The 529,239-nt window shown below is 40.2% G+C and overlaps 4 protein-coding genes and 2 pseudogenes across 12 annotated transcripts; 5 read left to right on the top strand and 1 right to left on the bottom strand.

Moving 5' to 3' along the window:
• Positions 1-11,122: 11,122 nt before the first annotated feature.
• Positions 11,123-118,497, top strand: OSBPL11 (oxysterol binding protein like 11). Of its 4 annotated transcripts, XR_016393005.1 has the most exons (15): positions 11,126-12,036; positions 37,636-37,704; positions 43,314-43,489; positions 44,272-44,351; positions 46,216-46,392; positions 56,800-57,001; positions 60,837-60,982; positions 67,178-67,318; positions 70,605-71,103; positions 73,916-74,102; positions 80,721-80,903; positions 104,448-104,601; positions 109,129-110,315; positions 111,200-111,285; positions 113,803-118,494. XR_016393005.1 is itself a non-coding variant. In XM_089910621.1 (14 exons), the coding sequence occupies exons 1-14, from the start codon at positions 11,846-11,848 to the stop codon at positions 109,192-109,194; spliced, it is 2,379 nt and encodes a 792-aa protein (XP_089766747.1). In that variant the 5' UTR covers positions 11,123-11,845; the 3' UTR covers positions 109,195-110,388. The 4 variants fall into 4 exon arrangements, 2 of the variants coding, with proteins under 2 accessions (XP_089766747.1, XP_022423528.2); XM_089910621.1 differs by lacking the exons at positions 111,200-111,285; positions 113,803-118,494 and adding an exon at positions 51,105-51,208 and having other exon boundaries at positions 11,123-12,036; positions 46,216-46,396; positions 109,129-110,388; XR_016393004.1 differs by having other exon boundaries at positions 111,200-118,497.
• LOC111171884 (histone H3.3A-like) lies at positions 18,844-24,363 on the bottom strand (annotated as a pseudogene).
• Positions 118,498-121,437: 2,940 nt separating the features above from the next.
• SNX4 (sorting nexin 4) lies at positions 121,438-183,625 on the top strand. Its single transcript, XM_022567805.3, has 14 exons — positions 121,438-121,593; positions 135,114-135,235; positions 140,283-140,418; positions 140,496-140,645; positions 141,100-141,147; positions 148,076-148,131; positions 151,373-151,445; positions 157,605-157,666; positions 168,539-168,604; positions 172,360-172,449; positions 176,222-176,321; positions 178,118-178,263; positions 179,552-179,666; positions 182,459-183,625. Exons 1-14 carry the CDS (start codon positions 121,453-121,455, stop codon positions 182,504-182,506), a joined length of 1,353 nt encoding a protein of 450 aa, XP_022423513.1. The 5' UTR covers positions 121,438-121,452; the 3' UTR covers positions 182,507-183,625.
• A 118-nt stretch (positions 183,626-183,743) lies between these two features.
• On the top strand, positions 183,744-199,034 carry LOC149749338 (nephrocystin-1 pseudogene; annotated as a pseudogene).
• Positions 199,035-252,093: 53,059 nt separating this feature from the next.
• On the top strand, positions 252,094-381,989 carry ZNF148 (zinc finger protein 148). 6 transcript variants are annotated; one of them, XM_022567762.2, is made up of 9 exons: positions 252,094-252,296; positions 283,628-283,708; positions 291,697-291,832; positions 301,363-301,711; positions 327,718-327,843; positions 337,909-338,032; positions 339,228-339,311; positions 374,291-374,409; positions 374,732-381,989. In XM_022567762.2, the coding sequence occupies exons 4-9, from the start codon at positions 301,379-301,381 to the stop codon at positions 376,328-376,330; spliced, it is 2,385 nt and encodes a 794-aa protein (XP_022423470.1). In that variant the 5' UTR covers positions 252,094-252,296; positions 283,628-283,708; positions 291,697-291,832; positions 301,363-301,378; the 3' UTR covers positions 376,331-381,989. The 6 variants fall into 6 exon arrangements, with proteins under 6 accessions (XP_022423470.1, XP_022423503.1, XP_022423481.1 ...); XM_022567773.3 differs by lacking the exon at positions 252,094-252,296 and adding an exon at positions 252,543-253,165; XM_089910613.1 differs by lacking the exon at positions 252,094-252,296 and adding an exon at positions 267,123-267,152.
• A 10,792-nt stretch (positions 381,990-392,781) lies between these two features.
• SLC12A8 (solute carrier family 12 member 8) lies at positions 392,782-528,378 on the top strand. Its single transcript, XM_022567706.3, has 13 exons — positions 392,782-392,855; positions 411,929-412,075; positions 416,792-416,983; positions 425,961-426,192; positions 470,069-470,182; positions 485,075-485,162; positions 486,778-486,865; positions 494,868-495,014; positions 501,409-502,054; positions 512,968-513,065; positions 513,615-513,732; positions 521,146-521,206; positions 524,212-528,378. Exons 1-13 carry the CDS (start codon positions 392,805-392,807, stop codon positions 524,375-524,377), a joined length of 2,148 nt encoding a protein of 715 aa, XP_022423414.2. The 5' UTR covers positions 392,782-392,804; the 3' UTR covers positions 524,378-528,378.
• The last annotated feature ends 861 nt before the right edge of the window (positions 528,379-529,239 follow it).

Raw genomic sequence — 529,239 nt, 5'->3', positions numbered from 1 at the left:
CTCTTGTTAACTAAAAAGGCCAAAAAAAAAAAAAAATCTGTTACTTTCTACCCTGCAGAGAGTCATCACAGAATTTGCCCTCAATAGCAAGATACATACAATTCCAAGTGTGATATTTTCTTTGCCTTTTGTTCAACTAGCAAAGCCTATATCATGTTTGGCTCTTTGGATCTTGATTAAAAGCTGAGTATGAGGGCTTCCCTGGTGGCGCAGTGGTTGAGAGTCCGCCTGCCGATGCAGGGGACACGGATTCGTGCCCCGGTCCGGGAAGATCCCACATGCCGCAGAGCGACTGGGCCCGTGAGCCATGGCCGCTGAGCCTGCGCGTCCGGAGCCTGTGCTCCGCAACGGGAGGGGCCGCGACAGTGAGAGGCCCGCGTACCGCAAAAAAAAAAAAAAAGCTGAGCATGAAATAACATGGTGCAGTGAGAAAGGATCATAGAAGCCTGAAGAGCTCAGGCTTAGGGAGGGCTGGAGACAGATTAGAGAACTAGCTGATCTTGGCCTCTGGAAGCCTGACCAGGCACTCCAAATAATTAGCAGCGTGGCCTACCAACACTACTGATTTCACAAAGGGTAACTTAAATTGCCAAGAATAACAAGGAGATTGTTGCCACAAGCTCTGCAGGATTGAAAGCACATTGAATCAGACATCTTGCATGGCTGAGGACACTGTCTCTCTGCTATGCTTCTTTGAGATGAATTGATACTATTGGGCTGCGGTCTGTGTGAAATGCCTTCAACCTGTTCTGTTCTGAGAACAGATGAGAACTTGGTTTAAGATCTGATCAGTTAAATTCTAAAACATTTGGAATGGTTCAGAAGAGCTAAAATAGGTTTTGTTGCAGGTGAAAGTGTCATGAACAACTATAATTGCCATAAAAAGTACAGCTTATGACAAAGCCAGAGTTGTTTTGAAAGATGGAAAGAAGGAGCAGAATGTCCCTTGATGCTGTTGAGCAACTTTAGACAGGGTTGTATGGTTGCCCAATACCACTTGAAAATCTATAGCGATGGTAGGAGGAAAAGAAAGGAACAATTAGGAGAGAATTCTCATGCCTTTTTTTCTGGCCAAATGAGAGTCAGAAAATAGAGAAATGCAAACAGGTAGTAAAGATCCATCACTTACCTCTCTCACAGTCATCTGGGGAAGAAGACTTCCTTGCCGGAAGTTTCTTTTTGTATCTTATGGCTTGCAAGACCTGGCAGTGGAGCCAGCTGTCATTTTTCTACTTAAAATCCAGCAATGAATGGGAACAGAAGCCTTCCTAAGAACCTAATTCAGGGCAAGGGTGTACTTAGGTCCAAGTAGAAGATAGGTCTAGAAAGAATGTTATTCTATATTAAACAATCTAAATCTCATCATGTAATTCATTCTTTTGCTTGGAATCATTCAATGGCTCCTCTTGTGTTTTAGAAAAAGTCCAAATTTCTCCTTGGCCTGGCATCTGATCCTTCACTACCTCCCTAGACTCATCTTCTGTTATATTCCTTTTGATACCTGGCCATCCTGGCCTTTAAGTTCCTCTTATATCTCTTCCCTCTCATCTTTGAACATGTTCTTCCCTCTACCTGGAATATTGCTTCACTCTGTCTTCAATTCATCCTTCCAGTTATAAGCTTACATATCACTTTTCTCAAGAAAGCCTTCTCTGGGACTTCCCTGGTGGCACAGTGGTTAAGAATCCTCCTGCCAATGCAGGGGACACGGGTTCAAGCCCTGGTCTGGGAAGATCCCACAGGCTGCGGAGCAACTAATCCCATGTGCCACAACTACTGAAGCCTGCGCACCTAGAGCCCATGCTCTGCAACAAGAGAAGCCACTGCAATGAGAAGCCTGCGCACTGCAACAAAGAGTAGCCCCCGATCGCCGCAGGTAGAGAAAGCCTGCACCTAGCAACAAAGACCCAACACAGCCAAAAATAAATAAATAAATAAATAAATTTTAAAAAAAAAGAAGCCCTTCTCTGATTGCTACATTAGGTTAAAAAAAACCCCACCCACCCACCAATCTATTTCTCCTCAGGCTCCATACTATTGATACATCTATCTTTTTTTGTTGTTGTTGTTAAGTAAGTGAGTTTTTTTTTTTTTTTTTAATTTATTTTTTGGCTGCTTTGTGTCTTCATTGCTGCACACGGGCTTTCTCTAGTTACGGTGAGCGGGGGCTACTCTTTGTTGCGGTGCGTCGGCTTCTCATTGCAGTGGCGTCTTTTGTTGCGGAGCACGGGCTCTAGGCGCACAGGCTTCAGTAGTTGTGGCACACGGGCTCAGTAGTTGTGGCTCGCAGGCTCTAGAGCACAGGCTCAGTAGTTGTGGCACACGGGCTTAGTTGCTCCATGGCATGTGAGATCTTCCCGGACCAGGGCTTGAACACGTGTCCCCTGCATTGGCAGGCGGATTCTTAACCACTGTGCCACCAGGGAAGTCCCGATACATCTATCTTGACACTTCTCACTTATTTTAAATTTCTTGTTTAACATCTGCCTTCCCAGTTCTATACATAGACTTTGGGGGCAGAAACTATGTCTTATTTATGGTTGTTACCTTTGCAATTAGCAGAGTACCTGGCATATAATTCATGTGCAATGAATATTTGTTCAATTAGTGACTATAATGAAGGCTTTCAGAGAAGAAATAAGAAACAATATTCATTGGCTTTGAAAATCTGAGACCATTTAATCTCCTTTTCTCTAGGCAGACCTCATTTTAGGTCAAGAAGATGAGGAAAAGGAGAAACCATCACTATTTTTTTTTGGAATTTTATTTTATTTTTTTATACAGCAGGTTCTTATTAGTTATCTGTTTTATACATATTAGTGTATATATGTCAGTCCCAATCTCCCAATTCATCCCACCACCACCCCACACCCCCGCTTTCCCCCCTTGGCATCCATACGTTTGTTCTCTACATCTGTGTCTCTATTTCTGCCTTGCAAACCAGTTCATCTGTACCATTTTTCTAGATTCCACATATATTCGTTAATATACCATAAGTGCTCAGGATCTAGCAATCTGCCCTCGAGGTGCTCAGAGTCTGGGAGAGGGGGTGGGAATGGAGGAGTTCTTATATGAAAGAGATTATGTCTGTTCTTGCTTATCAAAGATTTACATTAAAGACTTCATGTAAATGCAAACATTGCCCCACAGAGACCTTAAGTGTAGAATCCATGATAGTTATTCAGACCAAAAGACTAAAAAAAAGACCGGAAAAAATTTAAAAAAAGACAAAAAAAGAGGGCCCAAGGCAAAACCATCCAATACACAATCCACTATCCACTTAGCTGAACTAGGACCAATTCCCTGTTGCCCCAGGCCTGTTAGTGGGCTTATATCTCTAGCTCCCTTCCTGTTACAAGCTTTCTACCACTTCACCTTCCTGAGTCTCCTTTCACAGATGGGAAAGAGATTGAATTAAGTCCATTTGTACAAGGGTAGACCAGTAAAGAGGATCCTTAGGATCTCCCTTCTCCCAGGCGGGAAGACGTCTCTCCAGGGCAGTGCTGGGCCACCCAATGAGCAGACTAGGTAGCTGCTTGGCACACCATAAAGCCCTGCCCTTCCAAGTATTTCCAGAGTTTGATGGGGGAAATCCAAACTTTGTTGGGCTCTTTTTCATTTGTTTCACAGGTTAGTATTATTTTTATTTGGAATTATATATGAGAAACACCATCTTTTCAATGCTTAGAGCCTTGAAGTTGCAACTGTTTCCCTGCCAGGGGCTTTATGGCCGCATCTGAGACCTTGATCCTAAAATCACCACCCAGGGGAACTATTCTCATGCTAAGAATTCTAAGCCATGCAGAATCAGGGGAGGTTGTGGAGAGAAATGATGCTAAAACTTGCAAAATAAGGTAAATTTAATCTGGGTGGCTTTCCTCATAAGATTCTACTTGCTTTCTAGGGGTATCCCAACCTATAAACTTTGTGGATACTCTTCCTGGGAGATGTTCTATGTAAAAGGAGTTCTGTGGTCAAATAATTTTGGGAAATAGTGCACCTTCTATCTCTCTTAGAAAGATATATGATGTACATCAGCATATTAAATCGTCCAAGAAGTCCTGCAATAAAGGAACCGGTGTTAAAAAAAAAAAAATCAGTGTTTTTCAAATGTATCTAATCACAGCAAGAAAAAATTTAAATCAAGTAACACCTATTAATATCCTGCAATATTGTGTTGAGCACACATTGAAAAATGCTACCCTAGTATTTACTTTGTTGTTGTTGTTGTTTTGGTGATGGGATGCGGTGTTTTCAAAAGAGACGTTAACACATATCCTGTCAAGTAAATCAATGTTCTCTTGTCAGCTGACTTACTTGATGGGAACAGTAAATTCGCATGCTGACCCCCAGCACACCCATGTGGTTTCATGATAAAGCATTAGCTGGCTTTTCTTTCTCTCCTTTCCGAGGGTATTCACCAGTTGATGATGGAAAGGTCATGTGGCTCCCATTGACTTTGCATTTTTATGGGCTTCTGTCAGCAAAACTCTACCTGCACTATAGCCAAATGAGTCTAAAAAAAGACAGGCTGAGCACATCACATTGAAGGAACACGTGTTCTCATTTTATAACAGTTTGAAGAGCTAATGTCACTGTCTACTGTTTATTTAAGCAAAATACTTTCAGGTTCAATAGGGATTCAGGGGAGAGGTGCTGGGGGAGGCAAAGAAAGGGAGGAAAAAAATCATTTTATCAAACTCTGAGCACAGCTCCAGTCTCTCTTTGTCAAGGTTCCTTCCTCCTCTCAAACAAAAGCCCTGAGAGTGTCTGCTTCTTTTACTCCCACAAGGAGCCTTGAGCTTGGCAGGGGAGTGTTTCCAGTGAAACACTCGCTAGCTTAGAGCCCTTCAGCTGAATCACCCCATTGGACTGGGAAATGGCTAAGGATTTCAGTCTAAACTGGAAGCAGGGAGGATGGGGCTCCTGGTTCATTGAAATTCTGTTTCACCACAGTAGTAGTAACATCTGTTGTGAATGTGAACATTTTGTCTTCTCAGAATTTCTGTTTTTCTCTTTTCCTTCCTTCATTTTTTAAAAAATAGAAATTGCGGGTCCACAGTCTTATTCTCACAGCAGCTCTCATGGGACTAAGTACTGCTTCCCACTCCCCTCCTGTCTCCAGTTTCTCTGCAGCCTGTCCAGCTCTTCATTCCAGCTGCCACAGCTGCAGGCTCATAGAGAAAGCAGGTCTCCTGTGCTTCAGGGAAATAACTTACTCTTCCCTCCTCTGCCCATCAGGGTGAGAAAGAGAAAACGTGGCCAGCATTGGTTCAGTGCTAACTAGATGCCAGGCACTGTGCTAAGCACTTTCTATATATTTTCTTATTTCATCCTATTTCCATTTTACAGATGAGAAAACTCAGGTTCATCAAGGTAAGTAACTTGCCCAAGATCACATGTCCTAAGTGACAGAGCCAAGATTTGAAGACTGATGCCAAGTTTCGTGTCCTTAACCACTATCATAAATTCATTCATTCATTCAACACATGTACCAGGCGATGTTTGAGTACTGGGCAGACAGAGGTGGGGAAAAAAGAATCGACTCTTTCAAAAAAAAAAAAAAAAAAAGAATTGACTCTTTCCTTGTGCAGCTTACATTCTAGTGAGCAGACAAAAAATGCACAACAAATCATATAATGTCAGGTGCTTTTAAGAAAACTAAAGCAGGGTAAAAGTGTGGAGAAATGGGGAGGGCTGCTATTCTGTACAGAGTGAGTGGTCAGGGAAGGCCTCTGTGAGGGGGTGACACTGAAACAGGGATCACCCCGTGCACCTGCGTTTTCACCCAGACACCCACAAGCTGGTGATTCCAGGCAACATTCTTAGGACTCTTCATTTACGTATCCTGACCCTGACAGATCTCTTTTGTTACCTCTGGAAAACTCCATTTCATCTGGGAGGCAAAGCTGGTATTCTACCATAGAAATATGTCGGATGTCTTCAGAGATGTCCAGGGGAAAGGTGCCCTCACAAAACACAAGCATTCATTTTACTTGGTAAACCCTATTCTTCTAGTAACCATGGCTAACACTTGCTAAGCACGTAGCATGTCATGTGTCAGACTTTACATGTGTCATTTCATTTAATGCTGATAATCACTCAAAAGGGAGATTGTCTTACCTTCAGCTGTCATAACAAAATACCATAGACTGGATGGCTTAAACAACAGACATTGATTTTCTCAGTTCTGAAAGCTAGAAGTCCAAGATCAAACTCACCAGTTTCTGGTGAGAACTGTCTTCTAGGCTTGCAGATGGCCTTTTTCTCCCTGTGTCCTCACATGGCAGGGGGCCGTGAGAGAGAGAGAGAGAGAGAGCACTCTGGTGTCTCTTCTTACAAGGGTACTAATCTCATCATGGGGGCCCCAAGCTCATGACCTCATCAAAACCTAATTATCTCCTAAGGTCCCATCTCTGAATATCATCACATTGATTGGAGATTAGATGAATTTTCGGGAGACACAATTCAATCCATAGCAGAAATGTTATTACTCCCATTTTCAGGCAAGGAAACAAGTACAAAGAGTTTAGGTAACTTGCCTAAGGTCACATGCATGCAATCAGTATCCATGTGCATGGACACATAAGCCCATGTTCTTGACCACTTATGCTATGCAGCTTCTTTCCATGTGGAAGGATGCATTGATCCATCATCCAGCTGGAATACCGGGGAATGCACCTTAAACTCTTCAAAAAGATGAACATATCCTTCTTTGAAGGCATTAAAAAAAAAGTGCCTTTCTTTATTTCCCTTGTTCAAATTGTATGCCCTCTTTTCTCCTTAGACATTGAATGAAAGTCAGACTCAGACCCTACTGTACAACAACAAAAAGTTTTTACTTAAAAAAAAATTTTCTTAAATGGGGGCTTCCCTGGTGGCACAGTGGTTGAGAGTCCGCCTGCAGATGCAAGGGACACAGGTTCGTGCCCCGGTCCGGGAAGATCCCACATGCCGCGGAGCGGCTGGGCCCGTGAGCCATGGCCGCCGAGCCTGCGCATCCGGAGCCTGTGCTCTGCAACGGGAGAGGCCACAACAGTGAGAGGCCCGCGTACCGCCAAAAAAAACAAAACAAAACAAACAAAAAAAACCCCATCTATTAATCAACTCTCCTGGCTCTGATTCCATGACCGTCATGTAAACTTCTGGTAATAATTTAGCTAATCCTGTTGAGTTTCTTGCATGGAAAGTGCTGACACCAAACTTGAGTACTCTGTACTGTATTTTTCAATATTAAGTAACTCTTACCTTTGCAGTTGCTACACATCAGTCTGTTGTGCATTTGGTTAGCATGGGCTAGTCCCCAAGTCTCATCACCACTGGGAGCAATGACAAAATAGTTTCTGGTTCTCTAAAGCTGAGGCCTTTTCCAGACTCTATGTTGTCCCTTATCCTTGGGTTGGCATGTTCATCCTTCACACCTGCCATTTCTCCAGTGAAGGTGTACACTCATAAGGATTCTTTTCCTTGATTGGAGCCTGGATGATCTTGGTCGAGGGTGGCTTACTTTTTTTTTTTTTTTAATAAATTATTTCAGGATTTGTTTATTTCATCAGTAGTGGAATTAGTTAATTCTTTTTTATTTTTTTAAATTTTGGGTGCATTGGGTCTTCGTTGCTGCACGTGGGCTTTCTCTAGTTGCGGCGACCGGGGGCTCCTCTTCGTTGCGGTGCACAGGCTTCTCATTGCGGTAGCTTCTCTTGTTGCAGAGCACTGGCTCTAGGCACATGGGCCTCAGTAGTTGCAGCACGCAGGCTCAGTAGTTGCGGCATGTGGGCTCTAGGGCGCAGGTTTAGTAGTTGTGGTGCACGGGCTTAGTTGCTCCGCGGCATGTGGGTTCTTCCCGGACCAGGGATTGAACCGTGTCCCTTCGTTGACAGGTGGATTCTTAACCACTGTGCCACCAGGGAAGTCCAAGTGTGGCTTACTTCTATAGCTGGCTGAATTTATTGCTTATTTAGAGATCTTTATCTCAGTCAGTATTGGACTATAAAAGGATAACTTTAAATCCTATAGCTATTACAACAACCTTCATGCTATTTTTTTCTTGGATAGAGGAGTTTGGAATTTATTCCATAAATAATGAAAAGTCTTTGGAAGGTTCTGAGTTTCAAAGGGGCATGATCAGAGTTGTGATCTGTGAAAAGTGTAGAAAAGACCAGAATTGGAAAGACCTGTAAGAATATTACTGCACTGTTGCAAATCCAATCTATTTACAGCACCGTAGCCACTCCTACCTCCATACAGTTTAGATGGACTTAACTTTTTTCTGTCCTGACTGCCATCACCCTAGTCTTATCACTAGCATCGTGTCTCACTTCATTTCATTTAATAGCCTCCTGACTAGTCTCCCTACTTCCTCTTTTTCTCCCACTAAAATTAATTCTTTATGTGGCAGGTAGAGAGTTTGTTTTTTAAAACATACCTTTATTTTGATTTAATTCACCTACCATGAATTCACCTGTTTAAAGCATACAGCTAGGGATTTCCCTGGTGGTCCAGTGGCTAAGACTCCCAATGCAGGGGGCCCGGGTTCAATCCCTGGTCAGGGAACTAGATCCCACATGCTGCAACTAAGAGTCCGCATGCTGCAACTAAAGATCCCGCATGCCACAACTAAGACACAGTGCAGCCAAATAAATATTTTAAAAAAATAAAGTGTACAGTTAAATGGGTCTTAGTATATTCACAAGATTGTGCAACCATCACCACTAATCTAATTTTAAAACATTTCTATTACCCCTCAGAAACCTCATACACATTAGCAGTCACTCCCAATTCCTCCTTCCTCCCAGGCCTGGCAACCACTAATCTACCTTCTGCCTCTACAGATTTGCCTATTCTGGACATTTCATATAAATGGAATCACACAATATGTGGCTTTTGCTTTCTTGCTTCTCTCACTTAGCATAATGCTTTTGAAGTCAATCTTTGTTGTAGCGTATGTTAGCACTCCATTCCTTTTATAGCCAACTAATATTCCATTGTGTGGATATAACCGCATTTTACATTTCCACTAGCAGTGTATGAGGGTTCCAATTTCTCCACATCCCTCATCAACATTGGTTTGGTTGTTCTCCTCCTTTTATATATATAAATATATATATATATTTATATATATAAAAGGTATATATTTATATATGTAAAAGGTATATATATATATATATACACACACATATTTTATATATATATATATATATATATATATATTTTTTTTTTTTTTGCCACACCACATGGCTTACAGGATCTTAATTCCCCGACCAGGGATTGAACCCGCACCCTTGGCAGTGAAAGCGTGGAGTCCTAACCATGGGACTGCCAGGGAATTCCCTTCTCTACCTTTGTGATTGTAGCCATCCTAGTGGGTGTGAAGCGCTCTTGCATTGTGGGTTTTTTTTTTGTTTGTTTGGTTGTTTTGCGGTACGCAGGCCTCTCACTGCTGTGGGCGCTCCCGCTGTGGAGCACAGGCTCCGGACGTGCAGTCTCAGCGGCCATGGCTCACGTGCCCAGCCGCTCTGCGGCACGTGGGATCTTCCTGGACTGGGGCACGAACCCATGTCCTTGGTTAGTAACTATGTTGAGAACTTCTTAATGTAGTTATTGACCTTTGCTATATCTTCTTTGGAGAAATATTTATTCAGTTCCATTGTCCATTTTAAAATTTAGTTATTTATCTTTTTATTAATGAGTTGTAAGGGCTCTTTACATATTCTGGATATAAGTCGCTTGTCAAATATATGGTTTGCAAATATTTTTCTCCCATTTTATGGATTGCTTTTTACTTCCTGATGGTATGGTTTACAGAACAAATGTTTTTAATTTTCATGAAACCCAATCTATTTTTTCTTTTGTCACTTACGCTTTGATGTTGTATCCAAAAGGCTTTGCCTGACCCCAGGTTGTGGACATTTATGCCTATGTTTTTCTTTTAAGGGTTTTATTGTTTTAGCTCTTACATTTATGTCTTTCATACACTTGGAGTTAACTTTTGTGTATGGTGTGAGGTAGGGGTCCAATTTCATTCTTCTGTATGTGAATAGCCAGTGTCCCAGCACCATCTGCTGAAAAGAATAGAGAGATCTTTTAAAAACATAGGTCAGATCACAATCCTCCTTTATTAAAATTTTCAATGATTTTCCATTGCACTTACAATAAAATCCAAATTTCTCTGCCTATCTCTTCACTTTCATTTCACACCACTCTCTTATTCACCATGCTCCAGGTCCCAGGTCTCTCATCTCCCAAAATAAGTAAAGCTTGCTATTCCCTTAGCTTCCTCACGTTTCTTTATTCTCTCACTTTAAATGCCATCTCCTCATAGATGACTTTCCTCAACTGTTCTTTCTAAAGTAAGTTCTCTATTCCATCTTGCTTATTTTCTATATCATCTCCTTTTATTTTCCTCATGGCCTTAATTACCTATATATCTGTATCTACTTTATTACTTTATTTACTTTCTTTGAGTAATACTTCTTTGCCTCTGCCATAGTGTTTCGCATATGGTGTACATTCGATTGTTAGAAAATATTATTTACAATTAGAAGGGACTTTAGAAATCACCTAAACACTCTTTATTTTACAAATGCAGAAATCTAGGTCTAAGGAGGGTGAATGAGTTGTCTGAGGTTAAAAGGAATACTTTGATACTTTGATACCGAGAGCTCTAATTTCCAGGACAGTTTCTTTTTCATTTATAACACTGATTTGCCTTATGCCAATATCATGCTTTTTTTTTTTTTTGAAATAACTAAAATGAAGAAATGGTTTTGTAATTCCTTATAGAAATGATTATTTTTCTAAGCTTTCTTCCTAAAATGACTGAAATGGGCCCTCAAATGGACGGCCTGGCCCGGGTTAGGAAGGCCTGAAGTCACCCTCCAGTAGGGCACTAACTCCTTTGTTTCTCCCTCCTTGGTTGTCCCACCGCCTCCTCCCTCTGCTGCCCACCGCCTCCCTTTCTTCGGAGTCCGCCGCCCCAGTACAGCCATCGCCGAGGCTCCGCCCCCTTCAGGGCCCCGTGCCCTGCTCCAAGATGGCGCTAGGGGCTTCTGCTCTGGGGGAAGTGAGCTCACGCTACTCCGGAAGGGAAGTGGGGGGGAGAGAGCAGGCGGGCGGGTGACCTGACGGGGGGCTGTGGGTGGGGTGGTGGCTGCAGCTGTGGCTTTCACATTCGGGCTAGAGAGAGGGCAAGGGACTCGTCCGGCCCCTGGGAACCCACTTGAGGGCCCAGGGCCGAGGGCGTTGGAGGAAGTCGCCCCGAGCAGCTCGCCTCTACCTGGAGGCTAGGCGACCCTGGGAGCCGGCGTCCCGCCCTCGGCGGCCTCCTTCTCCGACCCTCCTCCCGGGCTGCCCGCGGGCGTCTCCAGCTCTTTCTTGAGGGCTGCGGTGGGAACCGCCGAGCGGGCTGGACCGGACCCTCCCGCTGAGGACCGGCCGGAGCAGAGGGAGCGCGGCGGGTCAGTCCGTCAGCGCAGAGGTCAGGCCGCGGGTACCCGTCCGTGGTCCGTCCTTCGCCCAGCACTCCTGGCTAGAGTCCGCGACCTCCCCACGCTGCTCCTGCTTCTCCTTTGAGCATGCCACCAAATCCTCTGGCAGGGTGATTTTTTTTCTCCTTGCTTTTGCCCGGAAGGAGATATATATTGAAAGGACATCTGTCTTCATCGCTATCCCTCTCCTCTTAAAAGTTTTCCTTCAGAGGGAATGCTTGCATTCCTCCCCTGGACCATTTGATGATTACTACTCCAGCCGCCGTCTGGTTTAGCAACTGGAATCACCTTCAGATCAGATCTTAAATCTTATCACTTACAAAATTACAGAGTTGTTCTCTCCCGCCCAAGAAGGGCAAATGGACTTGGGAGTTAAGATGCAGGGGGGTGAACCAGTGTCAACAATGAAAGTCTCCGAGAGCGAAGGAAGGCTGGAGGGCCTGGCCACCGCGGCGACCCCGAACAAGAACAGCAGCAACAGCAGCTGTGGGGGTGGAAACAGCAGCAGCGGCAGCAGCCGAGGCGGCAGTGCCAAAGGCTGGCAGTACAGGTACGGCTCTTTCTCCACGGTGATAGCCTGAGGTCGGGGTGTGCTGGAGTCTGCATTCCTACAGTTGCTGAAGGATGACGTTTTTTCACTAACTTCAGAAGTAACTAATAACATTTCATTTGGACCTGTGGTCCCATCTTTATTAGCAAGATTTAATTCATTCATTTGTCCATTCATTCAACAGGTATTTATTGAAGGCCTTTTGGAGAACACATAAATGTATCCCTGAACTTCCTCCACGACTCTAGAGCTAATTTTTTCTCTGATTTGATTCTATACTCACTTTTGTTTTTCCTATATTGTAATTTGTTTACAATAAGTCTGCCTCCCTTGTTGAGGGTAGGGACTGTTGAACTCAGCTCTCTCCGGAGGCTAGCAAATGCTAGGTGCTCAAAACATGTTTATCCAGTGATGGATGGAATCATTCAGTCAGAAAAGATTCTCGCCCTCATGGTGTTTGCGATTTAGAAGGAGAGATGTACATAAATAATCTGAATACAGAGGCAAAAGTACAACTGCTAGTGCCTCCGAAACTCTAAACTAGTGAGATGTTTCAGTTTGACTCGATCAGGCCACTCACACCTCTCTGTCTTTGAGAGATTCTACGTTCATTAATTTTTATTGATATGAATGAAAAACTGAAGGAACAGGAAGTGAGTACTGGAGAAGCAATGGCAGTTTTATTTTTTGTTTTTGATATGTAAAGGATAAGTGGGTATAACCATCCAGAATCTCTTTTGCCAAATTGAGAAATATTTGACATGTAACATATTAGGTTCAGGTGTATAACATAAAGATTTGATATTTGTATGTATTGTGGAATGATCACCCCAATAGATCTAGTTAACATCTGTCACCACACAGAGTTAATTTTTTTTTAATGAGAATTAGCAACTTTCTTATTTTTAAAAAATATTTATTATTTATTTATTATTTTATTTATTTTTGTCTGCGTCGGGTCTTAGTTGCAGCACGCGGGGCCTTCATTGAGGCATGCGGGCTCTTTGTTGCAGCACACAGGCTCTCTCTAGTTGTGGTGCGTGGGGCTTCCTTTCTCTAGTTGTGGTGCGCAGGCTCCAGGGTGCATGGGCTCTGTAGTTGTGGTGCGTGGGTTCCAGAGTGCATGGGCTCTGTAGTTTGCAGCACGCAGGCTCTCTAGTTGAGGCACACCAGCTCAGTAGTTGTGGCATATGGGCTTAGTTGCCCCACGGCATGTGGGATCTTAGTTCCCTGACCAGGAATCGAACCCGCGTCCCCTGCGTTGTAAGGTGGATTCTTTACCACTGGACCACCAGGAAGTCCCAGCAACTTTCAAATGTTTGATATAGTATACGGTATCTATATGGTATCTGTAGTCACCATGCTGTACATTACATTTCCAGGACTTATTTATTTTATAACTGGAAGTTTGTACCTTTTCATCACCTTCACCCATTTCACCCACCCCTCCCTCTGGCTACCCTCAACCTGTTCTCTATATTTATGAGCTTTGTTTTGTTTTTTAGATCCCATATGTAAGAGAGATAACACAGTATTTGTCTCTTCTCTGTGACTTATTTCACTTAGCATAATGCCCTCAAAGTTCATCCATGTTGGTGCACATGGCTAGATTTCCTTCTTTTTTTATGGCTGGATAATATTCCATTGTGTATATATACCACATTTTCTTTGTCCAATCATCACTGTCCATCTGATGGACACTTAGGTTGCTTCCATGTTTTGGCTATTGTAAATAACACTGCAATGAACATGGGGGTCCAGATATCTTTTTGAGTTAGTGTTTTCCTTTCCTTCAGATAAATACCTGGAAGTGGAATTGCTGGATTATTCAGAATCTTAAGAATGAATGAAATTGGAATATCTCATGGTATTGGAACTATAGGAATGAATTCTTAAATTTTGGTTAACCGACTGCCTGTGTGCTTAGCTCTCGGTTCTTTTTAGCTTTTGTGCTGTTTGTAGTTGTGAAATTTGAAAGGGATTAAAGTCAAGATTTCATGAAGGATATACATTTATCACGAATAATATTCATATATGTGAAATATGCAGGACTATATTAACACACAGAAACAAAGTGTAGAAGAGTATAACTTTTTATTGATAAGTGATTATATGACAGGAAAGTATATTTAGTTACTGTGAGATGTCTAGGCTCACTTTTGGAATGCATGATGCTTTTTCTTTTGTGGTTTAAGACTAACCATATAAAATTATCAATAACTTAGCAGGGTTATTTTGATATGACTTAAGGAAGCAAGGTAAAATAATATTTCATGTAGCCAGAGGTGAGTCTTCTGACATCCTCAACTCTTTGAAACCCAGTCTTAATTGAATTAAAAAGTGAAACAGGTTTCTTAACACTGTCATAAAGCCATATACTTTACTCCTATACTTTGATTCAGGACCCTATTATCCCTTACTTAGGGTATTATTTACTGGTTATATAATTTTCAAACTAGAATCTGTTGGAAGCACAAATGAAAAAAGTTATCAGGGGAAGTGTAACAGGAAATGGCAACTGACAGCATAGGACAGTCAAAGATTTGAAAAGTTAACATGCAGACTAAGCTGTATTACTTCCTAGTAATATAATCATAGCTACAATGACCTTAAGTCATCCAGGAAAGCACAGTCTGTTTAAGCAAAGAACTGTAAGATACAGTGGTGAACAATTTCAAGGAAAATAGCTAAAAATTTTTTTTAAATGCTTGAGTATCTGGAAAATTCAGTTATGTGGAACTCTTCCCCAAGGATTCAGATATATAACGCATTACTGCATTTACATACTGACATCTCTTTACTTAAATGAGGCTTGTTCGAAGCTAACCCTTCAGCCTACCTCTCAATCGAATTTATCCCCTTGTCCTCTATGATACTGATCAAACAATTTTATCCATTGTCCTGCATTGCTCCTTCTTCCCTGGCTTCTTCCTGTGAGGCCCAAAGCTCTAGACTTTAAAAACAACAATAATGAAAACTAACCTAAATCCTTTCCCCTTAAAAACAGTTTACACTCAAACTGCCTCCATTTCCTTAGCCCTCATTTATTGCTCAACCCATGACAGTTGGCTCTGTCCTTACCAAGGATATGAGTAAAAAATGATGAATGTTTTTAGATTCCTATTCCAGTTGATATCTCTGTAAGTGTATCTGTTATTATTCTTTTCTTGACTTTTTGGACATTACTTTCTCTTGGTTTCTCCTTTATTGCTCTAACTGTCGTCTAATTGCTCCTTTTTCATTTCTTTGTTTGGCTCTTTTCCTTTAGAAGCTGGTGTGATACTTCATCATCTTCTGTTCTTAAGCTCATGTTTTCTGTTTGTTATCTCAGTCTTTTCCATGGCCTCAGCAGCTCTCTCTGGAACTTGAGAGCTGTAAATTCAACTGCTTACCTGTAATTTTCTACCATCCCGTTTTAAAAAATGGAGATTTCAGGTTATTTCTTAGGGAGTGGTTGAAATTTAGTAACGACTGTGGTTCAAACCCTGGGCTTTGGCTTTGCAGACTTAGAAAATTAATTAGCATAATGTTTTCAAGGTTTATAAATGTTGTCATATATATCGTTACTTTATTCCTTTTTGTGGCTGAATAATACTCCACTTATGTATATACCGTGTTTTGCTTATCTCTTCATCAGTTGATGGACATTTGGGTTGTTTCCATTTTGTGGTTATTATGAATAATGCTGCTTTGAACATTTGTGTTCTAGTTTTGTGTGGACATGTGTTTTCATTTCTCTTGGATATATACCTGGGAGTGGAATTGCTGGGTCATATGGTAACCGTTTAACTTTTTTTTTTTTAATTTATTTTATTTTGGGGTCTTTGTTGCTGCACGCAGGCTTTTCTCTGGTTGCGGTGAGCGGGGGCTACTCTTCGTTGCTGTGCACGGGCTTCTCATTGAGGTGGCTTCTCTTGTTGTGGAGCATAGGCTCTAGGTGTGCAGGCCTCAGTAGTTGTGGCACATGGGCTCAGCAGTTGTGGCTGACGGGCTCTAGAGCGCAGGCTTGGCAGTTGTGGTGCACAGGCTTAGTCGCTCCATGACATGTGGGATCTTCCTGGACCAGAGCTCAAACCTGTGTCCCCTGCATTGGCAGGCGGATTCCCAACCACTGCACCACCAGGGAAGCCCCTGTTTAACTTTTTGAGGAACTGTCAGACCATCTTCCAAAGCTGCTGCACCATTTTAACCTTCTTATCAGCAGTGTGTTAGGGTTTTAATCTCTTCACCTTCTCATCAACACTTGTTATTGTCTGTCTTTTTGGTTTTAGCTATCCTAGTGGGTATGAAATGGTGGTGGTGGTGCATTGTGGTTTTGAATTGCATTTCCCTGATGAATAATAATGTTGAGTATCTTCATGTACTTATTGGTCATTTGTCTTATCTTCTTTGGAGAAATGTCTGTTCAGAGGTTTTGGCCATTTTTTTTTTAATTGAACTATAGTTGGTTTACAATATTGTGCTAGTTTCAGGTGTACAGCAAATGTCATATATATATATATGTATATATATCAGATTCTTTTCCATTATAGGTTATTACAAAACATTGAATATAGTTCCCTGTGCTATGCAGTAGGTCCTTGTTGTTTATTTTATATATAGTAATTTGTATCTGTTAATCCCAAACTCCTAATTTATCCCTACCCACTTCCCCTTTGATAATCATAAATTTGTTTTCTATGTCTGTGAGTCTGTTTCTGTTTTGTAAATAAGTTAATTTGTATCTTTTTTTAGATTTCACATATAAGTGATATCATATGATATTTGTTCTTCTCTGCCTGACTTATTTCACTTAGTATGATAATCTCTAGGTCCATCCATGTTGCTGCAAATGGCATTATTTTTTTGTATGGCTATGGCTGAGTAGTATTCCATTGTATATATATACCACATCTTCTTTATCCATTCATCTGTTGATGAACATTTAGGTTGCATCCATGTCTTGGCTATTGTAAATAGTGCTGCTGTGAACATTGGGGTGCATGTATCTTTTTGAGTTAGAGTTTTGTCTTTTCCGGATATATGCACAGGAGTGAAATTGCTGGATCATATGATAACTCTACTTTTAGTTTTTTAAAAAATAAATTTACTTTATTTTTATTTATTTTTGGCTGTGTTGGGTCTTCGTTGCTGTGCGCGGGCTTTCTCTAGTTGTGGCGAGTGGGGGCTACTCTTCGTTGTGGTGCGCGGGCTTCTCATTGTGGTGGCTTATTTTGTTGCGGAGCACAGGCTCTAGGTGCATGGACTTCATTAATTGTAGCACGTGGGTTCAGTAGTTGTGGCTCGTGGGCTGTAGAGCACAGGCCCAGTAGTTGTAGCACACGGGCTTAGTTGCTCCATAGTATGTGGGATCTTCCCAGGCCAGGGCTCGAACCTGTGTCCCCTGCCTTGGCAGGTGGATTCTTTTTTTGTTTTTTGTTTTTGTTTTTTTGGTGCCGAAACCCAGGAGGCAGATGGATTCTTAACCACTGCACCACCAGGGAAGTCCCAGCAGGTGGATTCTTAACCACCGTGCTACCAGGGAAGCCCCTATTTTTAGTTTTTTAAGGAACCTCTGTACTGTACTCCATAGTTGCTACACCAGCGTACATTGCCACCAACAGTGTAGTTCCCTTTTCTCCACGCCCTCTCCAGCATTTATTATTTGTAGACTTTTTGTTGATGTCCTTTGGCCATGTTTAATTTGGATTTTGGGGTTTTTTTTTTGAGTTGTAAGGGTTCTTTATGTATTCTGCATACAATTTCCTTATCAGATATATGATTTGCAAATATTTTCTCCTGTTCTGTGGGTTGTCTTTTCACTTTTTTTTTTTTTTTTTGCCATGCCACGTGGTTTGCCGGATCTTAGTTCCCCAACCAGGGATTGAACCTGGGCCCATGGAAGTGAAAGCACTGAGTCCTAACCACTGGGATGCCAGGGAACTCCCATCTTTTCAATTTCTTGATGAAATTACTTTCAGCACAGAATAATATAAAATATTAGAAATAATAGAAAATTATTTTTATGAATATTTGTTTTCATTTAGTTTTAAGATGATTTAGTGGTTTTTATGTTTAATTATAATTAATTATGTTTAATTTTAATCCACCTGGAGTTTATTTAGAAATATATGAGATAGTGTGTTATCTATTATTGTGTTACAAATTATCCCCAAATTAAACAGCAGCGTTTTTTTGTCTCACAGTGTCTGTGGGTCAGCAATGTCTGTGCAGCATTGCTGGGTGGTCTGGCTCTGGGTCTTCCACAAGGCTACAGTCATCTTGAGGCTCAGCTGGGAAGGATCCACTTCCTGGCTCATTCTTGTGGCTCTTGGCACAATTCAGCTCTTTTGGCCTGTTGGAAACAGACCTCAGTTCCTCATGAACTGACCACTGGTGGCCTCCTTTGGTTCCTGGCCACATGGGCCTCTCCACGTAGCATCTTACTACTTGGCAGCTTGTTTCCTCAGAGTGAGGAAGTGAGAAGAGAGTGCTAGCAAGAAGGAAGTCACAATATTTCGTAACCTAGGCATGGAAGTGAAGTCACATCACTTTTCACTAATCATTAGAAGAAAGATGAGGTTCAGCCCACACAAAGGTGTGAATACCAGCAGGTAGGGATCAATGCAAGCCATGCAAGAAGGTGCCCGTCGTAAATGTTAGTTTGAATGGACTCAAGATTGTCGTCTGTGATTGAGATAGATTTGACAAGTACACAGTTGGAAGTAAAGCTGAGAGTTGGAGGCTGAATTTGACTGTTGGGGAATAAGAGGAGCTACTTGGAGATTAGTTGCAATGACCTAGACATGAGCTAATAAAGGGAAGGTGTTAGTAGGCTGGAAAAGAAGGAAATCATTAGAGGAAGAGTGACAGACCTTGGTGGTTGATTAGGTGATTGGGTAGAAGGTAGTAGTGAGGGAAGGAAGTAAAAATTGACTTCAGTTATCCAGATATAAAACTTTGAAAAGCCTATAGGAGAAACAGATTTGGGGGAGTCAAATGATGCATTTGCTTTTAGGTATGTTCAGCTTAAGTTGCCAGAATGTTTAAGTGACCTTAGAGATATGGTGCATTAGAAATGTAGATAATTGCCTTTGTAGTATCCAGAATGTTTTCACTTCTGTTATCACATTTAATCCTCTTGGACGAAGATAGGGCGTCTAGGGCGTTGTTATCCCCATTTTACAGTTGAAGAAAACGGAAATCAAAATGAGTTGGCCAGGGTTATATACCTAGTAAGTGAAAGAACTTTTATTCCTAGGTAGTTATTTGCATAAAGGTATTAAAAATAGATGAGCTGTCTAAAGGAATGAATAATTATTGATAAATAATTAGTTTAGAACATGGTGGTTTCATCATTTACTAGTGTTTTAACTCATGCAGCAAATACTTTTGAGCGTTTACCATGTGTGAAGCCCTCTGTTAGTTAATTCCAAATTAACGTGTGCTCTCAGAACAATGAAAGTAGGGACCCCAAGGCTTGGCTTGGGAGGGTCATGAAAAAGAATCAGAAAAGGGAAGAGCCTCAACTACATATGCAAAATATGTCATGACAGACTTTTTAAAAACCAAAGCTGAGATGTGAATTTATTAGATTAGCCTTACATTTTCTTCTATCCAGAGTAATTTATACTCATATGATTTATATTCACCGTTTAAAATAAAAATAGATTTCTTTTTCTTTTTAGATTCCTTAATTCTAGATCCTTCCTTCCTTTTTCATAGTAACGTTCAAAGTTTATAAAATGTGTGTGTTTCTATTATTTTTCTTCATGTCAGCTTTCAGAAAAATTTTCAAATCTGCAAATCTGCCACTTGTTTATTTAAAATGGACAGATGAGATCTACCCAGAGGAGGAACCGGGAAGCAAATTAGGGTGTATGATGGGCCTGCTTTTTCCTGTTTGGGGGCTCTGTGCTAGTTAACCTCTGTTAACAAACAGACAGATCTCTTTTCCTCATCATCAGATAGTATGCATTTCAGTAAATGGGTAGAAGTCTGCAAATGTATAGTATAGAAATAATTTTTGTGGTCAGACCTGGTATCTTCCACTCTAAATACTCTGTTACAGGGAAAAGTACCCATTTGCAAATGGGGAAATGACATTTGCCTAAATATAACCTAATGTTTGCTGTCTTTGAGATTTTACCACTTCTTTTGAGGTTGATTTGAAGAAAAAGTCGTAAATGTTTGCTTTTTTCTCTGTAGGGGTTAAAGGGAAGTTGGATATATATTTCTGTACCCTAGATTTTGTTTTCCTATCTGAAATCTGCTACAGATGATAATAAAAACAAGGGAAAGACAACTTACAGGCATGAAACTGAAAACAGTAAAATACTGTTCCAGAAATCTAGTGAGAACTCTACCCAAGCCTTGAACAAGATTTTGGTTTGTTATGGTATACTGTGATTTCTTATATTTTTGCTTTACGAGTTTAAATATAATCCATTTGAGTTCATATTTTCCTAGAAGTGATACTGTATTAAAACTATACAAAGAGGGGACTTCCCTCGTGGTCCAGTGGGTAAGACTCCACGCTCCCAATGCATGGGGCCTGGGTTCGATCCCTGGTTGGGGAACTAGATCCCACATGCATGTCGCAACTAAGGAGTCCGCATGCCCACAACTAAAAGATCCCACATGCTGCAATGAAGATCCCATGTGCAGCCTAAATAAATAAATATTTAAAAAAACAAAAAACTATGCAAACAACTTAATGTTAGAACATACAAATTAGGGTTTTTTTTAGTATTTTCTGAATAAGTCACGTAATTTAGGTCCCAGAGGTAATTGTCCATCAAATAGACTTGTGGGAAATTATGTCTTTTGTTTTTGGTTTTGAATATAGTAGAGATAGCAGGGCCCATGGTGTAATGGTTAGCACTCTGAACTCTGGAAATAGTGGAGAATATTCTTGATGTAAATTATACTACTTTGAGAGAGGGAAAATCTTTCCTAGCTAAGAATCTTCCACTGTACTGATTTTGTTTAATAAAATGATTTGTGTCCAGACTTGTTCAGGTTTAACTTAAAACGAAATTGCGTGATTAAACAGTCACATTAGTGTTTTGGCATTACCATCTGGGTTTTAGGACAATTTATAGAGTAGTTCAGTTTGCTGGTGAAAGAAAGGATTCTCTTTTTGGTTAATAAGATATTGTAACAAAACATGATTTCGCACCTGGAGTTTCCCTGTACTTGAGTTTGGCTGCCATTGCGGTTTGCTTCCATTGCTACTATTGAGGTTGGCTGGAAGGTCCCTGGAGGGGTAGACTGAAGTCTATGGTTGCTACTGGCTGTAGCTGGAAACCTTAGTCAGAGGGATCGAAGGGAGAGAAAAAGAAAAGGAAGAGGAGGGAAAACAGGGACAGAAAAAGGACATAGCAAAGAGAGACAGAGGGAGAGAGAGGGAGTGAGGGAGGGAAGAAAGGGACAGAATGAAAATGATATAAATGGTGAGATGAAATGCCACCAATGTTGCTTCTGGAACAGGTTTCCTAACCTTGATAGAGGCCTTTTTAATATACTGCCTGAGCCTATACCCTCAATTCTATAAAGAATTACTTGTTTAACAATTTTGTAGATGTTTTACTTTATAACTAACATAAATGAAAAGTACTTTTAATTTAATTTTGGGGAATAGGTAATATGTTCACTTGATCCAAAAAAATATTAAAAGGTGTGTAATGAAAATCTTCCTTCCACCCGATCCTCCACCTGCTCAGGACTCCTTCCACCTAAAAATAGAGAGTACACACTCTTGGCTTCCTGTGTGTGCTTTCAGAGATTTTTAAAAAAAGAATTAAGTAAATACAGTATACATTTGTCCCACTTTTAATTGTATCACAAATGATATCATACTATGTGTGTGTGTGTATGTATGTACATACACACACACACATATATGTATGTAATATTAGTTCAGGCTGCCATAACAAAATACTGTACTCTGGATGGCTTAAACAACAAATTTATTTTCTCACAGTTGTGGAGGCTGGAAGTTTTGAGATCAGGGTGCCAGCATTGTCAGGTTCTGGTGAGGGTGTCTTCCAGGTGTGCAGATGACCTTCTTTTCACTGTATCCTCACATGGCAGAGGGGTGGGCTGGGGGGGCTTCTCACTGTGGGCTCACATGGTGGGAGGGGGGACGTGGGGGAGAGAGAGAGAGGTTGAGAGAGAGGTGTGAGAGAGCTCTCTGGTTTTTCTTGTAAGGGCACATCTCATCATAAGGGCCCCAGTCTGTACCTAAGCATCTCCCAAAGGCCCCATCTCTAAATACCATCATATTGGGCATTAGGACTTCAACATATGAATTTTGTAGGGACACAATTCAGTCCACCTTTAATAAGTTCCCTATCTATGGACATTTAATTTGTTTCCAAAATTTTGCTGTTATAAATAATGATGCAGTGAATAACCTTCTGCACATTTCACAAGCATATGAATATATCTGTGGGAAAAATACCCAGGAGTTGGAATTACTGAGTCAATTTGTAATTTTGATAGTAGTTATCATCAGATTTCTCCTCATTGGGGTGTACAGTGGCAATGATTGAGTGCTTATTTCCCATCAGCCTCTTCAGTGTAATGTGTTATTAGATTGGCAAAAATCTAAAAGTTTAATAGGTTAAAAAATGGTACTTCAGTGTAGTTTTACTTTGATTCTTTTTTTTTTATTATGAGTGAGGTTTTAGTATTAAATTCTGAATGAGATTTTTTTTGCAGAAAAATTTAACAGGTTTATTTATGATTATAATAAAGTTGAACTGCTGAAACTTGTTCACTGAAACATTCTGAGTTGCATTAATGCTTTATGTCCCCACATTTATATTAAAAATTCCCTGGTGGCTCAGTGGATAAGAATCCGCCTGCCAATGCAGGGTACATGGGTTCGAGCCCTGGTCCGGGAAGATCCCACATGCAGTGGGGCAACTAAGCCCATGCGCTGCAACTACTGAGCCTGCATTCTAGAGCCCGTGAGCCATGACTGTTGAGCCCTCGTGCCACAACTACTGAGCCTGTACTCTAGTGCCCATGTGCCACAACTACTGAAGGCCATACGCCTAGAGCCCATGCTCCACAACAGAAGCCACTGCAAGGAGAAGCCCCCCCACCGCAACAAAAAGTAGCCCCCCTGGTTGCCACAAATAGAGAAAGCCTGTGTGCAGCAACGAAGACCCAATGCAGCCAAAAATAAATAAAATTAAATCATTAAAAAAAATCACACACAAATGAAAATGGAAAAACTGCCAATACCTGATTACTGTCCCCTATTTTTCCACTAGCAATCATATACTTAAGTACCTTTGGACCCCATGGGAAAAAAATATCTAATGTTCAGAACTACCAGTGACAGGAAGAAGAGGATTTTCTTTTTTTTTAGAAGAATGAAAGGTTTCCCATCATAGTGGATTCTTAAGCATGTTCTCCATATATGCGGCATGCTAGCTGGATGTCTTTTTTTTTTTTTTTAATGAATAAATCCTTTCTGCAATTAACAGCTAAGTTTTTTTTTTAATAAATTTATTTTATTTTTGACTGTGTTGGGTCTTCCTTGCTGTGAGCAGGCTTCTCATTGCAGTGGCTTCTCTTGTTGCGGAGCATGGGCTCTATGCACGCAAGGTTCTGTAGTTGTGGCTCGCAGGCTCTTAGAGCACAGGCTCAGTAGTTGTGGCACACGGGCTTAGTTGCTCCTGGGCATGTGGGATCTTCCCGGACCAGGGCTCGAACCCATGTCCCCTGCATTGGCAGGTGGATTCTTAACCACTGTGCCACCAGGGAAGCCCTGGATGTCTTTTGGCGTAATTGTTATGGCATGGATAGCACACAGGTTTGTGTTTCCAAAAAGGCCAACCAGATAGGCCTAACTTGCCTCCTGCAAAGCACCAGTAGCTGCACTCTGGAAGTGCAGATCTGCTTTGAAGTCCTGAGCAATTTCCCGCACCAGAGGCTGGAAGGGAAGTTTGCCAATCAGAAGTTCACTGGACTTGAGATAATGTCTGATTTCACCGAGTGCCACAGTACCAGGCTTGTAACGATGAGGTTTCTTCACACCTCCAGTAGAGGGCGCACTCTTGCGAGCGGCTTTTGTAGCCCTGCTTCCTGGGTGCTTTACCACTGGTGGATTTGCAGGCAGGCAGCTTTGTATGAGCCATGGTATAGAGACCTCTTACTTACCCACCTTCTCCTTTGGCTGGTGCTCAACAAACTAGAGCTGGCACTGGTGTTGGAGAGCGACAGCCTCTGAGTGGGATTTTATCCTGTTTTGCTATCATGGTAAATCGTGAATTAGTTTAAATCAGCAATTGGGAAAAGTCTATACAAAATATACTTATGCCTTTAAAATTTTTTTTCTTATTATACTCTTGGTAGCTCAGAGACATGGCTTCATCTTAGAGTATACATTGTATGTTTTGAAGTCATATTTTTAAAATTTCATGTGATTTTATAGTTATACAAGATATGGAATCATTTGATTATACAGATTTGTAATTGGGAGGTAATCCACTTCCCAGTAGTAATAGAGAGTTTGAAGATTATATATATATATATATATATATATATATATATATATATGTATCTCCACCAAAAATTACGATGAAACTATTATTTAAAAAGATTATTTATTTAGTTTTTTGGTTGTGCCAGGCAACATGCAGGATCTTAGATCCCTGACCAGGGGTCGAGCCTGGGCCCTTGGCAGTGAGAGCGCAGAGTCCTAACCACTGAACTGCCGGGGAATGCCCAGATTTTTATTTAAGTAGTAGAATGAACTTTTAACATTTTGTGTTGTTTTTTGAATAATTAATATTTATAGGTTCTTTAATGAAAAAAACTTGAGCGTTTGAATTTGTTGTTACTTAGGCAATAAGTGTAAAATTTTCAAAAGAAGAATCAACTCTTTAGTCAGGTTATATATATATATGTATATATATATGAAAATAAACATTGCTTGGTGCTTCTTGTGTGCTTGTCACCTTTTTTCCCCCTTTTTTATTCAAATGTGGAGGAAGGGAAATGGCCTTCTGCTTTTTCTTTATACTTTCAATTTTGAAAGAATTAGCACAAGGGAAGAAAACATTCTTTCTTGAATTATACAGAAATTAAATGTTACTCTAAATGTGTTTTTGGAACCAAGTATGGTTTAAAACCAGAGAGAGGTACATACAAAAAGAGAAAGAGAAAATAGACATACAGATAGGGAGGGTGGCAGTGGACTTTAGTACCCTGCTGTTCTCTTGGTCTGTGCTGTCTTGGTCTCATTGAAATGGCTTACTGCGAAGACCTTTTGAGAGTATATGAGGGATAAGTAAATGCTACTATGTGAACAAGAAAAAATTTCCTACTTTTCTCTAAAAATTTTAAATGTGAAATATGATGTTCTTATTTGCAAACTTTCCTTTTGAAATAATTTTCTTTTGAGAAAAAACCTTTAGAATTTTGAGTAATGAGTAATGTACACACATTTTAGATTGAAAGGGTCATCTAACTAAAGCATGAGAAAACTGAGGCCCAGAGAAATTAAGTGATTTGGTCAGCCTCATTCATGGTGTTAGTCAGTGGGAAAGTCAGAACTAGGTCCTTTATCCATCCCTTTTAGGTGTGCATTCCACAGTATAACACTACCTCATACTTAAGCTTTAGAAACTTAATTTTGAACATAAGCGGTATTGAAAAGTCCACTAGTAATGTCTGGAAGTCCTGTTTATAGGTAAAAATTCACCCTATTTTTGTTGGCCAACAATGGTGCTATAGGCTGGTATGAAAAAACTGGCCCTTTTTTTATATGGAAAGGTGGGAGTTATATTAGTTGTAGCCTTTGGAGAGCAGGTTGGCAATATCTATAAATATTAAAAATGCATGTACTTTTCACCTAGCAATTTCATTTTTCGCAGATGTACTCAAAGATATATGTGTAACTTGTTTTGTTACAGTATTGTTTGTAATAATAAAAGCCTGGAAGCAAATGTCCATCACTAGGGGGACTAGTAATACTGCTTTGCAATGGATTACTATGCAGATGCTAGAATGAATTAGACCAAAATGAAATCATCCCTAAGAAAACTGAAAAAAGCAAGGTACAGTGTATGTAATCTCAACCATTTTTTTTTGTGGCTGCACCGGGTCTTAGTTGCAGCACGTGGGATCTTTGTTGAAGCGTGTGGGATCTTCAGTTGTGGCATGTGAATTCTTACTGCGGCATGTGCGATCTAGTTCCCTGACCAGGTATCAAACCTGGGCCACCTGCTTTGGGAGCACGGAGTCTTAGCCACTGGACCACCAGGGAAGTCCCTAATCACAACCATTTAAAAAAAAAATGTGTGTGTGTGTGCTCGTGTGCGCACGTGCACACTTGTAGGTACATAGAATACCTCTGAAGAGATACATAAAAAGTTGAGAGAAGTGCTTGTCTCTGAGGAGGGGAACTGGTGGCTGGAAGACAAGGTTGGATAAGAAACTTGACTGTAGGGACTTCCCTGGCAACGAAGCCCGTGTACCACAATTACTGAAGCCCGCGTGCCTAGAGCCTGTGAGCCACAACCACTGAGCCCGCATGCCACAACTGCTGAAGCCTGTGCACCTAGAGCCTGTGCTCTGCAACAAGAGAAGCCACCACAATGAGAAGCCTGCGCACCACAACGAAGAGTAGCCTCCGCTCGCTGCAACGAGAGAAAACCCACGCACAGCAACACAGACCCAATGCAGCCAAAATAAATAAATAAATTTATTGAAAAAAAAAGGAAAGAAACTTTTCAGTATATGTATGTAATACTCATTAGGAGACAGTTCTTAATGGGTCTTTCATGTTTCTGCCTGTGTTGTTAGCAGAGGTACTGACTCTCCTTTGTTCTTTACTGTTTTTTCGAAAATATTTGTATAGCAAACAGCCTTGAAGGTTAGAGATAGTATTTCCCTCCTGAGCAAAAGTCAGGTTTGTTTACTGTCCAATATAATAAACATAATGTCTCCTTGCCATGGAGGTCAGGTAGACTTACTGTCCTTAAAAGATTTGGGTTCCCTACACTCAGGGTTCCTTTTCTGTACCGCAACCTACCACATGTGCAGGCATCTCCTGCCCTCTCTGCATTGCCCTGTGTGATTGGGCTTATGATCTGTCTGCTGATATTGCTGTGACTACTGAAGTCTTTTGTCTCTGACTTACGAGTTTCATGTATCCTGCCAGCATCCGTGAAACTGGCAAGCTAACTTGTTAGCTTACAAATAGGGTGACATCTCAGACCCTTCATAGTTCTTGACAAAATACTTACTGGAAAAATACAATAATTATTTTTTTAAATAAAGAAGTGGGAGACTCAGGGCTTTTTAGGTCCCATCATTCTGACTTGAAAATGTCAGGCTGACAAGGTAAGAGAGATCTAAAGCACTGATCTAGAAAATGAGCCCTTTCCCCACAGAGGAATCGACTCCCTGGAGTGGGAGAAAACCAGTACTTGCTGAGCATTTACCATGTTGAAAGGTACTTCAAATATATTTGGGTTGAAATATATTATCTCTTCCTATTTCCTCATTATAAATCTGAAGTTAGATGTTCTTATCCGCATTTACAGTTAAAGACACATAGGACCGGATGTGTTACTTGCGTAAAGTCACACTGGGATTCAAACGTGTGTGTGTTAAGCTCATGCTTTTCCCATTATAATAAACCACTTCCTAACTTTCTGGAAGAGTTAGAATTGACTTTCTGCTCTTCCATGTAGAAGTTTCTTCTGTCCCATCTTCAAATGGCCAGTTATCTGCATGAGGGATTTCTCAAATTTAGTTGTCTGTAACAATCAGATTATATATTGGACTTCTTCTGTTTTTGGTCTGTATAGGCAGCCATTTTACAGCTGTGCTTCTCGAACTTTCTTCATGAAATCTCTCTTAACTGCATAAGACAGTAGGTACCCCCAGTGGATGTAGTTTGTGATTTAAAGCAGCCCATGACTGATAGCACTTTCTTGGGAGTTATCTGTAGTATCTTCAAAATTCATGAGGATTTTATATTCTACTCTGTAATATATTTGTTATTGGGTTTTTCAGAGGTCTATAAATAATATCATGAGTTCAGGACCAGTTGAGAAAGAGAACATTAGGGATCAGACAGGATGCAATCAAATTGTCAGGTTATTTTTTATTGTGGTAAAATGTACATATCATAAAATTTACTATTTTAACCCTTTATAACTATACAGTTCAGTGGCATTAAATATATTCACATTGTTATGCAACCATCACCACTATTCATTTCAGAATTTTTTATCATCCCAAACTAAAACTCTGTACCTATTAACTAATAACTCCTCATCCACCCCACCCCACCCCCAGCCCCCCGGCAACCACTGTTTGGCCTTCTGTCTCTGATTTTGACAAATCTAAGTACCTCATATCAGTGGGATTTGTCTTTCTCTTTCTGATTTACTTCACTTAGTATGATAACCTCTAGGTCCATCCATGTTGCTGCAAATGGCATTATTTCACTCTTTTTAATGACTGAGTAATATTCCATTGTGTGTGTATTTGTGTGTGTGTGTATCACATCTTCTTTACCCATTCATCTGTCGATGGACATTTAGTTTTTTTCCATGTCTTGGCTCTTGTAAATATTGCTGCTATGAACATAAGGGGTGCATGTATCTTTTCGAATTGTAGTTTTCTCTGGATATATGCCCAGGAGTGGGATTGCTGGATCATATGACAACTCTATTTTTAGTTTTTTGAGGAACCACTGTACTATTTTCCATAGTGACAGCACCAATTTACATTCCCACTAACAGTGTAAAAGGGTTCCCTTTTCTCCACACCCTCTTCAGTATTTATTATTTGTAGACTTTTTGCTGATGTCCGTTCTGACTGGTATGAAGTGGTGTTTTGATTTGCATTTCTCTAATAATTAGCAATGATGAGCATCTTTTCATGTGCTTATTGGCCATCTGTATGTTTTCTTTGGAGAAATGTCTTTTTAGGTCTTCTGCCCATTTTTTGATTGGGTTGTTTGTTTCTTTGTTATTGAATTGTAGGAGCTGTTTGTATATTTTGGAAATTAAGCCCTCGTCATTTGTGTCATTTGCAAATATTTTCTCCCAGTCCGTAGGTTGTCTACTAGTCAAGAACTATCCTCCAAAAAGGCTTAGTTTGGGTTCATTACCTTGTAACATAAATAGCATGAAGGGAGGGAGCAGTCTGCTTATGGTTTCCTTTGCTGTGCAAAAGCTTGTAAGTTTGATTAGGTCCCATTTGTTTGTTTTTGCTTTTATTTCTATTGCCTTAGGAGACTGACCTAAGGAAACATTGGTATAATTTATATCAGAATGTTTAGCCTATGTTCTCTTCTAGGAGTTTTATGGTGTCTTGTGTTATATTTAAGTCTTTAAGCCATTTTGAGTTTATTTGTGTGTATGGTGTGAGGGTGTGTTCTAGCTTCATTGATTTACATGGGACTATCCAGTGTTGTTTCTACCTTTTGGCTGTTGTGAATAATATTTCTGTGAACATTTTTATCTGTTGGAGTTCTTGCTTTCATTCTTTTGTGTATATACCCAGAATTGGAATTGCTGGATCATATAGTAGTTCTATGTTTAACTTTTTGAGGAACCATTATGCTGTTCTCCACAGTGGCTGCACCATTTTACAGTTGCACCAGCAATGCACAAGAGTTCTAATTTCTCTACATCTTTACCAACACTTGTTATTTTCTGTTTTGTTTTGTTTGGTTTGGTTTTGGTTTTGATAATAGCCATACTAATGGGTGTGAAGAAATTGTTTTATTACTGGAAAAACTCACTGAAGAAAGTGCCTTTAACATGGGTTAAATAGGTTAGCTAATATTTCACCCTGTAATTAGTCATGCCTATCTACCTCGTCACAAGCAGCTTGGAATACTCAGGTCTTATTTCCATCAGAGCAGATGAAAATATCTTCTCTGGGTAGGCAGGCAGATACAAAGAAGAGAGCCTAGGACGGGCTGAGCCATTCATTCATACCCAGCTGTGGAAAGAGTGAGGGGAAGGCTGGGGAGAGAAGGATAGGATCTCTCTGGAGAAGTCTCCTCATGGAAATATGTGAGGAGGGAGCAAGTTTCTTAACATTTATGTGAGTTTTGACATTAAAAAGGCTTTAACTTCTTATAGTCAAGTAAATTTGCTTTAGAAAGATAGTCTAGTTTTACCCTGTTCTCCTAGCCACCTAGCCCAGTTTTGGATATGTGTAACCTAATTTGAGAAGTAAGGGTTTTTAGGAAACACAGTTCTACATCCCAAAAGAGCAATGCTCATATAGTCACATGGGAAAGTTTTAAAAAGTTTAATCCATACCTATTAATAAGTATAAATAGCTCTGTGCCTGGACTGTCCCACCTAGTCAATGTAATTGAACATTTAAAAAATGTTTTGTTTGATTATAAAAATAATATATTAAAATTGGAAAATGTGAAACAGTAAAGGGAGCAAATTAAATCATTCATAATTCTTCCATCCAGTGATAACCACAGTTAACTGTTTTGTGTACTTTTGTTCTGTGCATATATTTTACACACTATATAAAATTCTGTAACCTGTACTTTTAGTGCTATTAATAAGCGTTTCCCCATGTTGTTAGAAACTCATAAACATTTTAATTGGTGAATACTATTCTATCATATTTCTTAATCATTTTCTTAATGCCATTCATTTAGCTTATTTGTTTTTCTTCCTTTCCTCTCCATTCATTTCCTTGTCTCTCCACTTAATTTTTTTTACTATTATAAATAGTGCTACATTGGACATGTTTGCATATTATGTTTGTCTACATTTCTAATCGTCTGTCTGGATACCTAGAAGTGAAGTCCTTGGACCAAAGAGCATTAACATTTTTAAGACTCTTAGCAGAAGGGAGGGAGTCTCCCTTGACTTGTATACTTTTTGGTATAGATTAAGACACAGTTGAAATTAGAATTAGTTTTAGCTGGGATTTATTTGAGTGTACAGGCTGTGAATTGAGTTGTTGTTGCTGTTTTTTGTTTTTTTGTTGTTTTGGTTTTTTTTGCAGGCTACTCAGTTGTCTTGTGGTTTTATAGAAAAATTCTGCTTCTGTCTTCCCATTGCCTAATTCATTCAGTGGAGATGTATTGAGCACCTGTTTATATCCCAGGCTATACACTAGGTGCTGCGTGGACTGCTAGGATGAGTAAGAAGCAGTCACTGCTCTGTGGAATATCTTTTTACAGCGCCAGGAGGTACATGTGTTGCAGTCATTCCCATCTGTTGTCAGTTGCTTTTTCCTCAGCTAAGCAGACTGCTCCCTCCCTTCATGCTATTTATGTTACAAGGTAATGAACCAAAACTAAGCCTTTTTGGAGGATAGTTCTTGCCTAGTAGAAAGTAAGAATTTTGAACTGTGGCTTGACTGGCACCTCCTTTACTACGGCTTGCATAAATTTCTGCCTGTAATTAAATGTCTTAAGGCATCCATCTCTAATTCCTCTACCTGGGCTCTGGAGCCCACCTCTCCCCCATTTCCCTCTATCACTCTCCTGAGTTGTGGTGAGCCTTTTTCTCGTTACTATATCCTGCCTCTCAGGCACTTACAGCTACCGTTGCCTTAAGCCCATAATATCACCTTAACCACTTCTCTTTCTCCCAGTCTCTCTTCAGTTATTGCCATCTGGCTCTGCCTTCATCATTAAATTGGAACTGTTATCTCTTGGTTGTTAAATCTTTTTTTTTTTTTTTTTTTTTTTTTTGCTGTGCCTCATGGCTTGTGGGGTCCTAGGGGCCACAGCAGTGAAAGCACCGAGTCCCAACCTCTGGACTGCCAGGGGATTCCCTTGGTTGTTAACTCTAATAGAAACTTCTCAGTCTTCATCTTCCTTCACCCCTCAATAGTATTAAACATTCTTGACCAAAAACTTACTTGAAATATTCCTGATTTTCTTCCTACTACTTATCTACTTATCTCCTCTCTGTACTCCTCTTGCCTTTAAAGCTTTTCCTTAGGGTTCTCTCTTAGACTCTGTCCCTTCTCTTGTCATTTTATAATATTTCCTATGTGATTTTCTTTACTCTCATCGTTTCAAATACCAGTTACATGCTTATATGCTGATCACTAGCAAAATCTGTATGTTCAGTCCAAATTGTGCTACCTTATTGCATATCTCCCTGTGTTATGTCCCACAGGTCCCTTAAATTCAGCATGTTAAATTGGAACAAATCCAGAACTTCCTTTATGATCCCCATAAAGGCGTTTGTTCGTATCTACACAGTTGTGCCAGCTGGAAATCTGGGTGTTCCCCTTGTCACTTCTCTCTCACTCTCATTCTCATTCCACATCTGATAAGTCAAGTCCCTGTCCATCGTTTCAACCTAATCACTATTGAATCCTGTGTCTTTGTTTAATGAATCCTGTGTCTTTAACACAGGATTCTACCCTTTCTACAAATGAAAAACTACCCTTTTCATTTGTATGACAGCTAAAAGCAGAGAGTCCCAGTGGGTCATTGTCTTTTTCTTCAAGGAGGTACATTTTTCTTACATTAGGTAATGGATTTGGGATGGAGAGGAATCGCCTTTTTTACTTCCCCATCCTTTTCCGTGGATTTTCAGAGTGCTTTGCATTTAGAAGGTACTGAGCAATAGTGTTGAACTGAAATAAAAGGATGTGAAACTGTCAAAAAAAAGTGGCTTAATTTTATTTTATTTTAAAACGATGTTTAATTTTCACATATTTAATTTTATATATTATTTAATTTTGTTTTTATTAAAATACAAATAAATGCTTAACATTTAAAAATAAATGAAGAAAGAAAATCAGTGAAGAATAGAGCAGTCTCTGTGGCTTCCAAGGTTCTTGCCGTTTCTCTACATATAATATTGATCGGAACCTCTGTTCTCAAAATACAGGGTTTAGTCTACCGGGGTCTAACCATGGAAACAGACTTTTTTAACTGAATTCAATGTTGGTGAAAAAGTAGTTTAATTTTAAAAGCTTCTGCATATCTTCCTTAAGTCTGATAAAGAAGGGTTAAGAAATGTGTGTTATAGTAATGAAGAGTTAGGAATTGAAGCAGTCACTGTTAAGATACCTAGGAGGTGATGAACCTCAAATTAAACAGAATAATGCCACTTGGCATATAGTTCAGTTAATCAACTGTATTTATAGACTATCAGCTTCGAGCGCTAATTTCAATAAAACGTTAACAAGATCAGAATATACGCAATTTGTTGAGTGGTGGAGTTGCTGAAGGACTGAAGAAGAAATTAACTTTTTCATAGCTTATTCTTCTGTGTATTAGTCTTTTGGACCGTCATCTCTAATTCATAGAACACAGAATATTAGTATGATATAATCAGATATATGGTATATTCCCACTTTAACAACTAGGTTTTATTCATATTAACAGGTAAATCTTCTATTAAATTTACACATTTTAAATAGGAGCAAAGCATGAGTGTTAGAAGTACTACATAATAACTATAAGGAAGTAGAGAGAAGAAAGGAGAGGGAACGAAAGATGTTCACTCACAGAGCTTTTTATGCTGGCCACCAGATGGCACAGTGGTTCCACATCAGCTGGTTGCACTGACTAGAGAAGGGGAAGGATGAGAGAGGGACAGTACAACCAGCTGTTCCAAGAATGGATTGCTCTTCAGTTGGTTCTTTGTAACCTCAGATGTCTGTTTTCTGTAGTAAAAGCAGGCCAGCAGTTTATAAGTACATATTTGAATTTGTTTCTTTTGAAGCTGGCCTTATGCTACTACCAAATGAACTATGTCAGTATCCCTCTTGTGATTTTTGTGAGAAGGTTAACTCTTTAGATGCAAGTATCAAAAATATTAAAACACTAAAAATTAAACATAAAACATTACTGTACTGTGGAATATGAGGATACACGTTCATTTTATTTAATGAATGATGCTACTGAAATTATACTCTTAAAAATTCATTGATAGTCATTAAATGACTGATATAAATAACTTAGATATGACCAAAATGAGGAATACCTTTAATAATATGAGGGACTAAACAAAAATAAGGGACATGAGGCATAATGTTTGATTGCTTTGAAATGAAGATTTTGTTTTTCTCAGTTGTAGATAGTTTATTTGAAGTTTAATAAACATTCTCTGCACAGTTCACATATCCATTTGAAGAATATATATAGTCCTAGAACCAGAGGAATTGAACTATAACTGAGTTGTAATGTTTTTATAGCATGCTAATAGCTATGAAATGATTCTTATCTAGTAGTGAAAGCTTGGTGTAGAGAACCTAGATTAAAGGGGAAAATTAAAAATGCTGAATTATGGAATATCTGGGTACTTTGGGGAAATATTTAATTTAGGTTATGTGACACCCTAGGCCTTTTGTGGATTGGTACAGAGTGTAAATAAATATTCAGGTTATGAAGCTACAGGACAAAATAGACCAAGAATAAGGTTTTTTAAAAATTTAGATATTATTGATATATAACATTAGTTTTAGGTGCACAATATAATTTTTTTTATATGTTGCAAAATGATCACAATAAGTCTAGTTAACATGCACCACTGGGCTTCTCTGGTGGCGCAGTGGTTAAGAATCCGCCTGCCAATGCAGAGGACACGGGTTCGAGCCCTGGTCCCGGAAGATCCCACATGCCGTGGAGCAACTAAGCCCATGCGCCACAACTACTGAGCCTGCGCTCTAGAGCTCACGAGCCACAACTACCAAGACCACGTGCCACAGCTACTGAAGCCTGCGCACCTAGAGCCTGTGCTCTGCAACAAGAGAAGCCACTGCAGTGAGAGGCCTACGCACTGCAACAAAGAGTAGCCTCCACTCGCTGCAACTATAGAAAGCCCGTGCACAGCTATGAAGACCCAACGCAGCCGAAAATAAATAAATAAAAAATAAATAAAAATTTTAAAAAACATTCATCACTACACAGTTACACTTTGTTTTTCTTATGATGAGAACTTTTAAGATCTATTCTCTTACCAACTTTCAAATATACAATATTATCAACTATAGTCACCATGCTATAAATAACATTCCCAGGACTGACTTATTTTATAACTGCAAGTTTGTGTCTTTTGATCACCTTCACCCATTTTGTTCACCTCCCACCCCCACCACTGGCAGCCACTAATCTGTTCTATGAGTTTTGGGGTTTTTTTGTTTCTATTTTTAGATTCCATATATAAGTGAAGGAATAAGTTTTGAGGACAAGAACAGTTCAAGACAGCTAAGCTCTATGTTAAATAACTAAAACAGATGAGGAACTCTTTGGGAAATTATTTTTGGGCAGAGTCCAGGGGCATTGGGATTCCTCTGGCCCCCAAAAGCTGTTTAAGCCTGAAGCCTGGGGAAAACATGAGTGCCAGACTAGAAATCTCTGCCTTTTCAAGTACCAGTGGAACTGAAAGAAATAGCTTTGCTGTGACATAGGGCTGGAAGTAGGGCAAAAATCCAATGGGTTGGGTTTCTAGAGAAGAATCCTTCCTCTAGATGGGGGTTTTAGAAATTACTGAAATGAGAATTCAAATGGCACTGTCAGTTTTAACATGACAGAATACATGTATAATTATCATAACTTTGGGTTGGCAGTTTAGAGGTTGATAGCCTTTGTCTTCTTGAGATTAGTGACTGTATGAAACCAGAAGGACATGAGCCGTTTCACTTAATATTAGTAAACAGTGTTGTTTGCTAGCCTTAGAATGGAAGAAAAATACAGAAAAAAAAGTAACATATACTCAGTCATGGGATCAGTTCTTTTTAGTTAATTTTTTTTTTTTTTTTTTTTTTTTGCGTTACGCGGGCCTCTCACTGTTGCGGCCTCTCCCGTTGCGGAGCACAGGCTCCGGACGCGCAGGCCCAGCGGCCATGGCTCACGGGCCCAGCCGTTCCGCGGCATGTGGGATCTTCCCGGACCGGGGCACGAACCCGCGTCCCCTGCATCGGCAGGCGGATTCTCAACCACTGCGCCACCAGGGAAGCCCGAGATCAGTTCTTTATTTCCAAGCACTTTGAAGAAATGAGATTAGAAGGGCACCCAACTTCCAAGCACTTTGAAGAAATGAGATTAGAAGGGCACCCAACATTGAGTTTATCCCTGAGGCATTCTCCTACTTGCTCTCCAGTAATAATAGCTACTAGAATCTTATAGTCAGTTTGGGCATTTTGTTGTGTGTTTGTGTAAGAGAGTATCTTTATCTTCATCTCTTTTCATTTGTCATTCAGATCAACCTAAGTCTTTAAAAATTTTTGTTCTGTTGGTCGTGTCAGCTCTCTCTTGATTTTGTTTTTGATATCCATGTTTTAAAGGTTGCCAGTTGTCTTATACTCTCCATTTCCTAGATGCTGGTTAGCTGAAATTCTACCAAGTAAGCTCTGTGATTCAGGGATAGTAGAGAAAATAAATGTTTAATATCGTTTGCATCTTATAGTTTAAAGTTAAAACTTTAGAGTAGATGAGTTTAAAAAGAATTCTTAATGTAAGTTACAAAATGAAAAATGAAGCCCATATATCAAAAAGATACATCAATGTAGGTGAAGCTTTAATATCTTTTCATAAGTATAAGGAACCTTAAAATATTGGAAACAAAGTATCAATAAGATACTGCATTTTCTATGAACCGCTGTAACAGAACATTTCTGATAAATAGAAAAAGGGGGCAGGAGGTAAAGAAACTCACTTTCAGTAAGGCTAACGATACAGGTCCCAAATAAATCTTTCCAGTGGTAAGACTCGCAATGAGCACTTTGCCGCATGCCTATCTGGGGTGGGGGAGTGGGAGTGGGGTGTCATACTCATCAAAAACAGGATCTTCATTTTGAAAGCCCAAAGAATCAAAGACATAACACGTCCCACCAGATTGAGGAAGAACTATTCAACCTGGAGACCTTTTTTAGTTTATTCTAGAACCATAAAACTGGATTTTCTTTGTTTAGTATTGAATTAAGTTATAAAATATTTTTATTTATAATTATATGTGTAGTATATTTGTTTCATATTTATGTAATTTTATACGTATATAATGACTTTATATATGAATATTGTATAGTGATTTATGGGGGATTACACTTGCTTTGAAGAACTCTGGTAAAGTCCTATGGATATAAAATATGGGGGATTAAATAGCTCTATTTGTTAACCTATAAATTTTACTTCTGAAGTAAGTTTGAAGTATTTGTAGAAAAGTATGTGTCTACAGCTTTTTTTTCTTTAATTAATTAATTAATTTATTTACTTTTGGCTGCATTGGGTCTTCGTTGCTGCGCGCAGGCTTTCTCTAGTTGCGGTGAGCGGGGGCTACTCTTGGTTGCAGTGCGTGGGCTTCTCATTGCAGTGGCTTCTCTTGTTGCAGAGCACGGGCTCTAAGCGCGTGGGCTTCAGTAGTTGTGGCGCTCAGGCCCAGTAGCTGTGGCTCACGGACTCTAGAGCGTAGGCTCAGTAGTTGTGGCGCACGTGCTTAGTTGCTCCATGGCATGTGGGATCTTCCCGGACCAGGGCTCAAACCCATGTCCCCTGCATTGTCTGGCAGATTCTTAACCACTGTGCCACCAGGCAAGTCCCTACAGCTATTTTTTAAACTGTACAGTTAACTTCCTGGAATTTCTTCTAATTTTCACTGACTTTGGCCCTTTCTGATCTTTTTGAAACAGTGATCACATGGAAAGTGTGTATGGCTATTTAATGAAGTACACCAACCTTGTCACTGGGTGGCAATACAGGTAAGTGTGATTATTCTGTCACATCTCTCTCCCAAGAGACCAGAAATGGGGCTGATAATTTTATATTCTGATATTACTTCAGTACAAATATGGCTGGGAAACATGTTAGAGAAAGATTTACCATGTTTTTTTTAAAAGTCTAATGACTTTCTTCTCCTTTTTAAGGGGTAGGAGGAGTTAACATCTGTCCAAATTGCAGCCTCCAAATGCCTCAGAAGTTAGAATCATTTGTCCACTTGCCTTATGCATACTTGCAGTGGTGAGGCTTTTAGGGTGGTTTGGAGATGGCAAAGAGATTTGTATTAGGTGCCTGTTCAGGATTCTCAAAAGTTCTCTGGGACCCTGGAGAGTTTAAATAACCAGCCGAAGGTCAAACAAGCACTCAATAAGTAGCAAAGCCAGCTATCTTAAATACTGTGTGGAAATGGTAGTTGTAGGGCAGGGTATTAAACCTTTTTTTTTATTGTGGTAAAATAAACATAACATAAAATTTACCATTTTAAACATTTTATAGTATACAGTTCAGTGGCATTAAATACATGCACATTGTTATGCAGCCATCACTTTCATTCATCTCAGAACTTTTTGCATCTTCTCAGACTAAAACTCTGTATCCATTAAACAATAATTCCACATTTCCCCCTGCCCTGAGTCCTTGGCAACCACTATTCTACTTTCTGTCTCTATGAATTTGACTACTCTAGGTACCTTATGAAAGTGGAATCATACAATATTTGTCCTTTTGTGATGGGCTTATTTCACTTAGTATAATGTCCTCAAGTTTCACCTATGTAGCGTGTGTCAGGATTCCTAGCTTTTTAGGGCTGAATTGTAGTCCCTTGTATGTATATACCACATTTTGTTTATCCAGTTATCTGTCAGTGGACATTTGGGTTACTTCTACCTTTTGGCTAATCATGAATAATGTTGCTGTGAGCATTGGTGTACAAAATATCTGTTGGAGTTCCTGCTCTCATTCTTTTGTGTATATACCCAGAAATAGAATTGCTGGATCACATGGTAATTCTTTTTGTGATCCAAACTTTTTGGCGAATCTCCATATTGTTTTCCATAGCAGCTGCACCATTTTACATTCCCACCAGCAATGCACAGGACTTGCAATTTCGGTACATCTTCCCAACACTTGTTACTTTCTGTTTTCTGTGGGGTTTTTTGTTTTGTTTTGTTTTTTTAATAATAGCCATCCTAATGGGTGTTAAGTGGTATCTCACTGTGGATTTTAAATTTACAAATGTTAAAGCTAAAATTTGAACCCAAATAGTTCTGACTCTGAAGTCTATGTTCTTGGCATTATAACATGCTGCTTCTTATTCACATGTCATTTGGAGACCTCTGCTTTCGACTAGGTCAAAAGCATGATGGAATAACTGGAGCTGAATTTGCATTTTACCTTAAACAACTAGAAAATGGGACATAGTATATGAAAGAATGGTTTTCAGACTTTCAAAAAATAGTTGAAGCGCTATGATGAACATGTGATTTATTAAAAGAGAAGGCAGTTTGGGCCATGTTTAGTTTGAAGTAACAGTAAGGCTTTCAAATAGGAGTGATATGCAGGAAGTTGGAGGTCATATGAGAGGTCAAAGCTGGATGTGAACACATAGAAGGGAATCATTCCTGTTGAAGTGAAAAGGGTAGTTCTCTAAGGCTCTCAGTTTTTTGTTTTTTTTTAAAAAGAGCAAAGTCAAGGGAGCCTTTTCATTTTGCATTTTCCCACCTCAGTTTTTATGTAATTTTTAAAAACTTATACATTTAAATGACATATAAAATATATATTTTTTAAAATTTATGTCACTCTGCTTTTAGCACTATCCTTTGTTCTCTTTTTAAAAAGGGAAACAGGTTAACTTTTCTCCCCCATGACATTCAACAACTTTCATTCATATTATATTATTGAGAAAGGCTCAGAAGTGGAACAGAGTAAGAAAGCTCCAAAATATACCCAAGCTTATAAGATTTAATATATGTTAATGATGGCATTTCAGGTCAGTGGCAACTTGAGACCATGGGGAGAAGGGGCAGGTGTTTGTGTCATTGTATGAGGGAGCCTTCCAAAAAGATCCATTGGCCACTGGTTGCCTGAGGAGTTAGCTAAGAGATCCAAGCCAAAGTTCCAGTTTAGGGAGGGGCACTGCCTCTGCCCATGTGATCCCTCCAGCTGTCTAAAAGGCCAGTTTTAGCAGCAGCAGGAAGTGGGGATGAAGACAACCCATCCCTGTTTGCCACTGAGAACACAGAATCTTTTACCAACTTGCCCCATCAGAGAGGTCTCAGCTTGTCAACTTGATTGCTGCAAGACCACTTTAGAAAAAACTTCCATTTTCTGCCAGCCTGGCTGGAGGCTTGTGGCACAGCAGAGATATACTGGGTTCTCAGGCTGGAATGTGCAGATTGAATGATAAAAGAGGAACAGAAAGTTTAAGACCATGTTAAAGGACCTTAGGCTTAGAGCTCAGTTCCTTTGGCAGGCCTAGCCACTTTGTAGCTGTGCTGCAGATAAAGCTTAAGTAACAAAAGCACTGCACCTGTGCCAGATATTCAAGGCAGTTTCCCTGCAATCCATTTCTGTTTGACTAAGGGCAACTTAGAGCAGCTTGAGAAATCCAGCATGGGCGTACTCTATAAATAACTGCTTGCTTTGGAATGTAGTGCCCTAGGAATGAGCAAGACCCTCTCTTGAACCCACTTCCTTTCACTTTCAACTCTAATTCCTGAAGATGAGATCACTTCTCAGTTGGCTTAGGAGTTCTATACATGCTCAGCACTGAAGTCTAGGATGGTCAGAGCAAAGCACATGGGTGCCCTTCCATCCAGAATCTTCACTAAAGTTGATTTTTGCCATCATAAGACATACTTCCAAGTCAGAATATTTTTTAGATTAAAGTTCCGTTTGATGATACTTCACCTTAAGTTGTGGGCTATTCTGAAGATTAGTCATTTTCTCAAACTGACAGTCTGTTGTTTTGAAGTTGCAAAAAATAAACAATTATTTAATTTTCCTTTTAACAACGTAGGTGACTTTTCTGCATGTAAAGATAGATGCTGAATCTTAAGTCTTTGTTTCTGCATTTCTTTAGCTTTTTGGTTAGGCCAACTTGATAAAAATACTATAATCAAGAGTCTCGTACCCTTCTGGGCAAAATAGCTTTATTAAGTTTCCTCACTATGTGGATTGTCTCTCTGTCCCCAATGTATACATCTTGTAAAATATCTCCAGAGAATTGGTGAAGGAAGAACATTTGAATTAATTTATGTATGATGAAAGACAGCCCAAAGGGCTCTATTATTGCCAGTGGGTCCATAACATCATCTTGGTGTTAGAAAGGTATTCAGTTATTGGCTCATTTCTGTCATTTTACCAATCCCTCCTTTTGTATATCTAGGTGAGTACCTCCCATGTTGTAAATTTACGGTAATGCTTTTGGGATAAGAAATATGTGTTCACAGCAAACTTGAGATTTCCAAACATGTTATTCTCTAAATTTTCTTTGAAGTGACTGCTTGTAAGAGACCAGTCTTTTTCCTTTAACTGTTTGAAATGAATTGTGCTTATTGCCTAGAACAGTCAGAAGAGATTTCTTTCTTTTCTTGTTTCCTTCGTTTGTTCCTTTCCTTATTGCTTGTTTGTTCATTTGTTCCTTTGTTCACAGCTTTATTGAGATGTAGTGCCCATTTGAAGTGTACAACTCAATGATTTTTAGTATATTCAAGAGACTGCTTTCTTGCTAACAGGCCCTTTCCATTTGCTTGCTGAATTTTTTGTAGTAGATTCATGACTTAGTCTGTTCAGGCTGCTATAACAAAATGTCACCGACTGGATAGCTTATAAACAACAGAAATTTATTTCTCACAGTTCCAGAGGTTGGAAGTCCATGATTATGGTGCCAGCATGGTCAGGAAAGGGTCCTCTTTTGGATCGCAGACTTCACATTGTATTCTCACATGGCTGTAAAGGGCCAAGGGAGCTCTCTTGGGTCTCTCTCTTTTTCTTGTTTTCTGGCCTCACTGCATGGCTTGCGGGGATCTTAGTTCCCCAACCAGTGACTGAACCCCCTGCCCATGGCAGTGAAAGCACCGAGTCCTAACTGCTGGACCACCAGGGAAGTCCCTTGGGTCTCTTTTATAAAGGCACTGATCCCATTCATGAGGGTGTTACACCCTTATGACCTGATCTCTTCTCAAAGGCCCCGTCTCTTAATATCATTACCTTAGCAGTTAGGATTTCCACATGTGAATTTTGGCAGGGACACATTCAGACCATGGCAGATTACTAAGGACACTTCATATGTTTTAGGAATTTAAGATGATTTCAGTGGCTATTTTTGTGTTAATTAAAATAATCTCTTCAACTCTTAGGGAAAATAATGTTAAACAGCCCTTTTAAAAATAGGCAGAAATGTGAGGGGCAGTTCACTAAGTAGAACTACAGATGGTCAATAAACACATTGAAAAATGTTTAACTCCTCTAGTAATTAAAGAAATGGAGGTTTAAAGCTCTCAAAAATATTAAAATTAATTTATCAAATATCATCAGAATATGTGAACATAATTTTTAAAATCACAAGCATGCTAAAAGACGAATGAGAAATAGTCTTGCTTTCCCATCTCCCTTTTCAGGCATCCGCTTTCGACTTGTATTTTCTTCTCATTGTTTCTTTTTCTTTCCCTGAATAAAAGGCTGATCCCATTCTCTTCCAGTTTGGTATGGTTGATATGGTTGCCATGTTGCTTAAGACAATATCTTCTAGGAACTTGAACTGGATCAAATTGTCTACCTGGTTCTATTACAGAACACACTAACATGTCGAATGCCAAATTGCTCTAAACCCAAACATTAACTTTTTGAAATAGAAACTTTTTAGGTTTTTTTCCCTAAAGAAAAGAACTATTGCACTACTGAAATTGGAATCCGAATTAACATATTTCCTAAAGTAGTTAATCTAAAACCAAATCAGAACATCAAATTCTTTTCCAAAGTGTATCAGTATTTCATCATTTAGTTTCAAGTTCCTTGTTTCTGCATCTCCAGTTGCAGCTTTTTCATTTTTAAAGAGGATAAGTAATCTTTAGTTGTGACCTATTTAATGTTACGTTTACAAAATCTTAATACCTTGGCATTATTCTTATTGTTTATTTCACTGATTAAATCTTAAATCAGATTCATTTCTTACCTAGCATTTGTTAACTTCAGAGCTCGTGCTTTGATTTGTTTCCAGTGAATTTTAAATAAAAATTTGTACTACCATTTGCCTTGGGCAACTTACCCTCCCTGTTAATGAATTCTGGAGAGAAATCTTCCTCTGAAAGGATACTGTATCTTTGTTTCCTTTTTGCATTGTCTAGTATGCCTCTTCCCTATTAAATGCCTCTTTCACAGCTGAAGGTTTTATATCTTTTATTAAACTCATTCAATTTTTCAATAACATTTACTGCTAGGAAATTCAATCTAGTGTTTCCAAGCACTTCTTGAGATGCTTTTGAATTTTATTTATAGCAAAAACTCAAAAATGTGTGATTAAAATTTGGTTTGCTTTAGTTTGACTAGGGGAAATATTTTAAAATTGTGACCTTTTTAAAAATCATTACAGGTTTTTTGTTTTAAACAATGAAGCTGGGCTATTGGAGTACTTTGTGAATGAACAGTCTAGAAATCAAAAACCCAGAGGTACTTTGCAGCTTGCAGGAGCTGTAATATCACCCAGTGATGAGGACTCTCACACCTTCACTGTAAATGCTGCCAGTGGGGAACAGTATAAACTCAGAGGTATGACTGAAATATGAGAATTAATAGTGTGATTTTCTTCTTCCTTGAGAAGTTGGTATACTTCCCTGCTTTCATTTAGGTTTTGGAAATAGAAACTGCTGTCATTGATGATATAGATACAATATTTTAAACCTTGGAATTGCTTTAAGGATTTATGAAATCTGTTTTAATTTATGACTCTTTCTAAGTGGCACAGTGAACAAGTCTTTAAATTTTTTTTTATGTCTTCCATGGATTTGTATTTTACCCCCTTTCTTGATTTGGTTGGTATGCTCTGTGGTTTTTAGTGACTAATGTACATAATTGAGATTTATTAAAATGCTCATATTCATTAAAATAAAGTATAACGTCTGTTTAGATACATTTAATTTGTATATATAAAGTTTCTGTTTTTATTTAATTAATACATATAAAGTATAATGATAACCCTAATTGAGCATGCTTCTAGAGATCTGAAGGAATATACTGAGGATACATTAAATGCTTAATAAAGGTTATTTCTTTAAGGAAGAGCATATTTTTATGAGAAAGTTAAGACATGTCATATGCCCACCTAGCTGCATGTAATTTATCCTCCTAATGTATCCACATCCAGCTATGGTGTTACCTAACAAGGTTGATGCTTTGGCCTCTTTCCTACCTCCCTCTGGTCAGGGACATTTGCTCTAGGGAGAGTAAGACCAATCCCTGATTTTCAGTGATCTATTCTTCATGCTATAGACAATTAATTGTATTCTAAAAATAAATATAAAAGTGAATAACTTGTAGATACTTTTTATCAGCCACAGATGCTAAAGAGCGACAGCATTGGGTTAGCAGACTTCAGATATGTACACAACACCACACTGAAGCTATTGGCAAGGTATGTGGATTCATATATGATATTAATGCACAAAAATGGGAAAAGATTTTTAACTTATTTTTTTACATTTTAAAATTGAGATAGTATTCACATATCATAAAATTTATCCTCTTAAAGTGTACAATTTCATGGTTTTTAGTATATTCATAAGACTGTACAACTGTTGCAACTGTCTGATTCCTGAACGTTTTCATCACCTTCCAGAAAACCCATATCCATCAACAGTCACTCCCTAGTCCCCTCTTCCCAGTCCCCTGACAAACACTAATATAATTTCTGTTTCAGTGGATTTGTTTATTCTGGACATTTCATGTAAGTGGAATCATACAATATGTGCTTTTTTGGTCTGGCTTCTTACAATAAGCACAGTGTTTTCAAGGTTCATCCATGTCATTGCATGTATCATAGTTTATTCCTTTTTAAGGCCAAATAATACTCTGTTGTATGGATGTACCACATTTTGTTTATGCATCAGTTGATGGACATTTGGATTGTTTTATTTTATTTTATTATTTTTTTTTTGCGGTACACAGGCCTCTCACTGTTGTGGCCTCTCCTGTTGCGGAGCACAGGCTCTGGACGCGCAGGCTCAGCGGCCATGGCTCACGGGCCTAGCCGCTTCGCGGTATGTGGGATCTTCCCGGACCGGGGCACGAACCCGTGTCCCCTGCATCGGCAGGCGGACTCTCAACCACTGCGCCACCAGGGAAGCCCTGTTTTATTTTTTTTTTTGGCCATGCTGAGTGGCTTGCGGGATCTTAGTTCCCCAACCAGGGATTGAACCCGGGCCCATGGCAGTGAAAGCGCCAAGTCCTAACCACTGGACCGCCAGGGAGTTCCCTGGATGGCTTACATTTTGTGGCTGTTATGAATAATACTTCTGTGAACATTTGTGTTCAAGTTTTTGTGTAAACACATGATTTCAGTTCTCTAGGTTATGCCTAGGAGTAGAATTACTGGGTTATATGGTAGTTCTCTGTTTAACTATTTGAGGAACTGCCAAACTGGTTTTCAAAGCGGTCAAGCTATTTCATGTTCTCACCAGCAATACATGAGGGTTCCAATTTCTCCACATCCTTACCAGTACTTGTTACTGTCCTTTTTTACAATTATTATGGCCATCCTAATGAGTGTGAAGTAGAATTTCATTGTGGTTTTGATTTCATTTCTCTAATGACTAATAATGTTGAGCATCTTTTCATGTGCTTATAGACCATTTGTGTATCTCCTTTGGGGTGTTTTATTTTTTAAGATGAAAAGGAGGGTCTCAGTACTTGAAGTCTGAGGTTAGAAATGTCTAAAAAATAATATAGGGAAGCATAGTTAAAGGATTCCATACCTACTTTTCTTTTTCTTCCTAGTGGTTTTTCCCCATAGCTAAATTTTTTAAAGTTGTGATTTAGGCCTATAGTCTGAACTCCAGGATAAAAGCTTTATTTGTGCTACAAGATTCTAAGCATTGGCAGTGACCAGAAGGTGCTAGTTTGTTTCAAAGATACTTGAATGTTACATTAGAACATTATATTGAGTATTGCTGAGTATATTTTTTGCTTCAATCGTGATGTTTAAAGATCTGAAATTAGAAATTTCTTGTTATTCTAATACATTCTAACGTGGATAAAAAGAGTTCTTGATAGCACAGACCTGGAATTAATTTTCTAACTACGTTACCAGTTTACTATGGGATGTGTGAAATACTTAAACTTTGAAGGATTTAAATTTTATCATCTTCAGAGCTATTCTTGTAGTGAATTTTGAGGTTAATTTTACTTTTAAAACTGTGTGTAAAAGACTCCAGTTTAGTATAGGTTGAGGGTTAACCTGAAGTTTAAAAAAGGAATGATTTTCTTTGTTTGTCTAATAGAATAATCCTCCTCTGAAATCACGGAGCTTCTCACTTGCATCTAGTGGTAATTCTCCTATATCCCAGAGGAGACCCAGTCAAAATGCCATTTCCTTTTTTAATGTTGGACATTCCAAACTACAATCAGTGAACAAAAGAACTAACTTACCTCCAGACCATCTTGTGGAAGTCAGAGAAGTAAGTATGAATTGAAATCAAGTTAAAATGCATAAAATAATCGTAACTGCTTGGTTTTGACACACAAAAGTTTTAAATCCTGTGTCTTCTGGGGCCCTCAATGTTTAAGTCTTAAAGAGTCCCTGATTCTTTAGGTGTCCTAAGTTTCCTCAAGTCTGTCAACTAGGTTCTGTGTACACTGTCATCTTTCAAAAGTCTGCATCTTTCATTTCTTAAGTAAGAGTACAGACTCCTTTAATGTAAAATTTATGATCAAAAGGGTTATTAAGCCTAGTGGAAAGACTATATGGTCAAGCAACTGACTGTTTTCTTTAACTGGTACATGTAAACAGAGAATTCCACACACACACAAAAATAGAATAGTTAAATCCTTGATGTTGCCTTATCTCACCATTTTCTTCATTCTCTTTCAAACTGAGTACCAAATAATTCTAGTTAATAAAGAATGCAGTTGTTAGGTTCTTAATAATCTGGGTGTATTTTACTGAGTTAATTTTGGTAGAGCTTATAAATATCTGTGTAGTGAATTGTGAAAATAATATTATAAATCACACCCAAATGATTTAAGGCAGGAAGCTGGGGAGGATGTTCCCTCTATCAAGTTATTTTGGTTTGTATTTATAGATGAAGAAATTGAGATTTAAAGAGATGAAGTAACATCCTTGAGATAAACAAACAATAGCTTTGACTCACTTTCTAGTCCTGTTATAAATAAGTGACAATTATAAATACCTTTTTTCATAAAACAATACATTTTTAGTATTTATATTGATGATATTCAATCTGTTGATAAATATTGGTGTTTATGTCTTAAGGAAATCAAGGTACTGATATATTAATCTACAGTGAAGGAAAAGGAAATATTAAAAATGGTTAAGATAAGGGATAGAATAAAGAAAAATATCTAGGGGCAGACTTGTATCATAGTGTGTTCCTTAACCCTTAAAAATTAGGCTGCCATGAAATTTTTGGAAATCTTTGATCATGGCTAGTGATGGGAGCTTGAGGGTTCTTCAGAGATGCTGATAATGTTCTGTTTCTTGATCTGGGTGTTGGTTACATGGGTGTGTTTGGTTTATGAAAATTCATCAAAGCCTATATACTTGTGAGAAGTGTACTTTTCTATCTGTAATACTGTATATCAGTATATATACTTCAGTAAAAAGTTCAAAACACGCAAAACGCATGTAGTTGAAGTTGTCATGAATTTTGGTGCACATTTTCACGGAAAAGGAACCTTTTTGTATTTGAGATTTTAGCTGTCTGTGGAGACCTCTGCTTGGCTGTGCTTGGATCTTTAGGACCTGCTGTACTGAGACTATTGTCATATCTCAGCTTCTCTTCTACTGTGATGACTTTAATCACCCACGCTTCTCTTTCTTGCTCTAATGGTTCTTTTGTTATTCTCACACTCAGGGGTAATTTCTTACAGTACCCACACTATAATGTTCTGTGATTTTAAATATACCTTTCATATCATTGTGATAGCATGTTAATGTTTAGCATGTAACTCTGACACTTGTATGTAGAGAGTGTGTGTCCCCAAAGTTTCACAACTACCTCTTTAGGAAGGACAGGTATTTACTTACAGAACTGACTAATTTAATGGCAGCTTTCCTGAATTATGGCTCCAGTAATTATCCTAGGATTTGAGGGTTGACCATTGTTTGGCAATCTCTGTGCCAATGCCACATACAAAAAAAAAAAAGTTTTAGTTGAGTGTCTGTGTTTTCACTAGGTTGATGTTTTTGCTTTTAAGAACTCAACAGGTCAAATTATAAAATTATAACTCTATTAGGAACATTCTGTATTCCAATGGAATAATTCTATTTGTGAGAAAATAGTGCATTTGGAGAGTTTATACCATTTTTTGTCCTTCAGACAAAATTTTTAAATTTTTTAATAAATTTATTTATTTTTGGCTGCGTTGGGTCTTTGTTGCTTTGCACGGGCTTTCTCTAGTTGCAGCGAGTGGAGGCTACTCTTTGTTGCGTTGCGTGGGCTTCTCATTGTGGTGGCTTCTCTTGTTGTGGAGCACGGCTCTAGGTGCGTGGGCTTCAGTAGTTGTGGCATTCGGGCTCAGTATTTGTGGCTTGCGGGCTCTAGAGTGCAGGCTCAGTAGTTGTGGCACACGGGCTTAGTTGCTCCACAGCATGTGGGATCTTCCCGGACCAGGGATGGAACCCATGTCCCCTGCATTGGCAGGTGGATTCTTAATCACTGGGCCACCAGGGAAGTCCAAGAACACTTTTTAAATGCTTACTTTGGACTAATTTTAAATTTACAGAGAAGTTGCAAAAGTAGTACTGGGTTTCTATATATCCCCCACCTAACTTTTTGTAATGTTACCATCTTTCATAACATAGTATCAAAACCAGGAAATTATATAGATACAATACTGTTAACTATAATCCTTATTCAAATTTTAACAGTTTTTCCACTGACATTCTTTTTCTGTTTTGGGATCCTGTCCTAAAATGTTGCATTTAGTTGTTGTTATTACTACTTAGTCTCCTTCCGTCTGTAATTGTTTCTCAGTCTTTCCTTATCCTTCATGACCTTGACACCTATGAAGATCCAGTTATATTTATTTAATGTTCCCAAATTTGCATTTATCTGATGTTTTCTTAGTATTTGAGTGAGATTATACATTTTTGGGAAAAATACCCTAGAAGATATGTATCCTTAGTACCTATATCAAGGAGTTCATGGTGTCAGTATGTTGTATTACTAGTGATGTTGGCCTTGATCACTTGGTTAGGGTAGCTTCTACTGGATTTCTCCACTGTAAAGTTGCTGTCTTTCCTTCTGTAGTTAATAAATATCTTGGGGAGGTACTTTGAGACTATGCAGATCCTTTTTCTCTTCAAAGACATTGAGAAAACTTTTGATACCACGCTGACCTATGGTTCCAGGTAAGAGTTCTCAAGCTTTTTGTGGTCTTGGGATCCCTTTCAGTCTTAAAAATGATTGAGGACCTCAAAGAGCTTTTGTTTTACATGGGTTAAATTTACCAATATTTAACTTATTAGAAATTAAAACAGGTATTTTATTTATTATTTTTTATTAGTTATCTATACATAAAAACAGGTATTTCAAAAATACTTGTTTTAAAATTTTATTTTAAATTTTAAATGTTTTATTTTAAAATAAAAATTAATAAATTCATACATGTTAATATAAATAACATATTTTTATGTCAAACAACTATTTTTTCCCAAAAAAACAAAATAATTGCACTTAATTTATTGCCATATGTAGTTTTGATTGAAATATATGAAAAAAAATTTGGCCTCACACAGATACGTGGTTGGAAAAAAGAGGAATATTTTAATAGCTTTTTAAGATAATTGTGGCTATTCTTCTCTGATATGCCACCAAAACTTGACAGTGGCAGTTTCTTAAGTGTTAGATGCAGTGTGGAATCTAATGTATATCAGTGAACTTTTCATATTCTGTTTCATGAAAATACATTGGTTCATCTTGCACTTTGAATGGATCTTTAACCTATGCACAATTTTGTAACACTATGCATTAGTCATTTGGAAAATATTAGTTCAGAGTTATGCAGGTCTTACAGATGTTGGTATACAATATCAAAAATTCACATTCATTAAGATCCCCACTAATCTCATCAGAAAAGGCTTTTAGTATGGGAAACCTGTCAAGCTCATGGTAACTGACATAGGTTTTCCAAGATTGTAATTTCATTTTAAAGCTCAGATTTTATAATTGGCCACAAATACTGTCAGTTGTTTTTCTTGAAGTGGCAAGTCATTTTGTTTAATTTGAGGTGTCTACCACATACCCCCAAGCCTGAAGAGCCATAGTTTCTAACAGTCATTATTTATGTCAAGGAGGAACATCCCTGTGTTTCTCCTCTTTTCTACTGCAACACCCTATACTTCTGTCCTCCGGTCACCAAATGTATGGAGGCTTCCTCCACACTAAGCAGTTCTCTGACCCTCTGCAGACTCCACCTAGGTGTTCTACAATTCAATTCAGTTCTGACACTATTTATCTGAGATAGTATCTGCCCCCACTTCAGATGCTATTCGCAAGTCCAGGTTGTCACCTGTGTTTGTAACCCCACCTATAAATGGGAGGTTTCCATTACCCCTTCTTCAGGTTGGGTCATTTGCTAAAACAGCTCACAGAACTTAGGAAAACAGTTTACTTACTATATTACCAGTATATTATAAAGGACTGTAACTCAGGAACAGCCAGAGGAGGAGATACGTAGGGCAAGATATTGGGGAGGGGATGCAGAGCTTCCATGCCCTCTCTGGTTGCACACCCTCCCAGCACCTCCATGTGTTCACCAACCAGAAGCTCTCTGAACCTCCTCCTTAAGGGTTTTTATGGAGGCTTTATTACTTAGACATGATTGACTCCATCACTGGCCATTGGTGATTAATTCAACCTCAGCCCCTCTCTCCTCCCTAGAGGTTGGGGGGTGGGGCTGAAAGTTCCAACCCTCTAATCTACAGGGTTGAGTCTCCTGGCAATCAGCCCCCATCGAGGGATTCTGCAAAAATCACTCCATTAACTCTACTGTGGTTGAAAGCGGTTTGTTATGAATAACAAAGGACACATTTCACCTTTATGCTCTGAAGCTATTACAGGAAACCAAATATTGTAACAGAAGATGCCCCTATGCTCTGATCACTTAGGAAATTACAGCGGTTTTAAGAGCTGTGTGCCAGGAAGAGGTGGGATTCTTTCATGTCAGAATGGTGATCTGTGGAAAAAACAGCTAGTTCAGCTTGCAGCTCAGGCTCACAAGTGCTTTTCCGTAGGCAACCACAGTACTTTGGTATGCAGCAGAAGTGCACTTTTTTTGATATGCAACGGAAGTGTACTTCTCGTTTTTCGTATAGACTATTAAAAAATGTGTACTCTAGAGTCAAGATATAGTAAAACTAATAATTTTTTTTTTTTTTTTTTTTGTGGTATGCGGGCCTCTCGCTGTTGTGGCCTCTCCCATTGCGGAGCACAGGCTCCGGACGCGCAGGCTCAGCGGCCATGGCTCACGGGCCCAGCCGCTCCGCGGCATGTGGGATCTTCCCGGACCGGGGCACGAACCCGCGTCCCCTGCATCGGCAGGCGGACTCTCAACCACTGTGCCACCAGGGAAGCCCAAAACTAATAATTTTTACTAATTTTTCAAGAACATTCTTAAGTAAAACTGGCTCCCCCCCGCTCCCCGCCCCCCCTTAAGTGCGTGGAAGTGAAGAATACAATGACTAGTACTGTTGATGATGATGACACTGCCTTCCTTCGAACTAAGACACCAGCAGTTTTACCCACCATTGCTTTCACACCATCAGTGCAAATGCCACGAAGTGAAAAAGGCAAATTAATTTCCTAAAATTATTGTGAAAATAGTTTTGACTCCATAGACCGCCCGAAAAGAGTCCGACAAGAATCTGCAGAGCACTGTTTGAGATGCTGTTCTAGAGTGATCCAGCTCCAGAAGGTTGTAATGCAAAGATATAATTCAAAGTGAGTTTGAAAGGAGTATTTTAATCAAAGTCCATGGGTAAGTCCGGCAATAGTTAAAGTAACAGTTGGCAAAAGCAACTGACTATTGAGAATAGAGTCATATTGTGCTTGAACATAGATTTATTACTAAAGTGTTAAAGTGATCTATTTTAGTATGTACTGTTTATTACTAGTACAGTTTATCAATCACTCCATTAATCAGTGCATGCTTCATGCTGGTACTATGCTGTACCCTGGGAGGGGCTAACATGACCAGTCTAGTAAGGGAGACAGACATTTAAAATACAAGCAATAAAATCATGATTCTCATCTGGTTTTCAGACAAACTAGATGCCACTTAAGTGATGTACACTATCACCATATTTGCCATATCTAGCTATAAAACACAGGTTAAGCAAGTTTTCAGCTTTCCTGACGTTTTTTCTTTCTTGAGGAACTGGTTTCATACTGTCAGGAACAATCACTGAAACAGCTTCACACAATCAGTTCTATTTCATTGTAAATACATGATCAACTCATTTGTTCGCTTTGGAAAGAACCATAACCAAATTTTAACATTTGCGCTATAATTATAATTTAAAGTTTATTTTTTCTAGTCGAGAACATCACTTTCTTAGGCATCTTGACTTCTAACATCAGCACTAGCAAGTGGCTTTTTTGGGCCATTTGCACAAGGAAACACTTTCTTCTCTTAAGTGTTATGTTGTGATAGCTGATCATTTATGTTGTCAGTATCCTGCTTATGATTTTTCCTTTATTAAACTTTTATTGGCTTATAACATAATATAGAAAAGTATACAGATAATAAGTGTACATCTTTTCCTTTTTCCTTTCTGCTCTCTGGAGAGTGTAGTCAAGTGAACAGGTGTTTTTAATTTAAATGTCCAGTTTTTCAAATGTTTTTCTTATGGTGAGAATAAGAAGTTATATTCTCTAAGTTCAAGAAAGAAAGAGAGGGGACTTCCCTGGTGGCACAGTGGTTAAGAATCTGCCTGGGGCTTCCCTGGTGGTGCAGTGGTTGAGAGTCCGCCTGCCGATGCAGGGGACACAGCTTCGTGCCCCGGTCCGGGAAGATCGCACATGCTGCGGAGCGGCTAGGCCCATGAGCCATGGCCGCTGAGCCTGCACGTCCGGAGCCTGTGCTCCGCAACGGGAGAGGCCACAACAGCGAGAGGCCTGTGTACCGCAACAAAAATAAATAAATAAAAGAATCTGCCTACCAATGCAGGGGACACGGGTTCAGTCCCTGGTCCAGGAAGATCCTACATGCTGCAGAGCAGCTAAGCCTGTGCACCACAACTACTGAGCCCGCATGCCACAACTACTGATGCCCGCACGCCTAGAGCCTGTGCTCCACAACAAGAGAAGCCACCGCAATGAGAAGCCCACACACTGCAATGAAGAGTAGCCCCCGCTCACCACAACTAGAGAAAGCCCACACGCAGCAACGAGGACCCAACACGGCCAAAAATAAATAAATAAATAATTTTAAAAAAAGAAAGAAAGAGAAAAACAGCCTCTTGTTCGGCTCTAGATTGAAACTCTTAGCAAGTAACATGGAGCCTGTTTAACCAGCTCAATTCAGTCATTAACAGCCCTGTTTTAGTATACTTACTTCTGAATGTTAATCCCTAAAGGCCATACTTCCTCCACTCTGTTACTTTTGTTTTTAAAGTCAACTCATCCTTGAATGTTGTAATTCCCCAAAAAATCTGTATAAGATTAGCTCTTTGACTTGTTCTGGAAGAACAGTTCTTCCTTGCCTGGAAAGTAATAAGTTCAGTTTGGTTTCAGATATAGTTGAGCAGTATTTTTTTCCCTCAGCAATACTAGCTCTTACTGTGACTTTTTAAAGAAATCTGACAAGTGTAAAAGTTAGTATTTGCTCATAACATTGCTAGAAGCAGAGGGGAAGAGCAATTATATTAAAGACCCCTAGACCAGTGAGAAATACAAAAGAGGCATAATACAAGCTTCCCATTTCTAATTACATACCAAGAAGTTCTTTTAGAAGGAAGAAATAGGGTAAGTATGTAATTTGGTCTTCAAACTGGAACAGGTTTAGATATAATTACAGCGGACTCTAAGCATAAACCAGGACTGTCTCTAGAAATTTGGAACTTATGCCTCAACTAATTATAGAATTTTGTCTACAGTTTCTTATCTGGCTTTCTGCTCTGTTTAATTAGCCATAGAAGTTCTTTTCATTAGACCAGAGGTAAACCTAATGGATCTGTTTGACCCCCTTCCCTTGATCTTCATCCCAGTTCTTAATTAACCTTCTAAGCATGTATCCATGTATAAAAGAACCTGACACACAAGTGTGCATCTTGTAATTTTCATGTAACTACCTCCTGGATCAAAAAATTAAATATTACCAACACCCTAGAAGACCCTCTCATGCCTCTCCATCATTACACCCTCCTCACTATCCTGACTTCTAATACCATAGATTTATTTTGCCCATTTTTGTAATTTCTAAAACTGGAATCAAAAAGTATGTGCTCCTCATGGCACAGGGAGATCAGCTTGGTGCTTTGTGACCACCTGGAGGGGTGGGATGGGGAGGGTGGGAGGGAGGGAGATGCAAGAGGGAAGAGATATGGGAACATATGTATATGTATAGCTGATTCACTTTGTTATAAAGCAGAAACTAGCACACCATTGTAAGGCAATTGTACTCCAATAAATGATGAAGATGAAAAAAAGATGAAGAAAAAAAGTATGTGCTCCTTTGGGTATGGCTTCTTTTTAGTCAGCATATGTTGGAGATTTACTTACGTATTGAGTATAGCAGTTCCTTTCTTTTCACTGCTGCACGGTATTTATTATATGGATATACTTTAATATTTTTAATTCGTTCCAGTGTTGATAGACATTTGAGTTGATGAACATATATACATACATATCTGTTGGTTATGTAACTAAGAATGTTGGATCATGGATTATATTTATTTAGCTCTATATATTTAACTCTAGTAGATATTACCAAACTGTTTTCCAAAGTGTTTGTACTTATTCATAATTTTGGATTATTGGGAGTTAGTCTTAGCATTTATATACAAAAACATTTACACACACACAAACAGTCCCCAACTTACAATAGTTCAATGTACAATTTTTTGACTTTACAATGGTGCGAAAGTGATACACATTCGGTAGAAACCGGTCTTTGAATTTTGATCTTTTCTTGGGCTAGTGATGTGTGGTACGATATTGTCTCCTGATGCTAGGCAGCAAGCCACAGCTCTCAGTCAGCCACGTGATCATGAGGGTAAATAACTAATACACTTGTAACCTTCCTGTACCCATACAGCCATTCGTTTTTCACTTTCAGCACAATAGTCAATAAATTAAATGAGATATTGAAGACTTTATTATAAAATAGGCTTTATGTTAGATGATTTTGCCCAACTGTAGACTAATGTAAAAGTTCTGAGCATACTTAAGGTAGGCTAGGCTAGGCTAAGCTATGATGTTCTGTAGGTTAAGTGTATTAAATGTATTTTTGACTTAAGATATTTTCAACTTAATAATGGGTTTATTGGGGTGTAACGCCATTGTAAGTGGAGGAAGATCTGTATAGATACCTTCATACCCACACTTTTCATTTAATAACCCTTTTTTCTGGTAAGGGTGACTGTTTGATCCAGTATTATGCATGTGTTTTCAGGGGCTGTTTCATGTATGACACACTTAATTTGCTTGGTAGGGTCATTTCGCATCTCTCTTTCACTAGCCCTCCAATGAACTGTATTAAAAATTGTCTGGGGGCTTCCCTGGTGGCGCAGTGGGTGGGAGTCCGCCTGCCGATGCAGGGGACAAGGGTTCATGCCCCGGTCCGGGAAGATCCCACATGCCGCAGAGCGGCTGGGCCCGTGAGCCATGGCTGCTGAGCCTGCACGTCCAGAGCCTGTGCTCTGCAACGGGAGAGGCCACAACAGTGAGAGGCCCACATACCGCAAAAAAAAAAAAAAAAAAAATTGTCTGGAACAAAGTCTCTGAAATCTAAAGGAGTCTCTCCACTATAGAGTTTCTTTGTGAGTTAAAATAATTTCCAAAGGGTGGGCAATCTGAGAACCTTCTGCTCACAATTGAAAATAATTAAGCATAATAAATTCCGGGGTTTTGTTTGTTTGTTTTGCCGCACCATATGGCAGCATGCGGGGTCTTAGTTCCCCCACCAGGGATCAAATCTGAATCCCCTGCAGTGGGAGCATGGAATCGTAACCACTGGACCACCAGGGAAGCCCCTAAATTCAGTTTTCATTTTTAAAAATTGGGTTGCTCATCGTCGTTGTTATTCCACTGACTCTGTTAGGAACTGTATAGATAGGCCTCCTAATCAAAAAGCGTATTGAATTCTTTTAACTTGAAAAGCTTATATCCAGTATTTGCTTAAAATCAACCTAATGGGACCAGAAAGTTAGACTGGGAAAGCAGAAGCATGTAAACTATCATGATTTCACTGTAGGTTCAAATTGAGCCTGTCCAGATGTGCTGTGAATAAAGTGGTTGAGAGCCCAGACTGGGAATTATTTTTACTTTGGAGTGAAATATCTAGTGCTGCTATGAAAAATGATCTGGAATGTTCTTTCTGATGACTTATATAAATGTATACTGTTAAAGAAATTTATATAAAGATGGAAGTCTTTTGATCTTTGTTTCTGCCAAAGAAAAAGTGTAGCTGCCAACAAAAGTTACTGTCTTTTGAGAAGCACTATTAAATGCTTATTGAGAATAGCCAAACAAATTGAAAATAGATTTCTAGGCGTAATATGCCCTAAAAATGGCAACTGTATGTTTACATGTTATACAGAATATTGTTATTAAAATGGCAACTGTATGTATACATGTTACACAGAAATTGAGTGGGACACACAGAATTGTTGTTTTCCTTAGATGATGTCTCATGCCGAAGGACAACAAAGAGACTTAATTAGAGGAATTGAATGCCTTCCTGCTTCTGGCCATCTTAGTTCCTTGGACCAGGATCTCTTAATGCTCAAGGCTACTTCCATGGCAACTATGAACTGCTTAAACGACTGCTTTCATATTCTCCAGTTGCAGCATGCATCACATCAGAAGGGCTCATTGCCTTCAGGTAAGTTATTGCTTAAAGGTAGGACTTAACATTGCAGGTCAAAACATGGAAAGGACCAACTGTATCCTTTGTAATTCTACTCCAGAAAACCTTAATCAAAACGAAACGAATAGAAAACCAGCAAGCCTCTTGGGTTTTTAATTATCACTAATGTTATACAAAGTCTTTTTAACTGTGTCCTTTTTCAAATCTAAAACCATTTTAGGTCTCATATAATTACATATCCCTTTAGAAACCTCAAACTCAACATGTCAAAAACTGAACTCAAAACTCACGTCTTCTATATTTCTGTTAAAGTTGGTGGCATCACTCTCGACGATCAAAGTAGAAACGTTGGAATGATTCCTTGAGTTTTGCTTTAGTCCACTATTCATTATTTCCATACTGAGATATATATATATTAAAGTCTAGAACTTCCCTGGTGGCACAGTGGTTAAGAATCCACCTGCCAATGCAGGGGACACGAGTTCAAGCCCTGGTCCGGGAAGATCCCACATGCCGCGGAGCAACTAAGCCCGTGTGCCACAACTACTGAGCCTGCGCTCTAGAGCCTGTGAGACACAACTACTGAAGCCCGCACGCCTAGAGCACATGCTCTGCAACAAGAGAAACCACCGCAGTGAGAAGCCTGCGCACAGCAACGAAGACCCAACACAGCCCAAAATAAATAAATAATTAAAAAAATAAAGTCTATCAGTCACCTTTCAGTTTGAAAAATAAGATGTACATCTAGTATTTGAGAGCACCTATTTGTTGAAATTAATTTACTGGGGAAAAGAATGTTATTGCATGGGATAACAAAAAATGAGTTTTTCTATTAAATGAGATGAATAAGCTCATCATTTAAAAAATTGCGATATAATTGACATATAACATTGTGCAAGTTTAAAATGTTGATTTAATACATTTATATATTTGTGTACCACCAAAGTGTTAGCTAATGCCTCAATCACATCGCATAATTGTTATTTATTTCTTCCTTTTTTTCCTTGGCCATGTCGTGAAGCTTGCGGGACCTTAGTTTCCCAGGGCTGGGCAGTAAAAGTGCCAAGTTCTAACCACTGGACCACCAGGGAATTTCCTGTCATTTCTTTTTTGTAGTGAGAACATTTAGGATCTAGTCTCTTAGCAGCTTTGAAATATTTAATATAGTATTGTTGACTACATTCTCTGTGCTGTGCATTAGATCTCCAGGACTTATTCATCTTCTAGTTGCAGGTTTGTACCCTTTTAACAACATCTCCCCAACTCCCCCACTCCCATCACATTGTATTAATAGTAGTAACTTAGTATTTCCCAATATTCATTGTTTTCTTATCCAAGGAACTCCCCTTGCTTGTGGAAGAAAGATATTTTAGGAAGATGTTGAGACTTTGTGCAGGAAAAAGTTTACCAAGTCAGATCTTGATATGGATAGGGTATGAATCCCATCCTCACGTGTGCCTAAATTCAGTATTTCAAGCTAACAATAACAAGCTAATGGCAATTGTAGATATAGGTCAGGGCAGTATTACAGAGGCCAATAAGTTATGTATGTTCCACTTAAGGAACTCATGGTCCACTTGGGGAAGAAATGTAAATAGTTAACTATAATATGTAAAGTGCCACTTACAATGGGAACAAAGTACTGTGGGAGAACATGTGAATGGACTAATACTTCTGGTAGAAAAAAAGTCTGGGAAAGGCACAGAAAAGCTAAGAAAACCAATTAGTTCAGGAGTGGGAGGTAGGGGAGAGGGCATTCCAAAGAGATAGAAAAGCCTAAATTGTGCATTGTGAGCATGGACTGTTGTCTTAGAGGAATTATAAGTAGTCCAATATAAATTTTCTCCTGTTATAAAGCACTCATTATAAAAAATTTAGAAACTACCATGCAATTGAAAGAAAAATCATATGTTATCTTACCAAGCAGAAGTTGCCCCTGTGAATATATTAGTACATTCCCCACCAGGCTTTTCTTTCTTTTTAATTTTTGTTTTACCTCATAGTTGTTTGAAGATAGGTGTTTGTAAAATAGATAACCAACAAGGGTATATTGTATAGCACAGGGAATTATAGCCATTATCTTATAATGACTCTTAATGGAGTATAAGCTATAAAAATACTGAATCACTATGCTGTACACCTGAAACTAATATAATATTGTAAATCAACTATACTTCAGTTAAAAAAATAAATAAATACTTGATTAATTAAATACTGTGTAATTTTAAAAATTCTTAGAATTTCATTTGTGTAGTTTAAATTAATAGTCTTATTTTTTAAATGATTGCTTTGTGATTAATGAAGCATGCCCAATATAAATTTGTATTTTTTTAATTAAAAATGCGAAACACACTGTAAACTTTATAGAAGTGTTTGAAGTAAAAGGTATTCTCCCATATCACTATTTTTTGGAGCACAGATTTATGGGTATTTGAGAGAATTAACTAATACTGGTATTTCTCACCATAAATTGTCATATTTTCCAAATTAAGTAGGTAGAAATTTATTCTTGTCAGTTGAGAATGAAGATAAAACTGTGAAGAAAAAAAACTGAATTACCTTCCCACTCAAATTTTGAAATGATCCAAGAAATGAAATCTGGATAAAAATTAGTGTTTAGTCCCATGAGGTCTTAATGTATATTATACAAAAGCACAGCAGTGATTATTGATGTAGAAGGGTCCTGAGACCAAATGATTGGTTTGATTAAGAGTTTTGTTATGGTTTATCAGTTGAGTGATCTCTTAAAACAGATCTCTTAAGTCTGGTGTTTGTGTGCATTTTATTTCGAGAAATAAGGAAATCTAGATATTGATATTAAAAATAAACATTTCGAGGTAGGAACAAAGTGGTTTCATTTCTTTGGAATTTTGAAAGAGACCCCATGAGGGCATTCCCCTAATTATGAATCCCCCTGCCAGTGCCAAGTGAAACTGAACTGAGTGGCAAGGCAAGATGCTCTGGTAGCCTGATAGGTACTTTGTAATTAATTCCTCTACTCAAGTCTGGGATTTTGTTATAGACTAAGTAAATTCCATACTCCTTTTAATTTCTGCTGTGGTAGTCGGAGCATCCCTTAATGTAGCACTATATAACCAAGTTTCCTGTGAAACCTAGATCAGCCTCTGAAATCAAATGGAACATTTTCCATTATTGATTAGGCATAGAATCCACTTCGTTAAACTAGTTGAGGGTAATAAGAGACATTGAGTCATTAATTGAGAAGATGACAGGTCTCTAAATGTGACCACTATCTTTCACTAGGTCAGCTATTATTTATTCAGTAGGAGAGCCTTTCAGTTTAAAAGTATGTGGAGCTTTTTTATATGATTGGAAAAAACATAATGGGCATGTATTTGCAATTCTTAAATTAGATCAAGACCTTGATTAGTTAGAAAATTGCTACTGAGAGTAAGGTTCAACCCCAAATTGAAGCAGATTTTATTGTTTCTTAGTCCCAGGTTCCTCCTGTAATTGTGACTTCCTTTAGCCTAACTGCATAGTCATACTAGAGGGACAGGGTTCATGCAGAAAGGCCAGCAAATCAACTGTTAGGGTAGGAATACACTTTATGATTCATAGATTTGCATAAGAAGTGAGTTTAGTCCTATTCAGGGTTGATTCATTTAAATGGTATCTGATTTCAAGTTGCAGGTTGCTGTGTTGTAAAATACCCAATCGTGATGCTCATGCTAATGAGCTACAAGTCACTGTCTTGCAGAGTCTCTTAACAGGTTGAATTGCTTTTAGTCTTGTAGGCTCAAAAGAAAATTGTTTAATAAAATCCACATTTGCTGAACTTTCCAGATTATGAGCAAGTTTCAGCGAAAGTTTTCTCTTACTTCATCAGGAACGACAATCGAGTGGTTAGAACCAAAGATACCTTTATCAAACCACTATAAAAATGGAGCTGACCAGCCCTTTGCAACTGAGCAGAGTAAACCAGTGGCAGTCCCAGAAGAGCAGTGCGTTGCAGAATCTGGACTATTAGCAAGGGTAAGGTAATATGAACATAGAGTTTTGGAGTAAAAATTAGAAAGCACTGAAAAGCATCTTTTCATTGTCAGGACATGCAAATCAACATAATGAGAGCATACTCTAGACGTTGTTCTACTTTAAACTGCGCTGGCTTTGGAAGGGGTCTATTGTGTAAAACTTGTACATAGTTTTCCAGGTTAAATTATGCGGCCTTTTTAGTTTTAGTTTACTTTTGCTTCATATAAATGTACTTAAAAAATGAAATTTGCATGTTTTTCTTTTTCTGGAAAATCGCTTTTCTAATAGAAAATTATTCGCATGATATTTATCTCTTACATTTCTTAATTTAACATTATTTACTAGGTGTTTACTATTAAGTTCATAAGTTTAAAAGTTTAACATTAAGGTTTTGTTGATAGTAAGCACTTTACCAAACCAATTTTTAAAAGTGTTAGTCTACTTAAAATAGCACACAGTCTTAGGGTTTAATCTTTTTATAAAGTAATATTAAGTCCACGTTTCTCAGAAGCTAAACAGTGTTTTCTTCTATTCATAGTTCCACCACTGTAACAAATCATACTGGTTTTTTGCCTTTTGAGTTTACATCTGTTATATTTATGGTTATCATAATTACATAGATAGTTTTGTTTTAAGCTCTTTTTATTTGCTACTTCTCATAAGTTTTCTTATATGTTATTCTGGCCTATATAATAAAAGTTTTTAGGTTGAAGTAGGCTATTGAATGTCTAGGTTGTTTGTTATTTTTTGTTCTTATAAATAATGCTCTATCATTTTGTCTACTGCTTTATTTTTTTTTCTCCCCTTTATTTGGATTATTTCTTTAGGTTATATTCCCAACTAGAATTACTGAGTCAAGAGTAATGCACGGTTTATGGTTATTTTTATAACAGCAAATTACTTCTTAAGAGAAACATATGACACAGGGACTTCCAAAGCTGGCAAAGGTCTTGACTCAGTGAGGCAGGCAGTGGCAGTAGGGTGGGTGGGGGAGAAGAAAGAAAAAAAATCCTTTTTTTCCTATAGCTTTTTGACTAATTCATCTGTGGAGTCAAGAAGTTAGTAAGTATTCATTAAGTTAGCTAATATGTGACAAGTCCAACATTAAGAATTAGAGGAGACACAAAAATAGAAGACAGTTCTTTCACTGAAGAGACTTAAAATCTATTTAGAGTCACAACACATATATACTGAAACAATGAGATGATAACGTAAAGCAGTATTTTTTATTTTTTTTCATCTTAATAGATATCACTTAGATTCTTGGGATATGGGCATTCAGGGAAAGAAGAGAGGTATATGAGTAGAGTGGATGAGGAATGCTTTGGAGAGAAAGTGGAATTGAAACTGGGCTTTGAAAGGAGACAAGGTTTGAAGAGAAGAATAGTAGTAAGGGAATCTCAAGATGGGGGAGTAACACAAGCAGGGATACTAAGGCGTGTGTACTTATTGCAGAAAAGGCTTGCCTGATGATTTTGAACCCAGGTCCTGTCATTTACTAACATGTGGGCCAATTGATTAACCATGCTTAGCTTCCTCATCTGTAAAGCAGGGGTAGTAATACCTTATAAGATTGTTATTTAGATAAAATAAATTCAGCAGAGTACCTGGTTTATGGAAAATGACCCCAGGGTTGTTGGATTTTACAAATCCAGATGACCATTCATGTTGCATGCTATGTGGAATGATAATCCCCTGAGCACTGCTCCATAGAATACAGTGTAAACTGTGCCCCCAAGGAACATAAAACTCATGCAGAAGAATTTAGTCTTAGTGTGATACATAATGAGATCATGAGCATGGGGAGGGATGCGATATGTTTAAAAAGATTGTTATATGATATGACTTGGAATTAAAGTGTGGATAGAAAGCTATGGAAGTAGAAATGAAGACAAATGAATAGGTAATGTGCATTTCAAATGAAAAATCAATTGAGCTTGTGATTGACTGGATATAGGGTTGGATCAAAGATGACTCCAAGTTTTTGAGACTAAATGATTAAAATTGTGGTGCCATTCGCAAAGCTAGCAAAATTAGGAAGAAAGAGCTTTTTGAAAGAAAAGGTTTAGTATGGTTTATGAACATGTTGAATTTTATTTGAGAAGAGGACATATGATTGTTAATGTATATGAAAAGCAACTGGAAATGATGTAACCAAAGCTTTGGAGAGAGATCAGGACTAGAGATATAATTTACAAGTGAAAAGTTATAAACTATAGGTCATACACTCCAACATTTTCATACTTCTAAATGAGAGTACAAAGCATGTTGGAGGTCAGGATAGAGGCATATGTTAGAGATGGGGCACAGAGGTGGGGAGGAGAGGATCGTTGAATTTCCAAATCTTTTGAAATGTTGAGTAGACCAAGTGTATGACCTAGTGCAAATAGAAAAAAATAAGTGCATAGATTTTTTTATTTTTTAAATTACAAAAGACATTAGACTCCACTCAAGCATACCAGAAAAGACCTGAATTTTTCAAAAATTTCACATATGCCTTCTTTGGAATATGACTGTCAATGCAAGCTCGAAACGTACATTACAGTAGTGGAAATTTTGCTGTCAAGTGATAGAGGAGGTAAACCTCAGTGAGGCTAGAATGAAGCTCACAGTTCCTTAGTGTCCAAGTCAGAAATCAGGAAGACAAAAAAATGGGATTAGTATGAGTTTTGCAGAATATTGGGGTTTCCCTCTGCCATGCAATCTCCAAATAGTACGAATTCCTAGAAATTCAACAGGCCTTGCCACTGTATTTGCTAACCGTTCTGGGTTTTTAGGGATTTTATATGTTTGAGCATGTTTATTTGAATTTTTGTAATGCTTTTTTTTAAACCTTAAGCTTTCCTTATTTTATTTTATATTTTATTTATTTTTGGCTGCATTGGGTCTTCATTGCTGCACATGGGCTTTCTATAGTCGTGGTGAGCGGGGGCTACTCTTTCTTGTGGTGCGCAGGCTTCTCATTGCGGTGTCTTCTTTTGTTGCGGAGCACAGGCTCTAGGAGCGGGCTTCAGCAGTTGTGGCACGTGGGCTCAGTAGTTGTGGCTCACAGGCTCTAGAGCGCAGGCTCAGTAGTTGTGGCACATGGGCTTAGTTGCTTTGCGGCATGTGGGATCTTCCCAGATCAGGGCTCAAACCTGTGTCCCCTGCATTGGCAGGCGGATTCTTAACCACTGCGCCACCAGGGAAGCCCTACCTTACTAAGCTTTTCTTTAAGAAAGGCATGACAATCTCTAAGAAGGGCCATTTCAAAAAGAAAAGAGAGCTTCCAAATTCTTCCGTTCACATCATGCTTTAGAATCAGTATTTAATCGTGAATAGAATTCCTTTTTTTTCTATTTTAGTAAGTGGTTTGACTATTTTTATAAAAACAACAAAAACTGTATTCTTTTAGTTTTTCTTCCAGATTTTTTTTTTTTAAGAAGATGTTGGGGGTACGAGTTTATTAATTAATTAATTAATTTTTGCTGTGTTGGGTCTTCGTTTCTGTGTGAGGGCTTTCTCTAGTTGTAGCATGCGGGGGCCACTCTTCATCGCGGGGCACGGGCCTGTCACTATCGCGGCCTCTCTTGTTGCGGAGCACAGGCTCCAGACGCGCAGGCTCAGTAGTTGTGGCTCACGGGCCTAGTTGCTCCGTGGCATGTGAGATCCTCCCAGACCAGGGCTTGAACCCATGTCCCCTGCATTAGCAGGCAGATTCTCAACCACTGCGCCACCAGGGAAGCCCTAACCTTAAGCTTTTCTTTAAGAAAGGCATGACAATCTCTAAGGAGAGCCATTTCAAAAAGAAAAGAGAGCTTCCAAATTCTTCCATTCACATCATGCTTTAGAATCAGTATTTAATCGTGAATAGAATTCCTTTTTTTTCTATTTTAGTAAGTGGTTTGACTATTTTTATAAAAACAACAAAAACTGTATTCTTTCAGTTTTTCTACCAGATTTTTTTTTAACATCTTTATTGGAGCATAATTGCTTTACAATGGTATGTTAGTTTCTGCTTTTTAACAAAGTGAATCAGCTATACGTATACATACATCCCCATACCAGATTATATTTTATCTCATTAGTTTAATATTATTTTCATTAGAGGAAACCACAAAGTAAACTTTGTGTATAATAATATTTAAGGCTGTATTTGCATTATTAATCTGTGTCCTAGGTTCTGACCTCAAATGTAATGGTACCTTTCAGAAGGTTGGAGAACATTATTTAATTAAGATCTGTTAGTTTTTTTCCCCTCAACATTTCTCAAATGAAAAATTGTTATATTTGGAATTCATATATATAAAGAGGGATGATCAGATTTTCCCCTGTTTCATAATGAGTAAACATTCACTGGTATACTTAAACTATATTGTGCATCTGACTTAGGGTAGAAAACAGGAAATAGTTCCTGACAGACTTACTAGCCATTGAAAAGGGGAATTGAAAAACTTGCCTTTGGGATCTTTCCTCAAGGTCATAAAAACAGAAATAATTCTGATATACACAGTTGTTGTGTTTGGTCTCTGAAGAAATGAACTAGACCATTAATTGATTTATCAGAATTTGAGCTAGTAAAGATTTCTTTGTTGGAAGGAGAGAGAAGAAAAAGGAGAAAAACAAAGGCAAAAGAATAACGAGAAACCCATTCTTCTTTAACTGTGTCACCAAGTTTTGTACTTTGTTTTTAATATTTTGAGAACATTAAGTTCTTGATTTTATACCTGATTAGGATTGGTTTTCTTTGCCTGGCTACATAGAACAGATGGGCTTCTTGTTTGACAGGATTTGGTTATGGGAAGAGAAAGTTAAAGGCAGAGACATTAGCAGAATCATTTTCTTTTAAAAATCCTCATAACTTAAAATTTAATACAATACCAAAGATAATATACTCATGAAGTCTGTCTTGCACAAAGGTAATGAAAAGAGGTACCACTGAGAGAGATGGGACACCATCTCCACATAAACATGGAAAGTGACTTTTTTTTTTTTTTTTTGCGGTACGCGGGCCTCTCCCTGCTGTGGCCTCTCCCGCCGCGGAGCACAGGCTCTGGACGTGCAGGCTCCGGACGCGCAGGCTCAGCGGCCATGGCTCACGGGCCCAGCCGCTCCGTGGCATGTGGGATCCTCCCGGACCGGGGCACGAACCCGCGTCCCCTGCATCGGCAGGTGGACTCTCAACCACTGCGCCTCCAGGGAAGCCCAGAAAGTGACATCTGATAAGATTATAGAATCTTGGGATTTGAAACTTTTATTTGTTGCTTAAATAGAAATAAGAAATTAGGTTTCTCTTAACCAGTTATTTGGAGCGAAGACCCTATTGAGATGAGAGTAAACATTTTTGGTTTATCAAGGGGTTGTTTTATTGATTGAAGAACTATGCAGAGAACATTTTGTGGCATTAAGACTGCATAAACAACTACAAGTTTTCTATACCTGCACCTAGAATTCTCTTCATCCCCAGAGTTTCTTCCTGACAACTCCAAGGATGCGTGAATATCTAAATATAGATTACAGAAGTTAGACTTGACATGTATAGTCACTTTAAAATTTTACTTTTATAGTGTTAGCTTAAAAATAGGGCAAATATTTAATTCTCAAAACATCTTAAATTATAGGTAGTGGTAGGGTCCCCTGGCAGGTAGTCAAAGCCTGCAAAGCCTAAGTTTCAGGTGAGACATTTTCACTCTTTCTGAAAAATCCTGTTTTCACAAAATATTGTGTGTTTTATGTGTGATATTTATGACAAAACCACAATATGTTCAATGTCAGTGATAATGGGTTCATTGAAGGAAATCTGTTCCATGGCCAAGTGATGGAAGTTGTATTTTCAGAAAGATTTTTGTCTGTTCTCAGATTCATTTAGGGCCAATATAAATGTCTTCATCTGATGTTTATACTTTTATTCTTTTTTATAACATCTTTATTGGAGTATAATTGCTTTACAATGGTGTGTTAGTTTCTGCTTTATAACAAAGTGAATCAGTTATACATATACATATGTTCCCATATCTCTTCCCTCTTGCGTCTCCCTCCCTCCCACCCTCCCTATCCCACCCCTCTAGGTGGTCACAAAGCACTGAGCTGATCTGCCTGTGCTATGTGGCTGCTTCCCACTAGCTAGCTATTTTACATTTGGTAGTGTATATATGTCCGTGCCACTCTCTCAATAAGCACTAGTAACAATAGACTTCTGCTTTATTTTGCATCAAGGAACCTGAAGAAATAAATGCAGATGATGAGGTGCAGGATACCTGTGACAACAAGGAGGATGACCTGGGAGCTGTGGAAGAGCAACGCAGTGTTATTCTACATCTCTTATCACAGCTCAAGCTGGGCATGGACTTAACAAGAGTAAGTAATGGGATAAACAGTCTAAGGAGATCATTCGATTAGGACTATACCTATGATTGTTAATGTTGTCAGGGCTTTTTAATCTTTATGAGTTGGTTTCTTAGTTGCTTGATCAGCATTTATTTTCATAAAAAATGTGATAGGTTTTTTGTGCAACATTAAGTCACATGGCAAATAAGGACCTATAGTCTTGTTTCTGTACAAAGTAAAAGGGATCCATTGGGATACAGAATTGGAAAATCTAAAGAAAAGGATATAATCCCACAAAACCATTAAAGTCATTGATACTTCTACTTTATTCTTACTTCCCATTTTGGATAGTGTTTTGGGTATTAATCTATAACAGAGATCAGCAAACATTTTCTGTAAAGGACCAGATAGTAGATATTTTTAGCTATGTGGACATAGATCTCTGTTGGAACTATACTTGACTCTTGAACAATGTAGGGGTTAGGGTAGCCAACCCCCCATGTAGTTGAAAATTCGCATATTACTTTTGACTCCCCCAAAACTTAACTACTAATAATCTGTTGTTGACTGGAAGCCTTACCAATAACATAAACACTCAATTAATGCAAATTTTGTTTCTATGTATATGTATTACTAGTATATACTAGACATCAAAAATGAAAAGATAATGTGAAAAATTTTTTTTACAGATATAATGATTCATGCATTGATAATGAAGAAGCAGCAATATGATTGCTTTATGGTAGCCTAGTGTAATCTGCTTCATGGTAGCCTAGCCTATACACTAATGAATGAATTGTTATAAAATTTTTATGACATACAGTATTGCAGTCATATTCATGAAACAATATTGGAAACATTGTTACATTTTTTAAAAAACCCACATACCTGTGATAATACAGTTTTTCTCTCATCGTGAGAGAGGTACGGTACTTTAAAGTAATTCTTTGAGAGCGAGGTTATAAAACAGTAAGAAAACGAGGTTATAAAACAGTAAGAAAACTAACATATTATTCATTTTATATTACATACTACTCACCTTAAGCCTGTGTAAGAATAGACTATCCACTTCAATACAAGTCTTGCACATGATGTTCTACATGTATATTTTTGTATATTTATTGGAAAAAATCCATGTATAAGTGGACCTGCAGTTCAAACCCATATTGTTTAAGGATCAGCAGTACTCAACTCAGCCTTTGTAGTGTGAAAGCAGCCATAGATAATATGTTGGATGGGCATGGATGTATTTCAGCAAAAGTTTATTTACACAAACAGGATGCCAGATTTGGCCCAAAGGCCATAGTTTGCAAACCCCTGGTCTACAGCCTTGCTACTTTAAAAGTGTGGCCTGAATTAATTTGACAGTGAGAGCCCTTTCACTATATATGTGTATATCAAATCACTACAGTGTACACTTTAAATATCTTAGTTTTATTTGTCAATTATGCCTTAATAAAACTGAAAGAAGAAAAAAGTGTGGTCTGAAGATCAGTAGCATCACCATCACCTGAGAACTTGTTAGAAACGCATAATCTCGGCCCCCAATCTCTAAGTTAGAGAACCAGAATCTTCATTTCAGTAATATGTATATATACATTAAAGTTTGAGAAGCACTGATCTATAGTTTTTAATTTTAGGCCCATCTTCTCCATTCCCAGTTTACCGAATTAGTGTGCCTTAATTTGTTTTAACAATTAATCCATGACATTGATTTAAAAAGCCAGTAAGGTTTAAAACCTATGTATGTCAAACATTTACTACTGTGGAATTACATACTTTGAGTTACTATTGACACTACTTTGCATTAGTGTGGGATTTCAAAATTGACTTTGCGAGGTATATTTCAAATTGAGGTTTTTGAAGGTAGTGGAAGTGTATATTAAAAGGTTGTTTGATTCCAGTGAGTTACTCACCTGAAAATGCAACTTAAATAGAAAGCATTTTTCCTTTAGCATTCACTTTGAAGCATTTCAAAATCAAAAACACAGTTCTTTCTTTACTTAGACTTATAGTAATTATAGGAGGGTTTTTAAGTAAATTGATTGAATTAATAGCCTACTAAGAAGCAGACGTTTTAGGAGTAAAGAAACCCATTTAAACATTCATATTTCATCTAACCTTAGTATTCAACTGGGTATCTTTTTTTTTTTTTTTTTTTTTTTTTTTTTTGCCGTACGCGGGCTTCTCACTGTTGTGGCTTCTCCCGTTGCGGAGCACAGGCTCCGGAGGCGCGGGCTCAGCGGCCATGGCTCATGGGCCCAGCGGCTCCGCGGCATGTGGGATCTTCCCAGACTGGGACATGAACCCGTGTCCCCTGCATCGGCAGGCGGATGCCACCAGGGAAGCCCAGGTATCATTTTTATTCTAGAAATATTTTTTATATTAGTGGTTCAGAAAAGACTATTAGTTGTAAAATAGGTTAAAATGAGCAGTCAGGTAAGGAGTTTATTTGGTTATTATGGTATCTGCTGTCCCTTAGTAGATTTAGGTTTGTAAGGCGTAAGAACAGTGTTGGGGTTTATGAGGCATAAGAACATTTGAAAAGAATGTTCTGTGATAATAATCCAGATGGTAAAGTCTCTCTTGACATGAATAATGAACTTAATATTGTTTCCCCACATTTGTGCATTGTTAATTGAAGAAATACATATGTATTGTGTTTATATATAAAATCATTAGCATTAACTGATCACAAATTATGAACAGCCATATAACATTTAAAAGAATGGTACTTTCTGAGCAACATTAAAGAACCTGGTGACTAAACTGCAGTCACATATACCTCCTGTCTAACAATGACACTGATACAACAGATGTTTATTAAGCCCCTCTTATATTCCAGACACTGTGCTAGGTGCTGGGGCTACAGCAACCAAGAAGGTGACTGTGGTCCTGGCTTGCATGTTGTGAATAAGTAATAGCCATTTTCCCCATTATTTTGTTCTTTTAAAAGTAATATTATAGGGACTTCCCTGGTGATGCAGTGGTTAAGAATTCCCCTGTTAATGCAGGGGACACAGGTTTAATCCCTGGCCCGGGAAGATCCCACATGCCGCGGAGCAACAAAGCACGTGTGCTGCAACTACTGAGCCTGCGCTCTAGAGCCTGTGAGCCACAACTGCTGAGCCCACGTGCCACAACTACTGAAGCCCGTGTGCCTAGAGTCCGTGCTCCGCCACAAGAGAAGCCACCGCAATGAGAAGCCTGTGCACCGCAACAAAGAGTAGCCCCTCAATTATCTGAAGATACTAATTACTGTTTTTTTGTATTGCTCTCTCTGGTTGATTTGTTGTTGTTGTTGTTGTTGTTTTAGGTGGTGCTGCCTACATTTATCCTAGAGAAGCGTTCCCTGTTGGAAATGTATGCAGACTTTATGTCTCATCCAGACCTGTTTATAGCCGTCTCTAATGGAGCTACAGCTGAGGACAGAATGATTCGTTTTGTTGAATACTACCTTACCTCATTTCATGAAGGCCGTAAGGGAGCCATTGCTAAGAAACCGTACAATCCTATCATTGGAGAAACGTTTCACTGTTCCTGGAGGATACCAAAACGCGATGTAGCATCCAGTGTCATTAGCAGCTCTTCCACCCAGGCTGTCACAAATCATGCTCCTCCATCAGAGGAGGCTTTGAGCCAGGTGGGATCAGACTGTTACACAGTCAGATTTGTTGCTGAGCAGGTTTCCCATCATCCTCCAGTCTCAGGATTTTATGCAGAATGTGCAGAGAAGAAGATGTGTGTAAATGTGCACGTCTGGACTAAGAGCAAATTCTTAGGCATGTCGATAGGTGTGACAATGGTTGGGGAAGGTAAGTAGAAAAATTATTCTCCAATTTTTAATATCAAACTATAACCTTAAATTTGGGGAAGCTAGAGAAATATTAGTTATAAATTTGAACTGCTATGTGGGGGCATATCTGTCAACAAATATAAATTCTTTTTTTTTAACTTTTTTTTCTGATTTTAAATGTAAATTATTTTTATTATAGAAAATTTAGAAAACTTAGAAGTATCAAGGAGAAAATACAAGTATCTCTAATCCCTTCATCCAGAGATAGATAAATTTAGCTAGTATTTTGTATTTTTTCTATGTGTGTATGTTCATACTTTTAGTTTTATAAAATTAGGATTCTCTCTATGTAGTTTTTTGTCCTTTTTTGCACTGGATATTCGTTTTCCCAAGTTATTAATAATGCTTTAAAACATGTTTTTATTATAAACAGCACTCAAGAAATATTTTCTAGGTGAATCTATATCTACATCTTTTGTATTTCATAGGAGATATTCATAGAATATTTTAAAATACATTGCCAAACTTTATATCTACTCCAGCAAATGATTATGAAAAAACAATTTAAGGAAATACAATATTTTTTGGCTAAGAATAGAAAAAACAAATTAACAATAACAAAAATATCTCCACAGAAATCATTGCAGAGTTAATGAAAATATAATGGTCTGCCATTTTAATGTTAAGGAACACTCTCGTGCATAGGAAAATTTGTTCTAAATATAAACTTACAGTGTAAGCATGGCATAATTAAGCTTATGACCCTAACATTTTGAAATTGTGTTATTTTAGCCTTGAAGAAAATATATTATCCCCTTTTTAAGCTTTCCTCATCTTTAACTCCTGTTGTGCTGTCTTACCAATTTCCAAATGTTTCAAACTAATCAAAACTTTTATAACATTAGAAGATATTTTATTAGTTAAAAAAAAAAGTTTGTTATCTCCAGTTATAAGCTGCATCACATTAACCCTAGGCTCTTCACAAATCAGTTTACTTACTTTAGAAATGAAAAACCTGAAGCCTAGAGGTGATGGGATGTGTCCAGGATCATAGAAGTTAAGGCATAGTCGGATTTAGACCCTCATTCTTTGACACACTCTCCCCGAGGACAGTTACTCTTAACAGTTCATGGAACAGAGAATATCTGGTGATAGTATCCTCTCCCACTCCAAGAAAGGAAATACCTCAAGAAATGAGGAAAAGCATTCATATCTTAACCATGCATTGAGAAGGATGTATATGATAGTTATTTTTTGATTTGCTAGTTATATATTTATGGATTTGTCTTTTTTAAATTAAATTGCTATTGACACTCTCAACAGAAAGTAAATTAAATCAGAGAATGGAACTTCTGACAGTTTATTTTGCTTCTGTCAGCAGCCATGTTTTTATTGAAAAGTAGGGGAAAATTCTGTTTAATTATCAGATAAATGAGAGTTTAGAATACTTTGAATCTCAGTTATCCTAACTAGTCTTATTTTCCCATTCAGTAGAAACTGATTATATACTTATTAGATGTTAAATTCCGTAGTGAATATTACTTATGTTAACTATATTCCTAGAAATCAAAGATCATGAATCTAGTTTATAAGGCCAAATGTTTTTAGAAAAGTATGTGATATCCTTTCCAACTTAGAATTAATCAACAGTTATTATTAAATACTTGAAATATAACCAAGTATGTTATGTATGTCTTCTGACAGCTCCCATTATATATAAATATATCACATACAGAGCCATGTTCCTTTTCAAATGGCTCAATATTAATTGTTGCCCATTGTGAAAACTGTTAAGGGCAATACAAATTAATAGTTGGCGTTGCTTTATGTAAAGTAGACTACTTTAGAATCTCAGTCTGTCTATTTGTTTATCCTAAAAATTGACTATATTAAAATATTTATCATAATTTTTGCCCTTATTTGTGAACATTAAGAACACAGTAGTTAATGAGCATTCTTTAAGAGAGACATGCCATCATAGTTCAGACTAGTAGTACACATCCAGTTTGGTATTTGTTTTTATGGTGAACTAGGTAATGAGCTTAGGTTAGTAATGTAGCTCAAGTCTCCTTAATGTCTCTTAATTATCTAGGATAGATTGATTATTCATTTATGTAATTCCCCTTTTTTTATAATTCCCTTTTTTATATGTTTTTTAAAGCCGTCTTTATAGCATCACTTAATATGGAACAAGCCCCATTAGAATAATATTTGTTTGAAAACTACCACTTCTAACTCTTGTAGCTTCACCTTAAATACTTCAGAATTTGGCAAACAAAATTATTATGAGGACCTTAGTTTATATCATAAAATTACTTTTTTTCTTTCTTAATATGCATAGAATAGAATGAAGAACACTTTCTCCCCACCCTCGCCCCCCCATCATACCATCTGAGATTAAGGTCTGTGACTCTATAATGTTAGACATTTAGTTATTCCAAAAACTGCTTAAATTATTAGTACTAACTAATGATCAGATCTTATAATGATACAGTATAGCATGGACTTAAATTCTGACTTAAGGTTTTATTTTACTTTTAGGAGCATTAGAGAGAACTCTTAAACAGTTTCCACTGCAACATTTCCTGGTCCCATGAACCCCAAAGGGATAAAAAAGTCATAATGAAAGTAACCTCGATTCACTATTACCAGGAATTGTTGTCAAATACAATTGTAAATGAAGCCAATTTCATCCAAAGCTAAAAGAAAATTAAGCAAAATTATGATGTTCATTTACCAGGCAGGAGAAAAACTTAATATGGATTTTTCATAGCTGTCTTTTTTTTTTTTTTTTTTAAAGATATTAACCACTTTTATGTTTTCACATTCAGGAATCCTCAGTCTACTAGAGCATGGAGAAGAGTATACGTTTTCTCTACCTTGTGCATATGCCCGGTCAATTTTAACTGTTCCTTGGGTAGAACTGGGTGGCAAAGTCAGTGTCAACTGTGCAAAAACTGGGTATTCAGCCAGCATCACTTTTCATACTAAGCCATTTTATGGTGGCAAACTGCACCGGTAAGAATATTTTAGTGATACCTGGCTCTTATTCTATCAGTTTGATCTAGTATTATAACTCTTTATTCTTTTTCTGCTTTGTTTTATGTGAAATGGGATTGGATTTTTATTCATGTTTATTTTTTGTTTAATATATTTGATCTTTGAAGGCATTCTGGAAATCACGATCTGGTTTTAAAATAGTGACAGATCTATCTTCTCTTGTAAACTAGAACCCTAACAAATGGACATGTAGCTTCTGGCCCAATTTCTGCCTTTAAAGGGACTCAGACTTGGATCCAGACCTCAGTAGAGGTAGTGTCACTACAAGTTAGGATGAAAATACATCTAATCATAAGAAATAGTTCAAGAAGCACAAGATGGAAGCCAATATCTTTAGGCACCAGTATTGAATGTGGCTTTGTTCTAATTCCATCTATGAATCGGCCAGTTATTATACCCCTTTAGTGGCTTGTTGGTCTTTTCAGCACTCGTCCAGATCACCCAACTCCATGAAGATAAGTTTTCTAATAGGATCCTCAAAAGGATACTGACTCTTTCCTTAAGCTTTTGATGTCTATTCTGTCTGTCCTGAAGTAGGGATAGTTTTCTTTTTCTACAGAGCTTTTATTGAAGAATAACATACATACAAAAGTATAGAAGTTGATTTGGGGCCATTTCAAATAGTGCTGCTAGAACATTGTGAATGTATATATGAATTTCTGTTTGGTAGATACCTAGGAGTGGAATTGCTGGGCTGTAGGGAATGAAACTTTAACTTTATTACTGCCAAACAGTTTTCTTATGTGGTTATACCAAAATGCACTCTCTTCAGTCACGTATGAGACTTTCAGTGCATATAGCTATTTTACTTCTTCACCGGACAATTGGTACTCAGCAATCTTAGAAGTGGAAAGAAAGATTTATTGGCTCCCAGGCATTGAATGGCCTTAAAAAACACAGATTTCAAAAACACTGAAGCAGAGAATTAAAAAAAAAAAATTACAGATCACCCAAACAGAATCACTGGAGATTGTCAGAATAGTCGCCTTTTATCCTTAGAGAAGGTTTTAATATGGTTCACACTTTGTTATATGTGCTTCTACTTACTTCTCTCACCATAGTGATCACAGGATTCAAACTTTACATTTAGAAGGGACTTTAGAAGTCACTACACCAACATTTGCTAGGTGTCTAAATCCTTTTGCATCATACCCGATAACTGATTCGTTCATTGTGTTGGTACCTTATCATTAGTACAGAACTCATAATGCATGAGGCAGCCTATTCCATTTTCAGACACCCCTTATTTATATGAAGTTAAAGTTGAAATCTGTATCCCTGTAACATTCCTGCATTGGTGAAACCATTCTTCAAAGTATATAATTGAGTCAAATGCTTAGGGGACACAACTACAGTGAAAAATTTTCCAAGTCCAGCACTTTTTATTGACAATGATATTGATGAATTTCCTTTCTTTTTTTTAATTGAAGTATATTTGATTTACAATATTGTGTTTCAGCTATATAGCGTAGTAATTCAGTATTTTTGCAGATTATATTCCGTTATAGGTTATTACAAGATAATGGGTATAATTCCCTGTGCTATATAATATATCTTTGTTGCTTATCTATTTTATATGTAGTATCAATAGTTTGTTAATCCCATACCCCTAATTTGCCCCTCCCCGCTCCTTCTCCCTTTTAACTACAAGTTTGTTTTCTATATCTGTGAGTCTTGTTTCTGTTTTGCATATACATTCATTTATATTATTTCTTAGATTCCACATATAAGTGATATCATATAGTATTTGTCTTTCTCTATCTGACTTACTTCACTAAGCGTAATATTCTCTAGGTCCATCCATGTTGTTGCAAATGGAAATATTTCATTCTTTTTTATGGCTGAGTAATATTCTGTTTTTTTAAGATATATATCACATCTTTTTTAAAATATATATATATATATTTATTTATTTATTTATTTATTTATTTATTTATTTGGCTGCTCCGGGTCTTAGTTGCGGCATGTGGGATCTTCGTTGCATCATGCAGACTCTTAGTTGTGGCATGCAAACTCTTAGTTGCAGCATGCACGTGGGATCTAGTTCCCCAACCAGGGATCAAACCTTGGCCCCCTGCACTGGGAGCGTGAAGTCTTACCCACTGGGCCACCAGGGAAGTCCACGACTGTGGACTTTTTTGAAATCATTATTATTCATCATAAGGTTCCTCTCCTCTGTGAACTTTCTTGGGTTGATTAAGAGATAAAATCCCTTTTAAGGATTTCCCATATTTATTCTATCCATATGCGTTATCACATGTTGAGCCATGAGTGGGAACTTTCCCATATTTATTATGATTCAGTGGGTTCCTTTCCATTATTAAATCTCTGCTACCAAGAAGGAAATAAGAGGCTGTTAAAGGCTTTCCCACATAACGTTCATTTGTATTTCTACATATGAGTTTTCTGATAGTTTTCAGTTAACACCTATTTCGTATCTAGTACACATAATGTTACCTCACTTGCATGTTCAGAATTTTCTTCAAATTTTGTAACAGCTCAACTATATGATAGCTATTCTGATTAATTTTTAAGTCTTGATTAAGTTTCAAATGTCCTTTTATAAAAACTCATTATAGTTTTGAGCTCAGGTTAATTTTTTTGTCAAATGCAAAATATCCAAACCTTTGTCCTGAATCAGTGCTTTATCTTGCCTTAAATTATAATAATAAATATAAGCTATAATTTATCATACTGCCAGGACTACCTTCATTTAGAGAATCAAAATTCATCCCCCAAATCTTACCATTGCCATGACATTTAGATGGTTCCTTGCTGCAAATATCCTGCATAGAAATTTTCTCTTGGTTTTCATACTTTGACTTTTTTAAGACTCCTAATAATTTTAGATAGATATCCTTGGTTTGTTAGTGATCAGTCATTATATTTGCCATCTTATTTCTTTGAATTTCTTATTTAAATTGGCTTCTTTTCTCCCTTCATACTTTTTTACCTATCCACAAGGCCACAAGTATTGGATCTTTTTGTTACTTGGAAGTATACTTTTGGCTGACTCCAAAGTTTCCTCATTTTTTCCACTCTGATTTCCCTTAAGACCAATGGTTTTACCTAATTTCTCATTTAAAAGATTCATATTTGAAACAGACTTCTCTATTTTGATATCTTTTCTTCTTCAATTTTATAGAATATTTTAACTAAGACTCTCTTTCATGTCTTTATTAATAACCATGCCTCCCTCCTCAGACATAGCCTAGTTTTTCCACTGCTGTCTGCAATCAAGCAGACACATTATCTGCTGTCTGCATTTGATATAAATATATTATCTTCCACTTGTCTTTCCTTACTCCCTCATTTTCCACAACTCTCTCTGATGGAGCCAAACAGGCCTAGTTAACTATTCCTCATGTCCTTGTCCATCTCCTGATCCCATTTTCCACACTCACTTTAGGATGGTGATTTTTTAAATATATGTAACAGTATAATGTCATTAAGATTTATGTTAACTAACTGCTAAGTGGCATACTTTTCTGCACACTGAAGATATAGAAAAGTAAAAAGACGATCTCTGCCTAAGGTTTTAGTCTAATATTAGAATGCAGGACCCTATCTTTGGAAAGCATTTATAAGGCTTTTAGGAAAAACTCATGTATAATAGACAATTAAAAATAAAGTCTGTTATTATAGTAACCATAGTGATGGAAAAGGACAATAATGCTGTGAACCTGGGATTAGGTAATTATTGTACCCGAAAATACTCTTCTGCTAAAGTAAAAAGAGCAACATGATGCTCAACGTACTTATTGTCTGATAAAGGACGCCTATCACTTTTTTCAGGAGAGATAAACTACTTTCCTGGTATTAAATTTTGAAGGGATTTGTATCAAGTATTCTTAGGTAGTGGCATTGAGTAACATAATAGAACAATGTCTTTAGTTCTGCATAAGATGTAATTCCCTTCATGTGGTATTTCTTACATATACATCAGTAAAACCCAAAGCTGAAGTCTTAACTTTCAATCTTTAAGTAAAATTTTTCTGTATGAAGCCAAGTTAATATATCCAGTGATTTTCTGGTATTCTAAATAGCTATAGAGACAGGGTCTAGATAATCTAAAACATCAACTTGAGGACTTCCCTGGTGGTCCAGTGGATAGACTCCACGCTCCCTATGCAGTGGGCCCAGGTTCGATCCCTAGTCAGGGAACAGATCCTGCGTGTCGAAACGAAGATCCTGCACACAGCAACAAAGATCCTGCATGCTGCAACTAAGACTTACTTTGCGTAGCCAAATAAATAAGTAAATATGGAAAAAAACAACAACTTGATGTCGTTCTTAGAAAGTGAGACAGTAAATGCCTTATCGGTTATCAGTTATCCTCACTTTAGAGATGAGTAGGATGGCAACTTAAAATTTAACTCTTTGGTAAGTATTTTAAAGGCAGCGTATTTCATATCATTATTTGATACAAGACCTAGATTTATATGCTTTAGATATTTAGATATTCATTTACATATTGTCTGTGATTGCTTTCCTGCTACAGTGACAGAGTCAAGTTGTGACAGAGACAGCCTGGCCCACGAATCCTAAGATATTTACTTTCTGGTCCTTTATAGACGTTCACTAACTCTGCATTAGACTGTTAAGAAGAATTGTTATAAGCAAAATGAGGCAAGGCCCTTCTTCCTCCTTATGCTCCTTTTGCAAGTTCCTCATGGCCTGCCTCTAGCATGTGCAATTCTTGTTCCTGCCCCAGTTCTCATCACGATGCTCTTGCTGTGTGTAGCTGCACTAAGCAGCAAAGACCCTGTGTAACCCAGCACGCATGGACAGGGACCTAGGGTTTGTTACTTTTTAAGTGGAAAGGCTTGTGAAGGAGATAATGATAACTTGAGAGATTGTGGCAGTAAAAGAAAGATCAAGTGAGAAACGGATTATTATTCCTCAGTTCACAGAATATAGTTCTGGGTATATGTGGTTGGAAGATGGAAGAGGTAAGTGTTCAGTGTCATCTCTTCATATCATGTTTGGTTACAGATAAATTTTCAAGGAAGGAAACAATGTTGGCAAGTGGGATCAGAGAGGAGACATGGATGTCACAAAAAACATTCAGTCAGGCAAAAACCCTTAGCAGTGTAGTTATTTAAGTTCAAACGCTTTGAGGTATAACCTAGAGTTCCCACTCCTGCTGTAATCAAGCAGACTTGTAGTCACGGTGTTCTTTGTGTCCAGTGAGCTACAATTATGCCTAACGTTTAATTTTGGATGTTTGGTGTGCTCTTGATTCCAAACCCTCGTACACCTTGATCTCTAAGATCTGGCTCATTTGCTTATTGGTTCCTACACCTCTGCCTTGAGCTCTGAATTTGTAGACCATTCACTTCTCCTGCTTAAAAACTATGGACTCCCTAAATTCAACTACAACCTTCTGGTTCCCAGGCCCTTGGCTTATATCTGGCAAATGCTATTTATGGTTCCTGAGCTGTCACCTGAACCTGGGCTTTGGTCCTTTGGATTCCCCCACACACAGCTTTTTTTAATATTCATTCATTCATTTATATTTTGGCTGAGCCTGGTTTTAGTTGTGGCATGCGGACTTCTTAGTTGCGGCATGCATGTGGGTGGGACCTAGTTCCCTGACCAAGTATCGAACCTGGGTCCCTTGCATTGAGAGCATGGAGTCTTACCCACTGGACTACCAGGGAAGTCCCTGGATTCTCTTTTGAATCCACATAAACCGTAATCCCTGGCACACTGACCAGAACCTAACATTTGCCCACTATTCTTTGAGTTCTGAACCTCTGTCGAATCTGACCCTGTTGTTGTTTGTGTCCGACAGTGAACATAAAGTACTTCATTAAAAATAATTAGACCTGTTTCTATTCCAGCCTTCATTTGAGCTGGATCCTGTCTGTCTGTTGATAATCCAGCCAGATAACTCTTCATTAAACTTTCAACATTAGTGCTTGAGTTCTCTGAGTTTTGTGTAGATAGTGATCAGTTTTGTATACCAGTGCTCTTTCTGTCAAGAGAATTAACAAATGTTTAATGTATCTTTTATTTTTTTCTACCTCTTACTGATTTGTCTGGTTTCTATATTTAATTTAAAATTAAGCTTATGTGGTTTTATACAGAATCTGTATATCCAGAATTTAAAATATAGGGACTCTAAACTTTTAAATAGGACTAGTTTGAAAAAAAGTTGAATAGACTGTAGTGTTGTAACATTTTTATTCTGTAATAAAAAAGAAATGTTAATGTTTTTCATATTCCTAGTTTTCATATTATAATGGTTGTTTATAGCAAGCATTTAAAATACCACACTTTGTGATGATTTATGGTAACTAAGTCTCCAGTTTGATTCCTAGTATTCTTTCTCAAATTAAATTGATGTTATTTGAAAAAATTATCTAGGAAACTACCACGGATTTACAAAGACTTTGTAACTGACAAATTGACTTGTAATTGTAACTGAATTTGGCGCTGACAAATTGAAGTGATATGTGTAACTAATTTAAACAGAATTCACAAAGTACATTCTGGGTTTCAGAATTCCTAAGAAATAAGCAATATTACTTACTAGAGCATATCTTTTTTTTTTTTTCTGTCTGCTTCTAGGGTTACAGGTGAAGTAAAGCACAACATCACCAACACTGTTGTATGCAGAGTACAAGGGGAATGGAATAGTGTTCTTGAGTTCACTTACAGCAATGGAGAGACAAAGTACGTGGACTTGACTAAATTGGCAGTGACAAAGAAAAGAGTAAGACCTCTGGAGAAGCAGGACCCATTTGAATCCAGGTATGTCATCCTTGCATCCATCCAGGAAAGAGTCAGAAACTCTGGATCTTGATCTAAGCCTTTTTACTAACTTCCAGCCCTGGGCAAGTCACTTCACGGCTTTGCATCAGCTTCCTCATCTATACATTGAAAGTATTGGTCTGATCTGATGCTCTTAAACCCTGTACCAGCTATGACATTATGTGATACATAGTCACATTTTAGTAAAAATAAAACATTAACTGGGCAAAAATATTAACATTTAGTAGTCAAAGGATTACTATCCTTATCATAAAAACTCTTCCAAATTATTAACAAAAAGATGGGTACCCCAGTAGAAAAATGGGCAAAGACACAAAGAGGTAGTTCACAAAAATAGAAAAAAAAAAATGCCCAATAAGAAAATGAAAAATTGTTTAGTGTAATTAGAATTTAAAGAAATATAAATTAAACAATAAGACAAATTCATTTTTTAAAATGGTATCTCTCTTGGAAAAAGTATGAGCGAATAGACATTTTCACATTGCTGGTTAGAGAGGTAAATTGCTACAGCCTTCCTAGAGGGTATTTTGTCAATATATGTCATAGGCCTTTAAAAGTAAATGAAGTGGATCTATATGTGTTAACAAGGTAGTCTCCAAAATGTATTGGCAGTGGTTGCTTCCAGAGAGGAATACTGGGGTCTGGGATAAGAAAGAGACTTAACGGGCTTCCCTGGTGGCGTAGTGGTTAAGAGTCCGCCTGCCGATGCAGGGCACACGGGTTCGTGCCCCGGTCCGGGAAGATCCCACATGCCGCAGAGCAGCTGGGCCCGTGAGCCATGGCCGCTGAGCCTGCGCGTCCGGAGCCTGTGCTCCGCAACGGGAGAGGCCACAACAGTGAGAGGCCTGCGTACCGCAAAAAAAACACAAAAAAAACAAAGAGACTTACTCTTCACAGAATGCCCTTTTGTACTGTTTAAATTTTATGTCACACGGAAGTATTACTGTATCAAATACAAGGAAGCATTAAACATCTTAAGATCACATAAATGAAACCAAACAATTTATAAGTAGATGTGTAAAGGGATTTAATACCTTTTAACCAAAAACTCAGATTCGGTCAAAAAATAAAACAGCAATGATTGAAAAAAATTCTTCTACGGGTGTATTTAGGATTTATTTAGGAGAGTTTGTCAAGGTTTGGTATGTGGACCCCTGGGGCCCTTGAGACCTGTACAGGGGGTCTTCAAGTTGAAAAAACTTTCATAATAATGCTAAGATATTATTTGCCTTTTTCTGTCTGTTTGCACGTGCATTGGTGATACAAAAGCAATGGTGGGTAGCACTGCTGGGCCTTAGCACCAATCAAGCAGTGGCACCAAACTGTACAAGTAGTCATGGTATTCCTCACTGCCATGCAATTTTTTTCTTTTCAGCCTTGCAATTTTTTTAAATACCATTTTCTTTTTAAAATCTGCTTGAAAAGCAGTACAGATTATTAGTTTTATTAAATCTGGAACATTGATCACCTGTCTTTTTTAATATTCTGCATGACAAATTTGAAGTGTACGTAAAGCACTTGTGTTAGATTATAAAGAAGCACAGTGGTTATCTGGAGGAAGAGCACTTGTTCAGTTGTTTGAGTTACAAGCAAATTACCCTTTCTTGAAAACACTATTTTTACTTAAATGATCGACAGACAAACTAAGGCTGTTCTAATTTTAATATTGGGCAGACATTTTCCTTATAAATGAACGATGGGAACATGGCACTTCAAGGAAAACAATTGGCAGTATTTTTTTTTTCTAAGATGTTGGGGGTAGGAGTTTATTAATTAATTAATTTATTTTTGCTGTGCTGCGTCTTTCGTTTCTGGGCAAGTGCTTTCTCTAGTTGTGGCAAGCGGGGACCACTCTTCATCGCGGTGCGTGGGCCTCTCACTATCGCGGCCTCTCTTGTTGCAGAGCACAGGCTCCAGACGCGCAGGCTCAGTCGTTGTGGCTCACGGGCTTAGTTGCTCCGCGGCATGTGGGATCCTCCCAGACCAGGGCTCGAACCCGTGTCCCCTGCATTAGCAGGCAGATTCTCAACCACTGCGCCACCAGGGAAGCCTGGCGGTATTTTTTTGCTAATAATAAAATTTAAACGGAAACAACCTAAGTGCCCATTCACAGATAAATGGATAAGGAAGTTGTGAGGTATGTATTTTATATATATATATATATATATATATATATATATGTATAATGGACTATTATCCGGTCCTTAAAAAGATGGAAATCCTGGGCTTCCCTGGTGGCACAGTGGTTGAGAGTCCGCCTGCCAATGCAGGGGACACAGGTTCGTGCCCTGGTCCGGGAAGATCCCACATGCTGCGGAGCAGCTAGGCCCGTGAGCCATGGCCGCTGGGCCTGCACGTCCGGAGCCTGTGCTCCGCAAAGGGAAAGGCCACAACAGTGAGAGGCCCGCGTACCACAAAAAAAAAAAAAAAAAAAAGATGGAAATCCTGCCATTTGTGATAATATGGATGGATGCTTTATGTGAAGTCAAGTCTCAGAGAAAGAACAAATACTGTATGATCTCATTTACATATGGAATCCAAGGGAAAAATAAAAAACACTGCACTGTTGATGGGAGTATAAATTGGTGCAGCTGCTATGGAAAATAGTATGGAGGTTCCTCAAAAAACTATGTACTCCTATGTTCACTGCAGCATTATTTATAATAGCCAAGATATGGAAACAACCTAAGTGTCCATAAATGGATTAATGAATAAAGGAAATGTCATATATATATATATATATATATATACACACACACACACACACAATGGAATATTACTCAGCCATAAAAAGAATGCAATCTTTCCATTTGAGACAACATGAATGGACCTTGAGAGCATTATGCCAAGTGAATTAAGTCAGACAGATAAAGACAAATACTGTATGACCTCACTTATATGTGGAATCTCAAAAAAACAAAAACCAAAACCAAACAGCTCATAGATACAGAGAACAGAGATTGGTGTATTTCTGAAATGCCAGAGGTGGGCAGCTGGGGAGTGGGTGAAATGAATGAAGTAGGTCAAAAGGTGCAGACTTCCAGTTTTAAAATAAATGTCATGGGGATGTAATGTACAGCATGGTGGCTATAGTTAATAATACTGTATTGCATAATTGAAAGTTGCTCAGAGAGTAGTTCTTAAAATTCCTCATCACAAGAAAAAGAACTTTTTTGGTAATTATGTACGGTGATGGATGTTGACTAGTCTTATTGTGATGAACATTTCACAGTAATACAAATATTAAATCATTATGTTGTACACCTGAAACTAATATAATGTTACATGTCAACTATACCTTAACAAAAAAAATAATTTAAAAAATTCACAGAAAAGGAGATCGGACTGTGGTTACCAGAAGTATGGGGTAAGGAGTGAAGGAATTGAATGAACTTCCAGTTATAAGATAAATAAGTACTGGGGTTGTAATGTACAACATGATGATTGTAGTTAACACTACTGTATGGTATATTTGAAATTTGTTGAGGGAGTAGATCTTAAGAGTTCTCATCACAAGGAAAAGAAGTTTTTTTTCTATTTCTTTAATTTTGCATCTATATGAGAGGATGAATGATGATTAACTAAACTTACTGTGGTAATCATTTCACAATATATGTAAGTCAGGTCATTATGCTGTACACCTGAAACTTATACAGAGCTGTATGTCGATTATATCTCAGTAAAACTGGAGAAAAAGAGACTTCGCTGGTGGTTCAGAGGTTAGGACTCTGCGCTTCCAATGCAGAGGGGTGCGGGTTCAATCCCTGGTTGGGAAGCTAAGATCTCAAGTGCCACCTGACGCGGCCAAAAAAAAAAAAACACAAAACTGGAGAAAAAAGTGGAGGTTTAAAGACAGAAATCAAAAGTTTGGAAAACTTGTATCTGTCACAATAAACTGAAAACTTCCCTAGTAAAGAGTTTTCTGATGCAATTGGTGGTGAAACTAATGAATGTGATCTTTAAAATATGATAAAATATGTCAAAATCTGGAAGATCATTTTTCAGATGACCAATGCATGTTATTACAAAATTATGCATGGGTAAAAATTCCATTCAAGGTGCAAATTAGACCAATGGATTTCCATGTCGCAGAGCATGAAAAATTCATTGACATTTTTCAGTTTCCACATTGCAGCTAATCTTTTAAAAACTGCTGAGTTTTAATATGGTATCAAAGAACTGAGTTATTTGAAATATCTATTAAAATATTCTTCCATTTTCCAGCTATATGTCTGTGTGAAGCCATATTTTCCTTATATACTTTAACTAAAACAATATGTATCACAATAGATTGAATGTAGAAGCAGATATAAGAATCTGGCTATTATTGAACCAGATGTTTAAGAGATGCTGCTGTATTCTCTTTGCTAAACTTTTATTATAGATTTTGGTCTACATTCCTGGGGGTTATTGGTCTTTTGTTTTCTTTGGAAGAAAGTTTTTAACCACAAATTTAGTATCTGTAGTACCTAGGGCTATTGATGTTATCAGTTTCTTTTTTTTTTAAAGTAAATTTTTTTATTTTATTTATTTATTTTTGGCTGCGTTGGGTCTTCGTTGCTGCACGCGGGCTTTCTCTAGTTGAGGCGAGCGGGGGCTACTCTTCGTTGTGGTGTGTGGGCTCTAGGCACGCGGGCTTCAGTAGTTGTGGCACGCGGGCTCAGTAGTTGTGGCTCGCAGGCTCTAGAGCACAGACTCAGTAGTTGTGGCGCACGGGCTTAATTGCTCCGCGGCATGTGGGATCTTCCCGGACCAGGGCTTGAACCCGTGTCCCCTGCATTGGCAGGCAGATTCTTAACCACTGTGCCACCAGGGAAGCCCTATCGGTTTCTTCTTGAGCAAGTTTTGGTAGTTTGTGCCTTTCAAGGAGTTGGTTCCTTTAATTTTTCAAATTTATTGGTGTGTATTTCATAATATTTCCTTATTCTTTTAATATGTGTAGGATCTGTAGTGGCCCCACACTCATTCCTTGTATTGGTGATAACTTCTTTTCCTGATCAGCGTGATTAAAGGTTTATTAATTTTACTTAAAGAACTAGTTTTTGGTTTCATTGACTTTTCTCTATATTTCTGTTTTCTTTTCCATTGATTTCTGCTCTTAATTCCTTTTTTCTGCTTATTTTTTGCATCATTTGCTATTCCTTCTTCTAGTTTCTTAAAATAGAAGTTAGGGACTTCCCTGGTGGCACAGTGGTTAAGAATCCGCCTGCCAGTGCAGGGACATGGGTTTGATCCCTGGTCCGGGAAGATCCCACATGCCGCAGAACAACTAAGCCTGTGCGCCACAACTACTGAGCCTGTGCTCTTGAGCCTGCGTGCCACAACTACTGAAGCCTGCATACCTAGAGCCTGTGCTCCGCAACAAGAGAAGCCACCACAATGAGAAGCCTGTGCAACACAACGAAGAGTAGCCCCTGCTAACCTCAACTAGAGAAAGCCCACGCTCAGCAGCAAAGACTCAACACAGCCCAAAATAAATAAATAAATAAATTTAAAATAGAAGTTAGGTCAGGGTCAGCAAACTTCTTCTTGTAAAAGGTCAGAGAATAAATATCTTAAGCTTAATGGGCCAGATAGTTTCTACCACAGCTACTCAATTCAGCCTTTGTAATGTGAAAACAGCCAGACAGGAAACGGATAGATGTTGCTATATTAAAATAAAAGCCTATTTACAAAAATGAGCATCGGACCATAGTTTGACCCCTGGTTTACATCACTGATTTTTCTTCTTTCATAATATAAATGTTTAATGCTATATATTTCCCTCTAGGTCTGCTTTATCTATATCCTGCAACTTTTGAACATTTATTTATTTATTTGTTTATTGAAGTATAGTTGATATACAGTGTTGTGTTAGTTTCTGGTGTACAGCAGAGTGATTCAGTTTATACATATTGTATATACATATTGTTTTTCATATTTTTTTCCATTATGGATTATTACAGGATATCAAATATAGTTCCCTGTGCTAGACAGTAGGACCTTGTATCTATCTTATATATATTAGTTTTTTTTTGTTTTTTTTATTTATTTTTTTTTTTGCGGTACGCGGGCCTCTCACCGCTGTGGCCTCCCCCGCTGCGGAGCACAGGCTCCGGACGCACAGGCCCAGTGGCCATGGCTCGCTCCACGGCATGTGGGATCCTCCCGGACCGGGGCACAAACCCGCGTCCCCTGCATCGGCAGGCGGACTCCCAACCACTGCGCCACCAGGGAAGCCCTATATATTAGTTTTATCTGCTAATCCCAAACTCTTAATTTATCCCTCCTCCATTCCTTTTCCCCTTTGGTAACCATAAGTAGTTCTCTAAGTTTGTGAGTCTGTTTCTGTTTTGTAAATAAGTTCATTTGTATCATTTTTTATTTAGATTCCATGTATAAGTGATACCATGTGATATTTGTCTTTCTCTTTCTGACTTGTTTCACTTAGTATGATAATCTCTAGGCCCATCCATGTTGTTGCAAATGGCATTATTTCATTCTTTTTTATGGCTAAGTAGTATTCCATTGTATATACATACCACATCTTCTTTATCCATTCATCTGTAGATGTACATTTAAGTTGCTTCCATGCCTTTTTTTTTTTATTTATTCACACTTGTGGGTTTTTTTATTTTTGGCCATGCCCTGCAGCATGCGGGATCTTAGATCCCCAACCAGGAATTGAACCCGTGCCCCCTGCACTGGGAGCATGGAGTCTTAACCACTGGACCGCCAGGGAAGTCCCCTGCTTCCATGTCTTGGCTACTGTATATAGTGCTGCTATGAACACTGGAGTGCATCCAATTTTTGAATTATAGTTTTCTCTGGATATATGCCCAGGAGTGAGATTGCTGGAACATATGACAACTCTATTTTTTGTTTTTTAAGATCTCAGGGGACTTCCCTGGTGGTCTAGTGGTAAGACTTCACATTCCAATGCAGGGGGCACAGGTTCAATCCCTGGTCAGGGAGCTAATGTCCCATGTGCCTTGGGGCCAAAAAACCAAAACATAAAACAGAAGCAATATTGTAACAAATTCAATAAAGACTTCAAAAATGGTCCACATAAAAAAAAAACTTCATATTGTTTTCCATAGTTGCAGCACCAGTTTACATTCCCACCAACAGTATAAGAGGGTTCCCTTTTCTCTACACCCTCTCCAACATTTATTATTTGTAGACTTTTTGATGATGGCCATTCTGACCGGTGTGAGGTGATACCTCATTGTAGTTTTGATTTTCATTTCTCTAATAATTAGTGATGTAGAGCATCTTTTCATGTCCCTATTGGCCATCTGTTTGTCTTTGGAGAAATGTCTGTTTAGGTCTTCATCAAAGATACTGGCCTGGCTTGTAATTTTCTTTTTTGTTATTTTTGTCTGGTTTTGGTATCAGGGTGATGGTGGCTTCATAGAATGACTGGGACTGTTCCCTCCTCTTCCATCTTTTGGAAGAGTTTGAGAAGGATCAGTATAAGTTCTTCTTTGTATGTTTGGTGGAATTTCCCAGTGAAGCCATCTGGCCCTGGACTTTCGTTTGCTGGGATTTTTTTAAAAAATTACAGACTCTATTTTACTTCTAGTGATTGCTGTGTTCAAATTATCTGTTTCTCGATTCAGTTTTGGTGGGCTGAATGTTTTTAGAAATTTGTCTGATACTGCTGAACTGAATGAATAAGCATTTTCAGAACTCTAATGGAAAACTGATGAATTCATAAAAGTGCTAACAAAAGATCAAGATGAAAAAAAATTAATTACATGGGACTGAGTGAACTGATGAGGATGATTATAATTTTTGTGACTTTCTGTTTGAATAAAAAAAAAAAGAAACTTGTCTGTTTTTTCTAGGTTGTCCAATTTGTTGGCATATAATTATTTATGGTATTCTCTTATGGTTTTTTTTATTTCTGTGGTATCAGTTGTTATTTCTCCTCTTTCATTTCTTATTTTGTTTATTTGGGTCCTCTCTCTTTTCTTCTTGGTGAGCCCGGCCAGAGGATTGTCGATTTTGTTTGCCCTTTCAAAGACCCAGCTCTTGGTTTTATTGATTTTTCTCTATTGTTTTTTTAATCTCTATTTTATTTATTTCTGCTCTGACCTTTATTATTTCCTTCCTTCTGCTGATTTTAGGTTTTGTTTGTTCTTTTTCTAATTCTTTTAGATAGTAGGTTAGGTTATTTATTTGAGATTTTTCTTGTTTTTTGAGGAAGGCCTCTATTACTGTGAACTTACCTCTAAGAACTGCTTTTGCTGCGTCCCATAGATTTTGTATGGTTGAGTTTTTATTGTCATTTGTCTCAAGGTGTTTTTAAATTTCCTCTCTGATTTCATCTTTGACCCATTGGTTTCATTTTTCTTTTTCTCTTTTATTGGAGTAAAATTGCTTTACAATGTTGTTAGTTTCTGCTGTACAATGAAGTGAATCAGCTATATGTACACCTATATCCCCTCCCTCTTGGACCTCCGTCCCCCGCTTCCTCCACATCTAGGTCATCACAGAGCACCGAGCTGAGCTCCCTGTGCTTTACAGCAGGTTCCCACTAGCTAGCTATTTTGCACATGGTAGTGTATTTATGTCAAACCTAATCTCCCAGTTCATCCTACCCTCCCCTTCCCCCACTGTGTCCACATGTCCATTCTCTACAGCTCCGTCTCTATTCCTGCCCTAAAAATAGGTTCATCTGTACCATTTTTCTAGATTCCACATATATGTGTTAATATACAACATTTGTTTTTCTTTCTGGCTTACTTCACTCTCTATGACAGACTCTTTGTCCACCCACATCTCTACAAATGACCCAATTTCATTCCTCTTTATGGCTGAGTAATACTCTACTGTATATATGTAGCACATCTTCTTTATCCATTCATCTACTGTTGGACATTTAGGTTGTTTCCATGTCCTGGTTATTGTAAATAGTGCTGCAGTTAACATTGGGGTACATGTGTCCCTTTGAATTATGGTTTTCTATGGGTATATGTCCAGTAGTGGGATTGCTGGGTCATATGGTAGTTCTATTTTTAGTTTTTTAAGGAACGTCCATACTGTTCTCCATAATGGCTGTATCAATTTATAATCCCACCAACAGTGCAGAATGGTTCACTTTCCTCCACACCCTCTCCAGCATTTATTGTTTGTAGATTTTTTAAAAAGAAATTTATTTATTTATTTTTGGCTGCGTTTGGTCTTCGTTGCTGCATGCGGGCTTTCTCTAGTTGCGGTGAGCAAGGGCTACTCTTTGTTGCAGTGTGCGGGCTTCTCATTGCAGTGACTTCTCTTGTTGCGGAGCATGGGCTCTAGGTGCGCGGGCTTCAGTAGTTGTGACATTTTCACTCAGTGGTTTTGGCTTGTGGGCTCTAGAGCTCAGGTGCAGTAGTTGTGGTGCACAGGCTTGATTGCTCCACAGCATGTGGGATATTCCCGGACCAGGGATCGAACCCATGTCCCCTGCATTGGCAAGCAGATTTTTAACCACTGCTCCACCAGGGAAGTCCTGTTTGTAAATTTTTTTCTTGATGGGCATTCTGACCAGTGTGAGGTGATACCTCGTTGTAGTTTTGATTTACAGTTCTCTAATAATTAGTGATGCTGAGCATCTTTCCATGTGCTTCTTAGCCATCTGTATTTCTTCTTTGGTGAAATGTCTATTTAGGTCTTCTGCCCATTTTTTAATTGGGTTGTTTGTTATTTTGATATTGTGCTCCATGAGCTGTTTGTATATTTTGGAGATTAATCCTTTGTCAATTGCTTTATTTGCAAATATTTTCTCCCACTCTGAGGGCTGTCTTTTCATCTTGTTTATGGTTTCCTTTGCCCTGCAAAAGCTTTTAAGTTTAATTAGATCCCATTTGTTTATTTTTGGTTTTATTTTCATTAGGAGGTGGGTCAAAAAAGATCTTGCTGTGGTTTATGTCAATGAGTAGTTTTCCTCTAAGAGTTTTATAGTGTCCAGTCTTACATTTAGGTTTTTAATCCATTTGGAGTTTATTTTTGTGTGTGGTGTTAGGTGGTGTTCTAATTTCATTCTTTTACATGTAGCTGCCCAGCTTGTCCAGCACCACTTTTTTTTTTTTGGCTGCGTTGGGGCTTCGTTTATGTGCATGGGCTTTATCTAGTTGTGGCAAGCAGGGCCTACTCTTCATTGCAGTGCACGGGCTTCTCATTGTGGTGGCTTGTCTTGTTGTGGAGCACGGGCTCTGGGCGCACGGGTTTCAGTAGGTGCAGCACACAGGCCCAGTACTTGTGGCTCGTGGGCTCTAGAACGCAGGCTCAGTAGTTGTGGCTCACGGGCTTAGTTGCTCCGTGACATGTGGGATCCTCCCGGACCAAGGCTCAAACCCATGTCCCCTGCATAGGCAGGCGGATTCTTAACTACTGTGCCACCAGGGAAGTCCCCCCAACATCACTTACTGAAGAGGCTGTCTTTTCTCCATTGTATGTTCTTGCCTCATTGCCATAAATTAGGTGACCATATGTGCATGGGTTTATCTCTGGGCTTTCTATCCTGTGCCATTGATCTATATTTCTGTTTTTGTGCCAATATCATATTGTCTTGATTACTGTAGCTTTGTAATATAGTTTGAAGTCAGGTAGCCTGATTCCTCCAGCTCCGTTTTTCTTTCTCAAAATTGCTTTGGCTATTTGGGGTCTTTTGTGTTTCCATACAAATTGTAAAGTTTTTTGTTCTAGTTCTGTGAAAAATGCCATTGGTAGTTTGATAGGGATTGCACTGAACCTGTAGTTTGCTTTGGGTAGTATAGTCATTTTCACAATATTGATTCTTCCAATCCAAGGACATGGTATATTTCTCCATCTGTTTATGTCACCTTTGATTTCTTTCATCAGTGTTTTATAGTTTCCTAAGTACAAGTCTTTTGCCTCCATAGGTAGGTTTATTCCTCAATATTTTATTCTTTTTGCAGTGGTAAATGGGATTGTTTCCTTAATTTCTCTTTCTGATTTTTCATTGTTAGTGTATAGGAATGCCAGAGATTTCTGTGCATTAATTTTGCATCCTGCAACCGTACCAAGTTCATTGATTAGTTCTAGTAGTTTTCTGGTGGCATCCTTAGGATTTTCTATGCATAGTATCATGTCATCTGCAAACAGTGACAGTTTTACTTCTTCTTTTCCAATTTGTATTCCTTTTATTTCTTTTTCTTCTCTGATTGCCGTGGCTAGGACTTCCAAAACTATGTTGAATAAGAGTTGTGAGAGTGGACATCCTTGTCCTGTTCCTGATCTTAGTGGAAATGGTTTTGGTTTTTCACCATTGAGTATGGTGTTTGCTGTGGGTTTGTCATATATGGCCCTTATTATGTTGAGGTAGGTTCCCTCTATGCCCATTTTCTGGAGAGTTTTTATCGTAAATTGGTGTTGACTTGTGTGAAAAGCTTTTTCTGCATCTATTGAGGTGATCATATGGTTTTTATTCCTTAATTTGTTAATATGGTGTTTCACATTGATTGATTTGTGTATACTGAAGAATCCTTGCATTCCTGGGATAAATCCCACTTGATCATGGTGTATGATCCTTTTAATGTGTTGTTGGATTCTGTTTGCTAGTATTTTGTTGAGAATTTTTGCATCTATGTTCATCAGTGATATTGGTCTGTAATTTTCTTTTTTTGTAATATCTTTGTCTGGTTTTGCTATGAGGGTGATGGTGGCTTCATAGAACGAATTTGGGAGTGTTCCTCCTTCTTCAGTTTTTTGGAAGAGCTTGAGAAGGATTGCTGTTAGCTCTTCTCTAAATGTTTGATAGAATTCGCCTGTGAAGCCATCTGGTCCTGGACTTTTGTTTGTTGGAAGATTTTTAATACAGTATCAATTTAATTACTTGTGATTGGTCTGTTTACATTTCTAATTCTTCCTGGTTCAGTCTTAGAAAATTGTACCTTTCTAAGAATTTGTCCATTTCTTCGTGGTTGTCCATTTTATTGGCATATAGTTGTTTGTAGTAGTCTCTTATAATCCTTTGTATTTCTGTGGTGTCTGTTGTGATTTCTCCTTTTTCCTTTCTAATTCTATCAATTTGCATCCACTCTCTTTTTTTCTTGATGAGTCTGGCTAAAGGTTTATCAATTTTGTTTATCTTCTCAAAGAACCAACTTTTAGTTGTATTGATCTTTGCTATTGTTTTCTTCATTTCTATTTCATTTATTTCTACTCTGATCTTTATGATATCATTCCTTCTACTGACTTTGGGTTTTCTTTGTCCTTCTTTCTCCAGTTGTTTTAGGTGTAAGGTTAGATTGTTTATTTGAGATTTTTCTTGCTTATTGAGATGAGATTGAATTGCTATAAACTTCCCTCTTAGAACTGCTTTTGCTGTGTTTCATAGGTTTTGGGTCGTCCTGTTTTCATTGTCATTTGTTTCTATGTATGTTTTAATTTCTTCTTTGATTTCTTCAGTGATCCCTTGGTTATGTAGTAGTACACTGTTTAGCCTCCATGTATTTGTGTTTTTTACAGTTTTTTTTCCTGTAATTGATTTCCAGTCTCATAGCATTGTGGTCAGAAAAGATGCTTGGAATGATTTCAGTTTTCTTAAATTTTCCAAGGCTTGAGTTATGACCCATGATGTGATCTAGCCTGGAGAATGTTCTGTGTGCACTTGAGAAGAAAGTGTATTCTGCCACTTTTAGGTGAAGTGTCCTATAAATATACATTAAATCTATCTGGTCTATTATGTCATTTAAAGCTTGTGTTTCCTTATTTATTTTCTGTTTGAATGATCTGTCCATTGGTGTAAGTGGGGTGTTAAAGTCACCTACTCTTATTGTGTTACTGTTGATTTCCCCTTTTATGGTTGTTAGCATTTGCCTTATGTATTGAGGTGCTCCTTTGTTGGGTGCATAAATATTATTTATAATATAAATATTTATTATTATAATTATATAATCTTCTTGGATTGATCCCTTGATCATTATGTAGTGTCCTTCCTTATCTCTTGTAGCTGTCTTTATTTTCAAGTCTATTTTATCTGATATGAGTATCGCTATTCCCCCTTTATTTTGATTTCCATTTGCATGGAATACCTTTTTCTATTCCTTCGCTTTCAGTCTGTATGTGTCCCTAGGTCTGAAGCGTGTCTATTGTAGACAGCATGTATATGGGTCTTGTTTTTATATCCATTTAGCCAGTCTGTGTCTTGGTTTGAGCGCTTAATCTTTTTACATTCAAGGTTATAATTGACATGTATGTTCCTATTGTCATTTTCTTAATTGTTTTGGGTTTGCTTTTATGGGTCTTTTTCTTCTCTTGTGTTTCTTGCCTAGAGAATTTCCTTTAACATTTGTTGTAAAGCTGTTTTGGTGGTGCTGAATTCTCTTAGCTTTTGCTTGTCTGAAAAGCTTTTGATTTCTCTGTTGAATCTGAATGAGATCCTTGCTGGGTAGAGTAATCTTGCTTGTATGTTTTTCTCTTTCATCAGTTTTTAGTTTTATTTATTTATTTGTTTGTTTGTTTGTTTGTTTGTCTATGGCTGAGTTGGGTCTTTGTTGCTCCGCGCGGGCTTTCTCTAGTTGCAGTGAGTAGGGGCTACTCTTCATTGCGGTGTGCAGGCTTCTCATTGTGGTGCCTTCTCTTGTTGTGGAGCATGGTCTCTAGGTGTGCAGGCTTCAGTAGTTGTGGCTTGCAGGCTCTAGAGCGCAAGCTTAGTAGTTGTGGCGCATGGGCTTAGTTGCACCACGGCATGTGGGATCTTCCTGGACCAGAGCTCAATCCTGTGTCCCTTGTATTGGCAGGCGGATTCTTAACCACTGTGCCACCAGGGAAGCCCCTCTTTCCTCACTTTAATTATATCCTGCCCCTCCCTTCTGGCCTGCAGAGTTTCTGCTGAAAAATCAGCTGATAACCTTATGGGGTTCCTTTGTATGTTATTTTTTGCTTTTCCCTTGCTGCTTTTAATATTTTTTCTTTGAATTTAATTTTTGTTAGTTTGATTAATATGTGACTTGGTGTGTTTCTCCTAGGGTTTATCCTGTATGGGACTCTCTGCGCTTCCTGAACTTGGGTGACTATTTCCTTTGCCATGTTAGGGAAGTTTTCCACTATAATCTCTTCAAATATTTTCTCAGACCCTTTCTTTATCTTTTCTTCTTCTGGGACCCCTATATTTCAAATGTTGGTGCGTTTAGTGTTGTCCCAGAGGTCTCTGAGATTGTCTTCAATTCTTTTCATTCTTTTTTCTTTTTTTCTGCTCCTCGGCAGTTATTTCCACCCTTCTGTCTTCCAGCTCACTTATTCATTCTTCTGCCTTAGTTATTCTGTTATTGTCTTCTTCTAGTGTATTTTTCATTTCAGTTATTGTGTTGTTCATTTCTGTTTGTTTGTTCTTTAGTTCTTCTAGATCTTTGTTAAACATTTCTTGTACTTTCTCAGTCTGTGCCTCCATTCTATTTCCGAGATCTGGATCATCTTTACTATCATTACTCTGAATTCTTTTTCAGGTAGGTTGCCTATTTCCTCTTCATTTATTTGGTCTTGTAGGTTTTTACCTTGCTCCTTCATCTGTGACATATTTTTTTGTTGTCTCTTTTCTTTTTTTGTTGTTGTTTTTGATGGGTGGGATTGTGTTCCTGTCTTACTGGTTGTTTGGTCTGAGGCTTCCAGCACTGGAGTTTGTATGCTGTTGGGTACAGCTGTGTCTTGGTGTCGAGATGAGGACCTCTGGGGGACCTCACTCCGATGCATATTCCCTGGGGTCTGAGGTTCTTTGTTATTCCAGTGGTTTGGACTCAGAGCTCCCACCACAGGAGCTCTGTCCCAACCCCCAGCTCATGAACCAAGATCCTGCAAGCCATGTGGGGTGCCAAAAAAAAAAAAAAGAAAAAGAAAAGAAAAAAACAGAAAAGAAAAAATGGAGCAGAACAATAACAAAGAGTAAAAAATAAAATTAGATTAGAAAACTAACAGATGTTAGAAAGAATAAAAAAATAAAAATACAGATGAAACAATGAACTGAATGTAAAAAAGAACCACAATAGTAAAAAAAAAAATAGAGGAGAAAAAAAAGCCTAAGAAGGCCTTGGCTGGGCGGGGGGTGGGGGGTGGGGGGGTGGGGCTTAGGCAGGGGTGGGGTTTAGGTGGTAGGTGGCACCTGTGCTTAGGAAAAGGCCCTGAGGGGATGGGGGTGGGGCTTAGGCGTGCCTCTGGCCTTGGAGGACAGAGGACCAGGTCTAGGGTCCCAGCAGGCTCACTGGGCCCAAGTGGGTGGGGGAAATGCTAGGCGTGTTTTCCCCGATCCTCCAATCCCAGTGGCCCCCTTCTCATTGGCATCTCTTCTTCTTCTCCCCCCTCCCTCCCTCCTATATCCCTGCGACCCACGCAGCCAGAGGGGACCCTGGAAGGCAGGGGACCAGACCCGGAAGCCCAACAGGCTTCCCAGGGCCAAGTGGGCAGGGAAACTCCCATGGCCCCTCCCCTAATCCCCTGGCCCCAGATGGTCCCCCACATCTGCCTCTCCTCTTCCCCCCTCCTCCCTCTCTCCTACGCCCCAGGACCCCCGCAGCCAGAAGGGGCCTTGGAGGGCAGAGGACCAGGCCTGGGAGCCCTGCAGGCTTCCCAGGGCCTGATTGGGCAGCATGCTAGGCATGCTCCCCTGACTGATCCTCCGAGCCCCCGAGTGTCCTTTCAGGAGTGGGAACCCCTCCACAATCCCAGCCACCCCTCAGGTGCCTGGTGCTGTCTAGACTCTACTGTTCCTCCCCCCTTACTCCTCCCCTCATCCTACCTGGTCACTCGGGTTCCTCCCGTGTCCTTGGGTGTTGAGGTCCCCCACCAGCATCTGCCAGGCACCCTAGTTGTGGGGAGATGCGAACTCTGCATCCTCCCCTGCCACCATCTTTGACCCTGCCCTGACTTACTGGTTTCTTAGTAGCATGTTATTTAATCTCCATGTAACCTCTTGTTTTTTCTCATTTCTCTTTCTGTGGTTGATTTCTAGTTTCATGATGTTGTGGTGAGAAAACATGCTTGAAATTATTTATTTATTTGCTTGTAAATTTATTTATTTATTTATTTTTTGGCTGCGTTGGATCTTCCTTGCTGCACGTGGGCTTTCTCTAGTTACGGCAAGCTGGGGCTACTCTTTGTTGCAGTGTGCAGGCTTCTCTTGTTGCACAGCACAGGCTCTAGGTGCATGGGCTTCAGTAGTTCTGGCCCATGGGCTCCGTAGTTGTGGCTCATGGGTTCTAGAGCGCAGGCTCAGTAGTTGTGGCACACAGGCTTAGTTGCTCTGCGGCATGTGGGATCTTCCCGGACCAGGGCTCGAACCCATGTCCTCTGCATTCGTAGGCAGATTCTTAACCACTGTGCCACAAGGGAAGTCCTTCAAATAATTTCTTTACTCAAATTTGTTGAGGTTTGTTTTGTTTCCTAGTATGTGGTCAATCCTAGAGAATGTTCCATGTGCACTTGAAAAGAATATGTATTCTGGGTTTTTTTGGATGAAAATATCAATTAAGTCTAACTGTTCTATTGTATCATTTAGGATCTCTGTTATGTTATTAATTTTCTGTCTGGAAGATCTGTCCACTGATGTGAGTGAGGTGTTAAAGTCTCCTACTATTATTGTATTCCCATCAGTTTCTCCCTTTATTTCTGTTAATATTTGTTTTTTGTATTTAGGTGCTCCTATATCACGTGCATATATGTTAACAAGTTTAATATCCTCTTCTTGTATTGATCATTTTACCATTATGTAGTGTCCTTCTTTTTGTTTTTTTATGGCCTTTGTTTTAAAGTCTTCTTTTTTTTAAAATAAATTTACTTATCTATTTATTTATTTTTGGTTGCATTGGGTCTCCGTTGCTGTGTGTGGGCTTTCTCTAGTTGTGGTGAGCAGGGGCTACTCTTCATTGTGGTGTGCAGGCTTCTCATTGTGGTGGCTTCTCTTGCTGTGGAGCATGGGCTCTAGGCACATGGGCTTCAGTAGTTGTGGCCCATGGGCTCAGTAGTTGTGGCTCGCAGGCTGTAGAGCGTAGGCTCAGTAGTTGTGGTTCACGGGCTTAGTTGCTCCGCGGCATGTGGGATCTTCCTGGACCAGGGCTTGAACCCATGTTCCCTGCATTGGCAGGCGGATTCTTAACCACTGCGCCACCAGGGAAGTCCGAGTCTTTTTTGTCTGAGTATTGCTCTCCCCGCTTTCTTGTCATTTCCATTTGCATGAATTATTTTTTCCATCCCCTCACTTTCAATCTATGTGTGTCCTTTGCCCTAAAGGGGGTCTCTTGTAGGCAGCATATTATAGGCTCTTGTTTTTTTATCCAATCTGCCACTCTGTCTTTTTTTTTTTCCCACTCTGTCCTTTTTTTAAAATTTTTCCTGCACTGTGCAGCCTGTGGGATATTAGTTCCCTAACCAGGGATTGAACCCGCACACTCTGCAGTGGGAGTTCGGAGTCTTAACCACTGGATCAACAGCAAAATCCGCATTGTGTCTTTTAATTGGAGCATTTAGTCCATTAACATTCAAGATAATTATTGATAGATATGTATTTATTGCCATTTTGAACCTTGTGTTCCAGTTGATGTTGTATTTCTTCTTTGTTCCTTTTTATTTTTGTGGTTTCGTGGTTTTCTTTTGTATTATGCTTGTGTTCTTTTTGGCTTTTGTGAATATATTGTATGTTTTTGATTTGTGGTTACCCTGGTTTTGAAGTATGTTAGCCTATTACTATATCTACTTGCTTTAGACTGGTAGTCATATAGGCCCAAACACAGTCCTTAAAAATAAAAAATCTGCATTTTCTTACTCTCCTCTCCCATATATTATGATTTTGATGTCCTCTTTTACATCTTCATGTTTATCCTTTTGCTGTTCATTGTAGTTATCATCGCTTTCCAAAAAAAAATCTTTTTAATCTGTGTACTGGCTTATTTAAGTGATTTACTTTCCAATTGTGATTTTCTCTTTACTGTAGATTCTTGCTGCTTTTCTATTTGGAGACGATCTGTCAATAGTTCTTTTAGGATAGGTTTAGTATTACTGTATTCTTTTTGTTTTTGATTGTCTAAGAAATTCTTTATCTCTCCTTCTATTCTAAATGATAATCTTTCTGGGTAGAGTATCCTAGGTTGCACCTTGTTCCCTTTCAAGACTTTGAATATATCTTGCTACTGTCTTCTGGCGCACAGTGTTTCTGTAAAGAAATCAGCTGATAGCCTTATGGAGGTTCCCTTGTTAATTAACTGTTTGTTTTTCTCTTGCTGCCTTTAGAATCCTCTCTTTAACTTTTCCCATTTTAATTATAATATGTCTTGGTGTAGGTCTGATTGGGTTCATCTTGTTTGGGACCCTCTGTGCTTCCTGTACCTCAACAACTGTTTCCTTCTTTAGATTAGGGAAGTTTTCAGCCATAATTTCTTTTTTTTTCTTTTTTTTTTTTTTTGCTGTACGCAGGCCTCTCACTGTTGTGGCCTCTCCCGTTGCGGAGCACAGGCTCTGGACGCGCAGGCTTAGCGGCCATGGCTCACGGGCCCAGCCGCTCCACAGCATGTGGGATCTTCCCAGATCGGGGCACGAACCCACATCCCCTGCATCGGCAGGCAGACTCTCAACCACTGCGCCAACAGGGAAGTCCCATAATTTCTTCAAGTACATTTTTGATCCCCTTTTCTCTTTCTTCTCCTTCTGGGATCCTTATTACACGTAGACTGGCATGATTTATATTATCCCTTAGGTCTCGTATATTGCTTTCATTTTTTTTTTTAATTTGTCTTTCTGTCTGCTGTTCTGATTGGGTGATTTCCATTATTCTACCCTCCAGATCACTTATTCGTTCTTCTGAGTTATCCAGTTTGCTATTTATTGCCTTTAAGCTCAGCTTTTGTCTTGGCAAATGAGTTTTCTAATTTTTTTTTGAGTTTTCTAATTTTAATTGGTACCTCTTTAATAGTTTCTAGTTCCTTTTTACAGTAATCTGCACTTCTATCTATAGCCTTTCTTAATTCCTTCAGTATTTTCATTCTCTCCTTTTTGAACTCAGAATCGGGTATACTGGAGATGTCGGTCATCTTTAGGGGAATTCCCTTGATCTTTTAATTGAGAGTGGTTCCTCTGCTTCTTCATTTTACTTGTATTTCTCTGACTGTGAGTTTAGAAGAAACAGTTAATCAACTGTGGTCTTGAAGGGCTGTTTTTCTGTGGGAGTGTCCTGGTGTAGCCTCTGTGAGTCTAATATTTTTGGGATAAGGGCTGTCTTTAGTATGTATGACTGCCACATCTTTCCTCAGCGTGTGTTGGCTGTTTCCCATTGATGGGGTGTGTGATTGTTGTGGTGACCAGAGCCTGCAATGGATGTTGAGCAGGGTCTCCTCTTTGTCACAGCCCTGTTGGGGGCAGGGCCTGCTCCCCAATAGGTGGAGCAGACACCCCCAGATCTGTTTCTGATCTGTGGTATGAGGTAGGAAGGACTGGAGCGCGTCCTCTGGGAGAGGAGCCACTGAGTATTCCTCCGTTGGAGCTGTCCCCTAGGAAGTGAGCTCTGTGGTGTTGCCTGTCACCCATTGTGCAGGCTCACAGAGTACACTGTTTTTGGCACTGCCCTCAAGCCCTGCCTCAACCATGGGAATTCAGGCAGTCGGCCATCCAGGCCAGTCGGTCCCTCAGGCTCTGTGCTCACAAAGCCACTAGCACAGATCCATTGGTGCAGAACTGCTGAAGTCAGGCACCAGCACTGCCATAGTCGCACACCTAGACCCACCATGGGAGCTACTGAGTCAGCCCAGATCCCTGGCCCCACCCCTGGTGTGTACCTGCAGAGCCTGCAGCTGCTGTCACCAGACCCACCCTGGCCATGGATGCACCAGTAATCTTCTCAGATGTCTCACAGGCACTGAGTTTACAAAGCCACCCATAGCACGTAAATCTGCAGATCGCACAGCTGCTGGGACGCTCAGATCTCAGCCCTGCTTCTGAAGTCATGCAGTCCCTGGGGATTGGCTCGGATTTCAGCCCCACCTCCTTGTGTGGTTATGTGCTCCCAGAACTCATAGAGGCAGATCCATCCTGCTGTGAGCACACTGAGGATGAGGCTGCTATGACAGGCCCCACCCCTTCCTTTGCAAGCATATGTTAACAATGGGGCTTCAGTGGCAGACCCAGGCTCTTTCCTCTGCACACCCCTGGTTGTGGCTTGGGCCTCACTCCTGCCCCTTCATGCTGTCTCTGTGTAGCCATCCCCAATCTGCTCCCCCAGTCTGTCCTCTGAAGCCTGAGTTTCAGCACCCAGCCCCTGCACACACCAGCAGACATGCGTCTTGGGCTAGGGAGTGCATGGAGTTGGCCAGGACCTTCTGTGCAGGTCTCTCTCTGTTCTGCATGCCACAAGCTGGCTACTGCACTCTCCTTCAAGCCTCTGAAACTCTCTTTCCATCCCGGCTGATCTCCCTGCCAGTGAAGAAGTTTCCCAGGGTGAGGGAACATTTCCTCTTTCACAACTCCCTCCCAGGGGCACAGGTCTTGTCCTGATTCCTTTTTTTTTTTTTCTTCTTTCGTCCTGCCCAGTTACTTAGTGATCTTTTTTTTTTTAATTTTTAAATTTAATTTTATTTTTTTATACAGCAGGTTCTTATTAGTCATCAGTTTTATACACATCAGTGTATACATGTCAATCCCAACTACTTAGTGATCTTTTTTTGCAGCTTTGGTTGTATGAGATCTCTGCCAGCATTCAGCAGGTATTTTGTGAGAATTTTTCCACATATAGGTGTATTTTTGATGTCTTTGTCGGGGGGGGTGACCTCCATGTCCTTCTATTCTGCCATCTTGATCTGGCCTCTACCTTTTGAACTTTTTGATATGTGTTTTCTGATTTCCCTTGTGGGTTTTTCTTTCTCTTTTTTTTTTTTTGGACTTGAACTTATTTAGTAATGTGTTTAATTTCCAAATATTTGGAGCTTTTCCAGATACCTTCTCAGGATTCATTTCTAATTTAATTTCATTTTGGTAAAAGAATGTGCTTTGTGTGGTTTTAATCCTTTAAATTTATTGAGATTTGTTTTATAGCACTGAATGCATTCTATCTTGGTAAATGTTTTGTGTGTACTCGACAGGAATGTGTATTCTGTTGATGTTAGGTGAGACTATTCTGTAAATGTCAATTAGATCAAGTGGATTAATCGTATTTTTCTAGTCCTCTGTATCTTTACTGATTTTCTGTGCACTCTATCAGTTGAGAAGAGGTATTGAGATCAGTTACTGAAATTACCAATTTTAATGGAATATTTCTCTTTATAGTTCGATAAGTTTTTGTGTCATGTTATTTGGACCTCTGTTGTTTGGGCCATACACATTTAAGATTATATGTCCTTTTCTCAGGAATGGTAACACAGTTGTTGGAAACATCCTCAAGCTTCCTGGTAAATAGGAACCACACTCTGTTTCTCCAGAATGCTGACCCTGAAAAGATTGCACATCCTCTTGCTGCATTGCCCCCAGCCCTTGGCCATTACGAGATGATCCTCCATCCGTGGTCATAGTTCTTGCTTTGAATTCTACTTTAATATTAAAATTGCCACTTAAAAATATTATTGAGATATATTTTACATATCATAAAATTCACCTGTTTTAAGTGTACAATTCAGTGATTTTGGTAGCTTTCCTTAGTGGTACAGTTTTTACCGTTAATTAGTTTTAGAATCCTTTGATCCTCCTATAAGATCCTTCATGCCCATTGATAGTTAATCCCTGTTCCTGCCCCCAGTCCCAGGGAACCTACTTTCTATCTCTATAATTTTACTTTGTCTGGACATTTCAGATAAATGGAATCATACAGTATGTGATCTCTTATGCCTAGCTTTTTTCACTTAGCACGTTTTTGAGGTTCATTCATGGTACAACATGTATCAATATTTCATTCCTTTTTATTACTGAATAGTACTCCATTATGTGATACTACATTTTGTCTATATCCCTTCACCAACTGATGGACATTTGCAGTATTGGACTATGATGATTAATACTGCAGTGAACATTCTTGTGCAGATCTTTGTGTGGACATGTTTTCACTTCTCTTGGGTAAATATCTACGAGTGGAATTCCTGGTTGGTGGTAGTTTTATGTCTAACTTTTCAAGAAAGTGCCAAACTATTTTCAAAACTGGCTGCACCATTTTACATTCCTGCCAGAAACCTATGAAGGTTCCAGTTCTCTTCATCTTCATCAACATTTGTTATTGCCTGTCTTATTTAGTATGCCCATTCTAGCTGGTGTGATATAGTATCTCATTGTGATTTTAATTTGCATTTCCCTAATGGCTAATGATGTTGAGCATGTTTTTATGTTCTAATTAGCCATTTGTATATCTTCTTTGTTAAAATGTTTGCTTATAAATTTCACCCATTTTTTAAATTGAATTGTTTGTTGTCTTATTGTGTTATAGGAGTTCTTTGTAAATTCTGGACACAGATCCTTTATTGGGTATGTGTTTCGTAAATATTATCTCCTGGTCTCTTGCTCATCTTTTCATTTTCTTAATGGTGTTTATTTCAGTAATCAGTTTTTATTTGATGAGGTGAGATTATCAGTGTTTTTTTATCTTCTAAGTTTTATTGTGAGGTGAGAGCCTAAAGTCACCTTTTTGCATGTGGATATCCAGCTGTCCCAGCACCATTTGTTGAACAGACTATACTTTCCCCAGAGAATTGTCTTGGCAGATTTCTTTGGCTTGGAGTTTGTTGAGCTCCCCCCGCCCTGCCCCCATGCTGTGCCTGCAAGCTCTCTAACTCGTCAGTTGGAGCACTCATAGGACCCCCTCATTTGTTTGCCTGCTCTCAGGAGTCACTGTCCTCTGCTGCCTTTTGTCCGACATCTGAAAACCATTGTTTCATTATATTTTGTCTGGTTCTATAGTTGATTAAAAGCAGGAGGGTAAATCTGGTGCCCATTATTTAATCACGTCCAGAAGCACAAGTGGTCTCTTCTATTTCAGCTTTTTAAAAATTTATTTCTCGGGCTTCCCTGGTGGCGCAGTGGTTGGTAATCTGCCTGCCAATGCAGGGGACACAGGTTTGAGCCCTGGTCTGGGAAGATCCCACATGCCGCGGAACCACTAAGCCCATGAGCCACAACTACTGAGCCTGCGCGTCTGGAGCCTGTGCTCCGCAACGGGAGAGGCCGCGACAGTGAGAGCCCCGCTCACTGCGATTAAGAGTGGCCCCCGCTCGCCGCAACTGGAGAAAGCCCTCGCACAGAAACGAAGACCCAGCACGGCCAAAAATAAATAAATAAATTTATTTTAAAAAAATTTATTTCTCCTTTTGCTTATTGTTTCCTAAGTTTCTTAAAAATAAAAATCTTGGTTATATAACTTGGGAAAATATAAATTACTTTTAATTTAAAAAGAAGCAGAAGCAGCAGCATCTTGGACATTAACATCAGCAACATAGTGTCAGCATTCTTGTAACTCATAGGCATGAAATTCTAGATCTGATTCAGGAAATGTAATTTATTAAAATTACTGTTAATTTTGAGGGTATCAGTTCTGTTTAATTATCTTTTTTGAAGAATGTAAAATGTGTGGTTTTCGGATTTCAGGCGATTGTGGAGAAATGTGACAGACTCTCTGAGGGAATCTGATATTGATAAGGCCACAGAGCATAAACGTACCCTGGAAGAACGCCAGAGGACTGAAGAAAGGCATCGTACTGAAACAGGCACACCTTGGAAAACCAAATATTTTATTAAAGAGGTACATGTCCTACGTGTCTTCAGACTAAAACTCATTATCTACTTAGTGAGAACTTTAGCTTAGTAGGCTTTCTTGAATTATCACTTATATAGCTTTATTTCTGAAAATAGTCCAGCTTAACCATGAGCTTTTCAGTTTGTCAAAGTAGAATAGTTTACCAGCAGTTCAGATGAAATAGATTTGGGGATTTAGATTGGCCACAAAATACCGACATTAATCTTTAATCTCAATAACAGAATATGCAATTGACAATTTGTTGCCTTTTGTACCACAGTGAAACTCTTTGTTCACTTCCAGAGACCACATTTTAAGGATGCATGAAAAACTTAAATGGCTACACAGAGGATAGTGAGAAGTGACTAGAATCTTTGCATTGTTTAAGTAAAAAAGAGTGATGTGGGGGGTACTTAGGCTGGAAAACAGATCATTGGAGCCATTCATTATAACTTTCTTCAAATATAGGTTAGGCTTATCATGTAGAAGTTTCTTATCAGCTCCAATAGCAGACTTGAGCTAGGCCCAGACTACCAGGAAGCATTTTGAGCTTAACATAAGAAGGAATGTATAACAATAAAAAATATTTGGGTTCGTGTCCCGGTCCGGGAATATCCCACATGCCACAGAGCGGCTAGGCCCGTGAGCCATGGCCGCTGAGCCTGCGCGTCCGGAGCCTGTGCTCTGCAACAGAAGAGCCACAACAGTGAGAGGCCTGCGTACTGCAAAAAAAATAAATAAATAAAACAATAAAAATTTTTTAAAAATCCAATAATGACAAGTGTACATTTTATAGTAATGTGTTCCCCATCGCTAGACTCATGTAAGAGACCATGGCTTATGTAGAAGTGTTTAATTCACTAGTTTTGCAGGTAAGACAAAATGATTACTAAAAGTCTTTTCTAAATTTAAAGGTTTTGTTTTATTTTGTTTATTAATTTCTGGTAGAACTCAGAGTAAGGTGAATAATGGACCAGAGCTGATGCCAAGAAAAGTTTTCTTGTCCATAGCCAAGTCTAAGGAAACTCATTGAATTTTAATATTGGTCTGTCAGGAAGAATCTAGAAAAACAGTTTGTGAATTTTGCATAGTTATTACCCTTAAAAGCCCACAGTTTATTGTAGTAGTTTCATTGCTTTAATTTTTCTCATCTTTGGGTATGAAATATAAATGCCAACTGTTTTCTTTCTTCCTTCCTTCCTTCCCTCCCTCCCTCCCTCCCTCCTTTCTTTCTTTCTTTCTTTCATTTTGGCTGCATTGGGTCTTCGTTGCTGCTTGCGGGCTTTCTCTAGTTGTAGTGAGCGGGGGCTACTCTTTGTTGTGGTGCATGGGCTTCTCATTGCGATGGCTTCTCTTGTTGTGGAGCATGGGCTCTAGGCGCACGGGCTTCAGTAGTTGTGGCACATGGGCTCAGTAGTTGTGGCTCACAGGCTCTGGAGCACAGGCTCAGTAGTTGTGGCGCACGGGTTTAGTTGCTCCGCAGCATGTGGGATCTTCCCGGACCACGGCTTAAACACGTATCGCCTGCATTGGCAGGTGGATTTTTAACCACTGCACCACCAGGGAAGTCCCCCAAATGTTTACATGGATAGGAATTCAAGGAAAAGTACTTTACATCTCTTCATTTTTATATGAAAAGATAAACCTTTGTAACTACTATGCAAAATTATAGTCTTGTAACCTTAGATTTTTTTTCATTTCAAGCTCATTAAGATAGCATACCAGAAGCAGATTCTAAAGAGGAGAATTTTTCTAAGGGAAGGCTTCTATAAATCATTAAAAATGAACTCTAGGGGCTGAGAGCAAGAAGCTGTAATGGGTAAAAGATGCAACCGATTTTAAAAGATAGGCCTCCTGGTTCTTGCAACTAACATGACATGTAAACATGCTACTTGTCATGTATTCTTTATTTGACAGATATTATTAAGAACCTACCACTTAGTCCCTTTATTATACTTTGTGATGTTGGATAGACAGATGTAGAAAGTGATAGCAAGATAGGGCAGTTGTCTAATAAAGTAGTGAATTTCTTTCTGCCTAGATAGTCTTCACTAACTGCCTGATGAAACAGTAGATTGGAGATGCTGGCTCAGGTTTGGGCCTTTTTAGTTGGTAAGATGTAAGATGGCTTTCTAAATGGTGTGCCATGACACAGTGGTACAATGATAGATGGGTTAGATTTGTGTCATATACTGATTGCCTAAGCCCATGGGGCCGTCACGTCACATCCTGTGTGTGACAGGACCGTGGACTGTGCTGTAAGAAGCACTACAGAGTAGAGGTGAGGCTGATGAGGATGGTAGTTAGCTGACACTGGTACCACGAAGTTCATAACAACTTTGGCGCTATTGCTATCAGGTATGGCTCTTTGCTAAGAAGAATCATACGTTATTGAAAAGTCAATTTTGTCTCCCCTGTGGTCCTAAACACAGTGCTGGGCACTTAGTAGATATTTCATACATATTGTTATGAGTGACAAGAGCTTTTCCACTTGTTTCGTACTTTCATTATTGCTGTCAAACCAACAGACCAGTTTGGAGTTGGCTTTAGTTAGATGGAGGAGTAGAGTCACTTGATACAAAAAGAGGAGGTAGAGTAACCTGAGAAAGTATAGGTGAACTTAAAGTGTTTCTAGTATCATTTGATAATACCTACCTTCTTTTCCTGACCATTTCTCATTGACGTTTAATTTATTAGATCTTCCATTTCCTCCCTTTTGCGATTATCCATCAGGATAATTGGTCCATCAGGATCTATTGGTCATATCCTCTTGAGTGGATGTTTAAAATTGCTTAAGATGTATATAAATGCAAGCAGGAAGGCTTTTGCAGAATAGTGGACCACACTGGAGTCAGATGTGCTAAGCTCGAACGTCAGTCATACCTTGGATAGTTTATTTACCACTTCTAACTTCGGTTTCCTCATCTGTAAAATGTAGGTAATTATATAGAAGGTGCACTGAAAAGAACTCTGCCCCTTCCTGGGTGAAGTTGGACAACTCATTTCACTTCTCGGAGCCTCAGTTTCTTCATCTGTGAAGTGAGATGGTCAGGTGGCACGTCTTAACTTCTAAACCTAGCATTCTGTAATGTGGTTAGGAGACATCTTTTGTGTTTTGTGATAATTATCAACCAGGTGATTTAATTTAAACATAATGGTTTCTGTTGTTAAAGAGAAATTATTCTGACACTTATTAAAAATGAAAAGGAAGACTTTATTCAAGAATATTGCAGTAGAGGAAAAAGGTTGAATTCAACTCTGAATGTGTTGATAAGTGGGAATTTATAGCCAATGGGCAGGATGAGGGAGTAGATGGAAGATTACTAAGAGGAACGTGGTCAGGTGTCAAGGATGGTGGGTCGGGGGAGGCACATGATTAGATCAAAAGTGTGAGGAGAAGAGTTTCATTGGATATCAAAGATGAGAGAATTCTTGATAAACTAGTTCATCAGGATTTTGTTTTGCTGAAACTGAGTTTAGCAGGCCTAGGATGAGGCTTAGTCAAGAAGAGAGACAGAGGAGTCTAACTTTTAAAGTTTGGTCAAGGAGAGAGTCCTCGTCACTATGACCCACGTAATTGCTGGGTGTAAGCCATTTTTGGAGTAAGGTAGGGTAAATATATATTTTTAAATATTTTTTTGAAGATTTTTTTTTTGATGTGGACCATTTTTAAAGTCTTTATTGAATTTGTTACAATATTGCTTCTGTTTTATGTTTTGGTTTTTTGGCCATGAAGCATGTGGGATCTTAGCTCCCTGACCAGGGATTGAACCCACACCCCCTACATTGGAAGGTGAAGTCTTAACCACTGGACCACCAGGGAAGTCCCTAAAAAAATTTTTTTAATGCAAATAAATTGAGGGCGATATAGGGGTTACGGACAGAGGTTCAAATCTGACTTCCTTCACCTAGTCACATAAACACTGAACTACAGTCTTAGCTACTGTGACCTCAGCTCTGCCAAGCTCTCACCCCAGTATGCTGCTTCATGCATTTGCTGCAGCACTTTTTTCCTCACTCGGTCTTCTCCTGTCTTTCTTTCACTCTTTGACTAACTTTATCTCCTTTTGGTATCCTTCTATTCACAGGAACCAGGGAAAACTAATAGGGTAGAGTCAGAGAAGAACTAGGAAACAATACTCAGATCCTAGAGGCGCCAGCTGAGATGCAGAGAACAGTTCGTACCTTGGTGACCATTCCCTATGCTCCACCTGCTGCCTGTCACTCCATCAGTGGGGCTCAATCTGCAGCCTCTTGGCAAAATTGGCAGAATTGCTACAAATGACTTCTGCAAAGTAAAATATTCGTGGAGCACAAACTAGGTCTTCCCAGACCGGAACTTCTCACCTAATCCTAGCTAAACCACACATATTTTTTGGTGTCTTAAGCACCGAGGCTTTTTCTTCACAAACTCTTGTTTTTAAATGTGAGAACAGAATTCCATTTCAATGAAGGCATTGCATCTAGTTTTGGTTACTGATTCTGAAAATAATAAAGGAATGGTTCTTTAATTTATTTTTCTACTTGTTTCAGGGAGATGCCTGGGTTTATCACAAACCCCTTTGGAAAATAGTTCCAACAGTACAACCCGCAGAGTGACACACACTGTCTAAGACTCGACCAAATGAACTTCTCTATTTACCTTAAACTCTCTCAGAATGGAGTCATTGCACTGAGTGACCTGCTTCCTGATTGCACAGACTGAAACTAACTACACACGAATGTACCAATTAGGGCACCATAGAACTGCAGCAAGACCAAAGTGTTGAAGAAGCACGATGGACCTCTCACCAAGCCGTTCATGTAATGTGAGCAATATCATCTGAAGCCCTTTCACCTGAATTATTAGATGATTAATCTTTTATCCAGTTCCTGCTCCAAAAGCTAAGTTTGAATCCCCTCTTTTTGCATGGGGGCAGCAGATAAACACAACAGTGAGAACTCAGTGATTTTGATTTCTTTGTAGTGAAAATTGAAGTCTCTTTCAGAGTTTGTGCTTTGCTTTCTGTCAGTAACTGAAGTATTCACTACTCTTACAACAAATCAAGAGGAGGAAGAAGATGACCCAGAAGTGGCTTCAGCCATTGTGCCTGAAATCAGTGTTAAAAAAAAAAGTCAACCAGGTTGTCATAACAAGGCATTCTGTTCCTTCAAAGAGACTGTGTGCCTGTGTCTGAGGAACTTATCCATTATCCACCTCTGTTAGAACTCTCTTTTAAAAAGTATATTTATAAATTGATTAGAATTATAACCATGGAGAATTTTTTCTTCTGAGCATTTTAATATACTTGAAAACAACATTGACTTGAAAAATTTCAGAGCATTTTTCAATACCTAGTTTTATTAAATATTATACTTGAGAGACAGTTTTTTAAATGTGGTCATGTCAGTATGATGAGATTTTGGCCCTTCTCAAGAACTGAGGCATTAAAGAACAAGCAAATATTAAAAAATAAGACTTACTGTTTTCCTTACCTTTTTTTCACTTGTAGGTTAATATCCAATATTACGTGCTATCCCTCTGGATAAGTATGCTTTATCTTACCTCTGTTCACTCAAAATTTAAAACAACTATTCATATTTGTCAGTAATTCAGAAGTTATATATGTGACTAAGTGCATGTATGGTATGTTTTGTTTTTTCAAGGAAACGCAAATGCTGAAGAAACAGTATGAAATAAAAAGGTATCAGGAAAAAAGATATCAGGAAGTTATATTCAGGTACAGTCTTTTTTTTTAATAAGTATTTTATTGAGGTTGAAGAATTGCTGGCAATTAAAAGAATAGTGCTAATTATGGCTTTCGTCATTCATTCAAGTATTTATTTAGCACCTACTTATGGTGCTCAACACTTGTTACTTCAAGCTACCTTAATTTTCCAAGAGTGGTGCCTTACTCTGTTTCTTCTGATGTGGTCTTCCAATCAGTGTGTGTAACATACACCTGTTATTCATCAGCCATTGTGAGTGGCTGTATCTGTTGCATCATCGTAAGAAGCTTAAGCTTTGTGCTCTGATAAATTGTGTTTTATTGAAGGGGGCTAATAGGATGAAAACAGCAAAATAATAATTTTTTTCAACAAATTGTAAATTATAAGAAGATAATTGGTTAATGTACAACCATTTTAATGATTCCCTTGTTCATTTTTGCTGTGAAATGCACTGAAAAAATCTCAAAATGAGTTATATTTCATGTGTTGGGAAGATTAAAAAATAATAAAACTAGAGAACAATGATGCCTTTGTCTGTTTTATGAATGGAGAGAAATAGAAAGTTTATATTTAGCGGAGTTATTGCCCTGTTCATTCGAGAAGGACATTGATTTTAAATCCTTACCTTCAGGAATCTCTTAGGGAAATAAGGGAGTAAATTTAATAACAATTTTTTAAAATTAAAATGTTATAATTTTATGACTTTTAAGTAAACTGGAAATAGAGCAAGAATATAAAGTGAAACTAGAGGTTTTTGTTTTGTTCTTTGAACCGTTTGAATGCCCATTTATTTCTTTGAATTTTTGAACCATTTTAAGAATTACTGAAATATGATTTTTTAAAACTCTTATTAAAAGTACATTTATGAGTAATTGAAATCTCCCCCCCTTGACAGGAGTGAAATAATACCACTTTAGGGTAACTGTTTTACCTTGTCCTTGTCTTCTTGACATCTGCTGCAGCTTATTCACTTAACAAAAGGTACAGGCCTTTTCTGGTTTTTGTTTTTGTTTTTGTTTTGTTTTGTTTTTTAATCTACACCTTGTTAATATTTGGCCAGGGAAACAAGTCTTTGTAGCAATTGTATCTCTCTCTTTTGGGCCAAAGTTTTAAATGTACACTTTCCTTCTGGCTATTAGGAATTGTATGTTAAGAAGTCCAAGACTAGAAGTGAAAAGAAGAGAAAATTCTGGCCTTTAGATTGTGTTTTGGGAAAGGTATGGCATCTACATATTGATTCACTGAATTCTGCAAGTTGTAACCAACATCACCTCTAATACCTACTTGTTGCCAAAAATAAGAAGAAGAAGAAGAAAAGTATTGAGTCCCTTCACTCCACAACAGCCCTGTGAAATTGGAAAGTCAGGGATGGCTGTTCAAACTTTACAGATGAAGAAATTATTGCTCAGAAAGTTTAGTGCTCACTTCAAGTCACTTAGCTAGACCTTCGTTCATTCAACAGATATCTGCTGAGTATTCCTTTGGGGCTGGGTGGTGCATTGGACTCTGATGTGGCAAATACTCTCCCTATCCTCAGAGACTTGGATGAGGGAAGAAGCTAAAACTTAATTCCTGAGAATGGGATGTTGACACAGGCAAGGCTATTGGTCTTTCCAAATCCCAGAAAAGCATCAGTGATACCTAAGTAATGTGGAAGGCAGAGTTGAGCAGTGAGCTGAAAACAACAGGGTTGGTTCAAAGTCTGCATAAGAAGCCCCAAACAATGCATCCAGGTGACTAACCCTTGTTCCACCCTACAAGAGACTCTGGAGAGATTGAACCAGAACAAATTGGTTCTGATTGAACCAATTCAGATCTTTCAGCCCCTTCCCCTATCCCATTCCCAAAATATTGGCAGTCAGGCTTATACCCTTCGGTGAGAGATTAAAAGATCCCTTTTAGGAGAACAACTCCAGAAAAAAAAAAGTCCTACAATATATTTGAAGGGTCCACCAGCAAAAAGCTCAGCTGACAACCCTGTTAAGTACTTTACAGTAAAGCCAAGTCAGCAGTTCCTCCAACATAACCCTCCACCCTCTCACCAATACATTACACATATCCATCGTCCACCACACTGTATATATAGACAACATATCATGACTTGTTTTAATAGCTAAGGATCAGCAGACGTTTGAGGAAAGCTTCCAACATGAATAAAAGAGAGATCAAAACAAACAGGAGAAAAGAAATTAGAGGAAGCAGATAATTCAGGAAGTCAGGGGAAGTAACTTCAGAAAAAATTAAATCTTCAGGCAGATGAGATGATATTGTTTTCACGAAACATTAACAAAATGCTATTTTTAAAATGGACTGTTCAGAGAACAAGCACAGGTCTTGGAAATTTAAAATATGATAGTTCAAATTAAATACTCAATACATGGTCTAGAAGTTAAGTGAGAAAAAGCTCTCAGCAAATAGAACAAAAGAATGAACAATGGACAATAGGAGAGAAATGATACGGAAATGAGAGAAGCAATCCAGGAAGTCTAACATGTAACTAGTGGGGATTCCAGGGAAAGAAAACCAATGGAAGGGATGATACTATTTTGATATATGTATATGTGTGTATGATGTGTATGTATATATTTATGAAAATTTCCCAGAGTAAATGATGGGAATCCATTTGAAATGCCATGAATACCCTGCACAATAGAGAAAAAATAAAAGCCCAAGCCAAAGCACATCATGGTGAAATTTCATAACACTAAAGATAAAGAGAAGATTCTAAAAAGAGAATGGCCTCAGCCTTCTCAATAATATCCCTGAAAGCTAAAAGACAAAAGAGCAATTTTGCCTAGCATTTTGTCCCCAGCCAAAAGACAAATCTGACATGCAAGATTTCAAAAAACGCTTATGCCAGCATTTCCTTTTCTGGAAGCTATTAAAGTACATGCTCCAGCAAAACATAAGAAGAAGGGGAAAAAAAGCAACAACAACAGGAATTGGAGAAGATAAGAGATCATGAAAAACAGAAGATCCAACAGAAGGAAAGTCAAAGAGGGTCATCAAAATCTATCTCACTACAAGGATGTCATTGGTCTCAGTTCTAATGAAGTTCATATAAGATGAGAATGTTTTGCACATTGCAATACTTAATATATTTGATTACTTTATATATTAATATATATATCAGTTATCCGAATTTTAATATTCTGGGGTTATTCAGCTGTTCTTCATATGTTGGTGTTTCATCTCATGATCAGTTTTCTGAGAATGCACCACATATCAATGTTATGTGGACTACTTCCAAAAAGCCAGAATATTGCGAGTGGAATCTTGTTTTAGACCCACGGATCTTTCATCTTTTTAACAGTTTTGTTAATGTATAATGGACTTAAAGTATACAATTTGACAAGTTTTGACATATGTCTCCATCCATGAAACATCATCACAATCATGATAATGAAAATATTTATCATTCCCAAAAGTTTACTCTTTACACCTTTGTAATCTCTCCTTCCCACCTCTCCCCTCTCTCCACCTCTTTCCCATTTCCAGGGACTACTTGTATTGGTATCCTCTTATAAGGACACTTGACACTGGATTTAAGGCCCACCAGGATAATCCAAGACAACGATCTCATCTCAATATCCTTAATTACATTTGCAAAGACGCTTTTTCTAAGTAAAGTAACAGTCACAGGTTCCAGAAATCAGGACGTCACCAATCACCAGTGGTGATTTTTGGAGATCACCATTCAACCCACTACCTCACTAATCTGCTTTATGTCACATAAATTAGTTCGAGTTTTCTAGAATTTTATATAAACAATCAAACAATATGGTCTTTTGGGAGGGCGTCTGGCTTATTCCATTCAATACAATTATTCTGCGATTTATCCATGTTGATTCGTGTATCAATAGTTTATTCTTTTGTATTGCTGAATAGGAATTCATTGTTTGGAATATACCACAATTTGTTCATTCATTCACTGGCTGATAGATACCTGTGGCTGTGTCCCCAGCACCTCATCCCTCCTCAAGTGGAAAAGAAAAAACTCCCCCCTCCTCCACCCCTCCAGGCAAGGAAATGGCTGTTCCCGTGAGAGAGTTCACCTGGCCTTCAGAAGAAGCTGAATCAGGCACTCTCTGCCCCTCAATCAGAGTTTGGGACCAGAGCTGTGTCCCAACCACCTTCTGCTACTAACTGGTTGTTAGCAGTGACTGTGGGCAACTTGAACTGCCTCTCTGGGCTTTTCTGTCCTCATCAGAAAAATGAAGGGGTTGGATTAGAGGACCTCTGAGATGATATCTTACCTATGATCTCCAGTTTGGGTTATTTACACAGGAAAAAAAGAAAAAAAAAAAAACCCTCCTCTGCCATTCCCCTCAGGGCTGAAGTTGGTGGTTTCTGGGATTAATCAGTGGACTCAGATCTCTGCAGTGTCAGCGCTTTTCCTTCCTAACAAAGGGGAGAGGTGAGGATGGTAGGGCGGCTCAGAGACACTCCTGGTAGAAGCAGAGATCTGACTGATTAGGGCCCAGCTGCAGACAGGGACACAGTGACTCCTGCTGCTTGCCTCTCAATCTCAAGGAAATGATTCTCAGGGTCCAAGCTGGGGCCCTCACAGGACCAAGCCCGTGGGGAAGGGGCTAGGGAGGAGGGCCCACCTTGGGATTGGGGAAGGGATGCAAGAGGAGACAGCACTGGCCAGCATTCCACCCGTAACCATTCTACCATTCTTACCTTCCCCCTTCCTTGCAGTTTCAGGGAGAATTCCTGTGTGAGGAGTTGCCTGCAGAAGCTGGATGGGCTTTCTTTTGGCCTGCTTGGTACAGTGAGAGCTAGGGTAAGCAGGCCTGGCTGGCTTTCATAAGTAAAAGTGTGGTTGGCTATTATTTGTTTGCTTGTTTTGCCTTGTATGCTGCGCCCCTCCCACTCATTCACTAGTTCAGCAGACCTATATGCTGAGTGCAGCGGACACAGAGACGTGAGGCATGTCCCACCCCATTCTTACTGCTGAGTTCATTAGCCCAGAAGAGGAGACAGACAGAGCTAGTAAACAAGATGAGAAGTGCCAGAACAGAAAAAAGACAGCCTTCAATGAAGAGGGTTAATGAGTATGTGGGAAGGAGGTCATGGAAAAATCCCAAGTCGAGAAAACAACCAGTCTAAACACAGGGCAAAGTACATTCAGTATAAATTTACTTACTTACAATTATTTCTCATTTTTGGAAAGTCCTTTATTGTTCTATAGATTCAATAAAAAGGGCAAAATAGTTTAGGGAGAAACAATTTAAAAGCTACCCAAAGGTCATCAGTCACAAAAGCTTACATCCCTTGCCTGTTTCTTGCTCACCTTTCTGAACGTGTGTTGGACAGGATGCTTCTCAGGCAGAGGGAAGATCCCAGATGCTGCTCCCTGTCTCCTGTGTCCTGCCCTCCCTTAATTCTGCTCCTGAGTGTCCACATTCACAGCCATGCCCCTCCCCTTGCTTTGCTACCCTGCTCAACCGCTGAGGAGGGGTTGGCCAGTTGGCTGAAGAAGAATAAGGTCCCCCTTAGGAGGGCTGTGCCGCTGATAAATGACAGCGAAGCGTTCCCGTGTGGCAGTCCACACAGCATGGGGCAAATGATACCAGAAGTTCCAAGTAGAAGATTCCACGCAAGACATAAATGTTTTAAACTGATTGATGGTAATTTAAATTTTCTCACAAATGCAGCCTTCCTCTCCCCCTTCCACTTATACTGTCTATAAGAGAAACTTTAAATAAAGACACAGATAGGTTGAAGATAACAAAATGGAAAAAGATCTACCATGCGAACAAAACAATAAGCACTATATCGCTGGTGTGGCCATATTGATATCAGACAAAATGGGCTTTAAGAAAAAGAGTAGCAGCAGACAGACGGAGATGCTTCACAATGATAAAATACCAATTCCATTAGAAAGTCATAACAGTCATGAGTGTGTATGTACCTAATATACATCTTCAAAATACATGAAGCAGATGTCACCCACACTGACACTAAAATGAGAGACGGGGTGGGGTTGGGGCTGGTTGCTGGTCAAGGCGAAGGGTGTAGTTTCAGAGCAAGAACGTGACCTTCCCAGACCCTGGGGGGCCAGCCAGACACAGGAGGAGAATCCTGGGGAGGGGAGACAGAACCTGGGTGATGGGGAGCAGAGAATGGGTGTTACATGGAGTTTCTAGGCTAACACAGGAGCTCAGTAAATATTCGTTAAACTCATGACAAAATGGAAGCCTAAATCATGCTATTCAGATATAAGAGACTGAAGTTCCTCTGGCTGGATGAGGTGGGGAAAGTGTCCACCCAGAAGGCGACTCAGCCTTAGAGCCGCCCTGGCCGGTCACCCCTGCTCCTGAGAATTTTCCCATTGAGGCCCTCCCCCAGGGGGATGCTGGAGTGGGTATCCTTCTCCTGTCTGAATCAGAAGAACAGAGAGCATCTGTGTTGGAAATCTCCATGGAGTTGGCTTTGGGCTTTCCCAGACTTTAGCCAGTGAAGTGACTTTTCCTTCATAATCCAAGGAAATGTTCTTCTCTCTGGGTTTTCAGGTGAGGAATGAACCCTCGATTTCTGCCAATTGCCTCCTTTTCCAGAAGAATCTCTCTTCTTCCTCTCCCCCATCCAGAGCAGCATGGCCCAAGAGCTTGGATACTGGGTATCCTATAAATCTGGGTTTGAATCTCAGGTCTTCCCCTTATTTGCTGGCTATGTGACCTTGTCAAATATTACCCAAGCCTGCTTCTTCCTCTGTGAAGTGGGGAAAATAATGCCTGCCTTGCAGGGGCATTTCATGAAAATGTATGTAAAGTGCCAAGCACATAAAAACTTCAAGATAGGGTGTCCAAAAGATGGACCCATTAAAAAGCTCGAGATACCGTTTCTTCTCCCACCCCAGGCTCTTAACATAAACACTAGTTTTGTCTCTTTATTAAAAAGAATTTCTTGGGAATTCCATGGTGGTCCAGTGATTAGGACTTGGTTCTCTCACTGCCAGGGCCCCGGGTTCAGTCCCTGGTCGGAGGACTAAGATCCTGCAAGCTGGGCAGAGCAGCCGGCCAGAAAAAAAAAAAAAAAAAGTTAGCTTATAGGCAGCCCCAAGGGTAAGCTGTATTATCTAGTGGATACAAATATCAATTTTTTTAATAATTAAAAAAAATATTTGGCTATGCCAGGTCTTAGCTGCGGCATGTGGGATCCTTGCTGCCGCGTTTGGGATCTCTTTTTTTTAGTTGCAGCATGCAGGATCTAGTTCCCTGACCAGGGATCGAACCTGGTCCCCCTGCATTGGGAGCGAGGAGTCCCAACCACTGGGCCACGAGGGAAGTCCCACAAATGTCAATTTTTAAGAAATATATTATTTTGTAATAGAGCAGAGATAATTCCTCAGGTACTATCAGAGCTTAAATGAAATTTTCTGTAAATCTTCCAATGCCTGTTTAGCCTAAGGAAATAACTGGTTGGGTACTCAAAGATGTTATATAAAAGGATGGTCACTGCAGTGTTGTTTGTAAAAGTCAAGCTTAGAATCAAATTATAACTATTGAGGATTATAAGATAAAATAAGTTATAGTAATTTTTTACAATACAAAATTTTTTACAATTTTTTACAAAAGTGTAACCTTTAAGAAGATTCTGTAGAAATATATTTAATTGCATGGAAAGGTGTTCTTACTGTACTAAGTGAATAAAATAAATTATAAATTAGCATTGTAGTGTGGTTCCATTTTTATTATATATGTGCATGATATTTGAATGGATATATGTTAAATGTGAAGTGTTTATCTCTGGGTGTGGGAGCATGGATAGCTTTTATTTTTATGCATAACTATCTTCTAATTTTCCCACAATGAATATGTATTATATGTATATGAGATAAGGGAAAATGAACATGCAATCCTTTTTATCCTTATTTTAGACACTTCAACACCCTTTTGATTTTTCAAATTTGGTCTCTTCAAGGCCATTCTTAAGAAGATACAGGAACAAAGTTATATCTAGGTGAACGACTTAAAATGGATATCAAAGGCAGTCTTTTTTTAAAAATATCTTGTTAGATATTGGTTTGTTTTTTTTGCGGTACGCAGGCCTCTCACCGTTGTGGCCTCTCCCGTTGCGGAGCACAGGCTCCGGACGCGCAGGCTCAGCGGCCATGGCTCACGGGCCTGGCCGCTCCGCGGCATGTGGGATCTTCCCGGACCAGGACACGAACCCATATTCCCTGCATCAGCCGGTGGACTCTCAACCACTGCGCCACCAGGGAAGCCCTGTATTTTTTTTTTTTTTAACTTATTTATTTATTTATTTTTGGCTGTGTTGGGTCTTTGTTGCTGCATGCGGGCTTTCTCTAGTTGTGGCGAGCAGGGGCTATTCGTTGTGGTGCATGGGCTTCTCATTGAAGTGGCTTCTCTTGTTGCAGAGCACGGGCTCTAGGCATGCAGCCTTCAGTAGTTGTGGCTCGAGGGCTCTAGGGTGCAGTCTCAGCAGTTGTGGCACATGGGCTTAGTTGCTCTGCGGCATGTGGGATCTTCCCGGACCAGGGCTCGAACCCGTGTCCCCTGCATTGGCAGGTGGATTCTTAACCACTGCGCCACCAGGGAGGCCTCTCAAAGGCAGTCTTGAATTTTTTTTTTCACACAAAAAAAGAGGTGTGAATGAAGGGGAAACAGATGTTCCTACTCTGTTTTAGTATTATTGTTCGTTTGGTTTTTTTTAGAAACCACAGATAGCACTGTGGCCTCCCCTCAGGTGATTGCTTTGTAAAGTCCCGAGTCCTCTTCTTTGTTCCAGTTGTTTAAAACAAGACAACAGGCCCCAAATGGAGTCACTTATGCTAACCACACATCACCAAACCGGGACTTAATATTTAACTTAATTATAGTTTCAGCTCTCCCCGAAATGGAATCTTAAACCAGTCAACCAGGAACTACTTGGTCAGCACTAGTGAGGTAATCTGTTCGTTAGAGCCCTGCCGTCCCCTAAAGGAAAGTGTCCTTGCCACAGCCAATCCACTTTTTGCTAGTATAACTTCCTTGCCCCCATTCCCTCCTATAAAAGTTTTTCATTTTGTACAGCTCATTGGAATGCCTTTCTATCTGCAACATGGGATGCTGCCTGCTCCATGAATTGTTGAATAAAGCCAACAAGATCTTCAAAGTTTACTCAGTTGAATATTGTTTTCTAACACTACTCACTGCAGAGTGAGATGCTCAAGTCACCAGCACAGAGCACTTATCCCAATGGCTCTAGGACTTAGTTTCCTGGGTATCTCAAAACTGGGAAAAGGGCACAGGATAACAGATACATATCTGACCCTGGAAAGAAGATATCTATTTCTCCTATAATAAATTAATAAAATAGTCTTCTGATTTAAAAATGGTTCCTGGGAATTCCCTGGTTGTCCAGTGGTTAGGACTCTGTACTCTCACTGCCAAGGACCCGGGTTCAATCCCTGGTGGGGGAACTAAAAAAAAAAAAAAAATTCCTGAGAATTTGCCTAGCACGGATATTCCCTGAAAAACTGATTAAATGCTTTTAAACATTTATTGAGTAAATGTCCTAGGTTTGGTAAGAAAAAAATAATAAAATAGGGTCCTTGCCTTAAAGGAGTCTGAAGCCTAGTTGGGGCAGACCGACATATAAGTAAATAACTGTAAAAAAAAAAAAATATGAGAAAGGTCATAACCGATTTTTTTTTTTTTTTAGCGATACGCGGGCCTCTCACTGTCGTGGCCTCTCCCGTTGCGGAGCACAGGCTCCGGACGCGCAGGCTCAGCGGCCATGGCTCACGGGCCCGGCCGCTCCGCGGCATGTGGGATCTTCCCAGACCGGGGCACGAACCCGTGTCCCCTGTATCGGCAGGCGGACTCTCAACCACTGCGCCACCAGGGAAGCCCCATAACCGATTTTTGAACAAAGTGATAATAGCACTTGGACATGATAACTTGAGGTTTTAGGGATGAATGGGAAAAATCGCTACCAAGCCAGAGGAAGTATCAGGAGGAGGAGAAAATTGTGTGTCACAGCTTTGAACAGCCAAGTTATTTGGGCAGAAAGATCAGTTTCTCTCCTTGAAAAATTGATGACCAGACTCTGTGTACAGGGTACTTCAAGGTACCACAGTCTGGTACACCCAGTGAGCGCTTCCCATCAGGGTACCATAGTGAATGCTTGTCTAGGAAGCAGGTTCGAAAATTCAACTGAGGTGTTTGTAGAAAATTATCAGATATCTCCAGGGCTTCAAGAAACACTTAAGATAGAACTCAAGTATGGCTTCAGCCAAGTGCTTAACTTTTCTCATACACTTAAAAGCGTTACCTTTTGCTAATTGTGTTACTCAACCTGCTGACAATAATTTATGCGGCTCGGATCTTTCCGGGTGTGTTGGCGGGGTAGCTGGAGCGAGGAATGGAAACAATAATGGCAGGCAAGATAGAGGCCAAGAGGGAGACGTCAGATTGCGACCTTCAATTTCTTTTTTATTTATTTATTTATTTTTGGCTGCGTTGGGTCTTTGCTGCTGCCCGGGCTTTCTCTAGTTGCCACGATCAGGGGCTACTATCACACTCTTCTTTGCGGTGTGCGGGCTTCTCATCGCAGTGGCTTCTCTTGTTGCCCAGCCCCGGCTCTAGGCGGTTGGGCTTCAGTAGTAGTGGCACAAGGTCTAAGTAGTTGTGGCTCACAGGCTCTAGAACGCAGGCTCAGTAGTTGTGGCTCACGGACTTAGTTGCTCGGACCAGGGCTCAAACTCGTGTCCCCTGCGCTGGCAGGCGGATTCTTAACCACTGTGCCACCAGGGAAGTCCCAACCTCCGATTTCTTTTGAGTTTCAATTTTTCTTTATGTGATCACCGACCTGAATGGTTCCAGTACCTACTCTGATCTTAACCTTCCTCTTGACTTTCTCTCTCTCAACCAGTTCTCCCGGATTCCTGGGTCTCCTGGCTTAGCAGCTGACCACTTCCCTTGTAGGTCCGCCCTTCTTTCCTAGCCCCATCCCCAATTTCAGCCCTCACCCCGGAGCCCTCTCTGCCTCAGCGGCAGCCGCGAGCGAGGCCAGGCCAGGTTGGGAGGCCGCATGCCCAGGGGGCGGGGCCTGGCAGCGGCCGCGGGTGGAGGGGCGGGCTCGGCTGGGCGAGGCGGCGCAGGCGCACTGTGTCCGCCGTGCCGAACCGCAGCTATGGAGCAGGCGCTTCCCGACCCCGAGCGGCGTTTGCAGCCTGCGACCCTAGAGCCGCTGGGCCACCCTGACGCTGGGCTGGAGTCTGCGGTCGGTGAGGAAGCGGAGGGGGCCCGGGACGAGGGCCCCGGGGACGGCACGGTGAGGAGAAGAGGCGGCAGAGGTCGCCCGGCCTGGGTCGGGGCCTAGCGGGCAAGGCTGGGCTGGTCTAGCCTGGCCGGGGCCGGTGGGCTCGGCCGAGAGGCCCCGCGGTGACTGGGAAGCGGGGTGGAAAAGTCGGGCCACAGGTGCAGAGTGGGGTGAGGCTCAGTGGGAAATGGGGGTTCTGAGTAGGGGGCGAGCGCCGGGCGCTGCAGGACCACGGGAAGGGTGAAGGGGGCGCGGCGGAGGGCTTTCTGTGGGTGCGGCTCGGCGGGCGTGGAGATGGGGCCCGGGAAGCGCTAGGCTGGCGTAGGTGCGGTTTTCAGGGTCGGGAAGCCTGGGAGTTTGGACCTGAAAAGGAACGCAGATGTTTCTGGCATCTTGTAAGGGGTTGTGCGGAGGAGAAGACTTAACGGAGGCACCGTGGGCAGTGGCAGCGGTGTTTGAGAAGGAAGAGAATGGGGGACTTGCAGAACAAGTCTGGGGCAGTAAGGGTGGTTGGCTTGGTGTCACCATCAGGAGATGGAGCAAAGTGTTAGAGTCATGAAAAAGTACAAGTGAAAAAGATTTAAAAGAAAACTCCTTGTTTGACTGTAATTTCTTCATTTGGGGTCGGTGCTGTATCTCCCAGTGGAGACATGTCATGGATATCCCATGTATCTGCTTTGAGAAGCTCCTTTGGTAATTAGTGATTTTCATTTGCTTGAGGAAAGGAGAAAATGCATCATTTTATATTTGTAATTGCTTTCATTCCGAAGTGTTTTCATGCGTAATGCAGGATGGGTAGACCAGGTTGAACTGAAGCGATTCATAAACTCAGTGGAGTACTTCTCATCAGACCACCCTAATCAGAGTGTGCATTGCTCGTCCATTTTGCTTCTTTTTTTCTGAAACAGGTGTTAGTGCTAATGCAAAACTGCCCATCCTTATGGTCAATGGATAAAGAAAAGTTAAAGTTGTTTGCTGACTGAAGCTAGAAAGGCTTAACTAGCTAGGAACTTCAACATTGGAGTTGAACGTTTTGCCTACTTGGGGGAAATGTCGAGATATATAGGATAGCATGAAGACTTTTATGGGTGAATTTTAAGTTTTTCATTTAATTTCTTCCCAAATTCTAGAATTATTTGTGGAGAAGTCAGTATCTCATACGAAATGTGAGAAAAGTGTGTGTATTCTGTAGTGCATAAACTTGGCTCTTAAATGATTTGCTTTTTTAATGAAGGTTCCCATCTGTGACTTAGTTTTTCTGTTCTCTTAAAAAGAAAAGAAGGGAGGGAGGGAGGGAGGGAGGAAGGAAGGAAGGAACTTTTATCGTGAAGTATACCATTAATGCAGAGAAGGGTCTCACAAAATAATTATCAGTTCTTTTGAAGCCTCCATATATTCTCCTGGGTTACATCCACTCCCTCCACCACAGAAGTAATCTATATTCTGAATTTTGTATTAACAATTCTCTAACTTTTTAAAGACAATCTTATGGTAAGTGTCCCTAAACAATGTATTGTTTAGTTTTACTTGATTTTGAAGTTTACATAAGTGGACTAGTTTTACTATGACTTCCTTTCTTTGCTCTATAATGTTTTGGGGATTCATTGAAAATGTAGCTTAGTTCATTTATACTCATGGCTCTTTAGTATGCCATTTTATAGATATTCTATAGTTGATTTCTCTTTTCTTCTGTTTACAGACACTGGCGTTGTTACAAGATTCTTGCTATTTCTAAAAGTTACTACTACCATGAACTTCTTCCTGCATATTCTTGGCGCAAATGTCTCATATAAACTTAACAGTGGAATTGCTGGATTATAGGGTGGTAGCATAGGATATAAGGTAGTAGGTAGTGCCAAATTGTTTTTTAGAGTGAATATACCAATTTGTATTCCCATTGGTAGTGCCTCATGCTCTCTGTCCTTGTCAACACTTAATATTTTCAGACTTTAAATTATTTGCCAATCTTGTGGATATGTGTTAAAGCAATTTTAGATTGTTTCCAAAGGTAAGAGTCATATATTTTGTTAGCTACATCATGAGTTTAATTTTGATTATGATGATGAACATTTTGGTAATTTTTTTGTGAAAGCCTTTGGATACTTAATTAACTAATATGAAGTTGCAACTATAATATAAAATCCATTTATGTTTATTTAAAAGTGATTATAAATATCTCATTAAAAAAAAACCTATGTGTTCAGTTTAAGATATTTGAAAACCCAAATATGCCATCGTACAGTAAAAGTTGTAGTTACGCAGTATTACCTGACTCTTCAGTAAATATGTGTTGCAGGAGACCATTCATTATTGCCCAAACTTAAGAGTTTCCTCAAACAACTCTGTAATTTAGTAATTTATAGAGATATAAGCCATTTGGACAAATATTTCAGAATCACCAGGAGTTTAAAAACACACATTCACATGCACTGTGTACGTTGTTCCCTCCTCCTAAAAGATTCCTCAGTCTCCTCCTTAGAAGGTCTGCTCGTCCCTCTTCCTATCCCCTCTTCCACTCCAGTCCATCCCCAGTTGAGAAGTATTGCAGTAACCACAGCCAGGCTGCTACTGTTACTGGTAGATAGGAATGTGGTCTGGGCAGACATGTAAGTTCCATTTGTTGTTTGTGCTAGGCACAGTAAGGCTCTACTTTTCATTTAATTTTCAGAATTAACCCCCAAAAGACATATAAAGATGAGGAAGCAGAGGCACAGAGAGAAGTGATTTGGCCAAAGTCACAAGCTAGTCAGTGGCATGGCTGGGATTTGAGACCAGGTCTGCCTGGCGTTGATATCAGTGCTTTGTTCATTAAGGCATGCAGCTTCATTCCCAAAAAAAAAAAAAAAAAAAGTTAAAAATAGTCTTGTAAATTGTAAAATACTGTACTTAAAATTTTTTACTTTAGTTAAGGTTAAGTTGTTATGTTAAGAAAAAGAGGTCTGAACACAGTGTTGGTTTATCAGTCAGTTTTTCACCACAGAGATACCTATGCAGATAGTGGGCAGAGATGGCAAAAAGCCTCATCAGCCTTATTTTTGACCGCACATTTTGGATGGAGAGGAAGTTGTACCAGTTGCCCTACACCTCGGGGTAGTGGAAACAAGCACTGTCTAAGGGTTGCAAATCTTTTCTGGTTTTAAACGTCACTAATTAAGATTCTTTAAGTTCTGTTGTAAACTCTTTTTCTGTATTCTCTTATTTTTCTTTCTGTGAGTCTTCATCCTCTTTCTTTCCGTTGTCTAATTAGAAGTCTCCTTTCTTTTCATACTTTTTCCTTATAAGGAAGAGTATTTTTTTTTAAGTATTGTCGGTTTTATTTAAAGTAGTTTAGAATATGAAAAATGAGAGATGAATTCAGTCTCCAAGAGAGTAGTAATTAGTCCTGGCAGAAGAGAGAGGAAATAGCAAGGGAATGGACGTAAAAATACTTTTTTAGGCTGGAAGATTCCACTGAGTTGGCAGTTAACAGTATTTGCTCAGAGAAGAACCACTGCCTGAGGGATGCATAATGATTTTTGTAGGGAGAGGGGTCTAGGCCTAGCAGTGCTGGTTGCCGCTAAGACTGCTTGAGCAACCGATGCTTGAAAATGCCTATACACAATTAGCACCTTCACAGATTGGCAGCACAGAGCTGAGTGGAGGAGGCCAGAACAGTGGGGAAGATTTGAGGCGTTTGTGGGTGAAGATAACATGAAAAAGGAAAAGAAAATGTATAGGCATAGTTACAGAATTTATCAGTTTAGTAGCAGATAATTAAGTCATTCTCAAGAATGTTTTCCTCATTTTCTACCTTGGCAGCTCTCAGATTTTTTTGAAGGCGACTCACAGTACAAAATACGTTTTTACGTCATAGTCAGTATACATATACTTGTATACATAAGCGTTGTTTCAGGAAACAATACTTAACCATTACTTCACGTAGTGCCCTCTTAATATTTCTCTCTTCTTTTTCTTTTTTTAATTAATTAATTATTATTATTATTTTTGGCTGCATTGGGTCTTCGTTGCTGTGCGTGGTCTTTCTCGAGTTGTGGCGAGTGAGGGCTACTCTTCGTTGCAGTGCAGTGGCTTCTCTTGTTGCGGAGCATGGGCTCTAGGCACGCGGGCTTCAGTAGTTGTGGCGCATGGGCTCAGTAGTTGTGGCTTGCGTGCTCTAGAACGCAGGCTCAGTATTTGTGGCACATGGGCTTAGTTGCTCCGCGGCATGTGGGATCTTCCCGGACCAGGGCTCGAACCCGTGTCTCGTGCATTGGCAGGCGGATTCTCAACCACTGCGCCACCAGGGAAGTCCCGTCAGTTTGGGTTTGCCTGATGTTTTCTCATGATTAAATTCAGGTCATGCTTCTTTGGCAGAAATTGGCTGTGTTCTTCTAATTGTTTCTTACCAGTCTGCACACGATTAGATTTGGTCACTTTTTCTGCCAGTCTTCTCCAATATAAAGTTACTCTTTTTCCCTTTGTAATTAATTTTTTGTGGACATAATTTTTTTTCTTCCAGTTTTATTGAGATATAATTGGCATACAGCACTATATATGTTTAAGGCATACAGCATAATGATTTGACTTGCAGTATTCATGAAATGAACATCGATCAGCTCATATAGATAGAAAATTTAATAAATAGAAAAGAATTTTTTTTTTCTTGTGATGAGAACTCATAGGATTTACTCTCTTAACGACTCTCATAGGGGCTTCTCTGGTGGTGCGGTGGTTAAGGATCTGCCTGCCAATGCAAGGGACCCGGGTTTGAGCCCTGGTCTGGGAAGATCCCACATGCCGCAGAGCAACTAAGCCCGTGAGCCACAACTACTGAGCCCACCCGCCGCAACTACTGAAGCCCATGCACTCTAGGGGCCCGCATGCCGCAACTACTGAGCCTGCATGCTGCAATTATGGAAGCCAGTGTGCTTAGAGGCTGTGCTCCGCAACAAGAGAAGCCGCTGCTTGCAGCAACTAGAGAAAGCCCAAGTGCAGCAAGGAAGACCCAACGCAACCAAAAAAAGAAAAGAAAACAACCCTCATAAATAACGTACAGCAGTGTTTATTATATTTATCATGTTGTATATTCCATGTGTAGTACTTATTTATCTTGTAACTGGAAGTTTGTACCTTTTGACTGCTTTCATCCAGTTCTTTTTCCCCCCATACCTCGCCTCTGGTACCACAAATCTGATCTCTTTTTGTGGGGACATACTTTGAAACTATGGAAATATCTTGTTCCTCATCAAAATTTCTGTTTATTTGTCTGTTTCATTATGGACTCATGGATTTTATTTTATTTTTTAAACTTTATTAAGGTATAGTTTATATACCGTAAAATTCAGTCATTATAAGTATATAAATTCAGTAATTTTTAGTAAATTTGCAGAGTTGCACAACCATCACTGCAACCTAGTTTTAGAACATTTCTATCATTCCCCCAAATTCCTTCATTCCCCTTTGTAGTTAATCCCCCTTCCCACCCTTAGCCCTAGGCAACCACTGTCTGCTTTCTTTATCAATTTGTCTTTTGGGTATTTCATATAAATGGAATAATACACTCTGTTGTCTTTTGAGTCTGCCTTCTTATAATGTTTTTGAGGTTCATCCATATTATAGCATGTATTAGTCATTTCTTTTTGTTACTGAATAATAGTCGACTGTATAGATACATCGCATTTTGTGTATTCACCATTTGATGGAAGTGGGGTTATTTTCAGTTTTTAGCTATTATGAATATTACTGCTATGATGAATATTTATTCCTGTGCAAGTCTTTGTGGGGATATATGTTTACAGTTCTCTTGAGTTAGACTTGTAGGAGCGTAATTGCTGGGTTATATGGTAAGTTTATGTTTACTTTTTAAGAAACTGCCACTGTTTTCCAAAGTGGCTGTACCATTTAACATTACCACCAGCAATTATGAGGCTCACATTTCTCCACATCCTTGCCAGCACTTGGCATTGTCTATCTTTCTGATTATGGCCATTCTAGTGGGTGTGAAGTGGTTTTAATTTGCATTTTTCTAATGACTCCTGGTGTTGAGCACCTTCTCATGTGCTTATTGCCATTTGTATATCTTCTCTGGTGAAATTCTATTCAGATCTTTTGCTTATTTTAAAATTGGGTGGTTTTCCTTTTTACTGAGTTGTATATACGTGTTGTTCAGGTATTCTGGATACAAGTTTTTTCTTTTTTTAATCAGTTAATGAGATTCTTTTCCCCCCTAGGCTGTGGCTTTTTTCTTTTTCTTAATGGTGTCTTTACAAGAGCAAAAATTTTAAATTTTGACAAAGTCCAGTATATCAATTTTTTTTCTTTTATAGGTTGTTGTTTTGGTATTGTATCTGAGAACTCTTTGCTTATCCCAAGATCACGATGATTTTCTCCTTTGTTTTCTTCTAGAAATTTCAGTTTTAGCTTTTTTTTGGCCATGACGAGCGGCTTGCAGGATCTTAGTTGCCTGACCAGGGATTGAACCTGGGCCCTCGACAGCGAAAGTGCAGAGTCCTAACCACTGGACCACCAGGGAATTGCCCAATTTTAGCTTTTATATCTGAGTATGTAAGCCATTTTGAGTTAATTTCTGTGTACTGTGTGAGTAAAGGGTCTACTTTTTTTTTTTTTTTTTTTGCCTGTAGCTATTCAGTTGTCCCTGCACTGTATGTTGAAAAGACTCTCCATTCGCTGTTGACTTGCCTTGGTGTGTTTATTAAAATCAGTTGATCTTAAATGTAAGGGTTTATTTCTGGATTCTCAGTTCTGTTGCATTGACCCATTGATCTCTATGTCTGTCCTGCCAATACCTCACTGTCTTGATTAGTTTAGCTTTTTAATAAATTTTGAATAGTGTAGGTCCTGCAACTTGTTATTTTTCAAAATTGTTTTGGCTATTCTAGGTCCTTTGTATTTCCTTATAAGTTTTAGGAACAGAGTATCAGCTTCTACAAAAAAACCCCTGCTGGGGTAAAGTATTTTTAAAGGAACAATATGTTAGTATGTTTTATAATATTTCAAGCATGTCCTGTATGCGTGATGCTTCTTTGTCATTTGGACTTTATTATTGTGAAATCTAGGACAAATCTGATCTTTATTCTTTTATAGTGGTCTTGTTTTTTATTTTTCTGCCTTAATCTTCTTAGGATTTTTTTTTAACATCTTTATTGGAGTATAATTGCTTTACAATGTTGTGTTAGTTTCTGCTGTATAACAGAGTAAATCAGCTATACGTATACATATATCCCCATATCCCCTCCCTCTTGCGTCTCCCTCCCACCCTCCCTATCCTTCCCCTCTAGACGGTCACAAAGCACCAAGCTGATCTCCCTGTGCTATGCAGCTGCTTCCCACTAGCTAGCTATTTTACATTTGGTAGTGTATATATGTCCATGCCACTCTCTCACTTCGTCCCAGCTTACCCTTCCCCCTCCCCATGTCCTCAAGTCCATTCTCTATGTCTGCGTCTTTATTCCTGTCCTGCCCCTAGGTTCGTCAGAACAATTTTTTTTTTTTTAGATTCCATATATATGTGTTAGCATATGGAATTTGTTTTTCTCTTTCTGACTTATTTCACTCTGTATGACAGAATCTAGGTTCATCCACCTCACTACAAATAACTCAGTTTCGTTTCTTTTTATGGCAAGTAATATTCCATTGTATATGTGTGCCACATCTTCTTTATCCATTCATCTGTCGATGGACACTTAGGTTACTTCCATGTCCTGGCTATTGAAAATAAAGGTGCAGTGAACATTCTGGTACATGACTCTTATTTAATTATGGTTTTCTCAGGGTATATGCCCAGTACTAGGATTGCTGGGTCGTGTGGTAGTTCTATTTTTAGTTGTTTTTTTTTTTTGCAGTACGCGGGCCTCTCACTGCAGTGGTGGTCTCTCCCGTTGTGGAGCACAGGCTCCGGACGCGCAGGCTCAGTGGCCATGGCTCACGGGCCCAGCCGCTCCGCGGCATGTGGGATCTTCTCGGACTGGGGCACGAACCCGTGTCCCCTGCATCGGCAGGCGGACTCTCAACCTCTGCGCCACCGGGGAAGCCCATATTTTTAGTTTTTTAAAGAAGCTTCATACTGTTCTCCATAGTGGCTGTATCAATTTACATTCCCACCAACAGTGCTAGAGGGTTCCCTTTTCTCCACACCCTCTCCAGCATTTATTGTTTGTAGATTTTTTGATGATGGCCATTCTGACCGGTGTGAGGTGATACCTCATTGTAGTTTTGATTTTGCATTTCTCCAGTGGTTAGTGATGTTGAGCATCCTTTCATGTGTTTGTTGGCAATCTGTATATCTTCTTTGGAGAAATATCTGTTTAGGTCTTCTGCCCATTTTTGGATTGGGTTGTGTTTTTTTTTGATATTGAGCTGCATGAGCTGCTTGTAAATTTTGGAGATTAATCCTTTGTCAGTTGCTTTGTTTGCAAATATTTTCTCCCATTCTGTGGGTTGTCTTTTTGTCTTGTTTATGGTTTCCTTTGCTGTGCAAAAGCTTTTAAGTTTCATTAGGTCCCATTTGTTTATTTTTGTTTTTATTTCCATTTCTCTAGGAGGTGGGTCAAAAAGTATCTTGCTGTGATTTATGTCAGAGTGTTCTGCCTATGTTTTCCTCTAAGAGTTTTATAGTGTCTGGCCTTATATTTAGGTCTTTAATCCATTTGAAGTTTATTTTTGTGTATGGTGTTAGGGAGTGTTCTCATTTCATTCTTTTACATGTAGCTGTCCAGTTTTCCCCGCACCACTTACTGAAGAGGCTGTCTTTTCTCCATTGTATATTCTTGCCTCCTTTATGAAAAATAAAGTGACCATATGTGCGTGGGTTTATCTCTGGGCTTTCTATCTTGTTCCATTGATTTACATTTCTGTTCTTCTGCCAGTACCATACTGTCTTGATTACTGTAGCTTTGTAGTATAGTCTGAAGTCAGGGAGCCTGATTCCTCCAGCTCTGTTTTTCTTTCTCAAGATTGCTTTGGCTATTCGGGGTCTTTTGTGTTTCCATACAGATTGTGAAATTTTTTGATTCTAGTTCTGTGAAAAATGCCATTGGTAGTTTGATAGGGATTGCATTGAATCTGTAGATTGCTTTGGGTAGTATAGTCATTTTCACAATATTGATTCTTCCAATCCAAGAACATGGTATATCTCTCCATCTGTTTGTATCATCTTTAATTTCTTTCATCAGTGTCTTATCATTTTCTGCATACAGGTCTTTTGTCTCCTTAGGTAGTTTTATTCCTAGGTATTTTATTCTTTTTGTTGCAGTGATAAATGGGAGTGTTCCTTAATTTCTCTTTCAGATTTTTCATCATTAGTGTATAGGAATGCAAGAGATTTCTGTGCATTAATTTTGTATCCTGCTACTTTACCAAATTCATTGATTAGCTCTAGTAGTTTTCTGGTAGCATCTTTAGGATTCTCTATGTATGGTATCCTGTCATCTGCAAACAGTGACAGTTTTACTTCTTCTTTTCCGATTTGGATTCCTTTTATTTCTTTTTCTTCTCTGATTGCTGTGGCTAAAACTTCCAAAACTATGTTGAATAATAGTGGTGAGAGTGGGCAGCCTTGTCTTTTTCCTGATCTTAGAGGAAATGCTTTCAGTTTTTCACCATTGAGAACGATGTTTGCTGTGGGTTTGTCATATATGGCCTTTATTATGTTGAGGGAGGTTCCCTCTCTGCCTACTTTCTGGAGGATTTTTATCATAAGTGGGTATTGAATTTTGTTGAAAGCTTTTTCTGCATCTATTGGAATGTTCTAGGATTTTTTTCTGTATGCTGAAGATATTTAATTTTCTAAATCATTATACGTGGACCACATGCCTTTCAGTTTGGAGCTGTAGAAAAAATTTTTTCAATCCAGAAAGGATTTTTGTTGGTTTCCTTTTTAGTTATACAGATTATTATCTCTGTTCTGTTTCTTCTGATTTCTTCTTCAAGAACTTCTATTATTTAAGCATTGGTTCTTAGTTTTCCTTTTTTTAAAATCATCTTTCATCATTTTCACTTTTTGTGGGTCTTTTTTCATTACCATTTTGGGAGAGCTTACCATCTTACTGTTTTGATTTTTTTGCAGTGTCAGTTTTACAGCCTAGAATTCTATTTTATTTTTTGCTATTTATTTTTCTTTCTTTGCATTCTTATTCTTCTGAGTTAGCTCCATGCTCATCTCCATCTGCCTGTTTTTTGTTTTTTGGACTGTTTTAATTTTATCTTTTCCCCATAATTTGTAGTATAACAATGAATGTGATATATTTTCTTTCTTGTGTGATTTAAATAAGATTAACTAAATGAGTGCTATAGATACACCAACTCTTTTCATCTACAGTCCTGAAAGTTGTTATATTAAGGTTGTCATTTGTCTTCATTTTGTCTTTAATCCTAAAGGACGCCACAGATGAACATTAGCTACTAGATGGTGAGAATTCCTCAGGCAAGCAGTGAACCACTGAACTCAGGCACCTTTTCTCAGTTATCTTCCCATTCCTAAGGACTGTCATTGTATTGATAGATACTCAGTAAATATTCAGTTATTGAATTAATAATTTCTTATTGTTCCTTTTATCACTGTTATCTGTTTTATGCTTGCTTGTACTGTTTCACTGTTTGCAACATTTTTAAAACTTAAAGTAGATTATATTCATTTTTACTCACTGGATTGAAAATAAAGAATTTCATCAGCCTTTTAAATATGTCCATCTTCTATATTTATTTGGTCTTAAGTTAGGTAGAAAGTAGTGATTCACATATCAAGCATCTACATTTGGGATGTTATTCCTTTGAATGTAAGTGTAAGATGTGAGTGTAGCATCACTCTTTAGTGATGTTCTTTAATGAGAAGTCCACTTTTAATACATCTAAAATGTCATGTCTCCCTAGCACACATTATAAATCAACTATACTTCAATTAAAAAAAATAATATATTATGTCTCTCTTTAAAACACAGTCCCGGTCCCATCTTCCAGTTACCAAGTTTATCCATTTCTCAGTATTTTGAATGTGTCCTTTTAACAATTATGGTATTAGTTGTGTTATTCTTGGCATTGTTTGTACTTTAGTATGACAGGATAAGCAATTTTATATCATCTCCCAAACCGTGCTGGTATTTTTGTATGCCAGCCTTTAGTTTTTATGATAGTTGATTTTATTCTTTTATTTTTTTCCTTCTGTGTAATTGGATGGCATAATGGGGTAAATTTATGACTCACATGCATTATATTTTTGGCTGGGAAATAACTTGCTTTATCAGTTATGTGCTTCCAGAATTCAGAGAATTTTTCACTGGAGTACGTGATGGTAAATCAGTGCTTGGCTGTGGGCCCAAATTTTTTATATGTATAGTCTCAACCAATGAGGGCTTTATAACCCTGACGTTGAGTGGTTTGTGCTTATGTAATTTTTTGAGCTTTCTTTTAATTGAATGATTTTCTCCTGTCTTATTTTCTCTTTTAGTACATAAACATAAAACTTATATTTTATAAAAGTGTCTTGTTTGACAGCAGAGTGGTTTTTGTTTTCGTTTTTGTTCTGTTTTCGGTTGGCTCTTCTCTGTCCTAATTTTAGCATTTTTACCTCCTCCATTTTTCTTTAACATTTTTGGCGGTACATCCTAAGTGTGTCATCTTTATTCATCACTGATTTAATTTTGTGTACTGTCACATAGCTTATTTTCTCTTCATAGTGCACAGGTTTAATTTTCTGTATAGAGTATCATCATGGGTTTTACTGCATGCATCTTTTTCTTTAAACTTTTGGTGTATCCATCTTTTTACTTATATCTCTTCTTCACAGACTAACCCCAGTTATAATATAGTACAGAATTTTTAATTAAAACCAACTGAACTTTAAAAGTGAGCAAGGGAGAAAAAAACCAAAGCATAGCAGTTATCGCATGGTCTCACTGTGTCTTTCTTGTTTAATTTGGAGTTACTTTGGATATATTCAAGACCCTTCTTCAGTGGCACACTTCCTACAGAAAGAGCCTGTGAACCACCTGTGATGTCTTTGTCATTTTCTTCGGTGCTTTGATACAGACCTTGGGATGATCTAGCAGAAAAGAAAGAGGTCTCCTGTTCTTAAAACCTGCTGTCTCAGATAAACAAGGTCCTACTGTATATAGCACAGGGAACTATATTCATTATTCTCTAATAAACCATAGTGGAAAAGAGTATGAAAAAGAATATATATATAACTGAATCACTTTGCTGTACACCAGAAACTAAAACAAGTTTGTGAATCAACTATACTTCAATAAAAAAATAAATAAATAAAAGCAATATTTAAAAAAAAAATAGGAAAACCTGCTTTCTCACAGTGGAGCCTGTTAATCACTGCCAAGAAGTTTAGTCAGGGACTTCCCTGGTGGTGCAGTGGTTAAGAATCCACCTGCCAATGCAGGGGACACGGGTTCGAGCCCTGGTCCAGGAAGCTCCCACATGCCATGGAGCAACTAAGCCTGTGCGCCCCAACTACTGAGCCTGCGCTCTAGAGTCTGTGAGCCACAACTACTGAGCCTGTATGCCACAACTGCTGAAGCCCGCGCACCTAGAGCCCATGATCCGCAACAAAGAGAAGCCACCTCGGTGAGAAGCCCGGGCACTGCAACAAAGAGTAGCGCCTGCTCGCTGCAACTAGAGAAAGCCTGCACGCAGCAATGAAGACCCAATACAGCCAAAAATAAATTAAAAAAAAAAAAGTTTAGGCAAATTTATGGTTAAATATGTGACGACTCCTGCTTTTTTTTTTAACCTGCCTGCTAAAAATCTCACATTTTGCCATATATGTAGTATTTTATATTTGAGATAGAGATTTGACTTTGGTAAAATAAAAAGATTAGATATCAGGGACTTCCCTCGTGGTCCAGTGGTAAAGAGTCTGCCTTCCAGTACAGGGGACGCAGGGCAACTAAGCCTGTGCGCCACAACTGCTGAGCTTGTGCGCCTCAACTTAGCCTGCATGCTGCAAACTACAGAGCCCACGTGCTCTGGAGCCCACGCGACAACGAGAGAGCAAAACTAGAGAGAAGCCTGTGCATCGCAAGGAAGAGCCCATGCACCTCAAGGAAGGGCCCGCACGCCACAATGAACACCTCAACAAAAGATCCCACATGGCTCAATGAAGACCCGACGCAGCCAAATAAATAAATAAATATTAAAAAAAGATTAAATATCAGTATTGAGCATCATTTGTCTTTGTATATAGTATTTTTAGATTTTTTTCATGTGTATTTCTATATAGGTTTATTCTTGGTTACTGTGTGAAATGTCTACATTTTATCTTAATTTTTTTTCTTATAATCTTGCCTACATTTTAATAATTAATATGGCACTTGTTAAAATAGCTTCTGGAAAAGTTTAATGTGCTACAGCATGCTGATAAAAAGAGGCATGGCATTTGCTGATATCATTTAGCAACCCCTAGCAACTTAAGAGATATAAAAAAGTAGCCCGAAATATGTACTAATAATGGATTTTATTAAAATAGCTAGGGTGTTTTCAATATAATTTTAAAGGTTTTTTGTTGTTCTTCCATTATTTTTATTCAGATGATGGAAAATAATTTTTGGTTGAAGAAGATAGAAATTAGTGTTTCAGAAGCAGAAAAGCGAACTGGGAGGAATGCCATGAACATGCAAGAAACATATACTGCTTACCTCATTGAAACAAGGTGAGTGATGAGAATTAGGCCTAGGTTTAGATAGAAAAAGCTTTGGTAGCTGTTGATGCAAATTCTGTTGTATAATGGAATTGTTTACAGGTCATTGTCTTTTTAGGGATTTTTGCTGTTTTACTTTTTAACAGGTTAACAGGTGTGTCTTTTACTCTGGTACTCTTAGTAGCTAAGTTCTAATGTACTTGTTTTGGAGGGAGAGGGAAGGTTATTGGAATACTTTTGGGATCTGGAATGTTACTTGACACATGCTTTAGTGGAGTTCTTGTTGTTAGATACAACCCTTTTGTGGTTTGGGGAAAAGATACCAGGTTCTCAGAGGTGTATGAAGTATTAAGCGGACTTAAGTAAGTGGAGATGGTTAACAAAGAAGTCTAGGAGGAGAGAATACAGTCTAAGTCAGTTTAGGAGAGTTGGGAGTTACAGAGAAATTAAAATCCCCCCTTTGCCCCTGCCAGCTGTGCAGCATGCAGGAGGACCTTAGTTCCCTGACCAGGGATGGAACCCATGACCCCTGCAGTGGAAGCATGGAGGCCTAACCACTGGACTCCCAAGGAATTCCCCATTTTTAATCTTTTTTTTTTTTTTTTTTTGGCGAGAAATTAAAGTCAGTTAAAAATTGATTGAGACTGGAGCTTTAGACCTTGGGGTAAAATTAAAAAGATAAAATAAATCATGGTGTAATCGAAAAAAAAAAGAGGAAGAAGATAAAGTAGCTCATGGTGTAATCACAACTCACCAGAAAACTCTTACCTCATAAGGAAGAAGTTAAAGGAATCAGATTGTTTTGTCTAGAGCAAAGCAAGGGAAGACTCAATTTATTTTGCCAATTATAAACAGTTTATGTAAAGACTATACTGACAAGGTCTTTTCTCTCTGTGGACCGAGCAGAAATACTTTCAATTAAAGCAAGTAGAGGGGGGTCTTGCCTGGTGGTGCAGTGGTTAAGAATCCACCTGCCGGTGCAGGAGACATGGGTTCGAGCCCTGGTTCGGGAAGATCCCACACGCCGCAGAGCGGCTGGACCCATGTGCCATAACTACTGAGCCTGTGCTCTAGAGCCTGCGAGCCACAACTACTGAGCCTGTGTGCCACAACTCCCGAAGCCCGCATGCCTGGAGCCCGTGCTCCACAGCAAAGAGAAGCCACCACAATGAGAAGCCTGCGCACCGCGATGAAGAGTAGCCCCCGCTCGCCTCAACTAAAGAAAGCCTGTGTGCAGCAATGAAGACCCAACACAGCCAAAAATAAATAAATAAATAAATCTATTTAAATAAATAAATAAAACAAGTAGAGGGACTTCCCTGGCAGTCCAGTGGTTAAGACTCCCTGCTTCTGGTGCAGGGGGTGTGGGTTTGAACCCTGGTCAGGGAACTAAGATCCTGCATGCTGTGTGGCACAGCAGGAAAAAATAAATAAATAAATAAAACAAGTGGATATGAGAGAACTTTCTGATAACTTCTAAAATAAAACAATAGAACTACCAGACCTAGTTGATAAAGTGTTACAACCATGTTTTAATATGAATACATTAAAAGTTTTTTTTAGTCATTTTCATTGGCTTTACCACACCGTCACCAAACTAGCCTTGGGGCTGAACCCTGTGCCATTTTCAGGGTTTTCTCCAGGTCTGTGGTTCTACCCAAAATGAAAGTTAAAATCATGGTGAAGGTTATTTAGTTTACAAATAATTCTGATAATCCTTTCTTTAACTATAGTCTTCCTTCTTACACACACACATACATACACACACAACAAGCAAAGAAAACAAAACAAGAAAAGAAAAAAAGAATCTTCCAAAAAGAAGAGAAAATTTGTGTACGATAGGAATTTGGGGAAAAGAGCTAAGGTGGGTCTTTTAAAAAATAGGTTGTTTTGGGGCATGCATATATACATGTATGTATCAGAGAGATTTTTTAAGGTAATTAAAAAAAATTATGGTCCCATGAGAGAGTTTTTTTTTTAAGTTAAATTAGCCACTTTAAAAAATCATACTTTAGGGGACTGCCCTGGTGGTCTAGTGGCTAACACTCTGAGCTCCCAATGCAGGGGGCCCAGGTTTGATCCCTGGTCAGAGACCTAGATCCCACAGTCATGCTGCAACTAAGAGTTTGCATGCCACAACTAAAGATTCTGCATGCCGCAACTAAAGAGCCTGCATGCCGCAACTAAGGCCCAGTGCAGCCTAAATAAATCAATCAGTCAATCATACTTTAGAAATTCGTGGCTCTAACTTTCTAAGTAAATTCTTAAATTTAAAACTGTAAAGGATATTTTTATTTTATTCTATTTTATTTATTTATTTGGTTGCCCCGGGTCTCTTAGTTGCGGCAGGCAGGCTCCTTAGTTGCGGGAAGCAGGCTCCTTAGTTGCGGCTTGTGGGCTTCTTAGTTGTGGCTCGCTGAAAAAGGACATTTTTAGTATGTGCCTATTTCTTCACCCAATTGAACAATGAAATTAGCTGCTGACTAGTTTTACTGCTGGAAGAGACTTGATTTGAATAATCTGGAATGATTTATAGTTTACTCTTGACTGAAATGAATAGAGTATTATAATTTGAAACTTGGAGTTAGAAGTGACCATACATGAGTAATATAGCTAGACACTGGATAAATATTTAAGTGGATCATCAGTAAATGTGTGGTGCACAAAAGGATTATTGAGTTGACTTTCACAATTGTATTTCATTTATTTTAAAACAGTGATTCTCAAACTTTAAAATGTATAGGAATCACTTGGAAATTTTGTTAAGCTGCAGAGTTTTGGGTGGGGTCCAGGAATTGACACATTTTAAGCAAAATTCCAGGTGTTTTTGAAGCAGATGGACCATAGTTTTATCAAGTATAAAGGCTTTACATTTTAAGATAGTTAAATTTATCTTTTTTCTTTTATGATTTGTGTTTTCCCTCTCTTAAATTCTCGCCTACCCCACATCATGTACATATCCACTTTGAGAAACACTGCTTTTAGATAGATTATTTTGAAAGTACTGTACCCCTAAGGCTAACTTTCCTTCAACAACCACAGAACCCTGGAATTTATTAATTTAATCATGTAGGATTCTTGCTGTAATTCAGTATTATTCAGATAGTCTTGGACAATATGAGTAGTATTGAGCCTTGATATTGACTAAAAGTTGAACTTTAACATATAGCTTATCTACCTACTCTTTGGACACAAGTAGAAAGTCCATTTAGCAATTGCCTATAGTGTTACAGTTTAATAGGCTAAGAATGAATAAGGCTAAAGTCATTGATTTTAATTTCTCCAGAGGTTTTTATGCTTTCCTGTTCATAGAGTATGAACCCTTTTAAAATAAAGTATACTGTACATAGTAATAGGTAAGAATTCCTCGTTGTCTTGGGAGGCTATATGATGTCTTCATTTAATTCCTCTAATTTGTAAAACAGGGCTGATGATCCTATCTACTTTATTGTGAGGGTTAAATTAAATGTTGCATGTAAAACCAGTTATGTGCTATTAAGTATTTGTTAAATGATTGGATAAATGGGGTAGTTTTGTGGTCCAAAGAAAGTCTTCCCTATGCTTTTAGGTGGTTTCCAGTTGTTAGACCCTGCCTTTTGTGGCCTTTAAAACAAAACAAAAAACAAAATCAACTTGTAAAAGATCTTCTAGCAGCCTTTAGGTGTACTGCTTATAGGCTATATTTATTTGCTTATTAGCAAGATGTGGGTTCTGTTGGTCATGATTTTAAATAATTTGAAACTTGATATTAACCTAAGATATTTTTTCAGCTGAAGTTGAAAATCTGAATTAGAATAGTATTAGTCATAGCTAATGGTTAGGTCAACTCTTTAAAATGAATTATGATTTAATAATCCTATATCTTTGCCATGGGAGCCATTTGTACATTTTGAATTTCATATTATGCTTCCTTTTCTGTTTCCTTTCTATTATGTTTCCTTTTCTAATATATAATGCAATGAATAAATTTAGTGGCAAACTTAATATAAAAATTATTTTTTAATTATAATAAATAATTTTATTTATTTATTATTAAAATGCTTGTGTTGAGCATGACACAGTATATATATCTTTTCAAGACTTTACTTTATTCTAAGACTGATTTAACCCCTGTGCCTTTATGCCATAACGTACAGATGCACACTTTGGTTATATGCGTGTTTCTTGGAGGGCCTATAAGTTATTTTCAAGCAAACAATTAGAAAATGGGAAGGTTCTGATAATGTTTAGAAGACTAATGTTTTCTAACGGTGATTATGCTAGCAGAAATTGTAAATAGTCAAAATAATTTCAAATATTCTTTATATGATTTTACCCAGCTTTCCCCCAACTTGAACTTTTATATGGATGAGACATGGCATTGCCTGCAGCTCTTTATATTAAAGATAAGACTAGAATTGAATTTTTACATCCCTTCTCCCCACTGCTTCAGAGTTAATTGACATTTTGCTTTTGTGGGTTTTTTCAGGTACTTGGATGCATCTGATTCATTTATAATGTTGAATCGAGGGTTTTTTTGGTGCCATCGTCTTTGGCATGAATATTATTCCCTCATTGTGGCAGGAGTTGTTCTCTCATTGTGGCAGTGAAAAATACTTTTTCTTTAATGAAACACTGGCTAAGCCAGACTTTACTATATTGGAAAGCCAGCTGTTATACATTAACCAAATTATTTTATATTGAGGCTTTTAGAATGTTCCTAATATGACTATTTCTCTTGAGTTCAAATAGGTTTTCTATAACAGAAGAAAGTGGTTAGGAGTGAAAGCTTGGGAATCAGATGGATCTGAGTGCTCTACCCACAGACCTTTGTGATTGTAGGAAGAGCATATACTGTGCAGCTGCTTCCTCATCTGTGAAATGGGGACAGTAATCTCTGCTTCACCAGGTTTGTTGTAGGGATTAAATAATACATGAAAAATTCTCTACTCAGTGTCTGGTTCATTCAGTAAATGGAGTTATCAGTTTTAAAGGAATGGAGTTATCAGTTTTAAAGGAGGTCGTGTGCATGCATTTGTATTTCTAAAAAGCACTAGAAATCTTATTCTGTCTTTTTCAGGTCAGTTGAACATATTGATGGTCAGAGTGTCCTAACAGACTCACTATGGAGGCGGTATAGTGAATTTGAGTTGTTGAGAAACTACCTTTTAGTTTACTATCCGCATATTGTTGTGCCACCTTTACCAGAAAAAAGGGTAAGAAGTGAAATGGCAGTATAGTTCAGAAGTATTTAGCATTGAGACTATTCTTCATGGTTGTTTTGTTTATCTAGGCAGAATTTGTTTGGCATAAACTCTCTGCTGACAACATGGACCCGGATTTTGTGGAAAGACGTCGAATTGGTTTAGAAAACTTCCTCTTGAGAGTTGCTTCACATCCCATCCTTTGTAGAGACAAAATCTTCTATTTGTTTTTAACACAGGTATTTTTCTTTTATTTAGTCTTCCATTTGACTTGGGATCTTTTAAATTTTAAATTGTGGAATGCTTATTCTTAAGGATCCTTTTGGAGCAGCTTTGTTAATTTATATGCATTTCGTGGTTTGTTCTGTTTTGAATTTCCAAAGTAAATTACATCATTCTTTTGGCTGACATTTTTATACTTAAAGATACTAAAGATGGTACTTTTTGGTATCACTTAAATGGTATCAGAATTAGCCTTTAGTTTTTTGAAGCCCAGGTCTATAAAATCTTGAGTCCATCTTTGGTAATCTTTTGGAAACTGGATTGTATGTTTAATTTTGCAGTGAAAGGAATTCTTTTTTAACCTTTCTCTCCCATCTCCCCTGAAAGAAGAACAGAACGATAGATATTTAATTTGGAATATTCCTTACGGGCTATTTTGCAATGATATCTAAAATTAACTTTAATTTTTAGGAAGGTAACTGGAAGGAGACTGTGAATGAAACCGGATTTCAGCTGAAGGTAAGGATAATTGCATGAAATAATTTGTTACATTCCTTTACAGTTCCTAGCACAGTGCCATGCACTTAATGGGTACTTGCTGTTTATTGAATGAGCGAATGTTGGAAATTGGCCTTGCATCTAATATCATTGGTAAAGTTTTTAAAGAAACAATGCAGTGTATTTTTGATTGGTGTAATTTTTGTTAATAGTGAGACTATAATGGGCATATTTATGAGTTTAGTTCTATTGGGAAAGAAGATTTTGAAGCAGTAATTTAGATACAGGCTATAGATTTTTCCGACAGTTTAGTCATATTATACATTGTATATTTTTTTCTTCCCTCTGTCCTTATCACTGCCACTATCGGTGGTGCCCCCAAAATTGCTCACTCTATTAAATAGGAAAGACACTTCTGAAGAATTGATCTTGGGTTTTCCAGTCTTAGCAGACTAGAAGATGAACCATCAGTCATGCTTCTTCTGTCTACTGGGACATGGCCAGTTTTGAGTGGGCATAGGATTCATTTTGTATTAGCATCTGTTAGTAATACAGGCCTAATTAGATTTTGACCACTTTTCATACTCGGTCATTAGAATTAGTGTCTGGGAATGGAACTGTTATCTAAAAATTAAAGAGCATGTTGGTCATAAGATGGCCACCCTAACTCCAGTCTGCTCTCCCTCTTGTTCCCAAAAGTAATTTAACACTGGTGCTTGCAGATTTTTTAAAGTTTTCATCTCTTGTGTAAACTGAATAGGTAAGAAGAAAAAGTAATATAAATTGATATAATATATAAATTGATAAACAATTCACATGATAATGCAGTAACAAAATTCAGTAGGTCTAGGCGACAAGAACAAAATGTCTTTACAGTAATTTTAAGAACACCCCCTAGAGATTTATGCATTGGTATGTAGGTATTTTAATTTTAACATAAAAAGACAAGAGAAAATTTTTTGTCTGCACAGAAAATATAATCAAGTATCTAATTCTGTCATAAACCAATTTTAACTTATAAATATATTGTTGGCAGATAACATGAAAAAATTAGTATTTTCTTGGCTATAATTCATTATGGTGCTCAGAGAGAATGCTGGAATTTTGGTTTAGAGATGGTTTGAAATAACTCTAAACTTTAAAAAATTATTTATATTTTGATAGAATTTTCTGAGAACTAGTCCAAGATTTCTTAGGAGCCAGTAATAAAGAAAAGAGCAAACTAAAATATATTTTTTTTAGTGATATCTCTTTATATAAAAAGAAAATTTAAAAAATTTTCGTCGTTGATTTAGTCATTAGTTTAGCAACTAGTTATCAGTTGTTTGTCCTTAACTCAGTTTTTGGCCATAACTTGGGTGGCCTTGAGAAAACTCCTAAATTTCTCCATCCATATAGACTATGCTCTTTACAGAGTGCTTTGAATCTTGTGTGTAGGTGCTATTTAAGTGTTTAGATACAATGTTTTGTATTTGGGTAGCCTTACGGTGAAATCTTAGTTTCACTTTCATAAAATCTTTGAAAGGTAATACTCTGTACACAATAATTTGAAAAGTCAGAATTTAAATGAAATGGACCAGACATAAAATGTATGGGGAGAATTTGGAGACCCATGCAAGGAATTGGGACTTATTTTTAAAGAAGCAGGGTTTTTTAAAAAAATATTTATTTATTTATTTATTTGGTTGTGCTGGGTCTTAGTTGCGGCACATGGGCTCCTTAGTTGTGGCCCGTGGGCTCCTTAGTTGTGTCTCACGGGCTCCTCAGTTGCGGCTCGCCGGCCCCTTAGTTGTGTCATGTGAACTCTTAGTTGTGGCGTGCATGTGGGATCTAGTTCCCTGACCAGGGAATAAACCTGTGCCCCCTGCGTTGGGAGCATGGAGTCTTAACCACTGTGCCACCAGGGAAGTGAAATGGGACCTTTTAGGACTACACATACACACACGTATGTGCATGCATACATACAAACGTATGTGAGGTTGTCCGAGAGATAGAGAGAGAAAGACATACAATTCACTTATCTGGAGGTCATGTATTTGGCAGTTACAACTAACCCAATCACAGTTGAAAGGGGGTATTTAGAACTGACTTCTGAGATGTTCAAATGGATGTAACATAACTTACTATAGTACTTACAGATATACTTTGGTCCTTTCAGATAGTACCCACTTAATTTTTTTTTTTTTTTTTTTGCCGTACACGGGCCTCTCACTGCTGTGGCCTCTCCCACTGTGGAGCACAGGCTCCAGACGCACAGGCTCAGCGGCCATGGCTCACGGGCCCAGCTGCTCCACTGCATGCGGGATCCTCCCAGACCGGGGCACGAACCCGTGTCCCCTGCATCGGCAGGCGGACTCTCAACCACTGCGCCACCAGGGAAGCCCCCCACTTAATTTTATTATTGTTATTCAAATAAACTTGGCTATCTGTTTTCTAGGCTACAGCATATTAGAAGAAAATTTAAGAGGTCTAAAAGTGAATACTGCTGGAGACAGGCACACTGTTACAATAATGAAATTGACAGCTGAGCCTGCTAGTAAAGGATAACAGTGATCTGAGAGTCAGACACTGCAGTATGGAGGCCTCTGGCATGGGGCCAAATCACCACACACCTATGTAACCCCTAGGGCTTCATTGTGTCACAGGTGGATTCAGTATTAGTTGTTTATAGTGGTTACCTTGAGGCTTCAAGGAAAGGTTGAATTGCTGGCTGAGTACTCATAATTCAGCGTTCCTTTCTTCTTTTTTTTAGCGTGGAACTAGTTTTTTGATTAAAAAATTTTTTTTTAATTCAGTGTTTCTTAAAATGTGGTCAGTTGGCTTCATGAGTCTCAATTTGCTGGGATTGTTTGTTCAAAATACTGAATCCTAGAGTTCATTCCAGACATATTGATTCCCACGAGCCTAAAACTTAAGAACCATTGCTGTAAGATGACAGATAAGAATATTTTTAGGGAAGATAATTTTAGAAGATTATCAAAATTGGTAAGAAAACGAAAAAAAAGAAAAAAAAAGTTAGAACCTAAAGCAGTATCTTATCTGAATATCATTAACATTAAATGTTTACTATGTGCTTAAGCACTGTACTCTAATACACGGTCATGTTTTTTTGCTGACAGTTGCCTCAGTACCTTTGAGGTTAGTTTAATATTATTCCAGTTTTTTAGATGAGGAACTCGAGAAAGTGACCTAATGGTGGTATAATGTTGATTGTTGTCAATTATTGTTTCAATTTGATCGCTGTCTACTTGAACTGGTCTACCCGACCGTGGAGCACTGTCCAGCAAGAAATCTCCAGCACACAACTTCACAAACCACTTTTGACATGTTCGATTAGTCACAGCACCTTCTCCATACACTGCACAAAACTTTCTGTGCGTTTCAGTTGCGTTTTTACCTTTCTTGAAATAATAAAGCATAATATGCCGAAAATGCTTTTTTCTTCCATCTTCAGTATTAAAATTGCTACACAAAAATTCACCAGTTTTGTTAAGTCTTTTTTTAAATGCTTGCTGATATGACAGCTGTCACATACAGTCTAACAAAATTGTTTCGAATAAAGACAGCTAAGTGCTACTAGAGCCATCTTACGGAAAAGACCGAACAAAACTTTTGGCCCACCCAATACTTTATTATTTATTTATTTATTTTAAAAAATCATATGGTATTTGTCTGTTTTCAGTTCCCTCTTTTTAAAAAAATTAATTAATTTTATTTTTGGCTGCGTTGGGTCTTTGTTGCTGTGCGCAGGCTTTCTCTAATTGCGGCAAGCAGGGGCTACTCTTTGTTGCAGTGTGAGGGCTTCTCATTGTGGTGGCTTCTCTTTGTCGCACAGAATGGGCTTTAGGCATGCAGGCTTCAGTAGTTGTGGCTCGCGGGCTCAGTGGTTGTCGCTCGTCGGGCTCTAGAGCACAGGCTCAGTAGTTGTGGCACACAGGCTTAGTTGCTCTGTGGCATGTGGGATCTTCCCGGACCAGGGCTCGAACCCATGTCTCCTGCATTGGCAGGCGGATTTTTAATCACTGTGCCACCAGGGAAGTCCTCCACCCAATACTTTAGTTTAAAGTAATATCATTTTAACTCAGTTCTCTCAGTAAGTTACTTACATGAAAGTAAGTGTCATCCATATGCCCAAACCTTAAATGATTTTAGGCTGACTCAGAAGAATCCAGAACCCTGTCTGTTGCTTGGAGCAGGGACTGCCAGAGAGATCTGGGCCTTTAGGATCTCTGCTAATCCTGGAGATTCCAAATGCTGGGTGCCTACAGACTGTCAGGTACCCTTCTAGGTGCTGTGGATACAACAGCGAATACGCTGGAAACATTCATTATCCCCATGTTCTTATGGAGTTTGTATTGTAAGTAGTTGGAGACTTTAAGTTAACATTTATTTAAGATACTTTGAAAGTTATAGGTGATATAAAGTGAAACAATCATTACTGTGAGAGATTATGACAGCAGGGATTTTTTTCTAGGGGTTATTTTGAGATAGGTGACAATAAAATTTATTGTTCAAATGGGGACACTTTTGAGAATAAAAAGGGGGTCTGCTAATAATTAGATTAGGGACAACAGGTGTAAGCCAGGACTGTGCTGGGCAAACTGCATCACATGGTTGAAGAGAGAACATTTGAGCTGAGACCTGAATAGTGAGGAACCTGCAGTGGAGTCAACCTAGCGGGTAAAGGAAGAATGTTAGAGAGAGGGCAAGCTGGTAATGGTTTACTAGGCAAGGTTTGGGGGAAGAACCTGAAAATGAAATAAAGGAAAGACAAGGTCTAGGACAAGGAAAGTAAAGTATGTAATAGTAATTGGAAAGGGAAGGAGAGGTGGGGATTAAAGAACATGGGAAAGGAGGTTAAGTTGGGGCTGTAGAATAGTCGGGGTTATTTTTTTCATTCAGCCAATACTTATTGCATGTTTTTCTTGTGCCAGGCATTGGGAGGCATTGGGGATACAGGAATGAACAAAGAAGATTAAAGTATTGCCGTGGCAGCCATTGTGCAACTCTAGGAGCCCCATTCACATTGTGCTTTTCTTGTGGCTCTTATATTCTAGTGGACAGCTAGGAAACAAGAAAACAACTCAGCGGATTTCAGATAGTGCTGTATTAAAGGAGATAAAGTAGGGTGGTATGAAACAATTATATAAGGGCTTCTTTAGATATTTAGTGGGGAACCTGATAAGATGGATGAATGGTAACCGTCAGATTTGGAACAGCCTAGGTAGGTGTTTAGAGATCTAGCTTTGGGGAGAAGTTTCTGATTTGATGACATTTTAAGCAATTTCTCTTATTATGGAATCTTGTGAAATGATGAGCAGGTTGAGTGCGGTGTTATGATGGACTGACCTGACAGAATGCTTGGTAAGCAAAGGTTAGGATGGTGATGGTTTACATTTTATATGCCTTCTATAGTGGTAAGATGGTAATATTAAAAGTAAAAAATAAATTAATTGGTAGTATTAAGTATGAGATTCAGAAAAAGATACACATGAAAATTTTCTTTTTTACTGATGGTTTTTATGTAATTTCATCCTTATTTAAAGAATCTCATTTGCATGTGACTATAAAGTCATTAACACGTTGATGTTTAGTGATTTGAATTCACTTAAAGAACATAAGGGAGTAATATATGCCTTAAATTCATAGTTGCTTTAATTGTAAGGACTTTCACATGCATTAGCTCCTTTGCCCTTGAGATGTAAGAAAGGTCAAGAATTGATAAAATACCCATTTTAGAAATAAGAGAATCCCCTGAATTCAATGACAAATTAAGCTTTAGATATTCTTGATAGCTCTTTGAATTGCTTTTGGTCTGAAGGTTTAGGAGGCTGGGTTTATGGAGTGGTGTATTTGTTGCATTTGTTTTTATTTCTTCAGCCATGTAATCTGGGGAGCCCTAGTAGTTTTGCTTTTGTTTGTTTATTATTTTGGGAGTATTTGTAATTAGGGCTTATAAGTTGGAATAATATAAAATATTCAAGCTGATTGGGATTTTCAAAACCAAACCACATCATGAAATTGATTACTGATTGAGCTACCTTTTATGAACCATATCATTTTTGTGCCTTGGTCAGAAAAAATATATATATATATATATTTATTTATAATTTTTTTATTTTAATGAGAACATATGATAAGAGGAGAGGATTTGGCTATATTAAGTATAAATTTATACAATGAAATTATTATTTCATGTTGATCCTTCTGTCTCTCCTTTGAGATAAGTTAGGGTAGAAATAAGTAAAGGTAGTTAAATAGTTGTGTTGAAATATCTAGAAATAAGTAAAGGTAGTTAAAAAGTTGTAACATTTCCTGCCAGCTAGAAAGGAATTAATTTGATGTCATCTAGCTTGGTTTTTTTTGGCCGCACCTCAAGCATGTGGGATCTTAGTTCCCTGACCAGGGATCAAACCTGTACCACCAGGGAAGTCCTCATCTAGCTAGTTTTAATTTAGTACAGGCGTTTCCATATTTCTTTATTTTCTAAAATACTGATTATGAAAATGAGAAAAACCAATGTACATTTGGTTTACATTCCACCTGAGAACGAATCTCAGTAATGCACAGGCTTCAAAGCAGTAGTTTTATTTAGTTTATATGTATAGATCATTGTTTTTCTTGATTTAGAGAAAAAGTAAACTACTTTTTTCACATGACCTATTTTGTTATAATAATGCAGAGCTATATGGTTGCTATTGTATTGGTGTTTACAGTTGTTTTACTTTGGTATTACTGATTGCCATGTGTTCAGTTTAATTTATAAATATTTTTGTAGTGTTTTAAAAAATAACTACTAAACTGTTTTTTGGGGTATGTTTAATGTGTTTGACACAAATGATACGAAGAAAACTGTACTTGAGCATCTTACTTCTAAAGGGAAAATAAAACTGTTTGGATTTAAACCCTGAAATGTAATTGTATTAAGTGAATAAATTATTTTTTCCAGGCAGACTCCAGGTTAAAAGCGCTTAATGCAACATTCAGAGTGAAAAACCCAGACAAGTAAGGTTTTGTTTTAATAACAGTTACAATGTTGTTTTGAATGGTGCCTATCAATCTATTTAATTTTTCATTTCTGAATGTATGCACTTTATTTGCTAAATATTTTAAATAGTAATTCACGTTAGTGAAATCCTTTTACAGTCTAAAACTGATTTTGAAATTTGGTAATTTAATTGGGATTAAGGTTGTAAGTAACTGAAGTTTTAGAAAATTAAACCACTGCTTTTTCCTAGAAGGATTTATTGAGTGTTGCTTAAGGTATCAGAAAAATGAGAAAAATAATTTAAATTTCATATAAAATAGTTTTTCTTATTAGACTTTGCTTGTCAGATATGTACAAAACTCAAGATAATATATTATTTATTTTAATAATAAACTATCTACTTTGAATAGCAAAAAAACTTGATAGTTGCATACTAGTATAATAATTTCGTGGAGATGTATTTATATGACAGTTACCTGACTTCATCAGTGCCACTTTGGTGTTTGTGAGAGCATTTCTACATTAAAGAAAACTGGTGTATTCAGAAATAACTTTCCTTAGGGTGGCATCTAAGTATTTAAGATTTGGTTTTGTTCATTCTCTGAATTTGGTGGATAATTCAGGCTCTTCATTATATGGACCTTTACCTGAAGCTTGCTTCAGCTATACTTTCCAGGTAGAAATGTGCTTAGGTAGATGAGGCTTTTCCATATTTGGTGACCAAGTTTATGAGGTCTGTTAGAATTTCTCTAGTCAGGCCTTCAGCGTTAACTTCTACATAGTGTAAATTCTTAGCAGACAAAGACCAAGTTTGCATAGTCTGATAGCCTATTGTGCTGGACTTTATAAACCATAACACATTAACATTGTGCCTCTGCTTTTTGGTATACATTTTGAATATAAAATATAAATAAATATTTTAAAGTTTGGTAATTAAGAAATTGTGATGGTAACCATTGAGGTTTTTATTTTATTTTTTTAATAGACTTTATTTCTTAGAGTAGTTTTAGGTTCCTAGCAAAATTAAGTGGAAAGTACAGAGCTCCCAGGTACCCTCTGCCCCTACACTTACACAGCTGCCCCTAGAGATACAGAGCCACCCCCATTATCCCTTACCAAGGTGGTACATTTGTTATGATTGATGAACCTACATTGACTCATTGTTACCCTCTCGAAGTCCATAGTTTACATTAGGGTTTACTCTTGGTGTTATATGTTACATGGGTTTTGACTAATGTATAATGACATGTAAGTGTCATTACAGTATCATAAAAAGTATTTTCACTGCCCTAAAAATCCTCTTTGCTCTGCCTATTTATCCTTCCCTCCCCATAGCCCTGGCAACCACTGATCTTTTTACTGTTCCCATAGTTTTGCCTTTTCCAGAATGTTGTATCATACAATACGGGGCATTCTCAGAAAGGCTTTTGCTTTGTAATATGCATTTAAGGTTCCGCTGCGGTTTTTATAAGGGCTATAATGACATCCATGGTATATGAGATGTTCTCTAGGTTAAGAACTAAATTATGTCACCCTCCAAAAAAAGCTTTGGAAAACCTAAGCAGCAAAGTTTATGACATTGGTGAATGTACATTCATTAGAGGAGCATGTAGATGAGACAGTTTTTAAATTAATATTTAATATTATTGTTTTGTCAGTTGAATGTTTTTTAATTTAATGAAAAATATTTTGTCAACTGAATGTTTGTCTTCCCTTTTCTGACCTACCAGCTTTTCTAGATTGCTAAATTTTGTTTAATATTCTACATTATATATAGAATTTTAAATGTGATATGACCAATAACATAAACAAGGCAGTTTTTTTGCTCCTAAGTTCTTGTTCAAGTATATAATTAATGTATAGTTAGTAATAGAATTTGTTTGCCTTAAGTTTTAGATAAGAGAATGATCTATATCAGTCATTGTTGTAACAGATTTTTAATATACAGAATCCCTGTTCTAGGCCTGTCTGGCCCAATAGATTAATTATTATTCACACCATTACTGAAATAGTTTATATCACTAAAATGCTTTAATTCCATTCTTTCTTAAAATGTAGAAAACCAGAAAGATTGTTTCAGAGGTTTCAAATGATACCTCTTCATGCTTGTTTATTTTTATTCAAACTAGACTGTTAAAAGCAGTGAGGAGGAGGACCTTGAGTCTCTACTTTTTGTGGCAATACTTGGCTAATATTTAGGAGGTAGACTGAGTGAGTGGTAGAAGTATGGGATGAAAGAGAGGAGAAGGAAATACAGGCGGCACCTAGGTTTCATTGTTTAAACTGCTAGGGAATAGAGGAGAGAGATTTGATGGGATAGGGGAAGATAAGTTGAGCTTTGGATATGTAAACAGGTACAAATGTCTGCTAGTTAGTTGGCTTCATAGATATGGCTTTTAGGAGAGATTTGGGCTGGAGTTATATATTTGGAGTTCAGCAGCATGTAGATCATAATTGTGAAGCATTGTGAATAAGTCACACAGAGTGTGTAGATTGAAAGATTGGTTGTAAAATGGTTGAGGACCTAGGGCTGAATCCTAAAGAAGCCAGTGCTTGAAGGGCGTTTTCCAAAGTGTAATCTGAGGATTGCCAGCATCTGAATCCTGTGAATGCGTTTCTTATAAATTCAGATTCCTGAATTTATTCCTGTGTACAGTTGTGGTGGTTACTCATGCCCTCTTTTACTGAGAGGCCCTCAGTAGTGCTCTTAGCAAACACTCCAGGAGTCCTTTGCAAAGGAGACTTTAGGAATGACCAGAGAGTAAAAGGAAAATCATGAGAAATTAACACTGATGTCAGGGAAACAAATTTTTGAGGAGGGTGAGGTCAGGTGTTACATTGCTGGAAGAACGGTGGTAATAGAAGTTTCAGGTCTTATGGAGAACGGCAGACATCAGATTATAGAAACAAAGATTACTGAGCAGCATGAAGATTGTTAGAGACAATGAGTTTATGGTTGCACCATAAGATTTTCTTAGCACCATAAATTTTTTCCTGTTTTTTTGTTTTCAAACTAACAAATATTATCTCTATCTCAGTTCCACAGTGTAAATTATGAAGTCTTTTCTTGGCTTTAAAAATATCTAGAGAAAATATGGTTATTTTGTTTTAGAACTTTCTGAGTTTGCATCGGTGTGTAAATGTTTAAGGCTAGCAAATAGTTAAATAGAATCAGTTTTATTATTCTCAGGAACTGCTATTTTGTCTTTCTGTTTTTGACTTTTCATGAGAAAAATGATGTTTTGTTTCCTGTTTCAGGAGATTTACAGAACTAAAACACTACAGTGATGAACTACAGTCTGTCATCTCACATCTCCTTCGAGTCAGAGCTGTAAGTGGTCCCCAAGAACTTTTTGACAGACATTAAAAAGGAAGTGCTTGGGCTTCCCTGGTGGCGCAGTGGTTGAGAGTCCGCCTACCGATGCAGGGGACACGGGTTTGTGCCCCAGTCTGGGAAGATCCCACATGCCACAGAGCGGCTGGACCCGTGAGCCATGGCCGCTGGGCCTGCGCGTCCGGAGCCTGTGCTCCGCGGCGGGAGATGCCACAGTGGTGAGAGGCCCACGTACCACAAAAAAAAAAAAAAAAAAAAAAAAAAAGGAAGTGCTTCTCATTTAATGGTTATGTTTTTAAGTAATGGAAGATATTTATGATGAATAACTGATTTTTATATTCAAATTTGGTGTGTTCATCACCTAAATTGCATTTTTAAAAAAAATGTGAAATGTTTGCTGGCGTAAATAACTTGAAGAATTTTAGCCTATAGTTTTCTCTGTAGTCTGTATATGGTTGTTTTGACATCTTATCGAAGGGCCTACCATTTCACTGTTGGAATATAATTAAGTGTGGGATTTTAGATCTACATATAATATCTTATTCTTTCAAGGTTTTTGTTTTTTGTTTTTTTCTTTTTTGTGGCACACGGGCCTCTCACTGTTGTGGCCTCTCCTGTTGCGGAGCACAGGCTCCGGACTCGTAGGCTCAGCGGCCTGTCATTTTCTGTCATCACTGTTGTCTTTATAGCAACACTGACATTGTATTCGGTACTCATTTGTTAATTATCTCCTCTACTAGTGTATGTGAGCTCCCAAGAGGAGGAGTTTGTTTTCTCACTGTTAAATCCCTAGAATAATGCCTGACTCAGAGTAGGCACCCACTGCATATTCACTGAATGGATGAATAAATGGATGTATGTGCTTACAGTTTTATGTTTAAAAAATCTTAAAAAGCAGTAACATAAATTACTTCTTGAATTTAATTATAACCAGCCAGGGAGAACTGGTTAGTAATGTATATTTGACAAGAAATATGACCTTTAAAGAAAAATGACCTTGTCATCAGAGAGCTTACAATACACAAGTAAGAGAATTCTGGGTATTGATATATTTACCCTAAACTTTATGAAAACAGGCTTCAGAAACTTAATTGACATAAAAGACAGCTTGAGCTCTTCAAAGGAAAGGCAGCACTTGTTCTGTGAGTGAAATTGAAATTCTGACTGTATAAATGAGATAAATGCCAATGGAAAATACAGAATAGCTAAAATCTTGATTGTTCTAAAATTAGGAGAAAGGCTGTTTAGTCATAGACAGTGACGTAACAGTTAAAAATGGAAGGTTATAGCCCAACACTGACAGAAGCCTGCGAACAACACAGAAATCACCACAGTGAGGGCTTTTTTGTAGCATTCAGAGCGTCAGGAGAAGAAGGCTTAGACACTGTTTGATACAGATGATGAATTGTTAACAGACGAAGAGAAAACAGAATTATTTGGCTATCTTTTCTGACAAGGAGAATTCTTTTGAAAGTAGAAAAGGCAAAAAATAAATGACTAACAGGTTAAAGAGTTAATATTTAAGACGTCAAAACAGAACAACCAGAAAGGGCAGGTGGCCATAGACTGAGAGGAGCTGGATTTAGAACTTGTCTCTGGCATTTACCAGGTCCTTCAGGCAAATCCACTAACCTTTCAGAGTTTGTTTTCTTTGCTGGAAAATGGGAATATCTGCCTGGCACATAGTAGGTACTACGTAAATATTTGTTATATGAATGAGTGTGTTATTCGTAGAGTTGTGAGACTCAGATGAGATAATCTGTGTTTTGTAAACTAAGACAAAAGGAAAATAATGCTAATCTAATATTTATTTACTGTTGTATATCAGCCAAACATATTGTGTTATTCTTAACTAATTCCGATAGTAGCCCTTTGAAGGTAGGTGCTGTAACTGTCCCCATTTTATATATTAGGAAGCAGAGGCAAATGAATTAAGTAACTTGCCTCATATTATACTATAAATAGATATGATGAAGCCAGAATTTAAACCTTTGTCTGACTCCAGAACCCATGCTCTTAACCACCTACAAATGGTATATTGACAGAGGACGTGAATTCAGGTAGATTGAGGGAGAAGAGAATTGATTTTCATTGAGCCACCTTGCTTATTGCCAGGTACCTTACAAATGTCATCTTCTTTAATCCTCAGTCATATGATGAGGTTCATTTCCACATTTCCAAGAGAATGATATAATACTAAGGCTAAGAGTAGTTTAATAAATTCTCAAAAGTCAAACCCTAAAGTAAGAAGGAGCTGGATTTTTTTTTTAATATTTATTTATTTATTTTGGCTGCACTGGGTCTTAGTTGCAGCACTGGATCTTCGTTGCGGCACGTGGAATCTTTTGTTGTGGCATGCCGGCTCTTTGTTGTGGCTCATGGGCTTCTTTCTATGTGTGGTCCCTTGGCATGTGGGATCTTAGTTCCCTGACCTGGGATTGAACCTACGTCCCCTGCATTGGAAGGCATATTCTTAACCACTGGACCACCAGGGAAGTCCCAGGGGCTGGAATTTGAATCCACATTTGTCTTACTCCAAATCCCTTACTTCCTACAACCATATTTGCTGCCTCTCTAGGGGAAATCTAATTTAAAAGGGAGGGAGGAATGTTTAACTTTGCTAATACTCTAAAAATGTAAATTGAAATTATTGAGGCACTATTTAACATTTAATTTGTAGTCATATATAAAGATGGTAATACCTAGTGTTTGTGAAATATTTGGTGACAGTGGCACTGTGTAAAGTATTACATACAGTTCCTTTGGGAAAGATTTTGGCAGTAGTATCAGGAGTCCTAAATCTCATAATCATTGCCTCCTTAGGAGATAATTCAAAAGAAAAGCTATGTGTCCAGATTTTTCAAATAAGATTATCTAATAGACTGTCATAAGACTTTGTGTCCTTTTTAACATTTAACATTTAATCCCCTACTGCTTCAGTGAGGATAGAGAATACATTCTTACCATAGTTGCAAATGATTCAGAACTGGGGAGGATGATAAGATGAGTCTGTCACATTTCTTCTGTTGTCATATTATTTGCTAGGTGTCAGTCCTCCCCTGTCAGTTGTCAGATGATCACTTTTCAAAAAGAAAGGCTTGTCAACAGAATTGAAATTGAGTGGCAGTGTAGACTAAATCATTGTGTATAGCCCCCTTTACCTGGCACCATGATTCTTGCTTACCAATGACCACTGAATTAATCTGGTTTCAGGTTTTAGTAATTCATGATTTATTTACCTGCCATTTTTGTCTTTACTTTTCTCTAGAAATGATATTTTTTGGTCTATAGTTTGTAATTTTTCCACACTTCATCTTTTCTCTCACTGCCTGATGATCTAGATACTAATCATCTCATGTTTCGGTTGGCTAGAACAATTTGTTTCCATGAGTAGTTCATGCCAGAAACATTGCTGGTCCAGTAACAACTGCTGAGTGGCTCTTTGTTGCCTCATTCACCAATAGAGTAGTTCCTTGTGTGGTTGCTCACCTTTCTGGAGTATGAGAACTCTTGCCTCTTTTTGTCATGTTCTATGGACCAAAGTATTTTCCAGAGCTCTAATTATCATGGTAAAAGTTCCTTTTGTATCAGCTGCCAGGAGTGATAAAATTTAAAGAAAAAAAAAACCACTTAAATACCGGGGATTCAGAAACTTTCTTTGAACAATTATTTTGTGTATGCATTTTGTATTTAAGTTGTTCTAGTTTTTATTCTTATGTGGTTATTTAACAAGTTCTTTCCCTCTCTTCTATACTTAATATCGTAGGTAGATGATAAAATGCTCAGCTGTCAGGAGGACGTTTGATCTTTAAAAGTATGAGGATCTAGGGATTTCCCTGGCGGTCCAGTGGTTAAGACTCCGCATTTCCACTGCAGGGGGCAGGGTTCGATCCCTGTTTGGGGAACTAAGATCCTGCATGCCATGCAGCGCGGCCAAAAAAAAAAGGTACGGGGCTTCCCTGGTGGCGCAATGGTTGAGAGTCCGCCTGCCGATGCAGGGGATGTGGGTTCGTGCCCCGGTCCGGGAAGATCCCACATGCCACGGAGTGGCTGGGCCCGTGAGCCATGGCCGCTGAGCCTACGCGTCTGGAGCCTGTGCTCTGCAATGGGAGAGGCCACAACAGTGAGAGGCCCGCATACCGCAAAAAAAAAAAAAAAAAAAGTGCGAGGATCTGCAAAAGTTAGTACTCTAGAGTGACATTTTCCGTTTTATATTCTTTGGAATGCCATTCCTGTAACATGTTCCCTACTGCAAACCAACTCTCTCTCAATAGTCCTGATTCGTATATAGTGTTAAAGTTCAAAAAAGTCCTGCAGAAAAAAAACCTGTTAAACATTTTAATCTCGGTATTTCCCGAACTTACTTGACAATGGAACCACTTTAAACAACCAACCAACCTTTGACACTCTGTAGGGCTCTCAAAAAATAATTGGGAAATAACATCCCAGAGAAATTAGTTTAGAGGTCTGTGGACAGCCCTGGAAAGTTTCAAGCATAGTTAAGACTATGAACTTTGTCCTGAAATTGGAGTCTAGTACAGGGGTCGGCAAACTTTTTCTGAAGGCCAGATAGTAAATATTTTCAGCTGTTTGGGTCATATGGTCCCTGTTGAAGCTATTCAACCCTGCTATGAAAGCAGCCATAGACAGTGCTAATATGAGTGAGTATGACTGTGTTCCAATAAGACTACAAAAACAAGCTGCGGACCTGTAGTGTGCTGCCCTCTAGTCTAGCAGGTCAAGGAGAGATGGAAAACATTTTATGATCCTCCTACGCCTGCTCCAGGTTTTTACAATGTGGTTCATTCAGTTTAAGCTGAAGTATTGAAAGGTTTAAGAATTATTGTATGGTTAATGCCTAATTCCTCAAATTACTCATGTTTGAGTAAGGAACTAGAGGGGTTGAATGTAAATTCAGGGTTTACATTTGGAAATTATATACTAGGAATTCTTTTTTAGGGTTTTATGTGGGATTGACTTTTGATCTTCTAGTTCATGTCCATAATACTTTGGGGGAAAGTAAAGGAGATTACTGCATATGGTGTTTTGTTTTGTCTTTTGTAAAATTTGTGTGAATGGCTAGGCAGTACATTATTTTGTTTTTGTAGTTTTTAAAAATATTTATTTCATTTATTTTAATGTTTGGCTGCGTCGGGTCTTAGTTGCAGCACTTGGGCTCTTTGTTGTGGCACGTGGTTTGTTTTTTTTTCTTTCTCTAGTTGTGGTGCGTGGGCTCTGTAGTTTGCGGCATGCGGGCTCTCTGGTTGAGGCACTTGGGCTCAGTAGTTGTGGCGCGTGGGCTTAGTTGCCCCACGGCACATGGGATCTTAGTTTCCCAACCAGGGATAGAACCCACGTCCCCTTCATTGGAAGGCAGATTCTTTACCACTGGACCACGAGGGAAGTCTCTAGGCAGTACATATTTTATCTCAGTGACCTAAATTGTAATTCTACTGTTATTAAAATATCTAATGTTAGTTGGTTAGAAGGCATTAACTTGATAAAGTAGCACAGAGGTATATTGCCTGGGAACTTCCCTGGTGGTGCAGGGGTTAAGAATCCTCCTGCCAATTCAGGGGACACAGGTTCAAACCCTGGTCTGGGAAGATCCCGCATGAGCAACTAAGCCTGTGCACCACAACTACTGAGGCTGCGCTCTAGAGCCCGCGAGCCATAACTACTGAGCCTACGTGCCCTAGAACCCGGGTGCTGCAACTAATGAAGCACACGTGCCTAGAGCCCATGCTCTGCAACAAGAGAAGCCACCGCAATGAGAAACCCGTGCACCACAGCAAAGAGTAGCCCCTGCTCGCCACAACTAGAGAAAGCCCACGTGCAGCAACGAAGACCCAACACAGCCATAAATAATAAATAAATTTATAAAATAATAGTAACCTGCTGGTTAAAAATATTAGCACTCTTGGTATAGGAAATTTTAAAACGTTAATTAAAAATATATAATTATCTCCCATGATGAAACTTTGGGAGATTTAAGCTTCTTTTCCATATTTTTCAAGGTTATTGTGCTAAGCATATATATATATATATATATATATATATATATATATGTATTTTAAATGAGGATAAAATCTTTTTTTTAAGTAATCTTTATGTAACTTTGACTTCATAGCAGTTTCTTTCGAATATTTATTCCAGAGAGTAGCAGACCGACTGTATGGTGTATATAAAGTACATGGGAATTATGGGCGAGTTTTCAGGTAAGCATTATGCAAACTTTTATAATAAACAACAACTAGCTCTAATTAGCTTTTTGCCTAAGAACTATAATTCCTGAAAATATATGATTCTGGAAAGCAAAAGATTATTTTTTAAATGATGTCCTGTAGTAGTCGTCTTCAGACTTTTCACTGTAAAGCCTTTGTTTAAATAAAAAATAATAAGGGAGTCCAGTATATTGAGAAGATAAAAGATAAACTGCTCTGAAGCAGTGAGCGGTGTCTTTTACTTTCTTGGCAGAATGCCCAAGAAGATTCCTTTGGAAATCACTGTCATATAGAGTTAGCGATTTTCTTTTTCTTTTCTTTCTTTGTGTCACTTTATAATTTCTGAAGGCTTTTGCAAGATGGATTTTTCAGTCTTGAGGTAATATTAGTGTAAATTAGAATATTTACTTGTGTAGATAACTTGCATATCTTGGTTATTTTTGAGCTTTTTCTTTTGTGAATTTTTGTGTGTGTTAATTATTTTAGTTGTGACATTTTAGAAGTTAATTATCCAAATCTTCTTGTAAGAAAAATGTCCTTGCTAATGTTCGAAGTCCTTTTGATTGAATTAATCAAAATAATTCATTTAACATATTTGAATAGGTAAGACATTCATATAGCACAAAATTCAACAGGAACAAAAGCTTATATAGTGAAAAGTCTCTTCCCTCCTGCCTGCCAACCACCCCGGTCTCCTCCTCTGAGGCAACTAATAGCAGTTTCTGAGTTACTTGTGTATCCTTCTAGTAACATGTAGCACCATAAATGTATATATTAACACACAAACAAATTCATTTCTCCCTCCCCCCTTTCTAAAAAAATATTTATTTTTCGGCTGCATCGGGTCTTAGTTGTGGCACACGGGATCTTTCATTGCGGCGTGCGGGCTTCTCTCTCTAGTTGTGGCATGCGGGCTTCTCTCTAGTTGTGGCGCACAGGCTCCAGAGCGTGTGGGCTCTGTAGTTGTGGCGCGTGGGCTCAGTAGTTGCAGCGGACGGGCTCAGTTGCCCCTTGGTATGTGGGATCTTAATTCCCTGACCAGGGATTGAGCAGGTGTCCCCTGCATTGCAAGACGGATTCTTAACCACTGGACCACCAGAGAAGTCCCCCCCCACCCCCATTTTTTTAAACATGGAAAGGGAGCATGTTTTATACATTGCTATGTTCCCTTGTTTTACTTTGTTTTTTTCTTACTTAAAAACAGCTCTCAAATATATATTGTTATCAGTAAATAACTGTATGGGGCTTTTTTTTTTTTTTTTAATTTTTTGGCTGCATTGGATCTTCATTGCTATGTGCGGCCTTTCTCTAGTTGCGGTGAGCCGGGGCTACTCTTCGTTGTGGTGCGTGGGCTTCTCACTGTGGTGGCTTCTCTTGTTGAGGAGCACGGGCTCTAGGTGTGTGGGCTTCAGTAGTTGCAGCACGTGGGCTCAGTAGTTGTGGCTCATGGGCTCTAGAGCGCGGGCTCAGTAGTTGTGGCTCATGGGCTCTAGAGCGCGGGCTCAGTAGTTGTGGCTCATGGTCTCTAGAGAGCAGGCACAGTAGTTGTGGCACATGGGCTTAGTTGTTCCAGGGCTCGAACCCGTGTCCCCTGCATTGGCAGGTGGATTCTTAACCACCGCACTTCCAGCGAAGCCCTTCTGGTGGTTTTTGATATACAGAAATACTCAATTTGTTAAATTCAGTTAACATGTAAGTGGTTAGATTTTCTCCTTTATAAAGTAATAGCCTCTGAGTTTTGTGTATATCTTAATAAGGTCTTCCCCACTATGGATTATAAAAAAATAGATTTTTCATTTCTTCTACATTTTTGTGGTTTTATAAATTTTTGATTCATATGAAATTTATTTGAATGTCAGGTGCGAGATATGGCTACATATTTACTTAATTTGAGTAACAGGTTATCTATATGTCTTGGTTGATCAAATGGAAGATGGGACAATATCAGCATTATATGATGTTTTTAATGAAGAGAAGCATATTAATATTGTAAACATGTAGACTCTTCATAACTACGATAGGAGTATATGTCTAAACAGGAATAATGGGAAGAAAGGCAAATTCAAGTCAGCTGCATGAAGAGCGACTTACCTGCTTTTAGATCTATGCGTGAGTCAGCCCTGATTTTAAGAATACTACCCAAACTGGAACTCTAGTTAAGCTTGGGAATATGCTCATATGATAATTAACGTAAATCAGACACTCTCAAAAGTAGTACATTTATTGTAAATAATAAATGGACTTGTGTTAATTTGAGAGGCAAGTGGATGAAAGGTCACCTGGCTGAATCAAATTGTAAAGAAAATTATTTGCATTAATGTCTCATGATAAATACTATACAGATTCGCCTTTCTGCTAACTCAGTAAATTAACAGAAAGCCATTTTACATCTAAAATATTTCATAAAAAGTGAGCCAAGGAGACCACAGGTGGTTGAAGTAATTTAAGGTGATCAAGAGCCTGAACCAGAGCAATTGCCAGTAGGGACTATTAAGGAGATATAAATGACAAGATTTATCAATTGATTCTTTCAGTCATTCAGCACACATTTGCTGAGCTCCTGCTACCGTGGTAGGTGCTAAAGATACCAAAATTTAATTTGCAGGCAGCTGAATGATTAGGAGGTTTGTGATAGAGAATGTAGGAAAGATAACAGGTTTGAGGAATGAATTAAAGTGTTCTGTTTTGAATAGATTGCATTTGATTTAAAGATTTTTATTAAGCAATTGGAAATTTGGATCTGCAGTGTAAGAGGCTGGTGAGAATATGAGTTGTATATGAAAGTTACATCCTAATAGAATGATATTTAATGTAGGGTTAAGGTGATAATGTTAGAGGGTTAGGGTAAGTCTGTGAGAGACTCAAGGGCGGAACCTTGGGGAATATCTGTGTTCAGGGGTCAGGCAAAGAAAAAGAACGTGAGGGAGACATTGGGAAATTGATGAGGAGTGCGCAGTGTCAAGCAAGTGAAGGGAGCACTTCAAGAAGTTGGAGTTATACTGTAGAGGAATTGAATTTAGTCGAAAGGAGGGGAAATGGGTGGGTAAATCTTCGGTGTTAATTTGGAGAGCGGTTTGGTTTGAGTGATATAATGCAGTGGTCCTAGGGATGACAGGAAAGGGTTAAGGAAGGAAAGACAGCAAGTTACTGATAAGTCTGTTAAGAAAAGTCTCTGAGGTTATTCTTGAAGGGGTATAGGGCCTCTTTGTGGGGTGGTGGTGGCTTTTTGCAGGGGGAGCAAGGGTAGGAGGGTGGATGGGAGAGAAGATAGAGAGGAAGGCACAGAGCTGTCTTAAAGGAGAGGAGCAGTATGTGGCAGGAGGCCACTTTAGCTGGCCCCTGTCTTAGTAAAGCAGGTGTCTCTGCTGAGAACAGGTGGGGTGATTCTGTGGTTAGGAAGCTTGAGGGGAGTGATATAGGGCAGTCTGTCTCAAACTAATGGAGAAGAGAGTTCTTAAACTGATCCTACTGCATATCCTCCTTTATCTCCCCTTACCAGCTCCCTGGGGGATTGGCTGGAAGCAGCTGTGGCAAGTGCAGAATCTCTTTGAAGACTTGAGTTCTGTCAGTTTATTCAAATTTTACATTTTACTCTGTAGAGCATCCATGGTTATTTAAGCATATATGTAACTTTCCCTGCCTCAAACTTAAAATTCGTTCTTCAGAAAAACTGTGCCATGCTTAGATGGCTTCAGATATCCAAGATGAAGTATCCCAGTTTGAGAAGCACTGATGAGGGTATCATTTAGGAATGTGGGAAAGGATTGCAGAGCAGTACCAATTGGTAATGAGTGTTTTTTATCTTTTCTTTTTGTTTCCTTTTTATTTTTTCATTACTCTTATGGTCAGTGGCACTACACTGACCATAAGAGTAATGAAAAAATCCAGGGAATTCCCTGGTGGTCCAGTGGTTAGCACTCGCATTTTCACTGCCGGGGCCTGGAGATTAAGATCCCGCAAGCCTCGCGGCGCAGCCAAAATAAAAAGAGTAATGAAAAAATCCAGAGCTTGAGAGTCACATAACTGGAAAAAAGTTTAATGTGTTTCTGTTCTTTGGTTTGGAATTTGAGAGAGGAAGAAATATAAAGCTGATTTCATCAGCTTTGTCTCTTAATTTAAATGTTTTCTATATATATCCAATCACTTTGTAAAATTATGCCTTTTTGCTAAATGAGAGATTGAAGTGAGAGAATGGATTAAGAAAATAATTGAGCTATGAGTGGAAAAAGACTGTCAAAGAGGGAAGGAAAGGTGACAAGACTTAAACTTACTTGTAAGTAAGAAATGAGCAGGAATTAGATGCACAGAGAAGAAACAGGGAAGATTTTTGTAATATGTTCATGTTGCGTGTTGCTGGGTTTTTTTGTTTTTGTTTTTGTTTTTTAAACTATGGGAGTTCATTTTTTGCTCTTCTTGAGTTCCTAGGTTTTTTGCAGCTTCCTCCTGGATATAGCACCTGATTCAATTTAGGACAGGCCAAAGGGTCATTCCATGTAGGTGCTTATAGGACTTGTCTATATGTTCACTAGTTTCAGGAACTTTTAAGATCTGCCTGTCAAGAATTGGACCAAACACTGTTGACTTGAAACAAATAGACTGCCAGATATTTCTCCAGCAAAGATTAAAAGAGAATTGCAGGGCTTCCCTGGTGGCGCAGTGGTTGAGAGTCTGCCTGCCGATGCAGGGGACATGGGTTCGTGCCCCGGTCTGGGAAGATCCCACATGCCGCGGAGCGGCTGAGCCTGCGCGTCCGGAGCCTGTGCTCCGCAACAGTGAGAGGCCCGCGTACCGCAAAAAAAAAAAAAAAAAAAAAAAAAAAAAAAAGAGAATTGCAGTTCCAGGCTGCAACAATGGCAAGGCTCATGCAAGTTCCCACAGGGCAGGGGAAGGAGAAGGCTTTCATAGAGAGGAAAAGGAAGTTGGGAGGGCTAGAGTAAACAAAGAGTCTCCGTGGCTTTTCATTGGCTGAGACCTGGCCAGGAAAGAAGAGGAATCTTTCTTCTTCTTGGGCTCTGCTGTGGACACAGGGCATGAGAGCTCCCCCTTTTAGTCTTCCAACTCTATTTAATTGAGGTTTCTGTTTATTTTTTATAATACACAGGCAGGATTCACTCTGCAAAAGACTTAGAAAAAAGAGTTTTAAGTGCCAGTAACTAAAGTTTTTGAAGCAAATGAAAGCTGTCAGGAGCTAATAGCCTAAAATGTTATATTCTGTTAATTGAACATTTTAAAATACTCATCTTAATTCATAGATTGTGAATCCATATAGAAGCAACCAAGGAAAAACATCTTTCCCAGATTCAGTTGGTATAATTCCTTTCAAGGGATTCCAGGAAACTGCAAAAGAAAATTTTTTCAGAGTCATGTGTAAACATGATCAGGGATATGCAAACCTTGTCATATACCTCAGAGCTCAAAGACGCACAGGATGTATTTTGTTGAAGGATTCTATAATTTATTTTTTGGTCATGTGGTTGATGAGTGGCAGTGAAGAGCTTTTTTTTTCTTTTGGCCGTAACATGCAGCTTGTGGGATCTTAGTTCCGTGACCAGGGACTGAACCCGTGTACCCTGCAGTAGAAGCACGGAACCCTAACCACTAGACCGCCAGGGAATTCCCTAAAGAGCTCATTTGATTAAGAAAGCCAAAAAAAGGAAGTGAAGGTTGGGATTAGTAGGTAGAACACTCTGATGGCAGTTGATTCTAATCTCAGCTCTGCCTCTCATTGGATGCCTGACTTTTGAGTAAACCACGTTAGATCTCTGAGCCCGATTTTAAATATCTGTTCAATTGTGGGGTTAAATGGGGAGAGTGATTTCCAAACCCTTTTTTAGCATGGAACTTTGTTTAAATGAAATGATATACAGAAGTATAAACAAATAAAACTTATTACTACAGACTTGCTTGGGGCTGGAGACTTTGCCTCCCGTGCCTCTATCCCTGATGAACACCAGATTGGGGAGCTAAATTTAGTTCTGTACCTCTATTTTTGTTGTAATAATATTTTTATTCCTTTCCAGAGTCTTGACCCTTAGGCATTCTTGGAGTTCTTTCCTTTCTTTCTTAATGGAACTGTAAAATACTAGAGCAGGAGGGACCTTTGTGGTTTTATAGTTCAGATTCCTTAAGCTAGGAGATAAGGATGGACTTCAGATTCTCTGAAGTCTCTGAAATTACTTAAAGTTATTATGAAGTCTTGGCTATATTCCCTGTGCTGTACAATGTATCCTTATAGCTTGTTTATTTTACACATAATAGTTCGTACCTCTTAATTTCCCATCCCTATCTTGCCCCTCCCTCCTTCCCTCTTCCCACTGGTAACCACTTATTCGTTCTCTATATCTGTGAGTCTGTTTCTTTTTATTATATTCACTAGTTTGTTTTTTTTTTTTAGATTCCATGTATAAGTGATAACATACAGTTCTCTGTCTGATTTATTTCACTAAGCATAATACTTTCCAAGTCCATCCATGTTGTTGCAGATGGCAAAATTTCTTTTTTGTGGCTGAGTAATATTCCATTGTGTGTGTGTGTGTGTGTGTGTGTGTGTGTGTGTGTGTGTGTGTATGTGTATCTGTATATACATGCACATATATATACCACACTTCTTTATCCATTCGCCTGTTGACGTCTGTTAGGTTTCTTCCATATCTTGGAAATTGTAAATAATGCTGCTGTGAACATTGGGGTGCGTGTATCTTTTCGAGTCAGTGTTTTCATTTTCTTCATATTTATAACCCAGGAGTGGAATTGTTAGAGCAGGCAGTTAGCCAGATATGAGCAGAGAAGAGAGGCATGGGTCATATGACAGGAAACCATACATCTTGCAATGACAGGGTCCTAGAGGCAAAGAAAGGTGGGAACCTCTTATGTCTGAATGTAACTTTTTGCTCATTATACCCTCATTACAATAGAATTAGCATTGCAGCCAGAGCAGTACCCATCTTGCACCTGACACCATGGCAGATCTGAGAAGACCAAGGACAAAAACAGCCCCTCCTCTCAGAAAGGTGGAACTTGGCTGAAAGCCAGGAAGTTACCCCAAAGTCCCTCCCTCCTTGATGAATATTCCACCCGTTTTCACACCCCATATAACCAGCTTGCCAAAAGGAGCTCGGGGCAGCTGCTCTTCTGAGCTTGCCAGCTCTCCCTCCTGAGAGTATACTGTTGCTCAGTGAATCTTCACTTCGCTTACTTGGCCTCTGTGTCTCGTCTCTGAATTATTTCTGTGACAAAACAAGAACCTACCCTCCGGCAACAGAATTGCTGGATCATACGGTAGTTTTGTTTTTAGTTTTTTGAGGGCTCTCCATACTGTTTTCCACGGTGGCTGCACCAGTTTATGTTCCCACCAACAAGTGTACAAGGTTTCCCTTTCTCCACGCCCTTGCCGGCATTGGGTGTTTGTGCTCTTTTGATGATAGCCATTCTGACAGGTGTGAGGTGGTATCTCGTGGGTTTTTTTTTTTTTAATAATCTTTTTAAAAAAAATAAGTCTATTTATTTATTTTTGGCTGTGTTGGGTCTTCGTTGCTGCGCGCCGGCTTTCTCTAGTTGTGGTGAGCGGGGGCTACTCTTTGTTGCGGTGCGCAGGCTTCTCGTTGTAGTGGCTTCTCTTGTTGCGGAGCACAGGCTCTAGGCACGCGGGCTTCAGTAGTTGTGGCACACGGGCTTAGTTGCTCCGCGGCATGTGGGACCAGGGCTCGAACCTGTGTCCCCTGCATTGGCAGGTAGATTCTTAACCACTGTACCACCAGGGAAGTCCCTCATTGTGGTTTTGATTTGCATTTCTGTGGTGATTAGTAGTACTGAGCATCTGTATGTCTTTGGGAAAATGTCTGTTCAGGTCTTCAGTCCATTTTTTAATTGAGTTCAGGTTTTTTGATATTGAGTTGTATGAGCTATTTATGTATTTTGGATATTATCAGTCATATCATTTGCAGCTATTTTCTCCCATTGCATGGGCTGTCTTTTCATTTTGCTGATGGTTTCCTTTGCTGTGCAAAAGCTTTTAACTTGAATTAGATCTCATTTGTTTATTTTTGCTTTTGTTTCCATTGCTTTAGGAGACAGATCCAAAAAAATATTGCTACGATTTATGTCAGAGTGCTCTGCCTATATTTTCTTCTAGGAGTTTTATGATTTCCTGTCTTACATTTAGGTGTTTAATCCATGAAGTCTCTGAAATTACATGCAAAATTTTGTTTGTGATTTTCCCTCCTTAGTGGAAAAGGTCCATAGTCTTCATCAGATGCTACAAAAGATTTATTCCCCTCTTTGATCTGGTTCATCTGTGACAGTTATCCACCCATTAAGTACTTTATGATAGCAGTTATGCCTCTTATAAAGTTGATGTTAAATCCTTCTATACTTTTTATTTTATTTATTTTATTTTTTGACTGCGTTGGGTCTTTGTTGCCGCACACGGGCTTTTCTCTAGTTCCGGTGAGCAGGGGCTACTCTTCATTTGCGGTGCGCAGGCTTCTCATTGCTGTGGCTTCTCTTGTTGCGGAGCATGGGCTCTAGGCATGCAGGCTTCAGTAGTTGGAGGTATGCAGGCCCTAGAGCATGCGGGCTTCAGTAGTTGTGGCACGTGGTCTCAGTAGTTGTGGCTTGCAGGCTTTAGGGCACGCGGGCTTCAGTAGTTGTGGCATGCGGGCTCTAGAGCTCAGGCTCAGTAGTTGTGGCACATGGGCTTAGTTGCTCTACAGTGTGTGGAATCTTGCTGGATCAGGGATTGAACCCATGTCCCCTGCATTGGCAGGAGGGTTATTAACCACTGCACTACCAGGGAAGTCCCTCCTTCTATACTTTAATAGTTCCTTGTTAATGGATCCCTCCTCTCCCTCCTCACCCTCCTCTCCCTCCTCTCCCTGCTGTCCCTCCTCTCCCTCCTCTCCCTCCCTAAACTGGTTAACATTTTCTAGTTCCAATCCTCGGCATATACCTGGACCCCAGTTAGAACCTTTTGTTTAGCAGATGCTTCTTAAATTGTAATAGGCATACAAGTCACCTGGAGAACGGTTAAAATGAATATTCTGAGTCAGTAGATCTGGAATGAGTCCTGCAAGTATGCATTTCCAACAAGTTCCAGGTGTGATGCTGTTCATAGACCACAGTTTGAGTAGTCAAGGGCTAGACTATGTATATCTTGAGGGGAGAGGTCTTGTGCCTAGTAGTAGTGGCTGATACATAGAACCCAGTACATGTTTCCCTCCTCACATTTATTCATTTATCGGTTCATTCTTTCATTTTACCTACAACCTATAAATGCCAAGTATTTATCAGGCACTAAACGACTTAATAGGAGTAAATAGATGATTAAGTGTAAGTCTTACCTTTCTTGAACTAGTTTTTAGTCTTGTTTGGTAAACAAAAGAATTAAATTTGGTTATATTGACCTTGAGTTGGTAGCACATTAAAAGGTGCTCAAAGATTAGATGGATGAAGTACCAGTGGAACATCCAATAGATAGTTGATCTGGACTGTCCATTAATTCTGTTGACGTGACCCATAGCTGCGTTAACTGTGATTGCTACATTACAGATTTGGCTAGTTATGCCTGTAATCTGCCAAAACCCCTAGACTTTGTTTTTCATGTGAAGAGCTGGGCTTTAGGTATGTTGAATTTGAAGTGACAGAAGTATATAAAAGCAGAATTGTCTTGTAGGCATTGGAAGTGTGGCTTTAGATAATATAGCTAGAGATGTTAAAAATTCATTTTATAAACAGCAAAGCACTAAAAAAAGGTTAACTGTTGCTATTACTATTTTGAGAGTAAACATGAGTAAAAATTGTTGGAAGGAGATATGTTTATTTATGTTTGTTTTCCTTCCTTGACAGTTTTAAAAACCATGTACGGTTTTACCCTTCTAGTATTATAAGCGTATAATCTGATATTTCAAGAACAGTGTATAAAAACTACAGATTAACAGAATCATAGTGTTTTAATTTTTTCCCTTTTATGATATATACAATTGAAGGTGTTTATTATACATAGCAGAAAAAATGGAAACAATCTTGAATGATCAGGAAAATGGTTAAAAAAATATGAGTTGCCATCTGAAATAATGCTGAGAACAAGTTATTTTAATATGGGGAAATACTATTAATAGAAAAAGCATAATACAAAATTGCATATACTGCATGATCTCAGCCATATTAAAATGAGCAAATAAAAAGAACTAGAAGGAAATATATCAAATTATGTCATCTCTTAGTATTTAGGATTATAGATTTATTTCCCCCTTTATTATAATATACATATGCATCTTCCATAAAAAGGAATTTTTATTTCAAGAATTTTCACTGAAATGACAACAAAATGATCTGTGGTTTTAAGTAGACTTTGTTGTGCAAGTTATCAAAGTTTTATGGTACACCTACTGTTTCTGTACAGTTGTCTTTTTCTGTTACCTGTTAAGATAGTGACATGTAATCATGTGTGTTTATCAGACTCATCCATGTAGTAATTAAAAATATGCATGCCTCAGCTCTGTCCCCGAGATTCTAATTAAGTAGATCAAGAGCAGGGTAAGCATTCATAGTTTCTAAAAGCGCCACAATTGATTTAAATAGGCACCCTAGCTGAGAAAGTTGTCTGTAAGCAGAAACTGTTTTGTATGATACTTTCTTTGCACTTAACAGCAGCAGATACAAACTTTTAAACTAATATGTTAAAGCCTTCACTTGCATTTAGTTGTTAAACTTCGGGGAAAGGAGCATGTTTGAGTCACAGAAAATAAACCAAAATAGATACTATACATTGTTTAAAAGCTAGCTAGAAAACAACCTTGTAAAAGAGTCCATTTAATAATATTCCATATCTAATTCATGATGTTTTTGGTTTTATCTTTTTCTTCTTAGTGAGTGGAGTGCCATAGAAAAAGAAATGGGTGATGGACTGCAGAGTGCTGGTCATCATATGGATGTGTAAGTACCCAGAGAATTTAAGGTAGAACCTGAGGTGACATTAGTGGTGAAGTGTTAGTGATTCTTCTGTTCTTCTATTTTTATCAAGTTTGCTGGCATTTATATTGTGCTCTCTGTCTATAGATTTGACTTAAAGAAGTTTATCTCAGGAATGCAAGATTAATTTAACATTCAAAAATCTTTCCGTTCAATTCACATATTAGCAGAGTAAAGAAGAAAACCCATGTGTTCATTTCAGTACATGTAGAAAAAAGCATATCAACATCTATTCACAGTAAAAATTTTCATCAAACTAGGAATATAAAGAATTTCCTCAGTCTAAAACTTACAGGTAATACTGTACTTAATAGTGAAATATTGGTGTTTTCTACTAAAATCAGGAACAAGGCAAGGTTGTCTGCTTCCACCACAACTAGTAAAAATGGTAGTAGAGGTCCTGGTCAATGCAGTAAGACAAGAAAATCAAATAAGGGGCATACATCTTAGGAAGAAGTAAAACTCTCTTTATTTGCAGTTAACAGGATCTTTTATGTAGAAAATCATAAAGAATCAACCGAAAATATTATGGAATAGCTGAATTTAATGAGAATGCATGATACACAATGAATATATAAAAAAAGTTGTTTTTACATACTAGTAACAAATGGAAAATAAAAACTTAAAAATGCCATTTATAATAGCATCAAAACAGAATACTTACAGATTAATTTAATGAAATATGTGAAAGACCTCTACACTGAAAACTTTATATATAAACATTGCTGAGAGAGAGTAAAGACCTAAATAAATGGCGAGACTAAACCATGTTCATAGATTGATTGGAAGACTCAGTAGTGTTAATATGACCATTCTTCCTAAATCACAGTCCCAATCAAAACTCCAGTGACTTTTTAATAGAAATTGATAAGCTGATTCTAAAATTTATATGTAAATTCAAAGAACGTAGAATAACCAAAACAGTCTTGAAAAAGGACAAGCCTGGAATATATTACCTGATTTCAAGACTTAGTATACAGCTATAGTTATCAGGAGGTATTGAGATAAAGAGATCAGTGGAATAGGATGGAGTCCAGAAATAGATCCACATTTACATAGTTCATTTCAAGAAATGGTTCTGGAATAACTGGATATCTTCATGGAAAAAAATGAACCTTGAGCTATATCTCACGCCTTACGTAAAAACTAGTTCAATTTGGATGATACACATAAGTGTAAAAGCTAAAATTGCAGGTTTTATTTTAGTAGAAAACATAGGAGAATATTGTTGCAACCTTCGAGTAGGCAAAGATTTTTTAAAGAGGATATGAAAAGAAAAAAATATTTTTAAAATGGTAAATTGTTCTTCATCAAAATTAAAAATTTTGCTTATCAAAAGACACCATTGGAAGTGGAAGGAATGTAGGAGTACAGTTTCAGTTGGGGAAGATAAAAAGTTCTGGAGATGAATGGTGGTAATGGTTGCACAACCATATGAATGTACTTACTGCCACTGAACTGTACACCAATAAATTGTTAAAAAGGTGAATTTTACATTATATTTTACCACAAACACACACAAATGCACCATTAAGATAATGAAGAGGCAAGCCACACACTGGGAGTAAACATTTCCAACCATAATATATAAAGAACTCCTATAACTGAATAATAAAAAGACAAAAATATATTTATTTTATCTAAGTATTATTTTTGGGGGGGCTGTTATATAAGCTGACCGGCTGCTTTTCAACCATTTTGTTAAGTCTCCCTGCATTCTGTTGACTGGACATTTTTAGTATTTGCAAGAATTTGGGATTATCCCTTTACTTGGTTTATTTAAAATGTTAAATAAAATTAATTTTAGTAATGATATCTAAAAAATCTTTACCATTTACCCTTTTCTACCCAAAGATGTGCTGCTTATCCCTACACTATGTTTCCTATCTTCAAGCCACCAGCTACCTATCTTCTTTTTTGTTTTCTTAACATTAACTTCTCCAGAATTGTAGATTTATGAACTAAAGGCAGTTTTTCCTACTGTTAACAATGATTCTCAAGATGTCTCTCAGTCACATAGGGGAAATTCCACACTCTAACAAATGTAAATTTATATTTACAGAATACATATTTTGCCTTCTTTTATAAATACTGTAAACACATCACTTTTCAGTGAGCGTTAAGGTAGATTTTTGTTTGTTTTTAGAATTCAGTAAACCTTGTTTACTTGTCTACAGGAAGAGGACTTGGAGACATAAAATATATTTTTCTTTTATGCCCATGCTAGGGAATCAGAATTGATTTGAAAAGAGGATGCTTCTTATACCATACAGAAGTAGTAAATGACATAGCCCATGTCCTTAGGGAATTTATAATGTGATCAGAGAAAACCAACACAAGAGACATTTCTTTGATAAAATTTAAGTCCTCAATTTTTGACAAGAGATCAGAAGTAGAGTGATGACTAGGACTAAAGAAGTCTGGGAAGATTTCTAGAGGTGTTGAGATACGTATGGTAGGATTTGGAGAAGTAGTGTGGAAAGCCATCACATTTCTGTGCAACGAAAGACTCAAGGCCAGGAACAAGAGTGGCACAACAGTGAAGGGCTTGTCCAGATCAAAGCAGAGGTTGCTATTGAGAATTAGAATAAAATAAGGCTTCTAAAATTTTCTGTAATCTTTACTTGCTCGACTTTTCCTTTTGTAGCTTTGTGGCATTACTGTATGTAGTTGCAACCAGGAACACTAATGTACCAATTATACTAAACTCTTACTCTTTCTACAGATTTTGTAGCCCTTTTTGTAATATATTTGAACAAAAGATATTACAGTGCTTCTTAAGCTACCTTAAGAAGGACCGTTTTTTGTTTGCTTTGTTTTTCTATTTCGAAGACCTTGCTGATCAGAACACTTAGGTAAATAAAATAAAATTGTCATGGTAATTAAAGATTGCTGTAGGGGGGAGGGATAAATTAGGAGTGTGGGATTAACAGATACAAACTACTGTACATAAAATAGGTAAGCAACAAGGGTTTACTGTATAGCACAGGGAACTATATTCAGTATCTTATAATAACCTATAATGGAAAATCTGAAAGAAGTATATATATATAACTGAATCACTTTGCTGTACACCTGAAACTAACTAACATAATATTGTAAATCAACTGTACTTCAATTTTAAAAAGTTGTTAAATGTTTCTAAATGCTTATTCTCACTTTCTGTACTTGCTTTTGTCACTCATGGGTAGCAAATGGTCTGCGGACCACACTTTGAATAGCCCTTCTTTAGAACTTCAGTACTTTGTGTCCTGATAAAGGTTACTCTATGCAATATTTTTTATTTTTATTTATTTAAAAAAATTTTTTTTACATCACATTTTTTTTATTCAAACAGAAAGTCACAAAAATTATCATCATCCTCATCAGTTCACTCAGTCCCGTGTAATTAATTTTTTTTATCTTGATCTTTTGTTAGCAATTTTATGAATTCATCAGTTTTCCATTAGAGCTCTGAAAATGCTTATTCATTCAGTTCAGCGGTATAGTCAGTGACCAGAAACCTGTACTTGTCAGTCTTTTCCATGAATTCCTTGAAGATGAAACCCTTTTATAGGAACATTTTTGCAAAAGCATCAGAATACACCCAGAACTATCTGTAAATGACAAAAGACTTAAAAGTGACCACAGTTAAAGATTTGATGAAAGTTCATAATAATGCAATTGACAAGGAAATTTAGTTATTTCTGAGATATACATTTGCAATGTTTTTTAAATAGGTATGCATCTTCTATTGATGATATTTTAGAAGATGAAGAACATTATGCAGATCAGTTAAAGGAGTATCTTTTTTATGCAGAAGCACTGAGGTAAGTATAATACATGTTCCAGATGCAGCCCTGTGGCTGGTCACCACTCATATACTACTCTAAAATAAAGATTTTTAAATGAGTTAATTCCCCCAGATATTGAATGAGGTCTCATTGTATTCCTGTGTGTTATAGAGTGCTAGACATAGCTGAGATGAGCCCTCTGCTTGAAGCATTATGTTGATAAAACCTGTTAGTCTCAGACTTCAGGTCTGTCTGTATGTTGTTCTACTTTTTCCAGTTTGAAGATTGGAAGCAAAGTACAGATTGAGAGTGTGTAGCATAATCTGTCGCTAGGTTGTGTATTACCATTTAAATTCTGTAATTTTTTCCATACCTGCATATTTTATCTCCTTAGTAAGGTTGTAAAACTTCTTAATGTCAGGACTTTGTCTTCTCTTTTTATAGTATCTTCTACAGAGCCAAACAATTCTCTGGGAGATAGTCCAGTTTAGAAAAATGAATTGTTTTCCTGTCACTTTTTGGGGGGCCAAGTTATTATTTTAAAATTTGATTACAACCGATTTTGTTGGCATTAAAATTTTAAATGTGAATGGATATAAACCAAAAACCAGAAATTAAGTTTGGTAAAAATGGGAATAGGAGTTTTCCGGTAATTACAGATTAGAAGGCAGAAATCAATTTAGAGGAACATAGACAAACCCCATGTTTACAGTGATTGTGCCACAGATTTAAACTGCAGTAGTGCATTAGTAAACTGTTCACACTGAGATCTTCACCTTGAGATTCGACAGCTGTTTCTTGAAAAATTATCTCAGTACCTTCTGCAAATAAATTGGCCTTTCATGTGCCTTAGCACGCTTAAAATTTCTCCATTGTATATATACAGAACACCTACCATTTGGGCAGGGCAAAATGCATACTTTAATAACAAAACTATAATGTACCTCTCAAGTATGAACAATATACACGTAATACATGGTATACAGTATTTACAAAATATAAAATATAATACAAGCTGTTTGTAATTTTTTAAACTCATCTTTTGCCCTTGTATATTGCAACAAGGTAATTTTCCATTTCTGTACCACTGCTTTTCAAGAGTCCAGGGATTTTGGAAAAGCTATGTTTTACATACATACTGGAATCTGAGATGTAAGTTTGAACTTTTAGGAGGGTTTTAAAGTGTACTGCCATCAACTCCCTATTTTGGTTGGAATTTTCAATGGTGCTTCCCATCCAGTGACTAGGAGGCTTTGGAAGAACACTAGGAGAAAGTGGATCACTAAACTTTACCTCAGCATAATTCTCCTTTTGGCTCACTTCAGTTAGAAATGATGATTTCTTCAAATGCTTATTTTTAATACTCTCAGTATTTTTAAAAGGCTTTTTTCCTGCTTCTGAATTATATCAGATGAAACAGAATCCTGCCAAAAGTTATTTTCATTTCTTTTTGCAGAGGTGATCTTGGTTAGTGGTAAGTTACATTTGCTTTTCTGTCTGCTTATCTTTGGTTGTTCACACAAGTGTATACCATGAACAAGCTGGCTGTGAGGAATGGCAGTTTTCTCCGATTTTCCCTTCTTTGATTTTAAAAGTACTTTCTATCATCTTGTCCAGTTATACATATAATACATAGAAGAAAATGGTTTCTGCCTGCCCCCTACTTTCTGTTTCAACAACTGCTTCAAGAATTTTACTGCCTTATTTCCAGTCACTTTCCTAGCTCAAGTGATCCTTATAGGAAGCCATGAGGAGATGGAAAGACAAGGTAATCTGTTAGATCACTGCCCTTTCAACACTTGTAATATGGTTGGGAAGCAGGACACAAATAGAAAGCCAGAGCACAAGGTAACATAATCCATGTCAAAAAGGGTAACTGCCAACAGAGCTCCCTGGTTTTAATAAAGTTCTAGAAAATAAAGGAATCTTACTAGGAAACAAGTACAAAAGCTCGCTTTTACATTATCACTAATATTACAGGAGAGCCATGGAATTGAAAGGAATCTATACAAAATATAAGTAATCATGGTGGACAAATTTAATTTTTTGCAAGGCACAGCTAGATAAGCTGCACATCTCTCAAACCAGTATTCTTTCAACAAATGTCAGTAACTTATTTTCATTAGTATTATGAAGGTTTTTGAAATTAAAGTCAAAATGTTTTATTTTGATATAAAGGTTACTTTAAGTAATATAGCGATTTAATACCGTTTAAGTTTTAATCAGTTTTATCCTAGTCCAGTAGCAACTGGGCAGCATATCATCAATTCAATTGGTAACTTTTCTTTCGAAAACTTCATCATTCTGGACACAAGTAATAAAACTACCTTCCATTAAGAAAGCCTGGCACAGTATACAGTGGGAATAGTTTAACAGTAAATGCCGTTCATCTGATAGACTAGCACAGAGAAGTTATCGCTTCAAAGAGGCAACAGCTCTGCTGTCGTTCCTGCCAACTTTCGAAGTTGAAAAGTACAGCTAAGTAGGTTGGCCCGGCGAGGAGCAGCGCCCCAGTTGGACTGGCGCCCCACACCGGGTACCTCATAACTCAGTAAAAAGCCGACTGGAAGTGGGCGGCTGCCAGCCCATGGCAAACCCCACACCAGGCAGCAAGAGACCGTATGCATGTCCTGACGAGTCTTGGCACTACCAGCGGTCCCCTATCACTTTTAAAATCAGCCTAAGAATTCTGTTAATAAAACAGGAGCAATATTCCTTTAGTTGTTCAGTAGCTGGTATGAAAACAGCACATTGTTAGCCTTTTTCCTTCTAGAGTTTTGAGTAGTAAGAAGTTACACTAAGGACTTCCCTGGTGGCGCAGTGGTTAAGAATCCGCCTGCCAATGCAGGGGACACGGGTTCGAGCCCTGGTCCGGGAAGATCCCACATGCCACGGAGCAACTAAGCCCACGTGCCACAACTACTGAAGCCCACGCACCGCAACGAAGAGTAGTCCCCGCTCACCACAACTAGAGAAAGCCTGCATGCAGCAATGAAGACCCAGCACAGCCAAAAATAAATAATAAATAAAATAAATAAATAAAAAAAGAAGAAGTTACACCAAGGTGTTTTCAAGTTACAGACCAAAAGAAAGTTGCTGAACACAGTGGAATTCTCTGCAGCTCTTAAAAGTTATAGAAAAGATTAATGTGTATTGATACAGAAACATTTGTGTCTTTGGTATATAAATAGTTGAGAAAGAAAAGATGTAGAATTACTGGGGGTGGGTATGTGTATTTGTAAATGCCTAGGTAAAGTCTGGAACGATATATACTATCTATTAACATGAATTATGTCTGGATAGTGGAACTGGGGAAAAGAGGGCATCCTTGAAACTTATTTTGTGCATTCCTGTATTAGAATCCTTTTTTTTCTTTTCAGTGAGCATGGATTACTTTTAGGAAAATAAAAACTAATAGAGGTTTCTAAATAAAAAGAAGAAAGCTTTGAGATAATGTCTTTTTAAACAATACTCAGTTGTTATGTGAGATTATAGCATTAGTTCCTATGTTATACAAAAGCTTTTTTTAAATGTATGTGATAATGGTATGTTTATTGAAAAAAATGTTGCAAGTATCTGGAAAACAACCTTTTTTGTTTTAAGTATATATAAAGTTTTTATGCTTAGGTTCTGCTAGATTAAATTTTTAAGGTTGGGCTACTACATTTTAAACTTGAAAATTCTGTATATAAAAGTTCCGACTGTAGTAAGACGTGGATGCCTCCCCTTTACCCCTGAAAAAAAAATTTTTAACACATTAATGGAGAAGCCACAAAAATTAAATGGCAGCACTTTCTTTCATCCCTAGGGCTGTGTGCAGGAAACATGAACTTATGCAGTATGATTTGGAGATGGCTGCTCAGGACTTAGCATCCAAGAAGCAGCAGTGTGAGGAACTGGCAACTGGGGTGAGTGGTGTTCCATTTAGGTCTCTGGTATTATTACAGCAAACCTTAAGTGGAATGGGCTGCAGGATGCCCGTAGCTTTTACAGGGAAATAATTTGTGGGCAACTTTGTAATTCTTTTGTTTGTGATCTTGATATAAAAGGATGTAAGCCATTAAAACATGTATTATATAGTGTTGTAAGAAATTTTGGCAACACTGCTGTGTGTAATAAGAACCATCTCTTTTCTGATTAAGTCCAAGTGAAAAAACATTATTCTTTGGGATTGAAATAATAACCTTTGCCAGGTTTAATTTTACCTGGTATATTATAGAAATTTTAGTTAACTTTGAAAAACTTTGCCCTTCTGGAATCAGCGCCTCTCTCCTAACAGGGAGCTTTTTGTGTACTTTATTCTTGAATGCTTACAGTGAATACTTGTGAAGAAAATTCCTTATCTTACTGTATTGGACTTAGATCATTTTTATAATCAGCTTTCTACTGTCCAGCTATTTCATTGGAATAAAAAAGCCATCATGGTGAGAGCACACAATCTGGAAGTAAAGAAGCAGTTACAGGGCTTCCCTGGTGGCGCAGTGGTTGAGAGTCCGCCTGCCGATGCAGGGGACACGGGTTCGTGCCCCTGGTCCGGGAAGATCCCACATGCCGCAGAGCGGCTGGGCCTGTGAGCCATGGCCGCTGGGCCTGCGCGTCCGGAGCCTGTGCTCCGCAGCGGGAGAGGCCACAGCGGTGAGGGGCCCACGTACCGCAAAAAAAAAAAAAGCAGTTACAATGCCACCATTTATGAATCATTTCATAGTTAACAAGTACTTTACTTGTGAAAGTGCTTGTGGGCTACTCACATAGAGATATGTGGGAAAAGACCTCTGACCATGAAACAGGTAGACACTGTCTTGATTTATTTTTAAAATCCAGGGGGGAAATTCCCAGTCCATTTTCAGGGAGCTTGGTTCTCTACTCCTAAATGTGTTTCCCTCAGTAAACTCTGGAGAATAAGGAAATGGTAAAGCAGTGAAGCTTGAGGCTTAGATTTAGGCATCCTGTTTTACTAATAGATACCAAGTTTTAGTGTGAGTTACACAGATTTTAAATAGTTTCTTTAGTTTATTTTCACTGTTGCCTGTTGAATTTTATCTATTTTTTATATCACAGAGTAATTAGAAAAAATATCACTAACATAAAGAAGTAACTTGCCTAATACGTCACCTAGAAGTTTTCCATATGATGAAGAAGCTCAGTTAAAATTTTTCCCTTTTTGATTCTTCCATATTTTCCAGTGTTAGAAATCTTATTAGTAGCCCCCTGGTTGTAAGGCTTGTGTGGTGTTTTCTGTCTGAGCTAGGGAGGAAATGGCTGTTTCCCCTTTTTAGAAAAAAAATAATAACTGTGGTAAAATATCCAGAACATAAGATCTTTATCTTAACCATTTTCAATGGTAAAGTTCAGTAGTGGTAAGTACATTTACATTGTTGTGTAACCAACCTGCAGAACTGTTTCATCTTGCAAGATTGAAACTCTGTACCTATTAAATATCAACTGTCAGTTTCCCTCTCCACCCAGCCCCCGGCAGTCACCATTCTACTTTCTGTCTCTGAATTTCACTACTTTGGATACCTCATATAAGTGGAATCATACAGTATTTGTCTTTTTGTGACTGGTTTATTTCACTTACCACAATGTCCTCAAGGTTCATCCATGTTGTGTAGCATGTGTCAGAATTTCCTTCCTTTTTAAGGCTGAATAATATTTCAGTGTATGTGTGTTGTTTATCCATTCATCTGTTTCTATTTCATTTCAGACCGTAAGAACATTTTCTTTGAAGGGAATGACTACCAAGCTCTTTGGTCAAGAAACTCCAGAGCAGAGAGAAGCCAGAATAAAGGTGCTAGAAGAACAAATAAATGAAGGAGAACAACAACTTAAGTCTAAAAATCAGGAAGGCAGGTAAAAATGCTGTGGTGTTTTAACATGGCTAGACATGTAGACTCTGTGACAGATTGTTTATAACCATTCCCAGCTTCACCAGTGTCCCTGGATGTAGCCTGTTCTTCTAAAATGCAGTGATTGAGTATTCCTAAGAAATTTGAGTAATCCAAAATCATGTTGCATAGAAACAGTTGTTTTAGTGTCAGGGAAAGAGGAAGAAGAAAGTATCTAAGCTTCATAATATTATTTTCCTGTACTTTTCATGATTTCTATCCTTTGCACATTCCCTCTGCCCTTTTCTGTCAGTTAAAAGCCTGATCATTCTCCAGTGCCAAGCTTTTGCATTACTTCTCTTGTGAAGCTTTCTCTTATCCTCACAGGCTGTCATAGCACTTGGTTCATGCCACTGTTGCATGGCAGTTTTGTATTGGGTGGTTGGTTGTACAGTGTGACTGTCCCTGGCTAAATTACAAACCCTTCAAAGTCAGTGACTATGTCTCTTTCATCCTTATGTCCCAACACCTTGCATAGGGCTTGGAATGTAATTATTCCATAAATATTTTTAGAAATTCAGTTCTCAAAGGTCTGCCATGACTGTTGGGCTCGTTTTTCGTATTGTTGTTTTCATCTGATAGTTGTTGAGTAGACCAAGGCAGACCAAGAGTGTATCACTGATTTGGAGGTGATTTTGTTAATTTTTAGAACTTCCGGCATCAAGTAAGTCAAACTAAACTCTCATGAATAGAGTTAAAAAGACAGTGGTTAAGATTCCACACTTCCACTGCAGGGTGTGTGGGTTCGATCCCTCGTCAGGGAAGTTCCGCATGCCAGGCGGTGCAGCCAAAAAAAAAAAAAAAAAAAAAAGACAAATTGCTCTCAGAATTTTAAAAACTGTAGTTGTCATTTAAAGTAAGCACATGATAAATGTGATACATAATCCATCTTGTTGAAAAGAATGTATGTTTTCCAGTGACCCCAAGAAGGCAACTTCATGTGGCGTCTGTTAGGCTTATGAGCTGGTTCAGGGAGCCATTTACATCTGTTTTATGGGAATAATTTGAAGCTGGAATTCTTGTGGCAAAGTAGAGATTATTAAAATGTAGATGAGTGTATGACTGTATGCTTTTTCTCCCACTGTAATTTTTAGGAAGAGAAAAAATAGAACTATCTTATACACGCAATAGCTTTTTCCTCTATATAGACAAAAACCCAACTCAAATGAGAAGTGGTTATTCAAATTTATAATATGTAGTTTACTTAATTTAAATAAGAATAATAATAATAATGACTATACCTTTTATTTCAGAGAATTTGTCAAAAATGCTTGGGCTGATATTGAACGCTTCAAAGAACAAAAGAACCATGATTTAAAGGAGGCCCTCATAAGCTATGCAGTCATGCAGATCAGTATGTGCAAAAAGGTAGGTTTTGGTTTCAGTGAAGGTACAAGTATATTCAGAAGTGCCTGCAAATTTCTTTAAAATCGGTTTCTTATTTGGACCAAAGTATTTATCATTTTCATTTTTAAGTCCATTTTCCTCCTCTTCCAGAATGTTTCCCAGTTTCTCTACTTAATTTTGAAAGAAGGGTTATAATCAAAATATCAATTACCAAGTCTCTACTCATCTAAAGTTCCAAATTTGTATGCCCCGTTTATAACTTGTATGTGAAAATATGTACTAACGACAGTACTTCGGTTATATGTCCCAGGGTTACTGCCCTTGGACAGGGCAGTACAGTACCATTCCTAACAGTGATATATACTTCGACTGGAAAATGGTTTCAGCGTTATTTTGGGAAACCGTGGCTTCGTTATGGTTTGTTGTCAGAGTAAACCCTTCACATAGTTGACATCTCAGTAGAAGGCAAGGACGTTGAAGCTTATTCTGGTTAAAATAAATGTTTTGGCAGTGATGGAGATCTTTCTAAAACGCTGTTGTAAGAACAAAATACAAAATATTTCTTAACCTCTTCTTCATAACCCAGGATCTGCCTGTGCGACCACCAGTCATTCCCGCGCTTTACATTTCTCTAGCACTTCGCAATTTATTGAGCGATTTAACATGCTTTATCTCAGTATATCACATAGTAAGATGGATTCCCATATTTATTAAGACATTCTTAGAGGGAAAAAAATCATACTCATACAAACACTCTTATGCTTTAATTTGTCCAAAGTTTGTATTTTCTGGCTTGGAACTGTCACTTTCTTAGCCCTTTTTACTTGTATGACGAGAAATAGCAGTAGACAACAAAGATGTTTTGAGACAGAAACAACAGACTCACACATTAGTCATTGGGCCAAATTTATAGTTATGCCTCAATGAAATTGTAAGTTACTTCATGTTGTAGATCTTGGGGTCACTTGAGGGAAGTTAAAACCATGACTGATCAATCTGCAAATGCTGATGCTTGAATATATTGTAGTTTGGGGTGTTTTTGTCTCTGCTGCTGTCATCCCATCAGCTCGTTCTGCTGCTGGCACCCCATCAGCTCATTCTGCTGCTTCACATTTACCGTCTTTCTAATCTGCCTTTTTAACTCTTTGGTGGTCTGAAAGATCAGAAAACAAAGGTTTTTAGGGTTGGTTTTGTTTTATTCCTATAAAAGATTCATTAATAGGTTCCTGTGATCTCCCATTTGCTTCTTTTCCAAGAATGCAGGTTTTGTGTAATGGCTCAAAGGACTTTCCCCCTGCCACTTTGCTTAGGGTGAGCGGGTTGAGGGGTGCTAAAAAGTAATCTCTGGATAAACAAGATATTACTGTAGGTATGTGCAGACACACTGTTGGGTATCTGGTGTATCCTAAGATAATAACTAGAGTAAACAAGAGTTTACTCACATGAGATTAGTAAGAGTGTATGTTTACCTTATTTCTTAGGAACAGTATTACAGTGTTTGATGTTTTATTTTCTTGCCTAAGTGGAGTAGATTCTTATATTTGAAAATCTACAGTGCTATTTTCTTTAGAAACTTAAAATTAAGTATGAGAAGTCAAGATAAACATCATCTTTTTTTGGTAAATGTGGGTATCTATATATTTCAAGTTATTTTATCTTTTTAAATTAAAAAAATTATAAAAATAACATATATGCTCATTGTAAAAATTTCAAATAAGCCAGAAGCATATTAAGTAAAAATTCTCCTCCTCCTTCCCCAAATCCCTTTTTGAAAACCCAACACTGTTACATCTTCATGTTTATCTTTTCAGACTCATTTGTACATATACAGTCATTTAGAAAATATACACTTTCCTTTCCCACAAAAACAGGATTGCATTATATGTGCTAGTGTGTAGCTTTTGTTTTTTCATTTGCTGTCTTATGGATGTCTTACTAGGACAGTGCACATGAGATCTATCTTATCCATTCTACCAACGAATACTCCATTAGATACTACTTTATCCAGGCAATCTGGGACATTTTAAAAGATTTTTGTGGGTTTTTTTTTTTTTTTGTATTCCATCAGGGAGGAAGAAAAGCTAAAAAGAGTAATTTTTTTTCCTATTGTTTGAAGCCTCAATAAATATTGACAAACTTTAATGCTTAAATATTAAAGAAAATATTCTTTCTTCATAAATTAGCAGTTATTGGCAAATATATATCTTGTTTATTGAAAACATACCTTTATTTCTACCACTTTCTAGATTTTACTGTTACATTTTTACGAACATGCACTTTTTCCCAGTTTCAAACATGCATTTTTGTTTAAGCATGTTAGTTATATTATAGCATATTAGTTTTTTGCTAAATTGCCTGCTATAACCATTGAAAGGGAGTTGATAACTTAGTACTTAATTATCAAAATATTGATTATTAGACTAATAAATTAATAATTCATTAATTTATATTTAATTATTAGACTAATAAGTTTTTTCTTTTGTTTCAAATATTAGAGAACTTGTTTGGTTTATAAATAGAAATGATATGAATAGAGTAAATGAGTTTTTCAAAAAGAAGTTGTAGGAGTTCTTTCTGTTTTGAAGATAGGCTCAAACAAATGATTCTATTACTTTTTTCAAAAGTATTTGACATTGACTTATATTAGCTATTGCCAGAAGAAGTGTCCTATTTGCTGGACTTGTTAATTATCCCAAAAAGTAAAACTTAGCATACCAGTAAGCCAAATACTTGGGCTTTCAGAATTCTTCCAAAATCACATTTTAAAAGTTTTTTTTTTGTTTTTGTTTTTTTTGATTTGTTTGTTTTTAAAGGGAATTCAAGTTTGGACCAATGCTAAGGAATGCTTTAGCAAGATGTAATCCTGTGAAATGAGTTTCTCTTCAATCAAAGTGCCCCAAAACAGAAGCACAAGTAAATAAAAAAATTTAAGTTGCTACCAGTATACACAAAAATATAATAAGTTGAGTAAATTCAGCTTTCTTTAATTTGATTGTAGTGTTAATATTAGCACAAAAGGGTGTATTTTAGTGAAGATTAAATATTATAATTTGAGGTTTTGGGGACTGGTGCTGATTCTAAAAATGTTAATTAGATAAAATATACCAACAAATTGTCAGGCTTCTGAACCAATGACTGAATATCAAGATGTTAGGTAATTTTTAGATGTTCGTTTTAGTGCCCACTGTTTCAGATCTGCTTATGTAGGGAGTTTTTTCCTAAGATTGAATTCTTATCTTTATTTGGTAAGACCCACTAATCTGTTATAGGGGGTTAATTTTCCTTGCCTTATAGTTGAGCTGTTTGGTTTGACAAACCTCAGCAGAAACTTAGTGTGTAATCTAAGAATTTCTTCCACATTCTTTAATGCCCCCAAACATTGCATACACTAGAAAATGCCTTCAATGTGTGTTTTACCAGAATTTTGATACTAGTCAAAAATTTTACACTGCCAACAAAGACACAACTTCTCAGATATATAGTAAAATACATTGTTGTGATCTAGGAATTGGTATATAGCAAGGTTTCATTGAGTATGTTACATACAAGCATTAAATTCTCAGATAATTCTTAACCTCAGTGATGAGCCTAAATTGATTGACTCTGCTTGGCTCTCTACACATGGCATTTCAGGGTACAAAGTGTAGCATTTCATGGTATAAGATATATGTAGTGAACATACGTGTTAGTATCTTCATTATTAACATCCTTTTTTATTGCTTGGCTGTAATTTTTGTAAAGATAAATTATATTGCTTTTGTGTGTGTGTTTTTGTGGTATATGTTTAGAAGCCAAGCACCCTTGGTATTTTGCTAGCTTTGCAGAACCCTGCATGTGTACTCATTATTACTAATTACGTAAAAAAAGATTTCCAGTACTGTTCAGCATTTGACTTTTTTACATGTTTAAAATGTTGCTGAAGTTTTGTGCTCTTTGCCAAACTTATACAATAAATAAATGAAGTATTGTGTTGATTTTCATATGATTTTTGTTATTTTAACAAAGTACCTATTAGCATCTGATGCCCCATGGAAAAATAATATATGCCATATTATATTTTGAAGTGTTTAATTGTATAAATTTGTCTTATGCCAAAGTGTTGGGTTTTTTAAAAATAAGATGCTGAAATGATGTATGATTTTAAAAATTCTCCCTTTTTTTTTCAAAAGAAAGATAAAATTGTTAGAAGCAAAAGTCATCTTGATAGGTACACATTTCATTCCATTGAATTGTATCATCTCTTGGCTCATGAAATAAAGTAGCTTGGCCTTTAAAAATCAAAAGCCTTTTCTTCCAGCCTAACCTTAGACTAAATATAAAATGTATTAGATTTTTTTTCTACTAGCTAACTTAATTTGAAAAGGCCACTGATACCTATGTTTTAAAAGATGATCTTCTCTGAAATATACAAATATTCACTTGGTTGTATATATATTTAAGTAGGAATTTCTTGATGGGTTGATTTTGAAAAAGTTTCATTTGATAGCACAATAATTCCTTAAAAAAGAACTCTTAATGAAATTTTATGATGGAAATCATTTTTAGTACTATTCATAATAAGTATAAAGAAAATCTGTATGCATTAACCCTTTTCTGTATTTAAAAACCAGAACTCAAAATGAATTATTTAAAGGGTGAGTTAGATCTCCAAAGATAAATATAAAAAGATAATATAAGCAATAACTAAAGAAAGAAGACTCATTACATAAATGTAAACACTTAGTAACAGAGGAAAATTTCATCTTGACGATGTACTGGTGATGCAGTTAGTGTGGTCAAAGCATTAAAATTAACTGAAGTTATACCTAGCCTTCATTTACATCCAAAAACTTGATGAATGAGTCACTGGTAATTACAGCATAGCATCCAACAAAGGAACTGGGGGTTCTTAAAATTCAAGCATCTTTAGAATAAACACACACCCAGCTTGGAATGGAATGAAAAACCAAGAGTTATGTAAGAGGAATGCTAGGCTTTTTATAGCCTTATAATCATTTTTTAGATATATATGCTTACTCTCCTCCAGGGTAGAATTTACTGATTCTCCTGAAAATTTTTCCCTAAAAAAATTTAGGAGTTTCTTTCAAGGTTTAGTAACCCTGAAAATTAAAATAACAAAAGGCCAAATCAGAAAAATTGTACTTGCTTCCTAAATTATATAGCTTTAAATATTTATATATTTGAAAGGAAGGAAGGGACTAGGGGGGAAAGGAGCAAATTAAATTCAAAGTAAGGACTTCCCTGGTGGTGCAGTGGTTAAGAATCCACCTGCCAATGCAGGGGACACAGGTTCGATCCCTGGTCTGGGAAGATCCCACATGCCGTGGAGCAGCTAAGCCCATGTGCCACAACTACTGAGCCTGCACTCTGGAGCCCACGAGCCACAACTACCGAGCTCACACGTCACAGCTACTGAAGCCCAAACGCTTAGAACCCATGCTTTGCAATGGGAAGCCACTGCAATAAGTCCACACACCTCAACGAAGAGTAGCCCCTGCTCGCCACAGCTAGAGAGAGGCTGCGCACAGGAATGAAGACCCGACGCAGCCAAAATTAAATAAATAAATAAATTCAAAGTAAGTAGAAGAAAGAAATATTAAAAGTAAGAGCAAAAATCAGTGATACTGAAAACAGGTAAATCATAGAGTTAACACAGCCAAAAAAGTTCGTTCTTTGAGAAGAGTAATAAAGTTAAACCTCTAGCAAAACTCAGTGGAAAAAGAAAAAGCACAGATTATCCCTATCAGGAATGAAATTGGGGATGTTATTATAGATCTTACAGTCATTAAAAGGATAATAATGGACAAATTTTAACCAATAAATTAGATGAAGTCATCAAATTTCTTGAAAAATAATAGCTTTCTAAAACTGATATGAGACAGAAAATGTAAATAGCCTTATATCAAAGAAATTTATTATCAGAAATTTTCCTGCAAAAGAACTTCAGGTCCACATGGCTTTATTGGTGAATTCTATCACATATTGAAGGAAGAAAAGCTTTAATTCTACATAACTTTTCAGAAAATAGGGAAAAGGGAATACTTTTCCCAACTTTTTGAAAAAATGAGAACAAGTATTACTCTAATACCAAAACTGGTGAAAGACATTTCAAGGAAAGAAAGTGACGTATCAATATATATCATGAACATAGATGCAAAAATCATTAAACTATTAGGTAATTGAATCCAGCAATATGTAAAGAGCATAATACCTTATGAGCAAGTAGAGTTTATTGCAGAATGAAAGGTTAGTTTAAAATTAAAAGTCAATAACTATAAGCACCATATTAACAGAATAAAGGAAATACTTCATGATCATTTCAATACATGTAGACAAAGCATTTGACAAGATTCAACACTGATTCATGATAAAACTCAGGAAACTAGGAATAGAAGGAAACAGTCTGATAAAGGGCATCTGTGGAAAACCTCCAGCCATCATCATACTTAAAGTTGGGAAAGTTAAGTCCATCACTAGACAATTGCCCTCTAGACAATATCTGTCCCCATTTCCCCCTCTCTTCCCACCAATGCTGAAATTCCTCTGGCTTTCTCCCTTCACCTATCTCCCTCCCCTATTGTTCCCTGTGCTCATTTTTCTCAGAATATTTGTTGAACCTTGAAGAAGATGGATCCCTCATTCTTAAAGCTCTAACAGGAAGTATGTTCACTTCCTGGGCACTCCACAAGTCCAAAAGGTTTGGGGAATCTGTTGATTCAGCAAATATTTATAAAATCATACCCAGATGAAGGTGGAACCAGTTGATTCAGTAGCAAAAGTCCAAATGAATAAAACATCCTTTCACACACCTGTGTGATAGAAGCACCATCAGCAGAAGATACGGAGAAATTCCTAAATATTCAGTTGTTAAGGCCTTGATTTCAGAGGATGATAGCTAACATGCATTAAATCCTTATTACTGCTACACCTGAAACTGAGGCACAGTGCAGTGGTGTGCTTGCCCAAGGTCCCACAGCTTGTAGCTACTAGAGCTGGAGTTTAAATGGACCCAAGTAACATGGCTCTAGAGCGTGTACTTTTCGAGGCTTGTCCCTTTCGGAGGAGCAGAGACCTGGAGGAGACCCTCTGGGACAGACCCGTGAGGATGGGGGACGGATAGAAAAGGTAACTTTCATCATACTCAAGTTGTAAGATATTTAAAAGGAAAATGTCTTGGGTACTTCTGGGAATGGGAGCAAGAAGGGGAAACCTGAGAGAGGGGCACGCTATGGTGAAATACTAGATTAGTTTTCCAACTTTAATGTGTTTGTGAATCACGTGGGGATCTAGTTAAAACACAGATTCTGATTTGATAGAGTGGAGCCTCAGAGTCTGCATTTCTAACTAGTTCCCAGATACTGTCAGTGCTACTGGTTATACTTTGAGTAGTGAGGTGTTAACGAAATATATATATTTATATAATGTGGAATATTACTAGCTATTAAGCCAGTGGCCTGGCCAAACATCTATTTTGGTACAGTTATTTAGAAAATATACAAAAATTCAGCAGTTATACAAAAAAAGGGAAGGAAGGGAGGGAATTAGGTAATACCAATTTCTTAGTACAATTTCAAGTTTGCAAGTTTATATCAAAAGCAAATTTTATGTTAAGCTTTAATGATAAAGAGTATATGGGTAATTATGCAGAAATTAAGATGGAAATTCAATAATATGGTAATAACAAAAATAGCATCAATGAGGCTTTCATCAAATATTGTAGAAGATTTCCTATTAAATACTATAGTGATTTAGACTGTGCTTTGGGTTTATCTTTGTACCTTCTCAAAATTCCTCTAAAATGGCAGTAAGGAAAAAAAATTTTTTTTTGAGTACCATTAAAGACAAAGGAAACAAGAGACACTGTGTACAAGAAATGTTCACAAAATTTTGGAAGATAAAAAGATGGAGGAGTATTAATTGAATAAGCAAAACGGTGGCAGCTCAAACTTATGTGCCTATAGCTGGGGCTACTAATGAGAAAGCAGATTTGCACAGCAGAGTCCAAGAAAGACTCAGGAATTAGAGGAAACAGGTACACTGGTAAGAAGGAACAAGTGTGGAGTTGGGTGTGGGGAGGGGCTGGTGGAAAGCCTATACCAAGAGCAGTGAGATGCCCGGGTCCTGACCCTTTCTCCATATGCTTAGGAGGCCACCACTGCACATTACCATGAAATTTCAGATGAATAAAAGTCGCCAGGAAAACATTTAATATAAAAATGCCATCAGAACAGCATCAGGCTTCTCAATAGCAAAAGTTCTTGGATGCCAGAAGAGAATAGAGTAATCCTTCAGAATTCTGGAGAAAAGTTATTTCCAACTTGACAGCCAAACTGTCAATCAAGTGTGAGGCAGAACAAAGACATTTTTGGATATGCAGTCTCAAAAAATTCTCTTCCTATACACTCTGTCTAAAGAAGCTATTGGAGGGGCGGAGTCAAGATGGCAGACTAGGAGGACGCGGAATTCGCCTCTCGGCACAACTAGGGCACCTACCAGGCACCAGCGGGGGACCACAGACACCTAAGGGTCCCCTTAGGAGGAACCCCCAGCAACTGGGTAGGACGGGTGGGGTGGGGTGGAGTGAGGGGGAGGCGAAGTGGAGGCAGGACAGGACTGGTGCCCCTGAGGGGTCGCTGGGGGAGGGGAAGGGATCCCATGTCCAAAGGGGGAAATTGGGGGACCATTGGGAGGGCAGAGGATCAAAGGGGAGCGTGGCCAGGTTTCCCCTGCCCACTTGGGCCCCCGGGAGTCTGCTGAGATCCCGGGCCTGATCCTCTGCCCATGGGTCCTGAGGGAGTGGGAGGGAGGGATGGGGAGCAAAAGTAAAGGCCGGACCTATGGGACCGGCACCCTGACAGGTGGCTGGGGGAGAGGAGGAGTTCCTACACCCAGTGGGACCCACCCACGGTTAGGGGTCCAGCGGGGATGGGGGAGACCCTGGGGGAGACAGTGGGGGAGGGGCACGAAGGAATGGAAGGGAACGGGGCCAGTGCTTTTCCTGTCCCCTTAGGCACTGGGGAGTCTGTTGGGCTCCCGGGCCTAATCCTCTGCCCTTGGAGCCTCCCTCCTGCTGCACAGAGCCCAAGCTCCACCCCTACACCCGTACCCAGGGCCCTACCTCTACACTCAGAGACCCCCTCCAACCGTGCTTGGCCTAAACCACACCCAGACAACCTCACGCAGGGCCCTACGTCCAAACTCCAGAACTTCACACTCCAGAGGCCCTCCTTTGGACGTGCTGCCTATCCGCTTTGGCGCAGGTCCTAAGCAGAGGCCCTGCCCCACACTTAAACATTGCCCTGCCTAAGCCCCTGGCCCCAAGGCCTTTTCCAGCTGCTTAGGTCCTGAGCCTAGGCCCCGCCCCATGCTCAAACGTCACCCCCCACCCGCCTAGGTCCCACCCACCCTAAACACCGCCCCTGCATAAGTTCCCTGCCACCTAAACTCCACCCCCCATAGCCAAGGCTTTTCTTTTTCTTTTTTTCTTTTTTCCTCTTTTAGACTGGGGTTCTATTTTACCTTGTTGATTCATTGTTGTTGACTCATTTATATTTTTATTTTTTCTAATCTTTTATTTTTCTAATTTTATTTTATTCTTTATACTTTGTTATTTTTCTGCTCCTTTTGGCTTGTTCCCGCCCCCCCATTTTGTTTTTTCTGTTCTGGTTTTATTTTACCTTGTTGCAGTTGTTTCAATTATATTTTTAATTTTCCTAATATATTTTTTAGCTTTCTAATTTTATTTTGTTTTTTATTCTTTGTTATTGTATTGCTCCTTTTTTCTTCTTTTTTTTTTTTCCACACCACACGGTTTGTGGGGTCTTGGTTCCCAGGCCAGAGGTTGGTCCTGAGCTTCTGTGGTGGGAGCTCTGAGTCCAAACTGCTGGACTAACAGAGAACCTCAGACCCCAGGGAATATTAATTGGAGTGAGGCCTCCCAGAGGTCCTCATCTCAGCACCAAGACCCAGCTCTCCCCAACTGTCTGAAAACTCCAGTGCTGGATGCCTCAGGCCAAACAACCAGTAAGACAGGAACACAGGCCCATCCATCCAAAAAAAAAATGCAATGACAAAAAAATATGTTACAGACGAAGCAGCAAGGTAAAAACCTACAAGACCAAATAAATGAAGACGAAATAGGCAACCTACCTGAAAAAGAATTCAGAGTAATGTTAGTAAACATGATCCAAAATCTCAGAAACAGAATGGAGAAAATACAAGAAACATTTAACAAGGATCTAGAAGAACTAAAGAGCAAACAAACTGTGATGAACAACACAATAACTGAAATTAAAAGTTCTCTAGAAGGACAAATGACAATGAAAACACGACAATCCAAAACCTATGGTATGCAGCAAAAGTAGTTCTAAGAGGGAAGATTATAGCTATACAAGCCTACCTCAAGAAACAAGAAAAATCTCAAACAATCTAACCTTACACCTAAAGGAACTAGAGAAAGAAGAGCAAACAAAGCCCTAAGTTAGCAGAAGGAAAGAAATCATAAAGATCAGATCAGAAATAAATGAAATAGAAACAAAAAAAAACCAATAGCAAAGATCAATAAAATTAAAAGCTGGTTCTTTGAGAAGATAAACAAAATTGGTAAACCATTAGCCAGACTCATCAAGAAAAAGAGGGAGAGGACTCAAATCAATAAAATTAGAAGTGAAAAAGGAGAAGTTACAACAGACACATCAGAAATACAAAGCATCCTAAGAGACTACTACAAGCAACTCTATGCCAATAAAATGGGCAACATGGAAGAAATGGACAAATTCTTAGAAAGGTATAACCTTCCAAGACTGAACCAGGAAGAAATAGAAAATATGAACAGACCAATCACAAGTAATGAAATTGAAACTGTGATTAAAAATCTTCCAACAGGGCTTCCCTGGTGGCGCAGTGGTTGAGAGTCTGCCTGCCAATGCAGGGGACACAGGTTCGTGCCCCAATCTGGGAAGATCCCACATGCCGCAGAGCGGCTAGGCCCATGAGCCATGGCCACTGAGCCTGCGCGTCCGGGGCCTGTGCTCCACAATGGGAGAGGCCACAGCAGTGAGAGGCCCGCGTACCGCAAAAAAAAAAACAAAAAAAAAAACCAATCTTCCAACAAACAAAAGTCCAGGACCAGATGGCTTCACAGGCGAATTCTATCAAACATTTATGGAAGAGCTAACACCCATCCTTCTCAAACTCTTCCAAAAACTGCAGAGGAAGGAACACTCCCAAACTCATTCTATGAGGCCATCATCACCCTGATACCAAAACCAGAGAAAGATACTACAAAAAAAGAAAATTACAGACCAATATCACTGATGAATATAGATGCAAAAATCCTCAACAAAATACTAGCAAACAGAATCCAACAACACATTAAAAGGATCATACACCATGATCAAGTGGGATTTATCCCAGGGATGGAAGGATTCTTCAATATATGCAAATCAATCAATGTGATACACCATATTAACAAATTGAAGAATAAAAACCATATGATCATCTCAATAGATGCAGAAAAAGCTTTTCACAAAATTCAACACCCATTTATGATAAAACCTCTCTAGAAAGTGAGCATAGAGGGAACCTACCTCAACATAATAAAGGCCATATACGATAAACCCACAGCAAACATCATTCTCAATGGTGAAAAACTGAAAGCATTTCCTCTAAGATCAGGAACAAGACAAGGATGTCCACTCTCATCACTATTATTCAACATAGTTTTGGAAGTCCTAGCCACAGCAATCAGAGAAGAAAAAGAAATAAAAGGAATACAAATTGGAAAAGAAGAAGTAAAACTGTCACTGTTTGCTGACATGATACTATACATAGAGAATCCTAAAGATGCCACCAGAAAACTACTAGAGCTAATCAATGAATTTGGTAAAGTTGCAGGATACAAAATTAATGCACAGAAATCTCTTGCATTCCTATACACTAATGATGAAAAATCTGAAAGAGAAATTAAGGAAACACTCCCATTTACCACTGCAACAAAAAGAATAAAATACCTAGGAATAAACCTACTTAGGGAGACAAAAGACCTGTATGCAGAAAACTATAAGACACTGATGAAAGAAATTAAAGATGATACCAACAGATGGAGAGATATACCATGTCCTTGGATTGGAAGAATCAATATTGTGAAAATGACTATAGTACCCAAAGCAATCTACAGATTCAATGCAATCCCTATCAAATTACCAATGGCATTTTTTACAGAACTAGAACAAAAAATCTTAAAATTTGTATGGAGACAACAAAAGACCCCAAATAGCCAAAGCAGTCTTGAGGGAAAAACGTGGAGCTGGAGGAATCCAGCTCCCTGACTTCAGACTATACTACAAAGCTACAGTAATCAAGACAATATGGTACTGGCACAAAAACAGAAACATAGATCAATGGAACAAGATAGAAAGCCCAGAGATAAACCCACGCACCTATGGTCAACTAATCTATGACAAAGGAGGCAAGGATATACAATGGAGAAAAGACAGTCTCTTCAATAGTGGTGCTGGGAAAACTGGACAGCTACATGTAAAAGAATGAAATTAGAACACTCCCTAACACCATACACAAAAATAAACTCAAAACGGATTAAAGACCTAAATGTAAGACCAGACACTATAACACCCTTAGAGGAAAACATAGGCAGAACACTCTATGACATAAATCACAGCAAGATCCTTTTTGACCCAGCTCCTAGAGTAAGGGAAATTAAAACAAAAATAAACAAATGGGACCTAATGAAACTTAAAAGATTTTGCACAGCAACGAAAACCATAAACAAGACGAAAAGACAACCCTACAAATAGGAGAAAATATTTTCAAATGAAGCAACTGACAAAGGATTAATCTCCAAAATATACAAGCAGCTCATGCAGCTCAATAGCAAAAAAACAAACAACCCAATCCAAAAATGGGCAGAAGAGCTAAATAGACATTTCTCCAAAGAAGATATACAGATGGTCAACAAATGCATGAAAAGATGCTCAACATCACTAATCATTAGAGAAATGCAAATCAAAACCACAGTGAGGTATCAGCTCACACCGGTCAGAATGGCCATCATCAAAAAATCTACAAACAACAAATGCTGGAGAGGGTGTGGAGAAAAGGGAGCCGTCCTGCACTGTTGTTGGGAATGTGGATTGATACAGCCACTCTGGAGAACAGTATGGAGGTTCCTTAAAAAACTAAAAATAGAACTACCATATGACCCAGCAATCCCACTACTGGGCATATACCCTGAGAAAAACATAATTCAAAAAGATACATGTAGGACAATGTTCATTGCAGGTCTATTTACAATAGCCAGGACATGGAAGCAACCTAAGTGTCCATCAACAGATGAATGGATAAAGAAGATGTGGCACATACATACAATGGAATATTTATTACTCAGCCCTAAAAAGGAACGAAATTGAGTTATTTGTAGTGAGGTGGATGGGCCTAGAATCTGTCATACAGAGTGAAGTAAGTCAGAAAGAGAAAAACAAATACCATATGCTAACACATATATATGGAATTTTGAAAAGCGGTACTGATGAACTTAGTGGCAGGGCAGGAATAAAGATGCAGATGTAGAGAACAGACTTGAGGGCACAGGGTGGGGGGGGACGGGGAAGCTGGGATGAAGTGAGAGAGTAGCATTGACGTATATACTACCAAATGTATAATGGATGGGTAGTGGGAAACTGCTGCATAGCACAGGGAGATCAGCTCGGTGCTTTGTGACCACCTAGAGGGGTGGGGTAGGGAGGGTGGGAGGGAGGCGCAAGAGCGAGGGGATAATGGGATATATGTATATATATAGCTGATTCACTTTGTTATAAAGCAGAAACTAACACAACATTGTAAAGCATTTATAGTCCAATCAAGATGTGAAAAAAAAAAAGAAGCTATTGAAGGATGTGGTTCACCAAAGCAGGAGCATTGATGAAAAATCAGGACAACATGGGATACAGAAAAAGAAGATCCAGCATAGAAGGGAGATGACAGGTACACCCAGGATAAGGTCAGAAGGAGTCCTGGGAAGGCAGTATCCAAAGGTGAGCTAGAGATGGGGAGCTCCAGGAGGCAGAACACCTGAGAAAAGTTGGAATTGTAGGCTTCTGTATAGATTTGACAAGTGTGGAATGTTGTATTTGGAGGCTATTGGAGTGGGATGTTTTAGCCGTAGCTAGAAAGAAAAATAAGCAATAAAAACAAGTCTATTGTAATATTCAGGAGAAAAAGAAATGTTTTGTAAGAAGAGAATCATAATCAATATACTACCTGGCTCTGAAGTTAAAATATTTACATGATTATAATAATGGAAATAGGACACTCAGCTTATCCAAACATGGTGCTAACAACTATAGCAGTTGTTTGGGAGGGCAGGTTAAGAGAGCAAATACTCATCTAGTATGTCTTGATAAATCAAGACATAGTACCAGAAGCATTGTTAAGAAATAGGAAGATAAATGTCCAAAGAAATGGCAAAAAGAATTGAAGGGACTGAGGAATGGGGAATAGGTGGAAGTGAGGCAAGGGGCAGCTATTTTATACGATAAATCTTTTAACATTTTATTATGGAAATTCTCAAACATATTCAAAAGTGTAGAGCAAAATACAATGAATCTCCATGTACCCCTCATCCAGCCCCAACAATTACTGACATGGCCAATCACATTTCATCCATACTCTCACTCACTATCCCATCTTATTTTATTTTATACCATAAACCTTTAAGTACTATTTACTTTTTTTTAAATTTATTTTATTGACGTATAGTTTACAATGTTGTATTAATTTGTACTGTACAGCAAAGTGATTCAGTTATATATACATTCTTTTTCATATTCTTTTCCATTATGGTTTATCACAGGAAATTGAATATAAGTATATACTATTTAATTTTTAATTGTTAATTAAATACCTGCAGATAGGAATAATATTTGTGAAAAGATATCACTCTACACCAAACTGCTTTGCAACCAAAAGAAAAGTAACAGTAATCACTACCTCAGACAACACGGCCCAATAGGAACTTTACCAAAGTTGGTACATGTACTACAGATATACAATGGAATACTACTCAGCTATAAAATAGAACAAAATAATGCCATTTGCAGCAGCACGGATGCAACTGGAGATTATCATACTAAGTGAAGTAAGTCAGAAAGAGAAAGACAAATACCATATGATATCACTTTTATGTGGAGTCTAAAATATGGCACAAATGAATCTACCTACAAAACAGAAACAGGCTCACAGACACACAGATCAGACTTGTGGTTGCCAAGGGGGAGGGGAGGATGGAGAAGGATGGACTGGGAGTTTGGGGTTGGTAGGTGCAAACTATTACATTTAGAATGGGTAAACAAGGTCCTACTGTATAGCACAGGGAACTATATCCAGTCTCCTGGGATAAACCGTAATGGGAAAGAATATTAGAAAAAAGAATGTATGTGTATAACTGAGCCACTTTGCTGTACAGCAGAGATTGGCAGCATAGTAAATCAACTATACACCAATTTTTTTAAAAAGTTGGTACATGTACTAGACAGCACAATACCCTGGGAATGAATATGGACATGGGTAATGAAATTGACAAAAGCACACATCTCCCCTCCAAATGTGGCTCGCAAAAGAATTTTAACTAAAAGTCAGAAGATTAAAACAAATAAGTATCAGGAATTAGGCTATCAGCAAAATATGGCTACAGCATACTGAAATGAAAGGGCAGTGTCCACATCTGCCCCTCCCCACTTATTAATAGATAATGTCTTAAAGTGATGGTTTCCAGTAACCACAGTGAGGAACACTGCATGGAGTGTAAATGCTGTGCTCCTTTATGTGACAAGATGAAGAAAGGAGAAATAGTGTGAGGCAGTAGCTAATTCAGAATATGTGTAATAAAAAGGTAAAAATAATTCCTTCTTCCTCCTAATATATAATAAGCAGAGAAAAAGGCAGAGAATACACAATAAGCACATAAAGGCAAAAAAAAAAAGCCAAATTCTGTTTCCCCATCCCCACCCAGGGAAGTAAAAGAGGTCAAATCAAAGACTGTATTAAAATCAAGGATCCCATAGTATTATAAATGTAAATGTTAAAGAACATATCAAAGTTTCTTGTAGATTGTGAAATTCATATTTGACATTTCAAGAGAATGTTAAAATGTTTTTTTAAGTTAATATATGGAGATGGTTAAAAAATTTTTTAGAATGGTGCTAAAGGCCTATACATGAAAAGTTGGGTCGTTCTCTCTCATTTCCCATCCGTCAGTCTCCCTGTTCCTCTCCACAGAGGTAACCACTCTTGTTGGGTTCCTGCGTATCCTTCCAGAAATTGTCACACGCATGTGCATACACCCCTGCACACACACAAAGGGGAGTATACCACGCATACTTACTATAGCTCGAAGAGGGCTCCGTGTCAATACATATACCTCTATCTCTTTTTGGCCATGTGGTATTCCATATAGACCATAATTTATTAGCCTCACATTGGTGGAAATGAGAGTGGGTTCCAGTCTGGGACCATTATAAATGATGCAATGAATTTCCTCATCTTTATGCTCATGTAAGAGTACGTCTGTAAGATAAACTTGGTGGGAATTTTTCAAAATAAAGTTTTATATCCTACATAAAATGGTACATAGTGTATTTCCAATGATGAGTGAACTTCATGTTCTAATTCCAGTTTGAGCATGTGCTTCACAAGGAAAAGTCAGCTCTTGGTTATCTATGAAAGGGTTGCCCTGTGAGGATTTTCATATAGCGGCTCTGGCTGAGCCTCCTGCTGCAGAACTGGTCAAAAAGGGACTGAGGCCGAGGCAAAGGAGATGCTGGCGAGGTGGCAGCACGATCCCCTCCAGTTCCTGCAGCGTCGCAGTCAGGAGCTGAAGCAGCAGCTTGATGATTTGCTTTCTGAGAGTCGACTGAAAGGAGCTCTAGAAGCCAGTAAAAGGCGAGATATTTACCAAAGATGTATCCAATTAAAACAGGCAATAGATGAAAATAAAAATGCTCTTCAAAAATTAAGCAAAACTTATATTATTTCACAGGCTGATGAACCTGCCCCTGTTGGGAGTTACAATCAGACGAAAGAGGAGGAACACAATCTTTTGGATAAGCTTACCCACCAACTGCAGGAACTTGCTGTGTCCATAAGTAGAGAAAATGTTGCTGAAACTGGGGCACTTACTGAAGGAGAGGACGATGACAATTCTGCTGAAGAAGATGAAGAAGAAGATGATGAAGAGGCCACAAGTGGAGAATACGTTGCTGTTGGAGATTTTATGGCTCAGCAAGTCGGAGACATTACATTTAAGAAAGGGGAAATTCGCCTTATAATTGAAAAAAACCCTGATGGTTGGTGGATGGCTAGAATGCCAAAGGAAACAAAGGTCTTAGTCCCAGAACAGACTTGGAGCCCTATAATAAAGAAGAAGGCCAGGAGTCTAGCGAAGAAGGGAGTGAAGAAGATGTAGAGGTAGAAATGGCAGAAGGAGCAGAAGTTAAACAAAGAACCGATTCTCATTGGAGTGCAGTCCGAAAAGCCATCTCAGAGCAGATTAACACCGTCGACGTATTGACCACGATGGGAGCTATTCCTGCCGGGTTCAGGCCTTCCACCCCCTTCCAGCTTCTAGAGCAAGGGGATCAATTTCGAGCAAGTTACTTCTTACAACCAGAGCTCACTACTTCACAACTGGCCTTCAGAGATCTAATGTGGGATGCTAAAACGGGTTTCCTTGATTCTGACCCTCTGGAGCTGTAAGATGATTCCTCTCCCAGGAGTGAGCATCCAGGTTCTGAGCAGACACGTGTGCTTCTGTCTGTTTGACGGCAATAAGGTTCTGAGCAACATTCATACAGTCAGGGCCACGTGGCAACCTAAGAAACCCAAAACATGGACCTTTTCTCCCAGGTTACTGGCATCTTGCCCTGCTTGCTTGATGGTGACTGTTTCATCAGGTCCAATTCTTCTTCTCCAGATCTTGGAATATTATTTGAACTTGGAATTTCTTATATTCACAATTCAACTGGTGAAAGAGGAGAATTAAGTTGTGGCTGGGTGTTTCTTAAACTTTTTCATGCCAGTGGAATTCCTATTCCAGCAAAACCTTATGAACTCTTCTTGAATGGAGGCACCCCTTATGAAAAAGGTGTTGAAGTGGACCCTTCAGTATCCAAAAGGGCACATGGTAGTGTTTTCCATAGATGATGACAGTGAGAAGGCAGCCTCAACTTCTAGTAAAACTGAGATCTTTGAACAGAAGATCAAGGAACATGCTAAGTCTACTGCCGGAAACATTAATTGGAAGTATGTGCTCCGTTCATTTGTTGATATTTTATTGCCAGATTCCTGGAGATGTGCTCCTGAAAGACAGGATGAGCATGCACAGTGCTGATTTAATTAGTAATCCAGTGCTGGCCACCTTCCCCAAGCTCTTGGAGCAGCCCGACATAATGGATGCACTCAGGAGTTCCTGGGCTGAGAAAGAGAGTACATTAAAAAGATCAGAGAAGAGAGACAAGGAGCTACTGAAGGCCGTGTTCCTCCTGGTTTACCACGCCGCACGCTCCCCCTCCTCCACTCCGCGCTCCTGCCCCCGTTCAGGTGGGCAGAGGAGGAGACCGAGGCTGCCCAATGGAAGGTCATCGCCGACTTGCTCAAGCAAAACCAAGAAAACGAGGGCGCCCTCCAGGCTCTGCTGTCACCAGCGGGGCTCCATGAACCTTTCGGCATTTCAGAGCAGACCTATGACTTCTTGGGTGAAATAAGAAAGAATGCAGCCTGACAGTGGTGCCCCTTGACCTTCCACTTCCTGCTGAATCTGATAGACCCTCCATGACAACCTGCATCGCGTGAGAAAATCAGAAGAAACTGTCCCATCACAACTTAGGCTTTATTCTTTTTTGTTCAGGCCACATTCTATAAGAAATATTTATCTGATAATTTGAATATGTGTTAATACAATGAAGTAAATTTTTATAAGGAATACTGTTATATCTAAATTTAAAGAGAATTTTTTTTCACAAACCAGCTAACAAATTTTTGTTTTGTTTTTCTTTTTCTTTTTTATGAGTATAGTTGATTTACCATATTATGAAAGTTTCAGGTGTACAATATAGTGATTAACAAGTTTTAAAGATTATACTCCATTTAAAGTCATTAATACTGGCTATATTCCCTGTGCTGTACAATATATCCTTGTAGCTTATTTATTTTATACTTAATAGTTGTGCCTCTTAATCCCCTACCCCTATCTTGCCTCTCCCCACTGGTAACCACTAGTTTGTTCTCTATATCTGTGAGTCTGTTTCTTTTTTTTTATTGAAGTATAGTTGATTTACAATGTTGTGTTAATTTCTTCTGTATAGCAAAGTGACTCAGTTATACATATATATATATATATATATATATATATATATATATATATATATACTTTTTTTTTTTTTTGCGGTACGTGGGCCTCTCTCTGTTGCGGCCTTTCCCGTTGCGGAGCACAGGCCCCGGACGTGCAGGCTAAGTGGCCATGGCTCACGGGCCCAGCCACTCTGCGGCATGTGGGATCTTCCCGGACCGGGGCACAAACCCGTGTCCCCTGCATCGGCAGGCGGACTCTCAACCACTGCGCCACCAGGGAAGCCCAATATATACACTCTTTTTTATATTCTTTTCCATTATGGCTTATCATAGGATATTGGATATAGTTCCCTCTGCTATGCAGTAGGACCTTGTTGTCTGTCCATTCTGTATGTAATGCCAAGTAACAAATTTAAGTTAACTGTATCTATAGATTTGTATGAAAGCAAGATTTTATCAAAAGCTAAATTTATGACTATTTAAGAAAGTGAAAATATAATCCACAGAATAGGAGAAGATATTTGCAAATGATATATTTGATAAGAGTCTAGGACCCAGAATATATTAAATATATGATTTTGCTAATAAACTTTGTGTTGTGAAATGTAGGGGAAATCAGAAAAAAATAAAAATGAAAAGGGACTGAGAGTGGGGAGCAGAGTGTGTAACCCAGGGAGCGGCTGATGCAGGAATGGAGGTGTATCCTAGCACATCCATGTCTGATTAGATCCCCATGCTGGTTTTAAAATAATTTGGCAATGACCTACTATTTAGAACTGCCTACATTTTACTCATCCCCACCCCCTCACCTCTGCCCACAAGGTGAGCATAGCCATATTTTGCTTGTTCAAAGGGAAAAGCTATCAAAAGTACAGAAAGGTAGCCAGCAGCACATCGAGGCTACAAAATGACAGATTCTTGTCAGATATCTGAGGCCGGAAACTCAGGGCCATCCCCAGGCCAAGGGGCAGCATGGGAGCCCACTGAAAATTGCTGTGGGCCAGTGTGGAGGTTAGGACCTTTCGGTGCCTGTCCTGGCTGCCCTGCCCTTTCTTTCCCTACTCCTGAGCTGCCAGTTTGGTGGGGGGCAGGGCGGAGAGAGGGAGAGAGAGAGTGATTTAAGAGTTTCTCCAAAGAACAGAATTATTGTGAGAACAAATTAATACTGTACAATCAACCACCTGATGCTCAGAGAGGCCAAATGAAGGGTAGATTCCCTCTGGAGGCATCAAGCGGATAATGCTTCCCAGAGTTGCTAAATTTCAAGAGAATGGTTGAGAGGTGTATTTTCTGGTTAAAAGTGGTGATAAGAGCCAAGGCATTCATTCCCTTGAAATCAATTCCTGATCTTTCCTACTGACTATAATAAATGTCAGTAGAAATGAATGAATTTTCAGTGGTGAAATTTATGACTTGTTAACATAATGGACTTTCGTTGATCTCATTAGTGGGAGTCAAAATTTGAAAGAAAGAAAAGTTAAGATTCTTGGGATTCTGATTCATGGAGTTTTGGGTGGGGCCTGGAAAAATATGTGCATTTTCTAAAAATGTCCCAGGTGATTCCGATGAGCAACCAAGTTAAAAACACCTCATTCTAAGGATAGAGGCAAATGGAAATGGTAACCATTTACCATTTAGTTATAAACGACACATTCCATACCTTCCCTTGCCTTCCAGATGTGGTTGGTAAAAATGCAGCCCATAAAACTTGAAGCCTTTTCCAATATGGTCATGGATGTGGTGAAGAGTTCACTTCAGGACATGTAGAACTTGGTATGCATGAGAACATCTAGGTGGAGGTGATCAGGAGGGAGTTGGATGTACAAGTATGAAGCTCTGGAGGAATCTTGGCTGAAGATGGGTTTGGGAGACATTAGGAGATAGATGGAATGAACAAAGTCACTGAGGAGAGCAGGCTGGATGAAAGGAGACCCAAGGATGAAACTCCATGTGCGGATATGGTCGTGGCCATTGTAACTAATCTTTCTTCCTTCTACTTACATTTTCGTAAAAATTCAACTCTATTTCTATGCTAAGCTATATAGCCCTTGCCTTTGTGTGTGCCTTTACTACATTCCCCCCCCCCCCCGTCTGCTCCTGTCCAGGCTCCGAATGCCCAATTCTTTCAACCATCACTCAGTGCTTTCCAGACTCCACCCCACCTGAGCTGATATTACATGGGAGCCTCTGGTTTGAAGTATCCCTCTCAAAACTTAGGACCCAGAAATAAGTATGACTCTCCAGAGGCTGGCCCAGATTAAGCAGGAAACAGGAAGACTGCTCATTGCTGGTGTTGAGGCACCATAAGTTCCCATCAGCAAGCTGAAGCGCACCACTGTGAACTGGGGTATCGTCCCTGTTTCCCTTACACCCCCAAAGATGCTCAAGAACCAAACCTACATTTTATCACGTAATTCTACTTTTATTTTTTTTTTTTGGTCATGCCGCGCATCTTGCCGGATCTTAGTTCCCCGACCAGGGATTGAAACTCTGCCCCCTACAGTGGAAGCATGCAGTCTTAATCACTGGGCTGCCAGGGAATTCCTAATTCTACTTTTCTTGATTTACTATATATTCGTATATTTTTGAAGAGAGAGAGATCACAAGTTTCTCTACATATATGTATCTCTGTAGGTATCTGTAGATACACACATGCACACACATGTGAAGGACTGGCTTCTCTTAGGACTTATTAGCATATCAAAAATGTTGGTCAGGCCTGACAGAAACACCAGTGTTCCCCCTGTGTTGATTCAGGCAGGTGGGGATGACTGAAGAACAGTGGACCTATTGCCCCAAGTCCTGGTGGCAGCCGTGAGACCGTGGGTAACCATTAGTCAAAAATCCATTTCACCTGCCTTCACTTGTCAAGGTTGTCTAGGAAAGGCTTGCACGTCCTCCGCGCAGCACGTAGCCGAAACAATAACGTTTTTGCCCAACTTGCTTTCCGGGAACTTGGAGTCAGCTGCGTCTACTCTGAGCTGAGCTGGTCCTGAGACTGGACGGACTACCGACCTTTCAATTGGGCATGCGCGAGTGTCCACTCGATGACCTTTTGACGTCAGAGGGCCGGAAACTCCGCCCTCAGGTGGAGCTAAGCGCCTCCATTTTTCAACGTGTTGATGCCTGTGGCTTGGATCCGCCTGCGCAGAACGTGGATTACCTCACCTTTTTCCAGTCACCTTTTTTCTCCTGTTCCCCACACCTCGGACCGCCAGGTATCTTTATTTCTATCGCATAAATGCCCCGAGCCCCTTGTCCGTGGGAAGGCAGGTGTGAGGCGTGTTTTTCCTTCTGCTTGGCTGCCTGGTGAATAAGCGCTGTCGTTGCTGTAAACCTCAGCGTCTCAGCATTTTGGCTTGCTGCGTGGGGCGCAGAGCGAATCTGGTACCTGGTTCGGTAACAGCCCCTTGTGAGGTCTAATTCCCGGTCTGTGGCTCAGCGAGCCCCACTTCTGATTCCTTGCACCTCTCAGCAGCCCTGGTAAGTCAATGGAAGGGACGATATCCTTTGATTAAGAATTTGCTCAACTGACCCTTGAAATAGATCTAGTTCTTTCAATGATAGGATCCCAGAATCTTCAGCAAGGAATGAGCTTAAAGATGATTTCCCCTCTTTTTAAAAATGAGGAGACATAACCAGAGAGGGGAAGTGACTTGCTCACAGTCACACAGCAGATTCCCAACTTCCTTTCTGTATTCTCTCTTCATATTTGTCTCTTGAGCTAAAAGGCCTGAGTGGCTTGCCCAAACCTCTCTTGGCTATCACATCTCACCACTTGCTGAGTAGCCAGGGACGGGGACTGAGAGGGGGATAAGGCGAGGTCCCACACCAGGTCACGGGGGCACATGGACAGTGGTTTGTGGGGAGGACACGGGAAAGCAGTTGGCTGAATGAATGTTTGGGATGAACACTGGCTTTCCACCACGCAGGGGCTTTGGACAGTTACTGTTGCAAACACCTCTCGAGTTCCCTCCTAAACCTGAGCCTGTGTATGTGACACCTTGCTGGGGTGGGCAGGAGGCCAGTGATACCTGTGTTTAACAGGTGGCCTGAGCCCCAGAGGATGACGGGTGATCTGGGTCACATAGCTGGGTTGGACCAGGCCTGGAAGTCTTGGCTCCCACTTTGCTTGGCCCAGCCTGCAGGCCTCTAAGGCTCTTTAGGGGTACCCGTAGACGATGGACAGAGAGTTTCTTTGGTGGTTGGCGGAGCCGCAGAGTCCTGTGACCTTCCCGCTCGTGGTGAGCTCACCACGCCTGCCTGACACCTGAGCTCTGGACGGCTCCTTTTCGGGCCCAGCTCATGTTTCTCTCTGGGGGACATGCCCCAGCTTGGAGGTAACTGAAGACCCCCGTCTCTTGTTAGAGGCGGAAACTGAACCATAGCTTTTGGTGGGGCCTGGATATTCATGAGAGAGCCTCTGCCTGGAAGCAGGCTGACTGAGAGAGCTTGGTATTACAGACACCAAGGGATGCTCTCTGTAGTTCCCTGAGCTCACTTGCTTTTGTTTGCCTCAGGACCCTCGGACCGGCGACTTCCGCCTGAGGCAGGCTCAGCTCCCAGCCCCATCTTATTTATCTGGAGAACTGTCTTCACAAATTCATCTTAGCCATAACCTCCTGTGGGAGATCTTCTCTGAGTTCCAAACAAAGAGCATCTGGCTCGCTATCCTCACCAGTCTTAGAATTTAGCATCAAGTACTGATACTGCTGGTTTCTCTGCGTGTGTGGTCAAGTCTGCATTTGAAAAGGACATGTTTTCTTCAGCTGTATGGTGCGCTGTTCTATGCAGGGTTCTTATTAAGCTTCTAAATTGTGGAGTTCAACCCTTCTTCCTTACTGATTTTTTTTTTGTCTGCTTGATCAACTACTCAAAGAGGTGTATTAAAATCTCCTACTTCAATGTTGAACTTGTCGATTTCTCCTGATAGTTTTGTCAATTTATGCCTTACACAATTTGAAGCTGTCTCATTAGGTGCATGAAGTCTTCTAATTTTTATCTTCATTTAATTGAAACTTTTTATCAGTATGTTATGATCCTCTAGTTCTAATTATATTCCGCACCCCAATTCATATGATGAGATTTTTCCCTTAAATTTTGAAGGACTGCATATGGGTAAGCCACAATTTAATTAACTAGTCCTCTATTATTGGACATTTATTGTTTTTAATTTTTCACTGTAATGAGAATCTTTGTGTACAACTCTCTCTGGGTAGAGTCCTAGTAGTGGAATTAAGAGGTCAGGGTGAGTGAACATTTTAAAGGCTTGTCATATCTGTTGCTCCTTCACGACTGTTGATCAAATTAGAGTTTTCAGTGTGGAGTCACCCAGTTGGTTGTGGTTGAGCTGTGTGTTCTTAAAATCTTTCAGTGTTTTCGGCCTGGTCTTTTTTTGTCAGCTAGGCATCCCCCACATTTGTGGACACTTGGTGGACAATAAATATAATTTATAACTTTATTCCTGTTACACTTCCCCTGTTAGATTTGGCCCAACATGCCAACATCTCTCAACCTCTGATTCAGCCGCCAGTGCGGGGGCCATGCCTTCCATAGCTTCACTCGAGTCAGAATGGAAATGAGGAGAACAGAACCCCACGGGGATATCAAGTTCTTTCCCAATACGACTAATGAATAGTTTATTAAACATTTACTCTGCACTAGGCACTACACATACGTTAACTCATTGGATCATCACAAAATTCCCCGTATTACGGTCTCCACTTTAAGATGTGGAAATTGAAATTCAGAGAGTGGAACTCTGTCGAACTGGTCATCCTGCTCTGGGTGAGCGGAGCCAGGATTCCAACCCTGGGCTGGGGTTCTGGTCTGCGACCCAAATGGCCAGCCCCGCGCTAAAGGAATCCACCACCAGGTGGCAGTAGAGCCAATGGGCCCAGGAAGGACCTCTTGGGGGAGATATGAAATCAGCCACAAACTGCATTTTCTTCCTATAAAGTAGCACTGACTCTTATTGACATGCTTAAAACTAGATTATTCAATAAAATAAACATTAACCCAACAGGCACATTCCTCGGGGTAAAACGATAATAAAGTAAACAGACCTTTGAACGTGGACCTCTCTAGCCCAGATTTCATCAGTATGATTCCTCAGGGGGAAATCTCCGCTCCTAACTTATCTCCCTGGCTTTCCGCGCACTCCTTGCTGCTTCTGCCCCCTGCATTCTCCACCCGTAGCAGTAATCTAGGCTTTGGGGCCATCCTCAGCTGGGAGAGCCTATCAGAATCTGGGGCAAGGGTATTAGAGAGGGGAACTTGATGGCCCAAAAGCCCTCCTGGGGATTGGGACAGTCCCGGTTTTGGAGAGAATTCTCAACTCACCATCCAACCACCCACCCTTCCACCTATCCAGCTTGTGACAGAAGATGTGCCTCTTTCTGATCTAAGAGTCTACAAACACCTCTCATTTCGTCAGTCTCCCAGTCATGGTTTGAGATTTTTATGCCTCCTTTAAAAGAAAAAAGAAAAAGGGTTTTATATTTTCTTTTTAGAGTTCCTGAACAAGCATGAGGGCTTTGCTTGCTGCTTTCCCCCTCTTGCCCAGCAGCATCTCTTTCAAACCCCTCGAACAAGCACACATTTGTATTGTCTAACTGCGTCTATCCTTCAACAGAAATAGAACAGCAAAAGGATTTTTTTTTTTTTTTTTTAACATTCTGCCACACGTGGGTTCTGCCTAGATGGTCCAGGGTTGAACTCCAAGCCCGCCTCAGCAGTGTCCTTTGCTGCAATCTGACTGCTCCCAGTGCCCTGTCCTCATGCTTGGGGGAGGGTCTCTCTGCTCCACAGGCAGAGTGAGTTCCTGACTGTCACAGGAGTTAGGGACCTCTGGGTGGGACTGATGCTGGAGAAGCAGCCAGGAGTGGAGCTCTAAGCTCCACCTTTTACAAGTTCTGTGATTTGGGGTAAGTTACTTGAGTTTGATGAGACTTGGTTTCCTTGGTGCAAGGTGGGCATAAGTATAGCCCCTCCCGTGCAGAAATGTTGTATTTGGTACAATAATGCATGTCAAGTACTTAGCACAGTGCCTGGCACACTGGGCTAAGTGTTTAGTACTGTTGGCTATTGTTCAGGTAAGTAAGGAATGGGGATAGCTCATGGAACCATGGAACATCACTGCTGATGGGCCCGTAGGGATCAGGCTACGCTATGGTCTGAGTGTTCATTTCCCCCCAGATTCATATGTTGAAATCCTGATGCCCAGCCTGATGGTATTAAGAAGGGAGGTCTTTGGTCCTGAGGGTGGACCCCTCAGGAACGAAATTAGTGCTCTTATAAAAGAGAACCCACAGAGCTCTCTTGTCCCTTCCACCATGTGAGGGCCCAGAAAGAATTGGCACCTGGAAGAGGGCTCTTACCACAACCTGAGCCTGTGGACACCTGATCTTGGACTTCCAACCCCCAGAACTGTGAGAAATTTCTGTTGCTTACCAGCTGCCTGGTGTGTGGTGTGATGGTACAGCAGCCTGGATGGACTAAGACAGGATAGTCCTCTCAAATAACAGATGTCTTGCTTTACCAACTTGGATGAAAATAAGGAACTATTTTTTAAGGCCCAAATAAGCGATCCCAAGCTCCCAACATACAACTTATTAAGAATGTCTCCCATTATTTTTCAGTTTTACCTCAGTAAAGCTTCAAAAAGGTGTCCTCCCGATAGTGAGTCTAGAGACCTGAGCGATTCCCAGTCGTGGTCACTTCATGTCTGAGAAGATAAAGAGGCCAAAGGACCATTCTCCGTGCGGCCTGCCTCCCAGGCCACAGCTGTTTCTCAGGGCTCTCTCTGCAGGTTATGGTCAGCTGGGGCTGGCCTGGGCTCCCGTGGCGATGGTTTCAGAGATGGAGCTCTTTGAGCTTCTCCACACAGCTTATATCCAGCCTGGGCTAGTTCTCCCCAGAGCTCTGAATCCTCCAGGGGCTCTTTGGGTCCCCCTGGAAGCTGGAGGCTGTCCCTCACTGCAGCCGCCAGCAAAAATGAAATGGCAGCCCAGTGATGCTGTGAATCCCCCCTGCGCTCCACACCCACACTGGCCACCCCCAGAGCTGCTTCCTGCCCTCCCGACATCTCCAAGCCGAGTTCCAAAACCCCCGGAGGAAGTCCTTCCTCCCCGAGTCCTAAGATCATAACAGCCCTAGATTTCTCTTCTCAGCAGCACCTCCCATTTCCTTCAGCAGAAACTACCATCCTGTTGCTCCTGTATTTAGGTGCGAAAACTGCAGCCGGCTGGTCAGTAGGCGGGCCCACATGTCCTGACGCCCAACGTAGGGCTCTTAGCCCAAACCCTAATGGGCCTAGGTTCGAGTGGAAAAATTGGGAGGAACAGATAGGGGTCAGGGGTCAGGAACAGGCCAGTTAAGTCAGGGCACTGAGGGGAGCTGTGGGGGGGGGAGTGATGAAGGGGCCAAGGCCCACTGGATGCTGATATTCATTTTTGGTAGAGAGGTCCCTCAAGAGCTGTGCAATTAGGTGCTCGATGAATCAGAAAGAGTTTTTTTGAGGATGAGAAGGAAATACCCAGTGCTGGCTTATGGGCTGTAGGGCTGTTGTAAAGACCAAAACCAAAACCATGAAGTCTGGGGACTGTGAATTCCACTCATTTGCATGTGAGCTGCCATTAATTTGTAGATTGAATTTGGGACCCTAACAAGGAGCACATAAAATTAAATTAAGTAATTAGTGCTAATGTCCGCAACTGCTCTCAGGACAATTACTCAATGAGGGAGCAGTGAGAGCCTAAGAACTTTAAATCGGTTCTTCTTTTCTTGGTCAGTGGTAAATGCGGAGCTGCAAAAAGCACAGAAACACACGTGAGCACACCACCGCCATGCCAGAAGCCCCCGCGTGGATGGATGGGGTCAACACGGAGTGGTCAGAAACCAGAAATCCCATCAGTCCTGACCCAGGTAGGGCCTGACTTCTCTGCACTGGCAAACTGTAGACCCTTTCCCCAGGATACTGTTCCTTATTGAGACCAGGAGCAGCTTGGGACGCCTGGCATCAAGGTGCTTGCGTGCAGGAGAGATGGGGGAATTCATCCAGCTTGGGGTACATGTACCTTGGGGTTGCAGAGTGGGGCATCCAGGCTGCTCAGAGCCCTTCATCCCAGACCCTTAGAAAAGAAATCTAGAGAAGCACCTGTTGCTCTAGGTGCCGGCTCCTCCTTCCACCTTAAGGCAGTGGATCTCCAAGTGTGGAGCCTGGACCAGCCACATCAGCATCACCTGGAAACTTAGAAATCCAGATTCTCAGCCCCACCCCAGACCTACTGAATCACAGACTCCACGCAGCTGGTTAGGTCAGCACCCTCCTGGTGGCTTTGATGCATCTTCATGTTTATGAAGTTCTCCCCTAGGGGATCCTGGGATGGTGGCAGCTTCATGGCTAAGAGTATGGCCTGCGTTCCAATTCTGGCTTTGCAGTGGGTGGGCCTACGGTGAGGCTGGGGTCACCTTCGGGTAGATTGTAAGAGGGCCTGGCTCTCTGGTGCACCTTGGCTCTAGCCGCCTCTATTGACTCCCCCTATTCCCAGCCCTGTCTTCCCACTGGATAGGTGTGAGACCTTGGACCCTAAAGAACTGAGTTCTGGTTTTGTTGTTGTGAGGTGGGGCCCTAGGAATGTGCATTTTAAAAGCTCCCCAGTTATTCTGATGGTCAGCCAAACTTGGGGATTACTGGTTTAACATCTATGAACCTCAGTTTTCTAACCTGTAAAGCAGGGTCATAGTATCTGCATTGTGGGATCGTTGTGGGGATTAAATGAAACAGTGCAGGGAAAGCCCTTAGCATCCGCCTAGCATGCAGCAAGTTCCCAACAGTGGTTGTGAGGGAGGAGTTCCTGGGTCACCATGTGGGGCGCTGAAAAGGCCTCAGGGCATCCCAGCCATTCTGTGATCCTCCCAGTCGCCTCAGCCTTTCTCCCGCCTGAATTTTATCCTGTGGGGGAGGGAAACCATGGTTAACCCCTCCCTTACCAGGAGTCTGGCCACTTTCCAGAAGAGGGGCTTCGCTTGTCCCAGAGAGTGACGATCTGCAGAGGCCTGGGGTGCCGCGGAGGGCTCTCTGCTGTTGCGTTGAGACTTGAGTCAAAATGAAAGCAGAGACATTGTGGATTACCAAGTAAGAGCAGATGTGCTTACACTCTTGTGCTCATCAAATTCTCCTAAAAACGGTGAGGCAGGCATTGTCATCTTCCACATTTCACAGATGAAGAAACCGAGATGCAGAGATGTTCACCTGCTCCGAAGCCCAAGCTGGTTGCCTTACACAAGTGGTGTTCAAATTGTGCTCCGCAGACCCCAGGCCATTTGTGTTGCTTTAGGGGGATAGGAGCAAGGAGAGGTGCCCTGGCCCAGCTTGGACGTCCCCCTCCCTCTTCAACTACAACATAGCTTTTGACTCATTTGGACCTTCAAATAGGACCCTGCCAGGATTTCCTAACTAAAAATTTTTTTAAAAATCACTGTTGCATCTGTCTGCTTGAAGACTCTCCCCGTCCGTGTCTGCCTCAGCCAGTCCTGGACCCAGTGCCACAGAATCTGAGCGTGAGGTTTTTTTAGCCCCAGCTTTAACTGAGGAATTAATATGAATGGTAGTAGACGTCCGTGTGAGCGTCAGACAGAATTCCCATACACTTTGACCTTACAAAGGAAGTTTTAAAGTGGTTTCACAACTCCTCAGGTAGATCAGGGGTATGAAAATGGGTTAGAGTGCGTGGAGAGTGGGTAATTTGCAAAGAGATTTCCCTGGAGAGATCTGTTGCCATGCTGAATCCCCCGTCCTGCCATCTACTTCACCTCAAACTTAGTGAGAAAGGCTTCCATGGGGCTACTTGGAGAACTTGCAAAGCGTTTCAGTTACCTATTGCTGCAAAACAAACCACCCTAAAAACTAGTGCCTTAAAACAATAATCACTGATTTGTTCACATTTTTACAATTTAGACCAGGCTCAGTGGGGACGTTTGTCTGTGCTCCAAATGGCTCGGTCATCTGGTTGGCAAGTTGGTGCTATCTGATGGCTGGGAGTTCAGCTGGGATTGTTGGCTGAGGGGCTCGGTTCTCCTCCATGTGGCTGCCTGGGCTTCCTCACAGCATGGATGCAGGTACCAACAGGGAGGAAAGGCAAGGTGCTAGTCTTTTTAAAGGATGGGTCCAGAACTGGCTGAGTCACTTCCAGCTATGCTACTGGTTAAGCAGTCACAAGCTAGTCCACACTTAAGGGGGCGGGGTAATAGATTCTACTTCTTGATAGCTGAGTGGACACGCACATAAAGGGAAGGGAGACATTGGTGGCGGCCACCTTTGGAGACAGTGGCCACAAGACCTCTGGAGTTGAGGGGTGAATAGGGTCCCAGGGTCTGATTCCTTTCTCTGGGGGATGACAGAGAGATGTGCTGACTTGGGTCTTTCAGGCAGAGCCAGGACCTGGCTGGTGTCTTAGGATCATCTGGGACTTCATTAGAACTAAGGGGATTGTGAGTGCTTCCCATGGATCAGAAGTGGGCCAAGCAGAGGGGAGAGGCTGTGGGGCCCAAGCAGCAGGAAGCTGGAACTAAAGGTGTTGCCAGCGACCATTTAGGATACAGATGAATCACGGTAGAAGGGAACCGTAGGAGAAAGATCTAGGGGTGGGAGTCTTGGAGCACCTGCAATTGAAAGTCAGCTTGAATTCCCTACCAACCCAGAGAGTACCAAGCTATCTAGCCTAGTGGCACGTGACCTTACCTCATCTGCTGCCCTCTCTCTCACCTGGTGATGATGGAAACAGCCGCTGTGGGGTGGGGAGGAGAGGGGATCGGGTTGGAGGAAGAAGCAGCCTTTCCTAGAGGCGGCAGCACCAACTGCAAGCCTTGGCTGGGAGAGAGGAACAAGACTCCTTTAAATGAAGAGTGAAGACTGACTAATATATAACTACAGAACAAGAGTGACTTTCTGACCTAAAGTAACTGCCAGGCTCTCTCTTCCCTAAAACTGAGCACACGAAAAACCATGAGGCCTGCTGAATTTTCATCCTGTGACAGAAGAAAAGTTTTACCCACTGAATAAAATTTAAAGGCTAGTGGGAGACAAAAGAAAGTTCAGTTGGCTACAAACCGTGCTTGTTCCTCATACAGGTACAATCAATGATTGTGGCCACAGCAAACCCTGGGCCCGGGTTGGAACTGTGCCACAACCCTGTGGTCCAAAGGCCACAGTGTAGAGCAGGCAGAGCACTAGGTGTTGTGCAGGATGTTTGTTCCTGTGACCTTGCTTTGCAGCGGGGAGAGGCTCACCAGAAATTTCTCCCAGATCCTGGGGAAGGTGGTTTTCATTTCCCTGCAGGGCCTCAGATCCATCAGATAGAGAAAGTATCTCCAACCCTTCTGGACCTCTTGTCCTGGTCTGGAGGTGTCTTCCATCTCTGTCTGCCTCAGGCCTTGGGTCTGGAAATGACTACACCTCCCTCACAGATATGACCTTGGCACTCATGGGCCAAGATCTTCACATTGCCTGGATTCTTGGGCCACTGTGTTGACAGCTCTGGTTGTGCGGTCAGGCAGATTGGGGGTAGCTGGTAGGAACAAAATGCTGGATACATTAATAGGATACAACCCAGAGTTTCTAGGTCTGCTCATGAGACAGACTCTCTTGTTGGGGAGGGGGCTGGACCATGTGGCTGTCTTCAGCTACTCCTGCCTCCCATGCACTCTTTCCCCTTGATGCTCTGACCCAAGTATGGATACATCGCCTACTCTCATGGTCTGGACCTCTGAGACAAGACTAGCCCATTCCAACAGGTTTGACCAAAAGCTTAGGCCATACACATGAGCAATGGACACAGAGAGGCCCCTCTTTCTGACCCCAGACCTCCCAGTTCCACAGGGTGGACACCACCTTGGCCCCCAAGGTCGGAACAATGAGGATCATAGAGAAAAGTGGATTCCCCACTCCCGCCTGCCCAGGGCTTCATTTTAAGTGAAGAAGCTCTTCTTCCCAGAGGGGATTGGCCCTGGGAATGACATCATTTCAAGGAGGTCTGGATATTGGGCTTCCCCTTCCCCATTCCAAGGGATTCCTGGATTGGGTTCAAATTATATTTTCAACACCATAACCCCAAGATTCATATAGTAAAGACTCATAAACACAGCAGTAAACCTCGGATCGAGATCTTGTTGAACTCTTAAGTGGCCAATGAAATCTCCTAGGATTCTTCCAGTCATTAGTACTACTCACCAAATGTTTATGCTTCGTCTCCCAGCCACGTCTTTTGCTTTGAAGTTAGGTGTAGGCTTGTGAAGTGGTTTTAAAAAATCCACATGTTCTTTGATACTCCCCCCTTCAGGAGGTAGAGCTTAGCTTTGCCCATATAGCATGGGCTGGAGTTAATGACTCACTTAGAAGTCTCTGATTTCTGAGACTAGGTCCTTAAAGGTTTTGTGGCTTCTTCTTGGACTCTCTGTTGACTTGCTCATTCCAGGGGAAGCCAGCTGCCATGTCATGTGAACACTCAAGGAGTACTTTAGAGAGTTTCATGTGGTAAGGACCCGAGGCCTCCTGCCAACAACCAGTCCTAAGCTGCCAGACGTGTGAGTGAGCCGCCTTGCAAGCAGATCCTCCAGCCCCTGTCCAGCCTCCAAATGCCTGCAGCCTTGTGCGAGACCTGTGGCCACAACCACCCAGCTAATCGGCTCACAGATTCCTGACCCTCAGAGTCTACATGAGATCATAAATGTTCATTGTTTTTAGCTACTAAGTTTTAGGGTTATTTGTTATATGGCAATTGATAACTAATACACCTGTGATTTGCTTTGGCTTATGAAGAATGGACAGAAGTGTCACGTGTCATTTCTAGGAAGAAGTCCTTAAGAACAGGGTACACGCCACTGTGTTCTTTTTCCAGACAGGTTCCAAATGGTGACAGCTTCATCAGTCTGGCCCTGGAGTGAGGACCGTGTGTGGGTCAGGGTCCAGCAGGGGAAAGATGACATAGGCAAAAGGGGAATTGAGGAGAGTTTAATGAAGGGTCCGTCCACAAAGGCTTGGGCAGCCTTAGCAGAAACCAGCGAAGGATGGTGAAACATCTCAAGCCAGCGTTACTACCCCCAAGCCTGAAGAGGCAGGGGAGGGAGGAGTTGCCAGAATTTGGTGAGAGCTGTAGCTGTAGGAGTGCTTCAAGCAGGACTGTAGCTTTCTGTAGAGAAATGCAGCCACGCCAACCGACAAGGAGGCCTCTGGAGGAATGAATACCCGACCTTACCTCCTCTGGGTCTTCCCATTGGCCAACGCATGTAGTCTCAAATATTGGTTTTGTCAGTATTTAAATGACTCTTTAGAAGTGGTACCAAACAGTTCTACCTGTTAGCCCTTTAGGGATACAATTTGTAGCTTACTCATTTTGCTAGTTCATTGAGAGGACATTTTTCTTAAAATAGCTGTATTGCTGAGGCCATTCTGAGGTTCTTCTATGGAACAGGTGGCCAGCATCTGCTTTAGATACTTTTTCACAATGAAATATTTTCTTCCTTGTTCGACGGAGCTTTCCAGATGCCTACTGGCCTACCCCTGGCCTGCACTCTATGAGTCTTGCTCTTGGAGGTTGTGGCCTCCAATTTCCAGAGGATACATCTTTTTCTGAATGATCTCGGGCTTCCATAAACACATATGATGGCCCAGCCCATTCCTAAATCCATCTAGAGGATTTGCACAACACCCCTCCCCGCAGGGCTGCTTTAGCTAACCCTAGGCTTGTAAGATCCAGGAGTCCTAGGCAGAGAAAGGGCCAACTGAATAGGAATGAGCTTATAAGAAAAAAGACTCAACGTGCAAAATTTAATTAGAGTGTGTTTGCTCTTACAGAGTGGCAGGTTGGAGATTTCAAACCTCTCCTTAGAGCCTCATTTTTCTAGTGAGATTAGCCCCGCCAAGTGTCCACCACCCAGGCATCTCCCCCCTAGAATTTCAGGTAGGTCACGATCATGAATGCTAGAGATTAAAAGATCCTTCTTGAGAAGTGTGTTGGCCCTTGCCTAATGTGGTCACTGGATGTTTGTACCTGTGTAAAGCAGTGGCTGAGCAGTAAGTCCAATTCATTTATGTTCACCAGCTAATGTCACTTTAAGAAAAAAACAACACAAAACCTGTCAACCAGAGCTTATATAGACCCTGTTTTCTATACTTTAGAAGAATACATGATGTTCTGTTCCAAGACATCTAATACTGGAAAGGAGCAGTTTACTAATCTAGACTCTGAAAGCACTGGCCCAACATCAAATTAAAATAATGGTGTATCTGTGGGAGTGGGGAGGTCCAAGGCAGCTGGCCAAGGGATACTCAGATAGGACAAAAACAGCCCATCTTCCTGCAGCACCAATTTTGTTAGAAGTTTTAAGGGCGGGGGACACATTTTTACCTATAACACATTATGAAACAGACTGTAATTCGCATGGATTTTAAATATAAATTGCAAATCTTCAAACACATTTTAGCTTACAGCTGGCCTTTTTGGGCTACAACATCTCACCCACCTCCAACTCATATTCGCGTGAGGGTGCTTTCATGGCAAAGCTGAAAAAGCACGGGATCTGAAAGCGCCTTGCTGGTGGTAGAGCTCCCCAGATGAGAGGAAGACACAAATATGACCAGAAGCCAAAATACCAGACCCCACTCTCATCTGTTTGCATAGATACCTTCCCCAGGTCAGGAGAGGATATCTTGCCGTGTGCTTTTATGCAAGTTCATGGAGAGCCCTCCAGGCCAATGGGTTTAACAGGATTTCTTTATAAACTGTTCAAAGGTAGTAAGGGGTCTGAGCACCCGGTCCCAATGTGTGGCGGAGGGTGGATGTGGGCGTGTGTTTCCCCACAGGCAATTCTCCCCCACCAGCTGGGTGTCCTACGATTCAACTCAATTCTGACACTGTCCATGTGGAGATAGTGCCAGATCCCACAGGTTAAGGGCTCAGCCCCGCAAGACGTCCCCTGCCCCTCCTGTGCCAGTCGCAAATCCAGTTTGTTATCTGTACTTCTGACCTACTGGCTATAGATTGGAGGTTCTAATAACCCCCACTTTGGGTTCAATCAATTTGCTAAAGGGGCTCACAGAACTCAGAGAAACATTTTACTTACTAGATCACCGGTTTATTATGAAAGGAACAGCCAGATGGAAGAGATGCCCAGGGCAAGGCATGGGAAAGGACTCAGAGCTTCCTTGCCCTCTCCATCTCCCCCCATCTCCATGTGTTCACCAACCCCAAAGCTCTCCGAGCCCTGTCCTTTGGGTTTTTATGGAGGCTTCGTTACACAAGCATGATTGATTAAATTATTGGTCGTTGGTGATTGAGCTCAGTCTCCAGCCGTCAGGGAGTAGGACTGAAACTTTCAACCCTCTAATCATAGGGTTGGCTCCTCTGGTAGCCAGCCCCCCATCTTCAAGTGCTTTCCAAAAGTCGCCTCATTAACATAAAGTCAGTTGTGGTTGAAAGGGACTTGTTACGAATAACAAGACACCCATTTCACCTTTATGGCTCTGAAGTAATTTCAGAAACTGAGGACAAGCAACCAAATACTACAACAAAAGATGCTCTCATGCCTCTTACAACTCAGGAAATTCCAAGGGTTTGGGGAACTCTGTTCCAGTCTTCAGTGTCCCTCAATACCCATTATATGAAGATTCACATAAATTCCTGCTTGATTTTATTTTATTTATATATATATATATTTTTTAATTATTAGCTTTATTAGCAGTCAAAAAGGAAAGATTGGAATCCCAGAAAAATGTCATTTTCCTCTGGCATAATTATAGCAAGGAATGACCAAGCCCTTCCCCCTGAACTGCCCAGAGGATGGTGGGTAGGGGCTTCAGACCCTCCCACACCTGCTTGATTTTAGATCCCAGAAAAAACTGCCTCCACAAAAGAATTACTCTGAATTCTTTGTCTTATTGGACAATGGAAATTATGTAACTTTATTGTATTTCTTTCTGCTTCATTGCGAGACATCTTAGAACCGAATTTCTCAGGTCTTAAAACATGTCAGCTTTGATGCCAGAAAATGCCTGCCTCTTCTGCTTCCTTCAGACGGACTAGGAGCTCTTTCATCCTTATATGTCAAGTCTTGTTCTGTGTTGTAAACAGTCAGCCAGCTCAGGAAGCAGGCAGGGCACAGATTTTAATGTAAATATTTTTTTCAATCGGCATTTAAAGGGATGTGATCAATTTACAACCAAAATTCAGATACAAGACCAAAAATTATTAACACAGACAAAAAGATAAGCACTGAAGAGGAACAGCTGATGGATATTATTTTTAAAAGAGGAAGGCCTATGCAAATTCATTTTGTTTTAAATAATGCTGCAATGAATACCTATGTGCATAATTCTCTGATTAGTTCTCTAAAGTGTATTTCTACAAGTGAAATTATTGCCCTTATGGTGTAACTATTTTCAAGGGCAAGTTAATTTTCTATGGGTATTAGGATATTTGGGGTCACAGAGAGGCCGTACAGCACAGTGGCTGAGACTGTGGACCCCAGAGTTCAAATTCTGGTTCCACTGGGTTCCGCCTGGGTTCAGATTCTGGTTCCACTACTGCGTAGAATTAAAAGCAGGCTGTTTACACTCCAGTTCATTTTATGAGATAATGGTAAACACAACGGTCTACTCAGCAAAAAATAAAATAGAAAAGCAAGAGCAAGAACACATAAAAACTAGAAAGCATAAAACAAAATGAAAGAAGCAAACTCATATAAAACTATTATGAAAATAAATGTAGATGAGTTAAACTTGCTTGGGTAAAAGACAGTGATTCTCAAATTGGGTCAAGTGTCAAATGAGAGATTGGCTGCTTCCTCAACTTCAGATGACTCTTTACTGTGAAATCTGGTCACCACGCCCAACTCACCCCTGTCACTCACTGCTCTTGTCGTGTCATGTAGGTAGTCACTAAATCCAGCATACTCTTTTCAGCCCTTGTCTTTCTTAACTTCTTGGAAATATTTGATGCTGTTAGCCACTCCCTTCCTCTCGACACAAGCTTTTTCCTCAGCTTCTATAAGGCTGCACTTTTTCCCCCTGGTTTTCCTCCTGTCTTGTTGGCTTTTCCTTCTAAGTGTCTTTTTCCTTTGCCTATCCCTTCAGTGTTGGCGCCGTTCTTCAGGCTCTGCCCTAGGTGCTTTTCTTTCTCTCTCTACATATTCTTTCTGTAAGATCTCCACCACTCCCAAACCTTTGATTACAACCCATGTGCTGATGGATCCCAAATCTAGAATTCCAGTCCAGATCTCAGAAGTGATCCTGAGCTGCAAGTCTGTATATCCAATTGCATTTTGGCTATTTCCATCTGGGGATTTTTTAGGAGCCTCAAACTCAACATTACCCAACCAAACTCATAATTTTTCTCATCTCTTTCTCCCGATACTCGTAAATGGCACCACCTGGTTGCTAAAGTCAAAAACCTGGGATCCAGCTTTGACTGCCCTCTCTCTTACCACCCCTATCAAATGAATCAGCCTCTCCTAAATATTTTCCGGGTCCATTTGCTTCTTTGAGTCTTCACTGCCAGCACCCTCTTCTGGCTCACCACCCTTTCTTGCCTGGGCTATTGAACAGCTTCCTAAATGGCCTCCCTACCTTGAGTCATGCTACACTTCAATCCAATGTCCATTGTGCTCCAGGGTGCTTCCTCTAGAGCAAAAAAACTGGCCACGGAACACCCATTCTTAACATCCTTCAGTGACAAGGCCCTTGGTGACCTGCCACTGAATTTCTTTCGTCTTGAGTGTGTCCTGCTCTTCTCATATTCAGGCCTTTGCACATGCTGTTCTTTCTTCCTGAAATATTATTTGCAATTCTTTTCTTAGCTTAGCTCCTCTCATTTGTCAGGTCTCAGATTAAATGTCACTTTCCCAGGAAAATCTAAAGTAGGTTAGGCTTCCCGGCCATGTGCTTCCTTATTACCATACAATTTCTCTACCATTTATCACAAAAGTGTTGAAATTTCTTACTTAATTGCCCTGTTTCCCTGTTGGGCTGCCAAGTCCATGAAGATGGGAACTGTGTCCATCTCTTTCACTACCGTGCACCCCAGCATATGCCCGGTAATAATCATTAGATGCTCAGTAAATAACTATTTATTGAGCAGATATACAAGAATATGTATATCTTCACATTGCGCAGAATGGCAGAAAAACTTGGAAAACGCCTAATTTTCTAACACAAGAGGGTAAGTTCAATGGAGTATGACCCTTCATATGCTGAATTACCCATGCAGTCCAGTTATTAGGGATATTATGGTAAAAAATATTTAATGACATATGGAAGGATGTTTCTCATATATTATTAGGTGAAAACAACAGTATAATATGTATAGATGTAGAGTCTGATCGTATTCTTGCCCTTGTGTTTATGATTTTTTCCCTTAGAATTCTTTATCTCATGCATCTACCTTTCTATTTATTTTGTTCTTTTTCTTTTCAGCTCATTTTCGTCCTGTGACTATCTGCTCATGTTTTATGAAAGACATCTCTTCTTCCATCTTATTGAGGACGCCAAATAATTTCACAGTATTTTCTTTCTGTGTCCTGTAGCAGTCTGCATTTTCAGGGATTTGTCCCTTCCCCTTGTCCTTTCCCTTATTTAGTAGCATTTTTTCATGGACATCATTTTTCTTCTCCTTTTACTTACTTGGATTGAATGAAACAATGCCATCAGCTTGGCCCAACACTGTCTGCTTGGGAGATAATAGCATCCTTTTCTTAGATCAACAGCTTGAGAGGAGGTTGGTGTGAATGGTTCCCAGTCAAATTCTGAGTTCTAGGGGACTCTAGTATAGCTTTGCTCACTGAAGTGACATCTCCTTCAACACCTACCGCCTGGCTCTTTGATTCTGTGACCCTATATGGTACATAACAACTTCAATTCCTTTTCCACTAAAAGGAACCAGGGCTTCTAGGGGAAATGGCTGATTCTAGGTCTGGATGGGAAATATGCAAGGTAAGCCTGAACATCTTGCCACACCAGATAGTGAGGATTATACATCAAAAGGATTCAGGAACCTATGTGAAGGGGCTTCCATTGGCCAGTGGTGGATAATTTGAGCATCAGTGAGGATAACTGCAGTGGATTGACACACTCAAATAATTAAATCCATGCATTCACAATACCCTAGTTGGTCTCTGTGGGAGGATGCAAGACACCAACTCATTATTTTTAAAATTGACAAATAAGAAATTAAGCACTATAGTGCCTTTCCTTTTTTGGACTGTATCATGGAGAAACCAAATACAGATTGTGGGAAGTTTCTCTTTATAGAAGTATTACAGTTAGTAAATGAAGAAGGATGGATAGAGTTAGAACCATTTTGCAACCCCCAATGTGATGATGGATCTAGGCTTTGACCATCAACAGCCACCAGCATCACAAAAAAGAGGAGCAACCAGACATTAAGGGACTCCTGGTGGAAGAAAGCAGCAGCATCTATAAGGTAGTCATGCCAAAAAAAAATCTGACAAACCTGATTAAGCCTCTAGATTCAACTCCTTTTTATAGGAAATTCAGAGGATAGAGGAGCATGCTAAGCATTTCAGCACCACCAGCATGAGAATGCAATCATCAAAATCCAGATGGTGGGAAACTCTGCCTGCTCCCTTCCACAAACAATTTGCCAGCTATTAAAAAATCATGATATTTATCAAACAATTGAAAACTTGAGCACTGGTTGGATTTCTTTGTAATAAGAAATTACATTAACTTCTTGCGGGTGATAATGGTATTAATGTGAAAAAAAGTATTTTTATAGACGAAATGGTATGATGTTTGGAGTCTGTTTCAAAATGTATGGGGATAGTGAATGGAATAGAAAAGAAACAAGATTGGCCATGAGTTGGTAATTGCTGAACTGGGTGATGGGAACACAGAGGCTATTATATCATTAGACTATTTTCCTAATTTTGCACATCTGCTATTCTCTATAATAAAAAGTTTTTAAAATTGCAATTATCAAAAAAAATTCAGTGAAGTAAACCCTTATACTTGACCCCCAGTAAAACACTACCTCTGTCCTTATAGTATGTTAGAATCCTCCCAGTTCACTGGGACCTACAGTAGATCCATTCCATCGCAGTTACATTCTTGTGTCAGCACCTAAGGCTAAAATCAAGCCAAGTAAGAAAATCTTTTAAATTTCCCACAAAATAACAAATAAGGTATTGTCTAGGTGCTTCGTAGAGTGATTCTTATGCACATGGGCATTTGGAAAAAACTGAGAGAAACTAAAGGAAGATTCAATAACTTGGAATACTTTCTTCATTTGTTTTCCTGGACACCGCTTTTTCTTGATTCTCCTCCTACCTTACTATCCACTTGCACTTTTCCCGTCATGCCCCTCTCCACGTTAGAGTGTCCCAGGGTTCAGTTCTTGGATCTTTCTTTTCTATCTACCCTAACTTCCTAGTGAATTCATCGACTCTTAGGGCTTTAATTAATGTCTATAAACTGATGACTCCAGATTTCCATCTCTAGCCCAGAATCAATCCCTGAACTCCAGACTCATTTATCCAGTTGCCTACTTGATTTGTCCATCTGGGCGTCTAATAGACATCTCAAATTAACATATTTGAAACAGAATTCTTTTTATTATTTATTTTTATTTTATTATTGTTTTAATTGAAGTATAGTTGATTTACAATATTGGTTTCAGGTGTACAACATAGTGATTCAATATTTTTATAGATTGTACTCCATTTAAAGTTATTATAAAATAATGGCTATATTTCCCTGTGCTGTACAATATATCCTTGTAGCTTATTTATTTTATGCATCATAGTTTGTACCTCTTAATCCTCCAACCTTGTCTCACTGCTCTCCCCTTCCCTTTCCCCACTGGTATCCACTAGTTTTTTTTCTTTTTCTGTGACTCTGTTTTATTATATTCATTTGTTTGTTTTATTTTTTAGAGTTCAAATATAAGTGATAACATACAGTATTTGTCTTTGTCTGTCTGATTTAATTTGCTAAGCATAATACCCTCTACGTCCATCCATGTTGCTGCAAATGACATTATTTCATTCCTTTTTATGGCTGAGTAGTATTCCATTGTGTAGATATATATATATATATATATATATATATATATATATACCACATCTTCTTTATCCATTTGTCTGTTGATGGACACTTAGGTTGCTTCCATGTCTTAGCAATTGTGAATAATGCTGCTATGAACATTGGGGTGCATGCATCTTTTCGAATTAGTGTATTTGTTTTTTTCAGATGTATACCCAGGAGTGGAATTGCTGGATCATATGGTAGTTCTATTTTTAGTTTTTTGAGGAACCTCGGTACTCTTTTCCATAGTGGCTATACCAATTTATGTTCCTACCAACAATGTATAAGTGTTCCCTTTTCTCCATGTCCTCACCAATGTTAATTATTTGTGGTGTTTTTGATGATACCCATTCTGACTGAAGTGAGGTGATATCTCATTGTGGTTTTGATTTACATTTCTCTGATGATCAGTGATGTCGAGCATCTTTTCATGTACCTGTTGGCCGCCTTTGTCATCTTTGGAAAAATGTCTATTCAGGTCTTCTGCCCATTTTTTTATCGGGTTTTTTGGATTTTTGATATTGAGTTGTATGAGCTGTTTATATATTTTAGATATTAACCCTTTATCAGTCATGTCATTTGCAAGTATTTTCTCCCGTTCAGCAAGTTGTCTTTTCACTTTGTCAGTGGTTTCCTTTGGTATGCAGAAGCTTTTAAGTTGAATTAGATCCCATTTGTTTATCTTTGCTTTTGTTTCCTTTGCCTTAGGAGACAGATCCAAAAAAAAATATTGCTATAATTTATGTCAAAGAGTGTCCTGCCTATGTTTTCTCCTAGGAATTTAATGGTTTCTGGTCTTTAAAATTCATTTTGACTTTATTTTTGTATATGGTGTGAGAAAATGTTATAATTTGCTTTTTACATGTAGCTGTCCAGTTTTCCCAGCACCACTTATTGAAAAGAGTGTCTTTTCTCCATTGTGTATTCTTGCCTCCTTTGTTGTAGATTAATTGACCACTGGTGTGTGAGTTTGTTTATTTATTTATTGGCCAGGCTGCATGGCTTGCCGGATCTTAGTTCCCTGACCAGGGATTGAACCCGGGCCCTTGGCAGTGAAAGCACAGAGTCCTAACCACTGGACCGCCAGGAAATACCCCCTGGGCTCTCTATTATGTTCCATTGATCTATGTGTCTGTTTTTGTGCCAGTATATACTGGTTTGATTACTGTAGCTTTGTAGTATAATCTGAAGTTAGGGAGCATGATACCTCTAGCTTTGCTCTTTTTTCTGAAGATTGCTTTGGCTGTTCAGGGTCTTTTGTGGGTCTGTATAAATTTTAGGATTCTTTGTTCTGGTCCTGTCAGAATTTTTGATTTCTGAACCTTCCACATCTTACTCCTCCCACAGTGTTCCTCTTCCCTATCAATGGCACCAGTTGCTCAGGCCGAAAACTTTGAAGTTGTCCTTAATGCCTCTTTTTTTGCTCACATCCAAAATTCATTCTTTCATTAAATCCTATTTATTCTACCTTTAAAATAGAACCAGAATCCAGTCTCTTTTTACTACTTTTGCCTGGATGATTTCCATAGTTTTGCAACTGGTCTCCCAGCTTCCAACCTTGCCCCACAGACCATTTCTTTTTAAACCTAGCAACCAAGTGGTCTTACATCCAATCATGTTACTCCTCTTGTCCAAATCTGCCCACTGTATCCCACATCAGAGTAAAACCCAAAGTCTTAAAATGACTTACAAAGCTGTTAAAATTATTGTGCAGTGAGCTCCACTGCTTTCCATGATTCAACCAGCTCTCTGACCTTCTGTCTTGCTATTCTCTGCCTCACTGACTTTGCTTCAGTCCCACCGACTTTACTGCTGTTCCTTGAATATGCCAAGCACACTGCCGCCTGAAGACTTTTACCTTCTATCAGTTCTCTGCTCAAATGTCACATTATAACCTCTAATCACACATGCATACACAGCGCTCAGCACTCCCTCTCCCATTTAGCCCACCTTATCTTTTCTATAACACCTGTCTTCTGATATACTGTACATTTCTTATTTATTTGTTATTTGTCTTCTCTACTAGAATGTAAACTCCCTAAGAAATGGAAATGTGTCTTATTCTTATGCTGTATTCCCACTACCTAAAATTGCTCTTGGCACATAGAGAGAGCCCCCAAATATTAGTTGAATGGATGAATCAGTGAAGGAAGGAAGAAGGATGTCTAGATGCAGATGGGTAGGCATGAAACGTTCAAGATACTCCTCAAATCAGCTGTGAGTGGGGAACGGGTGGGGAATTTGGAACATTCCTGCTTGTCTCCGGGTTTACTCCATTCTGTTTTATTATTAAAACTCCTCAGAAGCTGCCAGGTTGTGATAAGCCCTGTGGAGAAGCCCATATCTCAAGGAACCAAGGAATCCTCAGTCCGACCACCAGTGAAGAGCTGAATCCCATCAACAACCATGTGAGTGAGGGAGGAAGTGAGTCTTGTTGAGCCTGAAGAGAGGCCCAGAGCTAGCGACCCAGCTAAGCCATGCTTGGACTCTGACCCACAGGAACTGTGAGAAAATAAAGTTTTAAGCCCCTTAGTTTTGGGGGTAATTTGTAACACAGCAATAGTTAACTAAGACAGAATTTGGTTTAGTGACTAGACCAGAAATTCCTTGAAAGCAGTGACTATTCAGTGCTTGTCAGATGAGTATTTTTTAAATCCCTGGATGACTTAGAGTTTTTAATCTTTTTCTGTGTCTGCATGTATTTTGGGGGTGGGGAGAGTTCCATCAGGCGGCTGCTAACCAGGTGCTACTTTAAATGTAATGTCTGCCTCTCAGTCCTAATCCCTCCATCTCATTTATGTGAACCTCCCAGTGTTTGTGATAATGTGGACAGAGTGAAGTTTCCTAAACAAGTGATCACTTTCCACCCTGTATAAGATGCATTTTTCAAAGAGAGGGATAAGCACAGAGGGGATAATTATTATCAGTAACAATGCCCCCTTGATTAGAAATTGGAACGCTGCTCTTCTTAAAGCATTAAACTGTAGTTAACAATCACAGGTTATTGTTACAGATTGAGCTGCTTGAATATTTCCTTCTTCATTTAAGATGCACATCCTTAGAGGTGTGGTCCATAGAGAACAACCTTCCCAGTCTAAATAATACATCATAGAGTGGACTTTTCTAGAGCCACTGATGATGCTAGCTCCCAGGTCACCAGCATTTAATCCCTCATTTTGAATCTCAGCCAGAGAATGTGATAAATACAAGAGATCCAACACATGAACTGTTGAGTGCAAGCACCTGATTTTTCCATGTGTGCATTTTGATACAGGCAGTGCTTATACTGAGACATAGTGAATTCTTTTCATCAGAAAGCTGACTGAGCCTCAAAGTAAAAATTCCTTATTGTACCAGTCAGAGGCTCAGGGAGAACTGTTAGGCTCTGCCAAGTCACGTGGTCAGTGGCCAGGCTCACAGGGAAACTCAAAAGCAATGGATGTGAACACTTCCCTTTATGCCCAGGCTGCTTCTGGGGGTGGGAGGATGATGTGAGAGCCCAGGAGAAAGGTGGTTAGGTCAGAATCTCTTCATTCAATCCCACATTCCATATTCCAAGAAATGATTTATACTCTGTGGGGTGTGTTCTAGGGCCCCGGGGATCGGGAGAATGCAGCTGCTTGGCTTCCCTCCCCCAAATGTGCATGCTTCTCCAGCGGGTGATTGCTAACGCTGGCAGGGCTGGACAAGCCTAGCTCTAATTTCTTGAGGCACACACACAAGAAGAAAAATTGTAAAAGATTTTCTAAGCTGCTTCTGAGGAGGAGGAAAAGGGCTTGGTGATGCATCACCCGGCTGGGCAGGGCAGGGTGTTCTATGATTGGTAAAACTGGAGTTATGCAAGGGTGTGAGGGGTCGGGCTTGAGACCTGGGGCACAAGGAGTGGATTTGAGAGGGGCTTTCCCTGGGGGTGCGGTCAGTCAGTACGGCTAATATCAGGGAATCCCGGAGTTGGGGGAGGCAGCTCTGTGGAGGGGTGCTTCTTGATGCTCAGGCTGAAGGGGGTGGAGGTTGGGGAACTCTTGGCAATGAGAGCGTTTGGGCTGGTCATTTAGAAGTAGATCTAAGGCTTCATATAGGTTGAGCCGTCTTTGTCTGTCCCTCCCTAAGTTAATGTGTAAAGTTGTCCAGAAGGTCTTCCTCTGCTAGTATCTGAGCATTTCTGTGAAGCTCTAGGGAAACCAGAATCTGGAAATAAATATTTTACTCATTTATTTATTTATTTATATAAATTTATTAAAAATTTTTTTTTAAATTTTTGGCTTCGTTGGGTCTTCGTTGCTGTACGCGGGCTTTCTCTAGTTGCAGTGAGCTGGGGCTACTCTTCTTTGCGGTGCACGGGCTTCTCACTGCGGTGGCTTCTCTCGCTGTGGAGCATGGGCTCTAGGCGCGCAGGCTTCAGCAGCTGTGGCACGTGGGCTCAGTAGTTGTGGCTCATGGGCTCTAGAGCACAGGCTCAGTAGTTGTGGTGCACGGGCTTAGCTGCTCCACGGCATATGGGATCTTCCTGGACCAGGGCTCGAACCCGTGTCCCCTGCATTGGCAGGAGGATTCTTAACCAGGGAAGTCCCTTTACTCATTTATTTTTACATAATATTGATAGTCTCTGGCGTTCTCTCTGGGCCCTGATTGACATTTGATTCATTATCCATTTATACAACCGTTGAATACATTCCTTGAGTACCCCCTTCATGTCAGATGTTGTTTAGGCTTTGCGGTCACAAGGGTGTAGAAGACCCATGGGATCTGTGCCTTCATAGAGTTTACTTTTGTGCGGGGATGACAGGGATCTAGCAGCATCCAAAAGGATGAGTCTGCTGGCTCATCAACTTCTGTGGGCAGTTTTATTCCAATAGTCAGCACAGATGTGATTTCCCCAGTGGGTAGCTATTCTTGACTATAAACAGCTGTGAATCAGCATGTCAAAAGCCTCCTTAAAGCAATGCTGTCTTGTCTGAGACTGTGGAAGCTTCAGAGAAAGATGTTTTTGTTCAGGCCTGGGGAGGCTGTGTGTTAGCAAGGGGTACCCAAGAGAAACTCTCAAAACACCTGTAGGTGAGTGTAGCTTGAGCACCCTCCCCTGCACTGCCCCGGAATTTTGTCATTAGAAATATAAAAACATCCCTCAACCTCCACTCCACTCTCACTCCACCATCATAGTTGGGTCTAGTGGACCTGAGGCACGAGGTCCTCTGAGAGTCAGGACAACAGATAAAAAGAATTCATCCATTGATTCCGGAATGGTGTTTTGCGATATGATAACACTGTTAAGTCTCTAGAACGTAAGCAAACTGGCTTGCTCTAAAATGATGTCTGAGAGGAACATGGTTTAAAATGGCAGTTCTCAAACCTTCAAGAACAGAACTTCTCACCCCTAGCTGCGCACTAGAATGACCCAAAGAATTTTAAAAAATGACCGATGCCTGACCCAATCCCAGCCCAGTTGGGAACCACTGCTGTAGTCTGCTCCAGACAGGAGGTGGGCTGACCTACCAGAGGACAAAGGTAAGTTAAACAGGCTGCTGGCAGAGGGACTTCCAAGCTCACCACTAAATTGGTCAATAGGTGTACATTTCAAAAGCCAGTTTCCAAAGTTCAAGTCACCTTTCTTGTGGCTAGAAACCTTTAAAATTGTAAAAGCAAATTTTAATTTCCAAAGCAGCTTTGAAGTTTGAAATTTAAAGCTAGCAAGCTGTGCCGTCCTGTAGAAGGGAATATTTTAAACTCCTGGAGAGCGTGTCAGAATTTCAAAAGCTAACAATAATAGGTGAAAGCTGACTGATGTCTAGTGTCAAACAGGCAGCAAGGTTTAAGAGGATTATAGTAACCAAAAACCTCTGGACCCTCTCTCTGTGTTCTCCATAGACATAGACAACTATGGAGTTGGAAGGCCAGCCCTCACCCAGCACACGAATCTTGTGTGGAACATCTCTGCTGGAGGGAACATTGCTGCTAGAACAATTTAGATAAAGAAACACTGTTTTCTAGAACAGTCTGAACCCCTTTAGTGTAGCTGAGTTAGTGTAAGAAAGGCACATCTTTGGGTTGGGCTGAAAGCAGCAAAGGTATCTCATCAGTCTCTAGGACAGCCATGTCCACTCCCCAAGACCTCTCTTCTCTAGCCCATGTCCTCAGTTTCTCTGACCATTCTGGGTGTAAGATGGCTTTCAGATCCCTCACCACTTGGTTGTTCTCTCAAGTTTGTCAATGTGCTTTTTAAACGATGACACCCAGGACTAAACACAGGGTATGAAATATCAGGTGCATCAAGTGGCAAGATTCAGACACAAGACCACCACAGTCTAGCTTCTCTGTAATTACAAGAGGAGGACGGGCCCAGACCGGGTCAGCATGGGGACTGTCTGGCATAGTCTGAGATAGACCTGGGAGAGGCACAAATCTTGGGTGACTATAACTGCGTGATCAGAGAAGGATGGACAGGATTTAGCACTGATTTGTAACCAAGGATTATACACAAATGCTACTTTGTAATTTTAGACAATCACTCCTTTAATTTTCTTTAGTAAACATGTTGAAAATGTGTGGTCTGCTCTGTGTGGTGTCTTTGTAGTATGGGAAAAGGGAGGTCACAGATGGAAAAGAAGGAAAAGCAAGGTAGGACAGTGCTCCCTGTGCCCTGGGCAGGAAGAACCCTGTTGGCCGCTCTGGCATGTGGGCTGAGAAATCAGAGGCTCTGATGTCAAACAAAAGTGATATGGGAGGACTGGTAGTCCCCCAGAGCTAGTGGAGTAATCTGGAAGGCAGGGGTGGATTGAGACCAACAGTGGGTATTTGTGTTAGTGCCCTGTCCCCTGCCAAGAACAGTGGGAAGCTCAGAGTTCAAGGAGAGCGTGGAGGAGGCGAGGTGGTGCCTAAATATATTCACCAAAAGCCACTTTTCCTGGAGAAGGAAGAGGACAGTTATTTCACGTCCCTTGCACCCCTGTTTCTGTCTCGTGCCAGAGAGTCTGGGCTTTAAAGAATGCTTCAAAGAATGTCTTGTCTTGGAGATAGACAAGTTAAGGGAAATTTCCAAGGGTAGAAAACCAGAGGCAGCTTTGTCCTTCAGAAGGTAAGGGCTGCTTGGGGAGCTGGCAATCTGAAGGTGAGGATAAAAGCTAGCACACTGTTTCCTCACGTTGGAGCCAGAAAGAGGAATTGTTATTAGAAGTGAGGGAAATCGTTCTGCTTGCTTACAATTTCTTCAATTGTAATAGTTGAACTTGGAGATTCTCCCTCTGCAGTGAAGGAGTTCTGTGACTCACCAACAGAATGGGCTTGTTTCAGAAAAACCTCAGGGCAGGGTCTCAAGTGGTCATGTGGTTGGGACCATCCTACAGCAGGAGGCTTCTGAACCTATGTTGACACCAGCGCAGGCAGCAGCCACTAGCACTTTGTCATTTTTGTTTAGTCCTCAACACATTACCACGTACAATAACTTCATGATGAAAGACTTTCTGATTTTGTGGGGACTTGATGGCTGATACAGCCACTTCTGATCTGATTTTCTCCTGTTAATTTCACCATCTTCCTAGAAGTAATCTCCTGAAATACAAAGTAGAGATGATGAACAATTAACTGTAAAAACTGAGGGTGAGGGAGAGAGGGGAGGGGCAGTTTCCTCGTCTGAAATATCTGGATTCTTGAGTTCTGACATGGCTGGCCTGACATCTGAAACAATATGACATTATGGCAGTTGGAAACAAATACATGCAAAGAACTTCCATGGAAGGATATTTTCCTCTTGGGGAAAAAGCAGCCTATTTTTGGTGCTATTTCTTTAAACTGGAAGGAGTCAACATTTAGCCGGAGTGGATCCTCACGAGCTCCTCTAACAGCGCAAACAAAAACCTGGATAGATATTGCCTAATAATATCCACAACATCTCAGAAATTCCAGGGGACGTATCCTTCTCATGTTTTAGAGAAGAAGGAAGCAGGTTTGGAAATGGAATCTGTTGAAACGAACGTCAGCCTGTAAGGAATTACACTGCTTGAAGAGGAATTTAAATGTTCTGGCATATGCAACTATTCAGAGTCGTGAAATGTGTTTGTTCATTTGCTTATTCACCCATTCATTTACTCACTGATTTAACAGATATTTATTGGGGGCCATCTCTGTATCCACAGTGTCTATTTGGCTTTCCAGGTGAGAAGGAGCTCTGTGTAGGTTTCTAACTCTGTAGGAGAGCGATAGTGCATAGTTACTAATGTCCCCCTGAGAGACAGGCGACAGGACAGTAGACAAGCACATGAGGCATCACCCTTACGTTTTGTAAGCTCCCGGCAGCCTTCATATTTGGAAACACACAGTTATGGAGGTGGATGATCTCACCTACATGGCTGGCGTCGGGGCCACATGAACCCATGCTTGTTCAACTTCCCTACTCTCCACATTGAAATGTACATCTTTACTCACTGTCTTCTCCTGCCCTCTTGTTTCAAAGAAAGAAGTGTCCAAGGCTGATCTCTTCAGCATCTGGTCTCTCTCTTCCCTCTTGATTTTTTTCTGCTCTCCATAAACATACCTAGTTCCCCCCACACCTTTTTTTTTTTTTTTTTGCGGTACGCAGGCCTCTCACTGTTGTGGCCTTTCCCGTTGCGGAACACAGGCTCCAGACGCGCAGGCTCAGCGGCCATGGCTCACGGGCCCAGCCACTCCGCTGCATGTGGAATCTTCGCGGACCGGGGCACGAACCCGCGTCCCCTGCATCGGCAGGCGGACTCTCAACCACTGCGGCACCAGGGAAGCCCTAGATCCCCCACTTTTGTACAGACCATCTTTCTATTCTGCTACTCCTCAAACTCCATCTCTTTTCTCTATTTCCAGTGACCACTAATCTTCTCACATGGTCCTTCTTCCTCTCTATTCACTGCATCCTCTCCCTGTGAACTCTCTACAGCCCACTAGATGAAACTAACTGCAAAGGTGACCAGTGACCTCTGTGGTAGAGAGTTGTGTCCCAATGTCTGTCATCTTTTTCTTCCTTTGGAAATAGAACCCATCAGTTTTAGCTGAGTACCAAACTTCCCGGCTGAAGACTGCATTTTCCAGGTTCCCCTGCAGCTAGGTGTTGCCAGGTTCATAACTTCTGGACCATCCCCTTGAAAGGAAGGGGTACGTTTTCGATGAAGCTTTTAACCTTTATGCTGCCTAGACTGTGGAGGGATGACAGGAACCGTACTTTTAGACCTGAGATAGAAACCTCATGCTCAAAATGAGAAACCTCATGCATGAGATAGAAACCTCATGCACCAAGATAAGATGGTGGGCCATATTAGCCTGGAACTGCTTATGCTGGACTGTTATATGAGGGGAAAGTATGCTTCGCACTGTTATTTTGGCCTTTATTACAGCAGCCAAGTATGTATCCTTCAAGAATAACCCATACCTTCATCAACACAAGCTTCAAAGTGTCAATTCCAGTGTCTGTTTCTCAGGCCCCACCCTTGTTGATCTCTCTGCAGCACTGGGCACTGTGGATGACCTATCTTCCTGCAACCTCGTCCTCCTTGCGCTCGCCTAGCTTTTGCACAGTCCTGCTTCCCTTCCCATCTCTCTGATTGTTCCTCCTTTGTCTACCTCTGTGGCTTTCCCTTCTCTATCCCTCCTTTCACCATGGTTTTCTCCACTGACTTTCTCCTCTGTATTCAGTGCTCTCCTTTGGAAAGCTGACCCCAACTGCTAACTGCAGTCCTTCCTCGGAGTTTACCAGCACTGCCTTGGTCGGCCTCGTGGACAGGTGCAGATACTTAGCACACAGTGGTACGGTGTGATGGTTAAGAGCACAGGCGCTGGAGCCAGACTGTTCTGTTCGAGTTCCAGTTCAGCCACTTACTCACTGAGGGATCTTGGGCAAGTTCCTTAACCTCTCTCTGCCATCATTTCCTCAAGGATGAAAGGAAGATAATAAGAGTACTTATCTCAAAGGGCTATTGTGATGATTGAATGGGTTAAAAGTTGTGCAGCACCTAGAGCAGAGCCTGGCACCTGGACAGTGCCATGTAAATGTTAACTCTTGTTGTTGTTGGCATCACACCTGAGGACACAGGTCCCAGGCCACAGGACCAAGCTGTGGTTGGCCCAGACGTTACCTCAGAGTCACAGTCACTCATGGTGCTTTGGTGGCTAGAAACATGATTGGATTTCTTCGCTTGCCTGGATTCCTGATCTCCTCCCTGCCCTGGTCTCTGGAAGTTACAAGATAGTTTTATTTCCCTTTGTGTCAATGACTTTTGACACCAGTCTCCAGTCTTGGCCCTTCACTGGAGCTCCAATGAAGGGGCTTAAATTATCCACGGCTGTGGCACCTGGAGCCCATCCTTCATGTCACTGTCAAAGCTGCCTGCGTGGGTTCTGCTTGGCTGTTGGAATCATAGGCCTTGTACTGTGGGGCTGATTCATTGTGAGAATTCCCATACACTACCGAGCATTTTCACTGGGAAGTTTCTCTTTCCTTCTCTCGGGTAATTATGGTTGTCAGACTCATGTGGATTAGTAGGGAGACCTAATTCTAGAATCAGACTGATCCTAATAAAAATCCAAGCTACTCCACTAGCATTGGGGAAATTAACTATTCAGAATTTCATAACACCCAGCCCACAAGTATGTTAAGTAAAAAAATTGGATGCATTCAGGTAATGCACATAGGGAACTTGGACATAGGAGGTAGTCAATACATTTTTTCCTCTTATTTTAAAAATAGCATTTATTCCATTTACTTTTATTTATATTTATTTATAAATATTTATATTTTCCCGTTAACCTTATACAAGAGGCTAAAGGGTTTGACGTTGCTTGTGCCCTTCTCTGCAGGAGAAGCTCACTCTTAGTGGGTTTGCTAGCAGTGCACTGACTCAAAAAGTTTAACATTAAATGAATGTATTTATATCAGGCTGATCCCAGAAATGAGTTTAAGTGACCCTTTAATAAGGATTGGCCTGCTTCCTTCCCCAGCCATGCTGTGTTGAACAAGTGAGGTGGTCAGTTTTTCATCTGACTGTTCACAGAGCCAGCCCAGAAGGAGCTTTCCTTTTTTTTTAAACAGGAATTGCTACTGAAAGGTACGTCATTGCCATCTGGCTCTGGTCTTTTATGCTTCTGAAGTCCCCTAACTGATGCAGTGGTGGAGAAAATAAGTAGTTGTCTATATAGCCTGCCTCTTGGAGGGGGAGAAGAACAAGCATAGAGCTAAAAAGAAATCAAGTATGTTCTTGGTTCTCTCCCCAAGTAAGACCTTGACTCCCTTAATAAAAATAAGCTAGTGCCTCCAACATTGGCAGTGGAAGAAGATTCCAAATATTATGTGGGGTATACTTATACTAAAAATTTATGTGTTGTTTATCTGAAATTCAAATTTAACTGGGGATCCTCTATTTTCTCTGGCAACCATAACTAGGAGAGCAAGGAAAAGTGGTGATGGTGATGGGTTCCATGTGAGAAGAAGGGAGGGCAGGACAATGTCCACTTGGTGAAACAAACAGAATTCTTGTGGACAGACGATTTTAGTATATGAAGCAGCATGCTGTGGCTGGGTTTGAGACTAAGACACTGCGCCCTCAAGAGCTGGTGGGGCTTGGTTTTCTTTCCTGCTTTAGAGAGCGTGCCTGAGGGAAGTCTCTATCACCCCACTGTCCTCAGAGAGGGAGACTCTTCAATCCAACCCAGAGCTGTTTGTTCTTTTTTTTTTTAACATCTTTATTGAAGTATAATTGCTTTACAGTGGTGTGTTAGTTGAGCTGTTTGTTCTTTTAAGAGCCTTCTGAGAACCAGAACATTGAGGGGAAAAAGAGATATGCAGTGAAATGCCTAAAGTATAACCTAATCTGGGCCAAATGTAGCCCACAGCATCCTAAAAATGAGACACGTGGGCACCTCCAGCCTCTAATTACACAGTGAGGATGACGCAGATTGGCTGCAGCTCTGGGTTGCTAGAGTGTACAAAACCAGACGTTTCTTTTCTTATGGGAAATGGGGAAGCAGTCACTTTGGTGATGATGGGGTGGAGAGAAGGCATGCATTTAATTCTCGTCAGTATAAACATGTTGTTTATTTCTACCCAGCTAATATAGTTTATGTGAGATTTAAAGCATCCAAAATCATCTGTATGTTAAAACATGAAGTCAAAACAAAGGAACTCAACATTGCTAGTTATTAGGGAAAATGCAAATTAAAAACACAATAAGATACCACTACCTACTTTCGAGACTAAAATTAAATTATAAAACAAAACAAAAACTGACAACATCACGTGCTAGCAATGCAAAATGACACAGTGACTTTGGAAAACGGTTTGGCTGCTTCTTACAAAGTTAAACATACACTTACCACAGCACCCAGAAGCCTCACTCCTGGTATTAAACTTGTCAGTTACAAGGGAAATAAAAACGATGTCCACAGAAATACCTGTATGCTAATGTTCACACCAGCTGTGTTCATAATAACCAAAAAATTGGCAACAATAAAAAGTTCATCAATTGGTAAATGGATAAACAAACTGTGACACATCCAAACAATGAAATACTACTCAGCAATATAAAGGACCAAGGCTACTGATGCATGCAAAAACATAGATAAATTGCAAAATCATTATGTAAGCAAAAGAAACCAGACTCAAAGGCTACATGCTCTACAATTCCATTTATATGATGTTTTAAAAGAGCCAAACCCCCCAATAGGTACAGAAAGTAGATCAGTGTGGTGGGGAATTTGTACAAAGGGTTATGAGGGAATTTGGGGATGATAAAACTGTTCAATATCATGATTGTGTGGTGGTTACACAATTGTGTACATTTGTCAAAACTCATTGAACTGTATACTAAGAAAAGGATGATTTTACCCTATGTAAATTAACTCAATAAAACTGACTTTAAAAAAAACCCTCTAAGATATTATTTTTATTAGGATATCATTATCAACTATGTTTATGTGATCTAATATTAGAATATTTACTATGTGTCAGTCACTATGCCACATATTATATATTAGATGATTTTAGGTATATATATATAAGATGATTATACATACGTATGTATATTAGAGTGATTATTAGCTGAGGAAACTAAGGCTCAGAGAGGTTAAGAAACTTGCACAAGGTCACAGAATGGGGTAAGTGGAAGACCTCAGATTTGAATCTAGCTGTGTCTAATTCCAGAGCTTTCACACCTTGCTGTTCTAGTTCAAGATGTAAGCATAATCAACTCATATATCTAGCCAGAGTTTCTCAACCTCAGCACAGCTGACATTTGGGGCTGGATAAGTTTTTGTTTTGGGGGATTGTCCTATGCATTGTAGAATGTTTAGCAGTGTCCCTGGCCTCTACCCACTAGATGCCAGTAGTGTCCACTCAGTTGAGACAATGAAAAATATCTCCAGATGTTGCCAATTGTAACCTGGGAGCAACCCCTCCACCCACATTAAAAACACTGAGATTTCAGGGAGACTGTCTCAAAGAAAGACCAATATGGAGTCACTGTGAATACTGAAGATCCAGAGAAGATATTTGGCGTATTTGGGTAGCTGGGGCCCTGACTTAATTGGAACATTTGGGTAGTGGGTGAATACTCAGAAGTTAATTAATTCTACGTAAAGTCAGGCGCAAAAATATATATGCACGTGGACATAGAAACACAGGATGAAACCATAAAGCTTCATGATAAATACTTATGTCAAAACGCATGTTTTTCCTCCTATAGTCACTGTGGGGAGCTTTATGCTTGTGCCAGAGGTGCTTCATTATCCAGGGTGGTGGTGGGGCTGTCCTTGGGAACTGCTTCTGCTTTGAAATCTCTACCCATGGCAAGTCTTCATCTTCTGGAAACAACTAGCAGTTACCAAAAATGGTGAACAAGGTAGACAACCAAATTAGGTGATTATGTGTTTTTCTCAAAAAGCAGATGTGACCACGAAGTAATAAGATTGATCTTTCTCTGCAAAGCTTGTTCAATGATTGTTGTGTGTTTGGTGGTTTTGTTAAACAAATAATACAGTAATAATACTAGCTACCAGTCACCGAGAGTTTACTATGTGCTTCGTAGTATGCAATATTCATTTCATTGAATCATCATAAGAACTCTGTGATCTATCACCATATATAAAAATTAACTCAAAATGGATCAACAACTTAAATGTAAGAGCTAAAACTGGTAGAAAACATAGTTGCCAATCCTTGTGACCTTGGATTAGGCAATGTTTTTAAAAATATGACACCAAAAGCACATGCAATAAAAAAAATAATAAATTGGACTTCATCAAAATTAAAAGCTTTTGTGTTTCAAAGAACACTATCAAGAAAGTGAAAAGACTGTCACAGAATGGGAGAAGATATTTGCAAACCACATATTGGATAAGGGATTAATATAAAGAACATATAAAGAACTCTTACAAACCAACAATAAAAAGATAAATAAACTGATTTTAAAATGGGCAATGTAAATACACATTTCTCCAAAGAAGATATACAAATGGCCAATAAGCATGTGAAAAGATGCTCAACATCATTAGCCATCAGGGACATGCAAATTAAAACTACAATGAGATACCACTTTACACCCAATGGGATGACTGTGATAAAGAAGACAGACAATACCAAGTGTTGGCAAAGATGTGGAGTAATTGGAACCCTCATACATCGCTGACGGGAATGTAAAATAGTGCAGCTGCTGTAGAAAATTTGGCAGTTCCTCAAAAAGTTAAACATAGAGTTACCATATGACTCAGCAATTCCACTCCTAGATAGGTACCTGAGAGAAATAAAACATATGCTCACAACAAAAACTTGTACAGGAGTGTTTATAGCAACAGTATTCATAATAGCAAAAAAATGGAGACAATCCAAATGTCTGTCAACTGACGAATGGATAACCAAATTGTGATACCCTCATCCAGTGGACTATTTTTCAGCCATAAAAAGGAATAAAGTACAGTTATTAATACATGGTGTAACATGGATGAACCTTGAAAATATTGTATGATTCCATTTATAAGAAATGTCCAGAATAACCAAATACATAGAGGCAGAAAGTAGATCAGTGGTTACCAAAGAATGGGAGGAAGAGGGAGTGGGGAGTGACTGCTTATGGTTACGGGGCTTCATTATGGGATGATGCAATGTTCTGGATTAGATAGTGGTGATGGCTGCACAACCTGTGAACATACTAAAAATCACTGAATTGTACAAAAGGGTGAATTTTGTGGTGAGTGAACTGTATCTCAACTTGTTAGCAAGAACTCTGTGAAGTGATTACTATTATTACCTCTTTTTTACATAACAGAAAACTCATGTTCAGAGACAACAAGTTATTCTAGGTGGCTGAATAAAATGTGAAAATCCGGGCTTCCCTGGTGGTGCAGTGGTTGAGAGTCCGCCTGCCGATGCAGGGCACGCGGGTTCGTGCCCCGGTCCGGGAAGATCCCACATGCCGCGGAGCGGCTGGGCCCGTGAGCCATGGCCGCTGAGCCTGCTTGTCCGGAACCTGTGCTCCGCAACGGGAGAGACCACAACAGTGAGAGGCCCGCATACCGCAAAAAAAAAAAAAAATGTGAAAATCCCCCTTTGTACCTCCAAACACTTAGCAGCTTGGTATATTTACTTTTAGTCCTTTTTCATGCAGTCACGTGTGTGTGTGTGTGTGTGTGTGTGTGTGTGTGTGTGTGAGATATAAATCTAAATCATGTTATACCTATTGTCCTACACTTTGCTGGCTGTTTTATTCTGTTTTACTTTAGAGATCAGTCCATGCATATTCATGTAGAGAGAGACAGAGACAAACACAGAATGAGAGAAAGGAGTTCCTTAGTATTTCATAGAATGAATGCATTGTAATTTATTTAATCATTTCTCCTACTGATGGATACTTCAGTCCATCCATTCTGTAAGCAATGTGTTTATTCCCCAGAGTTCTATCCTTTCTGGTCTCTCCATTCTCCCTGGATTCTCTCTCCTCTTCTGTCATGTTACCTGCTATCCAGTGGTACCTACTCAGTACTTTCATTAGACAAGAGGGTCCTGCCCTGGACTGTGTACTTTGGAGGTCCTTACATATGCAAATACATACAATGTAAATTAATTGAGGACTACCTGAGCACCTTTGTCATCCAGAATCCAGCAGTCAGCACAGGTACAGTGTGACCCATATCTTTAAACATCTACTCTACTAATAGTGTTCAGGTCTCAAGGAAATACTTCTCCACATCTCTTGCCCTATGTCCCTAAAACAAAAGGCAGCTACCTCTAAATAAGTGCTGCTGACATAGAGATGGGTGCTGCTTCTGAGTTTGAAGAGGATTTGAGCAGGGTAAGTATTTAGACAACTAACTGGTCAAATCCTTCCTCTCAGACTGCGTGAAGTATAAAAGATTATTGCATGACAAAGTGTCTCCCAGTAGGAGTAGAAAATGGATGCTGAGCCTCCATTTTCTTGCTTCTCTTCATGTTCTAAATCCTGATTCTCCTATTACTCACACTTGTTGCACAGAATGGCAGAGCAGCATTTTATAATATTAAACAATAATATTATTTAAAATTATATATCCTATTATTTAATATAGCCTATTATTTTAAATTTGTATGTATGTAGGTCTAGGCATAACATCTGTGAAGCTATGAAGATAAGCAATTCTTTTTTTTCTTTTTTTTTTTTTGTGGTACGCGGGCCTCTCACTGCTGTGGCCTCTCCCGTTGTGGAGCACAGGCTCCGGACGCGCAGGCTCAGTGGCCGTGGCTCACGGGCCCAGCCGCTCCGCGGCATGTGGGATCTTCCCAGACCGGGGCACGAACCCGTGTCCCCTGCATCGGCAGGCGGACTCTCAACCACTGCGCCACCAGGGAAGCCCAATAACCAACTCTTTACATTGGCAACCAGATGGACTGTGGTAAATTGTTTGCAAAGATAAGCTGCCAGTAATGCTTCCCATCCCTGTCCACTCATGGCATTTCTCCCATCAAGAAGTGGAGTCCATTTCTCTCCACCTGAATCTTGAATGACCTTATGGCTTGCTTTAACCAATAGAAAGTGGCAGAAGTGACTATGTCCGTTCAGGGCTTAGGCCTTAGGCCTAGCAGCTTCTGCTTTCCTATTGGGATCCAGCCACCATGTAAGGAAGCCACCTTCCTTCAGACCACTGAATGATGAGAAACCATGTGGAGAGAGAAGTCCCAGTCTCCAAGCCACCCCCTCACAGCCCCAGGCATGTGCATGAGGTCCCCCTCCAGTTCCAGCTGAACCTCCACATGACTGCAGTCCCATGAAGAGCTCAGGAGAGACTAGGAGAAGAACCAGCCAGCCAGCCCACAGAATGGTGAGAGATAAGAGCTCGTTACTTTAAGCTGCTAAGTTTTGAGATGATTGGTTATGTAGCAAGAGATAATGAAAACATAAATATTGCTAGAGTTGCTAATAGTTTCATCCTTATAAAAATATTTAATAAGATTTAAATTGTCAAAAAATTAAAACTTTCAACTTTAAGTAGTTTTGATTTAAATTGTTGATATTCATTCATAGTAATTTGTATTTTGCTTTTCAATTTTAATAGTTTTGAATAGAAGAAAAAGAATTTTTAGAAATATACATGAAAAGCAATTAAAAATTTTTTACATTTGATTTACATTTTAATGAAAATTTATTAAAAATTTTGGGTACTTTGAATACAGTTACATTTACTGTTTAACCCTTTGAATCACTACTGTCAATTGCATACAAGTTATGTGAAAATCTTCATTATAACAACATTATTGAAAATTTTGCTAAAATGAAGGCATGAAAAATAAATTTCATAAAGGAAAGGAACAATAATTTATGAATTACGTATATATTTTATGACTCATCCCAACTGCTGACCCATCAACAGACCTCCCAAATCATCAGCCATTTTGCTAACCTTCAGGCATATAAAAACCATCTCTTTATAAACATTTTTTAAAATTTTGTCATTATGAAGATATATTTGTCATGGTAAAGGGAGACGGTGTATTTTATTTAAAAATAAGTCAGTTTGATTTATAACTTTTAAATATTTAGGTCCAGGTATGTGCACTCTTGCCCCAGGCCCTGCAAATGTTAGGGGCAGGCTTCTCTGCCATGACCTTCCCTTCCACCATCTGAGGTATATATTCATTTGCCTACTAGATAGCTCCACCTGTTTGCCTACTAGAACTTCAGAATCAGCTTGTCCAAAACTGTCACCTTTCTCTACAAAACTTCCTCCCTCTTTTGGTGATTTCTCTGTCACTCAAGCTAGAAAGTCATCCTGGATTTCTTCACCCAGTTACTCTCCCTTAACTTTCTAAATAATTCTCTAATCTGTCCTCTTCTCTCATCTTTATCACACCTACCCCACTTTGGGCCCTGAGGGGCGGTATCATCTGGAGCAGTGCTTCTCAAGCTTCAGAGTTATCTGGAGGGCATGGCATGTTAAAACACAGATCACTGGACCCCACCCCCAGAATTTCTGATTCACTTGGTCTGGGGTGGGACATGATAATTTGAGTTTCTAACGAGTTCCTCGGTGACGCTGATGCTGCTGGGCTACACTTTGAGACCCACGGGCCTAGGGGTTGATTTTAAATTTCGCTCCTCTTATTTACTATGTGAACTTGGGCAAGTTACTTAGTTTTTCTAGGCCTGTTTCCTGGTGTAGAGCATGGTATAAAAGTCTTACAGTACTAATAAACACTTACAATAATCCTGGACAAGTAAGACCTTATGAATGAGAGTTACTGTTGAGGCCCTCATCATGTTTCTCCTGGAATCACGGCCGGTCTTCTCCATCCCTCATAAAACCATCTGAGTGACTCGTCTCTCTCTCTCTCTCGGCCCACAGTCTCTTCCTTTCTATCGATGCCTACCCAATAACATTTCAACACATTCAAATCTCTTCCAATTTTTAAAAAACCCACAATCTGGCTTTGACGCCATTCTTTCCTCCTGCCATCCTATCTCTATCCTTTCCTTCGTATCTAAGCATTTGAAAGAATTGTCTAGGATAGCTGTCTCAACTTCTTCCAGTCCATCAGAGTCTACAGACTCCTAAGCCAGCTCTCTCTAAAATAACAAATGGCTTCCCAGGAGATTGCCAACTCTCCTGGACACTTGATCACGCTACAACATTTAGTACTGCTGACACATCTTCTGTAGGAAGCAGTTTCGAAAATGGATCCCAGGGATCTCCACCTCCTGGTTTCACTCCCTTTTGCGATCCTCTCCCCTTGTGTGTGGGCTGAGCCTAGTACCTTTCTTCTAAAGAACAGAATAAGACACAAGTGAGATGGGATGACATGGCACTTCTGAGATTAAGTTATAAGAGACTTGCTTGCACTTTTCCTCGGAGCCTTCTTGCATGTTTGTTCTGTTGACGCAAGCTCCCAAGTTGCGAGGTGCCCTAGGGAGAGACCCCCATGAGAAGGATCCAAGGCCCTCATCCTAACAGCTCTTGGAAAACTGAATCCTGCTAACAACTGGACAGTTTTCTAACAGTTTGGAAGAGGATTACTTCCCAGTCAACCCTACAGATGAGACCACAGCCTTAGCTAACAGCTTGATTACAGCCTTGTAAGATACCCTGAAACAGAGGCCCTAGCTAAGCAGCGTACAGCTGACCCCCAGGAAGAGTGAGATAATAAATGTGCTTTGTTTTAAGCCACTATGTTTTGGGGTAAGTGTTACACAGCAATAGATAACTAGTATATCTTCCTTCTTAAAACCAGTTTCCTGGGTTGGGACTTCCCTGGTGGTGCAGTGGTTAGGACTCTGCGCTCCCAGTGCAGGGGGCCTGGATTTGATCCCTGGTCAGGGAGCTAGATCTCACATGCATGCCGCAACTAAGAGCCTGTATGCCACAACTAAGACCCAGTGCAACCAACCAAACAAATAAATAAATATTAAAAAAAAAATTTTTTTTTCCATGGACTTCCACAACCCCCAGTTTTCCTCCTAACTCCCTATCTCCTCATCCTCTCTCTCCTTCATTGGCTCTTCTGACTTTTCAGCGCTTACCTCCTGCTGTTTCTCAAGGTTCTTCCTTCTCTACATTTTTCTCTCCAGTGTCACCCATTCAAATGCTGTCTATAATCCAGGGACTCTCAAATTTATACCTCTGGCTCTTTTGAGTGCCAGGCCCATGTGTGCAACTGCTTAAAGGTCATTCCCACCTGGATGTTGGTCTCACAGACTTAGTATGTCTGAAACGGAACTTGTTATTTCTCACCAAATCTCTCATCCTCCTAAGATTTAAGCCTCAGTGAGCATCCACCCAGTTGCTCAAACCAGAAACCTGAGAGTCACCTTTCCTTTTCTTTAGTCAGATATTTTTTGGAGCCCCTACAATGTGCTAAGCAACGCTCTAGGCTCAAGGAGAGTTTACAATCTTGTGAGGAGAGGGACAATGAGAATAATAAATTTTACGTATGTTATATATATTTTTATATATTATATACACAACAATAAATGCTATCAAGGAAGAACTGAGCAGGCAGAGCACTGAATGTCATGGAGGGTGAATTGTAGTATCAGATGGGATGGTCAGAATAGACCTCATGAAGGAAGCGAGGACTGTGCTATATGAATAAATATTTGGGGGAAGAACATTTCAGGAAGAGGGACTGCTAGTTCAAAGGCCTTGCTTGACCAGGAACTTAATTGGACGGTTTGAGGAACAGCAAGGTGGTCAGTGTGGCTTGAACAGGGAGAACCAGGGGAAGATTATTAGAGATGAGGTCAGAGAGGTACCCAGGCCTAGATCATGTGCAGCCTTACCGGCCATTGTAAGGATTTTGAGTTTTACTCTGAGTATAACAGGGAACAACGGGAGGGTTTGGAGTGGAGAAATCATACAATCACTCTGATTAGTATATTTAGAATAGGCTGTAGGGAAATCGTTCTTCTTCTTTTTATCTCTTGGCCCCCAAATCTTTTTATTTTTCTCACTAAGCCCCTTTTATTTTATCTCTTAAATATATCTTGAATCCATCCAACCTCTCTTAATTTCTGTTGTCACTACCTGAGTCAAACCAACAACTTCCCTTATTCACTCAATCAACTAATACTTGTTGAGAAGCTACTATGTTCCAGGCACCATTCCTATTCTCGGTGCTCGGGACAGAGCAGTGAAAAAACAGCCTGTGTGGAGCTTACATTTCTCCCTTGGATTTATAGCTTTTAAAAACTAGCCATCCCTCAAATTGTCTTATGTATATATTTGGTTACGTGTTCATTGTATCCTCTCCTCACCAATGGGTAAATCTTGTGAGATCAGGGACATTTTCTGTTTTGTTCACCAACTATATTTTCAGTGCCTAGAACAGCACTTTTCAAATAAGATGTGCTCAATAAATACCAGTTGAACGAATGAACAAACTACTTCAACAGCCTCTTAACTGGTCTGTTTCCAGTGGCTTTTAAACTTTCTTTGAACTCGACTCACAGGAAGAAAACCATTTTACACTGTAATTCAGTGAAGACACACACATGTATACATGAACATAATATATTTAAAAGTATTGATAGTGTGAAGCTGTCTGATATTATTCATTCTATCCTATTACGTTTCATTAAAATAACCCTGCCAGTTACAACTTTAAATTTGATTTCATAATCCTCTAATGGAATTTAATCAGAAGTTTGACAAACACTGCCCTGATGCATTCTCCACAACCAGAGTGTTGTGTCTAACTCAGAAGTCATGTCCTGTTACTTCCCTGCATAAAATCATTCAAAGGCAATCTGTTGGTCTCAGGCATTTCTCCCAAATGTCAGTCTTTTATGGTTGTTCATGTACCAGTGATAATATGATATATATAAAAATTTGTGTGAATTGAATCACTTTTGTCCCTCAGCCTTACCTTGAGCAATAATGTAATAGAATATGTTGGATACATGCATTATATATTTTCTAATGCATATAAAATTCATTAGCTACCAAAAGAAGAAACATTGGATAGCACACCATCTAAAATCTTCTTGCTCACCACCCAGCCACACTGGGGAATCCTGCTCTCGGGATAAAGGTCAGATGCCTCAGCTTAGCCCACGAGGCACTCTGGAGCTGGCTGGTGCTTTCTGCTGCAGTCTCGTTTTTTTTTTTTTTAACCGCTTCCTGCACTCATTCATTCTGAATGACTGGCTGGTCCCCAGAACGCACCAAGCTCTCTCTGGCTCTCGGACTCTTTACCCGCCATCTCCTTCCTCTGCCCAGGACTCCACCAGAACCCCAGCCTACCTCCTTTCAGGTCTTGGCTTCAGTCTCATGTTGGGAAGAGAAAGCTTCCCTGGCGGTGGGGCTGAGCTATGTCCTCCCAGGAGGCTGTGCTTATCCTGTCTAGACTGTATCATTCTCAAGTGAAGCGGCTTCTTCATGTGTTTTACTCCAACTGAAGGCGGTGAGCTCCTTTTCGAGGGCTGGGGGAAGAGTATTTTATTTACCATAGTATTTTTAGTATTTACTATAATACCAAATATTCAAGAGTGATTTGGTCGATGAATAGAAAAACAAATATATGGATTTCTCAAGGAAATGAATATCACTAACACTCAGCACATTGCCCGATACATGCTAGGCATTCAAAAAATATTGTTGGGCTTCCCTGGTGGCGCAGTGGTTGAGAGTCCGCCTGCCGATGCAGAGGACACGGGTTCGTGCCCCGGTCCGGGAAGATCCCACATGCCGCGGAGCGGCTGGGCCCGTGAGCCATGGCCTCTGAGCCTGCGTGTCCGGAGCCTGTGCTCCGCAACGGGAGAGGCCACAGCAGTGAGAGGCCCGCGTACCGCAAAAAAAAAAAAAAAAAAAAATGCCCCTGATATTAATGGTTCTGTGTTGACTTGAGGCTCTTCCCATGGACACCAGTTATTTGAATGTCATATCAGTCTGTGCTAGAGGTCAGGGGAGCACATATGCAGACTCAGATGATATGGGCCCTGAGGCTAATTGGGCTATCACTTTAATGGTGACCTTGAAACTTCTTTTCTTACAAACAAAACTATACCCCCAGTCAGCTGATTTCTGAGCTGTCCCCTTCCCCCTTTTTTCATAAGGGAAGAAGATAGCTTATGTAGCTATATAATCTTCTTTGGGAAAGCATAAAATGGTTGTCTTTATGAAATATCAATTAGCAAATGAAAAGGTAAAACAGCCTGTTCCCACAAGAAAATTATCCACTTTATCACTGATGCTATCATTTCTGTCTGCTACCCCTGCCATAGATCACTTTCACCTAATTTTCAACTTGTATTTTTCTGTGCAGCCTTACTTGTTCACATTTTGTTCATGGAGTACGGAGGATTATTCTGCCATCATTTCAAGATGTGTGTGTGTGTGTGTGTGTGTGTGTGCGTGTGTGTGTGTTGGAAAGAATTTGCTTCAAAGCTTACACATTTCTTAATTACCAGGAGATAAATGCCTCTCTAAATGTGAAAGACCTGCATCATGTTTGACATTTGTATAGAATTTCCCATGTAAGTTTTTAGATGTACTAACAAGGTGGAAAGTATGGTTTCGGTATCGGAATGATATGTGTGTTCCATCAGTGAGGGAACCCAAAGCACTTTCTGGCTACCTCTATGTTATCACAGCATATTATGCTGAAATTATCTCACTTTTTATCGCTCTCCTCTATTAGTCTAAGAGCTTCACGTGAGCTTAGACCACATCCTAGCCTTCTTTGAATCCCAGCAGTTGTGTTCTTATGTAGCTGCGTAATCTTCAGGAAAATGTAAAATTGCCTTTATGAAAAATCACTTTGAGAATGAAAAGGGAACACAGCCTCAACCCCAGCGCTCCATTCTCGTGTTCTTGTGCATCTTGACCTTTCACCCGTGTCTTCCCCTGAATCCCTCCAAACCATAGTTATCTCACAGCTGATGAACTTTAGTGCAACCCAGGATCTCTTTTATCTCTTTTGCTGAGCCTTGCAAGTGGGCTTTTAATAAATGTTTACCCTGCACATTGACATGTAGGAAGACGGTCATTTTGGGGGAAACTCCTTCATTGTGTTGATCTCCACAACTGTTTAGCAACAGGGTAGTTTTAAGATTCTCCGGTAAGGCTGGAATTCTGACATGCTTTTAAAATTTAAATTATAAAAAATAGTAAAAACGAGAAAAAAATCATCTCCACATTATATCGCACTATCTGGCAATAAGCTAATGTATGAAATCTTTGAAAGGTGGAGAATGATAAAAATTTCCATTTGCCATTCTTTCTATTTTAAGGAAACTCACAGTTTTAATACATATAACAGTAGTTAACTTGTCTTCATTCTGCTTAAACTTTGGGAAAGAAGAGGTAGAAACTTGATTTGCTGGTATTTGCTGAGTAGAAAATAGCAAGCGTCTTTACAATAGATCAGTTTTATCAGCCTTATAAATAAAATTATTCAGGTAAAGATTATTCTTAGAAATAAATTCTCTGAATAATGTTACATATCTTTTTCTGCAGCTTAGTTGCTTTTTTTTTTTCTGGCTCTATCATATACCCTCTTTGTTCCCCACGCTAAACATTCTCCAAGATATTTTTACACTTAAATCATTTTTCTGTACTTGAATAATTTCTCTCTTGTCCCTCCCCTCAATCTACTTGTAGGAACTGATTTTTTGCCCCTATTGAATTTTATTTTTAGGAAATTTGGTTCAGCACCATCTTTAAATGCTTTTTAATAGTAATAATAACAACAACAATAATATCTATAACACATAGAACATTCAACTATGTGCCAGATATTATTCTAAATAATTTACATGTATTAACATTCAATATTCTTAACAACTCTAAGAGGAAGTTACTATTATTAGTTTCATTCCCTAGATGGGGTACTTGACAGCACAGAGAAGTTAAGTAACTAAGGTTGCAAAGCTAGTAAGTGGTAGAGATAGGATTCAAACCCAGGAGAATTTAGTTTAACCACAAGGCTAACCTTTAGGTCCTGATAAGTTTTTATCCTCATAATGTTGCTTCATTTTATTTTTTCCTTTCCCACTGATATCATTCTGGCCCAAGACGTTATTTTCATCCATCACCATGTTCTTGCACCTCTTGACTTTCACTCATGATTTCCCTGGGATCCCTCCAAACAATAGTTATCTCACAGCTAATGAACTTTAGTGCAACCCAGTACCTTCCTCAGGCTCCTGAGAGGTGGAGGGCTGCTTGTCTCCCTAAACTCAAGAATTATTGTGTAAACTTAATATCCAAAGTAGGAGTGAATAGGTCATTCATTAGCTTTAGTTTTATTACATAGCTTAATTTAAGTATAATTAATACCAAGAACTGCACATATCTTGTGTACAATTTGATGAGTTTGGACATATGCAAACCCCAGTGATACTATCACCACTGTTAAGGCAAGAGACATCCAGACTTTCCTTTTGTGTACGTTTCTCTCTCTCTCTCTCTCTCTGGTAAGAACATTTAACATGAGATTTGTCAGGAAAACAAATTTTGAAGTGCACAATACCATATTGTCAACTACAGGCACTGTGTTGTACAGCAGATATCTAGAACTTATCTGTCTTGCATAACTGAAACCTTATACCCATTAAATAGCAATACCCCATTTCCCCTGCCCCCCACCCCTCTAGCCTCTAGTAACCGCTATTGTATTCTCTGCTTCTATGGGTTTGACTATATTGGATACCTCATACAAGTAGAATCATGCAGTGTTTGTCTTTCTCTCTTGGGCTTACTTCACTTAGCACGATGTCCTCCAGGTTCATCCATGTTGTTACAAATGGCAAGATTTCCTTCCTTTTAAAGGCTGAATAAGGACTTCTCTGGTGGCACAGTGGTTAAGAATCTGCCTGCCAATGCAGGGGACACGGGTCGAGCCCTGGTCTGGGAAGATCCCGCATGCCGTGGAGCAACTAAGCCTGTGCACCACAACTACTGAGCCTGCGCTCTAGAGCCTGCGAGCCACAACTACTGAGCCCATGTGCCACAACTACTGAAGCCCATGTGCCTAGAGCCTGTGTTCCACAACAAGAGAGGTCACTGCAACGAGAAGCCTGCGCACCGCAACAAATAGTAGCCCTGCTCTCTGCAACTAGAGAAAAGACCACGTGCAGCAACGAAGACCCAATGCAGCCAAAAATAATAGTAATAATAATAAAATAAATTTATAAAAAAAAATAAAGGCTCAATAAGATTCCATTGTATGGTAAAGAAGATGTGGCACATATATACAATGGAATATTACTCAGCCATAAAAAGGAACAAAATTGAGTTATTTGTAATGAGGTGAATGGACCTAGAGTCTGTCATACAGAGTGAAGTAAGTCAAAAGAGAAAAGTAAATACCATATGCTAATGCACATATATGGAAACTAAAAAAATGGTACTGGTGAACCTAGTGGCAGGGCAGGAATAAAGATGTAGATGTAGAGAATGGACTTGAGGACACGGGGGTGGGGGGGAAGGGGAAGCTGGGATGAAGTGAGAGAATAGCATGGACATATATACACGATCAAATGTAAAATGGATGGGTAGTGGGAAGCTGCTGCATAGCACGGGGAGATCAGCTCGGTGCTTTGAGACGACCTAGAGGGGTGGGATAGGGAGGTTGGGAGGGAGTCTCCAGAGGGAGGAGATATGGGGATATATGTATACATATAGCTGATTCACTTTGTTGTACAGCAGAAACTAACACAACATTGTAAAGCAATTATAATCCAATAAAGACTGAAAAAAAAGAAAGATTCCATTGTATGTATATACCACATATTCTCTATCTGTTCATCTGTTGATGGATGCTTGAGTTGTGTCCACATTTTGGTCATTAGTTTTAGAATATATCAGTGATCTGGAAGTGCCCTTCAGATCTGAAGCAGAAACTGAGGGAGAGGTATCCTACGAAAAGATGGCCCACAGGAACAGGAAAAGCCATGTTTCTCTGGGTGGAGTGGGAATGACAAGATATAGTGGATCAGGCTCCTGTGGACCTATCTCTGACAAGTCTATGAATTTAGAGCTTTGCAAAAAAGCCAAGTTTCTCCTTAAGGTAGAGGCAGCCTTGACAAATGGCTCATGCTGCAGGCAACCACATGGGAAGAGAATATAGTACTTCCCCATCCTCCTGAGCCTGAAAAGTCCAGGAAGCTTGGAAGATGGTTAATACAGGAGGTTCTGAAGACCTGGTGAAGTCTTTGGGGAAGAGAGATGGAAGTACATTCCTCTTCTAAAGAAGCCAGAGGGCCAAGATTGAAGAGAACTCATTCCAGAGCCAGAGGAGAGGAAAGAAGCCCTGGAAATCCCACCAGTTGGAGCAGTGGTGCCAGCCTTCCACAGGTTAGGCCTAATCAGATAAGATAGACTGGTGGCTGTAGGCTGAATCTGACCCACAGACATGTTTTGTCTAACATGCTTTCCTGTTTTACAGAAATTTAAATGTTACTTGTCAACATTAATATTAGGGAGAGCTCACCCCAAAGTTCAGATTCCTGATTTCTCTTGATTTCCTGTTCTTCACATTCTCACTGGGAAATGAGTAATGTCTACGCCCTTTAGACTGGCTTGAGCCGCCTGGCTCTTTACTGTCCCTTTCACTGTCAGTTGTCTTTATATCTGACCTGCTTCACCTATTTATGTTACCTGCTTGGCTTGTTAGGCATTTAAGTTTGCCACCTGTGTACTGCATCCTGAGCAGCTTATGTGTACCACTTCCCAAAAGAAATTTCTACACCTGCTTAACAGATGTTTCCTGGAGCCGCCTCAAAAAGGGTGTCAAAAAAAGACATAAGCTATATGTACTTAATATTTCAAGAAACTTTATAACTTGAGTTGTAAAGTTATAGCTTGTAAAGCAAGAGTTGTGTTTCTCTGCAGTAATATGTAATGAAATCCTTCAACAAAGGGGGCCTGTGAGCTTGTTTAAAAACACACATGGAAAGTAGGAGTTAGAGAGATAGCATGCATCCTATGCAGGAACCAGCTATGGGGAGAGAGAACCTCTTTTTAAAAGGGAGAGAACCACAATGAGATACCACTACATTATTAAAATAGCTAACATAAAAAAGAGTGATAATACCAAGTGCTGGTGAGGATGGGGAGAAACTGGACCTCTCATACATTGTTGGTGGGAATGTAAAGTGATATAGCCACTCTGGAAAAGTTTGGCAGTTTCTTCAGAAATTAAATATGCACTTACCATATGACCTGTCAATCATAATCTTAGGTATCTATTCCAGAGAAATGAAAATTTAAGTTCACACAAAAACCTGTACACAAATTTTCATAGCAGTTTTATTTGTAATAGTAAAAAGATTGGAAACAACCCATATGTACCTCACCTGGGGAATGGATGAACAAATCTTGGTACATCCATACAATGGAATACTGCTCAGCAATCAAAAGGAATGAATGTTTGATACCTGTCACAACAGGGATGGGACTCAAGGGCATTATGTTTAGATAAAAACATCGTAAGTTTACATGCTCTATGATTCCATTTATATAACATTCTTGAAATGACGAAACTACAGAAATGAAAAACAGATTAATGCTTACTATGGGGCAAGGATAGAGTAGGGGGGTTAGAAGCGGAGGTAGATTTGTGAATACAAAAAGGTAGGTGGCATGAGGGAGTTTTTTTGTGATGATGGAACAGTTTCATATCCTGGTTGTAGTGGTTACACAAATGATACCTGGAATAAAATTTCACGTGCACACACACAAGTGTTTTTTAAAAAATGGTAAAAACTAAGTTCTGTAGTCTAGTTAACGATAATGTATCATTGTCAATTTCCTGGTTTTGATATCTTATTAAAACTTTATAAGATATTGCCATGGGGGGAAACTGGATGAAGGGTAAATGGGATTCTGTACTATTTTTGCAATTTCTTGTGAATCTTTATTTCAAAATAAAAATTTAAAAAAATAAAGGAAAGGAAAGTAGGCTGAATGCCTAGGACTGGTGTTGGGGAGGTGAGCAAGAGGAGCATGAAGGAGGCAAACTGGGCCTGAGAAATAGTTCCAGAAGTTTAACCTACCAAAGGCTTAAACTTGCTCCCAGTCATCACTTCTGCTGTCACTATCTCTTTAGTGCTCTTTATTCTGACCATGTTAAGACAGTTGTTCCTCTGTTGTTTCTTAGTTATGGTGCTGAGCAGAGAACTAGATCTATTCCTGATGATAAACCAATCAACCTCAGCCCACTGGGTGTAATCTCCAGGACTTCAAACCTTTTCAGTTATTAGTTTTCCTATTACCTAATACTCAGAGTCTGCCTCTTTGCTGTCAGAGGTGTTTTTTTTTTTTTTTTAACATCTGAATTTGATGCCATTGCAGATGCTAGAAGTTGCCAGAAGGCTGTCCTCCAGATAACTGTCCCTTGCTCTAGCTTGTATCAATGTTTTGTTGCAATTAGCATTCAGAATATGCACTGTCATTTTTTTTTTTTTTTTTTTGCGGTACACGGGCCTCTCACTTGTTGTGGCCTCTCCCGTTGTGGAGCACAGGCTCCGGACGCGCAGGCTCAGCGGCCATGGCTCACGGGCCCAGCCGCTCCGCGGCATGTGGGATCTTCCCGGACCGGGGCACGAACCCGTGTCCCCTGCATCGGCAGGCGGACTCTCAACCACTGCGCCACCAGGGAAGCCCCTGCACTGTCATCTTATTAAAATTTATATTTTTTAATGGAGAAAGCACATGGAGAGGTGATTGTGGAGCTGTAGTTTACCGTTGCTCTTCTTGGTTACCCGTGGCTAAATTAAGCTGAACCTCTGGGCTTCTTCTATTTCTAAACAGGCATCACAATTTACTAAGGTTAATGCCTGGGGGAACATTAACCTTGCAGACACTAACCTAATTCAGTGCCATCACAAGTGCATAATGCAGGAATTTGGAGTTTTGCCAAAAAGCACAATTCAAATGAAGATTCAGTTGGCAAGGGGTGGAAAGGTGGGTGTGGATAAGGGAAGAACTCCAGAAATGGTTATATAGATATTTTAATGCCTTTCCTTTCCCTCGCCTCTCAGAGGTTATGTTTAAGTATTGCAGAGAGATGCTAAATAAATCTTCAGACTATTATGAAGAAATCTTAATGAAGGTGTTCATCCCATGGTACGTTTCTGATGCTCATAATCACTCAACATTCACTGAGCATCTATGTTACATGGCTGACCTTGTGCTAGGGTGCGGACACAAAGATGAGAAATTGTAAGCCATCGCAGTATGCATAAGCACCTCAGGGCGCCCAGGAAATGTTAGTTGAATGAAGGCACCATTAAGGAGGTCACGGTTTGGCTAAGGTCACTTAAAGGGCCTCCAAGTGTTGAGACATTAATTGTTCAATTCCAGTTCCACATAGACCATAACCATGTCTTTTGCCATACAGACCGAGAAGGTTTGGGCCCCTGGTGAAGTGAGGGGGAAATACCATGTAAGATCTTGCGCAACAGGGTCCAGGGCCGGATTTCTTGATCTTTCTCTATGCTCACACCCTGCATATGGTTGCAGACACTTAACCGGGTTTGCTAGTTTCAAGAGCGCTGTGTTGCCGCTTCCGGAAAAGGTAGCATTTGGGGGTTGGTGGTCAACGACTGGAGGTCGCAGGGGAGAGGACTGGGGAAGAGAGAAGAAACGAAAAAGCCAAAAGATTCTGAAAGATAACCTTTCACTTAGGTTCCCGCCCCTTCCTTTGCCCCGAGCCTGAAATGCACCCGGCCACCGAGTCCTCCACTTCTCAGAGCGATAAGCACTGATTAAAGCTGAAGGCGGACCCCCGTCTCATAGACATTTCCTCAGTTCTGGTCTTTTTCAAATTGCTTTCCTCCCAGGCCCAGCCCGAAGGGACCCCACGGCTCAGGGCCAGCTTCCCCGGCCACACTGGGCTGTTGACACGCAGGCGCCGGAATCGAAGCCACGCTGGGTCTTCCCAGCCTGGTCGCCGGCCCATGGAGAGCGGGCGCCGCCGAGCGCTTCCCCCTGTGCGGGGCTTCCCACAATGCACCGCGCCGGCAGTGGCGGCGACCGCGGCGGCGCTCTAGCCGCGGCATGTCTGCGTCTCTACTGCTCTGGGAGGAGGAAGAGAAGGAGGAAGAGGAGGAGGAGGAGGGGGAGGAAGAGGAGAAAGGCGCAGGGGTGGGAGCTGTTGCCGAAGCTGCCACAGCAAAAGTTCTCCCCCCTCCCCCCTTCCCCTCCTCTTAGGGCCCCTAGAAAGGTTGAAGCTGCCGCCGCCTGCAGTCGGTGACCGCGCGACTCGGCACCCGCCCGCGGTAAAGCGCTCGGCCTGGCAGGCCCGGGCCCGGGGGAGGGAGGGGGAGGGGGCGGCGCGCGGGGGGAGCGCGCGGCGGTAACGGCCTGACCCGGGGGGAGCGGGCCGTGGCGAGGCCGAGGGTGGCCAGGGGACCGGGCGAGGCCGAGGGAAACGCAGGAGCTGGCTGGGGGACGGGAGGAAGCAGGGCGCGGATGGTGGGTTGGGGGGTTGAGAAAGGATAATGACGGGGGTGGCTGAAGCGAGAAGGCGGCTTCCGAGGCCTGAGGCGGGTGTCAGAGGTAGGGAAGGAGGTGGGATGGTTGCACAGGGTGGCCAGAGGGTGCTGGGTGTGGGTGTGAAAAGCTTAGGAAGACACCAGGTCTCTGATCACCGTGCCTGGTGCAGTGCTTTATGCACCGCAGGCCTCAGTCACTGTTGCTGCCTGAATGTGTTCTTTGGGAGAAGGGAAGGGCAGGGGTTGGAGAAAAGAGAATCCTTGCAGGAAACGTAGTGGGAGCGTGCACTAGGAGAGAGGCCGGAGGGAAAGATGCCGGGTAGGTGGAGGAATGCAGGGGGTGGCTGTGGAGGAGTCTTGAGGATTCTGGGGGGGTGTTCATTGTGCAGATACATTAGGTATTTCGTTGTGGAAAGAACTGAAGCGTTTCTAAGGAAAGAAAAGAAGGGATATAAGGAGTTTCCCTGAATAGAAAGGGTAGGTTTGAAGCAAGAGGGAGTGCTAAATACTGGAGAATATGAAGAGAATGCATGATAGAATAGACAGATGTAGCAGAATTAATAAGTGTTGGCCCAAGGACTAAAGAGTTATTCCAGATGGGCCAGGATGGCCTAGTTCCGAACCTGTTTGGGCTCTTCTGTAGATGACATTCGGTAAGTGCGGGTACCGGCAGTGGTTGGGGTCACTGATAATTAGACCTTAGGCTGTCGTTTGGTCTGAGACATTTTAGACCTGCACGAGTGAATATGAGAATCTCTAAAGCAGACCTTAAGAAAATGCCTGGCCTACAGGGATTCTCTAGGCCATGGAGTTTAGATTTTAGCAATTTTGAAATATTATCACTTACCAGAGGCTGGGTGAACTCTATGCTGGCAGATGCTGGAATGGAAATTACTTGACTTGGCGGTTTTCTTCACTGCCCAGCTTATCTGGTCCAAGAGAACTGTTGCCATATTATGCAGCTTGGGTTGCAGTACACAGGGTTATAATTAATGGTGGGGAGAATCCATGCTTGGTGGCCCTTCTTTGGAGACTCGATTTGTAGCTCAGATTAGTCTAACTGACTGGATTGGTTCCATAACCCTGGGGCTGGTGGGAGATCTTTTGCCATTCGCTGTTCCTGAATGGATACTCTCACTGAGGCATGGTGGTATTGAAGAAAATACATCAGCCTACAAAGTGTGGGCCTGCAGAATGGAGGATTAGGATATCTGTTTTGGTCTTAAGTTGCAAGGAGGTCAGGACTGGTTGTTTTGAGGTCTAGGAGAACCTGAAGAGACTGGATGATTCTAGAGCCAGGTTGGAGGGAGTACTAGCATTTCCCTATCAGGAAATGTACCCAGGCTGTTGGGTTTGCTGAGCTCACACCAGACTGGATTTTGAAGAGGGAACTCTGGGCTAGAACCATACCCTTAAAATGTATCTGAAAATTAGGCACCTTTTATATTATTAAGAAAGACTATATAAACATCACGTTGTTATGTTAATTAATTAAACTGAAGAGAGGGTAGTATGAAAAACCCTTTTATGGATATAGAGGGTGGAGGGATTAAAGGCGAAGACAGAAATTTGGGGGAGGGATGGGAAAATTCAGTCATTCATTCTTTCAGCAAATAACTCTAAAGGAGAATAATTTAGCATTTGAATACATAGGGGCTTTTATTAAAATTTTTCTTATAGAAATAATCCAGGATTATTTTTAAAAGATTTGGAAAACTTTCCATGTCAGTACATTTGGAGTTATTCGTTCTTTTTAAGGGCTTCAATATATTACATAGTAGCATGTACCCATTTTTATTGTCATCATAGTATGAAGAGGTCTGTTTTCCTCCCCCTCTTTGGCACTGTATATTATCAGTTCTTTTAATTTTTGTAAGTTTAATGGATTTAAATAAAGTATATCATTATTTTTCTCTCCTTTAAATTATATGAAAGAATACATGTACGTAATTTAAAAAATTGTCCTGAGGGAGCTTATAATGAAAAGCAATAACCCCTGTCTCACCTGTCCATTGCAGTCCCACTTTCCAGAGACTACTTTTAATCATTAATTTTTATAATTCTTATCATGCTTTCCTCTAGGTCTCCAAGTAATATGCATGTACTCATTTCTTGATTGATCAAAATGATGTTAAAAAAGGAGTCAAGAGACTTCTTACTATGAGTGGAAAGGATTTGTGTCACTGTCATTATACCTTTTCTCCTTTTCAAACTTTGATAGTTACTATTTTAGCTTTTTAATTTGATGTCTTTATATCTTTAATATTCTTAAAGAAAAACATTTAAAATTAGACTGGAAAAACTGGGTGATATGATTAAGGGAAGTTTGATGGATGGACCTTTAGGAAAGACTAGGTTGTAGGAAATAGCATCTTTGCAGCGTAAGTGTCGCTGGTTAGAGATGAGAAGTTGCTTGGCAGTGATAGTTGTTCATCTTGGAAGTAGTTACCAGGTCAACTGTGCAGAATTCTTTGACAGTCTTCAGGAGAGTTTTAGTGTGGGGAATCTGGGAATGGATTAAAATGATCCTTGATTGTTCTTTCCAGGCTTCTGTGGCAATTCTTACGTTAAGGAAGGAATGGATTGGTATGAATATGTGTTTCTTCTTTGTGGAGGAGAGAGGGAGGGATGGGGAAATTTGATAAGAGGGAGAGAAGGATGAGGGACGGTATGATGGAGATGGTGATAATTTTGTGGGAGGCTGAAGAAAAGGTAAAGAATTCTGAGGACATTTGGATATGGTTGACTGTGAAGGAGATTTTTACAGTGGTGAGACAGATTTGTGGCAGTCTTTAAGGAAATTAGCATATTTAAGTCACTAATAAGTTGGGAATATGGTGGAAAAGAGCATGCTGCTCATGTATTATGATAGATTCATAAAATATTGGTTTTTGAAATTTGGTATGAGGTGCAACGTCCCTGAGTCAGGGTGACAGATATTGGGAGTATAGAAAGAAAGATGTTGCTCCTCTTTTCAAGAGTCTTGTTTAAGTAACCCCACCTCTTGAGAATCTTCCTTACTTTGAATAAGAACAGCATTCGCATGTTGATTATATAGTGCTAAATCTTGTATTAGTTTATGAGAATTATTTCTCTTTGTTTTACAAATGGTAGCTAGATTGTAACCTGCTCTAGAGCTGAGACTTTCCTTAATCTCTGGGGAAACTCACAACAGCTTGTTTTTTTTTTCAATCAATTAATTAATTAATTTTTGGCTGTGTTGGGTCTTTGTTGCTGCGTGTGGGCTTTCTATAGTTGTGGCGAGCGGGGACTACTCTTCCTTGTGGTGCTCAGCCTCTCTCATTGTGATGGCTCCTCTTGTTGCGGAGCGTGGGCTCTAGGCTCATGGGCTTCAGTAGTTGTGGCACATGGGCTCAGTAGTTGTGGCGCACGGGCTTAGTTGCTCCGTGGCATGTGGGATCTTCCTGGACCAGAGATCGAACCCGTGTCCCCTGCATTGGCAGGCAGATTCTTAACCACTGCGCCACCGGGGAAGTCCCAGCTTGATTCTTAAGTGCTTAGTAAGTACTTGTTGAATGCTTGATAGAAAGTAGTGTTCACCATTACTGATGGTGGTGGGACTGTGTGAAATTGCTGAGCACTATGGAGGTATTGCAGACAAAATTGTGTGTGTGTGTGTGTGTGTGTATGTATGTATTTGAGATAGTGAAGGACAAAGGGATATCTGACTGGGGAAGGCCTTTAGATATAAGGGAAGGCAGAATGGATTAGAATGGAACTGGAACTATCCTGCAGAAACACCTAATGGGTGGGACCAAAGGTTCTCTTCTAATCTGAGGCTAGTTTAATCTGAGTAAATCTGGTCTGGAGCTGGGGGCTGGTTTAATTTGGATTTTCTTACCTTAGGCCTAAATGACTGTTTAGAGATCTTTAGCTGTTTTAAGAATCTGTCTGATTTAATTTGTTTTTAGAATAATAAAAAAGTGTTAGATGAAGTTTCTTCCCTCAAGGAACTTACGGTATTTTTATTCTTTTAGGGAGAGAAAGACATTTGTGAAGTAATTCTATAACAGTGTAAGATTTCAGAAAATTGATTTTTTTCTTTTTTCCCACAGTTCCCTGGCTCTCCCACAGTCTGCGTTTTCCCCACAATTCTCCATTCTTTCCTAAAATTCCCTGTCCCTTCCACTATTCTTTTTCCTCCCAGAATCTGCATCTCTTACAATTCCGCATGTATCCCAAAATTCCCTTTCTTGCCACTCTATCACAATTACCCCTTCTTTCACAAAATTACCCCTTCTTTTACAAAATTACCCATCTTTCTCCAAATTCCCTATTATATTCCACAGTTCTTTCCCTCCCACAGTTGTTTCTCTCCCACATTCCTCCCATCTCTCCCACAATCCTCCATTCTCTCCCACAATCCTCAGTTCTTTCAGAAAATTGATTTTTTAAAACAAGTATCAAAAGTGTACAGTACCTCCAAATGAGGGTTTTTGTATTTTGGTAGTCACTTTCAGTACTAGTGTTCAAAACATTTTTCGAACACCTTTTCTGATTTATCGTCTAGCACATTATATACAGTTTACTTATATATTGAGTACCTATTGTGTGCTCTTGAGGGGAGGGAGTCTATAAAGGTGAGTAAAACATGGTCCCTATTCTCTAGGAGTTCATAATCCCTCTAGGATGGCACAGTTACAAGTAATGCAAGGCATAATGTTATTCTGAATGGTCTCATTGGTGACAAATCTTTTTAGTTTGAAAGATGTGATTTTTAGAAATGTTGAAGATCTGTCAGTATCAAGTAACATGAATAAAGAATAGTTTTGGTTTAAATTTAGTTAGTCACAGAAATGGGGATGATTTTTTTTTTTAATTAATTAATTATTTATTTTTGGCTGCATTGGGTCTTCGTTGCTGTGTGCAGGCTTTCTCTAGTTGTGGCGAGCGGGGGCTACTCTTCGTCGCGGTGCACAGGCTTCTCACTGCAGTGGCTTCTCTTATTGCAGAGTACGGGCTCTAGGTGCGCGGGCTTCTGTAGTTGTGGCTCACGGGCTCTAGAGTGCAGGCTCAGTAGTTGTGGCACACGGGCTCTAGAGCACAGGCTCAGTAGTTGTGGCACACAGGCTCTAGAGTGCAGGCTCAGTAGTTGTGGTGCGTGGGCTTAGTTGCTCCACGGCATGTGGGATCTTCCCGGACCAGGGCTTGAACCCATGTCCTCTGCATTGGCAGGCGGATTCTCAACCACTGTGCCACCAGGGAAGCCCGGGATTATTTTCTTGATTGACTTATTAACTAACTTTGGAAAGTGCTCCCAAAGAGGAATTTGGAAATATTTTGAACAGTGGCAATAGCTTCACATGTAGTTAGTTACGTACTAGATGAATTTTGGTTAAATGCATCAGATGGTTGGGTAGATGGAGTGAATAAATAAGTGGTAGCCTCTCAAGGTAACTATTTTAAAGAGGACCACACTGATTTTAATATGTAAATAAATTCTGTCTCTGTTAACAGTTCATTACTGTGAACAAGGTAGTTTATGATTAAGTTCCCACATGAGTTTTACAGACAGTAAGTGCTATAGGAGTTCAGAGAATGGAGAAATGAGTATTGGCTAAGGTTTGGGGAAAGGATTTAAGTGTACCGTACTTTAGCTGGATATTTGAAAGGATTTCTTAGGGATCTCAGGAGAGGAACTAAATTGCTCCAAATTTCTCTTGCAGCCCTAGAATGAACCTAGACTCTGGATCTATTTTTGTCTGAAGGCTTTCTGCCTATTTCATTTTAGCTACTCCTACTGGTTGGTTCCTTTTCAAATTCACCTTTGCTGGGTAGATTTTGAGCCCCCTGAAACAACTGGTGGCGGGGGGCAGCTCTATTTCCATCTATGTCTAGTATAACTTGTAGTTTTTCCTTTTTTGAGCCTGTACCCCACAAATGACTTGGTCTCTGTGAGTGAAGAGTATGAGTCAGCTCGGCTCTGTTTCCTGCATGCTTTTCTCAAAGTTGCTTTCTGAATTACAGGATAGAATAGACAAGAGAATTGAGGACATGTGTCCAGTAGACACATGCTTGTTGAATAAATAAATGAATGAATGAGAAAGTATCTGAGGTAATTTATCTAAATTATCTATATGTTTTGTTTGTTTCAGTTTATTTATTCATAACCTACCTTTTTCTACAAAGGGTTTAATGGGGCTGACAAAAATATGTATACCATAAATGAATTGAAATAACTGAAGTCTAGTTGAAGAGAAAATGAAAGAAATATCTGTTTAAAGAGTATAAGACCTATCATTATGGATGTTAGAGAACTAAGAATAAAGTGCAAGATAAGCATTGGAGAAGAAAAGGTGTTATTTGATGGAAAGTATGATTCTGAAAGAAGAAAAAGGTTATTGATATATGACAGGTTATGATTAGAGGAAAGCAAGGGAAGATTGAAGGTAGAGGATTATTGGAAATGGCTAATTTTGGGAGGAAGATGGTAAGACTGTTTGAAGGATGAGAGTTTCAGAAGTTTGGAATGTAGTGGAAATTATTTATGATGTTGATTTATAACTGAGGTTTCAGAAAATAATAGGATGAGTTTTTTTAGTTAACAGGTAATGCACATTTGTTATATGCACAAGCACTGTTAGATGCAATCAGGGATACATCCTTTGGGATTTATATTCTAATAGAGGGGCTGGACTTGAGCACAAATAACTACACTATGATCACAAATGTATTATGAGAAAAATAATGTTACTTAAGTTAAAAGGTGGGAAAAAACATTTGATTAGGGGAAAACCTGGGACTGCATTTAGTAGCATGGAAGTGGCATTTTAGCTAGTCTTTGAAGGGATGGACAGGATTCTGACTGGCAGAAATTATTAGAAAGCATTCCAACCCAAGGGATTAGCAAAAGCAAAAGCATGGAGGCGAGAAGCCAAGGAGATGTGAGGAATAGTGAGTTGGTTTTAATTTTTTTTTTTTGGTTTTAATTTTTTTTACTGTGATCCACAGTAAGGAAAACATGTCATATCTTGACCTAACGTAGGCATGTATGAATGTTTGTGTATATGTATAAAACAAAAGGTTTCAATAACAATAACTGTCCTTACCATGTTGGATGCACTCTATGTTTTCTATTATTCTGTTTGGCTAAAAAGAAAAAAAGAAAAGATGGCTGTCACTCATTAAACTGATTTCATGATGAACTAAATAATTGATCATAACCTGTAGTTTGGAACACAGAGTTCATGAATAGGGCATACTTTGATAAAAGATAGGAAGGCTCAGTTGGGGTTGGGTTGAAAATGGATGGCCTTGAAAGCTAAGCTGAGTAGTTTGTATTTGATGTGACATAGTGTTGTGCTTGGTAAGCAAACAAGCTGGGTTTTAGTTTTGTCCCTTCTGTTTACCTCCACTATGATTATGGAGAGAATTACTTCCTTCCTGAGCCTCAGTTTTCTCATCAGGAAATTGATAATCATTATACCTTCTGGCAAGGGTTGCTGTGAGGATTAAACTATGTTAGTCTAGGATTTAAAGCACGTGTAGAGCTACTGAACTTTTTTTGAGTAGAGAATTGAGTCAAGGACTGTATATTAGATACCTTAATCTGACGATAGCTATACCATACAGGATAGATTGCGGGCAGTGTGGTGGTAGAGTATTTGCAGGTGAGAAGCCCAGTTAGGAGGCTACAGGAGAAACTAAGAAGGGCTTGAATTAGTTTGATAGCAGGAGGATTAGAAATGAGGGGTTGGGATGTGACTGGATGGAGAGAGGAGGGGAAGATGACTAGAAAATTAGAGTTGGGGAAAGAGTCAAAAGGCAGCGACTGAAATTGGGTTACATCTTTGGGTAGTTTGGTAGGGTAGATTAGAATAGATAGTTACACTTTCTTGCATGTAGTAGGTCCGCAGTTGTTTGCTGAATGATTAAATATGTAAGGTGAGGAACGCATTGTGAGTGAAGACAGCAATAGATAGGTTTGAGAAGGAGGGTTTAGGTTGGAGGGTGCTTTTGATGGTCTGCCAGGATTTATTAATTCAGGAAATATTTTTGTATACTTACTGTGTGCGAGGTTCTGTGGTAGGCAGTGTGAAGGATACACATTTATATATGACATAAACATGTTCATATTCTTCAGGAGCTTATCCAGGGACAAAAATGTGTACACATATGTCTATGACAGAAGTACTATGGCAGGTTCAACTTTGTGGATGAATTGGTACGTAGCTTAGAGCTTAAAGGATAAATAGGATTATAGTAGGCATGATGAGGGTTGGCATTCCAAGAGGAAGGAGTGATATGAGTGACAGTGAGAAAAATTCTGGATATGCTGAGGGATTGGTGGTCTACATTAGCTGTAATTTAGGGTTCATGTTGATGAATGGAAGAGAAAATAAAGCTGTAAAGTAGACATCTAAAAATCCAGACCAAACTGGTTTTTAAAAATCTGTTGAGAAATAACTTATATAGAATGCTCTCCAAGGGGGGAAAGCGGAGGGGGTGGGGTGGTGGTGGTGGTGTGATGAATTGGGAGATTGGGATCGACATATATACACTAATATGTATAAAATAGATAACTAATAAGAACCTGCTGTATAAAAAATAAAATAAAAATTAAAAAAAAAAAGAATGCTCAAATCTTAAGAGTACAGGTTAATTTTTTCTTTTAGCTTTACATTGATGTAATCACCACCCAGTTCAATACAAAGAACATTCCCAACATCCCAGAAGGTTTCCTCATGTGTCCCCTCCAAGGTGATCTCTCCTTCAAACAAAAGTAACTACTATTCTGACCTCTATCACACAGAGTAGTTTTGTCCGTTTTTGAATTTCATTTTAGTGGAATCATACTTCTGTGTCTGGTTTCCTGTGCTCACCATATGTCTGTGAAATTCATCCATGATATGTGCAGCAGTAGTTCATTCTTTTTCATTGCTCTGTGGGGTTCGTTATGTGAATATACCACAATGTATTTATCTATTCCATGATTGTTGGAAAATTGAGTAGTTTCTACTTTTTGGAAATATAAAGAGTTTTAACTTGACTCAGTATGTAGTGGAGAGCCACTGATGATTTCTGAGTGCATTTAAGAATACTAATCTGGTGACCTGTTTTGTTTTTTTCTCTGTTTTTTGCAATGAGGAGAACCTAGTAACTAGAAGACTATGACAGAAGTGTGAAGTGTTGAGAATCTAAGTTGGGATAGTGGTAGTGGGAATAAAAGGAAAGGGATTGATGTAAGAAATAGTTCAAAGAAAGAATTGAAGGATTTGATGGCAAATGGGCTTTTGGGAAACAGTGAAGAAAAAGAGAAAAAGAAAAGTTAAGGGAAACTCCAGGACATTTAGTTTGGATGACTGTGAGAATGGTGGTGCTGTTAAAAGAAATTATTGGATCCATTAGCAGAACCATTTTGGTGGGGAAGAATGGCTACTTTGGTTTTAAGACACATTGCCCAGTATGTGAGGCACCAGTGGAAGTATCTAAGGAGAGTTATCTAGCTAGAGTTAAAAATATTGGCTTCGGCTGAGGAAAGAGTTCCAGTGGAGATTTGGGAATGTGTACATAGAGTCGGTAATTGAAGCTACTAATTCTGGGTTTGGTAGGGCGCTGATGGCTGTAAAATTATCTGGATTAATGATTGAGGTGTTAATTGAAGCAATAATTGAAGAATTTAGTGTAAAAGCAATAATTATATATTCTAATTTCTCGGGAATAAATTAGATTGTAGCAGAAGGCGATGGTTTAAAAATTATTTTGGGGAGCTGGGGGGGAAGATATCCGTATGAGGATAGAAAATGTAGAACCAGGGTAAGGGATGAAACCCTGAGGGGGAGAGAATTGGAGATAGCTCCAGGACAGAACTTGGGAAAAATACCCACTCTTTGCGCTAAGAAGAGGACTAGAAATCACTGGAGAGAGAAGAAGCAACTACAGAGACCAGAGTAGAATCATGTGTTACAGTGATGTAAATCAAAGGAGGTAGTCCAAGTGTCATTGCCAAAGAGAGGATAAGAACTTGGGTGTTGGGGTCATAGGATTTGGTCATGGAATTGTTTTTTGGTCTTCAAGAGAGCAATTTGGAGACCAGAGTGCATAGGGTTAAAGGGCTAAGTGGGTTGGGAGAATATGGAAGCATTGGCTATAGGAACTGTATTAAATTTATTTTAGGAAGGAGGAACAACTCTTTTTCCGAAACTGAAGGCAAGAAGTAACGGATGAAAAGATACAGCATTTTAGAAGCTATAAAGAAGATTTGATTACAGGTGGAGAAGTTGTGATCTGAGGGAATTTTATGGAAGAGATCAAGTGTTTGATGAGATTAAGAACTTAAATATGAAACTGATTTGGATTAGTCAATGAGATGGAGAGTTGTATTTAGAATAAGTCAGTTGTAGAAGATTTCATAGGTTTCTGGTGGCACTTAACACCTAGTGTGTGGGTGGGGAAAAAACAGATGGTGAAGGTTGTCTCTCTTTGGGGAGATGCACGGTGAATGTAAATGGGACGTCATGATATTCTGGAGAGGGCAGTATTAAAATGGCTGATGGACAGATTTAAACTGTGTAGGGAGATAAGTGAAGCCAGAAGGAGGTGAAGAGCAGGTGTAGACCTAGAAAATAAAGTAGTTGTGGTTAAAAAAAAAAAAAAGATCTCTGAAGTTACAATCCTAGTGGTACAGCACTTCCAGTTGATGATCTGTTTTCAGTATATATGTGTGGGTGGCTGAAGTGCAGATGAAGGTTTTAGGAGTTTAGGAAGGTCAGCGTGCAGTTCTTCAGCACCTCAGTCACTGAGGACAATGGCTGAATATGGGACAAAGTAGAATTGAAGTCTTTGGGGAAAGAATGTGGGAAGGATTCTGGAACCTGGTAGGTGTTGCAGATGGAATGGTTTGAGTAATGTGAACTGCAAAGAGATTTTTTAGTGATAGAAGAGCAGCGGGAGTGGCCTTGTGGAACAAGAAGAAGCAGTTGGTGCTTTTATCAAGCTGAAGGAGTAGGAGAATGGATAGCTAAGTCCTGAGAAGCAGATTGTTCAGGAAAAGCCAAGCTTGAGATAAAATGAGGAGGTATCCAGACAAGAGATGATAGTGATCTGAATTGTTGTTGTGGCATGGTGATGGAGATAAAAAGATGGATTTGTTACATTCACCAGTTCTTTACATTTTTTATAAATAAATTATACTTGCAGAATCATTTCCATTCATGTGTAGTATACCGAGATAAATTCAACTGAGAGATATTCGTGGATTAGAAATGAGACAATGAAAGAAAAAAAATGGTGAGGTGGAGGTGTACTAATATAAAAGGCAAAAGACACGGGGTAGTTTGTTGACATAGAACATGGATAAGCTGATAGGAGCTAGTAAATGGATAGAAATGAATGAGGAGGTTGGAGTTGCCCTGAATAGGAATAAGAGTAAGCTGAAGAGGACAGTGAGTAGCTTGTAACAGAGAAAATATGGAGAAAACATAATGCTACCTAGGAAACAATGCCAGGACCCTATTCCATCTCTGTGCATGTAAGGACAATCCTTGCTATCCTTGATGTTATTATAAAGGTGATAGTATGTCATGCATAACTTTTTAAAAAAATAACATGAATGATAGAAACATTAAGATCTTTGATCTCTACTTGAGTGCCTCAAAACCACATCAAACTTTGTTTGCAAAAATTGTGTGGTGTTAATTTGTATATGTAAAGAGGTTCAGGTAAAAAGTGGAAAGAATGGGGTGGATGGTAAAAGGAGGTGTCCTAAGGGATCTAAAATGGCTTCTATAGTTTTTTTTCTTTTTTTTTTTTTTTTTGGCTATGACTTTTATCTCATATATTTCTTAGTGTTCTTAGGAGGGTGGCCTGCTCTGTTTTTTCATTTCATTTATTATCTGTATAGCTATATGGTTCTAATTATTCTTTCTTATTCCTAGTTATTTATCATTTATTGAACATTTCTAAAGGAGCTGTCATGCCAATTCCAAAACCAAAATATGGCTAAAACTTAAACATTGCTTCTTTTTTTGTTTTGTTTTATTTTATTCTTTTTAATTAATTTATTCATTTTTGGCTGTGTTGGGTCTTTGTCGCTGCGTGCGGGCTTTCTCTAGTTGCAGCGAGCAGGGGCTACTCTTCCTTGTGGTACGCAGGCTTCTCACTGCAGTGGCTTCTCTTGTTGCAGAGCACAGGCTCTAGAGTGCAGGCTCAGTAGTTGTGGCGCACAGGCTTAGTTGCTCCATGGCATGTGGGATCTTACCAGACCAGGGCTCGAACCTGTGTCCCCTGCGTTGGCAGGCGGATTCTTAACCACTGTGTCACCAGGAAAGTCCCTGTTTTGTTTTAAATCTTCAGCATTATCACCTCAGGGCTTGAAACCTTCATCATCTTCCATTGATGGTGTTTAAGACCTAAACCAGGCCTCTTATCCATTGGCTTGTGTCTCTGCTATCAAACTTTTGCTTGTCCAGTTACATAGTAGCATTGATTTTTGTCAGACTTTGTCTTCTGGCAACCTTTCCCTTGTACTATCAAAGACTTGACTCTCAAGTACTTACCTAACTGCTTTTAGAGATTCTCTATTAGTGCCTCGCTGTGGTCCCAGCAACTGGCATTTTAAACCATTAAGGGAAAAATACTGTATGCTTCAAATCCTTAGTATTTGCATTATATTCTTCACATGATAAATGAACTCTTTCGACCTCTGAGCAAATAATACTTTATGACCCTCCCTGTTCAGATCAGGGTTTTTGATGTTCTTTCACGTTTCTGAGAGAGAGCTTATTTAGTGGCAGTGAGAAAAATACGACAAAGCACAAAATATATAGTATTGGTTTTCCATCCTATTGCAGCTTTGCTTCAGAATTAGTTCCAAAATCTAGCCCTGGGTCATTCATCTTTTTTGTTTTTTTCCTCTTCCTTTATTTCTACATTTAGTCAATCACCAAATTTAATAATGAAGGACCTATGGAGACCACCCAGAGCTTTGAAGGCCTGAGACAGCCCAAGGATGTCGCTTTATTCAGTTCACAACTTTGCTGTAATCTGCCAATAGTCTAGAATTGTTTCTGGGACCTGCCTTAGACATAGCTAGGCCTTGGTGAGTGGGAGATATTCTGAATATTTGAGTGGATTGTGTGGGTTAGACTAATGATGGATATCTTAAGGAAGGTGTGAGGAATGATTATTGTAGAAGTGGAGACATTATGTTTTAAAATGATACATTAATTTAGCATAGATAAATGACTTCACAAGACGGGGGATGGATGCCTGAAAATCTTGGTTGGTGTGAAGGAGTTTACCTTGTAAATTTGAGAGGAGCCAATATATAAGGGATTAGAATGAAATACACACTTGATGTTTTGCAGGGTCCCCTATATACTTGTCAACACATACATATACACCTGCATGTGTAGATACATATAATGGTAGAGATAATGTGTTAATCTGATTAGGTTCTGTAATTAGAGTCTTTGGGGAAATGTATGGTAGTCTTGTTACCAGTGATTCAAATGAATTGGTAGAGAATATTTGGAAAGATCATTAAGTTATTGGGGTATGTTTAGGAAATAGATTTTTCAGTGACTTTGGTGGCCTCTGGAATAGGTTCACAAAATTTGAGGGCAATTTGGAGCAAATTTGTGTGTTAAGTTGGAGAGTGTTAGCTTTGAGGGAATGTAGGAACCAACAAAAAATGCAGTATTTGAGAAAGTTATTTATGAATTGATTTGGTAGATGCTGATAAAATGATAGAAGTTACTTGTGGAGAGGTTTTGTATAAAGTGGGAGGTGTAATGGAAGGGATTTACGAGAAAGCTTGTTACTATTAGAAAAGTAAATTTCAAAGGGGTAAAATTGGAAAGACGGTTTAGGGAAGATTATTCTTTTGGGAAAATGTGGCTCATAGGTTGAAAACAGGAAGGCAAGAGAAAACAAATGAGTAAACTAAGGTGTAGAAAAGTAAGAGGAAGAGGAAGGATTAAAGAAGAGGTTACTGAAAGAGATTTCTTATTGTAAGAAGTGTTCTGTTGGATACTACTTTTGATAGTGGTTCGGTAAGGAAAGGGCCTTACATGTCCCACGGTACGTAGGGAGGAATTTTACCAAGGATAATTAAGTGTAATAGTTTTATTTCCTGAGAAACCCGGCAAGTAGGGAGCCCTCCGGTTGGGAGACCAGGCCCTCCCGGGCGGGATTTTGCCGGCGCTCGGCTCGGCGGCGGGCGGAGCTGAGCGGGTGGTGGGCCCAGAGCAGCCGCAGCTGCCTGCGAGCGCGGCCGAGCAGAGCCGAGCCGGGCGAGGTCGGTCCGGTGGGCCGCGGGCCTCGGGAATCCGTGCACCCACGGGCCCTCGGGGGGCGTTCCAGCAAGTGAGCAGGCCCCGCGCGGCGCGATGGGGGCCGGGAGGAGGGGCTTCCATGAGCGCCCGAGCAAACCTCCGCACGCGGCTCGCACGGCTTCCTTTTGTTGTGTGTACGTGTGTGTGTGCGCGCGCGTGCGTGCGTGAGTGCGCCTGTGTGCAGGGAGGCGGCGGAGGAGCGCCGAGAAGCTGGGGTTTTTCCTGCCGAGGTGGCTGGCGCGCCCGGGCCACGGCGGGCGGTGGGGCCTTCCAGACACCCGTCTTCCGGGTCGGGGCCCGCGGCGCGGTCGGGGCCGGTTCCCCCAGCGAGATGGCAAACTTTGTGAGTGGCTTCTCGGCAGCTAACAAGTGTCTGCCTGACAGCAGGAGCCGACGGACGTTAATTGACACCCTCCTTTCCGTCCTGACCCTGTTTTTTTCAAATCTTATATTGGACTGTATTGTGTTTACAGTTTTATGGTGTGCGAAAAGGTCAGACGGGTAACTTGGGTCTACTAGACAGTTTTTTTACTTGGTATCAAGAGCAGAAAATGTACGCTTGTATCCGTATGTTGGCGCTACTAAAACCTGCATGTTTAGTGGTAGGAACAGTCCTAAGGCCTTTCCAGAATTAGTCTGTAAGGGCAAACTTTGGCTCTCCAGACTGTGAAGCACGGATTACAGTGCCAGGAAAGAGCTACTTGTGTAGTAGACTAAAAACTAGGTAGTTAGGGAATGCAGAAGCTAAGCCCTTCCCAAGAGCTTGAATTAAAAACAGCTTTTTTTGTTATACATAATTATGATTTGTGTAGTTTGCATATAGAGTTTTACACAATTGGGCATAGCGTGATTAAAAACAGCGTTTCTTATTAATTTTATGAAGGGCAGTTGGTAAAGGCACCACACAGTTTTGAAATTTCAAGTATGTTAAATGTTGCTATAAATAAAATCCTATTCAGATTTTTAGATTTAAGAAATCTAAAAATACGTTTGCAGTTATCCTTTGGGTGCAGAAGGAAGTCCTGGGTTTCTCGGTGCTTGTTTCTGGGCAGATTTTCAGTATTGTCAGCGTGAAATGGGTGTAGAACCTTAACCTGAGTGAATAATTTGCTTGAGATTACCAGTCTGTTTGCAGCTGGGAATAGACTCTGGGTCTCTTATTCCCAGTCTGGTGACCTATCCAAGAATAGACTAAGGAAACTGGGTATTTGTCTGTTTGGTGGAAAATATGGCTGAGTTGATTTTGTAGTGAGTATTAGAAGAGTCAGAAAGTGAATGTGTGAACGTTTAATCTCTGTTGTAGCCTTTAGATATATGTAGTTTCTCCACACTGAATGTCTTTGGCCTTTATTTAAACACATAAAGGACTTGAGGATATTCCTCAGTGTTACTTTTCATGGCATTTTGTAGCACATTTACATTTGATTAAAACAGATAGATGCTTATTGTATTTAACTGTGGGGGGATGTGTTTTTCGTGTGGGTATTTTCAGTGTTTGAAGAATACACTGAAATACAAGTTAGTTGGTAACTTGAGAATGTTTAGCCTCCTCACAAAAGCTAGGGAGAGGAGGAATTATGTTAATTTCATTAATTTCTGATTAAAAAACCTTTGGCCCTCTTTATTGAAGATGTTTACAAAGGTACAGATGGAATACCTGTGAATTTTCTCCTTTGCTTTATATACTGCTATTTTCATTATTATCACGACATTAGCTACAATTTGTTCATTCCTAGCCTTTCTTATGCCTTTCCTCCTATGTCACAAAAACATTTTCTCTTCTTCCTCCTTCCCATCTCCAAAGAACTCTGGAAATTTTTAATCTAATACAGTGATTCTCCACGAGAGGTGGTTTTGGCAATGTCTGGAGACGTATTTGGTTGTCACGCTGGGGGGATTCTGTTGGTATCTAGTGTGTAGATGCTAAACATCCTCCAATGCGCATGGTAACCCCCACAACAAAGAATCATCCAGTGCAAAGAGTTAGTAGTGTTGATGTTGAGAAGCCCCGATTTAATTGTTGAGAGTAATATTCTGCCTGTGAAAGTTATTTGTAATGTAATTGGCATCTGTATTATCACATCGGTTATAAATCTTTTCTCGGAGTTGTCATTAGAATGATCATGGGTAAAAGGTTAGGAAGTATATTTTAGAGCATCAGTACATAGGATTTTGGAGCTGGAAGATTAACAAGTATAACTCTTTCCTGGCGGTCCAGTGGTTAGGACTCTGTGCTTTCACTGCCGGGGGAGCGGGTTCGATCCCTGGTTGGGGAACTAGTATCCGGCAAGCGGTGTGGCGAGGCCAAAACCAAAAACAACAACAACAAAACACAAGTATAACTCTTTCAGTATGTAGATAAGGAAACCAGAGTTTTAGAGAGATTGTGACTTACCCCGAGGTCCTACAGATAACGTGGAGTTCAGGTTTCGTTATTTCTATTATAATTTAATTGTAATTTACTTATTTAATTAAAACTAATTTTAATTATTACTGAGGGAAATGGTATTTTATCATTTTTGCTTGGTAAATTTAAATAATCAAGCTAAAATTGTAAAAATTGCATCATGGGAGTCTCAGTATCCACTAAATTATTGTTACTTTTTTCAGATTCGCACATTGTTGAATTCTTTAGCATGGTTTTGTAACCATTATAACCTTTTCAGCATCTGCTTTTATAAAAAAAAGTTAGAAAAATTAAAAAAGACCACATACAATTTAAAAACAAAACAATTGGAAGTTAATTATGATATTGTAGGCAACATGCAAATGCAAACCCAACTGGAATTGTTAAAATGTCTTAGGGTGTCTTGAACTTAAGACATCTGTTCTGTTTTGTGAGGATCACTATAATGGTCCGTTATTGTGCTGATTGTAAATCTATTCCATCAAGATCCTTTTGGTTAATTTTAGAAAAAGATATTGGAACTTTCAGGTGACATGTAATTGGGTGAAATATAAATTGGGTATTTAGATTTAAATTGGGTATTTCAAATTACGTGCTGTATTGTCAGAAAGAACTATCAGTGGAGTTCTTTTTAAGTTTTAAAATTTTTTTCTGTGGTGCTACTTTTTAAAAATGAGAAAAACAAGTAGGACAAAAGACTATATGAGCAAAGATTTCTTCAAAAATTGTTTTATATAAGAAATTTATTTTATAGAAAAAATTTAAAATGCATATTAGCAAAAAGAGTAAAATCACTAACTGGAAGAAGCTGCTGTTAATATTTTGATATGCAGCATGTTATATTTCTGTTAACCTTTTAATATGAAAAATTTAAAAAGGTGAAAAATACAATAGTATTATGAACCTCTATATACCAGTGACCTAGCCTCAACAGTTAGCAGTTAACGGACAGTCTTGTTTCATCTGTATCTCTGCCCTCTATTTCCCATCTCACATAATTAAAAAAACAGCAACAACTTTATTTTGAAATAATTATAGACTCAAAGGAAGTTGCAAAAATAGTAGAGTCCTGTGTATACTTTACCCAGCTTCCCCCCAATAGTGACATCTTCTAAAGCTCTAATAAGACATCAAAATTAGGAAATTGACATTAGTACACTACTGTTATCTGAATTGCCAGACTTAATCAGTTCTCACCATTTTTTAATCCTAATTCATTTGTGTGTTTATAGTTCTGTGTGATTTTCTCCTATGTATAAATTCATGTAACTACCGCAACAGCGAAGATACAGAACTATTCCATCACCACAAAGAAAATCCCTCTTGCTACCCTTTATATTTGCACCCTACCCCAAAATCCCTCCCTGTCCCCTGGTGACATATTTTCCATCTCTATAGTTTTGTCTTTTCAAGAATGGTTTATAATGGTATATTAATACATACTTTGTTTAACCATTCAGCTGTTGAAGGACTTTTGGTATATTCAGTATTTTGCTATTAATAATAAAGTGGTTATGAACATTCATGTACAGGATTTTATGTATAGTTCTCTGAGATAAATGCCCAAGAGTGAGCTTCCTGGGTTGAATGGGAGGCCATGTTTTTTTTATTTTATTTTATTTATTTATTTTTGGCTGCGTTGGGTTCTTGTTGCTGCGTGCAGGCTTTCTCTAGTTGCGGCGAGTGGGGGCTGCTCTTCGTTGTGGTGCGTGGGCCTTTCATTGTGATGGCTTCTCTTGTTGCGGATCATGGGCTTCAGGTGCGTGGGCTTCAGGAGTTGTGGCTCATGGGCTCTGGAGCGCAGGCTCAGTAGTTGTGGCTCACGGGCTTAGTTGCTCTGCAACATGTGGGATCTTCCCAGACCAGGGCTTGAACCCGTGTCCCCTGCATTGGCAGGTGGACGCCCAACCACTGCGCCACCAGGGAAGCCCCCATGTTTAGTTTTATAAGAAATTTCTAAACTGTTTTTCAGTGTGGTGTATCATATTACATTCCCATCAGCAATGTAAGAGATTTTCTGCATCCTTGCCAGCATTTGTTATTATTGCTATTTATTTTAGCCGTTTTGATAGGTGTATAGTGATATCTTACTGTAGTTTTAATTTGCATTCTCTAATGATATTAAACGTCTGTGTGTGTACTTATTTGTTGTCTGTACATGTCTTTTGCTCATTTTTTAATCAGAATGTTTTTTTTTTAACTTTTGAGATTTGAGAGTTCTTCATATATTTTAAATACAAGACCTTTGTCAGATATATGGTTTGCAGACATTTTCTCTCAGCCTATAGCTATGATAAGCTACATCTTCTTAAGAAGGTCTTTCACAGGGCACGTTTAAAAAAAATATTGAAGTATAGTTGATTTAAGTGTTGTGTTAATTTCCGCTGTATAGCAGAGTGACCCAATTATACATATATATATATACTTTTTCATATTCTTTTCCATTATAGTTTATCACAGGTTATTGAATATAGTTCCCTGTGCTAGACAGTAGGACCTTGTTGTTTATCCATCCTATATATACTAGTTTGCATCTGCTAATCCCAAACTCCCAGTCCACCCCTTCCCCACTTTCACTCCCCCTTGGCAACCACAAGTCTGTTTTTTATGTCTGTGGGGCTGTTTCTGTTTAGTAGATATGTTCATTTGTGTTGTATTCAATATTTTAGATTCCACATATAAGTGATATCATATGATATTTGTCTTTCTCTTTTTGACTTACTTCACTTAGTATGATAATCTCTGGGTCCATCCATGTTGCTGTAAATGGCATTATTTCATTCTTTTTATGGCTGAGTAGTATTCCATTGTGTATATATATCACATCTTCTTTATCCATTCATCTATCGATGGACATTTAGGTTGCTTCCATGTCTTGGCTCTTGTAAATAGTGCTGCTATGAACATGGGGTGCATGTAATCTTTTCAAATTATAGTTTTTTAATTTATTTATTTTAATTATTTATTTTTGACTGCATCGGGTCTTTGTTGCTGTGTGTGGGCTTTCTCTAGTTGCAGTGAGCAGGGGCTACTCTTCGTTGTGGTGTGCGGGCTTCTCATTGCAGTGGCTTCTTTTGTTGCAGAGCATGGGCTCTAGGCATCCAGGCTTCAGGAGTTGTGGCTCGTGGGCTCTGGAGCGCAGGCTCAGTAGTTGTGGCACACAGGCTTAGTTGCTCTGCAGCATGTGGGATCTTCCCGGACCAGGGCTCGAACCCATGTCCCCTGCATTGGCAGGTGGATTCTTAACCACTGCACCACCAGGGAAGCCCCAAATTATAGTTCTGTCTGGTTATATGCGCTGGAGTGGGATTGCTGGATCATATGGCAACTATTTTTAATTTTTTGAGCAAACTTCATACTGTTTTCTATAATGGCTGCACCAATTTACATTCCCACTAACAGTGTAAGAGGGTTCCCTTTTCTCCACACCCTCTCCAGCATTTATTATTTGTAGAGTTTTTAATGATGGCCATTCTGACTAGCGTGAGGTGGTACCTCATTGTAGTTTTGATTTGCTTTTCTCTAATCATTAGTGACAATGAGCATCTTTTCATAGGGCACATGTTTTTTATTTTGATAAAGTTTGGTTTATTTTCTTTTATGGAACATTGGCATATGGATGTCCAATTGTTCCAGCACTGTTTGTTGAACAGGCTATCTTTCCTCCATTGAATTATTTTTGCCCCTTTGTCAACTAAGAATTCATTTCATAGACCAGTTCATTTATTCTATAACCAGTTCATGGTTATAGAACTATTTAGATTATTGGTTTCATTTTGGTTTAGTTTTAGTAATGTGATTTTGATAAATTGGTCCATTTCTTCTAAATGTCCAATTTAAAAGTATAAATTTTTTTGTAGTATTCCCTTATTATCTTTTTAAGTGCTGTGCAATCTTAGTGATATCCCTATTAAAATCTTGATATTGGTGATTTGTGTCTTCTCTCTTTTTATTTTTATTTGTCATGTTAGAGGCTTTTAAAATTTTTGCTTCATTGATTTTCTCTGTTTTCCTATTTTTAACTTCATTGATTTCTGCTCTTCATTGTTTCTGTTTTACTGCTTGCTTTGGGTTTATAGTTTGCTTTTTTTTTAAAGTTTCTTGTGGTAAGTAATTAGGTTATTGATTTGAGATCTTTCCTCTTTTCTTTTTTTTAAGATTTTTTGTTTTCTTTTTTTTTTTTTTTTTGGCTGCATCGGGTTTTAGTTGTGGCAAACGAGGTCTTTGTTGAGGTGCGTGGGATCTTTCGTTGCGGTGCAGGTTCTCTCAAGTTGTGGCGTGTGGGTTTTCTCTCTCTAGTTGTGGTGTGTGGGCTCCAGGGCACATGGGCCCTGTAGTTGTTGCGTGCAGGCTCCAGGGCGCGTGGCCTCTGTAGTTTGGCTCAGTAGTTGTGGTGAGCAGGTTTTAGTTGCCCTGTGGTATGGGATCTTTAGTTCCCCAACCAGTGATCGAACCCACGTCCCCTGCACTGGAAGGCAGATTCTTTACCACTCGACCACCAGGGAAGCCCCTCCTCTTTTCTAATGTAAGCATTTAGTGCTATAAATTTCCTTCTAACTACTGGTTTAGCTGCATCCCACATATTTTGACATGCTGTGTTTTTATTTTCATTCATTTTTATGTATATATTTAAATTTTTTCTTTGAGATTTCCTCTTTGACCCATGGGCTTTTAAAAAGTGTTCTTTACTGTTTTGTGTTCACAAATTTTCCTGTTGTCTTTGTTACTGATTTCTAGTTTGAGTCCATTATTGTCAGATAATGTACCTCTTGTATTATTTCAGTTGTTTTAGATTTGTTGAGGCTTGTTTTATGGCCCAGGATATAATCTGTCTTCATGAATGTTCCATGGGTGCTTGAAAAGAAATATGTATTCTGCTTTCGTTGGGTGTTATATTCTATATATATCAAGCTGACCTTTTTGGTTGGTTGTGTTAATACAGTTTCTCTGCTGAAAAAAAAAAGAGTTGTCATAGCTTTTCCATTCTTTTACTTTCGATGTACGTTACTGAATTTCTTGTTAGCAGCATATAGTGGGGCATTTCAAAAATCTACTCTGCCAGTCTTTCTTGATTCGTCTGTTTAGACCATCTGTATTTAAGGTAATTATCGATAAATATTAGCACTTAAATCGCCATTTTATTGTTTGTTTTATTTTCTCTGGTTTTCATTTTTTTGTTTCTCTTTTCTTGCCTTCCTGCAGATTACTAGAACATATTTTAGGATTCTGTCTTTCATAATTTGTAAAAGATTTATTTATAATGTTTTTGAGTCTGTCTTGGTATAGTTTTCATAGTGGTTGTTGTAGTTATTACCTAATGTATATATGACTTATAACAGTCTCCTGGTATCAGTATTTTACTATTCAACTGAAGTGTGGAAGCTTTACTTCTCTTTTACCTTTTTACCTTCTTGACTTTTAAATATAATTGTTTTAAGTATCAGTAGTAGTATAATTTTTGTTTCTGTCAGTGAGTATGATCTAGAAAACTAATGATGGAAAAGATATCTTGTTGTGTATACTTGTATTTCTATTCTTTTTCTTTTTTTACACATTTGTTTATGTTTAAAATTACTTATTTTATTTATTTATTTTTGGCTGCGTTGAGCTTCATTGCTGCGCGCAGGCTTTCCCTAGTTGCGGCGAGCGGGACTACTCTTTTTTGCAGTGTGTGGGCTTCTCATTGTGGCAGCTCCTCTTGCTGTGGAGCATGGGCTCTAGGCGCATGGGCTCAGTAGTTGCGGTGCACGGGCTTAGTTGCTCCATGGCATGTGGGATTTTCCTGGACCAGGGCTTGAACCTCTGTCCCCTGCATTGGCATGCAGACTCTCAACCACTGCACCACTAGGGAAGCCCCTCTATTCTTTTTCTTGTTTGGAAAATTTTCTTCAGCCAGTCTTTATGGGTAGGGTTGCTAGTGACATAGTCTTTTAGTTTTTCTTCTTTTGAGAACGCTTTAAAAATTCTCCTTTGTTCCTTGCTGTGGTCTGAATGAATTCTCCTAAAATGTAAATGTTGAAATCCTAATGCCCAATATGGTGGTATTGGGAGTTGTGTCCTTTGGGAGGTTGTTAGGTCATGGGGGAGAGCCCTCATGAATGGGATTAGTGTTGTTACAAAAGAGGGAGCTCTTTTGCCCCTTTTCTGCCATGTAAGAATACAGACAAAAGTCTGCAGTCTGGAAGAGGGCCTTCGCCTGACCATGTTGGCACCCTAATCTTGGACTTCCAGCCCCAAGAACTGTGAGAAGTAAATTTCTATTGTTTGTAAGCCATCCATTTTGTGGTGTTTTGTTATGGCAGCCTGAATAGACTAAGACATTCCTGAAGAATAGTTTCACTGGGTATAGAATTCTTGGTTGGCAGTTCTTTTTTTTTTTTTTTTTTCTAGCATTCAGAAAATATGCTGCCACTTTTTTTGGCCTCTTTGGTTGAGATGAGAAATCTGGTGTCGTTTCAGTTGTTGTTCCATTATAGGTAATTTTTGTCTGGCTGCCTTCAAAGTTTTTTCTTTGTTTTTAATTTTTGAACATTTAATTATGATGTGTCCTGGTGTAAATTTCTTTGGGTTTATCCTGTTTTGGGTTTGCTTAGTTTTTTGGATCTGTAAGGTTTGTATTTGTCACATATGAGAAGGTTTTTGCCATCTTTTCTTTAAATACTGTTTCAGCCCCTCTCTGTTTCTCCTCTGTTTCTGGGACTCCAGTGATAAGAATGTTGGATCTTCTGTTATTGGCCCACAGGTTCCTAAGACTCTGTTAGGTTTTTTTTCAGTCTTTTTTCTCTCTGTTTTTCACATTAGATTAATTCTATTTTTCTGTCTCAAATTCAGTGATTCTCTTCCCTGTTATCTCCATGGTTGTATTGAGCCTATCCAGCAAGTTTTAAAGTTTCATGTTATAGTATTTTTTAGTTCTGTAATTTTCTTTTGCTTCTTTTTTATAACTTCTGTTTCTTTGCTGAGATTTTCCATTTTTTTCACGTGTTTCAGAACTTATAATTAATTGTTGAGACATTTTATTATGGTGCTTTAAAATCCTTTTCAGGGCTTCCCTGGTGGCGCAGTGGTTGAGAATCCGCCTGCCAATGAAGGGGACACGGGTTTGTGCCCCGGTCTGGGAAGATCGCACATGCCGCAGAGCAGCTGGGCCCGTGAGCCGTGGCCGCTGAGCCTACGCATCCGGAGCCTGTGCTCCACAGCGGGAGAGGCCACAACAGTGAGAGGCCTGCATGCCGCAAAAAAAAAAAATCCTGTTCAAATAATTCCAACATCTGACTCATCTCTGTATTGGCCTTGGTTGATTATCACTCATGTTGGGATTTTCTTGTGTCATTTTCTGTGTTATATATTACGTTAGGAGGCTCTGGTCCCTATTTACATTTTTTATTTTAGCATGCGGTCACCCTGTTTAGGTTTAGTGTACAGGTCTTGGCCCACTTTTATGACTTTGGTTCTAATGGCAGTTTAATTTTCAGAGCCTTTGTGGTTGGCTTGGTTTATCTGATCCTCTTGGGGCTCCCACTGGTCCTTACTGATGCTGCCTGAGAGAATAGAAGACATGGCCTCCTATCAGGCTTTTGGGTGTCTCTAAATGGGAGAGGATTGTGGTAGGATCCTCCTCCTGGTACCCATCTCAAACCCCCAATTCTTCCCTGTCCCCATGTCTCTGGGTGAGAGGGAGAGTCTTGGCACAAACTGAGATGCTTGCACTGGCTGGGTCCCTGAGTTCTGCCCACTTGCCTCAGTATTTCTAGGTGGGAAACAGGAGTTTCAGGTCATGTGGCAATGGGAGAGTTGCTTCCCCTTTCTGGTCTTTGTTGTTGACTGGGCTTCCAGTTGATCTCCCTTGCTTGATATTGTAGAGGGACGCCTGTTTAGTTTGGGGGAGGAGTGTGACTGTCTGGCCTACCTTAGGAAATGCCAGTCTGGGTTGCCTTCTTCTGTTGGGTCTGGGGACATAAAACACTCTGCTGCTTTTCTGTTTCTGTAGTCTTGGAGTCCCAAACTGGTTAAGCTGCCTGCTTATCAGTTTTCATAGTTTTCTTTCAATTGTCTCTGGTGTTATTCCCCTGGTTTAACATGGTGTTTAGTGAAGAGGGGCAGGGAAAAAGAGAGCTATGCCATCTTACCTAGGCTGGAATTTCAGATTCCTTACTTTTTGTGAACCTGCGTCATCTCTACCCAGCGGGTTGTTTCAGCTTTGAAAATAATGGTTTATGGCCATGTGCTTTGTGAACTTTTAAGCACAATGTTTGCTTCAATTATAACCCACAGTATTGGACCCCTAGGAAGGTTTTGGAAAGTCAGTCATAACCAGTTCAGGAGGGTGCCAGGGAATAGATGCATGCAATTTACTAGGCATCTGTCACGTAAACAGAATTTTGTAGTATAGTTAATTAAAATGAAATTGTGAATTCTGGTATTTTCTTCAAGATGTGTTTATTTTATGGATAATTTGTATTTAAGGTATTTAATAATTCCAGTAATATATAATAGTATTTTAATATTAGTAAATATTTTTCAAAACAAATATGGAAAATCTTGTATTATGCAGCCAGTTTAATATGTTTCTAATTCATAGGTTGAAAAGGAAAGATAAAATGTCCTGCTTTTTACATTCCCTAGTTTTCTAATTGAGAGTAAATTGGGCCCAAATAAGAAAATGTCTATTCTACATTAGTAGAAGCTAGTGCTTCTAAATGATGTGGTTAACTTGTTAAATCAACTACTACTGTTTATTTGGCTGCCCCGTGTGGCATGCAGGATCTTAGTTCCCTGACCAGGGATCGAACTGTGCCTCCCTGCAGTGGAAGCAGAGTCTTAACCACTGGACTGCCAGGGAAGTCCCACCTACTACTATTTTTTAAAAATCTCACATATTACATGAATTGTTCAAACTAATATAGTTACTGCAGTTACAGAGAAATCACTGGGCTTCTTTGCAGCCACTTCTTGAGGTACTCTCAGATTGACTCTGATGGCAAATCTTAGATTTCTAATCAGATTAAACATCATTTCTTTTATGTGTGGACACACCTCTACATTGTGTCTAGTGCCTTATGTGATTCTGGGCATGTGTTTTAGAGGAGATAAGAATGACTGACTCTAGTATTGAATAAGGTAAAATTGTCAGAAAATGAGCTTTTTAATGGACCATTTACATGTTTTTAAATGAGAGTAATTATATTTCATATTAGAAGTAATAATTCCAGTTCCCTCTTGTTGTTTTTGGTTTTTAATAATATATTAACATGTTTTTATTCATGAAGAATTGACACTTAAAAATAAAATTTAAATAGTTAAACTTTAATTTTCAAATGGGTATTCCTATAATCTTTTCTAGGGTTTCCTTAGTTATTATTACAGTAGGATAATTTTTGTGTTATGAAAATCAGATGAATTTAATTTTTTATTTACATGGTAACTATTACTGTAGATAGCATTTTAATTTCAAAGTTTATGTTCATTGATCTTATCCTTACTTCAAAGATGTTTATTTATTTATTTTTGATTCTTAGAATATTGTTAAGAGTAACATTAAATGTATCAATATTTTAACTTGGGAATGACCTTTCCGGTTGTGCTATGTTAAAGTAGACATTTATTTGGAGGCAGAGGATCTGGTTGAAGTCTTTGCCATGACAGGTGTTGTGTAACCATGGGTACTTAACCTCTGGAACCTCAGTTTCATCATCTATAGAATGGAGGCAAACACTAATACCTGCCTAGGTAATTGTGTGTGTAGGGCGTGTCCCGTGAAATGTGACACTTGAAAGCACTTTGTAAACTGTGAAGTACTTTTATCAGAGCATGCTTGTAATGTTTTTGAGGAGATCATTTGAAAATTGACCTGAGTGATCTCGATCATCATAGTGCAAAATATTTTATGATTAGTTACAAAATTGGTATGTATTCAAGTAAAAATTCATGTAAAAATAAAGCAGCTTTTCCTTGAGTTTAGTGATTTACTATTCTTAAAAACTAATTTCTATTGGTGAATTTGGGGAAGGATTACATAGTTGCTTGATAGTTTATCATCCCCTCTGTGATAAGGTTAGCTTTTGGAAGGTGTCTTTCCTCAACAGGTGGCTTGGATTTAAAGGTTAGGTTTGTCTCTTTAGTGGTTTATAGTCTAAGGATTTTCTAAAAATGCTTATACTGTTGTGTTTTCTAACGTGGGTGGGGAGTTGGTTTCTTATTTGACACATGTTTACTGGTTAGGTGATTTGAAAAGGCCAAGGGCAGGTGAACATTTTCAGTTGGTGCCTTTATTTTACTCACTTTGGCCAATTTTTTTTTTTTTTTAATGGTGAAGGGTTTTTTAAAAACTTTTTAAGTTTATCTGTTTATCTTTGGCTGCGTTGGGTCTTTGCTGCTGCATGCGGGCTTTCTCTAGTTACGGCGAGCGGGGGCCACTCTTCGCTGCGGCCCACAGGCCCCCGATCGCGATGTCCTCCCTTGCCACAGAGCACGGGCTGTAGGTGTGCGGGCTTCATTAGTTGTGGCATGTGGGCCTAGCAGCCGCGGCTTGCGGCTCCAGAGCGCAGGCTCAGCAGCTGTGGTGCACAGGCTCAGTCGATCAGCGGCATGTGGGATACCCCCGGACCAGGGATCGAACCCACGTCCCCCGCACCAGCAGGCAGACTCCCAACCACTGTGCCACCAGGGAAGCCCACGGCCAGCATTTTTAAGAATTTATTTGATTACCCCTTTGTAGGATTTTCTTTCTTAGCCGAGTGGGTTAACTACATTGGTTGTGAAATTTTTAAGATTTTGGCTTAATTTTTGGTGAAGGTAGAAATGGAAAATTGTTCTAGAAAGACCTGGTTAGGGGAGTTTCTGGGGTGGGTGGTTTGAATTTTTGGAGCTTTCATTCCTCCTTAGGATAGATCTGGTCATGAAAAGTACACTGTGAGTTCTAACAACTTTAATTGTCACAGCAGGTAGTGTAAATTAAAAGAACACATATGTCTACTTTGTTACTGTGTAGAAATTCTAAACATATTCATAGAAATCTCTTGCCTGGAACAAACTTTTTTCCTTTACCTTTGTCTTTTTTTTAAAAAAAACGTTCAGAAAGCATTATTAAATCACAAAAGTAAAACTAATGTAAAAGTAGAACTTATGTAATTACTTTCAAATATGATCTAGTTAAAAGATGCTAAAGGACTTGAAGCATTTTTCCTCTCAGATTCTTAAAGCCATGGTAGTGATGAGGAGGAGGAGGTGATAGCACAGTAGATTGTGGAGAGCCTGCTAAACCATTATAAAGACTTTGGTTCTGCCACTTACTAATTTTATAACCTTTGGTGAGTTACTTAACCCTTCAGTTTTTTCTTCTGTGAAATGTGAATAATATTAGCACCAACCTCATAAGTTTGTTTTTTGTATTAAGTTAGTTAATATCTGCAAAGACCTAGGAACACTACTGAGCAAAGTCCAAAGCATGTGGTATTCATTTTATTCTTAAATGTGGAGCCAACATTAAAAGGTCACTTCTTCCTTTTCTTTTGGAAAGGTAACAGAGGGAGAATTAATTGATCCCTGCTTTGATTTTCCTATGATAAATTGCTTAAACTTCAGTTATAGCGCTTAACACATTATATTATCAAAACTAACATTATTTCTTGTGTTTTCCATTCTTGCTAGATTATGAACTCCTTTGGGCAGAGACCATGATATATTTATGCATGTCTTAGGAATCTTAGGTAGTGTTGCGTATACATATCAGTTGATCAAAAATGTTGATTCAGTTAATGACAAAAATGTTGGCCTGAATAATTGATCAGACCACCTGCTGGTAAATACATTGAAATCCTGCCAGTCTATCAGAACTAAATAATGGACAGGTAGTAGCTAACGGTCCCTGAAAAATATTTCATTTATTTTTTTCCTTAATATGTATTTTGTCTTAATTTGATTATTATACCTGCACAAGTGGTTATTATTATTATTTTTAAATAAATTTATTTTATTTATTTATTTTTGGCTACGTTGGGTCTTCGTTGTTGTGCGTGGGCTTTCTCTAGTTGCGGTGAGCAGGGGCTACTCTTTGTTGCGGTGAGTGGGCTTCTCATTGTGGTTGCTTGTCTTGTTGCAGAGCACGGGCTCTAGGCGCATGGGCTTCAGTAGTTGTGGCTCGCAGGCTCTAGAGCGCAGGCTCAGTGGTTGTGGCGCACGAGCTTAGTTTCTCCGCGGCATGTGGGATCTTCCCGGACCAGGGCTCGAACCTGTGTCCCCTGCATTGGCAGGCGGATTCTTAACCACTGTGCCACCAGGGAAGCCCCTGCACAAGTGATTATAATCAGGGAATAATTAGCCAGCAAAATCTTAAATTAGAGGAATTGCTAAGCAGGAATATTCAGTTACTCCTAAAGTAGGGGAAGTGGGGCAGGGAAAGAGGAAGATCTTAGCTGATCATTGGGTGGTTGCCCAAGTAACTTTATACCTTTCTTTTTGTACTTACAGGGTCTTAGTTTCCAGCCTGGTAGATTCTTTTCTTTTCCCCATTTTTGGTGGAGAGGGGTGGTAGAGGAGAAGGAGGAACAGAGACTTGGAAGGATAAGTGAAATTGGTAGATGATGCTAAATGAATTAGGTTTCCAGAGACAGAGACTATGTGGCAGGTGAGTTAGGGGGAATTGTGGGTTTCCATGGTAGAGGAAAGGTTGTGATGGGAAAGACATTCCAAAATTTCTGTTTATAGATTTGGACTTTCAGGTTATATTATTTTGCACATTTGGGGGATGTGTGTATGTGGGAGTGAGGCATGCTACTTTTTCCTTCTTCACTATTTTTGTTTCCTTCTCTTTTAACATACCTAGTTATAGTCTTTGATGTGTGACAGCCTTAATTTAGAGCTTTCAATAAAAAGTGATGCAAGGTGAGTAGGCTTTTTGTGAAAATGTTTTCAACAGAATATTAACATTTCAAAAACGTTTGTCCAGCTGTATATGTTACCATTATTATGTGATGACGTAAGTAATAATGTTTTGATTGTGGACTAGATAAATCCAGTCAACTTTAAAAGACTCATAATGTAATACCAAAGTTGCTAAGTCTAAAGACATTTTTATTTCCCATATATAGACTTTACCATTTCTGTTCAACTTTACTCTATTCCTGTGAACTGTGTTAGAAATTCTAAAAGTTGAATACAGTAAATAATGTAGAATGGTGATAGCAGTGTAGTGCAGATACAGTTTTATTTTACTTTACCTGTTTTTGTGTCTACCACAATAATATAGTTTTATGGCTTTTATTATCTTTTTGGTACTAACACTGTAGAAAAAATATATTTAAAAGTAGTTTTAAGTAATTGAGAGGAATGGCATATATGCTCTTTTGAATGCTTGGAAACAAAACTTTGAGGCAGGCAATTAAGAGCTTAGTAGAAATAAATTATTTTAAATAGATTTTTTGTTCATAACTAGTTTAGCAACAAAGGTACTGACTGGCTAAGGACTAGAAAATGCTGAATTACCAGAAATGCTGTAATGTTTGTAATCCCTTGATAAAATTGTGTAAACACAGGTTAGAATTAATATACTTGGTTATTTTCTGAAGATTGAGTTTCTTTAATTTTCCTGCTGTTATATTTATAGCTTATTTATTTGCAGGGTATTTATTGAGCCCTAAAAATGTGTTTAGGCTATTATATAAAATGCTTTTTTATTTCTGAATAAAAGTTATATTTGGCCTATTCTTTGTTTCTAATAAAATTTCAGCTTTCAGTCCTCATTACCTCCATTTCATATACCAGGAAAACATATCCCAGTTGCAGGAAGAAAATTATATATGTCTGATATCAATGCAATACCAACATGGAGTGTTAATTTTCTGTATTAGTCTCTGTTAAAAGATTGATTATAGACATTAAAAAAATATTTATGGACCATTTTAACATTATTAAATACCTTTGCCTTGAAACTTTTAAACATTTTTGTATTTTCAAAAGCTATATTCTTAATATAATTAGACTTTGAGCTCAGGGAAATGTTACTTTGGGATTTTAACAGGAACTAGTACTATTTGAGTAATTGAGGACATCAACATATGATTTTAGTGAAATACATTTTGTGCCTTCCTTCCTGTTTTAAGTTGTTTATGATAATTCTAGTTTATTACCCTGATTTTAAAGAAATCCTAATCCTCAGCTAGAAGTTAAATTTGAAAAGTCCAGTTAGTGTCTGGGTCATTTCTTTTCTTCATGATATCATTCAGCACTGATGGGTCATTACAGTTGAACTAAGTGTTCTAAGTGAAGTAATTTTATTTAATCCAATAGTATCTACCATGGAAAGAATTTTGTCAGATTTAGCACATTTTGATATACCTGTTTTACCTGACTTTAGGAATATGTCTAATCCTGATTTTTGGGGGGACATAACCTGTATTTTTGTACTTTTATAGGATAGAGGGAGGAATCAACAGCTTGGAAATTCAGCCAAGTGATCTGGCGGGATGGGCATTTGCCTGACCTATTTTGTAGAGGTAATCCAACCCTGTTTTACTCAACCTCTAATTTTTTCCTGTGATAGATGCCCATATACTTGAACATGAACACACATATCATAGCTGTTGGGTAGTACTCTGCATTTACTGGACATTCCCTTTTTCTTTTATACTTCCTTATATATAGCGTGAATATTACATATACATAGCATGATATCACTATATACAGATATGAACATCTATACATTGGAAAGAATTAATGTTATTAGTTCTGTATGAGGGCCATTATCTTTTCTCACTTAACAAGATTACTTGCATTTCTCTTTTTTAGGCTCAGGTTCCCTTATTTTAGGAGGAACCATGATCCTCTCCTGTCTTGTTGGGCTATGTTGGTACATATATTAGACCTTGCTTTTATCTTTCAAACAAAGTGAAAGAAAATTAAGTATTTCACAGTTTTCAGGGTATTTACATGTTTGTCAATGGCACATATTCTCATGTCATTATTAATGATCATAAAAATTCAAAGATTCTCATAAATTTTATTTGTTTTGAGAATTCTTTTCAAGCGAAGGTGTGAAAATATTAGCAGTTTTAGTGGCCATATTTTAAGATTTCGTTTAACACTTCTCACTTCTTACCCAGGTTTATTATAAGAGGAATATACACTTATGCAGTAGAGAATGTTATAATGTAAAAAATTTAAAAAAGTCTTTTCTTATTCCCATTTACTGTTAACATTTGTGTGTGTGTGTGTATCATTATAGACATTTTCCATATATATGCAGAAATTTATATGTATACCTATATTTACATAACTTTTATAAAAATGAGATCACACCATACATGTTGTTTATTATCAGCATGTCTTTTTTGTTGTTAGCTTCTGTATCTTTGCATATCATTCCTCTTATTTCATTCTGTGTAGTATTCCTATATTTGGATGTACCATAATTATTTTAACTAGCTTCCTATTTATGGATATTTAGGTTGTTTTTTTGCAGTAATAAATGGGAATATAGTGAATATTCTTGGATACATCTTTGCACATATTTAAAAATATATTTGTAGTATAAATTCCTAAAGGAAAAATTGTTGGGTCAAAAAGTGTGTACATTTAGTAATTTGGTGGTTGAATTGCCCAACTAAAAAGATTGCCCCAACATCAGTAGTCTGGGAAAATGGGAATCTCTTTATCTCTTTGATAATATTAGCTACTGTCAGCTTGTAGTATTTGTCAGTTTTTTGTTGTTTAGTATTGCTTTTCAAAATTTCATTGTGAGTTTGAGCATTTTTTCCCCCATTATTATTGGCCATATATATGTTTTCAGTGATCTGTTTGGTCATGCGTTAGGCAGATGGTTTTTACTCAGTTTTTGCTTATCTTTTGATTTTACTTTTGCCTTGTTGACGTTTTAATTTTGTATGATTGAATTTAGAGATCTTTTTCTTCAGGGCTGGGGTGGGGGTGGGGTTTCCTGTGTAAGGTTTAAAATAAAAGGTCTCCCCCACTGATTGTAGGACTCGTTTTCCCCTCCACATTATAACATCTCTGAATGACATGAATTGTTGGTTTGTCATGGTTTGGCATTGTTTTTTTCTAAGTGACAAAATTAGTTGTGTTTCTTATGATTGGTAGTTTTAGCTTGGTAGTTTTATATTCAGTGAACTTGAAAAGTTATGTGGGTTTTCTATTACTTTTTATGGTTTAAATTGTTTAAAATCTTGATTTATATTGAATATATTCGGTATAAGCAATAAATGTAGAGATCAGCTTTACTTTTTTCCAGATGGCTTACCCTTTGTCCTCATTCCCGTTATTGAATGATGCATTTCTTTTCTACATATTTGAAATGCCACATTTATTGTATACTGAATTTCCATGGTTTTTTTTTTTTGCATGGAGGGGATCTGTTCCTGAAATCAGTTCAGTTCATCTGCCTGCTTGTTTTTTGTACTGAGAATTCAGTAAAGGAACTGCTTATAAAATCAGTTATACATAGATTTTTTAATACAAATAGTAGAATTAGGGCTAATAAAGGAAGAAGATGTATACATTCACAGTAACAACTAAAAAGATAAAATACCTGGGAGAAATCTACTTGAAAAAATTTTTAAAACTCTACTGAGGGATAGGACAGAAAATTTGGATCAATTCAGATTTTTTTTTAAAACATTTTTAATTTCTTTAATGATGTATCTATTTTATTTATTTATTTTTGGCCGCATTGGGTCTTTGTTGCTGCACACGGGCATTCTCTAGTTGCGGTGAGTGGGGGCTACTCTTCTTTGTGGTGCGCGGGCTTCTCATTGCGGTGGCTTCTCTTGTGGAGCATGGGCTCTAGGTGCACAGGCTTCAGTAATTGTGGCTCGCGGGCTCTAGAGCGCAAGCTCAATAGTTGTGTCACACAGGCTTAGTTGCTCTATGGCACGTGGGATCTTCCGGACCAGGGCTCGAACCCGTGTCCCCTGTATTGGCAGGTGGATTCTTAACCACTGTGCCACTAGGGAAGCCCTCAGCTCAAATTTGTAACACGGAAGATGTGATATAAAGCTGTCATTTCACTATAGAAATATAATTGATTTTTCTTTATTGATCTAATATCTTGTGCCCTTGCTGAACTTATCAGTTCTCAGTGGCGGTGGCCTTGCTGAACTTGTTTATTTGTTCTCGTAGCTTTTTTGTGGATTCATTGGGAAATTTCTACATACAAGATCACATTGCTAGAGAGTGAAGACAGTTTTATTTCGTTTTTTCTAATCTGGATGCCATTACTTGATCGATTGATTGCTTGGTTGGTTGGTTGGTTGATTGATTTTGCCTGCTCTATTTTACTAGCTAGAACCTTTAGTACAATCTTGAATAGAAGTGGTGAAAATAGACATCCTGATTTTTAGGAGGAAAGCATTCAGTGTTTAACCAGTAAGCATGATGTTAGTTTTTAGTTTTTTTTTTTTTTTTGTAGATACCTTTTATCAGTTTGAGGAAGTTCTCTTCTAGTCTTAGTTTGTTGAGATTTTTTTATCATGAGTAAGTGTTGAATTTTTTCAAATTCTTCTTTGTTTATTGAGATAACCATGTGGTTTGTGTCCTTTAGTCTCTTAATATGGTGTATTACATTAATTGATTTTCAGATGTTAAACCACCATTGCCTTCATGGGGTAAATATTACTTGGTCTTGGTGTATATATATGCCTTTTTTTTATCTGTTGCTAGATTCAGTTTACTAACATTTTGTAAGGATATTGTATCTATGTTTATGAGAGACATTGGAGTATAGTTTTCATGTCATGTCTTTATATCAAAGAAACTCTAGCTTTATAGATTGAGTTGCAAAATGTACCCTCTTCCTCTGTTTTGTGTAGGAGTTTGTGAAGGATTGGTATTGCCCGCTTAAATATTTGATGGAATTCATCAGTGAGGCCATTTCTTTGTGGGAAGATTTTAAATACTAACTCAGTTTGTTATGTTCAGATTTTTCTGTTTCCTCTTTAATTAGTTTATATGTCAGTAATATATGTCTTTTTAGGAATTTCATAAAAGTTGTTTAATTTATTGGCATATATCTGTTTATAATATATTCCTTCCCGTATAATTCTTTTAATTTTTGTGAGGTCAGTGGTAATATCCCTTCTTTCATTCCTAATTTTGGTAATTTGTGTTTTTTCTCTTTGTTGTTGGTTAGTCTTCCTAAAAGTTTGTAAATTTTTCGGATCTTTTTTAAAAAAACAAGTTATTCTCTATCTTCCTGTTTTGTATTTTATTTATTTTTGCTCTAAATTTTCAGTATATTTTTCAGCTTGCTTTAGGGTTTAGTTTGCTCTTTTTCTTTTTAAAAATATTTTAATTAATTGATTAATTATTTATGGCCGCGTTGAGTCTTAGTTGCAGCATGTGGGATCTTTGTTGAGGCGTGTGGGATCTTCGTTGAGGCGTGCGGGATCTTTCCTTGTGGTGCGCGGGCTTCTCTCTAGTTGTGGTGTGCAGGTTTTTTCTCTTCTCTAGTTGTGGCACGCAGGCTCCAGGACATGTGAGCTCTGTAGTTGTGGCGTGTGGGCTCCAGAGTGTGTGGGCTTTGTAGTTTGCTGCATGCGGGCTTTCCAGTTGAGGTGTGCGAGCTCAGTAGTTGTTGCACACGGGCTTAGCTGCCCTGCAGCATGTGGGAACCTAGTTCCCCTGACCAGGGATTGAACCCACGTCCCCTATATTGGAAGGTGGATTCTTTACCACTGGACCACCAGGGAAGTCCCCTAGTTTACTCCTTTTCTGATTTATTAAAGTGGAGGCTCATGTCATTGATTTGAGACTCCTCTTTTTTTCATTATACTTAAAGTTATATAATTCCTCTTAAGTACTGCTCGAGCTGCATCCCATTGATTTTGATGTGTTTGTTTTTGTTTTCATTCAGTTAAAAATATTCTCTAACATCTCCTTTCTTTTAATTTCTTTTTTGACCCATATGTTATTCAAAATTGTGAAGTTTAATTTCCAAACACTTGAGAATTTTCCAGTTTCTAACTTAGTTGATATCTACTTTAATTGTGTTATGGTTGGAGAACATACTTTGTATGACTTCAGTCCTTTTACATTTATGAGACTTGTTTAATGGCCTAGCATTTGGTCTGTGCTGGAGAGTGTGTACCTGACAACAATATGTATTCTGTTGTTTGCTGGAGTTTTCTATATGCCAGCTAGGTATAGTTGGTTGAGAGTGTGGTTCAGGTTTTCTATTTGTTTGTTAATTTGCTGTATAGTTATTCTGTCAATTATTTAGAGTGGGGTATTGAAATCTCCAATGCTAATTGTTGAATTTTCTATTTTTCTTTTTAATAATGTTAGTTATTGTTTTATTTTTTAGGGCTCTTCATTATTTTAGGATTTATAATTATTATAATATTTTCCTAATTTATTGACTGTCATTTTGAAATATCTTTCTTCATCTCCAGTAATATTTGTCTTAAAGTCTGTTTTGTCTAATACTAATATAACCGTGCCATCTGTTTTATGGTTACTCTTTCCATAGTATATATATCCTTGTTCCGCATCTTTTTACTTTGTCTTGAATTTAAAGTGTGTCCCCTTTTTGTTTTTGTTTTTTTTGCGGTACGCGGGCCTCTCACTGTTGTGGCCTCTCCCGTTGCGGAGCACAGGCTCCGGATGCACAGGCTCAGCGGCCATGGCTCATGGGCCCAGCAGCTCCGCGGCATGTGGGATCTTCCCAGACCGGGGCACGAACCCACGTCCCCTGCATCATCAGGCGGACTCTCAACCACTGCGCCACCAGGGAAGCCGTAAAGTGTGTCTCTTGTTGACAGCACATAGTTGAATCTTGTTTTTGTCCAACCTGGCAGTCTCTGCCTTTCTATTGGGCTGTTTAGACATTCATATTTAATTATGGACATGGTTGGATTTACATTTGCCATTTTGCCATTTGTTTTATATATGTCTCTTATGGTTTTTGTTTCTCTGTGCTTCCTTTGCTGCCTTCTTTTGTGTTAAATGTTTTTTAGTGTGCCATATTAATTACTCTATTGATGTCTTTTCTAAATATAATTTAAGATCTTTTCTTTGTGATTGCTATGGTGTTTACATTATACATTTTAACAGTTTGCTTAATATTAACACTAAGTCAGTATCAGGAACTTTGCTCCAGTATAGCTCCATTTTCTCCTTCCTCTATTGTGCCACAACTTATAAATAAATGAATGAATGAATGAATGAATGAATGAATAAATAAATAAATAAAACATTCATATATGCTACAAACCCAGCAATACAGTGTTATAACCATTGCTTTATAGATTCTTATATTTTTTAAAGATGTTAAGAGAAGAAATGAAAAAAATGTATTTTATAGAGTTTTTTAGTTTAACCCACATATTTACCATTCCTGGTGTTCTTTTCTTCCTGTGTATTTAAGTCTGGTGTCATTTCCTTTCAACTTGATGGACTTCCCTTAGTATTTCTTGTATGACAGGTCTGCAAAAAATTCTCTCAGTCTTTGTTCATCTGAGACTATGTTTATTATGCCTTCATTTTTGAAGGGTAGTTTTGTTGCCTTCTTGATTGACAGGTTTTTTCTTTCAGCACTTTGAGAATGTGATCCTACTGTCTTCTGGCCTCTGTTGTCTCTGATTGAAAGTCAGCTGTTAATCGTATTGTGGTTCCCTGCACATGCTGAGTAATTTTTCTCTTTATGCTTGCATGATTTTCTCCTTGTGTTTAACAGTTTGGCTATGATGTGTCTAGGTGTGTCTCTTTATTCTCCATGAGATTCATTGAACTTCTAAGACTCATAGATTTGATTTCTTCTAAAAAATCAAATTTGGAAAATTTTCTGGTGGTGTTTTATTAAAAAAAATTATTTTCCCTGCCCTTTCTCTCCTCTGGAACTCCAGAAATGTTGATAAGTTGTTCTCTGAGGCTCTGTTCAGTTTTCTTCAATTTTTTTCCCTCACTGTTCTTCAGATTGGATAGTTTCTACTGATATATCTTCAAGGTCATCTATTTTCTTCTGCCATCTTGAATCCTGTAGTAGATTTTTTGTTTTAGTTATTATACTTTTCAACTTCAGAATTTCCATGTGGTTCTTTTACATAAATTCTGTACCCTTATTGAGAATTTCTTATCTGTTGATTGTTTTCATAATTAAAAAAAGTTAAAGATGGGTTCTTTTTTAACATGTCTATAATAGATGTTTTGAAATCTTTGCTTAAACCAACATCTGGGGATGCTCAGAAACTGTTTGTTGTGATTGCTATTTTTCATTAATGTGGGTCACATTTTTCTTTTCTTTCTTTCTTTCTTTTTTTTGGTACACCTTATAATTTGTTGTTGAAAACTGGGCATTTTAGATAACATATTGGAGTAATTTCAGATTGTGACTCCCTCCCTGCCTGCCCAGGTTATTGTTACTGTTGTCATTTTGCTATTTATTTATATATGATACAATCCTAGTGAAAAAAAATTTTTTTTTGAGCAAGAGTTCATCTGCAAAAGTAGACATGTGTGAATATGCAGGAAAATTCTGAAATGAAAGGATACTGAGGGGTAAATAGTTCCATCAGAATTTAAACTTTAAAAAAATATGGATACAGTGTTGAAATGTTTTAAAAAGTGAATGTATTATACTTTCTGAAGTACAAAGATGGACTTATTACTGGTATGTTTTAGGTGAGAAAGACTATTCTTATTGCCTTTGCACCACTGTAAAAACTGATATAAAATCGTAAGGTGTGTCATATCATCTGGTCTCCAAGCTTTCTGTGGAGGAGTAAATACAAATTATTCTTAATAGGTAGGAATGTAGTATTTTTAAAAACCTCTATGGTAGGAAACTCCATAAACTCTTTAGTCTGTTACTGGGTTCAGAAATACTCACTGACAGGAAATTTTCTTCTTGTGTATAGCTTATGTTTTTCATTTTAATTTTTTGGGGTATGGAACATAGTCTCCCTATGATTATTCCCATTTTTGTCAGCTTTTCTAGTCAAAGATGACCTTGGTGATCATATTTCTGTAGGTATTTAGTATGATTTTACAACTGTAATCCTTCCTACTGTGAATACATGTACATTCTGTACAGGACTAGTTCTGTTTGTTATTTTTAAGGCCTAGAATTGTGTTTGCTTCTCTCTTCACTTCATAGCCTTTGCAAAGCAGATAAAAATAGTGTTATTAAGTGAGTTTTTAATCACTGATTTCTCTTTTGTAAACGTGTAGGTCTATAACCTTCTGAATTTCCTTCAATATCCCATGTCTCTGAAGTTGTACACTCCAGATCTAGGCAAATTATTCTTTACAAGGCCAGGGTTATTTCACAGTTATTACTTATCACTATCGTATTTTCCCAGTTTCAGATTTAAAAAGAAGTCATTGCACTGGTTATTCAGGCATAGCTTACTGTTTACAAAGAGTGCTCACTTCATTATGCATACCAGTTTGTCCATGTTATATTTGTACAGTATTTTTGTCTCAGTAAGTAATGTGTTTTGTTTGTTGTGTTTTATTTTTATTTTTTTTGTAGGAATTGGATGGCATAAATGATTGAAGTGGTATTGAGGGTCTCTGAAGCCTATGAAAGGTAGAAACTCAACCATGATTTCTTTTTCAACTCTACAGCATTCCCTTCCTTGAAGTCTTCATTTTTACGTTAGTCTCAGGTAACTTCAGTACTTATTTTTCATAATCATGAATAAGTAAAATTTTCAAATATGAAACCTTTTTTTTGGCTGCTAGAATTTCATGTTAAGTTTGTATAATAGTTTCTTTATGTTGTAGTATTTATATCTGGAAGAAACTTGGGATTTAATATTTTTTTCTTGAGAAAACAGTGTTAAGAGAAAATTGATGAGTAATGATATAGCTTTGGGTTTTAAGTTTAGCCCAAGAAAATATGTGTAGCTTATTATGTAATCTTAGGTGAAATTTAAGTGGGAAGGTTTTTCCTTCTTTAACCCTTTTCTTCAGCAGGGTTTATTGCATTTTTCACTCACCTGTCATAAACGCATACATACCCACATTAAATTTTCCAGGATTTCCAGGGAAACTATTTTCATATGTGGGAAAATTAGACCTATTAATCAAATTTAATGGTGTTTGGCATATAATTTTTTAAATGTGAAAAAGCATATGTTACTGTACCTTTGTACATATTGTATGTTTTCCTATGCTAATATAAGGAAGCAGTCATGTAGATAATTTTAATAATCATTTATATTAAGTATTAGTTATTCTATCTTGTGGTCCAAGAGGGTTACCATCATGTCTGCCAACAGAAAGAGGGAAAAGGAAGAACATTTCTTTTCCTTTTAGGAGAGTTGTGTATATCATTTCTGCTTATGTCCCATTGGCTTTAACTGTTACATGACCACAACCAACTGCATGGGAGGCTGGAAAATGAGTCTTACCTAGGTCATTGTGTGTCTTACTTAATATTTTATTATTGGGCAAGAAGGAGAGAACAGAATCTGGGGGGATAGCTAGTTGTCTGTCACATTAGGGTTTGTCAGATTTACTTTCCATTTATCTAGTTGGACTAACATTAAAATATAAGTTTTAAATATTAAGACATATTAACTCTTGGCCTGTGACAGTGCTTTGGAAATTGTTTTGAGTTCTGAGACAATTTTAGTTTTGTGAATAGTCATCATGGTTCTTTGATTAAATACTGCTGTCTTGATGTCATAAGGTGGAATAAGGTCTTAAAAGTTAAAAGTGACTTTTGAGATAATTCCTCATTTTGTTTCACTGCCATTAGGTTGAAATGGTTTGTTTAACATTTTAGAGTCTTAAGGCAAGGAGGAGGGGCTTGGGTGAGAGGATCTTTTTAGCTACACATAAAGCTAAATGATGTGTAACTGGTTCCTTCTAACTCTAAAAAATCTATTATTCTAAATGTTTAGATCTCATCAGAACAACTTATTCCCAAAGACATTATATACCTTATATTTTTGTAGATGAAAAATATTTCATTGTAATTACATTATATGGTTCTTGGTCTGTTGTAAATACTGTATTTTGAAACAAGTATCAAATATTGTATGTTTCTATTAGAGAATTTATTAAAGGGTTGGAAATTAGTTGTCAGTTTTCCATCATATTTTATGTCAATATCAACATATATTAACCTAGGTACCTTTTTTTTTTGAGACTTGAGATAACAGTTAGTTTTGGTAAATTTTGTATACTTGTATCGAGTATTTATATTAGGCCTATTGGTTTAACTTTATTAGAAAATGGTTATAAGACATTTTTGGTGTTTTTGGCATTGAAGGCGATGAATGCATTTTTAGTTTTATTGTACTTCACAAATAGGGTTTGTATTGTGAAGTGAGAGCATTTATCCAATGTTTAAAAATTAAAATTTTGATTTAAATAGTTAACACTTTTCTGTTTTGAAATGAGTCTTGGTTATTACATAGTACATATTAAAAATAGCTTAGTGTGTAGGGAAGTTTAAGAAGTATTTTTAATGTTTCTTTTAATTTACAAAACTGTAGAAAATTTATAGTTTCCTAATAGAGTAAGTATTTTTAATACGAATGTTTGAATTGTTGCTATTGGCATAAAATGAGATGGATGAAACAACTAGATCTAGCAGAATGTAGGGTTCTGTTTTGCTTGGATCTTTTTTACCTTTTCCCTTTCCCTCTCCTTTTAAAGATAAAATATAGCTGTTTCTCAACAAACAGTTGCCATAAATTTGATGTCTTACCATTTCTAAATACCACTAATTTCTTGTTGTTACATTGTTTTAGAAGACTGGTGATGAGTATTTGGAATGGAGAATATGCTTAGATTCTGCTTTATTTGAGCGGGGCATTGGGCATATAGAGATGCCTGTTAACTTTGGCTTAAATATTTATAAATTATTTTTCTGTGGTTAAAAAACGATCACAGGTTTTTATTTAGTTGTCATATTGTGTAAAGTGATTTATTTTAGTCTGTAAATTCTCTTATTAAACATCTTTTATTGTTGCTAGCACTAATAAAAAAGGCCTTTTTGTCTAGTTGCCATTATTGTAAATGATGCTCCTATTAGGATGTTTTGAATAGTAACAATTAAAAGTCAAAGGGCATAGTTTACAAAATATGCTTTATAGATGCAAAATGGTAGTTATACAAAGGTGTATCTGAAGGGGTTTCTGAGTGTAGAGTATCCCTAGATAAGAGCTAGATTTTGTTTCTAAATTAGAAATGAAGCAGTTTTTGCTTAGATCAAAACTATACTTTTGAAGGATGAGAGGGAATAGAAAACTTCTGAGGAATGACAAATGGCAGATTGTTAAATCCATTTTGATCATGGGTTTCTTTGTAATACCAATTTGATCTTGAGGCTGATTGATACTTGTGTTTCTAATGCTGATATTTGTAAGGTGTAATTTCTCACTGACTACATAGGTTAGAAATATTAATATCCAAATTAATGTAACTGGCATCCTCCAGACAGCAAGGAGTTTGTTGAAAATACTTTGAATCAGAAGTAATTTGTGAAATCTAGCTTTTTTTTTTTTTTAAAATCTGTTTCAGGTTCCTTTGAGTACTTCTCTTTAGCCTGTGAGTGAAGTTTCTTTATAGGTTGAATGGGTTCTGATACAAGGCAGGGTATTGATTTGGGAGAAGACTTTGAGTTGGAAATTACTCTTTTTATAGAAAAGAATGATGTTTAGGTTCCTAAGCTTGCCAACTATAATCTGTTTTGACTCATTTAGTTGAAGTTTTACATTATTCAATAAATGTTGATGGAAAATAATATTACAGCCAAACTCAGTAAATAAAACAGAAAAGCAGTATCTTTAAGTGAGATATATTTTTTCACACTTGAATGCAGATTCAATTAAAGGTGATAAAGTGGCAGATCAATATTCATGTACATTCTGAAGGGGAAAGTAGGTGCTTTCAAGAATATTAGAGGATTATGGCACAAGCCTTCAAATCTGTTTTCACTTTAAAACTTACAGCCCTCTTTTCTTTGATACAGGTATATCTTTAGCATAGCTCCTACATTTATCAGCCGTATTTAGGATTATTTTTTTGATTTCCAAGTGAAAATGGGAAAGTAAAGGAAAAAGAAAGAGAGATTTTCCTAAAGTAACTTGGTAAAGGTTTGAAGAAAGAATGGAAGGATTAAGGGGGTATATGTGAACCCATGAAAAAAGAACGAGGAGAAATTTACTGAGCTGTGAATAATAGGTAGAAGTGGAATTTAGGAATTGTGGAAGGTGTCTATGCATGCTGAAGGAGAAAAGGGATTCTGTGTCACACAGAATTCTCCCATGGTAGCCATGCGATGGTAGCCAACTAAGGATTGCTTTACCAAGCCGAGCAGTGATGACAGGGTGGCTTCAGAGTGGGTGGGTGAGAAGAGAATGAGTTCAACGAGTTCTTAGTGTCCAGGGCCTTTTCAAGACGGAGGTAGTACAGTATGGTAAAAAGTGCATTAAACGAGGTAAGTCTGTTTTCAAATCCCAGTTTACATGCTAGCTTTGTGACTTTGGGTAAACTCCAGTTTCTTCGTCTGTTAAATGGGGATATACTATTACTGTTTTGAGTGTTACTGTAAATATTAAGTGAAGTAACATATCAGTGTGCCCAGCATAATGTCTTATACCTGGTAGATCCTCAACACATGTTAGTTGTCTTTCTTCTCCAGGTTATGATAATCTCTGAATTTTATAATATAGACTCAAACCTATTAATAAATTTGGAAAGAAATTTTCCTTATTAATTGCATAGAATTCCCATAAAAAACTCAGTAAGCATTTTTAAGTTGAATTCCCATAATTTATAGAATTCCCATAAAAAAGCGCAGTAAGCATTGTATAGTTGATTAAAAATGAGTAGTAGGGCTTCCCTGGTGGTGCAGTGGTTGAGAGTCCGCCTGCCGACGCAGGGGACACGGGTTCGTGCCGCGGTCCGGGAGGATCCCACATGCCGCAGAGCGGCTGGGCCCGTTGAGCCATGGCCGCTGAGCCTGCGCATCCGGAGCCTGTGCTCCGCAACGGGAGAGGCCACAACAGTGAGAGGCCCGCGTACCGAAAAAAATTTAAAAAATGAGTAGTAATGCCCAACTTGTTCATATATTATGCTTCTGTTAACTTTGTCCTCTGAAAATATGAAAAAGCCCTGACTCAAAGCTTATTTACTCTATTTCAACTTATACAGATCTATAAAGCATAGTTTCTAATTGCTTGCACACAGTTGAATAGAAGCATTAAATTAGAATGTCCAACAAGAAGAGTCAACTGTCTTTTCTGGAAGGCAGGAGAAAGTGATGGCTGATAATTTATATTCTCTTTAAGTACCGCATTGCCATTAGGCTTAAATGACTAGGGATTTCTTAATCGGCTGCAATTTGGATTACTTTTACACAGCTGAACCAAACATTTTTCAGTACGAAAGGATGGTGGGGGTGTGTGTGGGAGAGGGAGAATTGAATGGAGCAGAAAGCTGAATGTGGTCCCCTCAATATTCCTTTTACTATACCTTCTAGCTTCTCTGGCAGAGGGATGGAGATGAGGGAAGAACAAAACTTGGAAGGGGGAAAAGAATGCAGCATTTGAAGTAATCTGCTAAAGGGGGCTTTCAGAGAAATTGGCCTGAAGTGGGCCCCTTCCTTCCCTCCCTCTCTTACTAAGTTCTAGTTTTTAGCAATCTCTGTTCTGGGTAACTCCAGAAGGAGTGCCATCTTACCTTTAGCTGAATTAGTTCTAGAACATCATTGTCCACCCTGTCTTGGATCATAACAGCTCTGCGGTTTTATATTCTTTGTCAGCTGCCCAAGCTTCCTTCAGTTGCAGAATAATGGGTCATTTACAAGGAGCTCAGGGCGGCTTATTGCTTATTACTCCACCTAGTCCTTCTTTTTCCCCATTTGACAGAGGCTCCTGGGAATGCAGATTAGTTGTTTATTTTGTTTTTTCTTCCAGAGCAGCCTTTCATGTAAGTGACATGACTTAAGCATTCTTTCTTTGTTTCTCTCTCCTGTGTAATATTCTTGACACCTGAATTTCCATTAATTGTATAGACATTTGGGTCAAAAAACAGTTGGCTTTTTGAAGGTTTAGCAGGAAGAGACATTTAAATATTCACATGTTAGTGCAGATTGATAACATCAGTTTCCTTTCTTTACACTCAGCTGATCCTTCCTGAAAATATTGAAATTAGAGAAGGAAAGTAGCCTGTGTCAACTTTTGAGCATGGGACCTTTTGCTGTATTTGGGTTTTTGAATGTGCAGAGAAGCACATAAGAGCTTTGACATAGATCATGTAGGAGTTACAAGGGGGAAAGTTAAAGATAGTAAGTGCATATAAGAGAGCTTCAAGGACAATAAAAAACATATTTTTCTTTATCATTTTTCTTAGGGTAGCTTTGTCCTTTTCCCATTTACCATGGGCTTAGTGAAATTAACTTTTTTTGTTTGAGAGCCTTGTTTATTTCCTGTCCAGCTTACTCTGCCCAGACGCTGGTTGAGGTGTGTGATACAAGTGGGGCTCACTTATTTGTCTATGTATCTTCTTCTTGATTTTTTTTTTCCCACTTAATATATCTTGGAAAACTTTTTACCCAGCACATATAACTACCTCATTCACTTTAATGGCTGTGTGTATTCCAGTGTATGGTTGAATCATAATTAATTTAACAAGTCTTCTATTATTGGATGCTTAGGTTGTTTCCAGTCTTTTTCCATTAAAAGGTCACACCAGACATCCTTGTACATACATCTTTGGTTAATTTTTATGACTAAGCACATACATAGGATTGTATATACTCCTGGCAGTGAGGTTGCTGGCTCAGTGGTACATACAGTTTTCATTCTGGCAGATTTTCCAAAACTGACTTTAAAACCTTGTCAAAGCAGAGTTCATTGATATTGAAATCTGTGTTGAAATCTTTGTATTTTCTGGTATTTAAGGGAAATTGTCTCAAGAACAGTTTTTAGGCTAGCCAGTAATTTGAAATATATGGCTTAATTTGGGGTCATAGGAATAAGAAACCATATGTAACAAAGAGCGATTCCTTTTTCTGTATATATGGCCTGTTTTCGAGAAAATTTTTGAGGAGGTCAAGTTTACCTTCATTAACAGTATTTCCACTTCCTGTTTTATTTACTACCTGTATATTGAGGTGTGGTATCTTCCTGTTCCAAATCTCTCATTCTGGCACTTTTTTGCAAACCTGCCTTTTTCCCCCCAGATATTCTCTCTCTCCAAAGTACTTTGACTTCCTCAGTACTTACTGTTTCAGCCTGATGTTAGGGATAAGGTTAGTTTAAAAAAATTATGTTTTTATGTTTATTTTAATAGGCATATTACATATTAACACAGTATTATAGGTATAGTTTTAAATAGTATACATGTATTAGGATATGATAAATTTTAAAAAATTGATGAGGTGCATGACAAAAAACATTGGAGATGAGGACCACTACTTAAGGGAAATATAGACCTTGCATTGGGTTAGTAAGCCAGTTTCAACTTCAGCTAATTTTTTTAAAAAAGTTCTGTCCTAGGTCAGTTTGTCTAATGTCTTTTATTAATGTCTTCTTTTAATAACTACTTCTCCCGTATTCTTTAAAAGCTCCCAAGGGTGTGGGTTTTTTTTTTTTTTTTAAATAATGTATGTGGCAATAGCAGATGTCACAGCAATAAAGAGTGGCTTTGTGTATATATACGTCCCTTTTAAGTTGGGGGCTTCCCAAATCCTTTAGGAAAACAATAAACAGATTAGAAGAATATAATTGATTTGGTAAGGATTTCCAAAGAAATAAGCAAATTTTAACCCTAAGAGACTTAAATTTCACTTAGTTGTGGGATAGTTTATTCTCTAGAAATGTGATAAATAGAATATTTGAAGAGGACAGTTATTTGGTGATATGTTTTAAATGTTTGTCCTTTAGACTACTTAAAGATTTTGGAAAGAGAAATTAGATTCTTGTTCCTTTGTCCCATATGTATTCTGGACTTAACCATACTGCCTGGTACCAGGGAAGACAAAGTTAACAAGTATGAATTATATTTTTATTTACTTTGCTGTTTATATGAGCTGTTTTTTGAGCTGTACATTTAAGTAAAGTTTTCTCCCTAGATGATAACCTTAGTAAATGAAAGAGTATTTAAATTTCAGTAGTGTATTTGAATTTAACTGATCATTTATTTTACCTCTGAAAGCTATGATCAAAGTAGTAACCATTACTACCTGATTGATTTGGGAAAGAGGTGACTAAACTGAAACATAGTTAATGCATTTATTAATCGTGGGCCCATCATGTTGGGGGAGTGTGTGTGTTTATTTTGCACAATCTGATAAAAAACAAACAGTACCAATGTTCTGACATTCTTTGAGATGAAGTTTCTTTGGATTTCATGATTATTGTTATGCTAGTTCCTCAAGTAACACAATGGAGTGCGAATTTACAGCAATGAAAGTTAGAAGATTTAATATTGCCTGTTTTTTCTATAATAATGGAAAAAATAAGATAATGTAATTATTTAATAGTGTCTAGTTCTTATCATGACCTCTTAAATTTATTTAATCATGTGCAACTATTTAAGAATATATTAGTAATGAAAATACTACTTTTTCCATTTTAACAAATTTAAAAGCATTTGAAAGAATAAAATTTTATTATAGAAAGTTTTCAAATTAGAGATAAATGTAAATATGAAAAAAGCCTGGTAATTTCACCACCCAGTGGTAATATTAATATTGTTAGCATTTTCAATAAATCTGTGTACAAACACATATTTATACACACATTTCCCTTAATATCAGGCTTTTTCCCCAAATTTTCAAATATTTTTCAAGAATATTTTTTGACTGTATGGATATTTTTTGAATTCCAACAGACTTTAACTTTTTACTGAAGCATAAATTCAGTAAATTTGAATTTATTTATTCTGGCAGAAATGTATGCATATCACAGAGATATACATCTTAAAATTTTACAAAGTGAGCACACCTGTGCAATCAGCATTCAACTCAGGAAAAACATTGTCAGTTTCCAGACCAGGCGCCTTTTCCTACCTCCTGTCAACAGCCTCTTCACCCAAGGATAGCCAGTTTTCTGATTCTGTTTTTAAGAAAAACATTGAGGTATAATTTATATACAATAAAATTCACCCATCCTAAGTGTACGATTCAATGATTTTTAGTAAATTTACTGTAGTCTAGTTTTAAAACATATGTATGAATATAATTTAACCAGTTTCATTTTGTTGAATACGCAGTGTAATTCCAGTTTTTCACTATTGAAGTACTGCTATAGTGATTTTCCATGCATATCTTTATATGTACTTCTGATTTCATCAGGATAGGTTCCTAAAAGTAAAGTCACCAGTTCAAAGAATATGTGCATTTTTATGGCTTTTGATACATGGTACCAAATTACCTTTGAAAACAGTTGAACTAATATACTCCCACTGTCAGTAGATGAGTGTCTTTTTTTTTTCCCCCTGCCACCTCAACATCAGGTGTATTTTTTTTTTTTTTGTGGTACGCGGGCCTCTCACTGCTGTGGCCTCTCCTGCTGCGGAGCACAGGCTCAGGACGCGCAGGCTCAGCGGCCATGGCTCATGGGCCCAGCCGCTCCGCGGCATGTGGGATCCTCCCAGTCCGGGGCATGAACCCGTGTCCCCTGCATCGGCAGGTGGACTCTCAACCACTGCGCCACCAGGGAAGCCCGAGGTGTATTTTTTAAGAATTATTATCAGTTTGGTGGATAAAATATGGTTTTAATGTTCATTTCTTTAATTACTACTGTAAGTGAATATTATTTTATATATTTAGTGACTATTTCTAATTTTTCTTTATGATTTGCCTGATACTGTTCTCTCAGTTTATTTCTTAATGTTATTTCTTTTTATTTTTAAGATATTTTAGTATATTAAAGGATGTGGATCTTTCTGGTGTTACAAATACTTTCCCCCAATTTGCTTTATGTCATGCTCATTTTTCATAATGAAATAGATTAGGATTTTGTGTCTTAATGTCAAAAACAAAAATTTGTGTTTTACTCTACCAGCCTTTGGAAATTTATCGTGGTAATTTTTAAATTGGAGGCAATATTGAATTATATGAATAAAACATTTTTATTAAAGTGTGTACCTTTCATAATTTGAAATTTAAAACATTCAGGTAGACATATAAAACTAATTTATTATGCTTTGTTGCCAAACTTGGTCTTTCTAGGCATTTATACTTAAGCATGAACATTGACGACAAACTGGAAGGATTATTTCTTAAATGTGGCGGCATAGACGAAATGCAGTCTTCCAGGGCAATGGTTGTAATGGGTGGAGTGTCTGGCCAGTCTACTGTGTCTGGAGAGCTGCAGGAGTCAGTTCTTCAAGATCGGAGTATGCCTCACCAGGAGATCCTTGCTGCAGATGAAGTGTTACAAGAAAGTGAAATGAGACAGCAGGATATGATATCACATGATGAACTCATGGTCCATGAGGAGACAGTGAAAAATGATGAAGAGCAGATGGAGACACATGAAAGACTTCCTCAAGGACTACAGTATGCACTTAATGTCCCTGTAAGTAATTCCTTTATAAGATACTAAACTTACAGTTAGAAATATAATTAATTTTGTATTAAGTGATACAAGTCATTGAAGAAATTTCAGAAAGTGTTTAAAGGCTGAATATAAATAGTTCAAATGGCCATTATTAAATAGATATACTAAATATTGATAAAAATCATAGTTGAAAAGGCAAAATTAAGTTTGATATTACATACATTTCAGAAACTTATCTTTTCTGGATAACATTTATTTATCTATTTATCAGGGTTACTGTGTATTGAATTTTTTTGTGTGTGTATTAAATTTTAAGTGCTTAATTTTAAAAGATACTTTGTTTCAACTTCTGGATTTCTCCTTAAAGAGTAGAAGGATTGAATCTAGAGCAAAGCTAGAAAAAGATTGTACACTTGAGAGTTTTTCCTTCAAATTCTGTAACTCTTGGCAGTTCCTGCCATCTTTATTTTTTTCATTATCTGTAAAAAGGATATCAGCTCTTCAGTCTGTTTACCCTGGATGTCATAGGTCATCACCTAAGGTACTCCTTTGTAGGCACCCATAACTTTTTTTTTTCAATTCAAACGAACATTTATTGGGCCCACATTAAACGGGACATGATGAAGAGATTACGAGATGTCCCTTTTCTTTCTGTGTACAATTTCTGCCACTCTTTGCTCAAGTGGGTACATGCTATGTCTCAGTCTTTGCAATTATTCAAGCACCTATAATGGAATGGTAGGCTTGTTCAGAGGCTCAGAATCCTTTTAGAAAGTTGTAGTTAGCAGAGCGATGGTCACAGCTAATGAGAACTGCTTCATTTTCTAACAAAAAAACAAAAACAGTGAGCTGGGCTCGTTGCTTCCCATGAAGATGCTGGGCTCATCTGGTGCTTCAGTCACGGGCTCTTTGGAATAACCAGCAGTGACATCTTCATAATCTTTACTCTATAAGTTTTCTGTGTGAAGTGACTCGTTATCAACTCTGGCCTTAGTGACTTCTTCCTCAGAGCTGAAGGTGTTTAATTCTACATTAGTAGGTAATGCGAAAGTCTGTGTGTTCTCCAAATACAAGTCAATGGTTGTTTCTGTATCTTGGTCACTGGTCAAGTGTAGTAGGACAGTGGTTGACTGACTGTAGGTCAGTGATGAATCCTGGGAGTAGTGTGGGGTAAGTCACAGCCAGGGCAAACCAGGCAGAGAGGAGCAGGGCCTTCCTGAGCATGGTGCTGATGCTAGCGGGGAGTGTGGGAGGCTTACGAAGGTAAGGAGGCTGAGTGTTTTTCTTTGCCTTCTTGTATCTTTATTTTTACTTGATGACCAGCAAAACTACAACTGTAATGTAATCCTCTTCAATTGTTTATGTGATATTAAACCTGGATCCTTTCAGTACTTCTGATATACTGTGCTTTTTCTTTTGCTTTAGGACCTTTGTATATCCTACTTGTAATATTCCCCTCAGTCATAGCCCCTCCCTGTTTTTTAACCTAGTTAAAACTTCATCATCGGGCTTCCCTGGTGGTGCAGTGGTTGAGAGTCCGCCTGCCGATGCAGGGAACACGGGTTCGTGCCCCGGTCTGGGAAGATCCCACATGCCGCAGAGCGGCTGGGCCCGTGAGCCGTGGCCGCTGAGCCTGCGAGTCCAAAGCCTGTGCTCCGCCATGGGAGAGGCCACAACAGTGAGAGGTCCACGTATGGAAAAAAAAAAAACAACAAAAAAACTTCATCATCGTCAGCTTGCCACTTCTCTCTGGTCTAGGTGTAGTTCCTGCAATAGGGACTTGTTCACTGTCTGTCTCTCTGATAGATTGTAGGCTCTATCTATGTATGACAGCATGAATTTTGTCTTATTTTCTATTATGTCCCAGGTGTTGGCACATGGTGTGAGTGAATGGATAACTACTTACAGTTGTGTTCTAATACATGTGCTCACGAACTTTTACCTAGTCCATTGCGATAGCCTTTTCCTTTTTCAGCCTGTTGATGGTGATGGATTGCATTAATTAATTTTTAAATGTTGAATCAGCCTTGCATACCTGGAAGAAATTCCACTTTGTTGTGGCTTATAATTCTTTTTACACATTGTTTGATTCAGATTACTAATAGCTGTTGAGGATTTTTGCATCTATGTTCATGAGATAGATTGGTCTGATTTTCTTTTTGTGCGATATCTTTGTCTGGTTTGGATATTAGAGTAATCCTGGCCTCATAGAATGAGTTAGGAGTATTCCCTCTGCTTTGGTCTTCTGGGAGAGTGTAGAGAATTGGTATAATTTCTTCCTTGAATGTTTGGTGGAATTCACCAGTGAATCCATAGGGCCTGGTACTTTCTTTTTTGGAAGGTTATTAATTACTGATTCAATTTCTTTAATAGCTATAGACCTATTCAGATTGTCTGTTTCTTCTTGTGTGAGTTTTGACAGATTGTGTCTTCTGAGGAATTGGTTCAATTCATCTAGGTTATCAAATTTGTGGGCATGGAGTTGTTCATAGTATTCCTTTATTATCCTTTTAATGTCTATGGTGTCTGTAGTGATGTCCCCACTTTCATTTCTGATATCAGTAATTTATATCTTCTTTTTTTCTTAGCCTGGCTAGAGGCTTGCTGCCTTTCTTTTTAAAAAGGATCTTAACAGTTTTTAAGCATATGGTATTACATACAGTATCAGCATACAGTTAACTATACTCACATTGTTGTACAGTAGATCTCTAGAACTACTGTACAACTGTTGCATCTTGTAAAGCTGAATCTCTATACCCACTGAACACCAATTCCCCATTTTTACCTCCCCCCAGTAAAGACTTACTAATTTTGTAGAGAACTAGCTTTTGATTTTTTCTCTTGATATCCAGTTTTCAGTTTCATTGATTTCTGCTCTGAGTTTTATGATTTCTTCTGTGGATTTAATTTGCCATCTGCCCCTCCAGTTTTCAGTGGTGGAAGTTTAGGTGATTGATTTAGATCTTTTCTGATATATAGAAATGGCATTCTAATATAGCATTCAATGATATAAATTTCTCTCTAAGTACTGCTTTCAGTGTCCCTCACATTTTGATAAGTTGTATTTTTATTTTCATTTAGTTCATTTTATCTTTTAATTTCTTCTGAGACTTCTTTGATTCATGTGTTATTTGGAAGTATGTTGTTTAATAGCCAAGCATTTGGGGATTTTCCAACCATTTTTCTGTTACTGATTTCTAGTTTAGTTCTGTTGTGGTCTGAGAGTGTTTATTATATGATTTTCTGTTCTTTTACATTTGGGAAGTTGTGTTTTATGGCCCTGAATGTCATCTGTCTTGGTGAATGCTCCAAGTGAGATTGAGAAGAATTAGTGTTTTGCTGTTGTTGGATAAAGTAGTCTATTGATTGCAATAGCTTTTTTAAAAAAATAAATTTATTATTTATTTTTGGCTGTATTGGGTCTTCATTGCTGCACATGGGCTTTCTCTAGTTGCGGTGAGCAGGGGCTACTCTTCATTGTGGTGTGCAAGCTTCTCATTGCGGTGGCTTCTCTTGTTGCAGAGCACAAGCTCTAGGCACTCGGGCTTAGTAGTTGTGGCTCGCGGGCTCTAGAGTGCAGGCTCAGTAGTTGTGGCGCATGGGCTTAGTTGCTCCGTGGCATGTGGGATCTTTCCAGACCAGGGCTCAAACCCGTGTCCCCTAGCATTCGCAGGCAGATTCTTAACCACTGCACCACCAAGGGAAGTTCCACAATAGCTTTCTTATTGGACTGATTGTAGCCTGACCCTTATCCAGTCTGTATTTCAGATGGTTCCTGTAGTGATCTTTGCAAAACGATATTTATACTTATCACTCCCCTACCAAAACTTTTTCAGAGGTTTCTTATTGCTAAACAGCTGAAATGTATTTTGCTTGGGCTGAAAGGGCCTGTGATCATGTTTCTTCTTATCTTATCCAGCCCCTGTGTACAGTGCTTCAAGCCCCTCTCCCCGCTTCATACTTTAAGTACATTGAAATTACATTAGTTGCCCAGGTCCAATATGATTTTTTCTGTTACTTCTGTACATGTTGTATATACCTGTAATATTCTTTGTTTGGCAGTCTACTGTTTTTCACTTCTCAAAACTTTCTTTTGTGTAATTTTCATTATAGTAACTAACTTATTTTTCATTTCTTGGCTTGCAGGACCGTGAGGTCTCTTTTCTGGAACCTGTATTTTAACTTTGTGTTCTCAATAACTGGGCTGTGGTAGGCAGTCAGATATTTTTTGAGTGAAAGAAATTTTTTTTAATTGAGAAAAAGTTTAAATTGAAATGCTGTGAGATCCTAAGTTTATAGTTTAGAGTTTTGACAACTGCATAAACTTGTATAGCCCACAAGGCATCAAGGTACAGAATATTTTCATCATCCTAGAAAGTTTGTGTTTCTTCCTGGTCAGTTCACTCCACAACAGTTGTTGTGGGTTTTTTCCCCCCATCATAGATTAGTGTTGTCCTTTGAGAACTTTATGTGAATGGAATCATATGTAACTCTTGTGTCCAGCTTCTTTTTTTTTTTCCACTATAGAATATCAGTTTTATTTGAAAAAATTCTAATATAGAACTGAATAGGGACTTCCCTGGTGGCACAGTGGTTAAGAATCCGCCTGCCAGTGCAGGGGACACAAGTTTGAGCCCTGGTCCCACATGCCGCAGAGCAACTAAGCCCGTGTGCCACAGCTACTGGGCCTGAGCTCTAGAGCCTGTGAGCCACAACTGCTGAGCCCTCGTGCCACAACTGCTGAAGCTCATACTCCTAGAGCCCATGCTCCGCAACAAGAGAAGCCACCACAATGAAAAGCCCTTGCACCGCAACAAAGAGTAGCCCCCAGTCGCCACAACTAGAGAAAGCCTCTGCGCAGCAACGAAGAAAATAAATAAATAAAATTTTTAAAAAAGAACTAAATAGCTGTAACATCAGTATTTTTCACATAGTTTTTACTTACTAATTGAAAAGTAACTGAAACAATGTAAAATAATAATTGCTTTTCCTGTGGATAAGTATATTAAAAAGTAACATTCATCTTTACAAAGTGTGCATTCCTATTGTGTTATAGTATAATACCACAAGTTAGAGATTGATTGAGGGTTTCATTTCTCAGGTGTTGGTACTGAACACCTCAAAGCAGTAGTCTATTGTGATGTATTTTAAATTAATTTTCAGTTGCATTAGAAAGAGAATGATGACTTGGTTATTTAGTTGTCACACTAATGAAGTAGGTATTTTAAAATTTCTTCTCCAGCTTCTTTTGCTCAGCATAGTGTTTTTGCAGTTTTTCATGTTGGTTGGGTGTATAAGTAGTTCATCCCTTTTCATTGTTGATTAACATTCTGTTGTTTTATTATCCTAAAATTTTGTTTATTTATTTCCTTCTTTATGGTTATTTATTATCTCTAGTTTTCAACCTTTATGGATAAAGCTGCTATGAACATTGTTGTGCAAGTCTGTTTTCATTTCTTTTGGGTACATTTTTATAGAAGTTAAACTATTTCTCTTCTGTTTTCATTTTGTTTCATCTAGTGTCTGTCTTTGCATTAGTATTACTCTTTTATTTTAAATTAATTTTTGTTGGAGTATAGTTGGTTTACAATGTTGTGTTAGCTTCTACTGCACAGCAAAATGAATCAGTCATACATATACATATATCCCCTCCCTTTTGGATTTCCCTCCTGCATCAGTATTGCTCTTGATAGCTGTATTTTTTAAATATAAATTTATTTATTTGTTTGTTTATGGCTGCGTTGGGTCTTTGTTGCTGTGTGTTCAAAAAATTTTCAATGTGTAATTGTTCATAACTAGTATGTAGAAATGCAGTTGATTCTTTTTATATTGACCATGTATTCTGTGATCGTGTTATATGTACCTGTTAGTTCTAGTAAGATTCCTTAGGTTTATTCATAGTCCCTATTATCCATAAATTTTACATCTTCCTTTCCAATCTAACTTCTTTTTTCTTCCTTATTGTATTGACTAGGCCTCCAGTACAGTGTTGAATAGAAGCGGTAAAAGTAGACATCTTTGCTTTTTTCCTGATCTTTAGGGGACTGCATTCAGCTTTTCACCATTAAGAATTATTTTAGCTATAGATTTTTCTTAGGTGATCTTTATTTATTAGGTGGAAGAAGTTTTCTTTCTAGTTTGTTGAAATTTTTTAAAACTATGAATGGATGTATAACTTCATCAATATTTTTTCTGCATCTGTTAGATGATTATATGATTCCCCCCCTTTTTTAAAAATAAATTTATTTATTTTTGGCTGCGTTGGGTCTTCGTTGCTGCACGCGGGCTTTCTCTAGTTGCGCCAAGCGGGGGCTACTCTTCATTGCAGTGTGTGGGCTTCTCGTTGCGGTGGCTTCTCTTGTTGCAGAGCACGGGCTCTAGAGCGCAAGCTCAGTAGTTGTGGCGCACGGGCTTAGTTCCTCTGCGGCATGTGGGATTTTCCTGTACCAGGGCTTGAACCCTTGTCCCCTGCACTGGCAGGCGGATTCCCAACCACTGCGCCACCAGGGAAGTCCCTCGTCCCTTTTCTTAATATAGTGAATTTACTGATTGATTTTCAAATGTTAAATCAACCCTGCATTCCTGGGATAAACCACACTTGGTCATGATGTGTCATCTTTTTTATAAGTTGCTGGATTCAGTTTACTAATTTTTTTAAAAGAATTTTTTTGTGTATGTTTATGAGGGATACTAGTTTTCTTGCAGTCTTTGTTTTAAGTATGCTGGCCACATTAAAAATGGGGTAGGAAATAGTTCCTTCTCTGTTTTCTGAAAGAGTTTGTGTAAGATTGGTATTATTTCTATCATACATATTTAGTAGACTTCACCAATAAAGCTAATCTTTGGCTGAGTTTTCTTTGTGGGAAAGTTTTTACTTCCAAATATAATTTTTAAAACATGTAAGGCTACTCAGATTTTAAATTTTATTCTTTTTTTTTTTTTGCGGTACGCGGGCCTCTCACTGTTGTGGCCTCTCCCGTTGCGGAGCACAGGCTCTGGACGCACAGGCTCAGCGGCCATGGCTCACGGGCCCAGCCGCTCCACGGCATGTGGGATCTTCCCGGACCGGGGCACGAACCCTTGTCCCCTGCATCAGCAGGCGGACTCTCAACCACTGTGCCACCAGGGAAGCCCTTAAATTTTATTCTTGATTTAGTTTTGATAAATTATATTTTTCAAGGGATTTGTTCATTCTTCTATTTTTTTAATTGAACAAAAATATTTATAATATTTTCTTAATTCTTCTGTTGTCTAAAGGATTTGTAATAATTTCTTTTTTCACATTCCTGATAGTGCTAATTGTCTTTTTCTTGATTAATCTGGGTAGAGGTTTATCAGTTTTACTGGTCTCTTCAAAGATTAAGGTTTGGTTTTATTGAGCTCACTATCGTTCATTTGAACTTTCTTTCATCTTGACTCTCATTTATTTCTGTCCTTCTGCTTACTTTATTTTTAGTTTGCTCTTCTTTTCGTAGCTTCTTAAAGTAGAAGTTTAGATGACTGTTTTAGACCTTTCTTTGTATACATGTAGGTGTGTGTAACTACCATGACTCTCAGGATACAGAACATCATACCAAAGATCTTCCTGGTGCTACCCCTCTGTAGTCACACCTCTTCTTGTTACCCCCACCATTCCTAACCCCTGGCTATCCTACCCTAATCTGTTTTCCATCTCTAAAACTTTGTCATATTGAGAATATTATATCATGGAATCATATAGTATGTGACCTTTTGAGACTTTTTTTTTCACTTAATGCCCTTGAGAGCCATCTGAGTTGTTGTATATATCAATTCTTTGTTCTTTTTAATTATATAGTAGTATTCCATGGTATGGTTGTACCACAGTTTAAACATTCACTTATCGAGAGACATTTTAATCATTTCCATGTTTTGGCTATTACAAATAAAGCTGCTGTGAACATTCGTGTGTAGGTTTTTGTGTGAACGTAGGTGTACATATCTCCAGGATAAATACCCTATCATACCCCTGCCACTGGATATAATCACTCCTAACATTTTGGTGTATGTTCTTCAGTGCTTCTTTGATATGTCTACCATGCATAGGGTCATGTTGCTTTTTATCTATTCTTTCCATTTACCAGCACTTTTCTCAACTCCTTACTCTTCTGAAACTTCTTAAATACCTGCTTGATATTCCAAATTTTGGATAGTCCATAATTGAGTCCTGTTACTCCTAATAGATGATGATAAATTTGAGTCCCTTGTGAGAATGAATCAATGAAAAGTTGTCTCATGCTGTATACCAAATGGCAGAATTTAGGATTTGTGTAATATTGCTTTATAGTAGTACATAACAGACATGAGACATTTTGTCCCTTACTTACTACTTATGCATTCCTGCTGATAAGGCAAAGTGGTGAAGGGCAGGTCTTGGGATCATGAATATACATTTTTGAGTTAAATAGAGGGCATTGATGTAGAACAGTATGATCCAGGTCCCCCAGAATGTGAAAGCTTAAGCTACATGGCCTTTCATCCTTTCTAGATTGTGTGCTAAAAGTCTTTTAAAAATAGATATTGAACATATAAGTGCTTTTTCCTTTTATTTGCTCATTCTCTTGGAAGTCACAAAGAACTTTATTTCATATTAACTTTTTTTTGTTAATTCAAAACAAAAAGTTGAGTTTTGTGTTTTCTTAAACTGTTAATAACAGTTTACGTTCTGTAGCCTCTGTAAACACCCTATTGTTTCGTGACAGTTGAAGTGAAAGTTTTTCATTTGAGGTAACTGCTGGTTTTCAGGATTTATCTTGACCGTACTACTCTAAATCAATCACCCAGCTTCAACTCTGTGGCTCTACATTTTCAACAGCAGTCTGCAGTCTGCAGGCCAACCTTTTTAAAAAATATATTTTATTTATTTATTTTTGGCTGCCTTAGGTCTTCGTTGCTGTGCGCGGGCTTTCTCTAGTTTTGGCAAGTGGGGGCTACTCTTTGTTGCGGTGCGCGGACTTCTCATTGCGGTGGCTTCTCTTGTTGCGGAGCACGGGCTCTAGGCAGAGGGGCTTCAGTAGTTGCGGCAGTCGGGCTCAGTTGTTGTGGCTCGTGGGCTCTACAGCGCAGGCTCAGTAGTTGTGGCGCATGGGCTTAGTTGCTCCGTGGCATGTGGGATCTTCCTGGACCAGGGCTCAAACCTGTGTCCCCTGCACTGGCAGGTGGATTCTTAACCACGGCACCACCAGGAAGTCCTGCAGGCCAACTTGTGAATGTCCGTAGTTTGCTCATTAGAACTTGTTTTCAAAGATGTTAGAAATTTGAATTAAAATGAGCTAAAACTAATATTTCAGTTCCTCAGTTGCATTAGCCACATTTCAAGTGCTCAGTAGCCACATGTGGTTGATGGCTTCTGTATTAGCATAGATAAAGAATATTTCCATCATTGCTGGAAGCTTTATTGGATAGCACTGTGTTAGAAAGCTTCTCAACTCAAAAACTAAATCTGTTTCAGAAATTTGAAAAAAAGTATTTAGCTTATCTTTTTAATTCTTACACCCATAGAAGAGGGATTGGGAACTTTATGGTCTATATTTTTCCAGTTTGATATCAAGCATGTTGAAGAGTAAAGGACATGTTTGTATTGACAAAATAGAGCAAACTGTCATTCGTAACGATATATGCCACATTTGTTTTCTAGAAGGCTATTGGATTGTACTTGAACGAAAGAATTTTATAAATTAGGAGCTATAAAAAATCTTGTTCTAGTCATTTGATGATATAATAAAGTGTAAGGTATTTCAGGTATTTATGACTCCTGAAAAAATATACTTCAGCGCTTGTGTAGGTTTTTAATTTTAGTTCATGAATTTCTGTGCTGTAAAACAGCATGAATAAAATTGTAGACATCCTTTTATGCATTTAGTATTTATGATTATTTTGTTTAATGGTCTAGGAAACTCAAGACTTATTTAGCCCTTGCTTTAAGACCTCTCTTTTGTTTTTAGTTTTAAAATTGCCTTAAATCCTGTCACTAGTTTAAGGAGAATTGTATAGATATTTCCCCAAATACATGTTGCTCCAGTCAATAAAACTCCAATACGCTGTTGCTAGGAATTTGAGTATATGCCCTGTAATGAGTGACTTTTCCTCTCCTATTTAACAACAACAAAAATAATCATTTTATCCATGTCACTGATTTTAAGATACTTAACTATTTTTGCCACATATTTTATACTCTGTTTTAGTTGCAGAATTGTATTACATTTATTGGTAACAAATGATCTTTCCCAATCATCCTAGAAGGTGACAAGTCTGTGTGGCTCTGTTTATTTGCTTAAATAGTCATTGGTATGATATGTTTCTTCCTCTCTTTCTGGCTAACTCCCAACTTGTTATCCCTATGACACTGTATACTTTTTCAACAAAGTTATTTATTAGTTGTAGCCAGTTCTTATTAGCATTGTATTTCTTTTAAAGTTCATTTGGGGGATTCAGAAGTAATTTTATGTTCCTTGCAGCTTGGGTCCTTGTCTTTTGAGGCTATTGCATTGGCTTTTATTGGGTCTGTATACTTAAAGAGGTACTCCCCCCGCCCGCATTCAAATGCTTTTTACTTCAGCATACTCTTCAGCTGTCATTTTCAGAAACACATTTATTAATTGAGCTCATTTTAAAGAAAATATATGATAATTTATATCAGTTCTCTTATCTTAAACAAGATTTTACTTGCTTGTATGGCACTTAGAAAGTGTCCTATTTGATAGGAATCAATATTTTAGCAGAAAACATGGAGTGAGTAATCTTGCTTTATAGTTTTTCCTGGTGAGAGTCATATTATTGCTTATTGTTACTGATTTCAACTCACCTGGCAAGTCGATGAATCAAGGTATCTCCACTAGTAGGTTGTTTTAGAGAGCTAACCCAGAATGGTCTATTTTTCAGTATCCTCCAGTGCTCGTAAAGTTGTTGGACTCAATTTATCTTTTTCTTTTCCCCTTAGGTGGACATAAATTGTTAATAGAAGATTTCTTTTTAGATTCTTTAATAACATAGCCAGTCTTCTAACACTTTTCATATAGTTCTGTCTGATCTTTGATGTCTAATTGCTTGGTTTGGAATTGTGAGATAGTGGTACTGAATGAGAATTACACTCTTTCTTACATCAAGTAGTGCCAAGATTGTAAATCATTATAGACAAGGCTGTGATAGGGTCATTCTAGCTAGATCAGTCTCAGAGATGTCTACTTGGGGTTTTTTTCATAATTGTATGATGAAGTTTATTATAAAAGGACTACATAGTCCTTATAAAAATTAAAACAGTATAGAAGAGAACAAAGAAAAAAGTAAAAGTTCCTTGTTTCCTACTGTGATTCCAAAGAGATAACCACTAATACTGATATCCTGGAAATTTTAAATTTATAACAAATGTACAGAATATGTGTCTGTATTTATTTCTATATAATGTGTTTTGTAAATATATATCTTATGAATATATACATTTTGTTTTACACAAATTAGATGTTATTTTTATATACTTTTGAAATTTGCATTATTCATTTAATAACATTTTGTAGAAATTTCCATGTTATTGCATATAAAGCTTGCTTATTTATTTTAATGAATGATTAAATGACGTGCCTTATTTTATTTAACCGCTCCCCTATTGATGGATATTTGTTATTACTAGATTTGTTTGAATGAAATAATGATGAAAAGATCATGCTTATATATATAGATATCTATATACACAAGCATGTTTCTTGTATCTGTCTATATGTCTACATATTTGTAAAGCTCTTTCTCTAGGTATATGTCTTTTTATTGAAATACAGCATTCATACAGAAAAGTGCACAAATTGTAAGTCACGGATTTCCTCAAAAATGAACATACATGTGTAACCAATACTCACATTAAGACATAGAACATTATCAGTATCCCAGAGGCCCTCCCCTTCCTTGTATCCCTTTTAGTCACAACCCTCCTCTAATTCCTAAAGATAACCCCTACCCAAACACTTTTATCATGGTCAGTTAGCTTTACCTGACTTTGAATTCAGTATAAATAGAATCATGTACTATCTACTCTGATGTCTGATTTCTTTGTTTTACATTTTTTATGAGGTATGTCCATGTTATTGCATAGGTAGTTGTTTATTCTCATTTCTGTATAATTGTCAGTTGTGTGAATGTATCAAAATTTATTCATTCTAGTATATCTAATATAGTAGCCATCTTGTTTCAAGATGTTGGCTGTTCTGAAAAGTGCTCTTTTGTTTTGGCTGTGCCAAGTGGCTTGCAGGATCTTAATTCCCCGACCAGGGATTGAACCCCGGGCCCTGGCGGTGAAAGCTCTGAGTCCTAACCACTGGACTGCCAGGGAATTCCCTGCTGTGTATATTCATGGCTGTGTCTTTCGGTGCATGTGCACACTCATTTCTGTTGGTTTTATGCTGCTTAGGATTGAGTTTGCTGGGTATGGATATGTTCAGCTATAGGAATTTCTGTCAGAAGTTTTTCTCAATGGTTTTGCCAATTTATACTAATTGCTCTGTATCCTTGGTATCTGTTAGGTTGCATTTCACTGATAACTAATGAAATTGAGTGCCTTTCATGTTTACTGACAATTTGGATATTATTTTTTTGTAAGGTACTTGTTCATCTTTTGCCCATTTTTCTATTAGGTTGTTTCTTTCTCTTACAGATTTGTAATAGTTCTTTATATATTTGTTGGATATATATATCAATTAACTTTTCCACTCTTCCACTTTGATTTGCCTTTTTACTCTTGATGAACAGAAGTCAATGTTAATGAAGTTCAATTTATGTCTTTTCCTTTTGGTGTTTTGTGTATCCTATTTAGGAATTCTTTGCCTGCCCCAAGGTGATGAAGATATTTTCCTTTGTTAACTTCTAGAAACTTTGATTTTCCTTTTCTATTCAGATTAACAATCCGTTTGGAATTGATTTTTGCTGATGATGTGAGTATAGGGATCAAGATTTACTTGATGGCATTTTCTTTTTTCCAACTCACCCATAGAAATGTTTTCAGTTTCACTTTGCTGGCTTAATGTTTCATTTCTTAGAATAACTTAATACATTAAGATAACAATGAATAGATTTTTCTTTGATTAATACTAGGGATTTGTACTAAGACTGGACTTAATGTCTTTTTAGGATTATAAAGTAACACATGTTTGTTGAGAAAATGTAAAAATTTAAAAACTATAAAGAAGATAATAAAAATTGCTGTAATCTTACTACTCTAGGATAATCACTAACATTTTGTTGTTAGTATTTCCTTTTTTTGTTTGTTTTCTGCATATGTTGTGTTTATATAAAATGTGCTGCATATGTATTTGTGTTTGTGTAAAAATATATTTATCAACATATTTATCTATATCATTTAACCTCAAACAATGAGCATCTCTCTATGTCATTAATATTATTCAAAAGTAAGATTTCTAATTACTGTATGTCATATAGCTGTATTGTAATTTATCTCACTCTTTCTTTACTGGGTATTAGACTGTTTGCATTTTATTTATGATCGTAAATAATATTGTGATGTTACATGTAGGCATTGTTGTCATGTGAGATTATTTCTTCAGTATAGGTTTCTTAAGACTCTTGATTATATACTGGCCAGTTTATAGTCCACAAACGTTGATCAATTTATTCTCCCTCTAGTAGTGTATGAGATTCCCAATTTAATGTCTTTTTAAATGATCTGGAGTAGGAAATGTGAAATATAATTTCCAGATTTGTACGTGATATTGAGAAAAAAGGAAAACAACTGGACTTGGTCTTGGGTTGGGAGTGGAGAAGAAAATTAAAAGATGTCTTTAGATGGGAGACTGGGATATAATACAGCATATTGAAAGGCACGGGGAAGAAAGAAAGGCAGGGAGTTTGGAAGGAGGTTCTGATGTGAAAAAAGGTTTTATTTTTAGCAGTATTGAGTTTTAGATAATAGGATGTCTAAGTGGAGATGTCTGTAGAAATTGGTAATCTTCTATGTATCTAAGCAGTTACACATCTGCAGTTGTGTAATAATAATTAATAACCGTAGATATTTATTTGGAACTTGAAGGTTTTCAGGGTGCTTTTTATGTAATCTCATTTGATTTTCTGATGTTTATAAGCTGGATATTATTATACCACTAATAAACAGATGAGGAAATGATTATGATAATCAGTAACATCAAAAAATCAGCTATATATTGCTGTGTACTATAGTTGATGCTTTACCTATATAATCTCTTTTAACTCTACAGAAGTTCTGTGAGGAATATTCCCTCCATTTATAGGTGAAGAAAGTTCCAAATGATTAAATTTTAGTTGTTTAGCCTCATGCTGCTAGTATCACTCTTTGGGATTAGATTGTATTTCTTTTAACTCCCAACCTATGCTTTTTTTATTTTTCCATGCTACTTATGGAAGCCAAGTTTACCCAATAATAATTGGAAGAGAAGGGATTGAAACTCAAGTCTTAACGCTTCAATAAATATTGTTGACATTTTGTCCACTTTACTTTTTTTTAAATTATTTCCTTTCTCTTGAACCACTAGAAGTTCTTTCCACATTTTGGCAGCAACCTAACTATAGTTTATATAAGGGAAAATGAAATATGTTTGTGTAAAAATCTTTTTAAATAAGTTTGATTAATTTAGATTTTTAAGAAGCAGTTATATTGTGTTGGCCAAAAGGTTCATTCATTTTTTTCCGTAAGATGGTCTAGTAGCACTAAGTTGTCTTTAACTTCATTCGAAGCAGTTTTGTTTGATTGTATTGTGACAGCCGTCATATCAGTATGCATTTAAAAAAAAACATATCAAAATTGGTGAATTTTTGTGTAGCCATTTTAATATTGGAGATGGAAGGAAAAAAGCAACATTTTTGGTGTATTACGCTTTATTATTTCAAGAAAGGTAAAAACCCAACTGAAATGCAAATGGAGAAGGCGCTGTGACTGGTTGAACGTGTCAAAAGTGGTTTGCGAAGTTTCCTGGAGATTTCTCCCTGGACGATGCTTCTCGGTCGGGTAGGCCAGTTGAAGTTGATAGTGATCACATCAAGACATTAATTGAAAACAATCAATGTTATACCACGAGGGAGATAGCCGACATACTCAATATATACAAATTAAGCTTTGAAAATCATTTGCACCAGCTTGGCTATGTTAATCACTTTGATATTTAGGTTCCACATAAGTTAAGTGAAAAAAACCTTTTTGACTGTATTTCCGCATGCGATTCTCTACTTTTTTGGGGAAGCTTTTTGGTTTTTTGTGTGTGTGTGTGTGGTATGTGGGCCTCTCACTGTTGTGGCCTCTCACGTTGCGGAGCACAGGCTCCGGACGCGCAGGCTTAGCGGCCATGGCTCACGGGCCCAGCCGCTCTGCGGCATGTGGGATCTTCCTGGACCGGGGCACGAACCCGTGTCCCCTGTATCGGCAGGCGGACTCTCAACCACTGCACCACCAGGGAAGCCCTGGGAAGCATTTTAAAAAAATTAATTTATTTTTGGCTGCGTTGGGTCTTCGTTGCTGCGGGCGGGCTTTCTCTAAGTTGTGGCGAGCGGGGGCTACTCTTTGTTGTGGTGCGCCGGCTTCTCATTGTGGTGGCTTCTCTTGTGGAACACGGGCTCTAAGCGTGCAGGCTTCAGTAGTAGTGGCACGCGGGCTCAGTAGTTGTGGCTCTCGGGCTCTAGACCACAGGCTCAGTAGTTGTGCACGGGCCTAGTTGCTCCGAGGTGTGTGGAATCTTCCTGGACCAGGGATTGAACTCATGTCCCCTGCATTGGCAGCCAGATTCTTTTTTTTTTTTTTTTTAACATCTTTATTGGAGTATAATTGCTTTACAATGGTGTGTTAGTTTCTGCTTTATAACAAAGTGAATCAGCTATACATACGGCAGGCGGATTCTTAACCACTGCGCCACCAGGGAAGTCCCACGATTCTCTACTTAAACGTAATGAAAACGTTCTGTTTTTAAAGCAAATTGTGATGCACGATGAAAAGTGGGTACTGTACAATAATGTGGAACGGAAGAGATTGTGGGACAAGCGAAATGAACCTCCACCAACCACACCAAAGGCTGGTCTTCATCGAAAGAAGGTGAGGTTGTGTATATGGTGGGATTGGAAGGGAGTCCTCTATTATGAGCTCCTTCCGGAAAACCAAGCAATTGATTCCAACGAGTACTGCTCCCAATTAGACCAACTGAAAGCAGCACTCATCAAAAAGCATCCAGAATTAGTCAACAGAAAACGCATTATCTTCCATCAGGTTAATGCAAGACTGTGTGTTTCTTTGACGACCAGGCAAAAACTGTTACAGCTTGGCTGGGAAGTTCTGATTCATCCTCCATATTCACCAGACATTGCACCTTCAGATTTTCATTTATTTCGGTCTTTACAAAATTCTCTTAACGGAAAAAATTTCTTGGAAGACCGTAAAAGGCACCTGGTACAGTTCTTTGCTCAAAAAGATAAAAAGTTTTGGGAACATGGAATTATGAAGTTGCCTGAAAAATGGCAGAAGGTAGTGGAACAAAACAGTGAATACGTTGTTCAATAAAGTCCTTGGTGAAAATGAAAAATGTGTCTTTTATTTTCACTTAAAAACTGAAGGAGGGCTTCCCTGGTGGTGCGGTGGTTGAGAATCTGCCTGCCAATGCAGGGGACACGGGTTCGAGCCCTGGTCTGGGAAGATCCCACATGCCGCGGAGCAACTGGGCCCGTGAGCCACAATTACTGAGCCTGCGCGTCTGGAGCCTGTGCTCCGCAAGAAGAGAGGCCGCGATAGTGAGAGGCCCGCGCACTGCGATGAAGAGTGGCCCCCGCTTGCCACAACTAGAGAAAGCCCTCGCACAGAAACGGAGACCCAACACAGCCATAAATAAATAAATTAAAAAAAACAAAAAAACTGAAGGAACTTTTCGGCCAACCCAATAGTAATGGAAATAACACCAGATTAAGAGATACAAAATCGTGGTTTAAGTCCTAGGGTTGAAATCCAATAGCTTGGGTAAGACACTTAACCTCTGTGAAGTTTTAGTTTCTTTATTGGTAACATGAGGATAAAAAATAATTCACAGATAACAGTAAGTAGGATCTCTGTTGCTGGATTTGGAAGACTTGGGTGGAAATTTTTGTTTCCCTTAGGCAAATAACCTTTCTCAGCCTTAGTTTTCTTATTTGTAAAATGGGATGAAAATGCTAACCTCATAGTCTTACTGTAGGATTAAATGCAATAGATTATACAGGATAGAGACCAAGAGCACCCCCCTCCCTCCCTGCATGCCCAACCATTGTATCCTTAGTACCTAGGACAGTGCCTGGCACATAGTAAATGTCAGATAAATCATAGTTACTATGCTGAGGAGGCATCACAAATTTGTAGAACACCATATAAATGCTGGGTTTTTAAAAAATTTATTTATTTTATTTTTGGCTGCATTGGGTTTTCATTGCTGCCCACAGGCTTTCTCTAGTTGTGGTGAGCAGGGGCTACTCTTCATTGCGGTGCGCGGGCTTCTCAATGCAGTGGCTTCTCTTGTTGCGGGGCACGGGCTCTAGGCGCGCGGGCTTCAGTAGTTGTGGCACGTGGGCTCAGTAGTTGCGGCTTGCGGGCTCTAGAGCGCAGGCTCAGTAGTTGTGGCACACGGGCTTAGTTGCTCCGCGGCATGTGGGATCTTCCCAGACTAGGGCTCAAACCCACATCCCCTGCATTGGCAGGTGGATTCTTAACCACTGTGCCACCAGGGGAGCCCCTGGGTTTTTTGTTTTAATTGAAGAGTAGTTGATTTACAATGTTGTGTTAGTTTCTGGTTTAAAGCAAAGTGATTCAGTTATACATATATATGTATATATGTGTGTGTGTGTGTGTTTATATATATGTACATATTCTTTTTCACATTCTTTTCTATATTCTTTTCCCTGTGCTATACAGTAGGATCTTGTTGTTTATTTTATATATAGTAGTTTGTATCTGCCAATCCAAAAGTCCTGATTTATCCCTCCTCCGCTCCCTTTCCCCTTTGGTAACTGTAAGTTTGTTTTCTATGTCTCTGAGTCTGTTTTGTAAATAAGTTCATTTGTGTCATATTTTAGATTCCACATATAAGTGATATCATATGATATTTGTCTTTCTCTTTCTGACTTACTTCACTTAGTATGATATTCTCTAGGTCCATCCATGTTGATGCAAATGGCATTATTTTGTTCTTTTTTTATGGCTGAGTAGTATTCCATTGTGTATATGTACCACATCTTCTTCATCCATTCATCTGTTGATGGACATTTAGGTTGCTTCCATGTCTTGGCCATTGTACTTAGTGCTGTTATGAACATTGGGGTGCATATATTTTTTCGAATTATAGTTTTCTCTGGATATATACCCAGGAGTGGGATTGCAGGATCATGTGGCAACTCTATTTTTAGTTTAGAAAAATTATAGAATAATTTTTTAAGACTTATTATGAAATAATTTTAGATTTATGAGAAAGTTGCAGAAGTAGTACTGAGTTCACATAATCTCGTCACCCAGTTTCCTCTAATATCAAAGCTTATGCAACCATACTACAGTTATCAAAACCAGGAACTTAATATTGGTAAAATACTATTAAATAAACTACAGACCTTAGTTGAATTTCATCTGTTTTTCCACTAATATCCCTTTTCTGTTCCAGGATTCAGTTCAGGATTCCACGTTGTATTTAGTTGTATCTTCTTGAGTCTCCACCATTCCATGACAGTTGTTCAGTCTTTGCTTATCTTTTAGGACCTTGATAGTTGATGAGTATTGGTTAGTTATTTGTAGAATGTCTCTTAATTTGCGGCTGCCTGATGTTTTCTTTCTTTTTTTTTTCTCTTTTTAAAATATTTATTTATTTGACTGTGCTGGGTCTTAGTTGCAGCATGTGGGATCTTCAGTTGTGGCATGTGAACTCTTAGTTGTGGCATGCAGATCTAGTTCCCTGACCTGGGATTGAGCCCAGGCCCCCTGCATTGGGAGTGTGGAGTCTTAGGCACTGGACCACCAGGGAAGTCCCTGCCTGATGTTTTCTTATGATTAGATTGAAGCTTTCATTATTCGACAAATTCCACAGAAATGTTGTGCTCTTCTCAGTGTATCATATCAGGGACTATAAAATGTGGATGTATGTCTTATTACAGGTGATATTGCACTCTCAGTACTTTGTTAACGTCATATCTGCCAGTTTTTCCCTTAAAGTCACTTTTTTCTTCTTTGTAATTGGCAAATATCTTGTAGGAAATAGTTTGAATCTGCTTAAATATCCTATTTCTACTGAAATTTTTTCCTATTTAAGCATCCATTGGTGGATCCTGCCAGTTGTAGTTATTAATGTAGTGTTTGCCTAAATGTGAATTTTATTTTCCTCATTCCTTCTATATTTATGTTAATTGTAGCTGTCCCTTCTCTCCATCTAAAAAAATTATTTCCATTTATATCAGAATGGATATTGCCTTATTCTTTGAGTTGTAATCTGGAACTGTCATTTATTTTTTTGCTCAAGTTGTTTCAGCTTTGCCTATTGGGAGCTCTTTCAGACAGACCCTTGTGTCCTTTTGACATGTACTCTAGTTTCTGGCACCGGAAGATGTTCCAAGGTCATCGTATAGTTTTCTTTGCCCAGCTTTGAAATCAGTTCCTTCTCCAAGGAGCTCCATTTCCTTTTGTTTGGATAATGGTATTTAGAAACTAAGTTTTGGATGCTAGTTGTGTTGGATTTCATTGCTTCTTAGTGATCTCAGCTGACAGAGCTAGGCAGTGCGTGTGTGTCTACTAACTCACACATGCACACACGTCTATACTAATTTCTTTATGTTGGTTGGGCCCAGGCACCTGTATTGAAAGAAATTGAATGGAGAAAAGGGAGGGGATGCAAAATATAGTTAAGATGTATCTAGCTCAGTGGTTCTCAAAATTTCTGGTCTTGGGGACCCCTTTATTCTTAAAAATATTGAGGACTCTTAACAGCTCTTCTGTTGGTTATATATATCGATATTTACCATTTTAGAAATTAAAACTGAGAAATTTAAAATTTTATTTATTTATCAGTAACAAATCCCATTACATGTTAACATATAGCATATTTTTAATGAAATATAACCCTTTTATAAATAAAAAATTTCGTGAGAATTTGTTTTACAATTTTGCCGCTATGTACTCATAAGAGGAGAGTGAAAAAAAATAGGTATTATAATGGAAGTATTTTTGACCTCATGGAGCACCCCACTGGAAAGGGTGTCAGGGATCTTCAGAAGTCCCTGGACGAAACTTTGAGAGCCACTGATAGAGGTGTACTAAAACTCTTACAAAATAAAGGTACATATATAGTAGAAGGATGGATGCAGAAGAACTTGTGTGAGGAACAGCAAAGAACTTAAACCATGATGCTATAGAAGTTAAAAGATCTGGGTAGGTTGGGGGTGGTCAGCACTGTTTCAGGTAAGATAACTTGATTTGATCACTTCTTCCACTTCATCTTATAGTTATCTAAATTGTAAGATGCTGATATAGCAACCAAAATGCAAATTTATAATGAGAAATATTATAGAGAAGTACACTAGAATGTTTGTTGTGAACTGTGGGTCCCTGAACCTTTTCAAAAGCAAAAGATAGTTATGGACTTTCTCAGACCCTGACAAATGTAGCTCCTTTCAGAAGTTTGAATGCAGTCGGGTCAGGCAGAAAGGGAGGGTTATGGTTCATGATTCACATAAAGGCCTGTCCATCAATGTGCCGCTTTTCTTCCTGGCCCTGTTCTGTGGCTTCGTGAGCTTGGAATTAGAAATCTTCCTGTTGACTGGTTATATGTAACTGTTCTTTCCAAAACCATCCTGGAAATAAACACGCATACACACAGAGATATATTCTTGGTGTTAAATTTCTCTTTTTCTGGACTCCATGAATACTTCTGAATATTGCTACATTATTTAGGCAGTATATTTGCAGTACAGTTAATTGTTTTATATCTTTCTTTTTACATTTAAACACTTGTAGTACTTGTGGTCACTTTGATTCAATTTGTTTCCTAGGCAGTATTTTGGAACCATTTCCTTCTAGTGATAGTTACACATTCTTCTTATATGACTACATACTGTTTTTACTCTCAGAATAACCATTTCTCTAAGTTTGGTGGCAGTTATTTTGCCTATATGCTTATTACTACAGATTATTCTTTTGAAAAGTTTGGCCATAAGAGGAAGGAAGTTGCTGGAAATATTTTGGTCCACAAGAATTTATAGGGTAAATTTAAGCGTGCTTTTAGGCAGAGAAGTAGTTGGTGAAGTAAGGGAGATTATTTTAGAGAGACAGTGAAGCTGCAGAGCCTTAGAGATGGGTGGTAATGGAGTTAGTAGCACAGAATATAGAGGAAAGCACAAGATGCTTTCTTTTTTCTTAAACAGGGGTGGGAAGATGAATGAGAATACCTAAAAGAGAAATTGGAAATTGAAAGGAACATATGGCTCCAGAAATGGGGAGATGGTAAGAACAGATACTTCTGCCAAGTGACCTAGGTCTTTTCTGTAAAGTAGATCGTGTAGAATCTTGAAAGCTGAGCTGGGGAGAGTATAATTGATATTATGGGCAACAAGGAGCTATTGTAGATTTCCTCACTGGGGAAATGGCAAGAAAACAGTTTTATATTAATTTATTTGTGAAAGAATACATTGGTAGATGATAATGCCCTAAAGTAATCAAGGTTGATAAGGCTACTTTGAATGAAATGCATATGGACGTAGGATATTGAGAATGAAGTGAAAGAAGAGTCCAAAATGATTATAAGGGGTCACCTTGTTTGGGAGTTAGGGGTAGACCAAAATTTGCAAACGACATGAAATGTTCTTCACATACTATGTCTGGCAACATTATTTTAGGTATGTTTAAATTTGTTACATCGCTTAATAACATTATTGAGTGTGGAAGAAAGTTGTTGGGAAGAGTAGCATGTTTGGAAGAAAAAAATTAAAGGGGGATAGATATAGTTGCAGTTATTTCAGATCTCATGAATTTCTCCATTTGGTTCCTGCCCTTATTCCCTGTATCATTCATTTAGATTGAGCCAAATATGTGCCATTTTATTCGTTTATTAGTGTTACTTGTTTTTTTTTTTTTTTTAAGGCATCAAAACTTCCCATCTCCATTTAAGACCTTTGGAAAGGAGACCTTGTCATAGAATGTGTTCTCAGTATCTGGTATTTTGCTCTGTACATATTAGAATCTCAGTAAATTTAAAGCTTCCATTGTATTACTTTAGACTGACTGAATTTAGCATGTAGCAGGTACTTAATAGCTGTTGAATGAATAAGTGAGTGAAAGCTGTTATGAGAAATACAAAAGAAGACTATCTTATTTTCAGATACCAAGATAAGATACAGGTACATGAAATAGTAAAATATAAAAGACATGAAATAAGTCCTGAAAGAGAAGGAGTCATTCTGGATTCTGGGCGTGATTTACTAGTGATTAGAATCAAGGGAAAGATTTTTTCAATATAGAGAGGCCTCTTTATGTTTAAAGTTGGGAGAATAAAGAGAGAGTGATCAAAAATGAGGAATACCTCAGTATAATTAGGAGATATATATTAGAACTAGCAAGAATGAACCAGCTTGGGCAGTGGAAAGGGGTGAGGAAGCATGGGCTCTGCCTCTTGATAGGATGTTGGGGAAGAAGTTAGATGAATATACAAGGTAAATATGACATGGGAGTCATGCCTGATGGCTTACCCAGTCTCAAAGTGGAGATCCAGAGGGAGCTTTGATCAGTGGATGAGCAGGGGTCTTAACAGCTTCAGGTGGAGAAGCGTCTGGGTTTAGTGAAATCTTATGAGAGAAGTATGAGTAGGGTGATTGACAGTATTGATGGTATTTCTGGTTTGGTAGTGAGAAAAGCATTGAAATTCAGGCTCTCAAATGTAGGCAGGAGGTTGTACATGGGACTAGGTGAAATGGTAAAGATTAAGCTATGGGGAAGAAACCAGAGGTTTTTCTTGCCTTTGTTTTTTAATCTGACATACTTCCTAGCCTATTGATTTTCTTGATGTTCCAATGAATGTTTCAAAAATCCAGCAAACCTGTCTTTTCAACTATCACACATCTGCAAATGCCTGCTTTGATTAACTATACTTTGTTTTATTTTAGGTGAAAAGTAACACTGAGTACTTGATTTTCTTTTAAAGATAGTTCTCAAGGAAATAGTAGGGAACTTATAGATGAATTGTTGTCTCTTCTGTCATGCTTAAGAAGTTTACATGTTTTTATAGATTATTGTAGTCTTTCTTGGGCCAAAGAATATTCATTTTCCCAGACTTTTTGCACCTCATTCTTTCTAGTTGCCTTGTCATTTTCATACCCATCTCTTTATGTTTATGGATTTACCAACATCCTTTCTAAGCACCTTAGGCTGGACCGTATACTTTAGTGTGTGGTTGTGTTATATGTAGAGATTACTTTATTCCATTTATGAGTGATAGGCCTGTTGGACTGTTCTAAACATGTAACTTGCTATGTGCCTATTGGTATTCACAATGCTTTGATTCATTGATACTTCTAGGTTTTGGTCTGTGCTTTCATAATGTTAAAAGTGTACCTTATATTTGTCAATGCTAGTACCAATATGATCACTTTTCATATATATGAAAATAGATAAAAGGTTCAGATATATGAATTAATGTTTTTCACTGTGTGCACATAAAGGTTCTTCCTTTGTTTGTGAATAGCTTCTTATTGAAGAACTTATTTGTGAATCTGTCTTACACTCTACTCGACACTTTTGCTGAAAAAAAGTTGGTCTCATTTTTTTAAATTAATAAATTAGTTAATTTATGGCTGCATTGGGTCTTCGTTGCTGTGTGCAGGCTCTCTCTAGTTGTGGCGAGCAAGGGCTACTCTTTGTTGCAGCACACGGGCTTCTCATTGTGGTGGCTTCTCTGGTTGCGGAGCACGGGCTCTAGGCGCACGGGCTTCAGTAGTTGTGGCACGTGGGCTCAGTAGCTGTGGCTCGCTGGCTCTGAGCGCAGGCTTAGTAGTTGTGGCGCACAGGCTTAGTTGCTCCGTGGCACGTGGGATCTTCCCGGACCAGGGCTCGAACCCGTGTCCCCTGCATTGGCAGGCGGGTTCTCAACCACTGTGCCACCAAGGAAGTCCCCGGCTCTTTCTTACTGCTGCATGCTATGTTTTCATGGTTTGTTTGTAATTTATAAGTTGACAGAAATGTTGGAACTACTTTTTGCTGCAACATAAGACAGCAGTTCAGCAGCTGCTTAGCCTGTTGTCGTTTCTCTTCGTCTCATACCCAGTTTCAATAGTTGTATTTCAGTAAACATCACTTCAAAGATGGTAACATGTCTGTGTTCCAAAGCCTTGTTGGAGGTGACCTTACCATTCTATTTTATGTTTCAAATAATTACACCAAAAGAAGCCATAAGAATGGTCATTAGTACGATTCTCTAACCTGATAGAATTATTAGCTAAATAATCATTTACAGTCATGTTTTTATGCCTAGGTTCTCCTTGATTTGCAATTCTCATGCCCCCCACATTTCAGGAATTTTTGAAAACTTCCAGTTCTTTATTTGGTTAGTTTGAAATTCCTTGCTTATGTTGCATTTCCCTCATGAACCCCTCTGCACAGCTCTGTCTTCCAGCTTTACACTATGAGTCTGTAAGATGTTTATAACCTTTTGCACCCCCTTTTTAAGTGTATGTTTTGAAAATGTAGCCATTAACACATTGTATTTCCTGGACTATTATCAAGATTTTTTTAAAAGCTTATAAACACCAGAAATTTATTTCTCACTGTTCTGGAGGCTGGAAGTCCGTGATCAGGATGCAAGTATGGTCGGGTGAGGGTCCCCTTCCAAGTTGCAGACTTCTCGCTGTGTCCTCACATGGTCGAAGAGTCAAGGATTTTTAATGTATTTCAGAGCTTGTTGAGTTGAAAGTTTCTTAGTTTTAAGATACTTGTGTTTTCATTTCAGGGATAGGTTGAAAATGTAGCACAGCAGGATGACTGTGCGCCATCAGTTCTGATGAGAATTGATGCTACTGTTAATGATCCTCCATATAGAACCTCCATATATTTTTTAAATTAAATTTTTTTTTTTTATTTTTGGTTGTGCCAGGTCTTAGTTGCTGCTCGCGGGCTCCTTAGTTGCGACATGTGTGCTCCTTAGTTGTGGCACGCGAACTCTTAGTTGCGGCATGCATGTGGGATCTAGTTCCCTGACCAGGGATTGAACCCACGTCCCCTGCATTGGGAGATGGTTTCTTAACCACTGTGCCACCAGGGAAGTCCCCATATTATTTTTTAGGACACGCAGCTCTTCACATTTGTGAGAACTGAGATCTAAAGATGAGATAACATTGTTGACATCTTAACATTTCTTGTTATCATGTAGCTAGAATTGTGTCTTGTACATAGCAGGGGCCTAAAACCATATGCAGTTCTATAAACACACATTTGATGATGGTTGTAGAGGCCAGGAAAATACTGGCTAAGATATTGCCAAAAACGTTGAACTTAAAGATAATTAGATTTCATTGTTACTTTATCATTCCTTTTTGATGAGATTACCTTTTAGAATTTTGTGTTGTTTTTGTGATGTTTTGTAAATTGAGAGAAACCCATCATGAAGTCTGAATACCCCTTTTATCCCCCAGTATTTTATTGATTTTGGAATTTAACCTTTTTTTGTGCCTTTAACTTTAACATCAGTTTCCTTAAATGTGGGAGTGAAATTGTGTGCTCACTTCTCCTTTATTCTGCTAGGTCTTAATTATCTTTTCGCAGGACATTTTAATCTTTTTATTTCCAGATAAATTTTTGTAAAATCCTAGTTTATTCCCTCAACTTATATACTGTTGATTCTTATATATCAATTACATATTAATGAATTCTTCAACACACTCTTGCACACACAAATAATCATTTTGGGAGCACCTGTAGGTAGGTTTAGCAAAGGATTAAGCATGCAATGGCTTTTTGTCACAATAGACTTTTTGTTTATTTCTAAAATTGGCTTTTTTTTTTTTAACAGATAAGTGTAAAGCAGGAAATTACTTTTACTGATGTATCTGAGCAACTGATGAGAGACAAAAAACAAATCAGAGAGCCAGTAGACTTACAGAAAAAGAAGAAACGGAAACAACGTTCTCCTGCAAAAGTAAGAGAATATTTTAAGGTGGTGGTTCCTAACATATTACTCCCATACAATTGCTTAATCTTATTGGCAGGAATCTGGCTGGACCATAGGCAACATAAAAGTCTCATATGGCTTAGTAAAGTTGGAATGTTGCATCAGCTTCACCAGGAGAAAGGAAGGGATGCTTGCCTGAATAGAGGTGGTGGGCCACTGCTTTAAATTTTTCCACTTCCCTTTCACCGTGTTTTTTTTTTTTTTTTGAAAACAAACTTTTCTTGCCCCGTGTCTCTCTTTTCTTTAAAAACTTAACAGATGGTATGCAGTGCCCTTGCTTCTCATTCATATTAGTTTTACTTATGTTAATATATGGTTTCAGGAAAATTCAGTATTGATTACTCATTAGGAAAAGGTTGTGTGATAACTGTGCTAGAATAGACTGTAAGCTCCACGAGGGCAGGGACTAATTTTATTCACAGCTATATCCTAAGAGCCTGGAATAGTAGGCCTAAGGGACTCTCAATAAATACTGTGGGTGAATGAATGGATTAATAAATAAACGACTGACCCGTAAATACTATTAGGAATTGCCTGCCTTTTTTCCTTTTCAGTACAGTAGTAGTTGACTATATGTAGCATTTTGGTATTCCAGGGAAGTCTTTGAACTCTGTATAGTATAATTTATATCTTTATAGTTATTTTTCATCTTTTGTTTTCTTCCCTTGTGTAGTGAAGAAGGCTTTTTAAAAAAGATTTTATAACATGACCTTTTTATTTTGAGGGCTGCTTGTTTTTGTATTTGTATTTAAATCATAATCATCATCATTATCTGTATACTTTTGGACTCAAATGGTGTGCTGAACCCAGTTTGTACTGGCTTGCCAGAGCTGATTGCTGAGTTTTCAGGAATTTTGCAAGCTGGTGCTAAAACCATTGGTAGCTTGAAATTAGGCATGGTGAGAATATTTACACCATGGAAATCAGCAATGCAGCCCACTGACTCCTTAAACTGTTGTTAAACATTTACCAACATACCACTGCTTTTGGGATATATAAGCGTGGCTACTGTTTGAAAAATATAGAGACTAAAATAACCCATAGTTACATTTCCTAGAGATGAATACCTTAATTTTCTGCAATATTCCCTTTCTATTTTCAAATTTGTGTGGATTGTCTGAATTTCCTGATTTGTAACTTAAAGAGTATGTGAGCTGTTTTTAAAGTTATTAAAGATTTTTTATAATGATTTTATTACCTGCATAATGAATGTATTATTTTTTGATATATCACATTATATTCAGTGATTGCTCTGTTGTTGGAAAGTTGTTTTCTCTTTGCCTTCATTTTAAATCATGCTGCTCTTGAAATATTTGTGTATGGATCTTCGTGTACTACTAAATCAAAGGGCGTGAACTTTTAAAAAGGTTTCTTTAAAAATAAATGAGTACATAAGCAAGGAAGCAAGCAAAATAAGTAAAGTTTCTTGATAATGTTACTCCTTCCAGAAATGTTGTATCAGTTACATTGCTGCCTGCAGTGGACCTAAGGTGTGTTTGTCCATACTCTCACCAGCCTTGAGTATGAAACTTTGTTTTTTTTGTAGCTTAAGATGGGTGTCTCATTATAGTTTAAATTTTAATTTCTTTGGGTATTGGTCATACTAAAACTTGTGTTTTTTTTCATAATTATTGACATTTTATATTTCATGTTTTGTGCTATCCCTTTATGCCCCCCTTCCTTTCTTCCCTTTCTTTTCTTGAGGTTAATGTTTTTCTCAGTGATATATGAGACTTTTAAAATTTTACATTAATGAATACATCAAGTTCTTTGAGGAAAAAGTTAATTTCTAAAATTGAGATAGTGATTATGTTACTTTGGGTTCATTGCTGATCTATGGGGAATCTATTTCAAGTCTTTAAAAATAATATATGTAAGTTGTACATTTTCCTTGATGTTTCATTGCCATGTTTTTCTGATACTATTCTTGAGTATAATTCTGAAATTCTGACTAAAACTCAGATTATTATCTTCTAGTAGGGTTTTATTTGGAATCTTTATATGTTCTAGGTAGTACAGATCAGATTTTTACAGTTTAAGCCATTTTTGCTTGTCTAATTTGAGATAAAGTCATTTATAATGTATTATCAAAATATTTCTAAGGACATTATTTAAATATTTGTATATATATCTGTGTAGTTGCTAGATGAAAGATTTGGCCTATTCTGAGTATACTGTATATAAGAAAATGTTTTGGGCAGTCTTTTTAGAGCAGTTCTTAGGAGGCTGAAATGACTGGAAATAATATATGGCAGACATGGATGTGAGAATAACAAAAACAATTATTTTTAGATTGTCCTGACCTGTTACATGTAATAGGACAGAGAATGGTTGTGGTCTGTTTTTAACACTGGTCTTGCAGTGTCCAGATGAGTGGTTTTGTGTCTGGAGTCTCAGAACTTTGAACATGTGTTTAAATATTCACACTTCTGATTTTTCATTAAAGTAACTCTCCCCTTTCTGTATGAAGAGAAAGAAAACCTTATCTCATGTTTATAAATCAATGTGTTGCTTGTTTTAAATTCCTTAAAAACAGCTTTAAGTTTCTCAATTAATTGTAATGTATTATGCTTAGAGGACTCCACTCTCTGGAAACACTTTTCCCAAATCTTGGATTTTGCCATTACTAATATTTTGAGTATATGTTACCATTGTGTCATGTTAGATTGGGGATCTGTACAGGAAGTATCACTGAAGTTATCTTATGGACTTTTAGTAAAAATATTAGAGCTTACACATCCATGTAGACCTGGTCCCTTCCAACTAAGCTTTGTGGTGAGAAATACTGTAATGTTATGTCATTTTTAGCTGCCATGAATTTTAAGCAGTAGTTTGCTTCCTGAGCCTTTATCATATGGCAAAGCTTAGTCATCTTAAGGTAGATTTGACACTTGAAAATTGCCAAAATACGTTTGGCAGCATGTCTGAAGAAGAGGGTAATCAAGGTAGGGAATGTTATCTTGATCAAGTTATTTGATACTGTCATGGAATAAGTTGTTTTATGAAAGCAAATTTTCTATATAATAAAAACTTGTCCCTTTTAAATGTTTAATTTTATTTTAACCACTTAGTTGGAAATCTTTAATATGTTGTTTTCTTTTAAAACATAGTACATTTGAACATAATTCAGCTTTTAATGCTTTGGGGTTGATGTTGTAAACATTAAAGAAAAAATCATAGGTATCATAGTGAAGCCCTCTGGGAAGACTGAGATGTTAGGGCTTTTTCCCCCTCATCCTGAAAACTCCTGACTGCTAGACTTTTAAGAGTTTTTTGACTGCTTATAATTGCTTCACTGTCTCATTCCTTAATGATATAGTATTCATTTTTACATTGCTGTACCTATGTGGCCACTTAACATCACCTTCCATTGCCCCTTTGACTCTTTTTTTGTTTTGTTGTGGATTAGGACTACAGAGAACTAAAGTTATTAGAAATGTATGAAAAGTTTTAGTAGACTTAATTCAGTCTCAGTGCATTCATGTTAGTGGTTCTCGTGGCTCTGCATTAGATCACCCATAGGTCTATTCCAGTTATAAATACACAGGCCCCATGCTCGGAGATTCTAATTTAGGGGATTTCCATTTATACTAAAAGAGTCCAGGGTGATTATGGTTTACTTTGTTTTTTTTTTTTTTTTTTTTAAAGATCACCTAGTCTTTTTTTGTTGAATTTATTGTCCTGACTTTAATGTCATGTCCCTGCAGTACTTGGCGAGGTCAATTTTCACCCTCTTTTTATTGTTCTTTGCAAAACCTCACATAAAATAGTCTACCCTTCCACCATATTTAACACTATTGTAAGAAATGAAATTGCTTTCCTACTATTCTGGTTCATTCTCTTTTAACACTCTTTGCATACTAAAAAGGTTGCTCTCAGCTTTTCTTGTTTTCCAAACTTTATAATAATAACAACTATTTTTATAGTGCTCTTACACACACTAGTATGTGCCAGGCACTGTTCTAAACACTTGATATCATTAACTCATTTAATCCTCACAACTCTGAGTACTGGTTTTTTTCTTTTTGAATTTTATTTTATTTATTTTTTTATACAGCAGGTCCTTATTAGTCATGTTTTATACACATCAGTGTATACATGTCAATCCCAATCGCCCAATTCGTCTCCCCCGCCCCCGCTGCTTTCCCCAATGGTGTTCATACGTTTGTTCTGTACTTCTGTGTCTCTATTTCTGCCCGGCAAACCGGTTCATCTGTACCGTTTTTCTAGGTTCCACATATATGCATTAATATACAATATTTGTTTTTCTCTTTCTGACTTACTTCACTCTGTATGACAGTCTCGATCCATCCACGTGTCTACAAATGACCCAATTTCGTTCCTTTTTATGGCTGAGTAATATTCCATCGTATATATGTACCACATCTTCTTTATCCATATGTGTGTCGATGGGCATTTAGGTTGCTTCCATGACCTGGCTATTGTACATAGTGCTGCAGTGAACATTGGGGTGCATGTGTCTTTTTGAATTATGGTTTTCTCAGGGTATATGCCCAGTAGTGGGATTGCTGGGTCATATGGTAGTTCTATTTTTAGTTTTTTAAGGAACCTCCATACTGTCCTCCATAGTGACTGTATCAATTTACATTCCCACCAACAGTGCAAGAGGGTTCCCTTTTCTCCACACCCTCTCCAGCATTTGTTGTTTGTAGATTTTCTGATGATGCCCATTCTAACTGGTGTGATGTGATACCTCATTGTAGTTTTGATTTGCATTTTTCTAATTATTAGTGATGTTGAGCAGCTTTTCATGTGCTGCTTGGCCATCTGTATGTCTTCTTTGGAGAAATGCCTATTTAGGTCTTCTGCCCATTTTTGGATTGGGTTGTTCGTTTTTTTAATATTGAGCTGCATGAGCTGTTTATATATTTTGGAAATTAATCCTTTGTCCGTTGATTCATTTGCAAATATTTTCTCCCATTCTGAGGAGTGTCTTTTCGTCTTGTTTGTAGTTTCCTTTGCTGTGCAAAAGCTTTTAAGTTTCATTTGTTTATTTTTGTTTTTATTTCCATTTCTCTAGGAGGTGGATCAAAAAAGATCTTGCTGTGATTTATGTCAAAGAGTGTTCTTCCTATGTTTTCCTCTAAGCGTTTTATAGTGTCTGGCCTTATATTTAGGTCTCTAATCCATTTTGAGTTTGTTTTTGTGTATGGTGTTAGGGAGTGTTTTGATTTCCTTTTACATGTAGCTTGTCCAGTTTTCCCAGCACCACTTTTTTTTTTGGCTGCGTTGGGGCTTGAGAATCTCAAGTCTTAATAGTAAAAGTTTCTGGATAAATGAGGTATTACCACCCGACTTTGCTATTGACTTATGTGAAGTAGGTGATGACGTTTTCCACCACAGAAGGGTTTTATGAGGATTGTTGAGTTAACATTGATGAACTCTAAGAATCCTTTTCAGTAAAATATAACAATATTATCTTAATCCAGTATTATATATGCTTTATAGGTCTTTTCAAACTCTTTAGTAATAGAATGAGGTAGAGCAGAGTGCTTTTTGATTACCTTATTCTGAAATGTATCTCCTTTTTCATTCTCTTAGCAAATAATTTGAGTGCCTGTTACGTGCCAGGATCTCTTATCAGGTACTGAAGAAAGGAACTGGGTTTTTTGTTATAACACTATAGGTGGTCTGAGTAGAAATTGATTTTTCAGAGTTATGCTGAACTCAGGAAGGAAGAGCCTATCCCACAAATCAAATAGATTATGAATTATATAGAGAATCCATTCCCAGCAATTTATTATACACCACTGGTTCCCAGAAAAGATTAGTGATTTTAGAATCAAAAAGATTCTAAACTGAGTGATTTAAAATGAGGAAAATTTAATTGAAAGAAGGAGAGAAATAGATATACTAGCTATTTGTCAGGCTTTCTCCTACATGTTAGCTTGATTGTGGAAGGAGTAGCCTTACGGTAAATAACTGATTGTAAGACTGGGGATGGAAATAAGGAATAGTACTTAAGAGAAAAACGAAGAAGAAAATCAGTTTTAAAAAAAAGTATTAGTATTTTATTTATCTAATTTCTCCAGGGAATTTTGTATTCTGGGTAAATAATTTTTCCACAGAATCAAACCCTAATTTTAAAAAATATTTGTCTGTAAATCTTTCTTTTAAAAAATTCACATACTTCTTTGCCTGATATTTAGGAAATATGAGAGAAATAACCTTTTCTAAGGCCTCAGGGTCATTCTCCTGAACATCAGTTATTGATATCATGTTATATATACCATGCTTATGATATAGTGAATTTCATGTTCTAGCACTGGCAAAAGCTTGCCATTTAGAAATGAAATTTGTTAATAAGTAAAATCAAATGCTGAGAGACAGTAAAAATCATGGAGAATGAAAGAAAGTGACAACGTGAGGTGGGATATTAACGATAAGTAGGATGGTCAGGATGTTTAGGTGGTTATTGCTTTGAGCTACTTTGTTATTTTGTTGTATGTCTTTGGGCTTGCACTCTTCTTCCATTTCTAGTTGGATTTGGAGAGTAAAGTGAACTTTAGATCTCACTCCCCACCCTCAGTTGCAGTAAAACAGCTCATAATAGGTGAGAATTTTAAACTGTCTCCTCCAAATTGTTTTTGGGGTTTTGGTGGTTTAGAAATTGATTTAAGAATGTATGATAAAACTTATAATCATTAGTTTAAAATATGCTTTAACAATTTCAGTAGTACCTAGTATATATAGAATGGGGAAAATCACATCTGCCTTTTAAGAGAAAAAAACTCTCACTGAGGGGTGTCAAGTTTCAGTTATTTGGTGGCAGTGACCCTTGAGGAGTCAAAAATCTCTAAATTGAATAGGCAGAGGTTAGTGCTTCGTTGGATGAAAATTGGTATATTATTTAACATAGGCATTGCTATGTATATAGATAGCTAGCTGGGAACAGATTTGGCTCAGAACAAAAAATATATCTGCTAATGGACCGTGAGGTTAAGAAAGCAGATTAATTGAGGAGTTCCATTTGGTATTGAAATATTCTACTGAAAAATTCTGTTTTAAACTTATGAAACAGTTAAGGAAAAAAATCAAGTATGCTGAGTATTGTTTAGACTATTACTAATTTCTTTACTCTTGATGAAGCCCGGTTGCTTGATCTTTATAACGTACCATATTTCTCCAAAAGCAGCAGTGACAGGAGTCAAGACAAATCATGTGGAGATATTATAGCAGGCACCTTAGGGTTTAAACTTGGAAATTTCAAATTCTTCCGTTGTAATGGTGCTCATATGTTGAAGGGAAAAAGAAAAGCAAAAACATTTTATGGTACTAGTAGCAAGTAAGCCTGCTAATCTCAGGCAAATCCACTTACCTGGTAGATCACATTTTACTAAAAGATCTGGAAAGGATGTGAACAGGAAAAGAAACCAAGTCTATACCAAGGAAGATAATTTTACCTGTATTAATGAGCCATTTCTGTTCCACCAAGGAACTTTGTTCTTTACATAGCCATTTCACTATGGTACTACTTAGTGAATTTGCAGAAAGTTTTACGAAGAAGAGAGTGGTAAGCTGTCAGGATGTTTGGTATGGGTAGTAGGCAGCCATATCAACAGACATTTATAGAGCTTCACTATGATACCATTTGGATACTGGGGTTATAGTGGTGAGTAAAACAGACAAGATCTGTCGGTTATATTTAAAACAGATTATAAATTGGAAGAGCCACTGGTGTTCTTCTGAGGCAAGATAATTTTCTTTTATATTGATACAAAGATGTGTGTTACCCTGGCCTAAGAAAAGAAAAAAATTAATATAAAATTAAATACAAAATGTCCAACAATTTAATTTTTGTGTCATTGAACTTATAAATATGCTAGGTTTTTCAGTCTGCTTATTCACAAGTCAGTGTTTGCTGTTTCATCCATAAAATCCACCTTGAATTAAGGCTTGAGTCCACAGTGAAAGGCAGCATTACCCCCAGTGCCAGAAAACAATGACCTAGAACTCCTTAACTCTTCATAAAAGGGCTTTGTATAGTCAAGGATTACATCCGTTTCACATTAAGTAACTTGGGCCGGATTTGTTCCTTACAAAGCCTTTCCTTGCAGTTGCTATGCCACAGAAAGCTATTGAGTTGCCATGTTTTTGGCACTTGGGTCTTCTTATTTGTTATCAACATATGTGAAAAAATACCTGGTGCTATCTTGTTTTTATTCTGTTTCGTATAAAATGTTTAACATCTTTTTGTTACTTATTTTATGTTAGAAATATTTTGAATCATGTTTTAAAAGATTTTGTGGTTTTTTTGTTCATTTGTTTTACACATTGTTAACTTGAATATTATTTTGTGACTTGGAGGGGTTGAAGAAATTTTAGACTGACTGACCAGAGATGAAACTTTCTGTTCTCACTGACTCTTCAGGAAGCTGTGACACCCACTTGCATTCTCCTGCCAAATGTTTCCCTCTGTGACTTTGGTACATAGACTTTGAAGCATTGTTGACCACATTGGCAGTTTGCCCAGAACCCACATGCTCTGTATAATTTGCATAATAAATACCGTTGATTTACATACAGTATAGGCTGAATTGTCTTCCTGAACTTAAAGTAAAAAATTTTTTTTTAAAAATTAAAGCCCTTTTTCCTTACTTACTCCCTCTTTCTAGGTTTTGGGAATGGGGTCATAGCTGTGTATTTACAGGCCCTAATCAGTTTCCACAGGACTTTGTATTTTGTAAGATGTTTGCTAGATTTCTCTACCCTGTGTGGTACACAGTTTCTTGGCTCCCACTCTGTATGCCCCCACCTCCAATACTGTTTCCCTCTCACTTGCCATATTCCTCCTGATCTTACCTCCTAGTTTTCTCTGCTTCTTATCTTCACATCATATTTTGTCATCTTTCTTCTCTCCTCAATAATGAAAAAAGGGATTATTTGTTATTTTCACTCTGCCATGTGTCTGGTGAGAAGAGGCAGTTTAAATGTTGCATGTTGGGCAAATGGTTGATAAACTGGAATACATGAAGCCCAAAGGTGAGCTTCTCTCTGGAACTGTCCAGACCTGGCCCAAGATATTCTCGACCACAGGAGGCACAGGCAGACAAGGTTGATGTCTTTTGTCACCTGTCTTCCTTCCCCATACCCACTCTCATTTATTAAGGAATATGCTTAACAATAGTTTAGTAGTCCTAGAGTAACCTTAGAGGTCCTAAACTGAGCCAGACTCAAAATTCAGTTCTAGGATGACTTAAAAAGTTAGTTTTCTTTTTTTCTTCTTTAAGAAGAAAGAAAAAGGAGAACGTAATAAGTAAGCGTTTGTATGGTTCAGAAAAATGTTTTAAGTATGTACAGTGTAAAACCTCCTTCCTGCCATATCTCCTATATGCCAGGTTCCCCAGCCATGACAACCAAGGTTATATACATTTTATGTATATCCTTCTCAAATAGTTTTTATGCATATGCGAACACATATATATTGCTATATGTACTATCTTGTATACAAAATTAGCAAAATTATATACTAGATTCTGGACCTTGCTTTTTATCTTAAGAATAAATCCTCGAGCTCTTTCTATGTAAGTATATAGAGAGCTTTCTCGTTTTATTTTACAGCCACATGATATTAAATTGTATTCATTTTCCATGATTTATTTAACCAGTGCTATTTGATTGATATTTACGCCATGTCTAAAACATAAGACTTTTGTCCTGCATATGTGATATTTTGAAATCGAAGATAAAGCTATACTCACCCTAGCAGTGAACACGTAGGGACTCTACTAGACATCAGGTTTGGAGAGGAGGGGGCAGAGTGCTGAGATCTTACCTAACCAGCTTCCAAGGTTTTATTAGTGATTTTTACCCATACTGAGTCACATTGTACTTCCTTAAAATTAATGGTAACATTATTCTAATAGCCCTCTCAAGATTATTTAGGAAAAAATATTTCATAATTTCTGGTGACCATTGTTTGCATTAAAAGGCATTATCTGTTTTATAAATTAGTATTACGTTTTAAAAATTTCTTTCTTTTGTTTCGCCTTTTTTTTTTTTTAAAACCAGATCCTTACAATAAATGAGGATGGATCACTTGGTTTGAAAACCCCTAAATCTCACGTTTGTGAGCACTGCAATGCTGCCTTTAGAACGAACTATCACTTACAGAGACATGTCTTCATTCATACAGGTATTTCTTGAATTAAAGTGGGCTTATGGCCATTAAAATTATTATCTTTGCTATTTTCATCTTCTTGTAAATGTCATTCATTTCTAAGGCTTTAGGTAACCTGGCATTTCAAATCAGAGACTTCATAGGCCAGGATGTAAGAAGGAAAGCAGGAAAAACTTTAAATGAGAAAACAATTAGCATAGATGTGCAAAATTAGTCTTAATTGCATATTTATCTGGCTTAATGTGTTCTTTTTAGCTAGAGAAACAGTTAAAGAATGAACTATTAAAAGCCTGTCAGCATTTATTTTTCTATGTAAGATGTCCAGATGGAGTTTGAAATATGAATCTGGGAATCAAATATAAAAAAATAACATGAAGTTGTGGAGATCAGAACTAAAGACCTGATCACAGATCTTTGGGGAAAGATTACTAGACATGTATGTTGAGTTAAGGGGTGGGTAGGGAGACAGAGTAATAAGGTAGATTTGATGAACTGATAAAATACAGCGTTCCAGAAGCCCAAAGAGAATTCCAAGGAGGGTAGGATCAACCATAGCACAACCTTCTGAGAGGATAGAGAGAGACCTGAGAGCTGAGAACAAACCATTAGAATAAACAGCAGGGAGATCATGAGTAAGCTTTTCAGAAAGCAGAGTATAAGGGTTAAAGGACAAGTGGGTGGTGAAGAATTTGAGACATAGGGTAGACTACTGAAAGGAAAGGCTCCAACAGAGAGGGAACGTTTGAAGAGACAGGATTAGTTTTTTTTTAAGGGGATGTTTAGAAAGTTCTGAAGGTTCTGGAGAAAATAAGTGAAAGAGCATAAAGTGGTGGTTAGCCAGGGAGAACAAGGTGGGTGGATCTTCCTCCAGATAAAAAGAAGAGATGTTTAAGACACACTTGGTAACCGGTAGAGTCCTTTCTAGCCTTGTGATTTTTAAATTCTATTTTAAATTGCTTTATTTATTTACTTCTTTTTCCCTTGAAAGATTTAATCTCATTTTTGTGAGGTTGTGAGAATGTGAATTTTTAAATCTTGGGGAGGAAATTGAGAGGAAATAAAATTCTGTTAATGAATAGTATAAAAACTTTGTGTGGATAATTTGGAATTTCCAGAATTTGGGCTTCTAAGATTTCTGTTTCTTCAAAAATAGTAACTATAAACTGTGTTTTATCCAGTAACTAATTTGTGGATGTGAAATTATTTTAAGGTGAAAAACCATTTCAATGTAGTCAATGTGACATGCGTTTCATACAGAAGTACCTGCTACAGAGACATGAGAAGATTCATACTGGTGAGTGTTGCCTCCCTTACTAGGGTCATTAAAATTACCATTTCAAATATAGGGAAGAATTTTTAATAAGGAGCAACAACTTGTTGCAACTTTTGTCAGTTTTGTTTCTTAAGAGTATTTATCACAGCTTATCTTTTTTTTCTGCCTTCAGTAAATCAGTGTTAACTGTAGGACTTGGCTTAATATCTGAGCCTAATAAATTACTTTGAAATAGAGTTTCATAATAGCTTAAAATATGTTTAAAGTGACAAATGGAAAGAAGTTTTGTGAAATAGCTGTTTCCTTAGATGTTTAACAAGTTTAGAGTAGGTAAAAATATCATTTGCAGTAATTAGCCACGGGGATGAAGCAAAGTGCCTGAGTCCTAAAATAGCGATACCACTTTTTCCCCCTTACAGTTTCATGTATATAGCTTACTATATCAAGAGAGTTATAATCTTATAAATTGTAAACTTCCAGTTTTTCAGTCAAGTTGTTAAAGATTTAGAAACAAATATTTTGGAAGATTACTATAAAGGAACCCATACCTTTAAAAGTTGAGCCTCATTTTAGAGCAAACGTTTAGTTGCATTTATTCTTTTTTTTTTTTTTTGATGGACGTAAAACCAAGTTTTATATGTAACCTTGATTTAGTAAACTGTCAACTTTTGACATCTCTAAGCATGATGAAAAGTGTTTCTTTAGAATTTATTTCCAGTATTTTGCCTTTTTGTGATGGAATAAAAGAGTTGGTAAATTTGTATAACTTTGGTTCTTACATTTACATAGAATTGAAAATGATGGTAATAATATATGAATATTGAAAATATTAAGGTTCTTCAAATATCTCTATATTAAGTAGTCAAGCAAGTACCTGCCCAGTGTTGTTATTTAGATGTGTTCTCATGGTACCTGCAGTACCTGTGAAAGGGGATCTTTGGACAGTTTGTCATATAGAGGAAGCAAGCTTTTCTGCCTAATAAATTTTCCTTAACTTTATTGGCCCCTAACAAACATGAACATGGCTAGTCTCCTAAATAAAACTTCAGCTGTGCAGCACATCTGTATGCTTTGATGTTCTACTTTTCAAAGATCATTATGCACACCACCCATTTCAGTTTCTTAAGTAAACATTTTTCACCTTTTCTAGACGGGAGTATACAAGGCACTTGGGAGGAAGAACAACGGTATTGATTTTTTTTTTTTTTTTAAGTCCTGTTATTTTTTTTTTAATATTCTGGGTTTTTTTTGGCTATGTTGGGTCTTAGCTGTGGCATGCGGGATCTTCGTTGAGGCATGTGAGCTCTTTGTTTTGGCACACGGGCTTCTTCCTAGTTGTGGCATGAGCGCTTAGTTGCCCCGTGGCACGTGGGATCTTAGTTCCCTGATCAGGGATCAAACCCGCATCCCCTGCATTGGAAGGTGGATTCTTTACCACTGGACCACCAGGGAGGTCCCAACTTTATTGATTTTTTTGTGACTTATAGGTAAATTTAAAGTTTATACAATAATAAAACCCAATCAGATAATGATAAATGAAAACAGTTAAATGTTTTGTATGTTTTTAATACCTATTAGATTTTGATGATTTAATCACTCATTCAACAAATTTTACTGAGCTGGCAGTATTTTTCATGTACCAGAAATAGGTAATAAAAGGCAGTTTCCTTGGAGTTTACCTTTTTAAAAAAAATTTTATTGGAGTATAGTTGATGTACAATGTTGTGTTAGTTTCAGGTGTACAACAAAGTGAATCAGTTATACATATACATATATCCACTCTTTTTTTAGATTCTTTTCCCATATAGGCCATTACAGAGTACTGAGTAGAGTTCCCTGGGCTATACAGTAGGTGTTTATTAGTTATCTATTTTATATATAGTAGTGTGTTTATGTCAATCCCAGTCTCCCAATTTATCCACCCCGCCCCCACCAAATCCCCTGGTAACCGTTTGTTTTCTACATCTGTGACTCTACTTCTGTTTTGTAAATAAGTTCATTTGTACCCCTTTTTTTAGATTGCACATATAAGCAATATCATGATATTTGTCTTTCTGTGTCTGACTTACTTCACTTAGTATGACAGTCTCTAGGTCCATCCATGTTGCTGCAAATGGCATTATTTTGTTCTTTTTTATGGCTGAGTAACATTCCATTGTATGTATGTACCACATCTTTATCCATTCTTCTGTTGATGGACATTTAGGTTGCTTCCACGTCCTGGCTATTGTAAATAGTGCTGCAGTGAACATTGGGGTGCATGTATCTTTTCGAACTGTGATTTTTCTCTGGGTATACACCTAGTAGTGGAATTGCTGGGTCTTATGGTAGTTCTATTTTCTTTTTTTTTTTTTTTTTTAACATTTTTATTGGAGTATAATTGCTTTACAATGGTGTGTTAGTTTCTTCTTTATAACAAAGTGAACCAGCTATACATATACATATATCCCCATATCCCCTCCCTCTTGCGTCTTCCTCCCACCCCCCCATCCCACCCCTCTAGGTGGTCACAAAGCACCGAGCTGATCTCCCTGTGCTATGCGGCTGCTTCCCACTAGGTATCTATTTTACGTTTGGTAGTGTATATCTGTCCATGCCACTCTCTCACTTTGTCACAGCTTACCCTTCCCCCTCCCCATATCCTCAAGTCCATTCTCTAGTAGGTCTGTGTCTTTATTCCCATCTTGCCCCTAGGTTCTTCATGTCCTTTTTTTTTTTTTTCCCTTAAATTCCATATATATGTGTTAGCATATGGTATTTGTTTTTCTCTTTGACTTAACTTCACTCTGTATGACAGACTCTAGGTCCATCCACCTCACTACAAATAACTCCATTTCGTTTCTTTTTATGGCTGAGTAATATTCCATTGTATATATGTGCCACATCTTCTTTATCCATTCATCTGTTGATGGATGCTTAGGTTGCTTCCATGTCCTGGCTATTGTAAATAGAGCTGCAATGAACATTGTGGTACATGACTCTTTTTGAATTATGGTTTTCTCAGGGTATATGCCCAGTAGTAGGATTGCTGGGTTGTATGGTGGTTCTATTTTTAGTTTTATAAGGAACCTCCATACTGTTCTCCATAGTGGCTGTATCAATTCACATTCCCACCAACAGTGCAAGAGGGTTCCCTTTTCTCCACACCCTCTCCAGCATCCATTGTTTGTAGATTTTTTGATGATGGCCATTGTGACCGGTGTGAGATGAAATCTCATTGTAGTTTTGATTTGCATTTCTCTAGTGATTAATGATGTTGAACATTCTTTCATGTGTTTGTTGGCAGTCTGTATATCTTCTTTGGATAAATGTCTACTTAGGTCTTCTGCCCAGTTTTGGATCGCGTTGTTTGTTTTTTTGATATTGAGCTGCATGAGCTGCTTATAAATTTTGGAGATTTCATTTGCAATTTCATTTGCAAATATTTTCTCCCATTCTGAGGGTTGTCTTTTGGTCTTGTTTATGGTTTCCTTTGCTATGCCAAAGCTTTTAAGTTTCATTAGGTCCCATTTGTTTATTTTTTTTATTTCCATTTCTCTAGGAGGTGGGTCAAAAAGGATCTTGCTGTGATTTATGTCATAGAGTGTTCTGCCTATGTTTTCCTCTAAGAGTTTTACAGTGTCTGGCCTTACATTTAGGTCTTTAATCCATTTTGAGTTTTTTTGTTTGTTTGTTTTGTTATTTTGCGGTACGTGGGCCTCTCACTGCTGTGGCCTCTCCCGTTGCGGAGCACAGGCTCCAGACGCACAGGCTCAACGGCCACGACTCACGGGCCCAGCTGCTCCGCGGCATGTGGGATCTTCCCAGACCGGGGCACGAACCCGTGTCTCCTGTATCGGCAGGCAGACTCTCAACCACTGCGCCACCAGGGAAGCCCTTAAGTTTATTTTTGTGTATGGTGTTAGGGAGTGTTCTAATTTCATACTTTTACATGTACCTGTCCAGTTTCCCAAGCACCACTTATTGAAGAGGCTATCTTTTCTCCACTGTATATTCTTGCCTTCTTTATCAAAGATAAGGTGACCATATGTGCGTGGGTTTATCTCTGGGCTTTCTATCTTGTTCCATTGATCTATATTTCTGTTTTTGTGGCAGTACCATACTGTCTTGATTACTGTAGCTTTGTAGTATAGTCTGAAGTCAGGGAGTCTGATTCCTCCAGCTCCGTTTTTTTCCCTCAAGACTGCTTTGGCTATTCGGGGCCTTTTGTGTCTCCATACAAATTTTAAGATTTTTTGTTCTAGTTCTGTGAAAAATGCCAGGGGTAGTTTGATAGGGATTGCATTGAATCTGTAGATTGCTTTGGGTAGTATAGTCATTTTCACAATGTTGATTCTTCCAATCCAAGAACATGGTATATGTGAGGGAGCAACACTCCCAAACTCATCCTACGAGGCCACCATCACCCTGATATTTTCAGCTTTTTAAGGAACCTCCATACTGTTCTCTGTAGTGGCTACACCAATTTACATTCCCACCAACAGTATAGGAGGGTTCCCTTTTCTCCACACCCTCACCAGCATTTATTGTTTGTAGATTTTTGATGACGACCATTCCGACTGGTGTGAGGTGGTACCTCATTGTAGTTTTGATTTGCATTTCTCTAATAATTAGTGATGTTGGAATTTACATTCTAATGGGAGAGATACACATATAAACAAGCCGAGTGTAGTAAGTGTTGTAGAATTTTATACAAAATGCTCTTGTGCCCTGAAGAAGAGCCAGATGTGCAGTCTTTCGAAGACTACATAGTGAAGGCAACAGAGAAAAACTGTGGGAGGCTCAGTTGAGGGGGGTGGGGAGAGAGAGAAAGAATGTGTGTCTGAGTCTGAAAAAAGATTTTCAGAACAATACTTGACTTATTGCGCTCTGCTGTTTTCTTTTCAGTTCTAGTAGTAAATTCTTTTTTACAGTGCTGGTCACAATTTTGTAATATTAGTTTGGAAAAATAATTATGCTAAGCCATGGGGTATCTTGGATTTCAACAGGTTATATTGGGTAGTTAATGTTTATTGAGAATTTACTAAGACCGGATATTGTGCTAAATGTTTTGTTAAATGTCTCATTTAGTCCTCATTAACCTTGAAAGGGAGGCGCTATTACTATCCCCATTTTTCAGATGAAGAAGAAGTAGGATGCACACAGAAGTTAAGAAACTTACCGAAATTTATATAATCTAGTATATGGTGGAGCCAAGATTCCAGCTCAAGTCTCTGCGACTCCAGGCCACACAATGTGAAATCACTAACTATGAAGAATGGGACTAGAAGCAGAACGATATCGTTTGCCTTTTTGAGTTTTTCTTGCTCTACCAGTAAGCCAGTTACGGCTTAGCCTTCCTTGTGGGTTTAGTAACATCTAAAAGGGGTGGAAGCCATATTGTCTTGATTACCGAAGCTTTGTAGTATAGTCTGAAGTCAGGGAGTTTGATTCCTCTAGCTCCGTTTTTTTCTCTCAAGATTGCTTTGCCTATTCTGGGTCTTTTGTGTCTCCATACAAATTTTAAGCCTTTTTATTCTAGTTCTGTAAAACATGCCATTGGTAATTTGATAGAGATTGCGTTGAACCTGTAGATTGCTTTGGGTAGTATAGTCATTTTCACAATATTGATTCTTCCAATCCAAGAATGTGGTATATCTCTCCATCTGTTGATATCACCTTTAATTGTTCTTTGTTTTGTTGATTGTTCTTTCATCAGTGTCTTATAGTTTTCTGCAAACAGGTCTTTTGTCTCCCTAGGTAGGTATATTCCTAGGTATTTTATTCTTCTTGTTGCAGTGGTAAATGGGAGTGTTTCCTTAATTTCTCTTTCAGATTTTTCATCATTAGTGTATAGGAATGCAGGAGATTTCTGTGCATTAATTTTGTACCCTGCAGTTTTACCAAATTCATTGATTAGCTCTAGTAGTTTTGTGGTGGCATCTTTAGGATTCTCTGTGTATACTGTCATTTCATCTGCAAACAGTGACAGTTTTTCTTCTTCTTTTCCAATTTGTATTCCTTTTATTTCTTTTTCTTCTCTGATTGCCATGGCTAGGACTTCCAAAACTTTGTTGAATAAGAGTGGTGAGAGTGGACATCCTTGTCTTGTTCCTGATCTTAGAGGAAATGCTTTCAGTTTTTCACCATTGAGAATGATGTTTGCTGTGGGTTTGTCATATATGGCTTTTATTATGTTGAGGTAGGTTCCCTCCATGCCCACTTTCTGGAGAATTTTTATCAAAATGGGTGTTGAATTTTGTGAAAAGCTTTTTCTGCATCTGTTGAGATGATCATATGGTTTTTATTCTTCAGTTTGTTAATGTGATGTGTCACATTGATTGATTTGCATATATTGAAGAATCTTTGCATCCCTGGGATAAATCCCACTTGATCATGGTGTATGATCCTTTTAATGTGTTGTTGGATTCTGTTTGCTAGTATTTTGTTGAGGATCTTTGCATCTATATTCATCAGTGATATTGGTCTGTAATTTTCTTTCTTTGTAGTATCTTTCTCTGTATCAGGGTGATGGTGGCCTCATAGAATGAGTTTGGGAGTGTTCCTTCCTCTGCAATTTTTTGGAAGAGTTTGAGAAGGATGGGTGTTAGCTCTTCTCTAAATGTTTGATAGAATTCACCTGTGAAGCCATCTGGTTCTGGACTTTTGTTTGTTGGAAGATTTTTAATCACAGTTTCAATATCATTACTTGTGATTGGTCTGTTCATATTTTCTATTTCTTCCTGGTTCAGTCTTGGAAGGTTATACCTTTCTCAGAATTTGTCCATTTCTTCCAGGTTGTCCATTTTACTGGCATAGAGTTGCTTGTAGTAGTCTCTTAGGATGCTTTGTATTTCTGTGGTGTCTGTTGTAACTGCTCCTTTTGCATTTCTAATTTTATTGATATGAGTCCTCTCCCTCTTTTTCTTGATGAGTCTGGCTAATGGTTTATCAATTTTGTTTATCTTCTCAAAGAACCAGCTTTTAGTTTTATTGATCTTTGCTATTGTTTTCTTTGTTTCTGTTTCATTTATTTCTGCTCTGATCTTTATGATTTCTTTCCTTCTTCTAACTTTGGGTTTTGTTTGTTCTTCTTGCTCTAGTTCCTTTAGGTGTAAGGTTAGATTGTTTATTTGAGATGTTTCTTGTTTCTTGAGATAGGCTGGTTTTGCTGTAAACTTCCCTCTTAGAACTTCCTTTGCTGCATCCCATAGGTTTTGTATCATCATGTTTTCATTGTCATTTGTCTCTAGGTTTTTTTTTTGTTTTTTTTTTTTGCGGTATGCGGGCCTCTCACTGTTGTGGCCTCTCCCGTTGCGGAGCACAGGCTCCGGACTCGCAGGCTCAGTGGCCATGGCTCACGGGCCTAGCCGCTCCGCGGCATGTGGGATCTTCCCAGACCAGGGCACAAACCCGTGTCCCCTGCATTAGCAGGTGGACTCTAAACCACTGCGCCACCAGGGAAGCCCCTGTCTCTAGGTATTTTTTTATTTCCTCTTTGATTTCTTCAGTGATCTCTTGGTTATTTAGTATTGTTTAGCCTTCATGTGTTTGTGTATTTTATGTTGTTTTCCCTGTAATTGATTTCTAATTTCATAGCATTGTGGTCAGAAAAGATGCTTGATATGATTTCAGTTTTCTTAAATGTAATGAGGCTTGATTTGTGCCCCAAGATGTGATCTATCCTGGAGAATGTTCTTTGCGCACTTGGGAAGAAAGTGTAATCTGCTGTTTCTGGATGGAATGTCCTATAAATATCAATTAAATCTATGTGGTCTATTGTGTCATTTAAAGCTTGTGTTTCCTTATTAATTTTCTGTTTGGAGGATCTGTCCATTGGTGTAAGTGAGGTGTTGAAGTCCCCCACTATTATTGTGTCACTGTCGATTTCCTCTTTTAGAGCTGTTAGTAGTTGCCTTATGTATTGAGGTGCTCCTATGTTGGGTGCATATATATTTATAATTGTTATATCTTCTTCTTGAATTGATCCCTTGATCATTATGTAGTGTCCTTCCTTTTCTCTTGTAACATTCTTTATTTTAAAGTATCTTTTATCTCGTATGAGTATTTCTACTCCAGCTTTCTTTTGATTTCCATGTGCATGGAATATCTTTTTCCATCCCCTCACTTTCAGTCTGTATGTGTCCCTAGGTCTGAAGTGGGTCCATTGTAGACAGCATATTGTATCCATTCAGCAAGCCTGTGTCTTTTGGTTAGAGCATTTAATCCATTCATGTTTAAGGTAATAATACGTTTGTTCCTATGACCATTTTCTTAATCGTTTTGGATTTGTTTTTGTAGGTCATTTTCTTCTCTTGTGTTTCCCACTTAGAGAAGTTCCTTTAGCATTTGTTGTAGAGCTGGTTTGGTGGTGCTGAATTCTCTCAGCTTTTGCTTGTCTGTAAAGCTTTTGATTTCTCCTTGGAATCTGAATGAGATCCTTGCTGGGTAGAGTAATCTTGGTTAAAGTTTCTTCTCTTTCATCACTTTATCATGCCACTCCCTTCTGGCTTGTAGAGTTTCTGCTGAGAAATCAGCTGTTAACCTTATGGGACTTCCCGTGTATGTTATTTGTTATTTTTCCCTTGCTGCTTTCAGTAATTTTTCTTTGTCTTTAATTATTGCCAATTTGACTACTATGTGTCTCGGCATGTTTCTCCTTGGGTTTATCCTGTATGGGACTCTCTGCGCTTCCTGGAGTTGGTTGGCTCTTTCCTTTCAAATGTTAGGGAAGTTTTCAACTATAATCTCTTCAGATATTTTCTCGGGTCCTTTCTCTCTCTCTTCTCCTTCTGGGAACCCTATAATGTGAATGTTGTTGCGTTTAATGTTGTCCCAGAGGTCTCTTAGGCTGTCTTCATTTCTTTTCATTCTTTTTTCTCTTTTCTCTTCCACAGCAGTGAGTTCCACCATTCTGTCTTGCAGGTCACTTATCCGTTATTCTGCCTCAGTTATTCTGCTATTGATTCCTTCTAGTGTATTTTTCATTTCAGTTATTGTATTGTTCATCTCTGTTTGTTCTTTAATTCTTCTAGGTCTTTGTTAAACATTTCTTGCACCTTCTCGATCTTTGCCTCCACTGTTTTTCCAAGGTCCTGGATCATCTTCACTATCATTATTCTGAATTCTTTTTCTGGACGATTGCCTATCTCCATTTCATTTAGTTGTTTTTCTGGGGTTTTATGTTGTTCCTTCCTCTGGTACTTAGCCCTCTGCCTTTTCATCTTGTCTTGTCTTTCTGTGAATGTGGTTTTTGATCCCTATCCATTTTTAAATTGTCAAATAAGCAATAAGTCACCTATCAACTGAACCTCAAAGGTTGTTTGGTGAGAAGAACTACCAGTTCTTACAGGCTTTGTTTTCCTTATAGCCTCCCTCATCCTTTTGGGTCTCATTATACTGTCACATCCAGTCTCCCAGCCCCCAAACCTATTGTCTTTTCCATTTGCAACATGGTTAGAAATCATTACCTGCTTGGCTGCTCTTGTTACCAGTAAAGAAATCTTCTGTGGCTTTTAAAAACCAGGAACCTAGCTTGATTTTGTTTTCAAATCAAAAATTTTTTAACTCAGCCTGGACAGGTTATTACTTAATTGTTTGGGCTAGCCTATGAAATACCATTTTAGGGGAGAGTACCAAGGCTGATCCCTGAACTTCTGGTTAAAGCTTTGTTCCTTTAGCCTAAGGCACTGAAACTGTCAAAATGCAGATATCCTTGGGACTGCTATTTTTGGCAATTATGGGAGATTTATATCTTTTGTGAATGTATTACATCCTTTACTTAGAGTATGTTTTGGGGATATGGGAGAGAAGGTGAGGACTTGAAGCCAGGGTTGAAGATAATCCTAATTGATCATTTTGGTTAGGGTCAGAATTACTGGTAAGGTATACAGCCAAGGTTGAACATTTGTCACTGGCAGATTTACTATGTGATCAGATACCTTTATCTAAGGTGGCTTTTCTTAGCATTTTTTAATGCATATGTAAAGTAAATGTTAGAATGACATATCTCCAGTTGCATGTTCTTTTCTAGTCATTTTGTTACCACTTTAAGGAAATGCCATCTTATTGCCACGGGTAGGGTGTTTTGGTTTGAGGAGTAAAGAACTTAAGTACAGTTTTCAGTATTTTAATTTTATATTAATTTTCTGAATTCTTTTAAATAGTAAGCCACAGAATACTTATTCTAATATTGTGACTGTTATAGCAAATTATGGCTGTTTTTTTATAGTTATAGCACTTTTCATAATCTATTTTTTATTTCATTAGTAAAATGTTACAAAATTATTTCCATATATAGGTAAGTTTTTATAAAATGATTTTTCTCCCAAATAAAAGGGATTTTGAAAATAAACCAAGTCATTCAGAATTATACATATTCATTAGGTTTCTTTTCCCACAATGTTCTTTTTTAAGGCTTCAGTTCTTGAATATACACAATTCTATAGATACAGATGTAGCAAGAAACACTTTAAAAATCTGTCTTCTAAAAATCTGTCTTCTAAGTTAGCATTCTTCACGCCTGAAAACATGCATTGATCTTCTTTTCCTCTTGACTATGACTTTTATTCACAACCATGTTAAATAGCTGAATAACAGCATTATTATTTTCTTTTTAAACCAGTTGGGCTAGTGAGGTGGAGTCCGAGAGAATGTTGATTCACCCCTGACTAGGTTTGTTCAGCACTTTGAATTTCCTTCAGTATGGTTCAGTTATTGTCAAAAATTAGTTTACCTCTCATTACTTTGAAGCCCTAACTTAGAGTTTATTAGCCATAATGGAGAAGTCTTATTAAAAGAAAATGTTACAGACCTAGTTAAACTCTCTTTGTGGAGATGAAGGAACTGTTGGGCTACTGCAGTATGAGCTCCTGGCGTTCTGATTGCTGAAGCCAGACAGCACTGGCGTGGGCAGAGCTCGCCAAGAAAGATTAAGCAGGGAAGTTCAGATTGCTGTGACTGACATTCTCCAGTTTAACAAAGCTTTCAGAAGCCAGATTTTTTTTTTCTTTGCAAAACTGTTAATAATTCACATTAAAAGATATAACATAAAACACGTATAAAAAGTTTGACTATTTAACAAAACATCCCAGAGAAGATATAAAAGAAATCATACACATATATACATACATACCTACATATAAAACTGTACTGTAACTTTTAAAAAATATTTTGTTTTGGGGGATAAGAGAAGTCATCCAGAAAACTCCATTTAAACGTTATACTTTAGAACTTAAATATAAAGAATCAGAGTCTTTAAAATGAAAATTGCATAGTTTTCAATTAATTGTAGGTATTTTGTGTGTGTGAGTATACCTCCCCCTCAAATCCATATACAGTGTTGTTAGTTTATAGTATCTGTAGTTAAAAGAAGAATGTTTACCATTTGTTTTGACAAGTTTCTAGTTTAACAAATTGGGAATCTCTTGAAGCGGTCTCATTCTTGTTTAGGTATAATTATTGAATGGATCAATATGTGAATCACGCGACTCACAGTTTGACAAACTATACAAGTAGTACAGACAACCTGTGCTTTAGGGGTTCAGATAAAATAGACCAGTGAGGAGTCAGATTGGTGGCCCTGTGAGTTAGATTTAGTTCATGTGTTACATGGGAGTCAAGTGTCATCACAGGAACTATCGAGCAGAAGCATGATGGAAGCCAGGACCAGGAAAAAAATCTGGGGTGTACTGAAGTTGGGAATCTTTGGGGAAGGATAGGTAGACAGATACACATATAGTTCAGAAACACACAGAGCAGCAAGTTAAAAATCAGGCAGACATGAAGCCATTAGGATCATTGCAGGTGCTGGATACCAGGAGAAGCAGTATGTCAGATTTGCTAGTTTAAAAGCACCAGGAAGAGGAAGGTACTTCAGGATAGTTAAAAAGCTAGAAATTCCTAGAAGTCATCATTATTATAAACCTAATAATACTGTCAGATAGATTTATTGAGTACCTATTCTCTGCCAAGCACTGTATTAAACACAGTACATAAATTATCTCACTTTATCATCACAGCAGTTCTGTGAAGAGGGTACTATCACTCCTTTTTTTAAACAGATGAGCAAACTGAGGGTCAAAATGATTAAGTAATCTGCCTCAATATACACACCTAGTTTATGACATAATTTAGGTCTTCAAAGTTCATGCCCTTAACCACTATGCTATTGAAAGGGTAGATCGGGCACCAGGAACATTTTTAGTTGACAAAAAATTTGGTTTTAAACATGGAGGTTTTTATTTTGTTCAGGTAAGAGCAGAGCCACTCCTGGACCTAGACTTATGGCTTGCAGGCAGCTGGGTATGTCGGAATGAGATGAAGTCTATGGATGGAGGAGTAAGAGGAAATTCCACCTGATGTGGAATGAACAAAGGCAAGATGAACAACATGTAAATGACCATTCTGAGTAGAGCAGAAAGGGGTGGGTAGAGTGGGAATGAGGAGATAAGAGTAGAAAGCTTGATTTTAGAATTATATTGTCAAACCTTGATGCCGAATGAGGAGGTGTCTAATTTATCTTGTAAGCATTATTAAAAAACTGCATTTTAACTGCCATGTTGGAGGAATATTATTGTTTTGTGAAGAAAACTAGAAATTTGGCAAATGTGTTACTTTTTTGTTAACTGTGTATAAGTAGTAAGAAAAATTATAGTTTATACACATAATTGCACATTTATTAATCAAGTTTACTTTCAGGTATTAAAAAATCTTTTAAACAAATAAAACAACATTGTTAAGCTTCATGGAATATGTTATTACTTCATTTTCACCAAGTTTATCAGAAATAGGCAAAACTTGGAAACCACTGAATATTACAGTGAAACAAAGAAAATTAAGTTTTCTGGACTTCAGAGCCTCTTCTTTGAGCAGTATAGGATGAACTAATTTTCAGAAAAAGAACTGAAAAGGGACTCCCAAAATTTAATTTCACACATAGAACTTTCTCATTTTTTAAATGTTACTTCTGACAGCAGTTTCTCATTTTTGATGTTTTGGTTTTTCTTTTTTTTAACCGTTTTCAATTACTTTAGAAAATATGGTTAGTCTAGAATGACGTAAGTTTCTCTACTCTTTGCCTTGTTAGTTTGCCTTCCCTTAATATGGCTTTTTCCCTGCTTCCTCCCCACCCCCCAAATTATTTTACATTCTGCAGAAGATGAAGCTTTAAGATAGTTGAGTCTAGATCTGATGTTTTGTTTTACAAATCCTTTGGCACCATATTCTTTTGGAAAAATACTCAATTACTTCCTTGAAGTCATTCCTTGAAGTCATACACCTTCAGGATTCTCCAATACTGAAGCTGGCTTTTTGACAACAACTACTACTTATTATTCCAGAGCCTAGTTGAGTGAATGACCAACATTCTTGCCTTTCAGATCTTGAATTCATTAAGTTTCAGATGTCTGGAGTGGCTGACAACACAGTTTTAAAATTTGTTGATAAAGTTTTTCATTTCACTCACTGACTTTGAATGATACTTTAGGCTCAGAATTCATATATTTTATTTGGGCCTTTGGTGGAAGAGTGGCTGACAAAATGTACCGTCTGATTTGGACTCAGGCATGGTGAAGAAATTGGATTTAAAATATTTAGGGCAACCTAAATCTACTTTTCAAGGTCATTCATTTTAATTTTTCTGGATACTTTTAAGATCTTTAGATGTTGTTATCTCTGAAGAGTTTGTTTTAAAAAAAATGCCTAAAGTGTCATCATCATTTGCAACCGCAATTTGAATTTGTTGGAAGCATCTTGACATTCTTTGAAAGCAGCCACAATAATAATAACAGCTTCTGCATATTTTGTAGTTTGTTTTGCTCTTCTGTAGATCTTTTGGAGAGAGTCTAACTTCATGATACTGTTGCGAAGCAAATGGAGGTCATAGGATTGATATCCTAAGGCAGTACTAGGTACTTATCTATCCAGCTTTATCTCCCAGGGCTGCTTTTATGCTGTTTGCATTATTAGTCATTGATGCAAATACTTCTTGCTCTTTATTTCCTATAGAAGTCTGACTTGTCTCCTCTTCGTAGTAGCTATGTTAAAAAGCTGATAGACAAATTAAGTTTATTGTTCAACCCCCCTCCGCCCATATATTTTCACCCCTCTGTCAATTCTTTACAGGGCTTAATTTGTTGTTCTTTACCTACATTTCATTATCTATTTTGACTTTGACTTTCTAAGGGTGTTTAAAGAATTACTGCTTTCAGTGTTCATTTTTAGTTATTCCAGAAAATATATTCAGTCAACTCTTAATTTCCTTCGGGAATTGACCAGATTGACAAATGCAGTTGTGAAAAAATAAAATGATTACCAACACAAAAAGAGCAACATATTTACTGCTATTGTTTGAATAACATAGTGTTCTGTGTTGTGCTTACATAATAAACACTCTTCATCCTTAAAAATCAATCGGATATGTTCTTGCCTACTTCATCTAGCTTTTAGTTCTTTATACTTGTATAGAGGGGAGGGACATGGAGTCTGATCAGCTGAAACTCTAGAGTCTTGAGAAGGTCTAACTTTATTCCTGTAGAAAAATAAACCTGTTATTAAGATACTTTATTTTTTTATATGAGAATTGGGGGAAATGAACAGTGGACTCATGGGAACCTGGAACTGAAAGATCATTTTAAAAGGTTAGGATCCAGTGACAAATGTAAGGGTTTTCCCTTATGCGGAAGCCGTGGACGTAAATATTAGGGGCTGACCAGGAGACATTTGAGGGGCTGTAATTAAGGGGATGAGATACTAATAAGCAAGGGGGAAGAGAATGGTTGTTACAGTGAGTGGTAGAGACTACCTTACCAAAAGTATTGCTTGATGCTCTGCCTAATCACTGAGACTTCTAGATTATTATCTAGTAGGAGAATTTGCTCAGTGACTAATATTACCTAGGCTTTTTATGATATTAAGAAAAAGGTTGCAGCCAAGAAATAGACAACTATACAGACTATTTTAGCAGAATAATAGCATTTTGGGTCATTTCTTCCCTTGTATGTGGTATTTTCTATTTCTAAGCTATTGCATTTGCATTGTTTTTATGTCTTGGATGAAAGTTCTTGAATAGTAAATATGTCCCTGAATATTGTGTATAAACTTAAAGTTTGCATTAAATCATTAACTGTACTGAATTGAGTTGAAGCTGCTGCTCTGTAACAGTCCTGATTTATTTGCTTAGCAGTGTTTGGGTTTTAGATTAATTAATTAGCTATTACATTTTTTTCCACTGCAGGAAATTAACTTCTGAAACAAATCCCAATCTTTCTTTTTCTCCTTCATTAAAAGAATTGCTTTTATAATGAGATGATGAGGGTCTGAACTTACAAACAAGACATTGAGACTAGAAATCGAATGAAATGGCTATGAAAGACATTTCAAAGGAAGAATAAATATAGATGAAATTTAATAACAATTTAAACAGAAGGAACTAAAGGAGCAAAACTAATACAGGGTAGTGATTTTAAGCTCTTCTTGTGGAACCCTGGTTTTCAAAGGAAATCCTACATGAAGCAACATCAGTAGTCAATTAAAAAACAAGACAGATGATTTCAAGTGGTTTCTTGGCTCTTGATCAGTTGACAGATGTTACCAATACTACTTAGTTGTTATTTATTCAAGGAGACAATGCCAAATTTGAAGTGACTGAAGAATTAGCCTCTGTGGAACAACTATAGGCAGTATTTTCAAAATGGAATTATATACACTTTAAATGGTTGAATTGTATGGTATGTGAATTAGATCTCAATGAAGCTTTTTTTTTTTAAATGAATACATGAGAAAACATTTCAATATAAATGTGACGTGGACTCCACTAAGATGTGTTGCAGCTGATGGTGGGAGAAATATGTGTGGAGCAGAAAAAAGTTTAGTTGGCCTAATTTACAAAGCTTGAGAAAATGTAAAGCATTTAAAGCTTATGGCTATTCATTGTATTACATGAGCAGAATTTTGTGGAAGACATTTGAATATATTATGTGTCATTGAACTAGTAGGGTCAACAGCAAACTTCATTTGCTCTGGCAGACTTAACCATGAATTTCTTTCTTATATAGAAACTGAACATCCTGACTTATTCTACTATACGGCAGTTTAATATCTTAAAATTGGTAAAGTTTTATTGGGAGTTTTTGAGTGTAGAGCCAAGGTTAAAATTTTTTTGAATGAAACCACTCTCAACCACTGTTATTTGAATACTGAAGAATGGCTTTGGAAAATTAGCTTTTGCTGAAGACTTGAAAATGTTTCTTAATAAATTCATCCTAATATAACAAGGGGAAAACGGTACTTACAGTGACACTTCTACCGTGGCAAAGTCGTTTTGACAGCTGTTAATGTTGAATCACAAAATACTGCTTTATACACTTTCCATTGTTGTTAAAAGTTTCAAGAAGCAAAATCTCTATTCCCACACAAATATGGGGCAGATCATTTTCCAAGTTCAGACCACACTTTGATCAGTTTTTGGACCTTGATGCACGTGCAAAGGAAATTTCCATATTTCAAAATTCATTAAATTGTTAACTTCACCTAATCTTCATTCGGAAGTAATTAATCTGTAATGTGATGGCGTGTTAAAAGACACATATCAAGAAAAGAATCTAATAGAATTCTATAAATCCCTTCCAACTGATGAATAGTTCTTAAGATTATATTTTCATGGATATCAGTACCTATCTTTGTGACAAAACAATTTCAAAGGTAGAATACTTGTAAAATCTCATTGCGGATTAGCATTAGCAGATAAACATTTGCAATTGACTTTGATGACAGGGAATACTCACTTTGAATCCCAATTCAGCAAAATGCTACCACTGCCTTTAAAAAATAATTCCAGTCTTCTCGTTAGTACATCTGTATGGTGAAAAATTGTATTCTCTTGTCATCATCATTGTCATCATCAGTATTATTATCATTATATTTTGAATTTCACCAATAAAATATTGGGTTGGCCAAAAAGTTGGTTTGAGCTTTTCCATGACATTTTGCGGAAAAGTCTGAATGAACTTTTTGGCCAACCCAATATATGGAAGTTGTTTTCTCTCGTTGTACGAGTATGTATACAATATCCTTGATTGTACGTCTCTGCCCTTTTAGAACAAGTTTGCTGATCTCTGTAAAAGTTTATTCCTTGAACGTCCTACTCAGACTTCTGCTTTGTTGGTGATCTTGTCATTCATTCTTCCTCACTCTTGGACTAGTGCTTACTAAACTTCAGTCTCCTCATGATTTCAGTTTCTCATTTTCCAAGCATACTTCCTGCTCATGCCTTCTAGTACTTAGGTTTCAACAATCTTTTGTCTCCACTAGTGCCTTCAGTCCAGTGATTCTACCTCCTTTTCACTATTCCTGTTTTCCTCATATCTTCATTACTTTTCTTACCCAGTGTAAATTCTGTTGTCATTTATTGTAATCACTCCCTTGCTTACACTCAGACCTCTTGCGCTCTCTTGTATATAGTATTCACTTGGCTAAGTTACAACTTTGGGAAATTTATTAGTTTTTAAATTATTATTTTTGTAGAGTTCAATAGGTTGATCTTTTATTTGTTCTTCCAGTTTTATTAATTGACATGCAGTACTGTGTAAGTTTAAGGTGTACAGCATAATGATTTGACTTACATCATGAAATGATTACGGGAATGTTTAGTGAACATCTGTCATCTCATATAGACACAAAATAAAAGGAAAAGAAAAAAATTATTTTTTCCTTGTGATAAGAACTTTTAAGATTTACTCTCTTAGCAACTTTCATGTATAACATACAGCAGTATTAATTATATAAATCGTGTTGTATATTATATCCCTAGTACTTATAACTGAAGGTTCTGCATTTTCACCACCTTCATCACCATACAAAGATACTACATTATTATTGCGTATTTTCCCTACATAATACATTTCATCCCTATGACTCATCTAATTTTGTAACTGGAGGTTTGTACCTGTTAATTTCCATCACGTTTTTAACCCATCCCCCACCCCCCTACCCTGGCAGCCACCTCTTTGTTCTCTGTGTCTGTGACTGTTTCTGTTGGTTATGTTTGTTTATTTGTTTGGTTTTGTAGATTCCACGTGTAAGTGAAATCATAAGGTATTTATCTTTCTCTGACGTATTTCACTCTGGCAGGATTTCTTTTCTTTAATGGCTAAGTAATATTCCAGTGTATCTATATACCACATCTTCTTTATTTAGTAATCTATGGTTGGGCACTTAGGTTGCTTGTCTATCTTGGCTATTGTGATTAATGCTGCAGTGACTATAGGGATGCATATATCTTTTCAAAATATTAATGTTTTTGTTTCCTTTGGAAAGATAGCCAGAAGTGGAATTGCTGGGTCATATGGTAGTTCTGTTTTTAATTTTTTGAGGAACCTTCATACTGTTTTCCATAGTGGCTGCACCAATTTACATTCCTACCAGCAGTGCACAAAAGTTCACTTTTCGTCACATCCTCACCAACACTTAGTGTTTCTTGTCCTTTTGATAATAGCCATTCTGACAGGTGTGGGGTGATATCTCATTATTATGGTTTTGATTTGCATCTCCCTGATGATTAGTGATGTTAAGTATCTTTTCATGTGCCTATTGGCCATCTGTGTCTTCTTCAGAAAAAATGTCTATCAGGACTTCTGCCCATTTTTTAATCTGTTTTTTCTGTGGTTTTTTTGTTTGCTTATTTTGGGGGGGTGTTGAGTTGTGTGAGTTCTTTGTATATTTTGGATATTAACCTCTTATCAGATAAATCTTTTGCAAATATCTTCTCCCATTCAGTAGGCCGCCTTTTCATTTTGTTAATAGTTTCCTTTGCTGTACAAAAGCTTTTTAATTTGGTGAAGTCTCATGTGGGAAATTTAACTCTTTCCATCTCTGGAATAAAACAGAAAGCTGTGCTTGAATTAGGAGCACTTTTAATTTTGAGTGGGCCCTTAATGCGTACTGGAATTTATTTCCTTAGTCTGTTCATTCTACCATTCATCTAGATGGGGTCCGTATTTCAGCCAGTGGACTAGTTCCACCTGCTGCCTGTTACTGTAATTAAAATTTTATTGGAACATAGCCATACCCATTCCTTTATGTAATGGCTGTGGCTGTTTTCTCTCTATAATAGGCGAGTCCAGTAATTGTGAGAGAGGTTGTATGATCCTCAAAGTCTAAAATATTTACTGTCTGATCTTTTACAGCTTTATGCTTGCCAACCTTTCTCCCAAACAGGTATTTCTTACTTTCTCCTTTCAATGAATCTCCATTTCCTCCTTCCCTCTCACTTTCAGCTGATTACTTGCTTCCTGTTTCACTGAGAAAATCAAAATAATTAAAGAGAACTTTATCCTAGTATCATATCTGTTCATCTGTGAGTTGGAAGGTTTTGATCTTTTGGAGGAAGATGGGTTAATAGTGATTTTATTTTGCAAAGTAGCTGAGGATTTTCCAATATTTTATATAGATAGGCATATGGATAGTTTAAATTTTCATTATTTTTTTCGTCCGAAGGGAAATATGTTTTGTTGACTTGCGACCTTCTTTTTTTTTTTTTTTTTTTTTTTTTGCGGTACGCGGGTCTCTCACTGTTGTGGCCTCTCCCGTTGCGGAGCACAGGCTCCGGACGTGCAGGCTCAGCGGCCATGGTTCATGGGCCCAGCCGCTCCGCGGCATGTGGGATCTTCCCGGACCGGGGCACGAACCCGTGTCCCCTGCATTGGCAGGCGGACTCTCAACCACTGCGCCACCAGGGAAGCCCCCATTGTTTTCTTAATAGACCTCTTGGTATCTTCCAAGATAACATTGCATTTAATTTTATTTTGATATACAATATTAACTTCATATTTCTAACTGTATTGCAAAATAAAGAGTAAAATGGTAATGAAATACTTACATTAATGTATTTTCTGAAGTATGCAGAAATTCAAAAACAAAAATTTGCCAACAATGTTATGCTTTATTTTTCTTCCTTATATTGAGCATAAGTTTTATTATATATTTCAAAGAACAGTATGAATATTTTTTATATTTAGTAGGTAATAAAGTATTGTCACATAACATTTATTATCTAAAAACTGGTTAAACTGCTTATTTCACATAAATCAGTGTCAGTACCAAACGGAAGCACTAAAAGAATTTAACTTGCATCATATGGAAAATAAATTATCTTTGGAAAATATTTTTAGTATCTGACTTATTTTAACTATATAGAATGTAATTTATCAGATTTGTGCTTTGCTTGCAACAATTAAAGTGCTGTTACCACATTATATGTTAAATTAATGGTGCATTCTCAGTAAGCAAAGACCCTTATTCATATTGAATAATCTAAAAGTACATAATGAAATTCATAGAGACCTGATAATATCGGAGAGAATAGGTATGTAAAAATGTAGAACTACTATTGTAAAAGTGTATAGTTGTTTGGTACTAAGTATTAAATTTTAAAGCACTAAGGCAGTTTGCTTGTCACTGACCATTTTTGAGAGTAGACAGGAAATGGGGAAGAGAACAATCATTTCTAATTTTGAAAAGCCGGTGTCCTAGGTTTGCTGTAAAATAACCCAGACTCAAGGTGGCTTAATCCATTTGGGGATTTAGGTTATCAACGCTCACACACTATTTGCTCAGAAAGAGGGTGAACCCTCTTTAAAAGAAGATAGCATTATCCAGAGCCTGTAAAATTTTTTATATACAGTGTTTTGCATTCAGTCAAGAATTTACAGTGCATACCAAGTGATAGGATGGAATCACAGAAAGGCAAGAGAATTAAAAGATAATAAGAACAACCTCTCAGGTTATCTAGACATTAGAGTTAGCAGAGAAGGGCTTTACAATTTAAACTGTGACTAATATGTTTAAAAAAATAATAGGGACTTCCCTGGTGGCGCAGTGGTTAAGAATCCGCCTGCCAATTCAGGGAACACGGATTCAAGCCCTGGTCTGGGAAGATCCCACATGCCTCGGAGCAACTAAGCCCGTGTGCCACAACTACCGAAGCCCATGCGCCTAGAGCGCATGCTCTGCAACAAGAGAAACCACTGCAGTGAGAAGCCCTCTGACGTCAACAAAGAGTAGCCCCCGCTCGCCACAACTAGAGAAAGCCTGTGTGTAGCAACGAAGACCCGACGCAGCCAAAAATAATAAATAAATCAAATAAATAAATTTATAAAATAATAATAATAATAGAAAAGACGCAGGAAATAGAAGAAAAGATGGAGAATTTTACCAAAGAATTGTAAGCTGTAAACAAGAGGCAAATGAAAATTCTAAAACTGAAAAATACAGTAATTGATATAGAGAACATAGCACATGGGTTTAATGGAATAATAGAGGCAGTAAAAGAGAAGGTTAGTGAAATGAAAGACATCAATAGAAAATATCACAGGGAGATAACCTTTCTTAACTGGGATATAGAAACAGTCATAATAGAAAAAATTAATACATTGGGTTACATTAAGACCCTTTTTCCTTTAAAGACACCATTAAGAAAGTGAAAAGTAAGCCTGATACGTATGTTCAGGATTCCTACTAATAAGAAAAACACAGGCTAGTAGAAAAGCATACAGAATGTTGAACAGACACTTAACACACACCAAAAAAGGATACCAAGGTGATCAGGAAACATATGAAAGGGTTCTCAGTTTCATTAGCCACCAGGAAAATTACTTAAGATTGCAATCTGATACCACTTGTACACACTTCAGAATGGCTAAAATGAAAAATACAGGTGGTACAAAGTACACTAGGCCCTCTGTATCTGCAGTTCTGCACCCATGGATTCAGCCAGTCACAGATCAGAAATGCTCCATGATCTTCAGTTGATTGAATTCTGGCATCTGTGGATTTTGGTATCCAAAATCCAGGGATTCCTGGATCCAAGGGTCTCCTTGGTTACTGGATACTAAGGGATGACTGTACTTGCTAGGATGTGGAACAGTTGGAACTCGTATATTACGCCGGTGGGTACGTAAGTTGGCACATCCACGTTAGTAAACTATCTACCAAGGCTGCACATCCACAAACTCTGTGATCTGTCATTTTCACTCCTAGTTTAATGCTTATGTAGTATACATGTATTCACCAAAAGACATGTACCAGAATGTTAAAGCAGCATTGTTATGAATAGACCAAACTTTCCATCGAGAGTTGAATGAATAAATTGTAGTACATTCATATGATGGAATACTAGACACAGCATTATAAGAGCATAACATTGAATGAAAGAAGCCAGACACAGAAGAATACATACTGTATGACTCTATGTGAAGTTCATAAACAAGGCAAAATGAATTATTTGTTAGAAATCAATGTAGCCATTACTAATGGAAAAGGGGTAGGAGTGCTTCTGCAGTGCTCGTAACTCGTAAGAGTAGTGTTCTATTTCTTGGTTGGGAGGCTCGTTACACAGGTCTGTTCACTTTGAGAAAATTCATCAGACTATATGTTTGGTATAGTTTTGTGTAGGTATATTACATTTCAAGAAATTTGCTTTCAAAATATGGTGAGAGTACTTTCTGTGTACTTTTTTATGTGCTTTAAAATTTCCATAATAAGCAGTTAAGGCAGAACTGATCTCTGGTGTTGGGAGCATTTGTTTGCTTTTCTGTATGGCTGTTATATTCCAGTAAAAAGTTTACTTGATAATAAGAAAGGAAGAAAGAAAGAATTAGTTGAAATAAAATTTGCCAAGTGATGATAATTATTAAAACTGAGTGATGGGTACCTGAGGACTCTACCTTCTCTACTTTTGTGTATGTTTGAAGATATACATAATAATAATAAAGATAAACTATAGGGACAGACATCGGATAATTGTTTGCCTGGAGAATGCGGAAGGGAGTGATAGAGTGGCAGGAGGAAGGGATTATAGAGTGGCAGGAGGAAGGGATTATAGAGTAACAGGAAACTGGTTTTAGGTAAATTCATTCTTATTATCATGGTGATGCTTTCAAAGGTGTATTCATTTGTGAAAATTCGTCAAATAGTGTAAAAAAGGAAGCAAACTTAGGTTCCAGCCATTCCACTACTATCATTTTCCTGGACATTTCCTGTCATTTCCCAACACTGGCAAACACTTAGTACTTGTGAAATGAATTGATGAAAGCCTGGGTGAGACTTGATGTATTATTGGTCCACAGTTTGGGATCGTTCTGAGATAAACCATGAGGTACATAATTTGGTACTAAAAACAAGGCTACCAGGGTTCAATACTGGGCCTGGTTTATTATCACGATGACTTTGGGCAGAAGTTTCCTAGCCTTGCCAAATGGGGATAATCTACTTGACAAGAATAGAGTTGATTTAAATGTAAGGGTACCCAGCAAGTGCTTGGTACATAGTAGGTGCTCTATAAAATTTTAAGATAATGACATAAATAAGATATATATTCTAGGTTGAAATGCTATTTCACCTGCATTTTTAAGGTCTCACTTTAAAAAATAGAGTGCTTGGAGCAGATCACTTCATAAATGTCCCTGGAACCTGTAGGGCTTGTTCATTCTCTTTAGCTATTTAACTGACAACTGAATTCAAAAAAGATAGCTGCTGAAATCATCACTGATTATTGAGTCAGACTACCTGAATTCTTTTCATATACGTTCTGTTACGCTCCTTGTTAAAATTAGAGCATCTGCACTGTATTTCTCAAATGAATTGTACATGAAATAAAAGTGTAGGGTGCAGTTAATATAAAAAGGCAAATCACTGTATTGTGACAGAACAGTAGAGACAGTTTCAAGGGTGGGCAAAAAGTAAAGGGCCCTGATTAGTTAGCTCTGGTTAGGAGAAGGGTTTTATTGTTGAACAGAGTATGTTTTTGAGAGAACGGTCCTTCACCCTTTGATATCCTAGTTAATTTAAGAAAAAAAAAAAGGATGAAAGCTGATAGGCATTTGTCCAGTCTCTTATGAAGACAAGCTGATGACGAGTTCTTTTCTTTTACGGGATGCAATATAAGGGATTTAATATAGAGTCTATTGAATTTGGTTAACCCCCTTTTGTGCTTAATGTAGTCTTAACTGCTGAACTTTTGTTCTAGAGCACTTTTTTTCAAGAGGTAGCTGGAAATTGGGGGTTTATATATAAAGTTCAAAAACAGATGGACTAATTTAAAATGTCTACAAGTCAGGATAATGTTAACTTAGCTCACTGCTATTTTAAACCTGTTTACATTTTGAGATTCTAACTTAAATTTCTTTTTGGTGGGGATATGCTGACACCCATCTATCCAGCCATTTTACTAATTTTAAAAACATTTTTAAACCACATCTGTGGAAGATAGACTTGTGTGATATTCTGAATTAGTTTTTTTAAATAGATAGAAAATAGTTATTCCACATTTAGATGGTGTTTACCATTAATTCATTACTTTGTCTTGTATGCCTAGGTGCTGTCATTGGGACATCAGTTGCTTAGATGTTAGCACCAGTTGTGTATAGGCTGACAGAAAAATGAAATGTAGAAATTGCCATAATTTAATGAAGTTCACTTATTTTCAGAATTAGGGCAGTGTTGTTTTGTTTTTGGTTTTTGTTTGTTTTGTTTTGTTTTCTTCAAATGATTCCTAGGCCAACTTTCACATCTTTAAAAATTTGAAGAGTCTGTGATGCTGCTCTTACTAGAGGTAATTGATCATTTTCAGTGTTGTCTGTCTCAAAGCAGGGGTCCAAAACCTAATCTGTGGCATCCAAGAAATAGTTCCCCACTTGTCATTTGCTGTTTCATCCTAAGGGAACCAAACCACTTAAAAAGATTACCCTGTAAAAAAAAAAAAAAAAAAAAAAAAAAAGATTACCCTGTAAATGTATAATTTCATAGCTCAAAGAAAAGAAAAAGAAGAAAAGAAAAGAAGCCCAGAAAAAAAATAAAAGAACTCTTTCTTCATTTTCTTTTGTGGGGGGAGGTGGTGACCCCAGTGTGTTACTTTGTCAGAGTTTCTAAAGTATAAAATGCAGGCATTGAAGTTTCTCCCTGACCTCCATGCTAAGGAAAGAAAACCACTCTATACTTATAGAAAAGTGGGGTTTAAAAAATTTGCTACCCAGAAAAATTACTACTTTCATTAATTAACTTAAGGCCTTTTGGGTTTTTGCCAGTTTGATTTAACTGACATGTCTTCATGATACTGTGGCAACTTCACAGTTTTTATTTAATAACCTAATTTGTACTTCATAGGTTGTGGTTTAGTCTCAGATGATTTCCTATAAAATATAGTTTCCTCTATAGTATATGGGTTCTTCTTAGACTGATAAATGAACTTTCTAACCTCCTATATGCCAAAGATATTCTTTTTAGTTTGTTTATTTTTAAAATTTTACTGTACCTTCATTGTATTACAGAAAGTTTCCTTGTACTACCTATTTATGGTCACACCTTACTTCCCCTACTCCCTCTCCTCCATGATTAACCCCTGACAAACACTAATGTGTTTTCCATCTTTATAATTACGCCATTTTGAAGATGTTAGATAAATTTAATCATGCAGTAAGTGACCTTATTTCTTATATGCTCTAAAGTTTTAAGCAAATTACTGGGTGTGTGATTATGTTTCCGTGTAATTATTTCAGTAATCCTCCTTGTTTCCCGTTTTTCTGAATTAATTGTCTAGCCTAAGGATATTTTCATTTGGGATATATAGCCCAGTCACTGGGTTTTAACTGTAATCAATATGTTAATATAATGATAATCATTTACCATCAGCCTCTTAATTTGTATTTTTAATAGCTAATATTTATTGAGCTATTAAAATGTGCTAGGCTTTTTCTTAAGCAAAGACAGGTTACTCGCACACGTTACCTCATTTAACATTTGGTTCTGATATATGTTTTATTAATATTTTCACTTTATGGATGAGAATAAATAACATCCTTAGTGTCTCACAGTTAAGAAATGCTGAGACCAGCACTATAACCTGGCTAGTCTGGCTCTAAAACCTGTACTCTTAAGTACTTACAGTGCTTCTCATAATAATGAATGATCTTTTTTGGTTAGTGTAGTATTTATTATACTTGTAAATTTTGTCTGATCTCCCTTTTTTATGACTTATTAAAGGTAGAAAATCCCTTCTATTATCAGGTATGTTTTACTAGGCCATGTGAACATTGTCATAGATACCATTAATACCTAAATATTATAGTATTTTATTATATATTATTAGATGTCATAATATCTAAATAATACAAATATTTTGACATAGATTTTATTAAGACTTCATTATTAAAATAATTGCCACTTTCATTCTGATTACTAAGAACAGTAGATACCATTTCTTGAGTGTAAAGCACTTTAGATCCACTATCATGACAAAGAATTGGTTTTGGGGAGGAGTTATAGGAGAAAATGATCCTGGGGAGGAGAAAAAGCATGACAGTACTAGGAGTTGAAAGACCACTTTGACTAGGGCTCAGAAAGTGAAGGGGAGGGTTGTGAAGAAAGATCAGATATGAGAGGAAAAGGTAGGGGCCAGATGGTAGTGGACAGAGAGAGAGAGAGAGAGAGAGAGAGAGAGTGTGTGTGTGTGTGTGTTAATCCTAGGAACAGTAGGCTTTCAACGTGATCAGATATACTTAATGTTAACAAAATCTCGCTGTGATGTAGAATTAGAGATGAGAGTGAATCCCATAGAGACTACTGTTAGGAGGATATTAAATAGTAGTCTAGGTCAGGGAATGATAGTATCTTGAACTTGGGTGATGACAGTGGAAAGTGGAAAGAAGTGGGCAGATTTGACAGGTATTTAGTGGGTAGAATCAGTAGGTCAGTAACATGTTAACTAGTTGAATATGGAGACGGGTATATAGAAAAGCTGTGCAGGCCTCTGGCTTGCAAAACTAGATGCCATTCATACAAAGGGGGAATCTGGATAAGGACTAAGCTGTGGGTTGAAGATCACAAGTTTAGTGTGGGATATGAAGCATTAGAGATCCCTAAGTGTCACAGAAGTAGTTATGTTCAGTAGGCAGTTTGGATGTGTGGTCTGGGGCTCAAATTACAGAGTAATTAAAGCTATGGAAATAGATGTTTCCCTTTCTGCCAAAGAAAAGAATATAAAAGGAGAAAATCAGGGCGCTTAGGAGGAAGCCATGAAGAACTAAAATATTTCATGGTTGGAGGGAGGAGAGTGAGCTGGAAAGAGCATCGAGAAGGAGCAGTCAGAGAGGTTGAAAGAGTATGAATGTCATAGAAGTCAAGGGAAAAGTGAATTCAAGGACAAAGAAAGGGATCACCTAAGTTGAATGCTATTGAGAGGTCTAAGATAACTGAAAACATTTGGTTGTATTTGATAACCTGAAGGTGATTTACAAGAACCGTTTTGATGAAGTAAGTGCAGAAGCCAGATTAGAATGGTTGAAAAGGAAGAAGAGGATTAGTTGAAACTACCAAAAATGAGATTAATGTATCAGGTCATATTGAGCTAGTTTATGCATAAAGCTTATGTCCATATCAGTTTCTTCTATATAACTTGCCCTAATAATTACCCACATTTTAAGTAAGAATTCTTACCCGTAAACAACTCAGTGTGTGCAGTGTCAGAGTTACCAGGGAGAAACACTGCAGTGGGGGAAAAGTGTGGTCTCATTGATAACCGTTAGAATTGAAACTCCAGGCTCCTTGGGTATTGGGAAATTATCATTAGTGGAACACCTTGAAATTGTTTCTTCTTCACCATGTTATTGCTTTCCAAAATTGTAAACAGTATTTACAAAATCCTTGGTATTTTTCATGTAAGTCTTTCCTGTTCATCTTAAAATCACTCAAGTGCCGTATAGATTGTCTTCCTTTTCCAGCAGAGGGTCTCTGGTCCTTAAGGGGAAAAACAATAACGGGATTTTCTCCTAAAGATATTTCACTTAAGTGTTTTTATGTTTCTTAAGGAACTATATATCAGCTATTTTATTTTCATTTCCATTCAAGAGACATACCAGAGTACCAGAGTTGGGAACAAGATACAGAGCACGTTATCACCGTTACTTTTAACAATATTTGAGAATAGTAGCCAGCAAAAGTAGGAAAAATATTATAGGTTAAAAATAACTGTATTATTGTAAACTTGGAAAACCCGTGAGAGTCAACTGAAAATGACTAAAAACCAGCAAATTCATTAAAATTGCAGAAAACCATATGCTTTGTATGTGTACACACACAGAGTAGAAGATTTAATGGAAGTAAGCACCCTTTTTATAATATCAGCAACAAGAAATGTGGAAAATTCCATATTAGGAAATTATTAAAACACTACGGAGGACACAAAACAACCCCACCCCCAGTTTTTTCAGTGAGAAGAGTTAACATCATAAAGCACATAAAGTGTATCAGTTTTCCATAAGTTAACGTAAACATTTCAGGCAACTCTCCCTTCCCCCCACCACAGATACTAAGCTAATTCAGAAATGATTTGGAAAGTGGACAAACAAGACAAACCAGAGAAAAACAAAAGAAGAACAGTGAGGGGGATTAGTCCTACCAAATGTTGAAGTATATTATAAAGTCTTAATAACTAAAACTTGTTTGTTCTGGCTTATGAATAGTCCCGTAGAACAGAATAGAAGGTCTAGAAATAGACCCATGGAACTTATTAGTGTATGATTGTGATAAAAAATGTGATCAAGAAAAGATGAACCTTGCAGTAAATGATGTTGGAAAAACTGGATAGCCATCTGGAAAGACAGTTTTATCCATCACATTCTACCTCAGGATGAACTCCAAATGTATACGATTTAATGTAAAAGATGAAACTACATACGTGTCATTAAAAATATGGACAGATTGGAACAGGAATGTTCTTTCTAAATAACACTCAAAATTTAATATCCATAAAATAAATGATTGATAAATTCATCTATGTAAAAATTAAAACCCCTAGTAGCCAAACAACTCCACCCCCACTATTTAAAAAAAAACAAAACAAAACTGGAACTAATACAGACAGATGACCAGTCTCTTTAATAAAGCTCTTATAAATCATCAAGAAAAAGATCAGCAACCTAGTTAAAAAAAAAAAATAGGTGAAAGATAGGTGCAGACAGTTCTTAGAAAATGACATGTAAGATGGTCAACGTCATACTGAAATATTGTTTTTTCACATATTAGATTTGTAGTCATCAGGAAGTTTAACAACATAGTAGTATATGGCAAGGTTATAGGGAAACAGTCACTCATACATGGCTGGCGGGGTACATATTAATATCTCCTGTGGAGAGCAATTTTGGCAGTGTATTTCAAAATCACAAACATATTTATTATTTGACCAGGAATTCTGTTTTTGAGAATTTATCCTACAGATGTACCTGCACATTTTGCATTGACAGGGTATATATTACAGCACTATTTATAACAGGAAATGTTTGGAAATAATAGGGGATTGGTTAAATAAATTGTATGTCTATCCATCAGTGAACGATATCAGCTGTCAGAACAAATGAGCTAGCTCTTTTTCTACTGATAAGATCTCCAAATTACTGAATCAAAAAAAAAGATGCAGAACACAGTAAAATACGCTATCTTCATGTAAGAAAGAGGGAAAAATTACAAAAAGAATATGTACTTATTTTTGCTTATGCCTGTGTCAAGAAACTCTGGAAAGAAACAGACCCAAACAAATAAATGTAGTTACCTATGGAGGGGCAAAGATAAGAGGAAGACTTTTTCCTGTGTATTTCTCTATATTGTTTTGAATTTGGGGGGGGGGGATCATTTAAGTATGTGAGCTAATCCATAAACAAACAAGGATCCTTAAATGGCAAAACTTAAAAAGTTTTATTCTGGAATGGCTAGTTAAAAAGGGAGAGAGAGAAGAAGAGGGAAAAAAATGGGAGAGGGAGAAAAAGACAAAGAAAGATGGTAGAGTAAAAAAGGAAAATAAATACTAAAGCAGAACAAAAAACAAAGGATTAGAAATAAAGATAACAAAAGTGGGTAATCAAAAAATAAATGACTACAGAAGATGAATTTGTGTTTACATTCATTTCTGGCTGACTTAGCTGTCATAATTGTTCTATTTAGGGGACCGGGAAAGTGTTTTGTTTTAAGCAACAAAGGAACATTTTTACAAATTGCTTTTAAGGCATTAATGTTTGTTAAAGTAAATTTCTTTTTTTTTTTTAAAGTAAATTTCTTAATGTTGTTTCTGGTTAAATAAGCTTTTAATTCTTGATCTTCTACTAATATGTAGCAAATAATTTAAGCACGATTCTTCTCCATTTAATTTATTTTGAACTTAATTGCTAGCTCCTTGTGGGAAGAAATCATTTCTCATTCACTTTGCGTGGTGTCAGTTGTGTTATCATGCAGTATTAAAGTTGCAATTTTATTGAGATGTAATTGACAATATCAAAGAACCCACCCCTTTAAAGTGTACAATTCAGTAGTTTATGGTATATTCACAGAGTTGCACACCTATCACCACAGTCTAATTTTTAGAATAACTTTCACCATTCTGAAATCCTGCACCCCTTCCTCCCAGCACTAGGCAATCTTTACTCTCCTTTCTGTCTCTATGGATTTCCCTGTTCTGGACATTTCTTATGAATGGAATCATACAGTAGGTGGTCTTTTTTGTCTAGTTCCTTTCACTTAGCATAATGTTTTAAAGGTTCATTCATGTTGTATGTAGCATGTACTTCTATTACTTTTTATAGCTAAATAATATTCCATGTGTGAAAATACCATATTTTGTTTATTCATTCATTAGTTCAGGGACATTTGAGTTGTTTTTACTTTTTGGCTATTATGAATAATGCTGTTAGGAATATTTGTTTTTGTGTGGAAATAACGTTTTCAGTACTCTTGGGTATATGCTTTGGAGTGGAATTGCTGAGTCATATGGTTAACTCTTACGTTTAACATTTTAAGGATCTGCAAAATTGTTTTCCAAAGCAGCTGTACCACTTTACAATCCTACCACCCAAGTGTGAGGGTTCCAGTTTCTCTGCATCCATGCTAACCCCTTCTTACTGTCCTTTCTGTTTTAACTGTCCTATTGGGTGTGAAGTGGTTTCTCATGATACTCATTTGCATTTCCCTAATGAGTAGTGATGTTGAGCATCTTTTCATGTACTTATTGGCTATTTGTATATATTCTTTGGAGAAATGTTCATTCAGATCCATTACCTGTTATTAAATTAGCTTGTCTTTTTATTGTTGAGTTGTAAGAGTTTTTTTTAGCATACTGAATATACATCCCTTATCAGACATATGATTTGCAAATATTTTTTCCCATTCCATGGATTGTCTTTTCACCTTTTTAAAAAAAAACCGTAACTTGAAGTTTATCATTTAATCATTTTCAAGCATACAATGTAGTGTAGTGAAGTACCTTTATAACATTGTGTAACAAAATTATACACAAACAAAAACCTGTAACCATTAAGCAGTAACTCCCTTTTCCTTCCTCTGCCAGTCCCTGGTAACCTTTATTCTACTTTCTATCCCTGTGAATTTGCCTACTCTAGGTATTTCATATAAATGGAATCACGAAGTATTTGTCCTTTTTGTGCCTGTTTTCTTTCACTTAGCATAATTTATTCAAGGTTCATCCATGTTGTATCATATATCAGAATTTCATTCCTTTTTATGGCTGAAAAATATTCCATTGTCTGTATATATCACATTTTGTTTATCCATTCAACACTTGGGTTGCTTCCATATTTTGGTTGTTGTGAATTATGCTGTGGTGAGCATTGGTATACGAATCTCTGAGTGAATCCCTGTTTGCAGTTCTTTAGGGTATATACCTAGGAGTAGAACAGTTGGCTTGTATGGTAATTCTAAGTTTAACATTTTGAGGAATTGCCAAACTATTTCCCACAGCAGCTGCTACAGCATTTTGTCTTTTTACTGTCTTGATAGTGTCCTTTGAAGCACAAAAGTTTTTAATTTTGATGAGGTATATTTTATTTATTTTTTGTTTGTTTGCTTGTGCCTTTGGTGTTGTATCTAAGAAATCATTGCCTAACCCAAAGTCAAGATTTATTCCTATATTTTCTTCCAAGAGTTTTACAGTTTTAGTTCCCACATTTAGGCCTATGATCCATTTTGAGTTAATTTTTGTATACAGTGTGAGGTTGGGGTCCAACCCCATTCTTTTGCATATCGGTATCAAATTGTCCCAGTGTCATTGTTGAAAAGACTATTTTTTCCCCACTGAAGTCAGTCGACTATAAATTATGTAAAGGTTTATTTCTAGACTCTCAATTCTATTCCTCGATATGTACGTCTATCCTTATGCCATTACCACACTATCTTACTACTGTAGCTTGATTGTAAGTTTTGAAGTTGGGAAGTCTGAGTCTGCCTACTTAGTACTTCTTTTTCAAGATTGCTTTAGCTGTTATGGATCCCTCGCATTTCCATATGAATTTTAGGATCAGGTTGTCAGCTTCTGCTTTGACCAATGTGGGGTGTATTATCATTTTTAACATTAAAGTCTTCCAGTTCATGAATATCATGTAGAATTAATTGAATTCTAATAAGTTCACTAATTTTCTCTTTTATCCTCTCTCACTTTTGAAGAATGACTTTAACTTCTGATCTTAATGAGCTCTATCATATACAGTCTTTATTTCAAAATATGCACCTATTCTTAAACTTCTTTTTAAAATAATACTTGTACTCTCCTTCCCTTTTCATCCTAGTTCTTCTGGGATCTTGTTATTTCGATTATTCACCGTAATATTCCATTTTAGTTCAGTTTCCCACCCTTACCAGTCCTTAATCTCGAATGGATTGCCTCCTATTACTTCTCACCTCCTTTTTCTCATTTCTTTCACTTTCAAACTTCCTAAATAAGTGGTCTTCTCTTCCAGCTTTTGTTGCTTCATTAGTTATCCACTTACTAACCCCTTGGACAAGTACCTTAATTTTTCTGGACTTTCTTTTTTGTAAAAATAAGTAAATTGGTCGAGATTAGTTGTATTAGGTCTCCATTTTAGCCTTTGAACTCTGGAGTCCTTACTCAGACTCCCTGGGTACAGAAGTGGAGCTGTTCTGTCCTGAATTTTGGGTGGCAACCTTAGAGCCATTTGCCACACCAGGATGATCCTTTGCAGGCCTCTGTGGAGCCCCCAAGAGCATAGTTTGAAGCCATTTCAAAGTCCCTTCGGCCCTAAAATTTGATAACTCCATAGCAATTACAGAAGTTGCAGTTCTTGAAAGTTTCAAATAATTTATTTGTTGCCAAATTAAATTGTCTTTTTAGGTACCAGTTCTCCAGTATATTTTATAGTATCTCAACCCTTAGTTGCTCTGTTATTCCTCACTAAATTTTCTTTCCTTGGCTTTAATCTCATACACACAATCCCTTAAAGGGCTACTCAGCTTAGATTCTAACACAAGAAGCTTTCCCAGATCATACCAGCTCATAATAACATTTTTTCCAATTATAATCCACTGTAATAATCCTTTATGCCATTCATGTGGCCCTTAAAAGTTGCCCGAAGTGTTTTGAGCTACATAAAGATAATTTAGGCCCAGATTCTGACCTAAAGGAATGTAATTTAGTTAAAAGAATAGATTCGTACAAAATAATTATTGGAATGAAAGTAATGAGTGCCATTGGAGAGGTACAGCTGAAGTTCTCTGGAAAGTTAAAGAAGATAAAGATGCCTTTCCTCTAGGGGAATAGGGCAAAGTATCCCAGAGGAGATGGGCTGGGCCTTGAGGGGAGTGTAGTACCTGAACACACAGAGGTGGACTGAGGGAGCTGCGTGAATCAAGGCAGAAGTAGGAAAGCATGAGATGGTAGGTTCTTTGATTTAGCTGGAGAAAAATGTTAAGAAGATAACTAGTGGGTTATAAAGTTATAAAGGTAAACCAGAGCTGGATATAGTTCTGTTAGTTGTTTCTTTCTTGTTTTCCCAATTATGTCATAAACTCTTCGAGGACAAGTAACATGTCTTATATTTTTATGGGTAGAGGAGAAGTATTAGTAAAGTTTTGCTGACTGTATGAAAGGTAGAAACAGTGGTTTCCCAAACAAGCATTATTTAAGATAACTTCTTGTCACACCCTTCTATTTACTTAGGCTGTGGCTTTATCATTAAAAGCTATTTTAGATCTTCTTAGTTGTGGTTCGTTAAAGCTGAGAAGTCCTTATGTGATTTAAAAAAAAAAAAAAACTGGGGGTGGTGTGGGGGTCATGTGCCCAGTTAACAGCCCTCAATTTAATTCGCTCCCGAAAGGACATGAGAAATGCTGGTTTGAGTCGAGGAAAAGAGAATCAGTATAAACAAACATTACTTTTAAAACTTAGTCTCTAATTTAAGCTCTTCTTATGTTTTTTGTTTGTTTGTTTTTTCGGTACTCGGGCCTCTCACTGCTGTGGCCTCTCCCGTTGCGGAGCACAGGCTCCGGACGCGCAGGCTCAGCGGCCATGGCTCACGGGCCCAGCCGCTCCGCGGCATGTGGGATCTTCCCGGCCCGGGGCACAAACCCGTGTCTCCTGCATCGGCAGGCGGACTCTCAACCACTGTGCCACCAGGGAAGCCCTCTTCTTATGTTTTAATAAATTAGATTTAAAAAATATTTTCCTAGGATTCAAATTTCATTTAACCACAAATATCTTTGAAAAGACATGAAGAATTAAAAAGGTATATCCAAGAATTGTGTTGGACTATGTATGGGTAACATTTTGTTTTTTCAAAAATTTTTCTGAAATACTTTTTGTATGATTGAAAAAAGGATTAGAAACATCAGCCACTCTACTGAAACCCTGTTCATATTACTGTTAAGGTCCTGGTAATAATACCGGTCCCTATGGAAGGAGTATATTATGTACACATACAGTAAAAAGGAAATTGAATATGCCTGCTTTCAACCTTTTCTTTCCAATGGCGTGTACCAGTCTCTTCCATTTTTACAAAGCAAGATATTCTTGACAAATTAAACTGGAAGATATGTTTAGTATAAGGGAGACTTTGGTCATTTAAAAAGAACAAAGTATGGCAACGTTCAAAAGCCATTTATTTAGAGGCTCTTGTGGTGAAGTAATTCATTATTTTACAGTATTTGTTTTGTTTTAAACTTTCTGTATCATGTGCTAGGTGAAAAACCATTTCGCTGTGATGAATGTGGTATGAGATTCATTCAAAAATATCATATGGAAAGGCATAAGAGAACTCATAGTGGAGAAAAACCCTACCAGTGTGAATACTGTTTACAGGTAAGATGTGGCTTGAATATTTTTTAAAAATCATTTTATTGTGGTATGAGTGACATTGAAACTCTTCTATCTGAAATTAAATTATAAACAATTCTAATAAGTTAAATTAGAAAATGTTACTACTAAAACTATTAGAAGAACTTCCTAACTGCTGTTGATTCAATTTGTAATAAACAGTTGGCTCAGCAAATTAGTTTGGAGTTGCTCATATTATTATACTTATATCTATCTTTATATTAATTCCGTTTTTTCTTTTCTTTTCTTGGTTGACCAAAATACAAACTAAAACAAAAAACTCACTTCCGAACTTTGAATTCGACAGTATTTTTCCAGAACAGATCGTGTACTGAAACATAAACGTATGTGCCATGAAAATCATGACAAAAAACTAAACAGATGTGCCATCAAAGGTGGCCTTCTGACATCTGAGGAAGATTCTGGCTTTTCTACATCACCAAAAGATAACTCACTGCCAAAAAAGAAGAGGCAGAAAACTGAGAAAAAATCATCTGGGATGGACAAAGAGAGTTCTTTGGACAAATCTGACCTGAAGAAAGACAAAAATGATTACTTGCCTCTTTACTCTTCAAGTACTAAAGTAAAAGATGAGTATATGGTGGCAGAGTATGCTGTTGAAATGCCACATTCTTCAGTTGGGGGATCGCATTTAGAAGATGCATCAGGAGAAATACATCCACCTAAGTTGGTTCTCAAAAAAATTAATAGTAAGAGAAGTCTGAAACAGCCATTGGAGCAAAATCAAACAATTTCGCCTTTATCCACATATGAAGAGAGCAAAGTTTCAAAGTATGCTTTTGAACTTGTGGACAAACAAGCTTTACTGGACTCAGAAGGCAATGCTGACATTGACCAGGTTGACAATTTGCAAGAGGGGCCTAGTAAACCTGTGCACAGTAGCACTAATTATGATGATGCCATGCAGTTTTTGAAGAAGAAGCGATATCTTCAGGCAGCAAGTAACAATAGTAGGGAGTATGCGCTGAATGTGGGTACCATAGCTTCTCAGCCTTCTGTAACACAGGCAGCTGTGGCAAGTGTCATTGATGAGAGTACCACAGCATCCATATTAGATTCACAGGCACTGAATGTGGAGATAAAAAGTAATCATGACAAAAATGTTATTCCAGATGAGGTACTGCAGACTCTGTTGGATCATTATTCTCATAAAGCTAATGGACAACATGAGATATCATTCAGTGTTGCGGACACTGAGGTGACTTCTAGCATATCAATAAATTCTTCCGAAGTACCTGAGGTTACTCAGTCGGAGAATGTTGGATCAAGCTCCCAAGCATCCTCATCAGATAAAGCCAACATGTTGCAGGAATACTCAAAGTTTCTGCAGCAGGCTTTGGACAGAACTAGCCAAAATGATGCCTATTTGAATAGCCCGAGCCTTAACTTTGTGACCGATAACCAGACCCTTCCAAATCAGCCAGCATTCTCTTCCATAGACAAGCAAGTCTATGCAGCCATGCCCATCAATAGCTTTCGATCAGGAATGAATTCTCCACTAAGAACAACTCCAGATAAGTCCCACTTTGGACTAATAGTTGGTGATTCACAGCACTCATTTCCCTTTTCAGGTGATGAGACAAACCATGCTTCTGCCACATCAACACAGGACTTTTTGGATCAAGTGACTTCTCAGAAGAAAGCTGAGGCTCAGCCTGTCCACCAAGCTTACCAAATGAGCTCTTTTGAACAACCCTTCCGTGCTCCATATCATGGATCCAGAGCTGGAATAGCTACTCAGTTTAGCACTGCCAATGGACAGGTGAACCTTCGGGGACCAGGGACAAGTGCTGAATTTCCAGAATTTCCCTTGGTGAATGTAAATGATAATAGAGCTGGGATGACATCCTCACCTGATGCCACAACTGGCCAGACTTTTGGCTAAAAAAAATGTGTAAATAATACTGGCACTTTAGAACAGATTAATCAAGAGTGGGGTTACTCTGTGTAAAATGGAGTGCTGTACAGATTTAAGAGCAATGCGTTAAAACAAGTTAAGCTGATATGAATAGCAAGATAATCCAATAACTGCATTTTGTTTGGTTAGTCAGCATTCTTTGAACTGCCTTACATGTTGTCACCTTTATAGAAGCAATGCATTACTTGTTTTAGATCAGAAACTTGCTATTCCACCTACACCAAGTTTAAAAGGAAAAAAAAAGACTTTCGCACAATTGTTTCCTAACTGATAATATTGTACATTTTTAGGAGATTAGTAATTGTGTGAAATTTACTCATACTGTTTCTAAGTTTTTCAGCATAGTCATGGCACTTCAGCAGGGAATCTGAGTATAGACAGAGTGAACTTAAAAGTTTAAATGTCAAGAGATTATGGCTTAAATAAATTAGTGTGTCCTATAGGGGGAAAAAAGGAAACCACCTTTTAAAAAGAATGATATGCCATATACCCTTGATTTTCATTTTGCATTATATTGACATGTTTTTTTTTTTTGAGAAAAAAGTAATAAAAATCTGATAGTCTAAGACTCCACTATTTAAAAGCCTAATTACTTTAAAAATATGCATACTTTCAAAACTTTTACCAAAATACATAACTGTTGAAGCATTCACTTCTGTATGGAAGTATGCATATTGGTGTCAGTTTCTTTGTACAGTTGTACCTAGATATTTTTTATGATTTTTCATGTGCAAGTATCAAGGTTTTGAAGTTTTAGTAAAAAGATATTCTGTAGATTACATTCCCAAGAACATAATGCTTATACAAAATGTATATTCCACATTTTAAAGCTTAATTGTATTTTACTTTACATACATATACACTTCAGTTAACATAGAGCACTTAGAATCTATTTGGTATTTTTGATTTCTCAAAGTAAAAAAAAAAAATTTAGATTTTTAGGTTTGATATGGTTGTGTCATAATCATCTCATAATTGAAAATTTTAATTTTTGGCAATAAAAGGAAATTGGATATCTTTGGAACTGTAAAACCTGGTTTAATCCTTCTCTTTCTAGAATCTTGATAGATTGGATAATTAAACAGTATCCAGAGAAACTAAAGAAATGGGCATTTTAATTGCTTATTTTATCTTGAGTTACTTTTTAATGAACACTGCTCATTACAATTTTACAAACCAAGAGTGTTTACTAATTCTAGTAACTACAGTTTCTTTTTCAGCTAGATGAGTGATCGGAAACTTTTTGTTGCATTTCAAAATCTAAATAAACTACAGACTTTATCCTTATACCACGAATGTTTTTTTTTTTTAATTCTTTGTCTTAAAATAATACAGCATGGTACAATAAATAGTGCTTTTATATATATACATATTATATATATACTTTTCTAAAGAATGATGGTTTGAGTTACACATTGGACAGTTTTAATTTTTGGAAAGTAACATTAGTTATATTGATTTTATTATCCTGTTTAATTTCTTCCAACTTTTTGGTTTTTTATTTCAAATTTCCACTATCTTTGTCACAATGCACACGTACTGATACAGCACCAGTGATAATCTAAAATTAAAACCCTTGGAAGATGCAACTTTATGTTAATTTCCATTTTAACTTTTGTATTGGCCTTATAGATCTGCAGTCTTTGTTTCAGTATAGAATGTTATACATTTAAATTATTTTTTTCTTTTATTTAATGTTATCCCAAGACTGTTCTCATAAAGGAAGGGAACAAAGAAATATCTACCCTTAACATCTTTTGCATTTATTTTGAATATATGGTGTTTTTATGATAAGGAATATAAATTATGTTTAATATGGGTTTCCTCTACACTTTGGTTGTTAAACTTTGCTTGAAATATTTTCCCATTTGACAGCTTTCTTTGCTGCCAAATTTTTCAAGAATTTTAGACTTCTTTGAAGTAGATATTGAAGTTCTGCCATTATTGACTCTTAAGAATGGTGTGTCTTGCGTTGCACATTACAACCTCAAGAAGGCTTCATTCAGGCGAGATGTTAACAATGGAACTGTGCTCTCCCTAGGTATAGGCATTTTTGTTTTTCTCATACTACTGTTGGATGATGGTAGGCATTTATTTTGTTTTTTTGTTTTTGTTTTGAGCCTGGTTAGAATTTCTGTTCTGTTGAGAACTTGGTACAGAATAAGGTTTTTTGTTTGTGTTAACATCACCAGCACAGTTTTTAGAGTGTGGCTCTACTGCTGAGCAGTAAGTCAAGGAGGGAAGGCCTTTGAAAGTGGCAGTCATGCAAGCAGTTCAGGTGTTGCATTCCTGTGTTCACCACATTTCTTTACATCTACATAATGGCAGACTTTTCTACCACATTATAAGCATATTTTGAGATAAATGATACTTTGGCATAATTTACTGACTTACCACTTTTTAAGTATAGTCATTGCTCTCTTACTGTGAAATTCTACATGCCTACCAGAGTTACCTTGTATTATCATATGATAAACATCTCAGCAGTTTGGGTTTCCCCACTTTGGTTCAGAAAGTTACTTAATTTCTATCTGGGCATTAATAGAGAAAGCAAGTAGCCTTTTGTGCTGCTTTAAATCAGAATATTGAGGATATCCTTTTGCAATTTTTTTTTCATTTCTCTTGGTGAGCAAATTGTTCTATGAAAACATACTCTTACACCCTTAAACTTGGCAAAGTGTGAGTGAGGTGTGCTTTCTTAGGACCTGTTCTCATGTTTGAAGATTGGAAACAGATCACATTAGTTGAAGTAATATCTCTTGAACATCTTCTAAAAGCGTGTTTTTTTTTAAAAAAATTTATTGCACACATATTTCATTTGGTTCAGAATATTTGAAGTGGCTCTTAAACTTTTTGGATCTACTTGCAGATTTTCTAGTTGATACCATAGAAATCCATCCTTTTAGCTCTGGCTGAGTGAGGACTGTCCATGGTTGGGTAATTTTTCTCGTTTTGAGAGGCAAAAGAGGCCTTGTGCTCAGGGTAGGCTTTCATTTCCGCAGGCCAGAGAAACTTGCAAAGTGCCAGCTAGGTTAGATCTTTTGCCACTTCTTTCATTTTATTAATTTGGGTTTTTAAAGGGCTGTTAAAAAAAAAAAAAAAAAAGCCGGGAAACTTAAAAGTAGGCATTACTGTAAAACTACATTTCTTAGACTTAGAACATTTTAAACTAGAACTCGTTTTTTCACAGTATATTTACTTGAAGAAGCACTATTATAATCAATGAGAAACTTTTTGACTCTGCAATTTAATTTAAACATTTTCCGTTTCAAATTGCTTTATTTCAGGGAAATAATTTTCCAGTTGTTTTTGCTATATTCTGCAAATAAAAAAACATGTTTCCTTTTTCACTTAAACTTTGGTAGGAAACTAAAGCAGACAAACATTTCTTGTTGTGTTTGTTGCTTTCTTTAATCCAATGGATAAAAAAGTAAAACCCTGTAAACATTATTTTATTTTTTTATGCAATACCATGCTGTAAATATGGTTCATCAAATAAGGATGTACCTATGATTGAATCTTTAATTCTGCACAGTTAGAGTTTATATATAAACGTGTCTTGACAATCAAGGACTTTTATGTGAGTCTTCCTTTATGATGTTTATTAATGTTATGCATTCCATTTGTTTTGAAGTGAGTACCAATGTGCTAATTTGTATTGTCTGAAAGTATGTAATGTTTTTACAGCTTGTTTTTAAGAATCTGTAAATATGTACAAACAAATCACAGTACTGCTTTATGTTAGAAGGCATATGATGTTGTACTGTATGTAAGCAATAATACATAGCAGTGCTAACTTTACAAGTAGCATCAGGAAAGTTCTAAAAACATTTCAGAGTTATTAATTGTCTTTATTTCATTTAATAATGATTATCTTTAATCAGTTTTTATAAGCAAATTCCATTGTTCCTCCTATTGGAACGTAACACTGTTTACACAGCATAATTGAAGTTGCAGGGGAGACAGGCTAAATCTGCCTTCATCTGTACTCACTTTCACTAAGCATTGAATGGCCTTACCACCCTTCTGCAAGATGGAGGAAGACTGCAAAACTTAGTGCCCATCACACTGAAGGAAGGGGGTGTGTTTTTTTGCCTGCTTCTGTACTGCTACCTAACTTTGTGGTCTGCTTTGGATTTTAATATTTGTTTCTGTTTTAGATTCAAGCCCATAAGTTTTGAGGTGACTTCAGCTCCATTGTGAAATAGTTCTCTTCATATTTCATAGCTACATTTCAATAATTCTAAACTTTCTACTTTGATTTTTAGATACTTATTTTTCAACCTTGATTTCTCAGCTGATCAGATGAATTTATTCAACTTCAATACAAAGAAAGACAAACCTATTGTAGTTTGATTTGAGTAGATATTATACTGTACAGAACAGCTAACTATTTGAACACACACATCACTGCTTTAGAAATAAAACCGCCAATTTATAAATGTATATGACCTACATTTTATAGGAAAAATGTTTTTAAATGCTAGTCATTTATATAATGTGCTTTGAAGGATTTGCTAGTCCACTTCTGTCACTTTTTAGTACACTGGTATCTTTTATATGTAATGTATGCTTTTTATTATTGTAGCAGAGCATTTCAGTAGAAAGAATTTTGCAACAATAAGGGGGAAATTTTTCATTGTTGGATTTGAATTATACTGGATTTTATCTGTGTAGTCTTACTTGTCTTTATTTTAATGCTGTCTGGAAGGGAACTTGTTATCCAAATAAAGCAGGTAACCTCATCTTACTTCAAGGGCATACTGTGTAGTGCTGAATTTAACCTGGAAATCTGATGATTTTGAAAAGAAAAACAAGTTTCTAAAAATTGTACAGAAGAAATTAAATGTGTAATGGAAATCCTGATGGTGGAGCACGTTGAATTTTCTGATACATAGTGTTATTTTCCTGGGATCCCCTATGCCTTCTTTGTATTTCAACTAATAAAGGAAAAACCTTGTCATTGAAACTGGTAGGATAATAGGATATTCTGAATATACAGTATTACTTTTCCTATCCCATTTTCTGACCCTTTCTCAATCACTGTAAATTTTATTTTCTATTTCCTATTGATAATTAAACATGTACATAATATAGACACTGTTGTATAGAATTGAATGAATTGGGTTGCTATGCTTGAGTGGGTAACTAAGTGGAAATATGGATACTGGGAATTTATGAAATGCCAGAACAAATTTATAGGAAAAAGGGGAGCATCATGTATGTCCTGAAAGGTCATAGCCGATGTTTCTTCAGCCCTCTGGGAAATCAGTGTGAAAGAACTACAAACTCAGTATCTGACACAAGTGGGTCTTTTCCTTCCCCACCTCCCCTTCAAATATATGAGCACTAAATTTCAAAGTACTCAGGTGAAAATTGCTTTGCAATGAAACTTATCACATTGAAATTTTCACTGTCAAATGAAAAGATATTTGTGATATTTTTAAATACAAACTTTCACATTGGTAGTCAGCAGCCTGGCAATTGAAATTCAGTAAGTCAGTATATTTTAAAATACATTTTACCCTCCAAACAGAATTGTTTTTAAACAATTGGGAGGATTTTTTGTTGTTGTTTAAATGCGTTTTTTATTGTCATTGTAAAAATAAAATTTTGCTTGACCCCATGTTATGCTGAATGAATTGCTGAGCCTTTATAATACAATGAAAGTTTGTTTCATGCATAATCATGGAACACAGAAATGTTCTTTAAACTGACCTATTCGTTTAGAGGTTTAATGAGTTTCACAGCTTCTGGCATTGTCATGTAGTTAACCTTGCCATTTGGAGTTTATAATACCATTTTATGTATTATACTAAAGGAAGTTGTTTTTGTTTTATTTTTAATTGAATTATTAGATAATTTATATTTGCAAATTCTGCATTTTAAATGTGGACACTGGCTGTTTGAAAAATAAAATCAGAATACAGTTTTATGAATAATTTCCTAGCTGAATTTTTCACAATATTCTGAACCAAATAACTAATGGAAAATATTTTAAAACTGTGGAAAGATCAATATTAAAAAGAGAAAAAGGATGTCTATATGGAATGAACAGTTTGTTACACAAATTGGGTAACAGCAGGGCCTTTACTGTAGCTTTGTGTAGAACATTATTTATTAGGCAGTTCTAAGGTGTTAGTCACCCAGTATTTTAGACTTGAGATAAACTTAACATAGAGCCAAGAATAAGGGCATAAGAACATATATGATTTTTTTTCTTTGTAGATACGATTCAATTATCATCATACATGGAATTTTTTTTTTTTTTTTCCCGTTAATGAAGATTTGTTTTCATCCATTTACCTCCTTGCCAGTCCCCCCCTCCCTATTTTGTGACCAGTGGGACACATTGTAAGAAAGCTGTCTGCAGCTAGGAGTGCAGTTTGGGTCCTTGGGACAAATAGAAACTTACTGGCTTTTGCAGAGATTAATCCTAGGACCCTGACTTTATTAGCATGGTGCTTTAACCAATTATACATAATAATACCACCTATAGTCTACTAACCCATTTCCTAGATCACACTTTTTCTTGAATGATTATGAATGGTAGGGAGGGGGGTGGTGAGATACTCTACATGATAGTTCTCCCACCTTCTGAAGATTACAGAAAAAATTGAAGTCATTTGAATTAATGTTACGTTATTGAGTCTTACTTGACAATTTATCATGCACAAGGGGAGTATGAAGATTTTAATGATTATATGTTTGGACGGAATTAAAAAAATGTTTTCGGAGTGCTGCCAATTTTTCCCTCCACTTTGATGAAACTGATGATGGTATTGGAGTAAATTATATTCATTTGATGGATAAAGAATCAATGGAGCAGAAGAGTTAAGTGAACTAAAGGTAAATTTTGAGTCTCATGATTTTAGTTCTTTTATCATTTTCAGATGTCCTTAAAAGGACATTTATAGTAAAAACATTTTACGAACGCACTCATGCAGTTGTATATGCATACGGGTAAGAGCTGGGATGTGATACTGTAAATGCGAGTGACATTTTCAAAGTGATTTTTCAAACTACTGGGAAAACTCAAGTTTAGAAATGGACTTGAATTGTGAAGTAGAGAACATTTGAGCCTTTGCGTATTTATCAATTTATACAGATGAACTCTTAAAGTTGTAACTTTCTTAATTTTTCCTAGCTTATCCCATTGTTAATAAGATTCTGAAACTATGATGCCTGTGTCAAGGTGGTGAAGGGGCCCAAAGAATGTATTATCTGTGATAGTAATTGTGTTTTCTATTGATCTGAATCCTTACTTGTGGGGGCATGGTATTCAGCATGGATCACCTACTTAGTAACAGGCTTTGTGCTAGATGCAAATAATAGGTGGTTGAGGCTACTAGTGTCTTTATTTGAGCATGTGAAAGGTATCAGTTGCAGGATGGTATCAATTGCAGGATGCAGGACTGTACTTTAGGTTATTAAAGCAAATATTCAGCATTAAGATGTGTTGGGCGTTGTGCTGAGTAATTTATATGTCATTCCTCAACAAATGGGTAAGTAGTAGTGTTTCTTATTTTAACTAGAATAGTTTTCTAGACAATTTTAATAAATTGGTTCCAGAAGATAGAAAATGTATACAAATACAGTGGAAATAGAGAATATCATTAAAAATTATCCCCTAATTAAAATATCAAACTTATGAATAGGATTCAGACCTGGTCTGTGGAAATGAGATAGTAGGCTTTGTTCAGAAGGAACTGACCTATTACAGAAATGGAAGATTAATACTCTGTAGGGATTCACAAACCTGAGGGTAAAGATGCATGAGAGAATCACTTACCCCTCGTTGGGGTTTGGAAATGGATGCTGGAGGATTCTTTCCTAGAAGTAGAACCAGTGCTTTTCGTCATTTCTAGCACAGTCTTCATGAAACTGTATTAATATTATTTTAAATAGATTGAAATCATACACTACTAGTCAGTACTCCCAGATAATGATTACGATACTCTCCGTGTCAAATAACTTCCACTAGCTTCCAATTATCCGGTATTCTCTTTTCCTTAGCCATTTCCTTCAAGGTGTTTAGGCCGCTGTAAAATGTATCTTTAAACCTCCAATATGGTAGTTTTCCTTTGTTTCTTTGTGGGACCTCGAGCACTATCGTGTAACTTTTGTCAGTGGCAATATGAGGGTTAAGACTGATTACTAGAGCGCAAAGTCAAATGTTAGGAAGAGGGCACAACCGAGTAAATGAGTTCGGAACAACTCGGGGCTCCACAGGAGGCCTTGGCTGAGAGCAGTTGTCCAGCGCAGTTTGTGCAGGTGGCCCTCCGGATTTGGGAGCGGATAATGGCACTCGAAGGCAGCGTAACCAGTGCTGCGTGGGACAGCTTTAAATAAGCTGTGTGTGATTTTGCTGAGGATGTGAGACAGCAGGCGTAGACTTTGGTAATATTCTGCATGGGCAGATAAGGAGCGGTGAAATAAGCAAGGAACTTAGACCTTCAAGTTCTGGCTCTACCTTGACCTATCTGTGTAACATTGTACAAGTCACTTATCTTTCCTGAGTCTCAGTGTTTTTTTTCATCTGTAAGATTGGCATAATAAAAATCCCTATGAGAGTTGCTGTGACTATCACATCATTTGAGATAATTTGTAAACTTACAACAGCACAAACAAATATTCCCTAGTTTAGATTTTAGAAGTAGCTCAAAGGCAAAATAGAGCAGAATTGGACAAATTTTGGAAGCTTCATTTCATGTAAAGCCGTACATGAGTAAATTCCTGACTTGCTGACAATATCTTTCAAAAGATTAAAGAAGATATGATAGGATCTGCCTGTCTGGATTTAATTGACCAGCAAAGAATAACTAGTTAGGTGGAAATGACAAATTTTGTAAATTTATGATTCCATTATCTGAGACCCTGGGAGGGATGGAGAACGGCATACGTTGCTGTGAATGAGAAAATCAGTAGACTTGCAGAGGAAGAAAAAATCATCTTCCAAAAGCAAGAATATATTGAACTTTTGAATCCCAAGCTATTGGTTAATCGTGAGCAGGGACCTGGCTGCCCATGAGGCCAAAGCAGAGTCATGGACAGTAAGACTGGAGCACTGCAGCCAGCCTCACCCGGCGGGAGGGAGGGTCGCGTGTCTGTGTGAATGCGATGGGCCTGCTCACTCACCTTTTCATCGTACATTTTTTTTTCTTTCACCATTTCTGTTTATTCTCTGCTACCTCCTTTGTTTTCTTCCTCCTGAATGGCTGTATGGCATGTGCCGTAACAGGTATACATCAACCGGAAAAAACTGACTGATGGTATGTGGTGCCTGGCCTTTCATACAAGTTAGATTTATTTATCATAAATGTTTTTTAGCATTAATATTTCGGGAGAATTCAAAACTGTTTATCAGGAAAAGACTCTGGGACTCCTGGATTAGTTTGTAGGCTCCTTGAGGGCATTTTGTTCCCAATATAGAACCATGCCTCACACATAAGCAGATATGAGTGAATGAATGAACAATGTTATGGGGTAAAAGAGGCATTAGCAGTGACGATATTAGAAATGGTGGTGGAGATTTGATGCCATTAAGATGATGCTATGATTAGGGAGCCTGGAAATGATGGATTTCTGCACTCAACCACAAACGTCTAACAAAATCCCCAAAGGAGATGCTTGCAAGGATCAATGGCTAGTAGGAAACAAGGTATCTTCTCATGTGCTAGACCTGTTTCCCATACCCTCATGTAGAAATGTGCCAGAGTATGTGGCCAGGACTACAGGCCCCAGAGCCATTTCCTTCCCCTTGTCACCTTACAACGCTCTGGCTGCAGAGAAATGAGAACATCTCAATACATGAGAAGAGTAAGAAACAGGACAGCCAGGATTTCATCAATGAGCAAGTGGGTCCCAGCCCTTTCCTCACCCCAATTGCATAGGAACAAAGAACCAGGTCCACATGTGTGACCTGTTAATGGAAAATGACCTCACTCACTGCTGGGTGTGGCCCGATAAATGTTCTATGATCTAATCAATCAGATTGGCAAGTCATGGAGGCAGGGCTTGTTAATATTTCTCAAATCCTTTTGAACCGCCCCCTCCCTTTACCACTACCACAGCCCAGGCTCCTTCAAGTTTCTGCACAACGAGTCTAGATGGCCTCCAGTACTTTCTCCAGATTAACGCCGTGCACAAAACCTTCAGAAGTGTCTCAGTTGCTACTTGGGTAAATACTAAGCTCTTACCTTGGCCCTCATGGTTTTCTGCAGCCATTAGCCCACGCCTCACCTGCAGTGAGCCTCTCATCCTCTGCTTTCACTACTGAATTGCGTTCAGCCTCTCATACTTGGTTATGACCCTTTCTGCCACTGACACAGTTTTCTCTATTAACCTTCCCACCCCAATTTCAGCTGCAGCATCACTTTCTCAGAAAGGCTTATCCTGGTCTCCCTGATCAGGTCATAACCACCCGCCCCCTTGTGCCACCCTGAGTCTTGGACCACCCTGTACAGTTCTTTCCTAGCATGGTTGGCTCTTTGTAATGATCTGCTTATTAGTGTGGGAATTTGACTTGATTTTCTGCCTGTCCAGAGCCATCTTGCTCCCCATTGTATATCAGCACTGGGCACAGTTTGGTGATCAACAGATGTCTGGAGAATATAGTTAAAAGAGGGCATCCAGGCCCTCTGAGTTACACCTGAGGATGCCAAAAGAGCTTGCAGGTGGTGTAGAAGAAGCACTGCCAGGGAGTTTGAGGCTCTGTGGATAGCAGCTGTGGGACCAGAAAACTGGACATGTGAATTTCACAATGGGAGGAAAGAAAGTGGATTTTGGACACGACAGATAGCTGAGTTGGATTTCAATCCCCAGCAAATTCTAGGGTGTTCATAACAACTCTGCCAGGTAGGCTTGAAAGGTCTTATCGTTAACTCTGTGTTACAAATGAGGACACTGAGGCTGAGACATATTAAACACCTTGGACAAGGTCACATAGTGGAAGAGAAGATCCGGGACTCAAATTCAGACCTAAGTTTTCTCATCTAGACTCTTGAAGGTCTGTGATTGGGTCTTACGTATATGATATTCAAAGAAAGGCTGAATGCTAATTGCACTGTTGTCACAGTTCAGTAAGGCTGCCACTGTCATCCATAAAATAAACTGTACCCTGTTCACTAGGCTTCTCTCTGCAACCCATATTTTCTCATGGTCCCACCAGGTCCTTGGCTCATGCCAGATGCCAGGTGGCTGATAGAGGGAGAATGCCTTTCTCTTGTCTGAGGGCAAACCCCCAGAGTCAACAAATAGCTTAGATCCTGGAGGAGAAACCTGCTCAACAGGAGCTGGGGACACCGGCAGCAGGACGTTGTCGGCCCCTCCCTCCCCACTCAGCCCAACCAGGGAAGCCAGAGCAAGGCTTGTCTTCCAGGGGTCCTGTCCACACCTCTCTGGGAATGGAGAGCTCTCAGGCTGTGTGAGGGGCTGGTACCTCCATCTGGTTTGCATCTCCTGATTCACCCCCTTCCACCTCCCAGTAACACCTGCCAGCCCTTCTGACTGACTTCCTTTTTGCCTCTGGGGTTCTTGGGAAAGCATTTTAAAGTCCAGGAAGAAGGAAAATCTTTTTCTGCCTCATCTCTTCACCTGGTTTAGAGAAGTTGTATTGTGTACAGGAGAGAGGCTGGTATTGGAACTAAACCTGGTTTAGGTTCAAATCCTGATTCCTCAGAGCCAGCAAACTTTTCTGAGTGTGTGCAGAATATCTGTGATTTTTTTAGAAGTCAGGCATGCCCCAGGGAGGTGCATCATAATGACCAACTAAAAAGAAAAAAATATATGTATTTTATATTACCTGTGTTCTCTGGGTGATATATTTCATGCTTTCTCCTTGTCCTTGAAGATTATAACTGGAGTAAGACACCAATGTGGACAGGATGTATGCTCTCTCTCAGGTATCTTAAAGAAGGGGAAAAAAAAGAAACAAAAAAAAAGATTGAGCTAGAAATTCCACAGTCTTCAACCTTGGCTGTACCTTAGAATCACCTGAGGAGTGTAAAGAAAATACTGATGCCCAGGCCCCACCCCAGACTCGGGTATTTTCTTAAACTACACCAGGTGATGGTAAAGTACAGCCTAGAAGAAGACCACCAGACTTGCTGACCCACTCTTTGTGGCCCTTCTGACTCTGGTTCTAAGGCATAGGCAGTGAAATATGTTTTTGTAATTATACATATTTACATTCTGATCTAATGTTTTCAAACTGTTTTCACATTTCTATTTCTTGGACTTTGTCCACACTCTGATCCCTCCCCAGGGTTCAGACTTTCTGACAAATGAGATCATTTTTCAAGACACGGTCTCTTCTCCAGTTTTCACACAGGAGGCAGTTCCCAGCACCAACCACTGGAAAGGAATGCAATGAAGGATCTTCTGTCTGCAGCTGAGCAGGGTAAGACACACAGAGCAACAACCTCACTATTGTGGGCTTCAACTCTAGCTGGAGTGGTTCCTGAATAGAAAAAAAGATGTGATTTTAAGAACAACATTATGATTTTTTTAATATAATGGTACTGCAATAACAGTAACTTTGAACGATTTGAAACGACTAAAAATACTATGAAAGGAAACAAAATATGTTTTACCTTGGTTAGATGCACTATGTATTTGCTATCTGTTGCTGAATAACAGATTACTCCAAAACTTAGTGGCTTAAAACGACAATAATTTATTACCTCTCATGGTTTCTGTGGTCAGGAATTCAGACAGATACCAGCAAGGGCAGCTTGTCTTTGCTCTGCAGTGTCTGGGACCTCAGCTGGAAGAATCTAAGGTTGGGGACTTGAATCATTATCTGAAGGCTTGTTTCACTCACATGTCTGGCAGCTGATGCTGGCTACTGGTGGAACATGTGGCTTCCCCATGTGGCCTGGGCTTCCTCACAACATGGTGGCTGAATTCCAAGGGTAAGTGCTCCGAGAGCAAGGAAGCCAGATGGACTCCCCACTGCCTTTATGACCTAACCCAGGAAGTCAAACAGTGTCATTTCTTCCGTTTCTCCTATTGGTTGAAGCACTCACAAAGATGCGTTCTGGCTCAAGGGGAGGGAACATAGACTCCCATCTCTTTTTGAAGGAATGTCAATGTCGTATTGCAAGAAGAGCATATGGGATGGAATATGTTAGTGCAGTTATCTTTGGAAAATGCAATCTGCCCTACATTGCTTGTCTTAATTTTCTTACTCATTTTTTTTCGGATTCCTAAAATAACATGCGCTCATTGTAAGAAGAAAAATTCAATAAAAATCCAGAATTTGTACATTAAGCTAGATTTCCTCTCCCATTTTACTCACTATCTCAATCCCCCTCCCCACTATTAACAAATTGATGTGTATTTTTCCATACAAACTATATACATATATGCACTTTTTAAAAAAGAGCATTATTCTACAACATGCTGTTTTTACTCATTATTATGTGATGAACAAAGTTTCATGTTAGTACATATAAAAACACCTAATTCTTTCTAGTGCTGGTTGTCATAGTATGGCTGTACCATAACTTATGTAATCAGTCTTCTATTAGTAGACAGTTAGGATGTTACAATTTTAAAAAACTATTACAAAGTAATGATGCAGTGAACATCTTTGTACTAGGTCATGTAGGGTAGTATCTTAAAAATGGAATTGTTCTGTTCCAAGGTTATGCAGTATGCTATTTTTTGATACAATAAGAGTGGTTTTTTGTTTGTTTACAGTTAGTATCATTTTTATACATCTACATTAAGCAGGGTACACTTTTTTTCTTTGCAAGTGGCCAGGCTTCTCTAGCTTAACATGAAGCAAAGAAACAAACATTTGTTCTTAGGTGTAGAAGATGCTCATAAGTTTCAAAGGGAACTTTTCATTTGTTTAGAAAGTGATGAGTGACAGGAAGTAGGTGGTTATGAACAGAGGGGTTGATTTCCTTTTTTAATGTTTTTAGCTCGGGCTGATATGGAATTGAATGTGGATTCTTCAGAGTTCACATTGACACTTTGAAAGAGGCTCATCAGAAGGTGACAGCAAACTGGAAACCAGCTTGAGGCAAAAAAACAAAGTGTCATGTGTGACCCCAAAGTGAATAATAAAGATGGCACTACTACTCTCTGTACAGATGTAATACATGGACACGTAGTGGACTCCAGTAATATGCCCACCTAGCCATGCTTTGTTCACAGGTGGCTAACCTGTAATTTATCCTGGGGTTCTTTCCTCTTACAGAGATGGGTTATTAAAAACTTCTTTGCTGGGAATGAAGTTTTGACACATGCCACAACATGGATGGACTTTGAGGACATGATGCTAAGTGAAATAAGCCAGACTTAAAAAGGACAAATACTGTCCGATTTCACTTATGTGAAATAGGCTTGAAGAAGCAAATTTATAGAGACAGAAAATAGATTAGAGGTTACCACTGTATGGGAGTAGAGGGGTGCGGGGACTTATTGGTTAGGGGTACAGAGCCTCAGTTTGGGGTGATGAAAAAGTTTTGGGAAGAGCAGTTATGGCTGCACCAAATGGTGAATATAAATAACGCTACTGAATTGTACACTTAAAAATGGTTTAAATGGCACATTTTATGTTATATATATTTCCACACCAAAAACCCCACAAAAAACAAAAAACCCTTTGCTGGAGCAGGAGAGGTTGGGGCTCTGTCACTGTTCCCATGGCTTTGCCTTCCCTTTTGTTTTTAAAAGAACAACCTCTATTTTTAGGGATTTTCACACAAAGGCTCATGTGGGCGTGGGAAGTACTCCCAGCTGCCCTTCTGTTTCTCAGAAGCCCAGATGGAGGCCTAGCAAGTTATTTCAGGCTTAGGAAATATGCCAGATTGGAAATAGCGATAATTTAATCTCTCTGTATGTTAATTTCTTTTTATCCCTGCAAGCCGGGGACCCTGGAAACCTTACTTCACTCCCGCCCCTCCAAGCCGGTTCTGGGAATTGCTGAAGGTGACGAGGGTAATTCCTCCCCACACCTCAGCATGCCCGAGGGCACTTTCTTGGCAAAAGAATTCCACTTCCTGCGAGTCTGAGGGTCACCTGGTCGCGTGGCCGCTGCACTTTGGCAACCCCGGAGCGCAGTCACGGTCTCTTGTTCAGACGCTTCTGCACCTGTCCAGGGGGCTGCGGACCAGTGGGAGCCGCGGGCTCCCCCGCTCGCCAGCCTTTCTCACTCCTGCGTGCTGTGTAACGCGCAGGTCCTTAGAAGCAACTGCAGTGAGTAGGCTCGCGTCCTGTCCCCCTAATCCCAGGGCTGGGCACCTCAGCGGGGGTGCGGTGAGCGAGCTGTCTAGGCGGTGGAGGCAGTGGCTGTTACGTTTGAGAGCATGCGGACCCTCCCCCTAGTCCACCCCCGCACCCTCACCCCCCCCGCCCAGTCCCTCCCCACCCGTGTTAAGATTGCTGTTCCCTTCTTCTGGGAGCCCTCCTGGGCGGCGGCGGGTGCGCAGGCACCACCCTTGGGGAGGGGAAGTGTCTGCAGCCCCGTCCTTCTCCACCCGGACCCGAGAGTCGTGGCCCAGGTGCTCGAGCCCGGGCGGCATGCCTCGTCAGCGAGACAGCTGGGACCCGCGCCGCGCACACCTGGTTAGCCACGTGGCGGCGGGGCGGGGACTGGGCGGGCCCAGCGCTAGGAGCGGGCGTCCCGGGAAGCGGTGAGGGCGGACGCCGCGCGGCTGGTGGGTGGGCAGTGTGTAGGGTGGTCTCGGGGCGGCTCCTCTCCCCGGGGAGCTCTGTCCTGTAGTCAGGGGGCCGGCTTGGGTCACCTTTGCCCACCTGCTCAGGTAGACCCCCTCGCTGTCCCCTGGCGCGTCTACACACGGCCACTGGCACACGAGCCTCCCGCCGACCCCAGGGGTTCCTGAGAACTCGGTAAGGGCGCGGCCGAGGCTGGAGGGGGCGTGCGCTGCGCTGTATGGGGTTCCCGTAAGTAGGGGTGCCTGAGGGACGCGGGTCCCAGCGCTGACTCAGACGCGAAGGGTCGGTGCTGCGGCTCCGGAGCGGGTCTCGGTAAGTCTTTCACCACCTGCAACTGGTCCTAGTGAGCCGATGGTGCCCTTGCCCTGGACAAAGGGGTTCACAAGGATGGAGAGGAGTGTAAAACTGTCCTCAAGGGCTGGGCAGCTGGGCAGTTCGTTCTGACCCCCGTATTGAAGGAGCTCAGGGAGAAACAGAGAGCTGCAGGCAGCTGTGGCTTTCAAAGAACAGCAACATTTGCGCACAGGGAGGCTCTGAAGAATGAGTGGGATCTATCTGGGTACCAAAGAGGGAAGGAGATGTTTCCAGATGAGGCAGAACAAGGTCCCTCCCTCAGCCAGGGCCTTATCTGGTATAGAGGAGGGATGGGCCATAAGGATCCAGGGAAGGAGGAGCCAGCCTGACCCAGAATCCTGTTTACCTTCCAGAGGGGTCTCCCCACCCAGACTACCAGGACCCCCATTTCCGGAGAATGGCCCAGATGTCTCAAGTGCAGGAACTCTTCCATGAGGCAGCCCAGCAGGTAGGCCTGGGCGGTGTGGGGGTCATGAGCAAAGGTCACCAGGCAGGAAGCTGAATGGAAACATTACAGTGCACTATTTTAAAAGTAATGATCTCAGAAGTTTATTTTGGTATGCCAGCTTAATCGAGAAAATGTTACAGCCAATTCCTAACCATCTGTGAGCAAAAAATCTTCTTTGGTATTTGTAGTGGATTTTGAATCCTGGACACTCCTCTTCCCACCCCGTCCCACCCATGGAGGTTTTCCATGAACAGAGTGAGGACCCAGATAATATGAACTCCTGTTAATATTGAATCAAACCAGTGTAAGAAGGTAATTCTATTTCTGAAAAACTCATATATGCTGAAGCCAAATAGATTTCTGGATTCTGTGATATCTGCAGGTTTTGTTTTTTCTTTCTTTATCCTCTCCCTGCTGATCATTAGCTTTAGTAAACATTCAATGCAGGTATGGAATTGAAGTGGCTGCCCCTTAAAAACCAACCAACCAACCATACTTAGGCATTTATCAGGAGGCTACTTGCACCCAGGGTCTTTGCTCTGTAATGATCACTCAACCATGAGGTTTTTACTGTCCCTTGGATTTCTCTCATCTTTATAGAGAGGGGTAGGAGGGTTTTCTGGCATTATAACAGGGGGGAATGAGCCCCCCCAGAAGGAGAGAGAATCAACTCATAGCCTCACACAGTAGCAAGAGAGCAAGTTCCAACACCCGGGAGGCCTGAGCCAAAGGGCAGAGGCTAGTGAGGCAGATGGGGTTCAGGGTTGGTGGGGGAATCCAAACTGGCTAGTTACCCCCTCTTCATGTACATGGGCACACACGAAAAATGCAGCATGGTGGCTGGCAAGTGGCAAGTGCTCAGCAAAAGGTACCGCTCCCCTTCGCCCTGGCAGGCTCAGAGCTGTATCCTCCATCCTGTACTGAGCTCCTTATATCCAGCCCCTGAAGTATTCAATCTGCTTAGAAACGAGTGACTAGAGGTCCAGAATAGCTCCTCAGAGATATTTCAGAACTCTTGCCCAGAGCTGTTTGCTCCTGAATGAAAAGGCCGGTGGCCAAGTTTTGAATGTGGTCAAGGACCCTTAGAGAACCTTGATTTATTTACTTTATTTAAAAAATTTATTTAGCTTGACCAGTCTCGCATCATACTGGCAATGCGTTTTCTTTGGGTTTGCAAGACTGTACATGAGTGTTTATGGCCCTAACATGTATTTGTGGACTACTTCCTAAATAATGGGTACTGTGTTAGGCATGAAAAGGGTTACCAGATGGAAAACGTGAGGCCCTTGTCTCCAGGGATTCCAAAAAGAGAGCGCTTGTTTCATCTCTGTGAGAGGAATCTGTTAAGGCTCAGCTGTGATCCTCTTTCTGTTTAAAACCTTCAATGGCTCCCCGTGTCCACCACTCAGAGTTCAAACTCCTTAGGCTAGGCCCTGCACAGTCTGACCCAGCCTGAGTTTCAAGCCTGGTCCCCTGCATCTTACTCCTTTTACCCCACCTTCTAGACAAAGGTCACCATTCCCCAGGCTCTGTGCTTGTGTCTTTTCCCTATGCTGGTCTTTGCTGATACTTCTCTCTCAGCTGATTTGCCACTGGAACCCTCCAAGTACCTGAGGCAGTGTCTGGCAGTCAAGTGGTCAGTAAATGTTAGTGCAGGCTAAATTGCTATGAGTGCCTTAAGAGACAGTTGATTTTTATTTTAAAAACTTTTATTTATTTATTTTGGCCACACCGTGCGGCATGTAGGATCTTAGTTCCCTGACCAGGAATCGAACCCATGCCCCCTGCAGTGGAAGCGCGGAGTCTTAACCACTGGACAGCCAGGGAAGTCCCGAGAGTTGATTTTTAAAATGATGGATGTAAAGGCCTATGCATCACCTTCCTCTCCATCTCCCTCTCCCTCAATCTCTGCACATTGAGGGATTAGACAGTGTTAAATGTCATGGCCTTTGCTGTTCATTATCTAGACATCTTTGAAATCTATCCCTTTGTCTCCCTTGCACTGTCTTGTCCAAGGTATTACTTCTTAATTGAATTGTTCATACCTTCCTAACTTCTTTCCTCACATCTCTTCTAAAGTGATCCCTTTTTAAAGCATAAGTCTGTGCATTTGCCTCCTCTGCTTAAAGCTTTTCAGTGGCTTCTCACTGCCTTTAGAATTCAGTTCTGACTCCTTGCTCTGGCCCCCACAGTCCCCTGTGATCTGCCTGGCTTCCCCTGCTCCCTCTGGCAGCATGCTCTGTCACTGCACTTGCCGTGTGGCATTGAAGTCAGCTGTTTCTTTCCTGTCTTCCTTGAGGCTGTGAACTCCTGAAGTTCAGGGGCATGTCTTATTCATTTTTGTGTCCTCAGTCCCTGCCATTAGTGCTCAGCATATGGAAGATGCTCAATCAATGCTGGCTCTACTTAACAGAATTCACCTGGTTAGGGATTGGGGGAGCTGCTGTTTGTATTACATCTTGAAGTATCAGTGGTAAAGTTGGGAAGCACATCCCTGAGGCTGAGAGGGTAAGAAAATGATAATAACTACCAACTTATTATGGGCTGAACATTTACTATGCATTGTCTTCACAACAGCATTCTGAAGTACATATGATGATTTTGGTTGACAGATGAAAAATGGGGGTACTTTGAACCCAGGCATAGTTGTTGCCAAGGTCCGGGTTTTAATATCCTTTCTGCTTTATGCCTCCTGCCCCAGTGGCCCGAGCAAAGCCTGTATGGGAACAGAGAGCAGGCTGGATGGCTGATATGTTTGAAGTGTCTGGCCCTCTAGAAGTTTCCCATGAGCTTTTTCTCCCTTTACTCCAGGTCTGGGAGGCAGGAATTCTGCTAAGAGCTTTGAGGCCTGAAGAGCACGGGACTAAGAAGGCAGTGCCCAGTGGGAAGACAGGCTGGGAGTGGGGGGGCGGGTGTTACCCTAAACCCTTCAGTTCAGATCTGCTCTGCTCTTGATCACTGTGACTGGAAAGTAGCTCTCAGGAGATTTGGCAAGAGTGGGGATGCTTGTGAGTTAGGTGGAGGGGTGAATGAATGGATTCTTTTTTTTTTTTTTTTTTTTTTTTTTTGCGGTATGTGGGCCTCTCACTGTTGTGGCCTCTCCCGTTGCGGAGCACAGGCTCTGGACGTGCAGGCTCAGCGGCCATGGCTCACGGGCCCAGCTGCTCCGTGGCATGTAGGGATCTTCCCGGACCGGGGCACGAACCCGTGTCCCCTGCATCGGCAGGCGGACTCTCAACCACTGCGCCACCAGGGAAGCCCAGTGAATGGATTCTTGGTTTGGCTTTACTCATCTCAGGACCAGATGGGTGTGTGTGTGTGTGTGTGTGTGTGTGTGTTGGTCAAGGAGACCAAGTAAGAAGAGGCTGTAGATCTGAGAGTTGATGGTGCTGCCTGGGTTCAAGTACTGGCTCTAACCCTTTGTGACTCTGGGCAAGTTACTTCACCTGGCGAAGCCTTCGTATTCTCACCTGTGAAACGACTACAGTAGTAGAAAGTACCTTAGAGAATTATGAAGATTAACAGAGATAATCATGTAAACGTTTAGTATAGCACTCAGTGCATAGGAAGCAGTCTGTAAATGTTGGCTAATAATAAAACTGATGCGGGGAGCATGTGTTTGGTCCACGAGGTAGTGATATGGATGATCAGAGGGTTCAGTTGGCACATGAATGCATGACTCAGCACAGCAAGGTCAGGTAAAACACCTAAGGCAGGAGTCCCAAGTCCGGAGTGATTCCCTCGGCCAAAACCAGAGTGTGGTACATTGTGCAAGACACTATGGACAATGTGGGGTGGGCAGTCCATTGAGGAAGATGGGGTGCCTTCTAGGCCTAGATGGGTCTGGAGTGGTTTGGGAATGTGTATGTGTGTGTGTGTATTTGCGGGCCTGTTGAACTTGTGGACGTACGAGTCTTGTTCCGGGAGCCTCTGTCCCCAGGCACTTCATTGATGTGCAGTGTGGTTGGGCGGTGGACTTGAACCTGGAAACCTGGGTTCCGAATTCTGACTGTGCCACTAGATGTGCTGGGCCCTTGGGCAAGTTACTCTTGGGCTTGCAGTCTGCTTCTACAACTGCGAGACGGGGTGAGCGTACCTGATTTTCAGGGTTCTTATGCCATATGCAGAAGGATCTGGCCCAGTGCCTGTCACATTGTGAGCACTAAATACAGTGCATGTTCAGTGATTGGATGAAGCAGGTTTCACACTGAAACCCAGTCGAGTAGGCTGTTTGTGAAACATGGGGCTGGAAAGCCAAGGAGCAGCTGGTGCCAGAGGGAGGTGAATGGAAGGCTGATGACCTTCGATTCCATGTGCGTCTCCCTCAGTCGCTGGACAGAGAGGACTGTGACAGGCACAGTGTGTCAGGAAGATGCAGCTGGCAGGAGAAAGCAGGTAGCTGGAGACAGGGAGAGATGGAAAGTAGACATCTGTGCGAGGTCTGAAGTCCAGCAGGATCCAGTGCTCTTAGTGTGGGAAATGGGGAAAAGTCAGCTCAGTGTACCAGGTGTGTATTGAGTGCCTGTTCTTGCCTGGATCTCCAGCTAGTGCTGCAGATATTAAAACAGAAACCTCTTAATTACGATGGAATAAGGGATGCCCCCCACTAATCTGATGTGCTATTTCCCTTCTCTTAGGGCTGGACAGTCTCCAGAAAAAGTTAAAGGGAAGCAGTGTCATGCTGTGGCCCGAGAATGGGTCACCCAAAGCCTCAGATTAGCTAGTGCAACTCATATTCTTTCTTCTTTATCTGGCTGGAGACTTGAGCTCCAGCAGGAGTGGGTCTGTGAGGACCCTCTTCTAGGAAGTCTGTGGGATAGCTTCTGGCTGGCCTGAGCTAGTCACCCTAGAAACAAGCCTGATGCAGACCCAGCTGTGGCATCTGGTCCACGTTTGAGCCAGGGTGCCAGCCGCCTCTGACCCTGCACCAGGACTCCGCTCCGCCAGACTCCCTGCCTTACCTTTCCCTTCTCTGTGCTCTCCTTTGCTCTTTCCCTGTCTTCCCCTCCTCAGTTCAGTGGCTTAACCTAGGTTAGCTCAGCGTGGCAAGAGAAAGAAAGAGAGTCTGGTCGAGTTGTGAGGCTGAGTGGCACCAGCAAGACAGGCAGAAGGAAGCGAACATGTTAAGAGACAGAGGGGGTACAAATTATTGCAGCGAATAACTCTCAAACTCAAAAGAAAAAAGAGATCCTCTGAGATCTTAGAGATCCTCTGGTCCAGGCCCCTTGCTTAGCTTGTCAGAAGAGAAGCCTAGAGATGTTTAATGACTTGCCCAAAGATACATACAAAGAGTGGCAGACCCTGGTGGGAACCAAGCCCATGACCCCCTGACCCCATAATACGGCTCTGGTTGATCTTAATGCAGTCAATCTTTAGGTTATAATTTTGAGCATTGGTCTCAGGCTTCATCGCACAAGCTTTGCTCTTGTTTTCTGTGCCCTTATTAGCCAGTGTACAGTGACGAACTGACTTATATTTTTGCTATGCGTTTTTCAGGCCCGTTTTAGCATCTTTAAAAAGCCAATATGCAAAGCAAGCCTTGGCAGCCATATGCTAGGTAACAGCTTATTGCTTTGTTAGAATATAGAGAAGTGAATGCATCTGAGGAGAAAAGAAAAGGGAACCTAGGACAAGACTGTCTTGTTAGCACCTCTTGTACAGATAGGGAAACTGGGGTCCAGGGTGGTTGGGTGGAAGAGAAGGGCTCACATCTGGGATTCCTGGAGCCGTGAACCCCTATCACCCTCCCAGCTTCTATAGGGCATGAAGCTTGTAAAGTTTTTAGCGATTCTCTTTAGTAAAAAGGATACAAGTTACAAATACAAAATTAGGTGTAATCTTTGGGAGGGACTTAATGCAAGTGAAGGCTGTTGGAGACTTAAGCTATTAGCTTCACTGTGAAAGACCAGTGGTACCCGGACAGAACCACCTATGTGAGGTGACAGAAGAAAAGAGGCTATGGTGCTGGAACCTGGGAGAGAAGAAAGCGCAGAAACCACTCTCGGGGTTGAGATAAGTCTGCAGCTTTCATGTGGGCTCTGTCGCCCTTTCCTGCTCTTTCTCTGTTATCTCCACCCCTTTCCACTTTACAGCCCTGTGTATCACTTAGCCTAGGAGGTCAACCCTGAAAATGACAGTGCTCTGAAAATGCTTCATATTTGTAAAAAGTGGAATGGAGACATTTTCTGGATGAAGGTCCCCTAGAAACTAGAATGAAAGTGATTCTTCACTGAAATGAATTAGGTGGGATTGTCTCACTTGTACCCACAGGATCTTCATTTGTAGAGGTGATTGAGTGAGGACACAGAGAGATCAGTGCCATTGAAAGAAGAATTTATTGCTTACATTTCCCAAGAGAAGGAGGAATGCCATGCAGGGCCACAGGGGAAGTGTCAGGTTCTGGTCAGGAGACAAAAGCAGGAATGAAGTGAAAGCCTGGGCCAGAGCCTTTGTTGTACTTTTGGTGGGCAGGGCAGAGTGAACAGCTTAGGACTGGCTGGTTTGAATAGTTCTGGTGGGCTTTGGCTATAGAGATGGTCTCTAGTTTCCTAGCACCTGGCCTGGGGATGATTTAGGGCAGGAGAAATACTGGCTCGTTGTGTGAGAATTAGATAAAGGGGGTGGCTTGGGGAATATACTCAGAATTGGTAAGTTTGCATACGAGAGACGTGCTCCTCGCCAGCTGTTTCCTATCTATAAGAACTGGTTAGCCCTGGGAAGGTTCATCTCTTCCCTGATCCGTAAGATTGATTGATTGATTGATTGATTAATATTTTTGGCTGCATTGGGTCTTTGTTGCTGCATGCAGGCTATCTCTAGTTGCAGAGAGCGGGGGCTACCCTTCATTGTGGTGCGTGGGCTTCTTATTGCGGTGGCTTCTCTTGTTGCGGAGCATGGGCTCTAGGTGCGCAGGCTTCAGCATTTGTGGCACGCTGGCTCAGTAGTTGTGGTGCACGGGCTTAGTTTCTCCACGGCATGTGGGATCTTCCCAGACAAGGGCTCAAACCCATGTACCTTGCATTGGCAGGCGGATTCTTTTTAAAAATTTATTTTATTTATTTATTTTTGGCTGTTTGGGTCTTCGTTGCTGCGCGCAGGCTTTCTCTAGTTGTGGCAAGCAGGGACTACACTTCGTTGAGGTGCATGGGCTTCTCATTGTGGTGGCTTCTCTTGCTGTGGAGCATGGGCTCTAGGGGCTCGGGCTTCAGTAGTTGTGGCACACGGGCTCAGTAGTTGTGGCTCGTGGGCTCTAGAGTGCAGGCTCAGTAGTTGTGGTGCGCGGGCTTAGTTGCTCCACGGCATGTGGGATCTTCCCGGACCAGGACTCGAAACTGTGTCCCCTGCATTGGCTGGCAGATTCTTAACCACTGCGCCACCAGGGAAGTCCTGCAAGATTTTTAAGAGTCATAATGTCATAAGATATAGAAAGGAAAAAGCATGATTAATACATTCTGCCTAGCTATGAATGAATGGACTAGATGACTTAAAAATTTCTTACTGCCTTAGGGTACATTTCATCCATGGTCAGATATAGAAAAAATGCAGTCCTTGCCATTTTTTAATAGTTTGGGGTTGCAAGGAGAATCCTAGATGCTGTGTTAATGTCTCTGAAGTACTTTTCTTGTAATTTGAGTCAGAGGCCACTAGGTGGTGCTTAGACTCTGGTCTGGCCTGGTTGAACAACCTGGCTTCATATAGGAGTGGATAACTGAATTTTAGCTTATTCTTCCATTCGTTTTATTCTTTCTCTGACCAAAATATATCTCTTCAGGATAACAGTTTAAATACTACATAGATGTGTATTCATAGAACAATGTCAAATAAGTGTAGTAAGATTTAAAGAAATATACCTACCTTATTGAGTGTAATTCAGTATCTCTTTTTGCTCATTAATCATTATCAAGTAGTAATGTAATCTGATTCTTAAAATTTGTTTTCTTTCCTTCTGAGTTTAATAACTTCATCAAAAGACTAGTGGTTGTAGTGATAGTGGTGTGCTTCAGAATAGCTTGGCATGAGCAGTCTCCAGAGGTAGTACCTATTCTGGCTTGAATGCCTATCTAGTAGGATATTGTTGTCATTACCACTTCTCAAAAGAAGGGTACATTCCTTTTGTTTTTGTTTTGATGTGTGAGTGTTTTCTTCTTTACATGAATAGGTATAATGAAAGAGAAAAAGATAGTGAAGTAAAAACCACTGATCTGTGTAAAAAATTCTGTGATGTTCTTTTCCCAATCTGCAGATAGCTTGTAAATCACATCCACAGTCTCTGTCAGCAGTTACAGGATTTAGGTGCTCACTGATGAATTTGAAGCCATGGTAGCCTAGTGACCCTCATTTAGCCAAAAATAGTTATGTCTGGTCCAGGTGATAAATTTGCTCTACAGTGAATCCCAGTGTTTATAGAACTTAAAACAGAAAGCTGTGACTCATTTTGAGTAGCTTTCCCTTTTTATTTTAGGCAATTATCAGTAAAAAAAACAAACAAACCCAACATATGAACAAACCCCAAAACCAAAAAACAACAACAACACAAAGCGAAGGCAAATTCTAATTTTTAAAAAAGATACACAAATGTTAGGGACAGACATTAATTTTACCAGAGACTTCACTACTTTTAAGTAGACTATATTTCCAGTACATTTAAAATGTGATTCAAATCACATCCATCCACTGCATAAAATGAAGTTGAGTAATAAATAAATTACTAACTTGAAGCCAGCATTTTATTTTTCAAATACTTCTAATAAAGTGGTAAATTTTTCTTCAAATAAAGATATTACTATATTTATTATACACGTACTACATGCATGCAGTAAAAATTTTTTTTTAAACGAGAGAATTATATAAAATTAAAAGATTTCTTCCTCTGTTCCTTCACCACCATTCCCCAGAGACAGTCACTAATGGTTTCTGGTTTCCGGGTTTCATTTTCCCTAGTGGTTATCATTATAACTTTAAATAACTTATTTATACCTCAATTTCTAGACTAAGTTATCAATTTATTATCAGTTTACTTATTGCTTCCTGATATGAAAAAAGAGGACATTGGCACATTTACTCTTCCTTCCATTTCTCTCATTTCATTTTGAATTTTTTGTTAGTTGGATTATTATTTTTACATTGTCAAGGTTTATAAAATTTATATATTTTTCTGTAATTGTAATGAGTATTTCCATGTTTGTTACAGTTGGTTATAAAAATTTTACACCTATAAATAGTACTATAAATTTACAATAGTAAGATATATATGTGTGTGTTTAACTGAATAACCAAGTGATGTTATTAGACTCATGGAGAAGAAAACACAAGCATAAGTTGTTAAGGCTTTGCTGCTTCTGAGCTATAGAGTCTTAATTTTTTTCAAGTTCCCTTTAATTCTTCTGGTTCATATGCAGCTACTGCTGTTTCTTATATCCCATGTCACCTTTTTTTGAGTATAATTCTCTTATCTTTTGGGTGACAGGAATTTTTTTCATATATGGAATAGTGGAAGTAAATTACTCTTTCCTTTTCTAACTATAGAAGTACGGAAGGCCAAATTGTTTTCATGTATTTAAAAAACAACATTTTACAACAGATTGGATGCAGAAGTTGATATGGGAATCCAGCTGTATTCTATCAAGCCAGACATTAAAATGATTTGCAAAATGTATAACAAGGCATCTCTTTTCACTGAATATTTTTGTTTGGGAAAGTAGTTATTTTTCATGCAAACATGTTACTTATTTTAACAGATAATGGGTTTATTATTATTGTGTTTAAATGATTAATAAGTATTTGAAAATATCTCCCTTTAAGTTTCTAATATGGTGAATACTGATAGTTGTAGCACGCATAAACAAAAGCTCTTTGGGATCCTCAGTAATTTTTAAGAATGTAAAGGGGTCTGGAGATCAAAAAGTTTGAGAATGGCTGCTCTAGAGATTAAATATACATTTAGGGCTTCCCTGGTGGCACAGTGGTTGAGAGTCCGCCTGCCGATGCAGGGGACACGGGTTCGTGCCCCGGTCCGGGAAGATCCCACATGCCGCAGAGCGGCTGGGCCCGTGAGCCATGGCCGCTGAGCCTGTGCATCTGGAGCCTGTGCTCCGCAACGGGAGAGGCCACAACAGTGAGAGGCCCACATACCGCAAAAAAGGGAAAAAGAAAAGAGAAAAAAAAAAAAGAAGAAAAATATACATTTAAGAATTTTCAGTTTGTTTAGAGTTAATATTGTACCACTTCAATGTAAAAGGCAGGAACTTGACAATCACATAGGCGCGTTTACCAACCCTGCCCTCCAGTTTTTTATGCTATATATGTTACTTCCATCTACATGACAAAGCCTCCAAGATAATGTTATGCCCAATGATTGCTGTGGCCTATGTCTTCTCCTAGCATTTGCTGGCTGTGAACTTGGAACTTCTCAGGTGCCTTGGAAGGCAGCTCTTCTCTTGGCTGCCCTGGGCTGCTCTATCACTTGCTTTTTTTTTGCCCCTCCAAGCCCATCTGCAGGAATCTCTCCAAATGTCTGATCTGCTAGTAGCACTTGGTTTTTTCCCTTTCTAGTTATAACTATAGTTTCATACTTTAAAAAAAAACAACACATCTTTTCTGTCATTGTCATGGTAATTTGGAAGGTAGGAAAGTGCATATTCTGCTACCTTAAAAGAGGTGTCTAATGTCACTCTCTAAAGCACTTTGTATTCATTCATTCATTCATTTAACTAACACATTTAGTAAGTACCTGTTCCATGTTAGGCACTAGAGGTACAAGAGTGAACAAGCTGTTCTTTAAATATGTCTGGGCTTCTTTTAAAAAATAAAAATTGCTTTTACTATTTATTTATTTTTAAACTTTTGAAATTTTGATAACATTTCACACTTGTAGAAAGTCGCAGCAGTACAAACAACCGCCATATACTCTTGACTCAGATTTACCAGTTATTAACATTTTGTCCTTTTGCTTTATTATTTGTGTGCTCTCTCTATATATATACATATATTTCTATTCCATATATATAATATATATTTTAATACCTATTATATTCGATTATATATATATTTCTCCTGAACCATTTGGAACTAATTTGTAGACATCATGTCCCCTTATCCATAAATACTTCATGGTCTGTTTCCTGAGAATAGGACTTTTCTTTTACCTAACCACATTATATTTATCAAGATCAAGACCCTTAGGGAACTCCCTGGTCCAGTGGGTAGGACTCCACACTTTCATGGTCAAGGGCCTGGGTTCAACCCCTTGTCAGGGAACTAAGATCCCATAAGCCGCTTGGTGTGGTCAAATAAAATAAAATAAAATAAAATAACCATAGTCCATGCCTGGATGGCTGGACTATGGAATACTAAAAAAAAAAAATCAAGACATTTAACAGTGATAAATCCTATTATCTAATCCACAGTTTCACAGTCCACTTTTGCCGGTTATCTCACTTATATCCTGTAGCTTTTTCTCCCGGACTGGGAGCCAATCCAGCATCACGCAGTGCATTTAGTCATCACACCTCTCTAGTCTCATTTAATCTGGAATGGTTCCTTAGCCTTTCTTTGTCTTTCGTGATCTTGACGTTTTTTTGCAAAACACAGGCTAGTTTTTTTTGTAGAATATTTCTGAGTTTGGGACATGAACTCTCATGATTAGATTCAGGTTTTGCATTTTTGGCAGGAACCCATAGAATGATATTGTGTTCTTTTCCAGGCATCATATCAGGAGGGAGGTACAGGGTTTCCACTTGTCCCATTATTGGTAATGTTAACTTTGGTTACTTATTTAAGGTGGTGCCCATTAGGTTAATCCACTCTAAAGTTACTAATTTTCCCTTTGTAACTAATAAATAATTTGTTGGGGATACTTTGAGACTATGGAAATCTCCAGGTCCTCATCAGTTTTCTACCCATTAGCTTTAGCAAACATTGATGATTCTTGGCAGACTCAGTTATTACTGTGATGGTTGCAGAATGGTGATTTTCTAACATCATCATTTCTTCTACATATATTACTTGGTCTTCTATAAAGAAGAATTTTCCCTCCTTCCTCTTTAATTTATTCATTTGCTTATATCTGTATGGACTCAGATTCTTATTTTTTCCATGTGTATTCTATTGCGATTATTATTGATTTTGATGTTCAAATTGTTCCAGATTTGGCTAGTGGGTGCCCCTTCAGTCTGGCTTCTATGTCCTTATGACACCTCCTCATCATTTTTAGGAGCCCTTCCTTACTTTCTGGCACAAAATATTGTAGGCTTATTTTGTACTTTTTCTGCCCCAGCCCTGAATCAGCTATTTCTCCAAAGAGCTCTGGCTCCTTAAAGTGAGAAATGGTATTTAGAAACCAAGATCTGGGTGCTAGGTATGTTCATTGCTACTGGGGTGTCTTGACTTACAGACCCTTTAAGTAGACAGATATATATTTATATATATAGATATATAGATATGTATAGATATGTCTATATATATTAAAAACTATAAATTCAAACTGATACCTCTAATTCTAATTTATCACACTAGGGTTCATTCTTCTTTCCTCTTTTCTTAATTTTAACTGCCTTCTCCAACAGTGAGAAACTTGACTCCCAGTCGGTATATTTACTTATTTGCTTAGTCCTGCAATTCATGGAAAGTAGATTCAGGAGTGGTAACTCCTACCCCTGCAAAAAACAAACTTTCAATCTAGAATTTGTATTAGTTTGTAGTTAGTTATTTGTCTTTAGACTGAGAGCACATAGTCAAAGCACTATGTTCAAAAGTTAACTCTGGGGCTTCCCTGGTGGCGCAGTGGTTGAGAGTCTGCCTGCCGATGCAGGGGACACGGGTTCGTGCCCCGGTCCGGGAAGATCCCACATGCCGCAGACCGGCTGGGCCTGTGAGCCATGGCCGCTGAGCCTGCGTGTCCGGAGCCTGTGCTCCGCAACGGGAGAGGCCACAACGGTGAGAGGCCTGTGTACCGCAAAAAAAAAAAAAAAAAAAAGTTAACTCTGCTCAGTTTTTTCCACCTTCAGTGTGGTTATATTATTCATTAGAATTATAGTTAGGTTAATTTGTTTCTCTTTGCATTCTGTTTTAATTTTTCTCTCTCATCCTGTCGATTTGATTTGATTTTGTTTAATTTTGAGTATATAAAACATTGATGTGATTCCAAACGTCAAAAGTACTTAGTACATAAGCATCCTTAAATGGGTATAGTATTGTCTGATCCACTGAAGCACCTAGAAAAATAAATCTATTGCAGTTGATTTTTAGCTGGCTTGCCTGTTACTGGGGGAGGGCATTGGGGTCTGTGTTTCTCTTCCTGATGTTAAACTGAGGTAGACTGTCTAGTGGCAGCCTGAGTCTCGCAGGAGGGCTCTGTCCTTTTGCCAAGGAGGCTGGGAAGGGAAGGGGAAGCTCTTGTTTAGGTGGCCATGGCATCGCTGCTATGGGAATTTAGATCTGCTGGGTGCTGTCAGGTGCCCAGAGCATTGTGTCTTTGGGTTCTTCATTCTGAGCACAGAGGTGGCCGCTCTGTGGGGAATGAGCTGCTGTATAGCTCTGAGAGGCAGAGCTCGGGCAGGGGCCCCACCAACATCAACGCTGTCACAGCGTCCACGGGTCTTGCCACTCCTGGGCCTGTGTGGTTGCTTGACCAGGTTGTGCCTTGGGAGATTCCCGGCCTTGGACCGGGATGCACAAGATGGAAGAGCCACAGGTCAAGCACCGGGAACTACTGTTACGGAGACACTGGCTTTTGAACCTGTTCTGTGCAGAAGAGATCCGCACAGCCACGAAGATCTCACATTTCTAGGAGTGCCTAAATCAGTGCTGACCAAGCGTGCTGCCCAGATTCGAATCCAGGGAAATCAGGCTTCGACCACTCCATGTGGGTCCTGCGGAGCAGTTCCCATTACCAGCTTCAGTCAGGGTAGCAGAGCGCTCATCGGACACCCATTCTCGAACTCCTCGTACAATACAATAGGGCCAGCTGCCCCAGCGCTGGGACTGGGCAGGGGTTGGAGAGAGGCAGATTTCAGGCTGAACTGTAGAGCAAGGATTCACCTGAAACATGAGGATGAGGTACCAGGGCAGATAGAAGATGCACAGTCAGTAAGACTTCTCTTCTTTCCTTTCCTCCCAACTTTCCTGAAGAAATCCTCACCCCCATTTAAAACTGCCTGATGTGCTTCACGCTAACCAAAAAAACTTTCACGATTATCACCTCATCTAAACTGCGCAGCCCACCTCAAGGCAGGTATGTAGCTACTTGCACCGGATGCAGGCACCGCAGGCGGCTGCTGGCCCGTGGAGCCCTGCTGCCCCCCGCCCAGCCGCAGCTTGTGGCGCCTGTTCAGAGCCAGAGGAAAGGAACGCGGCACCCACTCTGCTCAGTGCGCCACAGTTCAGCAGCAGCTTGGGATGTTCTCTGATGTGCGAGTAATAATGAAATAATTAGCTTTCAGAAAGCAGGCTGCTGGAGCATGTGTGCGTGCTCCAGGTAGAACCAGTCTTTGGGAGGAAGGGGCAGGCTATGTCTTGCTCTGATCCGCTCCTGACCCAAGTGGGCAGAAGCAGAGTTTCTTACCAGTCTCCTTTCCTCCAGCTGCCAGGAGAGAGAATAGGTGTTTTCTCACATTTCAGATGTGTTCAGTAAGGCCTGGAGGGTGGCCTGTGGGAGGGCGGTGGCTGTTTGAGACAAGAGGCTCCTGGGTGGGAGCTCCCATCATTGCCTGTAGCAGAGCTTTTCTCTGTCTTACTCGGCTCCACTTGCTGGATGCAGGAAGTCACGTGTTTCCCACTCTGGACACATTTCAGGTGTGATTTCCCTGTCTTTCTAGATGCCCTGCTCGAGTGTGAAGATTCTCATGGGAGAAAGACTTCTACCTCTGAACTAAAACACCCACCAGGTGGCCGTGGTGTCTCCAGTGTGGGGTGCAGTCCTGGGCTTAGAGGGCCTGGCTCCTTGTTCTGGGAGGTTGGAAAGGAAAGCCCTAGCAACGAGCAGCGCACAGGTGCAATCACCCGTGGCCAGACTCCAAGTCTCTGTGCCCTGGAACCTGCCAAGTTGTCCCTGCCAGCCTGAGGGTCCTCAGGAAAGAGAGGAACCTGCCCCTTGAGGATGTTTGTGGTCCCCTTTCTGAGGGATTGCTTTGCCCCTCACTTTTCTGTCTCTTCTTTCTTAGTTTCCGCCCCCGCTTCCCAGTAGCCTCCATACTGGGCACAGCACACACCCTACTGCCACCTGCCTTTCCCCGCAACCTGTCATGCCTGTGTCGTAGAATGTTGAATGAGACCCTTGTTATTTTGGAGTTGATGACTGGGGCCCAAATCTGAAGACAATGAGGTTCTAAGAGAGTTATCAACAGTTGGTACCAAGCACAAGATAGCCCAGAACTGGCCCAACTGTCACCCCCTGTCACCCCAGCTATTCCACCTCCCTCTCCCTGGGCAACAGAAATGACTAGGGAGAGGCACAAAGGGAGAGTCTGTGAGCCACGGCCTTTGTGGGAGGGCACACATGAGACGAGATGAGCTTCCTTACCCTCCCATAAAGGAGGGGGTTTGGCATGCGGTCCCTGAGTGGGGGGGAGAAGCTGATATTCTGTCCTCCTATTGGATGTCTGCTTATGCTGCAGACATGGCTCTGCCCGCAGCCTATCTGCGCAAGAGCTGAAGGGGATCGGGGAGAGCTGGCAGGACAGACAGACAGCAGGGTTGGGGAGTAGCCAGTTGTGATACTGTGATTTATAATAAATAGATATTTGGCACAGAGCTCCTAAAACCCTTGGAATTTCCTAAGTGATAAGAGTGATAAGGTGTCTTGATATTCATAACAAATGCCTTCAGCCACCACTGGGTTTATATTAGCGAGGGGACTTTTAGAATCACCTAGGATGGAGGCTGGTTACAGAGGAACCAGCCATGTGATTGGAGGGTTGGAACTTTCAGGGTAGGGGAAAGGAGCTGGAGGTTAAATCAGTCACCAATGACCAGTGATTTAATCAATCATGCCTATGTGATGAAGCCTCCAGAAAAACCCAATAAAGAGGGTTTGGAGAGCTTCTGGGTTGGTGACCACGTGGAGATGGTGGGAGAGTGCTGTGCTGGGAGAGGGCGTGGACCTCAAGCCTTTCCCTAAACCCCCTCATCTAGTGGCTTCTGAGTCATATCCTTTCATAATAAGCTGGTAATCTAGTAAGTAAAATGTTTGTCTGAGTTCTGTGAGCCGCTCTAGCAAATTAACTGAACCCAAGACGGGGGTGGTGGGAACCTCTGATCAGTAGCCCGTGGGTCAGAAGCATAGTGACAACGTGGACTTGGGATTGGCATCTGAGGGGCAGTCTGGTAGGACTGAGCCCTTGACTGTGGGATGGCACTGTCTCTGGGCGGGCAGTGTCGGAGTTGTCTTGAACTATAGGACACCCACTGGTGTCAGAGAATTGCTTGGTGTAGGAGAAACCGCCCCCCACTGGCACTGGTGTCAGAATTGAGCCGGCCCGATGGTAGTTACTTTGCAAGGGAGCTGGTTTGAGCTGCCTGTCAGGCCGGTACTCTCCACAAGGCCAACCCTGGGGCAGTGCAGAAGGCTGAGGGTGTCCTGAAAGTGGGGAGGCTGGAGGGTGTGGTGGGCCAGGGAGAGGTGACTAGCATGGGCCCCGGGCTGGCGTCCTGTATTGATGTTGGCGGCAGCATGTCTGCGGGGGGGGCTGGGAATTGTCCCTTGGGGTCTCCCGAGTACCTATTTGTCATTTTATTCTAGGGTTCTCCATCTCATCCTAGCTCCCCTTTTTGGTGCTTTTGTTTCTTCTTCCTTTTCTCTCATTGGCTTATGTCTCTCTCTCTCTCTCAAAACATCAGGGCCCCAACCTTGGGTCAAACTTAGGTGTTTCTTGCCAGTATCAGATGAGCAGGGTTTGGGGAGACTTAGTTGTGTTCTTGTGTCACTTGGCAAGAAAAGGTATGTGCACTCCTCTAAATGTCCTGAAATAAACTGTCATGACTTGGGCACCAAACCCATTTCAAACCACGTATACCTTCACTTACACCTTTATTCTCAGGGTAAAGAGTCTCCTAAAGTTTCGGCCTCATTCATCTGTGAAGCACCTTTAAGGCTGATTTAGTCCAGTGAGATCCAGGGAGTGAAAAGCTTTTCATACCCCCATTAGGTAAATAAACAAATAAACAAAGCAGGTTTTACAGGGGAAATATGAAGGCTGTGATGACAGAGGAATACAGTTTCTAAAATCACAACAGGAATTTTAAGGGTAAAGCAGAGGTATTCACAATTAAGCGAAATCCAGGATGTTAGAAATTGCACCTGAAACATTGACATTTAGGAGAGAAAAGGGCCTGTGACCTGTGGTGCAGGTTTTACAGTCTGGGTTGGGGAATTCAAACCCCAACTGTGGACCTAGGCTGGTTGTGTCTCTTCTCCAGGGCTCGCTTTCCTCGGCTGGCTGTAGACAGGGGCCCTCTCCCTGCCTCGCTCCCGGGGTGACCTGAGCACCAAAGTGGGGAATTGATGTGGAAGCTGAAGGCGCTCCCTAAGTTATTACTCCTTGTTGCTGACAGTTGCTATTGTTATGACTGTTTCTAATAAATAGTAGGCCTGTAACAAGCCATGGTAGGAAGCGAACACAAGCAGAGACGGGAAGTTGGGCCAGGTCCTGAGTTTTGAGATTAGGATCCTAGAAAACAATCTTACTTACCACAAAGTCCCTTGGTACCATTTGTTCAAAGATAAGCATAGGTTGGCAGGGTCTTTGCTCTTAGCCAAGATCACTGTTCTCATGTTTATTGACTTTCAGGAGATTCCTCATTAGTGGTTTGCAAAAGACAGATGCACAGAGATATACAGAGATGGAAGGTGTTTCAGCTGGTGTCAGGAGCCCCCTGGCCCATCTGTCCTGCGTGGCTTCACTGATGGCCCTGATGATTTCTTGAGGCCCTTTTTTCATCTGTAGGTGTACGAGACAAGGGGGGAAGCTGGGATCCTCTCCTTTCGTTTTGACTGAGCATAGTTGGCCTCTGGCCTTGGTCCTAGATCATGAGCGCACCCATTGTTCTCAGCTGTTCAGGGCCTCTGCCCCTGACTCTGGACCTTAGATGTCCCCTGTCCCTTGACTTCTCTGCCATCTCCCTGAGGTTGTAGATCACATACGCGCACCAGTTAGACTTAGTGCACACAGTGGGTCTTAGTTGGGTGCCGCCCTTCCCCACCCCCAGGTGAGAATCATTTCATCACTGCTGCAGTAGTTTGAGGCCATTGGAAGAGTCCAGTGATGTCTGAATTTAGGTTAATTACTCAACCTGTGCAGGAGCAGTTCATCGTATGAGTGGCTACTGATTTTGTTTAAGATCGTTTTTAGTATTTCCATAAGGTTTAGTCTTTTTAGTGAAGAGTTTCTGTATGAGTGTACTGTAAGTGCCTTTGTTATTTTTGAATTGGAAAAATGAGGAAAGCATCTGTTTCACCACTTGTTAGCCTGTGATTCTAGACGACTGCCAAATGATGCCTTGGGATCCTGGGGTATGGGATGGAAGGGCACTTAGGGATCACCGTACCAGCCAGTGTTCAGTCAGGAACACAGAAACTGCCCTAGATTTTTTCAACAGAGGGAATTTAATACATAGAATTCATTACAGAAGTGTTAGAAGGGCCAGAGGAGAAAAAGGTAAAAGTAAAGGAAGGTTCCCCAAAGATTAGTAACTGCTGGAAGCTGCTCTTCCCACCAGGAAGGGAGAGACTGAAAGGGAGGATGGCGTCACCCGGAGCTCCTGACCGATGTCAGAGCTGGAGCCCAGCATCCCGCGCTCACCCGCATCCCAGTGGCTGGAACTCAGTCACGTGGCCACACCGCCTGTAAAGAGACTGGGAAATGCAGTCTCCCGAGTGGCCGGAAGGAAAGGGAACCGAGTTTGCTGAACAGCTTGTCTGGGCTGCGAATGGCGCAGGAATTGCTATGCACACAGCCCTGCAGGGCATGGCCCAACAGGAGAGCTTTAAAGCTGAGTTCTCCCAGCACCCACCTCCGTTCCCTCCCCGCTCCAGCCCTCCCCACTGCTGCTGAGCTGACTCCTGTGTGCCCTGTTTTCAGGAGGCTCTGGCCCAGCCCCAGCCCTGGTGGAAGATCCAGCTGTTCATATGGGAACCAGTGCTGTTCGGGACCTGGGATGGTGTGTTCACGTCCTGCATGATCAACATTTTTGGGGTTGTCCTTTTCTTGAGGACTGGCTGGCTGGTGGTGAGTGATGAGCTGGTGGCCGTGGAGCCTCCTGTGGGCCTGGGGCATGGAAAGCTCTGTCACCCTTGGGTATTCCACAGTGTAGTCAACAGATTCCTGAAGCACTGATGCTCCGGAAGCACAGAACAAGATCAAGTACCTGGAGTAGCTAGTATTGCTTTTTAAATGAGAATCCTGAGAACCTGGGCCTCAGACAGAGGTTCCTGTGGAAGCCTCACCATGGATGTACCTACAGGAATATGAGCACGGAAGTCAGGGCACGTTGTGGGTGGGACTAGAGGTGGGTCAGAGAGAGCAGGCTGATGGCAAGTTTGCCTCCAGTTTGTGACCCTCTCCAGCTTTCCCGGTGTTCTTTAACTCGTCTGATGCCCTGCCTGGAGAGGGGGAGGGGGAGGGGGAGGGGAGGGGGAGGGAGAGGGAGAAGAAATTGTAAAAACCTACGGTTCTCCTCCGTGCCTTTCTCCTTACTTTCACACGGAACACTTCACTTGACACTGCTGGTCACCAGATTTCTCCCCACATCAAGCAATTCTGTGGCACCAGCTGAGTGTCCTACAATGTAACTCAATTCTGACACTACCTGGAGAGAGCATCAGATCCCACAGGTTAAGGGCTCCATCCCATAAAGCTGCCCCCACCCACTTCAGCTGCCAATCACAAGTCCAGGTTGTCACCTATGCTTCTGACCGAGGCTGTGCATCCGGGGTTCCCACGACCCACCCCCATTCCCACGACCCACGCCCCCCCCCAGATTCCATTAATTTGCTAGAGCAGCAGGGAAACACTTATTTATGTTTATTAGCTTATTAAAGGATTATGATCAAGACAGATGAAGAGATACCTAGGGCAAGGTCTGCAAAGGTCCCGAGAGCAGGAACTTCTGTCCCCGTGGAGTCGGGGGGCATCACTCTCCTGGTATGTGGCTATGTTCACCCACCTGGAAGCTTTCCAACCCCATTCTTTGGGGATTTTTATAGCAGCTTCATCACACATGATCAATTATTAACTCCATTTCTAGCCCCTCTCCCCTCTCTAGAGAAGTGTGCATATGTGTGTTGGGGGTGGTGCTGGTGAAAACTCCAAGCTTCTAATCGCGGCTTGGTCTTTCTGGTGACCAGCCCCCATCCAGCAGCCCACTGACAGCGACCTCGTTAGAACAAAAGATGCTCCTTGTGTTTTTAATCGCTTAGGAATTTACAAGGGTTTTAGGAGCCCCGTGTCAGGGATGGGGTCAAAGACAAATGTTAGAACAAGAGATGCTTCTAGTGCTCTTGTCACTTAAGAAATGACAAGGTTTCAGGAGCTCTGTGCCAGGAACCAGGTGCAGAGACCAAGTTGACCCTTGAACAACATGGGTTTGAACTGCACGGTCCACTTATGCTCAGGTTTTTTTCAATAAATAATACAGTACTGCACGGTCCACGGTTGGTTGAATCCGTGGAAGGGAAACTGCAGATAGGAAGAGCTGACAATGGGACTTGAGCATCCGCAGATTTTGGTATCCAAGACCAGTCCCGGAATTAATCCCCTGTGGATACCTAGGGACGGCTGTATATATTTTCTATCATCTCATGGAGGCAGAGAGAGAGAGGGGTATGTGTTTATGGTAAGAAATTGGCTCTATGATTTTGGGGGCTGGCAAGTCCCAAATCTGTAGGATAAGTGAGATGCAGGTAGGAATAGATGTTGCAGTTTTTTGAGTCCAAAACCTAGAAACTCAGGCAGAACTACTATGTTGCAATCTGGAGACCAAATTCCTTCTTCTTCGGGAAGCCTCAGTCTTTGCTTTTAAGGCCTTCAACTGATTGCATGAGAACCACCCACATTATGGAGGGTAATTTCCTTTACTTAAAGTCAGCTGATTGTGGGACTTCCCTGGCGGTCCAGCGGTTAAGACTCCACGCTTCCAATGCAGGGGCCGCGGGTTCCATCCCTGGTCAGGGAACTAAGATCCCCCATGCCACGTGGCGTGGCCAAAAGATAAAAGAAAAAAAAGAAGTCAACTGATTGTACATGTTAATCCCATCTTAAAAATACATTTACAGCAACTTCTAGACTAGTGTTTGATTAAACAACTGGTCACCATAATCTAGCCAAGTTGGCACATAAAGTTAACCATCACATCTGCAAATTCCAGGGGATGAAGCTTCACTGTTGTGGGGTGTGTGGGGTTCTTAGTCCTCTTAGGAGGCCTGGTTGAGGCCACACCTTCCTCAGCTCTTGCTCTACTCCGTACCCAGGCCCTTAGCTCAGGGTTCAGCCTTAGCCATAGCCAGGATGGGTCTGAAAGTTTTCTTTATTAATGTGTGGAAAGTTTAGAGCAAGGTTAGCAACCTCTCTGGTGTGGGTGTCTCTCATACTCCTCCCAAACTTACAGGGGCCCCCACTTCCAAAAACACAAATCCTCCAGCTCAGATGCCTTGTCCTGGCAGCCATTCTCAGGCTTCTGGGATCAACCTCCGATTTTTCCCCTTCCCGGACGCCACCCCACTGCCCAGCACCTCTCCAGCCTGTGTCCAGGGGAGGCCCAGCAACCTGACTGCTGTGGCAGAGGAAGGCCTGGCACTGACAGCCTGGGCCCCTGGGCTCTGCCTCATGCAGGGGCTGCTTGTGGAACGGTGGAAGGAGAGAGGGGTAAGCGCTCTCTATTTCTATTCTTAAATCTTAGGGCCTCCTCTTAACCCTCTCGCTGGGTGACTTTTTTGGGAAATGGCTATCCAGAAGTGTCAGTCCCATCCCCAAAGTGAAGTACAAGTTGTGTTAATTATTTATTGCTGCACAAGAAATTATCCCAACACTTAGCGGCTTAAAGCAACAAATATGTGTTATCTTGTCATTACTGTGGTTCAGGGATCCAGGAGCAACTTAGCTGGGTGCCTCTGGCTCAGGGTTTCTCATGGGGTTGCAGCCAAGCTGTCAGTCAGGGCTGCACTCTCACCGGGAGGCTCCGCTGGCAGAGGGTCTGTTTCCAGGATCACTTGTGAGGTTGTTGTCAGGCTTTGTCACGTGGGCCTCTTCATAGGGTTGCCTCAGTAACTGCAGCTGGCTTCCCCCAGGGCCAGCAACCTAAGAGAGAGGGAGGGAGCAAGTGCCCAAGATGAAAGCCACGGTCTCCTCGTACACTCATCTCAAAAGTGACATCCCATCACTTCTGCGGGGCTCTGCTCATTAAAAGTGAGTCACTCCATCCAGCCCCCGCTCAAGGGGAGCAGATTACACAAGGGCACGAATGCCAGGAGGTGGGGACCACTGGGACCATCTTTGAGGCTGCTACCACACAAATACATCCTTTTGTCCTAAAATGATCTCTCCTTTTCAATTCTGACATTAGTTTTACCTGAAAAATCATATTTGAACATGGAAAGAAAGGTAAATGTGAAATGCCAAAAATAAGGTAGAGCTTCTAGAGGATAGCATAAAATTAAAATAAGTAGAGGTCATGCCCAAGTCATTTTTAAATAGAAAATATTAATCCTAAAGAATAATTTGGCAGCATATTTATAATTTGGAAAACGTTAAAGTGGCAATTTTGGTATGAAAACTTAAAGACTGGTACAGACTTTTAAAAATTATCCCATGTAGACAATTTAAAAGCACGAACAAAGGAAGAAAATAGTAATTATATAAGTTCATTAAAAATATAAAAACAGCAAAATAAGTAACTGAATAAAGCATAACTGAATATAACCTAATTCTTTAGGTCCCATATAGTCTACCGTGGCGAACTTTAGATCCAGTTTTTCCCCTTCTCTATCAACAGAATCATAATTTTGCTTGGTATGACATTACTCTCAGCTGAAAATCCAACAGATTAACAAATACAGTAATCCCACTTCATTCTCCAACCTCCATCTAAATATCAGTAGATGTCAAAATAGAAATAAAATATTTACCCCTTTTTCTCCCCCCTCCCCATGCTTCGCTACTCATTTATAAAAGGTCTTTCATATAAATAAACCAATTTTTCAATGCAGTGAACTTCTAAACGTTCAAATAACTTGCAGGTGATAAGCATTTTTAAATGTCAGAAGTGCGAGAAGAGAGTAGATGCAGCATGGGCGGCAAGAGTGCTGTGCACACAAATGAAAGAGAAATGGGGAAAGCAAGGAAAAAAACCCCCAAACCTAATCCTGCTCTCTTGGCAGCCCAGAGGTAAAGACGGGCTTTGGAACAAGACTCAGTGTGATAAGTGCTGTGATAAGCACTAAGTCCTGGGTACTACTGGAGCCAGAGGAAGGCTCCCAGGGACGGCTTCCTGCAGGAGGAAACTCTAACCCCTGTCTTGAGGGATGCGTTGGAGTGAACCTGCCAAGGAAGAGGAACGGGCAGAAAGGCATTCCAGGCAGGGGATCCGCATGGGTGGGTGGGTGTGTGTGTGGGGGGGCAAGGGGGCACGTGACTTCACGCTGGGGCGCCGCGTGCGTCTGGGGGAGGGCTGTCGGCAGAGGGATGAGGGGGCCTGGGGAGGTGGAGAGGGGAGAGACCAGGAGGGGCTTCAAGAGGGTATGGCATGGCTTCGACTTGACATTGTCGGCGCTGCGAAGTCTCTTAAGAGTTTGCTGCGGGGACACTACATTCATCTGGAATCCCTTCCAGGCCTTACTCCTGTGGCCCTTTGTCCTTGTCCAGCGGGCCCACCCCCGGGGGCGTGGGAGCGGTGGGCAGTGCTCCCTCCGTGCCCTAACCCTGACCTGGCTCCTTGCTCTTCCGCTGCAGGGAAACACGGGAGTGCTCGTGGGTGTGTTTCTGGTGTCCTTCGTCGCCCTGGTGGCCCTGGTCACAGTGCTGTCCGGCATCGGGGTTGGGGAGCACTGCGACGTGGGCACCGGCGGCGTCTACTCCATGATCGCGGCGGTCCTCGGTGGGCAGACCGGAGGCGCCATCGGGCTGCTGTACGTGTTTGGACAGGTGAGGCCACTGGCCAATGGAATCGCTTACCTTGCCTTGCTTTCTGCCACCTTCTTCTCATCCACGTTCCCCTCTGACCTGGTGACAGGCAAGAGGGCAGTTGCGGGGAGCTCATAGTGGAACCAAGCTCATAGTCCAGGGCCCTGACCCTTAGTCCAGGGCTCCGTCCTTTCCACCCCCTTTGCCTCTGGAGTCCTGCTTCCACCAGGGAGCTGGGTCTGGGCTGGGACCATCCTTACAGACTGTTCTAGGGAGGGGAGTGCACAGCAGTGGCCGGAGCCGGGGTGGCAGCTGGGTGGCCCGGTCCCGGGGGCACTTTTACACTGAAAAGGGGACATTTTGCCTGTGCCAAGGACTTCCTTAGAAGCAGGCTGCTCTCAAATGAACCGGAGCTCTAGACGCATTGATAGCTTGATGGCCTGAACAGGGAGGCTGAAAGCCCCTGTGTGGATGCTCTGTCTGAGAAGGAGAATACTAATGTGGACGGAGGCCCTCGGAAAACCACTGAGTAGGGAGAAGTACTGAAGCGTGTTTAGCTAAAACACAGGGACGGTGACCTAATGCTGAGGAAGCAAATGCGGACATTAAGAAGCAGCTCTTTGTAAGCACTTCTTGGACTGAAAAAGGCTTTAATGATGGTGCAAAGGGTGGTGGGTGGCTGAAAAAACAGTTAAAAGAATCTGTCTGAGTAAGAGTACAAGAGTCTCCTCAAAGAAAGTGTCGGTCTGTTTCTTTTATTTTTAAAGCAGCAGGGGCAGGGTATTGTAGCAAAAATACATCTGATTCTCCAACAGCACAAAGCTGTGTGTGTGTGTGTGTGTGTGTGTGTGTGTGTGTGTGTAGAAGAGATGTGTGGAAGGCAGACACATGGTCAGTGCACTCTTAAAAACCACTTGCCTTTATGGAGAAAGATCTTTAAGCATGGGAGTTTGGAGGTGAGTAATAAACTGTCAGTTTACTTTATTACCCTGGGGATTTGTATATCGATTTTTTTTTTCACTTCTCTGCTATTTTATAGCCAAGCAGGCTGCAAGATGGACAAACAACAGTCCTCACTTTCCCTGCTCTCTGGGTAGACAAAAAGCTCCACTCTTGAAGCAGATACCACAGACAGGGGACCAGCGCTGAGGTTTGGGCCTCCCCGCCTCCCAGAGAGAGGAAGCCTCCTGTATGTGAGGTGACTTGGAGGAAAGGTGCTCACAAAGAAAGACACAAGCTACCAAAACTCAAGAAGAAACAGAAAATCAGAATGCGCCTACATAAGTAAAGAGATTGAATTAGTAATCAAAAAACTTCTTAGTAAGAAAAGCCAGAAACATTGGTGCCCCTCTGGTCAGGGTCCTCTCCATGCCTCTGCTTCTTCTGCAGCTGAGCTGGGTGGGCTTTCTAATCAGGGTGTGGCTGCTAATCCTTTTTATATGTTGCTAGATTCAGTTGGCTAGTATTTTGTTGAGGATTTTTGCCTATATATTATGAGGGATGTTGGTCTGTAGCTTTCTCGTGATATCTTTGTCTAGTTTTGGTGTCATGTTCATGCTGGCCTCACAGAATGAGTTGGGAGGTGTTCCCTCCTCTGCTATTTTTGGGAAGAGTTTGTGAAGGATTGGTGTTAATTCTTTAAACGTTTGGTAGAGATTGGTGGTGAAACCATATGGTCCTGAGCTTTTCTCTGCAGGAAGTCTTTTGATTACTAATTCAGTCTCTTTACTTATATAGGCGTATTCCGATTTTCTGTTTCTTCTTGAGTTTTGGTAGGTTGTGTCTTTGTAGCAATTTGTCCATTTTATCTGGGTTATCTAAGGCTTTGGCATATAATCATTCATAGATTCCCTTATAATCTTTTTTTTGTTTTTGTAAGATTGGTAGCAATGACCTCCCTTTCATTCCTGATTTTAATCATTTGAGTCTTCTCTCTTTTTTTCTTACTCAGTCTAGTTAAAGGTTTGTCTGCAAAGAAGCAATTTTTGGTTTTGTTGCTTTTCTCTATTCTTTTTCTGACCTCTATTTCATTTATTTCTGCTCCAATCTCTATTATTTCCTTCCTTCTGCTTGCTGTGGGTTTAGTTCACTCTTCTTTTTCCAGTTCCTTAAGGTGGAAGGTTATGTCATTGATTTGAGATCTTTTTCTTCTAGGATGTGGTTGGGTTTTCTGAGGGTCCTTATTCCTGTTTCTTATTACCCCTAATTCCCTCATCCCAGGGCATGCATGCACTCATGTGTCTTTAGTAATTGCCAGAGGAGATGGCCTGTTGTGCCCCGGAGCAGGGTCAGCAAACTTCTTCTATAGATGGCTAGGTAGTAAATGTTTTAGTTTTTTGTGAGGGTGTCATAGGTCTCTGTCACAGTGACTCAACTCTGCTGTGTAAGTGTGAAAGCAGCCATAGACAGTTTGAAGCGGGCATGGCTGTGTGCCAGTCAAACTTATGCCCAAAGCAGGCGGCAGCAGGATTTGGTCAGAGGGCTAAAGTTTTCCGGCCCTTGCCCCAGAGCATCAACGTTTAGGAGATACAGACGCTTAAAATAATGATTTTTTTTTTTTCCTTTCCACGGTACGCGGGACTTTCACCACTGTGACCTCTCCCGTTGCAGAGCACAGGCTCCGGACGCACAGGCCCAGTGGCCATGGCTCACGGGCCCAGCCGCTCTGCGGCACGTGGGATCCTCCCAGACCGGGACACGAACCCGTGTCCCCTGCATCGGCAGGCGGACTCTCAACCACTGCGCCACCAGGGAAGCCCTAAAATAATGATTTTTAAAGCTTACAAAATCTTTCCATTTCCTTGCATCCTCCCAAACCCTTCCCCATTCATCTCTCTGAGACGTTGGTGCGGGGCCTGTAGTGTGGGGTCAGACCCCTGGGCCAGTGGAGGAGGCGATGAACTGGGGTCTCTCCTCACTCCCTGCCCCACTCACCTGAGCACTTCTTTGGGGCTGCTTACCCTGGACACCAGAATATCCAGCTTCAGCTTGCACTGTCCTGTCTAAAAGCATCTATTCATGGCTTACCTGCTCTTCGCTAGACTCTGTAAAAACAGTGGAGGACTGGAAAACTTTCAGGGACCTGGGGTTTGCATTGTGGGAGGGAACACATATGTAGGACATACAGCCAACCAATTCAAACTTTAAACTAGGGATTTCGTGTGAGAAGGGAAGGGGTGTGGAGGGACAACTCTGGCTCTCTAGGTAGGTACCCAAAGATGGAAAGAAAATTGCCTCTGATTGTGAAAATGCAATTTTTTAAAAACAGAGGCCCTGGAAGGGAGGCGTTACACCCTGAAAATATAGCGGGTGACACCCCCTGCTTCCTGTGGCAGAGGGTTAGAAGTTCTCTGTAGAGGACAAAAGAGAAAAACGAATGCCTGTGATTATAAACTTTAAGAGCAGATAAAAAAATTTTTTTAATATAATAAATTCTGGGGAGGTTCATACATTAAACAAATCGAAAGGGATGTTTTCCAATGAAGAGGAGCTTCATGGTTGGAAGGGAGACCACGTCCGGGGTGGTTGGATTGCTCTGGGGAAGGGCTGGCAGCCGCTGTTGTCCACACCTCTCCCGAGGGCAGGCCGGAGCCCAGGCCAGGCCCGAGCTCACTGGCTGAGAGCCGGCTGTTGGGGAGCCTTGCATCCTAGATGCACTGTGCTCTGTGTGCCCAGATACAGTTTTTGCATAAACAGAATAAAACTCTCAATATGTTTGTTTTTATTTCCCTTTATAAAATTGCTTTACAATTACAAAATGATGTTCATTGTAGCCAGTTAGCATATCAGAGATAATTTAAAGAAAACGTAGTTTCCCTCCCCTCCTGCAGTAACCAGTGTGAACGCCTGGCATCCTCTTCAGCACCTTTCCCTGTGCTCATCTACATGAGTTTATGGATTTTTGAAGTGCTTGCTTGTTTTTAAAAAAATGGGGACAAATTTCATACTCTATTCCATGACTTTTATTTATCACTGAACAGTAAGTCATAGACACTCTTCTAGGTCAATGCTTTGAATCCATGCTTTTAAAGTAGTTGCTTAGTATTGTATAATATGGATGTACGTTAATTCGTGACACATTCTTTCTCTATTCATTTTTTTCCTCTCTTATGTAAGAGTAGTTTTATTCCTTTTCTCATCTCTAAAAGTCTGTAATTTTGCTCTTTCTCTTTTCCTCTTAATCAGGTTGCCAGGTGTTTATGTATTTTATTGATCTCAAAAAAAAATCAGCTTTTGTTCTTTATATCCTTTCATATTTTTCTTTCATTTCATTAATTTCATATATCCTTTTATTAAATACTTCTTCCTACTGTCTTTTTATTTATAATGATTTTTAAAGTCACTTCTTAAGTTAATACTTTGTTCATGTATTTTTCTGCATTTTAAAACTAATATAAACATTTAGAATTATACTTTTTTCCCCTTCTGAATGCAGGATTAATGTGCTTCCCAAGTTTTAGAATCAATCCTTTTTATTACTTTCTAGATAATTTGAAATTTTTAAAATTTCTCCATATTTTGCCAACGTGGCTCAAATTCATTTCTGTTGTATTTTCCCCCTTGTTGATTTGGAAGTTCTATTGATACTATGCTTTTCATTCTGTGGGTAGTTATTATCTACTTTTAGAAGCTATAATTATACTTTTTCTATACTTCCCAAACAAAAACATTACTTGTTAGCTCCTCCACATACCAAATATAAAATCTCTATGATACTTTTACTTACCTACATTCCATAATTACCCTTACCTCTTACCCCCAAATCCTTAGATTTTGAAAAGGTGGTTTAATTTTGGGCTGTTATAGCTTTCCCTTAAAAGTAAGTCTCTTCAGTTTCAAGAATCCTGACTTACAACTTACGTTGCAAATTTCCAGTGACATTACCATCATTTATTTAGCATTAACAAAGTATTTTAATGAAATTCATGGCTAACTACTGTCTCCTTTACATCAGTAGCTAATAATAAAGTAATAATGATAATGCCAATAGCTATTATTTCTCCAACTCTAACCATGAGCCAGGTATTGTTCTAGGACTTTACACGAATTATCTCATTTAATCCTCATTAATCCTAAATTATCTCATTTAATAACCTTTTTTTTAAAAGGTGGTTTCTTCTTCTTTTTGTTGCTATTTAAATTCTCTTTTTTAAAAATTGTATAGTTGATTTACAATAGTGTGTTAATTTCTGCTGTACAGCAAAGTGATTCAGTTGTGTGTGTGTGTGTGTGTGTGTATACACACATATACACATCCATTCTTTTTTTTTTTTAATATTCTTTTCCATTATGGTTTATCATAGGATATTGAGTTTAGTTCTTTGTGCTATACAGTAGGACCTTTATCCATTCTGTATATTATAGCTTACATCTGCTAATCCCAGCCTCCCACTCCATCCCTCCCTCAATCACCTTCCCCTTGGCAACCACAAGTCTGTTCTCTATGTCTATGAGTCTGTTTCTATTTCGTAGATAGATTCATTTGTGTCATATTTGAGATTGCACGTATTAAGTGATATTATTTGTCTTTCTCTTTCTGACTTACTTCACTTAGTATGGTAACCTCTAAGTCCATCCATGTTGCTGCAAATGGCATTATTTCATTTTTTTATGGCTGAGTAGTATTCCATTGTATATATGTACCACATCTTCTTTATCCATTCATGTGTTGATGGACATTTAGGTTGTTTCCATGTCTTGGCTATTGTGAATAGCGCTGCTGTGAACATAGGGGTGCATATATCTTTTTGCATTAGAGCTTTATCTGGGCATATGCCCAGGAGTGGGATTGCTGGATCATATGGTAATTCTGTTTTTAGTTTTCTGAGGAACCTCCATACTGTTTTCCATAGTGGCTACATCAACTTATATTCCCACCAAGTGTAGGAGGTTTCCCTTTTCTCCACATCCTCTCTAGCATACGTTATTTGTAGAGTTTTTAATGAAGACCATTCTGACCATTGTGAGGTGGTACTTCATTGTAATTTTGGTTTGCATTTCTCTAATAATTAGTGATTTGAGCATCTTTTCACGTGCTTATTGGCTATTTGTATTTCTTCTTTGGAGAAATGTCTGTTTAGGTCTTCTGCCCACTTTTCGATTGCATTGTTTGTTTTTTTTGTTGTTGAGTTGTATGAGCTGTTTGTATATTTTGGAAATTAAGCCCTTGTTGGTCGCATTGTTTGCAAATATTTTTTCCCATTCTGTAGGTTGTCTTTTCATTTTGCTTATAGTTTCCTTCGCTGTGCAAAAGCTTGTAAGTTTGATTAGGTCCTGTTTGTTTATTTTTGTTTTTATTTCTGTTGCCTTGGGATACTGACCTAAGAAAACATTTGTATGATTTATGTCAGAGAATGTTTCATCTATGATCTCTTCTAGGAGTCTTATGGTATCATGTCTTATGTTTAAGTCTTTAAGCCATTTTGAGTTTATTTTTGTGTAAGGTGAGAGGGGTTCTAACTTCATTGATTTACATGCGGCTGTCCATCTTTCCCACCACCACTTGCTGAAGAGAGTGTCCTTTTTCCCCTTGTATATTTTTGCCTCCTTTGTTGAAGGTTAATTGAATGTAGGTGTGTGGGTTTATTTCTGGGCTCTCTATTCCTCACAATAACCTTTTGAAGTAAGTACTATTATTATCTGTGTTTCACAGAGGCAGACATGAGCCACAGAGAGGTTGAAACACTTTCCCAAGTCACACAGCTAAGGCTGGGAGCCACAGCATTTGGCCTTAGGTAGTTTGGTTTCATAGGCTATGCTTCTGACCACCGTGCTCTTGTCACATATCCTCCAGAGCTTTTACTTTTTTTGTTACTGGCATCTTTGGGCTAAAAAGTGATTTTAGGTACAAACCTGAGAGAGGGGTGCTACTGGGGTTACTTCAGTAATCGGTTTGGAAGCTCCAGGTGCAAACAGTCATATTCAAGTTCTGGCATCACCCTCTGCATGTGAGAGACCTCAGACACCTGGGAAAGTGATGCCTGTACAAACGATAATCAGTACTACATTTTTTTATTTTTTATTTTTTTGCGGTACGCGGGCCTCTCACTGTTGTGGCCTCTCCCGTTGCGGAGCACAGGCTCTGGACGCGCAGGCTCAGCGGCCATGGCTCACGGGCCCAGCCGCTCCGCGGAAGGTGGGATCCTCCCGGACCAGGGCACGAACCCGTGTCCCCTGCCTCGGCAGGCGGACTCTCAACCACTGCGCCACCAGGGAAGCCCTCCCCTACATTTATTGGGCTTCCCCCCCTCACCCAAATACAGACAGAAATGCCTACTCTAAATTTGGGGAATACCGACAATGATGTTATGTCTATCTGCAAAGTGAGCCGATCTCAGTGAAGAATGAAGCCTCCTTGGTGAGCTCCCCTCAAACACAGAAATTGTATAAGCCTTCTTGTCTTTATATTAATGGACTAGAACTTAATGGTGTCTCCTTCCCGGAGCATTTTTCATACAGTCAACATATCATAAAGTATTTATAGATTGTTTGCAACGTAGTTAGCAAATGCAGGGGATTTTAGAAGACGCAATCAGCATAAAATTTTTTTAAAGATGTTTGTGTTCTTTGTGTGGGGGGCGACAAGCTTATGTGCATGAAATAATAATAGAATACAGAGCCAGATAATTAATTGCAAGGTACCAGCAGTAAGCATAGTATTTATTCAGAAACAGGGGATGAGGAAAGGCTTCATGGAAAAGGAGGAACTTGACTGTGGTTTGACTAGAGTTTGTTTCCTGAGAGAGCAACAGGTGCAGAGCGACAGTGATGAGAGTGCCCTGCTGGCCCTGGGGGAGGGTAAAGGGACCAACCCGATAAGAGAAGGGGGCTGAGGAACTATGGAAAATGAGGCTGGTGTTATTTTCAAATATTTATTTGAAATTATGTTTCAGGTTTTTTAAGAGGTAGCATCATGACTCTCAGGCAAATATAAAATAAACATGTGACAAAGGGTTTATTTAGCTCATTAATTAGTGGAGGAGCCAGGAAAATGTTAAGGTTGAGAAGTGAGGTATGGACCCTCGATGGATACAGATCAAATCCATAAATTCCTAGTTCAGCAATTTCATAAATAAATATAAGGATAAGATTGCTAGGTTAGATACAAAACCGGTTAATGTCTTACAGGACCACAAACCCTAATCTTTTGTGTTGTCTGTTCCACCAGGCAGGAGTTCTGTACATCTCTGCAGGAAGAAAAAAATCCATAAGTTAACATGTAACTTCACTAAGTCTGGGACATTTGATACATTTAAGCAGTAGTAAACAGTGAGTAGGACTAAGTACATTCACTTAGATAGTCCTTGGGTAGCCTTTGTTCCATATGACATTGGAAGGACGTGCTGCCCACTTTTTTTTTTTTTCTTATTTCTGAGTTTTAGGTAATTTAAAAAATAGGGCTTCCCTGGTGGCGCAGTGGTTGAGAGTCCGCCTGCCGATGCAGGGGACACGGGTTCGTGCCCCGGTCCGGGAAGATCCCACATGCCGCGGAGCGGCTGGGCCCATGAGCCATGGCCGCTGAGCCTGCGTGTCCAGAGCCTGTGCTCCACAGCGGGAGAGGCCACAACAGTGAGAGGCCCGCATACCACACACACAAAAAAATAATAATAGTGACATGCAAAGAAATAGAGAAAAAACTGGGGTTTGCTTCAGTGCCCTTCTAAGGCTTTGAGATGGGACTCCCCCTTGTGCTCCTGTTCTCTATTTAATTCTTCACAGGGGCCTCTATAGGTCTCTTTGGCCCAGAATCCCATCTTCTTCCTTCCATAACCTTTTCATCTTAGTTACCACCGACAATCATTCTCCCCTCTGGATGGTGGGAGAGATGTAGACGAGAAGAAAGGGGGCCCCAGGCAGGACTCCTGAGCAGGAAGGGCTCATTTAACCCCCGTGATGATTCCTGGGTGTTGAATTCCGAAGGTGAACAGGGTCCTCGGTGCCGGGCAGCCCTGCTGCTTTTTTCTCTTGCTGACCCTTCCTACCTCGAATTGCCTGTCAGTGTGTTGCAGGTGCCATGTATATCACTGGCTTCGCTGAATCCATCTCAGATCTGCTGCGTCTCAGGAATCTCTGGGCCGTGCGAGGAATTTCAGTTGCGGTGCTTCTGGCCTTGCTGGGGATTAACCTAGCAGGTGTCAAATGGATAATCCGCCTCCAGCTGCTGCTGTTGCTCCTGCTGGCCGTGTCCACGCTGGACTTTGTGGTGGGCTCTTTCACACACCTGGACCCAGGTAAGCCTTTTGGAGTTCAGCAGATGGCCTTATGGGGGTCTGCACTGCTTTCTAGATGTTTGTAGGTCTGGGTTTGCAAGACGACCCCCAATAGCCTTTACCTGCAGTGAGTGTGTGCTGTTCCCGAGCAGCTGAGGGGTGTGTCATGGTGCAGTTTCAGCGGCCAGAAAGCCCCTCCTCACATAGACATCTTCACCGGGCACATTTCCCATGTTTCTTTTTACTTACTTGCCGTTAAAAAAAAAAAAAAAAACAAGAAAATTTAGATAAAGACCAGAATTAAGTAGAACTGGATTTGACAAAGATCAATTCATGAAAGTGATTATACGCAAGAAATAAATTTGGGAGTAGGAAAGGAAATAGATTTTAATTTTATCTGTCATATTTTATTTCTTTTTAAAAAAAGACTTGATGCAAACATAACAAATGTTAACAATTGTCATTTCTGGGAGAGCGGGACAGATATGTGTTTGATTGTCTATAGTTTTCAATATTAAGTTTTTTTCAAAACAAAAATATGAATCTATTAACTAAGCTTAAAGAAAGAAAATAAACAGCAGGGTATTCTTTTGCACCATTTGGAAATGGTGTCATATATTGATAATCAATCAATCACTGTTTATTCTAACCCTGGATTTTCTGCAGCCTTGAGGATACATGGCAACTCTAATCCTAAATCCTATGCTTTGACTGAGACGCTATTACCCAAAGTGTCCATAATTTTGTAGCTTTGTGATTTGGGGTGATTTGGCATCAAAAGTCTTTGTTTCTCTCCAGAGTACGGAACTATTCCTGGGATGCTGTAGGAAAAAGATAACTGCCTGATATTTCACACTTCGGGTACTTTGTCTTTTTATGGCAATAGTGACTAGGCATCTACATTGGAATATGGACAGAGAAAGGGAGCTGGGGCCACCAGCTGTGTTAACAAAGAAAAAGGAAAGAGATCAAGAGCACAGACCAGCCACCTCTAATGGTGGTGGTGGCGGCGACGGCCGCTGTATTGGATGAGCACTTCTGTGCCAGGCATTTTGGCTAGCACCTCACAGGGCTTATCTCATTATCATAACCTCATGGGGGAGGAACAGTTATACCCATTTAACAGATGAGGAAAGCGAGGATTATATAATTTGTAGTAAAGCATGGCAGATGTGGGTGTGAAACTGGATCTGTTTGACTGGAAAGCTGAGCTCTTTCCTGAGGTGGGAACAATACCACTGTCTTTCTATGATAGCAGCTCTTCTTTTCCCCTTCAAGGATGCCCCTGGGGTGTGTTCTAAACAGTCTCGTCTTTCATAAAAGTGTTGGTTGCGGGAAGGTGACAGTTCAGTTGGTACACCCTCATCTGGCCTTATTGCTTTTTCATCTATTAAGATTCTTCTGTGGGAAAAGTCACTCATCTGAGCTCCCTGCGTGCCCCCTACCCTCTGGCATCCTGGTCCATCCCCCAGAACCTCCAGACTGCCCCATGATCTAACATCTAAAATGTTAACCCCTGTACATCGGGGAGCCCCCAGGGCCCACTCCAGTGCTGAGGGCCAGTGCAGTGTCCAGCCTGAGCCTTGCAGCTTGTTGAACATTTGGAGCACCTCCACTGGGGGGAAGGAGTGATTTTTTTCCTGGCTTTGCACCACGCTGCAGAGACAGCCCACATCCTGAGAGAGACCTGCTGGCTGTTTGGCCATCAAACTATCAGTGAAGGAGAGAGAGAGAGAGCGAGAGAGAGAGAGAGAGAGAGAGAGAGAGAGAGCAAGAGAGAGAGAGAGAGAGCGAGAGAGCACACTCCAGACTTCATGCCTGGGTCCTTTCCGCCTGCTGACATGGTTGCTGCAAGAGCATAAGTAGTTAAATTGCACGGTGATGCTACCGGCTTCTTTGAAACCTCCATAGGCTGTCGTATTTGCCTTCTTGATTAGAAGTTTTCTTGGCTGCTCTTCTGACTTACTCCAAATATTTCTCTTTCCTTCTGGTCAGTACATTACCAGGGTGTAGTGCGAAATGAAATTTATTTTCAATTATTCCCATAGTAACTGGCCCCTCCAGAATCTGTTTTTGGTATCACTGGTGTTTTATATGGGCTACTTTCTTTGCAGTTAAAAATCCAAACTGAAACTAGACCATAAACCTTCAGAATGGGTTTAGCAGAATTATTTCAACTCTTTTAGAAAATGACATACATGTAGAGATTTGAAAAAAAAAAAACTGGAAGAGAGACTGGAAGGAACTAAGCCCAAGTGTTAACAGTGGCCATCTTTCTGCTGAGGTTATGGGTGGCTGTATTACCTTGTTTCTACTTTTCCTTCAATTAGTTAGTGCTATTTAAAAACAAATTAATAGACTTCAGTTTTTAGAACAGTTTTAGGTTTATAGAAATTAGCACAGAGTACAGAAGTCCCCATATCCTTTCTCTCTCCTTTCCCTACCTGTTTCCCCTATCAAACCTTGCATCAGTGTGATACATTTGTTATAATTGGTGAACCAATAGTAACACATTATTATTAACTAAAATTCATGGTTTAGATGAGGATTCATCCTTTGTGTTGTATAGTTCTATGGGTTTTGACAAATATATACTGATATGTATCCATCATTACGGTATCATAAAGAATAGTTTTAATGCCTTAAAAATTCCTGGGCTCCATATATTTCACCCCCGTCCGCTACCCCTAGTCCCGAACTCCTGGCAACCACTGATCTTTTTATTGCCTCTATAATTTTGCCTTTCCCAGAACGTCATATAGTTGAAATCATACAGCATAGAGCCTTTTCAGTCTGGCTCTTTTTCACTAAGCATTATGCAGTCAAGGTTTCTCCATGTCTTTTGTTTTGTTTTTGTGTGTGTGTATGCCTTGATAGCTCATATCTTTCTGTTACTGAGAAATATTCCATTGTGTAGGTGTACTACAGTTTGCTTTTTGTTTTGGGTCCATTCACCTATTGAAGGACACTTTTGTTGCTTCCAGCTTTTGGCAATTATGAATAAGACTTCTATAAACATTTGTATGCAGGTTTTTAAGGAAGATGTAACTTTTAAGCCCATTTGAATAAATACCTAGGAGCATGGTTGCTAGATCATATGATAAGACTATATTTGCCTTTGTAAGAAACTGCCAAACTGTCTTCCAAAGTAGCTGTACTGTTTTGCATTCCCATTAGCAACAAATGAGAGTTCCTGTTGCTCCACATCCTCGTCAGCATTTGGTGGCGTCAGTTTCTTGGATCTTAGCCGTTCTGATAGGGGCATAGTGATATCTCATTGTTACTTTAATTTGTAATTCCCTAGGATATATGATATTGAGCATGTTTTCATATGCTTATTTGACATCTGTATATCATTTTGGGTGAGGTCCCATTTTTTAATTGGGTTGTCCTCTTATTGTTTGTTTTTTTGCGGTACGCGGACCTCTCACTGTTGTGGCCTCTCCTGTCGTTGCGGAGCACAGGCTCCGGACGCACAGGCTCAGCGGCCATGGCTCACAGGCCCAGCCGCTCCACGGCATATGGGATCTTCCCGGACCAGGGCACGAACCCGTGTCCCCTGCATCGGCAGGCGGACTCTCAACCACTGCGCCACCAGGGAAGCCCTGTCCTCTTATTGTTGAGTTTTAAGAAGTCTTTTTATATTTTGGATATAAGCCCTTTATCAGATATATGTTTTAAAAATATTTTTCACAGTCTGTGGCTTGTCTTTTCATTCTTTTAGCAGAGCCTTTTGCAGAGCAGAAGTTTCTAATTGTAATGAAGTCTAACATCAGTTTTTTTCTTTCTTGGATTATGCTCTTGCTGATGTACCTAAAAACTCACTACAAAACCCCAAATCACCTAGATTTTCTTCTATGTTATCTTCTAGAAGGTTTATAATTTTGTGTTTTACATTTAGGTCTATGATCCATTTTGAGTTAATTTTTGTGGAAAATATACGGTGAATATCTGGATTTTTTTTTTTTTTTTTTTTTTTGGCATGTGGATGTTCAGTCGTTCCAGCACCGTTTGTTAAAAAGACTATCCTGTTTTCATTGAATTGCCTTTGCTCCTTTGTCAAAGATCAGTTACCTGTATTTGTGTGAGTCTATTTCTGGGCTCTTTGTTCTGTTTTATTGCTCTATTTATCTATTCTCCAGTACCACTCTTTTATGATTATTATAGCTTTATAGTGAGTCTTAGAGGTGGGTAGTGTCAGTCCTCCAACTTTGTCCTTTTTCACTAGTGTTATTTTTAAGGTCAGGAAAAAAAAGTTTTTGAAATACTTTTAAGTCTAACTTTATTCCTTTCCCTTTCCTTAAATATAAATGACTTTAAAGATCCAAACAATCTTAAATGTATAAAGTAAAAATGTAGGAAGTGAAAAAAAAAACAAACCCTCCATTTCCCCATTTCTACTCTCCAGAGGGAGATTGGTAGGTATTCATTGCTATTGCTTTTGAACAGATTACCCCCAAATTTAGTGGCACAGAACAACGATAAACACTTATTATTTCTTGCCTTTTCTGTGGGCCAGGAATTTGGGTATAGCTTGGTCAATGGTTCTGGCTCAGGGTTTCTCATGAGGTTCAGGGGCTGCGGACATATGAAGGCTTAACTGGAGCTGGTGGATCTGACTGGCAAGTTTTATTGGTTGTTGGCAGGAGGCTTCAGTTCCTCTCCATGTGGTCCTTTCCAGAGAGCTGCTTAAGTGTCCTCAAGTCATGGGGTGACCGGATTCCTCAAGAACAAATGAGAGAGTGAGAGAGAGAGAGAGAGAGAGAGAATGCATTATCCTTTTTATGATCTAGCCTCAGAAATCACATAGCAGCACTTTTACCACAAGCTATTTGTTAGAAATGAGTTACTTAGGCCCTCATTCAAAGGGAGGGGATTTAGTTTCCACCTTTTGAATGGAGAAGTATCAAAGAATTTGCAGACACATTTCAAAACCACAACAGTTAATTTTAAAATCAGAAAACAAATTAAATACACTTGTCAAATTTTAGTTTTTCTTTTATTTCAAAGACAACATTAATGTTTTTATGTTGTAAAAAATTTTTTTTAATTTGAAATATAAAGTAAAAAGTGAAGGCTCTTTCCCCTTATTCCATTTTCGCACTGCCATCCCCAGAGGGAGATTGGTGAACATCTTTCCAGTCTATTTTCTATACATGTACAAGCACATACGCACATGTGCACATACATAAACGTATAAACATAGTTCTTTGTAAAAATGTAATTCTACATTGTTTTGCTGCTCTTTCTCTCCCGACCAATAACGTATCATGGACATCCTGCAATGTTGGTACATTTAGGATTCCCTCATTTTTTTTTAATGCCTGCCTAGTCTTCCATATTCCATATAAAAAATTAATTTATTGATGGATATTTAGGCTTTTCCAGTTTGTTGTTGTTACAAGTTGCTGACATGAATATCCTTGTACAAAATTTGAAGGATTGTTTCTGGAGGATCACGGCTTATCAGTAGAACTCATAGGACATCAATCAAGCACATTTAAAATTTTTTTGGGTTCTACCAAATGGCCTTGAAATAATATTTTTCCACTCTGAACTTCCAGTAACCGTATGTAAGAGTTATTGATTCCCCAAACCCTTGACAGTATTGGATATGTTCAATCTTTTAAATTTCTGCCACGTGATGGGCACAAATGGTGATCTTTTTAAAAATTTGCTTTTCTTAAATCATTAATGAGGGTAATATTATTTTTATTGCCACTTGTATTTATTTTTCTTTGAATTGTCTGTACTCTTTCCCTACTTTTCCTTTAGGTTTTCTTACTTTTTAATGATTTATAGCTCTTCTACCTGAGCAATTAATTTAACATAAAACAGACATTTGTTTAGCTTTATATCAGTGCTAGACAATGTTTGTTATATATGTTGAAAAAATTTTCCTAACATGTCATTTGTTCTTTTAAAATTAATTTTTATATGTAGTAAAGTAATACGGATAGTAAAAATACTAATTTTTGAGTCATGTCGTGTACTCTGATTTCTTTCTTTTTGTATATTTTTCAGCTTTTCCTAAAGTTAAATTTACTCCGTGTATTAGTTTCATAAAGCTGCTTTAACAAATTACCACAAACTTGGTGACTTAAAACAATAGAAATTTATTCCCTCACAGTTTTGGAGGCTCAGAGTCTGAAATCAAGGTGTTGGCAGGGCCGCACTCCCTTCAAAGCCTGTGGAGAATGCTTCCTTGTCTCTTCTAGCTTCTGATGGCTCCAGGAGTTCCTTGGCTTGTGGCTGCATCACTCCAGTCTCTGCCGCTGTCTTCACATGGCCTTCTCCTCCTCTTAGCTCTCCTCTGTGTGTATCTTATAAGGAAAACTTGTCACTGGAAATGGGTCCAACTTGGATAATCCAGGATAATCTCATCTCAAGAGCCTTAATTATATCTGCATAGACCTTTTTTTCTTTCCCTATAAGGTCACATTCACAGGTTCCCAGAATTAGGACGTGGGCATATCTTTTGGGGGGCCACCAGTCAATCCACTACATTCCATTTTTTCATTTGCTTTCTTTTCTAGGTGATTACCACTATTCTAAAAAATTCTCTGTAGAGCTTTCAAATACTTATAGGCATTTTCCTCAGTCCTCCCCATGTTATGTTTTCTCTTGGAGACTCCCTCCTCATTGTCCTTCTCCTGGATGGACAGTCTCGGGCCTGATCACAGCTGTTATACTGGTACTTGCCTTCCCTGCTCCCTGGTGTTGGTCCCTGTTGTCTGGATCCCAGATCATCCTCTTCTGTCTACAATGGAATATGTCACTTTTCCACTTTCACATGTGATTGGTAGGAGATATAAAAATGTAGGCTGAAAATCATTTTCCCTTATGTAATATTGTGATTTATAATAAGATATGTATGTATTTGGTCTTCATCCGTTCCTGGCATAGAGCTCCTAAAAACCTTAGAATTTCCAGTGATGAGAACTATAAGGTATCCTTTTTTATGTTAATGAGGTGACTTTTGGAAAGCACCTCAGGATGGGGGCTGGTTGCCAGTGGAGCCAACCTTGTGATCTGGGGGTTGGAACTTTCAGGTCCCCCCGTCCCCCACCTCAGGGGAGAGAAGAGTGGTTGGAGATTGAGTTCAAAGGCCAGTGACCAGTGACCTAATCAGTCGTGCCTGTGTAGCGAAGCCTCTGTGAAAACCTTAAAGGACTGGGTGTGGAGAGCTTCTGGGTTGGCAAACACATGGAGATGAGGAGACAGTGGCTTTCAGAGAGAGCATGGAAGCTCCGTACCTTGCCCTGTGCGTCTCTCCCATCTGACTGTCCTTGAGTTATATCCCTTTGTAATAAACCGGTGATCTACTAAGAAACATGTTTCTCTGAGTTCTGTGAGCCACTCTAGCAAATTAACTGAACCCAGGGAAGGGATCTTTGAAACCTCCAATAACCTGTGGGTCAGAAGCACAGGTGACAGACAGCCTGGACTTGTGAGTGCCATCTGAAGGGGAGGGGACAGTCTTGTAGGATGGAGCCCTTCGTTGTGGGATCTGATGCTGTCTCCAGGTAGATAGTGTCAGAATTAAGTTGAATTGTGGGATACCACGCTGAATTGCCAGAGGATTGCTTGCTGTGGGGAAATAAACATGAACCATGAATTTTGAAGTCATTGTTGCTCTACCTTCTACCATTCAGCAGCATCTAGGAGTTTGGTGCCATTCTGATTTCTCCTCTTGGTAGGTAACCTGTTTCTTCTCCTCAAAGCACTTAAGATCTTCCCTGTACCCTGAGATTTAAAATTGCATAATGAAATTTTTTATTAATTGGACCAGGCACTTTCCATTTGGAATTTTCAGTGATTTCTGCGACAGTTTCTTCTTTGTTTTCTCTGGCTTTGTTTTTTAAAATTTTCTTGAATTCTGGCTAGTTGGATGGATATTGGAGCGCCTGGTTTGAACCTTCTGTTATCATTATATTTCTAATCTTTCTTCTATAGTTTATTCCTTTTTTTCCTCCCGACTTTATGGGAGAGTTCCTCACCTTTACTTAACAACCTTTTAACTGAATTTTTTGTTTTGGCTATCCTTAATTTCCAAGAGCTCTTTGTTGTTCTCTGTTAATTTTAAAATCATATCCTGTTCTTGTTTTATGGTTATAATATCTCTTTTCGACTCTTTCAACCTATAAATTATAGGGGTTTTATTTTCTTTTGAAATTTTGTTCTGCTCTGTGTATCACCTGTTTTTTTCCAGGCTTCTTTGTTTCTGTTAGATCCTGTTTTGTCTTCTGAGTTAATTGCTGCAAGCTTTCTCCAAAGCTCTCTTATAGTCCTTGGTCGTTCCTTCATTTTTAAGAAAGAGGCCCTGAAAGGCTGATTCGAAGTTCTACGTGCAGAGTGGGTGGCGGTTGGCAGGAGGGCATCACTGTGGGGTGATCCTGTGGCAAAGTGGACTCTTTCATCAGAAGTCTCCCAAATGTCAGTTTCTGTAGGTCTTTCCTCTGGTGCAGTTCATATTCTCCAGAAAGTTCTCCAGTCTCCTGCCAGGGGCACGCCTGGCTGCCACAGTCCTGAGAGCAGGGTGGAGGTGGGGGACAGTGCTGGGAGCCTCATGTTCAGGATGCACACTTTCCTTTAGTCTGGTGTTTTTCACCTGGCACGTCCTCCCCTCCACTCAAACCACTATGCCGTATCTCATCCTTACATCTCAAGCCTCTGTGTCATATCTCTTATATCATCTCCAAGCTTCCCCTGAGAGTGGATATTCTCATCACCTCCATTTCCTCACCTCCTGACTCCTTAGCCTGCAGGCAGGCAGCTCGGGGCCTCTTCCTTTCCCACCTCCTCGCCTGTTTCATCCAAAACACACATCATTGCACAAGGCTCTGTGGAGACACAGAGCTCCATTACTGTAAAAAGCTAAACAGCATGACGACTTAATTTAAACAAGGTACTGTCAAGCATTTGCTTGGCTTAAAGTTCCTACAGTACCGTTTTCTTGGATTATATTTTCATTTATGTGAGATGAGTGTCATGCCAAAATGATTTTATTGCTGGAGAAGTCAGGCCGATAAAGAGAAAATACGTTTTAGAAAATAAAGTGACATGTGGCACATTTTAATTCTTTGTTCTACATTTAAAAATGAAATGGTGCATCTCCAAGCCTCACTTTTCGGCTCTCTAGGAAGACTGCTGCCTGGCCCAGCTCTTCAGTACCCTCCACTCCCACGCCAATGTTGTACACGCCGGTCTGCCTTGGCCACCTCCACTGGGGTGGCTTGCTGGGCAGTGCACAGCCGTGGCCAGCACGGCTTCCCTCGTGCTGAGCCGGCAGGTGGGAGCTGGTTCTGCTTGGTGAGGGAGGGGGCTTGTGCTTGCTTTTAAGAAGGCCAGGGCCACAGCTCAGGAGCTATAAAAGGAGTGGGTCCAACATGCCTGACTCTGCTGTCTGTGAAATTTCCCAAATCCAGAACCTCTCGATCCCCAAATCCAGAACCTTTGCGCTTTCTTATTCTTGACCCCTTTCGCACCATTGACAGCTGTCTCAGTCTATTCAGGCTGCGGTAACAAAGTACCGTAGACTGGGTGGCTTATAAATACCAGACATTTATTTCTCACAGTTTCAGAGCTGGAAGTCCAAGGCACTGGCAGATTTGATGTGTGGTGCAGGCGTGCTTCCTGCTTCGTAGACAGCTGTCTTCTCACTGTGTCCTCACATGGAGGAAGGGTGAGGAAGCCCTTTGGGGTCTCTTTTATAAGGGCACTGATCGCATTCATGAGGATTCCACCTTCGTGAACTAATCACCTCCCAGAGGCCTCACCTCCTAATGCCATCACATTGAGGGTTAGGTTTCAACATGTGAATTTGGAGGTGGGGAGACACAGACCTTCAGTCTTCCTATTTCTTCTAGGACACAGCACTGTCTTGGCTCTTCTTTTAGTCTTCCTGTCCCCTGATGTGGGCAGGGGGCCCAGGGTCAGTCCTCTGCCGTCAGTACTTCTCTCTGTGCTCTCTCCTTCAGAGAGCCTTCCGCCATCAGTGACGCTCAGGTGGCTCTCACCTGCTTCTCCAGCTTCCTTGAACTCAGCTCCCGTAGCACCAGCTCCTAGTGGATCACTACCTGGATGTCTGAACGTCACCTTGAATTAGAGACAAGCAAGACTGAACTACTCAATTTCTTTCTCTTCCCTTTATTTATCGTCTCCTCCTCACCCTCTCCCCCAACAAAAAACAATAAGCAAATAATTAGCTTATCTTCTGAATTTCCCCAAGCCTGGAAAGCTTGGTGTTAACTTTTATTTCTCTGTCTAGGTTAAATCCTCCTATCTTTTTCAATCCCACAGCTCTCACCTTAGATCAGCAGATGTCATTTCTTACGTGGGCCACTTAGATGATTTGCAAATCTAACTTGATCCCTCCAGAACCTTCCCACCATCTCCTATAGGCAACCAACATCTCCTATGTGCTGAAGCCAGATTACTTTTCCTAAAACAGTGCTTTGCTTATGTTGCTCCCCGGCTTAAACATCTCCAGTAGTTTTCTATGGACTATAGGACAAAACCCAAACCCGTTTGGTTTTCATTCAGTAGGCTTCATTATTTCATTCAATAAGTGCTAAATTACTTATTTGGTTGTATCTCCAGCTTGGCACCTCTCTGAACCCTCTTCTTCCCCAGAATACGTCTACTCACTGGTTTATAAATACATATGAATGCAGCTCTGTTTCTGTTTCTGGAATTTTCTTTACCATGCTCTATTTAACCTAAGTTCTTGCTCTTGGGTGAAATAGTAGGGGAGAAGGTACAAGCAGATGACACGGTCTAAAATCTAGGAGCCTCTGTGTGGCCTGAGCAATGTCAGATGGTCTGAGCCTCGGTTTTCTCATCGGTAAAAATGAGGATAAAAGTAATGTTTACATCTCCAGGTTACCTTCCTGCCCAGCTCAGTGGGTTGGCCAGGCCCGGGGAGTTCAGTTGAGGTAAGAGGCTGCAGCAGTCTGCTCAGACCTCCAGGGATGTTCATGAGGGCATTTGAGACTCTGGTTCCTCATTAAAATTTTTAAAATGTACTGATGAAGTACTTCAACTCTACAGGAAATAATATAACAGATACTTATCTATCCACACCCCAAACTTCATGGATAATATTTTGCCAGTTTTGCTTCAGATCTCTATAAAAAATAAAAATAAATGAAGCATTACAGACATAGTTTAAGCTGCACTTTTATCCACTCCCTCTTCTCCCCAGGCGACCACTATCCTGAGGCTGATGTATGTCCTGCCAGTACGTTTTAATTTTTCCACTGTATGCAGACAGCCACAGTTGATTTCTACTGTTGTTTAGTGTTTGTTACATACATTTAATCATACTGCATGGATCCTTTCATTTGATAAATATTTGAATGGTAGATGCATGAATTATCTTGTAGTTTGCTTTTCTCAGCCAACATGTTTTTGAGATTTATCCATGTTATGACATGTGTCATTTCATTTATTTTAATTGCTCACAGTGTCATGGGAGACTCAGACAAGTAAACCGTTACTGAGCAGTGGCAAGTAATATGACAGGGATTTACACAGGGAACCTGGGAGCTTCTGGGGGTGGGGTGAGGCTCTCAACCCAGCCTGAGAGTCAGGAAAGGAGATTCCCTCCGAGCTGAGTGTTGAGGGGAGACAGGATTTAGCCAGCAGAAGAAGAGAAGGAAGCACATCTTGCAAGAAGGGCAGCTTATACAAAGACCCAAGAGAGTTATATGTTATTAAACAGTGAGAGCGCTCAGGGTGTGAGGAGAGGCAGAACCAGCTCACGGAAGGCCTTGTCTGCCAAGCTAAGGGACTTGGGGTTTATCTATATTTTCTTTTTCTTTTTTAAAATTTTTGGCTGCATTGGGTCTTCATTGCTGCACATGGGCTTTCTCTAATTGTGGCGAGCGGGGGCTACTCTTCGTTGCTGTGCGCGGGCTTCTCATTGCGGTGGCTTCTCTTGTTGCGGAGTGCAAGCTCTAGGCAAGCGGTCTTCAGTATTTGCAGCACGCGGGCTCAGTAGTTGTGGCTCACGGGCTCTAGAGCGCAGGCTCAGTAGTTGTGGCGCACGGGCTTAGTTGCTCCACGGCATGTGGGATCTTCCCGGACCAGGGCCCAAACCCATATCCCCTGCATTTGCAGGCGGATTCTTAACCACTGCGCCACGAGGCAAGCCCAAAATGTGTGTCCTTTACGCAAGAATACACCCCAGAAACTCTTCAGGTGACTGTTCCCTGTTCCACTCAGGGTGTAATGAACACATAAATGCTTTGGCTGTTCTCTGGAACTCGCTGTCGGCTTGCACTTGTGGCCACTGAGAAGAGACTTGGGACCTTCCTGGGAAGCACAGTGCCTGGCATTTAGCAGACGCTGAGTAAATATTTGTGCAGGAACGAGCACACTGAGTGCAAGATGGTGATGCCACACTGCAGCCTCTTCTGCCCCAGCATATGAAGATGGCTCGTCTGCAGACACCCTCACTCTGGAACATCTGCCCGGGGGCCCCCTTTCCTGGGGCCCCATTCTCCTCCTGAGATGAAGACAGTGGCCCAACTGCCACCATGACCCTGTAGCATCATCCTCCCGTCTGGGCAGCTTCCCGAGCCTTCCTTGTGGGCTTCTCTCCCTCCATGTGCAAGGGCATCTCTGCAGGGCTGCGTGGCTTTGCTGGGAAGGGTTTTCCAGGCACCGCTGAGGAAGGCCTGCCTGGAGGGGCCCTGCAGTGCCCAGGATGGCCTCTGTGTGGAGTCGTGATTCTGGCTGTTTGTTTGCTGGCCTCTGAGGGCTGGGGAGCCTTGTCCCAGGGCAGCTCCCTCAGCCTTTCCTCTCCGCCCACAAAGGGACTAGGAGGAAACCTGGACTCCTTCATGCAGAATGGTTTGTGGAGTCCTGGCGTCTGCATTTTACTTATGAGGTGGTGCTGTATACACACCATCTCATGTAACCCTCACAGGTGACCCTGTGAGGGAGGCTGGGCAGGCTTATTTTCTCCATCTCAGATGCAGGAACAGCGGCCCCGAGAGGTGAAGTAATTTCCAAGAACCCAGGCCTTGGTACCCAGCCCCTTTCCTGGTCCAGCAGAGAGGGAACAATGTCTTCTCAGCCCTGCTGATGAGCTCTTTAAATGAGGGCCCCGGCCTCTGTCCCTGAGGTTCTCGACCCTGCCTGCACATTAGAAGCGCCAGGGAAGCCTCAGGGACAAAAAGAATCCCAGGCCTCACGCCAGACCAAGTGGATCAGCATCACTGGGGCGGGGCCTCTTGGTCTGTATCTTTCAAGTGTTCTAGATAATTCCATGTGCAGCCAGGGTTAAGAGCCCTGGTCACGTAGGCCTCTTTGACTCAGGCTCAGTGGAGTAAAAACCAAACATGATGGGCCAAGCACCTCACTGCTCAGGCTGGCAGAGTCCTGGAGACCAGACTGAAGAACTCACTCTTAGCCCCTGAAGGCGAGGGCTTTCTCCTCTTTCCTCTTTGTTTCTCACTTGAACAGCACTCAGCCAAGGGCCATACATGTGGCAGAACCTGCTTATTTGTGTGTATGGATGTAATGAGCGCCAGCTCTGTGTCAGATACTTCACACATACTATTCTATTTTATTCTTGAAACAGCCTAGTACTGTGGGTGAGATGGTTATTCCCATTTTACAGACAAGGAAGTTGAAGTCCTGAGAGGTTATGCGACTTTCCTGAGATTGCAAAGTCAGTGGCTCAGCTAAACTATGAACCCAGAACTCTGGGCTCCAAAGTGCTATTCCATGGTGCTTCCAGTTACTTCCTGGCTCTGGGCATACCCTCGGAGGAAGGTGGTGGAATTGTTCTCCTCCACCAAGAATTCTCTACTGCTCCCTTTCTCCTGCAGTTCAAGGGGGTCTGACACCCTGTCAACCTCTGTGGGCCCTCTCCGGCCTGCTCAGAACTATGAGGACTCAGGGCTTCCCTGGCGGCGCAGTGGTTAAGAATCCTCCTGCCAATGCAGGGGACACGGGTTCGAGCCCTGGTCCGGGAAGATCCCACATGCCACGGGGCAACTAAGCCCGTGCGCCACAGCTACTGAGCCTGCGCTCTAGAGCCCACGAGCCACAACTACTGAGACTGCACTCTAGAGCCTGTGAGCCACAACTACTGAAGCCTGTGCACCTAGAGCCCATGCTCCACAACAAGAAAAGCCACCAGAGTGAGAAGCCCGCGCACCACAACGAAGAGTAGCCCCTGCTCGCTGCAACTAGAGAAAGCCCGCGTGCAGCAACGAAGACACAACGCAGCCATAAATTAATTAATTAATTAATTAATTGATTAATTAAAAAAAGAACTATGGGGGCTCAGAGCCTGCCGGGGAAGCAGGAGACTGTGGAGGTAGAGGACTGTGAGGCGAGTTCAGGAGCTGGAACTAGGTACTGCAGTGGCTAAAACGTGGTTCCCACATGCCACCAGGGACAGAGGCAGCAGAAGCTAGCTGACCAGGACCGATTTCAAGGCAGGACGCTCACCTCTGATCCTCAGGCACCGCCCGTCTCCCTGGAGAGCATGGGCTGAGGCTCGTCTGGGAGCCCGGATGCTCAGCCCTGTGCCCTCCACATTGTCGGCCTCAGATGACCTGACCCTAGCATGGGTGGGAATTTCCGCCACTTTCTTAGGTGACTCCTTGGGAAGTTGTGTTAGTTCAGAAATGTACGAGGACCACAGGACTCCTGGTGGGGGCATCAGACTGTCTACTGGAATTTGCGGCCATAGAGGGATGGGAAGCAGCAAGTAGCATTTTAAGCCCTTTAGATTGCTCCTGCTATCTTCTTTTTCTTACTCACCATCCCTTTCTGACTCCTTTTTTTTCCTCCCTCATTTTCTCATTTCCTCCTCTGATCCCCTTCCTTCCTTCCCTCTACCTCTATCCATGGCTGGATCCTTGGAATGAGCTACAATATGGGGCTTTCTGGCCCAGCCTGGGGTCCTTATTACTGCCCTAATCTCTCTCTGTAAAACACAGATTTTGCCATCATGGATAGAAGTTAGTTACTGTCTAGTTAATGACACTCTCTGTTGCAGACTGGTAATGAGCAGGCTTTTGGAGGATCCAGAATTGGGCAGTGTTGATGATTTAGTCTTGAAAAATTTATTCACCACGGGCAGCCTGCCAGTCTTCTGTGACAGGACATGTTCTTGGGACCGGAAAGTGGACCTGCATCTGGAAGCCCCAGCTTGTGCTAAGGGAAAAAGGTGAAACCTGGGAGAGGGGGCTGGGCAGGGTGATCTTCTGCCCACTCCCCTACTCAAGCCCTCTGTTTGCTTTGCTTGTCATGACATTGTCTCAGGGACCCTGCTGATGGGATCTGCGCTGGGATTAAAGAGGCTTCCCTGGAGGCCCCCGAGGCATGCAAGGTGCCAGGGGCACCCCAAGTGGCTGTCACAACACTAGGGCCCCTGAGATAGAGGTTCCTCTTAACCTGCTTTGTGCCCATGCCCCGGCTCAGGGCTTTACACCAGTGGTGCTCAATACGTGTGTTGGGTGAATGAATGAAAAATGAATCAGATGGGCTGACTGGGCAAGGGAAGGCTCTGGAACGTAACTGGAGGTGTGGAAAGTCCGGCCCCTTCATCTCTTATCTGCAGTCGCCTGGGAGACGGATACTCCCCAGGCCTCCCTTCAGAGAGGCGCCGGCCTTCCTGTTTTGGCCGTGGTTCTCAGGTATTCCGTCTGCACAGGCTGCAGCTGGCGGGAGGAACCACAATGCCTGTGTGGAGGGCCCAGCCCGGGGCAGGGTCAGGTTCAAGTTCAGTCAGACGGTCTTGGGAAGGAGGAAGGAAGGAAGGGTTGCAGCCGAGAAGAAACTGTGGCTTTGAAAGTTTTCCTCCTGGATTTTTGTTTGCAGTGAGTAGAGATGCTTACTTAGGTAGACATTAAATACTTGACAAAAATGTGTGGATGAATTACTTGTAAAATCGAAGTGCAGGTCTCACCTGCAGCGGGTCAGCAGGGTTAGTTCTGTCTGGGAATGCCTGCCTGCCTGCTGGAAGGACACCACAGCCTCCGGTAATAAGAGCTCTGTGTCCCTTAAAACCTTTTTTTATTTTTGTTTTTCAGAAAAGCACATGTGCTTCATATTACACATATCCCCTGCGTATGTGTGTCCAGATGGCTGGGACAGGAGTCTCCTGACCCGTTTTTTCCAACTGTGCAGGTTTGACAGCAAGACCAGGGATCTGGCGATGTTGGCCAGAAATTCCAGCAGGTCATCTGGAATCTGGTTGGGGATTTGCTGATGTGAAACACACATGGACAGTCAGGTGCACAACAGATGAGTCAAAGAGCAGAGCCAACTTGACCTTGAACACGATCTTCCTTTGCTCCCGAACCACACACCAAGCAAGGCAAATTTAGGGAGACCAGAATATGGGTTCCTATTTGTTACAAAATATACAATTGTTTCTCATCAGGCTTTTCCAATTATAGCACATAGGATTGCAGTGACCTCATTTTTGACCAATGGCCAATGCATTCAACTGTCTGGTGGAATAATCTATTAACTGGGCACCTGCCAGTTGTCTGCAGTAGGAACTAGTTTAGGCATATGTTTTAAAAAGTGATAACATTGTTACAGGTCCTGCCTAGACATGGGGATGGAAGCCTGTGCAAGTCAGCACCAGCTCCAGAGTCAGTTTTGGACGATGGGTTGTGTTTTCAGAAGACTTACTGCCCTGTGACTGACCTCCCTTCCCCCCTGAACTAATTGTTTCATATTTAAGGGTAAACCAACATGCACTGAGAATTCCAGAACTCGCGAATGTTGAATGGTGTGCCTGATTCTGTGGGTGAGAAAACAGGCACAGAGAGGTTAACTGGCCTTGGCTGAGTCACACAGAGCTGCAGTTGGAACCCAGTTCTCCCAACTCCCAGTCCAGTGCTGTTTGCCCCGGACCCCACTGTGGCCCTGAGTCCTGTGTGTTTACAGGGAGTCATCTCTCACACCTGTGTGTTGGCTCTGCCGAGAGGAGGCCCTTCATGATGCCAGTTGGTGAAGGAGGCAGTGGTGCTGTTTGGACAGCCCACCTGCAAGTTAAGTCTGCCACTTTTACCACGTCTCAGTCCTGAGTGTGAGAAGGCTTAGACAAGTTGTTACAAACACCACCTGCTTCATCCAAACTTGCATCTGCAAGCAGGGGCGGATTAAAAGACAGTGATAGTTGTGGAACATCAAGAGGCCATGGGGAGAGGGACTGACCACAGCAAGGCCCAGCGCTTGTGGACCTTTGGATGGAAATAACTTCTTTTGTAGAAAGATGGTTGCCACACATAGTAAGACAGTTGCTTATCTATATGATAGTAATAATAATAGCAACTAGTCTTTATTGAGCACTTAATATACGTCAAGCATTGTTTCATGTACTTCACATGTGTTAATTCATTTACTTCTTGCAACGAGAGGTAGGTAGTATGATTATTTCTGTTTTACAAATGGGGAAACTGAGGTTGCGAATGGTATCTTGCCTTAAGGTTACACCATTGGTAGAGTTGATAATCACTCCAGATAGTCTAGTTCCAGAGCCCAAACTCTTTTTTTTTTAATGTTTGTTTGTTTATTTTTTCATTTCTCTTTGTAGTTTGGCCACGCTGTGTGGCATGCGGGATGGTTCCCTGACCAGGGATTGAACCCGGGCCTCTGTAGTGAAAGCGCCGAATCCTAACCACTAGGCCACCAGGGAACTCCCAGAGCCCAAACTCTTAATCAGTACATTGCACGCTTCTTGAAAGTCTAATGACCCTAGACCTGGGCCTTAAGCCAGAGATGGGGAACTTCTGGTCCTTAATTTACTCTGGTCTTCACATCAGTTTTAAGAGGTGATATAATTTATGCCTGAAATTGTGAAAATGCAAAGGAGATTCTCAAAGTCTTTACAGAAAGTATACCCAGATCTCACAGATGGACATAGTACTTCCTAAAGGTAAACAATTATGTTTTTCTCTGTGAAATGAAGTGCAGGACTTTACAGAGAAGGAACAAGGCGGGGGGTTACCCCTAAACAGGAGGGAAAACATTCCTGCTTCCAACATTTTCATTAGAATTAATCTCTTAAATTACTTTATTGTACAACATATCTTGCATATAGAAGAGTATGTAAAGACATATGTCCTGGTTCAAGACTAGGAAAATGTCACCTAGTCCCAGGTTAAGAATCGGAAGATTGCTGGTCCCATAGGAGCTCCCTGTTCCTTCCTCCCTAAGTGCGTCTCTCTCCTTCCCCACCAGAAGTAATCACTATCTGACTTTAGGTGCCTGCCTTTCCCACGGTTGTAATATGTGTCAGGTACTGAATATCCAGAGGGATGCTTTAGAGGACTGAGCAGCTCTCTATTTAAATGTCTAAACTGATCATTGCCTTCCTCTAGCCCTCAGGAGTAGGTCAAAACAGGGCACTTCTGGGGGGTGAAGCAGCAGTCTGAGGAGGGGAGAGTAGCAACTTCATGGCCAAGTTCATGGTCAAGATGAGCCAAGCACAGCTAAGACTCTGAGATAAGTTCACCCCAGTGTTCTGTCCTCGGGTTAGAAACTAGGTTGCAGCGGCTGTGGGGCTCTTGTTGATGACGGCTTTCAATATGTCCTTAGTCGCATTGCTCCAGTCTGGGTGGTCACCCTCTACTCCTGTGCATAGCTGTCATCCCAGGGTCTCCATTCATCCTCCTTTATCTCTCTTCTCTGTTGGAACTCCTGTTTCTGAATACAGTGCCATCCTATGAGTCCGCTCTCTCATTTTGATAGCGGTCATCTTCAGTAACTTCTTGTGAATAAGCATATGGGAGATCAGTTGTTTGAGATTTTCTGTGTCCGAGAATTCTTTTTCCTCTGCTTGTGCTTGACTGATAGTTTGGCTGGGTATGAAATCCTAGGTTGAAAACTCTTTTCTCTTAGATTTCTGATTGCTTATCTCCATGCTTCTAGTGTTGCTGCTGAGTAGCCTAAAGTCATTCTGATTCATAATCCTTTTTATGCAACTGTGAATTAGGAGGAAGTTCTTCTTGCCCCCAGTTTTCTGAAATTTCAAAATGACATGTTATTATGAGATTCTATTTATGTTATGCTGGGCACTTGGGGGGTCCTTTCTGATAAGGACATCTTTCAGTTCTAGGAAATCTTCTTGAATAATTTCAATGATGATTTTTTTCCCTGTATTTTCTGTTCTCTCTTTCTGGTACTTCTGCTATTTGGATTCTCTGATTTTTTTCTCACCTATTTTTATCTTCACTTTCTGAGAGTTTCCCTCAGCTTGATCTGCCATTCTTTCTATCAGCTTCCTCATTTTGCTACCATGTTTTTACTAATCAAGACTTTTTTTAGTTTTCTGAATGTTACTTTTTATTGTTTTAATAACATCTTTTTGTTGTTATTTCATGGATGCAATATTTTCTCTTAGCTCTCAACAGATTTATCGATATATTAAAAATTTTTAAAAAATCTCTGCATAGTTTCTGCTTCCCCTAAGCTCCCTTTTCCTCTTGGTTTGGGTTTTAGCTTCTATAATAGAGGAATTTATCATATATCTGGTAGTTCTTGGCTTTCTGTTCATGATTAAAAGTTGGGGGGTAAAAAGCTGATTGGAAGTACTGAGCACACAGTTGAGTCCTGTCAATTTTGAGCTACATGAGATAGTTTGGATAGACTAGTTGTTGGGGACCCTTTCCTAGGTTCATACATTTATGTGCTTCTGGAATTGTTTTACTTTCTCTAGAGAGGAGCCTTCCAATCTGGCTGAAGGATGTTTCTGGCTGCCCTTGTTGTGGGAGCTGAGTTGGGGGAACTGGGGGGGTCTCTGCTGCCAGTATTCTGTAAATATAGACTCAATTTCCCTCAGCTGGGCCTGGTACCCCTGTCAAAGCCCTTGGCTTAACCTTTCCAGAGAATAAACCTCCAGACTTCTGCAGGTTGGGGAGCACCAGGTGCCTTGTAGCATGAGTGACTTCTCAGAGCTCCCACCTTGGTCTTCCTTGTTTCAACCCACCAACTCTCAGTCCCATGTCCAGACACCTGGTACTGCCCATGCTGAGACCTTTGAGAATTGTGTGGTGTCAACCAGGTTGGTTCTTGCTTTCCCCTCTGCAGACTTGAGATTCCATTTTCTCAGGTTTGAGCCTAGTTCCACTGCACCATGTACTTTTTAGCTTCCAAAACTTCGTTGCTGTTTTCTCTATTCTTATGGATTTACATCCTTTAAAAAAACAACAAAAAACAAAAAACCTTTACTGTCTGTAAGTGGGATTTGGGGAGAGAACAAAATTAGGTACATGTATTCAGTCTGCCATCCTCCCCCAGAGGTCTGGTGCTCATATTTTTAAATGACAAATTGACTATATTTAAACATTTTTTTTACTTAGAGAATTTTATTTACTTTCTTCCCCCTCTAAAAATTGGTATATTTTTCAGGTATAAAAGAATATTAGTATATCTTTTTGAGAAAGATCATTGTCTCTCTTGCTCTGGCAAACTTCAAAGTCCTGTACTCAGGACTGTAATCACTGTGTATTATATCTATGATTCGGGGGACCACTTGTGAAAACCTGAATGATGCTTTTTTTTTTTTTTTTTTTAGCTGTAATTCAGTTTATTTTCATGGGTAGGGATGGGAAAGGTGGTGAGGACTCTTAGGGGAAGGGGTTGGTCCCCCTTCTCATCATGGGTGAAGAGGGTCGTTTGTAGCTTCTCAAGTCCACAGGCATAAAAGTCCCACAACATCTTGAATCCCAGCTGGCCTGTGTGGTGAGCTCTTGACATTCACTGCAGACGAGCAGGAGCACACTGAGATTCAGCATTTGACCCGCAGCCCTGCAATCTGCTTGCTGATTTGCAAGGGGAGTCTTTGTGGTTCCTCTTCAGTCCCATGTCTGCTGTCTCCGGCACCTGGTTTTCTCTCTCCTCTCTTTCTTCCTTCCTTTTTGGTTCTCTCTTTCACTCTCTCTGTTCATTCTCTGCATTTGTCATCCCTGCTAGTGTTGGAGGGTCTCCTGCAGAGGCGGGGGGTGGCTGTGGCTCACTGTGGGGACAAACTGAATGATGCTTTTTAAACAGAGGTGTTTTTTTTTTTGAAGTCGCTTGGGCGATATTGTAGAAGAGATATGAAGAAGGTATTTTCTCTTGGTGGATTGCTGCAATATGATTTGTAACCTGATGTTACAATAAATATTTGAATATACTTGTTATCTCCAGTACGTGTGACCTTATGGGTTGCTACTTCATCATAGCAGTCAGAAACTGTGACTTAGCATTGTGAAAACCCTCCCAAGTGACTGTGAGAGCTTTCCTCCTCTACTTTTGAGAGCTTGCAGGCTACAGAGAAACAAGTTTTAGGTTTTGCTCTAGGGAAAACAGTGACTCCGTGCTTGAAATATGTGGGAATAGTATCTAAGAAAAAGCTTGAGTTGTCTAAAGGGGATCCTATAATGGGCATCAGGGCTCACTAGGACTGAAAATAAGCAAAGAAACAATTTACTTAGAAATGAAACCTTAGGTTGAAATGGGAAAAATGCACTTATTCCTGAAAAGATTTTTCACTGTCCATTTTATTTTTTAAAAAATTTTGTTGAAGTATAGTTGATTTACAATGTTGTGTTAATTTCTACTGAATAGCAAAGTGATTCAGTTATACATATATGTATATATTCTTTTTGATATTCTTTTCCATTACGGTTTATCACAGGGTGTTGAATATAGTTCCTTGTGCTGTACAGTAGGACCTTGTTGTGTATCCATTCGATATATAATAGTTTGCATCAGCTAATCCCAAACTCCCAGTCCTTCCCTCTTCCACCCTCCCTCCCCCATGGTAACCACAAGTCTGTTCTCTATGTCTGTGAGTCTGTTTCTGTTTCACAGATAAGTTCATCTGTGTCGTATTTTAGATTCCACATATAAGTGATATGTAGTATTTGTCTTTTTCTTTCTGACTTACTTCACTTAGTATAATAATCCCTAAGTCCGTCCATGTTGTTGCAAATGGCATTATTTCATTCTTTTTTATGGCTGAGTAGTATTCTATTGTGTGTGTGTATGTGTGTGTATATATATATATATATACACACACATATATATATACACACACACATATATATATACATATATATACAGACACACATATATATACACACACACATATATATACATATATATATATATATATATATACACACCACATCTTCTTTATCCATTCATCTGTTGATGGATATTTAGGTTGTTTCCATGTCTTGGCTATTGTAAATAGTGCTGCTATGAATATTGGGGTGTATGTATCTTTTCAAATTATTGTTTTTTCTGGATATATGCCCAGGAGTGGAATTGCTGGATCATATGGGAGTCCTATTTTTAGTTTTCTGAGGACCCTCCATACTGTTCTCCATAGTGGCTGCACCAATTTACATTCCCACCAACAGTGTAGGAGGGTTTTCTTTTCTCCACACCCTCTCCAGCATTTGTTACTTGTAGACTTTTTGATGATGGCCATTCTGACTGGTGTGCGATGGTACCTCATCGTAGTTTTGAATTGCATTTCGCTAGTAATTAGCGATGATGAGCATCTTTTCATATGCCTATTGGCCATCTGTCACCGTGCATTTTAAAGTTTTGTCTTGTTAACATTCTTTCTGTGATTCCTTCACTGCCACCTTGTTCTTCCTTTGCCCTTTGTCTCTTTATCTCTGTCTCTCATTGTCCCCACTCCACCTTTATTTCTCTCTCCGTCCCACTCTAATCAGTTAACCAAAAACTCTTCCTGAGTGTCACTGTCTGCAGACCCAATGCTAGAAGTTTAAGGTACACACAAGAATACGGCACAGTCTGTCCCCTAGCCAAATAATCACCATATGTTGGTTAAATGTTATAAAGGAAAATATACGCATCACTGTTGGAGGATAGTAGAAGCATGGTTTTCTCTGCGTGTTGTAGAGGTCTTCAAGGAGAAGGCGACATTTCGGTAGACCTTGGAGGCTGCGCAGGGGTTCGCCTAGTGGTAAATTGGGGAGGGTGATCCCAAGGAGAGGGAACAGCATAAGTGAAGACACAGAAGTGCGAAGTGCCTGAAAAATTTCAGAGAGTTCAAGAAGTCAGGTGTGCTGGAGCTTAGGATGCTGGGGCAGGGTGGGAGAGAGAGAGCCAGAAGGAAATAAGGCTCTTTCAGGTTCAAGGAAGCGTCATGTCTTGGGGTGATGGTGGTTGAATGTGAGAAGGCAGAGGGAAGCTCAGGAAGCTCTCAGCAGCAGTGGTGTAGCCCCTGTGCATCCCAGTGCTTCCAAGATTAGCTTGTGCCACAGGCCTCGGTGACAAATGGAACATTAGCTTGTCTCTGTTGGGATTACAGCTGTAGTTGACAGGTACTGTCCCCTGCTGCCTCCTCTGAGGGTCTCCCCCTCCATTCTGGCAGAGAGGACCCTGGTTGGGCCGGGTCTCATGGGAAATCTCTTGGACAGTGGACTCGCTCAGGATCAGCCTCTGTGTGGTCATCTTTGGCTCAGGCTCCCAATTCTGTTTCAGAGATTGTGTCCAGGAAGTCAGAGGCATAGGGTCCAAGGAGATCTTGGTGTGGAAATCAGTTCTCATGGCCCATATCCTTGAAAGACGTGAGCATGGAGGCATCAAGGGTTTCCTGGATTGTCCAGTACAGAGAGGCCAGGTTTATCCCATGGGCTAGGTGGAGCTAGCCAACCTGAAAACTGTTTCTTAAACAACAGTAATTAATTTTCTGACAGTTCTAAAGGCTAGGAGTCCAAGATCAAGATTCCAGCTGATTCAGCTCCTGATGAGGGACCCTCCCTGGCTTGCAGATGGTCACCTTATCTCTGTGTCCTCACGTGGCCTTTCCTCAGTGTATGTGAGTGTGTGTGTGTGTGTGTGTGCATGCACTTGCACACGTGTGGGTTGGGTAGGGAGAGAATGAGAGTGTGTGCACACTAGGTCTCTGGTGTCTTTTCTGATTAGGACACTAATCCCATATGATCAGGGCCCCACTCTTATGACCTCCCTTAACCTTCACCTTTGGAGATGGAGGCCCCATCTCCAAATATAGCCACATTAGGGGTTAGGGATATGAACTTAGGGGGTGAGGTAGGGATACAAACATTCAGTCCATAACAGCTGGTGTACTCTAAATTATAATTCTAATTTATTTTTATTGAGAATAACACATTTCATTTTAAGATATGAAGTATAAAGTCTATTTCTTTATAGTCTTTTTTTCACATAATTGAGCTCACACAATGTATAGTATTTTTAAAGTTAAAATTAATGTAGCAACATTCAGAAGTCCCAGACGGAATGTAATATAAACATAGGCTTCATGACTTATCTTGAGGATTTTCTTAGTCTTTATAGTTAGAAAAGCAAACAAATAAACAAAATAACCAGGGATAACTTAAAACTCCACGTGAGTTTTAAAGATGCAGAAAACATAAAAGCTGAGAAAGGTCAATAGGTTTTTCTTTTAAGTGGGGAAGTTGCAGATCAGATTCTCTCTTCGGGAATCCTGCCTGGGGTTAGAGTGGGTGCAAACAGAGAGGGACTAAAGGCAGAGGGAGCCAGTCAGTGAAGTCTGCAGTCATTCAGACAAGAGAAAACACAGCCTGGACAGACGCAGTAGAGGTGGGGTAGAGATGAGGACCAGATGTAATTTGGGAAACAATTTCATGATCTCATTCTCTTGACTTGTTCCTAAATACCTCTTTATTTTTTCCATCTCCTCCCTCCCCACCCCACCCCCCACCCTGTGCTCAGGCTACCACCGCCCTGAGGAACATGCACACACTCCTTAAATGCAATCAAATGAAATTTCTTTTAACCAGTGAGACCCTCGATTGATTTTTCTCTTGTCAGTTTATGATCCAAAATAATAAACAAAGATCCTGCTGTAAATATTTGTCTGAGCCCCTCACCACCAGCTGTGTGAATGGACACACACATAAACCCACACAGGGCCACATGCACTGCTGACCCGGCCACCTGAAATACTCTATACAAAGCACCCAGCACAGTGCCTGGCACACGAACCCAAACATTTCACTTCTTCCTGTAAGCCTTGGCCAGCCCCAGCCAGGAGCCAGTGACGAAAGCCTGCTCACTCTGAGCTAAGCTCATTTGCATGGCTTCTCGAACGCTTTGTATTTTTAGTCTTTCTCACACGTACGCTCTCCCATTGGACAGCGGGCTCCCTAATCAGCTCCCCCACATGCACCATGAGAGCATGACTAGACAGCCTGGGCTGAGGTCTCTGCTTGCCCCCAGGCCTAGATTATCACTCTGTGTGGCCATCATTTGCGTGTGAAAACAGCATCTGCCTCACAAGTCTGTGGCCCAAACAACAGTTCCTTTCACCCTGAACACAGAGTCTAGAGATGTGAAGGGGAGGATTCCCCATTTCTCCAAGAATTTGTGTCCTTTCCTGAAAAATTGAAAATATTGGGTTATGAAGGTTTTTTGCTTTATTTTTCTTGCATGAGTAAGCCTAATGATTAAGAAAAGTGGCTCAGCTCTCAGTACTTTCACACTTCTTTCTTTTTTTTTAACATCTTTATTGGAGTATAACTGCTTTACAATGGTGTGTTAGTTTCTGCTGTATAACAAAGTGAATCGGCTATACATATACACATATCCCCATATCTCCTCCCTCTTGCGTCTCCCTCCCACCCTCCCTATCCCACCCCTCTAGGTGGTCACAAAGCACCAAGCTGATCTCCCTGTGCTATGCGGCTGCTTCCCACTAGCTATCTATTCTACATTGGGTAGTATATATAAGTCCATGCCACTCTCTCACTTTGTCCCAGCTCACCCTTCCCCCTCCCTGTGTCCTCAAGTCCATTCTCTACATCTGTGTCTTTGTTCCTGTCCTGCCCCTAGGTTCTTCAGAACCATTTTTTTTGTTTTTTTTCTTAGATTCCATATATATGTGTTAGCATACGGTATTTGTCTTTCTCTTTCTGACTTACTTCACTCTGTATGACAGACTCTAGGTCCATCCACCTCCTACAAATAACTCAATTTCGTTTCTTTTTATGGCTGAGTAATATTCCATTGTATATATGTGCCACATCTTCTTTATCCATTCATCTGTCGATGGACACTTAGGTGGCTTCCATATCCTGGCTATTGTAAATAGAGCTGCAGTGAACATTGTGGTACATGACTCTTTTCACACTTATTTCTAATAGGCCATCAGATTTTTACGTCTGCATCAGTTGGTGCATTAGAAATCTTGCCATGCCCTTGTTCAGACATTCTTTATCAAATGGCCCAGATATGGTTAATACTTTTTGAAACACTAAGAATATTTCTGCTTGTACGTAGAGAAAAAAGTGAAGTGAAATAATTTATTAAGAAGAGAAAAAAGTTGTGGGTCAATTCACATGGATACAGATTTCTTGAATATAAGATCTGAGGACGGCATAGTGACCAAGGAAGGTCATGTTTACTGAGCGCCCTCTATGTGCCAGGCACAGTACTGAGCATTTTACACCTCACTTTATTCTGACAATATCTGTGGCGTCCATGTGCTATTATTGTCCCTACCATAAAGATGAGAAAACTGAGGTTCAGAGAGGTTATCTTGCCTGTCACACAGCTAGTAAGCCGTGGAGCCAGGATTTGCACCCTGGCGGCTGACCTCAGGGTCCATGTCCTTTGTAACCATCAAGCTCACACTGCTCCTAGCCACGCTAATGACTGAGTAAGGGAACAAGCGGTACACTTAGGGCGTGATATTTAACATGCCTTTTGAGACGTTGCTAAATAGGAAAGTGAAAGGACTACTATAGTTACAGTGTTTTGCATTGGGAGAGATGAAGCCAGGGCCTCTCAACCACTGTCTGTGGGACTCTGGGCCAGGACCCTACCATCTGTGGGTCTCAGTCGCCTCATAATAAAACTTGGTTTTAGATTCATCATTTATTAGAAGTCAGTGGGCTGTGGTTCCTTCCAGGATCTAACCCCTCATCTGTTGGTGTGCAGAGTAGGTGTCATGAAAGGACACTGGCCGAGAGCAGCCAACTCCACCAGGGATGGGGTAGGAGGGCGTTTACCTTTGTTTCCTCACCTGTGAGACAAGGAGCCTTCTTCTAGCTCCTGAGGCTGGCGTTTCCAGTCATATCCATCTCATAACTGAGGGCAGGACTTTGTATGACACCGCCTGCCTAACTCCTCGTGCTTCTCTTGTGCCTCCCAGCACGCGAAACATGCCCTAAGTAGAAAAGTACAAGAAGGTGCTAAAAGGTAGAGAGGAGAATCTCCTTGTGGGCTGTCCTTTGATGTCTCTGAAAATAACAAGACAAAACTTCGGAAACAGCAGAAGTGCTGGTGGAAGATGAGAGGATGTGGTAGGCAGCTTCAAGAAACCCTCTCTACTTTGTATTCTGAGGGTGCCCAGAGCTGCCGGGAAATACCGAGATCATTGTTTTAAGCTGTGGTAGCCTCCAGGATGGGAATCGCATCTTACTGCCTTTCTCCCAGTGTCTTAGAGAGTACCTGGCGTGCGGCTGGCTCTCAATTACGCTTTGTTGAATGACTGACTGGGAAAGGAATTAGAGAGAGCAGGCGCCAGTAAGGCAGGGGAACGCAGTCCTAGAAAACGCTGATCAGAAGTGGGATAGGCGTTGTAGGAGCACAGTCGGCAAAGAAGTGGGGATGGGGGTAAGAATAGCACCTGCTGGAGGGGCTGGCCCACCGGGCACATACCTCTTCCTGCCTCCCTTTTTATCCTCCTTCCATCCACCCACCCACCCAACCAGCAGTTCCCAAAGCCCGTGGGGTACCAGGAGCTGGGCTCCAGGATCTAGTGGAGAATAAAATGCATGTGGTCCCTGTCCTCATGCAACATGGCGATGACTAGGGAAGATCACTGCTGACAATGCGTGCTTTAAGATTAGTGGCACCAGAACGCAGGCTCCTTACCAGCTGTGTGACCGTAGGCAACTCACAGACTCTGAGTTCTCTCATCTGTAAAATGGGGTGGGTGTTTTTAAGGATTATAAATCATAGTACATGTCAATTGTGGGGTTTTTTCTTTGAGTATTGGGGGCAGGGGCAGGGGTGGGGTTTCTCTTTCTGCCCCCAGCTGCTTTCCAGAAAATGAACACTTACTGAACATCATAGAGAATAACTCTTCAGTTTTATTATTTTGACAATGATTTCTTCTGCTAAACTACTTCCTGCTCCTCTTAAACTGCAGAAGCCAAAATGTGAGATTTCTTAAGGTACAACACCTTATATCCCAATTGCAAGAAATCATTAGAAACATTCAAAAGTAAATAAAATAATAAATTGGAACAGTAAATCTGTAATTACTGTCCAAATGAGCACCATTTTAAACTTAAATCTGCCAAATGTGGTCGTTATGAGTAGTTACGTACGGCACACCCTTAAGTTCCTGCAGTCAGAGAGGAGGTGGAGTTAGGGCCTAAAATAGGCTAATAATTGCACCAGACAAGCCCTATATATATTTTTTTTTTTTTTCTCAAGTTTGTATTTGAAGTAAGATGAAGATCACTTTTTTGCTTTCTCATGCTGCAGTGACTCTGGTGGAAGTCACTTTTCAGAGCACTTCCCCCTCCGCAGTTACTCCACGACCCCGGCTCCTACTGTGTGGACAGATGTGCTCACACAGCACACGGGGTGCCGGGGAGGGGAGGGGCTGTGGGGAGGTGTGGGGCACTGGCCTCCAGTCCCGGCCCCATCGCTTCCTCACTCTGTGACCTTGGGCAGATCAACTGTCTGTGCTCCAGTTTCCTCGTCTGGAAGATACAGCAAGTCCCCTACATGCAAATGAGTTCCGTTCCAAAAGTGTGTTTGTAAGTCCAATTTGTTCCTAAGTCCAACAAAGTTAGCCTAGGTACCTAACTAACACAATCGGCTAGGTAGTACTGTACTGTACTAGGTTTATAATACTTTTCACACAAATAATACATAAAAAGCAAACACAAAACATAAAGAAATCATTTTTAATCTCACGGTACAGTACCTTGAAAAGTACAGTAGTTCAGCACAAGAGCTGGCATCCAGGGGCTGGCATCGAGTGAACAGGCAAGAAGAGTTACTGACTGGAGGAGGGAGAGGAGGTGGGAGGTGGTAGAGCTGAAGGATCGTCAGCAATAGGAGACAGAGGGCAAGCTGCAGTTTCACTCACGCCTGACATTGATGGCAGAGGTTCTTGTTCCTTGCTGGATTCAGTTCTGTCTACCCTCTTGAAGAAACAACCCCGTGATGTCTGGGCAGTAGCTCTTTTTTTCTCATCATAGATGACCCGGTAGCACTGGACTGCATTCTGAACAGCTGCTGCAACCTTTGTGTACCATTCTTCGTTCAGGTCCTGTGCCTCAAAACTAATAGTGCCTCAAATAAAGAAAATCCCCTTGTCATTTCCTGCATCATGAATCTCTTCGGTCCTTCAGTTACTTCTTCCTCTTGTCTCTCTTCGTCCTTTCTCTGGGCCTCCAGTTCCATCAGGTTTTCATTAGTAAGCTCCTTGTGTTGCACAGCAAGGAGTTCAATGAAGTCCTCTTGCAGATCTAGCTTGAAATAAGGATACCAACCTACTGTACTCTATACAGTACTGTACAGTAAAGTACACAAGAGCACAACCACTTGTAGAGGATGCACGCACGTGACAATGTATACCAGACATGTGAACAAACCTCACGTGATTGGACATTCGAGCGCGTGTTCGTATCTATGAAAGTTCGCAACTTGAAGGTTCGTATGTCGGGGACTTAATGTAGAGAATAATGATACCTCCCTCACAGATTGTTTCAAGATTAAATGAGGTGATAAACCCTATTTCCTCAATTCTAAGATACCATCAGTTTTACTATACACCGAATTTTCAGGTGGAAAAAAATGTTACCTTACATCTACATGTTGAATGCAAGACAGCCAAGTTTCAAGAAATCAAAATGTAAAAAAAAAAAAAAAAAAAAAAAATTACACTAAACTGAGGGATTCTAGACCAAGGTAGGGCAGTCTTGTTATTGTGGACGTCCTCTCTGTTTGAGGAGCTGCGATCTGTGCCCAGAAGCTCCTGTTAGGGCCACTCTGCCGAGTGGTCTGAAATGGGCTGCCTTTTCAGCAGTCCTCCTGTTGCCCCACCGCCGCCGATCAGATGCCAGGCCCATTGTGGGTGAGCTTGGGCACGTCGTGGCTTCCTGTTTGTGTGGACGTTCCACCTTGTAGAGAATCAGAAAATACATCAGCAGTCACTTCTGGACCAAGCAGTCCCTCTCCTTCCATGAGTTTTTTTTACACCTGACCTGGTGCCTCCTAACCATTTTCACGTCACTGCACAGCCAGAAAATGTTAATATTTGTACAAGACTCCAGGGTAAAGGGAGAAGCAGTCAGGCCAAGAGGACCAAATCCTCATCATCTGGAACCCATTCAGGCCATTCCAGTGTGCCCCCCCTTCTCCAGTTAGTTTCTACAATGAACAAGGAGGAGGAGAAAAGAAAAAGGAACCCCTGGTAGTGTTCACTGGTTTTAGCTGGAGAATTTTAAGAGCATTTTAAATTTTTTTCAAAGCTTTTTTTTTTTTTTTTTTGCGGTACGCGGGCCTCTCACTGTTGTGGCCTCTCCCGTTGCGGAGCACAGGCTCTGGACGCGCAGGCTCAGCGGCCACGGCTCACGGGCCCAGCCGCTCCGCGGCATGTGGGCCCGTGGCACGAACCCGTGTCCCCTGCATCGGCAGGCGGACTCTCAACCACTGTGCCACCAGGGAAGCCCCTTCAAAGCATTTTTACAATAATGGTCTGATATGTTGATTGAAATACCCTCAAGTATTTCATAATACCATATACCATAAACAAACAAGCTCCATGTGTCAGAACCAATGGGGAAGCTCGTTAGTATTATCATATATATATTCCCTAATGGCCCAAGGCCTGGGAATCTGAAATGCAGAAGTACTCCCGGTGATTGTTTTTGTGCTGACAGATCTAGGAACCACAGCCTTAAAGGCCCTTGGAGGGTTTCACCTGGCTCTATACCTTTTATGCCCTACACTGTTCATTTACCTTTTTTACCCCATAAAGGTAGCCTTTCTGATGCAGTGGTCCAAACCTAGTCACAGAGCACCCTTCCATACATGCCTAGCCCTGCCTCTGGTGTACGAGGAGAAAACCACAATGAGTAGGGAATCTGAAGATCTGCTGGGCCAGAAGCTTGCAATTTTCTACAAGAACAGTGTATCTCAGAGTTTGGTCTGGGGACTGCCTGCATCAGAATCACCTAGAAACTCATTTAAAAAGTCTGAATCAGACTCTCAAATTTTGGCCTAGTAATCTACATTTTAAATGAGTACATTGGTAATGCTTATGCACATTCAGATTAGGGAACTACTGCATATGTGTGATTTAATAATTCCATTGATCTGCAAAGGGTTAATTTCAGGGTAAGCACAGACATTGTTACCTGGGTCAAAGGCAGACCTTTTACTGTATCATAACTGTCCCTACACACAGCTGACTCCTTCAAGTAAGTAACCTTGCTTCTAGTACCACCATTGGGGTAGTAACTAAAGAAGGGTGTTTAGGCCCCAAGATTCTATCAGTGAAGCAAATGGTATAATTAAAAGCCTGATATGATGGCTTGAATAAGATTCAACACATCCTCCCTTATCTTAGTTTAATCTGGCAGTGGGGGGTGTTTTTGCTTTGGTCTTTACAAGTTTCTCAATCAGAGTGGAGCTTCTAGAATAACTAGTTTTTAACAGGATCCATGAACCCCTGAAATTGCAGGAAAAATTTTATGTGAATAAATGTATTTTTCTAGGAGAGGGTCCAGAACTACTGCCAGATTCTCAAAGGAATCTTTGACCCTGAAAGGGGAAAGATTAAGGATTTGAACAGAGGAATTTTTAAGGATTAGAATAGTGAAGAATTGTAAACAAAGGCTCAGGTCTGAGTCAGGATTTCGGAACTTTTGCAAACCGAACCAACAAAATTGTGATCTCCAGCATTCCTCAAAACATACCTGGTTTTTCTTCTCTGTTTTTCCAGCCTCATTCATTCTTCCTTTAGGTTTGCCTCTTTTTCCTCCCCAATCTTTTTCCTCTTTTTCCTCTCTATGTCCATCTGGTCACCCCTCCTCGCCATCCACTCCCCCTCCCATCCGCTCACTGACTGACCTAAGTAAAAAGCAAAGCACGCTCTTCTATGTGTTCTACCTATGGAATAACATTTTTTTTTTTTTTGGAATACCACTTTAGGTTGGTGATTCTTATTTTTAAAATTAGGTGAGTTGAACATTTACCATTTCTCTGGTAGAGGGAGAACATAATGCTCTAGGTACTGTGACTTCCCAGCTTTTGGGGTTCATCCCTCAATAGGTTTTCTGGGGGCAGTGGTCCTCACTCCTGTCTGGCTGGAGGAGGGCAGGGGCAGGCACCCTCAGGCCTTCCTCTTGTTCTGAGTTTGTCTCTCTTGAAGAGAGTGACTGACCAGAATCCCAGGCCCCCGGCTCCAAGGCCCTGCCACCCTCTCCATCGTATTATTTTCATTTGCTGGCTTTGGCTGTGGAAAGCAGAGAAAGGAACCGCTAGGCCAAGGAGGCCGTGGGGACCTGGTCGCAGCTACAGAAGGAAACCAGAGCTAACATTGCCCGGCTCTCTCCCTGTGTCTGCTCCAGCTTCGTGAGCAGCAGGGGGCTTGGCCTGCCAGGCTCCCCGGCTGGTGTTCTGGGGATGGATGCCTGAAGCATGAAATCACTGGCTTGGGAGGGCCCTCGCCTTGCTGGGCTGTCTGCCTCAGCCCTGAGCAGCCGGGGGTTCCAAGGAGGTGGAGGGCGACACAATGAGGGATGGGCTGGCATATCCTGTCTGTGCCCCCAGCTCCGCCCTGCTGGGCCTCGTGCTCCCCTCACTGCAGGAAGGGGTCCTCTGGCTGTGGGAGGTGAGCGGGATGCCCTCTGCACGGCTGTGGAAGGGCAAATGATGGCACTTTCTGGCTCAGGCGTTTTGGGGGCACCTATTGGGTTGAGATGCATTTCAGTGGGTCTGTGAGGGACACAAAGGCAGGGAGACGTGCCCTCAAGTCACACATTCGGGTGGGGGGTGAGGTGGCCATGTACAGGCACAGAGAATCAGATAGACAATCTCAGGCCCGGCTGGGCTGGGCTGAGCTGGGCTGGGCTGGGCTTCGTGGAGCTGGGCCGGGTTCCGTGACCTGAGGAGCCTGTGGATGCTGGCTGGAGGGGAGAGTGGAGCTTGCCACGGGTGCCTTTGGCAGGAGAGTGCTGCCTCCTGGGGGCCGGCAGGAGATGAAGCCCCGAGTCATAAACTCCAGGGCCCAGACGAGGTCAGTGCGGGAGGTTTCCGAGCTTGCGGCAGAAGGGGCCCCAAGCCTGCGCACCATCTAATTTATTTGTCCCTCCAGTCCCAGACCTAATGCTTACTGGGGGCCGGGCCACGCAAATTCATCGTCAGGGACGTTTCCTGAAGAAATAGAGAGCCCTCTGCCACAGGCTGCCCAACCCAGGCGCACGGGAACCCAGAGCCCAGGCTGGCACCAGGCAGCGGGGCAGCCCCTAGAATACCTTCCTGGGGATTGCATTTGCCAGTGAATGTCTGGGCCCCATAGAGAGTTGACAAGTGGCTGTAACTGTTGGCCCAGTTTGAAAGATTGCATCATACCACAGTTGTCAGAGCCATGGCTTTGGACTCAGACCCCTGTGTTCAAATTCCAGCTCAGCTGTAACTCATTGTATGGACTTGGTCAACTTTGTGACTGCTCTCCTCGGTTCTGAAAAGCAGGTAATAATGCCTACTTTACTGGGTTGTCAGAGCATAAAATAGTATATGTAAGAGGCCTAGAGTCATAGCTGGCACCAAGTGGGTGCTTAATAAATAAGTATTATCATTATCATTGTTTATCCTGGAAGAATAGGTCTCTGGAGGCCCCTGGGTTATACTACAAGGCAGTGCTTCTCAAACTTCAAGATCTGGGGATCTTGTAACGATGAAGGTTTCAGTTCCACGGGTGGGGGCTGGGGGAGGGGAGAGCTGAGGTTCTGCAGGTCTAACAAGCTCTCAGGTGACGCTGATGCTGACGCTGCTGGCCCAAGACCAGGTAGGGCCCCATCGTCCAAGTCCCCTAGAGGAGCGGCCCGGCCTGCTTTCTCTTTGCCCTTGCCGAGGGCAGCCCAGGGTAGCCCAGAGTAAAGGCACACTCATTCCAGGCCAGCTCTTATTAAGCAGGACCGGTGTTAAACTGGGGTCTGGGGTCCCAGTGACCAGGAAAGTATTGAAAGCAGGACCGTGTCAAAAACAAGACTGGGACAACCGCACCCTTGACTTTGCTGAGGTTTTCCGTGGGATCTGGGCATGGTTGATATTGAGAAACCACAGTCTGTGCTTCTGGACAGCTCTGCCTTAAAGGCCCACAACCCCAACCTGTGACCCCTGTGACCCCTGTGACCCCTGAATAAAATCCTGTAAGTTCTAGAAGTCAACAAAGGGGGTTGTGATTTCCACTTGAACTCCTGAGAACATGGTGCTCTCTGCCCAGTTCCAGCAGGGAGGAGTCGTGTGTGGTCAGATGGCTCGCTGGGGGTGCCCACTCACCTTGCAGTGGCCAAGAGCTGAAGCGTCCGTCATCTGAGGAGGCAGCTTGCTTTGGCGGGAGCATCGGAGTCTGAGACTAGGACTAGTCTGTACCTGTGGCTTTGTTCCTCCCTCTCTGATCGGCCTTGGCCAGGAAGCTCCCTTTATCCTCTATTCCACATCTGCAAAGCAGAGAGGAGCCCAGGCCAGAAACAAGGATGCTGGAGGTGGTCCCTGCAGGAGGTACTGTGGAAAGAAACGGCTTGTGTTTGTTTTTTTTTTAATGACAAAATATGTATAACATTAAAAAAAAAAACCATCTTCAAGTGTGCAATTAAGTGGCATTAACTCCATTCACCATGTTGTACAACCATCATAACTGCTTCTAAAACATTTTCATCACCCCAAACAAAGACTGTCTATGGACCAATAACTCCCCATTCCTCCCCTTAGCCCCAGATAACCCCTGTTCTGTTTTCTGTCTCTGTGAATATGCCTCTTTCAGATATTTCATATGAATGGATCACACAGTATTTGTCCTTTTCTGTTTTTTTCACTTAGCATGCTTTCGAGATCCATCTGTGTCGTAGCAAGTGTCAATACTTCGTTCCTTTCAATGGCTGAAGAGTACTCTATGTATGGATAGACCACATGCTGTTTATCCACTCATCTGTTGATGGACACTTGGGTTGTTTCCATTATTTATTAAGAAAGTATTAAATTTTTTGCTTACCTCCTGGGCCTAGGCAATGGAGACACACCAAGAAATAAGACGGTACAGTTCCTACCCTGACCTGGCGGGTTAGCAGGCAGTGACAACAGAGACCTGAGTGCCATTGCAGGGCACACGTTGGAGGGAGCTTGGCCACACTGGGTTCTGGTCTTGCCTGACCAGCTGCTGACTGTGTGGCATGGGCTTCTCCTTTTTCAGACCTCAGCCTTCCCAGGTGTAAAATGGACTTGAGACCAAAGACCCCGGTGGCATTATCATTCTATAGTCATGTGATACTGAATCTTCTGCCGTGGGTTCTAAGAGAGCGTCTGCTGCATTTCTCTCTTGGGTAGGGCTTGGGGTCGGGGAGAACTGCCCTTGGCTGCAGAGCTGGGGCACGTGGAGTCTGAATACTTCCAGCGTGGTGCTGGACAGGAGGGTGGCCCTGCTTGCATAACCACGTCGATGCTGACTGCCCCCTGCAGGGGGCCCCTTGTCCTCCCACCCCCTTCTCAGCTGCCTGCCTGGAGACGGTGTCCAGGCAACAGTGGGGTTGAGGCGTGACTCCCAGGTCGGAACTCTGGGCCCCCATGGAGGCCGGAGCTGTGGGGGTGGGCAGCCGGCTTGGGGGGACCCCCAGTTGGGTTAGATTTGGGGGGTGTAAGGGTGTGTGTGGGGTTTAAGTAGGATGGGAGTTGGGATGCCAGAGGCAGGGACGGCCAGAAGGAGTAAATGGTGGCTGGGAGGAACCCACAGCCTGGGTGGAGACTTCCTGTCAAAACAGCCACTTATCCTGGCGGGAGAGTGCATTCCTTTCCCCCAGGAGATAAGAAGGCCAGATTTTTTCCTTTCTCAGGGCTCCTTTGAGCTGAGAGCAGTGTCGGGCAGCCCACTGGGGGCTCCGTGGGCGGGGGGCTGGGGGCTCTGCAGTCCCTTCCGTCTGGCCTCAGCCTGACCAGCTGGGCTCCTGGCTCCCCTCCCAGACTCCCTGCAGCCTTGGGTGAGCACCGACCCCGGCGGCAGCGGCAGCCAAGGGTTGAATCCAGTCTCCTCTCTGTGCTTCAGCTTCCTTACCTAAAAAATGCACTACTTCATGGGGTGGTTGTGAGCAAATATATATAATGCACTTGGAACGGTGCCTGGCACAAGCCCTTGCTCAGCGTTTGTGGCAATCCCGGTTATTATCGTGAGATACCTCTTTGTTTCTTGGGTCCAGGTGAGCTGCGAGTTCCTTAATGTTCTGGGGCATTTGGCAGTCCTTTGCTCGGTCGGCCTTCCCAGGTGAAAAATCTCATCTCGTCTCAACTTGCTGACCCCAAGGCCATTATTAAAAAAAGTTTGGTTAAGCATTTAAAATAGAGCCCATGTCAGAGGATGGAACAATTTCTTGGATGTTTGTTAGAAATCCTCCCTTTTACAAGTGAGAAATCCTTTTCTCAGAAGGAACTCCAGGACTGCCTGTCCTAGATTGTAGGGGTTGGCAGGAGCTTCTCTTCTTACTGGAAACTTTCAGCCATACCCTCCCAAGGGGGCTGCCCTGACATCCCCCCAACCCAGGCCCTTCATCCCCTGGGTTACCTAGCCCTGGGGGCTTTTCCGGCTGTTCCCACCAGCCAGTTGTCCCGGAGGGTGGAGGCCTTCCCCGGGGGCCTCTGGACAGGCCCAACCCCACTTCAGACTTCCCTTCTAGCCACTGCTAGAATGCCCGGCCTTCCCTCTGTGTATTTTCTCTCTGGGTGGGGGCCTGGGAGCTGGAAACCCTGCTCACATCCTCTCTCCACCCTCTCTTTGGAGGACCAAACTCACTAGGGCTGAAGCCAGAGAGGGGGTTGTGGTCTGGGGAAGGCTCCCAGCTCACTGCCCAGAAGTCCTGTGGGGAAGGAAATCCCAGCTGAGGGCGGGGGCCTTGGGGGCCTCTTCTGAACCTATCATTATTGACCCTTCCATCCCTTTCCATTGACAGTCGAAGTCAATACAGCCTGATCCAGTTCAATTTCAGAATATTTCTGTGGAGCACCTGTAGTGGACCAGGATGGTTACGACCCAGTTCAATGGGAGAATCCAGCAAATGGGGACTTGGTGTTTTGCGGACTCCAAATGGGACTCTAAGCTGGGGTTACTTTCCCACTTTCAGTTCTCAAGCCTTTTGAGTAGCTGGCTTCTATCAGTTCCCTCTGTTGTTAAAATGGACCGATAAATTAGACCAGGAAGCTTTCCGTGTCCACACTAACGGAGGGCGCGCCTGACTGTAATAATGTAAGGCCTAGTGGCAGGACTTGTAATTCATAATTGCTTTGTTTCATTAACAGATGAAAAATGTAGCAATGACCTTGTCTCACAGTCTGGAGCACACATTGTATCCACAGCCACAGAGAAAGGGAAGGGGTAGCAGGGAGGTAGGGGGCAGCACTGACAAGCTTTGGAAGCTAGTTTGGGATTTTCCATCTGCCGCTGGAAATCAATGGTGTATTTGGACAATGTTCCCTGAGTCTTGAGAATGGGCTTCTGGCAGGCAACTTTCAGAATTAGAAGGGTTCTGAAAAACAACTTAATACCTGCTACTGGGAGCGTGATCTACATCACCTGGGTGCCCATTGAGATTGCAGCATCTCGGGCCCATCCCAGATGGACAGAGTCAGAATTTGCAGCGAGTCCGTGGAAGAACCAGGGCGTGAACCCAGGTGTCGTGAGTCTTGGTCCTGTCACCGTTCTCCCCTTCCTCCCAGAGATCTTCAGGGCCTCGTGCTCTACCCCAAGGAGGAGGAGAATAGCCTGGGCTTCTCCTAAATCTATGCTCTTTAAGCTCAGGTTTGGGCACATCCTGCTTATGACTGAGGCTGCCTCACCCATTGCAGCTCCCAGCCCTGGCACCAAAGCCCAGGGGAGGAAAGATCCACGGACCAGCCCAGGCCGCCGGGGTTTGCCGGGCCTAACTGCCCATCTGTGTCCACCTCAGACCGTCTGGGGTTGGGCTGTGTCTGAGTAAGCATAGGGACGGCACAGGCAGGAGCTCTGTGAGGGCCTTGGTGACAGGATGGGGCCCGGACACGCCTTTCTTTCCTTGTCACTGACCTCTCTATGTCAGGCCATTTCAGATGTGTTGTCCCTCCCCCAAACTGCGGGTCTCCGTCCCTGTGAGGCAGAGTCCTGGAGCAGCCCAGGCAGTGCCAGGTGCTGGGCATACCATCCGGGTCCCAGGCGGGCTCCACTGCGCAGGAGACCCTCCGGAGGGGCCTTGTGTCCAGGGCGAGGCTTGGCCCTCGCACAAGGCGCCCAATTCGCGTTTCCCTTGCTGTACACCCTACTGTACTTCCTGCTCCTCTGGGAATCCTCCTCCGGCCGGCTCGCTGGCCTTCTCTTGCCCTCCCCACCCCCAGGCGTTGTTTTGGTGTGTGTGTCCCTTCCCAGAACCTCGGCCTCTCCTTTCCTTTTCCTTGCAGGGCTGCTCTTCCTGTGATCTCCCGGGGTCTGGGCGGCGTGCCCCTCCCTGCCTTCCTCTCTCTTTCTATTCCTGGTTGGACCAGCCTCTCTCATTGTCGTTCCCAGGAAAGGGCTGTCTCGCTGGGCGAGGGGTGGGGGGACCCGAGCCAAGAAGAAAGCCGGCCCAGAAGCCCCCGCCTCGCCGGACCCGCAGCTCACGGAGGGGTGGCAGGGCCCACAGTGCCAGTGTCATTTTTAGCAGTCTCACTTTCTAAGTTAGTCAGCGGCCATAATCCGACACCCACACGTGGGGGCCGATGACTTCCTGCTGCCTCTTCTAATTTCAGCAGACCCCAGAGGCAGGGCGGCATGGGTGGGAAGCCACAGGGGCCACACGGAGCTTCCCAGAAGCCACCTTACCAGAGGGCGTGGGGCCCGGCCCCGAGGGAGCTGTGCTCTGTAGCAACTTGTGACCCAGGCTGGCCCCTTTGGCCCAGTCGTGGTAGGTGGGATCCCATGGGATCCCTTGGGCACAGACCCCCTGGACCCTGCAGAACCACAGGCGCCCTGGTGGCATCCCAAGAAGCCGTGTTACCCGAATGCTGAGGAGGAACGTCATGCCTTCAAGTATTTTCCCTCAGCGTGTTCTTGCCTGGTTTTTGTTGTGATTCGTTTTCTCTTTCCTCACTCTGTTCTGTCTTTGTTCTTCCTAAAAGCTCATAGCTCACATGGGACCAAGGTATTTTTTTCTGTGGGTACAGAAACAGATGTTCAGGTCAAACCCCGATACAGTCACGTGCCGCAGCTGCAGACACTGGGCACCCCAGGCCTCTCAGAGTCGGGAGACATCAGCTGAGAGCACCCCAGCCCCTCATGTTACCAGCAGAGTTGCTGAAAGGCCCACAGAGGCAGACACATGCTCTAGAAACCTCTGGGGAAACAACTCAGGATGAATTCCAGGGAGACGGTATGGTCTATGGAAAATTGACCTCAGACAGACCTGGGGTCGAGGGTGGGCTCTGCTTCTTCCCAGCTGTGCACACACCCCCTCAGTGTGGCATTCCATAGGGAGACACCCTGTTGGCCCCCCACAGGTGGAGAAGGGGAGATGCCATGATCTCTGGTGGCGTTTTGCAGGGTTGAAGGAAACCTGGGCTGTATGTGTGTCTCTGTGAGGGAGGGTAGTGCTAGGGACCTGGAGACCGGCCTTCTGGGGGAGAGGCAAGGGCTGTGATACAGGCAGGTCTGCTGTGTGACCTTGGACAAGATTCTTCACCTTCGTGAGCTTGGTTTTCTCACCTTTGATCTTGCAGGGTGGTTGTGAGGATCGAGGATGATGTAAATTAGTTGGCGCCCAGTGACCGGCAAGTATGAGGTGCTCAATAAACAGCCACTGGCGATTATGTTCAGAAGAGAAGTGCCCGGGATGTCCCTGGGGGACCTGCGCTGTCCCCATGCACACAGAGACTCCTCGTTGCTTGGCACTGACTGCAGCAGGAAACGTTGACCTCTGTTCACCCCGAGGCAGGGCGTGGTGTTGCTCAGGGCTTGGGAGGGCGTAGGTGCCTGCAGGGCGTGTCAGAAGTCTCAGGTACAGAGGCAGCCCCTGGAGTAGAGGTCCTGAACCTCAGGGTCCATTCCCCCCACAGAGGCTTCAGGGAACCCCCAAATGGTATGCAAAATGGGCATTCATCAGCTTCTCAAACAGGGCCATGACTAGAAGAATTAGGGACCTTTGTTCAGCAAATCAGACAGCAAGACCCACTGTGAGAGGCCACGGCAGGTGGGTCTGCTCTGCCCTGCAATGCTGGGCATGGCCAGCTGACCTCGCCCCATGCCTCAAGTACAAGCCAGCCAGAGACATCAGTGTCTGACCTGGACACCCGCTCTGCAGAAGCTTGAGATCCAGCTGGACCACTGGTTAAGGGTCTGGGCGAGAGACTGGAGCCCCGGGAGTCAGGGCGAAGGCCAGTGGGCCAAGCCTCTGGCGGGGCTGGATCAGGACTGGGGAGCCTGACGTGAGGCGGGGTGTCAGGTGGGTGGAAGTCATAAGGGCCCCGGGAAGGTAGGGGCAGAGGAAATGAGGTAGGTCTACCACGTGAGCCTAGGGCTCCTTCTCATCCATTGGAATGTGGCACATGTGAAGGGTGGGCCCTAGGGTCCTCCCCTGCTTGAGTGGGCTTGGTCAGAAAGGTCAGAAAGTCCTTAAGGTCAGAAAGTAAAACAATCTCTCTAGGCCTTGAATTCCAGTTTGAAGAAAATCGCTGCAGGATCTTACCTCAGAACCTATTCAGAGACCTCAGGCTGTGGGCTGTAGGTGTTCCCTCTCTCTCTTTTGCTCAATTTCTTTCTTTTTTTGCCCCTAATTTTACTTGCCTTTATGTTTTTCTCATAAGCCACTGAAATCATTTTGAAAAGCAGGGAGAGGATAAATGGAAAGAAAAAAAAAGAAATGAATTTGTTTATAGAAAAGCTATCTGGAGAAAGTAGGCTTTCAGTTGTGGGATGTTTTGTTTGCTTTTCTAAAAGACTTTAATTTTTGATAATTTGATTATGCTCATTAAAGACAGGTGGAAAATTTGTAAACATAAAAAAAGAAAGAAAAAGAAGTCCAAAATTGCATTATACGAACAGCCACAATTAGTATTTTGGTATGCTTCCTTTTCCTACATATATACATTAAAACTTTTTTTTGTATTCATCCTATAAATGGTATCCAGTTTTCTTACTGAACATATATCATATATAACATGGACAGTTTTCTTTGGCACTAAAAAGTCTTTCTTTAAATGTTTTAAATTTATTTTATTTATCTTGGTTGCGCTGGGTCTTAGTTGCAGCAGGCAGGCTCCTTAGTTGCGGCATGTGAACTCTTAGCTGCGGCATGCATGTGGGATCTAGTTCCCTGACCAGGGATCGAACCCACGTCTCCTGCCTTGGGAGACAGATTCTTAACCACTGTGCCACCAGGGAAGTCCCTAAAAAGTCTTTTTAAGCATTTAAAATACCTCAGGCTTCCAGAGTTAGACATTTAGACACCCCCCTGCCCCATTTACACTATTATAAATAACTCATTGACAAACATCTTTGTCCATAAAATTCTTTCCAAAGTTAAGGTTATTTCCTTGAGAACAGCTCAGAACTGGACTTGTGGGGAGAGGGCTGGGGCCAGCAGCAGTTGTCAGTGTGAGCGTGTGCTTGCGAATGTGTGAGGGCTGCCCTTGCAGTGGCCCTGCAGAGAATGGACCCCACCCCCATCCCCGAGTGAGCCCAGTGACTCATTCCCTCACTCTGTGGATCTTGGTGGTGGTATGGAGGGAGAGAGAAGGCTTTCCAGTGACTCATCTGTGGCGCCTGCAATCCCTCTGACCCTTCAGGCTGACCAGGGCCAAGCCCTTCAGGCCTGGTGACCAAATACCCGCCCGTGTCAGGGCAGCCTCGGGACGGCGGAGATCAATGGAGCCTGATGAAGTGTTTGTGTCCCGCACGGCTGGCCTGCCCGGCACGCAGCCCTGCGCTCAAATGTGCTCAGGCCTTTGCATCATCCAGCCTGGCCGAGCTCCCTTCCAAGGCAGGCTGGGCTGGTTTTCTCCCCAGAAAGTCTAGTCAGCAGGGTCAGCCAGCGGATAAACTAAAGTTAACTTAGCTATTATTGCTGTTTTGTTAATGAGGGGAGGACCGGCTGTGAAGATGCCAAACCATTCGGAAATGTTGCACAGTCCTTGGGATTTAAAGTTCAGGAGAAAGAGAGCAGTCAACAATGATTTTAAGTCCTGACTGGACTCCCCAGGGTCCCTTGTACTTCGCTGAGCTTTCATTTTACTATTTTTTTTTTTTTTTGAAAAATACTTTTCCTGTGAAGATGTGAATCTTGGAAGCTGTGAGAAGTGCTGGCATTATCATTGGACTCACCAGGGAGCCGGCGCTCTTTTGTGGATGGAAGGTCAGGGTGAAGCTAAGCCCTGAGGGCGGTGGAGGACAGGCTGGCAGGAGATGGTCACCGCAGCCCTGGGGGTCAGCTACGGCATGACTGACGGCTGAGAACTCATCCTACGTAGCTGCGGGGTTGGAGGGAAAAGGAGCAGGACCCGGTTCTCTTGGACTGGAGTTCACGGGAACAAACCAGCTCATCCTCCAAAGGCAGAGGCTGGATATGCTGGGTGTCCCTGAGCCCAAGGACACTTGACTTGTATTTTAAAATTCCACAGCCCACTAACATATCCACAGGTGCTTTTCAAGGTGACCTCCTTTGACAAAAAAGCAAAGTGTCTGTAGGACTGAAACCTCTTGAAAACTTTCATTTAAGGCAATGTAAAAAGTGTTTAACATGCTTTGAAAAAATCATATCTGAGATGTTCCTGCTCTAAAGTAGTCTGTGAACCAGTCAGACTGAACGCACGGCATCGAAAGATCCAAGAGTAAGATTCTTTTGGTGTGACCCATATTGGCACCCTGCGTGCTGTGTGGCAGGCACAGTGGTGACCCTGGGGGACAGAGGTGTTTTAAGACCGGATCTCTAGCCCCAAGCAGACTGGTTGGGGAAAGACCTAATGTGGCTAGTCATGGAGGGCACTTAGGAGAAGGATTCTGATCAGGGAGCTCATGTAAAGCCCAAAGGAAGCAGAGCTTGATTTGGGCTTGAAGAGTGAGTACCATATTGATGCTCAGAGATATGGGGGAAGGGTCTGGAAGCAGGGGACACAGGGCTGGGTATTAGTGGCGTTCTTGGGCAGAGTCATCTGCGTCACTGTTGGGGAGAGGAAAAGGCAAAGGACGAATAGGAAATGGTGGGCTGTTGCCAGGCTGTGGAGGGCTTTCACACCCAGCTTAAGGAGCTTGGTCCTTATTCTGTAGCTAATGAGGATCCGTGGGAAGGTTTTTGAGTAGGGAGGTAACTTAAATGTTTTAAATCAGAAGCAAACACGTCAATACATACTCATTGAAAGATTTCAGCTGTACTATAAGCAAAACAATACAAATGCTACCCTTCCTAGAGGTAACTACTGTTCTTCTTCATCTCATTTTATTTGCCTATATCCGTAGATACAGATACATAAAAATCAAGCCCCAGAAGTGGGAAGGAAGATGGTTCTGCCATCTTCTGTTTTCCCTCCCTGCTCCCCACCCCCAGTCACACCTACCTTTTGCTATTTAAAGTTACATAAGCGAGGACTGTAATCTAGGGAAGCCTGCGCTATATATCTTGTCACTTGGCTCATTTGGCTTTCCTTTGTTTTATTTCAGAACATGGTTTTATTGGATATTCACCAGAACTGCTGCAGAACAACACTCTACCAGACTACAGCCCCGGCGAGTCCTTTTTCACTGTCTTTGGGGTGTTCTTCCCAGCAGCTACAGGTATTGGCGTTGGCATTCTTTTTCACTCTCACATTAGGGGTGTAAGTAAATGCTTGGTTCCCAAAACTCAGTATCATAATTGACCTGCATGTGCTCTTAGGATATATATATATCTGACTTTATCGATGACTTTAGCTTTAACTAAAAATCTGTTACTTTATTTTATTTTTTTAATTTTTTTTTTTTTGCGGTACGCGGGCCTCTCACTGTTGTGGCCTCTCCCGTTGCGGAGCACAGGCTCCGGATGCGCAGGCTCAGCGGCCATGGCTCACGGGCCCAGCTGCTCCGCGGCATGTGGGATCTTCCCGGACAGGGGCACGAACCCGTGTCCCCTGCATCGGCAGGTGGACTCTCAACCACTGTGCCACCAGGGAAGCCCAAAATCTGTTATTTTAACAGAGAGTTTACTTGTTCATAATTCCTGAAAGCCCCCAACACGATTTAATCCTCTTTACCCCTTATACTCATATGTTGATACCTCTTGGCCAAGTTAATAGAGGGGATGTATTTCTCTTAGGGCTGAACAGGATGGATTCCTCAACAGGACAAGCTGCTCTTTCCACCTTGGAAAGAGTGCAGCCTGGTCTAGAAACTCCCCTTCCCCTAACCCAACCCATGTGCCTTCTCCCAGGGGGGCAGAGAAATGCTATTGTCCTCTTATCACACTGGGTGTGGGTGAAACCAGGATCCCCATGGGCAATGACTGAGTCTCCTTCCCCTCCCTTTCCTGCTTTCTGCTCTACAGTGGCTGCAGGAGTCTTCCACAGTGGAGGTGCCTGTAGAACTCTTGTCACCTGCTCAGGGCCCCAGCCTAGAAGGCAGTAAGCTAACATGTTTACCAAATGCTCCATAAGAAATAACCGTTTGTGAGGGACTGGGTTTGTTCCCAGGACACAGACTGAGCAAAACATTTCATTCTCGATCAAGGCAGTGTCGATGCCCTGGAGTGTGGCTGATTTTGTCTCCTTTTCCTCCTCCCTCTGCCTTCCTCCATGGAGAAAGGAGGAAAAGCTACTAGATTGTTGAAAATTTTTAAAGCTGTCCATACCGAATGTGGGCAAGGATTCAGAGAAACTGGAACTCGCATACACTGCTGATGGGAATGTAAAATGGCACAACCATTTTGGAAGATGGTTTGACAGTTTCTTAAAAACCAAACATAGACCATTCCACTTCTAGTTATCTACTACCGAGAAACAAAAACGTGTATCCATATGAAGACTTGTACATGAAAGTTCAAAGCAACTTAATTTGTAATAGTCCCAAACTGGAAACAACTCAAATATTCATCAACAGGTGAATGGAGAGACAAATTATGGTATCACCCTGCAGTATAAAACTACTCAGCAATTAGAAAAAATGAACTATTGATAACCTGTGACAACATAGATGAATCTCAAAATAATTATACTGTGTGAAGTCAGACAAAAACGAGTACCTTTTTTTTTTTTTTTAAACCCCACATTTGTTTATTTATTTATTTTTGGCTGTGTTGGGTCTTCGTTTCTGTGCGAGGGCTTTCTCTAGTTGTGGCAAGCGGGGGCCACTCTTCATCGCGGTGCGCGGGCCTCTCACTATCACAGCCTCTCTTGTTGCGGAGCACAGGCTCCAGACGCGCAGGCTCAGTAGTTGTGGCTCACGGGCCCAGTCGCTCCGCGGCATGTGGGATCCTCCCAGACCGGGGCTCGAACCCGTGTCCCCTGCATTAGGGGGAAGGCAGATTCTCAACCACTGCGCCACCAGGGAAGCCCAAGTACCTTTTTTAAAAGGTTAAAAGTATATAAAAATCCATTTATATAAAATTCTAGAAAATGCAAACTATAGTAACAGAAAGCAGGTCAGTGAATGTCTGGGAATGGAGGTGAGGGGAGCAGGAGGGAGGGCAAGCAGATTTCGGGCGATGAAAAAAGTGTGTTTCTGACCATGGTGATGATCTCACAGATGAGTTCATGTCAAACTTTTCAGATTGTTACACTTTAAACATGCAGCTTATTGTATATTAGTTATACCTCAGTAAAACTGTTAAAATGAAAAAAAAATATTAATGACTTCAATCACCTTTAACAACTTTCCTGAACCCCACTGCTCCCTCTAGCAGCGGCCCCCTTTCTGTCCTCAGCACAGCCACCCACCAGTCTTTGCCCTCCCGACTCCGTTTGCCTGTCTCCTGCTCGTCCACTCTCTCCTTTTGCAACTCCAGGCCTGTCTCTCCAGTGAAATGATTCTTTCCAAAGTCATCAGTGGCTTCTGCGTCACTCAGTTCAATGGGCATTTGCAATCCCTCAGTGTGTTCGACCTCTCGGCTGCGTCCCACTTTCTCCTTCTTTTCTCGTGCCTTATTCTCCTCGTCTCTCTCCCGCCTCTCTGACCTGCTTTCTAGGGGCATCCTCTTCTGCCTGCCCATTAAAGGTTGGTTTTCTTCAGCCCGTGCCTAGGCCCCCTCTCTTCTTTCTCTACTGTTTCCCTTGGGATCGCATCCGTGTCCATTGTTCAGGGACCACACACAAAGCTGACGACTCCCAGATTTACACCCCCAGCCCAGACTTCTCTAAGCTTCTTGTCATATATTCAAGTGCCTATGTGACATCTTCTCTTGGTATCTCAGACCCAGCATGTTCAGAACCCAACCCATCCCACCTACCCCCCAATTGGTTCTTCTCTACTCCTGAGCTCAGGAATGGCACCTGCATCTCCCCAATTGCTCAAGCTGCTAATAGGGGTTACTCCTGACTCCTTCTTCTTCCTTACCAGTACCCTCCAAGTTCTGTCAGTCTTACCTCCTAAACTTATCTGCCTTTACCTCTTGCTTCTCTCCATCTCTACCACCTGACCACACTGGTCCAAGCTTCATCCCTTACCTGGTTAATTGCGGTGGCTCTGACCTGTCCCCTCTTGAGGCTTGGTCACAGGTTTGAGGCTGGAGCTAGGCCTTGGTAGTGGCAGGTAGAATCCTGTTCTACAAATCCAGGTGTGCCAGAAATAGTGCATTTCTTTCACCTTAATGAAATGGAAAGAGAGTCAGTCTCTGACTCTAAGCCTTCATTCTGCCAGGGTGAGAAAACTGATGTCAGTCATTCATCATGCCTCCGCCTTGCCCTGTCATTCTGTTTCAGGGTCTCAGGGTCTTACCAAGTACCAAGGCATGTTAGGCGGCTTTGGCTATTCATCACCTGTGCACAGAGCCAGGCCCTCCTATTGTCCTCTCTGCAGATCCCTTCAGGTTTATGCTCTCTGCCGCTTCTGAGCCACTTTTGGGGACTGGAAATCTGCTGAGCCTGGGAACCCTATGCTTAGAGTCTGTGTACTTCTCAGACCCTCCTTTCTGTGGTCTTGCTGGATCCCCTCCAGTGCTGCCAGGGAGTAGGCCCCAGGTCCCCGTTGTTCCAGATCCTGTGGGCCTTTCTCTTCCTGCCCCAGCTCGAGGGGCAGTCTTCTGTTCTAATATGGGCGGGGGACACTGCTGTCCAGGGCCAGCTTCGTGGGCATGGATTTATGCATTCACAGTGGGCCCCAGGCTTGGAAGGGCCGCATACTTGGTTTAATGCTTTGCTGTTGCTAAAATTCTTAATAATTTTTGAACACTGTACCCTACATTTTTATTTGTGCTGGGCCCTGCAAACTGTGTAGCAAATTGGTTTTGTCCCCGCATGCTCTCCCCAGGCTTTCTGCAGCTTTTTTTCTGCTTCCTCAATCCTCGGAAATCTCCTAAGGGCTCAGGCCTTTGAGAAACAGAACCCAAAACAGTGTGCCGGCAAATTCTACTTCTCCCCTGCTGCATATTTCCTCCAAGGCAATAAAATAAAGGTCAGGTTCCTTTTGAATGGACAGAAAAGGAAAGGGGAAAATAAAAAAGAGGAAGAATTTTAAAAGTTAACATCTGAAAATATCCTCTGGCCCCTCCCACTCCCCACCCCCCTCCCCCGATCTTCATCCCCCTCCTGCCTCCCACCTGAGTGTTTGTTTCCTTAGGCCTGGCAGTGAGTCCTGATGCCAAGTCAAAAGCTCATGCTTGCAGGCGCCAGGTTAGCAGTTCCACCTGAGGCAGGGCTGTGGGCCTTCGAGGCAGGCAGGACCTCCAGGAGGCTGCCTCAGGCATGTGACTCTGCCGGGCCCGCTCCGTGCTGCTCCCTTGGCTTCCCTCCTTTGCCTCTCCAGCCCCTGCATCTTGTCAGAGAGGGGATGCCTGGTGTGAGAGAGGGGCAGGGGTGGCTAGCCTCCCCTCTGGTACTTCTCCCTCCGTTAAGGAATTAGCAGTGGCTCGAGGTTGGAAGATGCCACCCAGGGGCCCAGAATTTGAGCTGGACTAACATTTGAGATCAACTAGTCCAGTGACTCGCTACTTTTCGTCTTTGAATCCATATTCATTTTTGATAATCACTAAAAACCTCACTACCCTGGAAATTCTGACGTGCCTCGCTGGATCAGAGAGGGGTATCTTGGTCCTTTCTTCGAGAAAGATTGCTACCTAAGAATATTAGCCAAGCTTCTTTATTTTCTGTGGTTTAAATTACGAAGATATTGTTTTGTAATATTCCAAATATAACATTATAATATTGAACAAACTGTCTACACAGGTCTCTTTAACCCCACCCCTCTTAGGGCATGTGCTTTACTGTCCCTCCCATCCCCCCCTGGCCCAGCCAGGTTGAGAATCACTGATCTGATCCTTTGTTTGACCAACTGGGAAAGGAGGAGCACAGAGGAGTTTATGAAGGATTGAGGAAGGTCACCCAGCTTTAGTGACCGGAGTTGGGCCACCATCGCTCTGTGGAGGGTTGCCTTTCCTGGCTCTCTCTCTTTTGCAGGGGCCCCAGTGTAAACACAGTAGGCAGGACCGGCAATTTGTATCACTTGGCTTTCCCCTGGCAGATGTTCCATTAAGCTATGAAAAGCATGGATGATTGGCAGTTTCCATGGTGATGGATTTGCCAAGGCTCAGCTCTGGGTGAGTCACGGCTGGGGCGCCCTCCAACGCCATCCTTTTCTGGAACAAGAGAACCTCCAGGCTGTAGAGAGGGGAGAGGAGTTTGGAAGAACAAACACTTTCCGGTCCCCCCACCCTGCATCCTCATCTCTGGCCAGCAGCATGTTGTTTAGGTTACTTTAGAGATTTTATCCCAAGGGCAGGAGACATCCTGGGAAGAGCAGCTGAGGCCTAGGTTTCGGTGGCTCCTCTGGATGTATGAAGCGAGGTCTCCTGTCCGTCCTCCTCACTGCACTCCACCACACCCTGTGGTGATGGCTGCAGGGTGGGTCTGGGGCCTTGGAGTAGACTCTGCCTGTGCTTTGTTTCTCACAGCACTCTCCTTCTCCGAGCTACACCACCAAACATCTCTCCCTACAGGGTTTTCACATACACACATAGGCAGCCACTCTGGGGATCCAGGACCACAATACATGGAGGAACTAGGAAATGGAAATTCACTGGGAATTGTGTGCAGTCATGTAACCCCTGTTCCCAAATCTCAGGCTCTTACTGGAAGGGATAAGGGCCTCTTGTGGTTGACCACACCCAGCATAAAAATGTAGCAGGGAAACCAGCAGCCTTTGCCAGAACATCCAGGTTACCTCCGTGGTCAAGAGCCCTGCTGTTTCTGTGACGTCCTTTGACCTCCCTCGGCCTGATTCTACACCCCCCGCCCCACCACCACACACACACCCCGAGAAGCTCTGGAGTCTGCTGTGCTGGCCCCCTGGGTTGGCAGGCTCTCTCCGGGACCCTTAGCTCTGGGCATCAGTGCTGGGCCTGCCTCCAGCCTACATCCCCCCTCCCGGGGTATCCCCAGGTCTCCTCCTAAGTTATGTGTCTGTGGGTGAGAGAACAGGGACCTGCTCGGCCACAACCGGGTCCTGTTTTAAGGAAGAGAGCCCCAAGTAAGGACACCCTGAAGATGGGGCTCACCCTGCTGCATTCTGATGGACTTGTGAGCAGGAACAGGAGAAAAAGAAGCTTTATAATTATTATACGTGTTTATTTTTGTAGTTTCATTTATAGAATTAATGTATAATTTTATCAGAATTATTACAATATCTATAATATTATCATTACAATAGCCTACACTATCAGGCACTGTGCTGAGCACTTGACAGTCTTTTATTTAAACCTCACCATGGCTCCACTGCTTCTATCAGATGCAGATTTACCATGAAGCTAATGAAGCCCAGGCTTCAGGGTCCCTCGCTTGTGTGACCTCCTTCTACAGCCCCACTCCTAATTTCATATTCATAATTTTGTATTTTTTTAAAGTTTTAGGCCCCACAGACCCTGTATCCTTCCATAGGTTCTATTATTAATCCATTTTACAGATGAGGAAACAAAGACACAGAGAGGTGATTTCCCAAGGTCACCTGACAGAAGTGGTGAACCCCATTGTTTCCCGTGTGCTTTGGAGAGGATGCTGGAAGCGAGGACACATGTTTGTCTGGCGCTGCCCCTGACCCAGAAGCCAACAAATCTTGCTGGAGTCCCAGCGTTTGAAAGTCCCGTTATTCGACACTGTCTCAGCAGCATCTCTAAGGCATCGAGAGGGTGGGGTGCTGACAAGTGCGGTCTCCAAGAATAGAGCAAAGAGGGAATGAAAGATTCCCACCAGAACAGCTAAATAAACAAACCAGTCAGGTATGGAGAAGGAGTGGGGTTCTGGAAATCAGGTGGAAGGTAAGGAGAGGCAGCCAGAGTCCTTCGGAACCCAAGGGAGTTGTGAGTGAGGGACAGAGCCCATCTGCCCCCAGTGGACATTTATTTAGCACCTTCCAGGTGACAGGCACCGTGCTAGGCACCTTATAAATGTTCTTTCCAACATTACGACAGTACTGCGAGGTAAATAATCTTATCCCCATTTGCAGGTGAGGAGACCAAGGCTCAGAGCCACGCTGCCTCCAAATAACAACAGAAGGTGGCAGACAAGGTTAAGTCACTTTAGTGCGTGGATATTCTACCTTAGTGAAAAAGAAAAAGAAATTTATGAACTTAAAAAAGAAAAAAAAATAGGCAGCCGAGAAACAAGCTCTAAATGGAAAGAGAAAATTGAAGTTTTCTAAGGTCACAGATTTGGATCAAGAAGCTCCCAGGAGGAAGCTTGGAAGTTCCTTAAGAAAGAGTAAGTGGTCCTTTAATGACCAACTAACAGAAACCAGAAAAGCCTAGAGAAAACGATTAGACTTTTTTTTCCTTACGAATTCTCATTTTCGGGATCAAAAAAGAAAATAGAGTGGGAGTGGGATTGTGATAATAGGCAACAGGTGAAGACTTTGATCTCTGTGCACCATGGTTGATGAAGGGGGTGGTGAGAAAAAGATGACCGCTATTTCGCAGATGCTGGTAAGTGGTTAATTGACATTTATACTGGTTATTTTAATCAAGAGCTGATTTTAGAGATGTCTAAGGGGTCAGTTCCTCTCCTGGCCATCCATGTCTGTTGTCACAGACATCTGAGCCAGGGCACCAAGCCCCAGTTCACCTGGTGCCACCTACCCAAACCATAAGCACCATGGCAATGCTCAGGAAGGTCTGGATGGCGCTGGAGGTTTAGCTTCCTCAACCCGAGCTGGTAAAGTGATGGCCAATACCATCACCCTCACATGTTAAAGCTGAGACAGTGAAGATGTGCCAAAAGGCCTTAGGACTAGGGTGGAAGAGCAAGTCAGAAGGCTTTACCCATATGAAGGAAGCTGTTTCCTAAGTCACATGGTAACAAGGTGCAGCCCATATCATCATCCTGATACAGGGCAAGGACTTGTTTGGGGTAAAGCAATTAACTGCTTCCTGGAACTGGCTGTTCGAGACAAACGAGGAGGGGAAATGCCCTGGACCAGGACAGACTAGTGATTCAGAACTGGTGACAGAAGTTCCTGTGAGTAAACTGATGCTGAGTTTAATTAAGTTCAGCACTCTTGTGGGGGGGGGGGGTCACCCCAAATTAATCATGCAGTTACTCTGTTTTAAAAAGAAAAATCCAAAAAAAGCAGCGATGTTAGAAAGAAATGGAGAGACTGTATGATGTGGAGGAAATAACACTGACTTGAGATCAGGAAACCTGAAGATGAGTTCTGCTGGTTCTGCAAGCAACCAGCTTGAAAACATGTGCAAAATCGCCTCCCCTCTTTGGGACTCGGTTTCCTCATCTGTAAAATAAAAGGCCTGAGTCAGTGATCTCTAGGACACCCTCCAGCTTTAAGAGTCATTGATTCTAAATAGCCACTTTAAAGAATTTTAGGAAGCCTGCCAAGAAGAGTGTAAAGATCAAATAGGAATTCCAAAATGGACACTTGGTGTTTTCCAAACTGTGCTCCATGGAACACTAACAGTGAATAAAGTGTTTCATTTTTTTAAAAAGTGTTCAATGTCAAATAAGTTTTGGGAAATACTGTGTGCTACATTTCTCTTTTTAGAGATGGACAATGAAAACCAGCATGTTATATGGTAAGTCCAGCAGCAAGAATCTCTCTAATCTTGTTTAATCAATGTTTTCCCAACGTTCCCCCCCCCCCCACCATGGAACCTTTTTGTTTTAGTGCCGTATTTGTAAATATCTCTGGGAAATAGTATCTGTTCTACTACACGCCCCCACCCTAAATCTAGCTCTAACATTAATAATAGTATTTTTAAATTGCACCAGAAGCAGAAAGGAAGCAAACTAGGGAATCTCTATTATAGTTGACAAGCATGGGTGAAAAAATATGAAATCAAAATAATTTTTCTAAATCTAACTGGCAAACGAGACATTTATAGTCCACTAGAACTAGGGATCATCGGCTCAAGAGTCGTGTAGTCGTGCAAGGGCAAAATTCTGGGAGCCACAGTGTGCAAAACAATCTAACAGGTGTGCCCGGAACACCCACGGGAGTCACCCTGAGGCTTCCTGTCTGGAGTGCAAGGTGCCGCCATTTCCTTGTCTCTGGGGTTTTTTGTGTATAGTACTGACTACTTATTTTCGGGCTTCTCTGTTTTGTCTCAGAAGCCCACTTCCTGGTTGTCTGGGTCTGACCCATTTCTGAGGGTGGCCTGTGTCAGTGTCAGCTGTTTCTGCTCCCACTGACCAGGATCCCCATGTACCCCACAGCAGGCCAGCTAGTGGGACCTCTAATCAAGGGCCAGGTCATTGACTGTGGAAGGGATTGTGGTGGGGAGAAGAAAAGGGCGTTTGTTTGTTATGCATACAGAACCTGTTTGGAAGCAGGAAGCCATTAGGATTAAGCCATTAGGATTAATCAATCACTTTCCTAGACAGAAGCATCTATAGGAATGGAGTTCTCATGGGTCCTCATTTCTTAACTTTTGTAAATGCTGTGAAGGAAGGAGTACAGAATGACACGACAAACTGTAGGAGGTACTAAAATGGCAAAGAGTAAATAGCAGTATGTAATCTCAAAAAGCTGAATGAATAAAATTGCATAAAATTGCCTGGGGCTTGGGGGCAGAATGAGGTCACTGCAGATGGTGGAAGCAATGTGGCCAGGCAGGTGAAACACCAGTAAACCTGGGGACAGGTGAGAACCTTGGAAAACGGTCAGAATCTGGGAGGTCCAGAAAGGGATGGTGTTAATGATTGAAGTTAGTGGGGCCTGGGAATCAGGTAAACATGGAGATCCGGCCGGGGTTGGTCTTGGTACCAGATTGTCTGGCAGCAAGCAGCGGGGCCCTAGCCCTCAAGCAGAGCCTCGGTGACAGGACGTGGTCCCAGGAGCGCTGGTCAGAGGAAGGCAGGTCCTGGGCATTCCTCTTCTGATCCAAATAAGACTTGCACGTGATAAAAAAAAAAAATAGTGCAGAGGTGCTTGTAACATAAAGCAGTAGTCTCTCATCCCCCTACTGCCACCACCCAAAGAGCCCCTCCATGGGGGCAACCATTTTTAATACTTTGGGAGCTAACTACATTACCAAGCCATATGCCTATACCTGTAACCTGATTGATTAATCAAAGTCCAGATGTAATTTATTGACTCCACGCTAAGAAATAGAGAAGGTTTAGCTCATTTACATGTTCCTCCATCCACTTCCCAATTTTTGATAGTTATATTTTAATATTTAGTTCTGTTTTGATTGCCTTTACAACTTTAAATAATACTCTTAAATCTCTGTTATCAATTCTAGGCTACATCCCTTCACACCTTATTGTTGGTATGGGAAATTAATATTCTGTGTTGTGTTTTAGGATTAATGTGTTAGGGTCATAGTTACTTTATGTGTAAAATATTTTTACAAGGAATGCTTTAGTAATCTTAAGGGAATCCCTAATTTTAAGGGAATCTGAATAATCCTTTTATATTTGTGTTTTAGAGCAATATTAGGGAAGCTATAAGTAGATTATTAGCAGGTGAATGGGCAAAATCTCATGAAAGCTGTAGTTTACAACTTGAAGTGAACACAGTTTCACTCAAACACACACTCTACTAAAAATTTTTTTTGTCTTAAGATTGCAAGTCAAAAGGCTTTGGAACTTCAAAGACAAGCTTCAGTATTCTTGGAAATTTCTTGCTCGTTTTAGCAAACACTTAGAAACTCCCCTTTATGATGACAAAATACAGAATAAGTTATAGCATTAACTTAAAATTTATTGCAACTGGTATATAAATATTTGCTAGCTGTTTCCTTATTGACCTAACAAATTTAATGGCTGACTCACCTTTCAGGTTTTCTTATTAAACGAATCGAAGCTTCTAACATTCAAGCCAGTCCTGAGAGAAGGTCATGGGACTTTTGTTTCCCACACTACTACAACAAAAATATAAGTGCCTTTTCTCTTCCCTCTAGTTCTCTTCCCTCTTTTCATTTCCAAATAGCCATTAGCTATAGCTTTACTTTCACTTCATCAAGGTAGGTAATATTTGTATTCTACTTTGTAGCTATAGTTAAGTCCTCTGTGCTACGTCTATAGGTCAATCTTAGAAGTTAAAAAGCAATAAACGTATATACTACTATGACTATGTAGCTGTTCACTGAAGACCAAAGTGGTGGGCTAGAATTCCATTTCCTTTACTGCTATTCTGATGTGGTCCTTGTGTCATTTAGGGGAGAATGTTCCGAGTATCACGGCCAATGGGTTAATTAAAAAAAATTTTATTAGTTGTTTAAAATCATGTCATATTTTAGTTTGCTTCAGGTTTAAGTGTTGACTTTCTTGTTCACTTTTCCTAGAGTTTCAATGAGCTTTTTTTTCTTGTTGCCAAAGTATGCAGTCAGCGTATTCTTAAAATAATTCATACTCTGTCCATTGTGTTGAATCCAGCTCCCATCCAGAGGCATCCCTACTGGGGCCTCCATTCTTCTGCCTCAATCCCTACTGGTTTCTCTGCTGTACAACGGTTATTCTGGGACTTATAAATTCCTGAGTTATTATCACTGCTTTCTGAATCATGTGTTTTTCTCCTTCACAGTTTATATCCTCATTTTGCTGGAGTACTTGCTTTAGTATCTTCCTCAGAAACCATATGTGGGGACTTCCCTGGTGGCGCAGTGGTTAAGAATCCACCTGCCAATGCAGGGGACACGGGTTCGATCCCTGGTCCGCGAAGATCCCATGTGCCACGGAGCAACTAAGCCCGTGCGCCACAACTACTGAGCCTGTGCTCTAGAGCCCATGCTCCGCAACAAGAGAAGCCACCGCAACGAGAAGCTCACGCACCACAGCGAAGAGTAGGCCACGCTTGCTGCAACTAGAAAAAGCCCGTGCACAGCAACGAAGACCCAACGAAGCCAAAAATTAATTAATTAATTTAAAAAAGAAAGAAACCATATGTGGGAGGTAAATTTTCTAAGCCCTTGTTAGCTTAACTTTACTTTTTTCTTTTGCGGTACGTGGACCTCTCACTGCTGTGGCCTCTCTGGTTGCGGAGCACAGGCTCCGGACATGCAGGCTCAGCGGCCATGGCTCACAGGCCTAGCCGCTCCGCGGCACGTGGGATCTTCCCAGACTGGGGCACGAACCCGTGTCTCCTGCATTGGCAGGCGGACTCTCAACCACTGCGCCACCAGGGAAGGCAGCTTAACTTTACTTTCACTTAACTGGTAATCTGGCTGAGCCCTTGTTAGCTTAACTTTACTTTCACTTAACTGGTAATCTGGCTGAAACTCTAGTTTCAAAATAGCTTTTCCTCAGAATTTAAATATCAGTGCTCCATTGTTTTGTAGAATTCATGGCTGCTGATGAGAAGTTTGACGCCAGTCTAATTTTTGTTCCTTTGTAAGTGTTCAGTTTTTAATCTTTGGAAATAGGATTTCTCCTGAAATTGCACAATGATGCATTTAGGTGTGGACTTTTTTGTTGTTGTTTACTTTATGGGATATTTCAACATAGAGACTTTTGTCTGCCTCAGTTTGAAGACATTTATTTCTGTTGCTACCTGGTTATTTTCTTTTATTTTCTCTGTTCTCTCTTTCTGGACCTCTTGTTAGTTGGATGTTGTAACTCCAAGATTTCTCCTCTATTTCTCCTATTCTTTGCTCAAAATTTCTACCCCTTTATTTCTCTGTTCTAAATTCTGGGGTATTAACTTAACTTTATCTTCTAGACCTTCCACTGCATTTTTTGTTTTAGTGATCATGTTTTTAATTTCCAAAACTTTTTTCTTGTTCTTAGATTATTTTTTTGTTTTTCATAGCATCTCACTTTATAGGTAGAATATTCTTCTTGGATGTGTCTGGGGCCACTTATTAGTGTTTTCTTCAAAATTCTCTTCTGTGTCCTGATTTATATGTTTCTTCCAGCCCAGGTTGTTCTGTTTTTATCATGCATGTATTTGTGTATTTGTTGCTGGGTTTTGTTACACACTTGTCGATCTTTGGTTGCTGGTGTGGATCCCCTGCTATAGTGTATGTGGGTCTGTCTCCCTGATGGGGTTCCTCCTTCGTGGGAGAGCTGACTGCAGCACATTTGTGGGTGTGGCTGGCTCTTGAGGAGGGCTTCATTTGGGGTGTGAACATCCACACTAGCGGCCCTGGTTTTCCTTGGGCAGTTTATTTAGATCTTCTAGAGAAACGTTCCAAGGCTTCCTTTTCCTTCCCTTTTATTCTGTATCATTTTCTCTATTTTCTATGTTCCAGACATTTGTAGAAACTTTTCATCTACTTAAGGCTCCCCCTCCTAATCCTCTTTGCTTATAGGCATGTATCCATTTTCCCCCTTAACTACCCTTTTAATAGGATCTTGGGAGGGAGGGGAATGAGAAGAAAGAAAATGTGCCTAACATGCTATTTTAAACAAAAAGACCTTTAAGAATTACTTTTCCCTTATTTCAAAATGATCACTATAGAAAATTAAGAAAGTAGAGATAGACAATAAAACAGAAAATGATCTGTTTTTCCATCACCCAGCAATAACATTGTTAAGATTTTGAAACATGTTCTAGTTCCTTTTTCATTTTTCTACACATCTATTTATCTGTTTTTTTTCTTTTATAACAATAGCATCATACCATATGTCCTGCTTTAGAATATGCCTCTGAAATTGAAACGATAGCTTTGAAATCTCTTTTCATGTCACAGCGTATCCCCGACAATAATGGTGACCTGGTATTTATTGAAAGATGTACCATCACATATTTAGCCAATCCTCTATTTTTAGACATTAGGTTGTTTATAATTTTCACTATTATAAACAAGCATTTGTAGACATTTTTGGATAAATCTTTACTCATATCCTTGACTGTTTACTTAGGATACAACCCTAGTAGTGGAATTGCTGGGTCAAAGTTTATGCAGGTCCCCGCCTTGGTCCAACATTCACAGTACTCTTTGAAATAGCTCCGCTTTAACTTTCTGGGCCCAAACTTTCACTTCACTCCACTGCACTTGAGTTCCCTCAAGCATTATAGCAAGGGCATTAAGAGTACAATTTTTGGAATCACACAGACCAGGGTTGAATCTTAGCTTTGCCACTTACTAAATGTGTGTAGGCTGTTTTAATTAACATCTTTGAGCACTAGTTTCCTTTTCTATAAAATTGGGGAAATAATTCTACTTTTCTGATGTGGTTGTTGTGAGGATTAAACGAGATAAAAAATGCATGAAGAGTGCTTAACACAGGCTCTGTCAGGTTCAAAGGGTTCATAAATCTGTAATGACGGGGTTAGACCCATTCCTCTCCCTAAGCCCTTGCAAATCTTCCTTCAAGTCCACGTTCAAGATGCACCCACTCCTGTGGGCTGGTAGAGCACATATGGGCTGGACCCACATGTGATGTTCAGAGCACATTGTCTTGTTGGTGTTCTGTGTGTGTGTTTGGACTGAAGTGATGTCCTCACCGTCCCGCACTGTGCTGTTCCTCCTTATTGTGACTGACTAACTGCTTTTCATGCGTGTTCATGGGGAATAGAGTCCATGATGAAAAGGAGCTTGCCACTCAGTGTTGGTAGCATCAGGATGGTTCTTTGGAGTTTGTTTAGAGCCCTTTGGCAGCTCAGGAGCTTTGAACATGGTAGCTGGCTCTGAATATTGGTTGAGACCTGCCCCTGGGACTCCTGAACGCCAGTGTAGTCTGTGGGCAGCAGAGGGAAGGAACTCTGCTGAGCAGGCAGTGGTGGGCACTTTGCTAAGGCGGAGCCTCTCCTGGATGTTGTCCATCTGGAAAGCAGAGCTCAGAGCTCAGCATGTGGCCTTGGGACCTTTGTGTGGCCTGCCAGACGTCTCCCTGGCCCTCATTACTTTGCACTGGGCCATAAGATGCTTTTGAAGCCAATAGGGCTTTCCTCCCGAACTCACCCAACCCACAAAGGTCCCTTTCATGCCTCGAGGATGCCTCCCCAGTTGCCAGGGGAGATTGAGAAGTACAGTTTGCAGAGCTGCATATGGGAGGGCTTTGCCCTGGGATCCCTTCCAGGAGAGGGCCCCGAGGAGGGGAAGATGATTCGTGGAGTATGCAGCTCACCCTTCTCTCCCATCTGGGTGTCTTTCAGGAGTCATGGCCGGCTTCAACATGGGGGGCGACCTCAGGGAGCCTGCTGCCAGCATCCCCCTGGGCTCCCTAGCAGCTGTTGGCATCTCGTAAGTTCCCCTGGTGGCAATCAGCTGGAGAGAGGGAGAGAGAACCCCAGGCAAAAGAGGGGATTGCTCCTTTAGTTCTAAGAGTGCCCCGACTGTGACCTATCTATTCTATATTCCAATCCTCCTTTTAACACTCAGCCAGCTGGAAAATTCACGTCTGGTGGGTTCAGACGATTGCCCTTTCCTACCCGCTGCCTGGGAATGCAGCAAGGAGGAGGGTTGTTAACCAAGATGAAATCCTTTCTTTCCTTTTTCCTCAGACTCCTGTCCCTCCCCCTCCCCCACCCCCATTTTGAACTTGGGCATTTTGTAACCGTTGAGTTTCCAGGGTCATTGCAGGGAATATAAAGAGGAAGAATTTTGCCGTCAGACAGACTACGATTTATGTCCCAGCCCAGCCGCTGGTTGGCTGTGTGACTTCAGGCAATTTACTTAACTTTCTGAGCTTCCTTTTTCTTCTCTGTAAAATGGAGGTAATGAGAACATGGGTGCCCCATAGATTGTGGAGGAGATGCTGTGTGTAACAGCACGTAGTAGGAGCTCAGAGGCTGACTCTCCTCTTCCCCCAGCTCGCCTCCCTGGCACTGCCCCAAGGCTGTCAGGCGTCCCTATTTTAGTTCGCACTCTGCCACCCACGCAAGCAGGCTGGGTGCCTTGGGTCTGTTTCTGACCTTCTAGAATCTTCTGTTTTCTCTCTGTACACGGGAAGAAGCTCCTCTGCCTTCACTGGGTAGGCGTGAAAGGTAATGAGATCCCAGACATGACAAGGGCCCAAGAGGGTTAAAGTGCCTGTATTATTTTAACTGTGATGTTTTAAAAAATATTACTGTGTCTGTTTCACCGATGCTGTGTTTGCTTTTAGCTTGTCATGATGGCACTGTTGCTTCTAGCCAGGTACACAGCACCTGTCTCTGTTTTGTGCTAAATAAGGTGATCTCGTCGGGAAGAAAATGAGGCTGACAGAGAGAAGGTTGGGTGTCAGGCAGGAAGGGAAAGAAAGAGCCCTGTCTCGTTTTTGGTCACAGCTGGGAGGTCCCGGGAGGAGCCTTTAGCCCATCCTCCCGCTGTCCAGATGGGGATGAGGCCGCAGGGGTCATGTGACTTGATCGAGGTCACAGGGCATCTGAGGGCAGAGCCAGGTCCCTGCTGGCCTTTCACATTCGGCTTGGCTCTCTGTCACCTGGGGGCCAAGGAACAGCAGGCCTCCGAGGCCTGAAAGATGATCAGCTTGTTCTGCTGCAGGATAATGGGGTGCAGGGCTACCAGTCAGCCCTGGCCTGCATCCTGGCCACCTAGAGGCCTGGTGGGCCGCTGCTCACCCCCAACAATCTCTGTAATGTAAGAAAGAGGCAAAACAATGATACGTTTATATAGATATATGTGTGTGTGTGTGTGTGTGTGTGTGTGTGTGTGTGTGTGTGTATGAAATATGCTAGAGGAGAAAAAGTACTGGAAGTGCCCCCCAGACAAGCTGGGGAGGCTTCATGATGGGCCTTTCTCTGTCCTCTGGGACAGGTCTCCTTGGGAACCCCTAGGCTGAGTGGGGTGGGGTGGGGTGGGATGGGGCTGGGCAAGGGCAGGTGGCATCTCTGCTCCGCTCTTGGGTTTCTTGCAGGTGGTTTCTGTACATCGTCTTTGTCCTCCTGCTGGGCGCCATCTGCACCCGAGGGGCCCTTCGCTATGACTTCCTGATAGCAGAAAAGGTGGGTGAGTCCTGCACTGTCCGACAGGCTCAGGCTGCGGGGTCATTGATCGGCTCTGAGCAGCAGTGGCTGCCTCCCCCTTGCAGCCCTGCCTGGGGGTCCATGTAGTCTCGGGCTCAGGACTGAAGTACAGGGGCCAAAACCATGGGGAAGATGCAGGTCCTTCATATGGATCCCTAGACCCGGGTAACAACACCTGAAAAGGCACATGCATGCAGGTGCTAAGTAATGGGGACACAAGCATCCCTTCATGTCGAAAATCAGGGCAGAAACAATCTGGTCCCCCGAAATCCCGAGCTCCAACAGCCGTTCATTTTTGCCAATAGCCTCCCCTTCCACCACAAGCAGGAAGTGCTACTTGCAAGAAACGGGTAGGAAGGAGGAGGCTGATGGATGGAAAAGAGGGTGGCAAGGTGGAGGCAGATGGTGGAAGCCCAGCGCCAAGGTGAAGGGCGGTGAGAGGCAGGGCTGGAGGCCCCTTGTCCCCTCGGGCTCCCCAGGGAGGTGGCCCCGGGTGGATTTGGCTACAGTATCTTTGTTTCCTGAGCCCTGCACCCTCTGCCCGCAGAAGATTAGCAAATTCCTGATGTTCCACAGCAGCCCTGGAACAGGCTGGAGGTCATGTGACTGTCAAGGACACTCACTTGGCATCTCTAGAACCCAGGAGAATAAGACTTCCACACATTCTTCTGGAAATCCCCCAAAACTCCTATCTTCCCATCAGTTCCCTGGGGGAAAAGTGGGCCCTGAGATTGCTGTCATGTATCAGAGAGATGCGCCAGGCCAGGGAGGTTTTCTTACTCAGTTAACTCCTGAGTATCTATCACTGCTCATATGTAGGAGAAAGTACCCTTTTCTCTGGTGTGAGGCTTTGCAAAGCAGCCTTGCAGATACGTGGAGGGGCACTGCTTGGGGCAACCTGGGGCCGGAAACTCTGAACTACATTTTACAGCTACGTTTGGGCTTGATTTTCACATTACCACAGGTTTCTTTTTCAGGCATGTAGACGCCGGTGTCAGGGTGATATTTGTTTTTGGGGGATGGGGGGTCTTGGCCTTACCGTGTAAGCAGGTTTTAAAAGGGGGAGCGGTTCGGGTAGTGAGAGCCCTGACACCCACCTCCCAGGGCCCAAGGGCTTCCGTGCTCGCTGCCGTCTTGCGTTTCATCTCCCAGGGGCCTCTTCTCTAACTGTGGAATGAAAAGCTTGGCCGCATCAGAGGGATTAAAGGCCTCCAGGAGCAGCTGGGCCTTGGCCTGAGGGAGCTGCCGGCTGCTGTCTGCACCATGCCAGTGGCCAGCTAGCTCTGCCCCTTCACAAGCCGGTTCTTCCTCTTGGATTCCCCCACGGAGGTCCCTTCAACCACCAGAGACTCTGATCTGGATGGAGGGAGGCCAGTGATCCCCGGGCGGGGTCTCCTCTCTCTGCTCCTTCCCCGGCTTTGCAGGGAAGCTAAGAACAGGTGTGTGGGAGCCTGGGCAGCCTGGGTCCGAGGAAGGCCACAACAGCAAGCATGTAAGAGCGTCTCCACGGACAGCGCGGGGGAGACTTCGTGGAGTGGAGAGTCCACCACTAATAATAGACTCTTGAATGGGGTCAGGGAGGGGATGGAGTTTGTCTGAAATGCCACCTGTCCCAGGCACTAAAACAACTAGGCAGGCAAGCCCTTCTGTGGCAGGGGACACCTGCCAAACCATGCCTGGCAAATGCACGTGGGAATGTCACTACGCGCATACCAGGTGAGAGGTGGACAGTTGGTTTTTGGAGAGGACAAGAGACTGTTTCCCGGAACAGGCTGTTGTAAAACCTATGAAAGAAAGAAAAGATGGAGTTCTTGATTGTCAGTAGCAAGCAGGGGCCAGCGCAGCAAGTGAGGGAACAGAGACGGAACCAACCAGGGCAGCTCCACAGCAGCAGCGCCCTGGTGCACTGCCCCCTGTGGTCCCCTACAAAGGGGACCATGTGGGATTTTCCCCCCAAAGCCATGAAACCCGGCTTTTCTCCCTTCTTGCCCTTCAGCATCCCTCCTTGGGACTGACCAGGCTGCAGTAGCCGGGACTATACTTGGGCAGTAAGTTGGGCCACCGACAATTGTACTCATGGCACCTGGAGGATGGGAGGGTACAGCACGAGAGGCTGGCAGGTACAGGTGTGGCCTCCTTACGTGGTCCCTTGACACAACCTGCCACCCCGATGTGGTTTTAATAAACTACTCATCTCTCCTTCACATCTTAGCTGTGGCCTGGGTTCTGAGCTGGCCCATCTCTGAGCTCTCCTGGGCCCACGGAAGCAAGGCCTCTTCCGTCTGGTCTGTGTGCCCCGAGGGCTGGACACAGACCTCCAGCATCCACCCCTTGGCGTTCCTCCTTGTGAAGCTCCTCTGAGCACGTCCCTCTCTTTCTCGCGAGCTTTTTCTGCCAGAACACTTGTCTTCAGTGGCCGCTGGCTGCCCTGGATTCCTTTCCACTGACCTGCAGCGGGTCCGTTCATCTGTTTCTTTCTGGGTTTCCTGCAGCTTCTCTGATCTATTTCTAATTATTTGGCTTCCCAGCCCATGGTTTCTCTCAGAAGTTTCTTTTCACTTTATATCCCTACCCCAGAGGAACTTTTTCCTGGATGTTGGGTGTCAGTCTCACTAATGTTACACTTTCTAAAAAACCCCGAGTACATCAAGGTGGCTCTGAGGTAATCCGTGTAAAGCACAATACCTGGTGCATGGTAGGTGCTTATTACATTTTGACTCCCTACACACTCCTTGTGGGGATACCCTTACAGATAGGACACATTTTGGGGTGGGGAGATTTTTTCCTATGAATCCACATGTTTAGCTGAATAGGAAAAGCCCCAAAAGTGTCAATCCCAATGATATTGGGTTATAGAAAAAGGAGTTGTATAAAGAGCAGGTATTAGTAGGGGTAAAATTAAATAGATTGAATAATTTTTTCAGAATAAACTTGTATGCAGCCCAAGAAAAAATGTTTATTACACATCAAAAAGACCAAGTATTTTAGGAGCCCTGGGGCTTGCTAACTAGCGAAAAAAGAACAGACTAAGTAGGAACAGTATCCTCAAAGCATGTTTGTGAAACACGGGGTATCCTACGGGGAAAACTCTCACCACTCTTGGTTTAGACAGCCACGGCTTCCCGCGTTCACAAGCTGCGCCTGGGAAGTCGGGGTGAGGCAGGGCTCGTGGCTGGCGGGGTGAGCCCAGCCCAGCATCTGCCACCCAGCCCCACCTGCCTGTACTCTGCTCTCCATCGTGGACACGGCTCTGCCTCTCAGGAAGTGAAGCCAACTTTGTTTCCTTCTGGAAAGTGTCTATCAAGTGAGAGAGAAAACTTGCCTGAAAGTTGCGAAGTTGGTCAACTCATGGAATGAGGACAGTATTAGAAAACTCATGTCTCCAGAAAGAGGGAACTGCTGAGACATCGCCATAGTCATACATTCGGGATCGTACAGGCGTCAGGATATACTCCTCAGTAATGTCAAGGGGCCACAGGAATTAAGTAAGGCAGAGCGAGTACCTTGGAAATGACTTTATATTCAGTCCTTCAAGAGAAGAGATCAGCCAGTAGGTTGGTGGGCTCTCTCAATGACTGGAGCTCCAATGGGAGCTGGGATCAAATACCAAGAGCAGAGAGCCGAATCAACGATTTTCATCAGTAGTTACGAAAAGAGAAATTAGGGTAGTTCACACCCCAGATAATGTTTGAGAAAGACAGCTTTTTGTGATGACTCACGCCGGTGGATGACAGAAAGGCACATTTTACTTTTTCCTAAAGAACTGTTGACACACATCTGCTCAAATAGATTCTTACTTCCACCTCCACTGGCACAGATAGCAAGTTTACAGCCCCATATAAATAGAGAAAAGGATTACATTCTGCGCGGCTGGGAGCAAAGCTGTGGAGTTTACTGTTGCACCTGTAAAACCTTGCCCTATGCCAGTTATCTACACGGTCCTCAGGAAATGCTCCCTACATGGGTGGATGGATGAGAGAAAGGAAGGGGCAGGACTCAGGTGGGAGAGAGAGAGAGAATGGAGTTGTTCTAATATATCCAACCACGAGGACCAACATTTCATTTATTTTTCAGAAAATTGACTGAATAACAGTTTTATATAAAAGAGTGGCAAGTGAGCAGGCCATTCGAAACACAATTGACAAACTGGACATAAGTCCACAATTGACACCTGGACAGTTGTCCCTTTGGCCCTCAGCCCCAGGGCTCTGCAGGGATCCTGGGGAGCATTTGTGGGGAGGCTGGCCAGGATGGAGGTCACCATATCACAATCTCGTGTTGCCAGAGACTTCCCCTGGTCAGTTCCATCACTGAAGGATGCCAGCCTGGGCAGTCTTCTTCCCACTCATGTCCACTGCAAATGGGCAGGCTATAAATGAAAAAGAATTATTTTTATATATATATTTATTTATTTTTATTATTATTTTGTCTGTGTCGGGTCTTAGTTGTGGCACGCAGGCTCCAGAGCACATGGGCTTATTAGTTGCAGCACACGGAGTCTCTGGTTGTGGCATGCAGGCTCCAGAGTGTGTGGGCTCTGCAGTTGCAGCACGTGGGCTCTCTGGTTGTGGCGTGCAGGCTTAAGTTGCCCTGCGGCATGTGGGATCTTAGTTCCCTGACTGGGGGTTGAACTGGTGTCCCCTGCATTGCAAGACCAAGTCTTAACCACTGTGGACCACCAGGAAAGTCCCTGAAAAAGTTTTTTTTTTTAATTGTTTATTTATTTTTGGCAGTGTTGGGTCTTTGTTGCTACGTGCGGGCTTTCTCTAGTTGTGGTGAGCAGGGACTACTCTTTGTTGCAGTGTGCAGGCTTCTTACTGCAGTGGCTTCTCTTGTTGTGGAGCACAGTCCCTAGGTGCGCGGGCTTCAGTAGTTGTGGCACACGGGCTCAGTAGTTGTGGCTCACGGGCTCTAGAGCGCAGGCTCAGTAGTTGTGGTGCACAGGCTTAGTTGCTCCACAGCATGTGGGATCTTCCCGGGCCAGGGATCCAACCTGTGTCCCCTGCATTGTCAAGCGGATTCTTAACCACTGTACCACCAGGGAAGTCCCAAGAATTTTTTTTTTTAACTCAAATGTATGTAACCTTTTGGTTAAGAAGCAGTAAAATTTCTGCAAGGAAATACCATGCCTGCCTGTGCTGGAGAATTCTCTGAGGGGAGGATGCAATGAAGACAGTGTACCATGCCCAGTGGCTTTCACCCTCACTGCACATTAGAATCACTGGAGGCCTTTTGAGAAATCAACCATGTCTGTGTCCCATATACTAATTAAAGCAGAACTTCTGGGGTGACTCGTGTATAGCCAGAGTGGAGAACTACTGGGTCAGATTTTCCAAAAAAAGCTTTTGATAAAATTTCATCACAGAGTCCATTAAAAGAAAAAAAGTCAACAGACAGAAACAAAGGTTACAGATGAATGATTGTATCTCAGGATGGATCAGGGACTGATACTGGGACCAGTTTATCTGACAATTTTATAAGACATCCAGGGCACGAGTCACAGTGAAGCCGTGAAGCTTTATGACTTCAGCGGGCACTTGCTGAACCCTGTGTGCCAGACTCAGGTGTGGCAGGGAGGGGCCAGGATGCATGAGACTCAGGAGTTTATGGCCCGCTGGCAAGATGGGCCGTGAGCGTAATGAACTGCACCACAGGGTAGGAAATAACATGCCATGGGAGCATACAAATGAAGTGAGGGAAACGTTAGATGACGTTAACTTCTTCTAGTAGTAAAGTGGTAAGAAGGGTGTGAGTGAGATAGTTGTAGAATACCCATGACATTGAAGAAAAGAGGAGAGATTCATTGGGGATCAAGATGAGGCCATGCATCTAGGGAGAAGTCATCCACACTGAATTAAGGAAAATGTAGGCTCTATAGTGGACCTCAGTCTTGTCCATCAAACTTCTGTCCTCCCTGACCATTTGGGGGTTATCCCCCCTGTGTGAGGGCTTGAAGGGAGTGAGCCCCATTTAATATTATAGGAGTCCAAATGACCAGACTCTCACTTGCCTGTCCCTTTGTGGCCCTGGTAGGGCATGTGACTGAGGCTGGGCCCATCAGATGCTCCAAATGTAATGAATGAGGCAAAGATAAAGGTATGGTGAGGATTCATCTTTAGGGCAGCAGGTGCTGGTCGCAGCTTGGTCAGACTGCTCCTGTTCAGGAGTCTGAATGTGCCTCCAGCCTTGGGTCTCGCCTTTACCCGAGCCTGATCTTTCAGTCTCCTGACGACCGATCCTGTGACCCTTCTAGTAGCCTACAAATACATTCTTAAAAAAATATTTCCATGGACTTCTCTGATGGTCCAGGGGTAAAGAATCCGCCTTCCAACGCAGGGGACGTGGGTTCGATCCCTGGTCGGGGAACTAAGATCCCACATGCCGCAGGACAACTAAGCCCGCGCGCCACAACTACTGAGATCACGCTCCGCAAACTACAGAGCCCTCGCACCCTGGAGCCCACGTGCCACAACTAGAGAGAGAAAACCTGCATGCCACAACTAGAGAGAAGCCTGCGTGCTGCAACGAGAGATCCCGTGTGCCACAACTAAGGCCCGACTCAGCCAAAAAATAATAATAATAGTTAAAATAAAGTTTAAAAAATTTTTGTTAAAAAAAATATTTCCGGTCAAGAATCCTGGCTGATGCAGGTTTCTGGTGATAATTTATGGGCCAGGAAAGAGGTCTAGCCAGTGTTCCATATAGCTTGATGCCACTGACCCAGTGCATTTGCTAAAGCAAGGAAGTAAAAAGTGGGGTGAGGAGAGTCTTCATGGAGAAGGGTGTAAGTAACAAAACTGAAAATGAAATCTAACCCAACTGTAATAGTTGGACAATTAAGCACTTAGAGTACACAGTTCGGGGCATTTGCCTAAAGTAAAGTAGAAAGGAGAAGGTACCTCAAATACTCAAGAAAAGAGAGAGACTTCCCTGTGGGTGCAGATGAGGTCCAGCTCAGGAGGGAGAGATAGATTCGTGACAGACAGTGTGGGACACAGCTGCATGGCCAGCAGCAGTGATCTGTGCAAGGTGACACCAAGCAGAACAGCTCTGCCCTCTCTTATTCTATCTGTTGTTGGTGTTTCTGGGCCATGTGGGTCCTGGATCTCATTCTTTTGCTCAGCATTTATGTTTCTGTGTTGGCACCAAGTGGACCAGGATGAACCAGACGGGAGCCCTGCAGAAATGAAGCCAGTGGAAGCGATGGTGTGCCCCAACCTCATGCTGAGGTGCAGCGGAGCCCAGAGGAGCACCAGGCACACCTGGTGACGGGCTGGGGGTGGCCTCATGGAGGAGCGGAGATTTGTCCTGAGTCTTGAAGCACAATTGGGAGTTTAAGAGACAGACAATGAGTAGATTAGGGGTGCGGACAGAGCGTTCCAGCAGGCAGAGAAATCATGCTGATAGACTCTGAGTGTGCAGGGTGTAGGGCTGGAAGAGTCACAGACCAGGAAGAGCCAGGTGTGTCGGGGGGATGGAGAGCCATTGGTGTTTTTATGGCAGGGGCATTATGATCAGATGTGCATTTAGGTCACACTGGCAGAGGCTTGGGGACAGAGCTTAGCCACTTAGCATTGGTGGTGGTGGTGGTTCTCAAAGGATAGTCCCCAGACCACCTGCATCAGCATCACCTGGACACTTGTTAGAAACCCAGATGTGGGGCCCTACCCCAGACCTACTGAATCAGAGACTCTGAGGTAAGGTCCAGAAATCCGTGTTTCAACAAGCACTCCGGATGAATCTGACGCACACTTAGTTTGAGAACCTCTGTGTGTAGTCTGTACAAGAAGTGATGGTGGGTCAAACTCAAATGGTAGCAGTGCCAAGGAAGTGGGGTGGGGCTGGGGTATTGGAAATATATCCAGGATGTTGAATCTAGAGGATTTATGGTCAGATGGGGTGTGGGTGGGTGGGTGCCAGGGGAGAGAAAGGTACGTAAGCAGGTTCTGACACTGGATAATGAAACTGCTTCCTCATATAGGTGTCCCTGGTGGGCTTCCTGTTCCTTTTGGGCTTATACATCTCGTCCCTGGCCTCCTGTATGGGAGGCCTCTACGGAGCACCCCGGATCCTGCAGTGCATTGCCCAGGAGAAAGTGATTCCTGCGCTGGCCTGTCTGGGGCAAGGGGTGAGTGACCTTTTCTTTGAGAAATGTACATTTTGCCACTAACCTGATCGTTGGCCAATAAATTGCTTAAGTCTTTCTGATAAGAGCCGCTGGTCCGCTTCTGGTGGGGAGAAACAAGAATGTACCCCTGTCCTCTGGCTGCTTTAGTCTGGGGCCAATGGACAAAGTGTCTGTCAATGTCACAACCACCTAGGGCCCTTTAGCGCTGGGTTAGCTAACCGTCACCGTAGCACTGTGGACCCTGCACAGCAGGGAGAGGGAGTGCCACAACCTTTAATAAAAATAAATTCTGGGGCTTCCCTGGTGGCGCAGTGGTTGAGAGTCCGCCTGCCGATGCAGGGGACGCGGGTTTGTGCCCCGGTCCGGGAAGATCCTACATGCCGCAGAGTGGCTGGGCCCGTGAGCCATGGCCGCTGAGCCTGTGCATCCGGAGCCTGTGCTCCGCAACGGGAGAGGCCACAGCAGTGAGAGGCCCGCGTACCGCAAAAAATAATAAAAATAAATAAATAAATAAATTCTGGATCTTCCAAGTTTAGCCTAGAGGGAAGAATCTCTTCGTGAGGAGGGGAGCTGGCCCTTGCAGTTCTAACTGTATCCCGGAGGTTCACCTTCCCTTTGGGGTTGCTTTAGGATGATTCCTCACACCTCTGGTCTCTGGGCTCTCTGTTAGTCATCACGGCCCAAACCCTAATACAACTTGGTTGAGTCATGGAACCATCAAATGAGACATTCCTAAAACCGAAGGGGTGACAGGAGAAAGAAACAGAACCCCACTTTCCAAACATGTGTTTTGCAAGCTGTAGTTGATTTCTATGTGGTTGGAACACCACAGGGGTCCTCCCCACCCCCTTCCCATGCCCATCCCCCCTCTTGTTTGGGGCCACATAGTTACAAGTCACCTTTACTTCCTCCCTTTACCTTCCTCCACTTCTTATCCACCAGTCAGCGTGGGTGGGTAGGACAAATGACTGTCATCTTTAGTACCTTCCATGTGGTATATGCCTTTTATTCTATTTTAATTTCATTTATTTTTTATTAGATAATATGTGTACAGGGTTCAAAACTAAAAATGATATAAAAGGCACCCTGAGAATTTTTGCTCCTGTCATGAGTCTTCCTACTCTTTCTTCATCTGCGCCCATGCCTTACCAGTAGCTGGTTTTATTAGTTTTTTAGGAATCCTTCTCTCTTCTATTTTTACAAAGATTGGTTCTACCCTCTTGCACCGTTGGTGGGAATGTAAATTGATACAGCCACTATGGAGAACAGTATGGAGGTTCCTTAAAAAACAAAAAATAGAACTATATACGACCCAGCAATCCCACCACTGGGCATATTCCTTGAGAAAACCATAATTCAAAAAGAGTCATGCACCACAATGTTCATTGCAGCTCTATTTACAATAGCCAGGACATGGAAGCAACCTAAGTGTCCATTGACAGATGAATGAATAAAGAAGATATGGCACATATATACAATGGAATATTACTCAGCCATAAAGAGAAATAAAATTGAGTTATTTGTAGTGAGGTGGATGGACCTAGAGTCTTGTCATATAGAGTGAAGGAAGTCAGAAAGAGAAAAACAAATACCGTATGCTAACACATATATATGGCATCTAAAAAAAAAATGGTCTGAAGAACCTAGGGGCAGGACATGAATAAAGACGCAGACGTAGAGAATGGACTTGAGGACACGGGGAGGGGGAAGGGTAAGCTGGAATGAAGTGAGAGAGTGGCATGGACATATATACAGTACCAAATGTAAAATAGATAGCTAGTGGGAAGCAGCCGCATAGCACAGGGAGATCAGCTTGGTGCTTTGTGACCACCTAGAGGGGTGGGATAGGGAGGGTGGAAGGGAGATGCAAGAGGGAGGAGATATGAGGATATGTGTATATGTAGAGCTGATTCACTTTGTTATACAGCAGAAACTAACACACCACTGTAAAGCAATTATACTCCAATAATGATGTTTAAAAAAAAAAGATTGTGTTCTATATACATTGTTCTGTACCTTGCTTTTCTTCATATAATATAGCTTGGAAATTGATCTTTTCACATAAATATAGAGAGAACTTTCTCATTCTTTCTCCATCATGTGTATATGCTGTAGTTTATTAACCAGTTCCCTATAGATAGTATGGCTTCCAGTAAACAGTGCTACAAAGGATACTCTTGTGTGTGTGTGTGTATGTGTACAATTTTGTACATGTGCAAATAGATATAGGATAAATTTTCATAAGTGGGCTTGCTGATCAAAAGGTAAGTGCATTTTTAGCATTAATAGATATTTTGCCAAAACACCTTCCATGGAATTTGTATCATTTTGTACTTCTACCAGTGATGTATGAGAGTTCCTGTTTCCCAATAGCCATCATGACTGTTAGATTCAGGCCAAAAGACCCTGCTTTATAGGACTCTGTTCTGGTCTCTAAGAAATTCATGAGGTCAAGGGGACCTGCCCTTCTAGATCCCATACCCACCTTCTAGACCATGGTGCAGGTATCCTACACCCTGGAATTTCCTTCCCAGATGTCCCCCAGCCTAAATGCAGGGTCTGCCAGGGCGTCTTCCCTGAACCTGTCCATTTTAGGGCTAGGGTGTGGGCTGAGAATCCACATGTGGGTGTGTGAGCCCGCCCTGCAGCGTGGTCTAGGAAGACAAGAGTTGCCGGTGGGCAGTGAGCTGGATCATGCAGTGAGAAGCTCCGGGGAGTGCAAGAACTCTAAACTTGACCCTGGCCTTCCCCATCGTCCTGAAGTTATATTTGCCGAGGAAGGAAGACGGAACATACTTGATTTAATGGTTATGAGCTTGGTTTATAATTGTGCGTATCTGGACACAGGGCGTGTGGCTCGCCATTTGCGCTCGTGCCTGAGCACCACAGTGTCAGATGAGCCTGTCTACAGCTCAGTGTCAGGTATGAATTTTTGCCAGTTGTGCGGTGAGACATGGCATCTTAAGATACTTCTGATCTGCATTACCCTTATTAGGAAAGGTGTTGAACACCGTTTCCCCTAAGAGTCGTTTGCATTTTTTTTTCTGTGATTGTTCGTCTTTTTCTTCTAAATTGACAGATGCTGTTTCTTTGTTACATGTATTACAAATATTTTCTCTAGTTGTCACATGCCTTTTGGAGGAATATTTTTTGTCAAAGCTTCTTTACATATGATTAAATTTTACTAGTACATTTTTTCTTTTAATGGGGGAGAGAGGAAACTTTAAAAAATTTTTGAGGTATATTCAGCATACAGAAAAGGGCATAAAACCAATATGAACAGCTTAAACAATGACTATGAAGTGAACATCGTGTAACCTCCACCCAAGAACACTGCCAGCCCCTGATGCCACCCTCCACATACCCTCTCTGGTCAGAGCCCTGTCCCTCTCACTGTGGAAGCTACTATCCATATTCCTGTGATAATTTCCTTGCTTTCTCTGTGGTTTTACTCAGGAAACTTTTTCTGAAAGGGGCCAAATAGTAAATATTTTAGGCTTTGCAGGCCCTATGGTCTCTGTCACAACTGCTCAACCCTGCTGTTGTAGCTCGAAAGTTGCCACAGACAGTACCTAATGGGGTAAGTGTGGCTGTCTTCCAATAAAACTTTATTTATGGACACTGAAATTAGAATTTCATGTAATTTTCAGGTGTCACAAAATATTACTCTTCTTTGATTTTTTTCCTAACTCTTTAAAAATGTAAAACTATCTTTAGCTCGTGGGCATACATAAGCAGATGGTGTCCAGATCTGGCCCAGGAGCCATGGTTTGCCAACTCTGGATTACATCCTAGTTCAGTGTTGCCTGTTCTTTAAACTTTATATAAATGTGGCATGCTTCTTTCATGCATCATTATGTGTATGTGATTTATCCGTGTTTTTGCTTGTAGCAGCGTCTTGTTTATTATCATCTCTATATAGCATTTCCTCATTTGCTGCAGTTTATTTACTCATCTTGCTGTCATGATATGTCCCAGTTTGGGACTGTTACAGACAGTGCAGCAAACATTCTTGTAGTAGACTTGTTCACGTATGGCGTTCTCGCAGACCCTGTACCCATTAGTGGAATTGCTCTATTGTAAGGTGTGTATATCTTCACTTACTAGATAACACCAAACTCTTTTTCCAAAGTAGTTGTGTTAATTTACACTCCTATCAGCAGTGGGTGAGTGTTCCCATTCCTCTGTGTTCTTGCCAATACTTGAGATTATTAGATGTTTTCATTTTTGCCAATCTGGTGGGTGTTTAATGGTATCTCACTATAGTTTGTTTTTGTTTTTGTTTTTTGCGATACACGGGCCTCTCACTGTTGTGGCCTCTCCCGTTGCGGAGCACAGGCTCTGGACGCGCAGGCTCAGCGGCCATGGCTCATGGGCCCAGCCGTTCCGCGGCATGTGGGATCCTCCCGGACTGGGGCACGAACCCGTGTCCCCTGCATCGGCAGGCGGACTCTCAACCACTGCGCCACCAGGGAAGCCCTCATATGTTTAATAGACATTCTTTTGCACATTTGTTTTAGTGGGTTGTCTGTCTTCTAATTATTTTGTAGGGATTCTTTGTATATTCTGCATTACCCTTTGTCAGTTACACGTGTCACAAATATCTTTTCCCGTTCTGTGACTTGACTTTTCTTAATGTGTCTTTTGGTAACAGAAGTTCATGTGTGACTATTTTATCACTTTCCAACCCACGCTTGTCAAAGTCCTTTCCTGGACCACTTGCATTTCCTACAGTTTACCTAAGACCTCCTTCCGCTTACCTAGGACCCTCCTTTTAAGTTTTTGTGAGTTCACGAGGATTTATTTTATCCTTGGTAGTTTTATTGTTAGAGTATGCTAAATAGCTGTAGCAAATATACCCCAAAATGTAATTTTCAAAAACAATAAAATGTATTTTTACTCCTTTTTCTAAAAAAAATTTTACTCTGAGGTTCTAGGGAAGGTGTTTCAAGTCAACAGGGCCTCTGATCCTCAGAGACTCAGGCCATGATGACTTCACTGTCTTCATCTTGTGACTTTGAAGATTGCACTCTGTTCCAACCCTCAGTAAGGGGAACGCGCTGGAGGAACATACCTGGGAGGTTCACAGGTCAGATCTGAAAGTGGCTGACGTGCCCGCCCCTTCCATCACAGAGTGCTGGTATAAAGGATATGGGAGCGGTGGTTAGATCCTGTGTCTATCCTGAGAGTAAGACTGACAATATTTACTGGAGGAGAATGAGTGAGTGAGAAGAGGCATCAAGAATTTTGCTTGACTGAGCAACTAGAAGGATGGAGTGGCCATTTTCTGAGGTGGAGAAGCTGCAGGGGAGTAGATTTGAGAGGCAGGACACTGGAGGATCAGCAGTTTGGTTTTGGAAATATTAGGTTTGAGATCCTATTAGACATCAACCGGAAATGTTGAGCAGGTAGTTGAATATTTAAGTCTGGATTTCAGGGGAACATTTCAGGCTGGAGATTAAAATTTGGGAGCTGAGAGCATTAAGCTAGTATTTGAAGCCATGAGCCTGATCGAAATCCTAGAGAGGGAACATAGACGGAGAAGAGAAGGGAACATAGACTGAGGATGGAGCTGGGGATTGCTCTAAATGCAGATTTCAGAGATGTGGAGAGGCCAGCGACAGAGACTAAGGAGCAGTCGATGACAAGGAGACGAACCAAGAGAAGCGAGGAGACCAGGGAGTGCGCAGCTGGGTCAAATGTAATCCTTAGGCCAAAGAAGATAAGGACTGAGAAGCGACTGTTGCTTCTGGCCCAAGAACTGTGTCAGTGACTGTAAGGAATAGCTTCTGTGGAGTGGCAGATTATATGGAGTTAATGCATTTTCTCCACTCCTGTCCTTCTAAAAGTCACCATACTCCCCCTCCATTAATAACAGATGTGCACAAATGTGTGTGTATGAGAACATGCATGTGCATGTTACTATCAGAATTCCCCCACCTCAGCCACCAATGATTCTGCTGTGTCTTCCAGGGTCTGCCACTCCCGTTAAGGTCATTTTCTCCATTAAAGCATGGGAAGAATCAATTTTGCACTTCTTTGATTTCCAAGGCTGGTGTTAAACCCAGTGAAAGATGAAAGGAGAAATATTTGTGAAATCCATGTTCTATAGGATTGTCCCATATTAATGGTTACTAATACAGTTAATGCCTGTTGGATGTGTTGGGTGCCCACTGTGTGCCAGGGCCGCGTCAAGCATTTTACGTGCATTAGCTCTGATCTCACTGTAATCCCATGGGTCGGATGTCATTATCCCAAGTTTGTAGATGAACAGTTAGGAACACACCAAGAGTCACATGGGAGAAGTGGCTGAGTCATTATGAGTTGTTTCTATCAAATACTGTGATTTTCTTCTGAAATTTCATGGTCTTGCATGTTATTTTTGTTTCTGCAGAAAGGGCCAAGTAAAACACCCGTAGCTGCCATCTGCCTGACCAGCTTGGTGACCATGGCCTTTGTCCTTGTGGGTCAGGTAAACGTCCTGGCCCCCATCGTCACCATCAACTTCATGCTGACATACATCGCGGTGGACTACTCTTACTTCTCCCTGTCCATGGGCGCCTGCAGCCTCCCACAGGTGCCTGAGTCGGTGCCCGGGGAGGGCGTGGGAGCTCTCCACTGCTCTGAGCACCTGCTCCTGGAGAAGGCTCCCAGCTGTGGCTCTGAGGGCGTTGCCTGGAACCTCTCTGAGGGCACTCTGCTAGAATTCACCAAGGACATGGACCAGCTCCTCCAGCTAACCAGGAAGCTTGCGAGTAGCCAGCCCGGAGGAGGAGAGAGCCACGGGATCCCAGAGAATCAGAAGGGGAAGACCAAGAAGGCCACCAAGCAAACCCTCCAAGAGAGCTTCCTCTTAGACCCCAGGTCTCCTGCTTCCTTCCCTCCTGAAGGCTGTGACGGGTGGCCTACTGCCTCCTGGGAGGGGCAGGGGCCCCATGGCAACATGCCGAGCTCCAGAAGTGAAGGGGCTCAGCCTGGGGGAGCCTGTGGAGAACAACTCATCCCTGAGCCCAGTAATCAGCCCAGGCCGAGCAGAGAAGGTGGGTGCTTTGGAATCACATGGGGCCTCCTAATTTGGGTGACTACTCAGTTATCACAACCCTCTTTCAAGTCCTTAGTTCATTTTATAGCTGGGTTTAAAATCCTTGTGAATTTTGTTTGGTATTTACTTTTAAAAGTTATGGTCAGATATCAATTGACTTTGTGATTCTACTCTGGTATAGATAGTTAATTTTAAACAGAAATTTCTATCTACTCCTGTATGTTAAGAGCTGGGAGCCATGGCTAATAATCAAATATCAATTTCATTTTACTCAAAAATCAGCCAACATGAATGAAACCAGTTTCTCCTTTCAAGGGAAGTGGAGATGTGTTTTGACAAACTGCCTGGCAAGGACTCAGTGTGTTTTGTCTCTGGAAGGTGAATCTCCCAAACCAGGCAGGAGGGAATGGAGAGAAAGAAGATGTGCTTTAGGAGCACAGCTTTTCTTTGCTCCCTCAGATCTGTAGGCACAGAGACACAGGGAGAGACTCTCAAAGGGAGGCTTCCGGGGCATGAGAAATTCCGAGAGAAAGAGAGAACTCAGAATTTTTTAGTCTTCCATATTCTAGGTGCTTTACATATATTATTATATGTAATATAATAGATATTAGCTTTTCTATTTTACCAGTGAAGACCCTGAGTCCCAGTGAGGTCACAGAGATGAAACCGATACTATGCTCAGAGCTGATACCTTGCACAGCTGGACATCACACCCAGGTCTCCCTATATTTGAAGCCCATTAACCTGCTTCCTGAGATCGGTACAGACAAGTGTGGGCAGAGAGGAGGAGACAGGTGACATAGAAGGAGATGTCCAAAAATAAATGCTTTACGTTCTTCCGCACACCTGCTTTTCCTTCTTTACCTCCAAATTGGTGGGTGGTTTGTAATGATAGGAGCATTATTAAAAATTTAAAAACTGTGTTATTTTTGTCAAAGTAATGAGTACAGTTTAATAAAGCAAGTGGAGTGAAAAGTCACATAATCAGAGATAGTAGTTCCCACTCTTCCATACCGTCCCTCTGACTCTTCTGCCTCCCCTAGTCCCGCTCCCAGAAAATCCCACTTTCAACCAGAAAGTTGCTTCTTCTGTTAACCTTCATGTTCGTAGATAATATATTTGTATTGCTACTTCTTGATATGTCAGTTTCATGTCTTGATTTCCTATCATGATAAATGAAGACTAGCTCATTTATGCCACTCTTAGTTTCTCATCCAATGTCCCCAGTATAATTACATCACAGTTTTTTAATTAATCTAATAGCTAGTATTCATATTATCATGATTAGGTAAATATTGCTTAACTCTGAGCCATATATTATGCTATGATTACATTTCCTTTTTTGTCCAGCTTTTTCTGTTTCCTGGGGTTAATAATAGCCTTGGTTTTTTGTTTTTTTTTTTTTTTTTTTTTTGCAGTATGTGGGCCTCTCACTGTTGTGGTCTCTCCCGTTGCGGAGCACAGGCTCCGGACGCGCAGGCTCAGCGGCCATGGCTCACGGGCCCAGCCGCTCCGCGGCATGTGGGATCTTCCCGGACCGGGGCACGAACCTGTGTCCCCTGCATCGGCAGGCGGACTCTCAACCACTGCGCCACCAGGGAAGCCCAGCCTTGGTTTTTTATTTGGTTGGTTTTGTGTCATCATTTTTTTCTAGATGTTCTGGCGGATATGGCAAACGCCTCTCAATGTTATTTTCCAAATGCTCGAATTCTTCCCAAATTTATCATATCCATTTGGTTTTTTTCCCCCCTCTGTCCTATGGCTCTTATTCTGATCCACTCTAGTCTGTCAGTGCTTTCAGTCTGCTACAAAGCTGTTGTCTTGGAATTCCTCTATCACACTTCTCTGTCAGATCCAGGGGACAAGATCTGTTGGGCGTGGTATCATGGTAGACGTCTGTCTTTTTTTTTCCCCTACTCAGCCTTGAATGACCTCCCTGTGTTTGAAGAATTTCCAGTGTTATGAGTCTTGGTGGGAGGCACAGCAAGCCTTTCACTCTTAAAACTGAAAATGTCAGATACTCAGTTTTCCCGCCCCTCCTGCAGAGTTCAGGCACGGGACCAAGGCTCGGCTAATTAGATGAAGCCTCCATATACTGGGAACTGGGAACCTGAAGAAATGGGGACTTTGAGGAACTCTCTGGAAGCATGATAGTGGCTGCAGGATGACTACATTCCTGGCTCCACCATCAGAGCTTTTCAGGGTCAGAAGTGTCTAGACCTTGGTGCATGACACTGTGGTGTCCCCACTAGACTGCCCAGACATATCATTTTGAGTGTTGTCCCTGGCTGTATAGCTCTGAACTTGATTCGCTAGCCTTTCCAGGTATTCTCAGAGGCTGGGAAATGTCTTTTTCGCTGGCTTTATTGCTGCTTCACATGAAATCCTGTGGGGTTCTTTCTTTCCCTAAGGAGGAAGGGGAGATTGGGTAACAGCAATGAGTCTATGCCACAGCTCTCCTGTTCTTAATTTCCAAGAGCTCTTGGTTGTAACCTTATTTGTCTTTATCTTTTTAAAAAAAATGTTGAACATCATCTCATTCTTGTTTTATAGATATAATGCTTATCTTATTTTTCTGGTAATATTACTTATTCTCCCTTTAAAGTCTTCTTCTGCCCTGTGTCCTTTAGATTCTTTTCTCTTTGGCTTGGTCTCACTCTCTCTCTTATATTGGCTTAACTAAAATGTCTGTTGATCTTTTGATTTCTTTTCCTATTTAGAAGTAAGTAGTGAAAAGCTGTTTAGAAGACCTGCATCCTGGGCAGAGCTTACTGGTTGGGGCACCTCACTGTAGAATGATCAAGAAGCTGGCTTTTTCATGGGAGGATCCCCAAGTGTGATTAGCTAGAGGTTTCCTCCAGAGAAAAGTCCTTGAATCTCTTGCCTGGGGGTCCCCCAGTTGGCTGTTTGTGTTCAGGGAGCCGGGTGACATAAGGAAGTTGGTGGCCTCCCACTCTTTAGGATAGAGACTTCATTGAATTCCCCAGTTTCTAGCTCCATTCCCCCCACTCTTTGCTATGTCTGGTGTCCCAAGTTCAGGCCCTCTCTGGCTTGATTTCTTCAGAGGAACCCTCACATACCTTGGGGAGGGGGTCAGGCAAAGAGGGAGTTATTTCCTAGCTACATGGCCAGAGGAAAGGAACTTGATGTCCAACTGGTTCATATACAGTCTTGCAACAAGTCCCCTGCACCGTATCACTTCCCAAGGGTGGGTACTTCTTGGTCCTGAACTTTGTGAGGTCTGCTGGGGTGCACTGGGCTGCTCATTGCTGGCACCCTCTCTGTGGGCCCTAGAGTTGGTCCTCCTCGGCTCTGCTGTCTGTTACCACTCCTCCGTCACTGCTCCACCTTCCAAGACTTGTTTTTATCTTTCCTCTCTCATTCTCCTTGTGTTTGTAGGTTTATGCCTATTTAATGCCTTTTCTGTTTTCTCAGTGGGTTATCAGGAGAGATGTGTGGTCAGTTTGCAACATTTAATCATTGAAGTTGCCCTATCTTAGAAATGTCCCAAGCTCTTGTAAACCCCTCTGTCTCCTCCATCCTTGCTGCCTTCACCTTGGTTCAGACCCTCATCATCTGGTACCCAGACTCTTGTTAATCTCCCTGCTCATCTCCAGCCTCCAGATTCTCCCATATCCTGTTTCTCCTTTTCATTGTCCACTGAATGATCTTTCTAAAATAAAACGCTCATCATGTCTCTCTTACTTAAAAACCTTCGTTGGAATCTATTACCTTCCATCCCGGTGTGATTTGCAAGATTCTTGGCAATCCTGCCCTGCCCCACCTTCCTGGCCAGTTTTCTCATGACAGCTGCCATGTACAAATGTCCAGCTATACCCAGACACGTGCCCCAAACACATCATGTTCTTTATTCCTTCCTGCCTTTGCACATTGCATCACTGCCCACTTCCATCTGAAAAACGCCGACTTAACGGTTTAAAATCCATTTGACTTTTCAGACCCCCTCTGAGAAGGAGTCCCTGATTTCCTCTCCTGTGCAAGCATAACATTTGAGTCACACTAGTGGTATAAACACTTATCACATTGTTTTATACATTTGTTTACACATTTGTCTTCAGGCCTGCTTGTCGTCTGCCTATCTTAAGGAGAAGAAATATTAGCTTTATCGCTTTGCCTCCAGTCTGTGAGCTTCCTTTAGTCACAAACCATGTCTTTCTACCTTGTATTCATCAACAATATTCCCACACAGTACACGGCATCGACAAACACTCAGTAAAGGCTAATCAAATTGATGAACAGTTGTACAGATATTGGCTAAAAATTTTAAACATTGACAGGTAAAGTAGAATAGAAAGAGTTAAACTATTATAAGAACCTAATGTGTGACAAACCAGATGCTGTAAAATAATAAGAATCAAGTCACTATTGAATAAATATTGTTGAGAGCAAATGGATCAAAAAATTAACTTGGGGCCATATTTGATACCTTATATAGCCACAAATTCCTTATTTATAACAGCTGTGCAAGAGAGAGATTTCTGACTACTGAAGACATCATCAAAGACAAAAAGGATCTGATTAAACAGAAATAAAAAACATTTGCCCGGCACAGTGTCACAGAAGGAAACAATTATTCTGACAAACACAACTGATAAAAGCATACCTTCCAAAGCAATTTTTTCTTTTTGCGGTACTCAGGCCTCTCACTGTTGTGGCCTCTCCCGTTGCGGAGCACAGGCTCCGGACGCACAGGCTCAGCGGCCATGGCTCACGGGCCCAGCCGCTCCGCGGAAGGTGGGATCTTCCCGGACCGGGGCACGAACCCGTGTCCCCTGCATCGGCAGGCGGACTCTCAACCACTGCGCCACCAGGGAAGCCCCAAAGCATATTATTTTTAAAGACAGGAAGGTCAAAATCCAGATCCTACTAAAGAGAGGTCAGAAGAGATGAACACGCAGTTTACATATGAAAAACCAGACTCATTCACTGTGCGTTCAACAAACTAACTTTTATGGTTAAGTGTTGAATGCTGTTTGTAGCTAAAGATAGGCAGTTTTTATTGAGTCTGTCCCAGGTGCCTGGCACAGAGATAATCACTTAACACGCGGATTAGCTCAGCTCAGCTCAGATCTAGGCATTGTTATTACCTTTTTCCAGATGACAAAGGTGAGGCTTAGGGAAGTTAAACTCTTGCTCAGGATAGGAGACAGCTAGAATTTGAACCCAGGTCCATCTCACTTTAGAGCGTGTGTTCTTAACCACTACACAAAGTGTATGCTGCTTGGGGCCAGTGTCTATTATGAACTAGGTCATTGTACTGATTAATTGAGTCCAATTTAAACCACCATTGAGATATTTCATATCTGTTAAGCTGTCAAAAATTTAGATAAAAAATAGTAGGTCAGTGGTAATCGGGTATATGTACACATTGCTGGAAGCAATGTCAATGGATTCATTCCTTTTGGATCCATTGATTAAAGTTTTTCATCAAATTTGGGAGGTTTTGGGCCATGATTTCTTCAGAAATCAGCAATTTTGCTGCCAGAGGGAGCAAACTTGTGGGTTGTGCCCTTTGTAAGTTCAATGTGGTGAGCAAAGTAGAAAATGGAATGGGGAAATCCTCAGCTTTGCTAGCCTGAGGGACCCAGCTAGGGTGAGCAGTGGAACAGCCAGAAATTTAATGGGAAGATCCTAGAAATCAGACAGCTGTGGAAGGACTACAGCTCCCCACATCCCCCTGCTTGGGGAGCCTAAGAGAGACTGACAAAAGTCAAAGCCGGGGAGCCTGGAGAGCTGCAGCTTCGACTGTGCTTCCCAACCCACGCACAGATCTGCTGGCAGAGGGTGGAAGCCTTCTGGGCCACACGGACACAGGCCAGCTCCATGCTGGTAAGAACTGTGCTGGGGGTGGGAGCAGCTCAGGAAGAAGGCTGTAGGCTCTCACCGTCCTTACCCTCAGCTCCAGCAGTTTTTGAAAAAATAAACACTTCTTGGTTTGTTGTCTCCGTTTGGTAAATTTCTAGAGCCCCACGTGATTGTTTTTGATGATTTTGTCTAGCTGTATACCTGTCTCTTACGGAGAGGATTCACTGACCTCTTTACATTGTGGTAGCTGGAAGTCCCTCTGGTTCATTCTTTCTGGAGAGTGAGCTTTCAAGATGTAACAAGAAATATAAAACTGCCTAATTGCTCTGACTTAGTAAATCTGTTTTGGGGGATTGTATCTCAAGGAAACAACCCCAAACCAAACAACAAACCGTAAATATGTACAGGAGTCTCATAGCTGCATTGTTGGTGCTAATGACAACCTAGAAATAACTTAAATGTGCAGCATTTGGAAAGTGGTTAAAAGATTATAGAATCAACATGATAAGATCCCACATGAACCTGAAACATGATCCTTTGTGAACCACATCAACGCACATTCTTGGTTTGTACATGCCAGCTAGAACTATGTGTTTATTTATCCTGATAAAGTTATGGAGTGCATTTCCAGAGATGGTTTAATATTGATTTTTAAGTAATTTCTGTAAAATTATTTAAATTCGTGATTTTAAAAATTGACATAATGTCTTCCCCCTTCATGCTTAAAAAGTCTTTATTTCTGCATGAGTTTTGTGAACATAGAACTTGTTAGACATACCACTAGATTTTAAAAGACAATTTAATGTTATGCATTATGTTTATTATATTTGATTTTTTTTTTTTTTTTTTTTTTTTTGCGGTACGCGGGCCTCTCACTGTTGTGGCCTCTCCCGTTGCGGAGCACAGGCTCCGGACGCGCAGGCTCAGCGGCCATGGCTCACGGGCCCAGCCGCTCTGCGGCATGTGGGATCCTCCCAGACCAGGGCACGAACCCGTGTCCCCTGCATCGGCAGGCGGACTCTCAACCACTGCGCCACCAGGGAAGCCCTATATTTGATATTTTTAACATGCCTAATGCATGGTTCTGCTTACCTGTTTGTTTGTTTTGTGACTAAAGCTTGATAAAGTTGCCTTCCCAGTTGTTATTCTAGTACTTCTAACACGAGAAGCGGTCTCCTCCCACCACTAGTCTGTAAGACTTATTTCTTCTAGCATAATCCTTGAAAAGAGAAAAAAAATTCCTTCTGTCATTTTGGAAGGGTTTTGAAACCATAGCTGTTCAGAATTCTGAATAATTGTCCGCCTGCATTGTCTGTCATACCTATTCAGAGTCATTGAGCATCACTGACTGAATTCTCCCTTGCATTGCTGATGTGTAAAACTGCACTGTGCTTGCCTGGAAGACACACCCCTTCCTATGACTCTCCCTGGAGTTCCTCAGAAAACACATACACATACACACAACTCCCTTGGGTACAGTGTAATTGAGTTGGTGCAAGGTCAAGATCAAGTGTGAAACAGTGAGCTTAACATTTGGCAAACCTCAGAGAGGCAGAAATCTAAGTTCTTCACCAGTAGTGTTTCTTCTTAATTATCAATGGAGCAGCTGTATTTCACTAAGCCTGTGATTGAAAAAATGAATCATGCATTGCACATGTTGAAAGTATACAATGTAATCAAAGACAATCTTAATAGTGTCTTTTCTTTTAAAAAAAAGAATAGAGCCATCAATTCAAATCAGTCATGCACCTTGGAAGAATTCTTTAAAATTTATTTTATTGAAGTATAGTTGCTTTATACTGTATTAATTTCTACTGTACAGCAAAGTGATTCATATATATATGTATATATCCATTCTTTTTCATATTCTTTTCTATTACGGTTTATCACAGGATATTGAATATAGTTCCCTGTGCTATACAGCAGGACCTTGCTGTTTATCCATCCTATATATGATAGTTTGCACCTGCTAATCCCAAACTCCCAATCCATACCTCCCTCACCCCCCTCCCCCTTGACAACCATGTCTGTTGTCTATGTCTGTGAGTCTATTTCTGTTTTGTAGATAAGTTCATTTGTGTCATATTTTAGATTCCACATATAAGTGATATCATTTGGTATTTGTCTTTCTCTGTCTGACGTCACTTAGTATGATAATCTCTAGGCCCATCCATGTTGCTGCACATGGCATTATTTCATTCATTTTTATGGCTGAGAAGTATTCCATTGTATATATACACCACATCTTCTTCATCCATTCATCTGTTGTTGGACATTTAGGTTGTTTCCATGTTTCGGCTATTGTGAATAGTGCTGCAATGAACGTAGGGGTGCATGTATCTTTTTGAATTATAGTTTTGTCCAGATACATGCCCAGGGTTGGGATTGCCGGATCATATGCAACTCTATTTTTAGTTTTTTGAGGAACCTCCATACTGTTTTCCATAATGGCTGCACCAATCTACATTCCCACCAACAGTATAAGAGGGTTCCCTTTTCTCTACACCCTCTCCAGCATTTGTTATTTGTAGACTTTTTAATGATGGCCATTCTGACATATGAGGTGATACCTCATGGTAGTTTTGATTTGCATTTTCCTAATAATTAGCAATGATGAGCATCTTTTCACGTGCTTGTTGGCCATCTGTATGTCTTCTTTGGAGAAATGTCTATTTACGTCTTCTGGCAGAGTTTATTTTAATCCACAGTTAATAAGGAGACACTTCTTGAGCACTTCCTATACACAGACCCCTACATGCCTAGATTTGGTATTTAGAGATACAAAAGACGGCCCTTGCCCTCAAGATATGGAGGTATAAAAGATAAGTATAATAGTTGGAAGTATATGGTAAAGGCAGACATGTTGAGAGGATGAAGACTTCTCTGGGACCTAGGATGATTGGTCATTCGTTTAGCTTCACGTATGGGACATTTACTACATTCCAAGTGCTGTTCTAGGTGCTGGGGGTGGGGAACATGCTGAACAGACATAGAAGGTCTCTGCTGTCATTGAACTTGCATTCTAGCAGGAAAGACACATAATAAACAAGCAAACACACATACTGTGATGTCAGTAAGTGATAAATAGTATGATGAGTAATAAAGTGGGGTAACAGGATAGAGACTAGAGTGGGGAGGGTGGTTCTGTTTCAGATAGTTTTTTCAGAAAAGATCTCTTTGAGAAGAGGATATTTTAATGGAGAACTGAATTGTATAAAGCAGTGAACCATGCAGAGATGTGGGAGAAGAATTATAGGCAGAGGAAATGGCATGTATAAAGGTACAGATGGAAATTGGGTTGGCAAATTCCAAGAAGAGCAGAAGTCCAGCAGTGAGTGGAGAGGAGTGGGCGGGGGGAGAGAGGTAGGAGATGAGTATAGCAAGGAAAGCAGAGGTCAGTCCTGTGTAGGGCCATGCACTCCATGGTGATTATGACAGAAGGTCACGGAAGGTTGTAGCTAGAGGTGTGATATGATCAGATCCAGCCTTAAGAAGATCACTGGCTTCATAAGGAATAGATTGTATAGAAGTAAGAGAAGGACCTAAAGCCTGTTTTGAGGTATATTAATTAAGGGAGGCTAAACTGCTATCACAAATAAACAAAAACACAGTGGCTCAAACACAATGGAAATTTATTTCTCACTTGCACTAACAGTCCAGGAAGGGTGTTCCAAATCAGTGGGAGGCTCTCCTCCATGCATTGCTTCAGGGACCCAGGCTCCTTCCATTTTTATGACTTCACCATCCCCTAAGTCCTTATAATGAGCAAAATCAAGACTGAGTTACCACGTTCTGATTTCGGACACAGAGAAGAGGCACACCTACTCTCTCAAAGACTCTGATGCAGAAGTGACACCACTTGTGTTCACATTCCATTGGTGAGAACTTAGTCACATGGCCACACCTAACTGCAATAAAGAAGAGTGCTGAGGACTGAATGAATGCTAGGATTCTCCAATACTTGGAGGTTGGAAGGAGGAGGTGATCCAGCAAAGGAGCCTGAGAAGAAGTGGGCAGTGAGGTAGGAGGAAAACTAGGAAACTGAGGCATCCTAGGAACCAAGAGAAGAATGTGTTTCAATAAGAAGAAAGTGATCACATGTGTCAGGTGCTATCTGAAAGGTCAAGTAAGATGAGGAGCTGACCATTGAATTTGAAAAGATTCAAGTCATTGCCAACCTTAGGTAGAGTCGTTTTAGTGGAATGGTATATACAACCCTAAAAGTAGGTTGAGGAAACAATGGAAGGTAGAAACCATATAGGCAATTCTTCTGAGAAGTTTTGCTATAAGGGAGACCAAAAAATAGGATAGTAGCTAAAGGGTGACCAGAAGGTATTTCTTTAGTTGGGAGAAATTACAGTGTATTTGTGTTTGATGGGGATGATCTAGTAGACTATGGAAAAATTGACGAAGCAAAAGCAAAATCCTTGAGCAGGGCACAAATACAGGGATGGGCCTTAGGTAGGAGCCAGAACTGTTCATCTACTCTGAAAACAGAAAGGCAGAAGAGAGGGTACAGATGAAAGTGGGTTGGTAGATTTGGTGGTGAGAGGATATAAAAGCTGTCTTTTGAGAGGAGAGGTTGGGAATTTGTTACATCAGAGAGAAGGAGAATGAGTTGACTAGGTATAAGACTTCTGAGTGGTGCTGAAGCATGGAAGCAGATAACATATCCAAGGGAGTACTTGCTGAGAGTCTTGGATCACGGAATCTAAGCTAGGTAAGAGGGTAGTGAAAAGAGGAGGTAGGTGATAGGAAGCAAAAACATACTAGGGCAAGTTGACTGAAGGTCCCTCTGTGGTCTATGAGTAGTTGGGGTGGGAGACAGCAGAGCGAATGAGAAAAAATGGAGGTGATGGGCTGAGAGTAAATTGATTGAAATCACGATTTAGGAGGTGTAAGCTTTCTGGTAAAGACAAGCCTCAGTTGTGGCAAAGGGCATTAATGGTTGAAATGAGTGGAAATTGTCTTTTAGGCTGAGTTACAAAATTGGAAAAGAGGAGCTCATAAGTATTTGCTAATAAAAATACTAGAGGGTTTGGTAACAAATTAGTAACCAAGGATTTTGGCTCATTTATTTTTTAGATTTCTTCCTAAAGTCCAGGCTCCAGGAACAAGATATCCAGAGGAGACCAACTTCTTTCTACACTCGCATATGCAACCCCTGGGTCTCCCTGTTGGGGGTGAGTAAGTTCATTTTGATCTCAACTGTCCTTGAGACTTAATTCAGGTGGATACATGTGTGATCTTGTGGTGGGAGTTGGGGGAGGAAAGAGGAGTCTCATTAGGAGCAATGTGATTTAACTGCCTGTTATATTAGAATTTAGATGAGGCTACATATGGCAAGATTACGTTTAATGAACCACTTATTTTAATCAATGGTTTACTTTTTAAATAATTAATCATCCCTGATAAACTCTGAGTCACCTTATTTCTAGATACACCATATTAGCATAATTTTACTCTAACTTGTTTCTCCTAGAAAGGAGTAGAACAAGGACCTAGGATAGAATGTCTATTTATTGATTGTTTTGATTAGAGGGTACTTTCAGGATAATGTCTTCTCAAATATCGAGGGGTTTTTTGAATTATGAGTGAACTTCAATTATTCAGACTTATAGAGTGTTCAGAGGTTGACGAGAGGACTGTTGTTTCTTAAGGCCCTAGCCTTGTGGCTTGCTTACTGTGTGTTTAAACCATTAGCTGACTTGCACTTCCTTCTGTTTCCACAGGCTGTTGGGTCCCTTCTCATCATGTTTGTGATCCAGTGGGTCTACACCCTGGTTAACATGGGTGTTGCTGCCATTGTGTATCTCTACATTGGTTGGACCAGTTCTGGGCTTCACCTTGGTAAGCAACAGAGTCATTTTGCCACCACCTCCTTTCTTCTCTTTTAGCATTTATTGAAAAAAACCTGTTTCGAACACCTACTAAATGCCAACACTGACTCAGATACAAATCCCGCTTTCAAGGAGCCGACAGTCTAGGAGAAAAAATATGGCATGCGCGTAAATGATAACAAATGAAAAATAATAATAAATCGTGAGGTTTGTAAGACATGTAGAAGTAAAATGGATGACAACGATAGCACAAGGGCCAGGAGGGAAGAAATGGGGATATACTGTTGGAAGTTTCTTATAGTATATGTGAAGTACTAAAATATCACTTAAAGGTAGACTGTGATAAGTTAAAAATGTGTACTACAAACCCTAAAGCAACTACTAAACTACCAGTATACCTTGGAAATATTGTGAGTTCAGTTCCAGATCACTGGAATATTGCAATAATGCGAGTCAGACAAATATTTTTGTTTCCTAGTACATATAAAAGTTACGTTTACACTATACGGTAGTCTGTTAAGTATGCAATAGCATTATGTCTTAAAAAACAATGTGCATAACTTAATTTTAAAATACTTCATCGCTAAAAAAGGCTAACCATCATCTGAGCCTTCATCAAGTCATAATAGTAACATTAAAGATGACTGATCGCAGATCACCATGAGAAATATAATAATAATGAAAAAGTTTGAAATATTGTAAGAATTACCAAAATGTGACACAGACACAGAGAGTGAGCAAATGCTGTTGGGGAAATGGCCCTGATAGACTTGCTTGATCCAGGGTTGCCACAAACCTTCAACTTGTAAAAGATGCAAGACTGGGAAGCACAGTAACAAAGTCCAGTAAAATGAGGTATGCCTCTAACACAGCAAAGAATTACAAGTAATAAGTCAATAAAGGGGATAAAATTGAATTAAAAATACTCAGATCAATGTTAATTAGAAAAAAGAGAAAAAGATAATAGACCAAAAACAAATAGCAAGGTGGTTTATATAAATCTAGCCATATCAATAACCACACTAATTTTAAATAGTCTAAACACTCCCAATCAAGGACTTCCTTGGTGGCGCAGTGGTTAAGAATCCACCTGCCAATGCAGGGGACACGGGTTTGAGCCCTGGTCTGGGAAGATCCCACATGCCGTGGAACAACTAAGCCCGTGTGCCACAACTACTGAGCCTGCGCTCTAGAGCCCATGAGCCACAACTACTGAAGCCTGCACGCCACAACTACTGGAGCCCATGCACCTAGAGCCCGTGCTCCATGACAAGAGAAGCCACCACAGCGAGAAGCCCGAGCACCACAATGAAGAGTAGCCCTAACTCGAGGCAACTAGAGAAAGCCCACGTGCAGCAACGAAGACCCAACAGAGCCAAAAATAAAAATAAATTAAAAATTTTTTAAAAGATAATTAAAAAAATAAAATGAAATAAACACTCCCAATTAAAAGGTCTAAGCACTGAGATTGTCAGATTGAATAAAAAGGCATGATCCAACTATATGCTATCTACAAGAAACCTACTTTCAATATAAAGACACAAATAAGTTAAGAGTAAAAGGATGGAAAAAAGATATATCATGGTAAGATAAATCAGACAAAGCTGGAGTGACTATATTAACATCAGACAAAGTAGATTTCAGAGAAAAGAATATTACCAGGGATAAAGAGGGTCATTTCATAAAGACAAAGGGAAAATTAATCAAGAGGACATAATAAATCTTAACATTTATGCACTTAAAAACAGAGCTTTGAAATATAAAAAACAAAGCCTGATAGATCTGCAATAATAAGTAGAAAAATTCTCGATTATAGTCATAGATTTCAACACCTCTCTCTCAATAATTGATAAAACAAGTAGGCAAAAAATCAGTAGGGCTTTAGAAGACTTGAATAATATTATCAATAAACATGGCCAAATTGATATTTATAGAATATTCTACCTAACAACAGCAGAATATATATTTTTAAGTGCACATGAAACATTTACGAGCATAAACCATATTCTAGGACATGTTTTAAAGCCTCAGAAAGTTTAAGGGTATTCAAGTCAATTCAAGAACAAAAGGGGAAGTAAATTAGAAATAAATACCAGAAAGATATCTGGAAGATTCCCAAATATTTAGAAACTAAAGAACACTGAATAACACTAAATGACTAAGAACACTAAGGAGCACTAAGTAAACTAAAGAAACTAAATAACTCATGGTTCAAAGGAGAAATAAGTAAAATTAAAAAGTATTTGAACAGAATGAAAATGAAAATATAACATCAAAATTGTGGGACGCAGATAATTCACTACTTAGAGGGAAATTTACTGCGTCAAATGCTTATATTAGAAAAGAAAACAATGTCTCAAAATAATAACCCCAGTTTCCCACTTAAGAAACTAGAGAAAAAGAACAAATTAAACCCAAGTAAGAAGAAACAGGGAAACCATGAAGATCAAAGTAGAAATCAATAAAATATAAAACAGGGAAAAATAGAGAATGCCAGTGAAACAAAAAGCTGGTTATGTGAGATCAATAAAATTAACAAACCTCTACCCAGACTGATCAGAATAAAAGGAGAGGAAACACAAATGCTCAACACCAGGAGTGAGAGAAATGACATGACTGGAGAGTCTACAGACATTAAAAAGGAAAATAAGGAAGTGTTTTAAACAGCTTTATGCAATAACTTTGACAGATGAATTGGACAAATTCCTCAAAAGATACAAACTATCAAATATCAAAGCTCACTCTAGAAGACATATAGGGCTGTTTAGGTCATCTATGAAAGAAATTAAACTTGTCATTAAAAAACCTTCCCATAAAGAAAACCTTGGGCCCAGATGGCGTCACTAATGAAAACTATCTAACACTTAAGGAAGAGAGAATATCAATTTGAAACAAATGCTTCAGAAGACTGCACACCAATATCCCTCATGAACATAGATATAAAACTTCTTAACAAGACTTTAACAAATTGAATACAAAATAATATAAAAAGCATAATAATACATCATAACCAAATGGGTTGTCCTAGGAATTCAAGGTTAGTTTAACATTCTCCCTCTCTCTTTTTTTAAATTTTTATTGGCCTATAGTTGCTTTACAGTGTTGTATTAGTTTGTGTCTGTACAGCAAAGTGAATCAGTTATATGTATACATATATCCCCTCTTTTTTGGATTTCCTTCCCATTTAGGTCACCACAAAGCATTGAGTAGAGTTCCCTGCGCTATACAGTAGGTTCTCATTAGTTATCTATTTTAGTTATCTATCAGTTCTCAGTAGTTATCTGTTTTGTACGTAGTAGTGTATATATGTCAATCCCAATCTCCCAATTCATCCCACCTCTCCTTCGCCCCCTTGGTGTCCATAGATTTGTTCTCTACATCCGTGTCTCCATTTCTGCTTTGCAAATAGGTTCATCTGTACCATTTTTCTAGATTCCACATATATGCATTAATATACAATATTTGTTTTTCTCTTTCTGACTTACTTCATTCTGTATGACAGTCTCTAGGCCCTGGTTTAACATTCTTAATCAATCAATGTAATTCACCATATTTACAGACTAGAAGAAGAAAACTACAAAACATTTTGAGAGGAAATTAAAGAAGAAATTAAAGAAATAAATGAAGATTTATACTATATTCATGAATCGAAGGTTCAATTCAATATTCTTAAGATGACATTTCACCTCAGAATTTTCTATAGATTAGATATAATCCCAATCAAAATCACAGCTGCCTTTTTTGTAGAAATTGGAAAGCAGATCCTAAAGTATTTATATGGAAATTCAAAGGACCTAGAATAGCCCAAGCAACTTTGTAAAAGAAAAACAAAGTTGCAAGACTTAACACTACCTGATTTCAAAACTAACTGTAAAGCTAAAGTAATCAAGACAGCATGGTATTGGAATCAAGATAGATTAAAAAAATCAATGGACAGAGTAGAGAGTCCAGAAATTGCAAAGGCAATTCAGTGGAGGAAAAAAATAGTCTTTTCAGCAAATGCTGCTGGAACAATTGGAAATCCACAAGCAAAAAACAAACTTCATACATCATACAATGTAAAAATAGCTCCAAATGGATCCTAGAAAATATAGGGAAAAATTTGTGACTATGAGTGAGACCAAGATTTCTTAGATACAACACCAAAAGCAGGAAAAAATATTGATAAATTGGACTTCATCAAAATTAAGGACTGTTCCTCCAAACACACCGGTAAAGGAATACAAAGGCAAGCCATAGACTATGAGAAAATATTAGCAAATCACATGTTTGAAAAGGACTTGTACCTAGAATATATAAAAACCCTCAAAACTCAGTAATAAGAAAACAACAAAAAATTTTAAATAGGCATAAGTTTTAAATAGGTTTCAGCAAAGAACATATATGGTTGACAAATAAGCACGTGAAAAGGTATTCAGTGTGATTAGTCATTAAGAAATGCAAATTAAAACCACACTATAATATTATTATACACCTATCAGGGTGATTAAAATTAAAAATACTGATCATGCCAAATGTTGGCAAGGATGTGGAGCAGCTAGAGCTATCATATATAGCTGATGAAAATGTAAAAATAATACGATCACTTCGTGAAACCATTTGGCAGTGTATTAAAAAATATATATATCTGCTATATGAATTAGCGACCGTACTCCTAGGTATTTACCAAAGAGAATTAAAAGCATACGGGCATACAAAAACGTGTATATGAATATTTATAGCAGCTTAGTTTGTAATAGTCAAAAACTGAAAACAGTTCACATGTCCATCAACAGGTTACTCTGTAAGTATAGTGTAGCCATACAACGGAATACTATTCCGTAATAAAATGAATGAACTATCGATATATGCAATAGCATGAATCTCAAAATAACTGTGCTGAGTGAAAGAAACCAGAAAAAATGAGTACATAATGTAATATTTTACATATATACATATGTAATTATTAAAAATGCAAACTAATCTCTAATGACAGCACTATCAGTGGTTGCCTTTGGATGAGGGTGGGAGTGTGGATATGAGGGAGGGAGGTCTTATGAAGTGGCTTGAGGGAGTTTTTGGAGGGGATGGATATGTTCATTATCTTGCTTTTAGTGATGATTTCACAGTATACGCATGTGTCAACACTTACCAAATTGTACACTTTAAATGCATGTAGTTTGTTCTAAAAATGTACCTGGGATTTGTTTTAATCAGGTATGATAAGACACACAGACACAGAAATTATTATCATGAAGAAAGAAGTTTATACTCACAGATCCCTAGGAACAGGAGGGTCATGCAGGGCCACAGCGGAGAGGACCAGGGTTGGTCAGGAGGCAAAAGAGGAAGTGGGGAGAGCATGGCCCATAGCCTTTATTAGGCTTTTAGTGGGAAAGAATGGACAAGGCAGGTAGATAGCTGAATAAGTTTAGGATTAGGTAGTTTGAATAATTTCAGGGAACTCTGGGTTATAGGGGGTGGTCTCTAGTTGTCTGGTTTTTGGCCCTGGGGTGATTTAAGGTAGGGGAATATTGGCTTGATGTGTGAGAGCTTGATAAAGGAGATGGTTGGGGGCGCGGGCTCTGGATTGGTCGGTTTGTATATCAAAGGTGTGCTCATAGGGGAGTTGTTTCCTATCTCTAGGAATTAGCACCTCTAGAATCAAGACCCCAAGTGCCAGATCACCAAGAATAAAGAAAGGAAGGGGCTTCCCTGGTGGCACAGTGGTTGAGAGTCCGCCTGCCGATGCAGAGGACACGGGTTCGTGACCCGGTCCCGTAGGATCCCGCATGCCGCGGAGCGGCTGGGCCCGTGAGCCATGGCCGCTGAGCCTGCGCGTCTGGAGCCTGTGCTCTGCGGCGGGAGAGGCCACAACAGTGAGAGGCCCGCGTACCGCAAAAAAAAAAAAAAAAAGAATAAGGAAAGGAAGAAAATATTATCAATACTGTATGTCAGTTATTCCTCAATAATAAAGCTGTTTTAAAAATACATTCAAGAGCCCTTTTCATCAAAATTCTACAATGTCCCAATTTTTAAAATAAAGTAATTATGTAGTTTTAAGTCCTAACTAAATCAGATGGACCATAACAATCCAGGCAAAATGAAAAAAAATGCTTCCAAATTAGAATAGTCTGATATACATTTCTGAAAGAAATGCGCTTCAAACACTTGAATCACATGTACATTAAAAATAATGCTTTAGAAAAAGTCATACTAAGGGTCCTTATATCAGCTAATTTAATGGAGAAAATATATTTTAATTAACATAGTGATTACATCAGTGATTGCTTCTGAATTTCTTAGAAGTTAGTTTGATCCTAAGAAATTTAAATATTTCCCAGAAATTTATTTACAGGAAAGTATGAAATCAAATTTCAGGCCAATCTTCATCTAAAATTTAGATAATTTAGAATCTAAATGAGCATCAATAGGTAGGACCAGTTAATAGAATATTTATGTTTATTTTCTAAATACATGTTAGCAGCTGCATACTGTTGACATTAGTCAAGATTCTAACATAAGCCTCTTAAAATAATGCTCACTTCCTGATCATATATTGAACATGATCTAATTAACCAGTTTTCAACCAGCCATATATATATATACACACACACACACACACACACACACACACACACACTCACACACATATATATAAAATATGAATATGGTGGAGTGAGTATATATAATTTGGAAAAGCACTTTATAAAATTACGTTTCATTTGCTTTCCTAAAGTTATATATAATTCATTTTGTGAGATTTTTAAAAAACTCACACCAAAGGAGAAATGGATTTAAATAAAAAGCTTTTTAAACAAAGTTGATAAACCATATTCAAACCACAGTGCGTCTGATGTCAGGATATTTGGTCACTGTCAACAACAATCTCACTTCAGACTTCAGCACTAACATTTCCACATGCTATTCCACAGGCGCTATTTGATTCACCCAGCACCTGAAGAAAACTTCCTAAGGGCCAGATCCTGTGGCTGTTGTGCTGTGTGTGTTACCAGATGAAAAAGATGTGCTTCCTGGCCTCAAAGAGTGTATGGTCTAGTAGGGGACTTTATAGTGTCTACTTAAACACATAATCAGTTTGAATCTAAGGAAAAAAATTATCAAAATTTAAAAAAATTAAAAATTCCAAAGACTGAAGTTAGCAAGTCCTGTGCTGCTTTCTCTATAAATGCATTCAGTTTCTTTCTTGGGATTTTGGAGTTTAGAAATCAACTTTTGGAAACTACATATAAATATGAAGTCCTTAGCAGGTTGCTGTCAGAGTATTACAATGAATGTTGTTTGGTTAGACTGAAAAAGGAAAAACAATTTTTTTGTGCTATTGTGTGTGTGTCAGGGGATGTATATTTATCCCATTAAACCTGGGATTCTAGATGCATACGTAGAGCCTTCATAAATATTTATGTCTATGTCTTCCCTGCAGGTTTAGCCTCCAACTTCAGCCTTTTCAGATGGATGAGGTCTCTTCTGATCCCCTCCTACAGGTCTGTGCCAATCTGGGGCCAGGATGAGGGGCTGGGATGTGCTAAGGGTGTTTCATTTCTTGCTGGGCTTGGGTGAACTGTGGTGTGAATACCTGACGATTGAGAACCTCAAGGAAACTCAGACTGCTCCTCACAGCCCTCCACCACCCAGCCTCCCTGCTTTAGCTTCTCAGAAGCTTCCTTTGGCCCATGTCTTCTTATCCTCAGGAATCATGAACAGAGGCTTTCTTTAGAATCTGGTTGCAGAGTGATATAAGTCAAGAGAGTTACTCTCAGTGAGTTCACAGTGTAAGACACACTAGCGTTAGTACTCACACACAAGACCAAGGCCCAGAGAACTCCCATTCTTCCATCTCAAGTCAGAGGTAGTTGACATGACTGTATTGGTGAAAGTGCAGAGGCCAAGTACAGAAACAGAGTAGTGATCCTGCAGGATTTCTGTGGGATCTCCGTGTTCAAATATTCAGGGAAAGGGAAGAACAGACTTCCCTGAGAAACAGGAGAAGGCCTCACAGGGAAGGTAAGTTTTCATGAGTGCCCTAATCTCTCTCTTCCTCCTCTACCCTTCCAGTGCCAATGCGTCCTCACCTTTGAAGGCCTCAAGACTCTGGAAATTACCTCCCTCCCCTTTCAATATCAGTGAGGGGCCAAAGCTACAGGCTGGGAAAATCCAGGCAGAACCCAACTAAGTGTTTATTTGGTTTCATTTTGTTGGTTTGTTTTTGAAACTCTAGAAGTCTGGGTTGCCCTTGCCAATATTTCCACCTTCCACGCCCAGACGTTGCTGATGGATTATGGGACCCTTTCCCATTGATCCCAGATGTAAGTTCAGAATTTTTTTCCCCATTTTCTTTTATTGTGGTAAAACACACATACCATAGAATTTTTTAAAGTATACAGTTTAATGGTATTAAGTACATTCATACTGTTATGAGGCGTCACCTCCAAGCACCTCCAGAACTCTTCATCTTGCAAAATGGAAACTCTATACCCATTAAACAATAACTCCCCATTTCTCCCTCCCAAGAATCCTTCTTAAGACAACTTTTTATAAGCACTGCCAATCTGTTCAAGTTGGCCCAAGAAATGAAGGCTGGATGCTAGATCCAGCACCAAATGATGATGAAAGGAGCAGGAAACCAACAGGGAGAGGGCTGGCAGGGAGAGTGCTGTGTAGGGGGGTAATTCCCTGCTGTTTGCTTGGAAGCTGGGCTAAATGTCCTGTATGGCGCTGTGGTGTGGGTGTGTCACCTCTCTGCCTCTCTTCCAGGCTGAGGCACCAGGTTGGGTGACTCAGATCACAGCACTGATCTGAGATCACTGCACTGATCCATTTTCCCCAGCCTCCTAGGCCTGAGGGCAAGTAGAGTTTAAGTGGAAATAGATTCTGTGTGAAAGCTGCCTGCAGATTCTGGAGCTACAGCTGGTGTGTGGTTGAGAGTATTTGGCCTTATCTGATTTTACATGAATGTTTTTAGGTATTGTAGGCTTTGAAAGCCTGCAAATGACCATGGGAGGTCACTACTCTTTTTTGGACTCTGAATTTCTGGAATTTCACCTCTGAGATCACTGTTGCGCAATGTGGAAAGAAGAATGTATTAGGAGGAGATTATTCTTAGAAAAGGGCAGTACTTTGGCTGGAAGAGAACCTAGTCCACACTATTCATAGCTCTGTGAGCTTGTGGAGTGGTTGGTGGAGGCCTCAGCTAAGTCTCAGTGTCAAATTTGCTGGCCTCATCATGGTGACTGAGCGATATTTTGTGATGGTTGTTCAGGAGGGTGAAAGGACTAAGAAATGGTGATCCATTTAAAAGTAGAAATTGGTAGCTGTGTTTTCTCTTTTGTAATTTTGAGTATTTTTCACACCTGTTGCCCCAGATGCTCTTCAAAACCAAAGAAGAATAATATTGTAGGGTGTTTTGGGCGAAGGAATTTGGCTGTTACTTCCTCTGTTACACCTACAGTTCCCAGAATTATGTGAAATTAAGCCTGACCTTAAGAAACAAGCAGCTGCAAAGCCTTAGTCGTGTGATCCAAACTCCTATAACAGCACGGTTTTCTAGTCAGTGAAGCTTTCTGCTTAAGTTCCACAGATTTATAACAAGGTTTCTACCAGTTTTTTACAACTATCAAATAAATATATTCCTTATTTAAACAGTTGAGCGCTGCTACTTATAAAGCAAATGATTCTCTCAGGGTAAAGTTTTAAGAGAAAAATCTATGCCTAAGGTGTGATTTCAGGACCTAGCATAGGCGGAAGGAACTAGAAGGGGCCTGAGAAGGTGAGGAAATAGAGGCACAAGGAGGTGAAGAGGTTTGCCTGAGGCCACCAACATGATTCGTGGCAGAGCTGTGACTGTCTCTGTCTTCTATATATACCCTGGCTGCCAGGATGGTCTTTCCTTACTCCTTTCTGCTGTCAGCAGTTTCTTCACACATCGCTAACATGTTTCTTTACCAGTTGATTCCAACTCCAACTCTTCTGCGGACCCTTCAGTGACAATGGCATCCGTATTGGGACTCGCTCTTTGCCTTAGGTGAGCTTGGTACCAAAAGCCCTTGCACTTGACCGTGTAGCTGCTTGCTCTGTAAACCTTGGCTCTGGAAATCGTTCCTCCCTCAACTTTCTTTCCAGTGAACCAAAGAGAAGGTTTCTCTTTTCTCCTCACCCCAGCTTTCCAGCCTCTCCATTCCATTATTTCATTTGACAAGAAAGCCAAGTAAAGCTACAGAGCCCCAACACAACAGCATTTGGAAGGTTATTTTTACAGTTTTATGCATTTCTACTAAAAGAAGGTAAATTTCACTCTTTGATGCTTATTTCTCATACTTTGGGTTCATGAAGTATTGTACATATAGCTTTCAACAGTTATGTTGTTTAATACATGTTTATTAATAAACACGACATTTTTGCAAATCATTTCTCCATCCCAGAGGAGACTTACCGCCGCTGGTTAACGTTTGGTCTTTCCTTCTGACCGTCCTCCGTGTTTCTCTCACCAAAGGAACCTGCGATCCCACCAAGAGCAGATAATTTTGGCGCCGTCCCTGGCTAGGGTTGACATGGAGATGACTCAGCTCACCCAGGAAAACGCAGACTTCGCCACCCGGGATCGCTATCACCACTCCTCCCTCGTGAGCCGGGAACAGTTGATGATGCCTCAGTACTAGAGTACTGAGTTGTCAGTACTAGGCAGCCTGGGACCCTCCCCTCGTGTAGCTGTCCAGGGTACAGTGGACCCAAATCCCAGAACCTTTGTGAAGCTGGTTCTCCTTGGTAAGAAACTCAAAGACCTGTCCTCCCCCTGTCATTTTGGATGATGGAAATGTGCATTCTGGTCTGGAGCACCACGGCTAACCAGGGGACCCACTGCAATGGCGGTGGCCCCTGAAACACGCCTCCAGTCTGAAGGGCTCCATGTGGACCCCAAGACTTGCAGGTGTCCAGACCAGATTGCTTGTTCTGAGTGCCACAATAAATGGTTATTTTAAATTTTATTTTATTATTTATTCCTTGAATAAATAATATGCTTACATGGTTCCAAACCCCAAAGTAGAATCGTATATGTAGTGAAAAGTCTCCCTCCCATCCTTGTTTGTCATCTGCTCAGTTCCTACCCCCTACCCCAGAGATAACCACTCTTCTTAGATAACGGTCCCCACATTTCGTTACGAATGTACAACCAAATAGGAACGTGGATTTTTATTACTCCCTTTTCATCCACAAAAGGTAGCGTATCATACATGTGTTCTGTACCTTGCCTTTCCTCTTAACAATCTATCTTGGAGACATTTCCATATCAATACATATGCTGTTTCCTCCTTCTTTTTCATTATATGAATGTGCTATAATTTATTTCATCAGTTCCACAATGATGGCATTTGCATTGTTTCCAGTCTTTTACTATTACAGTCAGTTCTGCAGTGAATAATCGTGTTCATATGTACAAGCATGATGAATATCTCTAGGATAAACTCCCAAAAGTGGAATTGCAAGATCAAAAGGTACATGCATTTGTAAGCTATTATTGTTTAGTGAAGGTCTTTTTAATTAAAAAGTTAAATTACCATGAATTACTTAATGGTGACTCAACATTCTCAAAAGCACGTGTGGTGCCCCACGCTCTGGACACCTTTGCAGCTGTTTTGCAGTATGAACACATGAGGGGACAGGACAGCTTTGGTGCCTCTATGAGCTCAGTGTGGCATTCATCACAGGCATCCAGTCTGGCGGCCAGGGCCCTGGCTGTGCCTACATGAGTTCAGCCCTGGCCCAGAGCTGGTGGTTTCACCACTGAACCACGGAGGGATCAGTTCTGACCTCTTTCTTCTGTAATAGAGCTTCTCAAAGTCAGTGTGCTAAGAAACCTGGGAGGCTTGTTAAAAGTGCACATTTCTGCAGCTCAATACTGGAGGTGAAGCTTGGGGGTGAGTCGTGGACTTTACTTTTTTTTTTTTTTTTTTTTTTTTGCGGTACGCGGGCCTCTCGCTGCCGCGGCCCTCTCCCGTTGCGGAGCACAGGCTCCGGATGCGCAGGCTCAGCGGCCATGGCTCACGGGCCCAGCCGCTCCGCAGCATGTGGGATCCTCCCGGACCGGGGCACGAACCCGTGTCCCCTTGCATCGGCAGGCGGGCTCTCAACCACTGCGCCACCAGGGAAGCCCCATGGACTTTACATTTTTAATGAGTGCCTCAGGTGACTCAACACAGGTGACCCTTGGACACCATTTTGAAAAATGTTGACCTGTTGGATGAAACGGGCTTAAAGTAAGTTGGGGGTGGGAATGTCATGATTAGGGGCCAGTTAGGTCTCAACCTTCTCTCTTAGAAAGTGAGATCTGTTGATAGTTTACGCTTACTGTTCACAGTGAGATCTAGTTTATAATTACTGTTCATGCACTTTTGGGGTTAAATACCAGACTTCCAAACATCATTAGAAACAATGTAAAGAAAGCAAACACTGAGTTAACTATAGGCATATGGGAAATCATTAAAGACAATATCCATGAAGGGCTGAGTTAGTGTCCTCTGAAGGCCCTTTTGAAGAAGAAGCCACACTAGTTTCCTGTAGCTGCTGTAACAAATTACACAAACTGAGTAGCTTAAATCAACAGAAACTTATTCCCTCACAGTTCTGGAGACCAGATGTCCAAAATCGGTATCACTGAGCTGAAATCAAGGTGTTAGCAGGACTCTGCTCCCTCCAGAGGCTCTAGGGGAGAATTTGATCCTTGCGTGTTCCAGCTTCTGGTGGCTGCTGGCATTCTGTGACTCGTGGCCACATCACTCCCATCTTTAAGACCAGCACCTTCAAATCTCTCTCAGTGTGACCACACTGCCTTCTCCTGTGTGCACCTGACGTGGGCCTCTGCCTCCCTCTTATAAGGATACATGTGATTGCATTTAGGGTCCACCCAGATAATCCAGGATGATCTCCTCCTCTCAAGAGTCTTAACTTCATCACACCTGCAAAGGCCTTGGCAAATGAGGAAACATCCCCAGGTAACAGAGACTGGGCGGTGGATATATTGGGGGGAGCCATTTTTCAGCCAGCCACAGAAGGCTTTACTGATTCAGCTTTTTGCTCTTCTGAATCCTGGATAACAAGCTAAAAAAGTATCCCCTCTGAAAAAGATGGTCCTGGGTTTGAAAACCATATACAGCAGAAGATTCAAGTATCCAAGATGAGAGCTTTCCCAATGTGATTAACTTTATGGAAAAGAGTAAGAGAAGAATGGGTATGAGAGAGAATTCCAGCATTTGACTCGGTGTTGGGGGTACCGAAATGGCAGACGCTAAACACTCGAACCTCTACTTAGGTCCAAATATCTTGTATTTAAACAAAACTATATTGTATAAATAGTAATAGTAATCAGTAAAGCAGTAACGGAGTCTTAGCCTGGGCTCCCCAGAAAGCAGAAGTTTACGTGCTATTGCTTTACTGGGGGGTACATTCAGGGAAGGAGTGAGAGAAAAGAGTGGAACAGGTGAGGAGGCATGACATTGGGTTAGTGGCCCTTTAGTATCATGTGCAACGGAACACTTGGTCTCAGAGGACCCTTCTGAGAGATGACAGGAATACCCGTGTCTCATGACCCCTTTGCAGAGGGAGGAAGGGATGAGAATTCATCCACTGGTTCCCGTTTCCCATAGTCAAAGGCTAGCCTTGAGGGGCATTAACACGCGCCCCGCCCCCGCCACCCCACACTTGTGATTTGAACTTGTGTGAGTACCTAGCGAGTTCTGCTGCAAGCAGCTACTCTGTGGACATGAGGCACTGTTGGGTTTGTGTGCGTTAAATTGACTGGAGCCCGGCAGAACTGGTTGCTATGGTGGTAGCTGAGATGCACCAGCCTCAGCTCCAGAATCAGGTGGGGCAGAGAGGATCTGAGGTGGCATATAAGAGGTATCGTGTACTGTCCGTGTATGCCGGGGGTCAGCAGTAAGTTCAGGTTGTCAGAGAAGTGAGACAGATGACACTGGATCATTCAGAGAGAGTTCGGTTATCTAAAGAATGATAAAAGGGCCAGCACAGTCAGGATATTTGGCAGTGAGAGTAGCATCATTTTCTTAAAAAGACAAAGGGAGGGATCCCTAGACTAAAGGTCTAACCAAGGAGTGCACAGTTGTAGGGGAAAACGTCGGAAGGAGTGAGGGTCACATTAGATCTTCTGGGACCACGAATGTCTCCCTTTAGGCCACACTGTTTACGAATTTATCCGTCTAATGATCCATCTATCCACCAGGCCATCTAACCATCTACCCACTCACCCATTGATCCATCCATTCACTCAGCCATCCACCCACCCTCTGACCAGCCGTCGGTCTACCCATCCACGCACCCATCCATGGCTGGGGCAATTGTACACGTGCCTCCGACCACCTCGCCTGAGCCGAGTACACCTCACCAATCTCAGAGCTTTGTAATGTAAAAATACAGTTGCAGGCCATTCAGACAGAAATGAACTAACTCCTCAGTCACCACCCTCAAACTTTCAAGGTGAGCACCGCCCAGTTCTAGAGCATTCTTGAACTCAGGACTAGGAACCAGAACAGGGGTCATTTTCTCAGATGTCTCTGGGAGTCAAGCTAACGAGTCCTCTGACCTACACAATAGGGTGCATCCTGCACAAACGATTATAAGTCAGTGTGGAAGTCTGAGGTTCAGGATTTCATCGTCCTACCTTCCGTCCAGGTTTCTGATTGAGGAAGTATGTTTAAGGATGGGAAACACTGTGCCAGTTTACGTATTGATACCTGGACGGGGGTATAAGGGTGGTAGCAGAGAATGCAGCTGAGGTCAGAAGGTTGAAGCAAAGCCTGTCATGTCTAACTTTCTTCCTCTTGAATCTAAGAATCCACTTCTCTCAGACCCTTGGTTGAGGAGCTGGAATCAAGAGAGAGAATGACCAGCTGGGCTCATCACCCAATAACATGTGGGCAGAGATCATAAAGTGATCACCTTTCAGCTCCAGGCTCTACCTGCCAATGAACTGTGGCCCCAGACCTGACCAATCAGACTGGCCTCCCCCCTCCCATGGGGAGGAGCTAATACTGACTGATAGACTGGTGGTGGGGGCAGAGGTGTTCCCTCTGCCTCTGGTATAGCAGGAGGGAGCTTGGGTGGTAGCTCCATCCTCTCCATGGAGGAGGAAAGTGAGGAAAGCTAAAGGAACCCCAGTAGCAGTGAGAGTACTGACAGAGGCAGACACAGGGTCTGTGGGTGGACAGAGGAGCTCTAAGCCATTCTGACAGTAGTCAGGGAGGGCTCCCTGGAGGAGGACATATCTGACCTCATTCAAACACTTCATGGGCAGAGAGGAGGGGCAGGACGTTCTCAATAGAGAGATCAGCGCGATCAAAGGTGTCTGGGGGCTGAAGGGTAATTGAGGGTTTCAAGAGTGTCCGGGTGGGGCAGTGCAAGGCAGGGGAAGTACTGGAAAGGCAGGCAAGGGTCAGGTCTGGAAGGGGCTTGCTACCTCTCTGTGTGTGCTACAGGAATGAGGAGGTAAAGCTGAGGAATGATCATAAAA

The sequence above is a fragment of the Delphinapterus leucas genome, chromosome 4, assembly GCF_059928025.1.
Source record: "Delphinapterus leucas isolate spDelLeu-1000000601 "Yukka" chromosome 4, BTC_Dleu_Yukka2, whole genome shotgun sequence".
In the NCBI taxonomy this organism is placed as follows: domain Eukaryota; kingdom Metazoa; phylum Chordata; class Mammalia; order Artiodactyla; family Monodontidae; genus Delphinapterus; species Delphinapterus leucas.
This window is presented reverse-complemented; position numbering and strand designations above follow the sequence as displayed.

What these genes read in the sequence shown, in the direction of transcription:
- ZNF148 (XM_022567795.2), top strand. Translation starts at nt 301,379, where the DNA reads ATGAACATTGACGACAAACTGGAAGGATTATTTCTTAAATGTGGCGGC. An exon ending in AGTATGCACTTAATGTCCCT is followed by an intron (nt 301,712 to 327,717) that starts GTAAGTAATTCC and finishes TTTTTTTAACAG; the next exon opens with ATAAGTGTAAAGCAGGAAAT. An exon ending in ACATGTCTTCATTCATACAG is followed by an intron (nt 338,033 to 339,227) that starts GTATTTCTTGAA and finishes AATTATTTTAAG; the next exon opens with GTGAAAAACCATTTCAATGT.
- SNX4 (XM_022567805.3), top strand. Translation starts at nt 121,453, where the DNA reads ATGGAGCAGGCGCTTCCCGACCCCGAGCGGCGTTTGCAGCCTGCGACC. An exon ending in AGGGCCCCGGGGACGGCACG is followed by an intron (nt 121,594 to 135,113) that starts GTGAGGAGAAGA and finishes ATTTTTATTCAG; the next exon opens with ATGATGGAAAATAATTTTTG. An exon ending in GTGAGGAACTGGCAACTGGG is followed by an intron (nt 176,322 to 178,117) that starts GTGAGTGGTGTT and finishes ATTTCATTTCAG; the next exon opens with ACCGTAAGAACATTTTCTTT.
- SLC12A8 (XM_022567706.3), top strand. Translation starts at nt 392,805, where the DNA reads ATGGCCCAGATGTCTCAAGTGCAGGAACTCTTCCATGAGGCAGCCCAG. An exon ending in TGGCCTGTCTGGGGCAAGGG is followed by an intron (nt 495,015 to 501,408) that starts GTGAGTGACCTT and finishes TTGTTTCTGCAG; the next exon opens with AAAGGGCCAAGTAAAACACC. An exon ending in CCTGGGTCTCCCTGTTGGGG is followed by an intron (nt 513,066 to 513,614) that starts GTGAGTAAGTTC and finishes CTGTTTCCACAG; the next exon opens with GCTGTTGGGTCCCTTCTCAT.
- OSBPL11 (XM_089910621.1), top strand. Translation starts at nt 11,846, where the DNA reads ATGGACTTGGGAGTTAAGATGCAGGGGGGTGAACCAGTGTCAACAATG. An exon ending in TGTGGAAGTCAGAGAAGTAA is followed by an intron (nt 46,397 to 51,104) that starts GTATGAATTGAA and finishes TGCCAGGAAGAG; the next exon opens with GTGGGATTCTTTCATGTCAG. An exon ending in TGTGACAATGGTTGGGGAAG is followed by an intron (nt 71,104 to 73,915) that starts GTAAGTAGAAAA and finishes TTTCACATTCAG; the next exon opens with GAATCCTCAGTCTACTAGAG.